At 40.3% G+C, this 477,791-nt stretch overlaps 3 protein-coding genes and 8 long non-coding RNA genes across 31 annotated transcripts; 5 read left to right on the top strand and 6 right to left on the bottom strand.

Moving 5' to 3' along the window:
* Positions 1–31,126: 31,126 nt before the first annotated feature.
* Positions 31,127–47,662, bottom strand: LOC136345998 (uncharacterized). The gene is made up of 3 exons (XR_010733241.1): positions 47,501–47,662; positions 47,342–47,452; positions 31,127–31,214 (listed from the first exon to the last, which is right to left on the bottom strand). It is a non-coding gene; the product is annotated as an uncharacterized lncRNA (long non-coding RNA).
* Positions 47,663–66,008: 18,346 nt separating this feature from the next.
* On the bottom strand, positions 66,009–74,629 carry LOC136345994 (uncharacterized). The gene is made up of 3 exons (XR_010733238.1): positions 74,513–74,629; positions 69,093–69,262; positions 66,009–67,283 (listed from the first exon to the last, which is right to left on the bottom strand). It is a non-coding gene; the product is annotated as an uncharacterized lncRNA (long non-coding RNA).
* A 3,169-nt stretch (positions 74,630–77,798) lies between these two features.
* On the bottom strand, positions 77,799–78,852 carry LOC136345734 (uncharacterized). Its single transcript, XR_010733201.1, has 2 exons — positions 78,543–78,852; positions 77,799–78,299 (listed from the first exon to the last, which is right to left on the bottom strand). It is a non-coding gene; the product is annotated as an uncharacterized lncRNA (long non-coding RNA).
* Positions 78,853–104,393: 25,541 nt separating this feature from the next.
* On the top strand, positions 104,394–131,478 carry LOC136345988 (homeobox protein abdominal-A homolog). Of its 2 annotated transcripts, none has more exons than XM_066294785.1 (3): positions 104,394–105,255; positions 110,059–110,091; positions 128,856–131,478. In XM_066294785.1, exons 1-3 carry the CDS (start codon positions 104,607–104,609, stop codon positions 129,260–129,262), a joined length of 1,089 nt encoding a protein of 362 aa, XP_066150882.1. In that variant the 5' UTR covers positions 104,394–104,606; the 3' UTR covers positions 129,263–131,478. The 2 variants fall into 2 exon arrangements, with proteins under 2 accessions (XP_066150882.1, XP_066150881.1); XM_066294784.1 differs by having other exon boundaries at positions 104,415–105,255; positions 110,059–110,103.
* Positions 111,407–112,515, top strand: LOC136345997 (uncharacterized). Its single transcript, XR_010733240.1, has 3 exons — positions 111,407–111,484; positions 111,568–112,181; positions 112,243–112,515. It is a non-coding gene; the product is annotated as an uncharacterized lncRNA (long non-coding RNA).
* Positions 117,766–143,349, bottom strand: LOC136345996 (uncharacterized). Its single transcript, XR_010733239.1, has 4 exons — positions 143,268–143,349; positions 120,540–120,977; positions 120,372–120,469; positions 117,766–120,115 (listed from the first exon to the last, which is right to left on the bottom strand). It is a non-coding gene; the product is annotated as an uncharacterized lncRNA (long non-coding RNA).
* Positions 143,350–145,252: 1,903 nt separating this feature from the next.
* On the bottom strand, positions 145,253–154,575 carry LOC136345993 (uncharacterized). Of its 2 annotated transcripts, XR_010733237.1 has the most exons (5): positions 154,437–154,575; positions 154,160–154,320; positions 149,693–149,805; positions 149,567–149,640; positions 145,253–146,502 (listed from the first exon to the last, which is right to left on the bottom strand). It is a non-coding gene; the product is annotated as an uncharacterized lncRNA (long non-coding RNA). The 2 variants fall into 2 exon arrangements; XR_010733236.1 differs by lacking the exon at positions 154,437–154,575 and having other exon boundaries at positions 154,160–154,371.
* Positions 154,576–209,214: 54,639 nt separating this feature from the next.
* LOC136345992 (uncharacterized) lies at positions 209,215–360,678 on the bottom strand. Of its 4 annotated transcripts, XR_010733232.1 has the most exons (5): positions 360,369–360,678; positions 333,435–333,603; positions 311,887–311,961; positions 218,325–218,578; positions 209,215–212,008 (listed from the first exon to the last, which is right to left on the bottom strand). It is a non-coding gene; the product is annotated as an uncharacterized lncRNA (long non-coding RNA). The 4 variants fall into 4 exon arrangements; XR_010733233.1 differs by lacking the exon at positions 333,435–333,603; XR_010733234.1 differs by lacking the exons at positions 311,887–311,961; positions 333,435–333,603.
* LOC136345991 (homeotic protein ultrabithorax-like) lies at positions 216,418–332,880 on the top strand. Of its 3 annotated transcripts, XM_066294803.1 has the most exons (5): positions 216,420–217,395; positions 258,636–258,647; positions 300,691–300,887; positions 300,951–301,112; positions 330,872–332,880. In XM_066294803.1, exons 1-4 carry the CDS (start codon positions 216,738–216,740, stop codon positions 301,044–301,046), a joined length of 963 nt encoding a protein of 320 aa, XP_066150900.1. In that variant the 5' UTR covers positions 216,420–216,737; the 3' UTR covers positions 301,047–301,112; positions 330,872–332,880. The 3 variants fall into 3 exon arrangements, with proteins under 3 accessions (XP_066150903.1, XP_066150900.1, XP_066150902.1); XM_066294806.1 differs by lacking the exon at positions 330,872–332,880 and having other exon boundaries at positions 216,418–217,395; positions 300,937–301,056; XM_066294805.1 differs by lacking the exon at positions 258,636–258,647 and having other exon boundaries at positions 216,421–217,395.
* Antp (Antennapedia) lies at positions 349,493–472,989 on the top strand. Of its 14 annotated transcripts, XM_066294788.1 has the most exons (8): positions 377,191–377,455; positions 397,088–397,128; positions 405,673–405,733; positions 436,235–436,285; positions 452,928–452,969; positions 458,314–458,794; positions 459,364–459,765; positions 470,272–472,989. In XM_066294788.1, exons 6-8 carry the CDS (start codon positions 458,485–458,487, stop codon positions 470,520–470,522), a joined length of 963 nt encoding a protein of 320 aa, XP_066150885.1. In that variant the 5' UTR covers positions 377,191–377,455; positions 397,088–397,128; positions 405,673–405,733; positions 436,235–436,285; positions 452,928–452,969; positions 458,314–458,484; the 3' UTR covers positions 470,523–472,989. The 14 variants fall into 14 exon arrangements, with proteins under 14 accessions (XP_066150887.1, XP_066150888.1, XP_066150894.1 ...); XM_066294790.1 differs by lacking the exons at positions 377,191–377,455; positions 436,235–436,285 and adding an exon at positions 349,493–349,778; XM_066294802.1 differs by lacking the exon at positions 436,235–436,285 and having other exon boundaries at positions 459,376–459,765.
* Positions 472,990–474,925: 1,936 nt separating this feature from the next.
* LOC136345715 (uncharacterized) lies at positions 474,926–476,035 on the top strand. The gene is made up of 5 exons (XR_010733199.1): positions 474,926–475,045; positions 475,184–475,391; positions 475,471–475,514; positions 475,572–475,769; positions 475,891–476,035. It is a non-coding gene; the product is annotated as an uncharacterized lncRNA (long non-coding RNA).
* The last annotated feature ends 1,756 nt before the right edge of the window (positions 476,036–477,791 follow it).

Below are 477,791 nucleotides of genomic sequence, written 5' to 3'. Positions count from 1 at the left end.
CAGGGTTTCGCAAAGTGTGTCCTAAAACTTTTACAATCGCCGACTGTGCGGCGTTGTGCCGTTGCTTGATGGCCTATCTTCCAATGTGGATGGCGGCCATAACGCCAAGATGTATACGGCTGCGCTGGGCCCCTCCTATATATGCTATATGCAATCCGCATGCCACATACCTAAAGGTACGAAAAGAGTGCAGGATGATGTTGTGTGTGTGACAGTCATTAGTCGTGTTCGACACCCGCAATGGGCAATCATCATCATCAACCCGAAAGGTAGGCAACCTAACTTTCACCTAATCTAGTGTTTAGGCTGTTGCTGTGCCGGCCGGCACCACACTGACCATGTGTTGTTTTGCATGTGCGTTCTCATTGTTGCGACGACCTCGACTATCATTGGTTGGCCATCATCAAGATAATTTTCTGCTCGGAGCAGTACATCATGTCCTCTTGACAGCTTATAGTCCCCTCGACGTTAATTATAATTAGCATTAGTATGCCGTCCTGGTTGAGCAGATATGAGAGTCCGTCTCCGTATTGGGTTGTCCATGGCGAAAGAGCGAACTAATGCGAAAAAGTTTTATGATGGTTTATTAATGTCTTCTTAATTAGATCTAATGCACATGCGCTGTGGTCCGAATTCAATCACTTTGAACAGCGATTAAGAGGTTCAAAACTGCCGAGACTGTGAGAATGTGTTAAATGTGGCATGTCTGCTATCACCATAGTTTATCTATTTTGATTTATTCGCTTTAATTTATTTTTCTTTAAAATAATACATGCATCTATACAGTCAGTTGTAATAATTAAGACCGGGACATTACCCTGTTCTGTTATTCGCATAGTTAATCGAAAATTTATTAAAATACTCCTAATATTTTCATATATAAATCATTCATAATCATTTGATATTGTTCAATTCGAATATTAAAAGTACGTGTCTGAATATTTACAAATAATTTGAATAATCGTGATTAATTTTTTCAAATAAATACTATTGGATTATGCCAATATCTGAATAATTGTGCATTTAATAAATATTTTAATAGATTTTTTCTATTATTAGCTTTAAAAAGTATCATTATGAACCGTCTTTAATGACTGGAAAATATGCGTTCTTGTTATTTGTTTAAGAACAATCGACTGACAGGTGAATAATGACACGAATATTAGAGAATCATTATTTATGGAGCAAGCTAATGGAGAAATCTGCCATTTTGCCGTGAACACTCCATGGCTATTTTTTGTATATGGGTGTCTTGAAAATTACTAGCAAATCAAATGTAATGATTCAAGATGCATTGTCTCTTTCTGATTTTTTCTTTTTGGTTTGGATTATAATAATTTTCTTCATAACTATTATGTATAACATATTTAAGGCAAGAAATCAAATTTTCAGGACCCACTGCGCAACTAATTCTTACTTGTATAGATTTTTGTATGTGCATAAAAGATACAGGTAAGGACCAGCTATGAACTAGGTGCATAACAAATGCCACTTCATTATTGTTATTTTTTCGTCCCTAAAAGATGACACTGTGAAATTTGAAGTCCGATGTTTCATCTTTCAGCCACCATCATCAATTTAATTTTTTTAAATACAGACCTGGATTTTTTATCTTACATTTTATTATCTTTTGCCCTTTGAAGAACAATGACGTATAACAACCATCAGGAAAAAATGGAGAGTGCATATCTCCACCACTTTCCCACGCACGGTGTTTAGCATAGGTTTATCGTTCTGTCAGATCTATTCAGTAAATAATAAAGTGGATATTAATTATTACTACAATAAAATAAAACGTTTTCGTTACTTGAAAAGTGTGATATGATAAAAATCTATTACACTTGTAATAGAAATGCTCAATTATATTCAGAGCGCTATTTGCAAGAATAAAAAATTTTAAAAGTGTATGAAAGATGATTTAAATTACGAATCTAATTAAATTATTTGAAATGGAATAACAATAATTCAAGTTTCCATTTTTGGTAAATAAACGCAAATTAATATGCTATGGGGTCCCCAAAAAAGATGGTAATAATGAAGTGATTGTTGTTTTGAAATATCAATTTAAATAAAGTCATAAGAAAATAAATATGATATAACAAAATTTACAGTTTTTCGGAGTTATCTCCGAAAGTATTTGAAATTTTTGTGGAGTCGAAGTGACATTTTCTTGGTCACTAAATTGTAAAATTCCAGCCTTATCGTTAGACACAATATCTTTCTCTGTTTCACTTTCCAAGATGAAAAAAGATGCAGAATAAACTTCAGACAGTCGTTTTTTTTTAACTTTGAAAAATGTTATCTTTATCTTCGTTTCATTCAATTTTTTCGTGCAACTTTCTTCATTCAACTCAAATCTCGCTGGTGATTAAAGCAGGGCGAGGAAAACTCCTACCCACCATCATTGATATAGGGCGTTCCTAAATGTCAATCGTATGCCTTTAAACTTAAATCATCTACAGGGTTTTTTGCTTTTTTCGAAAATTCTTAAACAAGTGCAGTTCCAATTTCTATAAATATTTTCAACATGTAAATTATTTGGAAGCGTCCTTAGATATTTTGGGTTTCAAGCTGTGTATCCATAGAGCACTTTTTCCTAGTTTTATAATATATTTACCGTTGTAGTTAATATTTGATGAAAAATTTTCACAAATATTTCCTCTGCTGTCACAACTTTCTGTTTTTCATCTCTAAAGTCCACATTTTTCACTTGCAGTCAACTTTGAAGATGAGTTTTGTCCATTGTAACCATCCCTAGTATCGACACGTTTCAGTGTTGTCATTCCTGAAAGCGGCATTCTTCACTTAGAGCCATTTTTGGAGCAAACATTATTCTCGTTTGTGTTATCCCTGAAACGCAGGCTTCCCCACCCTCGTGTAGTTATCCCTGTGAAGTCTACATTTCGGCACATATTCAGTAGTTTAACTTGACCTGCTTGAAAGATTTTGTTTTGTTTTGTACTACATTTTGCTTAAGATTTTTACTATTATTTCTTTATGTATATTTTTCGTTAACTTTTTTCAATATCAAACCATACCGCTTGTCTGCTGTTAAGTAGGGATTTGTTTACCAAAGATTTCAAAAAACCAGAAAAAAACTTGACGGGTTTAACATGGAATTTCATGGTGTCCACAATTGTTCGTCCCAACCAATTTATTGACATGAAAAGTTTATGTCCGAGAGTTTCCTTATATACATTGTATATAAGGAAATGAGTAGGAGCGTCGCCGTACATAAACCAAAAACATTATCTTAAAGCACCATACATTAATTGAAAATTCATGTTGAAAGTGACATTTGTGGGTTGAAAGGATGGCCGTTTCTCCGATTAAATTACCTCTCCATATAAATGTTTGCTCGTCGGTGGGCAATATTTTATTGAAGAACAAAGGTCATGGTTTTGATTTTGGAGTAACAAATTGCAGAAGTCAAATCCGGGTTGGAAATCCATTGGCAACGAATTTTAAATAGGTGCAATATGTTATGAAAGCAGTTCTTTGGCCTTCCATTATCCGATTTCGAATTAAACGAACCAATCTCACTGAGCTTGTCGTAAAGCTTTCTTGTTCCTCAGTATAGTTACGACCGATTGCCGATATTACAAATGTCATTAAAAATGTAAAAAAACGGCACTCCTGTGAGGTCTTATTGTTTTAAAAACCTACTTGTTAATGCAAACAGTTCATTGAAAATATCTCGAGAGTGGTTAAAGATACGGTTTTTTTGCAAAACACCTTGCTAATAATACGCAGGTGGCAGCAACAAACAGCATGAAATAAAAATTTTATATAAATGTTTCGTACGCAAAAAATCCTAAAAGCAACTGTCAACCAGTGAGACAAAAACTGTGAGATTTTCTCCTAAAAAATACTTTAATTTCTTTTGGAAAACATATGTGACTGAATCGCTCTATTTTTTAGTCGTTACCATCACACATACCACTTTTTGAGACGTCCCGTAGAGCTTCGCTGTTTCTTGAAGGCGTCAATTGGTATCGTTTCGTTTCAACGCTGCCAAAATGTGCGAATGCCATTCGGAAGTATCTAAACTTCCAGTATCCAGGATTAATTTTGGTTTAGTTGAGTATCAAAATCCAAACCCTCAGTAAACAAACCAAAGCAGCTGCATTTCTTTCCTTAACCGCGTTATATAACTTTCTGGAAGAAAGAGCTTTCCCATGTTTATCCACCCCAACAATTCAATTACCGACCCCAAAAACAACATTATTAAGCCACATGTTGCTTTGCACTCCTCGGAACCTGCCTAATTGAATGCGCCATATAGATGAAAACGTGCCGATAGACCCGGCCCAGACGTCTGTTTGCCGGGGGTGGAAAGAAAACAGATCGATGCCAATTCCACCCCCGCGCCTCCCCCCCCCCCCACCAGCCCTTCGACACCCGGAAACGAACCGAAAGCCACCCCCTCCGGTTTTGTTGCATTTTATGCACTTGCCCTTCGTTCGATGGCAGCCATCTTTGTGTCCCGTTGTGCTATACAACTTCTAAATATATTACAGTTCTTGCTTTCATGGCTTTATACTTGACAATCTTTGGTAATTTGAATTAATGGTATGCTATAAATTGCAACCTTGTTATCACGAGTTTGAAATTTGCCCTGGTAATAACCAACAATGTTGAGCTTAACTATTTGCTGATGATACGACGCTAATAGCACATGCAGAAACGGGCAAAAATTCTTCTTATTTTATTTGAAAGCGGTGAAAAAACGTTTTGCGTTTTGTATTTTTGTTTAATGTGTTGTTGGAGTCTCTAGAACAGTCAAGTGACACTCACGGTTTATTGGTGATTAATTGATTCAATTGGTTGGCATCATGTTCAATTAATTTACCACAATTCTGTAGTGGCGAAGTTAATAAAACATAAGTATAAAGTGTATTGCGGCCCAAAAACGTGTTTTCGAGCTGTAACGAGAAGATCTTAGTGCCTGTTCTTAGTTGCCTGAAATAGCCAAACTAGTGTATTACGTTAGAGCTCACGTTTGAATGCAAAAAAAATTTAAACAATTTATTTTATTACTTTTTCGGAATGTCTACACTTGAGTTGCGAAAGCGCAATGTTAAATCGCAACGATATACTGGGTGTCCCACAATTATTTATACTATTTGTCAAATTTCTCAAATGTAAACGTCATATGTCAAATTATAAAATTGTTTTTCGACTCTTTTAGAAATAAAATAGGGTGTAATCTTCTCTAGCCTGAACTAACCTATTAGACTTATTATTATTATCATTATTTGGTCCAAAACATTGATAAATCATGACATTTGCAAAGCTTAAAATAATAGGGTTGATATCATATGCCGTTTTATTTGAGGCACATGTTAGAAATACGAAACGAAAAGTAAGTAAACTTGTTAAAAACTGGTAATCGGAGCGACAGCGACAGGGTGTCTGTGAATACCCCAGCCAAGCTTATACATATCAAATACTACTAAAAATGTAAGATAGAAAATTCCGAAAAACTTAATGCACGCTGAGGATTGTGAGGAAATTTTATTTTTTAATTTTTGAGGACTTGTGTTTTGCAATCTAAAAGTCCTCGTATCTTCTTTTGCATTGCTTGTAAAAAAATTCCAATAGTACCGTTGGGGAGCCACTTGCACTTCCTATTTTAATCAAAAAGCACTAAATTAAAAAAATTTCAACATATGATTTTCATTTTATTATTTTGAAAAGCTGTTTTCCTTTAAAGTACTGTCATCATCTCTAATTAGCATAACACATTTTGTACTATTTACATCGCAAACAAACACACATATTTATCAGTGTTTTCACTCGATTAAATATTCGAAATTTTCACTACTCGAATGCACGCATGCTCTACTTCGGGGAATCTTTGTTAAACTCCCTCCAACAAGGTATAAAAGTTATTCTTCGGCTTCAGGACCGATTTTTCGCCATCGACCTCGTCTTTGACGTGTAGGCATCACGCTACCTGTATCCAGAAGTTTTTGGGAAATTTGCACAAATGGTTGTCGAGCTGGAAGTTTTTGTTTTTGGATTACGATTAGCAAAAATGAGCATAGCACCGTCGGAATTTACAGAATAATAGATTTTTACGTCGGAATAACTTAATCTACTAGAATACGTCATGTTTTATAGGGTATCGGCTATTAACGAATTGCAAAAAATAATCATAACGAAAATAAATTAGTTTTTTACGGTCACATTCAGTGTGGCGCTGCCGCTTAAGTTTACATAATATCATAGCTTTTCGGTTACCACCTTTGATATTTGCTTTAGAAAAAGCTGTTACGTCTTCAACCCCCGCTGTAGGGAACTTTCCTGTTCCAAATGACGTTCTCAATCATTGGTTAAATTGCGAAAGTCATTTCACTATCGCCCTATATATGAGATACACATCTCTTCATCCATGTACCACCACAAGAGGAGTATGTTCTCGTAGAACTGGTAATAGCGCCGCTCATTGTTTGAGTGAATCTCAAATTCGATTAAACTTTCAACAAAAATTTTCGAAATTTTGACACTCCCCTTCCGAAGGACCGCTCAGAGACCAAATTCTTTGCAAAGGTCTGTGTATTTTTCTGAGATAGTTGACCTGAAATCTGCTTGGACTCAGATGCGCTTGATTTACTGAGCAAGATTCCTATCAATTCAAAAGCGTGCAGCCCCTCGCATTGCCAACACTGGCACGCTTATAAAAATTAATCTGATATCATAATTACCTAATTAACTTAGCAATACATATACGTAAATAGCACACCTACCATATCGCAATTTAAAAACATGATGCATGTGCGTGCAACGACCGACATCATACTTTTTCTACATGTTGTAAATCATCCAGCGCCCACACTCTCACTCATTATTAGATATTAATCACTGGCACTGTATAAACACAAACACGAAAAGTTATGCAAGAAAAGGGAAACTTTGAGGGAAATTAGCTCGAGTCAATCGAAACGTTTGAACGAACAGCTGCAGGTATAAAACCGCACTAAACGTTTTGGCTAGAAAGGACTGAGGATGTTTTCGAAATGTGGGTCATTTTTTGCATATATTTAGAAAGTTGGGGTCGGAGACGTGAAGGTTTCGGGTTGAGTTTATGGTAGGGTTCGAAGGATTCTTCAAAAAGAAGCGCCAAGGTACTTTCAGAAGAAAGTAGGTACCACTTGCAACTTTTACTGTAAATGTTTCTCATTTAGTCTTCAGGCGTTATTAAATGGCCGAACCGAAAAAAAACACTTTTACATCAATTAAACCGTAAGCGTGTAATACGCTGATTTCCGTAGCCCAGAAGTCCCAACCCTGTCCATATCAGTGGCAGAGGGCTATTTCAGTAGTGGTGGAGGCACAATTAAAAATTTATGAATATAGACCCACTGCTTGGGAGGGACCCGGATTTTTATAGTTTCGGTCGCATTATATGTTCACAAATCAGTTTGTGACGAATGTCGCTTACGGCACAACTGTTCTTGACGAAGGCCATTTTGTGGTCGAATCCGGGTTTGTGGTTCTTACGTGTAGCGCATTTCATTGAGGTGAGGGTAAGTTTGCAAATTCCCTCCGCTATTTATAGGATTAGCGCTTTTTGGCCCGAATCGATTGATTGATATCAATTAAAATCGATATTACAAATCAAAATTCAAATCAGTATTAGAGTGACCTCACATCTCGGAAAGGAAGAAATTTACAATCCGCCTGGTGCAGGCTCATAGAGCTGATGGAGACGATGGAGCTTTGAATTTCGACAATTGATTTTTTTTAATGCAATTCCTCTATATTTCAGATATTCAGTATCGAAATATAAAAAAAATACTTAACACGTCCTCGTGCAAAAAAATCGATGTTTTTGCAGCGTTTTTTTTTTAATCGGTTTGGTCCTATGTAAATGATCCGTCGACAGCGCTATACAGAGTGTCCCGAAAATGCATATCAAAAATGCTATCGTGAGGTTACTTGGGTTAGTTCATTAAGATTTTATTCAAAAATTATTTGAATAAAATGTCTCGTTTATACGCTATCGATCGTCAAAGTTCTTTAAAAAACATGGTTTTTGCTATACCTGGAGAATGCTTCTATGGAGTTCAATAAAAGACATTGCACTTGCGCGGAGCTTCTTGTCATGTAACATTCATGTTTATTCGCACCGTGCTAGTGGCAAGTCCTCGACCATTTTCGTACAAAAAAGATCAGAACTTTTCACTGGGCAACTTCACCGTATCGATTTATTTTTCTGAAAATACATTAGCCCTTCTCCTAGCTTTTCAATAATTTGGAAATTTCTCGTAAGATTAACATTTCACACCGGAAAAAAATTCTTTTCTTTTCTCATATAGAACACAAATTTGCCATCACTTCGATAATTATCGATACTTGTCGATGTGAACGCTGATTTCACTTACGGAAAATGTTATAAAAATTTATAAAAATTTAATGAAGTTCTTTAGAGATCAATAATGGCATTATTTAATGAAAAAGCAACAGACATGGTTTTTCAGTGTGAAATGTTAATCACGCGAAAAGTTTTCAAGAGATACAAATGTTGCAAAAAGTGCTAATGTATCATCAGAAAAAAAGGCAATACGATGCAGCTATCCAGTGAAAAGTTCTCGCCATTTTTGTTCCAAGATGGCTAAGACCATACCATTTGCAAATTGCGAATAGACATGAATGGTGCATGAAAATAATCCCTGTGCTAATGAGTAAATGCACAATGGGCTTTATTGAAATCTATTTAAGTACTTTCCAGATATAGCAAAAAAGTGATTTTTTCGAAAAAAATTTACCGTCAATGACGTTTAAACAAGACACATGTTTCAAATAATTTTTGAACCACATCTTAATATGTCGACCGAAATAATCTCATAATACTATTTTTAAAATACCTTTTCGGGACACCCTGTATACATCGACGTCTTGAAGCATCCAAATGTTTTAGGGAATTTACCTGATGCAAATTCAAAACGGCAACAAAAAACCGAGAGCGAGGTGTCCACGTGTCTTGAATACTACGAGAGACATTCAACAGCCCTCCCTGCGTAAGCCGATAGAGCTCATGAGGCTCATATCGCAGTTTTTGCTCCAATCGGCACAAAAATTTACTAATATATTAGAAAGTTAGGTACAGTTGTTGGTGTCTGATATGATAGATAGTGAAGCAATAATATTATCGAACACACGCAGCTGATAATAATAGAACAGTAATTGATGGCTGAGGCTGCCGAAACATGAATTAATTCAATTACTATTCATTGCATAACATTCGTGCCTTCATACACGAAATCTAAGTATATATTTCGGCGTATTATCTGCAGGACTCATCAAATCGTTTTACTTAATTTACTGGTCACTATTGTTGTCCACTTTGACGGTAATGCGGTTCAAAGTCAATTTATGTTGTTCATTTAGGATTATTTCTTTGTAGTGTAGCTAAAAGAGTGAATTCGCCTTTGGCGTTGTTGATGGATTTTAATTTAAAATTTTGTTTTGCACCCTGGGGTGTTTACCACATTAAAACTCGTGGGATTGAATTTCAGGGATCCCTTGTCACACTTCGTATACACGCACTAAGCCATTTGTACAATACAAAAATTTTAGGTCCAACAATTTTTTGGAATTATTTTATTAAGTTTTGCTAATTATTAGTAATTATTTATATGTATATAATTACTCTTGCTGAAGATGAGTTAAGGAGGAACATATTTTATAGTTGAGGAGAACTTATTCTCCTCTTTAAATAGTAATTTTTAACCTTCATTCATAAAGCGAAATAGAAGCCTTTAGCACTGGTATATCATATCTACCTATTTTTTTTTTAATTTTGCAACTCTTCAAAAGGACTCAACTCTTCAGTCAACCTCCGATTTTTGTATGATTTTTTAACTAAATGTTTTCGATATTTTAGGAATGGTGAAATTTTATTAAGGAAAAATCAAAACAATCACATTCATCCACAAAATTTGTTAACAACTTGATTGCCTATTTTTAATTTTTATTTTTTGTTCTTGGTTTCGTTCGATTTTTTTTTCCTTACGGTAGATGCTTTTCTATGTTTTTCATGCATTGTTGTCAATATCATTTCATATATCAAAATTGCCTGCAAAAGTCAATTATTTTGTCATTAATGGAGTGTACTGGATCATTGAACAATTTCTGAACAAATATAATTCATCATTATTAGAAATCCTAGTGGTACTTCACCGAATGAATTGTCTTCCTCCAACCCTAAAAAAAAATTAAAACAGAAATTAGCATTTTCATCAACGTGGCGCCATCTAAGCGATACCTTGGACACTAGAGTGTTAATACCTCTTTTGCCTCTGGAAGTGGTGGCAATTGAATGTCTATCTGTATTATTCTTCTGTGAGTTATATGGGCAGGTCAGGGCAGTACCATTTTTAATAATGGGTAGAAAATGAGAAAAAGTGACATTTTTTGAAAAAACATACCACAAAATGTTTCATCAATACATTTGAATTACAAAAAAAATCCTGTACGTGCTATCTAATAATTACTGTCTAAAATTGGACTATCAGGCCGGACCTAAAAATCCCGAAATTGAGACATTAACTACATCTATCTGCAGAACTGAAAACCAGGATTTGAAAGAAAAATCGTAAAATTTTTATTATTTCTCATCCAATGAGCTCCTTTACGACCAGGCCGCGTCTCTCTCTCTCTCGCTCCCTTACAACCACTCTCGATCCTCGTCTCGGAGGAGGAGTCTCGTGGGTTGCCATGACTGTATCGATTTGCCCATTCTTTCTTATTGGTAGTTTAGTTGTAAATTCGTCCACGTGGTGGCTCGTTTGCCATCATGGCCTCTCTTCAATCCTATTTGGGATGCAATCCACGACATTCGCGAGTCGTTCCGTCTCGCTTGATGGCACTAAGAGCTTTTCTCGGGCATGTCGTTGATCGGCGCGTTGAATCGTAAAGTAGTTTTTCAGATATTTTCATGCAAATACAGCAGTTTCTATGCTGAAATGCATAGAAAGCATCTCATCTATTTTCGCCTCGATTCTCTATGGTGAGATTGAGATTACCTTTCATCATTTCACGAGACAATTTCTCCCTTGTTCATTTATATTTATATTTCTTAATAAAACTAAGCGAAAAAAATTTGAGCTTGGAAGAGTTACTAAGTCGTCACTACTGATTTTTAAATGGCGAGGCAGAGATAAGGAGAGACATCAGACAGTTCGAACGATTAATCGACGGTTGGGGGTATCGCCATCCTTGTCGGCCATAAAAGAGATTGGTTTAGTTCGAGGGTTTGCTGCCAGATCGTTTGAGGGCAGCACCAGTCTCTAATTGTCAAATTCTGTTATTTCCGTTTCTCCGTGATGACGACAAGGTAACAGCTTTAAATTATGCATTTCTGAAGTTTGTTAAGTAGTTGTTGATTTTTTATATGGTTATTGTTTTCTTAAATTATCTAATTCAATATGGACACTTCGATTTGAGGTATTTTTTAAGACAGCTGTTATACGGACCCTCGAGATATCTGTGCTTATAGTTTGAAAAGTGGTAAAAATAAGTATCTCCTCCTCCATTGCAAATTTCTTTGTGGTCTGTGTTTTGGTCAAGCCGACTCATATATCGATCGTATATTGAACATCTTAATTGAGGCTTTTTTAGGACTACGGCAAAGTAGGTTAAATGCCTACTATGGTGCAAATCACATAACTTTTTATGTAGGTCACAGGTTTCATATCAGCAGTGATGCCATGTCTTTTCAAAATTAATGTGTAGTAAAGATGCCATAAGTTCGTTACACCGACTGTTTAAGAACTTGAGAATTATATCAACAATAATGATAACGCCGATATTAAACAACCAGGAACCCTACTTTAGTTCTAAAAAGAACAAATTTTTATCGCTAAAATTGATTAATAAAGAACACAACAGTTTAAAACACCAAATTAAATAAAAGTGGCAATCGTGCAAAAAAAAATAGGTTTATGTTGAGACATTCACATATAATTTTATACTTTTTTATCATATTAAATTTATATGATTTGTCATTTTAAGTAAGGCGACTCTCAATCGTCATATTTTGTGACGTGAATAAAAAGTTACGTGATTTGAACCATATATAAGTAACGCGCAAGCTATGCTCATATTAAGTTTTAACTCACTTGAGTTCCCCCATAATAACAACGTCGCTTGCAAAGTGAACTTTATTCGACAGCAATAGATTCCTCATGGGAGGACCCAAGTGATCAAAAACTTAAGTTGATGGTAATTAAAACTTATCTGTGTAAGATCGGTATCGGGGTTCGAGTATCGGTACCTTTATTTTACACATATTTTAAAATTTATATATACACGAGTAAGTGGATAGTTTAATCTGGTTAAAAAGGGATTTTTGTTTTTTTTAAGAAAATTGGTCAGTGAATTTTTGAGATATCAGTGCTGGAAATTCAAAAGAAGCTAATGTTTTTCGCTGAGATCGACTGGTTGAATATCTGAGTTGAGGTACTGGATCCATGAGAATACAGATCGAGGCACTTTTATTTTTGGAGATATTTTCGAAATGGTGGAACCAGGTGTCCAAGCGGGTAGTTTTACATATCTTAGGAATTAAAAGAGATATTTCAACCTAATTTGTGCAGGGTTATTATACATATAGAGTTTCATTTTAGTTGTTCTTAAGACCACCAACAAGCTTAGATCCACAAATTCCCAAGGTATCGACGGTAAAGTTTGAGTTTTTGGTAGCTGAATAGTTTTTTTTTGGAGGATCGCAACTTGACTGGAAATAAAACACCATCAAATAATATTATATATTATTGACAAAATTACAGAACTTAAAGATTTTGCAGGAATCTTTAATCCAGCGAAGGGCGCTTTGCTTCTGGACCATCTGTAACTAAAAAAATTACTAACGTCATTTATAACCACATAGTATGAACAATAAATACATAACAATAACATTATTTACATTATTAATGCGGTAATGTACTGATTCCATCGCCCAAATAATCCAAAATTCCTTTCATGTGAGCTATGCTTTATTTATCTCGCTAGTGCATCATCTCCCCCTTCCCTGATCGTTCAGGAATAAAAAATGTTGATCGGTTATGTCACAGTCTATTTTGTGAGAACAGCAAAAATTGCTGAATTGAACAAAGCCACAAACGACGGATGTCATTTTCTGGAGGATTTTTAATCTCCCACAAAGTGAGAATTTTCTGAAGGTGTAGGTAATCTATCATATGTAATTGAAGTTGTTAAGTATGTTGGACATTGGTTTATGATGCACAGTTGTCCTATTGGGACCGAACTCTACGCCCTCTTAGTTATCCAATCCTCGTATCTAAAAATTATTTTGTGACTTAAGCAGGTTACATTCATCTTTCATTTATCTCTAGAGATTTTAAATGCAGAGGAGTATCACGTATGTGTAAGATTATGAATGTATCTCACGAAAAGGGGATGGGTCACACGTTGAGGTTTGACTTAGTGATTAAGCGACGAAAAGATTATCTGAAATCTAATGCAGAGCACTGCAGTTTTAGTACTGAGGAGCGGGTTTGCCATGAATTTTGCAGAGTTCAAAAAAGGTATCACTTCATCTTTGATTTAAGTGAAGTATGAATTTATATCTCTAAGTTCAGGAGAAATTCGCTCATAACGTTCAATCTGTGTTATAAAACAACATGAAGCGTATTTAATATTTACCCTGTGGAATTCTCACATTCAATTAACCCAAGTCGGAGAATGGAATGCGCTGTAAACATCCTACGTGTATACGGTATGTATCGTAGGTGAACGGTACCCTATACAATAATATTGTTATAAAATATAATATTTATTTACTATTATTTTTTAATTATTTTGCGTCCCAATTGGCCCTGAAAGGCAAACAATTTCGTTTTTTCACGGCCTTAAAAAGAAAGATTAACCTGGTTTAACCTGAAGTATTTCTTTTACCTTTTATGAATGAAGCCCATAGATGCCACTCTCACATTCGCTCAGTCCTCATGTTTTCGTCAGCCCTCGGAACCAAGAAAGAGATACGGTTTCTTAGCCTGCAAGTCCCGGCACCGATCAATAAAACCTTCCTGTAATTTCAGAGCCGAGTGGCCTCACTCACCCCGCGTAAGCATCTTTCAGGGCTTGAAGACTGCAGCCGCCTTTACCTAATGATGCGCCCTTGGCCATTCGAAGCCTCGGCTGTCGAATGGGAGAGACACGTCGAGGCCCTAAAAACCTTTATTCGAGCGGCCATACACTAAACTGATGTAAAATGAACATATAAAACATGCTGTCAAGGCGGCCTTTATAGGGATAGACAGTTTTACAGATGCACTGTTCCGCGAATGTCAACATCCGCGGGTAGTATGCACACGAGTGTTTCAGAGGGTGCTGAAGGGGATGTTTTTCAAAATTGTGAAGTATCGAGTTCTCTTTCAGAGGTTTGTAGTGAGTAGTCGGGTTTAATCGATGGTTTAGTAGGTGATTGTGATATTCAAAAACGTATAGAAGTGGTTTGTTTCTCCTGAAAGTAGCCTCCTTATACGGGGCCGCGCCCCAAAAGGAATCTTCTGCTGCAGCGCGATCGTGATGGTGTTTTAACCTGGGTAATTGCGAGTTAGAAATCCCGAGAGTTCTAGCTCAATTGGAGTTTGAGTTTGTTCAAGTACGAAACCTGTCACTCAGGAACTGAGTCATCGAACTTTATATGATTGTCTTGGAGGTGGAGTAATCAACTGTCAATACTTCATGTTCAACTGAAGATATGTTTCCGCTCTAAACTTTCCAATAGATCAGTTGTTTGGCCCTCAGAACCATTTCAAAAAAGTAATTTTTTACTTCTAGAAAAGTTTCCGTATCAATTGCAAAAAATAGGATAAACAGAACAATTTAGAAAGCCGGCAACAAGGGCACATTGCATAACCTTTGCAAGTTTCGCAACCAGTAAAACACTTTCGTAAAATTTTCCTTAGCAACGTTGCCGGTGTTTTATTCTCTGGGCCCTCTGCCTTTTAAAACTCGAACCTCCTTTAAATTCCCACCTCACATTAAAACCAAATTTCCACATGCAACATATTTTTAGCCTTTTAGTAACATCACAGTTAATACCGGATGGAATTCTGAAATAAATTTGTTTTTGTTTTGTCTTCTCTCCTCGTCAAAATACACCACTGTTTATCAATTTTCCTTTAAAATGTAAAACTCGGCTTATAAATAATTTTCACTACAACGCGATGACTAAAATACAACTTTCACAAATGAAAGAGTTATATTTTGTTAATATTAATAAATGCGTTTGATAACATATGTTCCCCGAGATTTAAGGCCATGTAAGCTTAATTTATTTGTATTCGCTCATGTTCTGCTCCCACATTTTCCTTATATTACATGCAACTAATAGCTAAAGCTTAATTACCAGCCATGTTTAATTTTTCTTTCTAAACTATTGATCACTTAATGCGAAACGTCACGGAATAAACTCGACTATTTACGAGCACGACAAGCGGACTAATCCGGATATAAGTCCAAGGATTTACATGTGGAGAACGCTTTGACTGATCGAATTAGAATACGAATGGCCGCATAAAAATTAATTAGTAATGTATTTTTTTAGTCACTTTTACTTTAAAAGAGCCGCCACTCACACGGTCCCCAAACACATGTGGCATAGTCACGATTGGGCATGGGTTACTGCGACATCTGATATTTTAATTTCTCTCCGGTTTGAACCCGAAATGTTTAAGGATTTTGGTGGTTCGGCGAGAAAAAAAAACAATTGCACATTTAAGAAAAAAATGGTGATTGCAAAATTTAATTTTTTAGGTTTGCTGGTCTCACCGCTCTCTAATTCGTTGGTATCTAAGAGCCTTCAACAGGCGAGTAGTAGAGAAACCTAAAACTGTTTTTAAATCGATTTCGATCAAAATATTTTAATGAAAATAAAGCAATTTCTCTGTCTCTTCATCCTCTCGGTACTACATTTAGACATTCAAATCAGCAGCGCATAAATTCTAAATTACATTTGAAATGAAAACATCAACTACAAAATCACCAAATCTTTCGCTTCCAACCAATAAAACCTGAAACTTATCTGCATTTGGTGACGGCCATCGTGCAGATTCAGGGGTCTCCCAACGTATCTAAATGCAAAGTTATGCAGGATTCCTCAAATTGCAAAAACTTAATTATCTCCGACAATTTACCCGCGGATATATATATGTATATATACGCACTTATATATATGTATACATATGTATATATATATGCGTATATATATATATATATATATATGTGTATATATATATGTATATGTTATTTAATTAACAATAAAGTACGGCTTTTTATTGGCCAACCTCGTACCAGTACCAATATCGCGGCTTAAGATTGGTGCCAGACCATTACTATGCTAATACTCTCGAATAGATCTGGAAGCGGAATAAAATGCTTTTCGGATTTTAAGGTAAATGCCTGAGTTTGTTATCGTGGAAGGTAGAGTTTGTTATGTATGTGGGAAATTTGTCGTAAAACTTAACAACACAGCCCCTCCTTGTTCTTGATCTTTCAACGCTGTCAAGTTAACCAAGTTTAAAAGTTTTATTATTTCCATTAAAAGCTGTAAAGCAAAAAAGGCAAATTTATATGCTGGGGATAACAGGCAATTGTGTTTTTGCATTTTTAAGTTTTTGCAAGGATTTATTGGTGTGTTTTCGTCGGAGGAGTCGTTTAAAACGGAAAAAAAGCTTTATTGCGCTTGGTTGCAGGGGAACGGTCAAAGAATTTCAAGTAAGCTTTCAAGGGCAATCAAACCTTAAAAAATGAAAATTTTCCTGCTCATTAAATTTTAGTGATAAGTATTTTTCGCGCTGGGAAATGTCTTTTTTAAGCCGTTCTGGTTATCCCCAAAGATTCCATATTGATGGAATTATGACATTCATTTTCGGAGGAGTGTGCTATAGATTATGAGTAATGCGCGCTAAAAGGGGGAGAGAGAAAAAGAGAGAGAAAATCCAAAGACAAATTGTAGTTGAAGAACATTTCAAAAATTACAACTTGCAAACTGAAGGAAGGACACTGCTCGGCTGGGTTAAAATACGAATAATAAGTAATGGAAAATTTGATTTTAATGATTAAGCAAAACATCCAATTTTAGGGCTTTTATAGTAAAACAAAATTACTATTTCAGGAAGCAAAATATCAGAAATGTTGACACATTTGATTTCCCAAAATTATTAGTTTTTAAGATTTTACGCGACAAAATATGTTATGAAGGTCTCAAAATGCCAGACCATGAAACTTTGGAGGTTTTTTAGATTCATAAATTAAAAGTTGCTATATTAATATATTTTTTTAAATTCAAAAAGGCAAAATGCATCAAATTTGAAGGCCTTTAACGGTCAAAAATCATACATTTTCAAAGTTTTAAAACGCATATTTTAACTGTCTAAAATAATTGAGTTGCAGCGCCCATTTTAGACCAAGTTCAGTTTCAAACTATGAGCATTTAGCAGTAGAAATTTAAAGTTGATTAGTAAAGAAGTAGGGGAGCCCTGGAGCAAGGTTCGGGGCCCCTGCGTTGATGATAAATTGTAGAAAAAAGTTAGTAATATTCGAAAAATCGGAACCTTCAAACTAAAGGTGTTTCAGTGCTCTCATCCTCGGATGAAACTAATCGCAAATTTTGATGAACCAGCAGTTGAAATTTGAATTTTGCCAATGAAGCAGAGAAAAATTTGAAATGTCGAGAAGTGAGTTGAAATTTCCTATACTCATCCTTTCCGGAACTTACCAGGGTATCGATACTTTCTAACTCTTTCAAATTTTTTCTCGCAAATTCTAAAATATGCTTTCTGCCTCGATTTGTTTTATATCCAATTCCGAGACGTACATACGTGTGAACATGCCATTCATAAATCGGCCTTAATGGCTTCGCGTGCGTAATTTGCATACACAGATCTAATAAACTAACATCAAAAGAAACTGACATAAAGAAGCTATTTGCCTGGGCGAGCTATAAAATTGTATCTTTTCAGGTGGCGAGCGAGTGGTGTTGGAGTGGCGCGTCGCGTAGTGCACCGCGACGCCTCGGCGGACGGAGGGCGTCGCTGGTCGATCGGGCGTCTTCGACCGACGTCGATGGAGCCTCCACGAAGGATTCTCCGCCTCGACTCTATGGGGATTAATGGGTGAGTGATTTTGAGTAATTAACTGTGTAGAAGCGTATGCAGATATGTACGGAAAACTCGTCAAATGTGCTAGAATACATCTGCACTCTGCGATGAATGTCTTATGTAAGTTGCTACGAACGAGGACGCGAATTTTTGTCAAAAGAGCGTTTTTCGGTTAAAATTTGAGCCCCTCCGGTGTAATTCCCAAGGAATCTCCCCTCGCCAGACATTTTCATTAAATCCCAAGCCTTAGGTGAATAAAATACGAGAAACTATATAACGCAGATAAAACTGCGACAACTTTTTCCAACTTGCGCTTAAACTAAACGACTGAAGATAAAACAAAAAGCTCCGGCCATCGCAGACTTGCATGGTCGCTTGTTCGCTTAAACACCCGGCTTTTAGACGAAAATTATTAAAGCAACTTTAACTTTATATCTGTATTAATTTCAGACCGAGTTAGAGTTTTGATGAGATCAGAGGAAAACAGGATTTAATTTACAGTGGCGGAGGGGCTCTCCCTGTTCCAACTGGTTATTAATGATGTTCGTCCCTAATAAACCTCAAATTATATAGCAATTTCCAAATAACAAGGTTTTATAATGTGCTAAACTGGCTTTAATTAAAGAGTCATGGGCGTCCGTTGTCGGCTGTTTTACCTTTGATGGGCCTCGCCTCTTTGCCCTTGATTTGAAGGAAAAAGTTCCTGTTGTCAGACATCGAATGTGTCTACTTCCTATCCTGTGAGGCGCATGTTATGTATATTAATTAATCGATGTGCAAGAAAAATATGACAACCGACACCAAGTCCACGTTGGCATTTTGAATTTATGTATATGACGAAGATATGCAAATGCTCCGGTCCTCCTGAAGATGCCATTAAAAGGCTATGTGCGTCCCAAAATGGACGTTATAAAGTTGTTAACTAATTATCTACATTTTTTGATGAAATGGGACGAACAACATCCAAAATAAAAACCAGGAAAATAGCAAGCCATAAAACCGGGATGCAAGTGGTTCCTGTCTGAGGCAAAATGAGACATTTCCAAGCATATCCCATTTTTATCCTACATAAAATCTCAACAGAGGTTGTTCTTCAAGAGACGAGAATTTAAAAGGTTCATCGACTTGAAAAACATGCAAACGGTATAAAGAACTTAAAAAGCGAATTAAGGAAACTTAAAACCGTCTGCAATGGCGGCTACAAGTGTTCCTAGGAAAATTTATATTGTATTCTATATGCAAATACGTTTGATAATTTCTTCAAAGCGATATGGCATCCATTCGGAAATAGTGTTGCGACATAAATTGTACGTTTGCATCTCATTAACTGCTTTTATACGAAGGGAAGAGTGGTCATAATCTGGTAGGGTCGTCTTGTTTACCAAGTGACATGAGATTTTCTGCAGGAAATCGTTGAGTATCAAATGGGAGTGCAGTTAGGAATAGTGATTATGTTTGAAAGAATGTGTGTGTCAGGGGGGGAGGGGTGCGATAAAATCACGAAACTACGAATAGAAAACGTGTTTTTGATTATCATGTAATAAAATTTTAGAGACCACAGAAATAAGGCCTCCAAGCGGGTAAGCATCAGTTAATTAACAAAAAGTCATATATTTTTTAAACAGCAATTGACAAAACTCAATTAGTTTGCAGTTTGGGGTTCGTTTTTCCACAAATACAGCTGAAAGCCCAAATTCACCCCCGATTTCAAAATTCTCGCCCTTCCTCTTGAATTTCGAAAAATTTGATAACTCGAGAGGAAAAGGGTAGTTTAAGAATTTCAGTCATCAAACGCTTCTGACCGAATCCAAAACATGGTGAAACTGAGGAAACAGTGGAAGAATGTTTCAAGCAATTTAAGATGAGGAGAGGGATGTTAAGGACGAGTTTAACCAATGTTGAACATAGAAAACATATTAAAAGATAAGAAAAATATTGGAGGACATGTGAGGAGTACCATCAGAACTGTCTTCTATAGTACGTAGTGTATCGATCGTTTGTCAGAAGCCGTGAGTCCAACTCTCAAATGGAAAATTTCCTAGTAGAGCTTTGCAATGGAAACATTATAGTGGGAATTCATGTGAACCTGTACCTGTGAATTTGGGCGAATATTTTCAAGAGTGAGTAGATTGGAGGAAACTTAGAATGCTTCTAGATTTTACAAGAGAGTTTGAGCTGATTGATAGGAGGACTTGGTTAGAACAAACCACAATTTGGAGGCGGATGGAATCATATTTCTCCAAGGGTTATCAGGAGATTAACCTTAAAAATGGTATATTTGATTTCCTGTATAATCAGCATTGCACGCTGAAGGGGCTCGTCTTACATTCGCTGCTGTTTCTGCCTTTTTGGAATGATATTGTTAGAGTTGTAAGTGAATATAATAAATTCTGGAGTAATCTCCCAAAATACCTCGAAAATCAAAAAGAATCTGTCAAAAACAATCTCAATATCCATTAAAATTGCTGAAAATTCTTTAAAATATCTTGTAAAGCAATTCACAAGGAATATGAAAAGGTTTTTTGGATTTTTTTTGGAAGAAGTTTCCTAATACATCATGTTAAAGTTGGACAGTTTCCAGGAATCCCAAATATTTGGATTGGGACTCTTTGGCAATTTCTACGATGATGGCCAAATGTGTCGTCTTTAATACGGGTTACAAATGATCTGAACCAATATCTATTGACAAACTACAGCAGAAAAGTGAATCTGTATTATAGGAAGGAGTTTTGACATAATTACGGAGTTTTGATAGAGTATTAAATTTGCATTGAGCTCACTTTCGTGTTGAATATACCAGTTGATCGAAAAAGAGAATCTAATTCAAGTCGCCTCTTCTTGGATCACATTACAATCAAACCACCCATATATCTAAAACTATAGATTTAACAACATTGTCCGTGGACAAGACGATCTTTCCATCATCTTAATTTCCAATCCTCTATACCACAAAACCAGTTCCATTTGACGACATTTTAATTTTCAATTCGACTTGGGTGGCTGCAATCCTCGCTGATTTAACTGCTAACCCAACCTCCGTTAACAAATTAATCGAAATTGGTCTCAAGAAGAAGCAGAAGAAGAAAGTTGAATGCTCTAGATATTCGGAATGCATTTGGGAATATTGAAAATATGCTAATTCCTTCGAGCAGTGCTAGAACCGTAAATTAATTAGCGAATGACAGGCATGTTGGCATGACGACCAATGGTTATTTCCATTTGGGTGGTCCCATTGCAAGAATATGGTTGAAGATGTCGCAGGGTTGCCAATCTCAGCAAAAGTATTTTCACAAGGTTAAGTAAAACAGCTTGAGTCACATCAGCATAAATTACCAAGATTCATATCAGAGATGGTCGCTTTATGTACAGTTCTCTTAATTAGCCAGAGCTGTGGTAAGTTGGTTTAAACAGACACCACTTCCAAGTATATACCTTCGCAAATTAAACCCATAAAGAATGGTCTTAAAACACAACCCTCCCTTTAAATTATTCGCCCATAAAACCCCCTATTCACACACGTATTGCTTGTTTCACCTATCGACGATAATCATAACCGTTTGTTTAACCATCCTGTTTGAACAGTTGATTGTCGTCCCTTGCTGGACGGTCGAAAGAAGGCCCTATTTCTAATTATATTGTTTCCCAAAGTCCCTCTAATTTGAGTTTGAATGGCGGCCCTTGGAGAGGAGCAGTTTGTTAGTTTAGGCACGCCTTTAGCTCCCCCTTTGTATACTCGTTAACTGGGCAAATATTGAAATCGAAAAGTTTTCCCATTCCAAGAATTTTTCCAGCCGTTGGGACCTTGTGGGCCGAAGACACTCGATTAGTTTTTGGAACGAATTTTCCTTCCTTATCGAGGATTTGCTTTTGTCGTCCTCCTTAATCGACTTCCATCTCGTTGCTGAAATAAGCTCGGAGACATCGATAAGGGCAAATGAGATTCATAAAATGTTGAACTTTAGTTCACAAGATGGATGATGGCATTAACTTAACAACGTATGCACGTATAGTTTCGTTTTGTCTCAGTGAGACTTAATTAAGCTTTAGGCACTGAATAGGGGGATCGACATTAAAATAATCACTGGCATTTATACGAATGATGTAAAACGACTGAATTGCGAAACCCAGTATTAAAGCTGCTCAATATCTCAGGAACTAAAAGAAACAGAACCATTCTATCAGCGCAGGTTCGTGCGGATCTCGTTCGCAAATATTTTTTTAAATGTGATTCATCTTAGGGTTCCCGAGATATCGGCGTTTGAATTTTTGGAAGCGGCAAAAATCGGATACCAATCTCTTTGGAAGTTTTATGAATATTTTCGCATAGGAACCAAAACAAACTTTTGGCGATATTTGCAAATGCAAATTTCCCCCACTTCGAAGAAATTGTATATGAAATAAAAAATGACTGCAGGTGATGCATTCATATTTGGCAATTGAGCCAAATGTCTCGGCAAATTTAAAAGCAATTTAACACGTGTAATGCATTAAAGTTTGTTAAATTTATTTGTTTATGTTGGCTATGGAGTGTTAATTAGTTTCATCTTGTATTTATGGGATAATAATTGGATGAGTTGTAGAAACAAGTGGTAAATTTATTGGCGGTCATTAATTATACTTTTTAAGTAATTTTTTTAAGAAAGAACATCGTTTCCTAAATCATGAAATAGATGATAACACAGTGTTGAATGTTCCTGCACATCAAACCGAACACTCAGCACTTTCAGAAACAAAGCAAGTCATTGGGTTTTATTGAATTTTTTGACCTAGGGGGATGCTAAACAGAACTTCAATCTTTATAATTCGAAAATTTTTGACAGGTCTGAAGAAATTTAAAAAAACCTAGATTTCAAAAACTCGAGCAATTCTAAGCGATATTTAAAAGTTTAATATGGATTCGGAAGATTTGGAGAACTTTATTGATATATTTTGAGAAGCGCTAGCGCCTTTGAGAAATAGAAGAAATCAGAAGGTTTTATTTTGAACCAGAAAGCCCCAGAAATCTTCTGCAAAATTCAGAACTTGAAAGCAGATTTTGTGAAAATAGGTATCTAAAAACTAAAACCAACAATCATTGTTTCTAATACATTTTTTCAAAACTCCTGGTACTCATGAGAAATGGAAAAAATCTAAATTCATAAATAGATTGAAAATTTTAAATTGATTTAGGAAATTGCGGATTCCTTTGTATTTTATGTACGTAAAACTGACCCATTTCCGTCCTGATCAAGGGAAGTGATAGATGTCTTATTTCATCTTTCATCAATTTCACGTTTTAGCAATTTCTCCAGTGAAGTCAATACACTTTTTTTTACTTTTCGGCGTGGCCCTTCAAGGCAAAGAGTTCGCTTTTGGTGGAACATCTAGATCCTCTTTATGGCATTTCTTTAAGCCAACTTATCTATTAAAAGTTCGTCGTTCTAGTGTATTTACAACTATTTTCCTTGTATTTTCATTTTTTTTTCGAAGGTTAAATGGCCATCTCAAAGTCAAATTGCAGATAGGAATGGACAATTTCCTGACATGGGTCACGGGTTTTCATATCGATTCGATTAGGAGAATGATTGCCTTACCGCGCGCTCTGAATCGGAATGGTTCAATTTTCTGGAAAAAGAAAAGAACTAAGGAATACGAATTTTTGTTTAGCTCTAAAATTCGATCGTTCTGTTGTCTCGTCTTTTATTCGGAGACTTGATACATAAACTGGTCGGTACAATGTAACTACTGATGGTAAATAAGTATCCAAGAGTATGTAAATTTTATGTGTTTCAAAACGTCTAAAAGCCCGTGTCCCTTTACTTTGTCTCAACACGGCATTTTAGCTAAATTAAGATATAATCTTGTGTGATAGTTACACGAAGCCCTTTGTTGACGAGCGATGGCCGATAGAGGCTTCGGCGTTTACGCTTAATGGAAAATGCCATGTATTTATATGTTTAAAGAGCAGCTAAATGCGCGTTGGCAGGTTCTAATTTAAAATATTTATGTTACATTCAAAAAATTTGCCATTTTGGCCTGGCCATCGTTTCTGCTGGCAATGTAACTGATAGCTGTGGTTAAACGAACCTGCACTGAATTTATTGCCAAAGCCCGAAAGCGTTAACCCTGCCAACAATTTACAAGAGATTTATTAATATGGCAGCCATGCTGATGTTACACACGTGGTGTAGTTTCCCAAAGCTTTGACTGTTCCGACAAAGTCCTGGAAAAATGGATTTGTATCCAAAACGTCTCCCTTTTAGCATTCCTATTGCTTGCAAACTATAGTTTTGCTTTAAAAACTTTATCGACGAGCATATAAACTTGATTACACAAACAAGGTTATGGCGCAGTGTTAAAAGTTCTCTCAAGAAAATACAATTTTATTTTCCAGATAAAGAAACAGGATTGCAACTATAAAACTAGTACGCATTGAACCAATGCAAAGGAGACAGAGTGGCTCCATTAAACGTTTTTCTTACTGAGTCAGTTTTTTGATTGCAAAGTTAAATTGAAACGTTGCAATCCCCCCGGGGGGTAAATAAACGAATTGTAAGCAAAACTATAAAACTTCTCTCTCCTTTTCTCTCCAGCTTTAAAGTTTTAAGACCGACCCTCCGGAGCAAACAATTTTAAAAAATTGTGATATAAAATGCATGACCACGGAACATTGCAGACCGAATGCATCACGAAATGGAGGAATTCCAGATTGGATTAATCCAATTTGGCGGAAGGTTTATTGATAAAACTACTCAGAGTTGGATGAGTTTCTCAGATTACACACAACATGCTTCCGGGAATTGCAGACGAATTTAAATTGGATTGATTGTGTGGAGGAGGGGGATTAATTTTTGAGTAAGTAAAGTAATAATAATTTGAGTAAGTTTATCGATTGGAGGTTTGATTGAGATTGGGCGGCCGTGTTAGCCCTGTCCAGCAAACGAGTGTTTCCCACGGTGATCGACATGATTTGAAATCGCACCTTCTATATTCTATTAAACGCAATTATTTCGAGGAATTTCACCATAAAAAAGCGGCTTAAAAATAAACCATAAGAAGTCGGTTTAGTCTGTATATTAGCTAAATGCACGCATACACCTTTTAGCCTTTCACCACCCTGCACATTAAAAAGGCGCGGCCGACATCAAAATGCTGCAGCGAACACGAACACATGGCGACGTCGCACACTGAGAAACGTCTTTGTACACTTTACATAAAAAAGGTAAATAAACTAATACACCACAAAAAGCTCCGGGCTTTTTCCCCTAAAAGAAGAATTTTTGGTCCTAAGAGCTTTGCTGAAAGGTTTATGTTTTTGGCTTTTATATAGAAAATTCCCGCACCATTCAGGCCGTAAGCACACACATTCATAGAGCACGTTAACGAAACTAAATTAACCAAATCTGGATTTGTGTAGCTGTGACTAGATAACGGGATCCTCTTTACATGTTTTATTACTCTTGTTTGCGTCATAAAACATGCCTTTAACGGGACCTTCGGTCATAAAATTGCACCGAAGAAAGGGCGAATGATGACCTTCCACAATACTGTCCATTGTCCCATTCGTTTTCTGATTTTTTGCTCCTAATTTCTTTGGAAAATATCGCCTCACCCTTTCACAGGCCGCTTCTTGAACCCCCCTGAAGGTTTAATATCTACATGAAATTGGAATTTTAATGTTTTTCGAAATTTAAATTACATGTATAAACCTAATTCGGCATATCTTACGAGCGTAATTGAAAATTTTATACTTTCAACGTTTTCAGGTCGAACAGGTAATAATAAAATTTCGGCTCTGTCTTCGTCTCCACAGTTTCTGTGTGTTAGATCAGCTAAAGCTCTGACTGCCAGCTTCCGGTTAAGCTAATTAAAACTGGTTCAAGGGTTTAAAAATTTATCGGAAAACCGATTTTTTGCTCTTAATTTCTGTCATGAAACATCGTAAAATGCTCAAGCTTATTTATTGGGCAATTTATTTTGATTGCCCGGCCTAAAAGTGAGAATTTACTACCGTTTAAAAGTTTCAGTGAAGTTTTCAGGTGGAAATTTATCCAGTTTTTGCTAACTTTGAACGTCCCATAATCCTGGAGATAATTCTTAGAGAAAACCGAGGAAAATTAGCCAACAACTAGTTCCTCCTCCTTGAAAATTTTTGTAAGAATTTTTAAGTTTGTTTAACTACTGAGGTCCTGGATTCATAAGGAGCCAGTTTGGTAAATTTTCATTTTAAAGCATCTTTAAAATTTCGAAGAGAAAAAATGTAGTTGCAACGCAGTTTCAGCAGACTTATGAAGAAAATCGGGATAAGTAATAAAAAAATATTTAATGCGGGCCCTGGTTTGTTGAAAACCTAATTAGAGAACTCAGCATGTGGGTAAGGCAACTGCGTACCCTCCAATATAACTCTAAATTTGAATTTCGTTTAGGTAAGGTTTAAGTAAAGATTTGAGTGCAGCGCATTTGAGACATTTGAAGGAGTAGATGTTGTGAATTCAAAGACATCAAAGCGAAATGTGACGAATTCGCAAATATAGATGGTCCGGAATATCCATTTAAAAGTTTCTATAACCTCTCATCTTCACAAGAAGCATTTTCTCATTTCAATTAATTTAATATCTAGTTTAGCACGGCCCTGAATTTATTCAGCTTTAATGGTTAAAGTTCAGCGTGTCCTTTTAAGAATTTTTTGATGCGTTGTTTTTCGTTTTCAACTGATAAATATCCTATATTAAACCCAGATATTTCCCATACTAATGTGAACTCTTGATTCAACCTCTCCTTCTCTTTTTTTTTAACCATTTTAGAAAATTTCTTGAGACTCTTTCGCTTACAAATATTATAGACGGGCTAAAACACACACTCACCTCTATAAGCCACAACTCCTCTCTTAGCCCCCGTATGTAAACGCCGCGAAACCGCTCAACTTGGGTATTGTTAATGCCGCCCCTCGTACGTGCAACGTCCATCGCAACTTGACTCATGTCTCATGATTCTGACGAAATTGCGAAGACCTCTGTAAGCCTGCTATTGATTTTAGAGCGCAGTTCGGTAGTACCTCGAGAGAGGGCTCTCCCGGCTGATGACGTAATACCCTACTCTAATCTTCAACGTAAGTAATCTCCCAGTATATAGTTTACAATTTTGATTATGATTACTATTTTGTAGCCGTTAATGTTAATAGGCTAATATTGGTTGATAAATCCCCCAAAAAGCGACTGATTAGGAACTTTAATGGTCTTGGATAAAGTTATAGTTAAATGCTTAATGATCATTGGATTCGCACCAGGCAGTCTTAGAATTGATAATTAATATGCTCGCAGGGAATATATGTTAATTTGCATTAATTTATTCTGTATTTACTTTTAAATGTTGATGTCTGTATTAACTATTGCCATGACGATGACCCCTAAGATGATGCATCAGCAGCGTAGATAAGACTTACTTATGTATATAGATATTTTTTTCTATTTTCTGTACGAGGGTGTGTTAGAGCCAATTCGCCGTATAATATATAATAGCAGCAATAAAAAATAATTTAATTCTTCTGTAGTTTGTCACCGAAATTAACCTTCTGAAGACTATACAAAAACACCGTCCTTATAAGGCAATTTTAATTTTAGTTAAGTGGTACCTTAATGCTACGTCACTGATAACCAATAGAGGTTTTACCTGCCTTGGTAATCCCGATTGGTTGAACGCTTTGGGTGCCATTACCGCACCTTGTCACCTGAAGACTATTTATGTCTTCTTTCGTCCCCATCTCTTTTCTTCGCTCATTCAAACGCAGAGAAATTTATAGATTTTTGGAAGCCATAGTCCGATAGGTGTGTCCTAATTTGATAACTGTTTTTTTTTTTCGTAAATATGACATTTTATTAGGTGTTTTGGGTTTTAATGGAATTAAAAAATTGAAGATGGAGTTGTTGAAATGAAGAGCTTTCTAGTACTCATGCCCAGATCGGTGAGCTTAAGTGCAAGTGATTATCTCATTACCATCAGCATATATGGAATTCAATTAACGTAACGATAGATAAAATTCCGTGGAATATTCGTCGCTAATCTACAGCTTTTCTTTGATACTTCAAAGTAAAGTTATGAGACAGGCAAGCACCTTCTGTGCGGGAAGCCTTTTAGCGAAACTTTCAGCCATTTCCATAAAAAATACAACGTATGTAACCACATCTTTGGGTACATGTGTGTATGACGTTTACCTTTATGTGTGTGTTTTGCAATATAAAATGGAAGTTTTTGAAGTGGTGAGGGGGTGTGGCGGGAGAACGCGGGTTGATAAGACAAAAAAATAATTGTCAAATTTTTGAACGTGTTAAAATAAAACCCCACACGTCACATATTATTTTATTCTACAAAACTTGCATTTTTCCAAGCAGATGAAGGTGATCTGCGATAAATTTTATTGAAATAATACTCTTCATAAACTTAAAAAAAAAAATCTTCTTTTATGTCTTATTTTATATTCCTTTTCTTTGTCTGCCTCATTCTTATATCGATTATTCCTGTCGTTAGATGGGTCTCTTCTTCTTTTGCACACAGTGAACCTGTAATTGAACTAAGTACTACGATAATGTCTCAATTTCGCCCCAGGTGTGTCTGAAAAAGAAACTATTGGAATAAGCCCTAAGAAAAATTCCAGTTTCTGAAACTCATTTGAATGCAGTTGAAATCATTGAAATATACCTAAAAGTCCCTTTAATTTGCGGAACAACTTCCTTGATCAGATTCTTTGGTTTTGAAACATATTTTCGTAATATTCCGTAAACAGCAAGCAAAACTGGCAGTTTCAGAAATAGAAGATATGAAAAATTACTGGGTCTTGAAAGGCTGAGACACGCCAATAATTTCGGAATGCTGTAAAAATGATTCATAATTTAACAAATATTTAATTTCAGTTCAGTAAAAGTAATGACGAATTGAATTTTAACAATAGGACCAAGACGCATAAACAAGAGTGAAAAACGATTTATTTAACTGTATAAAAAACATTTTGTCCCTGTGTCTACTAGTTAAATTTTTTATGAACATTGGGAACTATTAATTCTGAAGAATGACAACTGTCCGATTCCGAAAACGGACAAAATATATTGAATTGGACCGTCAAACTTAATAATGACAAAATGAGTGACAAATGACAATTACAGTTGACACTTCTCGTGTATACGGTTGGCCTATAATGTATAGTATTTAAATGCGGTTTAAATTTAACTAAAATTTATCGCTGAAATATTCGAGTAAGTAAAATATAATTACGTGACCGGACATTTGACAACGCCTCATTGAAGGTAAAATTACTGTGTTCGAATTCCCTTCACGGACAGACCCCCAACGCTTTAAGAAAAGTACCACAATGTCATAATATTCCCATTTAACTAACTTGTGTGGATGCGGTAAAAACGGTGACGTAGTAATTTTTTGAAAGTTTTAGTTAACTTTTAAAGCTTCTTAAAGTCTCGTTTTATGCATAATGCACAGTTGATGTACCACTTTTTTAAGTCTTTACGCTGGCATCTAAAAATTTATTAAATTAATTTTTCTTCTCTACCAGTAAATTGTTGTGTTCGACCAGGAAGCTGAAAAATTAGCATGTAACCCTGACGATCGCGCTCCGAACATTGAATGTTACATGTCATTACTACAGGTGCATCTTGTATGTTTAAATAAAACTATTCTGTAATATCGAAAACCTATTTCAAGTAGGTTGTAAATTTGAACAGACACCTCATCGTTAAAAATATCAAAGATCATTAAGTTACTAATTTCATTGATTTAGGAATTACCCCCGAGCGATGTTTGGCTGAGAGTCTGGAACTGAAAATTTCCGTAACTGATCTCATCATTCCGACTATTGCTAAGTCAAGCCCCTCAGTTTAATCGAATTAAGACCGATTCAACTTTTTACCCCCCCCCCCCCCCCCCCCAAACTCATTCCCAACCTCTAAAACTTTCTCGATCAACTCCCTCAAAACGTTTCCTTTACTTTTACCACCACAGGCCCTCAAATATAAGAAAGTTTCATTTTACAAATTCGTATATCCATGTTTAGTCTGATGTCGTTTCAGCAAGTCGGTTTACTTTAGAAAATTGAATTTCTGGGTATATGAAGTCGACTTTGCTGGCGAGCACGAAATTGGCTTGAAACTTTTAGCCGACAGTTTGTCTCTATTTGTTTTTCCCGTGGAAAGTTGGCAAATTGCACTTTGGCCCCCCTGGAAACGGAGGAGTTTCCGCTTGACGGAGGCGTGGAGATAAGAAGGAAAATTGTGCCCTCATTTCTGGAAGGTTTCAGCTGCATTCTGGGCTATTCTACTATGCGACGGTTATAAAACTGAATGGTGTTGACTTGTTTACTGTTTCAGGTTTAATTGACCGGAATGTTCGGTGGAGTTCCTTATTAGAATCATATTACATCTCGTTACAAGAGAATTCGTTGGAAAGCGTAAATGCCTAGGTGCACGGTGTGAGGAAAAGAAGACTAATTTTTATTTATATCGTTAATTATGGAATAGAATGGCACTATCAGTGTTAGCTGACGGTTTAACGGCCACTCTGCTGGTGGTCCACTTAAAACAACGCACTCGCCATTCATTCCATTTGAAATTTGCAATGGTAATGTTTATTATTAACAGCTGCAACTGGTCGTTAATTAAGTTATATAACTCTAATGAATTCTCGCATGTGGTCTAAGGTTTTATTGGCTCCTCTCATCAATTCTTGGCAACCGCATATTTTAGTTCGTTATCGGAAGAGAATGCTCTCTCTGTTTCTTTGTAAATCGACCTTCCTATCAGTCCCGTTAAGCATCACACACAGCCAAATACACAAAAAGAGAAAGTCTGGCCCCCCCGAGTAATCTTCCGAAAGCACCAAAACGGTAAATTCTTTTATTTCGAAAGACGAGATGTCCCTCTAGGCCCATGTGTGTGACTTACTGGTCTCCGGAGCCGGTCTAAAGGTGCAAATATTACTTTCCGTCTTTCCTCTCATTCGTTATTTACCTTTCCTTATTTATTTCTGAAGGCATTGGGATCTTTCTTTTATGTAGTTTTGGTATAAGTCCGTCGATGGAGACGAAGCCGGAGATATCTGAAAAATAAAATGACTATGAAACGTGGATGGAATTTTTCACCAGAGAACAAAGCTGGATTAACTGGAGCTTGGAAACGTGCCTAAAGGCTCAATATTGGATATCCACATTTTGTAAACAACGGGACGGGGGCACTAATAGTGGTGGCCATCCGGTCCCGGATGATTAAAAATTCTATCATGGACACGCTGTAGTATGAATGAATATGAAAAGACTGAATGGCTGTCAACGGTTTTTTTTGTTGTCTATGCTAAATATTGCCTAAGCTGAGCTAGCCACATCTATTGACCATTCGTGCGTAGGTGCTTTTTGTGATTGGAGCTTTCAGTTTGTTGGTAAGTGGCGTTTGATTAAACAAATTGCACGTGGGAGAATATGACCAACATGGCGAATGTAGAGTGTTTCAGTTTAACCCGCATGACTTTGATAGTGTACTGAGCAGCCAAAAATAATATCAGTTTGCTCTATGAATTAACGGTCAATAAGGCTTCCCTTAGCTGACATAGACAGTTGAAATTTAATTTAAAAAATGCAAAATATAATTTTTTTCCAAAAATTGATTATATATCGTATATTATTATTGAGATTATTTAGCGAAATTGTGGAGGGGGTTGCCGACCCGAAACGACGCATAGGATTTACTAAAAAAAATATGTTTTTAGCTTTGTAATTGGCGTGCTTGCCTCTATGCTAGAGGATATTTTTCCAGAAAAGAGCTATTCTACTGACTTTTCTGAAAATAAGTATTATCTTTGAATTACTCGTTTAATTCTGGAGAAAAAGTTTCTCTTGATACTTTTTCCTCCGACCCACCTTTTCCCAGTAAAACAATTAAACTAATTTTAATGCATGTCCTAAATTAACAATTAGAACGTTATGATACCAACATTTTACTGAAAATAAAAAAAAAAAAGGAAAACGATCCACCCTTTTTTTAAAAGAACAATGATAAATCTTGAATAGTTTTATGTCAAAAGTTATTATTATGTATGTATTAGTTTAGGCAAATCTTAATCTAACAATAATATGTACGCAGAGTAAACGTGCATAAAAATTATTAAATTTTTTTTATTTGGAAACGGTAGGCCGAACGAAAATATCTCAAGAGAAACTATTTCTCCACGATTAAAAGAGAAATTCAAGAATGAATTTTCTTTTCAGAAAAGTCAGTAGAGTCCCATTTTTCCTTACAAAATATCTGCTAACATGGAGGTAGGCACGCCATTGTATCTGCCAAAGGGACATTTATTGGACGTTATATAGCAAACTGCCATTATTTTTAGACGTTCAATTTGTTGTTAAAGTTACGCGGATTAAAACTAGAACACCCTGTATTCAAGCAGGATTTCTGATGCATTTATTTGTTTCCGATTTTGCGTTTTTATGTCGTAACCAAATTAGATAAACTAAAGCTTTGATTGAACAAAGATAGTTAAACGATGTTGATTGGAAAATTCGTCAATTTGCCAAATATAATTACAACATCTAGAGCCTTAGGGCGTATGCTAAATTGTATGGAAGACACACATTAGATGACTAAATGCACTTCTTAAGAGAATATTATGTGAATTTCCCTTTGATTTTCGTGAAGACAGCAAAGTTCAACAAACAATCTCACTTTTTGAAAATAAATAGTTAGTAGCGCACTGCCAAAACTAGTGATAGGTGATAAAAGGAGTCCGTTTCTGGGAAAATATCTTGCTGGCCAGTCTCACAAATTAATTGTCGTAAAAATGGCAGGAAGTTTCATTAGTCAAAAATATACGGAAACTATATAGAAAATTAGCAGCTTTGTTTATATGAGCAGCTCGAGGCGATTAATTTGAGCTGAATTTTAAGACAATTGCTCCCCCGGTTCTTCAGATATCGGACGCCGAAATTTGAAAATTGGCAAAAAGTAGGTACCTCTTCTAATTGGGAATGTCCTTAACGACACTTCATTTCCTAACAAACGTTTCAACAAAAATATTAAAGCAACAAAACGTATCTGTCTCTTGCATTTTTGTGGTATTTCCCATGGTCTCGCGGCTGCCTGGACATAACAATACATGTGTGCGATCATTTCGAAACTCAAAAAAAGCTTGGTTAAGCATATCTCACCACACCCCCCTAAACCAATAAACCTATAGTAAGGGCCGGCATCACTGAATAGGGATCAACATAGAGAACGTTTCTTCTATCAGTTTAGAGCCCCTCTGGCCGAGCCTGAGCAAGTGAGTGTCTTTATTTATGTTTTGTGCTCGGGCCTTGCTTCTAAAGATGATGTGTAAGTACTTTTTCTGCATGTAATTACCATAAAATTTGGAGTGTACGAGGAGAAATCACGTCCTCGTTTTCAATAATATACTTGGAGTTGCACGTGACTTGCATTCCCTGATGAAATTTGAATGCAAATGCTGCAGCCATCCTAAAACATTATTCGCCGTGTTGCACCTGCATAGAAATTCGGAAATTTCTCGCTCTTTCGACGAGAACTTCCCGTCTTCGTGAAATTCTTCAGCGGCGTCCAAAACCACCCTTTGAGCCCAGTTTAAAAATACCTCTACAGATTATCTCGAGCCCTAATGTTTCTCCTCTCTCTCTTTGTGCGTCTTTCCCCTTCATAGGACGCTCTCTCTCAAGCCCTATCTGATTCACCTAAACGGGCAAGATGGCCGCCCGAGCACTTTGCCCGTATGGATCGCCCTGAAAGGGTCTGCGCACGCCCTTTGCGCAGACACTTGACCTAGATGGCAGAATTTGCGTTGCATATTGCAGCCGCAGTCGGACGGAAACGACTTTCGAAATTCTCTTTGCCGCCTGGCCCGAATGGCATTCCGGGGATTTGTTGAAGACGTAGTTTCAGTTCCTGCAAAAGTAATCAGTTTTTAGGGCCGCAGTTTTTCGAAAGGGGTTTTATGCAGTTTCGGCGGGGATGGGGGATGATTCTGGCGCTAATATTGTAGCGTGGTGCATGGAGGAATCTGTTTTTCGCGGTGGGTTTCATCCTCACTTTGGTCAGTTCGAAAATGTTTAGGTTGTTTCAATTGAGTTAATTGTCGTCAGTTCGTCACTTTGTTCTCTATGCTGATGTTGCCCTGTCTATTTTTATAGCAATAACTGTCTCTTACCTTATATGTATAATATATGTATATAAATATCGTAGCTCGGGCAACACAGGGCGTCTTAAGGAGAATGGGGCACAGACTAATAGCCTATTCCTCACTTAAAAGCGATGCCACGCATATACAAAGTAATTGGTTATTGTTGGGAACTTCTTTCTACCAACAAGTAAAAAAAAAAAATACGTGAAAATAAGACAAACATCAATATTAACGGAAATACAGTGATCAAGATTTCGTAGATGCTGGTAACCATATAGAACTGGTAGTTTTCAGAACAAAACATTTTTAGTAAAGCCAGTCATTGAATATTCTCGGAAAAAATATAGCATTCGGCTGCTGCAACAAGAAAGGTTTTTTTTTTTTTCAAGATACACCGTCTTCACGTATAAAAATAAAAACCTTTCTAATGCACGCCGCGAACTTACCCTGACTGAATTGTCGATTTTACTGAAGAATCGCAGTCAAATTGACCTGAAAATATCGTTAAGGATTTTTTCGTCATTTCGATAAAAAAACAAAATTTTTTTGAGTAATCTAAGTATGACCATTCTTATTTAGGTTAGGTCAGCGGCGTGCACTAATAAAGTATTTATTTTTTTACTCTAAAATACTCCGTTGATAATGAAATTACAAACGCTACAACAAACAAACTTTTTTCTTCAGCACGGATCAGTGTGTCTAAAAATTATTCTGATTTTTCGAAGAAGCTGCGCGCCCCAAATGGATTTTCCATGTATTGGGATCTCGGAAACTGTAGAAGCTATGAACCCGATTAAATGAGGAAACTAATATGTTAAGTTTTTTGAAGTTTCTTTCCAGTTATCAAACCATATGAAGAATAATCCAGGGCTAATTTGGCTTGAAACAGCCTACGAAGAGCTTGAAAATATCTTGCGAACTTTACATTTTAAAGAACTATCGGAGTGTCGAGAGGTCTAATATAAATTTATGCAGCTACAAGGGCAAAATTTCGATACTAAAATTCCCATACATCAGCTTGAAACTACAACCTTGTTGTTATTGCTTTTAATATGTTCGACTAGAGCCACTAACCCCAGCAGACACACACGTCTTCTTTGAATCCATTCTCTGCAGGAACACCGTCTCTTCCAGGAAATTAAATTCGATTAAGTTGAAACTAATTACAGCACCTGCGAGGCCATTTTGCGAAATTGCGAAGCCACGGGACCGTTTTAAATTAGCTCCAATGGTGCCCTCTCACATCACCATTATTGAGTCACCAGGTACATAATTACGCGCAATTATTTCGGCCTCAATTTGAATGGATGGGGGGTGTTCGATCTAAATATAGGCGTTGCTAGCGATTCCAGAGGAAATTGTTTTATTTATTAATTCGTAAATCTCAATCAAGGACGACGTTTTGTGATTGCAAACCAGATGGGAATTGTCTGGAAGTCGTTAATAACCAGAGTCGCCAATTTAAAACCTTAACACAAGTCATATTTAACCAACGTCTTCGCCCCATATATCCTCGAAACAATAAAAGGGACTCTATTTTCACTGAGGCGGAAATTAAACCCGTTTTGCAGGACAAGGGCGAGATTGAGCAAATGTGAAATTACAAACAAAAATCTGAAATTACCCTTTTACGCCTAGAAGATAAATGAGGACCCTGAGACAAAGCCCTTTTAAATGGGAGATGTCGTAAGGGCAGAGGGTATTGGAACGTAAATTACTTGAGATTAGGAGACGTATTGCACCAGAGGCACAGCCGAAGAGCTTTGCTTTATTGACAGAGATAAGACCTTATTAGGTTCGAAAAGGAATTTTTATGGAGAGAAGACTTGATTATTTTTTCAATTAAGGTAACGTCCACAAATATGGAAAATTACCAGTATAGACATGAAAGTTTTCCTTAAAATATTTTATAATTAAGAGTTGATGCTCTATCCTGCCACAACGTTATTGGGAGATTGAAGTTTTCAGCGTTTACGCAGAAGTTTGGTTTGCCTCCTTTGGAAATTTCCTTTTGTCTTATCTTTCTGTCCAATCAATGGAATAGTCGTGCAGTAAATTTGCTCGCAAACTTCCATTTTATAATTTTGCCTTCCTTCATATTCCGTTCTACGTTATCTTTTCTGACGTTTCTCGTTGATAACTATCATAGCTTTAAATGGTGATCCAAAGTCAAATATAACTGAAAATTTTATTATTCAAACTTAATTACAGAAAAGGCACTAATGAACCAGGTGCAATTTCGCATCAGCAAAAAGTGATTTTATAGTCATTCAGTCCAAAAATTAGTAAGTTTTTCATCCATTCACCTGACACGTTGACTTTGACACACATTGGAAAGCGAAGTCTGGTTCAAATTATCCAATTATTTGCCTTATTTTATGGCTACTTATGCGTAATTTTATGTGGTATCTATCTGTAATAATGTCATACTTAAGACCGTTTTCCGAGTTCCTGAGATATTGGCATTTAAATTTTAATAACCGAAAAAAAATAGCCATTTCCCGTACTTTGAAAATTTGCAGCAAAAATTCGACATTTTCTAGGAATCGCTGATACGTTAACCGAGATCTTGGAGCAAAGCATTTGCGTGAACCTTCATTTTAGAGCTCTTTCAGAATTGCAAAAAACAGGCACTAACTTGCCACATATCTCGAAAATCAACAGATGTGTTACAATCTAATTTGTGTATGCTTCTATAACGCATCAAAGTGATTAGTCTGGTTTTTTGAGGCAACTGCTCAACTGGTTCCCGAGATGTTGCAGTGTGAAAACTGGCTAAAAGTAAGTATTTAATAATATTTTCAACCAATAGAATGATCGCAAAGCACTTTTTTTGCAAAGCTTTCGCAGACGCTAAACTTTTCCTCACGAAAAACGAATATTCTATTCAATTGATTGTTATCGAGTTCAACATAATACTCTGAGTATCAAGGCAGATAATGCCTTCTGCCTGGAGGATTAAAATATTTTTTATAGACATATAGGATCGTAACTGTTTTTACAGGTATATTGCCCATATTATTGAGCTATTTTGGGTTTCATCACCTCTGAAATGGGGTTCCATCACGATTTAAAATTTTTATTATCTCAACTTGCGGAGCGATGAATGCAAATAGAGCTATATTTCAAAGCTTATTCTTTAGTATTTTAACCCATTCAGTCGGGATTTTCTTTCTTCCTTCTCTCGACTCAGGTTGAGTCAAGTTCACATTTATTTTCATATCTTTATCTTTGGAAAAGTTGTGTAATAGACGTTTGACCAGAATAGTCGAAAGGAGACCGGTTTTACGTATACATTTTGTGCAACGAAATGAGACTCAATATATTTATGAGACCCTAGAAAAACACCACCGTATAAACTTTTACTCCTTACACCACCATGAGGTCACGTTCCGGAATCATTTCACGGAAAAATTGTCTCAAATACCCTTCTAAAACGGTCTCAGACTTAAGTCCTTTTTCTTAGAGATTAATTAAGTTCTTAAAGAGCTAAAAAAGTTAAATGATTTTTGCTTGCGAATGGCCTTCTTATTCAAATCAACCTCTTCGAATCTGCCTTCAATTGCAGATTTTCTCACTACCTTTCGTCTGTTGAAATATTCATGGATTTTTCTCATGACATACTTCTACCAGAAAAGGTATTTTAATTCCGAGTAAATCGTCATCGGTGCCAACTAAAATCGTTTTCAATTTCGCTTATGTTCATGCGAGTGACTTGTAAATGACGTCGTTTTGGCCTTGCAACTGCAAGTTTTGCCATGAGTTATATTCGCTTTTTTATAGTTGAGCAAAATGCATAAAACCTCTGATCTTTTGCCAAAATTTCAAGTAAAAAACGCGTATCTAAAATCACATCAAGATTTATGCGTGAAATGTGTCGGTCGCAGGGAATTTTGGCAGGACACTTGGAGATGCTCGTAAAATTAACTCTGATGGATAACAATGCCGGGCAGTTGCAGTTTTTTTACGACGCCTGCATGAAGTTTCTTTGCAATGTATAATGTTCAGCGAATAAGGTTTTATGGGGCTGTTACTTACGTGACGAGAAAATTAAAAAAATCCTGTTTTAGTGTCAAAGAATTCCGCAAAGTTGTGTTTTGCTGTACCGAACTGTCGAATATTTATTGGAGTCTAGTTTCTACCCTTTGATCTTTACGTGAAAACTTTCGTAAGCGCACAATTCGCCCGGTAGAGTTTCCTTTAAAGTCCGACTACGTCCTGAAGTCCAGTCTACATCTACAAATTACCGCTTCTCCATACTAAGAAAAACTTACATGGAAGTAAGGAAGACAGGCGCAGAAGCAAGAAAGGAACAAAATTAACATCGCTTTTTTGAGCATATATCTTGCCATTGCCTGATTTTTATAATAATTTTATTTTTCTATGACTTACAAACTTTAAACCATATTTTTATGATGTGTTAAATTTTTCTTTCTTTTATTAGTATATCTATTTTAAAGCATTAATTTATTTTGGAAGTTTAATATTTGCGTCCTTATAATATTTTCGTTCAATGCAAACGTCTCTTTCCTAGACGCCATTAATTATTTGCTTGCTTACTTTGCGTTCTTTTTAATTTTATTTCTTTACTTAAGCCTCAAACTTATTTATCATCTATGCACGTTGCAGTTCATTTATCCTCATTATCCTCCACTTGATTGTCGCTTTGCCGGCCAATTAATAGTTACGCTTTAATTCTTTTCAATTTATTTTTAAATTGTCTTTCTTTTAATTTCATTTCTCTGTATTTTCGATGTTTTGTTACCTTCTTGCGTTTTTTTTTTTTAACTGAATCGGATAACTTTAGTGTTACGGTTCTAAGTTTGCGGTTAAAGTCACTTGCTCATAAACTTAGTTTGAGTTTTTAAATACACTGTTTCTTTTCATTTAATTTTCAAGAGTTTCGTGTAGTTCTCTTTCTCTCTGCACTCTCAACAATTTCGCTCGTTCCCGAAAGCACACAAAGCCAGTTTTCGTAAGAAATTTCATATCTAAATTTGGCACCAACTCTTTTCCTGCACAAACTATCAATTTTCACCGGGCCATCAGGCAATTCTGTCCAACTTTCTAAATTGTATTCATTCAACCCTTTTTACACCTTCAAATTCCTTAACGACTCTGCCATAAAGGAGGCGTCAACAAAAAACGCATTACAGCCAAAAAAATGGCAGGTACATAGAAAAGACTTTATTGTGTTTAAGGTGAAAGTATATGGAGGCTAAAAGGGACTTTTAAGGTTTCCTTCCTGACATACACCAATGGGCTCAATTGGGCTAAGCCTTCATCATGAAGATCTTTAAAATTCTGCATTTTTAATAAAAGTTTGCGTGTACAGACTACATCGACCGTGTATACACAATTCATTTGGAAAATATTTATGAATGTTGTTGGAGATATATTATGTAAAACCAAGGAATTTTCTTCAACCATATACACGATAGTCTCGGGAATGATTAGATAAAAATATGCCGCCCAAAGGGAAATTGTGGCCTTGCATGCAACACGTGAGTTTCCCTTATCTTTCTTATGGAGGCCAATTTCACTGTTTGCGGTAGGTTAATTCTTACCCTATACATACATTCATTATATTGCTAATTAGTCATCCGACTACCTACTAGAACGTGAAGACAAGCTTTTAAAACTAGTTAATATGTCTTGCAACAGCGCGATAAATTTAAGTAGTATACGAGTGTATATTGATTTTCTTATCTGAGATTAAGTAATAATAATATAAATTTTAATGCCTTCTGGAAACGTTTTATATGGGTTCCAATACAACGATTTGAAAAGGAAATAAATATTGAAAATAATTGATTTTCCACGCTTTTGAAAATTTAATTTAGTTTTTAATGCTGCGGAAAAAATCGAATTACTTTAAGTTGGGTTGCCAAAAGAGGTGCGTTAAATCATTTTATTTATTCGAATCGTGTAAGTTTGTTTAATTTCGACGTGCAAGAAAAGCATATGCGCATGGGGGAAGCCGTGGAAAGGCCGAATTACGGGTATTTTTCCAGGAAAGAGAGAAATAGAATCTCAACTTTTTCAACCTTTCATAATAAATTCTGTTATACTGAATAAACAAAACCCTTACAGAAAATATATGTAATTGAAATAAACAAGAAAAATAAAGAAAATATGTAGAAAATTATATGTAAATAAATTTCAATAACTTTCAAAATTCTTGAAATATGCATATATATTTTTGTTTTGAATATAGTATCCATTTGTGCTGTATGGTTTTCCCGTTTTTACTCATTTTACATATTTCTTCATCATTTCATTTGGAAATTTATGTCTATAATTTAATACTAATTTTCATAGTTTAGTTTATGATGGCCGAGACGCACAAGGAAGAAAGTTACGGATCCATCCAAATTTAAACGGGCATAAACTTTGGCGAAGTGTCACATACTTCGAAAGGTCATCTTATGGTCTTCGACGAGTAGCCATAAAACGTTAATTAAGGTCGGTACACGATTCGATAATTTATCTCGATAACCCTGAAAATGCTGCTTTTTATAAAATGCAACTTACATCGCTGGAATTTATATAAAAAGGTGCTATGAAGATATGTTGATAAAAAATTTAAAAACAAATAGGAAAAGAAATGTACAGATACTTTTACACCCACGAAATCGCTTTTTTTTTTAAAACACACTGTAGCTCTGAGAGGTCCAAGTCCAGTACGTTTAATTAAATCGCTTAATAAATGTCGGAAGCTTCCAAAAACTTGATGGCCATTTTTAAAGTATCAGCGATATTGAGATGCACTCATTCACTTGTATTGTGAGACAAATTCACTTTGAGGAATAATTATGATGGTGTCTACTTAGAGGATAATCCGATAGGACTTTGGAAGCTAACCTGAAAAATTAGGTTCCATTCGTTGCAGTTTAACCAACTGATCGAGCAAAGTCAGGATGGTATATCATCAAAAGTGAACCTTCCTGCTGAAAGTTCTGGAATAGAGACTGGATGAAATTAGATCTTGTTTCGGTCATCAATATAGAGCTTGGATAAAGACGTTTCTCTTATCACAACCATCGTGATTAAACTTCTTGCCGGCGCTCTCATGCGCTCAATGTTCAATCCCGCGGACCCGACAAACCCCCCTGTGAGTGTTTACGTCAAACCCGAATCTAAAGCAGACAACTTCGCCTTCATCCGGCGCCTCCACCAAACGACAGACCCCAAGAGTATCACGATCGATCCGGCGAGAAATCGCACGATTCGTAAACTTCGTCGGTTTCCTGCACGAACTTCAAACGGTGCGTTACCAAATTACCATTCCAGTTTCTATTTTTAGTCCTAAAAGCATTCTTTCTCGGCTTATTTTTGAGTCTCGATTAAAGCAGCTAATGTAAATATACTGCGCGTGCATAAGTCATTTGAAACATTCCGACGTAAATCAAAGTCTAGTGGGTTTTGGAGATAGGGTTTGGTGGTTTTGAGTTTCCGCCACGAAGGCATATTTTGAATATTAGTAACCATGACAAACTGCCGTGAGTTCGAGCTTAGCTAAATTTGTTTATCCAGGGTTTTCGAGGCAATTCTACTCAGAACTAAAAGCAGTTAATCACATTAATTATCTGAGTGATTGGTTATTTTTAATTAATGGTGACAATTATTATTGTTGTATGATAGGAACCGTGTTTGAGTACTTATTAGTAAAAACCACAACACGTCGACTGCAGTCTTTGACCACTATGCAGAATCGCCTAAACGCCTTGTTGCCAAAGCCCATGGTACCTTTTATGGGTTCTACGGGGTATGTTCCAAGATGCCTACTTGCCGTGGGCACTTGTATTTTGCCCACGATTGAGAGATTTTCCCTGGAATTGAATGAAAGGGAAAATGCTTGAAATTGGTATTGCGAACTCGCATACAACGACGAAATGCTTCGAATTACCTAATGGTAACATATCTATTGCAAATATCGGACACAAAACATAAAGCGAATTATTAACTTCGATTAGAACTAATCCGTAACTCCTGCATCGAAACGTAGAATTTTGAATTTGAAGGGCTGTGAGTCTGGACGATTTGAAACTTTCTAAATGCCTTCATTTGTCATAATGCGAGACTGTTCGAGATCTTAAAAGTCCGGGATTTGGGAACGCACTCAGTAACCACATGGAACGGCCCAGTCGATCCGGCAACAGGTAGTCGATTAACGGGACACTAAACCAGTTCCATTCCTACCTCGCAGATGGCGTGACGAGTCGATTTTGTCCTTTCCATGCAGGCACGTACATTACTTCGGAATAAAAACGAATTTTTTTAGCTTTGATTGCCTTACAAGAAGCGAATCTGTGCTGAAACGACAAATTTTCCGGTTTACGTCCCATTTAACGCCGAAGAATTTCCAACTTATGCTCGGCTATTCATTATAAAATCCCGCAGGGACATTCCGGGAATGCCAGCCGCTTTGGCGTCGTTCGCCCTCAGCTCTGGAATGGCTCATATTCCAAGAAAACCAGCCAAAACTCGGCTCTCTCCAAGGCGTATTGCATATTTCAAGGCGTAAAGCACAAATTGGCACCGATTTCGCCCCGGCATATCATATTAAAGATCTGTCTCTTATTTTTGTTCCACCTGTTCTAGGGTCTTATCCAGCCTTAAAGGGATCTTTGAGCTCCTCTCATTTGTGTCTCTCCCCGAAAGAAAAAAACGCCACTCTTATACATATAGGGGAGGATATGGCATGTGTAACCAACTTTATTATAGACATTCACGTAGAAGGAAATTGGTTGTTCTTCCTTTATATGGTCTAATCTTGCATTTGCATTAAACTAAAGCCGCTATAGGCCGGCTCGAAACGGACTAATTGAAGTAGCATTCAAAACGCACATCAGGAGGTATCGGGCATTGCAACGTATCGCTTTTTAATAAGGCGTATTATACATATTTTATAGCTATGCAAAGACTTTTTAATAAGTTCAACTCTCACGAATTTTACGCCTCTGGAAAAATGGACCTTGACAAGACAGTTTTCTTCCTGCACACTTCATTCCGGTCCATTTCACGTAGCGGTCCCTTTGTCTCCTGAGACGGTTTGTAAATGATTGACGTCGCTGTTGAGGTTAACGGGACCGTTTAAAATGCCTCCGCAAAGAAAATATTTTCAATTCAACTGAACTGGAAAGGCGTCCCACTCCACCTGCAAAGAATCATTTATATGCCACACCTATCCAAACAAGAGGAAAAAACCAGTCGAAAATGTGGGCGCCATGTGCAGGGGCCGTTCGGTTGAGTGCATCCAGAGAGTAAACAAGTCTTGCATCTGGCTGAGGTTCTCGGATATTGCCAAAATAAAAAGGCGATAAGAGTCTGGATAATGCAGTCATGGTTGACTTTCGATTGCAATTTTGCCTTGGAGACAGCAAAACTGAAGGAGACGTAGGTCGCTGGCGAGAGTTAATTATAGGGCAGAAAGAGTGCGACATAGAGAAAGCGATAGAGCAAAAGGGAGTTATTGTGCGGCAGCGAATAAGTAAAGTGAGACAGCGCGCTCGGTTAAAGGAGGAGAAGAAGAAAGAATGATAAAAACGAAAAATAGTGAAATGCAGGGAACTAACTACTTTAGATGTAAAGGGAACACTCAAATAAGTAAGAACACGTTTTGATTGAGCAATAAACAACGAGGGACCTTCTTAGTAGAAGAGTGGAAAGAAAAACACTACTTAACATGAGAAAATGCGTTTGTAAGTTTCTTTACAGGGACCGTCAAAATCGATATAATTTAGGAACTAAACTGACCTCATATATCACAAATTAAAAGAAATATTTCATGCAACGGTGTGTAGATTTATAGAGTGTAGCAAAATGAATAATTGGAGGTAACGTTCGAGGGACTTTCTTTACGGGTTTCCGCGATATCTGTCCTCTAAAATTTGAAACGTAAGAAGAACTAGATATCTCGATGACAGAAAAAAACGTTACAACGACTAAAATTGCAACGGAAATGATCCATAAAATGGAGCACAGCTCTATTATCCAATTCTCCCAACTCACTTTATTTAGCTGTAGTAACAGAAAAAATTAGTTAATGATGCAATCTGCTCGTATGAGATTATCTCAGCAGCATATTTTTAGTCCCCGTAATCAATGAATTCTGATGAGGCAACTCGAGCGTTAAGTAATGAAAATTTTTGCCTAATATAATGGCAATCTAAAGATTATTACTTATAATTGAATTAGAGCATTATCAAAACGGATTTGCTTGGTTTTCACGTATCCATATAAAGCAGCAGTAACATTATCTTACAGTATATGGTCTATAGTCCAAAGCCTGCATGTACGTCTGATTTACCTAATCGTTAGAGTAATTTGGAAATACACATAAGATTTTTTTCTTTTAAGTATTTAGTTCGAAGAGCCGATGAAACCTCTTTTTGCTTCTCTGTGAGCAATTTTTGACAAATAATATGACGTCAGTGCTGCCATTTCAGCAGAACAAAATATTCCTTCTACTTTTAAGAATATTTTAACATGCTGGAGTGACTATAAAACGCGTTTTCTGTAATTAAATTCTTAATCCAACTAACTCAAGTTGCTTAAATAATGAAATAAGTTGAAGGGATATTCTCAGGATTATTTCCATTAATTTTCGAGGAGCGATTTTCTGGTCGGTATGAGCTGATATGGATCCGATAACGAACCTGTATAGCTCAATTATCACAGTTCTAGCCTTGAAAGTTTAATGTGAGGAGCTTAAATTTTTCGACCAGTTTTAAATTCACGATCATCAACGTGATCCCATAGGTAGCTCAGAAAATGAAGAAGACATTATAACTCGGTTTATGTCGGATTATAAAGCTCATCCAGACGATTAAATCGCGCTATCTTTTGAGGCTATTCTTCTCCCAAGATATATATAACCTCCCCTCCCTCCTGAAAAATATCGATCTCTGTGACTGACTGGTTTTCCGTTAAGTTAGCAAATTTTATTCATAATTTGACATTGAGTGGTTTAAGTCTATAGTAACTCTTTGTTTCTGCTATCTGTATTAGGTATGTTCGACATTTGTCCGCAAAAGCGTCGTTTTCCAAACACAGGGTGTTAGAATATACAAAAAAACGTTTTTCCTTAAAAATTTCCAATGTGGCTTAAATGAATGGTTTATTGATATAAAAAATAATATAAATATAGTTTTTAATGTCATATAAAATGGCAGCTAGGTAATAATCAGTGCAAGGTTGACTTAAGACAGGAGAACGCCTTGTTGCCATAGGAAAGAATAATAAAGTAGTGCAAATAGAATAGTGAACATGTCCCAAGCGTACGCTACTGTCGCACGGGAAAAGGCTGTACATATGTATGTAAACATGGGGCTTTCTACTACACATTCGCATGTTAAAATTAAAAAATGTAATTTGCGCCATATTGGAAATATTCAAGGAACGCGTTTTTTTTAGTGTATTTTAAATGCGGTATTTTGAAAACGAGACATTTACGAACACTCCTTTACTAGACATTTTCCACTTGAAATGCATCCAGGATTAAGCCCTTAAATCTTCTACGCGAAGACAGGAAACACCCTATATAGGTATGTGTAAAACGCTTCTTTAATAAATCGTTCATTATTTAAATCACGTCGGCCGATGTAACCAACTCGATAATGTGAACGACAATTTGGTTGAATTAGTTTACGTTATCGAGCGTCGGCTGTAATGCAGTCGGTTGCCGCACAATGAGGCATTGAGCTTATAAGCCTCGGAACACATACAGATGAACGTTCTCAGACTCGGGCAAGTTGGCAAATATTGTTTGGTCTTTACTATGTAAACTGCAACTAAATTAGGCAAGTTACGATCAAGATTAAGGCGTATGAGGATTATACATGTGGCAGAATATAGTCGGGTAACAGCTTTAGCAAAGTTGCCCAGTTTGCAGTCTGCAGACGAACGATCCAACGACGGCGGCCTCATCGCATACGAATCACTCTGATGAGGCCAATGCAGAAGCGGTTTGTATGAAAATGCCACATTACAGATCCGTATTTAGCTTGTCTTGTTTGGCCATATTTTTGTCTGCGAGCAAGAGCTATTGACATGTGAAATTTGCCGAGTTCAAGTCCCGAAATTAATTAAACCAACAAAAGTAACAATATAAACACGTATCTTGTCTAAATTAAATTCTCTCGCCAGTGGAATGGCTCCATTTCACGTTTTGCATGCAAATTCCTTCTGCAGCTCCAAACTATTGCTATATACCTTTTTTGTGTTTGTGGCACGTTGCTGGCTAATTGTTTAATTTGCCTTGCAACCAGAGATAAGCCTGGAAAAATCCTCCTGCTGAGTACTGGCTGAAGCCAAATGAAATGTTGACAGACTCTTATTATCACCAACGATGAACGAGATGCAATTAACCACAAACACGAAACCAAAATGGCTGTGGATACACGTATACCCACGTGCAACAAATTGCGTTTCGTCACGTTATCGTCTTTATTTATGGAATGCTCCACGTTTCCAGATGAGACTGTACGTGACCAGTCGAAATTATTCTCGTAGTTTGGCAAATGGATATTACAGTTATAACATACATAAAAGCGAATTTTCTAGTGAAATGGGTCAAGTCCTTTAACATCCCATAAAACTGTCAATTTAGTCAATTATGAAAATTAGCTGTGCGAGGTTGTAAATTAATCCAAACTCTTGCCACGGACTTCGAGATTTCAATTGGCTCAATTCGGTTTGCAGACTGACCAAAAAGAGGTTACGCTATAAGTGAAATCGGTGATTCACTCAGAACAACAATCATCATAAAAATTCCTTTCTTAGAACCTCTTGTTTGTATATTGATTGATCGCATCTGATCGGAGTTTACAATATAACGAATGCAGACCGTGTCTTCCATCTTGGAGATACGTAGAAAATTTAATCAGTAATGGCTTTTAACGGGAAATGCTTGTTTGCCTTGTCGATTTTTTTCAAACGGATACTAAGGACCTCATTAGCATTACAATAATATATTATCGCCTTCTGTTCTTTGTTTAGTAAGTAGCCTACATGGACAGCTTGAAGAAAAATCTACTTACTCTGTGTCCATCATCTCAGCACTAAACATCACAGTTTTTGACTCACTTAACCTTGCCCTTCGATCGTCGAAGAAGTTCTGACCCTGGTGTGTGGTTTTCCGGCAGATTTTTCTGTAAAAAAGCCCATCTTTTAACCCTTTTTTAAATGCCCTTTGTTACCTGTAGTTGGACGATTATTTTATTGCACCTAGCATGGTTCTTCACTATTGTTGCGCAAGGTTATATCCTTGGAAGAAGTCGATTGTTTGAAGAATTTGATTTAGATACACTGCTGCACCGGAATGAACGTAAAAATTCTGGTAATTTTCCGAGTTTTTCCCATTTTTCCGCGAATCTCCGGTGACCTACCTACTTTCAATTTGAGTCGACCAACAATTCATTCAATCTGTCACTTTCGCCCAAGATCAATCAAAATTGAAAATGTCGATTAGGTGCCTCTTAGGGCCAATCTGGGTTCGTATATATTATTTTGAGAATTTTTCCTCATTTGTTTCAAATCTCGCTGACCTGCCTGCCCTCAAGTTGAGTCGAGCAGAATTTGATAAAACTTTTCGTCAAAGATCGATCGTAGTTAAAAAAACTCCACACACAACTCTGAACTATTTGTTCAAGACCCGAATCAACCTCAAATCAAACGGTCTCAGCGGTGAGAATGTTAAGTTGCACCTGATCGAAGGAAAATTCGGAAACGATGGAAAACTTCAACGCTGAAAAGTTCAAGCATACCGGATCAACTATGGTTCAAATGACGTACCTTTTTATTTACGTCACAAAACGTCATATAAATTTAATATCTTAAGAAAGAGTAAAAATGTATTTGAATGTCTAAAAATAATTATTTTTATACACTGTTGCCGCTCAATTCGTTGAGGTTTTGGTTTAATTTGGTGTTTTAAACCGTCGAGTTCTTTGTTTATCAACGTTGATAGTAAAAATGTCTTTTTTTGAGAACTAAAGTAGGGTTCCTGGTTATTTATAGTCGGTGTTATTATTGTTGTTGTATGTATAATGTCCACGTTCTTAAACAGTCGGTGCAAGGAACTTATAACATCCCTGATACATATTAATTTTAAAAAGATGTGGCGTCACCGTTGATATGGAGACGGTGACGGGCATAAAATTTGACATGATTGGGACGATAAGTAGAAATTTTCCGTGATTTTGAGATGACCCCAAATAAACCGGGTATTGGGTATTTGTGCGAAACTTGAAGTAGCTGATCCCAACTAGAAATTTTCGGGAACTTTGAAGAAACCAGAGTAACCCGAACTGACACGAATGCCTTATTAGATGTTGCTTCTTGCTATGACTACTAAAGCATGAACACTGCAGCTATAAATTTTTATAATTTTGCCGGGCAGTATACACCCTCATAGAGCCAAAAACTGACCAAATAGTCATAGCAATTCTTTTTTATACGCTGTTACGGCCACGTCGAGTTGTTACGCAACAATAAGAGACCTTTTTTTACGATTTGCCGACCACAAGGTTATTAACGAATATGCCCATAAAAAAGCCCATCAGAGGTTCTTGCCCAAAGTTTTATGGACTTCAGTCGTTTTCTGCCGTTTGCAATAGATTGATTATAGTGAAACCCGTTTTTTTAGTGTAATATACAGTGTCTATAAGATCGAGATGTCCGACGTGGGAATCTCATAAACAGTAATAGATAAAGATTCGGTTAAATAGGAGGAAAGTTGTCCAATCTGGGGAGCAGTTTATGTTCGCAGGTCTGTTTGCATCGTGAAACTACTGCCTAGAATGAGAAACTCTTTTTCCATTTAACCGAATCCGCATGTGTTAGCTCTGACGAGATGTTCATGCTGGACCGGATCCTTATCTGGCAAACGCTACATAGTGAATCAAAAAACAGTGGTAAGTTTTCCATTTTTCCTTTATATTCCAAATGGAAAGCCCTTATCAGTATTTACCTCCGTGAAACCACCTCAGACAAACGTTCGGGAACACAAGAGAAAACCGTCGTCGCTTTTCAATAAGAAAATGCGTTACGCCCCGTTTCGTTGTTCCCGACTTTAAAGGGGCCCTGAGGGAAATGCATTGCAAAGTAAACCCGCCACTCTGGATGATTCTGTCGCTAAAAAATGTCGCACTCTGATCGTATGTCTTACTCCTTATTTGCCACTCGTGTGTAGAAGAAGCAGTCATTTGGGAGATGAAAGAAGGACTCAAACTAGACTGACTTATTTATAATCCTCCTAAAGAGTTTTCGCCAGTTTCATTTTGTGCAAACCCACTTGTAATCAGAGAAAAGTCATAGGAGAGCGGAGAAATACACTTTGAATTGGATTGACTAGGAGAACTAGAGGAAAGTAGTTTGCATCCTCTGCTTTATTTTCTCTGCATAAAAACGAATTCCTTTTCTCCAAAACTGGCATTCATTTCCGAAAAGGTGTATGGAAAAATTCGAGGCACGTCTGGAAATCCAATGAAGGAATCTGCATTCTTCTGCGCTGATGCACTAAAATCCATCCCGAGTTGAGGGCATCAAGTTTTCGACAAACTTGCCCGCCCTATCAAAACTTATCCAATCTGGGATAATATCTTCTGTGCTCCAATTTCTTTTAACGATCCTTCGAAGTTCGTGGTTCGGAGATTCAATTTTGCGACGAAGGCTCCAGGTGAAAAGGAGACGATTCAGTGTAGAACGAGAACGGTTTTTTGGGTGCATCATAATTTGGTAGTCGCAACGCACACACACAGTAGATCAATTTGAAAACGAACCACATTTCGGTGATTACGGAAAATATTTAAATATGCAAAAACACGTCGATTTTATTTTCAAGCGGAATATTCTTTACGTCCGTTTTCTATTGAACTGCATGCACCCTCTAGCGAGGGTGGAAACCACCACTAAAGTCTTGAATGGGAAAGGGGGTTGAGTTATACCTCATTTGAAAGGTCTTTCAGTTGCCTCTCCAAATGTCCCTATTTTTTTCACTGATAATTTTTCGAAAAATCATATCCACCATTTTTGGTATCAATCATAGTATAATTGTTCATTAATGTTTTAAGCGTTGAAAATGCTATCGATTGATTTTCTGTTTCTTTTATCTATTTTCAAACTCCATTCTCGGATTCACGAAAATTTTTACTTGAATTTCCCTACACACGGTTGCAAGTCTCCTCTTCAATTCTTTCAAACCCTGGGGCTGGGTTTTATAAACAATAGATTTAAGATTCCCCCCGGAAAAAAACAATCGAAGAGTGTTAAATCGGGCGATCGCGGTGGCCACTCAATTGGTGCTCTTTGACCACTCAATTCGACAGGATACCTTTGGTGTAAATACTGCCTAACAGGAAGAAAATAGTGCGGAGTTCCATCTTGTTGAAAATGAAGCTGATCTCGTTGTAAAACGCTATCACCCTCCCCGTCACCGTGATTTTCTAAATTCATTGTTATTAATTAATTTACTATTTCTTCTAGCAGATTTAAGTGGATTTCTCCAGCTAGGTTTTCCTCCATCAATAAAGGACCAATAATGGCATTTCCAAGAATACCAACCCAAACGTCTACTTTTTGTAAATGTTCTGTAATACGTTCTTTAAATTTTCGGTAATTTTCATCGCGCCAATCTCGCCCATTCTGCTTGTTAACATGTCCACTACGGAAAAGCGTACGCTCACCATCAAAGCAAATGTGGTGTAAAATATTTCGGTTGTCATTTATGAAATTTGTCATTGTTCTACATAATTGAATTCTGCCAACACCGTCGTCAAAAAGTGGTGGAAGGATTTGCATTTTATACAGGTGCAGTTTATTTAACTTTAGCGCTTTTCTTACTGTTTTGTGAGACATTTCTACTTCATGGCCACAGTATGAATCAAGCTGACAGGTTCGGCAACGAAACAGCCCAAAACTTCTATTTGAACTGCTTCGTTCAAAACACGCATATGATTATTATTTTTGTTGACAACGGAACCAGTTTTAGTAAACTTAACAACTAATTCGAACCCGTATTTTTGTTTAAATTTAATATTAAGATTCGTCTCATTAAAATTCTTGCTCTTTTTGCGCATCTTCCACATTCTTCATAGACGAAAATAATTCGATTCTTTGTTGTGGCGTATATGCCATTTTTGTAAATAACCTTATTAACACACTATAAATTGCGAAACAAAATTTACAATAACGAATATCTGGTAATTTAACAAAAAGAATGAAAATTCCATCGTCCTCTCTAATCGAACAGCCTTATTCTTGCTGTTTTTTCAACAAATAGAATATTTGAATAAATGCATATTTAAATACAAATAAATAAATATCAAAATGGTCATCGGTTGTTTATAAAACCCAACCTCAAAATTTGCTAAAATTGAATAAAGGAATTCCAAGGGGGAGGAGGATTGTAGGGAAATTCAAGAAGTTCTTGTAAATGTTAGAGTGGAGTTTGAAAGCGGACTTTAGTACTGTTTTGAAAATAATGGACGGCACTTTGAACACCCAACATTAATACACAATTCTTCTGCAATACAACTGACTCCGAAGCTTGTTTACGGTTTGGACAAGATTTTTCGAAAACCTCTTAATGAAAACAAGAAAGGTATATTTGAAAAGGTAATTGAAAGACCTTTCAAATGACATATAACTCAACCTCTCTTCCCATTTAATGTTTCAGTGGTTGTTTCCACCCTCGCTAGAGGGTGCAGGAAATTAACAGGCGCAGTTGAAAAGAACGTCTCCCTTAAAAAAACATTTACATGTTTTTGTATATATTACATATTTTGCGTAATCATCAAAATATCGAGGGTGGTCGTTTTCATACAGACACACTGTATGCTCTCAGAGATGCTTCATCACTCAACATTTAATATCAGAGCGATTATTTTCAAATGGTCCACTATGGGCCAATAAAAGCACGCATCTATGTCAGTACTGACATGACTTAAGGGGCCCATAAACATGATTTTACGGCAGTGACACGCAACATGGCTGTTAACGTCCATTTCGTGGAGAAGCCGAATGACGTCCGCAAGGACGTTCCTTGACACTGAAAATGCTTAATGTGCAATAAAATAAAGCGTTAGCAGTTTATTTGTTTATAGGTTAGCAGGTTGGCTTTATATCTGTGCGCCGCCCATAAAAGTCCGTGACGTATTCTTGCACTACATTTTTATGGGGTCGTTGTCTCTTGGCAGTAAAATGCCACTTCCAGACCATCAACAAACTGTAAAATCATTACGAATTTGTTGTTGTACGATTACTCCGTTCGAAATAATGTTTTGAAGTATCGTGGAACTACGAAAACGCTCAACTTCAAATCGTGATTTGAGAACATTACCACTCTGTGGCCCTCATTATTATGCATAAGATCGAAATTCATGCAAATGGCCGGCAATATCAGTGTAAGCAATTATGATTTTCTTGTTAAAATAAAAATATTCCCCGCATCATCGTTACTTCATGAAATATACTGCCAATTATCCGGACGGCAGACAGGTCGCGGTCCATGTTTTCCATATTAACGGCCCAATTGGTCGGATCTGGCTTGCAGGAATTACATCACAAATTACGTAGAAAGCTCTAGCGAGAGAGACGGAGTCGCAGGATTAAAGCAGGAGTCCCGTTAATAAGGTCTGTGTTTCCATCGAAAAGCAACGCGCCAGAAAAATGTTGCTCGTTTCTATGCTAATTTCTTCAGTTCAGTCTGACAGACTGGAGAAATGTTAATATTTGGGTGAGTGGTCTCAGGAGCAGAGACGGGGAAGGTTATTTTCTTTCAGAGCTGAAGTTATTTTAAGCAAAAAAGGCACATGAACTGTTTATCTTTTTGTACTACTGAGATCTAATCAATTTTCATTTCACTGAAAAGACATTTCCCCCGTAAGTGCACGAGAAAACGCTGTAAGTGCACGGGAAAGCGTTTGTTTTTCGTGTTGCTACGTGCTTGGGCAAGGACAGCACAGCGACAAGATTGTATTTCGAACCAGTGTCATATACGATTATTGTATAGTTGATCCCGAAAGTTAAGACCGAGTGAATATAGTTTAAACTTATTTTTTATAAAGATTTTTCTGAAATCACGATCACACGAATTGCCAGAAATAATGTTCAATTTGAGGAATGCCAAGAGTAGCAAGACCAAGACTCTTCATGCAAGAACAAGACCAAAACCAGTCTAATCTTGTTTTGACTCGATCATCACTACTCCACTTCAAATCCAACCAATTTCAGTGACATCTTAAGATGCAATCATTGCTGTGTTTGGACAGAGAATTAAGCCGATTTGGGAAAGTCAGAATCGGTTAGAAAGATGCGTTGCGTCTCTGTTAGAGCTTTTTGTACATATGTTTGAGTATTTCGGACTATCGAAAATTGATTTCATGTACTTCATGAACAGAACTTAATTCCATCCTTTTTTGTCGACAGTGAAAGATGAGTCTGTAATACCTTACTTGAATCGGTTGTTCATTCTCCATTAAAGAGCATTCCATTTACGGCAAACATTAACAGGATTTTTTTTTTGGGGATTTACAGAATGGTTAACAACAAAACTTCGCAACAGGAAAGACCCTTTTAGTGAAATTTTCTAAAATTTTGGCGTTACCCTAAAGGCCTAGAATGACTTGAGCAGATCAGAGCTCTGTAACGTAATGCTGAAAGGCGAACGTCAGACATAATGCTCGTAATTTGTGCAACGAGTGTTCATTTTCAATATTCGGTTCGGCAGCTTTTCGATTTTAATTATGACTCTTAGTGAGTTCTAAAATTGCAATTTTAACATGGCGTTTTTTCGTATGTGAATTTACATCCTAAAGAAAAAAAACAGTAGTGCCCAAGCAAATTTATTTAAACAAAGAAACATTAATGGTGACCCAACATTACTGAGGTCGTTAGGAAAAAGAGCAAAAAACTAAATTCTGTCTTGAGACCGCTCAATTATTTTGCGTAAATATTGCGCAGTTCACAAAATATGACTCTGTGATCTGTAATGTAACAATATCAAAAGGAATCGTTCGAAAAATTTATCGTTAAAGGTAGCACGGATGCTCCCTTGCCGGTCACCGTTCGCGTTCGCGTTCGCGTCGTACTCCCTTTTTGATGCTATTTAGCGAACGCTCGTGTTACCTTACCACATTCGGTTTCCAGTTACTACGTGCTTAAATGTATAAGATATCGATAGTTTACAATTTTTTTAGGTCTATAGACGCAACTCCTGCATTGTTCTATTTCAAGCCGCGTTTTCCTGGAGACAAAGTCCAATTTCCCTATAATTAGTGATGCACTTATAATTAAACCTGCACCTCCCTTATCTTCAGCTAAATCGACAATTAACCCTCGTCACTTAGGTAACAAGATCAAAATGCCGCCAGACTTGGAAAAGGTGACAAACCCTTAAAATTGGGGTTGGAGATGGAGCCATTTGCGCAGGAAATTTGATTTCTTTCATATTTTAATACTTTCTTAATGAGGTTATTTCTAAGAAGGCATTAAGGACACGTAGCTGCTTTTGTCCAGAAAAAATTGTGGTAAATTCTCTTAAAAACCTACTTACCGAGAGACATTTTTCAACACGCTCTTAGTTCACTCAATTATAAATAATACTTCAAAAAACTTAGTTAACAAGGAGAACTACTGTTTGCTTATTTAAGCAATAAATAATCCATAGCCCAAATGTACTTCAAGTGCTTCGCATTCTTAAGTGTTAAATTATTTATAATATTGGATACAAACAATTAGTGAAGTTGTTAGAGTGATGTTCGCCGAACAGAAATATTGCCGAACACATGAGGCTGAAGGCTGAATTGTATATTTATTTTTAAAACAAACGTGGTTTATTGAATTGAATAAACAATCTTTGATATTTAGGAAAGGTTGGCTTAATCATGTTTTTGGACTCTAAATAATAAGTTATTTACATTTCAAGATTCTCTGCTGTGAAGGAACGCATCCCTCGTCTCATCGACCCTCAAATATGCAGAAATAAATCATTAATTAAGCGTTAAGAAGGGCGCGATTTCTAGGGGTTGAAACCCACCCTTATGCACCACATAAATTCCAATACCGAGGAGAAAGGAGACATCCATTGCACTCTGTTTTTGCATGTCGCTGAAAGCTTGCACGAAGTGGCTTTAAGTCCCCGAAAAAAAAAAGGAAAAAAGAGTTGATATAACGTGCAGGAGCGTAGATCCTAATCTATAATCGAAAGTTCTAAAACTTGAGGCGCAGCTGCTATTCCTTCTATAAAAGGTTTTTAGCTTTTATAGATGCGAAAAACAACCGACTTAATGCAAGTACCTTTTTTCGTCGTTCATTTTAAAAACCTTTCTCAAAAGTCCATTTCTTTTATCGCGGAACCATAGAGTGGAGAAACGGGCAGGCGTGTGTGCGCCATTTCCCTAACCCGGAAAATGCATGTTTGGAGTCTATTTTTATAAGCGACATTGCCAGATCTATGTCTTCACTTTCATTACCATCCTCATTCCATAGAACATTGACCTAATCAACATCAGATCGTTATAACAACACTGCGTCACCAGGCGTTATTTTCATACGAATTCCCTTTGGAGGCTCACGGGTAGGTTTTAGTATTTTCCGGCCGATGCGGCAACGGTGGAAAACCGATGCAATTCCAGTGTCATTGCCGATGAAATGTTGCCGAATCGGCGTATGCGTGCGCAGCATGTCGATAGTGCATTCCATATTCCATATGCATCAGTTTTGGGACGCGCTGGGACGTCCTGATAATATGCTGATGACCGAAATGCTCTGTTGAAGTGTGGGAATAGGCAGCCATCGATTCAGACGAAATAATACGTTAAATGGAGAATTGAATTTCAGCCAAGACATCCCGCAATCGAGTTTCCATCTAACTTCTCTGCACGCTCGTTTAGTAAACAATAATTAATTAAAATCCCCATTAAAATAACTTAGCGCAAATGTAAATTGGACCATTTCCCGCCATTTAATGGAAATAAAAATATTATCTAATTATTCCTTCACGGGAATAAATCGTTGTGAAGCATTAACGTGAACCATTAAACTTCGAAATGGACTCGCTTCCTTAAACAATCCATTTATATCAATTCTACAGAACATGTTTGCATAATTTTATTAACTTATCAAGCTTTTATGCCTCTGTTATAACTCTATTACTGTTTTATTGTTGGCAGCTTTACGAGCAAATACACAAGAATGTGTAATATCTGCAATAAAGCACGAGAATTGTATAGATGTCTCCGCAACAAGCTACAATTGGTACACTGTGTATATAACCGTACTCACCTGTCTCTGGAAATTATCTTCATCAGGCTTGTGTGGCCAGATTGGGTTATCACTGCTTCTTAGAAGCTTTTATTTTCAAAATATGCGGGTATCTATGAGGCCCGTAACTACTTATCGTTACTTATCTTTAACTAGTTAATATTCTAATTTATACCATATGGTGTTCCTGAGAGACGCGTCATGGCCGGTCATGTTTATTGACAAAGGAAGATGGTACTTGCATTCCAAATGAAACCTATTACAAATTTCAGTATCAAGAACAATAAAGAGTGTACAGGGAGTCTTAAATTCAATTCTCAAGGAGAGGAAACCGTTAGAGATACGGAGACGGTTAAATGGACAGAAGTTATTATGAGAGCAATTTTAAATGTTGTTAATTGGCTCCATACAATTTCGTAGGCGGGAGAATTCTGAGGAAAGTGTCGGGAACGTAAAAATAACAGTGAGGAAGAGAGCAGCTAAAAAAAATAATAATGAATCGTGGAAATGGCTGTCTCTAAAAACTATCGTGCAAGTTTTCTTATTGGGCCACCCCGTACATATCTCTATTTACTTATATCTCACCATTTTAGTTCTCGAGAATTCGGTTTTATTGTTTCAATAGCAATTTTCCATTTTTCTCCATTCATATTACTCCCATTCGTTCCACTAGCTCTCCTTCCTACCTAACTACTTCTCTTCCAATTTCCGGAAAGTCATAGTTTTTCAATTGAACACCTCCAGTATTGTTTGACTTTTTGATACTGTAAGATCCAGGGAATTTTTGTAGCATGCATGCCGTTACGCCTATCTCTGACCGTTATAGAAACTTGCTGCCATGAATTTCATTTAGCTCAGGTTAGCCAGAATGGTCAAATTTTTAAAACTGGACAATCTTTATTCAATTTGGAATTTGAACACTGAGACGTGCGGGGAACATTTGTAGTGCACATGTCGTTGCACTTACCTCTCACCGTTTTAGGGATCCGAAGCGCTGAATTTCAGTGTTTCAGCAAGGTAATTTTAATTTTTATTTACTTTTCCGTTTAAGTCCTGAAAATTGAGTTTTTTAAACTGAGCCTTCCTTATTATTTTTTTATGTTTTGAGGCCGCAAATCACGAAATGTTTTTCCGTACTTATATGAAACAGTTATATATGTATACACGTATATGCTCCTGGCACTCGTATAGTCATATACCTACCCCAATATTTTTCTTTATGCTATAGGCTTTTCTCGAGCACCCTAATGGAAATTGCCAAATTATTTTTTCGACTCAATGAAAATCTAAATTCCAAATTTTTCCGAAACTTAGCCAGTTGCCGAATTGCCTTCTCGTTCTTCTGCAATTCAAAAACCGCACCTAAAATTAAGATTTTGCTAGTCGCAGTACAAAATCGATATACCATGCCACAAAACAACACAAACCAATTGACCCAATAATCCAAGGACCGAAAATAGCCTGGACAGGTTTCAAAGACTTACGCAAGACCCTGAAAATAAAACGAACCAATAAATCGAAGGCCTCAAAAAGATGGAAGTTGAAAAAAACAAAAAAAAGGTTGCGCAATATAAAAGAGTTACTTTGGGGGTCATAAATAGCTCACTTTTGTAATGTAGTCAAGCATTTGTGTCTAAAAGGGTTTCTGGGACCGTTATGTGTCTTTACGGTTTTGTGGTTGGCACTGGGTATGATTTATGGTTGGATTTCTAAGGAGAGTGTTGGTATTGCTGAAGCTAAGCATGTAAATATTAATTTCCATTATTGTTCCTTGCAGATTTAACACACCGCAATGGCAAACTCCGGTAGTGAGCGCTAAAGACGGTAAGTGTTAACTTTCGAAATAATTATTATGGGGCCGTAAACCGGGTTTTATGGCTTTGGCACTAAAAGCGGAGGAGTACAAGCCTATGCAGTATTTTAACATGCCGAATCTTCTTGTTTTTGTTCAGCACCGTCGGTTTTTGCCGCCAATTAAAATCACCTTAATATAATTTACTAAAGTTTCCATAACTCTCCATTAAACCTAATAGACGTGCAGTCAGTGAAGTTAATCATACAGGGCCATTTTGCTTTCCTCCCAGTCCGCTGCAAAAGCCACTCTAAATGCAAAACCAGCGGGTAAACGTCAGAATTGAAGATAATTTGCAGAAATTACGGGGACAATTAAGTGCAGAGGTTTACAATGACGTCCCCTTAATATTTTGCTGAATTTATGACGTCACGTCACTTCGATATTGACACTTTCGAGCCATTTGCATGGCAAATGGTCATGCATAAACTCAATTTGTATTAATTTTATTCCCGTGGAATTTGGTATGATTGAAACATCAGCGATCAGAAACGTCTCTCCTGATAGTTGCTCGTTAAATTTAATGCGAAAAGTAGGTTTTTGCCCCACAAACTATTTTAAGTTCATTGTTGGATTTGACAGAAAATAAGAATTCTGACCAAGTGCCTCCCACATGATCTTGATACATCGCCATAAAGACATGTTTGCGGCGCCCGTGCAAGGAAACTTGTTTGGAATCACCTATTTTCAAATATACAGACGTCTTTAGGGTCCGTGAATGGAGGAAAAATAACAATAAATGTTAATCCAAAAGCGCAATTTGATTACAGAAGCTTGTTGTGTTCCATGGAGGTGCACCAACATCGTTGTAACCAAAGCAGTTTTCAATGCTGTCATAGAGAGTATAAATAGAGAGATAGAGAGAGGGAGATAAAGCTAAAGCTGATAAGCAAAAATGTGTGATTGTTTACTTATGAAGAGATTTATGTTAAATACAAATAGAGCAATTATTATTGTGTAGTTTATCATATGATTATGAGGTCAGTGAAAGGTCTCAATGTTATCTCTGTAGCCTTTGCGGGAATACTAAATGTTGGGTGTTATAGAAAAGTGGTCAATATACCCTCTGTTTGACTCTTATCGAACTGTAAGCGTCCAAAAAACTGCAAAAATTTAATTAAATTTCGAGCTGTTTCTCTTGACCTGAGGTCAAGTCGAACTCAACTTTATAGCTCGAAACATGTTCCCAAATTCGTTTTAACATTTTCAATTTGGTTTTAAATCCTTCATATTTTAAGGATTATTAGCTCGTCTTTTACACCTGTCCGAAACATTCAAAATATTCAGCGAAATGTTTTCCGAATTTTTATATTTATTTTGACCCTTATTAGAACGATCTCGACTTATTCGCCCATTTTTCAATTATATTGAGAATGATCGTTTTCACATTCGAACTCAAAGACGTTTTTTTGAAAAATTACAGAACGTTTCAAAAATGCGTTTTTAATTTTAAGATAAGAAACAGAGAAACATCGGACAGAGATTTTCTCATTCTTTCTTTCCTGGAAACACCTGGAAACGGTTGCTCAAATCTGGTTTTAAATCTTCAATTTTCTTTCGGAAATCGTTATTGGCGCTTTCAGATTTATTATCTCGGTTCTTGAATTTTCTGGCTTTTTTCCTCCCCTTACAGAGTGAGTTTGAATTCCCAAAATTCGCTTTTTTTTAGAAAAATGTATAAGAATATTTCTGTATGTGCCAAATCCAGATTACTTTTTGCAATCATTTTTGGAAAATGTTGCTTAAAATTTTTGAGTTTCTGTGGCCGGAGGGGAGATGGGACAATATCCAGCAAACGTGTAACTAAATATATCCATTCGGTTTTTCCTCGCCGTTATAAAAAGCCAGAATCTCCTGGAAACACCTGTAACCGTATATCGTAAGTAGTAGCGCAAATATTTCATTCAAACCTCCAAAGATTGATTGCTGACTCGCTCTCGTAAAGAGCTCATAAAAGGTAGCTTTTATACCCCATAAAAGTTAAGAGTCAATGGAAGGCAACCACAGACGACTTGGGTTAGGTTAAAATTTTATCTCTCAACATCGTGTTGATCTGCACATTAAAATTTTTATAAATCACCTCGCTTTATGAGCTCCGTAAAATCGTAAAACACCCTGAGAAGTAATGTCTTTATTATTGTTACTCACTTCTTACTAAACTAAGTCGTGTTTAAGGTTAATATATACATAATAAGATAATTGAAATTATTCACTAATCTTCATGGCACAAAATCAAACCAAACTAACTCTAGTGACAAACTGACACCAGCCATCTTCTCCCCACAAAGCGCGGCGGTCATCTAATCCCCACCCTTTTCGGTTTCCAGGGGTGTAATTTGCCGGCCCCAAAACCCTCCCCAATCGCAATGGCCCCGATTTAAGGGGGCCCTCTCCAACCCCCATTGGCCAGAGTTGTTAAATAGGGGCCGTGCTTTCTCCCCATAAATTGGCTTCAACTGTCAAACCCGTATCATGGCCGACGCCGCTAAACCAATGGCGGCGAGGTCCCTGGGCAGCACTGTCGACTGAACTAATAAGTTTCAACTGTTCCAGGTAGATGGCGCCAGCGAGGCCGAGCTTTGATAAAAGCTCTCTGTTATTGTGAAGTTCTGGTATTACATGATAGCTTAAATGTTTTTCTTCAAGGATTTTGCCAATTTTGCGTAAAAATCGTTTTACTTAGTTTTTAGCAGAAAAAGTTTTTGACATAAACAGACCTTATTGGGTTGCATTTATCGATATTGATTGGTCGTTCCGCAGAAGACGTATTTATGGGAAGAACTTTATGTTCGAGCGTGCGAAAAGTTAAAGGTATGAAGTCCCATCACGCAACTGCCGCAAATTTATAGCCTCCATTGGTTTACTTGCCAATCGAGTTAGGTGGATATAAATAATGACACGTATCTGTGCTAGTTTGAAAATTGAGCGTGTATTGTGGGTTGCCTGCCGATAGCCTTGGTTGTTCTAAGAAATGTAATTATTCCTGTCTCTTTCTAGACCAATTTCAAATAAACTCTCGGGTTTTTCCAGGAGTTCCCTTCCCGTGGGAAATAAGAACTGCTGTCTTAAGTCCTCAGGGACGTTTTGTTGGCATTGGGGTTACGGGGATCTGGCTCTGGGTTCGTGTATTTTTTCCTTGGAAGATGTTTTTGGGAACGAGGATAGAAATGTTGTTTTATTGCGCATTACAAGAGGTAAGACTCGTTTTAATTGAGTCCAGCTGCGTTTCAAGAGATATGGAGGCATCTGCGCAGTTTCTGGACAAAATGGTGTAATCTCCTTAAATGATATATTTCAGTACTTTTCAGGTGGAATGCTGAATAGAGATGTCAGTGGACTGTAGAGTACTGCAGAGAATGTGTCTTGAGAGAATGAAAACTATGCAGGCTTTAAAAGTTCCTTGAGGCGATTAAATTAGCCTTCTTCTACAGCAATCTTTAGGAGCAACTGCTCTACGAGTTCTCGACATATCTGCGCCCCAACCGTGAAAAGTGCAAAAAGCAAACATAAACACATTACCGATTTCATTTTGTTTGAAGGAAAACTATCGATAATTTTTGGAGAGTTCGCACGAATACAATTTAAGTTGGAGAGGGCAGGAGTACATGCAGTGGAGAAACCCTTTTCCAGTTTGAGTTAACTTATAGATTAATTTTCGTTGCACGAATCGTACTTAAGGAGACAATATCATGAACGACATCACGTGAGTATTCCTGTTTGTTACAGCTCCGCTTCGGCAACCAGGACAATTACCGCAAAAATTGTACTAGCACAAATTACCGCGACAATTGCACCAGAGCAAATTACCGCGATAATTGCACTAGTGCAAATAATCGCTGTAATTTGTCATTGATTGGCCCAGTAAAGGAATGAGATGCCAATATTACATTTGTTATTGAAATACCTCCTAAATCATCAGCGGCATGCAAACTGCAATACTTATCATTCCCTGCTTATTTGCTTTCGGCGCATTTGTTGAACATTTTTTTAAGTACCTACAAGTGCTTATAATCGAAAAACATTCCAATTAACATGCCAATTATGTCGTCAACATTTCCATTAAAGCACTGAAACCAATTATTTCCACTGATTCTCAAGAAAATGGGAACAATTAAGAAACTTTCCTTATGTCAAGAACAAGCTTTCGGTTTAAATTAGTACCTGAAATGGGCCAGTATCAGTCCCCCTCGTTAATCCTTATTTTCTGTTTACTGCCATGACGTCTCCCATTAAGACAATTCTTAGGTTTATCATTTATGGTACTGGGATTAAGTGTTATCGAACCACTTGGCTTTAGGAAAACCATTAGACACAAATAGGTTTGAATCTGTTATGGCATGTGTGGCTAGCTCATCATCAGTCATCTTATCAAGAAATAGGGCCATAAACAGTATTCTTAATAATCGCATTCCGTTTCACCAATTAACAGCTTTATGCTGTTTTATAGGGCAAGTATTTTGAGGCTTATCTCGCAGAAAAATGCGCGAGAACGAGTTTTCCATTTTATATGAGCAACCGGGTCCTGTCATATGGACATGGAAACTGTCTCCAATAGTACCGATTTTATGCCATCTCATTACCATTTTCTGCAATCAGCGCCAATAAAATGGTAATTTTATTCGACTTAAGTCGAGGCGGCAACGATGCGAAATTGCAAGAATCCAAAGAAAGAAATCGATTTGCAATGCAATTCCATACCTGAAATATCTTCGAAACGAGCTGAAGAGGATAATATTGCATATTGATGGGGAACAGCTTCGCGGTTATTGCAATAATTCCAAAAGGTAGCCATTTTTTTTGCGATTGCTTGTTGTAGGAACCTCTAATTACCTCTAGTAGCGTATCAATTAATGGCTTTAATCAGGAGGACTCGGCGCAGAAGGGCTTTTCATTTACCATCTACCCTACCTGATTTTACACTTAATTAAAGGTACGTAAGCTCTAGCTGGAAATTGCTGCCAGAGTTTAGTCGTTAAACTCATAGAACGTAGAAAATTAACCACAGATTGTCGGACAAACTCCATCTGTATGGGTGGGCTTCCTAGGTACTCAATTGCGTATAATAGCCCTAGTTAGATCAAAACCAAATATCTCATAACCAAATCGATTCCGTGAATGGAAATATCAAATTTCGCCGGTCTTAATTAAACTCGGTGCAAAAAAAAACGGCAATTAAACCCAACGTTCCGATGTGGCTTTATGCCACAATTTATGGAAAATGGTGTAAATAAACCCTTGCTCAACGTCATTCCAGCCGGCAATAATGTCGGCAATTTATTGCATTTTAGTTGCACATAAAGGGGGCTTTTGCAGTTCGAAACGCGCTCAACTGCATATCGACGTTTTCGATCGGTATCGAGTAATTTTTATTCCGGTTTTATCGATACTTTCGGATATTAAATATGGAATATACTATATTACGTTACAGGGGCGCGCGAGTTGGGAAGTGAACGAGGCGCATTCAGTATACGGCCCAGTGGTGCACTGGGTATCCTAATGAATTCAATCAAATATAATAAAAATAAGTAAAGAATAAATGCCGAAGAAGGGTGTGTAAATTTTTAAATATTTTCCCAAGAATTTCGCCACTTTTAATGCATAGAACATTGAGTGCTTTTAAAAATCTCTGAAATTAATCGTTTCGTTCTTTAAGCCTGAACAATCTTGGATCTATAACTGTAAGTTGTCATGACATGTGGTAAATTGCACATATATTTTCGTCATTTTGCACATGTGTTTGTAATATATTTCCAAGTTGCCAGAATCCGAACCAGGTTTACTGTGGAATTCTTCTGAACTAACCCGAATCAACCTGTACAAAATTGTTCTTTGAACTTTAAATACTTCAACTGGAACATGTATTTGAAATTATTTGGGTTAAAAAAAAAGGTCAAATCTAAAGATTTTGCAATGCAGCTGGCAACATTGCCCACTTAAATGTGAACACATGCGACGTTATTAAAACATTTTGAAATAAAATAAAATCCTTATTGTCCGGTTTTCTTGTTTCGAAAGTTGTCCTTTTAGTAAACTCGGGTGTAACAATTGATTAAGTGATCGATTAACTAAATATGATTTTTGTCTTTCGTGCTTCAATCTGGTCAGCGTCCATCTTCGAAACTATAAAGATAACTCCGACATGTCCTTTTTGAATCGAAACACCACTTTTGTATGTTTCAAAAATTATTTCCTAAACGCAGCACTCTTCAAATGAAATTTTTAAGAAAATTTGATGAACTCTCATACGTTTCGATGGTACCTGCCACTCTCAGGAATGTGTGAAATTTTATGTGAACTTTTAAAATTTTTATTGATAACTCATATACGTACATGCCATGAATATACAGGGTGTCCTCGAATTACGTGGCCAAAATAATACCGCAGATTGTTTGAGTGAAAATAAGTCGATTTAACTAAACTTCCCTCAGTCCAAAAGTTGATAATTATGGAGCTACAGGGTGTTAAAGTTGAAAAAAAAATCACATTTTCTTTAATATCTTTCGATTTCTTTGAGTTAATTTCACGAAATTTCATATTTGAGGGTGTTTTAGGATACGAAATTCAAATTTATTAACGATTTAGTTGTTTCTTCTAGGAGGCGCCACAAGCGACCATTAGGACACATTTAAATCTCTGTAACTTTTTCGTGCCACGGTGTATATTATTTTGGTATTTAAAAACCTTTTTGCCTACCTTTTATACTTAGAAAAGGTATACTTTATTGACGTCGCTAGAAGCAACGGTTTTAGAGAAAAACGCATAATTCTAATGCGCTGCATATTTGCGTTAGCGCTTTTAAGTAAATAACTCAGTTGGCTATGTTTTTAATTGACATTTTAACACTTGAAGTTGTTTCTCAAATGTCAGTTTTTTTATTTAGCCCTCAGTTTTTCTTGTCAGTTTCGCTTCTTGTTCCTGTAATTTACATAAGTTAATTTAATTAATTAGTAAGTGTTATTCTCGCTTGTTGTTGTTTCTTTGTTAATTATTATTTTTGTTTTCTATTTAATAATATCTGATTTTGAAAACTTATTGTTATACCTTTACTAATAATTATTTTTGAAAAACTTAATTTTTTTTAACGGAAAATAATTTTAAGGTAATTTGCATGCATCATCAGGCTTAGATGCGTTTTTCTCCAAAACCGTTGCTTCTAGCGACGTCAATAAAGTATACCTTTTCTAAGTATAAAAGGTAGGGAAAAAGGTTTTTAAATACCAAAATAATATACACCGTGGCACGAAAAAGTTACAGAGATTTAAATGTGTCCTAATGGTCGCTTGTGGCGCCCCCTAGAAGAAACAACTAAATCGTTAATAAATTTGAATTTCGTATCCTAAAACACCCTCAAATATGAAATATCGTGAAATTAACTCAAAGAAATCGAAAGATATTAAAGAAAATGTGATTTTTTTTTCAACTTTAACACCCTGTAGCTCCATAATTATCAACTTTTGGACTGAGGGAAGTTTAGTTAAATCGACTTATTTTCACTCAAACAATCTGCGGTATTATTTTGGCCACGTAATTCGAGGACACCCTGTATATGTATGCTAAAAATTGTTATAAAATAAATAAAATTTGCCCTTTTTTAGTTCAAAGTAACGCAGAATTTTCCATGGGAAGTTTGTCGCTTGTGTGCTCAACACCTAATAAGATCTCTTTGCATAAATCCAAAACCTAATTTCAGTTCCTATTGAAATTTATTTGGACGCCATGTACAACCTCCCAACATACACAACAATCTGCTCGACACGAAAAATCCTCTCCCGTGCACATGGCGCATCTATAACATAAATTCTTAGATATATTCCAGTTATTCAGACTTAATGCCTTAAACGCAAGCGACTCCGCCTTGAAACCAGATTTCGAACCTGTTCCGATGGCATATGTATAATATGGTGGTACCCATCGATGATGACTCGGGGTTCGCGTCCTCTTCCTGCACACTTTCCTACGCGTAATGCAATTAGCAAATGGAAATTTACCTTAATAATGTATAATTACTGACAGTCATGTTGGCTTAGTTTTTTCTTGTTAAATTTGCACGTTAATGTTTATAGATAATGTGCTCAAATCGCGGTGTGTATAATTTCATACTTTAGTACTCTTTTTTTACTTGCTACATCGATAATTCCTTATCGCCTTAAAATGCATTATTTATAGAGGCAAGCTTCAGAGCGGAGTGTAATTTATGCTTATTGATCTCGTTTTGAATGTTCGGTTTTAATGAGAATTGGGCAACTAAAAAGGAAATTTAAACTTTAATATTTTATTTACCAGAAGCTGAGAATACAAAATATTGCTGTTGCTCCTCAAGGCAATATCATCCTGCACTAGACCTCACACTACTCTACCATAAACTAGGGCATTTTATTTCGCTAAACTGTCATAAAATAACATTCAATGTCTGTGTCGGGGCTTCCGTCGCAACTTAAATTGCCCCATATACAACCTGCAGGATCTCTCTCCCCTATACCCATCACGCCTCTTCGGGGCTCCTCTCTTAGGCCATTTTTCGAATTTATCTGCCGGCCACTTCGCTGTTTTTTTTTTTTAACTTATTTTTCAATCAGAAGACAGGAATTGTCGACGCGTGTCTCCTAGGTCTTAAGTCTCCATAAATAAGATCCTAAGTAATTTATTGACGGGCAATAAAAATGAATTTTACGATCACGTTAAGTGCGCCTTAGAATTTATAGAGCTTTGATTCTACTTGCTACTCGATTACGCATTTTACAACTTGAAGCATTTTTTGCAACATCTTCAGGAAAGTTGCTCTTCAAAATGGACGCGGACCTTGAACCGCTGCAGGCAATGGGCCGTCTGACTGCCTAAAATCGAGGACGCTCCTTGAATTTTAATCCCTGAAACAAAAAGACTCATTTACACAACGAATAGCTGAATTAAAACTCTCCATTGTTCGGAGTAATTAAAAAAATCGCAGTCGGAAATTTAATTCCATTAAATGCTGCTGTTTTATTAAAATTCTCTTTCCCCTGTATGCTTCGATTCTCCTCCACAGAGCGAAATTGTTTTAAAAATATTTCCACCTGTGCTCGCGCCCATAAGGGAAAGTCGACTTTACGATCTTAACCCTTTTTTGAAGGTATTTATAGCCAGGCCCATAAAAGGATGTGACACAATAGAATTCTGCAACTAAGAGTAACATTAAAAAAGAGTGTATTAAAGCGTGGAAGTTGTGCAATGTAATGCAAGCTCGTAAAATTTGGAAAGTTTCCTAGAACTTGAAGTCGTTAGAAAGTTCGGCGTTATTTACAACCCTTTTTGTGCTTATCGGTTTATTTCAGGGGATGGAAAAGTTGTGCAAAGCTGAAGTGCATTCTGTAGGGTTAGAGGATTTGATATTGGAAAGGTTGGTTAGGGACGACTTTTCCATTATTCTTACCTGTTCAGTTATCTCCCGCGTTAATAAAGGAACGTCGAGCAAAATCGTGAATCGCCCTCTTGTTCCATTAAGGAGTGAAATGTTTTAACGTTGCACCCGTTAAATAATATATCACAATGTCATCAACCCAATCACCATTAGCCTTCTGCTGGTAAAAAGTGCATAACGGGATATGAATAGACAATGACAAAGTCTATTATAAACTTTAAAAGAGTGACGACACACCTTGTTCTCTTTGATATCTGCAGGCCAGGACACTGATTTTTATATAGGAAATCCTGTATATTTTAGAGTTTGTTACTATCTAATCGCAAAGGGAATTTCTTTATTTTATTTATTATTACAGAGGTTGCAATAAGGTGATTGCGCAGAAGACAAGTACCAAAAATTTCGAGTTTCTCTCCATCCCTTTCTACCATGCACAAAACTTTTTTTTTTTAATATTAAACCTACAGATATATTTTAAGGTCAATTAACATTGCTCGATATGATGGTTGTGAAATGCCTCATTTAAAGTGAATTATTTTATACCTATCTCCAACTGTTTAGGAGATAAGCACTCCGACGAGAATTATAAAAGAAAATTAGCTATTAATTAGTTCCACATTCTGTTATGTAAGAGAATAATTTTTTCAACTGAGTTATTGATCATACACTTGTTCCTACACATATCTTCAAACGTTTTAAGTACACTTTATCTCAACGAGAATTGTACTAATATGCACCTTATTATGGAAATTTTATACGAGATAATTTGATCAATTCCGAGTTAGGCTTACATAGCGGTAGAAGATTAACCTTAGGATTTTACAAACCTTCAAAATTCCTATTACCTTGCCCAAAATATACGATGAATCTGATAATTGCTATAAGCAAGAGAATTTGCTTCAAATACCCCAGAAGTCCACTCAGCACAAGTTTATACGAACTCTAGAATGAATAGTTATTAAATAAGAGGATCTAGAAGATTCATCTTAAGATGTTTCAAGCTTTCACGAAGGTTCTTTGCGCGTAGAAAATATGAGGTTAATTCCTGAGTAAACGTCTAACAACCCACTTGATGCCCTAAGAAAATTGAAATATTTATAAGATTCATATAAATGAGTCTGCAAGGGGCATCTTAGGGCAGCCCGGTCTTCATTATTTGTTCCTTTCGTATATCTAACATTAACGGTCATTATTTCACTCAAAATCCTTATATTTATATTAAATTATACGCCCGAAAACATGGAAAAGTTATGTTTTTCCATCCTCGAGCAATACTCACCTCAAAGCAATTGAATGGCTAATATATTTCCAGACCCATTCAAAACACCTGCCTTTCTTCCCGTGCTCCATCTGGGGAATTCTCCATTTATAAGCCCGTGTTTTCCTCATTGTTTTCCGTTTCCTCTACGGCAATTCCAGGATGGCCCTTTTTGAGTGGAGGGGATCGTCCTGAGGGACCAAATAAGACAATAAATAAAGGAAAGGACGCAATAGGCCGCAAGGAGCGATTCTGAATGCCTTTTGGACAGGTAAGACACGGTTGTATTGCCCCAGTGGCGTTCATTTTTTATTTGTTTCACGGTGTTTCGCCGGTTTTATCAATTTTCTATTGCTGGGGTGTTTTTGCATTTTTTAAGGGTGGCTTTTGCAGGTTTGTAGAGCACACGTCAACTCTCAAGCAAAGCTCAAAAACGAATAACCCTAAATACGCCCCTGGCGGCTTAATGAAATTAAAGGTGACCTTTACGATTTCTTCTAGTCTAATAAATAATTTAACAATTTGCACGAGTGGGATTAAATTAGGTTAGACTAGGGGCCGCTCTCCGTTTTATTAGTGCCCGAAATTGAGCTTTGCTGGTGTTAAAACTTTTCTAATTTGCTCAAGATTAACTTATACCTCGAAGTTTTTTGAAGGGCCTCAATTTAAGTTTCCAGCCGATATCTACGGCTATGGGAGAAGAAGATTCATCTGTTGTTGCTTGTCATATAGTTTGTAATATATCTTTGGGAAGACGCAAGATTATGGTAATCTAGGGACTCAATATGGTGCTCGTTATGTTGGTAGTGTAAGGGGGGAATTTCAAGCAATGTGAACCTGTTGGGGGAAATAGCCTAAATCGTCTGCGACTAAATCGCCAACAAAACCTTCAGACTTTAAACTGCTTGCTCTAGAAATCATCTTGTAAGCGTCCCTCCCTTATTCCCTAATTCCCAAGCAAAATGTCTGCGTATTTTCAAAACCACCATTCGCCAAGAAGCTTGTTTAAATATTTATATTGTAAACATATCCGACGCCGAATTTTTGTTTCATCCTATTATAAATCCTTCATGCAGTTATTGATTTATTTACGTGTAGTCGAGAGGTACGACGATTATCTCTAGGGTAAACTGTGAATAAACCTTCATCGTGCTTTTTAATTGTCGACCCAGACATCCATGTGATCTAAATTCGAGTACAGATCCGCTTCAAATAACTGTGGTAGGCAAAATTTATTGAATCTCTGCTGCCAAGTTTGTTTAAGTTACTAAAAAAATTCCGAGTCGAAAGAAGAAGCTCCATAAATAGAAGTGGAGGATAAATATTTTCGCCACGTATTTTCGTTTAAGGACAGGCCATTCTTCCAAATTATCCTCCAAAGAAATCGATTTTGAGCACACCAAACGAATACCAAAGCCCAAAAATAATAATCAAAAATTACAACTGCACCCAGAGAACGGTTGAACCTTCATCATTCCCGAAATCTAATCTTCTCTCTCTTTGTCAGCGAAAAGCAAACAAAGATGCAAACCGCAGACCCGTAAATTCCCCATTTTAAGGCCCCACTGGCATTTCAACAATCTCGGTGTCTGGGGTATTTTCTATCCTTGTCTGGTGATGTGATTTTCGTCAAGTCTGCTCTTAGGACGGATAATATGAGTAATGGGTGTTGGGATGCTACGGGTGTTGAGATAGGTTGCGGTTATGATGGACTGTGGTTACATGAGGGGATGCTCAAGGGGATACGTTCAGGGCAAGGAAGATGTTTCTCGGAGTAATTTAGGTATTAGTCGACCTGAACTAACCTTTACCAATGCGTGTGTGGGAGTTTTAGGGGAAACTAAATTTTTAGAAATTGTAACGTCAGGAACATATTGTCACATGGACTTTTCAGATGTCTCAGAGGGTTCAGCGTAATGTGAAATGTGTATTTTGACCGGTCATAAGTCGATGGCGTAAAAGGGTCTCATATGCTCACAATACTGTTTGAGCTGCAAAATTTGAATACATACTAATCGTGAAAGATTATAGCTTGAGAATGGAGTATATTTTCAAGCGTACTTTTCCCTAAAGAACCCTCTAAAAATGTGGAATAACGAGCAAAACATCGCTTCTTGATCGGTCGTTATACATCGGTGGTGTAAAAGGGTCTGGCATGTGCGCGACACAATTCGAACTACAAAATATGAATATATAGCAATTGTGGAAAATTTGAACTTCAGAATGACGTAATTTTCAATAGTGTTTTTCTCTAAAGATCTCTTTGAAAATGTAGAAGAATGAGCGAAATTCGTATCTTGATCGGCTGTAAATCGGTGGCGCAGAAACGGCTCATTTGCTAATAATGCAAATCGAACTAACAATAACGTTGAAAGTTATGATAATTCTGAAAAGTTTGAACTTTAAAATTAAAAAATAATATATAGTTATTCCTTTCAAGCATAATACCCGTTCAAGGGTGCAATCAGTATAAATAGCAGTTTGTATCTTGATTAGATATAAATCGCCCGTGTAGGAGAATTTGCCGGCAATAGCAATCGAGCTCGGCATAACATTTGTAGATATGATATGAGAACTTCATAACTACGTAATTCCCAACTGATGTTTCTGAGACGTAACGTCCATTTAAGAATGCAGTATAAACCGCAAAATTTGTGTCTTGATTAGTTAATTAATCTGCGCTAAAAAAGAATATGATTTGCTCATGAGACGAATTGAACTCTGAAATTTGAGGATATGCGCATTCTGAGAAAATATATATTGATAATTACTTATGAAAGTTGCAGTAACTTTCTTACTCATGAATAAAAATTTCAATAATACGAATGAAATTTCCAATTTAAAATAGGGTCAGAAAATTTTTAAAAGTGTATTTCCATGTAAACGCCCAATTTTTAGTCATTTTCTTCGTGACAAGAACCTTTTTAAACTGCAGAACTAACAGTAAAATTGATTTCTTAATTGGTTACTGCAGAGAAGAACTTTTTCGCTGACAATACCAACCAGATTACATAGTTTTCAAGAATGAAATTTTTACATAAACACGAAAATTTCAGTAATATTTTTCATTAGAGTTGAGTATATAGAATATTTATATATTACTCTCCATTAATAACAACCACGAATTAGAATACTCTATTTTATACGTGCCAAGACACTGCATCAATTACGGTAACACTGCATTCCTATTCAAATTTTACGTGACTTTCTCCTTCAGCATGGCAAAACCCAAGATTTGTTCTAAAAAATAGAAAAAAGCGCCATCGATACACAAAATATTCAAAGGTTTTTTTCCGAGATTTAGGGCGATAGCAGGGAATTTAAGGCCCTTTAAAGCAGACGTCGACTTTCAGTCGACATGGAGTCTGAGTCTACAGACTGATGAAATATTGGCTTTTTGGCCCAGACATTGTATAGGATTTTCGACATGCTTTAGAACACATTAGCAGGAGGATTAACCTCTGGATTATTTAACCGACAAGAGTGGCATAAGGCCGGAGTTTGTGTAGCCTCCAATCATCTTGTGTACATTCATCCATTCACATTTAGATCCATTGTATGGTAATCAGACGGTAGTTCAGTTTCCTTATGCTATATAGACAATTTATTTTGGTCGGTAATGATCAACCATATCCATTCAGCAGTTGAAGTGAATTATTGAACGTCTCCTGCAGTGCATACTAACCATGGGTGCAAGCTATGTTTATTAACACATCTTTACATTCATTGACGGTTCAAGGGATGGGAAAATTTTGTGAAAATCGACGAAATTTCCTGTTTGTTACACTCATTATTTGCCATTTGGAAAATTGCATTGTGCAAGTGATACGTTCACATTTCAGATTGCAAGGAAATTAACTGCAACTTGACAATAAACTTAACCACAAGTCATGCATATTCTGGCCTTAAAACACTGTATTGGGTCCACTTGTCTCGAAACCACCAAATTGACCTCAGGCGAAACAAGCGGCAGCAGACAAGCGAGATTGTGCTCCCCTCCGTCCTCCTCCCCCCGCCGATAACAACCCCTTGCCGGTCGCCATGGTAACGGGACAGGGTGGGGTTCGGCCATCTTGGATCTGCGGCTGCTGGGTGCACTCCAGCTGATTTAGTGGGGTTGCCCCGTTAAATTTCCTTTTGCTTACACTGCAAGGATGCAATTTGAGTCTTGTCGGTCGTTTCTGAGAGAGGTAAGGGGGGAAACATGAGATTGTTAGTTGGGGAATTAAAATATGGGTTAAATCGTCAAGGGTTGGTATTGTTTGTGCTGGAAAGATGCAATCTCCCACGTATGAATTGTTGTGCACATAGTTTCGTCTTGAGGCACATATGAGTACTGGGCAACTAAGATGATTTTCGAAAAGTCGTCGATAGTTAACAATCTATAGGGACCAGACATAAATAAGGGCGGGGGGTAAATATTTGCGGGACAAGTAAGACCATAACCAGTTAATTCTTTAGTACTTCAGAGCTACATATTTGTTTAGTTCATACGGCACCGCCAAATACCACGAACATACGTGTGGCTTTTCCCAATTCGTTCAATGCCTTTGTGTGGTTTAATAATTATCGGAACTCTAACTCAATAGAGTACGTTGAGTGGAAATTTACCCTCCACAATTTACAGGGCTTCCCATGAACATCCAAACGAAATAAAATTAATAGTGTGCCCTAAGAAAAATTTGCCTATTTTCATTAAACTTACTTGTTTAAAATAATTTGAGTTTTTAATTTTTTTATTCAATTAAACAAAATTTAATTGTTTTAACAGGTACTTGCAAGTGGGTAGCAGCACGGCAGCAATGTTAACGAAAGATTGAAAGTGAGGGAACCAATGGAAAAGATTTTGAAAATCGTTAAGAGGCGCGAATAAATTTTTCCATAGAAAATAATTCACGATATTAGGATTCGCAAAAAAAATCAACCCATCAACAGTGGTGAATAAATCAGGGCGATTTTTGAATATTGGTGAAGCGGGACTCGCGTGACGCATCAGCTGACGTGAAAAAAATATTTTAACTGAATTTATCAAACCCAAAAACCTCCTTAAGTGTAATTTCAGGTCAGTGTCGAAAACTGTGAGATTTTTAACCGATATGCAGAAATATGTTTTCGACACCTGGAACATGAAAACGAACTAATTTTGTTGTATAATGCAGATTTAGTTGAATCGCTCTAATTTCGTACCTTCTTGCATTCAATATTCCTTAATACTAACTACCATTATTTCTGAAACATCCTGTAAAGATCTTAGATGCTTATACGAAGTGTTGGTTAATATTCAATTTCATTAATCCGTTCTCTTGAACACGGTCATCCACCCTTCATTAGCAGTTTACCATAAAATTAGAAACTGCAATCATTATATTGTAATTATGCTATCTTAATCTATTCATATATTTCCATTTAGTCAAGTGGGTATCTCTACTCATGGGACTTACCAATAAGTACTGTAGTACACACACCCACTGAAACCGGCAGGTTTTTAATGGTAAAAGTTAAAACTAAAACTGCGCAAAACTAAGTCCTAAGTGCACACCTCCTCTTGTATAAAATGACTGAATGTCCATGGACTGGCGTAATTTAAAACTTTCTCTTGCGTTTTGTTACGGATTATTGAACACTTTTTAGGGGATGAGTTACGCAACTTTCTCTTTTTTTGTGAATAGCAAAGCCTCTTATGGGACACTTACCCCCTTGGGATTTTAACAGTAAAGTTCCAGTTAAAATGAGATGACTGATTGTAGCCTGATTAAAATGTTTTAAATCACTCAGAGACTTCTACATTTTGTTAAATATTAACATAAATCTATAAAAAAAATCAAATCATGTCTTCCTGGCGCGCTCTTCTTCTACAGAATCCCCCCAAAATGGAACTTCCCTTCTAAATGAAAGCTTCCTCAGGACTGCAAAAAAAACAGGATTTGAGTTTACAATATGTCGACAGATTAAAAAACAGTTACAGAGATTTGAAAATTACACTTCATCTGTGAATTTCACAAATACTTATTATCACAATCCACGTTTAAATACAGAGCAGGCAAAAAGTAATTAAATGCGATTTAATTAATTAATCTATTGAATTTTCGATTTAAATCAAATGGATTTTTTAAATCATGAAGTAAATGATTTAAGTAACCGATTACATGATTGACATACAAGTTCTTAAAAAACACAAATGAATTAGTCTTAAGTGATGCAATTAAGAGAATCGTGACGTATCAAATTATAACACATCACTCAATAAGTCTCCAATCTGACATATGTATGACAATACTGTTAACCGATCCATATAAATCCTTTAGTTAGTTTTTCTTAGTCACCCCGAAGACTAACCGGGTGTTGTGTTACATCAATATTTTCTTATTTCTGAGACGCATTTGTTTTTGAAAACTAAATTTTTTTCTTGTTAATTTTTCTTTCTTATTTAAGATGTTTGCCTTCGTTTAAAGCCTCGAAGTGAAACCTTCAAATAGCGACCTCTTGAAATATCTACATGGAACTTTTAAAATTTTATGGAAACGAGTTAATTTTTCTTGTTTGTTAAATGCTGTTCCCTGATTTACCTCATCCTCGTTCCTAGATTTGTGAACGGTAAATTAAACTGATAAGATTGTGAATCATTTGGCAAATTTGTTACTTCAAGATGAAGGCCTCAATGCACAGCGCCTTAAGCGACAGAATGTTTCAAAATACCTCAAAACGAGCTGATATTTTCCTGATTTTTTGAAATGCGGTTCCTGCTTTCGGATCCCGAATTTATGTGCATATTAGAACGATTTAAAAAATATTCTTTTCACATTTCTTCACGGTTGTTCTCACATTTCAATTTCAGGTACCCAGAATTTATTCATTTGATGCCTACATTTTATCGTTTAAATTTAAGCATTCATTGACGTCTCCTGAGACTCGACATCATTTATAAGTTTGTGTTAATATTTTCTTGCCACTTTTTATTGTTCCCTGTACCCGGATGTGTACCGAAAGTTAAAATGACATTTCTTTTTATCTAAAAATGCTTAAAATGCGTAAATTTATTCCAATTTTCTTGTATGCAACAAACTGTTTAAATAATTTTTATAATTATTTTTCGTTTAATGATGACTGCAGGCGTAGTGCCACCGAGTGCTAAAAAATCTCAGAGTAATAAAAAAAAATTAACACCATAATTTACAATTTAAAAAAAATGTTTGTAAAATCTGCACGAACAAATAGCAATTTTTCAGTCTTCTAAACTTCCCCCAAAAGCGGTCTACATACATTAAGAGTAAATTCCTTTAACGGTACTTCATCAGCACTGATATTCGCAGCGTTTTATCACAAGCCTCATACCTCAATAACTACTTTATTTTTAGTACTACACTATTCTTAGTACCATTTTCTTTGAATTCAAACTCGAGTAGGTGGCAAGCTCAACGTATAACAAGGGATAAAAGAACTCGATCAATGGCGTCCGAATGCTTTCGGTTATACCTGCTTACAGTGGAGAGGTCAAGAGCCTTTTAGGCTTCATAATCTTCGAGCTTTAGCTATAGGCAACCCAACTAACATTCTTCCACATTTGTTTGCATCCACCATATTATACACAAAGTAGGAGAAATCATGTTCTTAAATGGTTTTGATATTATTGTGTTTGATGACATCATCGCTGATTATTCCAAAGGTCAAGGAAACAAGATTTTGTGTGATTTGTAATAGGCCCTTTCTACTATAGGTGTATGTATGATCGGTTTACATGACACAATGCATGCCAAAAGGGAAGAGGTTTAGAATGTAGTATGTAGTTAGTCGATTGTATGATATGTTTAATTTCTAGATTGTAAATTACATATGACTTAGAGACCATATTGTTTTGTGGTGGCAGGCATCAATGTGCGCTAGGATTGTAAAATTATCTATTAATCGGAGAATAAAAATGCTGATCTGGGAACCTTCATGCAATTTCCTGTATTTTTAAAAACTCAAGGGCCATAAAATCTAACAAATATTTTGATAACTAATTGCAATTTTGAACTGCATCGTACTGAAAGAAAATCCAGCTCTGAACATGCTGATGACATAATATTCTTTATTGCATTTTAGGAAAAATTAAAATTACAAGTTCTTGTAATAAATTCAATTCAGATATAATAGTTAAGACTACCTGTAATTCCTAACAGTGCCATAAAATGTTTTTTCTACATTTATGTTTCTTGTAATAGCTTCAACCTATTAAATAATACAGTAACTCCAGGTGTAAAAATATATATTAATAAATTTCCTATCCAATGAACACAACTTTTAAGTACATGATCTACTCTTCCATTACAACTACGTTCATGTAGTCACGAAAACGTGCGTGCAAAATCCCAGTTCAGTATGTATCAATTTAAATACATTAATTAACAACTTCGCAACTTCTTGTTTATGAATTTATTCTAATTCAGAATGTTCCTAACTCTAAACATCCATATCTAGGCAACTGTAGCATATCAAGCAATATTGCGGCAACACTGTCTTCTAGCGCTTTCACCAGTCTTTGGCAAGGTCCAATAAAATTCCTCCTATCTGGAAAGAAATACAACCGCTTAAATGTGAGATCGTAAAACCAGAGAATGTATATCGATCCGAGCCCACAGTTTTTGAACATAAGCCTATAAACTTTGACCTAATATAATACGATTTTTAGAAAGGGAGAAGGGAACTTTATTGGAAGGAAAATCGTCAAAGTTTAAAGAGATTTCGAAAGAAACTTTAGAAAAAAGTTGTATTTCAAGACATTTTTTAGTAAAGCCATACAATAATACAAAAATGTTTGTGCAGATCTATAAACATGTAGCTTCCTAGCCGTATAGACCGTTGATTGAAATTTAGGTACACAGAACAATGAACTATTTTTAAATTATATAATTTTTGGAACATCTCATCTCTAACATATTTACATATTCGTGTACATCTCATAGTTATAATAACAAACATATATACAATAATTATCTTTCCAACTCTAAAGCAACACTTGCTAATAGCCATAGATTTAACAGGCAAATGGACTAATGCTACTACTGTCAAAACATTTCTTTTCAGTTCTAACGCAAATCCCAGGATGGAATCCCACGTAGAAATGTGGCCTCCTGTTACGTATACTGAAGGTATACCGGACAGAAAACACTCAGGATACATTCAGTATACGTACAGGGGGTTGCATTCGATCTTCTAGAGGGCGAAGTTCCAGCGCTGACTCACCCAGGACTAGAAACAAAAGAAAAGAAAAATTATAGCAAAGGTCTAAATAAAAAACAGTTCTTTAGGGACCGGCCCCATCAACAAGGTGGTCGGAGTGGGTCCCACGGGTGCCACATTTAACTCCACGTTGTTCGAGGGTAACTAAAATATATCGGCCCTTCGATTTTCTCCCTTATAATGTGACCTCTATCAACGTTGTATTTTTTGGGTGCAAAAGCAAAAAAAATATTGGAGGTTTTGTTTACTTACCGGTTCTTAACATTGAACTTGAACACTGAGGAGCAGTAGCTATCTAGTCGAGGTCTGGAAATGCAATGGACTAGCTGGCGTCGCGACGTATCTATCCAGCCGGTCGACGCCGACGCAATGCGTCTTCCCCCGCGCCGTGGGCTGGATCCCACTTCCATCTGGCAGACCGTGAAGTTTGGGGTGTGGTCCCTATACTGGATGATCTTTATTTACACGACGTGATTACTCTGCATGGCAAATACATAAATTCGCCGCTGTTATGGCCCGCGGACTTTAGACTGTGAATCGGGCATGTCTGGGGACCCATGAATGTTACTGGCGCATCCGACTGACGCGCACGTTCTGACCTCCATGAATGGTGTACAGATTAAACGTCATGGCATGCATAAGAGGAGGGCTGCATTTAGACGATCGGTTATAAAAAGGCGGAGTTAGCTCGGAGGCCCTCTCGGCGTGGGAAAGACGAGGACGACTCTCACCATGGACAGAGAGGACCGACTCGTCGATACCATTACCTATAAAAAAGAGTAAAATTTATTAAACCATTTCCCCAAGGGTAGATTGGAAAACTAATACCATTAAGATAGACTACTGTTTTGCAATTTCTGGCTAAGCTGGCTGGTTCAAGTACCTTTATGGTCGCCTGTTCAAACTATCTCCTCTAACTTTATGGAGTTTCAGATAAAGTGGGTGATGCATACGTAACGTCAGGTGGATGCTTTTATTGTATATATATATAAGGTGAATTTGAGTGATGAGGTCTTGGTGTGTGATTGGGGAACCTTCGCACAGATGGCGCCTCAGCCTTTGGCACGCGAACTGAACTGCAACCTAAAAATTGAGAAAAAATAGTCAATTTGAAAAATCGTACCAATGAAAGCATTAAAACTATTTATAATTTTTTTATAATACATTTAGATTAATATATATAGTTAACTAATCAAAATCTTAATATATGTATTAATGAAGGCGTTTAACAGTCTAGACGGTTTAATGCGTGAGCGGAGCAAATTTACGAGTTACGAGAATGATTCACATTCGAATTTGAGTAACTAAATGTTTCATTCATTCATGGGAATATTGCTACTCAGTTCCGAAATTCAATTCCTATGACAATGACAAAATCATAACATGAAGCGAAATGACAGATGAAAGACGACTTGTCATGTCAACAGGAAACGTAGTGCCCTAAGCTGAATGTTTAAGAACTTATGAATTGTGTGTTTAGTAGGAGCCAAGTAAAACGATAATTTAGCGAAAGGCAGTTATGCTGCAATCAACGTGTTTACCAATGAAATTGAATGTTACTGTGGTTTTTTGGTTTTCTATACGTTTCACTGCCTCTAATAAAACCGTCCATTAATGGAAATCATTAATGAACGATTTTATGTACGTTAAGTTAAGATAGAACCTAAGTCCAGTAAAAATGAGTATTCTATTAGGAAAATTAACATCAATACGTTTAAGCCATGGATTCTCTATAAAACTTTATAGTATATTCGCTACGCTGAATACCTGAATACTGCAAAATATTTTAGAATCCCTGACCCTTATCCGTCGGCAGGACTCTTTTCAATTCATTTTTTTAGTAGATTTATCTGCGCTATCTGTTTTAATACATATATTTGATCTGTTTCCTTTTTCGATTAAGCAGGAGAAATAGCAAAAACAACACCAGCATCATTCATCTTGACGCTGTTGCTGTTACTGTAGCAATAACTGGCGTTATTCATCTGTCAGATCCCAAAAAGATTTTCAAAATGAGCATCTCAGAAAACTAAAGAGATAAAACCAATTGAACTAAGGTAAAGTATTAACATTTAAAATATCACGGTTTCCAATTTGATAAAAAAGTTCCTAGAAAAAAGCTCATATTGACATTAACTTCGAAGATGCAGCAAAAGCAGTACAATGTGCAAAATTCGCTCTTTTTCTTATAAATCGGAAAAGTTCTTTAAATAATATGAGGAAGGAATATAAATAGAACAGAACTCTGGGTAAGTGAAATTTATACAAAATAACCGTTCACGGAAGTGTGCAAATCACCAACAATTCAGTGGTTGCGTAGGTCAATTTATACATATTATGAGCGTCAGCACGCTCAGGCCAGACCAGCGGAAACCTGTCAAAGCTATAATAACGTCACGTTATGGAACTCTTATGAATATAATGAATGAACTTGGCGAGAAACGAAAATAGCGAAACGAGATATGAACAATCTAATTATTTATTTTTTAAATGGATATAATAACCATAAGCAAAAAAAAATCAACATCGCGGATAAGGCCAATCAAGTATAAAGTGCACTTTAAGTGCGAATTAACATAGATTTGTAATCTGTTCATTTGAACGATTTGGATTTACTTTATGGTATCAGATATAAACGAACGCAAATGGACAAACCGTAAAATTAACAAACGTTACTACTTTAAAGCACACAACGCAAATATAAATTCTAATTATGAATATATTAATTCGATGAATTTGAATAATGTTGAATCTGAAACTAAAATATTTCCTATAGTGTCCATGACTATTATCCGTCGGCAGGGTTCTGTCTAATTTCTTTAGATTTAACTCCATAAATAAACATTAAAGATTATTTTAATATGTACATTAATTTTGTCTCTTTATTCGCTCTCTTGCGACTAATTCATCTTGATGCTGCCGTTGAATAGGCAAAAATTCTAGTTCTAAATAAATTATCTGACTCGCATTAATCCCGAAACTACCAGGCACGTGTCACGCATGTGTCATGTGGCAGTGTCAAAAAATGTCAAGACGTGGCCTCTGATCTGTGTGCGGTAGAAGCTTTTTGTTCACACGCAGTGTAGTGATTTTACCGCCCGCTAATGTTTCATTCAATTTATCGAAGTCGACATTGTTAACCACACATGTGCTCGTAAAAAAATATCGTACCTAACGCGTGCGAAAGCCTCTTGACCGCACCGGATGATGCTGACCGAGCTCTGCTTCGCATCATTCGGTCAGCCACTTTTAGCACTTATTATCAAACGATCAAAAGTGTCTGGTTATAAGGGAGTGTTATATCGATTATTTGATTCAAAGAGGAGGAAGAAATTGGACAGATTTTCACTGACTGAACTGATATAATTTCCCCTCTCACTAAGCTATGAAATGACGCGGAGCCCCATGAAAGAAAAATGAACATTTTCCGGTGTGTGAAGCTGATTAGTTGTGGGGTGAGGGAGGGGAGGTGGTTTGAGCAGTGGTGTCGCGATTCTGAACATGTAATTTGGTTTGGTTGGTCTACCATACAGGTTGCAAATATCCATTAATGGCGGGGAAGCTCGGTTGATCGAGAAACCTCATGAGCGTAGAAATTGATGAGACAGAAAGAACCTATAAATTTTACAAAGAAGTTTACAGAAGTATTTCAGTTTTTGTCCCTTGGGAATCAACCACTTTATGGTGATGGTGGAGATGTCAGAAAATCTAACCGTATGACGAAAATTTGGAATGTGAGAGATTCGTAGAATTTCAAGTCTCAGGAGTTGTCTCCTGCAAATGCGGGTGTGTTGGTGAGAAACTGAGAATGAGTGAAGGTAAAAGACATTTCCATTTAGTTTCTTGGGCAGAAACAGAAAATTACTTGGACGAACCCAAATACAGAAAACCGATGGTGTTATCTGTTGAACTCTGGTACGTTTAATCCGGATGTCTAGACTGAATCGTGTATAGTTACAACTTGGAGTATGTCGTGTTCCCTTTGTAATTTCTTAATGATATATATTCAGATATAGAATTATTAGCTGTCCCCCCATGGCATACTCTAGTATTTTTCCTTAAGCTGTGTAGCTCTGCACGTTTTTATGCCCAGTACCTTTATCCTTTCAATAATGCCTTAAGGCCAATTCGGCATTATAATGATAAGACAAAATTAAAAAATATCCAGACTTATAAATTTGATCAATTTTCATTTTTTTGCATCAAAAGCACCACTAGTGACATTGCTGCTGCTGCCCTACTTCCTCCACTAAAAATACGAAATATTAAAACTATAATGTTACAATATAAAATTTACACAATTTCTTCAATTCGAGAAAGATTTATTGCTTGGAATATCATTAACTTCAATTTATCAGCGTTTTAAATGAAAAAAAAAACAGTCACGTTTCCAGTTCAATGATCTCTTATTGATACTGGTTTTCATTTACGTTCTCGTCTGGCCAGGCTTAATCGTAGATTCATTTATTGCTACCCGAATAAGGACAAAAGTACTGATGTTTTTTTCCTTAAAAAATGCACTTTATTTTTTTCTTAAATAATAATTTAGATATACTATTGAATTAACGATTCTAATCCTAACTGTTAGAGAAATATTATGTTTATCTTAAGGTTAGGTGTTTAAGTTCATGGATTTTAAACAACAACCAGGCGCAGGAATTTATTATCGAAATGATTATGTTAAGCGCGTCTTATTTTCACACCTAACTGTGGGTAAATACGTTGATTTTATGGAAATGTATCTGGGGTTATAGTAGTGAGATGACCTTAGAAGGAAAATACGCAGGTTAAAGGTAGGAATTATTCAGGTAATACTCATTCAGATACTCCATTGAAAATCTGTATAAACTTCTATCCGCTAGGTTTATCTGAGATGCATACAGCCGTATCTCTCTGCGTTTCCCACGCTAAAGCCGTTAAGACAGTCCATGCGACACTATCAAAAGCCTGTTCAAAATCCAACTTTTATACTCACTTGCAATGCCGCAGGAACACCCTCCATCACTCCTCTGCATGATGTTGGCACAAAATAAACAACTTTTCTTGGGTTCACTGGGTAAATGGAGCAAGATCAGCTGTCAACACAAATTGTTCGGTCCTTGTCACGTACATCAGCCTTAATCCTGCAAGGGAGATGGAGAGAAGACGGTTAAAATTCGCTGTGACGTATGCGTAATATATAGACAGTTTGTGGGAAAGGTCCTGCAGTCATGTGGGGAGGTTTAGCAGAGGCGGAACATTAGGATTTTTGGAAAAATAAAAGATGAAAATATCAAAATGACATCGTATATTGTTTTCGGCCCGATCGTCAGTGATGCTGACACTTGCTCGCACAAACACGGTTATCGGACCGCGCGCCGCTGGTCCAAAAACCGAGCAAAATCAGTGACTTATGGCACTTTATGGTAGCGCTGCCCATTCGTAACGTTTTCGAATAATGGGACTGTCGTCCGTTAAAGGTGGGTGCCTTTTTACCGTTCCTAAATGCGGAGTAAAGTGCAGAATTTATAGTCAGTGCCATCTTGCACCGCACAATACTCCCGCTGACTCTGGTTTCGGGCCTGTTATGCAAATTGCCCCACCTTTTTCTTGCCTTATTGCCAATGGCGTAGGAATGTTTTGGATTTCTTCATCATCTTGCATAATTAGCGAGAGTGCGAATATAAGTTTTAACAGTCCTTAAAAGTCGTTTTCCCGAAACGAAACGTGATAAATTTGTAATGCACAGCATCATAAATGGAAAACGTAGATATTGACATATCTTGTTCGAGAAAGCAAAACACAGCAGATATGCAACTGCATAATTTATAGTTCATTTTCCCTCTTTCCCGGGCGTTTTCCGACCCGGCTGGAATAAGCTACTGAACCGTTTTACATATTTTTACCATTTTTAATATGGACTTGCATAATTCTGTTTGCGAACACCATTAGACTGCGCTATTTCGGTGTGCATACTCTGTAGGGCGTGTCTATTTTTATCGTCGCTGGCTGGGCGATAAAGGGCGCTGAGGACCAACAACATTTTATTAAATTTGCTTTTATGAGAGAAACGATTTAAGTGGTTTCAAACTAGCATAGCGCTTCCGCATGGGATATTTGGAACCATTAAACCTCTTCAAATGCCAATAAAACAAACACTAAAGCCGGCGATAAATATCCAGATCCCATTGAAGTAGGTTGCACGCCAACCAACGAAAGGTCTGATCAGCGATCGTTACAACATCAATAAACGCCAAATGATGGCTGTAAAAATTCATCGACGATTTACATTTTCCCTTTTCTTCGATTTTAAACTTTGTTAAAAATTAAACAGGACGCCGCGTTATATTAAATAAACTCAAGTTAAATTATAGTTATTAAAAGGACGACGTTAATCAGGCCGTAAATCACTTGTAACATATTTATAACGGCCATATGTTTAAGGTAGAATAACGTCGGCCGATGTTTTTAGAGGAACGCGCAAATAAACACGACTTGTATATGCTGATAATGTCTCGACTTATGGGTTATATAAATTTACACCCATGAATTTTAATAAAAAAAAAAAAAAGATTCCTTATTTCCCCCACTAATGGAACCAGTACCCATTAAGGAAAGTGTTACCGATAAGATTCTTCTGCTTCGTGCACTTTAGCATTTCAAAGCATCTGAGTTGAGCCTTATGGAGCAAAATCGTCAAATCGCAGAGAAATCAGCAGCCTTAAGCAGCAGAAAAGTGTTCTCTCGTTCTAGACTATACAGGATGTCACCAGCTCGGGCGCGGGTCGGGGCAAAGCTGCGCAATTTGGAGTTGGGGGGAACCTGCCGAAATTTGAAAAATCCCTACGGCGTTGGGAGATATTCGGAAAAATGCTTTTATTTTTTTTATCAACCTTTTTGGGGAGAAAATTCGAAATGACGTTCCACCTTCTCCTCGTCTCCAACACGGTGATGTCACATTTGAAATCCAACGTTTCGATTTTCGTCAACCACCATCAACTTCCTGTTTTCGTTTCTATGGCCGTCTTCGAGGTCCCCACGGACGAACGGCGCCCGATATCGAGCCTGGACAACTCGATTCAATCATCACCTAGTTAAACCAAACTGAGATTGGACAACGATCATTCCGAGGCTCCGCAGTTTGATATGTCCCCCCGAAACAAATGACGATTTAAAAGTCTCGCGACTAATTCGAATTGGGTTCTCGAACCATAAATAAACATGCTCCTGTAGTGCAGGCACCCACTTTGACTGCATTTCATTTATTTATGAGGTTCATGACTCAATATCCCATGAAGACCAATGATTGTGATAAATAAACCATATCCAAGTTTCAAGGGTTTCAAGAACTGGAGATCGTTAAGTTTGAAACAAAAAAATGTTGCGTTTACAAAAAGTAGGCAGAAGAAGTGACCTTGTTGCCAAAATCGAGACTTAAGCCGGTCTACCTGCTCCAGACCCCCATCATCCGAAGCTTCATATTATCCATTAATTTGTGGCCATATCGGACTTGCATCTTCGGAATATATTTCGACGTACATAAAAGCATTCGAATAATTTGAGCCTAAATTATGCGATTGCGATAGAGCGTTTGTCGGCGCACTAAATTAAAAAATTAATGGCTCTATTAAACTGCCTTTGAATGGCGACGCTTTCCTTAGAGACTGCTCTTACTTTGAGTCTTTTATTTTCTCGACGAATGCAAATCGCTGCTTACGAGCCTATTTATATCGAACAAAGTGGTTGTTTATTTCGAGAAACGATTAATAAATATTAATTCCGAGCAATAATAATGAGAATGCAAGAGTAAATATAACGTTCATGTGCAGTTAATTGAATATGTCAACATGGGCTTTTTAAACGGCTAAAGTGCTTGATGTTGATTGTTCAAATTGCAGTGAAACCATCACATATTTCGAAAACGAGTTTTCTTTTTTCGAGCACGACATAAACTAGCCAAAACGAATTAAGGACCACTTCTATGAACGCCCATTAAATTAATTCTAAACTTTTTTTATATAGCAAATGTTGGGCTACTCAGGGAATCGTCAGAAACGCGAAGAGACGATAATGATATTAAAAAATTCATATGCAATAAACGAAGAAGATTAATAATGGATGTGTCTGTCTCGAGCTAATCGGACCTCATGACACAGTCCTGGTACAGAGTTGACTGGCTTTTCAGTCATTTCCCTTGATGTGTTATTCGATTCTTCGCGGAGCTTTTCTGCCAGGCCAGCTAAATTTTCGGCAGTTTAACGATCTCTCAACGTTCTCTAAAGAACACCCCAGAAATATTTTATGGGGTTCAGGTCTGGGGAATTGGCTGGCCATCGCGAAACTTCGATGATCTGCTTCTGAACGTGTTGCGTTACTAATCGGACGGTGTGGGCTCTCGCATTATCTTGTCGAAGAACAAAGCTTCTGCTGCCAATGGGATGACGTAAGGTTCTACAATGTGCTCCAAGTACCGACGACCGTTCGCAGAATTTAAAAATGTCTTCATTGCACTTCTCGATTTTTATTAAGTTTCGTCCCCTAATGATTTCCTGTCGCTTCGCGCTTAAAGGTTTTTGTTTTTTGTGTATATTCCGGATTTCTCGATTAACGTCCTGAAGGGCGCGAAGGGCAGTTTCGTATAGTTCAGAAACGTTTCCGAATTTGCGAAATCAGACATTGGTTCCGCATCTCAGGAACTAATCGAATTATTGTCGAGACCGCTTGAAGGGCTCAACGGACGATTACCTGAAATAGTTTTTTCGTCATAAACAAATATTGTGACTCTTAGGCCAGTTTTTCTCTTAGTTCCGGGTCACCCTAAACCGTGCGTTAAATCCCCACATTGACCTTTGAGAGTATGGGAGGCTGCATCAGCGAAAGTTCTTATAGACATGCGAGGTAAGAAGTGATAATAAACTCGCAATATTATATCCCAGCAGACCTTTAACCGACACCCCATATCGAATACTTTTCCCGTCCTTTATCCCGGCAGAGGAAAAGTTTCGAGAACCTTCCAGAAAACATAAATTCAGGTTTATTCCCAACTTCCTCACGATAACCTGGGCATTACCGAGTGCAGCGCTAAGAAATTCTAAATTGTAATACCGGGAACCTAAGTAATCTTAGCTCCATTCGTGCTTTTCGCTTTATCTGCGAGGAAAATATAATTCCGAGGAAAATTTCTGTTCCAGAATAGAACTGGACTATGGGGAAATAAGCTGCCGTATCTCGCATGCGGAATGCTTTAAAAGATGCAAAAGAACGAATGGGAAATCTGCATGAGTCGGGTTGCATGAATTTATGCCGGGATAATCCGATCTCTTTTGAATTTTGCAACGAAAGTGGGACGGTTCTAATTTGCCTCGAAGTTGACGGGAATTTTAATTCGGGACGTGCCTCAACAACGGGGCCCTCTATATTCCACAACACGGATTAGTTAGAGCTGGTTTGAGGAAGTCAGCGATTAAACTTTGCCTCGAATTTATTTGGAAAGTCAGAAAATTGAATGGAAAACTCCTTGAAATAGAATATTTGAAAATTTTAGCGCACAGCTCCCCCTATAAAAGTTTCCATTAGGGGATGGACGGTTCGTATTGTGTGGTTGCGCCATATCTCCCTCTGTATTCAATTTTTGCCATTTTTAGCAGCCGGTGTTTAGTTTGCATATCGGATGAGAATTCGGAGCGCAGCCATTTTATTACGGACTCGGATGACTCCTTATCTTCGGGAAATTCGCGAAGTTTCCTCGTTTCTCTCCATTCCCATCTCGATATTAAAATCTTAATTGAAGCGACTTAGTTTCGAATCGTCCTCCCCACGTTGATTAAATTCGAAAACTATGCAGTATGGTAGATTTTTAATTAGTTTTTATAGCTACGATGCACGGCAATTCGCAATGTTATGCAGATGGTATCGAAAACAAGACCAATTTTCTCGAATAGCTTTGCAGCTTCCAAACCTGCTCCTGCATCAGAATATGCTATTTTAGAAACGTTATCGTATATAGCCTGTCATGGAACTGCGTTGCACAACTTGTTTTGTTTGCAGGAAATTTAGTATCGAGGACTCGATATTATTTATTTAATTAGGGTGATTTTCTGAAATAAGGTTCGCCAGCTAAACCGTCACTTCCAAGCGAACAAAGTTACCCGAAAAACGAAGGTGTAAGGAGATTTAACACACCCTTGCAATAATACGTTCCTTCGGCTTTCCATTTCGTTCCATTCATTTGCATAAGCCTTCATTACGTTTCGCCGGTGGGAGAGGTAACATTCTCCAGGGTGGGATTCGAAGATTTTAAGGCCACAAGGAAATGGCGAAGCACAGCGGGAAAATTATCGCGACTACTTTCTAATAGGTAAATTTAGAGCTTCTGAAACTTTAGAGATGTCGCAGGAGGAGAAGTCTCAAACTAAAACTGTCTCAATTGACTAACGCTCACACGTGTAGTTTCAAGTCTGCAGAATGAGTCCCGCAGTAATCCGATTTCGGAAATGTCGTAGCTCGGTAAGAATTTGCTCAATAAATGTTTTCTAACATACTGTCCAGGGCCGTACTGACCCGACTTTATTGTTGCCCAGCGGGAATTTGCAGGATCTCAATCTAAAATTAGACTGCTACCGGTAAACTGTCTGGAGCTGATCAATTGGCAGTCGTTTCATCTCTCAATGCTTCTGATGAGCTGCGACGGTCCCGATTGGGTTCTCTCCCGCATGATCTAAAGAAACTCGCACCACCAACGACACTTGACAGCTTCGATGTGCAGCCCTCCAAAAATTAAAACTGACTAAATTTTACTGAAGAAGCACTCTTTGCGTCACTGAAAGATGCAAATTTAATACTTCTCGACTGGATTATTTCCATAATCTGAATTTCTCGGTGGCAAAGACCCATTTACATTGAAGTTACCCAAGAAAAAACGAGCTAAAGACCTGATTAATCCGGCTCTGATCGTACGTCTGACTGCTCTCAGGAAAAATAGCAAAATTTCCAGGCATCTCGCGGTGGCCATTCCCCGTTATCATGGCAATTTCCAGGGGGATACAGCTCCATAGTTGTTGGAGAAATTGTTCCGGCAACAAGGCAGAGGCACATTAAAAAAGCACGCCCCGCTCCCGATGAATTTTTCCAAAAGGGTGCTCTCGTTTAGCATATTAACTAACCTCCCGTTCTCCCCATAGAAACTTTTGGATTCTGGATTAAAAGTTGAAGCTTCTAGAAATTGCATAAGGTTTTACGAGCACCAGTCCGCTTCAAATACCGATTCGAGACACGATCCACAGTAAATTATTAGATTTTAGATCGTTTAATAACGTCTCGAAATTCCTGTCTTCGGCTTCCCATCACGTACTCCATTTCACAGCATCGGAATTCTCAAACAGACATTCGGGAAAATTGCGATCCGTTTGACTTTTCTTCGCTTTTATGTGAAAATGGCTTCTCTCTGCTTGGAATCCATATTGTTATGGATCGACTTCGGGACAACTTAAACTTGCATTAACGCAATCTGCTATAAAACATCGAGATAGAAGCGATATTAAATATAAGAAAGGGCACCTTGGGTGCATCGATGAAGCAATTTTCCCAGAACAAAAGAGCCCTTTAGGACCGTGGCCCTGCAGCCACCTCCTTTAATCCCAAACCAATCTCTTATCTCGCACACGCTTTCACACTTAAGACGGGATAAGAAAATATTTTCTTCTCTTTTTGCAGAAATTTATTTTTCTTTCGAATTAGGAGAGAGGGTGCAGGAAAGACGGCGGGCGGTTATTAGAGCCCCATGGGAAACGAAATGGAAAAGGGCAGGAGTGAACCATTTCAATTTCACGAAACTCGCAATTTACAGGTGAGGATTTAAGCTCCGCAAAATCATTCAAAAGAGTTTACAATAGTGACCCTTCCACTGCAACCACCAGACAATCGCACATAATCCCCCATGTGAAATGATCTTCGCACAATGAGCGCCTCAATGGATCGTGAATCATAATCCCGTATGTAGTATAGAGGCAAAAGGGATTTCCATTTATTGTAATGGCGGTGTACGGTCGAAGATATGCGAAATGAGAAATTATGGGTCCGAATGATGGGAAAAGGGGGCTGGAACCGAGACTCCGATGGAGGTATTTGGATCAATGGCCCTTTAACCGGATTATGTGAAGGTTTACATCCCTGCGAATTCGTTTTGTTCGGAAGGGGACGCGAATGCGATTGTGTCGTGTATATGATTCATAATTCTCCTGTGTATTCATCATCAAAATATGGTCATGATCGTTTATTTTTTCGTTTGTACGTTCTTCGTCATGATCAAAGTGTTGGTTACTGACGACAAATATTCCCGATTTGTTTGAATTTGTTCAAGCTTGTGATCCCGGACATTAAACTGTGAATAAACAATTCTCAAACTGTGGGACGCGCTCCGCCACAGTTTGAGAACCGCTGGCGTGAACCTTCGTGAATTTGAAACTTTCGGAATGTTCTTATCCTCGTTAACCCCTGATTGGCTTATTATATGCATATCCTGACCCCAATTTAATTATTACTAAACACAAAATTCTTCTATGAAAACACGCTTTTTAGGGCAGTAATCGGGCCGCCCACGTTGATGGGTCGTTAATCAAAATCCGAGACATGTACAACGAAAAGAACGTCGATAACGTCCCTGGAAGTATTTGTTGCATGGAACAATAAACAACAATCATTTAGTATTCATAATTTATATTGTTATATCATGTAATTGCAATGAATGTCAATGTTCATTCAGAGAATATCTCGACATTGGAGGAAGCCAGCGATTCGAAATTTATAAGTAAACACTGTAATGGAAGTTCTTGCCTTTAAGCTCGAACCAAGTGCGGCACATGTTCAAAATGGCAGCCGTGACAGGAACATGGTCTGCAACAGTTCTGGGAAAATGCAGAGGCCATTCCGTCGTCGAAATTGCTTAATACATTCATGTCATATTTCTTATTCGTCAAGGGCAGCTGTTGTTCTCCTTTTGTAACTACAAAGTTGCCGACAAGGAGAGAGATTATTTATTAGTTTAATATTATTTGACTGAAAAGTGACCCCAGACGTTCGTGAGAATAAAGATATTCCGGAGCCCTTGACGCGCATTATAAACAATAAGAAAAGCAGAGCATTTAACACTTTATAAATATATATACTAGAGTGAAAAATAGCTACAACAGATCATAAATGCGGTAATCTTTATGGGGGCCGTAAAACGCTTTATGGACTCTAAATGGATTCAACCGCACGAACTTTATCAAGGAATTTTTAATTAGTAGAGCATATCTGGAACAGTGTATACCGAGCCTAAGCACCGTATAGGGTGACTGTAACAAAAACTTATCTACATAGACAAAATTCCCCGTGATGGGACAATTTTCCGGCTTAATTGGTTTAAAAGTCCAGGCATCTCGGCTATTTTGGGCCGTAAAATCGGGAATGCGAGCTTTCTTTTATGCTTTTATAAGAAACTCCTTTTGTAGCCCAATTTATCAAGCTTGATTCGATTTCATTGATCTATTTCCTTCCGAAGAATTGCCGATGTTTTGGCAAGGTTAATCGTCCGCTATTGTGCCGATTTCAATGGCAAAACTTTAACCCTTGCCAGCTAAAAAAAGAACTCTTGCAAGCACCAAAGGTGCGATCAGGGGCCGTAAAGCGATAAAAACTGGGTAATTTACCGTCCTAAAAGCACCTGAAGGTGCGAGTGATTCTCCATAGTCACTATTTTTTCCGAACGAATTTACTTCTTCATTGTGCCTTTCCAAATCTCTAGACTATTTCGTGCCGACATGCCCTCATAAAAATGCTAAAAACAATTTATTTCGCCTCTCACAAAAAGCAAATATTATGTTAATTATCTCTAAAGTCATAACAAACGATAAAGCGCATAATAAATAGCGCAATTGCATTGCAAATAACGGGCATGTATCACGCACCTAAAGTAGTGTTTTACGTTTTAAATTGCAAATTTGAGAATTAACATAAAATTTTTCAATTAAGTCTCAAAAAAGCGTAATTATACAGCAAAAAGTAAATTCAAATCAAGATGGAGGAAGTAAATTTATGAGTCATACTCGATAGCCATTGAGCGGCATATAAATTAAATAAAAACATAGAAATTACATTATACGGCTTAGGATGCGTTGACAAGTCTTATGAATATTTATCACACGACTCTGGCTCTTAAGTGTTTATAAATCGACCTGCCATATTGTTTTCTTTACACACGCGAGATTTAAACGTCTGGCTGGCCCATTGACAAGCTCAACAACTTTTAAATTTTAATCAAGGCCTCAATGGAGATACCGATCGTCGATGTTTCTATCAAGCCACTGCACGGTAACCGGATAAAAAACCCCGACAAAGTTTTAAGTTGGAAATAATTTTTTCTGAGTCGAGTGGTTCTGAGTCTTCCCAAAGCAGAATGTGTCCGATCTATGCGACGGATCTGCGCGGAGGGTCCCGAACAATTCAAAACTGAGTTTGGCAACCTCCCGGTCTTACTTAAACTAAGAAATTTTTCTGACCTCGTCAGATCACTCAGAACCGACCTCAAAAATTGCAGTAAAAATTTTATTTGAGGACGAATAGTTCGTGTCGAAACGTCGTCGTCGGGGTTTAAAAACGCGTTGCACCTGACGTGTTTTAAGGCTTCAAGTTCACACAGTGTGGGTGTGCGTGAAGTGAGGACCTTGGCGAAACGCTATACCGTGTGGAACACCTAAACGGACTCAGGTCAATTTATGCATATTTGGGCATGTGTGCGAAAATACTTGAACGTCAATTTTATACTCTGAAATTACGCCCCGCAACATGAAAACTTTATCCCTACGTTCGACCCCCTCTGAGTGACAGTTGCATCCCCCAAAATTCCAAATTGGAGGTATGGGGTTGTGATACCTCAATTGAAAGACACGCATTTTCATTCTCTGCCCTAAATTGTTATGATTTTAAACTTTATTGCGAATGATAATAGAAAAACATCAATGGAATTGACGAAATTCTCAACAAAAAACGAAAAACTTAATTACCAATACCATTTGGTTGTGGTCAATATAATAAAATAATATGACAAAACGGTCTCGGTGTGTACTATAAGATGATCAAAATGCATGGATCCAACTTCTTGGTAGTATTCTAATCGTTAATAAAAATGTCTTCTAACGTTAACCAACATTTGGGGCATACCCGATCTAATCCCTATAAGAAAAAGTCTAATGGGCTAAGGCCAAGTGATCGTGCCGGCCATTTTCGTGATCCTCGCCTCTCTATCGACCTATTTGGAAAAGTCTAGGTGCATTGAGATTAATTTGTTTTACTATTTTATTAAATTTTTAAATAATGAAATGGTGCTAGTTATTAAGTTTTTAGTTTGTTCTAGGGAATATTGTCAAATATTTGTGTTTGTTGATTAATCTTTGCGATAAAATTTAAATGAGAATAAAAATACCTCTCGAATAAGATATTACAAACCAAATCAAAAACTTGGGGGTCGCAACTACCACTCGAAGAGGGTCGAATTTATGGATTACATTATTGGGTTGCAGGATGTAACTTCAAAATCTAACATGAAGGTGTTTCAGTATTTTTTCACATATGTCGAAATACGCAGATACTGAATTCCACCTTGTAGAGTGTTGGCCAGGCTGAGCCATAAGAGCCCTCAAAAAGAGGGGGATGTTGGGATCTTGGCCACTGTATGAGATAGCAAGATGGTTAAATACCGATCGTCGACGTTTCTATCACGCAACTCGACGATAACCGGGGAAAAAAACCGTGACAAAGCTTTAAGGTCAAAACAATTTTTTCCAAAGAAAAGGGTTCGGCACAAAAGGGTTGACATTTTTTTACAAGGTTGGATCATAAACCCGCAAGGTCGCATTTTTCGGAATTCCTTTTGAAGGGTCGGCTGTTGTTCACATTGCGTTACAATGGTTAAAAATGTGTTTAACAGAAACCACTTTACGGAAAAAACTAAAAAATCTGTGGTTTCCTTTGTGGTGGGTGCGGTGATTTACACTCTCCAGTGAAAGAAATCAACCTCGAATCCAAACGATTCTTAATCATACCCAACGTTCGAAATTAATTATAACGTAATGGTTCTGTTGAAAATTTAATAGAAAATAATGTCACCAACAGGCATTACTCTTGTCACAACAATGACATTATAACTTATGAATTGTATACTTTTAGTTATAGTTACACATTTTTTCCCTTATGGAACCTGCACCAACCTAGTATATGTCTGGTAGCAATAATGTTTGATACTTTATGACGCAACGTGATTGCGGTACGATGAAAATCGTGTAAAGTGTTTCTATGTAAATTCGAAGTTAGCAATAAGGCAAAGCTCTAATGGAAAGGGTAGGGCAACAGCCACATAATTAAAAAAAAAAGGCTTTAGTTTGAACTGCTGAAATGTTCATGAGGTTTTGAATACAAAGGCCTCAAAAATCTAACGCATGCAGTTTCTGAGATATCGATTTTTTTTTTATAAATCAAAAAACTTCACTTTCACTAACAAAAATCACGTTCTCAACTGAACGGAGAGTTAAGATTTCTGGCCAAATTGAAAATGAAACACTGCACATTTTTACTTCAGATTAGTGTGGAGATGCCATTAACTGGGTTCAGATCGGGATTGTCTACGTCCCTCTGAATATATCCAGTTTGGTTTTTTTCCCATCCCCCGATATGGTTCAGCTTCGTTGCGTCATTGGCATTCCTCCTGGCCAAATCGTCAGGCCACGATTTTCTTTATGCCTTTCGGTTCCTGAAAAGTCACTCTGCATTCTTAGATGAGCCTCATTTTTCTTCTGCGGACTGTTCGCAAAGTTTCATCATTGCCCGAAGGCATGAAATTTCCCTCTTCGCTCTATACATTACGGGAATTTTCACAATCTTATTTTTATTGTACGTAGCTATTTATTATGCGAACCAACCGAAAATTTCACGCAATAGTTGAGACACATCCTCCAATATTATTGCCAAATTTCATGGAAATATATCTCCTACTTCGGGGGGAGAAAATTTTTCAAAATCGCGGTTCTAGAGCCGATCAAGGAGTGGCGAAGTGTGCGGAAAAGCACAAGGCGAAGACACTCACAAGAGAATACTTTCTATTTTTAGACATAGTTCAGTTCAAATATGTCTAAAAATTGTAGAAACTGCAATAAAGAAAATATAAAAATAATTTTAATTTAAACGCCCTGTATATAAGGTGTTTTTTAAGTACCTGGCCAAACTTCGAGAGGTAATTCTTTGAGCGATTCTAACACAAAAAGTTTATATAAACCAAAGACCGGTAACGCTACATCGTCAAGATATAGGGTGTGAAAATTTTTTTAAATTGTTTTTTCGCAAAAATCTTTAGTAGATTTTGTTGAAATGTGTTGTTATTTATGGTTGTTTCTGTTATTTATGCTATTATACCATTCATTTATTTAAGTGTAGTTTTAATAAAGCGTTATTCTTATTTGATTTTTCTTAAATTTCTAGCGTCGCCCCTGTGCACGTCGCTCATAAAAAGAGACAAATAATTTTTAGCTTAAAATATTTCTTTCTACTACATTAAAAAGCTTTAACGACATATTAGTTTTTGCGTCTTCTTGTAATTTAGAATTTTTTTTTAATACGTAACGATAAAAAAAAGTTTGACCCTTTGTATCTTGAAAGTGAACTATTTCCGGACCCATGTTTATATAAACTAGTCTTAGAATCAGTCAAAGAATCACCCCTTGAAGATTGGCTACATACTTGAATAACACCCTGTGTATTATCAGACTAAATACTTGCAGGCTATTTTGGAATCGCGCAACCTATTAAAAAATGGATATTTGTACGTAAATTGCACCGGTTTTTAGGGGAGATTTTGGTCTGAAAGACTGTTTCAAATTCATTTGGCGCCTTAAAGAAAAAAACGCTTTCGATACATAATCGTTCAATCTAGAAATCTCTATTTTACGCCTCTTCAAAATTTGTTGTCAAAGGAATTGCTGCCCAGAATTAATTTCTGCAATTTTGTACCCCAAAGGCAATTTCATGTCCATTTGTTCTTTAACCAAATATTGCTCACCGACGGGGAACATTTTTAGAGAGAGGTGTATTTAATTGGATAAACGGCCATATTTAGATCACAAAAAAATTCATTAATCAAGAGAACTTGCAGAAAACAAGCAACTTTTGTTAAACATAAGTTTAGCTCAATCGCACTATTTCTTTACATTCTAGCGCTGCACTGTTATTATTGCCTCTGGTACAACCCATAAAAGTAGTTAAATGGACATTCCAGAATTTCTAGAGAATCAAAATCTTCTCTTAGCAACAAATTATGCTTCAGTACTTATTTTTGATGGTTTGTCCTCAACCAATCGATCAGGAGATAGACGCGGTCTTACATGCGAACGTGAACAATTCCATAGACTAATCTAGTCACAAACAGACGCATTTTGGTGCTTATGATGGTAAGAATATATAAAAGTCATTTAAAAAAAAACTAAAAATGGCGACAATCATTAAAAATATATATAATATGCGCAATTACATTACTGATGTAATCATGCTTTATTGAAACTAAAACTTTGAGATTGCGATTTAAGAATTTAAGCCAGTTTAAACAGGACTTTTAGTAATTTTTAATAATAAGCGTTTTTTAGGGCTATTTGGACAGAAATTCGCAACGGTCACAGCCTTTTTTTCTGGAAATTAAGATTTCTTCTATATATAGAAATATACCGGGTTCCCGATATGCACTTTAAAAGTCAAAATGAAACTTTATAATCTAAGTAAAAAATCTTTTATTGGACAAATATCTAGTTAATCCTATGGAATTTATTATTCATTTAGATAATTGTTTAATTTTTAAAAATCACGTCTTTTAAATCGCTTTCATCAACTTCAATGCAATTTTGAAATTTTCAAATTTTGCATCATCTGAGAACACCAAACATCGACTTTTGGACTGCGGAGTGTTTTGATAAACAGTTCGCTAGAATTTTCGGGCCAATAACGAACAAAGCGGGATAAAAATTAAAAATGTAATTGCTAGAGAATTACTCGTTTTGATAAATAACTTAAATCTTAAGGAAATTGATGAAATTTTCTTTCGTAGATCAAGATCAAGATGGAGACTGGTTTCGCCGGGCGATGCGAAATTTTTAAGTTAGAACTCGATATTGCGTTGAAGTTCATGGAGGAACTAGTTCTCTAAATGAATGAGAAATTCCGTAGAATCCGCTATATATTAGTCCAACCTAAGATGTTCTTTCTACGATTTTAAAGTTTTTGTTGGCCTCTAAAAGCGCATAGTTTAATATGAAGAACCCTGTATATATTTCTGTCCCCTAATACCAGACAAACGAGCGCTTCTCCTCTCGATATTGCAATTGTGTAGCCTTAAATATGAATAAATTAAAATATAACTGATAATAAATTAAATTTGAATATGAAAACGACTTCAAAAAACAACCTTGAACCACTAGGCCTATCCGACCTACCTTAACCCATCAATGAGTCGGTTCAACAATCTCTCCTCCACACGCCTACGTCATCGCGCACGTGACAGGTCAAGTTGTCCAGCCTGTGAACTGCACTCAAACCAAAAAAAAAAACCAGCAAAATCACATAGAAGAAGCTTTGTTAAAGAGAGGCCGGTGTGATGGCAAATTTCGGACTGCTCGTCGACGATTTTTTTTTGTGTGGATGTTATCCGACCATGTTAAACGTACGAGCGGCCATATTGCCATATCGACCAACTGGCGGCGTGGCAACGCCCTTGATCTTTTGTCCGACGTTTGGCCATTGTCGAAATTCGGGGTCCCCTCTGATAAATGGCCTTTAGATTAAATCTTTTTAAGCTGCGATGGGATATGGTCTAAATGGAGATTTAGCAGCTGCTGTCTGGAGCTCGGGATCCGTACGGGAGCGGGGGAAAACGAGAGTTAGACTAGTTCGAGGCGCTACTACAGGGTGCACAACCACTGTAACGTATGTCTTTCATTTCATCGCCTCAAATCCGAAAGTGCTCTTTTAATGTGATACCAAATCCTTAATTTCGCGTAAAATAATACGCAGATTTTGAATTTTATGCTTGGTACATGACCTCCGCCAAAACTAATTTTTATCGTGTTCACCCTGTATAAAACATATCCACGTTATGCGTCTTTTTATCGAGTATCAGACTTGTTGGGAAGTGCGGTCAAGGTTAAGTTTGCTCAGGTTTGACTTTGTTGCTGTTCGGTATTCTCGTCTTCGGCTACATAGTCTGCTTTTAAGTTATATAACGAATGTGCTGAACGTGATGTTAGCGACAACTTTTGCCGACTGTATTTGTTTCATAACAAAACGTTAAGAGTACATTCGTCTCTTGTCTGCTGCATTATTCGAACGATTTTAGTGTGCCGCATGTAAAGAGAGAGGAATTTCTCATTTTCTTGGGAAAATTGTTAGAGATATCCGATGAAAAATTTTGCGAGTTTAGCGAAAACTGAATTAAACGTAAAAGTTTAGCAAAAAGGCCATGACATTTTTCCATTTTGTTACAGTTATCTCCAAATGTTCTGAAATCAGAATCTGTTCAATGTCTATATCTCCAACTGTAGCTTCTCAAACGCGTAAGAAGTGGAACTTGGTGCCCTCTGAACCTTGTTTAACCGGACGGGCTCGTCTGCTCTTCAACGCGAAGGTACCAAAGAAAATACACCGCCCTGGAGGCTTAAAACACGAATAATTAAAAATTAAAATGTTGAAGAAACAAATAGACGAAACGGCAAAAAGGAAGTACAAGAGATGGAAGTTGAATTTGCAAGAAACATCAAATTTATAATTTTCGATTTAATAATTTCTTCGACCCAACTGAGCCAACCTTCCAAACACATATCTCCTTAAATGGATTTTAGCCCAAGGTATTCAAGTTGTAGCCAAGTTCCTAAATTACTTCACCTTCAACTACAATTTACTGCAAGATTGCGGATTCCTTGCGGTGATAACAAAACATGGAAAATACGGGAAGATAACAATAAAAACTATAAAATGAAAATCAAAAACACTAAATTGTGCTTGTTTTCTTGGCTTTATCTTTGAGGACGGAGGAAATCCTATATTGCGTTTTAGGGCAACGTTGAGAAGATCTTCAAGCATGTCGATACTATTTTTCAAATCGGACTTCTCATTTCTCCATCAATTTATTTTCTCTAACACAAACCGATTTTTTTTTAAACGCCACGATAAAATGTGTAGCAGTACTAAAAAAAATAATAATAATTTTAAGTGAAGATGAATATTTTGAATCGAAACGTCGTCTCCCTCTGTTAAAAACGCATTGCATATGATATATTTAAAAATGATAAAATCACATAATGTGGGTATGTGTGAAGTGAGGGCTATGGAGATGCCATGTATGATTTAACCAGGCCGGTTCAAATCGGAATTATGAGCCTCAAATTAGCGATCGAAGTATTGGGACCTTAGACACTGTTTGAGATAAAAGGATGGTTAAATAATGAAAGTTTCGGATAGCTTCCTAATTAGTAAAATGTGTGGAAAATTGTTTCTATAATTATTCCTCTAGTGATCACCATAATATATCAGTAAAAATTTAAACTTTGGCAAACAATCTCATTTCATATTCTTCAAAGACCCGAAAATGCAAAGCTCTAAAAAGCTCCCACTACACTCTCTCTCTCTCTCTCTCTCTCTCTTTTATCGAAAAACGAATATCCATCGAAATTGAGCCAAAAGCGTCGAGCTTTCAGTTCAAGCTTAAAATGTCCATACTTGAAAACTTCTAAGAGACTATTGCAATCTACTTGCATGACTACGTGAGAAAATTGAAAAACTTACCCCCTCGTCAAGTTTATGCGATATTTTTTCTATATTTTATCCTCAGACGCCACCTGCTAAACTAAGTGTTGTTAATAAAATTTTTAACAAAACCAAAACACGCAACTTATCCATGCCACCTTCGAATCTCAACTAAACTCTTTTGGTTTTTCACCGGCGGTAATAAAATCCCAATGCCAAGGGTAGATTTAATGCCACCTTCAACCCTTTTTTTATGTCGCCAAACCATATTCCTCTACAAGCAAAAATAATAAAACTTTGAAAAGAACCTCGACCTTGCTTTTTCTCGCCAGATTTTTCTCCGAATTTTCATGGCCCAATGCGGTTTGTATTATTTAACTGCTAACCCTTTTCTTAACAGTTTTATTGCCCTAAACTGACGTAAGAACAGCGGGGAAGCTTTCAGCTTAAATGGCGTAAAGCACGCTCAGCAATAAAAACGGGAAGTGGTGCATGTGCCTCTATGGGAAGTCGGAACCGAAGTCTTGGAGGGGGCTTTTTGAGGTGGTTTATTGTTTTAATACGGATGAAGGAAATGAGTGCGAGCATGTTGAGATACTCAAGGGAAAACTTGAGAATTGGTTAGATAAATGCTAGAAATGAGAAATGAAGGTGGTTTCCATTCTATTACATTTATCACACAGTATTCCAGAAGTAGAGTTCTCTGTAAACCAAAAATCAGTGACGCTCATTTCCGGATGGGTCCTCTAATTCAAAAAAATTGCTTCGCGAAATTCAAAAATATGGCTAGGAAATTCATAATTTTCTACTTCGGCGCAGTACCACCCTGATATTTTTATTGCGAAGAAGATTTTCGCGCTACTTAGAGATGTTAACTCATGAGCCAATGAGGCAACAGCTCGTCGGCCAATACCAACAGGCATTCTGCAAAGGAAAGCGAATTGTAACGGCTCTTTGTCCATTGGGTAGCACACAAAATAAAGAAGGCTTCTTCAGAGACAGCTTTCAAATACACATATAGTTAACGACAGTGATACATGAAACTTATTTGAGCGTCAGAATTCTTGTGCACCATAAAAGAACCCTCCCTAAACCGTATCTTCACCATTTGCGGAAATCGATACGCGACTACCCCCTAAGAAATCAATGACGGACAATCAGAGATTCCTAGCCAAGATCGCTGTAACAGATGGCGCTTTCAAGAGGATTTCATCCCTTGTAACGTTCATCCAGCTGCCGCTAGATGGCTTGGTGGTTTCAGGGGTTGTTATTGATCCAGCCAGGAAGCGTGAAAGCTTCAACACACTGAGATTTTTTCCGATTTTTTTTCAAATACAAATTCACAGCGAATTTGTTTGTTTATCTACAACTCATACACAAAAGGGAGGAGTAATAAAGTTTTATGATTAACAATGTTAACTTATTTTCATTTGTGCATAGATCTAATTAACTCACTCCTATTAACACAAACCCGGAGCTTAAACCACCCCTTTAAGAATAATTTGGAAGTCGAGACGCAAAGCTCGTGAAGGTTTGTGACCCCCGGCGCATTTCGCTAATGGCGACGTTTCGAGGTTTGTTTATGGGTGCGTTAATGTCGAGATATTCAAGAGGATTGTCTAAGACTTGGTCTAATGGGTTGTTTGTCTTTGGAAACTCAGATAACGGCCGAAAACGGAAAATCTCTTGCAGGGATCGTCATTGAAAGTTTCGGTAGATGAACTAAGATTGGCTCGGTGCATTTTAAACAAAGTTTACGTGCATACGTTAGAGAGAGGGAGAAAAAGAGATAAAGACGGAGAGAACAAAAAAAAAATCTTCTTAAATTGGATGAAAGACGGGATAATAAAAGAGGCTAAATAAAATAGCGTGAAAGTTGACAGCTCTCAAGCTAACTAAACCGACAAACAGATTATTACTATTGGCTAACATAAAGCTTTATTGGCCATTAGAAGTGTCGTATAAAATATATTGCTTGCCACTCTTTCAGCAATAAATTTGAGCCCTTTATAGCTTCTCTTTTGCATTCATTTAGATTATTTTGTTAATTTTTGGCTGTAGAAGTTTGGCCCTTTTGTTTAAAGACTGAGGGAGTTTTGCAATTTATCTCATTAGCATAGGAAAAACCTTCCACAGCGTCTTATCTTTGAATGCGTTTCTACAATCTTTCTTTTACCTTTTGATCTAATTGTTTGTCAACTCATTTTCAGCCTCATCGCTTGTCTTTCGTTTATTCTGTTTTTATTTTCTCGTTCATTCTTCTCTTCAGGTCTTCCTTCAAAATTCTTGAATGTCACTTACGTGACAAAAATGTCTTTTCCCTTCTGGCCTCCTTATGTTGTATCCTACTTGTATTATTTATCTTAGTCAACCGATTAAGCTTTTTTAAGGTAAAAAGTGCTATTTTTTAAATTTTAGGTTAAATCCATGAAAGACTAAAACGCAGTTTACGATTGAGGCTCTTCATGAATTCAACTTCAACCTGCCAACATTTAGCACGTTTCCTGACCTCATCATAAACCCATAATCCTAAATTCAAAACCTTTTTTCTCGCATTAATATGTGTCTTTTCTATTCTAGGTAAGCTTTCGGCATACCTTCAAAGGTAAGTCCCTAAGCCCATAGTGATGATTATCGAAGCCGCAAAACCACGGGACGTCCATAAAACTTATGGACGATGCGTAATTTAAAACAAGAGCGAAGGGCCCATTTTTCCCTCACAATGGCGTAGGCGGACGGGCCAAGGGGTATATTTTATTAGGGGCATATTTCGGACCAGTAAAACATGGATTAAAGTGACAATCGCCCAGGGTGGTATTGAGATAAAACTATGCCTAGTTTGTCTGCTCGTGCAGAGTGAGTCGAAATTATAATATGAAGTCGAGAAATCTTCTGTGGTTATTGTGCAGGGAGGATACAGGGACGTAATAGCACCTTTTGTGCTGTACTTCTCTGGTTAATTTTAGGATACTTTTGGGCAAATTCGATTAATGTTAAAAACTGTGAATGCCATTCGCAATTGTTACTCAGTCAAATTTGTAGCCCTTAATGATGCCAACACCATGGGTCTCCATGGTGTGTGAGTAGTCTTAAATCCGAAATATTCCTTTTTTATTGAGTTAATATTAGTTTTTTCCCTCTAAAATGTTAATCTTCTTTTATCCGATACGTAGACAATTCCTCAGTTATTTTGTCTCGGTGTCAGATGTTGCAAATTGCCCTACAAGCTTTACTTAGGGATTACTTCAAGATAATTATCATGTCTGTTTATGTGATACCTTCTGAATCATTCCCTGCATTTCAAACATAGATCCTAATTATGAATTTGACTGTCTGTATTGCCGAGTATGCATTATTTTGGTTTTTACTGTTAGTGTGACTCTGAAATGAAATCTCGGAAACTAAAAGACATTCGACGGCAAGTCCACAAAAATGGCAGCTTTTTTCCCATTTAACCGATTATGTAGCTCTCATCGTGTCGAAAATACCAATTGCGGGTGTATATTTAAATAAGACACCAAGTATATACCGTCCCTACATGCGCATAACTGATATTTTGTACAGTAAATTACTCATCAATTTCGGTAAATTGCAAATACCAAATATTAAAAATTCTTGTTTGACAATGATTGTCCTATGTCCCGATTTAACCTAATCTTCTCTTACATTTCTGAGGCCGTTAGAAGAGTTGGAAAATATGTTTATGAACAACTTTTATAATAAATTAATCATGATAATCAAAGTACGTCCCTGTCATTTGCTGGCTCGCCTCTGGCCTTTTCACTCTTTTTACTATCTTTTTTCCCATTCGACAATATTGTCATCTCTCTCATCTCATCGGGCCTTAGATTGCTTCTCTTGCACAGAGATGGCGCCACAGAGGAATATCTCTATATGTGGAGTATTGATCATAATGCTACTGGTGATGCACTTAAAAAATTGCATATGTCAAAAATAGATGGGAAATTCGCGAAATGAATATTATAAAAATTCGTTTGCGTCCGAAATTTTTCGATTCCAATTTCGTGAAATTTTAATATTATTTTCGATATTAAATATTTTTTGCGAATAAATGTTTGAAAGTGTTTTGCAAAAAAATTCCAATAATTATCGCGGCATTAATTGAAGAAGTTCGACGGAAAAATCTGGTGGAAATCGGCGTCGGCAGCATCACAGATCATCTGCGAACCGAAAGTTGGAGTGCGGCGTGGCCGGACGCAGGGCAGGCACCGCACATTCTGCGCAGTGTTGCCATTGGCGCGGGCCGCACCTGCTCCGATTGGCGTCGGATGGAGGGGTGCGCCATTACGATCTCTAGTACCGCGGATAAGGCATAGAGGGCTATAGACTGCACATACATGGGTCATAAAGGATTCGAAGAAGTAGAGGAGAAGGACGCGTAAGAAAACACTCTGGGTTAAACGAGTGCCGGCGGTCGTAAAATAGCGCGGCGCGAAATTGCTTCACGTTCCGACGGACTATGGTAATCAGTGCGCGAATCGGGTGCAGTGGTCAGGCCCCAAAGCGATGAGTTCCAAATTCATCATTGATAGCATGCTCCCGAAGTACCATCAGCAATTCCAGCATCAGCACTTGTTCCAGACGTCCCCGGTCAGTACTGCCTCAATCGAAGCGAGCCTAGCTTCAGTCGTCAACTACAGCTCGTCCGCCGGTTCTCCAAGCGGTTCTTCCCCTCAGCACTCGAACAGCAGCGCCTCCTCCACATCTCCGGCTTCCAGAATGTATCCCTACGTGTCGGCAGCGACCGCGGCAGCTCACCACCACCACCAACAACAAGCGGTAGCTGCCTTCAATGCTGCAGCTACGGGGTCAATGGTGCCTGGAGGGTTCCCTACCAGCGCCAGCACCGCCGCCCTCGCAGCCGCTGCAGCTGTCGATGCAGCCACAGATAAGTCTTGTAGATATACAGCTGGGTTGACTGGCAACGTGGCCCCTACAGATTCAATGGTGAATTACACCTTGGGGCACCATCACCAGAATGGTGCGGCGGTGTCGGCAGCTAGCTCAGTCAGTGCAGCTTCAGCTTCGATCGCTCAGTTCTATCATCAGGCAGCTAGCGCTGTTGTCGATCCTTTGAATTCTTGCTCGCAACCGACGGCAGCCGGCGGACAGCCCATTCCCGATATACCTAGATATCCTTGGATGACAATCACAGGTAAAGTCAGCAGTTCTTTTCCAGGGATTCGTGTCTAAATTCCAATTTGAACTTCATATCTCTGAACCCGAATAGAAGATATGCAGCCGGTACACTGCAAGCGGAAAGAAGTATTGTTGTTGTTTAGTTGTTATAAAATCAACAATGTTGCCAATTTCTCGTTGAGCTGGGCATGCGTCACTTTCTAGGGACATTGTCCGAGTTGGGATACTATCTAAAGTTGCTTTTCAGGAGCCTTAATTTTGAAAGTCGGCGGATTGAGATTTTCTGGGACGTTAAACGGCAAAAATTTGCTTTAAAAAATTATAAAGAGTGCGGCTACAATCTTCAAACTAAAGCTTGCTGAAAGTACATGATCCATTGCGCAAGATTATATATCGATTAGATTGCATACGTCACGCATGCGCATTAATCCGACCTGAGAATTTTCGCGCATTGTGTGAACGCCATTTTGGCAATCATGTATGCTTCATAATAAAAATGATGTTAAACCTCTTTAATTGAAATCGCGTAATTATTTTTTAAATATAATTTCAAGACTGATCAAAATTATAATTATTACAATAAATTACATTGATGTTGCCGACAGAGAAGTATATCAAAATATAGCGAAATGCTTTACAAGTTGGGGAAATGGTATCTCTGGAGTATCAAAAAAAAACTCACATATTTTATTGCTGCTTATCCCTGTGGAATTCTCTCGCAATAACCGAGAGAATTTTGCTATTTTTTCTGAGCAGGTATATTCACTAAAATTTAAATTAAACGAAAGGGCAAAAGCAATTAAAGCACCTCGAGTACCATTTCCGCCCCTACGTCCCTAATGTCAGCTTCGTGAATGTACAAGTAAACCTAGCCGTATGTGAAATCATGGGAAATTAATTTCTTATAATCTTGATGTGGCATTTCATACAGTATCATTAGAGGTTCTTCTGATGGAAATCATGAAATTGTTCAAGCGTTCTCTGTAAAATTAGAGAAATATGCTTTATGCAAATTTCAAAACTAACCCATCGCTGTCTACCCCAGTGGAAAGAATTGCGTCGGAATGGAAGAGAAAGTTTTTGTGTTCTAACCGCTACGTTCAGCAACATTTGGAACATCATTAGTGTATCCTTTAATTGCACAAAACTTCACATCTTCCAATCTAATTTTTCGCCATTAGAAATTTCTGCTATTTCTCAGCTCTGATTTTTCGTTTTAGGACAAAAAAATTCAGACTCTCTGAAATTTACTAAATTTTGCAGAACGTATAATGTGCCTCCTTCGAGAATATGGCACTAAGCCCTCGCCCCTAAGGTCACCGAAAGCATATAATTTATTCACTCCTTCGTTGAGGTCTACATAATGATGAATTCATTTCAGCTTTTGCGTATTTTTCTATAAAAAGTCATATAGAAAACTTCCATACAATTTATATATTAATTTTTGAATGGCGTTTGATGACACTCACATGAAAAACCTAAAAAAATCGAGGCATGTTGGAGGATAGAGGTGAAAACGCGTTTACTACATCAATGATTCATGCCGTGTCAGCTGGCATTGCTCACCAAATACTGAATTATTATATTTTCGACTATTTCCCTTTAATACAGAAAGCACTGTTATTATTAAACAAAAAACAATTTTGGGGTCTCATTGTGTCCAATTAAAACTGTTAGTTATCAATCGGCAGCTGGTCAACGAAATGGAAACCATTACGAGGTTAAAAGGATTAATGGTACTAATCCTCGCCGGACTTCACTTTTTCCTCAGTTATTTTTAGTTGATTATGTAAAACAAGCAATTAGAGCACAATAAAAATTAGGATTTTATTACTCTCAACTGATTAAAATTAAGTATTTTAATGAAGAATCTGTCTGCCTGGTTAACTATGATGATTTAGTGTTTATATAGGTTTTAATTGGGATATTAACTCTCTTTTACCATAAAGGGTTAAATTAGGGCTTTTCCTCTCCTGTGAAACAACCCCATAGGGAGCATATTCAAATGCGCTTAGTGGGGCATAAAAACTTCTACGATTTTACCATAAACAAACAATTTTTATCGAGGTAACACTTTATGGGTGCTTAAAGGATGTTTTACAATCTTTTTATTGGCCAATATTTACACACTAACTTCTGTGGCAGCCTTTTATCACCATTTTTCCTAACAGTAACCATTTCGACAATTAATCGTTTTTAAACGGTAATAAACATTTTACGAGTACAGACCGGGGAAGATGCTTCCTTGTTGTGAATGGCCAGCTCCTGGTTTTACTACTGAGATTTAGTAACATTTTGTTTCAATTGGCAAACTCACCAGTTAAATAACGATAATTTTATAGGTCTATTAATACATATTTTAGTAATAAAACGGCCTTGATTTAGCAACAAGGATATCTCATGTGAAGTAAGTGGAGTAATGGTTTTAATAGGTTTTATTTGCGGTCAGAGAACGGATTTTAGTTTCTTCCTTTGCAGTTTTTTTTTCAAAATCGTCCAAGTTTATCAGTTCAATTGCCAGATCAAATTGCGATCGAAAAATGTGTGAATGAGCCCTTCGAGTCAGACCCTTAACTTAGCGTGCTATTTGTGACAGCGCTTTCGTTGGCATCTCTGAGCCTAAGCCTTTGTCATAGACGTCGAACGTTCAAAAGATCGTAAATATACCAGTTCTCTTCGTAAACGATCTTCTTGATCTTGACAGAAAAGGGTCCTGTGATCTATCGAATGCTCCATAGAGCATCGTGATCTTCGGATGTAAATATCTTTGATTTTAAAAAATGAAGCACGGTGCTGATCACTCCATTTGCACGCCCACAAAATTGTCCTTCAATATAGATACGTTCAAGCAGGGCAGGGAGGTATTAAGCGGCTGTAAAACTCCTGTAAACACCCAGAAAGTCGAAAGTTTGCCCCTTTGTCTCATGAACTTCTCTCCACTAGGGTATGCTGCGGGCTCGTTTTAGGGTGTTGCTCAGAGCACCATCTTTCTCTTTGCACTACTCATCTTAGGCATCAACTGCCTGTTAGTCAACCTTTTGAAACCTGAGTCACAAAGCCATACTAAACTGCAGATAATTATGTATTCAGACAATAGCACTATAACGATATCAGCGAACAATATTAATGAGCTGATTGATCGGGCCACTACGATCAATCTACAGCTTGCTCAATGAAGAAATGTCCCTTTTTTGTTAATAAATCTAAGATGAACTATATGATCTTTACTAACCGTATATTCTAGCAGTGAGAGAATAATGTTTTTTCACCCCATATGGAGTACCCCAATATTTTTTAAGGTGAACTAAATATTAAACTAGTAAAAACTTACTCTTGGTCGATGACCACTCAATGCTCTCTTATTAAAAGCAAGATAGCTATTGTTAAGGTTCTTCACGATGTTCAAAATACCTGTCTGCTACAGTTATATGTAGTGTAATAATAACATGTACCTTTCCAATCAAGTTATTTTTCTGGTATTATCATCGTATTAATGTTGTCATTCAACTTGATAGAACTGAGATATTTCTAGAAAAAATGTTTTTGCTGTGAGAGGCACTAATGGCAGATATTTTAAATTGTATTCCATAAAGTCATAATAAAAAAATGCTTTCATCGAAAACTGTATCGTCATCGGGCAAGAGTACCCTTTTTAGTGTAAGGTTTCAGTCTATCAAATGAAAGGGGGTGGGATCCTCATCTTAAAGGGTAAAAAACAAGGCATTATTTTATCAAAACTAGTTCATCCTTGGTAAACTGAAGGAAGCGCTTTTTTAGAGTCCAAATTAAGATTATCTGCTAAATTAATCCGGGAGATTACTCACAGATTTTGGGACATTCTGTATATTGATTCACAGTGTTGCACTGATGGCTCTCACAGGTATATTGTACGTTTACATATAATCACTCAAGCTGTGGGATGTTTTGCGGGCCCAATTTGCAGATCGCGGCAGAATTTTTATTTTTTTAAAGAACAAACATTCCCATTTTCTTTGAAACGGACATTTTGTCCCTTTTGGAATTTTTGAGCGACATCGAGGAACCTCAAAGTCGACTTTTTCCTTTGGAACTTTTTGCCCCAAACCCAAAAGCAAGCTATAGACGAATACCTAAATTTTGAGATGTCCGAAAAATGTGCATTTCAACGGAATGTGGGCTATTTTGCAGTCTAAAGAGGTAAAGACTGGCCCCAAAATACCGGTAAATAAATAGAACCCCCAGAAAGAGGTGTCGAACGCTCCCTCCAGTGTAATGAAATGCGCCCCACTGGAAGGGGATGATTCTGAAAAAATAACGTTTAAAAAACGATTTTTCAACAATTTCCATGATTTTTAAAGCAACGGCGATCCCTTACTGAATGGTGTCTCTTACACTCACAGAATCGACGTACTTGAACCGAATTTTGATTCTCAAACGTTTCTCTTCAATTTGATTTCGGGCACTATTTCGAAGGATTCGATTTACTTAAGTATTAATCAGAATCCGACATCATCCATCCTCTTTTACCCTGTTTCGAAAATGTGATATACTCTATCAAATAACGATGTCAACAAAATAACAATAATTGTTGTTTAAATTAGATAAACGTATGTTGTGGCCGCTTAAATCACAATTTGTGATTAAATAATTGCTAAAATAGACGATTTAAATAAATTAAAGATCATCGAAGCCCCGGAGCATATATAAAACTTTTAGATAAATTCAAACGGTATCCCAATTCAACACATCACAAGTTTGCTTTCAGATCTTGTCAAACCAACGAGAAATTGACACCTACAGATTTGATCCATATTTATTCTCTATTTGTTTTCTTTTTTAGACTGGATGAGTCCCTTTGACCGGGTCGTCTGTGGTGAGTACAATGGTACATATTTTTTGATTTTCTTATTTTAGTTTTAGTTTATTTTTAAATATCTCACAGTTGTTGTCGTCACGAAAAAACTGCATTGGTGTGGCAGAAACTTGCACCCCGTTCCAAACCAACCCTTCGTCTACCTAGAACTCAAGAGAAAAAAGAGAAATCTTTTTGCACGGTATATTTATTAGTGAAAGTTGGCTTTTAAAGGGTTGGAGCGCGTATCTACAATACGGTTAACTAGCAGATGCTTATTCAAAGATTCACTCGCATTGTGTGGTCACTACTCGCCAGAGCTATTCCATTCTGCATAAGTACCTAACATGGTTTAATAATACGGGTAATAAATGCCTTCAATTTACATGGACCTTGACTGTAGTTAATAGAAAAGGCGATCGTAGGATGCCGTTTATTTAGGCATTATGTGAACGATGATTATTTAATTGCAGTAAAACATTCCTGCTCGGTGCATAAGAGCGCCAAGGAGAAAAATACCCTTTTTCCGACCGCAGAAACACGTACATAAACTGTAACTTGAATACCAAACTGAACTGGCCGTGAACTTGTATTCGGACAGCGTACATTTTTATAATATAAATAAAGTTTGTCAACAGGCCGTAATGTGTCACTTTGTATTAGCACGAGGCACCATCTTGGATTACCCGATTATGGCGAATAAAGCATTTGAACTGCCATTTTTATCGCCATAACTGCCGGTTTGTGGTCGGTTTATTTTTGAACTTTATTGTTTCATTATACATTTTGACGGGCTCGCTATTTTTATAAAGATTTGTATATATTTGATTACGTTCGGGACGAGTCGCCATCGTCGTTTTTGGATTAATTTTAATCATTGGCGGGGTTCCAAGGACTTTCAACTCCGAGACGATTTATTAAAGAGGGACGCTTTTAAGTCGAGAGAAGCGTTAAGTGTTTTACAAAAAGTACCTCTTCGTTAAACTGCGGAAGACAATGAGTTAAGTCACCCTTAAAAACGCGTATCCCCACCGTCATCCCTGCGAAGCAGCCCTTAAAACTTTTATGAGACCCTTTCGCGTCCCACAACGTCAATATATTAGGCCCGTTTGCCTGTCACTAATTTCATGGAGATGCGCTCGTACGTACTTACCACAACTGTCAAAATGGCCCGACGTTTAAACCACGCACCCTTTTTGGCAATTTCGAGTACGATTCCCCCTCGACCAATATCCCTACAACTGATGTCCGCAGGTCCACTTCAAGGGCCTTTTATGGAGGGTCAATAAATTTTAACTAAAAAAAGTGTTAAATTGCCGCAGAGGAAGTTTTTTTGGTGATCTCATTGGAGGCTGAACGTCTCGAGGCTCGCATCGGAAACATGCATAACAGCACTCCAGTAAAGCCGGGCAAGGTAATTAATTAAGCCTAAACTAGATGGTAAAAAATCTCTTGAAAGTGATATAAACCATGCGGAATAACTTTGTGCATGTGTAGGCGCCTTGCAGTCGAAAACAACATAGAGATACTTCATAAGCCAGCTTCACTTTGCTGCTTATCGAGCAGTACCAGGGGATATTTATAAGTACTCTGAGTGTTTGAACTTTTGATTGTTGGAGATAGTCTAATTAAGGCACAGTTTTCAGAGTAGTGAACCCATAACTTAGGGCCGGTGCCAATTAAAGGAAAGCTCCCTTCTTCCAAATGGAATACCGTCAAGTGTATTACCATAGAATGTCGGTTTTAGTGCAGTTGCCAAGTAGCACTTGAATCGACTTCGGTTATTTTTCTGTAAACTGCTTTTAGCATCCATCAAAAAAAAAAAAAAAAAAAAAAAAAGATTTATTTTTCATTTCTGAAGGCACGAAGCTGATCACACTGGGGACCGATTTGAGGTTGGTACTCCCCGAGGGTCTGAAGTGGCCCCGCTTCTGATGCGCATACTTCAAACAATCCAATAAATAAAAGAAAAAATGGCGCTTTCAGCAGAAAAAGTAACTGAGATGCTGAAAAAAGTCCTGATCTTTATGCGTTGTGCACGAAAGGCCGGCTGTTTAGTGCGAAATGGCAGAGGAGGCTTCGAAGCGATTTGTGAACACCTAAGTGGAAAGGTGCTACGCAATTGACTTATTGTTCTAGTACTACCAGTTAAATACTAATTTATCATTGCAGCAGAAGTTTTGTCACGCACCCATCGAGAACACAAATGTTTGGTGGGTGATTTGCACAGCCAACATTTTTAAGTTCATTGACCACCACTGTCCCTAAGAAAATCGCCTCAAGAACATGCAGGCAGACCGTGTGTGACTGCCAAGAAATCCAAGACAAAAATGAAAAGAAAAAAACACGGAATAACAAACAAACGCGTGGGTTATTAGCAGTACAAGCACGTTTAAATGGTGATTTATGGTTTTTCCTTCTTTGGGTGGATGGTTTCTGGTTTGTTTGGGCTTCTGCGGATATTTTGTAAAATTATTGAAAACTGATATTTCACTCCGTGTGGATAGTGTGTGAGTCAGGGTTAGTCACAACAAGGCAATTTTTGACTACCTACAAATTTTAAGGTCTTTTTAAACAAGTACAAATTAGTGGTGGGTGGTAGAGGGAAAAAAATAGAGCGATTCGGTTGAAGTTGAGTTATACAAGATTGCATGTTTTCTCTAAAATTGTGCCTAAGGAAGTTTTGGGTATGACAAATTCACAGGTGCCACCAGCCCCACTAGTCGGTGTGAAATAGCATAGAAACAATTTCTTCTTCCGGAGCGGTCCAGAAATTGATGATTTGCTGCCCCCCTCTTCAGAGATACGTTTGGTCCTAGTCTTCAGATCATCCAGTCTTCTGCTGGACGGACTGTATCTTAAATTTTAAACGAATTCCGAAATTCGAAGAGAATATTTCTTTTAAACCTCCATACGTCCATTTTCTTTGCCTTAACTTATCATTTTGTAGCGCTGCGTGTTGCCTCACAAAGTGGACACGCATCATGGAATGCGAAATTAGCTCAATAAATCGTCTTTTTGGTCGCTACCTTCATAATGACCGAGTGACGAGCTTCAAGTTCAACGGTTTTCGCAGATCAACAAGAAAGACACAGACCTGGAAGGGTTGTTTTGGGCGTAAGAAAACCAGTTTCTACTACTTTGATCCTCTAGCGCCTCGTGTTCGTTCGCATCAGTGTGTCTGGGACACCCCCGTATGTTTGCACCAATTTTTGGGGTTACAAGTGCTGTTCTTGGGTGAATTCCAAATTTGTAATTCACGAGTCAAATCACATATATCATACCGAGGTGCCGTAAATAGATCCGGAGGCAGGCCCCCCGCTTTACGACGTGCTGTACGTCTGCGGCATGCACAACTTCCACTTTCCCCGTACATGAAGCCTTATCTTGGGACGTCTCTAGAGCCCTCTTCAACCTATTTTATGGCCGACAGCCCGCACCCACCCTCGCACACCCCTTGGTGTTATTTGGGTGCAGGCAATGTTGCCGAACATAGGCAATTTGCCTGCTTTGCGAATTCACATTTTTTATGGAGAGGGCACTTTGTAACGTTTATTTTTAAGACGGTTCTAAAAACCCTTTTCCAAATCAATAAATCATCCTTTACGAGCTTTTATTTTTATTTGACTAGCCGTAAATCTCTTTTCCTAGTTACTACACACTTCCAAAATTTTTATTACCGTTTTATGGTCGCGTGGGCCTAAGCCTCCAACAGTTAAAAATAAGAAATTTCAAGAATAATTTTTTTTGTTTTGAAAAGCAATGTTCGGATGGCAATTCATTCACTGCAAATCACCGACATTTTTAAATGCTCATTCAACAAGCATATCTAAAGGTCAAGCACAATTAGTGTTAATTTCAACATATTAAAGGTTAAGTTTAATTTATACACTTCTTTGATGATACGCGCATAAAATCGGTTTTGTCCCATTTTATCTTTGTCGAAGTGTTCGGATTGTGCAATTTTTAAGACTCAAACGAATACCGAGCATTTCAGAAAACGCCACGAATCGATGAGACTAGAAAAATGGAAAGAAAACATTGATAATGACATACTCATGGTCATTATCAATCATCGCACGCAGTGATAAGCTCATTTCAGAAAATGTATCATTCTTTGAAACGATAAATAGGGAAACGTGGAATTCCCAGTATCCATCGTTGGAGGACATTCCCACAACAAACGGTATCATCAAGACCCTTTGTACTTGTAGATCAAAGCTAAGTGCCGATATAAGCAATTTACCCCCCTTATACGAGGAGATTATCAAAACATAATAAAACAATTAACAGCCAATTAGAATTAGTCAAACAAAGGGAGTAATTTAGTGTTATCGGCGGCGATGACATGTAACATGCTATTACAGCACTCGTTGCATTCTGTTAGTAAACAGATCGTGTTTACACGAGATGCCCTTTGAGCTATGTTTAGGTCTGGTTGCAATATTTTAAGGTTTTGGTTTGTTGTTGCATGAGGAATATTCAAGAAGAAGAAGGAAATGGGAGTGAATTTAATTAACCGTCACATTGAGGGACAGTGGTTTGTATTGCTGAATTTGCCTTTCTTCGCCCATCGACTGTACCAGTTTGCGCAGAACGTCCCCCTTCTCTCTTTTCATCCCCCTCTGAACTTATTCATCAATTTCTCATGAAATTCCGAATCTAGGCGCTGGTAAAGTTTAATGGAGCTTCCGTTGGCATGTGGGTGCTGGAAATGGGTGGCAACACCCAATTTTGACGTAAAAAAAGACTAGATAAACTTAATCAGGTTGATTCGCTCTGCGAGCGCAGCCAAATGGAGTTGCCAATATCTCGGGAACTCGCGGAGAAATTTTCTGTGGGTCAAAGGCACATAAATATTATATAAATTTTCTGTCAGTGAGTTTTTTCGCAAGTAAACTTTTGCCAGTAAAACGTAACGTTCGGAATAACGATTTTAACTTTAATCAAATTTGCGAATGTTTCGTTTGATGTTTAAACAACTTTTTAGCGCAGGATCTTCGTTTTCTACGGAAGGTGTTTCTCCAGTCAAACTTTTGCGGTTCTCCTCATGTAAAGCCTTCCCACCCATTGAAATTAAATATTAAAAAAACTCATTTCTCCTCCCTTCTAGCACAACTCAATATCTAATCCGCCTCTGAAAATTACACAACTGGGAGCACCCCATATTTAAAAAAAAAAAAAACCGAGAAGGCAATTTCAAATTTAAAGCCGGGCTTGCACAAGCCTTATTGGAGGCGTAAATTTCAATTAAGCTTCTAGAAGCAACTAAGACGCTTGCTGGTTCGAAGCACAAACAACAATTTCCTAATCGATTTTATTAGGGAGAGCCCCATTATTTCTACTTCTAACTTCGTTTAGCGTCAGTTGAGACAAGCAATTCGTTTTCGAGTTGGAGCAAATTAAATTTATTGTTCTGTTTTCCTCTCCCGGGGAAAGGGGGAGGGTTGTTAGAAGTAGAAATGGCCGATAAAACTTTGGGTTTAATAAATTACAAAATGTCGTTTCTTCTTCTTAACCAGGTGGTCATATGCAGTAGAGCTCCATTTAATTTGGCACCCGGTCCATGATTGACCAGAGGGGTCCGACAGCATCCTTTTCCCTGGGGATGCAGCCCTCGGAAGGGTGTTATCTCGTTGGGCAGCAAGGATGATACGTGATTATCATACAAGCAGGTTTTTCGGGCTTAGAGGCATTTCCATGGCCAATATTTATGGTTTTTGCTTTCGAAGGGAATTGGAATATTCGAAGGGGCTGGAATAAAATTGTAAAGGATTAATTCTGATGGTCCGAAGGGGAAGCTAAACATACAAATTCCCAGAGATTTACAAGATATTATACCATGCGAAAAGCTCCGGCATCTGAATTTACAGCTTGAACTGGTCCTTTCATTCCCGAGATTAAAACTCATATTTTATATTTTCCTCCTCCAGGACCGGCATCTCTGTCTGGCTCGCTCCGTTGCCCTCGCCCCCATTTCCTCGCAACTTTTCCCGATCCATTGCCTTTTCTTTCAGAGTTAATGAGTTCAGAAGTTTTCAAGACTCGTTCCGTTTCACACTTTGCTTCATAAATTAGCCCCGGGCCATTACCGGGATTGAATTTTTCGGCAGTTTAGTGACCCCCCACGCCATTCCACCACGAAACTTTCCTTTGCGGTTAATATTCCGGGTTTCGGGATCCAGCCCCAATGCGAAAATGTGCTGTTCTAATGCTAATTTTTAGCTCGGGCGAATCGCCGCAAATGAATTGGCCTGTAATTTGTTGAATTTTGAGGCGATATTTAGGATCCAATGGCGTGGGATCGGGGAAATCTCCTATGAACTCCGTTATACAAGGTCGTCGAAAACCGTAAGATCTGCGAAGCCGCCCGAGCTGAGGCAAATTTATGCCGATGACACATGCGTTCCGTGGGAAGAGCATGAGCACAGTTTCAAGAATTCCTGAATGAGAAAAAAAAATGAAATTTTTAGATCAAGGGTGAGATATCTCAAAGAGCAGGCACATACACACCTCTCTTTCCCCTCACAATTTAGGATTTCCGTAGGTAGGAGGAAGATGCGAGACGTTTTTCAAAAGCACGTTCCCTTCTCTTTTCCTCTTTTACCAAGTTCTGTTCGCACATCTTTGATTAAAGGGTTTGCCCTTCGTCGCTGGATCTCTCGATCCTCCTCCTCGTCACGCAGGGCATTACAAGCCGATTCGCAAGTAACAAATGCCAAAACCATCAGTCTCCTTAATTAGTTTATTAGTTTACAGAGCCGTATTCCAATTAAACTTGAGAGTAATTGCGGTCGTAACAATAAATGTCTCCATTATGGCGAACACAATCGTTCAATAAGCGATTAAAATAAAGTCGTACGCGATTTTTCGAAACGATTCTCGTTGACTTAACGATGTTTATGATTCAATGTTTTATTGTTTGTTGTGTGTGAATAAATGAACGCGGAGTGATTTTGTTTTTTAACACGTTCGGCTCGTTTTCTTCTGATTATGCCGGCTTTATCGCTGATCGTAAAATGGTTAGCACCGTATTAGTACGGCCTTTGGTTCATGCCGTCGACGTCCAACAACGGCGCCTTACTTGGGTGCCCAAAAACAACCAATCGAGAATGCCTAAATTTAACTTTTTCCATAACATCCCTTAAGTTCCCAATTGAAAAACGACATCGGAACAACCGCGCATCTCTCAAAATGGAGAGTCCACTTAAATTGACCTTAATCGAGGGCCTTTGCTCTCTTAACGAACACCAGAAGAAACCCAATCGTAGTCATCCTCATCTTCATCGTCACCTTTGTCATTGTCATCATCACGCCGAACTTCCGCAGCATTTTGACGAGCACAATTCCGTTTTCCAACAAATTCTCGCATCTCCCTCATACATTGTGCCCCCGATTCATTCACATGCCATAAACTTAACGCCTCTCTACGTGCACTCCCAGCTAATCACCCTTATCTGAGAGTTAACGATATTGGTTTAGGCAAATGAGAGCAATATCATACCTCGCCTGCACAGTTAGTTATGCAGAACAAACTGGCGGTTTGCATAAATACGTTGGATGCAATGTTTGGTTTAATCAGCTAATAACTGTTCATGACCTGCACTGAATGGGCATCTAATTTCGGATACTCTGTGTCTGAAGGTATTTGAGGAGGAATGTAATAAAACTAAAATTACTAAAAATAAACAGGCCATTTTAATATCTTATCAAGGGTAATTTCATCCATAAATCCAGAGTTTACGTCTTACGCGCACGCGAGGACCTGCGGAGAGGAAGAAGTTCGCAGCCATATTTCACATATCACAATCGGTAGTTTACGGTCCAGTGAAAAGGAAAGTTAGTATAAATTTGCCTAAATTAATCTAAACATAATTAAAGCTCGAGGCCTTCAATAAATTATTTTACCTATTTTCGATGCTGCTTTCATCTGTTGAAGTTTGCCTATATGGAATGACTCATATATGGATGTTTTCGTATGCGGCTGGATATCGTCGATTAAATTATTATCTTTTTTTTCTCAAAAACCACAGTTCCAAAGGGACTTTTTGCACCATCGAGCGTTGCCCTTTTCTCAATCTCCCTTCGAAACCTTTCGACATCTTCCTTTTTTGTTCTGAATAAACTGGGAATCGGAATATAGATATTAGTCTGCAGTTGGGACAGCTCAATAACCCATAAACCTCCATCTAGGTGTTCCCTCTATACCATACACACCGTAGGATAAGATGCAGCCCCTGTTTACAGGATTTACAAGTGTCGTAATGATATCTTTACGAGGCCGTTAAAACTGAAGGTGTTTAGTATGTTTTACGCACCCAAATTACGGGCCTCTAAAGGGTTTTATGGTACTTCGGAGTAATGTTCGTCGCTTTTTTAGGTAGTTTGTGCCGGTTTTACTACTGTTTGTTTTCCCTTTGATTTAGTGTGGGAATTTCGCGATCAACAATGTTTCTGAGCACCGTTTCAAATAACAAAACTGATCTTTTTCGGGCATGAGCCATGGGAAAAGCGTGACCACATTGTTGCCGAGCGATTTTAGCAACGATCTTCAAGAACCCCAATCCCATAATGGATTCCATCCTCAAGTAAATTTATTACCCGAAACTTGTTTTATCCGAAGCCGGCCATAACAAGCCACTATCAGGTTATTTATCTAATTTGAATATCTTCGGCCAGACGGGAATGTTATTCAAATGTGACTTGGACAAGGACGATAAATTACGGGGGGACATTTCTTTACTGTGGACGCCATTGAAGCATTATTCGGAATAATTTTCCATTGTGCGGTGATCCACGCACTTTGCATATCTCCCCGAGGGTTCCGATCGGCATTCGTTGACCCTCAATGACGAGCACCCTTTATTGGTAGATTTTCTTGATCGCTATCACTGCAAATTCCATTCCTTCGTTTAGGCACGCCTCCTTAACACGTATTTCCATTATTCTACATACAAACCTGACCATTTACGTCGAAATGCATACGGCACCACATAAATCTTTCCGCCCATAAATGCAACTAATTTAGCGCAATTAGTTTTCAAAAACTCTAGAGGCAATAAACATCGTCTGCATAATGAGCCAGAGGCACCATCGAAATCGACAAAAGATCGTTATTTACTCGCAACGACAGCTAATTATGGTTACACATCCTTGTAATTTTCGAAATTGCGGTACCAGGTACTTATTATGAAGGATCATATTTAATGGCACCTTTCATTAGGTGTTCTTGGACCATGAGAATGGGCGGCTTGGTATACGATGGTGATGGTTCATAGAAAATTGTGTGCGGCTGTGCCGTGAGGAAGGTTATTATGCTATCTCTTTTCCTTCAGCTCTGTGCTGAGGTCATGGAAGAAGTTCTCGCAGCCAACGAGCGTTCTTTTCGATAATAAAATATTACGTATCCTCGGGAGAGTTTTCCACGAAACGACAGTGTGCTAGGGAAAATCAGTTGGTGGAGAACTGAGGGTGGAAAAGTCCACTGGATTCGTTGCAGACGTTTTTTAATTCAAAATTCGTGAAGTAGCTGCTCAGCGAGTGGCGCCGATCAAACTCGTAGGAAAAGCGTGGAAAACGGCGCTCTTTCGGACAAAAAATACTTGTTACGTCCAACATCAAAAGTTGTGAATCCCCCAACGAACCTCCTTTCAGAGATCGAATCATTTCGGAGGTTTTTCAATTCAAAATTCGTCAATTAGAAACTCGTAAAACCGCATTCTCAAATCTTGAAGAAAGCGGAGAGAACGAACGAGAGTATTTTTACGATTATTTATTTAAGGAGACACCGGATGATGTGTACCCCATTTTACTCAAAACTAGCTGCCCATTTGCACCTCCTGTCCGGGAAAAAATTTCTGTTACGAGAAGTAAACGCGCGTTCGTCCCATTGTCATATGAATCAAACTTTCTATTGGTCAACGCAGAATTTCATGGGTATTTTATGTCGGCAAAATTGCCACAAGCAGTTAACGACAATTGGCCATCTGCACAGAGGTATCCGGTTATAGGTTTACTTTGGCAGGCGATGCTGATGCAGAATCATCTGAAAAGATGACAACGATGTGTAGTAACGTATCGAAAACGTGCTAATATCAGAGTGAGATTTAAGATTTTGATCTTGGGAAATGTTCCAAAAGAGACCATCCACCATGGTGGGAACACGTTAACAAAGTTAACTGAACGGGAACAAACTAAGCCTAAAACAATTTTCTTGTGGGACGGCCACAAAAGTTTAACGAAAACCGCGAAATGAGAATCCCCGCTCATAAATCATTTTAATGGTGATGGGAAAATTTTACCAGGATAATTGAAGATGCAGAAACAAATGTGTCTTCTTCCTCCTAATGTCTTTTAGTGGTGCGTCGAACCAGTTCGAGTAAAGCCGAGGAAGGCTGTCCTGAAAGAGAAGAACGAAATATATAAAATTGCTCCTCAAATCCAAATCTCAATCAGATTCGTGAATTTACCAAATAGTTTCTTTTTAGAAGTTCTCTCCAATTCCAGGCTCCTTATTATAACTCTTCCTGATTTCCTGGATCTGTCACATTCGACTCCCCAATAAAGCAACTCAATAATCAAAGATAGCCGCATCAGGCCCGTTTCGGATTCAGGTCTTAAACGCCAATCATAACCAATATAGCACATGAGCACAAATTGCAAAGGTGGGGTCGGCCCTGGTTATCTGGAGGGGGGACAAAAAGCGAATTCGTTTGTTTCGAGCCAACGTTTACGAGCCCCCCGATGGTCGTTTTATCTGGAACACATTTCAACCCATCTCCATCAATCGATTCCGGGGAAGACTCCGAGAATGACGATTTAGTGTTAGTGCCAGTCTCAAATGGTCGTAATGTTTGATTTCGCTATAGCACATAAGTGACAGCTCACGCTTAGGTTGTATGGCGAACCTGGAAGAATAATAAAATCTAAATGCAATTCAAATTCCAAACAAAAATTAGATTCCAATGGTAAAAAGCAATTTATAAGCAAAATGGGGTAGTTTAATTTTAAACGGGACCCGGAAATTTTAGCAATGCAGATCAGCTTCCATGCTGTGCCATAGATAAATTACGGTTTATAGGAAGCAGGGAAGGCCATAACGGCAGAGGGAGGAGTAATTAATGGTTTAATTGCAGCTGGGGTTGAATTCGTAATTGCAATTAGGCGATGCCACAAAATTTAATCGGGTTGCGTATGTACAGGCAATTTCCATCTATCGGATTGTAATGGTATTTTAATTATTATTAATGGCATTCGGTGTTGTGGCATCGCAAGTGAAGCAGTTAAAAAGAGAATTTTGCGAAGCAATGAAGCTTAGTTCCGAGCCAAAATAGCTTTCTGCTTTTGCCCACGTTTTCTGCATGCGATGATGGGGAAAAACTTAGTAGTACATTCAGCTAACTTCGGATGACGCACCAGAGATATTTATGGGGAAGGTCGGGTTCGCCCAACGAGTAGCAAAAAAGTCGCTAAAAATGGTGAAATAAAAAAATAAGAAAAAATTAAATATCGCCTAAGATCAGTGCTGGAATCGGAAGCCCCCGCCTGACGTTGGCCGCACCTATGCGCGAAGAACTGATCTTTGAGGACAGGCAACAGTTAATAGGCAAAATTACTGGAAGGTTGAAGATACCGTAACTCAGAATGCAGGACATTTTCGTTCCATAGGTAAATCGAGCAAGAGGAAAATTTTCAAAACCGCAGAAAAATCACCTTACAGAAAACTGCCCAAATCACTCAAATTATAACCTGAAGCAAATCATGCTGTTAACCTAAGAAATAAGAGAAAAAAACTGCGGAAAAGGAACTTAGAGGTGGCATCACGTGTGGAGCTTCTTTGGACGTCTATGAAGCAACAAATTATTTTTGAAAAAGGTCAACAAAATCCTGCCTTGAAGGTAAGGAAGGGAGACATAATATGCAGTAAACAGTAATAAGAATAGATGAGGATGCGTAATGTTGTTTGATCAAAAAATCCCGTACCTTATGAATTAAAATTCAGCTATTTTTAGCAAATTATGCAGAGGATTAGTATGCTTTAGAATGTTTAAGTACTGCCAATGAAGAACTGCTATGCAAGATGTTTGGCTCAACCATGCACATCTGAAAGAGCGCGGTAGATAAGATGATTTTGAACCTATTCGACCATATATGTACGTTACTACATACAGTGTCACGCATTTCGAGATATCGTAAGTTTTCAAAATTTCACCGAATTCCCTGTTTACTTTCACATGCGTTACAACAAAAACTTAGTCGAACAATTTTTCCTTTTCCAATCAAATATTTTATGCACCATGAAGTCTGCTTCCTTCAGTACATCGTTCGAATGACCAGTGGTCAGCGAAGTTTTTAAAAATGTTAGATCGACCCTACCATTTGCATTTTGGTTTTTATTCGCTTTCAAAGTTGACGTTTCATATTCAAGAGATTCATTTTTGGAATTTTAAAACGCCACAAGTTTTTCCCCATATGTAAATCCTATCACATCTTCCATATCGATAAAATACATATTCAAGTTTGTACGAAAAAGAATGGAGATCAAATGTTCGACTAAATTTTTATTGTAGCTTATACGGAAGTAAACAGCGAATTTGGTAAAATTCAGAAAAATTACGATATCTCGAAATGTATAACACATTGTATAGTAATATATGTATACGGTCAAATGCGTTCGAAACCACCTTATCTACCACCGTCTTTCGATGATCTAAACACCTTGTAAAGACAGGAAAACAACTCTTTCGACCTGCTTCGAACACATCTAAACGCAACATTGTTTTCATTAACTTACACGCATTACTATACATGAGAAAACCATGTTAAAACTCCATTATGCTATAAGTTAATTTTACTGCATATTAACTTTAATTATTATTGTAAGTTTACGGCTAATAACTCATTCCGAAGCATAATTTTAATAACATTTCCACATGCCACGCCATTCAAATATGTGCAGTCGTGATTCATTGGATTCAATATATTTCAACAAAAGAGCACGGATCTATACACATAGAGAGAAAAATATATTTGAATTTGGGGCGCATCCTCAACGGCGCAACGTCATCGTCTCCAACAGGATAGAGCCTCGTTTATGCTGCACTCTATATGCAAGCGGCCATTGAAGCCATCGAAACCGGGCATAGAGAGCGGTTGTAATTGCAATGAGACTCTGGATGAAGCTCTGGAATGGCTGGAATAGAGCGTCGCACTTTTTGTGCCTGTCTCCCGTTTTATTCCGTGCAATCAGCAGTTTTGTTTATCGTTGTTTACGGCCAAAGGGCAGTTTGAGCACTGCTGCGGAAAATGTTATTTCGCACTCGTGTCGTAGTGCCGGCAGAAGGCTCCGATAAAACCATAATTAATAAGCTTTGATTCAATCCATAAAATTGAGGTTAGGAATGGTGAGTGGAGCAGTGTGTAAGCGTGTCGATTAAGCTCTGACCAGCGGCCGTAAAGGTTTTATGGGTAGTAAACCATAAACCATCACATTACATCGATTTCGGGACTGATTTGCATTGTAATATTAAATATCGGCTAATTTTATGAGTTTATTTGCGGCTAACGTGACCAAATGTGCGAAATAGGTTGTTTAGAAGCTGTTACTTTTTATAGTTGCAGACGGTGGTAAAAGAGTGTCTTAATTGAACCCGTTAGTTAAGCGACCGAAACATGTTAAAACAGTCATAAAATCAAATTCCTATTCAGTTAGGCCATTATAATTGGTAATTAACGGCTTAGTGCAGCCTCAGGATAATTCATTAGAATTTATTAAACTTCCTAATTTGTTATCCTAAGTTGTGGTCATAAATTGCCAGCAAAACACCTTCCCGACAAGCGCCGCTAATCCAGGGAAGCGAAAAGTAATAACTTCACTGTTTCCTTAATTTAAATTTTCACCTCAATTCGAGCTCTAAAAGATTTGTCAGGTGCCATCATTAAGTGCCCAATTTATTTCAATATTGCGTACCATAAAGTCAAACGAAATCCGAAATTATTATTTTGGAGTGCGTTCGAGGGCACTCACTTTCTCCTTTTAATCTTTGTCTTTTAAGCAAACGCACCCTTTCTCAATGCCCCAATTCCGAAGAACCCTTCCTTTTTTTCGTGCATTTGCATCATAATCGACCCCTCGTTGCAACTTTCTAGTTTTACTACTTGCCCTCGCAGGGGGCCATAAACCCTTTTTTTACTAAGGTAGTGAGAAATGAAAGTTTCTTTTCATCCGCCAATTCTTTGCCAAATTTACAGCTTCAGGTACGAGAAAGAAAAACGCCGCAAACGCACGATTTTTTAGAGAAGGAATGGAATTATGCCTGTAAACATTCACTTTACATAACGAGATGTTAACCTCCAGTGCCCTTACGCACTCCCCAGCCAACAAATCTAATTTTACTGGGCAGTTTTCCAACTTTATTCCATCTCTGGATACTCCAGGAAACGTACTTTTGAAGATAGAACGGATATTGGAAAACCCGGTCTGGAGTTAAATGGGGTAGAAAAATGATGGTAACATCTGTTAGATCTCAACCCCATTCGAGGTACGAACTGAGGTCATGCTTTCGGAGGTAAAATCGAAGTACCACCCGACAAATTTTTAATTAATCCGAATGCATTCGTAATATATTGGACTACACGGCCTGGGTCATTAATTGCACCCCGTGCCCTCCCCCGGTGATTTAGCCCGGCATTCCGGACGTCGTCGGCTGCATTGCATAAGGGGTGGTCGGTTGCCATGGCAGCAAGGGTAGAGGGGTTTTACGCCATATTGCGCCCAGCATCGCTTCGTATTGTATTCACTACATCAGAGATGGGCTCTTCGAAAATGGAATATGATGTATATGGAGATCATGACGGAACGAGGGCCGGCCTGAAATGGGCATTTGCAGCGGTTAGTTATGGGCTGTTTTTTTTCTGGTCAATAGTGGATTTGCAAATATTGTTCGCAGATTTTGGGGGCTGTCCGGTTCAGTTCGTTAAACAGTCGGATTGTCGGTGGAACTGGACTCGATACCCTTGACCAAATATCCTTCGATCTGATATATTGTTCGACATTGTTATAAATCTAAAACGGGACGGTTCTCAACGCAATATTTACACAAACGTCGGCATTTTTAAAGCCGTAAAATGATATTCAAAATTAAAATTTTTATTGCTTTTCCCCGAACCCACGGAATTGTGCCAAGCAATAAAACTATTTTTTTTAATAATTAGTTCTAGACGTTGTATTGTGAGCTATGGAATTCGATTTCAGTCTTCGACTTATCCTTTTCAATTCCCACACTAATTTATGACCTTTTTCTCGCTTTTCCTGCTAACAAGTAGAATCCTACATGCATCATTATTCTAGGCATTGCAGGGAGTGTATTCCTGGTGACTATTAATCGTGTCAGTACTAATAAGGCATGTTAAAACACCAAGAGAAGTTTGCTTCCTTCCAACTCGCATATAGGTAAAACTTGCACGCAGGACATTAGTATAATAGACCCAGTCAATTACTGTCTGTAACCAAGGACATGTTTATAATTTATCTATGACTCACCCTCCGTTGAAGCCTGAAAAAAGGCTTAGAAGTAATAGTTTTTCTTGCACTCTTCTCCATGATAAAGCCGACCATTCCGGTGATTGTTTACGACATTGTTCCTCAGACGATTTCGAACAGATTAATGGCGGGAGATAGGACCCTGTTGGGTTATTAATGGCCGCAGTTACTGTTGTATACCTTCCCCATAAGATAAAGATAAAACCCAAAGATAAAGGGGTAAAATACGCGACCGTGCCGTTTAGCCATTCGCAAAGAACTCGAATTGAATGCAGGAGGGAATTGGGGCGATTTGAGTCCTGGAAAAAAAGCGAGGTTCTTATTAGAAATTTTAAGGGAAAAAAGTAGGGCCAAAATCGCGATCGAAAGGGCTTAGTTTGTAAAGGGCGTATGAAGAATTTGCGTTTCGCAACACTGCGACCCGTCAAAAGCTCTATTTTCGTGGTTTATCGTATATGTTACGTATTTACATTAGAAGCAAGTATTTTCCATGAAAAATCTGCAACACGTAAAATATTGTTTTCAATTGTGCCTTTTTTGAACTAACAGACGGGGTGCCCACGCAGTAGATAAACGAACTCGGTCATGGATATGTTACATGAAATACCTTCACAATTTCTCAAAGAACACAAATCCGTCACAATAGTATGCACGGGGTTCCATAGAGACAAGATGAGAAAGCCCGTGTAAATCTTTTAAATTAAAAAAATGCCCGACTGAAAACAAAATTCGACGTGATCCAGCATTTCCACGAAAAATATTTCCACCAGTTTTTAACGAATTCTTGAAGAACCTTTGGTGCTCCACTAGGTGTGTACCTGAACTGCGGGCGATTGATGGGCTAAGTGATTCGTTAAGATTTCGCTAACTACATGGGACAGGTCCCATCCAAGCGACCAGAATTAGGCATGATAAGAAAGCCCGTCTAAGCAAAAGAGGGCGAGATTCGCAGCCTTCACAAGGAAGCCATAACTATAAAAGTAACTGGCGAGGGAAATGAAAAGTGCGAAGAAAGGTAAAAGGGGGTCGACAACGTCATCTAGACGGGACATTGACACATTTTACGAGCCCCTAGATGGGGGGAGGCGACGAGACTGTTGCGTGCCATTTTTTGTCGAAAATTTGCTCAATCGGATGAAGCGGGATTACGGAAATGGGTCTGAGGCTTGTTCTCCTTGCGGTTGAGGTCTTACAAGCAGATGAATCGGTTTTATTTGTAATTTAACGATGCTTATCCGTGGCCAGTAGTCAAATAATTTGTGGGGAAAAAGAAAACAAATAATTGGCTATATAGTTCGTTTGAAGTGGAGTGAAATGGCCCCAAAACGGCGGCATCTAACAATATCATGCGTGATAATAACCAAAAATATTTACGTTGATCCGCATCGCACAAAGAAACTGGCACATCGTAAATGTCAGGAAAAACTGCTAGAACCGTTCAAACAAATAGTAACCTTGTTTGTTGAATATTTATATCTGAAGACTCTCGTTTTATTGGTTATTATAAATAATCTCTGGTTATTTGAATAACTGCTGGTTTGAAATTTTTTTTAACGCGATTCTCGAATGGTCGTCAATTTCGGTTTAATTGCCAAAACCGAACCTCCAAAGGCCCAAAATTGAAACAGTTTTTGCAACAATATTTGCCATTCTTTGAACTCGAAATCCAGCCATGACTACAAGAAAACCGTGTTCGTAATATGGGAGCAAAGTCACGATTTGGGCACCGGGTGCAGCGGAACGAAAGAGCTTAAAGCCCAGAGAGGCGGATGCCAAAAGGGGATGCCCTTTCTACGTGCATTGAATATCATATTTCACTTAAAGTACCCAAGTTTTTTTCGAGAAAAAATCCCTTGAAAGAGAGCTATTGGTCCTTAAAAACCATCGGAAAGCTGGAAAGTGAATCGCAATATCTTGCGACACATGTAATGTCGGCAGTAAATTAGGGTATATGTACGTACGTAGCTATACATGAACATAAATAATTTCCCACTACAGTTTTAGCGGCATATCAGTGTCAGCACCATATTTAGTCTACAGACATAAAAAATATCTCTTTCTAGAGGCTTGTCAGAGCTTATAGTTGGATTTTTTTGCAAAATTACCCCCGACGCCTTCCCAGTAGCGGGAATTTGTTCATTCGTGGGAGAAAGCTCCATACACTTCCTACACATTTACGCACTTGAAGCCCCTAGACAGCTCCCCTGAACCGATGTAACCGGGCGATCCATCCTAACGAATTTGGTTTCCCACCCATCGCAAGATTTAGGAATATTTACTTCAGAAAAACAAATTTAACTCCACGAACTCTCCACATTTCCAGCTCGTGGATAGTTGTGATGCCGACGAAACAAGGCCCTTTTGGCAACGTCGAAATTCCCTCCTCAACGAAAACTGGAATTAACCTTGACCTCGAAGATCGATTTCAATTCGTTCTAAATGTGAACTTTCGAAAAAATTACCGTGTTTTTCCGCTACAAATATGCATCACGATATGAAAACTTTATGTCAAAAGAGCAGAAATCACCAGTGTCAAAAGACCTCTTTGCCTTTCGAAAACGATACGTTGCGGCGCCATACGAGAAGTCCTTCCATGTCCCTTAGGGGCGCAAATGAAGATAACGTCTCGCTTAGCTGCCTGGAAATGGCAGCATGTGCAGTTTCCAGGCTGAAATGTACGAAAGCGAGGGAATGTGAGAGATCGTGTAGATAGGGCTTTAAGCCGGGCAACTACCAAGAGACATTTTTGCCACATATACTCCCTTTATGTGATTTCGATGAAGCCCCTAAAGAATAATCAATTTTTTAGTCAATCACACTAATGCAATTCCGGTAGAACAATTTGATGCGATGCAACCTCGTTCCAGAGCATTTCGAACGAGGTCCGGAACTCGAACGCGAGCGCATTTGCCAGGACTCTAAAGCAGCAATATGCATTCAAATATTTAATTAGGCACAGGATTTTGTCCGTTTTCAGACTCAGATGAAAATGGTTATGAGGAAATACGGTACGAGGTCGTTGGGGAATATGAGGCGATTTCCCCGACTTTATGAAAACTGTTTGTGCAGCATCTCTACGAAAAGTTATCGAGCTTTTGCGGTTTAAGTTCAGGCTCTGGTTTTCTCGTTAAACGTTCCTGCAGGAATTAATTCATGTTTGCAGTTTCTGCCTACCAAGACTTTTATTAATAATTATGCCTTTTCATTGCGAAACACCCTAATGCAACTGCGTTCCCTCTTTCAGGTCCGAACGGATGTCCAAGGAGACGAGGTCGTCAGACTTACACCCGTTTCCAGACCCTGGAACTTGAGAAAGAGTTCCACTTCAACCACTACCTGACGCGCAGGCGACGAATAGAGATCGCGCATGCCCTCTGCCTCACCGAACGTCAAATTAAAATCTGGTTCCAGAATCGGAGGATGAAGCTCAAAAAAGAACTGCGCGCAGTAAAGGAGATTAACGAACAAGCCAGACGAGAGAGAGAGGAGCAGGAGAGGCATAAACAACAGCAGCAAGAGAAACAGAAACAGAGCATGGGTGGTGGGGGTGACAGTCTGCACCAGCACCACCACGATGCTCTGAAGATGAACATGACGAAAGCTGAAAGTCCGTCGGATCTTCTGAAAACTGTGACGAAAGTCCCCACTTAAAGAAGATTAATGTGCCATGTTTGTTTTTGTGTGCGAGACTGTTCGTTTTTCATTTTTTCTGTTGTGTTTGTTGCTGGCTCTGTCTTCGAGGACGATTGTATATATAGTTTGTCTTTGAGGTCATTTCGCGATTATTTATGTTTTTCTTCATTGAGACTGTGTAGTGCTTGAAGATTTGAAAATACTTTGCGTTTTGCTAGTGGACTTCTCGGTAGGGAAGCGATCGTCCGGGGGTGCGAAACCGCATTCATTATCGTGCTTTATTATTGTTTTCTGTGTTAAATTTCGTTGTAAATAATTATTAGCCTTATTGCATAAGTTTTCCGTTATGATTTTTATACTTAAAGTATCTTAAGTTATTTTATATTATATTGTTGATCAGACAGAGAAAACTGATCCAAAACTCATTTTTATTAATTGTTGTGATTATTTTCTTGTTGGAGCGTTATTTTTTGGTTCGAAGCTTTATTTAATGCAAACCGAGTTTTATTTTTCTTGTGGTAAGTGTTTCTTTTTGTTTAATGTTGAGGGTAACCTAGCAATAAATCGACTAATTGCATCTTTTGTTAATCGTTGCCTCTATGTGTTGCAAAAGTGTTCACATTTTTATTACGGAGATTTTTGGTGACTTTTCAAAATTGTGCCAAGCTTCGCAATTTTAATAATGGTAGATATTATTAAAACAAATAACTTATCCGCCGCAGTATCCATAACTACCTAACCATCACAAGATATATGTTACATGGTGGGTTGTCCCACTTTCTGGAAATATTCTAGTAAACTCTATACGTAATTTGGTGTCAGGGTAGAACAAACTTATATTACAATAAAGGTTTAGAAGTTTAACGCAAATGTGTATTTTCAGCAACCAAATATTTACAAGATATACATAACATTAGTAAGTATTCCCATTCATTCCTATTCCTGTAACGGCAACGCCGTGATATTGTTTTCTTTGAGGGTGGCTCGGGAGGACGGAATTGAATTTGATGTTCGCTAAAACCCCTTACCCTTCAAACCTCCTCTTTATCCAAGTCACCAACTCTCTCAGCGACCCTCCCTTCTGTATGCTTGTACAAGTTTATTTGAAATCCTATAACACGATATACCAAAAAAGCACACATTTCTTGCAATGCAGATACGTAAAAGTGTACAATATTTTCAATAAAAGAAAGTTGTAACTGTGTAAAGTGTTCACGTGGAATAATTTTCTATTTGTTCATACTCAGTGTTTGTAAAAATATACAAGTATACGCTATTAAGTTTTGTTAATGTTTCCCCTGATTTCGTTAAAATTTTCGTTCGAAAAAAGGCATACAACTGTTAAGCAAACATTACTCAGTGTCGTACCTAACGTATTTCCAGCCTAAAATAATTGTATTTAGACGAGTCGCCATAAGTGTTATAGGTGTACAGTTCAACTAACCTGATGTAAATATTGTAGGCTTAACACTTCAGCTTTCAAGTTCTTGGCTATGTAACCTAATACTGGGTGAACAACCATTTTCCCATTTCAAAGAAAGAAAATTCTGATGTTTTGCCTAACTGCGTATTTATTTTGCATTACTATCGTAAAGTGATATTAAGTGCATACCATTTGATATTAAGTGCATATTTGTGCAAACTTAAAAACATAACAATTTTTAAAATGGGTCAGGTTCAAATTTATGATCGCCATTACTTTTAAAGTGTAGAAAGTGATCGTGTAGTGATGCTTTAATTCCCCTCGATTTTGTTGCAAAAGTCGACTTTCTGATGTTATTGTTCTCTCGCAACTATAAAAAAAAAAAAGTGCAATATTTTATTTATTTCGATTTCTTTTTCATTCTTGTTCACTCTTAACGCGCAGACACCTGTGCAATAATTGATCGATATTTATTGAATTGTTTATAGTAATCGATAAGTCTCGTAGGAGTTAAGTTTAAATTAATATGATGTTTCGTATCGTACGATGTAATATACGTTTTAAAAATGTCAGCAAGAGCTTTTGGCGGTTTTTGGCTCTATTTTTTGTTGGAAAATGAGGCTCAAAAATGTGCTTCGGGCTCTGCGACGTCATACCCTCAAACCGAATTAAAATTGAATGTACTATAGCTAGTTGTACTGTTAGTGGGCTACGATTAAGCTTTGATGCCATGTTTCTTATATTTACCTGTAAAACCTTAATATAATGTAAGTGTACAGATTGTCTGAACTGATTAAATATTTCTTTGGAAGATCAGAATTTTAATTTCTGTAGCCCGAATTAGACCTAAACGTGCGGCATCTTCCAACCCATAAGAGCTAGAAAACTGGTTAATCGGGAAAAGCTAATGCCGTTTCGATGACGTTTTTAGTCCCCTTCGTTTTCGATTGATTTCCTCAATACCCCAAACTTTTGCCGAACAACTGCTGTAGAATATTACAGGTCCGACCTCGCCATTTGGCCCCGCTCTTACGTAAAAAACTAACCTGCCTTGTGCACACAAGCTGCCTGTAACGAGTGCCATAATTTGTCTGCAGTTGAGTCACTCCAAGTATAGTCTCCATGCTGGCGGAGCTTTATAATGAGCCTCCCACACTTACATGTAGATATAGCTCTGTACGTTTACACTAGAAAACCGTTTCGTTGGCTTGAAATAAGGTTGCCCTTTGAGCTAACGTTATGTCACCAAATTTTGAAAAATCAAAGCAAAGACCATTTTTGGTTTGAAAAATGGACCGCCCTTCGTGTCAGGTATTCGAGTGGAACATTAAGCGCAAGGAAAAAAAGAAAAGTACTAATACAAGATGGCCTAATTTGATCAAAATAATGGTGGATAAATAGAAGTGCAATAAAACTGAACGAAACTGGAAAAATTCCTGACTAAACAGGGTAGAGAGAAAAAACAGCGTTAGCTAATGTTTCTCTCTTTCTTGTGTCACTCTACGAGAATGTTCAGCTTAACCTAATCTGGCAGAAGAACATTTTCCAATTATTTTAACATAAATATGTTTTTCTATTTCTCCTTCGTCTTGACGATATAATTAAATGCTGAACTCCCTGATGCATTGAGCTTCGCGCCTCAGCTTTTAAATAGAGCTATAATGAAAGACAGGGAGAAAAATGCGAAGATTTCAGTGCTGAAGCATGAAATTGGAAGTTCTCTTTAGGGCCCGATAAAAAGTGTCTTATTTATTGTTATCGTTTTCGTTAAGTCGGATTAAAATCTTATTTAGCACAATGTCCTTTTTCGGCCTTTTTTTAAAAACTATTTTCGAATGTCATTTCCGTTACGTTTTACATCCCAACAAGACAAGCGAGCCGCTGCTTTAACCTTTAAGTGAGGAAAAAAAATCAAAATCGTAACTCTTAACATCTCGCCATCACAGAAACATTGTCTCAAATAATAGACTTTCCCTCATGAGTGACTTATAAACAAATGAATTATTGCCTCGTAAATATACGAGTGACTTGTTTATTAACTTGGCTTTTCTATGTTTTATGTCTGTAGCAACTTCTTCCTGGAAACCCCTATTAACACAACCGGATATCGTTCGCAGCTTTGATGTCACTTAACAACAATTGTTATTTGTTTTATGCGGAACTGGAACGGCGGAGGGAAGCGACACCGAAGCAGTAATAGAGACCTCAAAATTGAGGCTCGAAATCGAGTTGCGAAATGTGAATGCATAATGAAAAAGTGCGCATAACAATATGTTCCAGGCACATAACACACAATTTTCTGGGGTTTCCTTCGCCTTTACTATGTAATAAGGCCCTTTACGGAGCCTGGATAGATCGGTGGAGCGAGGCTGATGTGGGCAAATCGGCCATGCTGCGCCTAAATTGATCCATTCAATAACCGCAATGTGTGCTGCCGCTCTTTCCTGCTTCTCTTATATTTATAAAGGAACATTCACAGGGTTAAGGAAATTGCCTCGGCTTTAGGTTCGTTCGAAGGTGAGAAAAGTGGAAACCGTACCTGAGAAATAACATTTTTTTCCCGCGCCATATGCTCGGTACCCGACCGATCGTGGTTCCGTATTGGCTCCATCGCCAGTGCTCTCGGGGCATAAAATTATTTTTAACATCTGGTCAGGCAGGCGGTATGCGGGATTTTTCTTTATTTTTTTTTTCTTTAACATTCGGACGATTGTAATCTAATCCGTTCGAGATGGCATGCATGGAAGACCTATCGGAGCAGGAAAATAAATTTTTCAGGTGCCATTATTTTGTTATCGCGGAGCGACCAAGAGGAAAGATTAAAAGTTCCCTTCAGAACGATTCTTCTCCTTTGTTTTAGATCAGATACAAACTAATCTAATTCCACATAATAACCCATAGATCGCCATAAAACAAACATACTTTAAACTAGGAAAAGAAATGAATGAACCACTTCAACGGCAGTTGATACGGACTTCGTGTCTTTTATTATTTTTTGATGGGCCCGGTTTTACGGCTTTTCTTCTATCCGGCCAGAAATTATACGGTCTCCTTTTACGACCGTTCCACTTTTCGGCGTAGTTGTCAGTTTCAAATCGATTTAATAAGTCTCGAAGACCAATTCGAGAATTCAGCTCTATCCTGGTCTCCTCCGGGAATATTGGCTCGAGGAACATTATTACCCGAAAAAAAGTAAATTGTACCTGAATGGTCCTCAGTCAGGTACCGCTCTCGAGGATGGACCAAACGAAGAGAAAAAGAAATAAGAAGGGCGATGAGACATAATTCTTCTTGTAGGAGATGGGTGGCAGTTTAAACGGAATGGCGTATCGTGTTTCTTTTTGCCGGAATGCAAAGAACCCGATAGCTTATCCCGTGCTCTTGACGGGGCCGTTATTAATGGAGATTTTTATTTCCTTTTGGGACTTGATGCGTTTTATTTGCTGCTGGAGAATGTAAAATACTCGATGCAACTACCACAGAGATAAGTTTTAATTTAGTTCGGGCACTCAGAAAAGTATATTTTCTGAGACGAAGAATTCAATGCCCGCAGCAGCTTCAGTGCAACGTAGTCGCCTCTACTGCAAAAAAATCAGGGCCGCGAACTGTCTGGTAATTCGAAAACTAGATACAGTTTGTATTGTTGAGATGTTTGCGCGTGCGCCGCACATATGTATGAATCAATTCGAGATCATCATAAAACATGACCAGTGGCGTCTTAAAAACTTTATGTTTTTGGGATTGAAATGAAAAAGAAACTGGTCCTGTAACAAAGGCAGCTAAGTAACGAGGAGATGAAGAACTATTCGTCTGTGAACTACACACCTGAAGAAATAAAATCAAAAACACCAAAACCGTTTATAGCTATACGGAACACGGTGAAATCATTAAGATATGCGGGGGGTCCCACGAATACGGGCCTCTATCCGTAGCTTAGGAACTATTACTGGGAAAAAGTTGAAGTTTGGGCATGATAGTGAAGTGGGGATGATCCATCGATTTAAAATGTTTTCATGGAAACACCACTCCCTGTTATATCGAAAATGAATGTCAAATCGTTTATTTCAAACGGAACACCCTGTGTATTGTACCAAAATTCTGTTCTGCGGCACGTTATGAAGATTTTCCACGTATAACGTTGTATATCTGAATTTTACAGTTTTCGAAGTATGTAAAATTTCACAAAAAAAAACAGTTACAGCCATTAATGCATTATCTAATAATTCGCAAATGGCTAGGTTTTTTGCAATGAAATTTTGCGATATTGCACAAAATGCCTCACTTCCCTTGGATCAGGGGGTTAAACCGTATTTGTTATACAGGGTGTTCAAAAAGATAGCCCCAAATTGTCTTTCAAAAATTATAAGGAACTTATTAAATTGCAACCCCCCATTTTTCCCACTAATTCATGTCCAACACCAAAAATAAGTACTATTCTCAGTTCAACTGTCTATACTTAATCGTTTTCATTTTAACTCACAAAAATACTTTTCAATGTTTAGTATTCTACTTTAAATATGGTGGCGCCCGTAAATTACACAAACGCAGATTATCACAATATGTTTGTTATTTATGATGGCTGCAACAAAGTACTAACCAGAACATTTCTATACGTCATCACGAAAATTCCTCAAACACCTAATAGATCATTTTAAAATCGGCAGACCTTCGCAAACACCTTGTAGAAGAAATAATTATTGGTGACGAAATAAGAGTTTAAAGCGCTTAACGTTGGATAATTTTAAGTAATAATACTGATAAGTCTATATATCATCAATATCAGATAAGAATCCCTTCGATGAACGTAAAATTTAGATACAGAACATTGTATGTATGTGAAAAATGTAGATAATGTTCCTGAGAATCGAAATTTGATACAATGTAATATAGTGATTTTTCCATTTCAAATAAGCGAGTTGACATTCATTTCCATTATAACCGGAAGTGACATTTTCATGAAGGTATTTTTAATCAGTAGAACACCTCCGCTTTAATATGATATTCAAATCTGCACTTTTCCTAGGCATAGTTTTCAAGATATGGATAGAAGTCCGTATTTGTAGGACACCCTGCATCGGCACGCCTTTGATCGTGCTAGAATTATAACAAATGACCAACTCAAAGACCTACCACCATTTTTATTCAACCTGTATACACTTCCATAATTAATTAACCCGTTAGGTTAGTCTGTAGAAGACATGCATATTATACCTCTGTCTTTGTTATTTGAATATTGCGCTCCCCCCCACTCCTTAGAAACGTACGTGCTACCTAATTCGATTCAGACGCAAAGACACAAACTACAAACTATATATATGTTGCGGGGAAATCCGGTTTTTCTGCAGTGAGAGGAGATGGCAAAAGGTCCCAATGGGTGAAAATGCAGAAAAGAACGTTGAAAGTTTCCTCTTCAATGCGCCGCAATTTTTTCCGCTGTGGTGGGCTGCAAGGGGGTGATTTGAAAATTACGCTTTTCAAGCGATTTTCCAGGCATCGTTTCAGTTAACTTTGCTAACCCAGCGGGAGCTCGGCAAAATCTTGAGAATTTTCGTATGCGATTCGTGAAGGTTCTGATCGATCACCAAGCTACGGCGCAACATTCATCTACTGAATTTGGTTTCTCCCCGCTAACACGGTTCAAAACTAGTTGTTTTGTCGGATTTTGAGGAATTCCACGGCCAAAACTGAGCCTGAAGGAAGTTGCATGTTCAAAAATACACCTTTTTCTGTAAGACTGATAATTTTTGCAATTTAAGGACATAACAGAAAGGACTGGGAGAATTCCTAAAAGAATACCAGCTGCAAAATAAAAGGGTAAGGGTCCTCAATGTGGTTGTCAATATGCAGAACAAGATGGCGAAGGTTTTCCCTTTTGCGTCCGATTGAGTTCCCTGCATTGGAGTGGCCTGCCATGGGGGGTGATTTTGCACCGTTTTAAGGGTGATTTTCTAGATTTTTCATTAAAGCGCAAATAAATTTCCGTTAACTTCCTAGATAGGAATTTTCTAGAGGTGTCCTGTCGCACGCCATTTGCGCCTGTGCCGTCATCAAGATTTCCAAAATCGTAATCGGAAAAACGGGTATTTCACGTGTTTGCGGCCTTTTCGGTTCAACATTTATTCAATTCGCTCCCACGTTAAATGTCCTAAATTACGCGACAAACGCACCTACAAATCTCATCGGTCGACACTAAACCATGTCGGCATTAACCATTTTTCAACCGAATCTCTTCGTTAGCATTGATCCTACACATTTGCAGAATATCTCCCTGATCTAAATCCCCTGTAATTTAGCACCTCCTGTAAGAATCGACTCCAGTCCGTGCTGTATCGCACCCGGAGCTCTGCAATAAATTGAACGCGGCCATTCTCGTAAAATAGCCCGCCAACTATACCCGGGTGGGTGTAACAAACTTTCGCGATAACGTTACCCAAGATTTGTAACCCATCGCTAATTAAGGAGAGAACAATCCGAAAGGGAGAAAAAGGAATCTCCAGTCTCAGGTGAATAAGGGAGGAAAATCGTGAGGATTTTTCAGGAGCTTTTTTTACCTGGCAGCATCAAACCAGTTTTGCGAGATATCCGTCTCAGGTTCACAAGAGAAAAATGTCAGATGTTAAAATTTATTAAGGTCGTTCCGCCGTATACAACCATTTCAGGTAAATTAAACTTAGTTTTCCAATGGTTTGTTTGACAAATAAAGGAGGAGCAATGTGATTTATGCGTTCCAAAAGGGCCGTGCTCTACATGTTTCTTTGCAACAATCGCCAAGGATAAAGCTGCAACAATTTTACGAGAGTTTTATCGATACCTTTGGAACATATTCCATATAAGTGAGATTTTAATACAAAAGACGTTCCCCCTGATCTCATAGTCTACACGTCATCGCCAGAGGAGGCATCCCCATTGTGAGACGTCCTTATATATCACATTTTTATTAAAGTCGATAAATCGTAATTTTCATATTCCCAATTCGCGCAGCTCTCGAGATTGGCCCTGCCATTAGGGAGTCACAAATTACACTCCTGCTGTCAGACGCAGGTTGCCTCAACTTGCAGGAGAATGTTTTATAACTCTGTCACGCGGTCTTTCGTTTTATGACCGTTTTGCCGGGCCTATGCAGGAATTGTTTTATTATGGCTGCCAGGCTGGAATTAATATTTGAAACTGTGATACCAGTTTTAACGGTCGGTTTTGGTACATTCAAATGATGACGGACTGGAGCACTGAGAAGCCGAAGCGGTTAAACTCGCGTTCGCGAATTTTTTCCTTTGGTAGAACCCCATCTCGCCAAATCCAAAATCCGGGATCGGTAGAGTCTCTAAACGTGCCACGAGCCATCTCGGCGGAGATCAGCCAGCTCCGCTCCGCTTGAGCTGAGCGGGTTCTGTCGGTTCCCGAGACATGGACCATGCGCGTGCAGGATATGAGGACGGAAACGTGGTGATGCATCGTCTGAAGTGAAGTTGCTCGCTGAGCGTCGCACCTCGTCCCTCTCATCGCCGTAAAATGAGGACGAGAATATTTTGTTTTCCAGCAGCGAGGTGTCGGAAACTTGCTCTGCGACAGGTTCGCTCAACCGACCACTACCTCCCTGCGGCGGCGGTGCACATTGCGTTCGACCAGCAGTACCCCATGTGTTCGGCTCGATGGGAAGACCTGGTGTACGTTGAAGGTAGAGGAACGGAATATGCCAAAACAGCCAGAACATGCCAAAAGATTGCTTAATGAAATTCCGCCTCCCTATGGCTTTGTAACAGCCTCTACAAGCAAACATTAATGCTGATTTTTCGATTTTGAAAGTCCCAAATGCAGGGTCTAAAATATGTTTTTTGTTTGGTTCCAAACCTCACTGGAGACATCCACGATCAATAGATAGGACGTCTCAGTAACGGTTACAAGGCGATATCTCCGTTACAGTTAGAAATACTCGAACATGTTTCAGGGAAAAAATCTTTGGCTTGATCAAACCCATTATTTGATGGAACTTCACAGTTTTTACTACTTCCGGTCATACCGCAAGTCAATGTCAATTTCCTTATTTTAAATGAAACACCCAGTATAAATTTGCATATTAAGATTCCACACATTAAAGCAATTAAATAATTATCAGCACTCTATTCTTGGATCTTACGTTTAAATGCCATATGTGATTTTTAGATGCGTAGAGCTCAGAAGCACGTCTGTAATTTCGCTTACACTCTCCAAATACTTGTAACGTGTCTACAGAGTGATTAAGAATTCTTAATAAGATTTGCAACTCTGAATATTGAGCAGTAGTGATTCGGAACATCTCTGTGAGCTTTGCAGGTAGTATGGCTGGTGTTTGGCAAAATAGCGCAGCCACTACTGGTAGTCTCTCGTTTAGTCGTTACCATGGAAACCGATTTTGGTTTATAATGATAAATAAGTCGAAAATTAGGCTTGTTGCGGAAAAAATGTTTTAACAAAATGCACAAAAAAGAGTGTAAACAAAATTACATGCGTGCTTCTTAGCTATACGCAGCCCAAAAACGCATATGGCATTTAAACCCAAATTCCATGAATAGAGGATCTAATAATTATTTAATTACTTCAATGTGTGGAATCTAAAAGTGCCAAATGTACAGGATGTTCCATTTGAAATAAGGAAGTTCACATTGAGTTCATGTACAACCGGGATTAGTGAATAGTCCCAACGCGTAATGCATTTACTCAAACCGCACAATTTATCTCCAAAACGTTTTCGAGTATCTCTAAGCACAACGGAGATATCGCGCTGTGACAGAGTTACTGAGATAAAGCTTCCATATCTGCGGATGAGAGCAACGGATATCACCTCAACCGATTGGAAATTTTTCTAAAAATTTTTAATCGTTCCAAGTCTGCGATAACGTTTCAATTTCAATTAGTTTTTCGCCGATCTTTCGGAAAACCGAAGAGCAAATTAAGCATTAAGAGAAAAAAAGAGAGGAGGATGCTACAAATTATTGGCCAGTAAGAGATGAAACAACTTTCCTTGCGGCAGTAAAAATTGGTACAAAATTTCCATAAAATATTTGATGGAATATCTTGGGAATCATTCTGATATCGGTTATGAGATCGAAAAATTATGGTGGCAGCACAATTATAGTCACGTATCCATCGGATTTAAAAGGGGCTGAGAAGTGGTGAAAATGCATTTTTATCTCAAACGTTCCATTTCCTAAACTTTCTGGTAGCCGATGAGAAACTACAGGTGCATCACAGTGGAATTGTGCTGTGAGGAGATACAACAAAAAGTTTGAAAATATATGTGATTATGTTTGAAAAGGTCGATGAAACCTTCTTCGTCAGTCTGAAGACTTTTTTTCATTAAGTGGGCAAAGGGCAATATTGAAATTTACTTATATAAAGTGATTTTGCCGATTCTTCAGGATCGCCTGAATCAATTTTCCCCACATTCGCAGAAAATACTTTGTGGATATACTCTATCGAGTGCCCTGTACAATCATCCAATCCTTGAACATTAATTTCTTTGACTTCTTGCCTAGTGCCCATCTACAAAGGTGCCTAAATATATATAAATTTTCAATTCTTAGAGGTTTTCACTCCGTGCACCTAATAACAATCGGTCGTTCCGCAGGGTAAGCGCTAAACTCATGCTGGGTGGCTGGTGTGAGAATAAAATTTGGAACACCCCAGAGAGGATGCAAACTACCCTTGAAGGAGCATCAATTTCGCAAATTCAAATATTTTATGGAAATGATGCATAAGAGGATGAAGTTGGTTATAATGCAGGATTTATAGTAATGCAGGAATAGATTATACATTTATCGAGATCCAATGGAGAGAGGTGAAAAGCCTTAATGGGAAAAAGTGTTATTTTCAAGTGGAAACAACTCTATCAGTTATTAGTCATGCGCGTTCCATTCTAGCTGAAGACAAACCTGACTGATAAACCAAACTAACTCATACCTGGTCTCGGATTAATTACGATTAATTAACTAAAGACAAGTATGCACGCTTTAAGTTGATTCTATATAGGGGAAATCGGTTCCTTCCGATTAATTATGGGTGGGGGAGGGGAAAGACGAGATCAACATGGTTTACACGCTGCTTTTGTATTAAGTAGATCACTCACATGCGTCTAAACCGTAAATGATAAATTAAACAAATTACATAGCCGCGACAGCCATGTCGGCGACATTAACTGCTTTAAATTCCACGAAAGTATCCGCCAGCACTGACCTAACTTAAACCTTTTTGTTTGGAGTCTCTAACTCTAAATAACAGCTAGCTTCCATCAAGGTGAATTAGGTTATTTGACTTTATCACTTGTTTTTACTTTGTGAAGGTACTTGGGCGAGGAATTCAATAATTCTAATATGCAGGTACGGAGACGAAGATGGTATTGTTGTTCGCCCCCTGAATGCCGCAAAACGTGCAAGCTCCCCTTTGTCTGAAGACGTCATAACTACCCCTTTGGAAATTAAATTGCCCCAGTGTCCCCATCACATAAAATAACCGTAATATTTTTATTGCATGTTCGCACATCGGAAACCCAATATTATCACACTATTTCAAATTTCAAATATTACCAAAACAAGCAATATACCCCAGTCCAATTCCTACAACAAAACATCAGCTGCAGAGACATATCTGCCATCCGACAGAGAACCATCCCCTCTCTCTTTCTCCCGCTCTGTTTCGAGTTTAGGTGGGGCGAGTGACGTCACCCGTTCAGTTCCCGCCTTTGGCCGGCTTATGGGCGGGAAATAAACGAAATTTACGAGGTGATATAACTGCTATCTGCCGGCCGTCAAACGAACCATGCGGAGGCCATTACCAGTCCGCTATTGGTTAAACCGTTTAAGCGACATGCTGTCAGGCATCGGGAGTGAAAGGAACCAAGCGAGCGACAGAGAACGCCATTACGCGGTGCGTCCGTGATTGCGAGAGAAATCGATTGAGATTCACTTATGTGCCAAGGGTTACGACACACGTTTGAGGTAGAAATCCGACAAATTGCGAGTGAGAGAGCATGATGGAGCTATAAAGCGGTCGTGAACGAGCATTGCGAAGAGTTTCGCGGCATATTTAAGATATTATAAGGGCTCAGGTTAAACGGAGAATTTGCTTGGAAAAAATATGTTATGAGCCGTAAAGGGCTTATCTTTTTATTATTTTATTTCTGGAAAGTGAGATGAGGTTGTTCGGAATGGGTTCGAGGGTGAGGATGGCTTCGTGAAACTGCGATGGCTATAGAATTACTTTGACGAGGAACGCAAAAAACTTGAAAATATTTAATAAGAGTTTCTGCTGGCTAGCAAATACAAGGCTCGCAATCCGTCCAGAGATGTTCGGCGGTCGTCCTGAAATGCAACCTTATCTACTGCCATCGTCAGCCATCTCCCCGTTCCTAATCGGTCTTTCCAACATCATAATTAGTGTGCAATCTCTCTTATTAACCCCCAAAACTATGGGTGCAAACCATTTTCCACAACTGCGGTCATAAATTCGAACTAATGGACATAAAATGTCCTCCGGCCATTAAAACCCATGTCCCACTCCTTGTAAAATCAGGTAAACCACAAAGTAGAGCGTTAAAACACCACCGAAGATCATAAAATTGGCATTTACGATACTGCGCCTTTTTACTTTAACGATCTTAGATGATGTTTATTATTATCCAGGTCGTCGTAAAGTCGAACTTTGACGATTTCGGCGCGTGCCTAGGCCACACCGTATATTTTCGTCAAACGCACTTTTACAGTTTTAACTGCAGTAAAAGTCGCCTTAACGGTCATTTTATTGCTGCCACGTTGCCGTGTTACGGTAGTTCTTCTCATGCTTTACAACCACAAAGAACTGTCACATAAAAATCGCTTCTCACCGGTTTGTCACACCTTTATGTCTCTATAATGGGACAGAGGATTATAAAGGACATCATATGCACAGCTGGTAGTCCCCTTTAAAATTCTTTTGCTGTATAAATTATGTCATGTATAAACAACCCCCTTTCATTGTTATCAATTTCGAAAAAAATTCGTTTACATCACTCAAATTTATGTTTTTATTTTTGGTTCACCCTATACTATTAACTCGGTTTCCGTTTGTTGTAGGATTAAAGAAGAAATCTGTAATAGAATAAGCGTGGCGCCATCTAGACAACACAGCGCAAAGTGCGAGGACCACAGGGATTTACAGCTGAGACTCCTTAACGAGGTGAGTTTATTTTGAAGTTACGACCACCACTAAAAGATGTCGTTACATGTTTTAGCTGCCCGTAAAGTTTTTTTAAGGCATTTTTATAGGTCGCTTTTAGTTCCTTTCATAATAAGAGTTCACGGTTTCTCGTTTTTTCGATTGTTTATTCAATTTAACTGTTTTCAATTTTAATTACTCTGAGAAGTGATCAGATCGGAAAGAATTTTGTTTTTGCTTTTGTCTAGTCAGAAGCAAAACAGCCAAAACCAAGAGTAGTATCTACTATATAGGTTTTAGTTCCACATTCATGGATTTTTAAATATATAAGAAAACGTTAAGAGAACTCCATTACCTTGACTAAATCTCTTTTTCTTGCTTATTCACTGAAGAATAAGTTTTATTAATTTTAACTTAGAGCTAAATAATTTTTACCTCTGTTTTCCACGTAAAGAACTTCAGTCACAATAATGTTTCACTCAAAATTTATAAACCCCATTTTCACTATCACTTTTGGAACCTCACTCATTCAAACATCTTCCCTTCAAAGCCCATCTGTTACTAAACCTTGTACCTGCACTATCAACCATACAACTTTCTAAACTTTCACGCATTTTTTAAAGAAAGAGTTATTTTCGTCAAAGGATTGTAAAAAATTGGAACTTTCTATTTTTATTACCTTCTTTAGAGGACCGCTTGCAGAAGACCTTTTTGATGAAAATTGTATACCCTAAAAAACAATTTCTATTGCCATTTCAATGACTTTGAGAAATCTAAGGTAGGTCTATCAACAAACATCATCCCTCTTTATTGGGGTTGGCATACTATAGCTCACGGTCGTGGTTTATTGATTGACACGTTTCAAAGGCCTCTTTTGGGTTGAGATTAATTTGAGGAAAATGCTCAAAGTTTAGGCCTATAATCTTTCAGGCCTATAGGAAGGATGTTCCTACTAAAAAATAGAGGGCTCTAGCTGTATTTTAGAGCCCAAAATCCCACCTAAGTATCTTATATTCATGACTTGATCCTTCTTCTGAGAAACTCGATCCGAAACCAATATTTACAACCAGGATACAACTTTAAATTCGTCTTGAAAGCAAAAATTAATGAGTATAATTTTTCGTCTTTTGAGTTCGAAAAATATGTAGAAAGCGGTGGTTTAGGTGACAGTTATGGCCGACAGGTAAACATGTTTTTGGGGTGTGCCCCTTGTGCTTTCTCGCCGCCATAAAGCTTTCAGAGGCTTCGGGTTTCTCAACCCATTTCGGAGATCCTATCTGCCGTATTGGGCTCTCTTGTGAAGGTTTAATTTAGTCGGCAGTGATTTAGATGATTTGTGGCAGATTCTTGTTTCGGTTTTGTAACACAAAGGGACCGATAGGATGTTTTCGTGAAAAGAAACAGGTTGAGGTATCAGATGGCAAATGAACAGAAAACTATATGTACGATTGGGATTAAATTTTATTTGTTTAGTTGTTGTTGCGAAAAGTCAATTAAGCACAGACATTCGCTACTCAAGGAGATTAATAATAAGATTCTTAAACAAATTGCTCTGGGAGGGATTTGAAAGACCTTTATCTAGATGCTCTTCCAAAGTCGCTGAAGTAAAAATTGTTCTCAATCTTTTCTCTGCAGCTCGTACTGTTTATCTGATATTTGCGTCAAATATGCTGTGAGCTGGTTCACTATTTGACGGTGAAAATCTACAGTGATTAAATTGCAAAAAATAATTATAAGATCCACTATAAAGACTCGTAAAAAAAGTATCTTTAGTACAAGATTTATCGAAACGTGAGCAAAAAACTGAGAAGAGTTGTTGTCAAAAATAGTAAATTATTAATCGACCATTCGAGTAAATTCTTCGAAATTTGCAAATTTTGAAATGGGATTTCAGAATTTTTTAGGTCTTCTCGATTTCGAGCAACTATTCCCATTTCACCTTAGTTGGTGCGCCCTGAAGAGCTCATCGAGACCATGAGTATTAGGCATTTTTCATAGCCGCGATATCTTCTGCTGAGGTTTGTTCTGAAGAACCTGCAAGGGAGCATTTCACATTTTAACAAAAATTCAGAAGCTGAGTACGGAAACAACACAAAAAGCAAAAGTGCTTAATAATTATTTTTATTGTAAGTTTTTAATTCGTTAATTACATTTTGAATTTATCATCAGGTACCATGGGGTAGCAGCTGCTGTGTTGTAAAATTACAATGTTTAGTAATACATCGAAGTTACATGCCATATGATAAGTACTTACTATATATTTACGAATAATAAAAAAGATGTGAAGCAGTAGGACTCAAACGGGTAGCTGACATTGGAATATGAACGTCACGATCTTAAGTATTTTTAACAATGTCATTAATGAGTAATATTGACGTCACCAATTCTACTGGGCAAATTCGCAACTAGTCAAAGTTAGATTTGAATTTTAGTAAGAAAACTACAATTATTTATTGCACCTAAAATGCTAGTAAATATTTACAAAAAATACCTTAAAATACTAATGATACTAATATACATATGTGTACATATCCAGGTTAGTTTATGGTGTGGGAGCGTCGAAAAAATTACTAAAAAGTAAAAATATAAATTTGTAACTGTAGTTATCGTAGCATATCTGGTACCAAAATAGAATAAAGCAATAGTTACAGCAGTGGTAGCTCCAAGGTTGCAACCCTTGAAGCAAATTACTTAAAATTAAAAAAGAACTACTACCATAGATTGGTATATAATTTTGAATGGCTCCAATAAGGGCAAATAATTGTTGTATTCGGGCTTAAGTAAATTAATTAACTTAAATACTATAGTTCTCAATAGATTTTGCCGGTTTGTATCTTTTTGATGTAGTATTAGCTAATGGTGATGCGATTCCTTTTGATTAAAACATACAAAGAAAATTCCACTCCTCACTAGTAAGTGCTCCATCTCTTTATTGCAAAGCACTCTGTCCAAAAAGCTACAGCTCTACTTGACTGTTGGTGTCTCCAAAACGGGACTTCAATAACCGCACAGCCCTCACACTTTTAGGAAGAGGCGATTTTTTTAGTAGTTGCTTGCTACTATATTGCGGGGCCATACTATGTTTTTCTGTATTATTAGAGAACAAACCATAGAAATACAATCCCTGATTGCTCATTAGGAGGCGAATTGGGGCCCATTTCGGGACCACACACCACAAACAAATGGAAAAAAAGGCGGAAACCCATTCCTTTAAAATAACAGCCAGTCTCCCTCGTATAGTTTCAGCAAACACGCAGGCAATTCCAATTTAAAGAAAGATACGAGGCACAGTTTAATCTTATAAAATATTCGCGCCCATTAATTTGAATAAAGGCAACATTAAAACTTCTCAAGGTGGCAATGAATCTCTCGTGGTGCAGCTTCGCGGGCGGCGTTCTCTCCGGTTTCCATGGAGACCCGCCTTTCTCCGCCAATGGCGGCACTCCGGGAGGTGGCTCCGGATGCTTTAGGGGACGGGATGGAGATAGTTCTCTTGCTGGGTCTGATAGGGGAGAGATGGACCTGAAACCCTGCTTGTAGTTGAAAAGAAAAAAACAAACATTGTGAAGAATTTTTAAAATGGTTTTGGGGCATCGTTTCTCTCGGTGATTAAGATTCCAAAAACTTGGTGTGGTTTACTGGCTGCTCTGTGCAGGTGGCGACATGACCACTGGAAAGATAAATGAAAAAAAAATTTTAATTCTACTGGGAAATTTTAACTTTTTTTTTTTTTTTAATGAAACTTCGCAGTATTTTTGAGGTTCAATACTTCCGAAATAATATTAGGTAATGGTAAAGGCACTAACAGAATCCGTGTTTTTCAATTTCAATTTTCAAATGTCCAAAATGCACTGGGCTCGCTTTTTGCAAAGGCCGCTATTTAGCGCCAGAAACACGAGAGGAGTTAAATTAATTTCCCTTCAAATTTCTCAGTGCAAAGCACTTTTTGAGGCTGAATATCTCCGAAATGTGTGTGTAACAAAAATTGTCATTTTTAATTGAAGCCTCTAAATATCCAAAAATATACGAAATTAATTGGCATTCAGGGTGGGAAAATAGAGGAAATTTCACCCACAAGATGTAAAATAAACGGTTAAAATAAAAAATATATTGAAAGATACCTACGAACAGGCCAATTCATAATCGTTTCTGCTCTGGAGATAATTTAACTACAAGGCCCTTCATGAGGTCCTGAGGGGTGAAACTTACAAAACGCAATAGAACAAGTTTGAGACTGAATATTGTTCGTACATACATACATATATTTATATTTGTAAAGGGTGATGCAGAACTATGGCATCAAACTTCAATTCAACAGTAAAAGACACGTGAGTATAAGAACCCACACCCGAAATGTCTCATTAAGGCGGTACGGCCTCATGATGCTTTAAGAGAGTTATGTGTAAAAATGTGTTTTATCGCCTTTAGCACGTTTAATTTTACTTTGTTTGTACAAGTTATTGCTTAAAATATCGTCCTTGAACTTGAATGTACTGTTTAAATGACGTATACATGCTTTCTGCGAGCTTGGCTAAAAATTTAATAATAATTTTTTGAAGAACTTCAAATGCCACATTGAAGTAATTCGTGTAATCAAATCTTGCTCAATTTCCACTGGTGTTTCACAAACCAGACCATGTCCCCACAGAAATTTTTTTTTAAGTGTTAGATCGGCTGAACTAGGGGGCCACGGAACTGGACGACCTCTACCGATCCAATATTGCGCGAACTGACCATTAAGAATTTCTATTACCAGTTTTGACCCAGATAAATATTTAGCAAAACCTAATTGACGCATGCATTCAAAGTCATTTCAAGTCAAATTAAAGTTTACGGAGCACGCTACTCTTATTTTGTACAAACAAATTAAAATGAAACTTACTAAAACTTGATACAACACATTTTTGCACATACATAACTGCCTTGAGGCATCATAGGGCCGTAGCGCTTTAGGCAGACGCTTGCGGACACGGGTTCTCATACTGAAATGTCAACTATTGTTGCACTGAATAAGCCATAGAAGTTTAATCCCATAGTTCTGAATCACATTGTATATGTACATGTATTTTTATGTACAGTGTGTTGGGACTACTGGAATAACGGGTTTGTGGGATTTTGACGTCCTGAGTCTATTAGACTTCATATGTTTTCCTGTTTTAGTTGGAGAAAATCTTCTACAAGCCCTTTAGAGGCACTGCATCCTCTCCGAGAAATAAACTTGCCTCATTAAGGTTCGATTTTTTTTTGTTCATCCCGCCTATTGACATATTGAACAAATGTTTTAATTATCATACAACTTTTTAGAAGTTTACAGGGTGTTTCGTAAATATACAACCCAGAATTAAGGGGACTTTTCTCAAGTCAAAATGAAGGTCCCTAGAAACGTGCCTGGAATCGCTTGATTTTCAATATACCGGGCGTTGAAATCTTAAAAAAAGATTGTTTTTTTTAATATTGTCTAAAAATGCCCTTATCGATTGCGTTAGAACGTTCCCTTTTGCTAATATGTCGCAAAAGCTATCCTGTACAAATAGAGTAGACAGGAAATTGGCACCATTCACCTCCTCCTCATCTCTTTGTGGGTTCGTTACGAAATGCCGTATTGTCATATTTGAAGTTGTAAGTGCCAGAATTTAATTGAATCTCGGCCTTATTAAAGGACAGATATTAAGACTTGTGTCTTCTAAACCCAAAGCAACGTGTCAACCGCGAATTCCGAGGAAAACATCTCTTCATTCCATATATTTGTCCAGGTACAAGTTTAAATAAACAAACCGAACCCTTTTTTGCAGCCTTAATTGGTACCACTTGCGTCACGTGCTCTCTCATCGCCTGCATTCCTTACATTTTTACTCGCGTTCATCGATATTGTCTAACACGTAAATCATCGGTTTGTACCAATTAAGCTTAGCTATAGTTACGGAAGTTGGTGGTTGTTTGTGAGTGAAACGGTGTAGCTGAGACTGTGAATTACGTGTGATCTGAACGTGATTATCCAGCTCATAAGTACACATGCCGAATCCCCTGACTTTGGCCCTAGGAAAGGGATTATGCCTAAATATACGTTTGTAAGTACAAACCTTTTAATCCGAGCCGACCATCGCATCGGCCAATGTGATTATCTACTATTATATCATAGTTTTGAGCTGTTTTTCGCTTATGTGCCTCTGCCCTGAATTGCTCAATTGGGGCCTGGGAAATGCAAATTTCGCCCCTTTATGCTAGACCTTTTCCAAACTCGTGAAAATTGGCATGAAAGTTACTTTATCTTCGAAACTTACAGAGATATTGCAGCCTTATGTATGCAGATTTATAGAAACCGTCTTTAATAAGTTTCTTTAAGTTTTTTTGTCCCTAATTCTCTGAGATATTAGCGGTCATTATATAAAATATTGGGAGAACTAGGTGGATATCGTTTATCATAAGATATCGGAATCGTTGTCTTGTTCTCTCTGTGAATTTGCTCTTTGCCTCCTCAACAACCAATAAGATTATGTTCCGTTTTATTGGTTGATAAATCGATTTATCGCTTCGTGCCATGGGAGTCACAGTTTCTGGTGTATTGGTGCTCAAACTCAATAAAATCCTTAAATGTAGTTACCGCCACGTTGTGGAAAATCGCGATAATTCAAAAGCCAATTTATTTTAGGCCCATTTTGAGCCAGATCGAGCCCCAAATTTCCGAGATACGAGTGGTCCAAATTTCAAAACTGGCAAAAAGCGATAGAACCTACATCTGCGCATTCCGGTCTCGAAACTTTCCGGAGCGCCTGGAAGGGAAGTGCCTTGAAATATCAGCTTGAAGGACCTGAAATAGCAACATAAAAATCATTCTGTCATTAACGAATTTCAATGCTTACGTATGCAAATGATCCTAATTGTTGCCGGTATTTGTCCTTAAGCATTCTCGACAAATTTCCTGTTTCCTAGGCCGGGAAGCGTTCTCTTGGCTGCTCGTTCGTGTGCTTCAACCCTAAAATACGTCATATATTACCACGCTATACATTCCGTCCAAGTCGAAACTACAATGAAGACATTAATTATTAGTCCCGCGTTAAAATCTGAATAATAAGTCCCATCAAAGCCCACAGCGTACATTTAAATTTATTTGCCCTTTGATTCATGGTCTTCCAGACAAACATTTTAAATCTCAAAACCAGTTAGCGACAGACACATTTGTCTTTTCTGTGCGTTGTGTCCTTTATGGTGCAGGAGGAAGGGGTATGATTTCACATGAATAAAACTTGGCCGGCAGACGGGCCATTCCCTACATAAGACGAAACTGTTGAATAAATTTACTTAAGTTATCGCATTTTGATGCAAACGACTTTATTATAACGCCATTGAATATAAAATAGAAAAGGGTGACACGAGGGACTAAATTTGTAAAGTTTAAGTGTACCGAGTCAAGAGGAATATTTAAAAGAAAGATGGAGATTGTATTCAGGCACTTAAAAATCGTGTCATGGGATCGACATAAACCTTCATAAAAATTTAAAGGGAGGATTCGTGGAATATTGGGATTTGCACCCTGAATATAGGGATCGCTCGCGGCAGCTCGTTCGGAGATAAAACAGGAGCGACAAAGAACAAATATTGTGAGTCGCATGAGTTGAGTTCCTTACGTGCCAGGAATGGGCGGGATGGGCAAGATGAAAAGCGCCATTGCGACGCCCATTAGCCCAACTTTGGCCCGCGAGCTGCTGCAGGGAATCGTAGACCCGGTTTTCTTTTCTTTTTTTCTCTCGGCCTGCCAGGAAGGGACTGAGGCACGTCCCCGTTCCCAACCCTTCCATGTAGTTTTGCGAGAAAATACCAAGTCTCTCCCTGGATTTCCAGATATCCCTCAGGCGACATAGGCAATATCTCTTATCGGATCGCGTTCCGCTTCACTTCCCGATCCGCTTCCACCTTATCCAGGGCCCTGGAATTGCATTCGGGATGGAAAGGGCTTATTCCAGAGCGCTCGTTCCTTTCACCTTTGGTCCGCACACTTCATTTAACGCGGATAATGGCCGAGTCTGCGTCCGTTAAGTCACGCTCTCCTGACTTCCGATTTCATGGACGAATTAAAAGTGGTTCTGGATATAATAGTAATAATTCCAACTTAGGTTGGGTTGGTAATGGTGGTCGTTGTTGCAATGCGGTTTGTGAGATATAAACTGCTGGAGAAAAGTTCATTGGAAGGCGCGAAGCAGTTGAGTTCAGAGCAGAGTCGTACTGACCAGGGCGTCATTTTCCCCAAATTGAACAAAAAATTTGCAGTGTCTTTAAAGAGACGACGTCATTGAGTATAAGGCAGTCCCTGACTTATTGGAACTTTCTTCGAAATTCGAAATTTTTAGGAAACCATGGTCATAACAGGGACACTTGGAAAAGCGCCTTACGACTTGTACTCCAGAAAATTACCCAATAAAATTTCTATTTTAAAAACAAATTTGATGCAATTCGTTAGAGGCGCTGCGCTACTGACTGGCGAATTTGAAGCTCTGAATATTGTTCAAATTCTGGAAACTACAAACCAGTTTTCAGACGCCAGGGCCGCACTTAGCATGAATTAAGAGAAGTTAAAAACTAGAGAAGTTCCCCCAAATTGTAAAAATTTCTTTGTAGAAGTACGGCCACTGGCGTTGAGGCAGTGCCTGAATTTTTGAAACTTTAAAAGAATCCCAGGCATACTGGAAAAGGAACTTCAAAGTTCCTAGAAAATTGCTTAAACAAATTTGGTGCGATTTTTCAGTAGACGATACTCTACTTACTTTAGATCTTCTAAAGTTGTGAAAGTTTTTCTTTCATTAAGTTGCTGTTATTCGTTTAGCCTAATTGGGTCAGCACATAGTTTCAGATCTTTTTTACCGAATTTCTCTTGGAGCTTTTGGGGTAACTTTTTAGGTACCCAAAAAAGCTACCCTTGACTGCCAAATAATATTTTCTAATGACAAAGATAAAAACTTCCAGACGCCGTTTCCAAGCGGGAGAAATAAACAAAACATTAGGAAACATTCCGTAGCCGCTCAACTCGTCCCCAAATAGCAATAACCTTAAATCAGGGCTCTATGCCATTAAAATAAGAGCAAAACTCCCCCTCAGCGACATTAATCAGCTTCTGTTTGTAAAGCTGGGGAAAAGCCAGACACTTTATTGGGCAAAATCTCAAATAAACCCGTAGAAAATGAACTGAAAACTGTGGTGCCCTTGCTATAGGGAATTTATAGTTTTGTTTTGCGTTTTCGGGGGCTATAGTATCTGAATAGCCCGAGTTTGTATTGATTCTAAAGCAAATTTTGAAAGAGAGAGTTTTAATGACTCGGCATTATGAGTACTCCAAAAGTCGCACAAAACATTTTCCAAGGGCTTAATCCAATCAAAAATAGCGTTGAAAAACGGGAGCATGTAAAACAACGAGATTGGAACGTACCCTCGGGGTGAAAATTGCTCCAATAAATTTAAACACTTTACTCAGCCAGTAAATTAAAATTCAAATTGGGGCGAGCGGGGCGCACGACCCTCGGGCCGGTCCAATCTTGGACGATGTACGGTTATGGACAACTCTGGGAGTTCCGGTCGATCTGCTCCCCGGAATATGCCCTGGATATATGTGGTTATGTGCGGACATATCCGTCCATCAGCTTTTATCGCCCCGAACAAATACAAGCGGGACGTCTGCTGGGGGCGGGGGAGCAGCCCCCACAGGGCTGATGGACGCTGATTGCGAGACTGAAACAAAGAGAAGGGTTTTTGGGGAGCTTTAATTGGGATGCACGGGAGTTATAGCGACAAGCTTTTTATCTCTGATGGGGGACATTATAGTTTCCGAAATTCTCGAAGCCCTCTGGTGGTCGAACGAGGTGTTAATCCGCTTTAAGTCAGAATTGCAAGGGATTTTCGAGCTTATAAATTCAGGGCTTTATTTAAGCTTTCACAACGTAAGACGGGACAGCAGCAACGCTCTAAAATCGGGACCCTCTCAGCCCAGATTTGCATATTTGAATATCAATTTTATCACTTAGCCACCTCGGGTGATATAGTCATAAGTTGGGATTTTGGACGGCTCGATTGAGTAAGAATGGAGAGAGGACTTAAGGAAAGTTGGAGTGTCTTTTTGTTCAACTTTGTGGCTAAATATTGGATTTTTGCGGATATCATATCAGTAGAAAACGATATTTTTAAGTTTTAGACGAGTGAGTACCTTGAGAGCCCAAGGAACAATCTATGCTAGTTCAACCCACCTTTAGATACTTATTCTCTAGACAATGATTGTTCCATAGTAAATCCAAACAACGAAGAAATTAGTCATCGCGATTGCCCACACCTAACATTATTTGTATGTAAACACATCTTCTCATTACAGTGGGCCAAAGCTGTTGTTGAATGGCAAAAAGTCATATAAGTAAATAAGAAATCATAGCAACTACCTTACTCGTACGTACTACTTACATAACATTATGTATTCTAACAGAAAACGTATTTATTAAGGTATCTAACAAAAAACCATATAAGAAAGGCAGTGAATTTTAGATCAATATGAGGGATTTAAAAATTTATCTTATTTCGAACCACTGCACACTTTGTCGACGTTCATCTGCATGCTTTATCATGTACATGCTTATCGTGGTGATTGATTTCTTCATTATTCGGATATAGTATAGATGACTTGGGTTAACAATTAATAGTGAATGCATCTAAAATTTTATTTTTCACCAGATAAACACTACATTTAATTACATTTTTTACTGGAAAAAATACTTCGAAATGATTCACTTTTACTAGTTAAAAATTTCCACGTTTTGGTGACATCACATGGTGCTCCATGGTCCGTGCCGGTATAAGCTATCCTCTTTTGTCCAGTACTCGCGAAACAATTAGGAAATAAACTAGCAATAAGCGAAGCCAAATGGGCATCGACGTATTTGTAGATTACTCAAGTCTTAACTTCCAATAGTAATAAAATGCAGCTAATGCAATCTAAAATTGTCGTGGGATTCCCCGGTGTCGAGATCATCATGACAAAAAGCCACCCTAAAAATAGCTTAACAAATACTTCAGCATGGATCAGACCTGCAAATTCTCCCTCGAAAAAGGTCGCTAAAACCGCTGGTTCGTTATAAATGTGTTCGTCAGATCTCAACAAGAATAACACAATTAAATGGACACTTTGTACATTCTTGACATTTAGTTCCTTAAAGGCGCTAATTCGTTATAACCTAAATTCGCTATATGAATATGTACGGTACAGAACCTTCTTGCATAAACTGAAAGCATTGTCGCAAGGCGAGAGGACGGCCTTTCAAAACTGGAGGTGCCTCATTTTGCAAAAAGCTTCTTACCTGTTTTTATACGGTTCCCCAGTTACTTTTGCCGAATCTTCGACTTGTACAAGACATTTAATTCAAGATTCATGCTCAAGGTAATTTTCTCTCATTAAATAAGGCTTTTCAGTGCTTTAAGACTACCATTTTCCACATGTCTCTCGCAACAGTAATCGAAACTGAAACAAAAGGCTCAGTTACCACTATTTCTTGGGGTTTGTAACCTCTTCCACGGCATGCAACGAGGAAATTATCCACTCCCTTTAAGTAATTTAGTTTGTTTCTTGAGGTTCACCTGCATTGTTTATAATGGCATTAAGGAATGTTGATTCCAACATAGTACATAGTAAAAGGTAAATGCCTGAGTTAGGCCTCATAGATTTAAATTGAAAATAATGTAATGTTAACGATTTTCTGATTAAATTAAAATAAACACAAATATTTTGAGGTTATGGCGGGACGAACGAAGGTGACATTTGGGAGAAAGACCGCATTATTAGCATGCCGTCTCTCTCTGTGTCTTCCACATATTCCATCCTTATCTGGCATTCGTCTGGACGATTTGGAAACTCTGTCTTACTTATGGCGAAACACGGGCCATTTCCTTCAGAGCTATCTCTCCGTTAAACAGACCATCCCCTTTAATAAGCGCTTAACACTTCGTTGTGGAATGTCTGGAATGTTGACGTAACATATCGGGAGGCGCCATGCGTGTTTTCCCTTTAACTCTATTCACCTTCAATTGACCTTCACGGGAGATTGTGCAAGAAACACGGGTATTTCAATATTCAGACACTTTTTTTAGCCTAATTTTGCTTTTAGCTTAATTTTGTTTAAATGTTTAACCTAAAATTAAAGCGAATCTATATATATAAATTTATATATAAAAAATTTATAAAAACTGTTGAAAATTTCCTCCTACCAGGATGTATGACTCTAGTCTTTGCCCCATAGACCAACAAACTCGGCTATTCTGGGTGCATCGCGAATGATGATTTTTAGAAATTTGGTTGAATGTTGCAAATTGTTTCAGATAGTTAATAACTGAGTTGGTTGGGTACGTTTCCCTTACTTCCTTTGCATTCTTAATTTGCATCGCCAGACATTTTTGAAAATTCTAGAAAAAGAGGGAGAGATACGAATATACCCGGAAAATACTCGATTATAAAGAACAGGAGGGAAACAGAGATTTTGCTAGCTATAGCCGGGCGTTCGTTATATCTGATTCTAGTTAATATGTACGTACGTGTACATACTATTATCTTTGCCTTAAAAATTCTTACGTGTTGAAATTGTCCTTTTTGAAATTGATACGTGCACAATTAAGATTTATACACCATTTAAATGGAAAAAAGGCACAAAGAACCCTTCTGTGTTGTTGGTACCCATGTAATACCGATGCAGTAGATCACATTACTACCACATGCAAACATACTATTTACTTTATGCTATAAAGCAGTCAGTCATTTCATTTTGCATTTGGTTGTTAATAAGAGAATGTTTTTCATCGTAGCTGTATAATTTGTTGAAAATGTCGTAAATGACGTTCGTTTTTTTCGAACAAAAAGAACAAGTCATTAAATAGACACTTTGCACATTTCTGGCATTCAGTTCATGAAAAGCGACCGTTAGTTATAACCCAGATCTACCACAACGGAGTTCGAGTATATTTACATAGAGTACTTATCATAAAGATTGCAGCACCTACAAACTTTGTAGTAAACGCTGTACCAAAGAAATGATGTGCCTTGTTAGTGAACCGAAGTCCAAGAAACCTTTAAAATTCGTATAACGTGTATAGCCACATTGTGAGTTGACACCCTCAGAAACTCATTTGGAAACGCCTTTAGGCACCAAAATAACGTCTATGTCATTTCCCAATTCTGCCAAAGTACGTTACGGATTCTCCAGCATAGCAATTCTTCTTCTTATCATGTCCCATGGGTGTTCTGTCGGGAACAGAGCAGGAGAGCGTGAAGGCCAAGGAAGCACATCAACATTGCAACATTATAGATGAGTCATAGTTGTACGAGCAATGTGCGGCCGTGCATTGTCTTGCCGGACAAGCACGTTTGAATGTATGGCATAAGCTGTTGGTTCTAACACTTCCTGTATGTAACGCAGGGCGTTACATGTAAAGCCTGATCAATTGTATTACTATCGCTACAACTATATACACGCATACCAATTTCAGTTGAATTTGATGCATTCATTCTAGACGTTGCAATTTTCATGATAACCAATGTCGCACATCAAGACCGCACTGGGGCACCTTGGAGCCGGGAAGGATGTTCTCCAAATCCGATGCTCCGAGTCTGGTTTTTCAAGCCGAGACCTATCCTCATGCGTCATTTCTCGTTTTTGCTGTACCTGCTTCCATTCAAGTTGTATTGTAGAGAATTTCGCCGTATTGATTTGTACGTTAACAACAACTTATCCTTCGAGTAACTTCCGTAGGCATCCAATCTGAACTTCCAATCGAAAACCGCTCGAGCCGTTTACAGCAATTTAATAAAGTGGAATAAACTTTAAGTGGAAGATTTGGAATAGCGTTTAAGGTTATTTGCAATAAAGTTAAGTAAAGCGAACTGCTGGTAATATTTGCTCGCCGGGCAACTCTCGCGCTTAAACAATGGGTGTAAAGTTTTCTTAGTGGCTCCATAACCGTAAATTCGGAAACTTTTTAAAACATAAAACCCAAAATTTACTGGGAGTTTTTTGGGTGGAGTGTAATATCTAAATTTAACTTCGACCCTCATATAACCCTTCCTTAGCTTCCCTTTTCGATACATCCGGATTTATTGGAATCGTGTTTGTTGGAAGTGGATGTTATATTTAAAAAAAAATCATTTTTTATTGACGATAAATTCCCACTCTTCATTAGCATAATATTGTGATTTGATCCCCGCTAGTATAGTGGCAGTTCCCCCTGAATAACTGCCTCATTAACAAGGCATTCAAAATGAAGAAATGACCGCTCGGGCCCATTGGATCTCCGATTATCGTGACCATATCAGTAATTTAAATTGAGCCTTCAAGCTTTTATACCAGCATGTGGCGGGTGCATGAGGGACCATTCACTCGTTTTTTTCTGGTTCCAAATGTCTCTCTTATATTAAATGTAATGGCTGGCACTGCAGGTAGACTTTCGGGTGGGTTTTCGGTCTATGTCGTTTCTTTTTCTCTTATTTCCGCGGAGAGCGAGGAATCCAATTCGAAATTTCTCATTTTAACTTTTAAAACTTCCATTCTGCTGATTCAAAAGCGGAAAGTAAAATGTGGAGCAATTCGCACGTAGTTTTATTAGAGAAGCAGATGAAACGTATTGCTCGGGATTCTAACTTATTGAATCTCATTTCCGGGGATCCGTACGGAGCCATTTCCACGTCCTTACGACTGGTCCGTGACTAGATCGGGCTGCTGTTTTAATAAAAAGAAGCGCTCCGATAACTCACGTTTAGTTGCTGAGAAAAGAAATTAGAATTTAGAAAAATGGGCGATTGCCGATTTCTAGGGGAAACTCTGGAAATGCACGAATATCGCCCGATGTGGACCGGAGAGTGGTTCCCTCAGATCAGTGCTAAAAACTGGCAAAGTAAAGGTCGTTGCAATAAGAACGCAAGATTTGAAGTGCGTGCCATTTTGACTTTAACCTTTGGATAAGTGAATACGCGTGCCGGGTCGAAAGAAGACAGATGTAGTTAGTACCGCAGAGTTGGTAAACATGGAGCGATATACGGTGCAGCGACACGTCCTCATGGTTAAGTCTTACTACCAGAGTGGTGAAACTTGAGTGCTACAATTCGTGAAGCCTAATTTTCGGAAGAGACACGGTCCTTATTTCATCAACTTTCAAATCATCGATCAATTTGAAACTACTGTCTCAGTTATCGATGTGAGAGATGCATGATCGACCTGACAGCTGTGGTCCAGAAGAAAACATCGCGGCACTTCGCCAGAGTGTGGGCGAGAATCCAGAGACTTCTATCCGGCGACGTACAGAAAAATCGAACATTTCAACAGCCGCTCTTTGTCGCATTCTCGCGAAGGACTTGGATCGTCATCTGTAGAAAATCCAACTGGCTCAAGAACTTTTGCCTACAGACCGTGCACAGCGGAGAGACTTCCCCTGTTGGACCGTGGAGCAGCATTAGTCGAGCCACGGTGACAAACATTGGCCTCCAAGATCACGTGACCTAACATCTCTTGATTTTTTTCTTTGGTTTTTTTTTATCTCGTGTGTACGCCAACAGGCCTGAGACCACCCAAGCATTGAAGACCGAAATCGAACGTTGAGTCAAACAGATACCGCCGCATTTATGCAAATCAGTTGTTCGGAGTTCCGTCAAAAAAGTGAATTTGCGCCACCAATGCAGTGGCGGCCACTTGTCGGATGTGCTGTTTCATACTTTATTCCCAAACGTTTCTATTCTAAATCAACAAATATTTCAGTATTTTCCTGCAGAAAACGGCGTTTTGTTTAAAATTGAAATCTTGAGTTCCTATCGTAACACCCTTTACCGAAGAATTATCAGCCAACCTGCGCTTGTGCCACAGATCGGCCAAATGACCACTCGATGACCACTTTGCGCACCATCGCCTTTCGGGAGGAAACCGGAGAGAACGGCGAGAGGAAATATAATTGCTTTCTCGGGAGATAAATTTGAAACGTCCCGTAATATCTCCAAAACGAGCTTTCATGAGCAACTTATTGAAAATCTCCAGCACAGTTCGCGCCCCTCTCCCGTGTATCGTAACAAGTGGTGTCTTAACAAAGACTATTTACGGGGATTTGCACTTTACCATCATCGTTATGTTAATTAACATTTTTTTTAATTCCTATCTGGCGACATACCGTTATCCGAAAATCTCCGCAAATTTACGAACACGAGCTGGAAAAGCGGCTATATGGGGCCTCATTAAAACTAACAGGCACTGCTGATCAATCGAATCGATAGAGCAGGCATCAAAGTATTCAAAACGTGTTTTATACGCAGTTGCGGGTAGGCCCTCTATGGAAAATGGCGCTTAATATGCTTTGATACCCCATAAAAGCTCGCTAAATCGATATTTATGGAATATTTTCCAGGATAAATGGGAAAATTATCTGGTCCAACTGATGGGATTGGAATACGTGTTAAATTAAAAGTTTCATCAGTTTAAGTAAAGTTTATTTGGATTTCCATCCCAAAAAGTTCTGTGCTGAAAACTTTAACGAAAATAATCACTTGGTGCTCCATCTTGGATATTTCAACTGAAACGGCCAGTGAGCTCATTTGGCTCGACGTTTATACGTGTGAGTTAGAGCGTTTCTTTCGTTTTACTTTGCCGCTTATCTCGGAAATAAATTCCCGATTTTAATGGAAACAGAAACCATTCCGGTGAGATACCGATGCTACTTTCTGGCATTTTTATAATTGGATCTGCGACTGCCTTAAAAGTCGCTTAAAGCCGGGAGAAGAATTGTTTGTAGCTGCTTTCTTCTTAATTGCAAGTAGTTCTGTAAGCCCGAATTTCAGCTTGCTTCCACACACAGCCATAACAGTAAATAGCGGCAGTTTACCATCCCGCATATCGGCTTACGAAAGATAACAGAATCCAATAATCCAAAGTTAATATTTAGTAAATAAACAGCGAGACCGAAACCCGAAACGGCAGATAATCCTCTTAATGTCCTTAAAGTGTCATTAAAAGCGAAATTTCAGAGGAAAAACGGTTCGGCAGACGTTCCCGTGCGTTGTTTGGCCTGCTCATTATCACCGGTTTAATTGGCACGCACCCCAGATCCCATTTGACACTGTTCCAGAAGCTGGAAATGAGCTTTTTGAAGCTTGATGGTTATTTAACCGATATCCAAAAAACGTTGTTGCATAGATGGGGAAAAACCATTAAGGAAACTTTTTCCGAATCTAATTTTAAAGAGCCATTCCCTCCAAGCACAAGGATGCGTGTAATGGGCCCGGGTGCTTTCTTAAGACGGACCCCAACACGTGTTACACCGAGCTTCCATCAAGACGATATTAGAGTCGGCTTCGGAATTGAAATAACTTTTAGAAAGCGCTTTGCGCCCCCTTAAATCAGGGCTCCGCTGAAACTGAATTAGTTTTCCGGGGGGATGTAAATCGCAGATGCGCCTTCTGCGGCCGGAATTTCACTTAGGGAAATTTGCCAAGCGTTCGGAGTTTGCGAAATTCCAAATGGTCTAAATTAAATTTTGTTCTGCGGGGAGGAGTTAAGAACTATTATGTTAACGAGCCGGAGAGTTGGTTTTCCTATAATTGAATTCGGGGGTTGAAGAAACTTCGCACATCAGTTTCGCCCAGAGTGCGGGAAAATGATGAGGAACCCTGAGCTGAAAAACTCGGCTAAGTTTCGTGAAAAGGTCGGTGGAAATTTATGGCAAAAACTACGAACCCTCGGCCTATACAGGGTTTCCCGTGAGTCGACGATATCCCTTGAAGGGTGGATGGGCCAACGCAGAATAGGTCGATTTAACTAAACTTGCCTTAGTCCAAAACTTGACAATAGCCGGGATACCGGGTCTTCTGCAGTGAATTTGCAGTAGATTTACTAAAAAATAAAACAGTAATAATTCGTTTAAAACTAATAGACAATAAATGTTCATGGATCATCAGATTTAGATAGTTTTTCCTCAGCAACCGTTTCTTCCAGCCACTTAAACAGGGCATCCCTCTTTCGAAGCAGGAAAGGTGAGAAAAAAAATTCTCTAGTCCAAAGCGACATACACCGTGGCATGAAAAAGTCTTGGCAGTTGGAACGAGTCCTAAAGGTCGCCTGTGGCGCTCTCTGGAAGATGCACCGAAATCGTCGATAACTATGAATTTATCATCGCAAAAAATTCCCGAATGCAAAATTTCGTGAAATTGCCTCGAAGCAATGGAGACGCATTAAAGAAGCGATTTATTTTTTCACCTTTGACACCCTGTATCTCGTTTTTCAACTTCTGCACTGAGGCAAGTTTAATTAAATCAGCTTATATTGAGTTGGCCTATCCACCCTTCAAGGGACATCGTTGACTTACGGGACATCCTGCGTACACAATATGGAGCCTGTCGAAACGATTAATTTGGCTCCCCTTAGGGTGCATTGTTTCGACTGCTCTGTTGTCTCAGGGGTGAAAGGATGGAACCACGTTTCATCCATGGTAACGAGTCAACGCAAAAACTCGGCTCCGTTGCTGCGAAACTTTGCCAAACGCCCTCTTGGAACATCCTCACGGCACCGTTTTTGTTCAATAGTGAGTAATTGCCGCACGCATCTTGCGCACAGCTTTCTCATATCTAATTGTTCGGGCAAAATTGCAGCAATCTTTGAAATCGTCCAGTACAGTTCAGTGAATTGTCACCACAATGTCTGTTGTGGTCAGATCTGGATTGTCGTTGGGTCGACCACTGAGGAGTTCGCCTTGGCAGCTCGTAAAACCGCGTTTAAGCTCTGCCGCCTAAAGTTTGGAGTTGTTAAGGAAGCACCAGATTTCCCCCAGGGTATAAATCTAATTCCGCTTTAATGTTAGAGGGACCAACACGGTTCAAATAAAATCATCGAATCACGCATCTATGACCGATTTTTTCCACGTTCACAAAGTCTCTAAGAGCGTTCGCTCAAAACGGTTCCAAAACGAACCCAAATCAACGTAGCACCCTCAAACATCAGGCATAAGCTTTTCAGTCCGTAAAATGATACATTTCGTAACTGCTTTCATGATCTAATTTTGAGGAATAAAATGACACTTCGTAATCTAAACCGATGGCTGCAGGGATTTCGCTTCGCAACTAGTTGTATAATGGCGGCAGGTGCCTTCATTTCGCAACTCAGCAGGAGGTTGCACGTCTCACGTTGAAGCGTTCGCTGACTCATGCTCAAAGAACTGTCACATGGGCACGGAACATTGCGCGATTTCCAGAAAACGGAGAGGCGTCAGGCGGAAAAGCAAGAGAAACAATTTTATCTAAATTAAACAATGAGCTCCTGCCCACCTAAATGCCACCTAAACAACCCATAAAAGCGACATTTATCGTCGTACTAGAAGGCGCTCGCCTCGTAAAACACACCATAACTTTGACATTTCAATGACGACCGCCCTTTTGGATCGTTAGTTTTATTGCCACTAAATCACCATTGAAGAGATAAAAATTCTGTAACTAAGTCGGTATTTGCAGCGATAACCCAAAACGGCCGCTTAATTCGAACACCCCGGTGGATGAAAGATGAGAATGTTGCGGCTGCTGCAAACTGATACCCACTGCTTAAATGAACTTGCCGAAAGTTCCAGCTTTAAGCACGATCCTGGATTAATTTCCAGAAAACTCGTTGATGGGGGCGGCGGCTAAACATCCCGCCGGGACCTTATGCAAAATTTTGACCCTTCGAGTGTATAAACTTCGACAATGGCTCGGTCTCCGGTAACTCAGCCCGAACAATAACTGTATTTGTTAGTTTTAAAGTTTATTCCGGAGAAGTTTTGCCGGCACTCTAAATGTAAATTCGGTATTTTACAAGCAAACAAACCGCCCTCAGGACGGCTATCCGTAGACCCAGATACACGGAAAGGGATAGGCGAAAAGCAATTTTGAAATAATCAAATGAACCTTAAATATTCATGAAGGATAAAGTTAATTCTCAGGGAACATCTTATGAATACCTTTGCGTTTTTGAAGGGGAATTTTCGAAAATTTCTCAGTCTCCCATGCGGGGACAAAACAAACGCAATTACTGCCCAATTAAGAAACGTTTGTGAAGCACGTGATTCAGTTGCTAAACACCCAAAAATACATTTCCCATGGTTCAAGGCTTCGATCATAATTGAGTTAGTCGCAGGGTCTCATACAATGCCACATCCTCGACAACAATGGTTTAAGGGCACCCGGCGAGGAGCTTGCCCGATCCTCAAAGATTCGCTGATTGAATCCAGTATGCCTCTGATTTCCAATCAAACAAAGTGAAACTTTCCCGAACGCCATGAGAAAACGAAAGCAAAATGGACAACAAGCTCTTTTGAAAGGACGTCAATGTTGTCTCCAAAAAACCGCTCAGATTTAGCTTAATTAATCTGTGATAATTTATTAATTATCTTCTGGCTTCTGGGAAATCAATTTGACAATTTTCCTGAATGTAACAGAAACCCAGTTTTGTGACGTCACGTGGTAATCGGTGTCCGAATAGGTTCCGTCTTAAACGTAATAATTTTTCAAAAGTGTGGGAACTTGGGCACCGAGCTCGGGAACCCGTGGAGGAATTGCATGAAAAATATTCCAGAACTTCTTACTGCAAACAGGGTACGGAGGATCGCTGGGAAAGCTGTGTCAGTCTCAAAGGAAGCTCTGTTAAGAAATAGTGTCCTACCTCCGTTCCAAAAAAGCGTCCGATTCATAGATTTTATTTGTTTCAAAATAAGTGTCCAGTTTCGTAAAAAAAAATAATAGGCAAAGGGATGTACAGGGCGTTTCTTAACGATGTGCGCATATTTTAAGGTGGGATTCTACGTGAAAAAATAATGACATATAAACTATGTTCCAAAATTCTCTGTTGCGAAAATACAGGGCCGCGAATTTTTATTAAAAAAAAATGAAACTTAACGAATATTTCCGAAACGGCTTGAGATGTTTCTATGAAATTTGTTATGTAAAGACAGTTTATACATAAAGGGGCATTAATTGCAATAAAAATTGTGTTTCAACGCAAACTTATTCAAAACTATTTTAATATGGCAAATAGAACAATGGAAAGTTCAACACGTTATTGGTTTACATTGTAACGAAATGGGAGTTACAACTAACAAGAAACAAAAAAAAAAACGATTTTGACAAGAAATTTCGAAAATGACCCCCTTCGTTCGATATGCATGCTTCGGCCCTTCTTCTCATCGAATTGTGCACTCTTCCCAATATTCCCGAGGCATTTCGTATTCTGTCGCATGCTGCAACTATGCCCTTTTAATTCTTCTACAGTGTCAACGGGCATGTCGTAAACTGGGGTTTTAAGATGACCCCACGGAAAGAAGCCCACGTCGGCCCATGACGTATCACATTTTCGACTGTTTTATTTGTCGCATTAAAGTGGTTTTGAGTAAGTTTGCATTGAACCGCATATTTTTATTGCCTTTATCAACTGTCTTTACATGCCAAGCTTCATTGGAATATCTCAAGCGGTTTCGAAAGTATTCGTGAATTTTCATTTTTTTTTTCCTAAATTTTTGGATCCCCGCATTTTCGTGACGCAGCATTTTGGAACATAGTTTATGTGTCATTATTTTTTCACCTTAAAATGTGCGCGCATCGTTAAGGAACACCCTGTCTGACGTGTATTTTCACAACGAAAACGTAACGTGATTTAGAAATCTTCTTATAATTAACTCTTATTTTCGGTTTCAATCACTTTTTCAATGTAACGAAAACATCATCTAGTTTTACCGCGGTCATTTCGGCCCATGCTTTATACACGGCCGCAATGAGTTCATCAATACTAGATGGGGACTCGTCGTGTTGCGACGATCGAATGGCGTCGAAAAAAACCCAAATCGAGAACATTAAAATCGGAGTTGTTTGGAGGCTGACGAACCATTCTTGTGTTCCACCTATTTTCAGTATCCACGCGAACAACTTCCTCATCATCGACTTTGCAGTGTGGTCTGGAATCATCTTTCCTGATTCGTGCTTAAATTAACTAAATAACTACTGGCATGTGCGATTTCATTATTATCGTAATCCATTAGAAAAGCTGGAATCGGCCAGTCTGGAACGAAGGTAGTAATAATTTACTTCAAGTGTCGGGTCGGGTACTTCTGGGGCTGTCCTCCTACCCGTGGTTATATTTCTAATTTCGCTCTATGACAGGGGAAATGAAAAGAGGTCAAGAAAACATCATACATTCGGAGACGTTCAGGCTGCGCCCTGTAGAACTGCAGCATCAGCTGTGGGTGCTAGTGGCCGACGTGCTTTTAAATAGCAAATGCTGCGCCCACATATTTTCGACTTGGACAAAGCTCCTGCAAGGTTTCAACGGCCTTTTAAAGGCATTTGGAACCCTGAAAAATGCCATCTTTAATTGACGAACGGCCAATTAAAAGTAAACCACCAAAACACCTCTTTTCGGAACCCATTTTCATTCAAATGAGCCTTAACGATCGTCTCCCAACCCAATTTGAACGTTTGATCTCAATCACATGGTAAAAAGTGTCTCTTCGGGCCGCGGTCGAAGATTATTTAAATTCCACGTTATTTAGCTTAAACTTATTCATGGAACCCAGTTTTAAAGCCAGTTTTAAATAGCAATTATGCCAGCAACTTTTAATCTACATAACTCTACGAAACAGCCCATAAAAGTCGACGAGGAAACTCAGAAGCTCTCTATTCAAAAGCGAAAAAACTCCAAATGCGACTTCTACATTTGAATACGAGCTACGGACTATATTACCATCGTATTTCACGGTTAGTGCTTGTTTTGTACAAACTCGACGCTCTCTCTATCGCAGTTTGTTTGCATTACTGCCATCGATTCGCCGTTATTGTAAATTTTTGTGGGCAACTGGTAATGAATGGAATATTCCTCGATTGAGTTTTGCAATTTTAAACATCCACAAGTCACACAACTGTGACCCAGTTACTTCCGAATTTACTGGCCGATAAAGCTGTCGAAGCAAAAAAACAAGCAATTTCCCCCCAATACGGCATATCTGAGCGGAAAGGGCAAAGTGTTCCGTTGAAACATTAAAAGGGCACCCCCGGAAAAGTTATCCGCAATTTAGGGATAATTTACAAGCAGCCAAGAGGCCATATCTGTCGACCGTCCTGCTATCCTGCTTGAAATATGATCAGCCATTGCCAGTATCCATCAGGACTATCACGTACCTCATTAAGAGTTCCGCAGACCGTTTACGGATTTGTGTACAATAACGTAGAGGAAAAAGTTTTTTTTTTTTTTTTTGTCATGGAACAACCATCGATCGCACCGAAATCACTTGATGGCCAATTAAGAATCATCAGAGGTCGGTATTTCCAATGAAAACCTTTCCATGACGAGACCACGCCCAGTGAGAGAAATTTATATGGGCCGCAGATAAGATCTCGAGAAAGTTGTTTAGGTATTGGAAGCCATGTTGTCTGTTTAATTTCAGGTAGTCAGTTTGGAGGAATTTCTGTTAGCGTAATGACGCCTGAATTACAGGGAGGCCCCTCTTTTTCCCTAAACCAATAAGTCCTCACCATAAAAAAAGTCATTTCCTAACGATTTCGAAGCATTCTTCCTCGTTTAATAAAACTGCGGCGTACCAGAATCGCCTTAACCCCTCTGTTTATTCCTCAATTCTAATCAATTTTAACACACTTTGCTTGATATGTCCCCTTTCCTTTATCTTTATTTTGATTTTTACCGCCGGATTTCGAGATAGGAGGGTGAAGATTGCGGGGAAGCCCAAAAACTTCCTCTTATTAAGTGGTGGTTTTTCCCGTAAATCGACCCATTCGGATGCTATTATCATTGATAAAATTTGATGCACTCCTTGTGGCAAGTCCGGACAATATAAAACTGGTAAAAAGAAGTTCGAAAAGGGCAAGATGCGGGAAGGGTGACGAATTTTTATTTGAGCCTCTTCCGAAACTGTAAAATAGACATCAAAAAATGATTCCGTAACGTGGATATCTCAGAAAGTCCTAAAAGCCACCGACTTGAGCTATATTTTTTAAGCGACATATCGGCGTTTGGGGTTTCTCCATTGAATCTGGATATCTCGAATACGCCCCTGGAGCATCGAGAATGAAATTTGAGCGACTTTCGTTGTATTCTCCTGAAGGAATTAAGTTCCTAAAAATTTAAATATTCCTCGAATTTTCTTGAAAGATCCCCATAAAATTTAGTCAACCAGAATGGGCCACGAATGCAATGGAAGGTTGCGCAGCGCGGTACACGGCATTACGCTCCAAGTCTGGATTATGCGAATTCTTATAAAATGGCCTAACACATATACTGGGGTTTCGACCAAGGATAGTCGTAACGCTGAATTCACTACGGGGTGCTATTTCAGTACGTAACTTCCAGTGGTGATTCTTTGATTGATTTTAAGACAAAAAGTTCATACGCACATAGGTCCGGTCATCCTCCGTTTTCGAGATAAATGAGACGCAAACCAACATGCCGTTGGGGACCGCCGACTTCAATGCATGCACCAGCATCATCTTTACGTCGATTGTCGAAATATTCCCCGCTCATGTCTTGTCTCATTACGTGAATCGCCCTTATCCCTTGGATCAATTCTTCTTCAGTGTTGACCGGAATTTTACAAACGAAGCACTTTTCAACGGAAGAAATCTATCGGACTTAAATCCGGTGGTCTGGGTGGCCATGTTTGTACCCAATGCAAAAAGGAAGTTTTTGAAAAGTCAGTGGCGCGTAAGTAGCAATAATAATCATAAATAACACCGCCAGATTTCAACAACATTTGCTAAAGGATTATTAAGATTAAAAAAAAAAAAAATGAAAAAAATCAGACACCCTGTATTTTGAAAACGAAGCCCGAAACATCGCCCGATAATATAAACTTTTCGTCTTAGAACCACTCGAGGGACCACCCCGTGAAGTTTGGCCACGTACTTAAACGACACCCTCCGTGTCCTGATCTTCGCCAGCAGGCCGTGGTACCGAAGTTTCTGGGACATCCCACATAAAGTTTTTAAAACCCCAAAGATTTGATGCCCTCCTTGTCCAAAACTAGTTGAAAATTCAATGCATGTAAAACAGAGATGGAATGTAGGGAAAGGGGGGAGTTGTAGGTGGAGAAGAACGGTCCCGAACAAAGAAAATGTATTCATGAACTCACACAGACGGAAAGCCGTTTTCCAAGACGCATTGTCATTCCCTTGGAAACGACCCTCTGGGGGTGCGTTGAGACATTTTCATTTTAGTTTCCTCGCTATACGGAAGTTGCCGGCCCGCTGGGTAAACGGGAAACTTTGAAACATGTCGGTGATTATAAAAACGGGCCTGAATTATGTAGTTTTCTAACTTTTGGCTGCCTAAATTAGCCATTAACGAGACACCACTCCAACAGTGCTTATCGCGTCTGTCTTTCCTCCACTTATCTGATGAACACTAGAGAAACCTGTCAAGATGCTTGTAATCTGGTTCGAGCTTAAAAACAGGAATTCTTATCACAGTGGGAAGCTTTAGAAAGCATCCCTTACTAATATGGACAACTAAATTCCCAAAACATTATTCATCCCTGACGTCCGTTAAAATTTAGGGCCTCAAATGAATAAAACCTCTCGAAATTAAGCCATTTTAGATATTATAATTCGGCCAGTAGACCATGAATTATACTTTCATATAGCTCACCTTTCTCCCTGATGGTTATATACCTACCCAGGTAAGAGCACCCTTTGTGAAAAGGCAAAAAAGAAATAGTTTCCTTTCTTCTAATCTTGGAGAAAAAGAGAGAGAGAGAGAGAGATAGAGAGTACCTCATGTGAATGTAACATCACATCCATCAAGTCCGGACCCTCCCTTAACAACTCAATGTTCTTTCTGATGGCGATATACCGCAGCCATTAAGCATTAATCTTGCGGAAGCCTTTGTTCCGAGGGTTATTTTAAACCTCACGTGAACTGGAACGTTATACTTGGGTGAGGTAATTGGTTTTTAAAATAATCTTTAGCAAATTTTATTTAGGAGTGCTTGAGATGACAGCTGGAATTGCTCATGTTTTGCAAATAAATCGTCTTGACGTACCGTCGGGGTTTTGCAGTGCCTGAAAATGGTCTGGAGCTAGCGGAACAATCCCATTTTCGACTTATGTTAGAACGACAATCTCAGGTTTTTTAAGGAATAATTTGTCGGTGCGACTGACTTGGAGCGAATGGAGGATACCACGAACATCCCTACTGATTACCATGAATTTTTCAAAACACTAAAATGCAACCGCAACTTAAGACAAACGAAGTCGGAGATAACTTTGCTTTGGAGAGTGATTCACACTCAAACCACGTACGTCCCTGATTTGAATGGAATGACAGTGGCAGCGCAGGTCACTCGGGGCAGCCGCGTAGAATATAAGATCGATGAATGCTCAACTTTTACGTCAAAAACATGCCAAAAAGCCACATTTTCAAAGGTCACGAGGTACATTAATATGCGTACGACAAATACTTTAAACTGCGCTAAGGAAAAACCTTCGATCCGAGGTTCTTTCAAGATCGCCAGAGTCAGTATTAAAGTTACCCCATAGGCTGGAAATGAAAGGGAATACGTCAATCCGCCCTGTGCAGGCTCGTGGAGTTCGTTAATACGGTAAATTTATTTTTTGATTCAATTGCTCCTCTAGTTTCCAAGATGTTGGCTTTAACGTCTGAATAGTGGAAACCTCCCTTTTTTTGATCATATTCAGGAAAATTTAGACATTTTTAGGCGATTACCGCTGTAATCTACATCGATCCTCTCTGGATACCCACAGTCCCACTCGGAATCTGAGTTGAAGAGCCCTCATACCTTAGGAACTACAAGACAGAGCTACTCGCTTAGCGCATAGGTATAGGGTGTCCCATATTCGTCTGTCAACATGAGGATGTCGGACACCGTAGGAGATACAGAGTCGGTTAAATGGAGGCAAAGTTGTGCCTTTACGGGAGAAGTACTGTGCATTTATAATTAAAAAAAAAATGCGATTACTTCCGGAGATATCCGAAAAAAAAACGATAATTTTCCTTTTATTTTTATTTTTTTTCTATACGATAACAAAATATGTAGTATTTCGCGCTCCTGTTACAAAACCTCTCAACACCATGTATTTAATTTTCAACAGCTTTGCGTTTGTTTGAGGTTAATAACAATCTCCGATTAAAAAAAAAAAATGATGATGGTATTGAAAAACCGAAACGTTGCACCTCCAACAAACTATTTTCAAGTTGTAGCGCGGGAAAAGTGCCTCAACAAAGCGTTCTCCATATTCGCGTTTCTACGTGATTTGTGGCCAAGACGAAAATGGCAAGTGTCGTTTTTTCCCGGATATCTCCGGAAGTAATCGGATTTTTTTTAATTAAAAAGAAAAAATACTCCTCTCATGAAGACACGACCTTCCACCCATTTCACCGACTGTCTATCCCCTACGGATTCCCAGATGCCCATGTTGAGAGTCCAACATGGAACACCCCCGTGCTTGGAGAGCTCGTCGAGGCGAAGAGCTCGATTTATTTACTTGTTGAATACCATTGCTCCTCGGGGCCCCAACATATCGGCGTTTACGTTCCTGAAAGCGGTACCCCCCTTTGAAAATTTTGAAATTAATTTCATCACGATATGGATTTCAAATGGACCCCTCATATACCCCCGTTAGGGCTCTGGGGTCGTAAAAATGCTCTTAAGCTAACGAGCGGCTGCCGCAAGTAAAAAACAGGCAGAAAAAGGGTTTATCCTCACGCGGTGATTTGTTGGCTCTCTATGTACATATGTGAGTAAGCCGAGAATTAGTAAGGCTGCGTCTAAGAAGGAAACGACTGTAATAAGCTGCATTAAAATGTTTAGTAGGAGTAAAGTAAAGATTTACATATCAGTGAATTATTAATGACCAAAACCTGGTTGTGGTTATCTATCGAGGTAACGATTGGAGTTTACGTTGAAAGCGAGTTTACCGGAATCGTTCAAACCAGGAAATCACAACGACAAAAATAAATAGGACGATAACAATACACGATGTTTTCACCTGTCGTATCTGTTGTTGAAGGGGTCGAGGTGCAAAACTTCGACTTCATAACCCATAAAACGAAAGCTTGGAAAGGAAAACACAACAATGGAAATGCCGGTCGCTCTGAAAACTCTCGCGGAAATGCGGGGAGAAACTATAATCAAAGGGTTTCTTGAATAAAAAGGGGCCCCTCAAAGAAATTGGAACGAATCAGGAGTGTGGGGATCTTGAAGGCGAGTAGTTTAATAACAGGGAGAAAATATGGATATTTTTAGATAAGCCAAAGTTGTTACCTCAGACGAACCACTTTTTGCGATTTGCATGTAAATTTGGCTTATCACGCTCTGTGACAGGGACGCTCTTATTACAGGGCCTTGAATGTAACCTGGAATGATTTTGATCGCGTAACGTCGCAGGACTGATCGGGGCCAGTCCAGACTGCCGAACCGAGATAGAGATTTTTTTCAAGACGGAACCTCACCAGGAATTTTCATGCGCTCGTTCAAAACCGCGAATTCTTTTCGATCCAGCTGTCGATCAATTATAGGAGAATATTCCTACGAGACTGTCCCTTCTGGCCATCTGGATAAAGTCTCTATTACTTGGCAGGTTATGCGATATGTCGAAAGATTCGTCTTCCCCAATAGGCTCTTGAAAATCTTCACACCTCGATAACCAAGCGGAGCATCTAAAACTGTCATCTCTTCAGAGAGTTTGCTTTCTTTCACGGAGTTCTTTCAAGAATTATCAATCAATTCTCTGAAATGTCCTTCGTACGAATCCGGCCCGATAATCGAAGGTGGTGGCTAAACATTTTACTGACATCGCCGGCTAAAAATTTCCCCCAAATTTCCACAACCAGGAGTTTTCCTATTATATATATATAATAATATTTAGCGCGTGTTTCACCTTGAACATCAAACCGAAGGAGCCGCGAAACCAAATCTTGCACAACTTGACACTTGAACCCTCCGCATACATAGAAAAGGGCACATTCGTGAAAATGAGCGCTCTAATTCGTTCGTTAAAGAGGGTCAGAAACTGCCCGGTTTCCCCGTAGGTATGTGCAATAAATAATGTTGCTCTATTTCCGACGAGAACTGAGACACGTCTCTTAATAGAGCCCTCATAACAGAATGTTCGCAGATATAATATGCATGTGCCATTTCTCTCGAACTCCCCAAACTGCAAACACACACAACATCCCATTAACGATCCCGGCAGGGTGTATATACCAAACAAAACGACCCATAAACTTAAATCAGTGACAGCCTCCGCTGTGAAACGAGTCTTGTATTTCCTGATAATGGTCTTTCGATTTCGCTAAGTAAGTTATAGATCTCGAGGCACCTTCTCACACCTGAGCCCCAATCAATTCCAATCTGACTCGCCCCCATTTGGCCCCGCTCTTCTTCTTCTTCGGCGTAATTTGGTTAATGGCCTCCCGCGGCGCTCACCGGCCATAACTCGCCTCTTACAAGAAATAATGGCCGCCTGTCACGCTTTCAACCTCCTCCCCCCTTCAAAAAACTCCCCTTCTTGGGGCTTAACCCAGCTACAGGGCCGGTCTGACCGTCGCCTACGGCGTTTCTGCGACCCTCGAAGGACCTTCTTTAGGGTCCTTCAGGCCGTTGTGCCCGCGTCTTTGTCCATTATTAGCCATTGTCCTTAGCTTGAATGGTTTCGGATTCTCCCGTTTTCAATGCTGTGTCATTCCGTTCGATGGTTTATCGTTGATATCGGCACAGTTTCTTTCGACTGGAGTCAGCTCCTTGGGAAGCAAAGTAGGCCCAACTTTACCCCTTCTAAATTCCGGCCCTTTCTTTAGAACTAGCGGGGATCCAAAGAAACCATCAGATCTTTGTTGTTTTTTTTTTTTTAGTCGACAATAAAGACATTTCAGGAGTATTATGTCGCATGGTTGTAATTGCTCAGACGCAAGACCTTTTAGATGCGAAGGGCTATAGATTCGAAAACGTCTCCGAGCGGCCCTAAAGCGTTATTCTAAAATCCTCATCATGATTATTCTCCGTAGTACCAGGGCTTGAATAGAGATGATGCGTCGATAGAAGGAGAATTTTAATTAAAATCCTTGAGCCTGATTTATGTCACGTTTATTCTCAGTAGGATTTTTAATTGGATTTGTTTGTTTTATTCATGTCTAGGGGTTTCCTTCGGGGCGATGAAAGGGACCGCCATTTTGGGGATTTGTCGTCCCTTAATGAACGCTGTAATTATTTTTGGTTTTAAATTCCGACAGTTCCATTTAAAGAAAACGGCTTTATTAGTTTCTCGCTTGATTCATGCACAGTTTCCGAACGGAAGGAAACCAATACCAATAATTCGAATTAAGTTTTGCAGTTGTTTGCGTGAAGATAAAGCCCGACAAACACCAGCGACAGTGGCATCGTGTTTTCAATAAGGAGACTAAATATTCAATGGGCAATGTTCTTCGAAATTGCCCATCTTCTCTTGGAGTGGCCCATTCCGGTGCTCGCAAGAGCCCATTCGGGCGCTCGTTCCCTCCGACGCTACGACTCCGCCATGAGCGTCGCTAAAGGGGGTTTGGTAAATCAACCCTCGGCTCACCTGAAAACCTGGAAAAATTGCAGTTGCTTGGAGCATTTCCTCTGCATGTGCCACGTTGATCCTTTCGCTCCATTATCCCGTCTCTACATCACTCGCTTAGCACACGAAAGACTCCACGATTTACGTTGTGGCCGTTCTTCCCGCGGGCGAGCCGCTGGTTACGGCATGATTATGTTATGAGTTGATCATAAAATCTTGACGATTATTTGATGATATTTCAGGTAATTAGGTGAGATTTTTATTTCTACCTGTTGCATTGGGCAAGTTTGGATCAAAATACAAGAGTCAGCTGCAGGTTCCGCTTGAACGCTGCAGCACTAATGGGAATTGGTCATTTCGCAGAGAGGTTCAAGAGATTAGGTAATCGCAATAAGCCTAAGCCATTTTGGCCATTTCGCTGACCATTAACACCTGAGTTATAGTGTGGTGGAAACAGGGGCTTAACTCTAATCTGGGCCGATTTATGGGGGTGGACAAAATGAGTGAATTTACCCAATAATTATCGCCAATCCTGATGCTCTTTTCTGCGCCATTTTGAACTGTGTATTTCGCGTAATGCGATTACTCTGTAGAACAAAAATCTCCATCGTTGAACGCTAGATGCTTTCGGTGATATTTTTAACGCATAATCCGTCATTTTAACAGGAGATACAGTGGGGGCCAAAATTGTAGCAACTTTTAAAATTTTCGAAAATACTTTTTCAAAGTTAATAATTTATCTTAAATTTTGCTGGTAAAGTGTTCTCAGGGTGGCACTTATTTAATAATATTTTTTTTATATTTAATAATAAAAATACAACTCCAGTTAGGCTGTACAAAAAAAAGCAAAAAATTAAAATCTTTTTTTCTCTGGACAAAAATGTAGCAACTCTACAAATCAAATTAAAAAAAATCCTTTTTAAACAAAATTCTTATATAATAAAAATATATAAATTAAACAAATTATATGGCAATGTTAATATCCAGTGTAATGTCCCTTTTCCCTGTTAATTTCGCCACATGTTTGTGGCATCGAAAGTAACAAATTGGCAATATATTGCCCATCGACCGAGTTCCAAGCTTCTCGAAGGGCATTAAAAAGCTGATGCAAATTCGAGTAACTTTTAGAACAGATTTTATAATCTACACAATTCCACATGTTTTCTGTGGGGTTCAAGTCGGGTAATTGCAAAGGCCAAAGTAACAAATGAACTTTTTCCTCTTCTACAAAGTTTTTTATAAGTTTACGTGTGTTTTGGGTCGTTATCCTGTTGGAAAATAGAGGGCGAAGGCATGTGTTCATCCACGTAAGAAATCAATTGAGTTTGCAAAATTTCCTTATATACAAATCGGTCCGTAATCCCATTAATTCCGTAAAGTGGCCCCATGCCGTGACGGGAAAAACTGCCCCGAACTTGTACGGAACCACCACCATGTTTCGCAGTAAGCAAAATGCATTTTTTATTCAATCTTTTACCCACAGGGTGTCTCATATAGGCAATGCCATCACTTGCAAACAAATTAAATTTCCTTTAATCACCCAATTTTTCCATTGCTCAAATTTCCGGTCACGATGCTGCTCAGCAAACTCCAATCGGGGCTCGATATTTTTCATTGAAAGCAGTGGCTTTTTTGCTGGTCAGCATTCAAATAGTCCGTCATCCAAGAGCATCCTCCTTACTGTTCCTGAATTCAAATTTAGTTGGCCAGAGCTGGATGTTTTGTTCGGAATTTGCGTCGAAAATGAATTTATTTTATTCAATTTCACGATGATCGCCTCGTCCCTTTTTGTTGTTTTTTTCGCTCTCCCAGTATTTTTCTCGGGTTTTAATGATTCCGTTTCTCCAAATCTTTTAATTCATCGCGATTCAATCAATTTATTTAATAACGAACTTCGAGCTATTTCGCTCTGTTTCTCTCCATTTTGATGACGTCCGGGCATAATATTTCTGATTTCTAAAGAAACTGTTTTAATGTGAGCGTCCACTGAGTGTAACTCAATTTTAAGCAAAATGACTATTGGAGATGTCTCTGCCCCAGTAGTTTTGCCTTCAGACACCAAAAGTTGCTAGAATTTCGTCCGCTACCGTACGTCTACCCCAATGGCTTCAGCTTAATTTTAGTCGAACTTTAAATCAATTTTTCCTCGTAGAATTTCATTAAACCGTCGGGTCCGGAATTGAGTAATTTAAGAGGGGATTGTAGTGACGTCCGCGAAATTTAAACTCACCGCGTTCTTGCAGAATTTTAATGAAATTTGCGCAAGGAATCGCACGCGGGAGCGTGCTCCTGAAATTTCGGGAAATTTAACAATTCGAAATATCTCGAAAGCGGTGAAAGACGCCACCGACCGAAAAGCGTTACGGCGGCGCCGTTCGTCTGCGCTCACGGGCAGAGCTTCAAACGTCCAATAATTCACAACGTTTGCGATATGTAAAGAAACATTTTAGTAATTTTTTCCTTGATCGAGCTCTTGCCCCCCACCCCCCCCCCCCCAACCCCCACGGGTTTCTCTTAAAACATGGCTTCCAGGTTCTTTGTACACATTCGCATGCTGGGCTAAATCCCTCAACAACGAAGTAAACCATAATCCGGCCTATAACTTTTCCGCTTTCCTTTATATAAATCCGTCTTTCTGGGGAATTTATTTTCGATAAAAGTTTGGCAAAGGCCCCGTTTGAATAGGCCAACAAACAAAACCTCTATCGATCTCCTCGCAGTTTAGAATCTGGTTTACATTGATTATTTTACGCGCGTCAGAGATTTATTTCTTTTGCAATCAATTTTCTGTTTCATTTAAATATTTATTCGGCTTTTTATTTTACGTAACGGAGGATGTTTACACCGCATCTTTGTTGCGAGAGTACGGCGGTCGTTACGGAGTTCGCTCACGTCCAAGATTGGGCAGACCTGGAAAGCTTTAACCGGGCTTATAGTCCAGTTAATTAAAAAAGGTCCCTATTTATTGAGTTTTCGGTATAATAAAGCAGGACATTCCTCAATTAGATAAGGGTTAGATGAGGAAATATCCTCACGGGGGGTAAAACGCTATATGCGGAGCAGGGCTTAACCACGCATTCCTCCACGAATTATTATACGTAATAATCGGCCTCTCTCTTTGTTGGAGATAAATTTCCACCAGAATACTATGAGGAAATTCAAACTGATTTATTGAACAATATCTTTCACTCACCGGATCGTTGGGGAATCATCACCACAAGCACTCGCATAAAGATCGCCACAAAATACAGATGTATTTCAACATTATGCCCATATCTGGGTATTTCCACTTAATCACTCCGTGTAAGGGCACTTGAGGATACCCTCGTTGATGGACCAAACTGCACTAAAACCCGTAAGAGCCCTATATTCTTGCTTATCCTTGGCTAAATGACGAGAACTCTTAAAAAACGACTTAAGGTCGAATCTTACAAGGGTTTACTAAGATCTACCTTTGCTGGTCCTACACCTTTAGAGTAATTGGGAAACATGCTGGGTAAAAAAAGGTTTGAAGGTCCTTTTCGACCTCAGGGTTGTAAAACTAGTTATTCGCCCTTTTTGCAGTTTTATTGCGTTTCACGACAGTTCGGTTTAAAAAATATTCTTGTTTCCCTATTTGGTGTTATGAACAACCCTTACAAATCCGTTAGTAAACGAAAATAAACAGATCAAGTTTTCGCACCATTTCGCCAAACAGAATTCAGTTTACGACCCTTCTGAGCATCATAGATGCCTCCCTTTAGGGACTCGACCGAATTGGGGACCCGAAACTTGCAACTTATCTTTCCGTCCTTTTCAAACTGGGGGACTAAACTAAATGGTTATATGATACTTGTGGTATGTTCAACATGTGATTATTTTTTTAGGCGTTATTTTAAATTTGCAATTCCGCTCAAAATAAATTTCGGGCTTGTAATAGAGCCTGCGGGATGGAAATAGAGCGTTTTAATACGCTCTGGGCAGCATATTTCCTGCTAAATTCCCAAACCACGTATCAATTATGAGGTCGTTAGGTGCGCCCTGCACGGGACATCATAAGCGCATTTACGTGTTGCGACTAATGAGACTAACGAGAATTCATAGTTAACTCGTTGACACTCCCTTTATGTCTCTACTTAGCGGAACGCTTGATTTAGGGGGTTCTGTTATGATTTGTTAAAAAAAAAAAAAAAAAACATTAAAATTGCTTCTCGCAGAGAGGTGCAATTTCCTCGAAAATCCACTAAAAAGCTAATGGAAGAGGGCCATTATCGACGATTTTATGGCCCTCGTGTTCGTTTTTTTTTTAACCTAAAACCCTCTTAAATTAAACCGTAAAAAAGAAGTCTTAAGTGCCCCCCTTGCTCAGCTTTAAAAATACAATCTTCCCCATTTTCCGCCCAAGACAACAACCGCACTAGGTAAGCGCCGCGTTTTATTTGGCTCACCACATACATTCGAAACGTGGGCGATCGTCGGTTGTTTAAAATAAAAACAAAACATCTGACGAGTTCCCGCAGAGCGGCACAGATGGCTGCACTTGCCTGATTAAAAAACAAAAGCACAGCGGAGGCACCTGCACCAATGGAAGTGCACGAAATGGGAATTGGTTTTGGGAGCCGTTAATAGAGTGAGCGGGTGTAGCGGTTTTCAATTTTTATTCTTTATGCCGTTTGGGAAGAATTAACTTAGAAGTAATCACCTCCTCACTGCAACGAAACATTCAGGGGTGATGTGGATTTTTTTTAAATCAAAGCAGGAGTAAAAATTACGGTTAGCTCCATTTAGTACTGTACTACACCCAGGGTCCAAAATTAAAGTCACATTTGGACGTTATTTCCTAAGCACCTCGTATGTTTCATTGGTCCAAAATTCAGTAATAAGCTCATAAAGAGTGTTTATTCTATCCACGTGCCTAGAGCTGACGCAAATAGTTCTCTCAGTTTTAACATCTGTAAATTCAAGGCGCCCGAAATCGTTTGTGCCTGACCATTTCGGACAAGTAAGCAGCCACCAGTGAGTCACCAGAACCAACTCGCATTTCACTATTTTTTCCAGAATCTTCTGGTGGAATGAAGGGAGCGATATAACAAAATTTATAATCGACTCCGATCTTTGCCCCCCCCCTCTCTCTCTCTCTCTCTCTCTCTTGATAAATCTTGACTTGACCGAGAGTATGTAATCACTGAGCATCGATTTATTTATTTGACGAAGAGGACGAAAATTTATCCAGTAGATCGCCAATGCTTCGTTGTGGATGACCGAAGTAGCCCCTTCACCCTCATTTTTAAAGCCAAACCATTTCGCATGGACTCTCAGTGCCATCCGATAACTCCACCCTTGAGGCATTCCTGCTTCATCGCAGGGATGCTTCATAACGTCGTCACGACGCCTCAAAAAGTACGAATCTCTAAGTTCATGGTCCATTTTTACGTCATGTGGAATTAACTTCAGTTTTCCGTCAGGCATCTCAAGCAGCAAGTGAAAAACTTATTCCTTCTCTTACTCTCTTCTTACTTCTTACTCTCCGTTCTTACTTCTAACCCTCTCTCTTCTTACTTCTCACTCTCTCTCTTCTTACTTCTCAATCTCTCTCTTCTTACTTCTCAATCTCTCTCTTCTTACTTCTCATTTTCTCTCTTCTTACTTCTCACTCTCTCTTTTCTTACTTCTCTCTCTCTCTCTCTCTCTCTCTCTCTCTCTCTCTCTCTCTCTCTCTCTCTCTCTCTCTCTCTCTCTCTCTCTCTCTCTCTCTCTCTCTCTCTCTCTCTCAGAATGTACTGCTCTCATAAGGATATTTTAAACCAAGCACGTGGAAAGTACATTCGTAGTGCACAAAGGAAACATGACTTAGTTCTAAAAAAAGCAAGTCTTTGACTCCAAATCGAGCCCCACAATGAGACTGATATAAACTTATCAGCACTTCGTTTATCACTTCACCTTCGACATGTTTATTATCTCGCATTCCAGCCAACCGGGATGAATCTGCTATCCAGAAATACTTTATGGACTGTGGAAATATTTTATCGCCAAAGGTTGGAAGTATTCTTCTGAAATCGTGAGCGAAGCACCTTCGTGGGAATCTTTCCACGTCCATTAAGATCGAATTCCTTACACGTCCTTTCGGGCTCCCGTGTGTTTAAAATAATTATAGTGATCATGATCTACTGTTTAACATCACTGTAATTTTCGATTTCCAGTGGTTGTTCGGTCGTGCCTCGAAAGTAATCGAAGGCGACCGGATATCAGTGCTGGGAATCAGCTTTTTCGGTATCGAATAGCTAGACAACCCATCCCGGCCCATCGTCTTCGTTAAATAAAACATAAAGAAATATTTATTCAGAATGTTTTCCGTTGTTTACGAGCGGAGCCCGAAACGGGTTTTAAGGGGAAAAAGTTGCCATCGCATTCTGACTGAAGCTGAAATGGCCCGAAGATAAAAATGTTTTATTTATTAGTTTCCTCCGGCTGTGGTAGAGGGTTTTTTGTGCTTTACGCATCGTCTATTGATTGAATACCAATGAGCTTAGGCCAAGGCCAAAACCGGAATTGGTAACACTGGGGTATGGGCCTACGATTTTGCGATGCTAACGAGGTGAATTCTCCTTCCAAATTGGTCTTCTGGTGCATCTTGTCGCATTCGCCAAATTTGGTTGCAAAATCTCTGGATGTCGTCACTGCTTATGGGCTGCGGCCGAGCCCTTATGCGACGCGACCGGCTTTGGAAGCCGGAACTGGGTACAGGGCGTTCCGAATACATTAACGTGCGGTTGGAAAATTACTTGAAAAAAGTGCCTGACGTGCAAATTTATTTAAAAAAAAAAAAAAACATGCTTTTTCGCTCTGCCTGGAAATTGTTTCGATGGATTTCAATTAAACTCATTCACTGGTGCAGGGATTATTTTCATGTAACGTTCTCCCACAAAGTTCTTAGCCATCTCCGTGCAGAAATGACCAGAGCTTCTCACTGGACAGCTGCATACTATTGATTGGCTTTTCATGTGACTCATTAGTCCTTAATCAAACTTTACCATCTCGTTGTAATTTCCCGCACGGTCGATACTTCACGCCCGGAAAAATTATTTTCTTTCCTCGTACGCGACACCAATTTGCCATCGCTCCGATAATTATCGATACTCGACGACGTGAACCTTGACGTCACTTTCGAAAAATGTGATAAAAATTTATAAAATAAAAAAAAAAGTTTTTCTGAGATCAATAATAGCGTTTTCTAATGGAGAATTAATCGATATGGTTAAAATTAGCGGTTTTCATGAAGATAATCTGACATGCTGTGTAGCGGTTCATTCGGCGCGCTATCCGAACAGTCGGAAACCCGATCGCCGAACATTTGCGCGAGCAGTTAAGTCCTTGCGGGAAACCCACACATCCATACGATAAAACCCATAATTTTAACCATATCCGTCATTTTTTTATTTATCTCAAAACTAACTTAAATAAATTTTGATAAAATTTTATGACTTTTTCCATGAGTGACGTCAGCGTTCACATCGACAGATGTCGATAGTTGTCGAAGTGATGGCAAATTGGTGTTTTGTGTGAGAAGAGAATATCATTTTTTCAGCGTTTCAGAGATTCACAAATGTTAACCGCACGAGAAGTTTCCAAGAGATAAAAAAGTTGGAGAAAGGGGTAATGTATTGTCGGAAAAGAAAATTAAAGTGATGCAAGTGCTCAATGAAAATTCTGGTAATTTTCAAATATAGTTAAGAACTTACCACATGCACATTACAAATCGACATGAATGCTACATGAAACAAATCTTTGACTAATGAATAAATGCACAATGGGTGTCATTGAAATCCACTGAGGCACTCTCCAGGTAAAGCAAAAAATATGTTTTTTTTTCCAAGAACTTTGACCGTCAACACCATCTAAACGAGACAATTTTTTCAAATGATTTTTGAACAAAATCCTAATTTATCGCAAACAATCTCATGATATCACCTTTGGACGTGCATTTTCGGGACACCCTGTATGTTAACTTTCTTGCTTATTGAGAGTGTCCCAGAAATATGGGTGTAACGTGTTAGCGGAGGAAGAACAAAGCTGGTGAACTAAATATCCATTATAAAAAATTTGCTTTTTTCATTCTACAGATCGTTTAAGTATTTGTTTATTTCTCTTAATGGGGAATAAGTCTCATAGTCGCCAACGACCGGTTTGAAGTTGCTGCTAGGGGGAGGAGGGGGCACGATATAAATTCATCGAAAATCTCTATGTCAAGCTAGTTCACCCCGCAATACCCTGACAATTTGACGTCACGACTGGTTCAGCGAATGAATTCGTATCGAATAGTTTTTGAGATATTTTCGATTAAGCCATTCTGTGCATTTTCAATGTATTAATTACTATTACTTTTTTGATTGCCCCCCTCCCCTAACCGCTAGGGCGCCGTACTCATTTGCAGAAATGTTCCCTAGACACCTTGTATACTGTGTTTCCTCATCTCTTCACCGTTGTAATATTACACACTGCCTAGTCCAGTAAGTAATATTTAAGTATATTTTACATGGCTTCGTGCCAGGTCCAAATTCTGCTTTTTCCTCACGCTTCAACGAGAGCTTCTCTACTACTTCATATTTCGTCATCAAAATGACCGGCAATTACGTCCGCCCAACAGTAATTAAATTTAGCATATTCAATTTTCCTAATTGGCCCCAAATCTACAATGCGGGTTATCCAGAAGGATCCTCCGGATTTTCACGGATGGTTCTCGGGCAGGTTGCAACGAACGCACCGTTGTGGTCCCGGCTCTAAGCCTCCTCGCACGTAGGAAATTGTCCCAACGGAATCGGTTCCCATATCTACTGAGGACAAACTTTTTATTCTACGATTTAATGGTAATTTTATTAAGAGGGCCATTCGGCTTCACAAATCGACTTCACGAGTGATTGTGCTCTGAGCCTCGTCTGCCGATTCGTATTCAAATCCAGAATTGGTCAGCATAACTCCACCATTTGTTATGCCACGGTGGGGGGCATAAATGCACGTCGCAGTTAATTATATATAATGCTCTTCAGTGATTTTCCCTGTATCAGCCTTCCATCAAGGTAGATTGCTTCAAAAATTGCCCGAATTAATCAACCTTCATAAACGGATGGCGCAAATTGCTCTGATCAAAATCCCAGTATAAATTGCCCCCGTTTATAAACAACCTCAGTATATTGTTAATATTGAAGCTTAAATAACCCGGTTTATACTCCACTATACAATTGAAAACTGTTTATAAACTTGACAGCGCTGTTTTATCGGGCTCGTAAATCCAAACAGGGGCTAGATCTGGTTTGTGTTGCGTCAAGTTCGAATTAATACCGGCGTTGAGAGATGCCTGGAAATTCAACATGTAAATGGCCTTCTTTAAAGCGTTCTTATTATGGTTAATACGAGCATAAAAGCGTGAGTAATATGATTATTATTTTATCTCAGGCCACATTGTCGTCGCCCTTGATGGGCCATAATTTAGACAATGGCGCGACTAATCCCCGTGTGTCCTATCTTCTAATTACGCTGATGGCCACTGGCCAGAGTTGAGTCTGCCCGTCCAGGCTTAATCCAGATTAATGGATCGGGGGTCTTTGTCGCCGTTATTATTTGGGATTGTTTAGTCTCATGCCAGGACTAGGGGGGGGGGGGATCGTTGAGGTTTCCATCAGCGAAGTTGGAAATCCAGGTCATCAATCCCACACGATAATTTGCCCCTTTCAGATCGAATAAATTAGTTCATTTCGGGCAATTTAGCGCCAATCAACTGGCGCACGATAAAAATGTCTGATCCACTTGCCGCAGCCACTCGAAAAAACTAATTGAGTGTTGGCTTGTTTAAGGGGTCATTGCCAAGAATATATTTGTTTATTTATGTTGATCTCATTGTTTTGACGCTAAGGTTTATCGTTTTTTCGTCCCGGCGTCGGAGAGAACGTTCTGGGGGACGCTCCAGGCTCTCTCTGTCAGTAAATCCCAGAGCACTTCCTATATGTTCTGGAACCGGAAGTTCCATTTCCCGGCAGTCGCCATAGTCGTAGCGTCACGCTACGTTGAAATCGGTGCCAAAGTGGCTTTTTGGCGTCGCAACGCCCGGCTTTGTTAAAAATACACGCGGCCATTGCAGGGACGTAATGGCGCGGAAAGCGCATCGACGCCAGCGACGCCCCGTCTCATAATTCATGGGGAAAACAAACGCCGCGATGATTCCGGCTTAGCGGGGCGAAAAACTAACATGTCGGGTTTGTTGACAAAATCGCGACCGGGATTTTTTTTTTTTTTATCCCGAGCAGGGAAACTGTAATGGAGAAATCGCATTTTCGTGTGTAGGGGGGCACCAGCCGGTGTCGCCCTCGTGTTTTTGTAATCCGCAGAGCGTCTCGAACGAAGACGCGCAAAAAACGTCGAATCAAGGTAGAAAACGGAGCAGTTTGAGAGGTCGCAAGCGGGAGGTTCCGCCGCCACCGTGGAAAACTCGAACGGATCGTGGCGGGGGTGGTGAGGATCTCAGCTGAGGTGAGAGCTAGGTACACGGACAACGCGTGCGCGTACATGCGGGGTCCTCAGACTGTCTGAACCCGCGAACATTGACGAATAATATAAATTGATAATCCCAAAAGCTGTTAGAACCATATGACGATTCGGCGACAGTTCGACGACTACGAATTCAATCGTGGTTGACCCTTTCCGACACCCTCATCGGGCACGAACGGTTGCGAGACGCTCGAAGAGCTATTCGCGTCGCATAATCGCCAAAAAGACACAATTATTCGAGAGCTTCACAAACGTCTCGTAGCTCGAATCAATTCCGAAACCTCCCGGTTCACGTGATGAACGTTGAGTCCGACGACCGCCATCACGAGGGCTCGTTCGGCAAAAATTTTGCTCGGATAAAAAATATTGAAAATTCCAGACCGTCACTGGGCCCCACCAGAGGGCGCTGCACTCGGCTGTGCCTCATGTAAAGGAGGCTCGTAAATAGCGGTCAGTTTAAATCATGCGAGCGGTGCCTCGAGCCGCATTTCTTGGCCGAGCGGCACCTCTCAGGTGGTCGCAGGAGGTTGGGCCATCGCCAGTACCGTTTACAGCGTTGCCACCTCGACGCATGCCACCATCACATTCAAATCGTCCGAAAAGAACCATTTCGGATTAGTCGCCCTTGCTCAAACCAAATTCGCAGATATGGGTGCATGTGGCGATTACGTCGACGCGGGAATGTTGCGACCCTGACGTTTAGTCCATTTTTTACATTGGCAACCATGCGATAAAAACCATTACCATTCTTTACCCAGCGCGCCTTTACAATGCGCTTATGCGCCATCAACCATCGAGGCCTTTGTCTTAATGTCTTTATTTTCAATTTTTATTTATTAGACACATTTTACGCATCATTTGTGTCTAAAGGCCATCGCTGCTATCATGAATTTTCCCCGTGGTAGCTACAGTGCTGCGGGAGATGTACCCTTTGTAAGATATTAGCTAGGCAGGTTAATAATGTTACTTTCCTCCTCATATACACTGTCGCTCGTAAGTAAAACAATTAATTAAACATTTAAAATGAGGGCGCTACCAAAAAAGACTTTTTTTGCGTCAATGAAATGTGTTTCTTGTCTGTCCAAGTACTGTAAAGGCGTATTTTCCATACATTTTGTTTATGCCCCTTCTTTAGACTATTTTGTTGTTCGCAGGCCTGACATGCAGAGCAAACAATTTGTTTATTCATATTATTGTGTGACCTTGCTACCTGCAATATTAACTGAAAATATTTCAAGATGGCCCCAGGTGTCCGTTTATCGCATCAGTTAAAAGAAAAAATTTAGGAAAATTCCAAAAGTGGTGGAAAGCGGTGTAAAATTTCAAAAGATTTAAATTTAAATGGATCAATAACATCAAGGGTGAAACCTGGACGAATTTACGTAAGTGTGGGCGAAAATGAAAAACTGATAGAGAGCGCCATAAAGCGAAGACCAAAAAGCGTTGGTTGACGCGGGAGAAAATTGGTAGAGAAGCCTCTTTCATCTCCAAGAACATTAGAGAGGCCGGATTGCGGTTCGCGAGAGAACATGCGAGCTGGTCGCATGAAAAATGAAAAACCGTAATTTTCTCAGACGAAAATCGATTTAACCTGTTCAAATCCGGCGGAATTGCTTGGGTCAGAAGACCAATTGATGAACTGTTTAATCCGAAATATAGTAAATGGACGGTTAAACAGGGAGGTGGCGGTATTATAGTTTGGGAGCGTTTCGTGGGGATTTGACATGGGACCATTAGTGAAAATCCAAAGTATTATCGATCGATACGTTAATCACGATGTTCTGGAAAATCGCATGCCGCCCTGGGCAAATGAAAATATGAGCTCTCGCTGGAAAAACGACAACGAACCGGAGCATGCTTTGAAATTAATCGAACAGTGGTTAAACCCACGTAACTTTGATGTGATGATCTGGCCGGCCGAAACTCCCGATCCGAGCCCCATTGAGAATTTTTAGGATGCGAATTTACAAAAGAATTGACAATAAAAACAAATATAGCGGGTTTATTTAAAGAATTTCCAAATATTTTGAATCCAATATCTGCAGATTATATTGAAGAATCGTTAAAGTCTGTCAATAACGGATGTTGCGACGCAGTCAAAAATGAGGGATAAGCTCCGGGGCAGTAAGTAAAAGATTTAATTGTAAGGGAAACGTAAGGAACATTTTAGTTGCTCTAATTTCGACTCAAATGTTTTGGAAGTTCCCATTCCATCTGCAATTTAAAAAGAGTTAACAAATTGATTTTTAGTTCGTGTTGTTACAGGAAAAACGGAACTTAAAAAGTTGCTCCACACATAAGCGATATGGTACATATAGTTTGTGATTGGTATAAGTGAGCACTAATAAACGCAGTCATCCATCGAAATTTCCTCCCTATTTAACTCGAACACACGTGGAAAACCGGAGATAACCACCACGATAAATTTCCATTTGGAGTTGATCCCGTGGATCGCGCGTCGCTTTGTGGAAACGCCCTCATATTTTCCTTGTGTATTATCTTCCGGGCCGTTTACACCTACAATGATAGCGTTATGGACATTTCCAGACATTTTATCGCCCCCATTCCAGGCATATCGTCCGTGCATAGATAGCTGAACACGCTCTCTTCCCCATTTGTATTTTTCTATTTTTATTCCGTTTGTTTGCCATTTTTTTCTGTATACAAACACCACGCATAAACCCACCCGGAACTTGGAGAATCCGTGATGTATGTGAATGCTCCTTTGTGCGACACGTAAAGTTACGACAATTACCGTGGCAGGAATTTTAGAAATTTCCAGAGAAATGTTGCCGCTCTCGGGGGCTATTTAGGGGAGCCGCTGCAGCACTTTTGAGATACCTAACGGTACATAAGAAAGTCCTGGTTTGATTTGTATTGTTTTCAGTTTCATTTACATATTCCGTGGCCACCATATCGGTATCGCACAATAGTTACAGAAGACACGATTGTCGCGCTCCACAATGGTAGTACCTACATAGTACCTACTTATGCAACATCTTTCAGCGTTTTCAGCCATGGACATGAAAGGTCACGGCACACCACAAAATGCTTAAATCATGTGCGCATATTTTATGCACACCGACGAGCGATGGCGCTGCACTTAATCACGTAGGGAACTAGGGACCGTGGCTGCTCACAACTCGCCTTCTATAGCGAATAAATATCCATTATAACGTAATAAATAATGGGTTTATGACACGTACAAGAAACGCGATTCCAATTTACCACACAAACCGTCTTGGCAATTAATATGTCTGACTTACGAGACGCGTCTTGGTGTGCAATGTTGCCCGCTAGTTATCGTAACTTTGTTGCTTGCTCAAAGGAGAGGAAAGATATATTCAAACCAATTTTTAAGAGTTCGTCTCAAACGCAAACTCTTTGTCTCCCCCTTCCTCTTATCGGCGAATCCAAACAAGGATTAAATGCCTCGTTATTGCTCCGAAGTTTAATAGAGATAAAAGCAATACGGGATACTCCCCTAACAAAAATTTCGCCCCGGGCCTCCCGAGGGATGCTCCATAGCTGCGGAATTATGTATGGCCGCCGGCAGGAGTGGAAACGGGTGCCATGGAATGCACCATTGGAAAAGGCGTCCTGCGACCATTCGCAATCCTTATCCAACACGTAAAGTGCATTATCGATCGATATAATAACGTAATTAAAAATACCCCAAAACCATCGTTAAAATGCCTCCAGAGATACTTTATTACTTGTTTATTTGCTCTTAGTGCATTTGCTACAATGTTTCATGCCGCCGTACTTGGTGTGATGGTCCGCAGTACTTTTAATGCCGGTACTTATCGACTGGATGTGTCATCGAAATCATTTCGATTCGAGACGAGTATCTGGTACGCCCCCATGTAGCGCAACCATTGAAAGGGTGTTATTTTCCCACAGCGGCATCTCAAAACGTAAATAAATCATAGGAAGAGGGATCAAAGCTATTATTATTCATCTGCCTTATTACATCGTCCCAGGGCGATTCGCCGGGTGAATGGAGTGGAAAATTTTGATGATGGAAAGCGAATTTTTCTAGTTGCAACATGTCGCTCCGATGGGCTCGAACTGGCAGCGGTGCGGAGAGGCAAGAGGACGGAAAGCTGGTCACGTCTCAGAAACCCCACCATCTGGGATACCATGGTTGACCACGTTGTTCTCGGTTTCGGGAGCCGATGCGGTTTTTAGAGCTCCCTGGAAATTTCTCCTCTTACTCTCGGTTGGTTCCCCGCGAAGCGTCGCGAACAACGGGCGGACAAAGAGGAACTTTCCTCTTGTCGAATTGATTTCAGACCCGGTTTGATGAGGAGGCGCGTGCCAGTCAACCTCGTATCGTGGAGCCGAAGTGGCGGGTTTCGCATTGAACTTCGGGCACGAGAAAACTCTTTTGAACAACCCACACAATTAGGGCTCGCAAAACCATGTTAGAACTCAAAATCTACAGTCTGACCATGTAATAAATAATTTTTTTATGAAAGGTCCAACATGTCATCGTGGGTGTGTTGTTGGGGGCGATAGTCCTCTGCAAAACAATAAAAAAACGCTAATAGATCCATGGTCGGGAACGCACCATTTCCGACGTGCGGGCTGATTCATTGAGAAGGGGCAAAACCCGAGATGGGAAACGTCAAAATGTGACGATTGGGCCCAAACACATCTTACGTGAGTGTGGCGTGTTGAAGGATTACAGGGTGTTAAAGGTTTATTTTATTTTGAAATTCCTTAGTAAGTTTTTGTGTTTTCTTGGCGCCGCCACCAAAATCGATGTAGTCAGGTTTTGTAAGACGCCAAGTAAGAATTTTAATGGACATTTTACGTAGCTCCCAGAGGGCGCTAGTTCCAACCCACCCCTTGAACCTGCTAGATCACATTTTTTTAATGTTATCGAGGTTTGTTCAGCATAATGAAAAAATGTCTATTTTTACGCAAAAAATTCAATTCAATCCCAATATCTAGCTTCGTTCACGAGATTTTTATCCATAGGCTCATTCGGGTTGGACCATTTCAAATCCTTAATTAATCAATCAATTAAAAGAGTTGATTTTTCAATGATTGAAAAAAAGCATTAACAAGTGAAAAATATGTGTTATTATAAAATTTATTTGAGCAAAAATACAAATCGTGTCATGCATCTCAGCAAAGGAAAAGCCATTGTGCATTGGCATTTTAACTTTTAAATTACAATTTTTTTTTCTTAAAACGATCATCATGACAAGAAAATAGTTTAACTACTTTAACGAGCTAAAGTAACTATAGTCAATGACCCACAGCCACCACCGTTTTTGACCATTTAAAAGGGTACGACACGATTGGTTTATGGGTGAAAATCTCGTAAACAAAGGGAGATACAGAAAATAAAGGAAAATACCTTTTTTTTAACAAAAATAAACGCTCTTTCGTTATATTGAATATAATTCTACGTTAGTTGCCCTCATACAAAACGTGCCCAAATGCACCAAAGCGGAGGACTTAAGCACAAGAAGATATTAGGGAATTTTAAAACAAAATTTCAACCTTTAACACCCTTTAATTTTGAAATACGCAACATTGATATACGGTAAATTGGGCCCAGTTGTCGTATTCCGGGGTTCCCTATCTCGAATCCTGCCATGTCCCATTCCAAAGGAATCGCCCTGTCTAGGGTGGCGAAGTTTCTCGTATTTTACGTTTTTCTCAGGTGTGCCTTGAGTTAATATTTTTAAATCGCGCACCCCTATTTTCTTTAAACCCCTCTTCGATAAAGTGTCAAAATCGTCGGTAACCACATGTACAGGGTGTTATGTCCTTTCAATCATTTGTCACTTTACGCTTTGTATCTTTTTTTTTTTTTAAACACCCGTACGAGTTCTGATTTCAAACTTGAACTTTTCCTTCGGTTCTTTAGCTTTTTGCGGTATTTTCGTGTCTTTCGCCGTTTTCGCAGAGTTTGCCATTGTGTCTCTCCACGCAAATTACGAACGAGAGAAAAGTGAGGAAAAAACTATCATCCGGCGCAGTTGTCCACGATCTGAAGCAATTCGTGACGTTTAGTCAAATTTCTTTGGATGAAGATAAATCTGAAGGAGAACGAAACGATAATAAGGTGCTGAGAGCGTCCTTTAAAAAATGCGATAATGTGCCACTTTGCAGTTAGACGGAAATCGGTGCGGTTTCCACCATGGGCCTATTAGAATTTTTTGTTATTTCCCAGAGTACCGGCGCTCCCTGAAACATCTCCGTGGTGATATGTTCCGCTCTGTATACCAAATTTGTCCCTTGCGGCAGCGTCCAGGAACGGCAAGTTGCTGACATGATTTCGTGTAAAAAATTTCATGTAAGGACAGGTACCGGTTGGACGTGTTCCTGTACTGTCCGCCTTCGCGGAGAAATTCGCAATTGACTTCGGTTTGACGCGGCCCTTTACTTAATTCCCGTATTACAAGCAAACAATCATCATTAACATTCCTTCATGGCTGGATTCACTACCCTTCTACCCATAACTCTTCCGAAACCAGCCTTATTTATTTTCATGTTTTTTTGTAGTAGATAAGACCAGGTATGTTCTTATCTCTGCACGCCATGGCTTGATATACGAACTGAAAAGCGCTGTTTGTTTTCTGTGCCTGTTTAGCCTCTTATCCATTGTGTGCATCGCGGGTATACTTTTACCTAAGAAACCGAGTCAAAGGTCAAAGAACATCCAAGGACAGTCGTAGAAAAGGCACAAGCAGTTGCTCAATATTTGTATCAGGTGCTTGTCCAAAGCGACGGAATTCCTATCTCATTTTTTCTCTTCAAATAATGAATGGCAATCTGAATATAGACACGACATCAGAGACGTGTAGTTGTAGTTTGTACAACTCAACAGGCAACTAAATATGCATAACGACCCGTGTTACCGTCCATTTTATCAAATAGCAACACTGCAGATGGGTGGATGCGTGAATCACGAAAGTAGGTGTTCGAAACTGGTTACAGGATTACGTTCCAATATACGCAACACGAAGAGCTTTCTATAATGCGCATATGTTTCACTTGCAGTGGTGTAAACACACCATTACCGTGTGATATATTTGATTATATTATTTAGAGGTGCGAAAAATAATTTTCTGCAACGTCAGACGCTTGCGTCTTGTACGGGGTGTTCTGAGGGAAACGACTCGAACGAGCAGCGGGCGTTAGAGGCCAAAAACTTGGAGCGAACGTTTTTAGAGGGCTCGAAAGTAATTTTTCCACTCCGGAGTTTTGGAGGAAGCTCACAATTTTTGATTTACGACTTTGCCAATTGCCGTTAGAGGGGGGTTTTCGTCTGCGATAAATATCCTCTCGGTGCCTCTAAAACTGTTCTACATCAAGACTAATCCTGCGAATGAACTCTATCTCTAACGGTTTTTCGGGAGAACGCGCTGCGGGGGGTAAGTGCGGGCCGGCGTGTTTGTTAAGTTCCGATTTCCGCTGCTTTATACATTTCATTATTCACGTGTAAGTGTCTGTTTTTCCACATCGATCGCGTTCTGGATTGTTGCTATTCAATTAAAATAAGCGCAAACGTCAGACGTTCGTCACGAAATTCATTATTACGGCACTCTTGCCCCGGGAATGGGGCAAGTGGGTACACGGACGTTTACAATGCCTCGACGCCGCACATCACAGGTCTAGGGGCAAGAGCAGAGCTGGTGACAATTCGGCTGCAAATTGCTTTTTATCGCATCGAAAAATCTCGTTTGGCTCGCAAGTTTAAGGGAAAACAAGAACTTTTCTTTACTAAAAGGCGAAAAGTTTGAAATTAAGAGAGACAAGTTTAAAAATTTGCAATATTTAATAGCTTTATTGCGTCAAAAGCATAAAGTAGAAATTAAGTTGCTAACTTCAGTTTCCCTCGTTGACAAGCATCGTGAACCTCTGGTTTCATCGTCGGAAAGAACAGTACTCTCCACTCTGAAGGTGACCAAGGCAAATGTTCCCGAGCAAATTCGGTTCTGGCCCTTCCGTCCTTCTCAGAAATTAAGGGCTTCTTCGCTACAATTCTTCCCACTGATCCCGTTTCGCACAATCAACGACGTACGGCGCGATCGCTTATGTCGGTGTCACTATTGTTATTGACTGCTGGCCGGATAATCCCGGAGGGCTTGCCGGGATCGGCAGATGATCGTTTTTTAATCCGTCGATCGGCAGTGGCATTCGTTTTTCTTGCACGCCAAGGTTTTGGACCGTCTTTTACATCCCCATAAGTGCCAAATTTTCTTCAAGTTTTAGAGACTGATCTTCAACGCCTATGAAATGTCTCTTTGGTTGCAGCCACCACGTGACACCTGGACTATTGAATTTCGAAAATCTTCCGAAAAACACTTTTTCTTCGGCATTTTTCGTGTGAGATGCGCCGCACGATCGGCCTGGATAACTGATATTGCCCCCGTAAACGACGACGCTGCGTGGTATTCCATACTTGTGTCCGAAGAAAGCATCGTTTTTCGCAGAAACTTTCTTGAAAACAACGTTCCTCGGCCAAGTGTTGTACGGCAAGCACACGATCACCTTACCAACAAGCTTCGAAGGCGGAAACAAAAAGGATCACCAAGAAAATGCTGTTAAAAAAAATCTCTCATACTTTTGTCCATAACCGCGCGTCGTTGGATTGAAATCGCCATTGGGAAGATCTCCAATAGTGAACCGATGCATTTTCACTTTCGTTACCACAGGTTACCGTTCACGCACTCGCCCCCTTGCACCCGGTTTTCCATTAAGTGATCCCGTGCATTTTCCGCCTTTCATCGGTGCTCATTGCGGGTCGGAAACCGCAGAGAGCGGCGACGGTCGAAGCTTCGTATCTCGCTGGGACAGTCTTGGGGCGAAGATTTTAAACGAACGGTTAATTAATGAGAATTTAATTTAAGGAAATTAATTTAAATGGAAAACACCCCAGAAGCAATTTCAGACGCGTAAATCAAAAAGTGTGAGATTTATTCGCAACTCGCTGAAAGGAGTAGTTGAACATAATCGCTCTATTCTTTTTTCCGCTAGCACGTTATGCTCATTTGCGCCGACGATTCTGGGATGCCCTGTAGAGGAGCTTCTGCGGGAATAATAATTAATTAACCGCCCGTTCGATGATCGAGGAGATAATGAGAAACATGTAATTTTTACCGATTTTATCTCTCAAATTGCTGCTTGATACCGGAGCTTACAACGCGTATGTAAATCACTCCTGTGCCGTTAATTGCGATCGGCTCATTTGCAACCTACTTTGCACACGGGCTTGAAACGAACTCTTCGCTCATAAGTTTCCATTTCAGGGCTCGGGCTTGAAAGGAACGTAGATTAAAACATTCCGACAGTCTGAGCATGTGAACAGATAAGTGCGCATTTGTGTAAAATATCCGCCAACACATCGACTTGCCTCACATCCGTTTATCTCCCCGTTGCACGACACGAAACCAAATCTTTTCTTGGAGACCTCTCGACTTATTGGTTACACGACTCCATATTTAAGGCAATTTTTTACATCGCGACAGGTTACATGTAACACGGAAACAAGATTTAATCGGGGCTTTTCTATAGAAATCTTTCATGCGCCATCGCGGCGGTCGCAACTAATGGAAACCCGGCTCTGTAGTCATTGTCACAATTTGTTCATATTCAGGGCTCTGGATAACGCCGCTCTTATTTATCGACGCAAATTGTTTATTGGGTAAGTTTATCTATCTATTGGCGGAAAACGCTGCTCTGATTTCGCATGCGACAACCCCCTGATATAGGGGCCCCATTGCAGCACTGGAATAAACAATTTCCAGCCATTTATAGCAAATTAACATCGAATTAGAATTAAAGTTCGATATACAACATAAACAGGGCGTGATTTTCCTCGCTGGGGCTTATTAAACGGTGGCACCAACGTGGGGCAGATTTGCGCCTCTGATATACCGACCAATAAAAGTTAACGGCAAATGAACGGAGCATATTTGGTTGCCGTTATTTGCTTCGTATTTAACCATAAATGATGCCAATACCGACGAGATAAAAATCACTTTTTGGCACATATAAAATCCTACCTGTTTCGGTCTGAATCTACCGTTTTTTGGTCCGAGGCAAATTGAAAAGGTACCGACCAGAGCGGTACCGGTGAGAAAATTACCCTTTCGGCCTTCGGTCTCGATGCCTTCCAAAGTGCGAAGTGAAGGTTTATTGCACTTTTTTTTTTCACTTTTAATAGGCGCTTGTTGCAAAGGTTCAGCCTTGTCCCTAAAGGGTTTGCCAATTTCCTGGGCAGATAGAGGCACCGTTAGGTGGACCTTGGCGCGGGGGACTAGGGCGAGAGGGTTTTTTAAGGTGTTTCACACAAAGAACTAAACGCCGATTCTCAAAAGGGCCCATGTGTCCATCTAGGGCAACCGATTAAACATTCGAAACGAGCATGTTGCACGCCGGACGGTATTTTTCAGAATTAACAGAACATATTTCTCGTTTGTCCACATGTTGTAAACGTCCATTTTCAACACGTTTCGCCCATGTCACTTTCTTCGGTCCATTCCGCTTTTCGCGGGGTTCACACGTCCGCAGAGCAACAAATTTGTTCATTTATGCGCGACTCTGCCGCTCACAGAAGCGACTGAAGACCTTTCAAGATGCTCAGAGGCGTTCATTCACCACATCAGTCAAAAGACGGACATTCTAGAAGAATTCGAAAGCAGCGAAGAACGCGGCGAAATTGCAGAAGATTTAAATTTGAATGGATCAATGACACCGCGGGCGATTTCTAACTTTAAAAATAGAGGAACCTTAGGTGAACCTCCGAGGAGGCGTGGCCGAAAACGGAGAGCCGTTAAAGTGGTGGACAAGAGAATTAAAATGTTATCCATCCAGGAACCGGTCAAGAGCGTGCAAGTCGCATACGACAAGAGCTGTGGGTTCCAGTATCTGCCAGTGCCATTAAGTGAAGGTTAAGAAGCGCCGGTCTAAATGGGAGAAAATCGGCCGAAAGGCCTTTCGGCTCGAAGAAAAATAGAAAGGCCGGATTGTGGTTTGTCAAAAGAAACATGTGAACTGGCCACGTGAAAAATGAAAAACTCCTTTTTTCGGATGGAAGTCGCTTTAACCCGAAATGCTCATAAAAGTATTCTGGAAAATCTCACGCTGCCGTCGACAGAAGGAAATATGAGCCCTCGATGGACGTTTGAGAACGACAGCGACCCGAATCGTACCTCCAAACTAATAAAAGCATGGTTAACCGTACGTAACTGTGATGTGACGACGATCCGGCCGGCCGAAAGTCCTGATCTGAACCCCCTAGAGAACCTTCGGGATGAAATTGAGAGAGGAATTCGCGGCGAAAGAATAATAAATACGGCGAATTTGTTCAGAGAAGTTGAAAATACTTCGAACTCAATATCTGACGATCACATCGAAAACTTATTAATGTCCATGAACAACAGATGTTGGAAAGTAATTGAAAGTAAGCGATATGCTGCTAGATGCTCAATAAACGATTTTATTAAAAGGGAAAATATAAGAAATACTTTAGTTGCTCTAATTTTACCATTTTTTTTCTTTTACAGTCGAAAAAAATTGACAAATCGAGCTTAACATTAACGCATTTAATTTTAATTAATAAACAATGTGGTGGATTACGTCGAATTCATGTTTTGTTGTAGGAAAGAAATAGAAATTTAAAAAGTTGCTCTACCTATGGGCGATAATGTATTTCTTAAAATTCACTTTATTCTCAGTGCTGAGTGTGATTCCCTGACACATCGCTTTCCTAGCTGACGGGCTACATTAACCGAAACCATTTCGAACTAGCCAGAACTGACAAACCCGAAATTGGGGCTGAAAATTCTCTACCCTTATTTAGAGCACCTTATTCAGAGCACCAAGAGGTGTTTACAAAGCATTACAAAGCTCATGAAATGGCGCTCTTATTAACATTCATGAAGTGTTTGTGAAACATTTAACAGTTCCACGAGTTCGTTTTTACGTCCTGCCGGCGAACGTGACAAAACGGCTCGAGCTTACAGCACTAGTGCAAAAAGAGAAGACCGAAGTTTGCTCAAATAAAACCCCCGATAATATGCTAATTCCCATGTTTGGATCGTTCCAGCTAAATCGGCCCTTTGCCTGAGATGTTATAGGAGCAGATTTCCTCCGAAGTTGCATGTCTTGGAGGCGAAGAATTAAAATTATTATAAACATTTGTGGGGGGGAAAGATGGAAAGAAGAGGCCCAAAAGAGAGAGGCCAAAAATTAAGCCTATACAGTCGTTATATCGCATACACTAGTTGCAATGCCGGTTCGCTGTAGGGCATTAACATGAATTTATGATATGAGATCCGGGTGCCGGTGCTTTTTGGCTTTGGCTAAATGAAAAACCAAAATATTAACCGCCTGGGCCCTGAATCCCGAAATTTGATACGGCCATATTAGCTTACTTTTTTCAATTTATTGCTATAGGGGAAAAATTCTATTCCTAAACTTTGGGTCAACTCGTGACCTAATGGAGCTAACTTGGGATGGCTCAAGAGCTGACCAATACGCCAAACGTCACGGGAACGACCTGACACGTGGTGCAACATTATAAACAGGCCTAAAAGGCTTCAATGTGGCAAAATAAGTCGGGAGCTCATAAAAACCCGTAATTACGCACAATAATAATTGAAAAAATGGTTATACAGCAAGATAATTGGGCTCTTTTACGGTTGAATCTGGTTGGGCATGGACCTCTTCATTGTGGCTTAGTGTGCAATTATAAGCAATTTATATGCATGACGTTCATTGAAATTGAGGTGTTTACGGGTCCAAAATTAAACAAGGTCTGCGTCTTTCGATTATTATAAAGATGAAGTGTTCCTCTGTGACTCGAAAAGATGAGATCAGTGGTTTAGAGCGCTGCCGCAAGTGGTGAGGTGCTGCCTCACTGCCCCACATCTGGTAGGTCCAAGGGGGGCTCGTAGCACTGCGAGCCGTTCGTGATTGTTGTCGTTTTTTTATTGACTTTTTCAACTCATCTCAGAACTATTAGAAGGTCCGCTCAAGTCCACGTGGAGGCGCAGCCGTTCGGCTTAATCGGTTTTTTCAGAGAAGCGAAACATGTGCTTGACACTGGCGTGGTCCAAATCGAGGGATGATCGTTGGCATCCCGTGTGCCGTTTTGATTTTCGATTAAGCTCGTTACACCGGACGAATTTTCCGCGGCGCAATAGACTCCGGATAGTGAGTTTTCGCCCGGGCGAAACTTCAAAATTCGTTTTTCCAAGAAAAACCGCAACAGATGGTGGAAGATTGCACCGGCTCCGACTTCTTTCGCGACAGCCCCGATGCTCGTAAATACGGAACTTTTATAAGAAACGGTCGCAAGCTGCACTTAAATCATGAGAGATAAGAGCACGTAATGAGAAATCCTTGCGTGGTTTTTTTCATTGAAAGAGTGGACGAGCTGAAATATTTACTGGGGCCGACGAACTTGTAGCCACGACTAACCAACCCGGCCACCCAAACCTGTATTTCTGGCTTTGGACACCGGGTAAAAAAATTAGCCTCCACTTGATAAATTGGCCTTAAACATCTCCCCCGTTGGACCTTCCACTTGCGTCCCGTCACATTCGAAATGTGAACGTTTCGTCATCGAGCCCCATTTGCAACTAATTTAGCATCAGGATGTGCGTAAAAATTAACGATTATCGTAAATCAGTTTTTCCTAAGCCGAAATTTATAGGCGTGCACGCAATCGCCATTAGCCGAGCGTTAAGCTTAAATTATATAGAATGTCACACAGCGAGAACGCCTTAAACCTGGCTCATAAACAATATAAACGCATTCGAAACTCGTATAGCCGGCTACCAGGTAAATGTACGTTAGCCAGGCATGTGAATTATTAACGTAAATATATTAAAGATTCTTGGTTGTAAGTTTTGAGGTTTGCACGCAATCCCCGGAGTGATTAAAGGGCCCCGATGCAGCTAAAACATCGGGGCATGCCGCGGCAAAACAGCTGAAGCAAAAAAAAAAAAAAAAAACGTTTAACAGTTTACGAGATATTTGAGGTACTCCCGTGACGTCTATTGTGCGCCGTCCAATTTAGGAGTTGGTGAACCAGTCGCGGGCGAGGGGGACTCGCGGCCGTTTACAAGATGCTCGGGGTACTCCCGTGTATGTTCATAGTATGGCGGCCAATTTAGATTTCAAGTCGAGCGAACTGACTTACGAGCGGCCCTCATTGAACAGTGGGCGAGAAAATAATAACAGAAATTTACGATCTGGCCGCGTGTGTCGTCTGAAAAGATTTTTGTAAAATATGAATCTCGCACTGCGGGCCATGCACGCTTGAATTATGAATAATGGAACAGTTCATTTTCATTTTTCATTCGTGCCGCGGCCGCACTAATGCAATCAACAGCCCCAACGCGCAACGACGCTTCGGAAACGCACCGAAATAGAACAGTTTTTTGTTTTTTTTTGTTTTTTTGTTTTTTCGTTTTTTTTTGTTTTTTTTTTTGTTTTTTTTTTCGTTTTTTTCCGGGTTCCGCCCGAAAACGAAAATTTGCACATAAATTCGAAAACCAATTTCAAGTGCATTCACAGTTTTAATTGCATTTATTTATGCACAAAGAGTGGAGTGGGTTGTTTTACATTCTGGCATATTAAAACATGCAACACATGGCCGTAAATTTGAGCGCGGTAATTTGGTTGTGGTTTTCTCATTTTGAAATTTACGATTTTGTATGCGCAAAACCGAAACTCTTTCGCCAAATTGCACCCCGAAGGATAGTTAATTTCGTTTACTGTTACGTGTAACAAAGGTGTCTCCCTAAATTGGCTGGAGCTTTTTGCCGGTTCTAATTCGGATAAAATTCGATTTAAAATCGACGCCATTTTATGTACCGGGGCCCCGGCCATTATTCAAATTGCGATAATGAACCGTCCAAATTTGATAACGCCTCGGAGATATCATATTCGGGGATTAAACAAAGTATTAGTGTCTAAGTTCACCCTTGTTGCACAGGGGCCCCGGGGCTTAACTTAATTGGAAGCTGAATTTATTCGGCCTCAAGGCTGTTCGTCGCAAAATCCTTTCTGAATGTGCATTTATAATTGGACATAAACCAAGTGAGATTACCTTGGTCGGGTATTAAGAGCTGCGATCCCGATTTCGGGCCACTTCGGCCCTCTCCCGCTGGACGGAAAATTGCAACAATTCGAACCTTCAAAACGGCTTCGTTTTCGCGTTAGAGTACCTCGAGCGAACGCAGTTGATTTTTCATTTTCCGTGCCCCCAACGAAGGTCCCCCGTTTCGAGCGAGGTTCCGAGTCACTTTGGAACACAGCAGATTTCCCAGAGACAAAACAAAGTTAAACTTCACAGTGTTTAGAGATCACCTACGATACCATGGATTAAGCGTATGTAGGGAGGAATTAAGACATTCGCGATGCTGAAGATTAACCTTATGTATAGTTATTACACATTCACGAGTGTTCAGATTACCCCATGCTTTTTCCACAAATCTTTTCGATGTTTCATACACAATATTATGGCTTTTACAAGAACTTATACGACACTTACTCGAGCGATAAATCTCGACCACTTAAGAGTTGTTCACTTGGCTGGAAATCTATTTATGTCCCAGAGTGCAGGATAACACGATGATATATCAAAAGTCTACGGGGCCTTTTAAAGTGCAGTGCCACGGTGGTTACCGAACAATGATATGTGGGAGAAATATCGATGATTCAGAGAAATCCGGGCTCCGCAAGTTTACACGCGCCCTCAGGAAAAAGATTCCGTTGGTTCGACGCCGGGGCACACGAAGTGCCCGTTCCCGTGGCCCAACCATGGGAATCTCGAAAACCGTAAGAGGGACGAGGCGGATTGGACCGGGGCAAAATTGGGCGATTTCGAGTTCGGGAATGAACCGTTTCGCACCGTCCGGGCCAAGCGTGAAGCTTTCTTCGACGTGCTAAGATTCAAATTCTGTCCTGAAAAGAAGTAGCTACCACACAGGGTGTTCCTGAGCTGTCGGACCGAACTTCAGGAAGTGATTCCGCACATCAAATGCCATCACAAACGTAACGTAGAGAATTCCCCTCTAAAATGAAAAAGGACTTGCCGTTTTTTGTAATCTCAATGTCCCCGTGTCTTCCTCTGCGTTGCCGCTACAAAAATTCCAATGGTACCGTTCCACTTGAATTTCCTATTTTAAACAGCCATTGCGGGTTCGCGTTATTTGCACTTCGTTGACTTTTCGAAGGCTTGCACGTAACACTTTTTAATTTTTTTCTTTTCGTTAAACTTTCAACTGTCCATTGCCCCAAAAAATTCCCCATCCTGTACCATTTCGCACTTCGCGAACAATATCTACAACCGAGTACCTTTATACGATGGTTTCTTTGGGTTACCTTACTTTTGAAACAGCGAGGGAGGTGTCGATTATTGAAAATCGCTTGCGCGGAGAAAAATATATGTATTTACGGAAAACATGAAAAAACGCCAAAAAAAATTTTTTTTTTAAATGTCATATTTTTTAGACTAGAAATTACTCGTAGATTCCAAAAAAGTAAAAATTTATAGGGCATTACATTTGAACATCGAACGTTGAGGTCATTTCCGGTCAAACCGGAAGTGCTAGATAAACGCCATTAATGTCAATCGATCGGCTCTATTCTTATGTAGCTCCTCTTCAAATTTCAACTTTCTAAGTTTAAAAACAAAAAGGTCGCAAAGACGAGCCATCTTCTTGAGTCACTCGGTATATATGTATATTTGGCGAGCGTTAAAACGCTCGTGTACAAAAATAATGTGAATACAGTTGAAAAACTTGAACAAAGAATACGTGCAAGTTGTATCCAAACAGGTAAGGGGCGAGGGGAGATCGGTCGCGCCATCCCGGACAATTCGGCGGAGGTGTGGGTTGTGTTTGTGCCAACAAGGAGGAGTCTTTGAACAAAATTTGAAACAGAATTTTGTTTAAAATGTTTTGCAATTGTTGCAAATACGGTTTTTTCTTCACGCAAGTAGTTCTCGATATCCGACAACCCCGCACTTTTTTAAGAGTAAGGTAAACTCATGAAACGGTGTACCACGGCAGAAGGACGCTCGATGGTAGATTTTCTTCACCAAGTGCGAAACGGTACGAGATGGGGAGTCTCTGGGAGCAATGTACAGTTGAAAATTCAACAAAAAAAAAAATAAAACGAAAAAGTTGCGTTCAAGCCTTCGTAGACTCAGCAAAGTACAAACGGCATGAGCTCACAACGGTTGTTTGAAATGGGAAATTTAAGTAGCTTTCCAACGGTATTATTGTTTGAGCTTTCGTACCGGCAATGCAAAAAAGATACAGGGGCATTTGAATTACAAAACTTGACAAGTCCTCAAAGGTCAAAAAGACAAATTGCCTCAAAGTAGAGTTTTTCGAAAGTTTCCAACTCGTATTTTTGGTGGTATTTGTTGCGTGCAGCCACCTCCTGAAGTTTGGCTAGGTAGTTCAGGAACGACCTGTATAACCATCTATTACCGCATATCTTTGTAGAACGAGTGGGATCGTGCAAGCCGAGCGAATCGGAATTTCGCAACATGGCAAAAGTTTTACAAAATAACGTTTTTTCACGAATTTCATACATGATTTTCCTCCAATCTTGTTATGTGACGAAGAAGTGGAAAATGAAAATTTAACGTATTCTAGCTTCGCTCTGTAGAGTATTGTCCTTGTTCTCATATATTAATTGAAACATGAAATGCAGAAAAGTTTTCTTTCATTATGTAACTAATTACGAAATGAAACTCTTCTAATTGCCAGTTTCTATTGAGAAACGCGTCACTCACCTCGCGGAAGTTAAGTCGGGTGAATTTTTGAAAGCTGAACACCCTGTACTTAAAGCTTTAGATCGTAGCTGTAAATCGTACCAAAAAATAAAAACAAAAGTTAATTTTCGGGAATTTTCTCGCTTTTCGAGCACGAATCACCCGGTAGAAGCAAAATTAAAATTTTTAAATGAACTAACTGGATCTGTTAGTCTTATCCGCACAGTCTCTATTAGGAAGAAGTACCCGATAGTACTGATGCGAAAGAATAAAACCAGCTCAAAGTGGTAAATCGGCTCACGATGGTCGCGTATCTAAATTAGGTAGGAATGGGTATCGAAAATGAAGCCATTTTGAATGTTGGTTTATGGAGTGGCCGAATTTGGTGTCGTTGTTTGTAAAGTGGCCGTGGGTCGTTGCAACGGACAATGGCTCGTATTTCAGGAAAATGGCGGAGATAAATCTCGTCCCTGGCCGTTTGACCGCTCTTGCACCGCCGACGATTCGAGGAACCCATGTGCGTACCCCACACGGTTTTCCAAAGTCGCAGCAAAATTGAATTTTTATTCAAAAATATTAACCTTAAAAATTGGCATTAAAAACTCCCATTAACGCACGCTTTCTGGTCCAAATACGCGACCCATTTGTTTATTAATTTCAACCCATTAAACTTGCTTAAATAAGAATTAATAGTACCTACTCGTAATGCCGGCCATTTGCATTTAACCAATTAGGCACATTGATGGGTTTTATTGGATGATATATCGGTCTCATCGTGATGGGTCATTAACTGCTCAATATAGTCGATTTTCAGGTAGTGCTTGTTGATTGCACATTCTGAGAAAAGGCATTAAAATTGAACCACACATGCTGACCCATTTCCTGAAGAACCCTTTGCCCTAATTACGAAGGAGAACCTTCTGGGGTGTTGGGGCCGTTTTATAACCCTTAAAATACAGTTTCCCATATGTCGAAACACATAAAACTATGGTTCAAAAACCCATAATATCACAATCGAAACGTCCAATATATTGTTCCCGCATAGTCCACGTTTGTGACAGGCGAAGAAGAATTTTTGGGAACCTCTCCTTTGTGTGGCACTAATAAAACCACACCGGCCGAAAAAACTCTTTGACTTCCTTGAAATTGTACCGTTTAACCCATCCAATTGTTCCGGATGGTTTACGACATGGTTTGTGGGTCGCTTAATACCAAAAAAAGAGCTGACCTTGCGTGGTTGGAGGTTCGGACGAAGAAGCCGGTCTCAAAAATGCTTTTGCTATTGTACAACTCAGGGCCACTTGTCCCCATTCCCTTCAGTCTCTCGAGGGCTGATAGTTTTGACGTAAAGGGCGGGGTGTTTTTCACGGTCATCCAGGGCACATTCTCGGGCAGGTTTCCATCAGTAGATTCGGCGACTGAAGAACCGCGTTATCCGGCCTTAAAAGCAAAACCTTGTACGTGTGGTGTGTGATAAAGTGTCGGATTGGTGGGCAGTTGGACCTAAAAAAGGTTAGTTTTCCAAATATGCTAAACTAAAAGGAGTTAATCCCGAAAAGTATCGCAGCATAAATTGGCTCGGATCCCGCCCACAGATTAACCCGAATGGCAAAAGGAACCGTTAAGATCACTTATTCCAATTGATTTTACGATAATGCCCTCCATAAAAATCAGAGTTACGACTTGTTTATATTTTAATTCCGTTTAGTGGCCATAACTGTTGGGTTTTGTTACACTGAACCACGGTCTAATGAGATGAAGTCGGCGAGAATATTATGCCCCATCACTGTCATTTTTATTGACACTCACGATTATTCTCCAGCAATTTCGGCACTATTATGTAAACGCGAGTACCGGTTTGTTAATTCCTTATGGGCAGACGTGTGTCCACAGTTTTGGAAGGCCGAACAGGTACTAGGTCCGAGCTAGCTGCTGTCCAATGTCATGGGTTGGTGGGTATGAAGGAGATAACTCCGACATCCATTCGAACGCTTCTACACAGGCGAAGGTGCACTATCACTCAATCAGAAAGTGAACACGGGAATGAGGAAACGGAATTAGATCAAGGAGAAAAATTCGGCACAGCAAGAAACTGATACGAATGAACCGCTGATTTGAGGTAATTACTCCGCCGATTCCCGAGATATCGACGCTCGTCCTCCCTCCCTTTCGAAATTATGATCCGGAAATTTTTGGGGATGCCGTTTCCCGTCCGTATCTACCGATTTGAAACCTACGAGTATTGATCTCGTGCCGAAGTCATGGAGCGTCACATATACAAGGTGATTCGTTAACGTTGGGACGACGAAAAGTTTGAGATGTCACACGTCGGATGGTGACAATTGGAGAAAACATTCCTCATCCGAAAGTTGATGGTTTCGGCTAAGCAGGGTGGCGAAGGATAAATTTTTAGTTCGCCCCTTGGCGCTATTCCGAAAATATCTTGGTTAGACACTTGAAAATTTGTAAAGCTGCGTTTGGGAAGAATAAGATACCTTTTGCAATTTCTGCGCGGCCGATAGAGGGCGCGACTTGCGCTCAATTTTACGAAATTTGCGGTTAATAACTTTTCACCCTGTATGCCTCGTGCGAAGCTTGATTCAGAACCTGAAAGAGCGATCATTTTTCCAGTGATTGTGTATTTTTATTTTACTTCGACGTCTCCATCAATTTCCGAGGGAAATCTATTTAATAGACACTATGTTTAATTGGACACCGCGAAGAATTAAAAGCGAAGAAAAGTGTATTTTAATTTTCCAGAGGACGTTAAAAAAATGGGTTGAGAAATGTTCAGGTGTTCGTCCAAGATATTTTCAGAAAAATGGCAAAAAAATTGATTAAAATTTCAACTTTATAAACACTCTGTATACGTACATCCGAAACTACCAACTTTCATATAACACATTTTCTCCAATCGTCATCGTTCGACGTGTAGTGTTTCCACGTTTCGGTTGTTCCATTGTGCAAAAAAAACGGTCCCAATCGCGTATCTTACGCATAAATCCAAAAGAAAAATGTTCACTCATAATGATAACTTTATTGAATTGTGTATTGTTCATTTCACTCAATAACATTCCGCCATCTTTGGAGCAATCTCATGATGCCGCGCTCATACAACCGAGAGTTTTCATCAGTCGAGTCAGGTTTTTCCATTCAGGGCATTTTACAGCGATCGAAACAGATGATAATCCGATCGTGTTAGGTCTGGGGAGTAGGATGGATGTGGCAAAAAAAATACATCGAAATGTAGCGATTTTTGGCGGGTGGCCCCACTAGTGCGTAGTTTAGCGTTGTCTTGATAAAACACAACCCCTTTACGTCATACCGGTCCAGGGCGTTTTTTTCCTGGACCAGTTGGTTGCTTCCTTGGAAGAAGTTTAAAGTACATCACCCTCTTCCAACCCCATCAGACGAACAATGCAGCTTTTCTCTGGTGAATATCCGTTTTCGGAGCGGTTTGGGCTGGCTCACTGCTCTCGGTCCAAGATCTTCTACGTGCGACATTGTTGTAGATTTTTCCCGTAATTTCTCATCACGTCACGTTTCAAAATCGGATTATTAACTTTTTTCTTCCTCAAAAAAATGACGGTTTCACGTGGAGCATGATTACCTGTTATCAGCATTGCTCTTGGACACCTCATTTTCTCTACTCATCCCCTCTTCGTGTTAGGTCAACACCTTAGTCGATCCCATGTCCGTTGGTCTCTGAATGACTCCGAATCGAATTTTCATCGGGAGATCCGGTGTGATCTTCGAAATTTGGCAACGCGGCCCCATGTAAAGGAGCAGGGGATTCGTATGGCATCCGCATGCCGTTGGGAGCGTGCTCGGAGGCCACGACAGAAAAGAATCTTGGTCGACGCCATTTCGCTTTCCCGGTCACGGATCCATATTATGTCCCCGTTTGTAAACCCGACGGAACGTTTATGAACTCTCAAAGGATGTTGTTTTCGTTCTCTTTGCTTGGTGGTTGAAATTTTAATGGAAGCTTCCTCCAGGATTTAATAACACTCGATTTCTCGAAGTGCTAATGATTGAGCTTTGGAACAATGTTGTGAAACCTCGATAAAATAATCAAAAGCTCCCCATAAAACCCTCAAGACTGACGATGGAAGTTTACAACCAAATCTATCCAATAAGATTAACACCGTCGCACATAAAATTCACACTTGAGCCAGCGCAATAAAAGCAACAACCAACTCGTTAAGCGCCCATTTATTCCCATTGATTTTACGAGGATTTTACTGGCAATAAAAATAAAAGTTATGGCTAGTTTATGTTTACTCCTGTTTAGTAGCAATAAACGTAGGATTTTGTTACACTCAACCATCAAGTTCCCGACCAACCTCAACCCATCCGGAGTTGGCTCGCGCCACCTTCAGTGTCACTTTAATGACAGTTTTTAGAGGCTCTTTATGTGTCCGCTTCTTCATTTCATTTTTACGATTTTTTTATTGCTACTTTGGCGTGTTAATCACATCGTTACGGCCGCCACAATGATGAGTGTAACACCTGGCGTTATAGTGAAGATCCAAAGATAAGGTGAGGATTGTAGGAGCAGCGAACCCGGGCTATTGATTAATTATGAAGCAAATTAAATGTCACCTCATAAAAGCTCTCATCGGAAGTTAATAATGCGGTTGATAACGAGGGGGGGGGGGGGGCAATGAATATTTCTGGAGAGCTTCGGAATCGAATGTCATGTCCCTTAGAAATCATCGACCCATTCCTGGCACGGTGAAAAAGAAGCAGTTGCGAAGGAGCAAAGCGACGTTGTCGAATATCGTTTCACGAGGCTGTTTTGTTGTCGATGAGGAGGAACAGGACTTGAAAACATGATAAGACTGAGAATGGACCAACCCACAGAAAAACACTACGACTTTGCCTAAATAAGGCAAATAAAGTATTTGCGAGGCATCTCATGTTTGCATCGGCTGGTTCCTCATTAATCACCCCCCCGCACAGCACATCGCCCACCAATGCAATCTTGGTTTTTTCGGTAATTTTAGGGACTTCCACAGTTCATAATCGTTTCTTTGCCAACATAATTCGCTTGCAAATCTCTTTACGCAAAGGGGAAAATATCGATGCGAGCCTGAGTCTCGGGACCGAAACTCACTAAAATTCCTAATTACGTACCACAGATATCGGAATAGGAATGGAACGATGGGCCAACGATCCCAGACCACCTTTTTCATTATCGACATGTACCGTAATATTATGTATTTCACACACACACAAACATTTAATTTTATCTGATTGTACCACACTGCAAAACCATCAACCAAAATCAAAAACACCTCAATTTATCTCATTATATATAACGGCAAACATAATTAATACCCGTAATTAACCCATTGGGCAACCGACGCGCTCTTAACTTGCGGTTTGTTAGCTTTGGATTGTCATCAAAATATGCAAATGAAAGATAATTTTAAAACCATTTTAAGTGAGGATGTTTATTCAAATCCCCCTTTTTCCGTCGCAAATCAGTCGGAAAGTGTCACATGTGCAATAAAAATCGATTATTAATTAACTGTGAAGTTTTTTATTGTAATTTAAGCTCGCTATTGTGACATTCCTGCGAACCAAGCAGACAATTTCGAGTCGTGTGTAATGACGATTTGTAAGCAAATTGCCTTTTTCCACGCCTTTTTATTAATTAATCGAAAGATCTCGGGTCTAAGGTTTATTGCTTGGGAACTTTGAGTGATAAGTGCTTTACACTGTTTTGCTTGAGAAATAATTTTTTTCAAAGTATCTGTAACTGGTTGTTTACGAAATCAGTGTTAAAAAGTGTATTACTGTTGTTTGTCCTCGTTTACACATTCTTATATTCATGTTGCATTCGTCTCTGGTTTACGCATCACAGCAAAATAGCTTTGTCTATTATCGTTCTCACTTAATTGATCTCATGGTTTTTTTTTGCATTTTTCTTCGCCATTCCCAATTCAGCTTCCATCTCTGTATTTGTAACTTCTTCTTTCGCTCATCCTTTTGTCTGAATCTAAAATCTCGTTCATCTTATCATATCCTTCACATTCTGCGATTTTCCCGTTACGCGTCTGCATTATTTCCCTGTTCATATTTCCACGTCTCGTTTGTATTTTATTCGATTGCAGTTACTTTTTGTCATTCGATCAAATTCAAATTCCGTCTCCCTCTTTCCCTCAGATAAGCCTGTTAGTCATGTTTCGATACTTTATCGCTTTTTTTTTAACGTTTATTGCTTCCCTGGAACTACTTCCTCAATTTTGTATTTCCATTTTGAAGGCGGGAAGTAAAAGAAACGCGTTAAATTAAAATAAATTCGTCACATCACCGATATGTTACAAACTGAAGTGGTGGACATTTTGTGATTGGCTGTCTTTGGTTTCAAGCTTATTTTCTAAAACAATTATTTTTGTGGTGGAAATTGCAACATTTCTTCTAAATTTAGCAGCAGTTGTGAACACCCTGATTTGAGCAGTGAAACGTTCATGCAGAATCTCCTTTTTTTAGAGGTTTTATCAGGACGTACAGGCCGTCCCGAATTTGCCAAAAACACACGCTACTTTGCCATTAATTAAGAGACGTTGGTATTTCTAATGATCTTCGACATTACAGGATTTGTTTTTATCGTTTGTTTTTCTTTTATTTTAAGGCTGCTTTATCCGTGTAAAGCTTACTCCACCAAGAGTACAACTTCAACTGACATTTCGCCCTCTTGCCCAACGAAAAACAACTTTAATAAAAAAATTACTAAACCGTTTACAAATCTCCTCATACAGAAATCAATAAACGAGTGCCTCCATCCCAAAACGACGCGTTTGCGTTGGAGAAAGCCCTCAACTTTACAACCGACAAACTACTTCATTCCTCTCTATTAGAGCTTTTCTACCAAACCAAATTGCACTTACCATCGCAATAAAAAACTCAAACTCAATTTAACAAAGTAGAAAACGGCAACCGCAGCAGAAATAGATCCACGAAATCTAAAAATAATTCTCTACAAATAGCTTTTGACCCAAACTGATTCAAGCTCCAAAAGCTCTAGAGAGAGATGGGACGCTAACGACCAAGATGGCCGCCGAAGCTTGACACTGGCCGCATGCCGGCTCGATTTCAGAGCTTTCTATGGCCGTCTTTGGATTAAAGTTGATGCCGTTTTAATACACGGCTTGTCTAACCCAAAAGTGAGTTTTCTTGGTTCGAGTGAGTGCCTGAGTTGAGTGTGAACGCGTCTGATGAGTTTTTGAGGCTGAGAGTGAGTTTATTGTATTGCCACGCCCACTTTGCATGTTTTCCGGCTGCCAAAAGAGGATCGCAGCGGCCATTAAACTCACTTCAATGCATTGTGGGATTTAGGATGATGATGGGAATTGAAAAGATTTAGGTATTGAAGTTGGTGATGGAGACAGTTTGAAACAGGGTGGTGGGTTTATTACTAATTGGCACTTAAGTACGACACTTTATTAACAACGTGATTAGGGACAGGCGACAAAGTTCATTGCATGTAGTTTTAATTGCTTATTTTTTATGGCAGATACAATTTTAATCAACAGTTGAAGATAAACACACATTAATGTCGGGTTATCGTTTTATGCTCTGTTTTTATTTGAAAAGCTTTCCTAAAAAATACATATACACGTAGTAAATACATGCGCAGAAACAGCAACGCGTAGTACACGCTATATAGAAGCACACATAGATGGTTGTTAGGCCTATTATTAGCACCTGTAAGACATCCACATATCACGTGACAGCACATCGTCTGGTAGTTTTGAGAGGGCGAAAAGTCAGGTTGGCAACGCTGGGGCAGAATTGTTGACGTTTCTGGACGCCATTAAAAAAAAAATTAATGCACCTGCGGCACGTAAAATGGTTCGGACGGTTCACGTGGAAGCAGAGTCAGAACACGAATTATCATCGTGTAATAGATATTTTGAAGAGCAGGAAAGCCTCGAGTGTGCCGTTGTTGATTTTACGATCTGGAAAAATAGTAATAATTGAACATTACTGACGCAAATCAGCGAATTTCATTAAAAAGCTGACTGTTGGCCGGCGTGTTGTTCCTAATTCTATATGCAAAAACGGCCACTGAAATATGTTGTTTTCAGCCAAACAGATCGTAACGCCAAATCCTCAAAATACGCGAAATCCGCATGTTCAAATGAGGCATTAAATTGTGGCCGTTCGAGCATAGCCAACACAACAGTGAAAAAATAACCGTTGACCAGTAGTAAATCCCCATTGCATGGGGACCGTCGAAACCATAAGACATGTGGAGTCAAGAAGCCATACACACGTGGGGTTTACACAAGTGGATGGAGCACCTCCACTCGTTTTTTAGTTATTTTCAAAAAAAGTTACGTTTTTGAAATTTACTCTCCAGTGATTTTCGACTTCGGAAAGGATCGAAGCAAGAAAAATAGGCTATTTGATAGCACCCCATTTTGACCAATTCGATGATCGATCTACAGCACGATGCGATTTGTGGCTGCATTTCTAAAAAAAAAAAAAAAACATTTATCCATAGATACTTCAACAATCCTGTGGTCACCTAAATCCCCAGGTTTCCCTTGGTGCTTCGATAAGTGCTTCGAAAGAAGGGTCGCCATATTTTAGTAGAGCTGCGTGAAAACGAGATCATGGGGTGTGTCGTGAATTCTTGCATCATTTTTCATTTCAGAATAAAGACAAAAATGCTCGTAAATGCTAATAATTTTTACCATGCTGACAGACTATATTCTATCCTAGATTTGAAAATTCACTCTCCCAGAGAACGCTTAAAAGACCGGCAAATTCCCAAATCGCGCTAGATGTCCCATGTTGGTGGTCAATATTTTGATTTCAATTACATTTCTAATTTCTTTGAACTTCACGTAATGGATTAACGGCAATAAGTTCAGGTTAGTTCGTGCTCGAAACAGACGTTATCGTTCGTATGAATCGTGTTTCACTGAATTTTTGAAAAGAACGCTTCAATTTCCAAGTGACTTGCAGCGGCGCAATCACGAAAGTTTGCGGCTTTTCCATTAAACAATTTGCGTCAGTTGGACTAAAATTTTTTTAAAATTAAAACGGGAAGAATACCACACAGAACCAAGGTCCCAATTCCCGATCTTTCCGCCGTATAAAACTTCTCCATAGCAACTAAATATTTCGAAAAATTGTGCACAATGGCCACAAGGACGGTGGCAATATTTTCAATTTCGCTTCATCGCAATCGTTTCAAAGGAATTCTACACGGCGAAGAGCTCCGTCGAGGTCATGTAAAGGCAAGTTCTTCCATGCCTTACGTGCTTGGTATTAGAGCTCTTCTAATCTCTCGAGAGGTTCTCGAGCCCCAAGTTCTCCGCGGAAGATCTCGTTTTGCATATGTGGGAAGACGAGTGGTTTGTTTAAAAACGATTTAGCCCTTAGACACAATAACAATTTTCCATCATGCCACGGTTACAACTTTCAACTACTGGTATTTGCATAAACACAACCTTCACGGCATAACTGATGGCATTCAGTCTATGCTTGTATTATGTGCGTATCAATTTCTCGGAACATTTATCATTATTATTATAATGTGCTCGTAAATATGGCAAATCGTTCAATTACCCGATTAAACAGATAAATAATGAGGTTTCGTTTTCATTTGCCTCTAGAGGTTGCTGTATAATAAAACATTTGCGGATAATTACGGGCTTTATCAATTTTATTGGGCCCCACTAGCTGCTCGGGTTTAGTAAGAAATGATTTATCTGCAGTTCGATAAAAACTACTAATTGTTGTTTGTTTATGAAATTACTGTAGATTAGATATATCAATAAACAATCACCTACGATTCGCTACAACTCTTAAACAAGCATACCTAATGCTGCCTCGTAACGAACTGAGTTTCCCCAGAGGTAACACGAAAGCAAAGGTAAAAGAAACGTCTGCCTTATGGCATATAAACAACATAACCGAAAGTTATTCGGTAACCTTATCGTAAGTAGAAACGTTTGTGCCTCATTCTACAAGCCATTTTCGTTCTGCAACGGTTGCTTATTGCTCGTAAAACTCCCATCGTATTGATTGTTAATGGACCCTTATAAAACCTGGAATCTTCTTTGTAAGAACACCTATCCGTCCCTTTCTTTTCTCGTTCGCCCGAGAGAGAGGAACGTGATCAGATCGAAGAGGCACGGACGAAACAAGCAGGCCTCGAGCCGGTATTTCGGTAGCGGTTGCTGCGGTCACAACGGCGCTACGTAGTTGGACCGGCGGCTACGAGATGGCGACACGTAGCTTCCAAGCGATATTCCATCGATTTGATGCTGTGACTCGGACGGCTTGCATGGACGACTGGGCCTGTAAAAGACTAGGTTTAGTTCACGAGTTCAAATTTCAATCGTTTATTGGTAAAAATCGAGTTCGACGTAAAAATTAAAGGAAGTAACGTGGACAAATGGATTGTTAGTGACCAGGCAAAGAAAGATATTAAATTTGATTGAAAGGTTAAAACTCCACTTTTGAATAGGACGCCCTGGATATTACGCGATTTCGGAAATGATTGAGATTGATTTGCCTGTGGAAAGCTTCACGTCCGTACGTATGATCTATTTTTCAGTAAGTGGACAATTTGAGCGTCCACGGGGCCACGATTGGCGGAACAATTTTCGCCCTATTTGGGACGCGGAAACTCCAGTTTTTTTTTTATAGGGGTCACCTTTCACATTAGGCGAAATTTCGTTTTTGTCACGCTTTAAAAAGTGATTTAACAAACACTCTCGAAACTATTTTACACATTTTTTGGGAAGTTTTCAATACGACTCTCTTTCACTGGCACGCAGCCTGTACATAATTGAAAATAACGAATTACACGGAGCACCACTTCAACGCACCTCATCTTCGCTGTGCTCACTTCTTTGGTCTTGCCCTTCGAAATTCTCTCCTTAAAATAATCACCCTGTTAATGTGCCGCCCTGCATTTAACAGCTGCAAATCCCCTGAAGAACACAATAAGCTGCCCCGGTAGCAATGTTTCTCATTCGCACAAAAGAACCATTTTTATTGGAAACCATTCAAAATAGTCGTAAATTTTTTCTGCTGTGACACCATCCTTATTATGCTTATTTACTCAACCAGCTAAGTGTTTTTTTAAAACAGGCGTTAGATAAGGCAAAGCATGAGATACACTGAGAACGTCTGGGGAATTCGATAAGGCCATCTGTTATCTGCTGATTGCCGGCATTCTCTAGATAAGAACTGTAATGTGATCCTTCGTAATTGGTAAGCACAAAAAAAAGCAAATTTGAAAGAATAACGGTTTTTGTGAATAAATTTCTTGAGTCCAATTTGTTCCATTATGTTTCAGTTAATTAATTTTAATTTTAAACTCCCGAAGTCGGCCCCGCACCTCGCATAGTGATAAATTAATCACCGTGCCACTGTAAAATCAGCATAAAGCCGACAAATTATTTGCCTATTATAAAACCATAAATAAAGTCACGACTTCCACTAGCTTTTTACGTGTTTAATTATGATCGTAAAAGTGCATGAAATTCGGGCAGGCGAAAGTCGCCTTTACGACACGGTGCGGTAAAGCTCTTATCCGGGTTTTTGTATGCATTGCAAGAAGGTGAAGAGATACAGTTGTAAAAGGAACGTTTTATTAGTATTTGAGTGATCGTAAATGTCGGCAATGAGTTATGGGTTTCGCAGACCGTAAATTTATCAAATGAGACTGGCGCGTGCCAAATGTCGTAAAAATTTTATGGACGAATTACATAAACCACAATGATTTGTTTATGTTATAAAAGATGATATTAAAAATTTTACGAGTCTTTTACTGTCTAATGTTTACAAAACGAGATGCCGATTGCGATAATATTTATTCAACTATTAATAAACAATTTGTTTGTGACTTGGGGAGTTCCACCTTAAACGTTACGTCTTTGAGCGTCTCATCAATTTCAGCCATGGATATTCTCACACGACGCAACCAATTACAGGTTAGCGGAAACCACCGGGAACACCCATTTCCTTGAAGGAGGTAGTTAATTTGCCCATTATAGATAACGAGGGACCCTTAATTTTATCATTTTATTGCAATGAGATCAGCATTTAATCTTTGCGGTACGATCAAACGCCTTCGGGAAATCAAAGAATACGCGGTTTTCGATTATTGATAATGATTCCCTATCTGATTGGAGGTCGATTTATGGTGGCGAATTTGTAAGTCCACATCTAGTCGTGGCAGGACGACCCATTATGTACATTGAATAAGATTCTTTCTCGAGCTTTAAAAGGACGACGTTCCCGCTTCAGGAGCCTACATAGTTGAGCAGATTCGGTGTGGAGGAAAGTTCCAAAAATCGGACGGGATTTTATTGAATTTTGGGAGCCATTTAGTTGATTAGTAAACGAAAGTTTCATTTACGGGGCTCTAATAATAGGAAGCTCTTAGACCTTCAGATCATAGATAATAAACTGGTAGGGGAAACGATGAAGAACAGGAATGTGGATGAAACTTGGATTCGTCTCACGATCCTTACGAGATTAAGGACAATGGAAACCCTATAAATTATCGAGATAATTAAGTTTTGCAGCTTGAGCTCCAGAAGAACCGTTTTGAGGTCTTTAAGGAAAAAGGGTATACATTCTTATTTCTCCCCGTTCAGGGGAGTTTTCTAATACTCAAAAACACCTAAAGTGGTGATGAATTCTTGAGCTATTCAAGAATATTTGTGTTTTTTTACACAATTCGTGAGACTAAATGGCGACATTACAAGACGCTAAAGCTCGGCCTTTCAGACACAATTTAGATAGCCCAAAAATCTGAATGAAGTTGCACGATGCAACGAGCTTCAGGCACCTGCCACGATGGTTCCTTGAAAAGATACCCATCCGGGCAGCGATTCTGCAAATTTACAGCTGCAAATTTTAGAACTCTCCATCCTCTTTATGGTGCCATCGGCTTTTTCTGGGACTTCCAGGATTATCAAATTACCAAAATTTCATGTCAGTATTTTTTTTATAACAGTTTCAAATTTGCGAAGCCAAGCTTCAAGATGATTGAACACTGAAACAAGGCTAAATGGAAAATATCTCGCGGGTCTCGAAAATCTCCTTGAGATTTGCACTTCCATGAAAATAGCCATGCGGAAGTCTTTATTCAAACGTTTACAAAACTCTGTAAAAATTCCTTTGAAAATCCATTTGGAACTGCTAAAAATTTTTGGAAAATTCAGAAAAAATTGTTTAATTACCAGCGATTTATTAAAGTTTAGTCGCACTCCTCATCAAGATATTCTTGTAGTTTTTGAAAATGATTTTACTATAAAATCTAAAAAATTCTCAATGAGCTATCAGAGGCTCATCTTTCTCTACGTCTCTTTATTATTTTGATCTGGAGATTGAACGATTCGGAGGTCACTAGGCCTAGAATTTTGGGGATGATTCCTCGGGGGTTTGGGAGTTCATTCTTTGAAGTGTTTGAGTGAATTCCGAAGGTATGCCACAAGCATTCAAATGTAAAGAGTGGAAGAAAAACATATTGATGTTTTCATTATAGTTATTTCCTGTAAGTTTGCGGTAATTGTGGCTCTATAAATGAACGATTTCTGTTACGCTTCTGCTGGTCTCCTCGCGCTCTCAGTTATTCGCCTGGTACTGCTGCAATAGGCAGTGCAAATGATCGGAAATGGTGCTTGTTTTTATGATCGTTTATTGCCTGTTGGCATTTACTACACTGCCCACTGTCCAATTTGCGACTCTGGGTATTAGCATCTCCTCAATTTTTTCAACCGAAAGGTGCACAAGCTCTCAGAGTGCGCTCGCAGGTCTCAGCGCTGGAACCACCGGAAGTGAAACTGACTTCGGCTTCGAAATAATCAAAAATTATTGTGCGTCATCAAGACCGGATGAGCAAACCCAAACAAACCCGACCTCGCACCGTTTAAAACACTTAAATCCTAAACGAAAATAAACAATTTCCCACGGAAGGTGTCGCCCCATAAAACCAACTTGAAGAAAAACTCGAAAACGAGCTGAAGTTCATTCGAAACGGCCTCAAGTATTAATTCTGAAACGAATTTCATCCTTTACGAGCGGGCAATATTCCTTGATGTGGCCCATTCGAGCGCTGAAAATAGTCTGCTTTAGTTGATTCGAAAGCTCGGCGAGAGAGGCCGCCACACGCCACACGCTACCGACTCCATAGGGTAGAGAGAGAGCGCTGCTTTAAGTGGGGCTGATATGGACGATGCTATCCTTGCGCAACGTTCAATGTGGGCGCCGACATCGTGACGAATGTGGACGCCATTGGTCCTTTTATGATCCCCTACCATTGTATTGTGTCTATTTGCGTCTTTATTATTGCGATTTGCTTTGACTGCTTGCAACCCTCTCTCTCGCGCGCGCTATCTTCCTAATCACAAATTTCTTCAAATGCAATTTTGAGGAGTTAGATTTTTTTTTCTTCGCTGAAGATGGAGTCGAAATGGCAGAAGATGGCGGTGACCGGAGAGGTGATTTCAAGTGACAGTTGGACCTAACAAAAGAACCGATGATCAGGCATGAAGATTTTGAAAATTGTTTCGAAGAAAAAAGAGTGAGAAGAAAAAACAGGTAGCGTTTTAGCGGCAGGTAATAATAATAGGCTATTAAAGCGGCCGCGTGCTGCCGCTTCGGTGGTGGGGAGAGGGGAGAGTGAGAAAGCGCGATGGAAAGCGTAAGCGCGAATGGGCCGGGAATGTGTGGGACGGAGTCTGCTCGGGTTGCTCCAGTGCACAGTGGGTCTTGATCCATCCGCGATCCAACGTCAGCATTGCCGATCTAACAATCGTGCGGAGTACTCGTGCTCGGGCCATTAATATAATTACGTCGTAATCATAACAATCACCATCACCGAACACATCATTCGTCCGGACTGTCGATCGACTCACGATGTCATCTGCGTCACCATTCGCTTGGTGATCCGTGACCCAGTGCCATTATAGTTCGAAAAAAAAAGTGACAAAGTTTTTTCTGTTTGTGTTGGGACGTATCCCTCTTCCAGGGGGATCAAGAATAATTGGTCAAAATTAACGCGGCAATTATGAACTCTTATTTCGAGCAGAGTGGCTTCTACGGAGGCCACCACCATCAGGGCACCGGGTCGGTCACAGGAGCGCACCATCATGATCCGGCAGCGGCCGCTGCCGCCTACAGATCGTTCCCTCTGAGTCTGGGTATGTCCCCGTATGCCTCCAGCCAGCACCACCATACCGCACATTCCTTGCACCAAGCCAGACCCCCTCAAGATTCACCCTATGACGCTTCTGTGGCCGCCACATGCAAACTCTACTCCTCAGATGGACAGCAGAATAGCTATAGCAATTCCGTGGCGAAATCGGACTGTTCCAAGGGTAACGCGGACCAGAACGGGTATGCTGCAGTGGTGGCTGCTTCAGAAGCAGTGAAGAATGCATGGCAAAACGCCACTTCGGCTGGGGGGGCTAATTTGGCTAACAGCCTCACTGGACCCGTCCGTCCTTCGGCTTGTACTCCCGATTCCAGAGTAGGCTACGGAAGTTCTGGCCTGATCGGGGGGGACCCCTCCACGAGCCCTGGCTCCGCTTCCGGCACTAGAACATCGAATTCCTTATCATCGTGGAATAACCCCTGCTCCTTGAACACGTCTTCGTCCCAACCTGTAGGAACGCAAATTCATCAGCAGAGCAACCACACGTTCTACCCCTGGATGGCTATAGCAGGTCAGTCATAACATAATCAAAAACGTACCCCTTTTTAACCCTGTGCCCGGAAGTCAAGTGCACTGAATAATCACACAGGGTTGAACGAACCAAAGAGCGCTTTCTCTCTCAGTGGCATTTCACGGACGATTAGTCCATCTCTCTCTGGACCGTTGCTATTCAGGCCCCTTCGGTCCTTTAGCGTCGATCAGCTGTTCGCGGATTGCCTATTTCGTGTTTCTATAGAGTCGGGCCATCTCCGAATTGTGAGCGATTATATGGGCCAGATGGAGGTTAATTGATTGCGGGTCAAAGGCCGCTCAATGTCGATTTTAAGAGTTTGTTGAATGGTGAGATAATGGCCGTATCGCGTAAGTCTTTAATTATTGAACAAATTAACTTTAGGCTTTGGAGGAATGTACAAAAAATCATTATTAATATGCAGATTTTTTAAAATGTGTCCATTTTCTTGTGTCTCGGGCCCCCCTTCGCAGAAAAAAGTCACCATTTCTTTCATCGTCATTGAAATGTAGGAATTCATTTCTAACAGCTTTTGCGCTTAAAGGGCATTTTAGCATGATTTTTTCAGTGCGACCGATATCCCCCCCGGATTCTCACAACTAATATTTCAATGTTAATGGGACTTGCCGAAGTCGAATTTTAGAAAAATTCAGTGGCGTATCTCGTGGACCGATCCTGGGAGTTCTCCGTGTACAGATTTGAGCGCGAAATAATATTTAATTTAACTTGCAGAGAATCAGAAAATTTGCAAACATGCGCTCGTCGGAGAAATATTCTGCCTAAAACGTGCGAAAGTGTCATTTTACCGCACTCGATTGCTGACAATCAACAATTGCCTACGGCAAAGTATCCCTTCTGTACTAGTTAGATTAATGACTTGCACTGATTAAGAGTAAACCAAAGGTGTCTATCCCGATTAGTCTTCTTACCTGAAGCGGGTGTCCCAATCTTCGAACTTGCTCCGAGACCATAAATTTGCGGCGTGTCATTCGGTCCACGCCTAGCGTCATCTCTGGGAGGGTTGGTGAGCGTTTGGGTAATCGTGTAGTTCTGCGATTTTCGTGCAGAGGTCGCTGATATTCGAAAGGTGGAAACTTTCAAGTACCTGCCCAGGGGTGCATTAATTGATGTGCCTGATGATGGCTCTATCGTTCGGCATGGAGGTTTTTGACCCTCGGCTGTTCTGAAGTGAAGAGAATACCTGTTATTTTTTGACGAAGAATTTTAATTGATAATGTATTCAAATTAATCGATTTAGTAAAAGAAAATTTTAGATGTGCCATTATTCACTTGATTGAATATTTATTTATGTCCGCCATAAAACTCCTTAAAATTACAGTTTATTATGCAAATACGAAACCTGCAATCTGCTCGAGGGGCCAAAGTGATTTGCGGTGACAGTAATAGATGTGAGACCCACAAAGTATTATTGGTATTACCATTATAAACTAATAACTATCTGCTAGAAGTGTACTAAACTCGAAAACATGATTTAAGAATGTTTAAACAGACCCTCGTTTTAGGAGTGACCGAAAATAATCTGTTGTTTTCAAACACTTAAAATTGTATTTCGTTTAGGCTCCAGAAAGCGATCATATTTCCCGAAGGAACGCTCGTAAACCAACTAGTTTATTAAGAGACTCATTTGGCATGGTCGGCCCATTTACACTTGTTTTTTTCCCCATCGAACCTCGTTACTTTCGGCTGTTTTGAATAACCAGCACATTGTTGCAATTAGTTTTTCCTTGGCCTCCACATTTAGCGATTGTTTTGTCTGGCCCATATTCCAGTATTTCCTCTAATTAGCACAAATACGAAAATAACAAACACTCAATAGCGCCGCCCAAAACCTAAAAACTAAAAAGTACAAGAAATATGTCTCCGGGTAAGGGGTCATCATTTATCGCGGATACCTGTCATCTCTTTGCTGACTCCGGATGGGGAAAGATAAATGTTTCCGGAATAATACCACACCCCTTTCAGCCTTAAGGGCAGTTTGTAGGGAAAAGGGATCCAGAACCGGGGCACCGGGAAGCCAAGGGCATACTCCATGAGAGAATTTGAATGGACTTGATGTAGGTCAGGATTTAGCGTGCGTTTTAAGGAAAGGTTGAGAGGGCCACACGTAAGAATTGTGAAAAATCAGTTTTCGGATTAACGATCTTTTCTTCTCCTGTATGGCCGATTAGTGCCACCAACAAGAATGCTCGCAAACAAGGAAAAAATTTGACAGAGTCGCGCACGAGTTTAAACTTCGAGCCTGAATCTCCTTTCAGACAAGTTGTAGCCTGAGGCGTCATCTATACGCACACAGCATATGCTGATGATATAGTTCATAGATGGCGCCAGCTCTTGAACGCCGCTAACAGGATTATTGCTATTAGCGAATGTGCAGTAACAATAAATAAATTTTGACACTAACGCTGGTAATTAATGGGCAAGCCGTGATATTGCCATCAAAATCATAACGGGCGATTTATTTTGATTGAAATAACGATTTAGTAAAGACCGGTGGCCCGACAACACTCAATAAAATTAGCGATTGATGCAGTTGTAAAAGCTCGGAATAATAAAGCGAATGGAAGTAATGGAGCAGGTATAACAAAGCCATTACCCCGCCTTTATGGCATAATGGTGAGGAGTTGCATAAGATTGTGTACGATTTAGATGATTCCGCAGTCACGCTGCCGTTTGCTTTGTAATTATCATGGGATTCCTTCGATTTGCATATAGACGCGGTTCTTTTGCTTAATCTTCGCCTTCGTCATGATTTATAACGCAAATAATGAAATGGAACGCTGGTTGAGACAAGGCAATTTGATGGGTTTTCCATACTAAATCTAATGCCGCTTCGTTGAAGCCACTGGACATCGGACGTGCGAGGAAAAGGAACTGACTGTTCTTCCTCGTTCTGCTGCATCAGTTCTCAAGTCAGGTACCATTTTGAGCATCATTCCCGGAATTCAGATGGATTTCTCGATCATCTGCCTCGCCACCTGTTGAAATAAAATAATGCATTTTTCCTTTTTTCTCCTCGATTTTAGATTCTCCGATGTAACCGCAGCTCGAAAGGGCGCAGCGACCCATACCCCGAATCACCCATACTCGAAAAAATCCTTGTAGTCCGAAATCAAGTTATTATTTCTTTATAGACCCCATAAATTAAACGTTTTCCTGGCCAGGTATATTAAAGGTATCTGTGAACGAACTTTTTTAAATTTACGACACTTGTAATAGCCTGGTTTTCCGTTAGATAGATTTTTGGTCAATAAACCGTTTAGAAGTTAACGTCTTTATTAGATTTGGATTGGAGCAATAATCTCTATCATTTCTGTTTCAGGTAAGATGCATACAAAATTGAGGCCTTGAGGATAGTTGTTATCGTCGTATACGGCTCGATGTTCGTAAGTACGTCCAAGTATTTCCTTTATCGTCTGTCCTGTCTTGAGCGATCAAAAGATTTTTGGAATACTGGTTTACATTCTCTACATGCGTGCTCTACTGTTAATTAGAAATTAAGCCCGAACGATTGACATTCTTTAATTAACTAAATTAAGCGTAATACCCTGGAATGCTCCCGTTTCCCATAAGTTCTGAAAAAAGGTCATGTGCAGCATACTCTAAATGGCGACGTGACTTCTTCTTGCTCTTCAATTTTAATAAAAATGCGCTTCTCGCGAAATCAAAGTCGAGATATCTCGTGAACGGGATAACTGGTATGGAAATGATGAAAAAATGGCGGAAAAAGAAGAAACAGAGTCGGACAGGCGATGTATGCCCGTTTACATGTCATGCGTATAATGGACTGGTTTATTGGTGGACAAAAAATCGGACGAATGCTCGGTTTGTTCAGTTTTCCGTTACTGGAATGTCAATTACGGAATTTTATTGTTTGTTTTGCTGATCGGTCTCAAAGTGAAGAAAAAGTGCCTGTGAGTGCTCACATTTCGAAAAAATTGCTCAAAAATCCACGTAAGTCACGCGGGATCCGATCGTTTATAGGGCCTGCGCGAACTCGCTCGGAACTCACTCGCCAGGGTCAATTCGGAAAGGTCAACAGAAACGTTCCGCAACTCTCGCACATTAATTACAACTCCACGCAGATTGACACGAGCCATTTTCTCGGACAACTGCTCCACTGGTTCCCGAGATATCGGCGCCGAAAATGAAAAAAACATCTATCGATCTAATCGATAGTTGCTGCGGATCGTGTATTGCATCCGCTGATATTCAAATTGAGATCCTGAATGGTTTGTAACAATATGCACATATCGGAATGTATGGAATGAAACCACGATTGAATAAAATGAAAAGGTTAAAACAAAGAACCTCATGTCCAATAGCGTTAAGGAAATCTGATAAGCCTCCAATAAAACCGCAGCTTGTCTCAGCAACAAATGGTCCTTTCATTCATATCGACTCCAGACTAAACATAACCAGAAGTGAATAAATAACGTTTTGGTGACATGCGTTCTAAAAAAACAACAAATGGGGAATTTTCAAACGAGGTTTAACAATTATGGGCCCTGGGCCGTTGAGGAGAAAGGGGGAAAACGCGGAACGAAAACCATCGGCAAATTAGAGCGAGGGAAAAAATTAAGTAAGAAAACACGCGGACAAAACAAAAACTTGGAAACTACTAAATTTCTTATTCCCGCCCTGTAGAACCTCAGTAGGTCCATCTAACTCCGAAAAGCATACCTTTCAAAACCGATTATTTCGGACGACCTTTTTGCGTAATAATGGGTCTATCCATCGGTAGACCCTGGTATTACAAAAGCCAGTTTTTAAATGCGGCCCTGAATGCAATAAAGCCCAGCATTGTACAGGGGGATCCAGGGAACTGTGGCCATTACACCACCCTTGCGCAACCGTTAGTTTTCTGCGGCCTCTCAAATTGCCAACACGAATTCTGTCTGTCGGCCTGATGGGTTTTAGTTAGTTTATGGAGTACCGAAAGTGGTACCGGTGTTGATGTGTTTAGTGCGGTTTAGTGAGGGTTAATTGAGCTGTTTTTGGTGCCCCGCGGGTGGTGGAGATGTTATCTGCAGCCCTAGGAAGAAAAAAGAAGAGTGTTTTGTAGTCTTAATATTTATTAAGAGTCGGGATAATTTTAGGTGTTTAAATAGCACGGTGTGGCAAATTGACGTTCATGAGCTTTCAAGATGCGAGGCCTAAAAAAAGTCGGGGTAATCAATGGCCATTATGGTCATTACGTGCAATAATAAATGTTTAGGCGAGGAAGACATGTCGGAGACCCTTAAAAGCATCTCGGCTTTTTTCAGTTTTATTTTACGTCGTCAGGATGGGAACTTACACAGACTGCCGAAAGGAAAGTCCGCATGGAAACTTAACTGGAAAATTGCGTATTTGTCCCATATGATAACTATGATGGGACGGCCACGCAGCGCACGTACGCGAAATTGCAAATATGGCTACCAAGAGACGCCATCCGAATAAATGTTAACACTACTCTAGGCCCATTAACATGCATTGTGTGCTAATACCATGTTTGGTTTAATTGTGCCTAAATTAACGCAGATATGTCAGTTATTATAAAGTTATTCAGAGATTTGTTTATGGTGTGCTAATTATGTTGCCATTTCGCATGACCAAATACAATCGGGAAACATAAGCAAAGAAAAAACAAAACCACCATAAATTCTGGAAGTGTTTATGTAAAAGTCTGGCTCTCCCGTTAATATTATAGAGTGCTATAAACTGTTTATGTTCTGACTATGTTCTCCCGGGTACGTAAAATCCGGAAAACCGATAAATTACTTGCACATCTTAAAATAGGTACACAAGCAACACCTCTTCAATTTGATGCCTCCATTTGCATTGCTACACTTCCAATTTATGCCCTCCATGGATGAAGATATTTACAATGTCGCTTAGGAAAAAATTCTAAAATTAACCGCGGATTAGAGTGTGCCGAAAGCATAAATTCCGCATCTATTAATAAAATTCTTGAGATAGTTTGGGTTGACACATTGTTAACGGCCATGGGCGGTAAAAAGGCCGAGATGACCGATTATCATTCGCGTGTGAAATTTTCCGATTGGCTTTGTGGACTTCTTGAAAACCCACTTATCCGAAAATTTGCGGCAGATCCGTCCACATGATTCCGGACAGTTGGTTCTGGTTCATTTTTTAGTTCGCGCATGCGAAATCGATATTTGTTTATGTATGTTTCTGGACCGGAGTGGGTTCGGGGCCCTGGGAGCACCTCAAAGGCGCGTCGACGATTCCCTCACCTCGATAGTTCGCGACTCTCCCCTCTTTCGGCGGCGTCGTGGTCACTTCTTCGCCCTTAACACGCATGTCCGGCTCGGCGGGTAGCAGCGCCGTTATCTTCCAGAAATCTCGATTCCGTCGCGGTCAAAGGAATTCTCGCCTCGCCGGCCCCTCTCAGGGGTGGCAACCAAACGTGGTAGAGTCTCGGACGTTGCGCCCCTCATTCCCAGAAATAATGCGAGTTTCTGGTTTCGGCACCTGCAGCTGCATCCACTCGCATAGCTTTCGCCTGGTAACCGCGTACACCCTCCCGAATGTGAGCGCTTGCAGATCATTCGAAACCGATAAACCGAAGAAGTAATGCATTTTTAATAAGGCCCATTCACAAACGTGTTGTTATTAATAATAGGCGTTTATATATGGCCGACCACCAACGACGTTCCTGCGATCCAAGATCGATCTGCCGCGATTATACGTCGATAAGCACGACCTTTGAAAACGGTGAAACAGTTTACGCTTGTAAAACGTTGCCCCAAAGTATTTTTTACGCGAATTAAATTGTTTTCAGATCCAGGAGGACGATTAAAACTGAGGTTCAAGCCATCAATTTAATTTATGTGCTGTGCAAAGCTCACCTTCCTTTTTTCTCGCGTCGGCTATCTTCGCCATACTCCTCACCCCTGTAGCACAAGCTGATTAATCTACATCTAGGCGTACTTCGCCGTAACGTTCATTGTAGCAAGCAGAAATGTAAGATTACGTTAATTAGGCGAAATCATGCAAACGATTATTATTATTTTTTTTATAATAATGATAAACTAATTTTAACACCTTAAACCGATATCTGCTATCTGTGTAATTAAATCCTAGGGAGCTATAATTTTAATGGCTTCTAACCTGGATATTGTGGATAGCATAAATCATTATTCTTGCCTAATTACAGGGCCCTTAGCCATTGCAAATCGCCTATGAATATGAGAGGTAATATGTAGCCAATTTTCTTTTCGCATTCACGACATTAACATTTCGTTACCGTTGTGACGGCGGAGATTTTTTCCATTGATAATCGAACGAAGAATGCGTGAGTTTTCTAATTAATCAACTTTCTCAAGTCAAAACTCAAAGTGTTGCGTGGTATCTGCCCCTTCAGGCAAAGCGAAATGATCTACGTCGTATCGGCCTTAACTATTCCTCCCCAAGTCTGCATTCGTTATAACGTGCAAAGTGATTCTCGCTCATTAAATCATATTTATGTGCATAAAAAGTGAGTTTACGTGGTCTTTGATTAGATTTCGAGCCAGATATGCATGCTGGGGGTCTTTTGTTTTTCAATTTGGCCTCGGTCATGTATCGTTAACTATCAATTATGACTTGTTTTCGTAATAATAACGCAAGTAAGGAAATTGATTTTTTTTTGTTTTATGTGGGAAACGCGAAGTTTCGACCCTCAAGACGGAGTCGCGAAAGAGTCTTCAATGCTGCGATCGTTTTCGTCGTCATTCGGCGTCTACTGGGTGCTCCGTGGGGCCACTTGAAAAACGCGATTCTGAAGCCGGTGCAAGCGGGGGGAACGGCGACGACAGTTTTCTCGGAGGAATTTCAGGACGTCCGGGAACCCACCTGCGCCACTGGCCTGCGGGGACACCGGAAATGTCGATTCCAATAGCAAATCGCCACACAAGTCGGGTAAATTCGTACGGAAAAATCGGGGGCGTCGCATTCGAAATCGTCAAAAGGTCGAATCAGTTGCTTGCGTAAAAATCGGGCGAAACTAAGTGCGCCGCTGGTCTCCACGGCATGTTGCGCAATGTTAAGCATCGTAAATGGTTTCAGGAATTTTTTGAAACGCGTTCACTGGAAGCGAGCAAAAACTAACGACCTGGACGAAACGTCGGAAGAAACAGATCTGGAGAGCGCTAGCACGCGGTGGTACGCCAATGGCGTGCTGGATGTCAAGCTTTTTTTTCTTTTTTTTTCTTTTTTTTTCTTTTTTTTTCTTTTTTTTTTAATTGGGCGGGGCCCGATGGTACGGCAAACTGGAAAAAATCTAAATAACGGACAGGCAACTGGGAAAGGGGCGTCTCAAGCCTAGTTCCAATCAACAATAATTTCCACAGAAGTATCGGACGTTCGTAATTACATTTGTCCGTCAACAATTTCGCTCTAATAGAAAATTAGTGGCATTGCACCAGCCTTGGCGGGCACTAATTTATGCTTATTACAATGAAAGTGATCAGCAAAGTAAACACCGTCCATAGTTCATGCCTGAAAGGCTTTTTTCCCATGACTGCAGGCCATTAAGTCCTTCGGCAAAAATCCGCCAGAACTTTTTTCATGCGAAGACGAAGGGTTAGCGGAATGTAACAAACGACCCCTTGAATAGTGCAGAATGAAAAACCACCCATTCCGTAAACAAATATGACGGAAAGAATTCAGTTGCATGCTGGAAGCCCATAATAATTCTTAGACATATATAAACATAAAAATGTGGTTTAAATTTTTTCGCAACGAGAAATAAAAATATCCTTTGCTCTCATTAAGGCTTATTACGTTGAGATCGTTTCCAAGAAAATTTTAATCACCTGCATTGTGCAGGTAAAAGAAAAAGAATATGTGGCGGCAATTTCTCGTTTTTTTTCTTTTCCCTCTCTAATTCTTATTTTATTCTCCGTTGCCGCGGCCATTTTGCGTCGATCTCCAGGAAAACGTGTCGATTAATCACCCCCGAAAGGCAGGTGACAAAATCGGAGTTTCACACGCGCACTCGAAACCCTTTAATAATATTAACTGTGCCCTATGCACCCATCAGACAGACATCCTCTGGCTGGTTTTGATGGGCTATAAATCGGGCCGTTGCCGCCGCTCCTGCCCTTGCGGCCGCAAAATCAGCGCTTCAAGGGCCGATGATCATATTTATCCATAAACAAAAGGTTCCGAGTTGTTTTGGGCCACCTCGGACTTCGCCGAACCTCTGTCGGCGGGTGCGATTTTTTCGTTTGTTTTATTATTATTATTATTATTATCATTTATTTATTTACTTTTTTGCCGAATACGACTGTTAAATCTCCTGAACGCAATTTAATCGCGCTGGCAAATAATTTCATGTAATTTCGCCACGCAGTTATGATGAGTTATAATGCAACATGATTATTGTGTTTTAACGCACTGGTCGCAATACGATTAAAGTTAGTTTAGCACCGGCCGAATTGCATTTGTTCGCCCGCGTCCTCGCACTGGGACAATTAAGTAAAAGGAATCAAATTAGCGGACACATGGCGGAGGGAAGACAAGAAATAAAATGAGCCTTAAAATACTGCCGTGGAAAACAATCGTTCGGGTGTTTTATAGCTCATTCGATCGGCACTTTCTTAAGGTTTTCTCACCAGTGAATGGTTGTAAGACAATAAAAGCTGATGCATCGTCATTGTATACGACAGCAAGAATCTGCGTTGATAAACCGCCAGGCCAAATTGAGACGCATTGCCGAATGCAAATTTAATTGCCCTCGAGGAATCGGGTTGTACGATTCTTAAATTTAATTGTTTAATTTCTTTCGACTGATTTAGGGCTCATTAAAGGGCCTCTAGGAGTCGATTGAAACGCAATTTAACCAGGGGGGGGGGGGGAGGACCAGGATTCGACCCGAAGAATGCTGCTGCCTTTGGCCTAGACACGCGGTGCAGAGCGGTCTCGCTGTAGAGCCGAGATTATTCTCTAGCGCGCCAATGCCCATTCGACGAGCGAAAAATTCGTCTCCAGGGGAACCGAGCCGCCGATGACTTATCCATTTAAATCAGTCGATTTAGCGGGCGGAAAACGACCGCCGACGCGGGGGGACGTCCCCGATTTTCGCCCTTCAGGCGGTCCGGCGCGTTCGACCGCCGATTTCGACTTTTAAGTCGGCCCCCTGAACAGGGGGTGTCCCGGGCTCCGGCTCCCGGCACCGAATCTCCTTTCCGGCCGTCTTACGGGCACGCGGCACCGCCGTCGAAAAACGTTTCGGCCGATCCGAACCAAATGCAACTTTCTGGCCAATTTCTCGCATTTCACTTAAACTTCCCCATTCCTCGGTAAACTCTAAACGTTAGAACCTCAGAAGTGGGATCAATAAGGCATAAATTCCGCCATAATTAATACCACGCTTGTCGGTTTGTGTGCGAATGCATGTTATAATGGCGCTTACGAAAACGGCATCGTAAATGAAAATTATTCGCCCGATGATAATGTTACCCGGAACATGTTCCCTCTGTATCTTTTTTCTGGGGGGTTTATTGTCAAAGGAGGCATTTTCTCCGTGGCTAAAAAGCGAACATTGTTTTCGGCGGATTTGGGATGACCGTTACCTGAAAAAAATAATAAAAAAAACTCATTGTCGGGGAGAATGCGACCTTGTCTTTTTACAGCTCCCATGGTTCTCTCTTTACAGTGTTTGACAATACGATTAAGACCCAGTCGTAAAGTCAAGCACCGTTAGGTCGGAAATTTAGGATGTCCATTCTCCGACTTGACCTAGAGCAACTGGTACGTGAACGGATTTTTTCTTTAGACCAATCTCTTCAAATCTTCGATCGTATTCCAGTCATATGGGATCGTCTGATATGCCCCCCCCCCCGCACGACACGCTTACGCAAAAGGCCGTTTGACTCCTAGCAGCGTGCAGCTGTCTCTCTTCCATTCGGTGGCGATAGAACGGATCAGAGTTAAATTTTTGCAAATGTCGATGGAACTCGCGATAACCCAAATGCTGAATGAGAGCTGCGCCGTTTGAGCAACTTCAATGAGCCTTCCGACAGCTAAGGCCGCGGAGGCAAACATCTAAAGTGCTCCGCGCCCTCAAACACCATTAGCCGATGAAATAAGGGCCTAATTAAAAATACATCATTTCCAGATCAGATAGGACGTTTTACCTTCTTCGAGGGCAGCCATAAAGCTGGGCTGTGTATTTTTCTGCAAGAATCAACAAGAACAGAGATAGCAGGCCATATCTAACCGGGTGCACGGTGTTTATATAAATGAAATGGCGCCATGCCTCAACTCTAACGGTTATTAACACGGCCCGAATTCTCGTTAGGGCACGTTCACTTGTTAAATTTTCGTTGATACATACCGTCGGCACAGCCGTTTTTTGACTTATAGAGCAGCAGTTTTCATTTTGGGTCGGATTTAACGTAGCCACCTGATATCTTGACTCGTTCTGAGAGACTAGATGATTAAATATTAAACAACGAAATCTCGGATTAAACCGGGGAACGGTTCCCTATCCGGAGAACTCTTTCCCGAGTTACGCAAAGTGACGGTCTTTGTTCAAAAAAAAAAAAAATACGTAATTGTTGGCCCCAACGGGAACCGCACACATCCGCAGGAGTTGTGCAGGATTATCCATCACTTGGATTTCCTGGAAGATAGTTAGACGCGCACCCGGCACATGCTCGGCCGGCCCGCTCTCCAGACACGATCCCGTTAGATTTTTCTCCGGGGCTACGTCAAAAATAACGTTTGTCGACACAACGCGTACAGTCGCGAGATTAATTACTCGTCCGCCAGAGTCGTTCTCTGAAGATCGCTTATAGCACACAATGAATGTTGCGGTTGATTGAAAATGAGCCTATATGCAATTAAACTGTTCGGTTTTTAGTGAATTGGCAGTGAAATTGTTACTGATGTTTATGAAAATTGCGCGGAAATAATAATAATTGTTTCAAAATCTGAGCCGAACAAAATTATTCGGCCACTTTGCATCCACTCGCACTTTGATGAAAAATTTTGTAGGGTATCCTCGCCTAGATTGTTATAATTCCCCCCAGCCTTTTGAGGCCTTGATTCAACGAGTTTTTTTTTTAAATAAAATTAATGCCTATTTTGGCCTGTTCCCATCGACGCCCGGTTTTTAATCGTTTCTTACCGGATATTTGACGTTTTCGTAACCATTCTTTCAATTCTGACCGTGAACGTTCAATAGGGTTTACGTCTGGTGACCGAGGCGACGGTTCCGATACTTTTGGTGTATCACGTGATAATCATTTCCTAATAACACGAGCTCTAAGCCTGGGGTCATTGTCTTGTTGGTAAACATATTTGTCCAAAATTCCCATATTATTTGTGAACTATCTCGTAAATTGTTGTTAAGATTGTGCAAATAGACGGAACAGTCTACGATTCTGTAAGCGAAATTAAGCCGACCCGCATCGCATCAAGACCTCCAAGTGAGAACTGAATCGCCCCCATGTTCGACCGTTGGACTTAAATGTTTTGGTTTTAACGCTTCTCCTTGTTTTCTGCACACTAAAGCTTTTTTCGATTTTTCGAATAATTCAATTTTATTTTCATCGGTGAACGTAACGTTTTTCCAGAATTCAGTGTCCTTATTAATGCACCGTTGAGCAAAGTCCCGACGCTCCCTGCTGGTTCACACTACTCACAAACGGTTCCTTGCTGGACCTGCTCGCGCCCTCAAACCGTTCTTGTTCAACGATTTTCTCATTGTAGCAACACGTACGATTTTTCCTTACTCGTCTGCAACACTTTTTGCTAAATCTATTCCACTAATATTCGGATCGATGTTCACTTTCCTCATGATTTCCTGTTTCGTGCGTTCGTTAAAGACAGATCGTCTTCCTCTTCCTGGCGATGTTTGGATTGTTCTTGTTATTTTGCATTTTTTTATTGTGATAGATCGGGCCGTCGATCTGCCCCTTCCAAGAACTTCGGGTATCGCCCGTCGGGATTTTCCTTCTGCATTTGATTTTCTGATCAGCTCTCTTGCGTGAGAGGAAACTTCGGAAGATTCACGACCCGTTTTCGTAAGCAACTCGCACTGACCTGCGCTTTTATGCAAGGGGCAAGCTAATGCTCCGATATTCCAAATAGCACTTTTAAATGATCTTGAAGGATTTAATAGTGACAATAACAATAATAGTGATAAACAATAAATATTTTGTTGCTTCTGCAAAGCGGGCGGGTAATTTTGCTCGGGCAACGTTTTGGAACCGTCATAATTTTCAAGCAATTTTTATAATCACTGAGAACAATTTTGCTGCTAATTCAACAAAAACTGAATAGTTTAATTGCAAACAGGCTCGTTTCCGATCGGGTCCAGCATTTAGTGTGCGTTAAAATCGATTTTAAAAAAATCACTTTGGCGGACGATTAGCTACCCTCGCGGCCGTACCTTTTAGGCGGAAGAGCCACCGAGTGGACTCGGGTGGGGCAAATCTCAGGGTGTTACGTTTACGTTTATTAAAAAGCACGGCAATGGAAGAGCGGTTTTAGTTTTCGTCCGTAAACAAAGCGTTAGTTCGTTCGGGATATTTGTAAAAAAGGGCAAAATTCAGCACAGGGAAATTTTATACACAATCGTAAAGCGTGTCGCTGGGCCAGGATGAACCAAAAAGAGTAATAATTTCGTTCCTCGTGACAACTGGTAGATTCTAAATCATTCTAGACTTAGAACGAACGTCCTCCCAGCAAGATGAATTACGCCCTAATCTACGCGATGCGTTCAACGGTTTACTTCCGAGCCCCGTGAAAAGATTTACTACTTTCTGGGTGAAAAGGACTAGTTTTATCACTTACGAGGTGAAAAATTGAAAGTGCTTCTAATCACCGAACTGTTGCAAGCGCGTCTCGTTTAATTTTATTGGTCCCTTAACCGTTAATTAAGCTCGAATCGGACAAATGCCGAGAGCCGTTGAGAAATTGATTCCTTTGCATTTGTGCACTCGCAGTAACCTGAACTAATTGGCAACAGAAATATGCGATAATTCCAACGAAATAGTTAACTGAAAAATTCCGTGCCGATAACGAGGTTCCATTGAGCAGTATCGCAAACACACATGTTTCGTATACGCACGAAAACAAACTGCGAATGGTATTGTTTACTGCCCAGTTCTGGAACCAAAGGCACGTTCTCGTGTTCGATTATTATTATTTTTTTTCACGAAAAAACTGATTCTCAATTTCCGCACGCCAATTAAGTCTATTATTAATCGACACTCATACCACACCATGTATAAGTGCTAATTGATATTCAAGCAGTTTGCATATGACAGACGCCACCGTGTCCGCCCTCCTCTGTGACTGCAGATGCGACGCAATTAATTAACTTAGTCGCTAGTGACAAAAATCTGACATCAAACGATATAGATAAACATCCCCTGGAACTTGTTTGAACTAGAGCAGAACAATTCCTGACCCACATACCGAGTGAAAACAAAAAATCCATATCGCCCTACGTTAAAAGTGCCCGAAAACTTATTTGGGTGTCGCTGTTTGAATTCGTGTTGTAGCTGAGTGTAGCTCTGACCGAAAGGGGGAGGGTTGGAGGGGGGGAGGGGGCGAGAGGGGGGCAGCTCCATTACACCCTGGGCCAAATGCGACGACAGGCCGTTATTCATTCGGCCGGTCCTGTTTTAGGACGCATCATTCGGAATAACTAGCGGTTTGGGGTAGATTGCTCGTACGGGATTGTTTCGGGTTTAAGTCGGTCGAAACCAATTATTCGGATTTTAGAGGTGCGAAAGGAGTTGAGGGATGAGTATACACGGATGCACCGCGAACACCGGCGGTGATCGTGGTCGCGTGGCGGACGCGAGTGGTTGAGGATCCTCCTGGCGGCGGACGAAAGGGGAAGAAGCGCGGCGTCTTGGGCTGGAATGGAAGCCGGCGGATCTCCTTCGGCCCCAGAGCTATTTTTGGGGGGGCAAAATGGCTGTTCGCAAGTAAACGCCGTGCGTCCAATGGTACAAATAAATTTCCGTTGAAAAGTTAGCAGGCATCGAACACGCTTTTCTCGCGGCAAATGTTCCAATTTCAAATTGGAATTGCTGCCGTTTCGGTACGGTCCTGATCGTTTATTGCAGTGGAACGGAAAATGTTTACACTCGTTTGAAATGACCGTTTCAAGCCGCGAAACACCAAAACTTTCTAGATTCACATAAATTTTTGTCCGTACACCCGGCAGAAGTGTGTATGATAATTTCAGTTAAACTTGCCCTTGTTTCGGCCGCGTTTGGTCCGGCCCCGATTAATAATTTATCAATCCGACTAAAGGTTATTTATTTAAAACGGGACACTCAAGGAGTGAGCCATAAACAATTCGTTTGCGTGGCTAGTTTCTGGGCGCATGAACGGTTTTTTATTTTTTATTTTTTTTTTCTTTCTCAGCGGAAATACGAAATCTACTTAGCTGCATTTGCGACCGTCTCGCTCCTTTTGATATGCGGCTCCGACAATTCACGAGCCAACTCGCCGAATATTGATAATGCGATGTTACCTAATGTCCCCCCCGTTGGTTGGTTGCCAATGCCGAATGTTGCTTCACTTGGCGACAATTTAAAAAAAAAAACCAGCCCCAATTAAGCAGAATTATCCTTCGCAGATGCACGCCACTGACCCGAACCAAGAGCCACCTGAAAAATGAAATACTGCAGATATGAATTATGGTCCCGTAAATTCGGGCCATATATTTAAAACAGTACAAACAGGAAATATTAAAACGAATGCTTTTTTAGTTAATATACCCCAAATGTTACATTTGCTCGTTTCAAAGAAATCCATTACTCTGCAGCTATCAGTATTCCTGCTCCATGGCAGCCATCAAATTGATGCCCAATTATGCCAGAGACGATTAAAGGTAACTGCTTATTATGGCTTGCTCAAACCTTGTATGAAAATCAATTTGCTGGACAAGTTGTTGTTGGTTTTTTTCACAAGGGTGAGCAGTTAATGGACTTTTTTCCACTTTCCTTATTACCTCTGAAAACTATGATTTTTTAACGCTTTGAGAGCAGATTCAAATGGCCTTCGTCGCGGCCAATAAAGCACCATGACCATAAATTACCCATAGTGCGTGTAGACTGGTCGGACATCTAAATTTTTGAGATAGTTTCTTTTAATGAGCCCCAATAAAGAATAGTTACACTAATTTAGGCATCAAGCCCATAAGGTTTATGGCCGCGCGAGGGGGCCACCACGTAAGCGTTCCTCCATGTCGAGTTTTTTTGAAGCTTTTGAAGGGTCCTAAACCTGACTGGGAGCAATCTATCAGGTCTAATTTCGCATGACGTGTGGCAATTTCAGGGAAATTACGAGGATCCTCCAGGAGTTTATGAGCAGAAAACATCATTAAATTGTGGCAGACTTCCACTTAACTGCTCGTAAAACTATTACAAATGTTCGTAAAATGGTTGGGGATTGAGGCTCGTTCCCCAAGGTTTTTGAATCAAACATCAAGCGATGGAATTTATACGATGCCCATTGCATTGGGCTTGCATTGGGTATGGGTGGAAACAATAATTAATTAATCTTAAGTAACACTGGGGGTCCGTTATGGGTTAAATACGGAGACCACCCACTTTTAATCGGCTAATTTTTTTCCTTTCAGCATTCGCAGTATTGACTTTTTTGATTTTGATCGATTGCCAAATAATTGATTTATCTTAGCTCGAATTTGAAATTTTTCATTTAATTAAATCCCGTTAATAAAAACCAGTGAGTTGTTGAATTATTGCCTTAAATGATTTATTATTCTAACACTCTGAATGTAGAGGATAGGGGCTCTATAAATAACGATATACGCCATTATATTCTGGTAGTTACGATTGGGTTTTTGTACACTTGGCAGTGTTAGCGAATCGTTTATGAAACGGGAAGTGACATTAGGGATATAATCAGCGACGGTGTGACAACACCTGAAATTCGCTAATTTATCCGTGGGGATTTGAACCAGCCGAATGCTTCAATCAATTGGATTTGGCCATTAATTCGAAGCTTGGGCGGTACAAGATCAAAACTTTCGTCCCGCACCTGTACGTGCACAATTTAAAATTAAAGAATATTTTCAATCGCAACAGATCCCTAACAAATACGCAATAACATTTAAAACATTTTGTAAGCGCAAATATTCATATTTAATATGAACACATGATATGCGTATTTAATAGTTATTTACGCGTAGAGAGCCGCCCGACGTAGTTCAAGCGCGTGGCCGACGTTTGCGGCGTACAGTCAAGGGCGTAACCACGTTCCTTTGGCCCGGGTAAACGTAAGAGGTTTCACGCGTTGTTTCGAGTTTCTAGATGGACGTGGAGCTAACGCATATAGTTAGTAGATAGTTACTTGATCGGAAACGGTAAAAAAACACGTCACGCGGTATTTTCGTTATTACCCGAAGCGCCGGCCGTTAGGTGCCTCACGGCCCGTTATTGTCAACGACGAGCCATAAACGGAACGATCGTAGACGGAGGCAAAAACTATAACAATGCCCGCAGTTCGTACGCTCATTGTTTCGGCCATGAGCGCTAAGACGTAATAAACCGGTTTTGACCAATTTGTGCGTAAAATTTAACTACATCAAATTAGGCACTGTAGTTTTTAACTTCCCCAACGCGCGTTCATCAATTTTATCAATTATTTTACATTTTAATTAAATAACAATTATTTTTTATGTTACAAATTTAATTAAATAATTTAATAATTTCGGACTTTTAACAGTTGCGCACACTATTTCAATTCGAAATGGTGGACGTAAAGGCCCTTTGTCCGGGTCAATTTATCGTGGATAAATGGGAAAAGGTGATCGGAGCCTGCAGATTTAAACCCTAAAAAACGGATCATTTCGCGCGACGAGGGGACACGGGCCATGTCACAGTGCGTGCATCGGGCCCGATGGTAAATTAGCGAAAACGTAAAATGTTTAATTTTATGCGGCGAAATGTTGCTTGACCAAACGATAATTTGTTTCAGAATGTCGGACCTGAGGTCGGCCAATGGCGGTCCGATCCCGAGCGTACGTTGTTAGAAATTTTGAAGGCGATACTCTTGGGAAATCGGATTCCACACAGTTAAATCTTTAAATAACTTATCTGATACTTCAGTGTATCAAACAGAAGTAAATTCGGAAAACTCGATACTCTTGAGAGATTAAAACCTACGGGTTGACCTTTAAAAACACACAATATTTTGATTTAAAATGCGGGATTTGAGGTCAAATTAAAGCGATTTAAAAGCTGAAGGTCAGTGGCATCAAATTTTAATTAAACTGTAAACAGGGAAAACTCAATATTCTTCGAAGATTAAAACGTACAGATCGACCTCGCTTGGCTTCTCGTTTCGCAAACTGGGACTAATGCAACAATGAGCTGCATTAACGAACTCGCGTACCATTAGCGTGGCGCAGGAGAGGAGGCTCCCTTTGCGTCCAGCATTTTTTTTTTCGGGATAATTGGTTGAGCAATTTCCGGAAAATAAGCCTCCTACCCACCACTGATCCCTCTTGAATTTTTACAGAGCACAATACTGTGGAAATGGCATGCCAGATGGCAATTTCCAACGAGGCCGTAGCACTTTGGGCCTGGGAAAAGCGCGTGTTGAGTGTGTCTTTCCCATCGATTTTCTGTCGTTTCTAATTATAAGTACGCACTGATTTTAATTTACTGATATGTTTTTGCGACACGGAAGTGTCGCATATTTCACCTGTTTTTTTAGTTCTGAATTAAGTTTATTTCAGTTTTGCCGAGTCCCCGAAGTTTCGGCATAAATCTTGCGTTTCATGGAGGCAAATGGCTTCATCCACAAATAAATCACATTTTTGACTATTTTAACCATGACTAAGTAATTTAAACGCCGCTGATATTAGCATAAGGAATTTTGTCTCGAGGCGAAAAAAGTGCATGAACAAGTATTGCCGAAAATTTTTGGCAGGGAAATGGGCCATTTAATACCTCCTCAGCAACTGAATAAAGTGTTTTTACGTGACAGTTTATGATAAAATTTGTTTTTCCCCCTTGCGTTCGAATAACATTGCAACGGTTCAGTTGGCCGACGTAGAAATATGTAGCGCATCTTGAGAGCTCTATAATGGTCCGTATTTAGTCTCGGAACTGTGTATTGAATTCTGCAATAAAAGTTATTTCACCTGATGCAATTTCATTGTCTTCCTCGCAGGAAATCATCAAGTTTTTATAGGTCTGGCCGAAAGGTCACTCCTAGATCAATGTTGTAAACCTGTACAGAACCAATTTATCAGCGTTACACCGAGTTAAACCCAACCATTTTGTAGTCATGATTCGTTGAAGGGAACGTAGGTATAACAAAATAGCCTGTTATCAACCACACGCCATATTACTCCACACACCATTTCATACACTTGACGTGCACTATAAGGGGGAAACCTTCCCGTCAGCGATTATGATTATGTATAATTTTAACAATTTAAAATTCAGGAAAATTGAATTTTAAGCATGCAATATATGATTAACATAATTGTTATTAAATTGATGCACTTTCTTATTTTTATTGGGAACGGTCGGCAACTAATAATCAGATGCAGAGACCACCTTCGGATTAATTGGTTGTGAGGATTACTACACTCAAAGACTTATCACTCTCGGAGTCTGTCCCCCTTAATACATCGTCAGACTTTAAACGATGTTCCAAAACTATCTCTAATTTGATCCGAGCGCCACCTCCGAACGCTTTTTCGAAGCACCAAAGCTCGATTCTCGACCGCCGTGCCATCTGTAGCAAAGCTCCCTAAGCCACAGGCCCCGAAAGCACATGCAAGAAGCATGGCTCGCTGAAAGGAGGAGTCAAAGGAGAGTTGTTTGGTTTGAAGGGGGGAGATTGTAGGGGAAATGCAGGAGAGAGATGAATGTAGTTTGAACACAGCTGTTTGGGGCATTGATGGTGCAGAGATTTGCACCAATCAAGCTTCGCTTGTGTGATTCAGGAGCATGAGAGTTGATGAGTTGATTGATGAAGCCTGTTGAATTTAGAATGCTTGGTTTGGTGCAATATATTTGAGAGAGAGAGAGAGAGAGAGGATAAATTTAGATCGGCTTGGGTGATGAACTGTTGGGGGCAGGATGATGGGCTCGATTCACCTCACGTATTTGTTTCAAAATTTTTTCGTAATTTCAAGGAAGTCGCCTCACTTGGAACATCGCTTTGCACTAAACAATTTGGTCCACGGAGCGTCGGACGGTTCCCTTCAAAGTTTTAAAAATACCCAAAAGCATTTGCATACATAGTAAGGTACCGCACATGAGATATTCTGAACAAGTTATAAACATTCGTTGTAACTCTCGATCCGACTGATATTATGGACGTCAATCGACTGGGAAATTTCCAGTAAATCTGCGGCTGGCTGTTTTTGAAAACCGAGAGGTCGAAAATTGATGATATACGACCTTGGGAGTCCGTCCCGATTAGCCTTCGGATTCTCCTAATGCCCGCACTAAAATTTTGAAATTTTCACTCACATATCCCGCCTAAAATTGGTCAAATTTGACCTGGACACCTTTTCGATTTTCCACTTCCGGCGCTAGGAAATCCCAGGAGACAGAATGGGAAAGAGCGTTCGATAGATCTGGTGGCTAGGCAGGATCGTTTTCCGTCTGCTCGATCTTGAAACGGCGCCGTGCCGCCACTGTTTCGAGACGAGAGTCACGTGAGGATAGTCGAGACGAGTATGACGGTGACAGTTACTGAGCCCTCGCAAACCACCAAAGCCCCCATTCAAATTCCTTATCAAAATTGATGTCCCCGAGTTTTCTTGGTGGGCATAAATCGTGTATGCTGAATGAATGTGGTCAAATTAAGTCGCGAGTGAATCTTAAATTGCACCAATAAACAAATCGGTCCATATATTTTTCCCATCCCGGCCATGTATAATATATTCCAAAGAAAGACTTAATACGTTGATAGGCTATGCAAATGCAATTTTAAAGTCATCATTTAAGGCCGCCAGAGGGCAGTGCCGTTTCAGCAACGCAACCAAAGTTGCATTAATGAACTTCTCCAGAGCCGGACAGACATGTTTATGCCCACGCGGACTTGCACGCGCTCCGGACCATATCGCTTATTTATTGGTACCACTGGCCGTACCGAACGTGACCTAGACTATGGAAGAAATCGTCTGAATTATTGCCCTCCATCCTTTTTCTCGGTTTCGCCAATTTACGACACGTCAACTCGATGGGGATCCAGGTGATGTTCATTTGGAGCATGAGAAGTCGCTTTAATTGCAACTCCCCCAGCCAGCATCAATGCTTCGACACACCGTAAAACCGCATCGCTCCCATAATGCTTTTTTCACCGGAAGATTTCCATCTTGGGCCATAAATCATCCCAGGTAGGTCGACTCTCGCCGATTTTCGCCCTTATTTAAGGCTGCGTTGGGTGCTATGGTCGTCTGACTTGCTGTTAAGTTATGGAGGCACGTTGCACCCTCTTTACAGGTGTGATAAATCAAGAGGACAACCCCCGGTCGGGGCAATATGTCCCACCCGGGGTGAAAGATGGTGGGTGGCTGATAATATGCCCCGCTGGAGGTTTTCGTTTTATTAACTTTAATTTGGAGGTTTAGCATTGTAAACGCACCTTCACCGGTCGGTTGCAGAGGATTTACGCGACGATCCCATCATCCGTCTTTCTCGATCAATTTCGTCGAAAAACTGGTTTGCCCTTGTTTTCCATATTTCTTATTAAACCGCCCATCCCGTTTTGTCCGTCCATCATGATCCCCGAAATCCGGCATTATTTAAATCGTCGAGGGTCAACGGCTTTGATGGCCGTTTAAAAGATTTTTTAGAGCGACGTCTTGTTGCCGGCATGGCAGTTTTTAATAAGGTGCAGATTTGTGTACTTCCCAGTTTGCATCTGCTCCCTTTTCGGCATGATTTATCTTCTAACAGCGTCTTTTTGGTTTCAGGTTCAGGTGAGATGAAACTTAAAATAGTGAGCTTGAAGCAACCGTACTATGTAAGTGACTGTGCCTTGAAATCAATTCCGAAAGGTGTCAATTTGACGGGCTTGAAAGGGGTCCGGCGAGGATTCTCGTGGCGGTCTCGTTTGGGATAAATCTTTTCCCCCTCGCTCTTGTTGGTGCACAGGTGTCGCGGTGCTTAAGAGTCAAACTGGAAAACTTACGCTGTAGCCGGAAAATCGTCCCAGAATTTCGTGGGTTTTACCCACGCGGCTCGAGAAGTCTTCGATTGGCTTTTTTTGAAGCTCGGGTCTGCAAAATTGCCTTCTGTGGAGTTGCTTCAATTTTTGAGGCGAATGGAGAAGTTCGGCTGTTTCGCACTCGTCGGTCGTCACGGTCCTTCTCGAAGGACTCTTTCTTAGGGGCGTCTTGCTGCCCTTCTCCCAGAGAACTAAGTGAATTTTCGGAACAATTTTATTTTAAACTATACGTGTTATTTCGTCCAACAAGGCGTTTTGCGCCTTGAACATTTCCCCCTCCCCCCTTTCCGACGTTGCTTGACCTCCCGCGCAGTGAACCATTTCCCGGCACAAAGAGCTTTCTTTTGCATGCAAAGGCAAGAAGTTTTTTTCCGAAGCAAAACCATCCTCATAGGAAATAACTCAGCATCATAAAGCGATTTAATAGCAGGAGCATCCGACATCATGTCACGAAGATAAACGCGCGGCATGTAGCCTTAACCGTGCAAAACGTAATTTATAGGAAAAATGTCTTTTGGCGAAGAGGTAATTAGGAGCAAATCTTTATCTTTGCAGAAATCAGAAAATTGCGCACTCGGAGCAGCAACGGTGGGCAAAAAAGCCGGTAATGTATTGATAAATGCGGTAACGATGTGCTCGATAATTGAAAATGCCCCTTAATTAACCGGGATTCCTCCGCTACCGAAGAGTTATTCCCACGTCCGCCTTGCACAAAGACAGCAACAACCATACCGAAGATAATACGAAGAAGAATGAGCTTAAAATAAATCTCCTAGGGGTGGAACGTATGGAGTTCTAATTGCCGGGGTTGACCCTCCCCAAAGAGCGCAACTTGGCATATCTCTTCCTACCCGCAAGTGTTAAAGTAAGAAAACTTGAAATGCAAAATTAGAAGTTAGTGGCACTTTAGGGTCTCCTTGACGCTAATTTGAAATTTAAACCCGCACTAAATTAGCTTATATGAATTTTAGTGAGCTTACCAGAATTTACTGCCACTTTTGAAACTTCCAAACTCGGAGTTATTGTACGCGCCGGATATTTATCGATTCAACTTTTTCGTTTCTTCGCTCCCAAGTTTTTGGACCTACATGGACTGAGGGAGGGAGAACCGAGGAGTTACTTTGTGTAAGTTATAACTTCATATTTCATTAGCTACAGGGCTAAGTTATTGTTGTTCTTGGCGCGCGTATAAAAGACCAGGGAATTTTCTCGTATTTCTCCCAATGGAGGAACGAGTCTTTCTTGGAGTGCGCACAATAGGCCATGATCTACGACAGTTGTTGAATATGGAACACTGTAGCTTTATGGCCATTATCAGCGCTCGTATTTCAAATGCTGAATTGCAGGACTACTTCGATTCCAACAAGGAGAAACTTTTGTGGAAATTTCGCAGGGACAGGGACAGGGACGAAATATTGCGGTATTGGACGAGATTTTTACGAGGCCGAAGAGGGCCCGCTTTCAATAACAGCAGTTTGCGGGTCAAAAATGCGAAATCGTCTGTCGGAGCGACTGACCATTTCTTCGTTTGCAAATTCAGCGAAAATCACTTCGGATGCCCCGCGAAAATTTCGGAAGAACGTTACTGCCATTCCGCAGCAATCCGCCAGGGCAAATATATGTAATACTACACTTCTTTCTTTAATTAATTGGTATTTATTTCATGCGTTTTGCACGTAAATCAGATAAATATGCGCTGTTAATTAATTATGCAAATTACCCTTAACCTGTTATCGCCACGCGTTATTTAATCTTTAATTTATTTCGCTTTATTTTATACCCTTGCAACGTCTCCTGTATACAAATTCGGCAGAAGTTCATCAGAAACCCCATGGCCGCGAATTTTTGAGGGTCTTCCACGTACCACGCAAGACCGTAAGAGAGAAACGAACGCTCTAAATTAGAGCTGACAAAGAGAGAAATAAATTCACGAAGCAGCGAAGCTATGACGTCCCATATAAATTCTTTTGAGCTTAAAAAAGCTGACTTATCAGAAGGTCATATACCAGCATAAATAACTCTCAGAAATGTATATATAATGAGACCAATTAAAACTGTCTTCGGAGACAGGGCAAAAAGAGGAGCGCTCGTGTGACGACCCCAAATGAAGTCCGCATCATGAAATACAGGTTCGGCAGGTATAACGCCATCATTCATCTCTTTTATTTTGATTTTTCGATCGAGAAATCCTTCTTCTGCTGCGCTGGTTTTTGTTACCCTCGCATGCGACGAGAATACCATTCTGCGTCGAGTTTCTTGTAATTTTTACCAATCAGACCGATGCCTTATCTTTCATTGTCCAGGTTTTTGTCCGGCCAACCACTCGGTTTCGGTTCGCCCTTTTTTTGGAATCCCCCCCCCCTCCCAGTTTCTCAAAATCGCCGATTTTTCCAGCCGCAAGAAAAATACTTTCGCAGGGACGATTTCGCGACGTGCAAAACGGCCGGGAATCTCACGTTTAATGTGCCAAGAAAGAAACCCGAGCCATTATTCTCACTGTAATAATTCCATTTTTTTCCAGAAAAGGAGACGCCCAAATAGAGAAACTAACTTCACGGCAAAATAAAGTTCTTATGAGTTAAAAGCCGCATACCCCGCGTTAATTGCCATTGGTGCAGAGAAGCAGAGCTCGACAAAAAGCGCTAATTAGCCAGTTGAAAAGATCCCGGCCATATATAGATAGCAAAAATCCGGACCTGGAATGTAGTCCATTAATATGAACAATTAAAACACATATAGATTCAAAGATGGACGCGACCCCACAGGACGAACATATCTCAAATGGTTCAGATTTCAGCTGAAGGAGCATTGCTCATAATAATGACGGACAAATGGCGGCCGTGTTGCCTTTTTCGTATTTCTAGGTACAGATAGTTGTTTGTGGTACTGGTCAGGGTACAACCCGCGTGCCTTACCGTTAAGCGCTAGTACTATTGTAATCAGACTGAATCTTAATTAGTTGGCCACCCGTGAGAATGGGTTTATCCGAGACGCAAGGAGAAATCAGTCCCGATGCAACACCTCGGCCATTAGCACGAGCTAATGGTACTGCCTATTTTTAGGCTTGATGCAAAAAAAAAACCAATTGTACCATGTCATACCTACATGAGAAAGGTACTTGCAGACAAGAAACCTGCCTTGTTTTTGTTGCTAATTCTGTTCTAGTTTCGTTTGATTTCACAACGGTGCTGAGACACCTCTGGTGTCTGTAGGACGGTAAAATTTCGCATCAATTGAGTCACGTGGCCTCAAAGAAGGGCATTTTAGCGCAATGCGAAAAAATCAGTTGGGCCTCTTCGCTTTTCCCGACGAATATTTGGGCGTGTTAAATGGGACCTCCTCTGTATGTTTGCACGTTTGAATACGGTGGAAATCATCGAGATCATTTTCGCACGCCTCTTTTACTCACATGGCGAACTTTGCTCGTTTTTTTTAGGTTGCCATGGAGATCGATCAAAGATCCACCTTTTCGAGTCGACCATTTTCATCTAGATTTTCCGTGCTTTTTCCAATAGTTTCCGATAAGATTCCTGTCGCAATCGGCCTAGAAGCGCGTTGGAACGATTCCACGCCGAACGTGGAGATTTTTAGGGACGAACCGGACGAACGCGCGGGTCTTCGCAGCAACTCGGTTTTTCAAATGCGTTTTCCCGGAATCGTTCAATTTCGTCCAATTTCGTCTGTCTCTGTGACTCGAGTTTCAAAAACAAAAATAAATTCAAAATTCCTCTCTAATTTGCTCGCCTGAGCCAAAGCGAATATCTTCCTCCAACATGGGACTTTTCAGCTAGTTACATCGGAATAACTGGCCACAATTATTCAGCATCGAATGCCGGCATGAAAATCGCTTCAAAAAGGACAAAAATAAGCAAATTTATGTTGGCGACTGGCAGCAAATTCAATGTTAACAAACGGCTTTATTAATGCGGATTTATGACCGGCTGTCATTTGCTTAATCAAATAGAAAGAAAAGCTGCAGCGTCACACCAAGAACGTTCATACTTTAGCGGCCAAATGGAATTCTTGCGGAGGACAGATTTTCCGGTTTTTGGCGTTCCCAAAAACTGAAACCAAAACCCAATTAACGAGTTAAAAATGCAAACACTGCGTTGTCAGAGTGGCGACCCATGGCGATATTTAGCACGGCTTAGTTGGCCAATTTAAATCCCCAAAAGGCCCTAGATCTGGCTGGTTCGGTTTGTGCCCAGGGCCCCTAAATTGCCCTTGCACGTTTGATATTTCAAATCCTGCGTTAATAGGACGATTTTTCAAACTGCGCCCGGTGTATAAAATAAATTATACAAATTAGCTCCTCTCATGTTCCAGTTAACTTTAACGGAAAGCAGTAATTTCGCCTCGGATTAATCCCATCGATCTTGGGGCGATAAACAAGCAGCGTCTGGTAGTATTTTACTCAATCGATTATAATTCATTTTCCGCTCGTCTAATTGAATTTATCCAGTGTTGACCCCGCCCATACGGTCGGCTTTATACCAACCGTGGTATTAAATGGTGTGCGGATACCCGAAGCATAAAAGAACAATTGCAATGAGAGCAAAAAGGAGTCGCTCCGGTATAAAAGCGGTGAATCTATAGAAGCACAGCGCACCTAAATGAGGAATATTTAATAAACCAATGCGAAGCATTTGGAGAATGTATTGTATTCATGAGTACCAACAGGATGGGAACGGCAATTGTGTTCGGATATCTCTTACTGTTGTTATTGTCTTTCATGGTTGGTTTGGTGTCCCTCCAAGCGAGTCAATTAGTTTAACACGAAAGTTCTTAATACGGGGAAGCATCCCCGCGCCCGCAAGATAAATAAAAACCTCACAAATCCCCAACCAAACAAAAACATATTTCCGCAAACTCAGCTCTCATTTATCTTAAGAAAAAAAAAACAAAAAGAAGTCGCCCGGCGATTGCGAACGATGTTTATCTCATCATATCAAGGAGGAAATTCAACATCCACTAAGGCAGGAAATTTATTGGTCCAATACAGTCTAAACAAAGTTGCCACGAAGGCTAAAGGAGAAAAAAGGTTAATTCAAGGTGGCATTCAACTAAGCCTTCGAAGAACCCTGGAAGTGTATCTATTTAACTTATATGCGATTGTTCATTGGTTGACATAGAATAGGAGGGTCTCCTGGAAATTTGGGAACGAGATAAGAGGCCAAGAAAATTGGATGGATTGAATTCAATGAGTTTATTTAATCAGGGCAATTGTGGCAACAGCGGAGAAGGGCTTTGTTCCGAGATTTCGGATAAGGGGTGAATCTCTCTGATGGAAGCTTAATAAATTTTCATATTTTTTTCCGAAGGGCTTTACGGAAATTGGTTTTGGGGGCGATCGTCAGTGGAGTAACAAGATACACGTCAGCATCGGGTCGCACAGGGTGCGACGCGTCATCGGGGGGCGATGGTAGCCCGCGAAGCAATGGAAAAACGCCAATAGGGCCATGGTCAAAAACGCGCAGATTTCGATTGCAGGGAGGAAAAGTTTCGCGTTTTTGCTTTTTTCCACGTATGATTTAAATTTCTGACCCATCGTGCAACTAATTTCTTCCGTACTCTCCACAAAAAAATGTAAAAATCGCCGGTAGGCGTATGCGCATGGCTTTATACGAGGTGTGTCCCGATTACCTGTAGAAAAGTTAAGGGCGTAATCCTGGACGCCCTTCCAGTGGAAGGTGTCTAATGAACAATGTCCTCAAATGCTTCATTTTCCAAATATGGGGAGCTAATGCATACCGTAAAAAAAAAGAACATTTTCCTCGACTATTTCCAAAGTGGCTCAAATTAGATTTTCGAATTTTGGGATGCGAACGCGTAGTAAAAGCTCCATATTTACATTTGCCCAGATTTTTTCCATGCGACACTGGCGTACGTTTGGAATATGTTTATTATTCTATTTACACGTGAAATGTACGACGTTGTGTTTGCCGTCAATTAAGACCGATTTTTATGTTCTCCATTCCAAACAGAACCGAAAAAAATTGCAGGAGCGCTTTATTAATAATTGATCAGTGCGAGGTTTATTTATTTCAAAATCGAGAAAAAAATAACTTAATTGTGAGCTATGAGAACTGTTGAAAATGAACTTGAATTGGAAAAAAAAAATAACTTGCACTTATCATGAACCGACTGCCCCTTTAAACGCCAGTAAAAAATAACATTTTTATTATTTTTAAATATCAACTAAAAATGCAGTTTGACCCCCATTGGAAATGTTCACAGAAATAATTTTTTTTTGTATAATCTTAACACGCTGTGTTTTGAAAACGAAGCATTCGCGGACATCGCTTTAGTAGACGTTTTCCACATGAAATGCGTCCAGAATTGCGTCCTCGAATTTTCTACACGCAGTCGGGAAGTCCAGTACATTTCGTGGGTCATGCGCTATTTCACGTTTTGTATCTCTTTTTGGGACACCGGGTATGGGTTTTGATACCGAATGTAAATTCCTTATTCGGTCCTTTATCGTTTTGGTCTCTTGCGGCATTTTCGCATCTTTCACCGTTTTCGTAGAATTCGCGAAAATATCTATCGATGCGAACCGAGAAAGCCCAGTCGACATATTCCGGTCTGCGACTAAAATGCCATAGCTGAGTTTCAGAGATTTCAACTTAATAAAGAAATAATATATAAAATAAAATTTAAAAAATGTGTTATTTTTTTAGCGTTTTGCACGATTGGAAATTTACCTCAAGGCATGCGTAACGAAAACGCGAAATGTGACAACAAAACGTGAAACTTTGTCCCTTTCTATGTCCAAAATGGCGCGTTTTTGACTACGGGCCCATTAGCGTTTTTTAAAAATATTTTGCCGAGCACCATCGCTTCCCGAAATGTTGCCACGGTTATGCGCTGCACACTGTATACGTGCCTAGTTAATCCTTCTGATTGACTGAAAACAAACGCGATTTTAGGAATCCTTTTAGAAGAATTAAACGAGGGGCCGAAGGAAGTAGTGGATGTTAGTTTTAAGTATCTCACTGGCAGTAAACGGTTGAAGGTATCGAAAAATTGAAATTTTCCAGGCAAAACAAATTCTTCCCGCTCCTTCACCGCGTTGTTCTTCTGGACCAATGGCGATGCGTTTCTCGAAACCACACCGTATATTTCACAAGATTAAATAAACAGAACGTTCATTACGGGCATAATTTAGACAGGGTGGTGGTGATATAGTTGCAGCCAGTCCGGAGTTATGTCTGCGGCCGTGTGTGTTTCTCATTTCGCAGCTACAACTGCGCTTATTACGCCTGGAGTAACGTGATTATGAATATGGGAACAACGATGTAGTAGTGGATGCTGCTGTTTCCAGAATTTACACCCCAACTGCCTGCTGGAACAGCTGAAATATTGGATTTGCCACAACTTGTCTTCCTTTATTATACTTACGTTCCCGTGAAAGCGTCTCGCTAACATATGTGTTCTTTTTCAGGTATGTGTTCCACTAAGTACTACTTGATAGTCCCGGAGGTAAGTCTGTACGAGTAAGGTCTACTGGAAGTTTGGAATTCCTTCATTAACTTACCCCAATAAAATCGCTTCCTTATCCATATCAAATCAATCGCAAGACCCGATTTCTGGGAAGGAATTAATACTCGAAGATGCTGAGCCATTCCTCCTGCTTAACATGGCCGAAGTTATAAGCCATTAGTCGCACCAAAGTATTTGGTTGTGGTACATGTTTTTACGTGAAACGGTGATCGTCTCATTTTATGATTGCATTGAGCTTGAGCAATGTCAAAGATTGTGGGAGTGTATCGACCGTGCAAAAGTGTTAGAAACGAAGCACTGGCACCGGCAAAATGGCCGCTGGCCTTGTAATTATTTTCTTTGCTGCAAGTGATTAACTCGTTAGTTGATTTATGTGTATGGCAGCGTTATTTACGAGCGAACCGATCTGACATGTTGCATGCATGTAGGCAGAAAGCACGGTCTCAACGTTGCATGTTAATCGCGAATAGAGTCGGGCTGTTTAAAAAAGCTCACGTTTATAAGTATTCCCTTCCTTTCTGTCAATTCCGCGATTTATCGGCCCTTCGGATTCGAGGAATATAGAACAGAATGACCCCGGAATTTTCTTAAATTTTGCGTAAGCAACCGAAAATAACTGGAAAATAAACCTAAATATTCGAAGACAAAGAAACTTCGAGAGACAATATTTCGTTTGCGCTCGCGTCGTCTGTCCTCATTCGTCTTCGGTTATCTGCGACCTCGGGGGCGCAAAAAGTGCCGTTTCTAGAAAAGACAAAGGATGTGACACTCCAATTTCCATTTTAGATCGGAATTCTTCACCCCTTCGCTGGTTTATCGTTCCCTCCCAGTCGAAATCATAAATTCGACCGGAAACTTAATTGCCTTGATAAAGTTGCGCCAGCGTTTGACAAAAACCCTTATTTGTGTTGTTCGGATGCGGCTAAGGGGGCCAAAGTCGGTTTGCAGTTTCTTTCAATCGATCGGAATTAATTTGTTCCTTTCGGGCCAGTTCCGTAAGATGCGAAGTGAACTTCGGGCTAAACCCGTTAACCTAACCTAACCTCAGAGGCTTACGTCACCGTTTGAGCTTTCAGAGGAGCTTTTATTGAAAGGGCGGTGACGTCACTAAGGCCGGAATTTGTCGGCGAACCTCCGACAAGTGGCCAGTGATGACGTTTCGTCACTCTAAAATGTGGAAGAGTGAGTTCTGTCAAAAATGAAGTTTTCGTTGGCCAGGGGGACATACCACGAACTGTGGTGCCGACAGCCCGGCACAAGCCAATTTTGCGGGCGAGTCATTGGGCGAGCGTTCATTCGACGAGAACGAGATGGTACTTAAATATTAAAGGATGGCGCGACACACATTCCACAATAAAAATAAAAAGTAGGGGCGGTTTTATCTTGTCCCGTGTCGCTGGGGCCTAATGGGCAATATTTCCTTTTTTTTTCGGAGTGTACCGCACCCTTCGAACCGCCTACCTGTTTACTGCGCATCCAATAATTTATAGCTTCGCCGGCAAAGCTAACTCGGCCGTACAAACAGGAGTTTTTTCTCCATTACCGTCGTCGCAAAAAAAGTGATTTAAAAAAATCACCTAAAAAAATTGAGGTGGATGTTTCTTAGGGGTAAGTGTCCTTTCGACCCCCTAAACCTTTTTACGGGGCTGTTTTTCCACTGCCTGATTTTTAACAGCGAATTGAATTTCCGAAAGTAATTATTTTTCAGTAAACGATAGCAGCAGTCACCAGTTATTTAATGAACGAATCTATTAAAGACTCAGGCTTAGCGCGCACTTGCGATGTTCGGTCGGGCGACTAAAAAGTCACAATCGTAGGTGCGCGTGTAGAAGCAAAAACCTGTACGCGCACTTGCGATTTTTTTTCGCACCACAACAGCAAAATGGAATACGAAGAGATGGGTGCTGTAATCGCTCTTGTTCTTCACTACAGGAAAAAAACGCCGTTAGAGTGTGTAGGACGTTACTGAACTATGTCGCCGAACTTCGAGAGGTGATTCTTTAAGCGATTCTATGACGAAAAGTTCATAAAAACATCGGCCCGATAATGCTTCGTTTTCAAGATGCAGGTTGTCGAATAAAAGAAAATCGATACGTATTTCCTAAAAACTCGTAAATAATCAGAAACTCACAGAACTAAGCTAGAAATAATTTGTCCCCTTTTGCTAGCGACATTTCCAGGGGTACTGCTGAAAATTTAAGAAAAATCAAACAAGAACCGCGCTTTATTAAAACCACACTTCGACAATAGTAAAAAATGGTGTGCATTTTTTTTGGCAAAAAATATTTAACAAAAACTAAATACCGAATTTCAACAAAATCGACTAAACGATTAGTAAGTTAAAAAAAAAAGTTCGAGAATGTGTATCTGAAAGTGAAGCATTACCGGACGTGTATTTAAACAAATTTTTCGTCTTAGAGACAAACAAAGGATTACTCCGTGTAATTTTGCCACGTACCTAAATCATACTCTGTATATTCTTATCTTCTCTAGTAGACGATATTATCAAAGTTATAATGTTCACAAAACCCCTTTTTTTTCTGGAAAACGATCTATGCCAACGAGATGAAATAAGAATTCCGTTTTCACATAAAAATATGTGAATTCCATAACTCGACTTCAAAGATTAAGAAATTTCACAATTAAAAAAGTGAGAGCAATTGACTTGAACCGACCCTGACTAAAATCTGCAATTATTAACACACAAAAAAAATTTGCTAATTTCAATGTATTAAAAATGTGCCGAATTCGATAATTTTAGGGCAAACCGAATCGAAAATATTGCGAAAAAATTGTCTTCAGAGTTTCCCATTTAAGGGGTCCTCGTTCTTTTAAGAAGCACTTTTTGGAACATATTTATGAGGTTTTTTGAAAGTTGCTAAAATCTCTGCAATTATCTTCGAAAATATTTCCACGTTACTTCCCACCTTCATTAATTAGTTCATGAATGACGTCCGAACTTAGAGAATATTCTTTGGGTTTATTTTCAAATATTTTACAGGTTTTTGCCAGTGAGACGTATCATCAACTAATTCATTACTTAATATGCGTATTTTCGTTACTCACCCTCTTTTTATTGTGTTTGCAAATAAAATGAAAAAAAATTAAGAATGTAAAAGAAGTAAGAAAAAGTAGTCCTCCGGCTCAGTTATCAACTATTTGAAGTGACTCGTAACATTATATTAAATTTCTTAAAATCATTATTCGCAATACTCTTAGAATAATCGAGAGTTTGTTGGTCGATGAGACAAAACTGGAGTCATACATCTTGGTAGGAGGACATTCCAATAGTTTTTATAATTTTTTTATATTATACGGATTTATTTTAATTTTAAGTTAAACAGTTCAACAAAATTAGACCAAAATCCAAATTAGGCTAAAAAAGTTCCTGAATGTTGAAAAACCCGTGTTTCTTTCACAATCTATCGTGAAGGTCAGTTGAAGGTGAATAGAGTTAAAGGGAAAACACGCATGGCGCCTCCCGATATGTTACGTCAACATTCCAGACATTCCACAACGAAGTGTTAAGCGCTTATTAAAGGGGATGGTCTGTTTAACGGAGAGATAGCTCTGAAGGAAATGGCCCGTGTTTCGCCATAAGTAAGACAGAGTTTCCAAATCGTCCAGACGAATGCCAGATAAGGATGGAATACGTGGAAGACACAGAGAGAGACGAGATGCTAATATTGCGGTCCTTCTCCCAAATGTCACTTTCGGTTGTCCCGCCATAACCTCAAAATATTTATGTTAATTTGAATTTAGTAGAAAGATCATTAATATTACGTTATTTACAACTTAAATGTATCAAGCCTAACTCAGGTATTTGCTTCTTACTGTGTACTATGTGGCAATCAATATTCTTTAATACCAAATAAACAATGCAGCCGAATCTTAAGAAACAAACTAAACTACTTTAAGGGCGCGAAAGATTGCTCCATTGTATACCGTGGACGAGGTTACAAAACCCAAGAGATAGTGGTAACTGAGCCTGTTGTTGCAGTTTCGATTAGTGTTGTGAAAGAGGTGTGAAAAGTGCTATCGTTGAAGCAGTGAAAAGCTTTATTGAATGAGAGAACATTACCTTGAACATGAATCGCCAGTTAAATCTCTGGTACAAGTTAAACGTCCGGCAAAACTGATTGGGGAACCGTATAAAAACAGGTAAGAAGGCTTTTGCAAAATTAGATGTCTCCAGTTTTTGGAGGACCGGCCTCTCACCTTAAGACAAAAGCTTTTGGCTTATATAATAAGGTTATGGTGAGTGCTACATACACTCAAACTCAGGTATAGGGAGCCCAGGTTATGACGAATTGTCGTTATTAACGAACTAAATGTCAAGAATGTACAAATTGTCTATTTAATTACGTGTAACCCTTGTTCAAATATAACGAACCATGTCTATTAAACGGACCACGCTGAAGTATTTATTAGGCTATTTTTAGGGTGCCTTTTTGTCGGGGTGATCTCGACACCGGGGGATCCCCACGTATTTATTTTGCACGATTTTGGCCTGCATTAGCTGCATTTTACCAGTATTGGATGTTGAAACTTGAGTATTCTAAATATTCGTGGATGCCCATGTGGCATTGTACAAAATTAATTTGCATATGTCTAGGTTTAGTTCGCACTTCTAATCAACCACCTTTTAAGTGGATGCAGTTAGCGTCAGCCAAGGCGAACACAGTATGTGTATGGTCATATTAAGTAAAATATGATATAACGAAAGCCCGGATATAGCGAACAGAATCTCTGGTTTCCTTGTGCTCTTTATAACCCGGTTGGACTATATACATACATACACCGGATGATCCCTCAATGGTGACGGTAATGAAACCGATGGGGCTGTATAATGAATACGATTCATGGTACTGGCCGAGTGCGATCCGGTATGAAGAAGATATTCTGGAATTCAGAAATCTGGCGGTGCCCAATGCATTACCAAAAAATGGCGATTCAAATGGCCGCATGAAGGGTACGTTATTACAGTTGAAATTCAAAACTAAACTCACTTTGGTTGCCAAAGCGCCAAAAAATATTAAAGCTGCTATTAAAAAAAAAACCGCGAATGCGTGCAGATTTATGGTAATATGAATGTTCCATTTTAACCTGCGACGATCGAGCCGCAACAAAAATGGAGCGAGTTGCAACACTTAACAGCTTGTATTTTTTTAATCGCAAGTGCGCGCTACGCCTTAATTTCATTAACGCATTTATTACGCTCACGCGTTAAAAAAAAATTACTAATCGTTCAATAACGTGCGTGTTATTCGCAAAAATTTTCGGTCCACTGCGTCGTGAAAATGCCGAAAAGCAATAGAGTTGTAAACGCTTCAACGTTCGGAATTAAATTGTCAACCTACTTGTTCTGCGTCTGGTGTTCCATTCGAAATTGAAAACGCCTAAAGTCAAAATGTTAAACCTTCATAAAGAGAAGTGGTTCAAAAAAACATGTTTGGTGCATTCAGATGTGGGTTTTTGCACCAGTGGCCGCTTACGGTTCTTAAAGTGTGTTGACTGTCGCACTTCTGCAGCCCAAAACTTAAAAATAAGACTTCAACCCGTTGTTTTGTCTACCTATATCCGGCGGATGTGCTCTTTCTCTCCACAGTTTCTCAGATAAATCAAGCCGGTGTTTCGCGTGCGTGCTCCTAAATAACGTATCATATCTCACATACATTCGGGTATATATGCAACGTGCTTTTCCTCCGCCGACTAAATTATATTTATTTTCTACAAATATCTGTTCCGCCATTAAATTACCGTCGTAAATCAAGCGGATTTAGCCCGTCAAATAACCCTAAATCATCCTGTACGTACGTTCCCTTTTTCCTGCGTTCTTTTCCATAACAAAAACGGCCATTTTCTTTTGATTCAAGACCTTTTTAAATCATCCTCAAAACTGCAAATGCTAAGAGCAATCGGTTCAGTGGGAGTGTTTACCCCGAAGCCAACTAATGAACTTTCTTCGTTCAGATAACAATTTAAGACGTAGTGTCTCATTGTCTCATTCCAATAGACGATCGCCTGGGGAATTCCCGATCTCCCGCTCAAGTTCCTTCGTATATAATACCGGGACTGCTCTGTCTGGCACGTCCCATTCCAGGACTTATTGCTCCCAGAGCCTCGTACATAATTTCTGCAAAGCTGCGGGGCTCAGCCGCCCCCCAGTCCACCCCTGCGAGTCGCCTCCCTTAAGAAAACTGAAAATGTGTACGTATTCGAAAACGAAAGGACAATAACAATTATTGGTATTCTCTTACACTAATAGTGGACGTATGTTTTAATAAAATTCGCACGTAGTCCCCGCAACGGATATAACCTACAAGAATGCCTACTACAAAACATACAAATGAATAATTTATGAAAATGCAACCAAAAGGCCACATTTTATCCGGCGTGTCACAGATAAGGCTTTTCATTTTGCTGCAAAGCCAGGGGACAAGTGACAAGGGACTTGCTAAAAGGAGTTAGAGTAAGCCATAAGTCTTGCAGCTGCCATTCTGGAATTAACAACGAACTTAAAATACCAAAAGTCTCCGCAAAAGACGAAATAATGCATATTCAGGCCGGCGAAGAAACGAACCGGTCACGCAACGATAAATCTGCTAATATTGGAACAGTTTTTGAATTTATATCGCTGGATGGGAGCTTGATTGAATTATAGGGGGAATGGCACCGATTCAAGGGTCTTTTTACTTTAAAAAACGGTAACCGCAACAATCATCGAACATTCGAGAAATGAAACAATTCCCATCCTTCATCATCGAGATTAATTGATTTGAAGTAACGGAACCCGCTTAAAGGTTGTTTAACTTGAGAAAAGAATAACCGCAGTAATTATCGAACATTCAAAAAATGAAATCATCCCCATTCGTCCATCAGCGGAGTTTTACCTCGAGATGAATTGATGTAAAATTGGTTTATAATTACGGACTGCTCTGCTCAAAAACTGGTTTTGTGGTAAAAATATTAAAAGCAAGGAAGCAACTGTTCGGGATGAAGCGGACCAAATTGAAATTTTAGTTCATCATGTGTGGAATTCTTAACGAATCAGTACCAGCTAAAGCTGCGGAAGCGCCGAAGTTCGCCGTAATGGGGACGAATCAATTTTCTGAAATGGTGACAGACAGTATATCAACCGAACTCTCGTTAAGAGTGAAGGACGTGGAAGACGCACCTAAAATCTACAAAGAAGCAAACGTTTTAGGTATGAGCTTTATGCTACAGAGCCCGTCGAAGATATGATTGATGCTACCGAGCGTGACGGAAGGTGTTCTCTGCGTCCCGTTTCGCCCCTTTGTCTTACACCCTCCTCTCATTTACATTCGGACCCTTTTGCGGCCGCGCCTCTAAGTTTTTTCACGTAAAGCAGGAAATGAGACCAAGAAAAGCTGATTTACTTGTGGCCGTCTTACGCACGGGATTTAAGGTTAAAGACACACAAGAATGGCTTCTGCTGGTATTTAAATGAGAGTTCGATCTAATTGCCCGCGAATACGGATGTTTATCCGCGGACAACATATAGTATTGTACCCGGATATAATGAGCATCATCCCTTCAGGGGAATCGCGCCTCCCTCCGCTCGTGACGTAAACTTTTCCATCAAAGATGATGGGCTCTATTGCACGTAGATTCGTCCAATAATGCATTATCGAAAATATGGTTTTGGAGCTTGGACGTGTATTTCCGGAAGGATTTGTGCCGTTGCTCTCCCATGAAAGCATTGTGGGAGCACTTAAGGATTTTTCTGGGTAAAGGGGGGTGCAAATGAGCCCCAGGACATACTCTAATTAACCGTTATAGCAAAAAAGCGCACACGCGCTCTGCAAGTAGCTATAGTCGATGGCTATCAGGTTGAGAATTATTTCTTGATTTCGTTCGCTTTATATATGTTCCTCGTGTAATTGGATCCGGTAATCCGATGCTGGTGCCGATAAGTAAGTACGATCTTCTGTGGGAAATTGGCTCGGCTACGTAAATATACTATACGGTACTCGGGTAGTAGTGAAGCAAAGCGAAAAAAAATCTCAACTGGGTACACGCAGTTTTTAATCACACTTCCGTGAGTTATGGCCCCATAAACCAATCACCATTAACCTAGAGCGATATTTCACAAATTTCATCATGATGTTCGTCGGCCACATACATGAAGCGCATTATAAAAGAACCAACAAGAACAAATTAACTCTAAATTAGCTCTTGTATGGGCCGAGTCCCTCGTTTAATAAAATGACGAAAAGGGCGCTTAGGCCGGTCCCACACATAATAATAACGAGCTATATTAAACTGGATTTTGCGGGCCAAATTTCATAAGCGGCAGGATTATCTGGAGGTACGAAAAACCGCGCCTTAAACGCCAACAACCGAGGGCGGTTAAAAAAGACATCTTCTTCTGCACAGCATAACTTAGCAATGCATGAAAAGAAGACGATTTTTTGCCTCGACCAGATTTTAGCAACATTTTTGGCCGGCATTGTTGGGCACGCCGTTGTATACGAAATAAATCACCCTGTGTAAATTATTCAGCGAGTCTGTCTGGGTTTTACTCTGAGAAAGGAGAAGGATTTAAAACCAGAATTATTTACTTCTCGATCAGGCCACGTTGCCGCTAGTTTCCTCAGATTCCGGTGGTCAGCTACGGCTATAAATCCGCGGGAAAATCCGCCCTAAAACCGTAGGCAACGAAAAGCTCATAAAAGAGCTAAAGCAGTTAAAGGGGCCCCTCGCGGCGTAGATTAGCAGTTAGCCGCGTTTCAACGTGATGAAACCACTTTTGTAATTTGTAAGGGCGCATAAAATTCCAAAATGGAGGTCTAAATAACGCGAAACTGCGATTTAAGAAGAAGCTTTGCCTAGATTTTCTCCACTTCTCTATGCAGTCGGAGCTTTTGGCATTGAGCCTCTCCGTATGCAATTGGGGGAATGCAAATGCGTTGTTATGGCTACGTAATGCATGCTGCACCAATTTGAGTATAGGTACGAGTAGTGTGTGTGTTTCCATTGGGAAAAAAAAACAAGAATGGAGTGAGACCACACGGGGAGGTATCCGAGAAGCACCGAGATGGTGAGGTAAAGACGATTGGAAGGAGATTGCGTAAAAACTTTTTGGGATTTTTTTCCCATTAAACTGACCGTGCAGATTTCGCGGAAGTTCCTGAGATATACGTTTATCACCAGTCCAACGAGCGTTAATTTTTCAATTTGTTCGGTTTTCAAAGCTTCAAAATGGGACATGGTGTATTTTGTCGTTTCAAAATTTCTTTTCCTTGCACCTTCACTTCCCGACGTCACCTCCATGAGATCGGTGACATGAATGCACCAAGTTCAGTGTGTGTGTGTGCAGCATCTCGCAAGCAAATGGCATTCTTTAATGCTCATTTCCGCTCTCAACTCAAAAACGTACTATTTCTTCCTAGTGTGTCCCCCATTGGCGACACCATTATTTACTAACCCCATGGAATAGTCAAGATTTTATGCCCCGGGGTATAGTGCAAATATTTTTAATTGTCGCCCCTATCTCTCCATCGACATCACGTTTCCCCTCGTCATTTTCCGTCCAGTTGAATCGGAACACCCGGAATCTGGTCTAGCATAGACAGGGTGAGTTTTTTTAAAAAGTATCAGTCTGCAAAATTGTGCTGGCAGTGGAAAAATCCAAAAACACGTGTACCATGATGTGATGGGGGACGTCCATTGAGGGTGCGATGAAGGCACTGCCCTCAGCCAGATGCTAGATGCCCAAGTTATTTTTTTTTAATAGCAAGAGCACGGTCGTACGTACCAACGGAACGCATTTTCAAAGAGCTTTTCAATGGTACCAAAGTTTCTGGAATTCCGCCCTCAAGCAGTGAGTTCATCATACCCTCGTTCGTCATCCCCCATCGTAATGGTATTTCCGGATTTTTCCATTTCAGTCATAATTTTCAAGATTTTCACTTTTAAAAAAGACTCTCTGTAGTTTGTATCTGTGACGTTTTATAGTTTATTTCGCTCCCTTCTGAGGATAGTTTTCCGAGCTTGCGTCTCCGGAAATTCAGATTCGAAATTGTTTATTGCTCCTAGAAGATATTTCCAGAAACCAGAAGGAATTTCTGGATGTGCTTCTCGTTTGTTGCACTGCAGTATTTCATAGCTGTCGCTCTGCATGCTGTATTCTAGCAGTTCGGCGATTAAAGCGGACGTTCGAGAGGATTCTGGTCCCGATTCGGCAACGAAACAATAGCGACAACAACGACACTGGTCATGCCCTTTCTTCTTCGCTATCAACTGTGGCGAATTCGCAGTTGATTTCTTCTCCCATCCGACTCACTTCTATCATTTATTTACTGCTTCCCTTCTATATAGAATTCCAGAAATTGACTGCCTCCTCTTTGGACGTTTCCGTTGTTAAACGATTGTTTGCCTGCAAATTTATCTCTTCGCAGGGGTGCATAGGTTAATGTAACTAAGAAATTTCGCGAAAAGAGCAAGTAGACAACTTTACGACTAGTCTCTCCCTCTAGATCAAGATTAAACCAGCTACCGATTCCGCATTTGCATAGCTTTAGAACCAGCTGAAGCCACGCGTTATATCTACCCGATTTTCAATTTACACAGCGCCGTACCGCGAAATTCGCCTCGCGAAATGGACAAACTCGCGGTGACCCAGTCCGGCCCTGTGGGGATCAGAACGTATTCGAGACGCATGCATTCGGCGCACTCTAAATTTCCGTCCACCTCAACGGACTAAAAGGAGGATATCGAATGCAAATTAATTGAAATTGTCTTTAACAACCGTCCGAGAAATGCACGTTTGATTCAGTAATTAAAGCCTGTCAGCCTTGGGTTGTTTATCGGGCTTTAACCAGACTCTTCTTTGCACTCCTGCTATGTTAATCTTTTTTATCCCGAACATGCATCACGGCTCTGTTGCGCTTAGAGGCTCATTTAATTTGGTCTGGAGACTTCCTTAAAAACTCTTCCACACACGAACAGCAAATTCCCAGACAATATTGAATTTCATCGGCAGCAAACTTGCCAGCAGAGGAGACAAGCAATAACATAAACAATGTTCGATACTGGTCGCAGTCAGCAGACTTGGAATTGATAAAGAGGTTTTTTTTGTTAAATAAAATGGCCGATTAGAGGGCAGATAAAAAATATTAAAGTTGCATAATAAAACGTTGAGGATCACAGTTGGCGACATGTCCCATAAATATTGTGCGGATTGCAGTTTTATTTACCGTATCATGTGCAGGTTGCAAAAAAACCTGTTGACTGGTATTGATGTAAGAGAAGTCATTAATCACGGCCTTTTTTAATAGTATCACATAAGTGGATGCATACTAATAAAGTCAGTTCCTTTGTATGCTTCTACCATTCACAGTACACCAATCAATAAGCGGTCAATTATTAGGCAACATCAGTATAAGGAATTGAGCCCTTGTTGGTTATCTGTTCTATATCTTCTCTTTTGCTTTGTGCTTATTGGCATGCTTTTAATGTTAAGTTTGCTTTGCTTTCAATGTTTCTAACTTTTGCTTTTCTTTTGATTTCAGGCTATTATAAAGGTAAGTCCCTACATTACCGTTATTTGTTTTTGCATGTCTCTGTCGAAGTCCATCTAAAAAGACTTAGGGGTTATTGGGTCACTTGTTTAGAGCTAGTGAGTTTCGTTAGAGGATAGAAGGAAAACGTACCAGTTGTGGACCGAGCAGGATTCACCGGACGAGCGTGAGTCCCAACGTACAGCGCGGGCCCTAGCCATTGCGCCTTTTAAAGTTGACTCGCCCTTTCGCTTGAATCGAAGGGACGAGTGCGCCACCCTGTAGTCGCGTCCTTCTTTGAACCACCTCGGAGAGAAGGAACGTATCAACTTTTATTATATTCACTGGCGTAAACGAACTGTGTTTCTGCGCCGGTCGAAATTATCGCAACTATTCACTTTTTCGTGTATTTTCGAGAAATTTCGGCTTCTCAGTTGTCGCACTCGTTTCGGCTGTTATTCAGTGAATTTCCCGCCACGGCTCGAAATAAAAGAAAAGGGACGAAATTAGCGCCGGAGCGATAAATTTTCATAAGAACTGTCTGAGGCAGGTGGAAATAGCCAGCAATCGACAACTTCATAAGTCGACAGTGCCGAGAACCATCAAACAATTCGTTCCCCGGTAGTACTACAGACCGTCAAAAAACGCTGGTAGACCACGGAATTGACCCGAAATATTTCAAATATTGCGAAAATAAGTCGTGTTTCCTATTTTCAACGAAAACCTCGGGTGAAATCGACCTAGCGGGACCATCTTTCCTTTCAAGTCGAACGATAAGACGAAGACTTTGTGAAAATGGCTTAAATAGTCATACACCTGCCAAAAAGTCTCTGCTCGAGCCGCATTCGCTGGACACCAAATGATTGGAAAAGGGCGTGCCTGGTGACGAGTCCTTGGTTTAATTCATTTAGGCGCGATGGTGTGGTTCACGTAAGGCGACCTAAAGGTCTAAAACACCCCTGTCCCACTGTGAAACATGGCGGAAGATATGTAATGGTGTGGGGGCGCTTTCCGTCATATGGTGTGGGTCCTCGACGTAATATTGTGGAAAAAATGGACAAGATATATGCAGACACATTTCGAGGATCGTTTTGAAACCCCTTAAACGTTCACCTCTCAACACGATAACTATCCAAAATATCCTTCCAAATTGGTTTAAAGAGAAGTTAGAAAAGCAAAAAATGCCTGTTACGGAGTGGCCGTCCCAAAGTCCTGATCTCAATCAAATTGAAAACTTATTGGAAATCTTGGACCAGAAAATTCCGGATCGAAATGTAAAAAATGCCACGGACCCATTCGAATTACTATCAAAAACTTGACCAGGAACGGATCCAGCTATAATTGAGAGATTAATTAATTCTATGCCAAATAGAACGGCGGGTGTCGTGAAGTCCAAAGGATGTTGCGCCTAATATTGAAAATTTGTTTTATTTTTCTTTGTTGTAGTTAATTATTTAACCAAAACAACTTAGTCGCAATTGTTATGGCCACCATAGAGACACAATTTGTTTACACTAGCGAATATAAGAAGCGATAGTGCATTCCTTTTCTCTGATAAGTAAAGGTAGTTCAGTAAAGGATGTATGTACAAGATGGCGCACTCATCCCTTCGACTTAAACAAAAATATAGCTCAATTTTAGAAGTCGCAATAATTATGGCCAGTACTGTATATTAGGCAGAGATAAGTGGAAGTTTTTTTTTTTTTTAATTTCAAGGTCCACAAACCTTCCGTTTTCCCCTAGGGCGCCCTTCTGTACTTACCCTAAATAGGCCCACATTAGAGTTGATAGTGCCCCTGCTCGCAAACCTTTAAGAGCCAATTACGTCAATGATTGTTACATATTTCAAGAGCTACGCGACATTTTAAAATGGGCAGAAACTTAATTGTAGCAGGTGCAGATTGCTGAGGGTCAAATCGATAAGAAAAAAAAAAACCTCTCCAAGGTCGAGTTACGCCACTGACCATCACACATTTCGAAAGCTTAAGCTGCAATTTTAATACGCTGAAATTTAATTTACTGTGATAAGTAAATTAACCAGATGGATGCTAGAGGAAGGTTGCAGAGCGTTAAATCGTTTTAATAAATATATGATTAAAAAATTATAAAACCGTCTTTATGGGCATGTTAAAATATCGATTATAGTATTTTTCGAGAGTTTTTTTAATATGATGAGATACTTACAATTTCTGCGTGAACTAGCCAGGGGCGTAGCACACCGCTGAAGCTTAAGGTATCCCAAATCCATTTTCTGCCAGGTGAAAATAAAAAATGTCTTTAGGAGCAAAACGCGCTACCATTTATACATATTTTGAAAGCATAAACTGTAATTTAATACATGGAAATGTAATTAATGGTACGTAAAATACTAGAGGGAGAGAGAAATTACTGCACATTTTCAGTTCAAAATTGCATTTAAAATCGCTAAGATTTGAGTTTAGCAGAACAACCAGAGGTGTACCAGGCTCGGGTTCCTGCTGTGAAAACCATCAAAAATCTATTACCGGGGTAGATGGGTTTCAGTATATTAAAACTGTGTTTCCGGGCACGCCTCGCCACTCATGAACGTTCATTTCGAGAGGAGACACAGCGTCTTCGGTGCGATAATTCGATTCGTCCGTCAGGGGCGCACGTCAAAATCTATTTATTCGCGCGGGTGCGAGCTGTACCGAAGGTGCCCAAACGTTCAATCTCTACGAGAAACGCCTGGCATGCGTCCACGAGTGTGATCACAGTCGTCAACTCTCACCAAAGAACTTTAGCCTCCAAGCCTGGAAATCCATATATTTTATTGCAGACACTGCCGAATCTCCCCGTTGCAGCTCCCAACCGGTCCCCCAAGACTTAAACGAGCGCTCATTTTGGGTCGTTTCACCTTTCCTGAAGACATTCGCACTTTGCTCAGGACAATTTTTATGTGCCACTCAACCATTTGAATATGCAATCTTGTAATGAAACGGACCATTCCCCGGGAGAATAAAACTCAGTCTTAATGTGCATACTCGCACACACACACGTGAATAATTACCCAGTCTTCCACGCACAATCTACGAGGAGATCTAAACTTGATCCTCTGTTTAAATACCGATTCTAATAACTTATATATTCTCGATCTTCATGATAGTACCAGAGCCGTAAATATGACGCGAACCGGGAGTACTGGCTCACATTTATATGAATTTTAATGAAATAATGTTATTAAAGCTGATTATATAATGCGATGCGCGACGCCTCTTATGGCGCTTTAATTATATGGTGGATTGGCTGTTTATTCCTAATATGAGTGCTTAAATTGAATTAAACGTTGCTAGATAACATCCAGACAGTGCTAACGAGGTTGCGTCACGCAAAAAGTATACAGCATAGTGCCAAGACTTTCATTCAGTGTTAATTTTCAGTGTTGAATTCAATGCGAATTCATTTGCAAGTGTTCCTACCTTATGTTGGGCTTTCGGACACAAAACTATCACTCATCACACCCACAGACGCATCAACACACTACTAACCTTTTAGGCCCGACGGTTCCTATAAGGCTCTTTTATTACGTGGGGTTCTTTTTGGCCTGTCTCGAACTTTCTCTTCCCCATAAAAAAAAGCTTTCACCTGTTGGTCTAATTACTATTGCTTTGCAGCCCCTTTTGTCCCCCAGAAACGGTACGAGAACCCCCGAGGACGTCGGCGACACCCGTTAGTCCGAAAATAACCACTTAAAGGATGATGTAGATTTTTCTGTGTTGCATGCGATTGTGATGTGTGATTGTTTTTTTCTTTCGTTTTTGCTAATAAATATGACAGAGCGGTGCTAAATGCGTCGTCGAGTGGCTTTTTGGGATCTTTTGAGGATATAAGTCTCGAGGTGCTAAGTTTATGGTGGGTGCATCGGATTTGGGCTGCCAAGAGTGTTTTTCGAGAGGTATGTGCTAATTACTTGTGAAATATGCATACTGGTGAAGGATGATAATTGTTTTAGTGCCAAGATTTGAAAGAATTAATTGTGGTAGCGAGAGTAAGAGGTTTTCGGTTATTATAAACATTTTATTTCGAAGGGCGCTGGTAACCTGTCGGCTCACCGGTCAAATTGCCGCGAAGTGTGCCGTAAAACGTTTTACCATAGTATACAGGGTGCATTAAACATACCCCTTTGCAGCCGGCATCGCCTACGTTTCGCCGAGGCGTAAAAAATCGATATTTTTCAAATTCGATTCTTTCGCGAATTCCGAACTCGTCCCTCTAACGGTTTTCGAGATACTTTCCCGTGCATTTCTAGCGATCACGACCGCGCTTGACGCTGCATATCGTTTTATGGAGGCCCAGTGGTATAACTAAAGTGTTTTGAAGGTTTTGAAATCGTTTTTACTGCGGTGGCCCAGTGGTCCCCCTTTTAATGAACCTTGAACTGGAACTGCGGTCTCGAAATGGTCTCCAGTTTTAATATGAAATGTCTGACGATAAGTGCTTAATTGATGTCACATGGAGAGGTGGACGCCAAGATTGAAGACAATGTAGTAGGAAAGTAATGAGAAAATTGAATTTCACGGCCTGCAAGGGGAAAATCAATTGAATGGGCAAACAACGGAAAATGCCCTTTTGATGGCCATGGTTAATGCGTAAGAGCGTTTTTTGGGACAAAAATCGTAATTTTTCCGTACACTTTTTAAGGCCCTTTCAAATACAGCAGTGGCTCTAAATATCAAAACTATAAATATCGCTTTTTTTGTTAACCAACAGGCACAATTTGAAACATAAAATAAATTCGACTTTTAATACCCCTCCGCCTTCCTTGGTTATTGATATTTATTGGAATTTGATGTAGAATAGACGTATGAACAAAAATAGACTGCGGACAAAAATTTGGGAACTTTTTGGAATTTTTGGTAAAGAAAAAAATAGTTCTGTGTAAAAATTTGTGCATAGTACGCAATAGAGCTCAATAACGACAATTCTAGAGCGTTATTTATCTCGAAAACTAAAACACGTTTTTTAATTTATTTAGCAATGAACAGCAGTACAGCGATATTTCTAAGGCTTTAAATGTCCCCAAAGGCACTATACCGCAAATATTAAAGCATTTTCGTGAACGTGGTGCGGTAAATAATTTTCCAATGCCAGGCAGGCCTGAAGACTATCCACGAAATACAGAAAAATTAATAAACAAGATGTCGGAAAAAGTCCGCTACTAACTTGGATGGACATTTAAATATGTCTTGCTGAAGAGCACTTCAATGCGGTGTCGAATCGAACGTTGCGGAGAAACTTGGTAGTTGGAGGTTTCCTAGGGGGAGTATTGCTGTTAAGAAAACTGTCATTTCCAAAAAGTAATCGGAAAGTTCCACTTGCATTGGCCTAGAACCACCTCAGCTGTTTGCAAGAAAAGTGGAATATTGCCTTGTGCCGCGACGAAAGGTAGATTTCAGTTATTTGGTAGTTATGGTATTTGATAGGTAAAGCGTCGCAAGAACGCGGAACTCAACCTCAAGTACCAGCTGCCCACTATAAAACATGGCGGTGAATGTGTCACGGTTCGGGGGTGTGTTTTTGCGTCTGGGGTTGGGCCGTTAATTAAAATAGAAGGGACTATGGGCCAGTTCATGTACAAGGACATCTTACAAAACCATTTTGGTTTGCCGAGTGGGAAATGCCTCCGTCTTCGCAGTTTTCAACAAGACAATGGTTCATAACGTACAAAAAGGCTGGTTAAACATAGGTTTGAAGAAAATCGTATCCCTAAAATGGACTGGCCGTCACGCAGTCCTGATCTTAACCCGATCGAACGTCTCTGGAAACTCCTCGAAAGATAAATATCGCATAGGAAAAAACACGTAATCTCAGACATTTATTTGAAGCTTTGGAAGAAGAATGGAAATTAATGTCTGCGGAAGTTTGCAGAAAACTTGTTTATTGCATGAACGACAGGTGTCGTTTAATTATTGAGAGAGGACGATACACCACCAAATATCAAATAAAACTCGGAATAAATGTTATGTTTCACTGGTTATATAAACAGGTCTCCGTATTTTAGGTAGCATTGATGTTTTATTTTTATTATTGATGTTACACACGAATTACTGAGATCAAACTTTAATGTATATTTTAAAAGCACAGACCCCTTAGTAACAGCAGTGCACAAATAACTTTGAAAGCGCAACGCGCAAGGAAGAGTCACCGCAATATTAAGAGTTTCTATCCTTATGGCCACTTTCGTGGTACCAAATTTCCAGTTTCCTAAAAACCAAAAAAAAAAATGATAAAAAAATTATTTGCCCCGTGGATCTACTGAAATTCCTTATATTGAGATCATTTAATTCGTTCTCGAAATTCCGACAATTGGAAACCCGCTCGGCTGAGATTTCGGAGGATCTAATTGTTCAAACGAACCATATGGTACCACTCAGCATTCCTCACTCTCTCATAAATATTTACCACATAAAACACTCGTTTCGACAAGAGAATAAAAATTTGCATCGCAATATCCACCCGGAGTAAAATAGAGTTGTCATTTTGAATTATGCGACTACGTACACGCAGGCAAATACATTACTTATCCTGCCAGCCAACTTACACACTGAAATAAATACATAAATAAATAAATATTTGCATGCACACGTATAAAGTTCATGGGTTAGATTCTAATCTTCCTATTGCGGTTTCTTTGGCTTCTCCCTTTTGTTTGTGCCACTGCTTGGTGAACCTTGGGACTGTTTATTATTGCTTCATCATTTACGCGAATGGTAAATTGTCTCTAAATTCAAAATCAACTAATTACTGCCCATTCACACCCACAAAACTCCCAACTATCATTCAATCTGTCCATTTTCGTCTGCACATGCTACCTGGGGCCATGTTGCACGCCGGCTTCAAACACACCGCGGCCATTACGCAATCGACTCGCGTCTCCCATTTCCCCGGTTTTCGGCCATTTTTAACTCTTCCAAACCCATTTCACCCAGGAAACCTGGTGGAATACCTTCGCGAACACCCACAGAAGACGTCGTTAGTGGAAAATCGGGGGTGCTTAGTGGAAAAACGCGAAATTTGCGGTTAAAATCGCCGCAAAGGGAGCAGCACTGTCGGAGATTCAATATGGCCGGGATGATGCGCAAGATCGTTAATTCGGATCGGACCGAGAGTTGAGTGTGTGGGGTGGGAGCGGAGTGAGGAGGTGAGGAGTCTGCGCTTTAGAGCCGGAGGCCTGTGGCATAGAGCGAAATTTGAATCCGATTTTCAACTTGCTGTTTAAGTTCAAAGGTCTTTACATGTAAAATACTTTCAAAAAATGTTAACGCGTTAATATCGTTACGGGATTTCCTGCTAAATGCGCAAATGACAAATTTCATTACGATAATACCCCATTTTATTACACACCATCGTAATAAGGAAAACGACTTATAGCTCCTGAATGCGCCAATTAATTAGCAAAAGCAATTTAACAATACTTAGCAATTAGACATATAATATTTCTTATATGGAGAAGTTACGATTTGTTTTATAATAATAAACGTAGCATGATGGATTACCATGGGAAAAAGTTGTAATATGGGCTTTGCAACTGAAAACCTTGTAAGGCAATCTTGCAACATAGTAGGTAGTAATTTTTATATGTAAATCGAAGAAACATAAAGTAGCAATGCGGAATGTGTTGAAAGCCATTAGACGTGCAATAATTTATTACCGCGTTTAATGCGATATTTTCATTGGTTGTTAGTGTGGTTGTATTTTTTGGGGTCACATTGGAAGGTGATGGTTCATGGAAAAGTCGCGATTAGACATGAGGCACATTTTCAATGTGGATGAGCGGCCATGGTCTTCAGACCGTTCGGAACTGTGGGAGCTAAGTTTGGACAATGTCGACTAGCCTACTCCATCGGGGGGATCGCGTGTGATGGGTTCAAGTTCAGTGAGAGCTTAAGCCCTCTTACGAGCTCTCCAGTTTTTTCGTTTTTAGGTAAAAATGAAAGAGAAGCCTGCTCTGTCAGATCCCTGCAATGGAATTGTAGGTTTTTTTCTAATAACAGGCAGAAAATTTTGAAATTTTTTAAATCAAAAATCAAAAAGCAATTTTTAAGTAAAGCAGATCCAAGTCTCATCAGTCAGCCGACAAACCACGCATCTTTCTCTCTCATCATCTTTGTCCTGGAATTTGTAGTTTTTTTGTTTTGTTCTTTTTTTTTATCATTAGAAGAGTTCGTTGAATCACACTGCTTCTTGGCATCAATTAATACGGAAATTCTGTGAAAGAAAAAAAGCGCATTGTGTAAGTCAACTATTTGTTTTATTTGAAATTGACTTCTAAGTGATGTCGCACACTCATAACTCAACGAGTGCCTTTTCTCGAATTTCGAACCTCGCTTAACAAAACCGGTTAATAGCCGAACCCGCGCAGCAGAAACTCTATGAAAACAGTGTTGAATGTGGTGTTAAATTTCCCAACAGTTCTCTCTTGTATTTATATTTCATTATTGTAGCACGTTCTCGGTTCTCTGGCCAGCAAAATCGTATCGATTGCGTTTAGAAAAAATAAGTCCATGCGCGCCATAAACCTTCCACCGGGTGTGCGGACCAAACTTGCATAAAACAACGCTTTTCCTGTACGTTACGTGGCACTTCATAACTCTATAACTCCGCGTGAGCCCGTGTGTTTTATATCTCCATGATGATTTTTTCTCGCCCAAGTGCCATTTGTTACACTTCCTTTTTCAGGCCGTCGACAGCCTAAGCCTGATTGGTGGAATGGACGTGTTTCGGGTGGAAGAGCGGCAAAAAGCGAGGATAAATTAATTAACTAATTAAAAAGGCATTGAAGAAGCCTGTACCGTTAGGGAGTTCGTCGAAACGCAGGGAGCAACTAAAGAACTAAAATTCCTTCTTCGGCCTTTGGCTGTTTATACGGAAATCTTGCGGAGTGCCGTTGACTTAACCTAGTCTAGCGATTTATGGCATTTTGCCTATCGCAACAACACCTCGTTATCCTCAGTGAGACTTTTTCATAGTTTCCATGATGGCAGCTTTTTTGAGGTAAAAAGCGGCGTGCTTCATGTGGGTCTTCTAATGGCGATTAAACCCGTTTCGAGAAGTATAAAGAGCTCGAATGCCGGCAGAATCTTGACAAGGTCCGATATGAAAAATGTATCACCGGCCTGAACTGATTGGCTTGCAAACCGAGCTTTTTGCACCGTCGCCGTCTGTGTCGGTCTACTTTCATTATCCAACACAAAAGGAACTTCTTTTTGTCTCAAATCGTTCGGCAAATCCCGACAAGTCCTCACGGAAACTAATTAAAATTTTCTGATGGTTGGGCAGGACCGTTTTTCTTCCCCGCCATCGGCATTAAGAAATATCGAAGAATATGCTTTCATGGCCGCCACTCAATGGGCCATATTTCGCACCGACAATCGATTTCGGTAGCCATCGACGACAACTCTTCTTAGCGACTTTTTAAGTAGGTGATTTTGCTAATTGTTGCATTATATTACTCAATAACGGTTGTTCCCAGCACCTTAACAGTCCCGGATAACCTTATCGAATACCCGTGAAGTATAGCATCTCGAGACTGGTTAATGTAATAAGCACAGGGGCGTGCTCGTGCGGAACCACTTTCAGCCGCAGACCGTTCGTTTTTCGATTTTCTGGAATCACTTCAAAATTCTCGAACAGGGACATTCGCTCAGTTTTTGGGATGCCACGGGTGAGATTTTTTAATCCGACTGGTTCGAGAGGAGGTGTAAAACTAAAGGCGCGACACTGGTCTCTGTGACCAGACCCTGCAACCAAGTCAACCAGTTCTATATACGGTCCCTACACGACAGGTCTCCGGGCTGCTGTCAGAGCCATTTCCTTCGCTAATGAGATAGAATTGGAAGGACAAGCCGGAGCTGTTCGCCTGCCCTGGTCGCCACTTTCCAAAGGCACATCGTTAAAAAACTGCATAACATACATACGAATTCTTGATAAAATTCTGGCTAAAAGTAGTTATAGTTTCGACCATTGCAGCCCGAACGCTGTCTACGAAAAGTCCGGCAACGCTGCATTAACTTGGAAAAATATGCAATTTATTAAAAAATGCTTTGTGTGAAAATTGAAGTCCTGCTGTATTCGGAAATGTACAGGGTGTCCATGCGAAAAGTCCCACCGCCCCTCTAATTTTTTATTATATGTATATTGAAATAAGGAAAAAAGTCTTTTGAAAAAGTTCATGTAGTTTTTCAAGATAATCAGCAGTTTTATACAGGATGTTTAATAAACGTGTGTCAACCGAACATTGAATTTTTTGAGCAATTAAATTCTGCGTTTTGTTACGAATTCAACGATACATATATATGTCATACCTCAGATCTTATAATTTTTGAAGTATTCGCAAAAAATTTACTCCCGTGCGACATAGTTCATGACGATGTTCTACAAATGCATCTTATTCAGCTTTGAAGGCAGTGTCCGTTATGACCAGTAGGTGTCATTTCTTTTGTCATTATTATGGATTGTCTTAAAACTAAATTTATTGCTTTTATAACCACTATTTTCAATGAAAAATTGTATATTCTGAAGAAGAAAGACGCTAAATTTTGTCAATTTACTTAAAATATGTGAAAAATGCTTCAAAAGGTATTTTTCATTTTTCTTATTTTAGGAACCCAATATTTACTTTTCAGAGCAACAGGAGCATAATTAATGCTGATAATTAAAATTAAAATTAAATTAAATTTCATACACTGACAATAAGGCAAAATAAACATATTCCGTTGTTTTTGTTATTTTGTTACAGTTATTGTTCAAAGTTTCTTCCACCATGTTTAACGCATAATCGATATTTTTTCCAAATTTTGTAGGCATTTGGTTATCATATCACTTCGATTCCTGCCATTTATGATATTTGATGCTCCTTTTTTCATTGTAATTATAAAAATAATAATAATATTTGAGGTATGACCTATATATGCATATTGTTGAATTTGGAATAAAACGCGAAATTTAAATATGTAAAAGAATAATGGTTAATTGTTCAAGAAATTAAATATTGGGTTGGCACGCGTTTAGCAAACACTTTGTGCAAAACTGTTGACAACCTTGGAAAATTACACGAACTTTCAAGCATTTTTTTTTTTTTTTTATATCAATATATTAAGAAGCTAGAAAGAGGGTGGGATTTTTTGCTTGGACACCCTATACAAGTTACGTTATTTCTTATGAAATGGCAAACTTTTTATGACATTATCACATTGATTCTCACATTCTGAACATACTTCATGCGGCATGTACTATGGCGAACTCTAGCAGTTCAGCAGCTACTGTAGCATTAAAGAAAAAAAGGAAATCGTTCTCATGTAAATTAACTCACTTTTATTGGAGCACGCGCTCAAAATATGCTCCCTGAACTGCTTGACAGTGACCGGAATTGTAATAGAATTTTTCAATGACATCTAGCATTTCAGCAGTGATGGGACGACATTCGTCAGTAATTCTTCTCCTTAGCTCATTTAAATCTGCCAGTTTCGTGGCATACACCTTATTTTTTAAGTGGCTCCATGGGAAACAGCCAAGGGGGGTCAAGTCCGGTGATCTCGGGGGCCATTTTATTTCACCTCCGTGCCCCATTCACCGTTTAGGAAATACGTTATCTAAGTAGGCTCGCGCCTGTGGCCCAAAATGGAAAACAAACTTATTTTTATTTCATTTAATGCTCAAAGTGGGCATGTACTTCAAGACTACTCTAGTTCTGTACTTTAGCCAGAGTTGGCAATAGGACATGTAAAATGAAATGTGTTCAGAACGCGAGGGTGAATCTGAAAATGTCATAAAAAGTTTGCTATTTCATGAGAAAAAAAAACGTATGTTCAATTCACTAGTACTTTGTGAGGCGCTTTGCGCATTTCTAAATACCGCAAAATGATAGAATTTATGAACTTCATCAATTTTTACGTAAGGAATTTTTTAGTGAATTGTATATTTTTCGAGATTTTACTCGCCGGACTCTTCACACACAGTGTATATACCGGCTTCATGGGACAATATGGGTAAAAATTCGCAGGGCAGTCGGACCGAGAAGGGCTAATTTTAGGTTCTCTCAGATAGCCGACGCCATCACGGACCCGCAAATTATACGTTGGAATTTAGTGAAAGTTTCTATTCTGAGTTTTGATAATAATAAAATTTTGAGAGATTTAAAAGTCGACAAACGAAAGACAATTCAACATGTCTGATCTGTGAGATGCGGCGGACCATTCGCGTCTATGCATCCTCGTTCTGGAGTTGTAGATATATATTTTTTTTATAACATTTTTGAAACAATTCAAAATTCCGTAAGAACGTTAAAAAATCTCTGAACCGAAAACGGGGGAACGGAAAAAAATGATAAAATTAGAATTGTTCAGGGAAAGTAGCCTTAAGTCTGATCTCCGAAAGCGCGTACGTCCCTCCTCTTCGTTGTCTTCGCCTGCGATTATGAGGAACTGAAACGTTTCTGCCGGAGGTATCGTCTGTTTCAAACACTAGTTTTCAGCCCTGAACGAAGAATGATATTCGAATTTCAGATCATTACTGAAGTTTCTGTATTATCGCGAAACCGACCTCCCAATTCCCATTATTTGTCAGATGGTTCTTTTATTGGTTAAAGCGAAGCCATCTCCAAAATATATCCCAGCTTAACATAGTCGAGCCATTGGGGAGTTAATTACTGTAAATTCTAGCGCCGAACTCTATGCACAGCTCATAGATTTGGAATGTATTGTTCTTTGACCTCGAGGATCAAGCGCAATTCCGATCGTATTTCATCCGGTCAGGGAATAGTGGCTCTGGATTAAGTGCCAGTTGTTAATGGGGAGAGATTATTGCCACCATCCTCGTTTTATCCATTGTTTCACGCTATAGACAAATTTAAAAAGGAGTCTAAGACCACGAGGGACATTAATCAGGGCTTCGCAGTGGTTCAGCAAATCTCGAAATGACGGTTTACGGTTCCGATATTAAAAGTTACTGAAGGCAGTTTGTCAGCATTTGGGACTCTAATATCGGACGACAGGCAATATAGCTTTGTCTATCGGGGTAGTATTTCCAAAAATCCCATACTTTAGAAAGTCATAAAGAAGACTAAAGGGCTTTGGGATATATTGGCTTCGAAATGGGGAGAAATCGTTTAAAATTCATGTCGTATTTAATATCTGAACTCGGAAGTTTGAGGGGAGTTCTATTGGAATTATTATTGGCGGGGTGCATTTATAGGTGAGCTTATTGAGGAGTTTGAGTTACTTGCGGAAAACATCGCGGGGATACAAGACGCTCTCCCAACTATGCCGTTGTCTGATCTGCGCTAATCTCTCTTTTTTATTTTTTTTTTAATTTGAAGATAACGCCAACGAGGGCGGAACTGCTCTTTAATAAAACAGAATTTCCGTAAATTATACACACTATGTTCTCATGTAACACTTGCTTTATTAGAGAGAAACATCGCAGTAAATTAGCAGGCGAGCCCTTGTATTTAATAGCGCTGGAGTTGTCGACCGCTGTTGCTAGAAACTGTGCAACTCATGCCTCGAAACCGCAGCTTGAGTTACTAGCTAGCTTAATATGGTCTAGAAGTCTAGAGTATCGCTTCGGCTACCCTCAGTTTTAATTTACGGTCCCTCTAAATTAAGCCCAAGAATGCCTCAATGAAACGAACTCCTGTAGAAATTCCTACCACCCAGGAAATCTTTCCCATACGCTTCCAAATAAAGCGCTTGTCATATGCGATATCGATTTATAGATCGAAACAGACCACGCCTTATATGAAAAACTTATTCCTAACTGCTTCAATCGGGAAAACGACAACTCCGCAGAGAAATGGTTTTTATTTGAGCAGCATCGCCCATAAATCGACTTTGTCGCATTAGTAAATCAAAGTAATAGAATGCCTACATTATAGAACCCTCTTATTGGAAAGTTGCTTACCCTTTTTATCGATGGAGATTGCTCGCGGGTATGATTTATGTTCCCTTTTATAAAAATGAAGTTCGTCGTTGAAGCTGAAGATCTTCGACTAACCCCCGAATCTATCGGGGGTCGAAATTAGCAGGTTTACAAGCTGATCACGGTAATGATATTAATAGACCGGGCTCTGGTGGCAAAATGTGCAACTGCATAAATTTACATTATGTTTATGCGGGAACCAAACGCAATATGTCAATATTTAATTGATGTACTGGTCGCGGTTAAATATGGCTGCTGATAAATTACAGGTAAAACCGATATAATGGCCAGGCTTTGATTTTATTGCCCCGGGAGATCGGGAATTTTAAATTGCTGAAATTTTGTTTAGGGGCGTTCTTTGGGGGCTGCGTTGCCAGCTTTTTCCGTCTCTTTGTGCAAATCGATCCGGAGGAAATGCCGAAAATATTGCTCTTATTAACACCGAAATCCCGACGAGGAAAAGCTTGTTCCCCCCGCGTGCAGCCAAGAAAGAGAAACCGGCAAGGGGCTCGAATTATTATTTCCGTTAATTAATTCCATTACCTATGGCCGAAAGAGCGTGCGGAGGAAGTTCCCGGTTAAGTATGGAACTTGTCGCAGCTCCCATTATCCAAAGATAGATCCCAAAATTCTGAAAGTCGAGATTTTTGGCCGCTTCGGCCGTGAACGTGAACCCTCGCGGCTAAGTCGTTTTCCTTTGGACACTTTGTATCAAACTGACGAAAGTGCGTGATCCGACATGTGGTTCAAATGACGTTACTTTCAATGCACGTCACAGGCTTCATGTCGGCAGCGATGCCGCACCTTCTCAGAATTAGTGTGTGGCGGGGACGCCACGAGCTCCTTACGCCGACCGCTTAAGAAGTTGGGCAGTGTACCAACTGCGGCAACAACAACGCCGATAGTAAATAACCAGGGGCACTGTGTTAGTTCTCAAATGGACGAATTTTCACTGTTCATGTTGATGAACGAAGAACACCAAATTAAATCAAAACATTAACATATTAGGCGGCAACCGTGCAAAAGATGAGTTTGACGTTTCGACATTTTAAATGTAGCTTTGTTCTTTTTTAGCACATTAAATTTGCATGACTCGCCGTTTTACGTAAGGCGACCCTTAATCGTTACAATTTGTGACGTGAATGAAAAGTGATGTGACCAGAACCATGTAGGAGTATGTAAAGAAATATTGCTCATCCGTACGATGTGAAGGAAAAAATCGTATCCGCTATCTTATACGCGACTTTTTAACCGATTGAACGAAGGAAAATGTGATGTGAATGTGAGCTATTTTTGCTAAATTTATTGAACAGTTATGCAGGTGTGAAATGTCGTTCAGGGAGCGATAATACTCTGCAAAATAATTTAAAAATTCCAACAGACCCATGGTCAAACAGGTAACATTTGCGATATAGAGGTTGGCAAAGTTTCCCATGATTTCTCACATTTTGTAATTTCGGTCTTGTTTATTTTTATTTGAAGAAATCGACTAAATGTCGCGATGGTCTCAGATAGTTGATAACTGAGTCGGATCACTCCTTACTTCTTTTACGTTATTCACTTGCAATGACAGATATTTTTGCAAATTCAACACGAAAAGGCGAAGGAATTTCAATTTGAAATTCTGAAGTCGTCCAATCCGCCTCAAAAGTGATAAAATGCATAAAACGGTGCATGACCCAAAATACCGTAACACCCTGCGTATGGCTGCGGACGGTCATGACGTTTTGCTGTGGAAGATGTGCGTGCGAAATTTCGAAAATTCAACCGAGGGCACAGGCGAGAGAATAGCAAAATAGAAGAAAAAATGTTAAATATATCGAAAATGGTACGTTTTTGATCACGGGTTAGTTGTTTGGGGGGCGTTGACGAAACTCCACCAAAAATTAATTGCATTTTCTGCCCCTCTGTCCCTCCTCTTCGCAAGTGTTGCAGTGATCCATCAGACTTCCCTGGCCATTTCCGAAAGGAATTTGTGTATCAGAGTTGAAAATATTTAAATTTGTATCTCTAAAAAGATTCCCTTGGCAGGTTCAGCGGTTAACGATGCGAAAATTGGACCATTTCCACACAGAAAACCGAATTTTCCGTGTCTATCAGCGTGCGTGAATTTAGTAGCGTTTTTACGTCATAGTTCTCTTAATGTACTTTAGAAATTTCGTGACAATTGATTCCCAGGCCGTTTTCACTTAAGCCGTTTGACGTGAAATCTTCGAGACGTCCGAACCACTCTCGGAACAAAATTAACCCATTCCATTCCATCGTTGACGAAACCATGCGGGAACAGTAGAGACGTCTCCTCAGCCAGGAACTCTTCACTCGAAGTGACAATTGACAGCGGGCATTTCCTTTGTTCCTTCAGCCCATGACACATTTGATTTAGAACCCATAAGCAGTTGTCATTCCATGTCCACCGGGTATGATATCTCCATAGGCATCTGGCGGTTGTAGCATGAAGAAGACGTCGGCCTCGTGCATTCCTCTAACATGTGTGCGAGCCGATGCTGAAAGCTGTTCCGTTCTTCTTTTAGCTCTGCCTCAGTGGCGTGGTTTTACCTGGAATGGGACATTAAAAAAGGGACAAAACGGGGAGGAAAAAGTGACCCTTTTCAATCGTCGCTTTCGCATGCCTAAACCGACGGAGGGTACTCTTTTTAGGATTTAGAAAGTTGCAGTTTCGCACCTATTTCAAAGGGATTTTTTTTTTTAAGTGTGCGTTTCGAGTGAAGAGAGATTTCTTTAACGGTACTTTATGAAGAGTGAATTATTGCCGTTAAGTTTAGAGAAAGCTGGCTTCCTTGTATTCTTTTGTCCACGGGACGGGTCGAGACTTGGTGCAACTATTTATAACAAAATAACCGAAAATTATCCGCATCATCCTTATCTCATCGTTCGAAATTAATCGGCAAAAAATTAAATTGAGCTCCCGTATACCCATTTATCAGGAGCAGTAATTATAGTGCGAATGCGAAATCTGACAGGACACTAATGCATTTCATTTGTTTTCAGGTGAGCAACCTATGGAAGTTTATCTTCTGGGCACTCGGTTTCTGGCTAATTAACCCAAACAAAATGACGACGTGAGTATAGATAAATATCTTCCCCTTGCCAGGCAGCCATAACCTCGCAAGATCTCTTGTGAGCTCACTCTTGTGCGGTTGCCGAGATTCCGATCGAAATTTGCAATTTAAAATTCATCGAAAATTAGCTGCACAGCCTCTATGAATACGGCCTCGTTATGACATTACCATAATAAAACTAGGAATTATGAATTCAGAGCAGGAACGTTCTAACTGGCAAAAACTGTTGTTTAATTACAAGATGAAAGAAAACAAGTGTTGGCAAAAACGGCGATGAGAATGGACGGAATTTAATTATTTTAAGAGCCACTTGCGAAAATATGCCATTTGCGGCTAATGGGTTTTTTAGGGAGATTTTATAAGCATAAGTAGCTTTAAACAGACGCTGCGCTGCTAGAAAAACATGGGAGAAGACCGTGCGGCCTGAAAACCTTCCTCGAGTTCTGGACAAAAACCGGGCCCGAACCGCTCTTGATCGCGTCTGCAGACGCGTGAAGAGTGAGAAACGTTGCTCACGGTTCGGGCCGAATGATCTTCAAATGGTTTCGCAGTTCACGCGATCCCCGTTAAATCCGGAAAACGGGAATATGTCGGGCCATCACAAACTTCCCCCCGGGGGTTTTCATCATTCTGCAGAGGCAAAAACAACGCGGCGTCGAATTCCGAAAAACTTACGACGTTTCTCTCGTTAATTAACTCCTAAATGAAAAAAAGTTCAAGTCGATCGAATTACTTTTAGCTTTTGCGCGAGCTTGAGGTACGAGGTCCGTTTTCGAATTTATCAAATCTTCTCCCCACTTGACCGGCGATAAATCGGCCATCTGCTTCTAACCAACAAAGATTCGAACTTTGAAAGCAATCAGGATCCACTTAACTTTAACAAAGCCGCCGGACACTTTCGAAACGTCGAAAATGATTTAAGGGCACCGATATACATGCCCCCGAAACCGTATCACCTTTGCCTAACCCTCGGCGACCCTTTTGAATTTATATTGTTTCCGACGGGTCAAAATGGCTCTTCTGACTGCTACATGCCAATAATGGCGCGAAACATCACTCATTTATTGATCAGAGTTGTTGGGATGGAAATATTTGTCCATTGTTAAGGTGCCAAAATAGGGGCGTGAACGAATAATTTCGTCTTGCATCTGTCGAGATTATTTGCATTTAAAGAGATGTTATTTTGGCCTGAAATGGGTCATAATTTAGCTGCACAGAACGATCTTATCGAAATGTATGCAACTCCGAGATCCTAGATCCGGACGTTATCTTTCTTGGAACGTGGGGATTCTGAATTTCCAGACTTTGCCCATTTCCCTTAAGACGAGCCAGAGCTGGAGCTTAAAACTTTCGTATTGTTTTACAAAACCGGGTTGGAAAACGGATGATTTCGTCTGGATTCGATCTAATCTCCATCTGGTCTGAAAGCAATTATTCCCTCCCTCGTGTGTCGCCTCCATATTACTCCATCATTCCGCCATTCCAGGCTTTAAATGAATATTAGATTTTTCTTCCCTATACGACATCTATAAAGCTTCTTTATGCCCTAAACGTCGTCGGATGGGCTTCTGAATGGACCATTAGTAATCGTTTAGAGCACATCAAGGGGTGCATTTTTATATTTAAGCATAATTCCACTGAAAGTGAAGCTCTATGGAAGTTTATGCTCTCTCTATATCTCAGAAACTTAGCATTTGCGATTTTCTGCGTCGTATGTCTTGAATCGATCTAAAAGGCATCTTGCTGTGGTGTTTTTTGGGCATAATTAAGAACAATATCGAGGACAAACAACGGTCTATAATTCACTTCGTCGCAGCGGCGTGTAAACGCAGCTTTGCGAGAAAGAGAAGCATGAAAAGCGGTGAGCAATAAATCTGTTGGGCGCTGTGCAAAACGGAAGATATCTCTTCGTCGAATCGGATTATATTAATGATACTACAGCGGGGGTTTAATTCAATTAATTAAAACATGAAACTTCTTCTCTGAGCCAACGCTCAAACCCGGCTCAAAGCTCGAGGTCTATTTCTGCGATTCTCGTCGAACTTCCGAAGCGCCCCTGAGACGTTGAGGGCGCCCTCCAAATCATCACAAAGGGCATCGAAAGCTTGGGAAATTCCGATTATTTCTTAAAATCTCCTCCAGGACCGATTCTTCGGTGTTCGGTGCCCGCTTAATTGGAATTTACTGTTGAAGATGGGGGGAGAGCTGCGGCAGAGGAGAAGGCGAGACACCTCAAACCACAATTGCTGTAGACGAAATTAGATACCATTCGCCTTAGAAGAATGATTGCCAGCGGGCATCGAAGAAACCCCGCAGCGCCGAGCGGCGGCGTGGGGGGGGGCTGTGAGGGGGTAAATGGTGGAAAAACGCGTCATCAAAATGGAAAAGTCACGTGTTGGATGTAGCATTTTTTTTTCCTGCGAGCGCGCGTCTTCTGCCAGCAAAACTAACCGTTAGAGTGCGGCAAAACACGCGCTTTGCGTGCGGTAATTCCTTTCCGCATACATGCAGCCTCGCCTTCGACTAAACGCCGCGGCTGCAAAAGTGCCAATTTTTCGTCTTGTTAAACAAATAACTATGCATTATCCGGTTCAATGGGTGCATAATAAGCAGCTTTACTGTAGGTCGACAACGCTTCATTTCAGCATCATTGTGAGTTGACAGGCGGCGGGGCTCCGCCCCCGGTCATGCTTAATTACAGGTTGGTGGAAGCCAGCGCACCAACTAATAGCGCGCAATTACTTCGCTACCGTTAATTATAACTAATTAATCGGTGTGATTTTCCTTGGAATCGCTTATCTGCATTCCGTGAAAGCGAAACAAACCGCAACTATATGCATTGGGGGATTGTTTGCACGTCGATTTTAAGCCGGTTTGCCGATGTGGGACGTGGCGGGCGAACCATGGATTCGGAAGAAATTATTTCGGCCCAATATCGCAACGTCGAAAATCGGCCCTGCGACGCCCCTGTCTCGACTTCGGACCTCTCCCAATTCAAACCAAGACAATTTACGAACGAAAGGAGAAGCCGACGACTCGTCGTCCCTCCTGCCTGTCAGAATTATTTAATATTATTAAAATATTTGCCCGGGTAAAAAAACTGCACATTCACGGTCCGACGTTCATTTAGGGCAGGTGCAACTCCTTCGGTTGGTGCCAACAATATTCAGTCTTTGGCCAGGCTCGAAGCCGATCCAAGCCATCCGTCCACCATTAATCTATCCCAAGTAACATGCAAGAGTTTTTTTACGTTCAACTAGGCGGAATAAACATCTATTAGTAACGCTCGAGAGGGCATCCTCATGAGAACTCAACGAGTCGAAATGTGCTTGTTTATGGCATTGTTAATTTGCAAAAACACACATAACGAAGCCTGAAAGTTTAATCTTGCACTCGAGCCACGTCCAATTTAATTTTTTCAAATTTCCTTGCGTTAAACAATTGATTTAGTGCGGCCAACACGAAGATTCCTCGTAAATCTGTTGCACATAAACTAGACGCGACAGCTCCTAATTAAGAGTTATTGAGCAAATGTGTGGTGTATAGAGGAGTAGGAAAGCTCATAGAGCCAGACTGGCGGTACGTCATCATAATCCCCAAGTCTCAACGGCGAATTGGTCCAATCTTACGAATTTCTGGTCTCGGGGGTGCAATAACCCTCCTTCCACCCCTTAAAACTAAACCGATATATCTCTGACGCCCTAAGGTTATGTTTTTTACATGTTTGTGCGAGATAGAGAAAAGGAATAAATCAATAGAGGAGGCGTTCATGGGAATCAGATGTGCGGAGATAAATCTCTCAAGGAAACGCCGACGTTTCGTGAGCTCGCGGGGCGGGAGGGGGAGCGCTCATAGTTTGACATTCCCCTGGTCTAAAGCGACTTTAATTAGCAACTATCTAGCTTGATGGCCTGTAATGAGCGTTTCGACAAGTTTTTGCATGAGACAGCCGCCCTTTACTGCCAGGAACGTTAATTCGGTTTCTGAAGAAGGAATTTCTTGAGGCACCTCTGCAAATGCGCTGCGGCATGTTGCGTCTTCTGGCAATTAACCGTCGGTTTTTCTGGTAGAACTGCTGTGTAAATCACCTGAATAGTAAAAGCCTTCGATTCATCAGATATAAAAGAAAGTCTCTTCAACTATAAACTACCGAATGGCGATGGCACTAAAATCTGAGAATATTAAGGAATCCCTGGTGGCTTATCAAATATCGTAATTTATTCCTCTACGGCTTAAGCAGTAGGGATAAGTCATGGTTCTTTTTAGAAAGGTGCTACATGACGAGATTTATCGGGCTCTGTGTATAGAACATAAAACACCGAATGAAAAGGTCGAGGCAAATTGAATAAAATGTTTTGACCGTGCCTGTTTTAGGAGAGATTTACATGGGACAAGAAGACTGTATGATATGGGTACACCACATGCAGCTTTGGGACACATTTTTGTGGGAAAAAACCCGTGTGGAACCAGCGAAATTTCTCCCAAGCTGAAAATCCATTCGGAGGTTCGGTTAAATGGACATTGCTGTCCAGCGGGTGCCCCCACTTCTCGCAGCGGCGCGTCAGTTTGACGTCGGCCGGTGATCTCCACGAAAAGAAGTCGTTTCCGGATGTTAGCCCCGAAACCGGTGCTCATTAGCGTCGACACTGGACAGCACACGATTTGTCCAAGATTCTGTGCTAGCAACGACCGAGACGAACCCGACGAATTCGCCTAGGTCAGCGCCAAAGGGATTGTCGGCGAAATCTTCGCGGTACACCGCCACCGTGGTGCTCTCCTTGCGTCCGAGCCCCTTTCGACGTTGTCCTTTAAAGGTTCTTGATGCTTTTCGCATTCCTGCGAGTCCCTTTTTGCGGCGTGAAACGAAACCCGAGCGGGGCGCTAATGATTGTCACCATACCATACCAAAAGCCAAAGCGACCAAGACAGGCGACCACGACGGCGGCATCTGGAGAAAAGGGACGGACATACGTGGCCAATTAAAATTTTCTAAGTGCGGTTCTCGATATATAAAGAATAAAGAAGGCCGTTATCGCCATTCTGAATGCGTCGGAAATGGGAGGCCAATTACAAGCTGAGTCGGGCAAGCGTCAAGCCATGTCCACACTGGGTGCCGCTGCCGCGAAAAATACAATTGACAGATGAGGGATTTTTGCCGTAAATAACCGGAATTAACATTCTTGGCAGTTGTAGCCACGCAATTTTTACTAATTGTTAATTGCCGGCTGGTTGCAGCCTTCTTTGTTGCTTCTTGAAACCAACCTCAACAATCGCCTTTATCGACCGAATCGGCATGCAAATTCGGCCCGGGACGTAAAGGCGACTTATCGCCTATGATAAATCAGTATATAAAATAAAATACTACGTCCAAGTGGTCCGGCCTCGTTAACGTTTTGAAGTAGTGACCGGAACACTTAGGCAAAATAAAGGTGCAGGACGGCGGTATTTTGCTGGAAATCTGGAATCGTAATTTTATTAATGAAGTGCAAATGTGCACACTATGCACGCGTGTGTATGGTTTACATGAGTGACGCCGATCGCATGATACCATAAACCCAAATAAACCACCGGTCTTTGCCCATTATATGCTTTATTCAATCATTGAATGCCATCTGCGCCTGATATAATTTATTCCGAGGAAAGAGTCAGCCATGGGAGGTAAATTACTTTAATTTAAAAATTAATTAAAACTCCCCGGAAATTCTGTTAGAGAAAGTCCTCTTCCAGTCGCTACCACGGGCCGGGGTGTGTAATTTTTTTGTGATACCAGAAAGGTAATTTCGAACGCAGCCGCTTCAAAAATTGACAGCGGTCTTACATCCCGTACGTAATTTTATCCTCAACAACGTTCGGCATGCCGCGCTGGTAAAAAGTAACGTGACTCGTCCATAAGTTTCATAAATTCACTATATTTTATAAATGCTTAAACACGTGTAATTTTATTAAAAAAAAGGGCGTTTAATGCTTTATTTTAGACATTCGAAGTTTCGCACCGAACCAGCTGGCCCTGCAAACCTTTTATTTTCGAACGGAAAGGTCCCCATTGTAGTATGTCAAGTAAAAGTGATTCAGTAAGGGATATAACGGTATACTCAGAACTGAAATTGGATCTACTGGCTTCCTTGCGAAAAAAAAATGATCAGATAGAAAGGAGGAGGAAGATCGAACGCGAACAATCTCCGAATGCGAACAAGAAATTTTTCCTCAAAGGAAAAAAAACGAATCGTCAGAATGTCACGTGAAAACACGCGGCGGTTGTAAAAAGTATGGCAACACTTTACACACAGTTTTTTTTACAAAATAAAATTATTAAATACAAAATAAAGTAACTCACTGTTACATCAAACAAAATTGAAATTCGCACAGTAAATACTCAAATTAGGCTCCAGTAACAATTTGGCAATGGCTCGGCCGTTCCTCGAACTCTTCCATGCCATTATCCAGTGCTGCTTTTGTTATTCATTCTAATTCTGTCTGAACTCTAAGACGTAAATCATCAGAATTTTGTGGTCAATTTTGTGAGCTGAAACATGACCCCGCAAAAAAAATCGAAGGGCGTAAGATCGGGAGATCCCGGCGGCCGTTCAATTGTCCTTCGTCCACCGATCCGTGTCGTAGGGAAAATCTCATCAAAATACTCTCTCACGGCCATAGCAAAATGTGGTGGTGTACCATTTTCTCCGGACCAAATATTATTGGCTACTTGTTCCCCATTTCCTTCAGGACAAATTGCGGCCATTGATGGAACTATCTCGTTTTGCAATAAGTGCAAATATGAAGTTCCCCTCTATGAAAAATGGACCGATGAACTGATGGCGGCGGATTACGTCCATCCTTACATTGATTTTTTGCGGATGTTGTATATGCGGAGTCTGCATCCAATGAGGATTATCTGTGGACCAGTGGCGATGATCATGTCGATCAATAGATCCAAATTTTAGGAAAAAAGCTATTATCCTGAATGTCGTTTTAACACAACAAGTAATTCACGAAGCTCCGTCCCGCGATCAAAATCTTCAGGCGTCATCTCTTCGGTAAGGGAAATTTTGCATGGATGAAATTTTTCTCACATTAAATGCCCTTTTCATAATAAGATTGCATGTGTTGAAGCATTGTTTTTTTTGAGTATCGGGTTTGTGAAACTTGTAAATGTGCTGCAATACTTTTACGAGCGGTCTATGTTATTTCTAGTTCTTTCTAGTTCCATGTACAGTCAGTACCAAAAATATTGGAACGGAGAACAAACCTTTATAAAATCAGATTTACTCCGTTAAAAAGTGATAAATAAACAGGGATTTTTTTATAATGTCATATTAAATCATCAACGATAAAGAGTTACAGTGGAAACTTGGAAATATTTAACGACAAAAATATGCAATGAATAATTATTCAAAATCGGAACATTTCAATGATCCAAAAATATTGAGACTAATCAGTTCTCATGCTTCTAGAGGAAACACAGATTTTTTTTTGTATTTAGTATGGGCAATTTTTTGCTCAATAACACTTTAACCGTTTTCGTATTGAAAAAATAATTTTTTGTATAAAATCTCTGTTCCATTTTTTTGCAGTTCTCGTCTCAAAGCGTCCTTATTAGTAATTTGATGATTTCTTATTTGCGTTTCAAGAAAACGCCATACATTCTCAATGGGGTTAAGGTCTGGGGTCTTGGGACAATTAGAAAGTAGCCGTTCTTGTACTAGTCGAGCGCTATGTTTGGGGTCGTTGTCTTGATAGAATCTGAACGTGTTTAAAATGTTCGTATCTTCAGCGCTTGATCTAAGATTTTCGTTTAAAAGATTGAGATAGTACATTTTATCCATTGCACCTTTCATGAATGCAAATTTTCCAACTGCCACCCTTGATATGCATCCCCAAATCATAACAGCCCCTCCGCCATGCTTGAGAGTTGCACGTACTAGATTCTCCGTTTTCAACGTTTCATCTGCCCTTTTCCGCCCTCTAGGAGGCCCTTCATGGCCGAAGGTGTTGGATTTTGACTCATCACAGAAAATTGCACATGACCAGTAGTAGTTTTCGTTTAAGACCTAGCGGGACGCAAATTCTAGCTGTATTCTCTTATTGTATGCATTCAGCCATGGGTTTTTTCACGCTATTCAACCATGATAACCATGAAACCGGACGCATCGGCGTATTGCTGAAAGAGATGCCGTTTTCTATGTGCGTTGGTCTAATAAAGTTTGGAGTTTTGGAGCACTCATTTTTCAATCTTCTCGAATTTTCCGCATAATAAGACGGTGGTCCCTTTGATCAAAAAGTTTTAGACGGCCAATTTGTGGGATAAAGTCCAGCCTGTCTTCATTATTATATCGTGAAATAATACTTCCCACTGCACTTTTACAAAGTTTTAATATGGAAGTAATTTTACCATAGGAACAGCCTCTTTCCCAATGATACACCACTAATTGTCTTAAGCCGAAACTTGTGCTTTTACTGCGGCCCATATGGTAGTTAATCCGAAAACTAAATAGCATTACTTAGCGTGACACGAACAGGATGAAACAAGTTTTCATTTATTGAAATCAGATCGTTGATATCAAGAGCATTATGGGTCGTTCTAAGGGTATGCAACGGAAACGTCCCAATATTTATGAGCCATTGAAAGATTACCATTTTGATTACTTGTTGATCGTAAATAATCGTTGTTGTTAAATATTTGAAAACTTCAACTATAAATCTTTATTGTTGGTGATTCGAGGCATTATTATGAAAAACAAATCTGTGTTTTTCTAACAAGCCTTAATCGAGAAATACCTTATTTTGTGGGTGCTCAGCTCCCGTCCCAGTATTTTGGGCACCGGCTGTATTTACGAGCTTCAATTAAACGTGTAACATATCCTCCTGGAGGTGCGTCTTCGGCCGGTCTTGTCCCTAAGCATGAATTGACCTCTAGACTCGGACAACAAAAGCAGAGTGTACTTTGTAAGGCCAAAAGAGGTTCTTCTGCTTATTCTTCGTAGTATTAGTTGACGCCCAGTAATGTTTATTTGACGTCAAATCCTTCTTCCAAGCGACCAAGCTCGGGAAGGTTCCGAGATGTGCCCCAATGCCGTTTGTGCATTAACAATACCGAAAAATAGTAAATAATTCTTTTTCCCTAACGCTCCTACACATTTCATGGAAATTTATCGTGGTGGAATGTTTGCATGTTCTTGTTTGGCCGCAAGAAGGCGCCTTCAGGATGTTCGGACTAAGTCGCGATCTGGGCCCGCTCTGTCTCGGCCTGTTGTATTATTTATAACAATAATTAACCGAACAGGACCATCGACTTAAATTCACGCTAAATTTTATTCAAGTCCATCTTGGGTGGTCCGGCATACATTTCTCTTGGCGGGATTTATTTGCCCGCTTTCAGGACGAAGGCATCATACTCTCAAGAGCGGATATTTCTTCTTTCAAGAACACCGTTGCCCTATTCATGAATGGTAAATGTGTATGCGTCTAATTTAGAAAAAAAATGAATATGCAAGTTTAACAGTATTTATGTGGGATCCCGTCAGCGAACGCTCGACTAAATGCACTTGCTTGGATGCAGTTTTGAATTGGTTAACGATAATTCTTTGAAACAATAATAGTGCCGATAATAATCAACCTTTCACCGCAATTAGTCTATCGCCACGTCACAAATTGCCTTCAAATTTATTGCTCCTGCACAAATAAAATTTTCATTGAAACCCCATAAAATCCCAACTCGACAGAAAAAATCCGGTTTTTCATATGGCAAACATTTGCTGACCGCAAATGACACATTAGATCCTCTGCGAGTTACGGCCAATACAAAATCACCGTTCGCCACAGGAGTAGGAAGGTTTTACAACCATTTATCATCTTCGTTAGTCACATGGAATGAGATAGATATTACCAGAAACTATTGGCAGGAAGTAAAATCCATCGGTGCATATATAGGGCCGGAGGTTGAAGATGATTAATGACACCACTGTAGAAACGTTTTAGTCATTTCAGTTCTTTTTACACTGTGCCGAAAATAATGGTCACAAGTCAGACAACAAAGGAAACGAGAGGAGGTTATCTCAGTTTGAAGTATCATAATAAATTTGCAGTATTCCGTGACTTATTGGCCATAGCCTAAGGACGTGTTGTCTAAGCAATTTTACGTAAAAAATGACTAGCGAACATCCGCCCCGAAGCTCAGTCATAACAGAGCTACAAGGAATTTCGTTTTTTTTTTTTTTTAATTTTTTTATAATTTCATGAGGCATAACCAGAACTGATAATGCGGCTTGGCCAGCTCGGTCACCAGACTTACATCCTCTAGATTATTTATTTCACTTAAAAGATCTGGGTTTTGTGGAAAATCCTGACGGCAGAGGACGTCGCGTTGCTTACATTACGAATGAAACTTCTATCTTGAGGCGAGTTCGAACTTCCATCCAAAGTTGGTGGGACGTTTTCAACAATTTACGCAACATAATGCCCTTGGCTTGTCAGCAGTTTTTAGTTTATCGTTAATTTTATGATAATTGCAATCGTTGAAATTTTCAGTTGCTTTTTTTGCTTGGGCTAGCCAAAACCAACCTAAGAATTACTGAAATGCGCAGTTGAAAAAGAAAAAAAATTTTCAGCTCCGCCGTGATTCGAGTTTGGCGCATGTGCGCGCAAGACGTTTTTGAATAAAATTTGCCTCAACTGCACACTTTTAACCCATGGCAGATAAATCACGGGATTTTTTCACTACTAACTTTCACCAGATGCTTCAAAATTACGCTGAACTTACCTGAGTTAAGTATGAATTAAATGGAAAACGCAAAAAGACGACGCGTCTTGAATCGCAATACGAATGGCAAAGTTTCATTTGACATTTATTTCCATGGTAGTCGTAAACATAACAACAATGGACTTGATGGCGGCATTGTGGCCGATTAGCTCGCTAGGTAAATAATGAGCCATATACGTGTCATTATTAACCTGATATTCGAGCGTTTTAGAAAAAAAGGGTGGGACTTTGCAACCATTCATTCTTGCTTCTTAGCGCTTAAGTCGACTTTATATTTAGCCATGATGCATTCGTCAAGACCTACTTCCGTGTTGTCGCGTCCAAACTCAAAGGGTTTTTGAATAACAACTCGCTAATATTTTTCTCATGCTCAGCTACTATTGGCAGGAAGTAGAAGGCACTGGGCGATCCACCAGGGCGGAGGTTGGGCGTGATTAATCGCCCTTAGAGAATATCGAAGGCCCTATTATGGCTGCCCAGATCCCCGAGGATTCTTCTCAGTGACTTTTACCTAAACTTATGCCTGATAAATCTTTCGAAGCTCGATCTAATGAAATGTGACAAGCACCTAACGCGGCCCTTGTGTTCACTCCCACACTACCATCGAGTAATCTCCCTTTATACACGGTTTTTATATCTAAGTGATTAGGGCTGGCGACATGTTGTGTATCCCTGAACATCTTGAGGAGACCCATAGATCAGTGTTATACGTGGCTGCCATAGGCGGAGCACCGTATGGGAGCCATCTTGGCAGTGAAATTCTTACAAACAAATAATATAATGAACTTTCTACCCTTTGCAGGCTGACTGGAGATTTAAGGGTTGTTTGTGTCAGCAAAAACAATGGGGCACGATATTGGCTTGGGGCTCACTTTGCTAAATTAGTTTACAGCCCCACTGCCGACTGCTGACAAATGGCGGAATTGGTCTTCGGTGAAATGTGGCGAAAGAGAATTATGGTCGGTTTTATTTAAGGAAAATAACGCTGGAAGATTCCACGAATAAAGATAAATTCAACGAGAGCAATTAATAATAGCAATTAACGCAAAGATTTAATATCGGAGGGGGCAGAGAGGAGAGAGACCCCTAACGAAAGCTGTAGTGTTGTATGGGAAGCGACGCCGGTATTTACGTGTTGAGCATAACTTCACAACTTTGCCTAATTCCTTGGGCCCTAAATATGTCTGGAACTTAAGCCGTCCGACATCTTTAGGAAAATTAGTTGGGTATCATGGAGGCGCATTTTTCTCCACCAAGAGATAGGAACTTTTACACCACAAGCCTATTAAAAGTTGAGAAATTGCTTCGGACGCCAACAGGAACTTTCCCCATTTTAGGGGCAATCGTGAGGAAAATGCCTTACGAGAACATTATTAGTTTATGTTGGGGAGGATCCGTGGCAGTTATCTTTAGAAGGGAGGCCCCATCAGCGCATTCTTTACTTTCTTCGCTACAACGATCATAATCGCACAAAAAATTCGGGCTCTTCGTGGAATGGCCACCATGTACGGTGTCAGCCTAAATCGAAGAATTTCACGTTATAACGTTATTTTTTCGGTGATATTGAAAAGTTAACAAAATTCTTGGAGGTGAGACTCGACTAAGGGATAAATATTTCTTCATTTCTCTTGAAGTGCTCTTCTCAACTAATTTTCATTCGAAATCGTTCGAGTTTCAAATTTTTTTCTAAAATGTCCCTCAAACGCTCGATTACGGTTAAATCGGGCGATTGTGGGGGTATTTGCAATACTTCGGGGGCGATTGTGCAACAGCCAGTGCTTCGCTCTTCCCGAAGTGTGCCTGTCAGCATAAAACTTCAGGTGTTCCAAAATCACCAATGTTTCCGCATTACTTCTCACGTGTCGTTTTAAAATATCTACGTGAACGAATTTGTCCGTTACGCCGTGAATAAAACGTAATGCTCTCACCCCACTTGCTGCCATACCCCCATCCCCGAGTGAGCACCGTCCCTCCACCACGTTTTACAGCGAATCTTAAATTTTCTGGATCTAGTTCGGTTTTGTCACACTGTTTGTTTTCCATCATTTCCAAGGATGTTGCAGTTACTCTCGTCACTACAAAGAACTGTCCTGCAAAAGGTAAAGTCCTTGTCCTTATAACGTCCTGCAAAGTCCATTCTTCCTTTAAATCAATGGCATTGATGTAGGGCCTCTTCCAGGCTACTGGTCCGTGAAAATTATGTTTATGTAACATCTGCCGATGGTCTGAGAACTAACATCAATGTCCAGTTGTTGCCGCACATCACCAGCTGTTTGGACAGGACTTCTAGGTTTTCGGTGGTGCGTCTAATAATCCATCTTTCCTCATAATTCGATCATTTTTTGTTTTGAGCTGTTCTCCATTTTTGCGCCATTTCCTTCTTTTGGTTATAAATTTTAGCAACCGCTCAAATAGGAGAATGCTGTCTTTCGGCCATCTTTGCTATTTTACTCGAACCCTTTACCTCTTGGAAGCGTCGAATTATCGGTTTGTTCTCTTTGATGATCAACTGCCTCAATTTTTCAAACGACCCTTCACAAGTCGCTTAAAATTGCTGAGGGTCTCGAACGAATTAGCCGATGGCGGGCAGATCTACGCATGTAGAGCTGAAACAGGGACTTCCCCCGACGAAACGACTAGTCCAAGTTAGGCGACCTTTGGCTGTTGCCGAAATTTTGAGCGTCTTCCGTTCAATCAGGAGCCGTTTTCAACTGATTAGATACAAAATCGTTCCGAATTTCGTGATGACAGCAAACGTCGATTCTCGCCTCCAAAGGTTTTTCCGTGAACTTCACAAATTTACCGAAAAAGCAACGTTGCAACACGAAATCCTAGAGTGTACGGTTTCGGCTGTAACCCCCCGTATATATTCTTGTCAAAACTCTCAAAGTTATGGGACGTTTAGCGAAACAATTACGAGCAGTAGTATAATGAATACCTAATGAAAACGTTGCCGTTCAAATTACAGCAATGAAGTAGCTGTAATTATAGGTGTAATGGCGGCTCTCTGATGTAATTGGTGAGCTAGCATTTTACCCGGTTACACGGTGATTCTTTGGAAATTATGCTTTATGGTCAGCGAACGCAATTGAGTGAGGGTTTGTAGTATTACGTATATTAAATGAGGCCATTATGCCTTGTTCTATGTGATTGTACAAGTCGAGAATTCTGCCCGGTGAAACTGCACCTTGAAATGTGGGAGTGTTGTTAACAGGTTCTTAGGAAGACTGGCGAGATTTAGGAACGTGGTGTCGGCGAAAAGAAGCAGTATGCAAAACTATGGGATAAAGACATAACTGAAATACATAATGCATGATTGCGCCAATAAATTATCGAGGAAAAGGCCGGACGAAAAATTAAGACTTGCAATGGCATCGAGGAAAGAAGAAACGCGGCACGAAGAACCTTTGTTCTCGGCTGCACACAATGGAATGTAAAACAAGCCAGGACCAGGTTTACATGTAATTTTAATCAAACGCCGAGCTGCAGTAGCCCTAGCCGATATTATAATTGGCCATTCTTAGAGGTGCGATTTTGCACACAATTTGCAAGACAACGAGAGGGGCGAGATCTATATGGATTGTTCATAAAGATCGGGAGAGAAAAGGCAGTTTCGTATACCCACGCTTTACACGGAAGGGGAATTTTTTCACCTCTACGCTTAAAGGAGCAGGCGTTTTCACCCGATGTCCTAAAACGGTTGTCGTGGCCTTAAATTTCGTGCTTGAAGGCATGCCGAAATGCAAGAAACTCGGAACTTCTGCTAGCGGCGATTTGATCGCGGAGTTGCCGAACTTTTGGGAAATCAACTTGTCGGTTGACAAAACCGTCAGGAATATCGAAAAGTAACAAATTCGCCGCCGTAAGTGTCCACCGGTCTGGGCAATTGATGTCCTGGCGCAATGCCGAAAATTTGTCCTGAAAATTTAATTTTTCCAAAGCCTTTTCCTATCCACCTTCGATAACGTAAACGCGCGATTATGAAAACGTCGCAATAACGCAGACAATGACTACGCTCGATGACGCAATCAAAGAGTACGCTCGATGACGTGAACAGTTCTCGGCGGCGGTTAATTCCCGCGATTTATGCAGGGAATTCACATCCGCGATAAAGTGCGACACACTGGGTCGGTAGTGTGAGGGTTTAGGGTACGTTTACATTTCGTTTGTGAACTTCGGCGAGTACATTGCACGGATTTGTGCCTTTTTACGACTGTGCCAGCCACATCCTACAAAAGAAGGCGTCTCAAATTGGGTAACGAGGTGAAAATCGTAGATGAAGTTGCACAAGGTGTGTCGAAGGCAGCAGTCCTCAAAATTGACCGTTTAAAAACGCGATTTTTTTTTTAAAGAACGCGCACCACGCGAAATTTGGATGTCTGGGAAATAGAAAAACTTGGAAAAATGCGAACGCGCCTAAAACGGAAAGTTCCCCGTGTAACTAGTTGTTAAAACAACGGGGAAATTTCAATCAAATAGAGGGCTGAACTGTTCGATCAAAAGTTTCCAGAGGCTGGAAATTTGGTAGCGAGTGGTGGTTGGCTGCAGTGATTCAATGCAAGATATGGAATTGAACTGTTGTCCATATATGGTGAGCGCAACCAGAATTGATGCGATCGTTCAAAGAAACATTGACGAACGAAGATGAGCGGATGAATGCTAGTGAGGAGGAAGGTATGGACAGTGAGGACGACGAGGGCGTTCCCATTGAAGTGAGAAGTGTAGCGACAAATTATTATATAAGTTTTTACTTAAGCTTGAGATTGGGCTGAAAGGAAAGAAGCATCGTAAACGGGCATCGCAGTTCTTCGCATGCTACGGGCGCAAGCATTGGAATTCAATGCTAAGCGCTAGTTTACCCAAACTAAAATCGCAGATTATTCTTCTTCTAATTATTATCACTATTAGAATATTTTTTAATTTTTGTTGCATACTTTGTGTGTACGTAAACTAAGAAATAAATTTGGTTTTCTCGGTTTGGTCTTAAAAAAAATAAAAAATGCTTGGACACGCCGACTTTAAAGTTCCACACATTTTTCTTGGATAATGTCAACTGTGGCGTCATTACTACTCCAGATATGACGTCAGTGTAATTTTTTCGTATGGTAACCCCCGTCTGACAATTTTATAAGAAGGGGGCGCACTCTGCACGTACAGAACATAAACTTTTACTATGTTACGTAACAAATTTCCTGATCAAAGCTCAAAAATATATTTCTTTACGGTACCCAACGATGAAAGATAGACATCCACTAAACACATCGGGGGTAGTTTTTTGTCAAGTTATAGGTTTTCATTTTTTTCTTTAATTGATATTTTCACGATGATTGGCTGTGGTGATGGGGTGTGGACACGGCGGACGGGGTGCGTTTAACTTAACAACAAATACCCGAAGAGAAAATGTACTTTTTTGAAATGTATTAATAAATTTGTTATGTCACGTAACGAAATGTCCTGTACGAAAGTGCGCGCTTTCAGACAAAATGATCAAAAACAAGAATTCCATTAAAAAAATTTAACACCGACGTCATATCTCTAACGACGATGACGTCGCGCAGTTGATACGATCCAACCGAAACATATGGAATTTTAAACCAAACTCCAAGTATTTTCTGTTAACTCAATTCGATGCTGAGATTATTCCACACTTCACGTACACACTGTATACACGTATTAGACGTGTCTTAAAAAAATCGTTTGTTATTTAAATCGCGTTCGCTAACGTAAACGTTCCGATAATGTGACCTACACTTGGTTCGAGTTAGTTAACATTGTCGAGCTTCTGCCGTATCCTCAGGGTGGAGCAAAAATCGAAACCGAAGCATAATACTACTTGAACACCGACAAATCAAACCGAAATTAACTATTTGCCCAAACCGAACCTAATAATCGTAACTCAGACCATGCACCCTCTAACTCGATTCGGTCCCGTTTGACATATCTCTATGTGCACAGCCCTATATTGACTTTGCCTAAAGCCAATACAAAGCTCAATATATAGTAAGTTACTCCCTTGGAGACCGCACCGATTCCCTAATTGTGTTTACATCACGCCACGACCCACCAAGTGACGTGTCGTCCGCAAACTTTACAACCCCGTTGCTGAGTTACGAGCCCCCGAAACTTAGTTCCGGGCCTGGATGCTCCGCACTAAACAAAATTATTCCGCAATTACCGTTCCGAATGCCCCGTTTTCTATTAGCCGTTTGGTTTTTCCTCTCATTTCAGTGATATTTCCATTTGCGAGTGCCTTTAAGGCCCATGAAACCAGACCCAATAAATAAAGTGCGCTGTTGCCAATAAGGTAGCTGCTCCACCGTCTAGGCGGAATATCTCAATCAGGCAGTGCACGCAATTACCCGTGGACTCATAAAGATGGCGGATTCTATGCATGTCGAAGGAGAGACAGAAACGAAATTAACGGGGTCTAAGTTATTAAAATACGAGGGTGAGGCGGCATTACAGAACCAGCTTTTCTAGAAGTACGATTTGCCGCACAGCTGGGTACTTTCGCTCGCCGATCGCTGGTACGCCACATGCATCATTCCCCTGATGTTTGGGATATGATGATGACTTTTCGGCCTTCTTCTGCCGATCTCGGGGGGTGAACGCGTGTCGTCGTCGTCGTCCCCGACCCCGAAGACGTGTCCCCGACGTGAAGGAATATTTTCTTAGAGATTAATTAAGATTATTATTTCAAACTGCACCCAGTTCTAATTTGTTTTTTGTGTTCCGTCTTCCGGAAAGGGTCCCTCCCGAGCCATATCCAGATTAAGAACTTTTTTTATTTTTATCTCACCATCGAGGGCCTTCTCCCAATTAAAAACGCCTCTCCCTCGGTCTCCAGAGAAATAAAACTGACTGTATAAATGCATTATGGTTTGCCTAAAATAAAAAGCACGAGTGACATAAGGCGGTTTGGGCCTCGTTGCCCACGGCGACCACCCTAAGTTATCATATAAGAGAGAAAATGGAAGAAATTGGATATAGACGCGGTTAGATATATTGGTTTATTGGTTGTTTTTGGCTCTGGGGACACATATGTTTCCTCCATGATTATCTGAGCGCAGTTTTTAGGTGATTTCTCCTGATTTATTAGGTTTCTTCCATCGGTTATTGGTTTTGTTTCGGAGGGCGAGGAAGTTCGGCCGAATTGGATTCTTATTTTTTCTGGCTTGAAGGCAACGAATACGTAATCGAAAACACACCCGGCCAAGTTGAGAAACGTTCCAGCGCGTCATTTTTGTGCAACACCACCTTCGCTTCCACGTTTTTCCAGCGGCCCACTCTCCTTCTCCAGCTTCGAGCAGGTATTCTATCAGGCCCTTTCCAGCTTCACCTACAAGTTTTAATCGGAATTTTATTCGCTGCTCGACAACGTACCTCAGCTCTCTTAAAGTTTTGTCGAGAGATAAATGCAAATTGCGGCTGTTGATGAATCGGGCATTGGGAAAAAGCGGCTGAAGAGACAACGTGAAATTAGCAACTTAGTTGCGAAAATTTCGCCGGAAAAATTGCCTGCAACCAACCGCTGGAGGTGCCCGTTGTAGCGAAAGAAGCCTTGAGTGCAGGACCGGTCTTAAGAAGCCTGGCTGAAATTTTTAACCGCCGCCTCTCTCCTCCAGGAAAAACTGTCGACTACGAGAGTTCGTCGTTCTTCCCGGTCTGTCGCCTTTAGTCTGGGCCCAACCTCGCCCTTAAGGCCGGTACTGCTTGGACGTAAAAAATCATAAAATGTTGAAGGGAACATTCTTTGATATGATGGTTCTTTTATGTTTCCCGTCCTTAATGGTGCCGCTTGTTAAGGAAAGCGAGTCCAAACTTTTCTGAACGTCCAACTTCTCGACAGTTCCGGCCTCAGGACTTCTTCTCCGGCAAGGTCAGTTCGTCCCAGACACTTTCAATAATCCACTTCATTGTAAACAGTCCAACGTATCTTTTCCCAAAAGTACTAAATAAATTTATCTCCGTTTTATCTGTGTTTCCATACTTAATTAGTATTCAAGCTACCACCTGAAATAACCGGAAGATTTACTCCTTCGGAATAACTTTTATACGGACAAATTGGCTGAACAAAGCAATGGGATTTAAATGTAGATATATCTTCAACCCTCCTTTTCGATCCTCGGGATGATTAATGTCCAACCCTTTTTAGGTTCTACAGCAACTTTTATACACATTTAAAATTCATCATTTTACTGCTTGGAAACCTAAGGCCCTGGCAAGGCTGCTTCCAAAAATATAACTACGAAAGATGGCTGCAGCCTGGAACGAATCGTGCGTTTTCCGATGGGGAAAAAGTGTGGGCAAGCGCGCTTCCAGAGGGGGAGGGGGAGGGAAATTCCAATTAAACTCGAGCAATAAATCCTGGAACATTCCGCCACCGGAAGATGAATGGCTGGATGAAGTTGGTTGAAAAATTGCCCGCTTAAGGAAACGCGAAGCGGAATTTAAATCATACCACCTGAAGCGACGTGGAGGGGGTGCCTTTTTTCATTGTGATAACTAACCCCCGTTTACTCAATAATCCACCAATTCTATTAAAATAATAGCGGTTCTATTTGCTTTTAAAGCATATTTCCTTCCTCTACTCGAAACACACGGAACGGGGAGTGTCCTAAGTGATTTAATTTGACTGTTTCGGAAGATTAGTGGTTTTCCCTCACGTTAGCCCTATTGGGATACCACCTACACTTTACGTACGTATACGTAAAATTACTCGTAATCAATTTAGAGCGCTCTCAAGATTTATGAGGGTTGTATTCGGGGCGACCTTTCTTTTTCCCTTTCGGTCTGCGAACTGGACATAGCTCAAAAAAAGGACGACTCTCTAATTCTCTTCTATAGGAGCAGGTACGGGTTTTTTCGAAGTTGATCCAAGTCTGTGTTTTTCTGGAGAAAGTGGGCCGCAAACGGAGTGGGAAACTTCGGGGTGGCCGATTTTTCCACAAGTTGTAGGTAGCATTTATTGCAGCATAGAGAGCGCAAGCAACAAATAAATGACTATTCCCTGAAGGCGATAAATTAGCGGATAAATTAAACTTTTAGGCGTCGGAGACCATTTTGGGCCGTATATCTTTGGGCTAAACACAGCATTCCAGATTTATTTTTATAAATTACAGTTTTTCTGACCTGCCATGTTGGACTGCCGGTTCATTCGTTTATCTAGACAACTCCGACCGGGCCAGTAAATAACCCGTGGCAGCCAAAAAACCGGACTTGTTAATCACGTAGTGTACAGGGTGAATCATGGGACAAGCGCATTCCTAGTTTATCAGATACAGCAGACTCGTGAAAGCCCATCGAAACGATTGATTTGATCTAATTTGGTACATTCGGAACTTTTCGAGGACCACGAACCGCGCCCGGACGCCTCCTCAATTCGGGTCCTGCAGCAGCCCTCGACGTGTCTTTGTATTCATCTCGATTTTAGAGGTGCTTTCAAACTCGCGAAAATGACATCAAAAACCGACATGAGGTCCCCCTTCGCAGCTTCACTAGAGGAAAACGAATTTTAAACTTCCTTAATCGACGTTCTAATAACTTTGTAAACCAACTTTCGGATGACTTGTTGTGAGGGAAGTTCGGAGTTTCGGGGAAAGACGGTCAGGTGGCGCAACGTGCGACCGCCATTAAAAACACATTAAGTATTTATTTTCAGTTCAGATAACGGATCGTTCTAATCGCCCTTTATAAGAGGCAATTCCTGACACCCTCATCTAACGGCAGTTTAAAAATACTAAAAAAAGTAGTTGGTTGATTGTTCTACGAGTTTCCCAGTTATCGTCAACGTTTGAAAAGCCGCTGGTAGTCGTCATAGCTTTGACGTTGACAGTACCCTCCTCAAGGGAGGTGGGCGCCTCGGCGGCTTTCCCTGGGAGAGGGGGGCGGCGAGTCGAAATTTCGCCCAGGGCGCCAGACTGGCTAAGGCCGACCCTGGTCGTATCCACGTTAAAATTGTGTATAACTAACCCGAGCTAACCATTTTCTTAACGGGATTAGAGAATCTGACGGTGGGGGCTTGGCTCAAAGGCGACCTCGGTTGTCCACCTAGCGTTGATTGGCCTGGACTCTAGTTCGATCATGAATTCCGATTTCTCTCGGTTTTTGCCTTGAGGATTCCTTTGGCCGTTCTTGAGATAACTTCCTAGTTTTCCTCGGTGCTCGTTAGCAAAATTCTGATATTTCCGTTCCCGGCGTTTTGTCCGCGTTCGGACGGGATCAATTAGATATCTGCACAAGCACGAGTTGGCGACCGGAAAAATCACTTTCCGCATCAAAGGAAACGTCCCGAGTGTCTGACGATGGCGACGGTCCACCGAACGAAACGGGCAGATTGCGAGGGCTTTTTCCCAATGCTAAATGCCATTTAGTCGAACTTCTCCTTAGCACAAATTCTTTGCATCTAACGACATCATTTTCCTCGACATCCAATATTTCTCCCCGAGATAGTACGGATCGTATTGATGAGAGCACATTAAAGATATGGTCTTCATTACTGTAGCAAGGCTTCGGCATGTTCTCTTTTACATATCTAGATGCACGATAATACTCGTGCTGATCTGTAGCATGGCCTCAACTCATGTCGATTCGGAAATATGCATGGGCTTTATGGGGTAATAAAGTAGACTTGATGATGTTATTAGGAGCTGGTGAATTTACCAGCAGCACCATTCTTTGGGCCATTATTCTGACCTTTGTCTGTGCAGATTTTTCCGTTCAAACGCAAGTAGCCGTAACTAGAAGCATCTGCCCGATGGCGGGCAATAATGGGACACCGGTGACGGACGGCCATCTCTAGAGGGTTGTAGCTTAAATTTGCCGTTATTGACGTGTCGGGCAAGTGGTCAAAAGTCGTAATTCGCCCCAGAGGGAGTCAGTCGTAGATTCGAATGCTAAAGCTGTCGGTGCTCAATCTTTGCCAGGCAGGCAGCCCAAACCTATTTGTTTATAGAGCAATTTAGTTAGGTAGCCGGAGTTCAATTTATTTGCAAATTTCCTACATAAATTCGAGGGATCACTTGTACCTCGTTAACTAGGCGCGAGACCGTGGCTATTTCACACCGTTAATTTATGGTGTAATGCACACTAACACCCCAATTATATATCTACGTGTAGGGGGTGTCTTCCGTGATTCCGCTCAGAATGCTCTATTTTTAGCGTCGGCATTGTTTAAACTTCCCGAATATTTTTATGATCTCGAAGGGACAGTCGACTAAAGTTTGGGGTGGAATAAAAAGGGTCTGTTATCCAATTTAGCGGGGCGTGTGCCCTTAAATTTACCGTCATCTAAATAACTTAGGAATGTCGTGGAAGCAATATTACTTCCATACTTACTGTTGCACGGCGCGGAATATAAGGAAGGGTGGAAGATGCCTGCCGGGGTCCGAGCAATTTGTCACCCCATCTTTGCCAGTTCTACGAGCTCTGAAGGCAGCGGCGTAGGACGGCAGAAGAGTTTCGTCGCATCCGAATTGTCGCTTTGAAAGTGCTTAACAACAAAAATTACCTTTCAAAGACCATTAATGTCCCTAAGGCTAAAGCTGCCCGGTAATTACTTCGATCCGGTATCGGTTCCGGGCAATTTCGGGACTTTATCGGCGTCCCGGGCGTGACCGGACGGAAGTTATAAGTAGATAGTCAATATTTCAAGCGGACAGCGCGTGCGAAGCGGCAAACAGGGCCAAGTTGCCGCAAAATGCGTGCAGATGGTCCTCCTCGCCCGCCTCTCCTGGCCCTCTCTGATTTATACATCCAGCCTGGTTTACAAGCTGCGAAATTTGAGGGGAGATTATAATTAACTGAGGTAATATTAGGTCCGCGACAATAAATATTAATTCGAAAAGTTCATTAACTGCCTCAGTTTTAGGTCCCCGGCTTGGGGCCCAGGCGCGAGGCACGCACCTGGAAACTTTGTTGTCAAGAAAACACATGAAGTTTAATTTCATGTGTGCGGTTGTGATAACCTCAAGAAACTTCTGCGGGTAACGTGTGTTCTCCTCAGACCTACGTCACAGCGAGACTTCCTTACGTCCGGCCGCTACGGACGAGCGTCACTTTTCGTCGGAATCGGTCCTGAAGACTGTAAAGAACAACGTCACGTCCAGTTCTTCTAGATCGTCAGTTTCGGTTCTATGATCGAAGTCAGGCCCAGTGGAATCCGTGAAAGCCCATTAACGATAGAGTTACCAAATTACCCCCCCCTCCCCCTCTTTTTCTTCTGCGTCGTATATATGTGATGCACCGCAAATTTCTCCTTCTCCCCCGCATCTTCTACCCGAAACCGAATGCACCCAGGAAGATGAAATTTCATTTTTAAGCCCAAGACACACATGGGTTTTCCTACCTGACCGGCTCGGCTAGATATAAAGACCTTTATCTCTGTCAAGTCGGTTCGGAATTCCACAGCGGGAAGTCAAAACCGAACACCAATCATGTTGCTTCCTTCAGCTTTGAAGGAATCCTGTTCAACGGCCATTTCATACATATCTTCAGTCGGTTTTCGGTTGGTTGTGCTCCCTTTGTGACTGTGTCTTCATGTAGTTTTCTATCGCAGGTAAGACGATTTTTCCATATGTTTCTTGCCTTTCAATCCCGGCAATTTCCCACTTAAGCTGCTTGAAAAGACGTGGAAAAAAGGAAAAAGACATAATTCGGGTACATCTTCAACGCGGGGAATAATAACACGTTTCTGTCTCCTTTTTTATTATCTGGGCAACGTTCGCTTTGTACTTGAAGTTTTAAATTATACCTCTATAACTATAGCCGTGTCAAAGATTAAGTGGGTGTTTCGTAACACGTATGAAAATAATAATTAGGAAGATTAAATCGCTTTTAAATAGTTTCAGCTTGAGCGTCACTACGTTCCAGAATGCTCTGTCGGACTGTCGCTGCCAGACGTTTATTGACTTTGTTTTGCGCATTTTGTATCTTTCGCGCGACTTTGTCGAGTAAATGCTGTGCTCTTTCGTCTTCTGGGCATTTTTTTGAACAGTCGAGCACTGTTCTGAGCTGAAAAGGGCCCTTAAAATGGGTCTTCCTGCGTGCGATAAACGCAGTATCAGATAAACTGTCTCGAAGCGAAAAAATCAGCGGAGCAGAGGCTCCATAAACCATCTTTTGTTTCGCTTCTTCTTTGTTTTTTATCCCTTCTTCTTCTTTTATTAACTGGCCGCAGCGTAAGTTCAATCGCGCTAAGCGAGAGACCACACATTGCGATAACAATTAACAGGAATTCCATATCGATTTGTTCCCGAACTGAAGCCTTCAGACTGCGTTCCTTGATTACGGATTTCGACCAACGAAGTTCGTCTCCCCTTCGTGGCTAAGATGGTCGCAATCGGTCACACAACGTAGGACAACCTTAAGATTTCCCTCGGGTTCGAAAAAGTCGAAAATTGCTCATATTGCGCTAACGAGAGCTGGCAAAAGCGGGAATATTCAGGTAACTTGCGTCCTCAACGGACCTCGGTGGACTCGTTCGAGGGTGTTCTAGGGCGAACCAGAAAATTTCCAAATTATGTTCAATTTTTTGTTTCTACCCCTTGCGAAGGGGCCAAAAATGGCTCCATCGTTTGGATCAAGAATACTTCAGACAGTCGCCAGGGATAGGAATTCGCTCGAAGTGACGAAAATTTCGGATCACTGTGTAGTAATTCTCAGTGAATTTTGTAGGTCAAAGATTTTCAAAAAAATCATCAATTTTGGTTTCGAAATTCATGAGTTTAAGTGCGTTTCAACCGGCGTAAATCTAATGAAAGCGACGTCACCAAACGCGCATCAAAAATGAAGATAAATTGGTGCAAATGTCAGAACCCAACTGCCGCTTGAAGGAACCCCAACCGATATGGAAAGATGAGGCTGAATGATCCGACGTGAGTCCTTTTGCATTCCCCCGTAAGTTCTTCCGGTATGGGTTTTCGGGACATTTAAGGGGCAGTCTCTTAGGGATTCTTTTCTAGTTTCTCGGCCCACCCAAAAACCCCCAAGTTAAATTATTTTTTCAAAGGATCTAAGTGACTTAATGAACAAATTAACATTAATCACATTATATCATTAGAATCCAATTGAACAAAGCGTAAAACAGATTTTATCGCCCGTACCCTCCATAAATCCAGCGTAATATTAAATTATTACTTTATTATTGTAAAAACAAAACAAATATTTAGTGAGCAGCAATAATTGCCGACAATATCGATAGAGTAATGATGAAATATGTTAAAATGTAGCCAAAACCTGAATTTTAATAAATAATCCGGACCACGTAGATTCCTAAAAAGAAAATTTTTGGTTCCAGGTGCAAATGGCCTCAGAAGGCGTGGCCGGCAAACGTACACCCGGTACCAGACGCTGGAACTCGAAAAGGAATTTCACACGAACCATTACCTGACAAGGCGGAGGCGAATAGAGATGGCGCATGCCCTCTGTCTCACCGAACGACAGATCAAAATCTGGTTCCAGAACCGGCGGATGAAGCTCAAAAAAGAGATACAGGTAGGCCCTTTTCGGTTGGGACACTCGCAGCTCTTGTAACCTAATGCAGCCCTTTACTTAAAGGCCATCAAAGAACTAAACGAACAAGAGAAACAGGCGCAGGCGCAGAAGGCGGCGGCGGCGGCGGCAGTGGCGGCGCAGCAAGTGGATCAAAATTAGTTAATTCCCCCACGTCCCACCACTGGTGATATTGATGGGACATGGCTGAGTTCATTTACTTAGAAGGTAAGTGATCTCTGGCCTATGTGTTAGTTGCAATAACCAATTTGGCGACCTTTGGAATCAAGTTTCAGTTGCCAAACGCGTCCTTAATATGTAATTTCTTTGAGGAGAAGCGCTGCATCGTAGATAACGACCTCTCTCTTATCCTTGTATACGTAACTTATTCAAATTTGTTTTATTAATAGCATTATCCCTGAATCGACCACGCATACAGAGGCCATTTTATATGCACATTATTAATAGTATTTTAATAACATTTTTTTTTTATTACTTCGCTAAATAGGTTAATAAATTTCATTTCGGTGATTTCAATGTTTCATTTCTTCAAATCGGGGCCTCAAACTTGTCAAGTTCAAATAACAAAAATCGTTTTCGATTCGACGTTGTTTGTTTTTTCTTTGTTCGGTGAAGTACCGCAAAATGGTGATTTTTGCATGGGAAATTTTTTGCGTTACTCTCGAAGGAGGCGTTTTGACTCAGTTCGTTTTGGTTACATATTCAGTAATTCTCACAATTGAATCGCCCTGGAACGCGATACTAACTTAAAAGATCTCCATTGCAAATGCACTCCAAATCTTTCTCAGTGTATTTCTCTCTCAAATTTCAATGGATCCGTGTTGTGTTCCCTTCTTATCTCTATCTCATAAATCAAAGCAAACTAGCGTGGCTGAATCTACTTAGGCGAGGCCAAACTATTTCCCGCCTTTTTCCGTCTCTCCTCGATGGGATTTCATTGTCGTTCTAATGTTGATGTATTGGACAATAATGTTCACAGTAATTCAAATTAGTGATGCATACAATCCTGAATCATGAGTAAGCGCGGCCGACCATTTTGTCTGTCCGAATATCTCTACCTCCAATTCTTCAATCTCCAACGTCATTTGGAGTAAATCCGCTGATGATTCAATCAATTAACCATTCCCATTGTCTCAACTATCTGTTATTTAAATAAATAAGCATTGCAACTTACTTGTGGCATGCCCATTACTATGCATATTATTGTACAATTATCACATTAGACCTATTAAATAAATTAAATGGATAAGGATGAGATTATGAGCGTTGGCTAGGCCGGCCCGTTAGCTGGTCATTAGCAGTGGATAAAGGAAAAATTCGTGACAGTAAATAAGTGATAATATTGGTAACTAATGGGTCGTTACGTAAGGTCCTTAATTAGATTTCAATTTAATTGTGAGGGAGGCTGTATACTCTGTCAGTCACCCATGTCCGCTATTTGTGACTCCAACTGAATGGTGGCATGCATCACTTTAGGATGGCACCAACATAACTTTAACTTTAACTAAGACTTTAAAGTCTTTGTAGCAAGGTGCGACACCTATAAAAATGTTTTACGAAGGCTTCGTTAGTGCGGATCTTATTTCGTCTAAAGAGTCCAGTACCTAAAATCTAGCAAGACTCAACCATCATCACCCCCAAAGACCCGAAAACGTCACGCCTCTTCTTACCGCCAAAAACCACTAAACCATTAACTGTCCAATAAAGTACTCTTTCAACTTTACGACAACCACTCATCATCGGGCATTCAAAGCGACAAATTTGCATGGCCATAAGCGACCATTAAAGGATAATGACAGAATCCGGACAACACCCCTAAACGCCATTAAAATCCCTGTAAACAAGTCGATGAGTAAAATGATCGGTGGTCGTAAAAGTAACACCCTCTTGCGCGGCTCGAATGGGGATAATCATAACGATGTTTACGACCGTAAAGTCGCTCGTAAAATGGCGCAGGTTTACCATCTTCCAGCTTTTATCGCTCTATTTTCTCAATTTTCTGGTCGGATTGTTTAAGTAAACTGCGAAAACAATTATTCAACCCTTTTCTTGGAATTTCCGATAAAAAGGGGCGAAATCCTGGTAATTTTCGGAAATCTGGCAACGGCGTTGCGAAGTAGTAATAAACCAACAGGACTCGTAACTCACTCTGTAGGCGAAGAAGCAGACGAGGCGCGCTGCGGCGGCTGTAAACCGAACTATAAAGTACGCGTGAATGCCTGTAATGTTTATGGGGTCATAGTTGGGCAACTAACTGCTAGATGGCCGTCGCCGCGGAGTAATGGCCCAATTCTGCCTGCGTGTGTAAGTCGTGTTTTATTGGGTAGATGGCGCTGGCGATTCGTTGGATTTAATACATGGAGTATATTTTAGTCCGGTGACTTTGGAGAAATTTTTATTTATTTCTTTGATTTTACACGATTTTCGCAGTTGGTTGTGCGGACATTTGATTGCTACAGGGCGTTCTACGAAAAAAACCGAAATACCAATGACAAAAATAGTTGATTAATATGCGGGAAAAATAATTAAGCGATTTAAATTCAGGGTCACAAGTAGACAAACTGAAATTTCACACCTTGAGATAACGAACTAATTAAACAATGTGTATTTTGGCCCCGGCTCAACATTACTGTTAGTTTTCGGGTCTTTGATAAGGCACGAATCTCGTTTTTGATTTATGCGTAGCGCGAGAATTTGTTATCGGGGAAATAAAAAAATTTCAGAGAAACTTCTTTTCAACAACAATAAAACTTATATTCGGGGAAGGAGGCCATTTATAACATTCTTCTCGGTAACGATTTTCTTTCTCTTGATGGGGTGGGTGCTCCCCGCATAAGGGGAAATGTTTTATTGATCAGCCCCTTTTTCTCTCTCCCACCCTACTCACCCTATCTCCCTCTTTCTCTCGAGTCACGTGTTCCGCCACGGCCATAATTCACCCTGGACAGCCATATTTTTTCCTTCTGAACGCTGTTTTTGTGTTTTTAATTAATAACAAGAAAAATCGCCATCCTCGGTTATTTATTGGCGGGACTCCTTTGATGTATATCTTAAGATGGGTGGTTTTGTTATGACCAGTTTTGCAGGTAGGTGAGAGGCAGTGTGAAGAGAACTATTGTTTGAATATAGTCAAAACCGGATACGTTGTAAATCACCGGCATGTACATCTAGATTTTTTTGTTTAGTTCTCAAGATAACTTTTTCGGCTGTAGGTCCAAAGTGTCAGCGTGGAATCGAATTATTATTATTTCGCAACGGGAGACCAAAAATCTGCCGTAGCATAGAAACTTCTCGCAGCACGAAGATACGCCACTGATGTTTTAACCACTTTGTCCGCGTTTCTCTAAATGAGGCATATCCCTTAAGTGTCTCAACCATTTAAAACGCAGCAGGCATTAGTTTCGAAAAGGATTATCCACAGTATTGACCAACAACCGACCATCTGCCCAAGGGCTATTTAAATACCACTCAAGGCCCACCCTTCCCGGAGAGCCCTTCGCCCATGCAAAATGGCCTTCTTAGCCCTTTGCTAAAGTTGTTTTCCCTGCATTTGTAAAAGTTTTATCCCTTGAAACGCACGACTCTGCCATGCCCGAAACGTTTTTATCGCCCAACTTTGTCCTTTCTTTCGGTCCTCTCATTTCTCGGTTGGTTGGGCGCAATTGAGTACCTTTTTAAGTTTCAGGAACTATAGTGTCAGTTTTATCTGATAGCCACCACGAAAATTTATCGTTCTTTCTTCTTCAAGGATGGAACACTACACAAACAGTTTTTCAAACCTCGAATTCGGCATTTGAATATGTCTCGAAGCAGGGTAGGACTTAGTTCTTGCTCTCTGGGGAAACGCTCGGAAACAGCTTGAGCTGCCCCTTCTCGAGTGTTCATATATCGGAATAAGGGGCTGAGTTGAAGAAAGCGGCCGAACAATTAACAAAGATTGCTCGACCGATCAGAAAGACCATTTCCGATACATTCGCGGGTGCCAGTGCGGCCCTGGTAAATTAAGCACAAGATTTGAAACAAAAGCCGCCATCTTTTTTAATTTTCACGTTACGTATCAGGTCTTTATTTTTCAGAAGGAACACCGAGAAGGAGAGGTGACAATGACAAGTTCCCAGTAAATACTTATTTATGGGTTCTTATAAAATAGCGGGGAGTTTCTCCTTGGCAGCCCACAGTCCGGCAGAGGCCTTTTTTTAAGTAGGATTTATGGGCTCAAGGATTTTTCTTTTGGAGGATGATGCGTGTAAAAAATATAGCCCCGTTTTTACGATCTCCGGGGTTCCGTATTGTGTTAAGAACGGAGATAATTTACAGGGTTTCCAACCAAAATAATGCTGCTGCGTCCGTGCGAGCCCCCCTCAAAATCGTCATGAGGGGCAAATTAAATTATCGGCTGAGTAATAAATAATTATTTAACCCCGTTTTAAATTGACAAATCCCGATATTTACGAGGCGGCGGTAATCATGGTTCTTGTAATCCATAGGATTTGGGCTATAAGTCATTATTAAATTATACTTATCGTCTTTTCTTTCCGCACTTTCCCGATAATATCGGGGCACGGGGGCAGGGCGGAGAGGGGAGCCCGCTTAAAATTTTCATTTAATAAAAGTACACGCAAACCTCAAATGTAGAGGTTTCCTTTAATGGAATTCCATCAGTTGATAAGACCGCCGAAACGGACGCGTGCCAACCACTTTAAAAGCCATAAAATCGTGACGAGCGATCCATAAAACCGAATACGAAAATGAATGAAGAAGTAACGTGTAATAAAGGCCTAACACACTTCTGGGTAGTTAAAGTGATTTTTACGATCTGTAAACTCGGTCGTAAATGTCTCGTAATGTTCCGGCGTTACAGTCGTATGTTAACAGCGTTAACAACACCATCAGTCCGCCCGCTCGATCAACAAATCATTATTCATATTCCGTTCAGTTTCATCGGCTTTTTATGTAGCATGTAGGCGCACCTCAAATTACGAACAACCCCTTGTAATTACTAATTGAACCATTGTGCCGATTCGTCCCCGCCATTGTCTAGGGCTAACTAACCAACCCCGGGGATAAAAACGGGGGTTGCAGACTTTAAAACTGCCCTCATAAATCGCCAACTACGGATGGGATTGCTGTCGCAAAGAGGCAAGCGGCATCTGTAGATAAAGTTGTTTTAGCTGCAATACGACATTTTAATTCTGACATTTGTTTACCCGAGAAAAAGACGCATGTCCTAGATTGCAACGGATAAAGTCTCGAGCTCGCGCTTTTCGACGAATTCCACGTTCTTTGGCCTTATATGAAAGTGTGCCTTGTTAATTTAAAATGCCTCTGCCATTCTTCGTAATGGTCGCTGCGAGGTTTTTCTCTTCGGATTTGATATGGGCAAATTATCGTCAACCTTAGAAGATGATCTTATGTGCATCTTACCCAAATCGCCTCATTAGGACATGGTGAATAATCATCGCACACGCACACTACTTAAATGTCTCGCGAACTGCGAACCAACATACGGGGACAGTCCCAGAGGTGTCCGACTTAAGATTGAAAGAAAAAAAAAATCGAGAAATATCACCTTATTTCTCAACGTAGTCTCTTTCGAGACTAGCACACTTTTCCCGGTGGTATTCTATACCCTGTTTTTAGTAAGAAGTTTCGGATGCTTGAAAACATGCATCAACCTCGGACTCCGCCTCTTCACTTTTGGCAAATCTCTTTTTAAGCTTGGAAATAGAAAATAGTCCGAGAGGGCTAAGTCTGGAGGAAACGGTGGCTGAGAGAGAAAAAATTCGAAACCGAGTTGATCGATTTTGGCCACCGGCATCACGGAAGTGCGGCCTGGTGCGTTACCTTGACAAAACAGTACTTCCTTCTTTGCCAAATGCGGTCGATTGTTCCTAATTTTTTCACTCAAAAGCTGCAATAAATCTGCATAATATATCTGTTGTTTTCTCTTCAAGGAGGCAGTCGATAAAAATTAATCCAAAAACTCGCGCCATCACCTTTTCCGCTGATGGAGCGGCCGTTGCTGCGAAACACTCCCTTGAAACGTCCTTACGGGGCCGTTTTGTTCCATTGTGAGTAATTACGGCACTCATCTTGCGCGTGGCTTTCCCATGTCCAATTGGTCGGTCAAAATTGCGACGTACAGTAGTTTTTGCAATCTTCCAGTACAATTTTGCGGGTTGTCACCACAACGTCTGCAGTGGCCAGATCTGGAGTGTCGTCGGACCGACCACTGTGTGGAGTTCGCCTTGACGGCCGCACTTAAGCCTCGCCACCCAAAATTTTACGCTCATTTCGGCTTCGCTTTGATATGTGCATGGACTAGGTCTCTGTCAAGTGAAAATATTGAATCACGTATCGATGGCCAATTTTTCCCATGTTCACAAAAAAACAACTCCGAAAAGAAACGCAGATTCACGTAGCACCCTTGAATTATTCACTAAATATTGTTTTCATGTCTTAAGACAACGAAGCGTTCGCCGATCTATGTTTACGTGGGACGTTTGCGTGCGTTTCACAAGTGCCATCGGGCGTTACAATCCAGCGATCAAAACCTGGAAATGAAGGAAAGCCATCACCCCGTATGTGATCTTTAAAAAATATCGAAAACTGGGGCAGCTCATGAAGCTCTTTCTGAATTCGCTGCTCTCGAAACTCGTTTTGTGATGACCTGGCCACTACATCATTCCGACTATTGGTGCCCGTGACTTATTTTCCGTACACTGGTGATTTATAATGCGTTCAATTTTGGCTACTTAATAACGACCATCTTTTAATAGATATTAAAGGTTGCGGAACGTACAGGTCGTCCGAGACAGTGGCGGGCAGTTTGGTACGGGACGCGCCTCGCCCCAGATCCGCCGCTGAGCTGGGGTTTTTTCAGTAGTTCGTAAAACGTGCGCGCACGGAATCGTTCAACAATGATCCCCATTAATTGATGATTTGTCATTAATGGATGAGTTTGGCCGCGTCGCGATTGGTTTGATGCGGCCGATTGTGGCCATGACTTCTCGCATTCGACCAATCGCAGCACCTGCGCCTGCCACGTGATTTTCTTATTTAGACGAGCGCTCCCCAGGTGTTTTTGGTCTGAATTAGTTTTGCTTTTTCCAAGTTCAGAATTGCGGTTTAAACAAAAGTCTAATTTTAACCGTATCGGAAATAATAATAATAATAATATTAATAATAATAATAATAATAAATATTGTCAGGAGACTTTCTGATGAAGACGAACCTGATGTTCGCAAGGGACGATTTCGTTTCGTTTTCACGTGCAGTTAAACTTTAAATTATTTTCACGTTTATTTGTCGAACTTTCCCCTCTCGGTACGGCTCAGGTATTTTCCCGTGCACTGGGAAAACCCCACGTCGCGAGACTCTCGGAGTGGTTTTTCCGTTGTTTAGGTCCCAGTTCATTGCATTTTCCAAGGCGTATTTTTCCGCTTTTCATGGCGTTTGTCGGCAATAAATCCGGCTGAGTTTTCGCTACATATTTGTCTGTGGCAAAATGCAGACGCATCCCAAATTTCCTGTTGCATTATCAGTCGCACAATTTACCAAAATTATAAAGTCGAGCGGAGGCGTAACAAATTTCCCGCCCGCAACAAATTTTCACCACAGCAGAGCAGCGCTGGAAAATGCGAGAAATTTTCCCACGTCACCATATTTCAACGTGTCCGAGCGAAATGCATAAATTCGTTCACATTTATTATTGCGCAGCGGAAATGTTGATGGAACACACTACCCGAGTATTTGTCATTTAATGAAAATAAGCGGAGTTTTAACGGAGATTTATTCAGTGCCAGTCTGAGTGAAAAATGCATGTGTAAAATGCATATGGAAGTCCCGGATGACGGACAGCCCGGCGGAGAGGCGACGGCCCCATTCTCGCCTCAGTTAAGACAATAAACCGGGCCTAATTAGGAAACTATTTGAAAGCTTACAAACTGCAAACTAATCGGCAAAAGAGCCACATAATGCCGCTTCGCTCCCCCTTTGAAATTACCTGAGAACGTTATTTTAAATTCAGGCATCTGTCTTCCTTACTTGGGGCGTCCCCACGCCCCGCGCCGCTCTCACCCCCTCTCGAGCATCCCTCGAAGGCCCATGTGACCGGCAATTCTTCACCCGGAGACAGCCACCCCATTGCCACGGCGATAAATCCTGTTCTTGCCACTTCTAATTGGCTTTCTTTAAAGTGTAGTTTAATTTCATGTTAACTCGGTATGTCTCTCCGGAAATTTACGAAGGCAGTGCCTCACGTCTTACAAATGATGCAATGTCTACATGTCCGCGGCGGACGTGAAATATGGCGGCGTGCGAAAATTTCGCGCATTTTCCGGCGTGAATTGTGTGCCGAGAATGTGAACCAAATTTCGTGGACGGCCACTATACGAAACATTCTTGCGGCGGGGTGTATTTTCGAAGATGGCGTGCAGACCCTTCATACCTCGAGATTGATTAGGCCCGTTTCTCAAAATGAAAACCCGTACTGGCCCAGGTATATATATCGGGGCGGGTAATTGAATTTCTCCCCCGGAGATGCTTCTTAGATCATATTTTTCGGGGGAAACACGTACATCTTCGACGTGACTTATAGTACCATTATGGCCGGAAGTGTTATTCTGGAAACTGATGGGCTCCCGTTCGTTTCCACTAGGATAGCTGTTTCAAAGTTCTCGTCAATCCACCGAAAACCAAATTTATCCATTAAAGATGCCTCATCGAGAGGGTGCTCCAGCAGGAAGTGGGGAAAAATAGCTACTTATTAAATTTGCATTTGGTGGAATTTGTGTACGAAATGAAGTCAGTTAATCATGGAGCGAGCTGCTGGTTCAGTTTTCTGCGTTCGCCACTCCAGAGCGCTCTGGAGCGCCGCCAGTAAATTATGGCATATTAATCTCTTCGCTGCAGTATTAGTTACGTTAATTATGCCCCGCCATATTGAGGATGATGGACAGTGCCGGATTCAGCAGCCAGCTTCGCACCCCCGAAGTGTTTGGCCCACGCCGGAAGCGTGCTGGGAGCGATTTCCCGGCCAACAATTGGGAAAGTTTTAGTGAGTTTTTAGCCGTCAAACTCGGAAAACTCGTTTATGTTTCGTTAACAATTATTGAAGTCCCGGCTTGACACAGCCAGGGGCGTGCGGGCACTAACCGAGACTCCAGCTTGCGGGCGAGATAAATTTTTTCGTCTCACTCTTGAAGAATTTGATCGAGATACGTCGCTGGAACTTTGCAAAACGTCTTTCCCCAACATTCCCCCCGCGAACGTCTCGCATTTCTCAAAGGCCGAAGGCGCGCTGGGAGCAATTTCCAAGTCGTCAATTAGAAAAGTTTTCCCTTGAAAAACCCCGGAACTGACCGGTGTAGCGGAAAATAGCCTGACTAAATAAACTAAAGTGAAACTGTTCAGCCTCCACCAACAGACCTGCCGGATCGTCTGTGCCGGCGCGGATATTATTTCGACGGATCTGGGAAAAAGGTGCAAAAAAATCGAGCGAATAAATTTAAAATTATGAGCTGCAGGAAAATTAATGTCTGCAGCTGTTTGTAGATAGCTGACCAGACCTCAGTAATTTAGAATCAGAAGTTAATTGAAACCGCTTGCAGCACCTCCTCACAGATTGCACGTTTGATCTCGTGGGCAAGGTGGTTATGTGTAAACAATAAAAAGCCAAAAAAGAAAAAAAAAAAAGAAGAAATGATCGCATTGAAGTCTGACGTTGATGCGGCGACGGGCTTTCGAGGTAGCCGCGCGGGAAGTCCGTCCCTGTGCCGAAATGAAGACGCAAACCAAGACCATCGTAAAAGAAGTTTCAAACACGAAACTGGGTACATAAAAAGGCGTCCGCTGAGCTGATTTTAATTAATACACATATATCGAGAGAAGTCGAAACTATCCAGAGTCTGATTTATGGAAATCCCACGGGACGATAAAATACCGTGTCCGCATACTGCAAATTAATTTAAACAACAAATTATAATCTGGCCCGATAACGTATGGTTTATTAAAAGCGCAATAACATGTGTTTTAATGCGAATTGTAATTTTAATAATTGAGAATTATTAAGAGCCTCTGTTGTAAATTCATTTCGCCACCGTGCGATACTTTAGTCCGGCAAACGTATTTTCACCGGCATTATGCCATAAATAAGATAATTTTATAATTCAATGTGAGGTCGCCAGTGCTAATGGAAACTCTGCCCGACCCGGACATAAATTAGACGTTTATTGACCGCTGTTACGATGATTTCTATTTATTCTCTCGCGAACCGTATATGCAGAACAGTTTTTCCATTAATTCGCCATTACTCCACCGACGGCGGCGGAAAATTGAGCCACTCCAAGTATAATTCCCTTCAGGCCATAAATTCGGGAGTTCGGCAGTGTAGCCCTGCGATAAGAAAGGACTGATCGCCCTGCCGCCAGCAAAGATCACAAAACAAATAGATCAAGATTGGAATCCACCCAGTTGCGGAGGCCTGAGGCTCTTTTGCTTGCCTCTGCATACTGTTTGTCTTCGGGAGATTGCCTCCGAATGGGGGAAAGGGTTGTTTGGCCACTCGACGCGTGATTTTTTTTCCCCCCCGGACGTGAGGGAACCATCGCAGTTTCGAAACCGCAATTTTCGCAAGTCGAGTTTACTCGCGGCCCCGCGCAAAAACGCGGACACCTGCAAATTTGCACTAAAACACGTCGTTGCGAACTTGGTCGCACCGAAGAGGAGCTTTCCTGAGAACCACCCCCGCAATGCCCCCATAAACAAAATACGCTTCTTCCTTTAATCGGAGACACGGAAACCGGATGTTGATTGCGACAATAGGGCTGAATAACCAGAAATAATATCCTCCATTTGGAAATGGATTACCCTGGCAAGAGAATCGATCTCCGGTGAAATAAGGGAAGTAATACATTTGAGCGGAAAAGGCGAACTTTTAAATTTATACTTTTAATCAGAAGAATCGGTCGAGAATTATTACCTGAATCCTACAGGGGCGGGTTTATGCTGATCGATCCGGCCCCAATTCTAGTCCCCCCTCCACGCGATAATAGCCCTAAAAACAAAAACAAAAGTTTGTTTACTGGCTGCGCAAAGCTGCGGTATGAAATATTGCGATATTGTTTCCTCCGCTGTCCTTAAAAAAATTAATATATTATATTCAGGCATTCAAACAAGGGCATTGCCCAGATTTAGGGCGCGAGGCGCTAAGGATATATCATCTAATATGTCTTCCGGTTGGCATCGGAATATTCACATTCCAGAACTTTTTTGTTTATGAGCTTTTCATGCTAATCGCGCCCCATCTGATTTACGAATTTGTCGGTATATGGTTTCAACAATGACAAATAAATTGTCTTTCGCAGAAACCGACAATAATAACATGAGGCTGCGGTCCAGCCAGCGGGACACGATCATTTTCTAGATTGTGCGTCCGGCCGTGAGAGTTAGAAATGTCGATGGACAAAGAATGGTTCGAGGCGCGGCAACGTTGTTTTAATAACTGCCAGCGTCTCGCGCCAATGAGCTTCTCCCCGACGTGGCAAAAGAGGATCGCGGCGTTGCCGCCCATCAGAAATGATCCTGGTGAATATTGCTGTTACTGTTACTTGGCCGCATCCAAACCACTTCGATAAACCATTAATAATCCACGGGCGATCCATATTTCTCGGGGGATTGCATGGCGGTATAATAATGCATCAAATCCGCGGACGCAATCCAGAATTAAATATAGGATGGAAGCTTCCTGGCAGATATATCGGGCGGGAAAAGCGGCTCGACGCAGCATTACTCAACCTAAGCCCGTCCAATCCCCCAATTTATCCTGGAGCTGCCGCCTGGAACCGCTGGAAAGTAGAGGATCTCATTGGGATTTGATGAAATTCGCTCGCCTGCTGCTAATCTGCCGGTTAACAAGCTTTGCAAAATAGATGCCAAGCGCAAAAAGTTTCCGCAAAGCTCACGGTCCCGTGGACCCTCGTTATTTATGGTCCAAATTTGCTAATCAGTCATGTTTTTGTCTCGGGATTTTCAAGCCGGAGAGACTCCGTGTAACGTGGAAACCTGCTTGCGGGAAAATTGCAAGAAACAGGAGAAATTTCGTGTAAAAACTATGCGAATTAAAGAGCGAACAATCTGGCGACCTCCTCCCTGCCCAACGCTGAACCCTCTCGATTGTGGAATAACACTGAATGTGGTAATAATATTTTTCGATGCATAACTTTGAGATATGGCCATGGAGATGCTGGTGTTTTCCATTTAAAATTTCTTCTGCAAAATCCATTCCACCCTCGCCTAAGGCTCCTTTGCCACTGTGCATGAATCCTTTTGTTTCTTTTATTCCCTTCCATACGAACGGTTCCGTGACGCGACTAGGAAGCAGGACGAAATCGCTGACTTACAACCGAGTGGTGCCACTCGGTGGCGCGTCGATGTGGCCCATCTTTTGTAGCCTGATAGAAAGTCAATATTCGTTGCCGAGAAATTAAATTTTAAATTCTTTCGCACTTGTTAGATTATCGAATTCTTTGAATTCGGTTCCTTGAAGCTCTATTTCCTCCCTACAACGCAGATATATGTAATCCATGTGTAGTGATTTATTGCTTTTGAAAAGATTAGCAAAATCGATAACACTGTGGAATAACGTGAAATAACTAGTTTTAACTACGTTTGGGAATTGAGTCCTGCTTGTTGTAAAACTATAGTATGCAAAAAAATATTCTGTGCTATACAGGGTGTTTTGGAAAGAAGTTCGTAAAAATCATGATCAATAAAGTGTCTTTATTTTTTTTATTCGAGATGCGGAAAAATTCGACTAAAAAAGATTGTTGAGAATGCAATCTTACATCTGCATACCAAATCTCAAGTATATGAAAGTATTTTTCGCAAACAAATATTTTATTTTGAGTCATACAACAAACATCACGTAAACATTAATAAAAAAATAAATAGTAAATTTAACACATCAAAGTGATAAACAAACTAATTAGCAATAGGTTAACCATTTTGCAATGATAATTTATTCGATGTAATCACTACCCATATCCGCATACCTTTCGATCCTTCGCCTGGATTCTTTAAAACAGTTATGAATATCTTCCAACATTAGAGAGTTCACATCATATTCAATTCTTCGCTGAAATATTGCTGCATCACTAGGAAGTGGTTCGGCCTAAACTAATTATTTGAGTCGACCCCGTAAAAAAAATCGAACGGTGAAAGGTCTGGAGATCACGGCGGCCATTCGATTAGTCCATCTCGAGCAATTCAATTTACTTCAATGCAAATTTTTTTTAAGATACTTTTATATTCCTGAAGTTTGTTGCGGAGGTGTAAAATCGCATTGTAAATCACTTTTTTTTTTATCGAATTTCTTCGTCTCTTAATAAATAGAGTTTATTGGTGATGATTTTTACAAAAGTGTTTGTAAAACACTCTATATAACATGAAATCAAGTCATTTTTTTATACGACAGTTTTGGAGCAAACAAGACTCAAATCCCAAACGTGATTAAAAAGTTCAAATTTTTTTTCCTCTCGTCGCACCTATCCTGGGGCACACTGCATCTACATGCAATCAGTCAAAGTGAAACTCATACACCTTTATACTTTTATCTGTTTTTCCATTTTTTCAATGAAATAAGGCGTTTTTCGGGACAACAGCAACTACAGAAACTTCACATCATTTCAAAATGAACACTTTTTTGCAGCTAAAATTCGACGATAAACGGATTTTTTGTCAAAATCGAGGTCAAAATGAACGTAAATTAGTGATCCACCATTTCCAAAAAGGAAAATCTTATAGACTCGATTGTCAATGGAAGTTTTGCTACAGTTCAAAGCATCATTAATCAGTAAAAAAAAAACAGGGTATTAAACAAAGTAAGGGAAAGCCCGAGAGAAAAAGTTTACTTACGATGAACGGTTTCTAATTTTACGAAAAGTTGAAGAAGACCCGAAAATTTCAGCCCCTTAACTTACTGATCAAGTTGAAACCTTTATAAAAAAGAAAGTAAATCCTCAAAGAGTTCGAAATTTATTAAAAAAACATTATTTTCACAGAGGAGTAGCTCGTAGAAAACCATGGATTAGCAAAGCGAATAAAACCAAACGTGTCGCTTAGCGGAAAATTATGGCGGAACGGATTTTAATTATTGGAAAAACGTTATTTTCACAGACGAGTTCAAGTTTAATATATTTTGGTTCGAATTGGCAACACCGAGTACGGCGAAAATCTAACGAATTACTTGAAGAAAAAAAATTACGCGCCACTGTTAAACACAGTGGTGGTTCTGTGCATGTCTGGGGCTGTGTATCTGCAGCGGGACCCGGAAAACTGCACTTCATCGAGGGAATTATGAATCAAGACATGTATCGGAACATTTTAAAATAAAATTTGAAACAAAGGGCCATTTGGAAAGCAGATTTATATTTTGTCAAGATAGTGACTCGAAGCATGAAGCCCGCGAAGTTCGAACATGGTCACTCTGGAACTGCCCAAAAGTGATAGATACTGTTCCACAAAGTCCGGACTTGAATGCGATTGAAAATTTATGGGCTCATTTAACGAGGACAATCAGGAAACATATTATTTCTACCAAAGAACAGCTGAAACAAGTAGTTCAGACAGAATGGAGCAATATTGAACCGAATTTTGCCGAAAAATTGGTTTGCTCGGTGTCTAACAGGCTAAAAAACGCGTTAATAAAGGTTTGGCTACTGCCTGTTAAGTTTATTTTCACATTTGTTATCTATATTTTTTTATAATTTACAGCAGTGGCCGAAGGTAGATAAATAAACAGAATTTTTTAATTAAATCACGCGTGCGTTAATTGTCCCAAAACGTATTATAATAAATAATAAAGAAACGTTGAAAAAGTTACTTTATTGTCAATAATAGAATAAATCTTTGGGATTCACATGGTCAAAAGTAGGTGAACGTGGTAAAAACAGTTGAATTTACTTTTAATTCTTAAGATTTCAGAAAAACATTAGTGCAATTTGCATTTGGTTTATAGTCTACAACATGCCTCGTAGGGTAAAAATGTTAAAAAGGTCGAATTGTTGAAGCTTTTAATGAGGGTGAATGGAGAGCGTAAAATGTCCGCAGGTTCGATTTTAAAAAAGGTACTATTTGGGCTGTAATAACAAGATGTCGAGGAACTGGACCAACTAGCCCGAAACTTAAGGCTGAAACATCAAAGAAGCCAAACAAAGAAGATTGTTCATTCGAAAAATTCATTCGTGTGTTCTGAGAAAATTCGATCTGGGCTGGAAGTTTTGGGAGTTTCTGTGTCTTCAAGGACTGTCAGACGAAGATAAGTTGAAGAGAAATTGTTTGCACGTAGGCCAGCAAAAGCAAAACACACTTTTCAGTAAGAAAAACATACTCATTGGCTCAAACAGGATTGGGAGCGAGTTTGCTGGAGCGATGAATCCAAGTTCAACTTGTTCCATTCGTATGGTACTCAATACCTTCCACTCGTCGGCGATCAAACCCTAAATGTACCAGATCCACGGATAAGCATGGAGAAAGATCGGCATTGATGTGGGGATGTTTCAGCGGTTATGGTATTGGCACACCACTACATGGAATCATGAACAGAGTCGCGTACAGAGATATTCTTCAAGAATTTACCTTAAGACAATTTATCCTTAAGATTCCTTTTTCGACCGCGAGCATTCCTAAAAGATAGTTAAACGATTTCTTAAAGAATTTTGTAAAAAAGGTAAAGTGTCGATTTTGCAGTGGCCTCCCCAGGCTCCCGATCTGAATCCCATGGAAAACCTGTGGCAAATTGTCGGCCAGTGATTGAGAGATGAAAATTCTTCAAATTACGATGAACTGTTCACCGAAATACGAGAAAAGGGGCAAAACATTGATGCAGCAATATTAAACAAATTGATTTGAATGAATGCCTCGTCGACGTCATTGGCGATAATAGGTATTTAGTAAGTATTAGCGCCGTGGCAAAGGTCCCAATTGATTTTTGGCATAATTTGAAGGAAATTGTTCCGTTTTTTTTTCAGTTTTAAATCGTCTTTTCTTTTTTTAAATCTACTTTTGACCGGGCGAATCCCAAAGATTTATTTTTCTATTGACGTCAAAGCAACTTTATCACCATTTGTTTATTATTTCTTATAACGTGTTTTCCGACAATTAACGTACGTTCATAGGAAACAGAACAATTAACACACGCACGATTTAATTGAAACATTCTGTTCGTCCATCTACTTTTGGCCACCACCGTGTACATGAGCTTCGCTTCGATTATGCGAGTGATTTAATTTAAGTCGCCGATTCGTCAATTAATAATTAACAAAATATATTTGTCGAATTTGAGATCGTTCCTAATTTAGATTATCCAATCAGTTTTCAGTGGTTACCAGTAAGGTTTAAGTGAGGATTTTCAAATGGTTCCCATTAAACGGCGAACATTAAGGTGTACGCGTTTCGCCTTGACTGACTGCCCGTTCGTTAAGCGCTTCCTCGACGAATCGTTTATTATTCAAATCACTGTTGTGAACATTTCGACGATGTGAACAACGCTCGGAGCCGAATCAGTTCACATCGTCGGGCGTCCACCGTGCGCCCGCCCGTTGGGCGTTCGCGGACCCTCCGTGTGTACCGTCCGCCCGATTACGGATGGACCTAATTAAGAAGTGCGGTGTCCATTAGGGCAAAACACCAAAAAAGGTAACGCATCTGTTACCGAGTCGCATTGCCGGACCTAATAAGAATATCAAAATCCGAAGAAAATATGGAACTAATTGTGTAAAAGCCCCATAAATAATCTGCGAGAAGTGCATTACAATAAAATGATTAATAGCCCTGGAAGGCAAAAGGAATATTTATTTAATATTATAATTTATTCAGAAAAAGTCTGGTGGTAAATCTAAGTCTGCTTTTGACGTGGAACACTGCGCGTATATTTTAAATCTTGATTTATGGCCGCTACGTCTTGAGGAGCCAACCCAAAAAGATTAAGACAAATACCCACAAGTTTTAAGTTTCCTCTCCTCTCTCTCTCTCTTTCTCTCTCTCTCTCTTTCTCTCACTCTCTCTCTCTTTCTCTCTCTCTTTCTCTCACTCTCTTTCTCTCACTCTCTCTCTCTCTCTTTCTCTCTTTTTTTGTTAATTTAACTGAGAATTTCTTGTTCCTACATAGTGTTTGATTTACAACACTTTCAGTAGGCAACAAATTTGAATTCCTGAGCTTACGTAACAATTTTGACAAACCCATTCCGGCCCCAGGCCAATTACACGAAAAGTATTTTATATCATATAACGTGTTTCGGACTAATATATCACCAGAAAAAGCTGCTATCGTTTTTTACAAGCGGCCATAGTTTGAGGGTGCGTGGCCAGGTAGATAAGGCCGTAAATCAAAAATTATTTGTGAGGGCCAGATGTGCTGGATAGATAGTGTGTATCCAGAATCTAGCTGACGGATGGGGTATGGGGTACTTGCACGCAGTTTCCCGTTCGGGCGTATGCCGTAAGGTATCGCTGCGGACTCCGCAAACATGCCAAACTGGAGGATAATAAACGTAACTCAACAAATTATAAAAACCAATTTGTCCTGGCTGCAAAAGGAGTCCGCAAACTTTGCACATAATTTTTACAGAGCGATATCCTGACCGCTGATTTATACTTACTATCAATTTCAACTGGGTAAGTACTCAGCAAATTTTGGCCCATATAAATTTTGCAGACGAATCTAGAAATGTCCGGGTTATGGATCGCCGGGAATTGCCAAGATGACTGTTTAAATTGCAACCGAATTACAGAGGAAACAGGGTGTCCCAGAAACAATGCAACAAATGCGTGTGACACACGAAAATTGCCCGTTTCCAATCTCCGGAGCATTAAAATATTATCGTTTTTTCTGCAAACTGGGAACGGGCCCTGCACACAACTCTCTTCACGGGCTCGAAGCTTTGTGGCCCTAACCACGAGTCTCTTTCAGCCACTTCACGAGTCTCCCGGGGGGTGTTCACAGTGAAGGACACCGTCCGATGGACCGGCGAAGCGACCTGCTTCGGTCTATTTGAAAGCGTCACTCTCGAATGTAAGGAATTCCACGTGATAATGCCACAATTAATTACCTATATACAGCAAAAGGGGCCGCGCCCAGTAATGTGCCAACGCCCTGTGTGCTATTACGCTGATCCCGGCGGCGAAAAAGGGCTAATAGTGGGAATCCTGACTTTTCGTATGTCGGTAAGGCACAGGTGGTGCCACCTACCAAGTGGATTGGAATGGCGACTGTAAAGGAATATACAGGATGTACGTGTGGAATAAATTCATTTTCTCGCTCGGAAATGAACGTAATAAAAAATGCTTAGACACGTCGGCTTCAGTTTTCGATTCCACATGTTTTGGTTGGATAATATTAGCCGTGACGTCATCACCGTTGTGGATATGACGTCAGTGTTGATTTTCTTCAACGATAACCCCGTTTTTGATGATTTTACGCGAAGTCGCACGCTTTTCGCGTACTTTTTTTCTATGTCGCATAACAGATTTTCTGATTAATTTTCAAAAACGCATTTACCGTTAATTAAAAGTAACACTGCCGCCACAGCTGAAACAGTCGTGACGTCAAGGCCAACATCATCCAATCGCAGCACGTGGAATTGTCATCTAAAGCCAACGTGTCCGGGCACTTTTTGTCATTCTAATTCCGAACCGACAAAAAGCGAATTTATTCCGTATTTTGTGCACACGCTGTATGTGGCGTACCCAGGAACACTCGCAGGGGCGGTTTCAGTCCGATAGGGCAAAAATTGGGCCATTCATCGTCAATTTACGCAATAGAAACACATGTCAACGTCCCGTAGAATGGACAAGAGGAACTTTTTTTGTGAGGCACATTTAGCTGGACCCCTCTGTTTTCTCATCGGCCAGCGCGCTGCGTGCCAAGGTTTCTGGGACACCCTGTAGAAGACAAAAATACCTTCTGACAATTATTTTTGGAGCTGAAATAATGACTCGTTGTCTCTGCATTTCATTCTGTACAACAGTTCCATTCATCGGGTAGATTTCCATGGTTGAGGGATTAGCGTTTCTTCCCCTAAATAAGGGTACTATATTTATACAGACCTTCATCGGGAGTTAAATCAGTATGTTTTCTGTTTTGAATAGCTCGAGGACCAGATCCCTAAGAATAGGCCGTAACGAGAGATAGTAGGGATCAATTTACTTCAACAAAATGGCTGCAGTATGTTTTCGTTGCTCGCCGTTAATGGTTATGAAACCGAACATTTGGGTCGCAGTTGGGCCCGAATTCCCGAATGTGCTCGTTGCCATAACCGGCGCCTTAAGCCGTGTCAAGCAACCACATGAAGAAGTGTCAATGGCACCAACTGAAAAAATCTGCTCCGCTGATGCGTACGTACCACCGCAATTAGCCAGTTCTTTGCCTGTTATAAATCATTGTCAGTACGTACATAAGAGGTCTCCAGCAGAAAAAGAGGGAGCATAGAATTAGAAAAACTTTAACAAGTTGGTGCAATAAAGAAATAAATATCGTCAATTAAAGTAGCGAGTCTATCGGGAGCCCGGGAAGAAGAACGGTCGGTCCCCAATTCCCTTCTCAATCAGTTGTGGCATTCCGACCATAGGAAACAAAGAAATTGTCTCACTTTGAAAAAGTAGAGCGATGGCCGTCATATTGAGCGCGAGAGATGACAGTGGTGGAGACGTGTCGGCTCAAATCTCCCTCGGTCAATTAAGTAACCGAGAAATCTTCATCCCCCTCCCCGACCCCCCAGCCGCCCGCTGGAGAATCGACGAACAATCAGCTCCAATTTTTTTTGTTTTTTTTTTTGGTCGCGACTGCGAGCCCGGCTAGGATACGCCCCTGTCAACAAATAACTTACACCAGTCACAATCTAAACTAGTATAAAAGTTCGGTCATGGCAAATGCCTTTACGACTATCAGGGGTAATATAAAGAAAATGAAAAACACTACATGGTGTATTGTCTTAGGAAGGTGATCCTGACAATCGGAGTGTCGCGTCAAGCGGATAGGTTATCCCGCGTTGGTTCCGGCTTAGGTCACTCGCTTTCCGCCTTAACAAGGGCCGAACCCGTGAAAATCCGGCCCCCGATTCGGGTGTCGCGAGGGAAAACTCCAGGCCGCGACAAAAGGAAATTCTGATCGAGGGGCCGGAACGATGCGGGTTGATGAGTGCGGCCCTGCCTTTGATGTGGCCTCGTTCCCCAAAACGCATATAGCTCCTTAAAGCCCAAGGTGTCTGGTTTTAAAATGCTAATCCTCGCAAATGGGGTGCGCGTTATTTTGAAATATGGTTTTGTTTTACATTTTTATTGCGGTGGCATTTATAATAACGTTTTTCAATTTGTTCCGTGCTGGCTTCCATCTTTCCCTGAAAAATATATTCCCTGGGCCGTAAGGTACGGCCGAGGGAGCCTTTGCCGAGGGGGGGCGTTTAATAAGACCGCAGCTGGTTAATTTCCGTCCATGTACGCTGTCGCCTCGTCTGTAGAGCAACTTTTCAAATTCGACTTTCTTCTACAACATGAATTTGACGCGATCCGTCACATCGATTATTAATTGAGATTAAAAATATGTAAATGCACGTGGGGGTTTATTTGTGAAATGTCTTCGAACTGTAAATTAAAAAAAAAACTAAAACATATGCACAAAGCAACGAAAAGTTGTTGCACATTTCCTCCAACAATGAAATCTTTTATTTGGTATTTAGTATTAATTACTCCCCAACATCTGTTTTTCATAACCTTCAACAATTTTTTACACACATGCTTTGAACGAATCCGCCATCTTTGCTATTCTTTTCCCACGAATTTTTCTGCCAATTTCATCCCAAAGGGTCTCTATGGGGTTCAGATCGGGGCTTTGAGCCGGCCAGGCCATCACATCAACGTTACGTGCGGTTAACCGCTCTCGAATTCGTTTGGAGGTGTGCTTCGGGTCGCTGTCGCCTTGGAACGACCACCGACGGCTCATATTACCTTCTGCCCGGCACAGCACGTGATTTTCCAGGATATTTTCCCAGATCCAGAGTACCGTCGATTTTTGCTTATGGATCCCCGTCAAACCCTGCGAAGCAGCCCCAACTCCCCCAATACCACCACCTCCACGTTTACCCATCAATTTTATATATTTCGACCAGGAAATCGATCCGACCGTAAGGAAGTCTCAGCCAGTGCTACTAGAAATTTTTTACGGAACGAGGGGTACCGCGGCAAAGCGTCCAGAGTTCGCTACAACCCCCAAAACGTATCGGCACAGGGTGGTTTTCACAAATGAGAGGAAACTTTTGATGATAAAAGTAATTCTAAAGTATGGAGGAAGAAGTGCATGGAATTTAATAAGGAAATTTCGCGATCAAGCGTAAAGCACGGGGGAGGTCTGGTGAAGGTATGGGGCCGTGCGAGCGCTTCAGGAGAAGGATCGCTTGATTTTATAGGTGGATCAGTGGGCCAAACAGTGTATATAAATACTTCAAAAGCCCATCTCCGCGGTGCTGCACCTCAAAATGGGGACCGGGGACGACTTTACGTTTAGCCAAGATATCGATCTCGAACACGCAGCCCTTCAACCCCACACTTTGGATCTCGTAGAATACCGCAAAATAATTAACAACACCTCCACAGTCACCGGGCTGCACTCGTCTACGTCTAATGGAACATTATTGGGACCATCTCGAAAATAAATTAGGGATCGCGTTGTTTCGTCGAGAAAAGGGCTAAAGGTGGCCCTTAATGAGGGGCGGGAGGGGAGGGGGACAAGTCGACGTTGATATAAAATTTGGCGAGTTCCACGCCCACGGGACTAGAAGCAATCCAATGTTTTTCTTAATCGTAACTTATTTGATCACTTTACTGATTTTGTTATTGTCTCAATTTGGTCTGTTCTGGAGCTTTTCGCGTTCTTCAATTCTAGTTCACTCAGTTGTCTGTGTTAATTATTTAGTAATCAAAATTATTAATTTGTCACTTGTCACATGCGAAACATACAAAAGAGCAGTTGCGATTTTTTTTTTTTTTTTTTTTTTGTAAAAATCGCCCAACAACGTCAAAATACTCTCCGCTCCGCCCGTGACTGTCGTGCCATTCGAATGGGGATTTCTGAGTCGCAATGGCATTCTCCGAATTACATAGGAAAATGCTGTAGGGGGACCTCCCGAAAATCCTCTTCGTGGCAATTGGAGACGAGGCCGTGGGAAATGGAGAACAACGCTTGTGGTGACGGTGGGAGGCGACACAGTCGAAATGCACAGAAAGCGGAGAAAACGCCGTTTTTGTCGAGGTTTTGGAGTGTGTCATCCGGTGTAAATCTTAAACTTTCAAAGGCAACTAATGACAAACTCAAAGAAAAACTTAAGGGTGCGCAAACAATTTCCCAACTGACAAAGCTCTATGCGCATTTTATCGTCGGCGGACATTTTTATGGCGACCGCCTCGAGTCTCTAATACCTTTTTAAGCTCCTCATGGAAAATGCAGCTGGAAAAGACGAAAAAGAGTTACAACCCCCCGCAGACACAAACTCCGTGGTCTTTGTTTGTGTTGTTCATAAAAATGCGCGATGTATGAACGCACATATCTTATTGTAATTTTATCGGGGGATGATACATTTTAAAATGTGCTGAAAGAGCGCAAAGAATGAAGTATGTGACGGCGGCCGCCATGCTGTCGCACCCCTCCTCCCCCCCCTCAGCTCGCAGCTTGTGTACGCGACCCGCATATACACATCGTTTCGTTCTCTTCTTATCTCTGTCTGGGGCTCTATAAAAATTTATACAGTTAGCTCACATGACTACAAGGGATAATTTTTCCAGAAGAGCCAATTCAATCAAATATTTCTTGTACGCCCATGGCGGAGCCGTAAACCGGCCACGGCCATACAAATGCTCAATTAGCTCTGACCGGTGGGCATTTTTTTCGATTTTGACATATTTTCTCCAAATGGGGATCTTGTCGGCGAGTGACCACTCAAACACCAACTCGGTAAAAAGTAATTAACATTTACCACTACGATTATGGTCGAAAACGCGCGTCGTTGCCACTTTTTGCCGATATATGGCAGTAGTGAACACGTGCGTTGGTTTTTTATTGGTGTAATTACTCGTTCTAGGGTACACGGAGGATTGAAATGTGACGGGCAGCTGCCTTCGGGGCTCGCGGGGGCTCAGGCGACGGCCGAAAGTAAAGCGCCGTCCGGGTTGCGGGGGCGACAACCGGGGGGGCATAAAACCGTCAGAAAAAGATGCATATCAGGAAATAAAGCATTTTTAATTTCAAATAACAAGTGTAAACGACACGACGGTAATTACGCTTTATCTTCGTGCACGCTCCCGGGCCGTTAATTTTCATATACACTCGGCAAGTCCGTTAAACATTGAAAAGCTTTTACAGAAGTTTATTCCGGGGGCCACAGCCTCACTTATTATTTTTTATTCAGGAGGCAAATCGAGGTTAAGATTATTAGGAATACGGCTAATCTCGAACGATCTCTGACACAAAAAGAATTCGCTCCTACACGGGGTCTAACATATCATCGTGGACGTGTTATTGGGGGCGAAGGCGTCGAGCAAAGAAATTGAAAAAATGTTTATAGATGCTTGATCAAAAACGCACCATCGTCGATGTACAGTGCTTTTTTTTGTGTGTGGGGGGGGGAGCTTATAATTTGCTATCTCCGAAACGGTGAGAGTTGCAGCTTCCGTTAAATTAGACAAAAGTCGGATAGTTCGTTAAGCGCATCGCTACAAGGTTGCCACATTCTCAATGGATCCCTAGGTGTTTGGGAAAATATGAAAATTGCTCAGATCTCCCTGGTGGTTCGTAAACTGTTTGTGGCAGAAAAGAAGTTTGGATCGCAAAGTTTCACAGTTTTTGCTCTCCACGAAACGACACATCGACCGTCGCCGTGCGGCTTTTAATAACTAAATAATCGTCATCGACTTCATTGTTTTTAACACGGCTCAGAGATTTTTATTTAATATTTCGATAGCGCTTTTTATCGCTGATAAACTCATATATAATTTGTTTACTTCAATTAACGTTTCAACCTGAATAATTCATCGCGAGTCTATTTTTCCTTCGCCTTCTTAGAGCCACACTACGTATTAGGACACACTAAAAAACGATTTTCAAACAAGTTCGGCAGGTATTCGTTGATTTGTTAAATGAAGTTGTTTTGGGACTCATAATTTATTTTCGAGCTGAGCCCATAAAACAGTTTCGGTAATGCCAGAAATGCTTCGGGGCAACGTCAGAACTTGTACCCAGAGAGATCTCCCACAATAAAATTCTTAAGGAAAAAGAATTACACTCACGTAAGTTCCCTTCCGACTTGACGAAGATTTTTGACGAAGGAGGTCTGGTCACTCGGTGCAATGCTGATACTTCCAAAGCGTTTGTAGCATTGCGAAACATCGCAGGCCCGCAACCATCACGTCCAATGTTATTGAATTGCACTGCTGAAGCTTAGTTGTTGAGAGGGGTGCAGCTCGAGCACAAACGATAAAAGACGAAAATAAGTTATTTGACAAATTGGCAAAATGTCAAACTCGTTGGAAAATCGGCTCCAGGGCGACCTAGTAGATTAAAAAAGCAAATAAAAAATAGTCCGGATTGTTCGGGTTGAAACGTTAATAAATGAAAAATAAATTATACATGGGCCTGTCAGGAATAAAAAGCGCTTTCGAAATATTAAATAAAAGTTTCAAGCCCACATTTAAAATAACAATGTTGATCTTAGTTATTAAAAGCTCTGCGACAACATTTGTCATTTGGCGAAGAGTAACAGTTGTGGAACTTTGTAATTTGAGCCTCGGAAATGCTTAGCGAAACACGCGGAAGTGGCCACTTTCATATTTTGCCAGGTACCTAGGAAACCGCCGAAAATGTGGCAACCTTGCGGCGGTTTCCTTAAGGAGCTCTACAAGGGGCAGCTCTTGCGTAATTTAACCGAACTCGTACCTCCCATCGTTTCGGAGATGTCAATGGCGGACACATGCAAAAAAACACCTAATACAGGGTGGGAGATTTTCGCTTTTTTCCTTATGCTTCGCAGGGTTTTCACGTGTGCGTTTTTTTGCCAGATTTGAATGCCTTGTCCCACTTCTGGGTCTCGTGCAGTGTTTTCGTATCTCTCACCGTTCGTGGCAGAATTTGCAAAAATATCTATCGATGCAAATTGAGAATGTGAGTAAGGAAAAATTAATCGTCCGGCTCGGTTGCTCGCTCCTCTGAGGCGATGCGTCGCAGTTAATCAATTTTTCTCAAATAAAACTAAGTGGGGAGTAAAATGATAAAATGTCGGAAAAAAATGAACTTTCGGCCCCCTGCACGTCGGCGGTGGTGCGTTTTTGACCATGGGCCTATTTGCATTTATTTATTATTCCGCAGATTACCATCCCGCCCTGAAACATCTCCACGGTGGTACGTACGTTGCACCCTGTTTATTACCCCTTTAGTGAGGGTTCATTTCTCAGTCTGGTGCACACAATCAGTGCATACCCCACCGTAAATCACCCCTTTCACGACTGACAGCCATATTTTTATAAATAAAACTTTGCTAACTGAAATGGGCGCGACCCATAACTAAAATCGCGAACTACTCATCTGAAAAACACGAAGTTGTTCTTTTGACTCTCGTTTTCGGTGATTTATACGCAGATTTATAGGCGAAGTTCGATATTTTTAGAGCTAAACTTTCTTATTCAAATTATTTACTTCCTTTCCGAAACCAGTCTTGTGTAACCCCTTATCTGCGACCAGCGACAGCACCATTCTTCTGCGTCACCGTTCAGATAAGGAATATTAGATTACAGAAAAATCGTTACTTAACATCTAACAGGGCCATCTTGTGTTTGAGTAACGCCTACCAATTTTTCTCTGACAAAATATCTTTTTGGGTTACACCCACGTTTCAGACATGTTGGCTCTCCGTTGTGTAGATAAGCCGCTCTCACAACCTTTTCGTCTAAACAACCTGACGTTTGACTTATTATTTACCAGGTAGAGGTGACCCATAACGTTTGATTTCTTTGCGTTTGGATGTAGATTTTGAAAGTACGATTCAGTGCCCCGTTGAAACGAATCTTCAGCGTAAAAACAGACAAATGCCCGGCTTCAAAGGGAAATAAATTTTATTTGCTGTGTACAAGGCAAACTATACAAGTCACAGTAAATCAGGATTTTAAAATTTATCTAAGTTCCATTCTTCCCGAGCCGCTTCACTTGCCTTCTTATATCTCAGAAACGATATTTATTCGGACGTTTAATACGCTGCTGTATGAAATTTGTCGCCCCATTAAGCACTCGTGTATATGTTGCTTTGCATTGAACTTGATTTGCCATTTGTGATGTATCCGAAGAGAGAGAGAATGCTCTGGGAATTTCATTTGTGAAGGAACTGTCGTCAAGGCGATTTGGTGGCAGAGACGAGGCTGCACCTGCTCTATGCTCAAATTCTACGTCATACCCGGATTGCGTGTGAAAACCTGCCGATTTTTGCAAAAAAAAAAAAAAAATTCGGAAATTCTTCTCGTTCCGATGTAAAATCCTCCAAATCTCTCGCCGAGTCCTCGATCTACTTCGGCTTGCCCGAAGATGGTTTCACCCCAAGTAAAATCTTGCCGATTTCTATGGGAGGTTATCAGAAAATCTCCGCTTGCCTTATTATAAGTACAATTTTCCATCCTCAAGATAACATCAACGGACTGACCTCTGCACGGTCTCGTTTTGGGTCAAAACGGTCTTATCTTCATGTTAACTAACCTCAAACTAGTCTTATCTCGAGGAGAAGCAGCGGGAAACGATCGCTGCCGATTTCACGTATGAAATTCCCCCGATTTGCCGCCACGAAAAATTTGATTTGAACGTCAACGAGGTTCCATCTCTCAATTGAAAAGTGTGCAAAATTGTCAGATAATGCTCGCTGGTTGTACCAGTTTCCACTGGGACAAGGTTGTGGTCGATCCGAGAACGTACAGCCTCAGACGCGGCACAGTCTCAAGCAGCAACTGACCAATTTCTGTGCGAAATTGCACCCGATAATTAGTCAATTTTTCTGAATTCGTTGAATTAATGCGCAAATCTGAAGGTTTCAGAGTAGAAGCAATTAAGAGTGCTTTAACGTCGTCAAGTGCAGCCGGAGTCGATGAGGTTCAAGTCAGAACCTCTCACCACCACACTGCACTCTCCCTTCTGAGTTCGAACTTGGTGAGGCGTTTCTTACTGTCAGCGCCTCTCTCTTGTTTTTCTTTTTTGCTCCCACGGAACGGGCTTAAATCCTCCGAATAAGGACTGGGATTGTTGTGTACAGTTCTTAAGTGATCCTAATTTTTTTTTTTTTTTATGAAATCCAACAGGACATCTGGACTGCCAGAAGGTCCCATAATGCCGGATCTGGAACGGGAATTATGTCCTAATTTTCTGTTGCGTCTTGCGTCCCCTCACGAAGCAATTCCGAGTGATCCAAAACGAGTCCCGAGCGTCACGGGGAGCTCTGCGAGCTTTCCAGGCACGGCCGACCGCGTTTCTTGGAAGCTGTCAGAAATTTCCAAAATTTGGGACCAGGAACGGGGGTTTGCGCTCCGATTTTCAGTTGCGCTCCGATTTTCAGTTGCGCTCCGCGTCCCCTCGGAAAAAACTATCACGAACGCTCTAAATCCAGTTTCTGGCGGTGAGTGTTGCTGAGAGCTCTCCGGGCTCGGGGCGAAACTGCGATTCGTGCAGCTGCCAGCAATTTCCAAAATTACGCAGAGTTCGAAGGAAGAACTTCGGCCTTATGTTTCTCGGCGTTTTTCGTCCCCTTCGCGGGCCCCTCGTATCCGATGAAATCCAGTCGTTTCTGTCGTTTCCCGAAGCTGCCAGGATTTTCCAGCGCCCGTTGTATAATAACATTCACTTCTGTGAATCAAATCGAACGTTTTTTTTTTCCTCCATCTCTTAAGTCAATATTTCACGTGCCGCCTCCGAAATATCTTTTATCCCAGAGTTGTTAGCGTAATATTGACGTAAAACATTGGAACTACGAAATACACTTATCTGGCAAGTTATATTCCTCCCACGAAGTACGTTCTGGAAAACACAAAATCCCCGCCATAAACCCCCATTTATAAATCCTTTTAAATTTATTTGAAAAACGTATTTTATGTACTTACTCCCGTGCGTATAAAGAATCAAATGCGACAGTGCCTGAAAGCAGGGCTTTCTCCTGCAAGATCTCCATCATCAATTTTATAAACAACGTGATTAATGGGGGCTCCGAAGCTAAACAAATAACTCTTTAAAAACTGAACTTGTTTGAATTATTTCTTGTTGTGCCACCGATTGATATTTCGCAGTGGTTTTAATTGCCAAACAAACGTGATAAAGCCCCCATAAATTGCCGCATCGACAGCAATAAATATTCTATGACAACCCCTTCATGCTGCAGAGCCGTATTTTTCCTACCTGATTTCTGCCCCCTGAAGCTCCGATCTCAGTTAAAAACCTTCAGCTAAAAAAGAGGGACTGGACAATGGCGAATACGCCGTAAGCCTAACGGTAAACTGGAACGGTCCTTCGTTTTTGATTCTCGCAAGGGCACGGTACCTGTTGTGTAATGGACTGCGAAGGTCGGGGATTCAAATCAACTGTCGGGCCCCAATGTTCCACGGGCCGTGTGGTAAAAACGTGATTTCCTCACGTCATCTAAATGTTCCCGTCTTCCATACGAGTCGAAATGAGATTTTACAATTTGGATCGCATCCAAACAAATTACTCATCCCTGCATCCTCTCTGACCACAGTTCATAACTCATCGAAGGTACAATAAATTGCGGCTTTGACAAGCACCTTAATGTATCAAATCCTGGGATAATTGATGAATGTGCATTAGGTAGTAGTACCTACGTATGTTCATTTGCATTTACAACGTGTCCGTTGCTACTTCCCTTCAATCAGGTGCTTTGGGAAAAATCCGGGGTAATTAATACGGGGCAAAAAATGCGATGTGAGGCAAAAAGGCCTGTGGCATCAGTGTCTCTTGACGTGCCCACCTTCCTCGATTCCCAGCTTGATGGAAAGAAATAAATTGATCGGTATCATGCTAATGCGAGCTTGTATCCTCATTAAAGATGTATTTAAATAACATATTATGCAGTCAACTGAGCTTTTATCTATAAAAGCTCTATAAAAGGTTGCGAATGTCATAAGATAACGATGCCCTTTTCTGCAGCGCAATTTATAATAAGGATTTCAGTTCTTCCTGATGGAATGTAAACCTCTTTCCTGCTGGATTTATCCCGCCGGATGACGTCAGCCCATAGGGAATTAATTTAAATCCTCCTGATTTACTGCAGGAAGCTGCGCTAAAGCAAATAGACGACGAGCAGATGAAATATTTAGGCGACTCCTGCATAGTAATAAGTCAATACTCTCCAACATAAATAAATTCAGGTCTTCTCAATCTGTAAAGTTTCCTATTTAGAAACTTCGATTAGAGACTCCGAGAACTGGAAAGGAGGATTCAATCGCGTCTGGCATTCCGAAACTTTCCTGGCAACTCGGATAACTATATTTATTTCCGGAAGTTTCGATTGAGCTCCATTTCTTTCCCGAAGCCGTTTAATTTAAATTCGAGTTGGTTAGAGAATATCACTGAATCTAAATGCACTGGCAGCAGTACCACTGTTGTAGATAACTTCATAAAACGTGTTGGACAGCTCTCGTATTTCTTGTATCAGTACTAAGAAACACCCTGCTGCTTGCCTGCCGAGTTATATATTGCCCAGTACTCTCTTGTAGTACCGAGTACTACTCGGTGCTAGAGTCCTATCTTTTGCCATCTAGGGAGATATGCGAAGATATGGTGTTTTGTCGGCATTTCCTGTTTTCCGTGCGTGAGAATGAGTTATGTGAAAATGTAGAATATGAGAAAATTTTATCTGCAGTTGTTATATGCGTTTCTCATTTTTCAGAATTAATCAGTTTTGGACGGTCCAAAAAATCGGATGTCTCCACTTCGGATATACAGCGACGCCGCTTCCACAAAGAAACACCGACAAACTGCCCTTGCCTCATCATAGATTGACGAAACTGCGAAAATGCCTAAAAGTTGGGACAAAGAATAACTGGGAAAACTGTGAAAATGTGTATACTACTTAGGGGTTAAGGTTAATCTAATTTTCGTGATTAATGTATTTGAATGCATACTGTATAAATAACTATTTGTAAAAGATTTTAGGGAGTAACTTGTATAGGGCGTGTTTAGAGGAAGGGCATTGGTCGATAAGGGACAGCGGCTTACGTGGATTTAGGATCGAGGCGACGCGTGCAGAAAGGAAAACACCTATGGGGTCTGAAAATTTGAAAAACTGACTCCTCTGTTTTGTTTTTTCAGCAAAATTCCGTATCACAACTGCGCGTCTGTTTCGAAAGTTTTTTTCCTTCTAAACTGTCGAAGGTCGGATTTTTCTCTTGGAAAATATGTATAAAAAGTTTTTAAAATTTTCTTCATAAATTTATCGAATTTAAAATCACAAAGTCTTTCAGCTGTGCTAAAATTCTATAGATTTTCCCGGGCGACGAGGGGGTTTCGACGTTATTGAAGCTTCGGTTAAAATTGCTGAAAAATCCAAAAAATTCTTCAACCTTATAATTTTTTTTGTTAGTATGAGTTTGCTGAAAGTCACGAAACATGTTTTCTATTTTCCAGCCCCCGCGAAAAGTAATAGATTTTTCTTGATTTTTTTTTTCGAAAGTTTGCTGGGATTTGCGAGAAGTTTTCGGTCTCCCGGATCCTAGAGGTTTTCTACGGTATCAGGAGATGTTGGAAGTGCCAACTCTTTCAGAATCTGTGTAGGATTATCAAGGCTTTTTACATTTTTGTTCGAGAATCTCGTCTTGTAAATAAGCGCCAACGAACATGCTAAATCCACAGTGGCCTTCCTTAGACTTGCATCTTTCCAAATCCCTCAACGATATACGTAAAAAAAACCCAAAATAAACAATGAGACCGTTCCTCCATTTTATATTTAGGATACGTAATACTTTTGTACATATTTATCGATAAGCTATAAAATCAATTAGAAGTAGGGGTTTCTACGTGACAAAATGGCGACTGTTTAATGAAACACCCACTTCTGGTTCTTTAAGAAACAAAAGCACTAATTTCGTGCAATATTTATTTACGTACTAGTAGACTTTTAAATTAAGATCCTACCATTTAGATCAATTTCAACAATAGAGGTCCTACCTACTACCAAACCACCTGTAAATACCAATTAAAATTCTTGCCAATGTTTTGTTACTTAAATTAATAAATAAACAAAATTGTAAATTGCGAAACTGTACATAAGAATAAACCTTTTTAAGGGAAACCTCTTGGTATGAATTTAAAAGGGCGTAAAATGTGGTACTTCGGAGTACCTAACCTACGTTAATATTCTTCTTATTAAAGGTGTATGTAGAAGGGTTTTGCAATGGTCCCATAGGGGGACCCATCCAAAAAACTGTAGTATTATTTCTTATAGTTTTTAATTTTTTTATTTGCTAATGATCGTTGCAAACGAAAGTACAACAGTTGTATACGTTGAGATTTACTATAACTAAGGTGTATTACTATTAAGGAGACATATGATTGATTGAGGATATTACCTATAATCAGCTTTCAAAATTTCTATTATTTCTTTTTAATTATTAAAATTGATAGTTAAGGCGGGAAGTCACAGCTATAGTCTAACTACGTAAGAAGGAAAGTTGTAAATAGACTGTAAAGTTATAATACTAGACTAAGGATAAAATGTATACTGTTTATCTATAGATATTATATTATTATTGTTTTTGGTTTTATGTTATTACGAGAGTTTTGTTGCTTATTTGTTGCTCAATTTCCTTACGTTCTATTTTCCATGTAATATACGCTCTCTATCCCTATCTGTCGTATGTGTGTGACTGTAATTTATTTTAATAAAAGTCATGTTCTAAACGGCCAGTTTTATTCCTCTAGATTTTTGGTCTTGTGCTAGAATTGATAAGCCCCAATAATGCCATTTTGGGCGCGTTCAGGCAATTCGCGGCGCTCGAGCGACTTTAAGCGCATATTCGCCAACACTTTACTGATCTGATCTTGCGAAAATTGAAGATTGAAACTTCCAACTCGTCATCGCATCCGACATCGAATGTAACAAAGTCAGCGCTCCAGCGAAATGCAACAGCTGTAATAAAGCGCTGCGGTAGTATTATTTCTTGAATACGCTAATTTCAGATCTCAGGAACAGTCATTGGGCGCATTCACGAAACAACAATGATTTATCGCGGCGGTTGAATTTTGCTCGAGCGCCGGCTGAAAGCGGTCACATGTTCATATGCTGGGCGTGTTCATCATTTTGTCAAGAACACACAATAACAAGCATTAGGATTACTTGCACAGTCAGCTCTCACTAAATTGAAGTTTATGCCTGTCGTAAAAAATTCGGTTCTTGCCTAAGAATCAGTTGACAGATTGTCGTTTTAGACTGGCAATTTTAAGATCGATTTTACCTTAAATTTGCGGAGCAGTGCGGATAATGCTTGATTGAGGATGAGCAACCGGGGTCTTTCACCTCCCTCCAGTTCTAGCTCAAACAATACGTTGAGCGGATTTTTATGCCTCTTCGCTGGCCAAATTCTCCTTGTGCTTCTCCGATAAAGCAGCCTCAAAAACCACGATCTGTAAAAACGATAGTGATCTTTTTGATATAACGGGAGGCGTGCTTGATAAAGTAAGACTTATATCAGCAGGAAAATTTCGCAGGCGGAAAACTTCAGCGAGGAAATGATGGCGAGCCAAATCGTTGCCAGAATATTAACTAAGCTGGGCTAGGACAGCATCTTATGGGTAGCTATCAGTGGCGCAGCTACAAACACGCAGTATTCAATAGCTTATGTGTCCGTCAAGCAAAATCAGCCATTCATTGCAGCTTTGAATCAAAAACCAACTTTTACTTGAAAGGAATAATGATTCGACATACATTTAACCTTTTCCGGGGGGTCGGAGTACGGTGGTGCCTCCGGCACTGGCATAAAAGAGAAGCTAGCGACGCGGCTTCTGAAGAATTTATCGAACCAGGTTGGGAAATTACGTTTCCACTATGTTGCCATTAATTTATATGGGTCTTGTAAAAAGCATATTAAAAATAAGATATATTTAGGAGGCGGCAAATTTCCCCAAGGGCGAATAATTCTTTCGGTTGCAACAAACAGAGCCTAACAAAACTGGATGAGGAACAATACATTTCGAGCGAGGCTCCACTTTCGGAATTTTATATCATTCAGAAAGAAAAGTGGGCTTCTTTCCACCATGAGTCTACTAAATCTAAAATTTATAGACCGAAAAGTTTTTTTTAGATATCCCATAATGCCAAAGCCAAAATTAATTCCGGCTGGGGAAAATATGGCCTCTTATTGGGCAAATCTTGGGCTAAATTGTATAATAGATTAGGGCCATGTATCAGGGCCCTATTCAATTCCACTGTCCGTTGAAAAGAGAAATGCGCACCTTAATTCTGCTTTGGACAAAACCGAACGGTTTCCACAGTAGCAAAGGTCAACTGGCACTAGTCCTACTGGTCAGACACTCCGACTTGGGCAGGAATTGGAATTATTAGGTTAAATTACGTAGGGATGAAGGGTCGAAATTTATCATTTATATGCATTAGCCGGTAGTTTTTGCCAGTCTGTATCTCACAAATTATTGGTAATAGGGCCTGGGTTTTCTGGAGAGGAAACCTCTCCTGTATAAGAACAAAACTGCTTTGCCCACTCTCAGAGGACATGACTCTCCAGTAGATGCAGAGCTTCAGTCGTCTACGCTTCCCCTTATATTTTCTTCGTTCATAAAATCCAAAAAAATTGATTTGGAAAATTTCCAGTCGAATGGGAGAAGGGAAACGACATTGTCTTATGGGGGTCCAAAGAGTTCCAGTTATGACTATCGTCTGTCCATAATATCTGAAGTTCTAACCTTTGCATCCGTGAATCGAATTTGTTCGTATAGAAATTGTTTGGAAAAATTCATAAATCTGCTCTAAAAAATTCAGAAATTAATTATGACTCATCCTGTATACACATGTTCGTTTTCCATGGGAATCAACCGAACTGAGTTCTTGACTGGGAGGACGTTCCCGATACAAGAGACAACATGAAAACTGTCGTAAGGGGTGGTAGGAACCCAATAAAAATAGAAATTAAGGAGGAAACTTTCCAAATAGTTCGAAGATATTAAAGAATGTTTTCCGTTGGCTTAATGATCATCAGCCTAAAACTCTTCTTAATTCAAGAGAGAACATTGCCATTCATTATAGTTCTCGACAGCTGAGAATCACTAGAAGTTCAGTGGTGGAATTTTCGAGAATAATGACATTTTTGTAAATATTTCCCAATTCCTAGGTCGCTGAGGACGCCGAAAAAATGAATGTTAGCTAACAAAGAGGAAATTTCGCAAAAAAAACTTTTTTAACTTAAATATGGAGTACTCCCTGTTGCTTATCAGGGACTAACAGATCGCGAAAAATTGAGCTTTGAAAAACGCTCTCAGCAAAAATAATTTCAACAAATTTGTTTTCTAGCAGTCTTCAGTTGTCACACGCGAAATTGGAAAAGAGAGAAGAAACTTTTGATCATATTCTGAATGTACACCATTGCTCATATACATCGATGTGATGATCTGGCCGGCTCGAAGCCCCGATCTGAACCCCATAGAAACCCTCTGGGATGAAACCGACAGAGAAATTCGCAAGAAAAGGATAAGTGATGTAGTAGATTTGTTCAAAAAAAGTTTAAAATATTTGGAACGCAATATTCGATGATTGTATTGAAAAATGATTAAAGTCTGCGAACAACAGATTTTGGAAACAACTAAAAGTGAGGGATATGCTAGCAGATACTAAAAAAAAAAACTGATTGTAAGAGAAAATACGGAAAATGTTTCAGTTGCTCTACTTTCGAGTTTTGTTCCAGACTACTTTTTTAATTTACGTTCGATAAACGTTTAACAAACAAATATTAATGTATTTATTTTTAGTTTTAATCAACGACCAGTGCAGTGGATTACCTAAAGTTCATCCCGTTACAGGGGAAAAATCTAATTCAAGAAGTCACTCCACTACATACGAGCGACGGCGTGAGCAGCAGGCTCGACGACGGCCACAAACGGGGCGCGCCTCTCCTTGCCGTCACTTTTGACGTGACCTCGAAGTCGAACTTCAAGGTCGCAACGGCCTCAACAATACGCTAATTCCGGCGTCCCCACAGCGCACTCAAACGTTGTTAGCGGAAAGGTGCTTGCGGTGTTCTTTCGGCTTCTTCTGCCGAAAGCAGTTTTTAAAATTCAGCAGGAAAGCTACAAATAAGCGGAAAAGAACTGCTCACTTTGCAAATCGACGAGGACTTAAACATCTCCCAATAAAAACCTAATTTAAAATGCGTCGTAGTCCTGCGGAGCAGCCTATTTTCCTGCATCAGGCCGGTCCAATTCTGCTCGGGCGAGATATTGCACCGAGGAACGGGCATAAATTCCCGGCTAGACTTCATTTCGAGCTGGAACGGGCCCGTTTATCTTATACACAATAACTCACTTGCTGCTGCCGTCTTTTCTTTTTGTTTTTTCTTATTGTCTTCCAGAAGTTCTGCTGGTCCTGCCTTGCTTCTCCAAGAAACACTGGAATTGTAATCTGGGGCCTCGGGATGAATTATTGCCCTGACCCGGATGAAGATGTATACTATGTAATGAACCGACTAAACTTGCTTATCTTCCAGGGCTTGCATGCGGCGGATTAGTCTCATTGTACAATAGAATAATAATAAAAAGTGCCGCGATAAATCCCAGTTTTCTTAGCGGAAATCCAACTTGCACAAACTTGAGCTAAGTCCCTCCATAGCTCACATTGAATCATGGCGGACTCGACGTGGATCCGCATTAATTCTGGGTACTAAATCGAAAAGGACTGGCTAAACTGGGAGACATATGCGGGTTCACTTGATGTCTTCGATAAATCTCCCTTTCTTTCGTATAGTTTGGACAACACTTGCATTAATGCCTTTGAACTGTATTTGAATGCAGATCGCCCTAAGACGCAATATTTGTGTTACGCAGTTCCAATAAAATGCAACTTTCCCTGCATCCAACACGCAATAAACCTTGTTTCTATATTCCTTGATCGTTTTCGCAATAAAATCCAACGTGTCGGTCACCTAAATCGTTTATTTATACGTTACTCACTTCCTATGGGCTATTTCTAGGTTTATGTTGTTCGGGGCGGCACCGCGTAAGCACTTCCACTATATAAGAATTTGCTTGGCGATCCGACTTCGGCGGAAGACGCTCCGTCTTCCCCAATTAAAAACAGCTAAATTAATCCTTAAGCCTCGTCGACAAACAAGCTGATAACCGAACATCCATAAATGTTTCGTTCCTTTTGATAACGATTGCATTATCCCCTAATCCATTCGATCTATATTGCTTCATAAATCCTCGCCTCAATCCAGATAAACAACAAAGATCCAGAGTGATTTAGGAGCGAAATTGCTGGGAGGTTAAAGACGGAGTGTCTTCCTGCAAGAAAAACTTTTGTCTTAATGCTCCTTTGAGCATCGACCTAGAAGGGGCAACACCACGTAACTGTTCCTACCTGTTTGCGAGGTTACAACCGTTTAACGACGTAAATTAGCCGTTCGGAAGCGTGGGGTGTAGCCCGGCCATTCAAAGGCGTTTAGATCGGTTCACGAATGGGAAATTAAGACGTAAATTAGCAGGAGTTCCCACGCATATAAATGAACAAATCACTAATGAATTTGAAACTGGAAAAAAACAAACAAATGGTGTGACAAGTTCAAGGGTGACCCCGTCGTAAATCTGGAGGGTTCAGGCCCGGACGTGAACGAGTGCCGCCCAGATAACCCCTTGACCCCAAGCCGCTCGTTTAAGCAGACACAGAAAGATCTTGTCACTTTGGCCCGGAATGTTTCTACGTAAATCAAATCTGGTTTCTTGATGGTATCTGGGAATTCTTTGGACGGAAATAAGTGGACGGTTGAGAATTTTGGGCAGTTTTGATCAAATTTCTTTTTTCAAAGAATTTCTGTTTTGGGTGCAGCTTAATTGGCATGTTGTGTCAGACGTTAACGATCAACTCTAAAGCTGCGACAAGGACTCGCAAAAAAAAAAAATCGAAGGGTTTTATGAAGATGCGGGTGGAACCTACCCGGTACGTCAAACTTATCAACCTGTACACACTGAAAATGGTACGTTAAAGAAGAAATCACCGAGGAAAAATTCCTTCGTATCGCTTGGAGACCGTAAGCTCGAGTTTTCCTAAACCTTAGTTTTTCAGGTTAGATCGAGTATACCCACGTGATCAACAGGCGGGATCGTGACTACGTCGCCCTGAACACAGATTAGAAAGGGCCTTTATCTGCTTGGAGTGCTTTCTAATGAATCTCGATTTAGACCCGTGCCTGGGAGGTTACCGACAAGATGTGGGGTAGAGATCTGAAGAGATTGCATCGAGGCCCAGGGGCTGACTTTTTTTTAACGACCCCCCTTCCTCTATTTGCTCATCCAGACAAAGCCGTCTGAGGAGTGCCACCTGGCAAGAAACCGACAACGTCCCAGCTCCGTGGCACTAATGGATCAGAGGAACGCTCTTCAGCACGGGAGTGTAGAAATTATAAACGATTTTCTACAATCTGATTTCTTCTCGGCTCTATCCATACTTCCACAGTCCAAATTAAATTCGAATTGGAAACATGGAATAGTGGAAGGAAACAAACTGTGATCCCGTCAGAGCGCGTCGGTTCGGAACTTGGAGCTCGCGCTAGCTCGCGGCTGGTCCTCCGCCATTCGGCGGTCATAAATCATGGGTTACCACATTGTAGCCCCCTAAATCATGTGGGACGGGGGTTGGGGGTGCAGAGGGCCTCGCCATGAAATGAAACCCATTCGTCTTTGTCACAAGTGCGCGCTCTCTCTTTCGACCCCTCGATTTGGGCAATTTTGGCACACGTATAGTAGCTCGCGTGGAAAAACGGACATAATGGAAAATCGATCCGAACTAAAGGCATTTGTCGACTAATTAATTAATTAATTAATACAGCGACCTACTTGAAAATTTAATAGCTTGCCAACTTCCCGCATATTTTCCCGGTTTCTCCACCCCCGTTTCCGTATCCAGCACGGCGTGACTTCGCATACGCAACAAGCACGCACCCCGAAAAATGTCAATTTGTTCTTCATTAATGTGGGATATTAATTTTCCAGTAGAACCATAAATTCACCTTCTGAGCAATAGCATACATCAATATACAGGGTCTTGCAATAGTGCGTCAGAATTCCTTAGCTTCTGTGCTGATAAAGATGACAATTTTTTTCTTCTGAAGAAATACATGACACTTCAAAACGTACTTCCAGAAATCATTTTCTAGTGTACAGGATGACTTCGAAAAATGTGACCATATACAGGTTCGTTGGGTTCGACGGAACTCACCAATTTTTTATTATATTCGGATTTTTCGTTAAATTTTAACGCGTCAAAAATTTACCGTTTCCGGTTTATTCGGAAAATTTTGAAAAATTTGACAGCTGCGTGGTGTCAGTATAATCGGTATTGTGCGCAAATCGTCGTGAAGTTCTGGGCTCAACTAGAACCTAATATCCCTAAACCCAGCAATTTCTAAATTCGCGAAAATTGTCCCTTTTTCACTTCTAAATGGTTTGACAGTCATATCGCCGCATTTCTGACACTTTTAGTTCCTTCCTGTTTTTCATAATTGACACTGCCAATTGACAGAAATCGCCCAAGTAAACTGCCAAAGCTGATGGATTCTGGATGGCGCCTCTCAGAAAAGCGAACAGCACAAGTTCTACTGACCAGAAAACAGCTTCTCTCACTTTCTCTCTAAACAAAAATCATATCAATCGAATCCTCTAATGAAAAATTCATTATTTTGAATCCGAACATCTGCACTTTTCGAAAGCAAATATAAATATATTGTTGAAAAATGCGATTAATGTACTAATAATGACATTTAGAAGCCAAAAAAAGGCAATTTTGGGAAACTCAGAAATGGCTGGGTCTGGGCACAGGGTAATGCTGACAAAAGTTGTACATTTTTGAATTCTGAACTCGATGCCGCCGAGAAAATTAGGGCATTCGAAATAAGCAAGTCGTTGAGGTTTGACGTCACGCAAATTCGGAGGCCCATTTCAGGGATTGTAAAGGACATTTTTTTAACACGTCAAAACATGGCGTATTAAGTCCGCTTTGAGCCTCTGAAGACTAATTCCGAAATTGGGAGCGGCTACCGCACAATACCGATTTCCGCGTAACCATGCAGCCGTCAAATTTTTCTCAATTTTCCAATAACTCGGAAACGGTAAGTTTTAGAGATAGAGCGCTTTGCATAAACCGACCTAAAAATCTAACGTGAAATCCTAAAATAGCGCCAAACTGGGTGGTTCCGTTTAAAGTAACGAACTCGTGTGTCGGCACACTTTTTGGGGTCGCCCGGTATATTGGAAAATAATTTCCGGAAATACGTCTCCGTGTGCTGCATAATCCTGCAGAAGGAACAAATCGTTATCTTTGTCGGTATAGGAGCTGCGGAAATCTGACGCACTAACGCGAGCGTCAGTATCTCGAAAACTGAGGATGAAATTCTTTTTTCCGTTTCTTTCTACAAAGCTAAATCAAATTGAGGTCTCGGTTTTGTCATTGAAATTATTGAGCTAATAAAAGCCTATCACATTAAACTATTTCACTTCGAAAGGGTAATGACACTGGAGCTACGCAATATTTATAACCAAGAAGCCAATTCGCATTCTGCAATGCATGGCGACGCACAATAGCATGGTTTTCACGTCTTCGACTGCTTTTTGTTGTTTTCTTTCTTCAATCTAGCACCGTTATTGCATTTTTTCTTCGTTCTAGCACTCGGGTTTGGAAATTCCACCCGTGGCATACGTTGGATGCATCAATCTGCTTTGATTAATCACTCTGACCTATTTTTAGTTGCAACTATGTGCGTGGAATATGTTTCGTGGTTATTTAGTTTGCTAATCCGACTTTGCGTCATGGAAAATGCAATTTAATGGTGGGAATTACGATGTTAAAAATTTGTAGTTTGCTTGTGTCCGCCGTAATGAGAATTGAGAATCAGCGGGGTGACGTCGGATCTTTAATTAAGACCACGTCCCCTGTGTCCTTAACGCTAGATGTGAAAAAATAAGAAAATGCACTCAACCCCCTTTGCCCAACGAGATAAAGATCCCGCTTCCTCTTCCTTCCCGCTACGCCGTTGGAATATTTCCAAGAATTGTGATTTTTTTTTTCTCGCTTTTGTGTATATTTGACTGGATTGTAAAGAAAAATGGTAAAACATTGTGTCACTGGCAGAAAGGCCGATGAGGCCGATGGCTCTTCCTTAAGTGAATAAACATTTTTCGCTGCTACTAAGAAAGTGTGCAGCTAATCAAAACTTCGCATATAAAGTTAGTCGGTGAGATGGCAATCAAGTGATTAACAATGGAAATTTCCACGGAAGAAGTCGCGTCACAGAGGTTGCTTTGGGGTACCATATGGGCTGGAGTGTTTGGCACTGGAACTTCGAAGAAGCGGGAGATAGTCTCCGGTTGTCTTCAGTACACACCCTTTGCTTCTGAGGAGAAGCAGCGTCCGCGAATAATCCGAAAGTCGCGCACCAGCACACCCACTCGAAACGTGCTTGGCCACCCTGTACACCAGAGAATTTCCCATAACAATTTGTCTTGAAATCTCTCTTGCCGAAGCTCGGGAAAAAATAAATTCTGATGGCTTAAAACTCCTTGAATGTGAGACATTTTCTCCATTATCTACTGGCGTTTACGTCACCCCCGTGCTGCTCTTCGTGGACGTACTGCATGTTACACGGGATGTTATTTAAGCACGTGGCCAATTCTCGAGAGGCGATTCTTTGGACGATTTAAGTCCAAAAACTTCACATTAACGTAGGCCTGGCAATGCTTGGTTTTCAAGGTACAGGGTGTCAATTTTTTTTCGATCGTTAAACCTTTAAAAAAAACTTCGTAAACGGCGAGAGGGCACAAACTCGCATGAGCTGAAGCTTGGTGATAGTTTTTAGTGTAGTGTAAAGAAATCTTTTAAGCTAGAAATTGTTTGTCCCCTTTTGCCAGTGGCGCGCACAGTGCTAACGCTGGAAATCTAATAAATATCAAACGAAAAAAACGCTTTATGAAAACTACACTTAAACAAATTATACGCGTTTTTTTAGTGAAAAAACATTTAACTATAAGCAACGCGAAACTTACGATAATTGCGGAAAATGTCCCCTTGAAGTTCAATGCAAGCAGTATCTCCTCTTAACATCGATTGCCGAATTCGATGGAACACAAATCATATCAGGTTGCATGAGACCCGTAAACGTTGAACTGATTCTTCTTCAGTGCTGACCGGAGTTCTACACGTGAAGGACTTTACACGCTCCCAAAGGAATTAATCTAACGGATTTAAATCCGGTGATCTGGGCGGCCATGCCTGTGCTTAATGCGAAAAAAATGTAAAAGTTAAAAAAAGCAGTGGCGCATGAATGACGATAATAATCATAAATGAAACTGCCGAATTTCAACGGAATCGGCTAAAGGATTGAGATTTTCACAAAAACAAAACTTCGACAGCCTGCATCTTGAAAACGAAGCACTACCGGGCCCGTGTTTATATAAACTTTTCGCCTCGCAATCGCCCAAAAAATCTCCCCTCGAAGTCTGGCGACGAACTTGAACGACACCCTGTGTGAGACGCTCCTTGAACACTTTCCGAAGCTGCCCAAAATATGCATAATCCCTTTCAACCCCTCCGTGGAGTGGACCCATGCACTCCGTGGCATGACTTATAGCCTTAATATCGCCTTGATAGAGGCCTCTACCATAAATCCATATCGCGAATGTGTCAATAGCAATGGGGTCCATAAATTCCTTAGGAAAAAGCGTCTCATGGGAGGGCCACTCGAGCCCTTTCGAAGGAAAAAAGTGCGTGCGTTTGATGGGGGTCGCACTAAGCACCATGCGAAAAGGGTTTTGAGGGCTCGCCGCAATACCGACAGTTTATCTCATCAATATTTATTTAAGGGGGCTCAATCGACAGACGGGGATTAATGAAGCAAAGTACGCTTTTGTCACCCAGCAAAACATAGACAAGCTTAATAGTATGGGTTCTGAGAATATTTAAAACATGGACGAGTGGTTGCGTAAGTTCTCAGAAGCAATTCTCCCATTTAATGTCTTTATTTCTTCAACAGTGCATGTTCTCGTTTCGCGTTTGTTCAGTTGGAAGTTAAAAAGTTGTCAACGCAGGATTTTTATGGGAACGCATTTACCGTCTACGGTAGCAGACTGTGTGCAGGAATTTCTGTAAAATTCTTCAGTTTCTGTGTCTTCTAATTGGGTCTTTGGTGATAATGCGCTATGCATAATTAATAGACCTTAATGAGCGCGAAAAGGAAAAAATTGGAGAGAAGCCTCGGCCAATAAGGAAAAGCTGTTAAGCCTAGCTTAATTGGTGCTTCACTCGAACCCGTGTTGCATTGACTATATACGTATTGGCTACGAAATCGATCTGAGGCAATCATCAAGATTACGTTTAGAAGAATAATATTTTCAAACCCTTGAAGCCGGAGGCGACCGTATATTACAGTGGCAATGAATCAGAGTTTCAGCTAAATCCACCTTGATGAATGCTTTTGGCTTCACGCCTGTATAAATCCTCAATGCATACCAATGAAGTAAACTCTGTCCCGCTTTAAGTGGCCCTCTATTTCGGCTGCGGTTTTCTGTGAACAAGTAAAGGACCAAATTTTTTTTTTTTTTATTACCAAACTAACGGGACAAATGGCAGCACACTCGCCTCGGGTGTTGCTCTACTCAAATACAAATTATGACCGTTTTAAAATACGTAAAACGAACCGGAGAAATAAAACGAAAAAGCAAAAGTAACCCTGATGAAGAAAAACGGCACAGTTTGCGAAGAAGAGATGAGCGTGCCGAGGCCCAGGGCTGATGGATGGACCCCGAGCTCGGCCGGAATACTTAATGTTTGATTGCGACACGACACACCATAGACAATTCCCTCGCTAATGTAGACGTATAGCTGCATTTCTGCCTTCTAAATAAATATAAATCGCCCTAGTTTTCAGGTTTTACATTTTCAGCGAATTTGTTTGCTTGATAAATGGGGGGAGACGTTCTGGATAAAACATACAGGAGTAACCGGGCGAGCTGCCCAAAACCGCGTTCGGGGGTCGTGTCTAGGCACATAAGCAGACACCATGATGTGGGTGCTGGGACCACACGCGACTCACATTTCTGGCATTAAATGGACGACTCGCGAGGGAGCTAATCGGGACAGCTCGGACACTTCAGACCTCCAAACCCAACAAAATTTATCAACAGCCAGAGAGGGGGTGCCGCCTGAAGAGAATCCCCGAATCGTGAAAATCAGCTGATAATGAATGACCATCTTTCCCTCCCAAATCTCTGTAACTGGGACTTGATTAGGCTTGAATATTCATGGCGTGGCGGGAAATAGGAAACGCGTTGATCGGGTCTTAAGGTCTGAACACCCTTGAGGAGCCAATTCGGCGTTGGTAGTTGGGGAGGAGGGTCCGCGCTGGGGGCTGGAGCGGAAATTCGCCGCTACCAGTTGGAGAGGTAATTGTGCGCCAGCAGTTGGGGGGCGAGAGGAGACCGGCAGTGATATAGATCTGGGTGTCCGGGACCAGCAAATTGGGTCCTTGAACGTTGGCAGAATTGAAGAACGAAATAAGCGTCTTAAGAGATTCCATGGACACGTAACTGTCAAAGAGGCTTTGGGGTGGAACTAATAACAAAAGGGGTAGGGGAAATTCTCATTTTTTTCTCTCTAAAAAGCATCTTGTCAGGAGGAAAGCACGGATAACGCTCGATTTGACCTTGACACTGCTTTTGCTGAGGGCAATAGGGGCGCAGGGCTATCAAGTAGACCGAAATTTTTCGGAGGATATGATCCTGCACTATATAGGGTGTAACATAACGTTATGGATATATTTCAGGGGGCGATAACCCTTTGTAAAATAATAAAAAAATTCTAACAGATTCATAGGCAAAAACGCATCATTTTGGTTATACTGGGGGGCAAAAGTTCACATTTTTTGTAGCTTATCCCTGTATAGTAGCCCATTTTCAACAGTTTTCATAATTTTGTTTTTGTTTAGAATTATTTTAATTTTAAGAAGTTTGGTTAAATGTTAAAAAATTCTTCTGATAATTGATAATTGAGAGGGATGATTACTTTTTCCTTGAGTTTTTTTAGTGTTAATTTGCATCGATACATGTTTTTGCAAATTTTACGAAAACAACGAACGATACACAAATACTGCAAGAGACACAAAAAGCTAAAGTATGGAAGAAGGAACTTAAATTTAAGCTCAAAATTCACGCAGGGTGTTAAACAAAAGACATGAAAGTAGTGCTTGACCCCACAAAACATAACACCCTGTGTACGGCTATCGAAAAATTTGACATTTTTTGCATAGGATTAAAAAAAAACTAAAACCGATATTTCAAAATTTCATCTCAAGAGTTATGTAAAAAAACACAGTAATTATGAAAAAAAGTGAAGCTGCCACCCTGTACATCAACAGTGATTCGTTTTCAATTATCGGTCTATTAACATTTTAAAATTTTTTTTGCTAGTCACTATTGCTCTCTGAAACATTTCCATGATTATACGCTACACTCTGTATAAATATGCAAAAAGGCCATTTGAAGGGCATTCTCATTACCCTCAGGAAAATTCCATCTTACTCGAGTTTTCTTCAGCGATTTGTAGTCATAGCACAGTTCTCACCCGATCATGATGGAAAATTTCAAGGTGTCTGATCTTGCTACTCATTTCCGAGTTATCTTTGAAAACCGATGCAGACCGATGAAATTTTTGTTAATTTAATGTCGTCGTGTAATTGATGATATCTCGTGATTTAGTTAATAAAATGTCTTCTGTTGATGTGCTTTGTTTCACTTCACCCGGCTAATTAATTATCAAATCTCCCGAAACCGTTACTACCACGAACCTCACCTAAACATCTCTATTAGAGCTAAAATATGGCGGTTGCAAACTACTTATCATTTTTTAATCCACTTTAACTCGAGTTAATAAAGAAAAGAAATCCTCACACATAAAAAATGATTTAAGGGGGGTCCACTTTAGTCATAACAAGAACGCTCTTTCCTTATCAACGTTGTCATCTTGGATCCGTATGACACATGGGCTAATAAAATCCTTCTTTACGGTTTGTTTCCCCCCTTTTTTAGACTTGTATTTTTGTTCTTTTAAGCGAAATTTGCCTGATGATGTAATTCTCTATTAATGAAGCATTTTTCATAGCGCTGTGGCACTCCCAAGGGACTCACACCGGTACCACCAACAAACAAATTAACAAATCAATACATTAATTAATATTTTAGGAGCGCACCAATGTACAAGTGGCCAAACAACACGGTTTAGGACAGCGACCATTTCCCACCCATTGGAGCTCTGGGAACGCGGCCTTGAACTCAACAATATGGTATTAATGGGCAATTATCTTCTTCGAAATGTTTGTCCAGCGTTTTAGGCGTTAATTGGAGCTTTGAATGTAATCCGTGGCGTGTGCTTTTCAGGTATCCTGCATGTGTTTGATTGGCGACATGCAGACGCACTGAATGTTGATTAAGCACAACAACTGGGCCACCATGAAGACGACTATATGAAGAGCACAAATTGATGGAAGTATGAGGAAGCATGAAGCATGGAGATATGTGATGTAGTTCTCATCACGCATCGGCGACAAAAGTCCTGCACGAAGCATTTCTTTTCGTTATAAATCACGTGAAGGGATATCAAAGAGAGCCGCAACAAACAACATTAAAAACCTGGATTTATTCTTCACTGAACCATGCAGTGGCGCACTTGACCATATCGGATATAAAAGTGCATGAATAAAGTATATAAAGTGCGTTGGTTTAAATTACCGCATTTCCAATTAAAACCCGAAATGGACCATCGCTGCAATAATCAGATCTGTTGATGTTCGGACAGAGCAATAAATCAAAATCCCATTTCGTTCTTGAAAACATGTGCAAATTGCATAAATCCGTAGGTCTTCAGGTGGTTCTAAAGCTCAGAACTAAGGCTCGATAATAATAAACTTTAGGGGTTAACTGGGATTTCTGAGAACATCCCTAAACAGATACAAAAACATAGAAAGTCAATTTCCGGCCTATATTCAGGCTCCCTTAAACCGAAAAGGGAATTGTTACTCAGTGAAATTATGTTTATAGTAATAGTTATGTTTAGAGCCCACTTGTTGCGTTCACTTGCAGGCATGATTGCCCTTCTTTCCCTTGTTTTCCCTTTAGAGAGTATAGGTAAGCACGAGTCTTCAGCCCTTTTGTTAAGATCGAAACGAACTTGAGGAGGCAGAGACTAAGATTGGAGTTTTTCGTGTTATTATATAAGTACGAACATTTTTGTCTCTATAGATGTCATTGCTGGTCTTTTTCGTGCTTAAAGAGCAGTTTTCTAAGCGTGCAGATCGGGGCAAAAATGGATTTTCTACGTTAAAATCAAGCTTTCCCAACTTCCATCCGAACATGAACTGTCCCTCCAAATTTTAGATAAGTTTCGATATTATTTACAAAAAAAGTGGCACGTTACAGACATTTTTTCGCGGGAATATTTTCCCTTATTAGGCTAAGGAATTTCACCCGAAGAAAAGTCTCTTGTGATAAACTATAAAATACACAATATGTAATGTTAAATAATATTAATGTTAAACTATTAAAATAAATACATAAGTAATTCGATTTTTAATGTTTTAACCAATGACTCGTCTAACGAGAACAGCATAAAAGACCTTTTTCAAGTAGAATTGACCAGCCAGATCATAAAAAATAGTTCCGTGAAAAAATGCCGGTGGGGTACCACTTTTTTTGTAAGTAATATGGGAAGACATGTATGCAAGGACGCTACTGGTTGAGCAATAGACTTACTTTTCTTATTAATATTCGAGGTTTTGTGTCCTATTAACGCACACCAAAATTGAAAGTAAAGGCCGAAGTATTTTTTGAGAAACTAAAAAATAACCATTTGACAAGAAAAATTTCAACACCCTGTAGTAAGAAATTTTTCCATTGCAGTCTTGTGTTTTTCTCAACTCTCCTTCATAAAACGATCTGAGGAACCACACGCACAAATATTAGCACGACATTAAGGATCACCCTATGTAACGAGTGGTGCAAAGATTTTCTAAAATTGTCAAAGCACTAAGTCAAATTGTGAAGCAAAGACGGACTTGCTGGATTTTAAATTGAGGAACCAAGCGAAGAAAGTATTGAACTAGAAGAGATTATTTCTATAACACAAATACCTGAGTCTAAAAACACTATGGTATTAAAAACTGTACTGGTTCAGTATATCTTCAAAAACCAGCAGTTTAATCCTGTAAATACAGGACTCTATTTTCCAACAATAACCAGGAATAACTAAAGTAGAACAATTACCAAATCTGATAACGTGATGATATGAAAATGCTTGTACATTCGTGTCTAGATATTAATTAATGGAAAAATATTGAATAGTAAAAAATTGTGATGCGCCAATGATTTGGTGTACGCGGAGTACTTGAAACATTCCCTATAATTTGATAAACTTATATTTAATTAGAACAAAAGCAGTGGCGCCGCTGTCAAGAAAGGCTCGTCACATTCCCGCATTAACGAATCTATAAATACCAAAATTACCTGATGTGAAAAGTGTCAAAAATTTTTATATGCGTTAAGCTAATACCATCAACATGGAAATATGATGGGAATGCGGAATTCCATTTGCTCTAATTTAAACCGTATGGCCGTGGAAATTGCAAAAAGTTTCGAGTTACAAATGTTATTATTTAGAAAAACAGTTGATAATTCCATTTGGAGAAAATTCAAAGAATTCCAAAGCGGTCCACTGCCTAATGTGAGCTTTTTCTAATTACTTATAGTGGACGATAAAAAGTTTTGAGCATTTATACAAGACCCAGTTACTATTAAAGTACAGAGTCCGAGGACGTAAGCATTAAGTGGATGGCCCTGTGTTATACACAAACATATAATGCCTAATAAAGAGAATGCAGATAAGTTAATACATAAGTCCATCCAATTTCATCAAAGGCCTCATCCCCGAAAAAATCCACTTCCAAAATCCGTCCTCATGTCCACGTGATTTTGACTTAGCGCCGAAACACTGGATTGGCGGGAACGTCCTCGTCACATGGCCGCGTTACGTCATCGACGCGTGTCCGAGCGAGAAAGTAACCTCATAAATCGGGTGCGAACGAGAGAGAAGCGCATAAAGCATGGTTAGCGGGGAACGTCAACCATTATCTTGCATCCCTCCTTGTTCCCCCAAAGGGGAGCCGCACGGCGGCGAGCGAGACGCCGCATGGAACAGGTCCGCCCATAAAGTGTGTCCCTCTGGCGGCAAGGGGGAAGGCGGACGGACGAAAGCTCGTAAAGCATTTCCAACACTTAACTCACGTATATTGCATGGGACAAGTGTTGTGTTGCGGTATCCTCGCGACGGAAGAATCTCTTCTATGAGCACAACACTTTTTGTCGGCTAACACTACCGCTCTAACTTCTTCTGAGATAAATATTGGAAAAGCGCACTACACTCCGATAAAGCGTCATACATAACTGTGTACTTCCGGTTTGACGAGTTCAACCCTCTCTGGAAGTGACCGATGGGCATAGATTTCCGCACTGGTTCCGGTTTTGGGACGCATCTGCGGATCTAAAAGGTCAGTGTCGCTTTATCACTTCCCTAGTTTCGTTATGCTTCATGGTTTATGAGTCGCTTTAGAACTGCTTTTTTCACCCTTTTATTTGCCCTCTTGATTTATTTTCCTCAGGAATGAAATCGCCACAAACGCGAAAGTATTTTAGACTTTACAAATTAGAAGGCTTCGTGACATATGCTTGTGTTTTGCCATTATTGCTCATGGAAACGGCGAAGGCTTTCGATGGGCTCACGCCTAAATGTAAATGGAAAAACGAATAAAACTTTTGAAAGTATCTTAATTACCCTAAAACAGCCCCAGCTGGAAACATAACCTCAAATTCCGTATGCCGAACGTCCTCCGTCGGACGGCGGACGTTGCATGAGCAGCGGCCATTTATTATACAAGTTTTAACGTTTGGCAATGATTTATTAAAAGTTTGTTTAATAAAACAATAACATGCGAAAGTGCGTAATCATACTATTATCACGGGCACCAGTAATTATCGGTTAGAGGGGAAAAAATTCAATTTCATTAGGAATCCAAGTTTCCGACACAGGAAAATACACAGAGGGTCAAATTTGTATTGTTCCAACATTTTTTTGAAATTTCACAAATTCCTCCACTTAATGGCAACATTATTATTGCTATTTTGCAATTTTTCACTTCCGTGTGTTCAACACTGGTGCAGGCAAATGTGCCAATTCTTTGTTAAATAGAAAAATGACGCACTGCCAAATAACGAATGTTACTAATAATGTTTACTCATTAAATATCATTAATAACGTTAGTTTGTACATTTTCAAAGGAATATCATGCATGAAATTTAAGCCGGAAACTAGGCAGAAATAGAAGGGTCTAGATATAGATGTAGGACACGTTCAACTTATAGTGTTATTATATAGTAACTTAAGTACGAAAATCGTCATGAATCATCCAATCTGGAAAACGACAATTGTGGCTCAAGTTGAGAGGAGGTATGTTCAAAATTGTTGAAGTTGTATCGGGTGGTTTTTCAACGCTTTTACCTCGCTTTACTTAAGGCGCTCTACGTGCACAGAGCTGCTACTCTACGGGCATAAAACAGATTCTTCTATCGTTCACATGTACTCCTAAAAAACCTATATTAAACCCTGAAAGTCAACCAGCATACTGACGTCTTCAATTAGCAAATAATAGAAGTTCCGGCCTCGGAACAGTGCTTACCAAGTTATACCCACTTGCGACGGGAACTCTTGTGCAAGGTTTTTATCACCGCATCACCACTACTAAAACGATTTTTTTTGGAATTGTTCCAATTACGTTCCAGTTACGATTAGGCATGTCAACGAGTTATAATGTGCAATTTAAACACCTTCAGCAACTGTTACTATCTGGAACTACTAAATGCCACTACAAAGTTCCACTTCGCGTAAATGATTTTCTGTTGTTTTAAAATTACTATCATACAGCGAGTTCAGGAAATTTTTCAGCCGTTGTGTGTGAAATGATTTAATCATGAAGTGATCATCGATAGCAGTTAATACAATACTGAATTTTCCAATCGGCAATGATGTCTATATTATGAGAACAGCTCTGACGTTTTTATTACTTTTGAAGGAATTTAACAAGCCGCTTTCTTAGTAAGCGCACCGGAGGATCAGAAAAGGCCAAAATGTGATTTGGAGACAATCGACGTTTCATTACTTATTATCGCATCATCAGGACGATGTGTTTTTGTTGTCATTTTTTTTAACGTAATGTTAGCTGAATTTACCTCACGACGCAAAAAGAAGTTGCGAAATGTCGACGAAACTTCGGCTTTTCTCAATCCCTCAAACCGTTCAACTTTCGATCATTATGCTTCTTAATGGCTGTAAAAATCTGTTAAATTTGGGAAAGTCCATTGTGTAGTTTACTAAAAAACAAATTTTAATTTTTTAAACACGGAGATTTCCAAAGTTAATTGCAGTTGAGTTTACCGTGCTCCACCTCTAGTCACTCTGCTGCATAACAGCTCTTAGGATCTGTAGTATGTTAAATTTAGGAAAATTGGCAATTTAGCTTCTCAGTAAAAATCAGAGGTGTAGTTGAATGAATTTTTGAAATTGTTTTACGGTCGAAATTTTTATTTTTTAACTGGAAATTAGCTGCATAAAGAACAAATCAGTGGCGAAGTGTGCGAAATTCCTCGAACGGCCTCATATTCAGAGACAGAGAACAATCGCTATTTTTACGTTTATCACCGCATCAGGGATTAGAAACGTAGACCCAATTAATCGAGCCTAACGCCGGGATCCCACGGTGCGTCGCTTACGGAGACGGACGTTTGCAGCACCTGCTCCGAGGCTCTGACGCGAACTGGAACGTGTTATCTATCGCCAATCGGTGCAAATGTCTTAGTCGCCTTCTCTATTTGGTTACAGTCTCATTTCCCCAAATTCTCTCCCTAAAACTGGCACCTAACAAAGCAAAAATCCTGAAAATACTAGAAGTCTAAAATCCCATCTGCGGTTAAAAAAAAATCGAAATTCCCACAGCTAACGACGTGCCGCCGTCTTCCAGCATTTTGGTTTCATCTTTATGACACCGCTCTTTTGACGCTTATGACTGTTGCCATCTTTGTCTCTCTCGCAGCTTCCCCTATCCCGCTGCAAGTTTATGTGACGTCTGGTGTATTACACACTTCTGGGAGACTTTACGAAGGGTAAACGGTCTATTATTTCAACGCCGAAGTAGTTTACGAGATCCGGATGGTGCACTGATTTCTTGATGGCTTTCCACCTGTTTCGTGACGTAATAATCCAGTCGTATGCCCCTGAAGGCCGTTTTATCGATAACCCGAACGAATTGTATATTTAAACCTTTCATATATTCAACAACTATAAATAACGTTATTTGTCGGTTAATGTAACATTTCGGAATTTATATGTAGATACAGTTGTTGTTCTCGGTCCTTGTGATTGAATTATTTCTATTAATTATTTGTTTATTTCCCTCGAGGCTAACCGAGTTGAAACTTGACATTGTCGTGCCATATCTGCTGAGGTTGGGCCTGTGCGGACGGCATAAATGTCTGCTGGAAAGCTGCCCGCGATGGTCAAATTCGTCCTCTTTTCTGTCCTCTCGGCACTCGTATGTTGCGCCGTTCTTCCTTATAGTAATTATTGTTTTCTCACATGGAAATTATAAGGTACGGAAGCTCCGAAGTAGATCAAGCGAAGGAGCAATTAAAAGGCGACATCACGAAACGACGATGAAGCCATAATTTTTTCCACGGTACACGGCAATTTTATATGCAGTTTAATTCACTTTAAACGGTTTACATTGATCGTTACCCCATAATTACAATATTGGTCATAAATTAGACGCTCGACTGTATCCTGCAGAAGTGCATGTGCTGCCAGTATTACGAATTGATCTTGAATGGCTTCATTTTACCTCTCAAATTTATGGAATTATGCTAACACGAATTTTCTGGTGGTAGATGTCGATAAGAGGAAAATTAGATGGTATCGATTTTAACCACCACTTACTCACTGTTACTGGAAGTGCGTCATAAAACCGCCCCCAATTGATCCACTGCGGAGGGACCATATGGCGCTCGTCGTGGACGGACCTTTCTTCGGCCTTGCTAAAAAAATTGTACTTTACCTGCCATTGTCCGTCTTTTCGCCTTTTTAAAAAACAACTTTTGGCGATTTGTTCCGGTGTGTTTTTTCAATTCAAAGTCGTCCGCGGGGGTTCTTCCCTTTTTTTGGGGCTGCTGTTTTGTGTCGCAGCACAGTTGGCTTTCGACCCAGTAAATAGAACGCGAAAGAAACATTTTTGAGCTGCACCAAAGTACCGTGCGTTTAAAGAAATTCGGCTCAAGTACGCTTTGGACTTATTCGACGCCGGACACGTATGTCGTCTGATGTGGTCTTCTACGTAATCTCTAACGTAAACAAATAAACCTAACCTCACTTAAATAGGACACCGTTCATCGCCGTTATTAGTTCGATTTTACTGAAAATGGTCTTTTTCGAGGCTTCATAGATTCGTAAAAAATGTCTGAGCGTTAAAAATGGCGTTTACATTCGCGCACGAGGTCTGTATTGTTGCATCTTGTTTTCGTAACTTTGATATTCAACTTTGTCTGCAAGAGTTTCGTGAAAAATCTCCTCGAATTGCTGGAATCGCAAATACACATGTTGGGAAATTGTTTTGCAAAACTGGCAGTGTTCAAAGGAAAGTCGGGTAGATCAGCTATAAATTAAGCTAGAAATGTGAGGCCAGTGTTGAATGACAATCCCGGCACATCTTTAGAACACTTCCTCCACAAGTGGATGCATCGCAAAACACTTGTCGTTTAATTTAAAAAAAGGCCTTATATCCACACAAGGTGCAAGTGCTTCGGGAACTGCAGCTTTCGGATTATGAAAAAAAAACTGAGATACTGCAATTGGTTTAGAGCTTAAGTCTTGAAAAGGACTACTTCCAATAAAATCCGACTAATAATAAGCGTAAACAGGGCCGTATTGAAGCGAGTTTAGGTCTACTTGTTTGTGCAGAAGAACATATCGAAGACATACGAGCTCGACGTCGAATTCCCAAGCCTACTTGATCGAAAATTTTGTAAAACGTACGTCGCGAGTTGAACGCTGAAGAATGGGCCTCTGAACGGTCAAGATCACAAGTTCAAGTTAGGTCATGATCACAAGTTCAGAGGACTTGATATCAACCTTAATTGGGACTCGTTTTGAGGAGACGAGCATTACAGCCTTCATTAGGGGACCATTTCAGTTTCAATATCAAGGTCCAACCAGAAGATAAAAAAAGCTTAAGCAGCAAATTTGGAATGTGTGCGAGCGATGAGGTAGATGGTATTTCAAGGACAGCTGTATATTTCAAAGGCAGCCCAAGATGGTTTTTTTCCTAATTTTAGGGGTTACTTCTGAAGGAGTCGTTCCTATTAAATTTGATGTCGGTAAACTGGGGATGGATCGCCGAGAATACTGAACTGAGGACAGTCCCGTTTTGATTTGTAGACCGGAACTTTGGCCAAGTAACCTAAAAAGGCGCTCGCTTGATTGTGCCGTCGATCAAGAGCGAAAGGGAATTCCCTTTGAACAGGTGGCCAATAACCATAACCGTTATTATTACACGGCCATTTCTGCACAAATGAGTCGAAATTACGAGCACTGAGCGCTGGTAAACACTCCATTACGACCGGCCGAATTCCCGGGGACAATTGCCGCGCCACGTCGAGCACTCGAGTTCGAGCACTTTTTACTGTTCTTTTCACTTTCGGAGTCGGTAATTACTCCCGTTCGGTTCCTGGTTTTACGATCCAGTTTGTTTCTATCAAAAACGGGCCCTTTTTGAATTCGACCACTTGAATTGCGTCCCGTAGGCCGTAAATTTGTCGGCACAGCCCTCGAGTTGTCAACGTACTGTCATTTTCATCGGCGGTTGTTGTAACCACGGAAAGACCATCCATCCCGATTTTCCGGAGGGTGCACAACGTGCGACTCGGGCCCCGGCCCGATGGCCCAAAAAACAAACGTTAAAATCGAAGCAATATTCGTGCAAAGCTTCGGGATGTAAATAAAGATTTAGCCTCGCTACCTCTTAAAAATCCGGAGCGGTAAATAATAAAAAGAGATAAATTCCAGGGGCAAATCCCTGGTAATAAATACTGCAGACGGTTAGTAAAATCCTCGGCTGCCTTTGTAAATGAATGCAGAGCAAATAGTCTAATTGAGAGTCCCCCGGTTGTCCACGTGACTCTCCGGGACCCATGTGTGAGTGCGGACTCTAGTAAATTACCAACTCTCCAATACCTTTAGCTATATTGAGAGAATTTATTGGGAGGCTTTTTCCTGCAAGAGCCGAAATCCGGCCCTGGTCTTGCTTAATTTTACTCGCGCTGGTCATTTTTTCGTCGCTGGGGTCCGAAGCTGAAACCAAAAACAAAAACCTCACTGACATCGGTACTGTCAAGTGAACCCACGTTATGTATCCTACCCAAAAGCCTGCCTGGTTTTTGTTGTTCCATCTTCTGCGAAACACCATGGGTTTGGCGCTTGACCATATTTCTTATGGCTGACTCAAATCTTTGAACTACGGGACTTGAGTTAAGTGCACGTGCTTTCCCTCCTATTTAGGTTGGAATACCGGCAATTATTAACTTGTCATAAAGCCGCGATTCCGCACCTTAAATCGATTTCTTGTAGCCGTCCCATACATGCATTTATTCAAATTAAAAATGTCGGTTTACCAGCTACCTGTCTCGATATAAATTGCCTCTTTAAATCAAACGGTCATATCTTCTTGTCAATTTATAGGGTTTGTTTTAATTAACTTTTCACTTCATGATTATTTATTGGGGGTGTTCTGAAGATGCTGGGCACGTCAGTGGGGCACTCAGCATCCAGCTACTTACACTATAATCCCTTTTATAATGAGTTTCAACTTTAAGATGTATAAGAAAAGTTTGCAAGAAAACTTCTTGAGGTTGTTACTCATTCTAGCACAGAACTGTTTCCTACCACTGAACCCCATCAGCTTCCGATTTCGCTCCGCAAGGCAGCCCCCATTACTCACACCTCTGACACGACTCTACTCATAATTTTCGGCGAATACACGGGAGGATGCTCGGCTCAGTACATTCACCAGCTCCACTATGTTTCCAGTTACTAATTGCTCATATCTGATACGTATTTATAGCTCGCAATTATGGCAGAGCTTCAAGTTGCCGTAGCTGAACTTCCTCGCCGTAAACGAACATATTCAGCAACTTTCTTGCGTCTCAGTGTCATGTAGGTATTTCATTACCGGCCTAATTTACTGCCTTCTATTATTTAGTGGAAACTTGGAGATATTGCTTTCCACGTTTAAATTAAGTTGGAGGAGAGCTGATTTACGGCTCGAGCTGAGAGCTACGTCTTAAGTTGAGAGGATACAAAACTTGATATAAAACCATTCATAAATTAGCAAAAAAGCTTGCAGGAATGCAAAAATAGCAAATATGCGGATCCCGGTTATAAATCTGAAATGATGAAATATGAAGATTTGTATATTTGCTATGGCTGACACTTTGGTAAAATATGCCTGAAACTCTTTCAGGGAAGCTGAAATATTCAAAGGGGGGTTTCGGAGTTTATGCATGTAGGTGTTAGATTTATGGACATTGTTGTGCATTTTCATACAAGTGCCAACAGCTTATGTGAAATATTACGTATGTGCGACGTAGCCTTAGCGGCAATGGCTAGTTTTCCAGCTATTGGGCCCTGAAATAAGCCTAAAAATAGGTTAAAATTATTCAGACATGTTAATCAAGAGTTGACACAAAGAAACCTCATTCATATTCAAGGAATTTCGCGTGCTTTTACCACTCCGATTTACGTGACGACTCGAAAAAAATATACGCAACATTGGGCCAACACGATACGATTTTCATGAAAAAGCCACCGTTGTTATCTAAGTTAGAATAATAATATAATAATAACGGTGTTGACGTATTTTTGTTGTTGTGGTTGGTTTTAACGGTGCTCGTTTGTTACAGGTAAGAAGCTTATCAGTATGCGGAGCTTTGACTTGGTCGAGGCACATGCGACTGAAAGAAATTGAAAGCACCACTTAGAGGTAAGGAAAGTTTGAGAGAGAGTTTCCCATGTTAAGGCACGTTTTCGGAATTTCTGTTGAGTTAATATTGTTTCGAGTCCAAGTGGTCACGGCGCGACCAGTTTGAGTGTGCTTTGACGCTGGACATCTATGAGTGAAACGCACTGCAAGAAATCCTTGCGAAATCATTCATTTTGGATCGATCCCGATTGCTCCCCGATCCCTGAAATATCTATGGATAAAACCGTCCAAAATATGCCATGATTAAAACTTCGACATTTGCTCTGAGCAGTTTCTCGTTATTTGAGGTCCTAAGGCCTTGGAAATGCAGTTCGATGCACCATTACTTTAGAGGTATGTACTTTGAGAACCGCGAAAATAGGTATGAAAGAGACCCCGCTTCTTAGAATCCCTTAACTGGGTTTGTGTCGGCCTTTAGAGCGGATTCTTTTGATGGTGCATACATATATATATATATAATTTTTTCACGGAAATTCACAAATTCCCCGAGATATCGAGGCTTCAAATTAAAGGCGAACGGAAAGCTGGCACCTTTCCCCTTTCTCCTCTTTTGAAACTTCCAGAGAAACTGCGAAGCGCTTCGCTCCAATCGACTAAACACCCCAGCTGCCCCAATGGGTGATTCCACACCGTTCGAAAATCAAATTTTCACTTTTCTTTTGTGACGTCAAAGGGACGTATATTCGTTCTCTTTCCGCGTGAGCGCGCATCGGTCGAACCATTCTGACGTCACCATCAGGAACCCACTCTCCAAGTCTGGCCCCTGGCGGTACGAAAATCGGCACGCAATAAAATAAATTTCGCTAATAAATAATGTAGAATTATTTGTTTATGGATAGCACTTGGACTGGTTGGTTTACAAATTTGACGTCTCGATTCAGCCTGGTAAACCCAACAGAATGAAAGACCCGGCCTGCACCGTTACTCGGGAATATTGAAATCCGAAACCAAATCGATGTTTTGAATTGGCGGCCTTTAGAACCTGAACCGGAACCCAACCGAATTATATAAAGCTTTAAAATGGCTTTTTACAGTTATACCTTCACCTTGTGAATAAACAGATGATCGAAATTGTCCACCTTCGACAGTTTACGTTGGGATGGCGTCGAGACTATCAAAATATAGAGGGACTCTATGACATCAGAACGCGAATATACATCAATTTGCAGTTACAGATGGACAATGGCTCTCAAAAATATTCGAACAGCAAGCCTAGTTAATTAGATTTACCATTTAAAGTGGATATTTCAGAGAATCAATCAAAAAATATTCAATAACAATTTATTAGGTATTTTTTTCTATTGTAAAATGTTATTAATTTTCAAATGAAACCATCGAAATCTAAAGAAAATTATAGAATTGGAAAATTTTAGCATATTTTTATTCTCACAAAAATATTCGGACGCTGTTTGCCTGCCTGCAAAAGACCATTTTGTTTTCTATTCTCCATGATATATTCCATTTCCATTCATTTTTGTGTCATGAATCACTTTCATGCACGTCCACATAGTACATTATCAAATTGCAATTTATTATCACGTGCAAAAAGGGTCGTATCGCAAATAAGGAACACATTATTTTCGAAATTAGACAGTTAGTGATTTTCAGTTATGAAAAAGATCATTTATTCCGGAAAATAGGTGCTACGGCAAATCTAAATAAAAGCTCGGTAGGAGACGTAATGTCGAAGTATAAAAATGAAGATAGAATTATGCCATTGAAGCAATCAGGCCCTTCACGGATTCTCAACGAACAAGATTACCGACTTATGATGTGATAAGTGTGAGAAAACCCTAAAATAAGTGTCCCCAAGTTGCAAATGGAAATGGAGAAATTTCATGGAAAGAAAGTGTCAACGGGGACCATTCGAATTTGTAGTCGTGATCGCTGTTTCCACGTTCGTGTAGCCAGGAAAAAGCTCTGGTTAAGTAACAAAAATCAAAAGTTCTATTTGAATTTGCCGCTGAGCACAATTCTATGGATGACGACTTATGGAATGACGTAATATTTTGTGCCGAATCTAAATTTAACATTTGCTGGGTCCGATGGTAGGCAAATGGTCTGGAGAAAAGCAAATGAGCAAAAGCAAAAAAACTGAGCTAAATAACAACAATTTATGTCTCACTATTAAACACGGAGGAGATGCACTAATGGTTTGAGGGTACATATCCTCGCACGACGTGGGTGAATTGGGTTTTTATTGAGGGAATAATGGTTAAGATATATTCTTGTCAACGTGTTAAAGCAAAATCTTGAAACCAGGGTTGAGAAAACGGGATTACTGGATCGATTTAAATTTTACCATTACAATGATCCTAAGCAAGGTGCTGGAACGGTGAAAGAATGGTTGTTTTATAATTGAGTAAATGTGAAAAAAACACCACCGCAACCCCCGAATATCAACCCTATTGAGAACGCGTGGCACCAATTGACGTTCAAATTCCAGAAAATCAGTTTATAAACAAACATTCGAAAGAGTATTATTAACTGAAGAATGGCTTGAATTTTATGCACGAGTGGTAAAAAAATTCATTTCTTCCATGCCAAGCCGATTGCAAAGGGTTCGGAACCAAAATGGAGGTCATACGAAATATCAATTTTTAGTAGGATCGCAACTATTACCGGTTTTCGTTATGTTCAAGTGGGAATCCGAATATTTTTCGTGATCCACCCTATGTGCATCGGGAGTTTGAGTACCAGTAAGGAAGCTGCTCGATGCACCTTAGAGTACCTTCGCTTGGTGACTGGTGTTGACGGCTATACGGGGTGTTAGGAAAATAACTTTCGTAAATTTAACCAACCACTGAGAACATCATTTTGAACAAAAATGTCTCTTACAACAATTGGCAACGTCGCGTCGTGTTTGTTTCATTTCGATATCTTCCCAAAGAGCCGCACCAACCAGGTATGAATTTATACGCGGTTTTTCAAGCCCGATGTGTTTAACAGTTAAAATTTAAACATTACGTGATTCCTCGTTTATTATTTTAAAAAGCCACTTACCCTTAAATGATTGTCGTCCCCTCTAATTAGCACAAAACGTTGCGTTACACAGTTTACACCACCCACATCACAATCAAAAACATTCGAAATGTCCACCATTTGAGTCCGTGCACGCACCACAGCGTTTTAACCAATTTTCCCGGACGCGATGGAAAATTTCGTTTTTCAAGTTTGAAGTTTCCTTTCTTGATAACGAGTAGTGTAAAAGCGCCCGGTTTCTTCGGAATTTTGTAGCTCCGTACCGCAACATCGAAGGAATCTCATGATATTCGCGTGAAGAATACATTTTCACGTAGATACTGCTGATAAGTCGGAATAAATTCTCGTACTAATTAAAAGGTCAGACCTTATCAGCTATCGGGCATTAAGGAATTGCAAAAAATAATCATAACAAAAATGAACGCCGTTTTCCCGGTCCCGTTCAGTGCGGCGTTGCCGCTTCGGTTTACATTTACCGCTCGAGTTGCATTATCAGTTATTAATTAAGTTTTAAATTGCTTTCAGCAATGTTATTACTGAATAATTCCTACTTCCTTTGTTGCACGTCAAACAATCAACATCTGCCAAACACATTTTTCATCGTTTTATTAAAATTTCAAGCTCACCAAAGCTTTTCGATTATCAAATAAAAAAATTTTTTTTTGGAAAAAACCGTTGGATTGCCGACCCCTGTTGTAAGGAAATTTTTTGTTCAGAAAGTTGTTCTTAATCGTTGATTAAATTTACGGAAGTTTTTTCCCCAACACCCCATGTTATGACAATAGGGGCCCTAATAAACCAAAAATATGGGGATATGCCACTATGCCTATCCGCGTTCTCAGCTGTCGCGCCAATGAATATGTGTCATTTTGACGTCACACCAACGTTGGACTGGAAAGTGCATTTAAATTATTTTGATTATGACTGACCGCCTCGTTGGCCGGTATCACACCGGACGCAAGAAAAATGAGTCGTAAGGGGCAGTGCAAAATTCAATTGCAGGGACAAAATAGCCATATTTGACCAACACTTCCAGTACACATTCTTATGCCCGTCCGTAACAGGTTTTATTCTATTTTTATTGCAAACCTGCTTTACCATCCCCCATTCAGCGGGTCAGAAAAGCGATAGTTGCATTGTGAGTAGTCGATATTTTACGTAGTAACGCTCAAAAGTTTCCATTTTGACACATTTTCGGTTTTTCTAGAAGATAATTGATGAGATTGTTTACATGTACACTTTAATCCTTTATCTACCTGAGGGGTAAAAACGAGCTAAATAAAGGAAGTCCTTGTTTAGTTAAAAGTTTTCGAAGTCCAAGTGCTAATTAAATTGTGCAAATGTTGAAAATTGAGTATCGTAGAGTGATAAATTAATTAGTCCTAGAAGGAGAATCGCCAAAAGAAGTAAAAGAAAAGATGGAAGTTATGTACGGTAATTGCTTCCCGCCCCACCTCACCGTGAAAAACTTTGGCAATGTCGTATGGAGATGATGCACGTCCAGGACGTCCTGTAGAAGTGTTGACTCCGGAAACTGTAACAACTGTAGAAGGAGAACTTGTTTCAGACACACGTTTGAAAGCGAAATAAATTGCAGTAAGATTAGAGCTTCCTAAAATCATAGTTTTGAGAGTTCTACATGAAGATCTTCATATGCATAAAGTTAGTGCCAGAGGAGCATCCAAACATTTTTCGACGAATCAAATGCAGCTGCGGACAATTTTTAGAACTTTGTAAAGAAAATCTAGACGAGTTTTTAAAGGCAATTGCGGCATGGGATGAAACCATGATCCTTCATTATGGCCCTCTGTCCAAAGGGGAACCAACGAAATGGCGGCGTCCCGGTGATACGCAGCCTACAAAAACAAAAGTCTCGCAGTCGACTAAAAAGGTCAGGGCTACGGTTTTTTGGCCCAGTGAGGAAACTCTTTTGATTGACTTCAAAGCGAGAAATGCCACAGTAAACAGGATTTATTATGTTCTCCATTTTACCCAAATTACGAGATCCAATCGAAGAAAAGCGAGACGGAAAGCTTCGTAAAGGGGCGCGAGTTTCCCGTGAAAACATTTCAGTTAACATGTCTGCGGCCGAGAAAGCTGTAATGCTCGGAAAACTGGACCGCTCATCCTATGGCCCCCATTGATTATTTTCTTTTCTCACAATTTAACGCTGACCTGCGCGGCAGGAAATTTTCCAGTAATGAGAAAGTCAACTCCGTAGTTTTGGAACGTTTTAACGATAAAACTTCAGATGATTTTTTAAAGGGCTGGAAGTGTTGGTTGATCGTCCTGGAAAGGCCATTGAGATATCAGGAGATAATATTGAAAACAAACAAAGTTTTATTCTGTCACCTTTAAAGATGTGTTGAGATGGACACTTTCGGGTCTCACTACGTGTATTGAGAGCCGGAAACAGAGAGCGCGGAGATCGTTTCGTGAAGGATGATCAATAGCGATCAACCCACCATTAAATTTCTACGAAGATTGAAACACTGATTTTTGACGGGAAAATGGTAAATTACGCACGAATCCTGATGGAAAACAACTCGACGTATCAAAACGCTCGGTCGAATTCGTACGGAAATATCGCAAGCAATATAACCATACAATATGCAGAGTCATATAAAGGTTGATTGATTTTAACTATGCGTCCCGTTTCCATCCCATATCCGTTCCGTACACATTACATTCAAATTTGATACTACACAATTGATAGGACTCGCATGCTGTAAGTCCGGAACGGAGAATTGTACACACACTCGAAACTGGATGCTGTATGCAGAGGTACATATGGATCAATTTGTTGATGCAATAATTTATGGATCCCTTGCGGAACAGATAAGGAATGGAAACGGAACACGTATGGTGAATATGAGCTTTTATTTGGAGATAAAGAGTTCTTGCAATTTCGTGTGAATTCTTATCCAATGCGATCGCCGTCTTTGGACTAATCTGACGAGAGACCCACAAAGCGCATTTGTCAGGAGAATCGTAGAAGAATCGGTCCCGCAACGAGACGTAATCAACCACCGCAGCTGGAAAATGCTCTATTTTTTCCTACAAAATGTGCTTGCGGCCCAGGCAGTAACGTAGAGAATTCGTTAAATCGTATTAAAAAAAAAATGCCATTTACATCCTTTTATTTTGTGGAAATAATTGAGAGTGTCGGTCCAAACTTGCCGAAATTCGCCTCTGAGCTTTCGCAAAAACTCCGGCACTTACCGATTCTGGAACAGAGTATTCCGTAAATCACGAATAAAGTTGATGAAACCACCGCGTTTCACGGCAATACACTCCGAGTTTCAATTACCTGCGCCATTCTTAACAAGTACGACACGAAACGTACCCGAATTCCTGCAGGGAACGCTCGTGTTTTCCAAAGGAAGATATCGATAACTAAATTGGCGCTTTTTTCCTCTTTTTTTTTTTTAAATTCGTTTTCGTTCGTCACGGATATCCGATGCGGCATTGAATACGTCGAACCGGAGGTGCGTACGATGATGGAAGAAACCCCATTACAACTTGGATGTTTTTGTCGGACGACTCAAGACTCACCTCGAATCTGCAGACAAAATCTGCCCTCAGGAGTTTGAGTCGTCCCCTTCTTTCACGTTATTTCGAGCCTCAACAGCGTTCCAAAATAATTCACACCTAAAGCGCTTCGCAATCGTGCCCTATAAGTCATTGAGGTAGTGCAGCCTCTTTTCGTTCGGGAACTCTTCAGATCACTCCTTTTTTCCCCCCACAGTTTGATTTGTCGATCTTAAATCGCCCCCTATTCCGAAACCGAGGTTAAAACACCCTCATTGAACATAACTTTCATTAGCTCAAATGAAGCACGCAAGAAGCATCACGAAGCTTGCGCTTACGGTTTACACTTCGCCTAAGAGAACCAGAAGTGCAACCGATCAATTCTAAATATCTTCAATGTTAGAAGTATTATCGCTGTTAACTTCAGCGATATCAAATTGCATTATTACTGGATGTGCTAGTGACTAATCTACCCACATGATGATGGGAAAGATACGCAGAGGAATTATTTGCAATGTAACACCCATACGGTAATAGATATGAATGGTTGCTGGATGATATACAGGTTAGTTCATATCTAATTAAATGTTGAGAAGCACCTTCTTGCGGCTCTATATAACGTGAAAAAATTCAAAAATCGGGGCTTCTGCAAATTTATTTCGCATTATCTGTTTTTTCTCGCCCTCCGTCTTCGAAGTTGCGGGGCTTTTTCAGGGGACATAATTCAAAGACCGGGTGCATATCCAACTTTAGATTGTATAAAGTATAATGTACAAAGAAACCTTAATGTAAAATCGATGGAACACCATTACGGCCGCCGGCTCCACTTCTTAGGGCGCTAAATCATTCAGACAGACCGAGTTTCCCTTCTAACTTATTTAGGAAACTTCTTTGGGTGTTTAGCGCTCAAGAAATTAGATTTGTGTTGGGAGATTTTGACTGAAGCCCTCTCTGTCGGGTCTCATCTTGCAATGCGGAAAAACGTTTCTTATATACAAGCTGACGATATTAAATTTTCCGACCTTCTGCTTACGTGATCTATTGGTTTAAGAAGTGTGGTTTTTGCCCCCATAACGCTGCTGTGTCATCTTGGCGATATGTCTCTTTGTTGAGGTCGTCTGGAGATCTGCAATATTGGCGCGAACACGCCTTAAACCCATAATAAATTATTATTCTTTGGGCAAACAGTGCAAATCGTCTTTAATTGAAGAATTTTACAAATAATACCGTAAATTTAGCAAAAGTAGCAGCTTAGCGTAATTTATAATATGTACTCGGGGCTTAACAAGAACGCGAAATTTATTATTCTGTTTATTTTAATAATTAATTGCGATCGGTGTAACGGCGCAAGAAAATAATTAAATCAAGAGTTTAATTAGGGATGGTCTAACGCTAAATCTAAACATATCATCTCTCTGCATTATTGTTTCCGTATATTCGCAATACGCATTTGCATGCATATTTAATCCGTTTTTGATTCCAGTCTGACAATTTAATTTCATGTTAACTCCAATTTTAATTTAGTGACTCTCTATTTCATTCCAATTATAGGTCGGGTTTAATAAATTGGAAAATTTGAATATCTCAAAAACCGCGCGAGATTCATAGGGGAGAGCTGGTGGTTTCGGAATGTTCTTCAATTACAGTCTAGATCACAACTCATGGCATACGTAGAGGGCTTAGTAAAACTCCGGCACTCAAATTTTAATTTGAATGAGCCGGCTCGTAAATCGTGCCTGAAGAATATAATGGCCGCTCGGAGCGTTGCTCCATTTCAGTGGCCGAATTTGCATAGTTTATTGCTGGTTATTGCTCGCGGTATTTACTGCATTCGTATATTGGGGAAGGAATTAGTGTTCAACTTAAAATCCGATGAGCTCACTTAGATGGGCGATATCCAGCCTGGCTCAATGCAGTACTGACTACAGTGCCTCGGGGCGAGACCCGAGCAGTTGCCCGTACAAGGGTCTCGGGAACGGCGAGAGGCCCGAATTCGGGCCCAGCCGCAGTTTTTCCACGACACTCAATTTTCGTCCCGCCTCTTCGGTCCGAGTCCGAGCTGCAGTCCACCCCTGTCCAGTTTTCATCAAATGCGGCATTTTGTCGGCACTTACTACGGAACGCGTGTCTTCCGTCCAGCAGCCCTGGCCAAGTGGCTCCATAAATCCAGAGGCTTCCGAAAAGAAGTCTTGCTCCCTTGTAATTAGATATAAGGGTTTGCCAGTAAACTAATTTTCTTTTGTGGGAAATTTATACGGACTCGTGCAGTAAGACAAATGGGTTAATATCCAAAAAGGAAGTCGAATACAATGCCTGTAGATGCCGGGGATCACGGCGGATGGAATTTTTCATAAAAGTCCTTTAATGAATTGGAATTCTTCTCCAATGCACATCTGTGCGAAAAATACGCCTGGAAACCTTGACATTGCCCAGTAACACAGATATATGGGCATGCATGGGTCGAGAATTGATTTTCATGAGGCATGTCGCTTATTGTTGCTGTGTCTTAGCCGATGAAGAGCACGTCTCCCTTGAGTTTGGAGTACTCGCAGCGAAAGTGCCATGAAAAATGCATGAAATGAATATAAATTTTGTCTGGTATTGCTGCACAATCCGATACGAGGTATCTAAAACGGAAATCTGAGCTAAATTAAGCGCATTGAATAAAATATTTCACGTCCAAGCTCTCTTCAATTCCAGAGAGATTAAGTTGCTAAATCTATATGATTATGAAGAAATACAACTGGTTCGTGTTTGTGTGCCGCCATATGTTATTCAAAATTCGCTAAAAATAAGGGAAAACAATTTCCTCCCGGCGGCAGACAACTGATCGATCATCAGCAGTGGTGCCTTCAATGGCCAATTACCTCTTCTAATTAAAACATTTGCCGGTTTTTTGCTAATGCCCTTATTAGATCTTACGTACAAATGGGAGCAGTTATGCGGTTGCATTTTTATCCTGCACTCAACAAGCCTTGTCGATTAATTAATAACTTAATAAGACATCTCATCGCAACCGATTCGGTCTACTACACCTCTGGTTTTTAAACACACTTTGTGATTAAATACATGTTAAGGGCATAAATTAGTGAACTGCAGGGAAAGGAAATACAAAAATAAATCTCCGCCGATTCGGGGGATTTCCTGATAAAGGATTTCGTGAGGAAAAAATGGCGACAGCTTGAGGGTCCCCCGCTCCAAACTTTGTGGCGCCCCAGATAAGAGGGTTTCGTGGAGATAAACAAATGAAGAATAGAAGCTCTAATGTGATTTAATGAAGAAAGAAAAAGAGGTGATTCTGGGGAATCTACAATGTGCCCTGACCTCACTTACTCATATAATTTAAATGATGAATGGCCATTATATTAACCCGATACAATCGCAATTGATTTACGAGGCTTAACAATACGTGTCTTGTCCGCATTGCTTGGTAAATATTTAAATAAATAGAGGTCTTCACACTCTGTTGCTAAACAATAAGAGATAAATAGATGGCTGTTTACGCTAATCTGTAACTGCGTTTAATTAATTTAGTAGATAATCACGGTAATGGAGAACGTTTATTAAACTCACCTTCGGCCTGGTTCACCTTGAGATTTTTCTTCTTTGGAGGGTATCCGCTTTCCTCCTGCAGGATTGTCGATAAGCGTTCTCTAAACGTCCAATAACACACTTTGGCATTCCCCGACACGCTATTTGTGTAACTTCTAAAATAGCGTGATCGATGATCGTCAAAAGATTGATCGTCTCTCCATTCCGAGTGCAACTCGCATACGTGTTTGTCGTTATTTATTGTCCGAAATGGCTAAAATATGGCGCCAGTAATTTTATAAACCGTCAGGGCGCATTATTCTGCACGAGCCATTTGTTTTTGTAAGTTCAAAAATAAATTTCCAAACCGACATGGAAATAGTGGAAAGTTTTTTCCGGATGTCAAAAGCGATTTGTTTCGGGGATGAATTTTTCTATGTGAATAAAATTACTCTTTATTGGATTTTTATGGAAATTGTCTCTTCTAGCAGCTTCGAAACAGTCCAGATAAACACTCGTATACGTCTGCACATCGCAATTTATTAAAACCTTTTTGCATGTACAAAGCAAATAAATAATTAAAACATACACAATTGTAACATATTTGTTAATCCCATCCGGTGACCGTATTTCATATTAAAAATATAACGTTTTAAATATTATTTATGGCCCAGTCACGTAGGTTTGTTATACGAATTTTCTATAATTAAACAATTGGTCATTGTTTTAAGCCGCTAATTTATATTTAGCATTACATACCGTAATTTTGTTTGTTGTTATTTTTGAAAACCATGCACATTTCGGCCACAAATCAGTGCGGCGTTACCGGTCCTGACCTGCGTCGCTCCTAGAGAAATGCCGCCTTAAGGACGAGCTCGTCAGATAATATACCAGGCGTTTTAACAGAAAGGTCCTAACAACCTCGTTTCTGGTTTGTTAAACTAACCTCTCGAGATAAACAACAAAATGTGCCATTAGTTTACGAATAGAAAGTTTGATTTCTGTAGTTAAGTTCGTTTTATATGATGATTTATGATTACCCCACTTACATATGTCATGAGCTTCAGATCAAAAAACTAACGAAGTTGCGATGCAGGCGCTACAGGGTGATTCACGACGCAACGGACGCAGACCAGGTGCGTGCAGGGGACCTGAAAGTATGTCGATTTTTCACATGAAGTTTTTTCTGACACCCGCAGTTGCTGCAATGTCGGCTTCAGAAGACGAATAACATTTTTTTTTAATCTCCTATTTCCGGAAAACCTTAACCTAGAACAACCAAATTTGCGAAATGTTCTTGTTCCGTTGACGTCTTCATTTGCTGAAAATCTGAAGTGGCCGAAAGCTCAACAAGGGGTGGTTAAGGGGTGGGTAACGCGTTAAATTGTACGAGTTTTTTTTATCCCTAACCGAATTAGCAACTGAGGCTTGACAGTGTGATAGTAAATTTAATTTTATATCTTTTCGTCCTCTCGCGCACTCTTCGAGAAATCGTTCGCCATCGAGGAAAAATGTTTTTCGATTTGGTATCGAGACCAACCAATTTGGGCAAAGGGAAATTGTGGGCTTCAGAGACCGGGAGCACTGCTAAACTGTTCTGTCGCGATGGTATGACTGTTGTCAGATCTGACGTCATTCAGATTTGTGCGGTTCACAAGCTTGAAGATTTCCGCTCGGGAGTGGAAAAATTCACGCACCTTCTGTTTGGTTGTTGTCAGAGGTTGTCTCCTTTGTCACGGCATTATTTAATGGTTCATTTCAAACAGTTCTCCAGAAGCCCTGTGTCGGCAGCAGCAATCTTCGTCGTTTTGCAGCTTTGACGTCTCCTTTATTGGAAAATCAGTAAGCATGTTTCTCCAATAACGATAACAATTAAGATCATAAGAGCCATTATCATTTGTCCGAAGCGTCAAATAAAGCCACCACTTAAGAATATAACTAAATGTATTGGCAATTTATTAACCTAAAGCAATAAAAACGACGTTAAAACAATTTATGTTGCTGGCAATCTGATCGTGGCTGCCATTTGTGCATCGCTAAGTTTGATTAATGGCGATAACCCCATTTGACACAGCTTGAGGTGCGTTTCTTCGTAATTTAAGCAATAACTATATCTTACCTTCCGAGCATTAGCGGCCATTTGCTGTTCTTGAAACATAAAAAAACCAAATCATTATGGATGTTTTTCGACACTCCATAAATTACAGTAGCAAACAGACATAAGCGTTTTGGCTTTCCCATGTTATTTATCACAGATTTTTCGAGTGTCGCCCGTTTTGGGATGGTGCCAGGTTCCATGTTCCAGTTGTCACCAAGGAACCGCCTCGAGATTTATTTGATGGCTCCAGCGTCCAAAGCTTAAAATGAAAACATCAAACTGCGATTGTACGACTTAACGAGTAATTCTTTGAAGATACGTCGAACGAAAGAAGAAAGAAGAAGGTTATCTCAATCGCCCAGAGCAAATTGCGTCGAGAAAGCTCGCATTGTAGACGATGCATGTAATCAATGTAAAGGCGTATGGTCAGCATGCGGTTTAAATTTATAGACTGGACACTGGGTCCGATTGAACAGACCGCTATAATACGGTGTTTCTTTGATACCACAAGTGTGGTTTGTCTTGAAACAATGCGATTAAGCTATTGCGCAACTTTCCCTCTACGTCGAGGAATTTTCTTCAGCCTTTTTGGCATCAACTCGTAACCTAAAAATAGAGCCTCTCGTTTGCGACGGGTAGTTTTTACCTTGCGTTTTCACTGTGGAACAAGGCCAAGTATTTATTTTGAAGAAAAGCCGCCATCATCAACAAGGAAAGGTGTTTCAGACGCATGGCGGTGCTAAGAATACGCCGCCTGGCCATTTCACCTGCCATTTCAAAGGCGCCGCGTTTCGTGTCATATGCCTGACGGTGCCAAGAACGGTTCGGTTTGAGTTCGAATACTGCCAAGAGGTTTGTTTTAATTGGGTTCCCTACCAGGACCGTTTTACGAATTAGGTTGAAAATGATGCCCCTAGCAAACGGATCCCATCGTCTACCCCCCGTGGGGGTGAATGGGTGGAATGTCGCTGCGCGTGCGCAAACGATGGACAGACACGTTATTGGTCTGTGTGTGCGACTCTGTATTATCTTCGATTCGGCTACTGATCCTGTACAAAGAGATATCTAGTGGCTGTAGAGGTAAATTTGCCAAATCATTGTCGCCCTGAGCAACGTCTGAGTTCTCACAGCTTCTTTGCTACGCAAATTTTCTCTCGATATGAGGGACCACATTGATTTCTCCAGCATCACCGCATTAATTGCAAAAAAGATCTCGACCTCGACTCGTCAAGAACGCCTCAAAGTCTTTATCGAGGATTCCACTACCGACATGCAATAAACAGACACATACTTTTGCATAATAATTTGTTCATATAGATTGACCTTCAGAGTCATCGTTGGAATATCTTCCAGACTCACGGCCGCAGCGTTTACCCATTATTTAATGCTTAGTTCCCTGGATAAAAGTGCATCCATGTCATGTAGCCGGACCTCGTTTCGTTTGTACGATAGAACCCAACTTGTTACACAAAACATCAAATTTCCCGTGGGGCACATAAATAGCTATTTTCTATGTTATAGTCTGTTGGCCACGTGTTTAATTACTGATGTAAATATCCTCCAGGTACACCTCTGATTTGTCAGCCGTATGCGCAATTTTGGAATGCTACAAAGAAAAGTTGAAGCCATGGAACGCATTGGCGTCCAAGTGAGTTTATGAAGTTCCGTAGGCTGCTTACTAGCGCCGTTGCGTCACTGATATAAGTACCTCACTGCGACGCCTCTGATTTTCGGTACTTCAGCGATTTCTTGGAAAAGGGCGCGTGTACCGCGGAATCGTGCCGGTCGAACACTGAAGGAAAGTGCTTCTTTCAGGTCTAATAAATTTATCGAATTCACAGGTTTCCCCGTAAAACGGCGTCACTAGAAGCTTTAACCGCCTTTTCCCTCACCTCTCTGGCATACATACAACAGTATCCCCTGTAAGACTCAGGGTTGTTTTGTAGCATAACCTACACGGCCGCAAACTATTCAAACTAAGAACAACTTTTGACGGGCAAATTCCCCGAAAACGGAGCTTTCCGCGGGAAAACAATCCCTTGAGTTTTCCCGGCTCTAGAAACACGTTTCCCTTATTTAGGAAGCCCAAATTTTAGGCCCAGAGCTAACGCCAAAGTGGTTTGGGAGATTACGTTTGTTAAATATAATGCCCCGGCCTCGGTAATCCAATTAAATTTATGCGCTGAGCTAGGATTGAGTCAGTCAGAGCGAGAACAGGATTTATATTTAAAAAAAATAAATTAAAAAAAAAAATCCCGAAAGCGATTGTGAATTGAGAACGTGTATATCACCTTTATCCCTGTCCCGATATAAAAACTAATTTTAAATGCTATCATCCAAATTGCCTGGATATCATCATATTTCTTTATTCGAAGTATCTTCGCCCCGGTTCGTGTACACTCACCCCCCGAGTCTCCAAAACTGGCGATACATCACTGGAAATTTATGGACGTAGATACGACAGGAAAATTGCAAGAATGGCGGGGTGATCTATCTTTGTTGGGAAAGACGAGGGTAGAAAAATAAGATAAAAACCCTTAGAATTTGTGTCTCGAGTGAGCGGAATCGCCCACTGTTCACTTTCAGATATACATTTTATACATATAGAGAGGATTTATTAAAGGGAGGAAATCTGATGGAGAAACAATGCACTTCAGCCAGGACAAACTGCCCTGCTTCCTCCATATACCATATAAAATATATTATAATGCATTTCATCACGAAGCGAAAATAGATAAAAACGTTTCCTTCCCCTTCCCCCTGCCGCTTTCTTGCCCTCAAACTTTTATAAGGACGTTAATTTCACTAGAAAGATAATGTAAAAATGTCGTCACTTCATAAAACATTTCTGCAGCAGTGTATTAAAAATGGAGGAGCATTAATCGGCTGGCAGTTTCTAAATGAAAGGATGTCGAGGGGTGTCGGTGCAAGAATAAGCCACTCTGGGGTGCTTTAAATTTATAGGGGTTATTATGGTGTCAGCCTGCCTCATATGGGTGAGGATGTTCGAGCTAATTAGTAATAGTGGTTGAGGAATTACTACTGCGATCTTTTCTACCCTTTTCTGCAAGGTTCAAGGGCAGTGGAAATCCCTACGAAACGCGGGGTCGTGGCAAACCTCAGGTTGGCCGAAGGACCTTGACCAGGGAGAGTTCACGTTAAAAGTTCCGTTCGTTCAAGCGTAAATTTTCACATATTCGCCCTGTGGAATTTGTCTGCCATAGTCGTTCAGTTTTTCTGCACAAATTAGCCATTAATTCCTAAAAAGTACCTGACCCCGACTCGTAAGAACACCTTACTTTTTCTAAGAATCAACTATCAACCTTTAGCTATTCAGGTACCTTATTGATACACCCAAAAAATACCCATGGTTCACCTTGAAAATTACCGTCATAATGTTGTCCGTACTTATTGCCGCAGCGTTACGCAATATTCAAGGATTTCTTAATAGAATTCGATAATTTATTACTTTAGTTACGTATCTCCAGCTTTGTTTATGAGAGAGTACTAAAAGGAAATATTATAACGTTTTCGAAATTAAGACAATAGAATTCTTATCGACCAAATGAAGCGACCGGGCTGGCCAAATTTTAAAGATTCCCAAAACTGGATTCCATAGGTTGGCAACCTTGAATATCGACCGGCGCAACCAGCTGGTTGTCCTCTTGTAAAAGATGGGACGCGGATATGAAAATATACGAGTCAAGGACTACCAGATTACGGCACAACCACGGGCAGACATATTCGCTCTGCCATGGGTCCTAATTCGTGCTTTATTCTCCTCCATTGCATTGATCAACGATCATAAATTCGGGCTGGGAAAAACAGGGTGACATTTCGATTAGCAACAGTGGTAACCGTACCTGAGCACTATAAAATTCAATTAATTTCGTATCAAAATATCAATGGCTGCTCCCATCCCAGTGTACGTGCTATGCATAATGTGTAAGCAATCACAGTTGGGGGATGGAAGGGAAAACCTGCCCCATCTGAACGGGAACAGCTGGGCTCAAAGGGGAAACGCAATTTGTCATTGTTTCATTTCGGAAGTTATATTAACTGAGACACATTTCGCTCTGCCCTTTTTTCAATTATTGGTTGCTCTTCTTCTTAGTCTACACATGCCACCACAAAATGAAACAGCCCTAGAGCTCGCTTTTCATTCTTAGTTTCTCGGCAAGTTGGAAGTTGCTAAGAATAAGCTGCAATTGGGCAATTACTCTTCTAAATGCCAACCAGCACTACTCGTAAATTATAAACTTCTCGGGTCCATTTTAAAATTAAAACGAGCACGACTCGTACAGAAGTTGCTCAAAGTTAAAATACATCAAAATCTTCCTTAATTATGTTCTTGCAGAACTTTGTTGTATATACGGCCACAAAACGAGGGCGGGTCGTCAAAGTTTACCAGTTTATAGGCGTATATACAATAAGGATACAGGGAATACACAGTAACGATACAGGGAGTACACGCTAAGGATTATGTTAAGAGTTCCCCTATTGAGGTTTGATATTATTAAAAGTTTCCTATCGCGAAGCCATTTTGAGCTTTGGCGCCGCCAGGTTCAACAACGAAATTCTCACGTTTGGGCACTCAACAGGAAATGCAGATCTTGAGTTTGTTGGAAAATTGCGACTGTACCGTGGTTTTGAGGATCTATAGGTTTACGCGAGATGCTTTATGACGAAATGGAGAATTTTGGAAGATGTTCATAGACCTTATTTCCAGCAAAAAAATCATAAATGAAGATGAATTTTCAGCGGTTCGGGCCCGACATTTCAAAATTCACAATCGAACGCAAAAGCTGTTCGTGGGGGACACGCAGGTCTATTTGCCCCTTGTGGGAACAACTAAGTATCGTTTGTGATCAATGGCGAGGGGATCGGAGCCCTGCAACACTTCCCCCTTCTCACTGCGCCTACGGAAGACAACCCATGAAAGCAAAAAAGCAACAGTTATCTCACAGCCATGTCTTATTCTTCTGCATCATTTTGAATGGTAATATCATTGGAAGCATTCACGTGAAAGTGTAAAATTTTACATATTAAACTTGAGAATAAATTTTAGTGTTAGCAATTTTCATAATTAATTTCGATATTGGTAAGCACATACATCACAAATTATGGCACTAGCAGCAGATATATGTATTACTTTAGCTCTAATACTTCATGTTCGATAATTTATGTTATGTATAAATTATACCTTGACGTGTTATTTTGTGATTAAAAAGATGAGGCTTGGCCATGGAGGCTAAAGATTTTTGCCCTGAAGTTATAGCATGAAGCGTGGAACATAAGTCTGGAATTTCTTTGATATTTGAAAAAATGTTCGGCGCATAATTTAATGAAATTTTTCGAATTGTCATAAGTAAATATGCGGAACCCGATGATAAAAAGCCTTTGGAATTTTTGTACGAAAAGAGCATCACCGGGGTTGAGTTTTTTTCCATAATGGAACACCCTATTTACACTTATGGATATGAGTATTACTCATTAAAGTCGTGCCAGTATTCTAGCTGTTCTTGTAAAGCTCACTGACACCAAGCAGTTAACAAGACGTTACCGAAACGTCAACAAGGGCGTTTAACCGACCCTTCGGTAAAGGGTAAATGTGATTCTCAGTTAGTTTTAACTCAAATTAGTGCGCCGTTCCACCGCTCCAACAACCCTTCCTGGCGTGTGAGGCGCTATTTTCCCTGAAAAAAACAGAAAAAAAGTGTGAATAATCCGCCTGAAGCAAATAGAACACACGTACTTATTTACATTAATTATTTTAGTACTAATTTAAACCTGTATATGTGTTAAAAATAATACTTTATTTTCATTAGAACGTTATTCATTCCGAGAGCACAGAGGCAGGGACTATTCGTTCTGAGGTAGGGTAAAGAAGGTCGGTAAATTACCGTAGAAATATATTCGATGGAGACGGAGAAGCCATCTTGAATTTAACCGTCCGCTTCAATGATGATCGAATGAGCGATTTGAATAAAAGTGACAGTTGGCATTTTTGACAGATAAAATTTTATTCACCGGTAGTTTACTGGTCAAACATTCGGACAAATAAAATATATTTTCTTGAGAGGTCTGCTCACAAGGGAGAATTACAGAGGTCCTTTATTATGTTATGTCGTGAGTGGATCCCCTCCAGGGGCAGAGTCCCGAATACTAAAAAAAAAACACCGGAATGCCTACTAATTGGTGTGGGTGCGAGGAAAAGTAGTGTTCTTTTTAGTGCTTTTCCATTCGATGTGACGCAACCCGAGTTCGGGGGATACCCGGCTCGTTCACCCACAATAAACGCGGTTTACCGCCTCTCGTTAATTACCAGCAATATTACCGTTCGCTGATTATTGTATGTGGTTCTGTTCTCTGTTGTACGATTGATGTAAATAATTTAAATAGCTAAAAAATGGTCTTCAAGTACGTCAACTATTTTCTCGCTTCGCCGATCTTCATGTAGTCTCGAGATTACTCGGTGTTTTAAAAAATGTATATACGACGCGCGTTTCATGGGGCCATTAGAACGCTCGTCCATTTCCTCGTAAACACGGTTTCGTACGTCAATGTGCTGTTAAGCTAACATTAAATACTAAAATTGCTATCATTCCGGTTGTACGCTGAGTAACGCTTCCCATATAATAACTAGGTGAGAAAATCGTCTTCGTTTCCGAATCGCCGACCTGAAACAATGACTGTCAGCAATCGACCGGCCATCGAGACACGACCAACAGCCCCGAAAACCAGAAAGGCAAGTCGTGTGAACGCAGCCATTCTTAATTGGCGCCTATTTAGCGGCCTCTCGCTTAATTAACATTACCGAAACTTTTTGAAATCTTTCCCGAAAGTAATTTAGTGATTTACAACCAACCATCATTTACATATTAGAGATCGTTGACTTTTTTTAATAAACGTATTTCCTATTTAATTACCATACGATATTCAAATTCAGAGCTCGTTATTTTACCTATTTATCTAGTTTACATGTTGGGCCCCTTTCTGTAAATCATCTTATCTACGTAGGTTTTTTCACGGGAACGAAAAATGTCCCTCGATTTATGTATTTAAATGAGGTGGGACCGTTGAGTGGATTCCGATTCGATTAATCTTAATGATGACGGTTCTGTTCTGTGCCATAATAACTAACGTAAATGTTGGGAAATAAATTTCTTCGTAATATATTATTATCTGAACTGCAACGCGAAGGAAGACAATATTACTGTAAAAATCCCAAAAGAGATTTCAGCCACTTAAGCGCCCCAAATACCTAATTGCATCCCAAACCCACTTCCTCTTCCATCGTCGGTAACACACCGCCCATAATCACCGTCCAAACAACTGCAACAATAAGGATAATTTACCTAATTCTGTCCCATTATCAGGTACCATCGGGCACGCCGACGGCACCAACGCAGGTAAAAGAACCTCGAAATTAAACCGTAACACCCCCGGTAGGTATCTCCGAAATACGATGAGTTACGAGCTCAAAACCGTTCATTGGCCCCCCACCCCTTCCATGCGTACGTCCTTTGCCCCCCTCCACCCCTCGGAGCTTTTGTGTCCTGCAACCATGCGGCGTGCTTAACATGCTTATCCCTAATGCCAAAGCCCCTGAGCTTATGCAATCCCCACTACTTTTCGTATATAGTGTCTATCGTGGCGCGCGGTAAAATCTCAAACGATTTAAATTAGTGGATGCTTGATTCACAAACAATAAACACGCTATTTATTGCTTTATTGCTGATTGCCTATCCGGGAGCTTTTGTCCATTTTTTTACTACAAGTTTATTGAATTTTACGGTGGTTCTGTTGCGGTACTACAAGTCGACTACCTATTTTTTCGATAGTTAAAAAAAAATAATTTTTTTAGTGTTTTTTTAGTGCTTCATTTAGTGTTTACAGTTCTAATTGATGTTTATTCGTGGTGCTAGCAGAGAAGGATAGTAGACATGTAAGTGGGCATTATTTTTTACGGCACGCTCTCAAGCAATTGAGGAGAAACTCGAAAGAAACCGTGATATACGCACGGACTAGAGTGACTTAAGTGATTTAATTAAGCTACGTCGATGCAGAAGGGCTTTAATGTTAATTTATTGAACTAATTAAACCATCTTTGTTCAACAATATGTTGGACTACGCTTGACTGGCCAACATTCAAAGCACTTATTGAACAGACGATTTATTTTCTGCGAGAAAACGTATGGAATTTTCGGTATTTGTGGGGAAGTCGAATTCCTAAAATTTAATTCAATTTTTACCTCATAGGCGTAAGGTAATTTTGAGAAGAGCAATGATTTTTCTTCGGCTTGAAGTTATTTGTTTTTTACTTTTATTAAACGATCTGTACGGTGCTGGTCATCAACGATCGCGTTCAAAAATTACATTTTTGAACAGTTAAAAGTTAAAAGTTAAAACAATTAAATTAACTCACTCTCTAGTTCGTGGCTCGATTCTGAGACAAAACGCCTTTCATTCCATTCACAGTACAGTTGATCAAGGTTCGGATTTTTAGTTTTTACTCAGAAGTGGGGACGATAAATCTGAAGAAAGTAATGAACTTACAAAATGGAAATTCATAAACAAACCTGCTCTGCGGCCATTCAATTGGTTGCAATTCATTACTACAGATATATAATTAAATTGGGCATAGTCACCCGATATTGCGTTTAATCGAGGAAATTAAGCGAAAAATTGGATTTGTTATCTACTAGTAGTGTTATTTATCTATTTATTTATTGCTCACTTCATATTCGTTGTACCTATGGGGCGAACGATATTATTGCCTTTTAGAGCAAATAATTGAACCGCGAGGGGAAAAAGACTAAGGAGAGGTGATATTGATATGTATCAATTAACCATCATGGGCGTAACTGAATTATATTTGAAGAGCTAATATGCCGTAACGTGTTGTTAATAACCAGTGGCGTACTGATTTTGTATTAAGAGTGGCAGAAATAGAGCGAAATGCAGAAATCCGTCATGATTAAAAAAAGCTCTCGGATCAGGCCCTCGGTTGAACGTTGGAGAAGAATTCGCCTGTAAGAGCTATTATTTTCGAAACCGATCCTGAGAAAACTGGACATAAAGCAGAAAAAAAACGACTGCCCTCGGAGCGGAGCTACGCCAATGAACTAAAAATTGAATTAAATGTGTAAATGCTCCTTTAAATTTGAATTTTTAGCGTTTACGCAGAAGAAGGTACAATGAATATGAAGTAAGTAATAACATTATGAAATGGAAATTTGCGAGTGATTTTTTTTCATTTTGTAATTTAATTGCTTACTGCATATTCATCATACCTACTTGTGCGTAAACGATAAAAATTCCAAGCTTAAATTTAATATATTGTTGGAATAAAATTATAAAGTTATCGCCGATTAAATTATTTTAAATCTTCGAAGTGTTTACTTAGACTTAGAATATATAACAATATATAGTAGTGTGTGCTTATTTAAGTCAACTGTGAGTAAGCCCAGTTTAACTTTACTAGCTATAAGCGATTTAAATTCTGTCACATTAATAAGCGTGAAAGTAAGATTCCTTGTTAAATCGCCAATAAATACCGAGGATTAATTGTTTATGCGAGGGTTACGTTAAATATTATTTTGGTCCCGTTTCCGTAACGAGGGTTACGTTCCTCCTCAAGAAAAACGTTGATTCGCACTTAAAAATAAATCTGATTTACTTTGAGTTTAACTCACCTGAGAAGGAAACTTTTCGAGTAGACGAGACTCGAAACCAGCAATTTCTTTAACGCGTATTGTGCAGTACGAACTCGCAAAAGTTCATCTTAAACCGACAAATTTTTTCCGCACGAGTAATTTGAGATATCAATTGCCCAGCAAATGAAATTCATCCAATCCGGCGAAACAGGTTATACCATCAGCCGAACAACAACTCTTCCATATTCATATTATACTGAGGGCATGTTTTTCTTTTATTTTCCGACAACAGCCACGAATGAGTTATTACGGTGTCAGCAGAAGTTAAATGAGCACAAAAATACCGCCACATGCAAAATATTTCTTCGCTCGGAGAAGATCCCGATTAAATTGAAAATTAGTCTAAGACAAACGTAACACAAGCAAGTTGGCATTTTTCTTCTGTTATTATAGCCCCCACTGTACTGTATAGCAAACTTGTAGATGGTTATCATTGAAATGTCCCATATTACGTATGATAAATACCCACCTGCTTGAAAACTGGGCAACACCGGGTTGCACGTGCATAGAAAATGTAAAAGTATTCATTGTATTTTATGCCTCCTGCATACTTTTCTTGTCCTTCCTGTGCGCTGCGAGGAATGCGTTGTAGAACGGTTTTAGAAGAAGGCAAAAGTGGAATGCCCTTCCCACCAAAGTGTCCCAAAAAAGAAGAAACGGCGGATCGTCCTTCCGAAAATAACTGTATCTGGCCTATTTGGTTAATAGGTGACAATTTATAGCCCAACAAAAGCGATCCTGCTTTATGGCCTCGTAAATTTACAAAAGCCTAAATCCCTCTAAAAGATAGGCTTTTTTACTGAAAAACCTCAAAGCGAATTGCTTTATGGTTTTATTAGGTCGATTCGTTTTTTGTCCGAGAGGGAAAGATTCCGTTATGTTTTTCGAAATTAGACCGCATAAATCTCCCCTAAAATTAGTCATGGCGAAGTATTTTGACCTTTAGAGCAGTTTAATACTTTGCATCGCAGAAAGAACGCCGCAATTAGCAACAATCTAACTCCACATGCGAGCCATAAATCTCGAGTGCGTCATCCGCACTGGGTACCTTCACTAAATCGCAAAACACCCTTGGAGCAACAAATCCTTCGGCCCTCTATTTTCCGAATGACCATCCATTATTCAGCAATTAAACCAAGGGACAAACTGGCCACGGTATCGGCGGATTTCATAATATGGGCTTATAGAGCTCTTCCCTGCAATGTGCCTTTAGCCGGGTCTTTTCGAACAAGATGGGGTTGCCATGTTGCCAAGTGAGCATCCACGAACGGGGCCTTTCACTTTCAGGCCCTGCACCCCTAAGAAATTCCCTTGAAGGAAGCGATAGACAGGTGAGCACTTTAAATCTTCAGGAATCAGGCATTTTTCCCAGTATTGCAGTGTATATTCCCTCCAAACCGAAGTTGAAGTTTCCTTTAACAGAAAACGCTGCTTTTCCGGAAAAGTTAGGATTGAAGTTGCTGAAGCCTCTGGATAAGTTTTCCCCGGTTATCGTGAGTCGAGCTGTTGGCCTTCGCACGTTGATTAGTCACTTTGGTGTTTGTTGTTGAATCGCGAGACCCAGTTGAGTTTAACCGACGAGTTAACTTCGATCAGTTTCCAAAGAAACGCAAAAATTAAATTAAACCACGAGGGGAAGCGATTTTGATACGTATCAGTCAGGGACTTAATCAGTTTGAGGAGAAAATTCAATTATTCTGGACACCCAGTGGCGCACCGACCGCACATGAAAAGCGGCAAAAATGAGGTGAAAATCAGAAATCGCTGCAGACTTGTTAAAAGGTCATTCTGGCTGTGCTTTGGAGTTAAACGTTGAATGAAAAGTTTTAAAATTTACTCGAAAATCGGCGACTTTCTAATGTGATTTTCGATAAGCGGCGGCGTACAGATCGTACGCTGAAGGTGGTGAAACTGGTTAAAAACCGAACGGTTCGGACTTGAAAAGATCGTTACTGTGTTCAGAGCTGAGTCACGCCACTGAGCTAAATGTTGAATTAAATGTAAGCAATTAGCCATTAAGTTTAAATTAACAGAAGCAGATACGATGAATATGAAGTAAGTAACAAAATTGCAAAACGGAAATTTGCAATCGATTTTTTTTTTTTGCACTTTGTAATTTAATTACCTACATCCTGTTGACTGTTCTCGATTCTGCGTAAATGCTAAAAATTCAAAACTTAACAAAAAACCCCTTTTTCGCAAAAAACAAATCGCCTGTTCAATTCAATGCTGTTGTAGTTCATAATTTGCCGATGAAAAGAACATGGTCGGACAATAACGTAAGCTGGCATGCGGCGAAGGCGTTTAGCATGCACATAAAAGCCATCACAGCGATTTCTGCAGTTCTCCTTAATTTGTTCAATAGTTTTTGATAAAATTCCGCAAGACCAAGTTGGCAACCCCGCACCGATCCATAAATTTAAGCCCTTTAATTAACGGTATCTGGGGGTAACAATTTTTATTGGAGTTTTATCAGCGAGATCCGGCCAAATGCCATTATTTATGGCCCAAAACTAATGAAGAGAAAATGGGCCCGCCCTAGTTTCTAAATTTTTGTATATTTTTCCTTGTTCGTAAGTCAAAATACTCAACAATTTTTGAGATGGACTCGAACAAGAACGCACTTATTGCCGGTAATTGGAAGAACTAATTGCCTCAATTTTCGTAAAAAAATTACCGTGTAGTTTTAGAGTAATTAACTTAATGCCACCGAGATATTTTACGAGCATTAGCATAATATATTTATTATGTAAAATGGAGCTACTATAGCTTCTAAATGATACAAAAATATTGAAACAACGTGTAGTTGACTATTATTTCCTGCTCGCGTCGGAGATGTCCCAGTTCAGTAAGTACTGTCAATGATACCATTAATTAGCCCATAAATAAAACCAATTACTAAGTCAGCACATTGGCAATTTCGTTTAACTGAGTACGGAATCCATTAACGGTCTCTATTAGCATTGATAATTTATTGTAAAATACCAGCACTTTTACCGACGATTGAAAGAAATAAACTTCCTATCGCAAAAACGAGTCTCAAAAATCCCCGAGATCAGCTTTTAAAGTCTCAAAGCTCTTAACAAAAGCAGAAGCGGCCATCGGAGTCCCCGAGGGATAAAGATCCGCCAGTGGCGGGAATAACTAAAGTTTAGATAAAGGAAGATAAACAGATTACGATGATTTAGCTACTCTCAAATATGTGACCGACTATATTAAGCAGAAAGTTTGCTAACGAAATTTAAAACTTCTCAAAGTTGGCTAAGTTGCCGAGATCCTTTTTAAAAAGGCGAAGTTATGAGGCGTGAATTACGGGATGCGAACTAGTAACAGCCTCATGATGGCGAGATAACAGGGACATTTCTTATTTTTAAAGAGGTAGTAAATATGCATGTGTATAGAAGCAGATGTTACACTTTAAAGTAATTTGTTGAGCTATTATCCGAATCTACGTTAAACCGTCCTGCGCAGAAACGTCTCATTAACTCGACGATTTTTGAGGCCCTAATCAGGATTGTCACGGGGCCAAACGACTTATTCGCATATACATACGTTTGTTTCAAAACAATTACACACAACTTCGTCCACAAACATAAAGCTTACCAACGATACTTTAATTTGGGTAAACGTTTATCCCAAACATAAAGTAGATGATTATCTGGCATAATGTAGAACCCATATATTTTGCTCACGCCCTCTCTTCACGCAAAAGAGCCCGGCCATTCATTTACGTTAGCATGTGTTAATTTCGCTACCGGAAAATGAAAGGGGAATGAAAGTACATACTTTTTTTTTTCCGTACAAACCTGAAGCCTCATGGGCGTATGAAATGAGTTTCAGCTCGGTGAATAAACGTGAATTTCCATTTCCATTTCTTCGAAAACTTTGAACCTTCGGACATTAACGAAACTCCCAGTGCTTCGACATCGACTGCACCTAATTTTAATTGAATAGGAATTTTTCCGACTGCTTAAAAAAAAAAAAAAAAAAACTCCGACTTTGCCTTATCGCTAATGCTGGTTTTTCTGCTACACGTAACATAACTTGCTGCGCATTAATTTCAAACAAATTAGCCTCAATCGCATACAAATTGCGATGAAAATATGAGGTGTGATGGAAACGAATCATTAACAGAAGTTGGCAACGTGGTCTTCTGGTTAAAGTGCATATATCCACTTAGACGAGCAGGCGGTTTAATGGTGACATAAATGACACTATCAAATTTAATGGCATTAATAAATTGCTGCTGGATTAAACAAACCATAACCACGTCGAAGGCGCTTTTAGTTGAGATATTATTCACTTTAAGCCTTCTCCTTAGACTCGATATTTCTAGGTTTTTTTTATCGAAAAAGCCGTCGAAACCACAAAATTCCGTCATAGAAACCATAAGAGCAAAGTTTAAATATGTACATATACAGGTTTTGCGCTTGATGACACTTAGATACCACGAACGTGTGTGATATATTATGGTGGCGACAAGATAACCCCGAAGAGTGACTGTGATATATCTATTTTTTCAAGTTTATTTTTAGAAAGTCGTAAACAACATTATTTGGATATACAGTTCGAATAGTCGGAATTTCTTTCGGCCCCCCAAGTGTACAGGGTGTTATTGAGCAACCGCCCGACATTGCACGCGCTAGTATTTCAAGTAACTTTAACAAGGGGAGTCCCCACAAACCCGTGTCGCAGCTCGTTCGCTTTTCGAGATGCGATGTGTCGAAGGTAAGAAAATGAACCGAATATTCTTTATTTCGATCTCCTCCGGCCAGTTTTACGAAATTTTTTGAATCCGGGGTTTTCGCGGGATGAGAAATTCAAATTTACCAACGACTCTGTCTTCTAAACAGCGCCAAAAGTGACCATCGAGACACTATTAAACAGCTGCTGTATCTAGCTGAACAGTAAACGTACATTATCAGCTCTGGATGCGTTTTTCTCGGAAATCGTTGCTTCCGCCGACGGTAACCGGGTACGCTTTTTTCAAACAGGAAAGGTGGACAAGAAGATTTTTCTACTCGAAAGTGACGCACTTACGGCACAAAACGGTTGCGACTGACAAAAGTGTCCCAAGGGTCCCCTGCGGCGTCTCCTGGAAAATACAATTAAATCGTTGGTAAATTTGAATTTCTCGTCCCAAAAAACCGCCGGACACGAAATATCGTAAACCTCGCTGGAAGAGATCGAAAGCCATCAAAGAATATGTGATTTATTTTTCAATTTTGATGCCCCGTACATTGAAAACTAAACGAGTTAGGACACATGTTTATCGGCACTTTCCATCTTAAACCTACTTGAAAAATCACGCTGTGAAATGTCGGACACTTATTCAATAACACAATGCAGATTGAACGCGCGAAGGTACGATAATGAAGACTTAAAATTCGTTAGATGCCTCGGAATGGTATAAACAAGGAGAACATTTACATACGAAATGTTTTTTTAATAATGGAAATAAATTAGATTCGAAACTCGGCTTCAGGCTGAGCTATGAAATCTTGGAATTATATGATACATCCTGAAGAACTCGTCATTGCGACATGAATTCTCGTTAATCGAAAAATTACGATTCCAAGATATTTTGATGAATGTTTCTACCAGTTAATTCAATTTTTCTGATCTATCGTCTGAACCTTTATACAGGGTGTTTCTAAAAAAATCGTGGACACACAGAAGGGGGCAATTCTTTAGCTTATTTCATGACTAAAAATTCGCATGAGCATTGGTCGGCAGACGCCTCGTAACCTATCTACAGGGTGTTCAAATTAAGAAAATTCAAATTGAATACCGTTGATAATTTACGAAATCGAACATTAGATGCATTTGACGCCGCAATAAATACTCCGGGGGTATTTGAGGGAGTACGGGCAGCAATGGGAAGGGCGGATGCGTGTGCAAGGGTGGGAGGAAATCACTTTGGACAGTTGCTGCAGCTCCTTCGTTACGATTGTTAATGTTATTGTTTATGATCGTTCCGGTGTTAATTTTTGACGGATAGTTCCAAATAAACTCTCAAACTTCGTAAAAACGGAGGGCTCCCTATAACAAATAGTTGCTAACCCATAATGAATTTTAAATTCTTCTGGGGAAATGCAGAAATTAAAAGAAAAAAAATTGTTTATACCCGACACAAATACAAACAGAACTGCAAGAGACCAGAACGTTTTTACCCAAAATAAAAAAAATTGTGTGTTTCAGAACATACCAGGTGCGCACCACGAAAAAGTTCAGGGACGGAAAAATGGGTATAATCCCTGACAAAATATCACCTTGTAGATTATCAAAACCATTTGACGTGCCCTGTTACGTAAGTCCTCCAGTGTGAACTATATTCCAGATTTGAGGTAAATATCTCAAACTGCAAGAGTTATCCAGAAAATAATGAACAATTTCTGAAATTTCGACACCCTATAGATGAGTAAAAAGGCGTTTGCGGACCTATGTTTATATAAACTTTTAGTCATTAACATAAGCTCGAGAATCACCCCTTTCCGTATACACGTGAGATTTAAGGACACCCTGTGGATGCAAATTATTTGCTCAAAATGGAAATGCAGGTTGATTGATCAAACCTCCACACATGACCAGGAAATTTACGGGTAAATTCAGGAAACTTCAGGTCCCAAGCAGATCTCTGGAGTGTGTGACAATAATTTAGGAAACTTTTGAAAAATTCGTTAACGCTTTTGGAATCGCACGACGCTAATAACTTTTCTCTGGTTTTATGGGGTAAAATTGTCCGTATGCCTAAAAATATTTTGAAAATCTTTAGAATAAGCCAAAATGTAACGGACAGAAGCGAGAAAATTGGAGTCAATAGGAAAGAAAATTGGGCAAGTTCTGAAAAAATCGCCATCCCCATCGGAACTACACTGCGCCGATGACTTCAACGTAGATCATTGGCGGAAAATGGTTTATCCTGATATTTTCAAACTCATTCGGAAATAAATAGAGGTGTGGCAGGGAAGTATCTAGCGATGTGAAAATTTATGTCATGGAACCTAGGGAAGAAACAGCGGCGTGCTAGAGAAATACATAGAGATATAACATTTACGGGACAAACTAGGCAATTTTTAGGACAATCGTTTAACTGCTGTGCGAAAGGGAAAACTGGAAATGTTCTGGAACCATCAAAATTCCCTTTGGAACTACACCAATGACTTTCACGTAGAGCGGGTGTCGCCGAATGTACTTTTCAAATCCCGAAATTGTCCAACTGATGCACGAAGCAGCCGAGGTGTGCCAAATTAGAATTCTGGGCCCTCTTGAAATGTCTGGATCTTTACGTTAGTAGAAGTCAGACATGGCTGGACACTCAACGTCCTTGTTGACGATCTTGAGATGCTTTTGGAAAAAAAAAACAAACAAAAACATGGACGCGCGTGAACGTTTGTGCGTACTGCACGGCGGCAACGATGATGAAGTTGACTTCACGTTAGCTCCTCTCCCTACTTTTCGAACTATTTATGGGTTGAGTTATCTAAAAATGCACAAACCCAGGCATAAACTCCCTAATTAATGCATTTCTGACACTGAAACAAATGGGAAATTTTGTAACGGTATAGACAGACCATAAATAATCCCGCTGCACTCCATCGGATAAACTGTTGGAGATTTTTTGGCGATTAACAAATTGATTGTTTGACCTTCTGCCACGCGATAATTAATTACAAGTAATAATTGAGATCCATTAGTTCGGGCTTGGACACACTCTAAACATTTCGTTCAGGCTGATATTTTGTTTATTTGAAAGTTCATTGCAACTCTCAGAATTAATTGGCCCGGAACTAATGCAGTAATGGCGAACATAGCGATATTAGTGTGTGCGGCGAATTACAATGATTGAGGAAAATCTGTTCATTTGAATACTGTATTAGCAATTCTCAACTTGTGGCACTTATCATGGTGAATTGAAAATAATCGTTTTAGATTCTGGTGCCGATATTGGCACTCATGTTGCATAAGACGCTCTATCATGATGTCATGAATTGCCTCGGCGCCAAGTCTTGTTAGCATGTGGTCGGCAAATCGGTTCAATGGCTGATGGATTCCTGTGGTTCAATAAAGAAAGGAATTATGAATTCTTCTGAGGAGGAAGTGCAGCTATTCGCAGATTCGTATTCCGGTCGCCTTTCCGACGCGTTTTCCTTTTGAGAAATAGCAAAAAATAGACCTTGCTTAGTAACCGGGAAAGGTAGGCAGCCACATTGGTGGCAAAAACATCGTGAACGCATACTATATTTACGACTCCCAAGTTGTGTGTCCGGCATAAAAATTGCAATGATTAGATTGTCATAAAACAGCGTTGATGAAACTGCGATAATTATTCCGATGGAGTACCAACGAGGTGGGTGGCAATGTTACGTGAAGTATTTTACAAAGTTTTGAACACAATTTAGGTGGTCACCGAGTTGTGCTTCGGCTCATCCTCAGGATTTCCAGCTCTCGATCCTCTTTTTCTTTCGAACGTATCCCTGAATTTTGGCCCCCCTTTTTATCCAACGACTACGTTCGGAGTAGATTGAACTCCACAGATTTTACGTGGAAATCCACGTTGTTTCCAGAACCGTATGTTCCATTGATTTTCGTAATGGAGGAAATGATGGCGAAAGCAATCTAACATAAACCACAATCTGTTCATTGCATTACCAGACATGTCTAGACATAAACTCAATATAGCTATGCTGAAACATGCATGTAATATAACAGATGGCCTGAAGGTATACTTGTGCCAGAAAGCGGTGTCGAAACACGGGTTATTTGAAGAGAATGATTTTCAAAGATAATATGGGCCGAATTCCTCCATATCGTCAAGTTCTGACAATTCGATGTGCGCTATTGGTCATAAGGAAGACGGAAATGCCGCTGCGAAGGTGCGGATTATCTTCTACCTCTGATCGATTTTGATAACAAGTGTTTGTTTCAGTTTGTTGGAAAAGGAAAGTTTCAGGCCTTGGAAATCCTTGAATGTAAGTGTTACCTATTACAACCTTGAGTATTGTACTTAATTATTTAGACTAACGGTCAGGTACATTGTAACTCTCGATACACAACAGATAGCTGAATTTGGCATCTGAATATTGCAAAATTCTTCACGTACTTGTTATTACTTACCTCCTACAGAATATTGAATGTTCATCGTGGATTCGCAAATTTATAGTCTCCACAGATTTGACAACGCCGAACTTAGTCAAACGCCTTTGGCAGATCACAAAAGTTCCTCTTTTTTTATCCAAATTGGGCCGTCTCTCTCTGATTCGAATTCCGAGGTATAGAGAGGCCGCTGCCCTTTTCGACCTGGCCTCCTCCCATATATCATGGCGTCCCTAGATTTATGAATTTCATAGGAACGGGAGAGGAAACGGGTTTGAGTTACGAGCTCGCGGGCTTTATTTCATTCCTCGACGGAGGTGTTGTTGATTCTGCTTCTTTTAATTTGATTTATGCCTCCTCGCCTGCGCTCTCTGTATCTAAATTTGGAACCCCAGTATTATTGGAACTTTTGAGTTGTGTAAGTTTGCCCTGAAATAAGTCGGCCAAGAAATATGGCCGCGGGCTGCACACTAGTCCACCTGAGATAATAATAGGGAGAATTTGCATTTTCTGAAATTCGCGGCAGTTGTGGAATAACATTTTGGTTCCTATATTTTGAGCTACAGTCCAGATGTGTTGGGCTGCGATATTGGCAGCTCCAGCTCGATCAAATTTCCCCTTTCCTCCGATGCAGGCATCTACAGCACACCAAGTTTCCGAAGTAGAGTGTATGGTTAATTCTTCATGGGGCTCTCGCCCAATTAGATCGACCCATTGTTCAAGTTTGCCCGAGTGTTCGTTTTTCTCAAATTTTCTGCGAGTTGCAAAAATTCCCATTAAGGAGCGTTAAATGGCATTTGGGCATCCCACCACGCAATTTCTCTTATTAGTATTTCCGAGAAGGGCGGGTTCTTCCTAGAGTTTATCATCACGTAGGAAATTGAATGCGATAAATTACAATTAAATATTGCAGGGAGTTACTGAAGATTTAAGTCTCTTCAATATTGAGCTGAGAATTTTGAGCTCTGTTTCCTTACAACAAAGGAGTCGAGTTTCCATGGATTCCTCGGCAGTTGCACTCAATTCCTCAAAATCTTTCTTGCCCGGATCAATAATATTTCCCACTATCGAATACCGATGGGGTCGTGTTCCCACTGCTCGGCAACCGGTTCAGTCTGACGTTAGGTACCTACTTGGGATTTTTTTAATTTTTATTATTTTTAGTTAGCTGCGATGTGCCTGCAGGGTGTGTTTGTAGTAAAGATTCTCTCCCCAACGTATGCATATGAATAAATATTGAGGGTCTGTTATGAAGAAACAGATATTTTCGCACCTTTCCTTCTTTTTGTACAAAAATGTCTATAGATACAAATGAAGAATGTAAAAGAAGTGAGAGAAAAGTAATCATCCGGCTGAGTTATCAACTATCGGAAGCAATTCGTAATATTTAATTCAATTTCTTAAAATCATTATTCCCAATTCCCGTAGAAGAGTCGAGTTTGTTGTCTACGAGGCAAAGCCTAGAATCCTGCATGTTAATAGAAGGACATTTTCAACAGTTTTTTATAATTTTTTTTTATATATACAGATTTATTTTTATGTTAAGTTAAACAGTTAAACAAAATTAGGCTAAAAGCCAAATTAGCCTAAAGAGGTTCCTTCGCATTGAAATATCCGCGTTCCTTCCACAATCTACCGCGAAGGTCAGTTCAAGGTGAATACAGTTAAAGGGAAAATACGTATGGCGCCTCCTGATATGTTACGTCAACATTCCAGACATTCCACAGCGAAATGTTAAGCGTCCGCTAAAGGGGATAGTCTATTTAATAAAGAGATATCTCTGAAGAAAGAAGGTCAGTGTGTCACCGTAAGTAAGACAGAGTGCCCAAATCGTCCAGACGAACGCCAGATAAGGATGGAATAGGTGGCTGACACAGAGAGAGAGAGAGACGGGATGCTAATATTGCGGTCCTTCTCCCAGATGTCACTTTCGTTCTTCCCGCCATAACCTCAAAATATTTGTGTCAGTTTGAAATTAGAAGGTTATTAATATTAAGTTTTTTACAACTTAAATGTATGAAGTCTAACTCAGGTATTTACTTTTCACTATGTACTATGTCGGAATCAATATTCCTTATCGTTATTATAAACACAACAGATGAACGTTACGAGACAAACCAAATTACTTTAAGGGAATGGAAGTTCGCCCCATTGTGTGCTGTGGAAGAGATTATAAAACCCAAGAAATAGTGGTAGCTGAGCCTGTTGTTGCAGTTTCGATTAGTGTTGCGAGAGAGATGAAAAATGCCATTCTTGGAGCACAGGAAAGCCTTATTTAATGAGAGAACATTACGTTCAATACCAATCTTCAGTTAACTGTTTAGTACACGTTACACTGCCGGCAAAACTGATCGGGGAACCGTAAACAAACAGGTAAAAAGCTTTTTGCAAAATGAGGTACCTCCAGTTTTGGAGGACTGCCCTCTCGCCTTAAGACAATGCTTTTAGTTTATGCAAGAAGTTTCTGCACGGTACATATAAGTACATATAGTGAACCTAAGTTATAACGAACGGTCGCCTTTAATGAACTAAATGTCAAGAATGCACAAAGTGTCTATTTAATTACGTGTTATTCTTGTTCAGATATAACGAACTCATTTATAACGAACCCTTGGTTTAAGCGAACGGTTTTCCAAGTAGAATTTACAGGCCCAATCGCTTACAACGAACTAATATCTATTAAAAAGACCGCTCCGAAAAATTCATTGGGCTAGATTTAGGGAATTTTTTTGTCGGAATGATCTCGACGACGGGGATTCCACATGTATTGATTGCACTTCATATATGATTTTGCACGATTTTGGGCTGTTTAACTGCATTTTATTAGTATAGATGTTAAGACTTGAGTAATCTACAAATCCATCGATGCTAATTTGAACTTTTATAAAAATAATGTGCATACGTCTTGGTTTAGTTCATACCCTTAATCAAGCACCCTTCAAGTAGCTTCAGCCAAGGCGAACATGGTGTATATGTGGCCATAGTAACTAAAAACGGACGTAATCAACGTCCATTTATAACAAACAAAATCTCCGATCTCCTCGTGTTTGTTATAACCGGGTACGGCTGTTGCAAGGAACTTTTGGTTCAAAATGATGTCCTTAATCGCTGATTAAATTTATGAAAGTTATTTCCCTAACTCCTTGTCTATAGAAAATTTATCAATAGACTCAGACAAAGGCAGATTTCATAATGTTCTTGTGCATATGGTGAAGTGATTTTATTAACTGGAAAACGGTCTTGTCCGACCACTTTCAAGAATCTCCTGTGCCAATCTCCATTTTTATTCTTTAAGAAAAAAAAAGGAAAGGGGCAGATTCTCACTTCCTGTGCGATCTTAGTTTGATCTCCTCATTTATCATCACTTACATGTAATTCGTCAGACACACAGTATCGAGTCCCACTGCCTGACTAACAATGTCTTGCAGTATTGCCGTCTCGAACCAAAAGTGCTCACGATCCAAAACCATTAAAGCAATTATAGACCTGATTCGAGAACGCAGCTTAAACACAAACAATCTAGGACATAATGGAATTTATAGCCTGAACAGTTATAGGTATGAGCTTAGAGTCTTTAGCACCTACTTATGATTGCGCAAGCGAATGTGCACTCGCGCTAAAGCTTCTGGATTTAATGCAGTCGAATCTAATTTAATACTAAAGGTGTTAAGAACATCCTTGGAATTATTTATGAGGCTTTTAAGAGAATTTGCATTTAGGTGTTTGTTGTGTCGTCTATGGACTTCTTTAGTTAAATAATTAGTCCGATTGTTTTTTTTTTCAACTATTTGCGTTGTTGAAGAGTGAAGGAAAAATTATTTGTGGGCCGTGTATGGGTTGCTTTAAGAGACATACCAGCTGGCGACCTGTCAGGCCGTTAGATTAGGGTCAAAGCGAGCTGTGGAAGGGGACCGGAGGGGCAAAAAGCGGCCCATATGCTGTCACTGGCAGACATGGAATTTAGGCATGGATCACATTCGGCTCGGCCTTATTCATTATGGCTGCTCACGAGGAGGGTCGCCGCTTACCATCTTCCATTTTTTCCTTTTCGTTTCTATTGCGCTAATGACACAATTTGAATGCTTCGGATCATAGAAAATAATCCTTTTCGAATTCCTCGTCGCCCGCTATAAAAACAATAACAAATCTGCGACACCTGATTAAAATATTTGTTGATGCAGGCCCGCCAATGCCGTAACTTAGATGCTTATCAGGCGTTAAATAGTCGAAGTTTCGGCAGGTAATTGGCCGCTGCATATTTATGGGCTCATTACAGCGGTGACGGTTTTTGAATTACAAGTTTTCATAATTAGAGACGTAATTTTTGAAATTTCCCTCTGGCGGCCAAGCGTCGAACTTTCAGTTGGAAATAGGAGATCGATGTTCGTAGTTCTGCCTGCAAGCGCCAGGGGTGTGCACAGATGGCAGAGTTCTCTGTGTAGAGCCCTTCGCATTCGTCCCCCTTTCAATAAGGGTATGGATTTTGCGCAATAGCCACCAATCAATACTTGTATCACATTGATTTTACTGCAGGTTCTAGGTTTTGCTCCCTAGGTGTCGCCTCTAGTAAGGTGAATTCAAAAAATTCCTCTCGGATGCATCATTATATAATGACTCAATGGAGCGGTACAGCAGATCCGTTATACTATCAAGGCTAGAATATATGGCAACTACCTCGAATATTGTCGTTTTCTTATTAAGTTGTTAAACCAGGTGCGTTTAACAATTTGCCACTATCGAATTTATTGTTCTTTGGTTTGAATAAGATTTAGGGGCATGCACACATGTATCATAGAACAACAATTACATAATGTAATAAGTGAAATGCATCAATTTACATTCAAAACACTGAAGTCACAGTGCTAGGATGCAATAAGGGAAATGCCTTTTATGTTTTATATCTATTAGCAGTTTACATACGAAGCAAGTGCAGTATTATAATAACTTCTAGCTTGTTAAGGCTTGATGTTTGAAAGGAGAGCATACACACGGACATGTTTTCAAGGAAATTCCCTGCTTTTGCCACGTTTTATTTGAATAAAAAGCGTGGGATTATTAGTTGGAATGTTTACTTGTCTTTGACACGTTTTGGGGTTTTAGATGTTTGTGGAAAAAAACAGGAAAATGTTTTAAACAAACCTGAAACGCTTGAGGAATAGTTCGTTATTTTTTAGACTTTTTTTCGGTCTCATAGTTTCTCGTGTGGACTTTTTTTCATTCATATTCGGCGAGGAATCTATGGTACAGGGCATAACGTGACTTCATGGAGGTATTTCAGGGGCGTTTGTACTCTGCAAACTGATTTTAAAAAATGCTAATAGAGCTATAGTCAAAAACGCACCATTTTGTATATGCAAGTTGGCACAATTTCACTTTTTTTCATAGTTTCAATATTATTTTTAAATCATTTTGTAGGGTACTAACGCTCTCTGGAATATTCCCATGGTAATATGTTATACCTTGTATACATGAATATAGGGTCTGGCGATGTGCTCCAAAGTAATGAAATTAAACACGATTTAATGAATCCTGTAGCTTTTTATTATTTTTTATTCATGTTAATGATATCTTACATCCTTTTATCTTTCATCTTACATACCTTAATACGTACGTCCTCGATATTTGCCCACATCACAGATCATACCTACTAATTTTCTAGAAACCTGATTTTGAAGTAACCTTTATTTTTAAACCATTTTTAAAATCGCAAAAATTCGTATTAAAGTCACTTTGTCATCTCAGAAACTCGAAGATATAGTCTAGTTTTTGTAAATGGATGAAGCTCACATAGGATTAATTGGAGGCAACTTTTATTGCTCAATGAATTCTCAAGATATCAGCTGCTTATGCAGATGGCAAAAACTGGTTAAACTATCCTCCAGCAAAGTATTGATGATAATTGGTCAAGTTTGAGACTAAGTTTGGTTTCTACTCGCTTTAAGTACGAGAGTGTGCTTATATAGGGTATTGGAAATTAGCAGACAAATCTATTAACCAAGATTCCTTGCGCGAAAATAGGCTATGCTTATGCGATTTTGTTCTTTGTCCCTTTATGCTCACTGAATAGATGGTTGGGTTTGCTTAAAAATATAAATTTTGTTAAGAACTTGGGTGTTTTTTGACATGTTTTAATGAAGCGATGCACAGTCCAAAAATGCGCACTTTTCCTATAATTTGGGTATAAAAATTGGGGACCATAATTATTTTTGTACAGAAATAAATGATAAATACGTTTCCGATATAGACGAAAATTTAAATTTGGAAAGGATGAAAAAATTAAGCTAAAGGAGCATTAGTTCTGAAAATTGAACCTGTTCGCCATTTGTATAAACAAAAAAGTTGAAGGGGGGGAGGAGTGGCACGTGTCTACGACTTTCATTTTCTGCACTCTAGTTTCAAATTTTTTACCCAGTTATAGGAAAAAAGCGCCGCATTGAACTGTGCACTTCTGAAAAATTTAGTTAAAATATGTGAAAAAACACTGAAGTTATTAATATTTTTTTAACAACTTCCACACTCTGCTTAGTGAGTATAAATTGCCAAAGAACATTAAATTATTTTGCACTCAAGAAATCTGTGGTTAGCGGATTGGCCTGCTAATTTGCAAAACTCTGTATACTTAAAGCTCTCGCACATCTTATCTCTTGCGTCAAATGAGAAGTGTTGTTATTTTTATGTTGGAAAAAAGGTCCCTAATTTGAAAATTGCAAGTCAAATCGAGTTCGTGGAGGAACGAGAAATTTCTTCAACATCACCTACTTTTTCTTTTGATGTTTACAAACTATAAAAATTTAGAGATCGGTGGCACTGGCAGTAAATAAATTATATACCTAATTAATGGAAAATTTTATTTAACCTCTGTTTTGGGTCTTTAAAATTATGCTATGTGAAATTCAAAATTGACTTCTATTCACGAAATACATATAAAAGAGAGAGTTTCTTGTCCCGATGGCGGAGGAATTCTGTGCCATATCGTACGTTCATGGGTGATTTTGACTACACGATCAGGCACCTTCTGACTGTTTACAAACACCTTTTTACGTTATGTAAATATGTAAGTAATCGGAAGTAAATAAGCAAATATATTTGTCGTCGCACTATTTAGAAAATGTTATCTATTATGGGCATCATCAATATGTAAGAATGCTTGTCCTATATGAGGAAAAAGTATTGTTCTCGTCCAAAACTCTCACTTCACGACCTGCTTTTGGCCTTACATAAGCTTAACGTAGAAATTCACATATAATAACAACGTCGCCATGGAGATATTTGATGGGGCGATAGTATTCTGCAAAACAATGCAAAATTGCTAATGGACTCGTGGTCAAAAAGGCATCATGTTCGATATATAGGGTTGCAGAGTTTCACGTTTTTTTTTTTACCCATTTAGAGTTTTTCTCACGTCCTGAGTTGAATTTTTGAAATTTTATAAACATTTTTTCGAACCAAAAAGCGAAATTTCCAGTCTTGTTGGAAAAGCTACCAATTCTTTGCAGAACTCAAGTGCGGTTCAGTATGTGGGTCGGGGAATTCAGCAATCAACGTGCAAACGCAACCATTGAGTAGGTCCAGAGAAATCTTAGTCACGACCCCTTGCATCCCCCGACCTGAATAATCTGGACTTTTTCCAATGGCAAGAGAAGGGTAATTGCCAAGTGGCATTTTCAACAGTATTTATTCGTATAAGAAATGTCTCCACGATGATGCGTTACACCCTGTATGCATTAAAAATAGGAAAGGAATGTACGTGGCAGTAACATGGGCAGATTTACGTAGTATCGAGCAGTAGCATTACACGCCCAAAAAACCTGTTACGCTGACATTTTTGTGCTGCTATAGTGTGAATAAAGAATTTGTTGTTTAATTGCCCAGAACAACTCTCGCAATAACTCATTCATAAAAAAATCCACCCATCCATAGCTTTTTAATTTTCTTAAACTTTGATTTTGAGGCAGCTTAGTTTCGCTACCAGTTGAACCCGTTCAAATCCTCGACTTCCCCAACATGCCAAAGGTTACGGAAGGCAAACAGATGGTTTTCACACTAAAACAAATAAGTTATCAAATCGGGGTATACATAAATTGCTTGCACACATCAACATAAGCCAAATAATAAAACCTCAGATGACTTTTACGGCTTTTTAATGATCATAAACAGCCACTCAGTCGGATTTACGATAGCGATTACCACACTTGTTGCAGTTCATAATATTGTTTTACGCGTGTGCCAAAAAGCAGGTACGAGTAGATATTCGATTTTTTTTTTTATTATAGAAGTTTAAACTTCACGAGCGATTAGCTTTTCAAGATTTATAGTGATTTATTGCATATACAGTTAACCAAATTCCCCATTTTGTGTGTATCTACAGCTGGCAACAGCTGACGCCTGAAAACCAATCACATTTGCTCTTAAATACGTTCAGTAATGGGCAATTTGTTATGCGAAAGCGTTTATGGCGATTTAATTGGTCTTGCGGTTTACTTCACGCCCAATAAGAAAGGGGCACACTTCGTAACTATAGTAATTCGACCTCAATTGTAATTCGCTCATTACGTATTCTATGGCAACGGGTTGTATCAATTTGTGCGATTACTATGTAGTTTATGGCCTCCCATAGAATTCTCCAATTTAAGTGCACCGGCATGTGGGCTGTTGCAAGGGCTCACTTCAGAGTTTACCTAATCGCCATAAAATGATCGCCATGAGTATTATTTGAATCCGCTATTCCCCCTTGCATTAGACTAATTAGTGATTTTTTCTTCCAGGTAACAAACCGCAATGCCAAAGCCTAATCTAGTCAATTCCCGTAAGTATATCCACGCAATTTCAAATTACCAAATTCACAGTTAAATTGTCTACGAATTCGTATCAATATCTAATAAAAAGCCGTTATGTGGACGTTGCCATCTCACTGGCCTTAGGTCAGAACAAGCGGGACCGAAGAAATGTGATGAAGATAAAGTGTTATTCGAAGTTTGTCTGAATAAACTGGTGGAAGGGATTATTCAGCAATGGACAGTGCAGTGCTCCTTTCATTAATTCGCCTTCGCTCAGCGAAATTTCGGGCTAATTCGTCTTAATGGTCATGACTCACACGAAACTACGTGATCAACAGACAGTACTTCTCCACGGTTGGCCCACAACCTCCAATGTAAAATAACCTAGAAGTAACAATTTAATATATTAATAACAAATAAGATTTCACTTTTACCAAATCCAGAAATACCAAAACACTCATGTTTATCTACGAAATATGCTGCTTGTTATGAAAATTGCAGAACCTAGAATTAACGCATAACTGGTATGCGTATTTATGAATTCTAGTTGTAGGAGTACAATTGATCAGATATAACGCCACGCTCATATAACTATGGTTCAACTATAACGTCGGAACGTTAATGTGCTTCCTTGGCCTCCGTGCTCTCCCGATCTTACCCCTATAGAACACGTATGGGGTATAAGAGGAAGAAGAGTGACTATACTGACGAACTCACGACGTGCTTTAGAAGAGTTACGAAACGCAATTCGAGTTACCTAGGATACCCTACGTTAAGGGCAAAGTAGTCTAGGGCTTGAGTAGTCCAAATGTACCTGAAACGTGTTATTTCGTGTTGGTATAACGCTCAAGTCAAAGAGGATAAGAATTTCTAACAGTTAAAACTTAATATGCGTGTTTAGTACGAATTTTTCGTCGGTGTCCGAGGGAACTGACCAGACCTGATTTCGCCCATTCAAGTTCGAAATTCTTAGTGTCTATACAAAAGGAGTTACAATGAATATGAAGTGAGAAATAAATAACCGAACGGCAATTTGTAAGCAAATTTGCTTGTCGGCACGGTTGCAATTGATTACCATGGATCGACAGAGAATGGAAAACCAATTAAGCGAAGAAGTTGTGCAATTTTTTTATGTAAGTTCACATTAACGCATGGAACGAATAGAAAAATAAGCGTTCTTAATCTCCATCCACGTTGATCTTCACCTCGATTGGGGTCGTCCTACTTTCCACATCCTTCCAACTTTTCTTTTACCGTTACAACCTGAAAAGATTTGATAACGGAAAAGGAATAGAAACATTCAGTATATTAAGTTCTCAATGACCTTTTATCCATTTTTAAGTTCGTTCAGGTGATCAACGTTGACTTGGTTTAAAAGCAGTTATGCCCGATCGTCATTGGTCTTTTCTCCTCACTTAGGAAGACTTTTTACAAGATGAGAACCAAACCGAACTGAGGCACTGCATGTTCTGAATTGATGTGGGCCTTTGAGCTCAATTTCAAGGAATGCTTCAACTGTAATCAATAGATGAGAAATGATAAGAGGATGCCAAAAATGACCCCTGACTTACCTTTAGATTTCCTATACCGATTCCAGGAATTGTTGACTGTTTTCCAAGGTGCGAACTATCGTGAAAAATCGCGGTTCCTCCATAATTGCTGCATATCCAAAGATCCAAATTTGCCACCGTCTAGAAGTCCTGGAATTGTTAAAATCAGGAAGGTCGCGACAGTCTTAGGAACTACATACAGTGGGAACTAAAAGTTCCTGTTAAAGTTACCAAAAGCCTGATATTTTGATCTTTTGCGCCGGTTCTTCAATGTCTTGCTAAACTGTCTATGAAGTACGTTATAGCCAAGGCTAATCTGCAGTCAAAGTGTCTGTATTAATTGCGGAGGGGTCATATAGCTGTCCTTACAGCTGTCCTTCGATTACAACCGGTTTTGCAATGCCAAGTTAGGGAGCGACCGCTGTCACTTAATAACTAACTGGCAAACCAAGTGTGTTTCAAACTAAAGTTAGAGTTAATCAACACTTGAAACAAGGACAGCTATGCGAAACACTTACGCAACTAAGGGACAGTTTTTCAATGTCCAGTTGAGAAGTGAAAGGTGTCAATTAAGAACTAACTGGCAAATGAAGTGTTTTTCAAGCTAAAGTTAAAGCTCAACTGCCAGTTGAAATGAGGATAACTATATGAAACATTTCCGCATTAAGAACTGATGTTTATCTTTGGCTGTAGACTGCTTCACATGCAGTTTTAGCAGGACAGTGAAGAGCAATTCCGAATACCGTGAATTGGTTGTGCTTGACAAACAGAAAAATTTTTAATTTGGAAATTTTCCCTGGATCGTGGAACCCTTAAGGGCCATAGGTTGGAAAAGAAATAGACCTAAAGGAGGCAGCGTAAAGATTGAGCTCTTCATTACTCATGCAGCCATTCGTGGTTGCTAGAAAGGGGTGGGTTGGTGAAAATAGAGGTATGGACAATGGATTGAAGTGGGGTGCATGGTTCGAACCTCAGCCACTATTCGACCATTGTTGGTGGAGAGGGGGTTAGGAAAATTGATTGAAATGGGGTGTAAGTTTTGAGCCTCCGCCACTGGCCTCACGGGGCTTCGTCTCGGGGCTAAGGTATCAAAAGGCGCTGTTATTATTATAATAATCACATGCGCGAGTGGCGGCCTGGCCGTAAATCATGGCCGCGGTCCGCCCGGTCACTCTCTGACTGATTTATCGATCTGAGTGCCGGCCGGACAGCCGCGGCCTTTTTGCTGTTTTTGCCCTTTGCCCATCGCCTCGTCCTTCGCCTTTCACATCCGCTTTAGGTTTGTCCTGATTTGTACCAAAAATGTTAACCAGAGATCCCGACTCGCAAAAAAGCGCCGACCTTAAGATAACCAGTTTTCCATCATCGACCATTCACATTCTCTTCATGAGGCTCTAATGGGAGTACTGTAAGACGAGACCTAAAGACCAAAAGGACAGTCGTCCCAGCTGTCTTTCTATTATAACGACACATCCCATAGTGGTACCGACCGATCTGGATATGAACGATCAGATATGGCGCATTCAAGGTGTTGTTAGAACACCGCAGAGTCCATTGTCCTGTCCGCCATATCGTGAATTTGTAGATGATATGGCACAGCATGAAAGAATGGCGAGAACAAGTCTGAATCGAAAGCGCTCGCAGGCGCAAATAAAAGATTGAAATCTCATTGCTTATTTTGAATAGAGCCTTCTTGTCTTTGCCTCTCTTCCCTCTGGGTGCTAGTTTAAATGCTAATTCTTCGAGAAGCAGTGAAGAGCCGCCAGGCATCGGAATTGAACTTGGAATGGAAAGGGATCGCTGGACAGTGTTAGCTGACCAAAAGCAAATATGAAACAAGCGTAATGTTCGCCGGATTTCAGCACTGCAAACAAGCGCTTTTAATTAATCGCGCCGACTAATTTGCGAGCGCAACATTCCCGTTAGGTCATAAATAAACCCCTCAGCAAAAAACGTGTAAAATATATAAAGCATTAAAACAAAAAGTAAACAGTCATAAATTCGTAGGGCAAATTACACTTCTACGTTTGCACATTTTAAAATTCTATTTCGCACACATATACACACACGAGGGTTTTGTTTGCCCTACATGCAATTTCCTCCTGCGCCGACACTGATGTGTATTAAAAAGGCATCGAAATAAGATCTTGCCCATGGTTGCATTGAATAGTGGTTCACATTAGCGTTCGCACAACTGTCAGGAAAAGTGTCGGGAGATACGGGCCGTGACAGCCTTTTTGCCTTTCTAGGAGATATTGTGGTGTAAAAGTTAAGTGGCGATCATGCAGCTGCTCCGCGATCGGCTTTAGTTGTTATTGAAGATAATGGTTCCGGACTTTTTTGCTCATCTAAATTATTGTGTATTCTAACTGTGAAATCGAATTTGAACCAGAGAAAAAGAGATCGCCGACGGCACTACGCGTCTTCAGGGATCTCGGAATTCTGCGCTTCTCCCTACTTGAGAGAATAGCCTCAAACCGTTGAGCTTCCTCGGAGCCCTCCTCCGATCATTCAGCGCAATCAACTGCATTCGTGAGATTGTTGCAAATAAGGTCTAGGGGGACACGAGCCAGTGCGTAAATGTACGCATTACGAAGTGCGCGTTTGTACTGTTTTCAAGCCGTATAAACTCGCACACGAATATTAACAATACCGCTACGTGTTTGTTAAACACTTGCATAATTTTAAACAATCATGGCGTTCCAGAACTGTCGTCGACAAATATGCCGCAATAATCCAATGTTTACAGACAATACACAAAACAGCTTTTATTTGTGGAACATGGCGGCAGTACCGCCCGTATGGGGGGGGGGGGGGGGGCGAGGTTGTTAATTATAATAAAATATTGGAATAAAAAATTTCGTCCAGGGCGGCAGACCTGCTAAGGCCGGCCCTGTGTTGAGGCTTACTTTCAAGAACGTGCTATGTTATTTTAAAGGAAATTTAATTGTCGCTCAACATATGTGCTAATATACAGAGCGTGCTATTGTCACAAAACGCACTTTAAGCGGGTTTAATATCCGACTGTAAGAGCATGAGTTTTGCACCACTTCGTACAAGAGAACCCATTTCTTCTTAATGGGACAAAAACGTGCAAACAGCAATGTTTATCTATTTTCTTGCGATTCACACGGTAAATTTCATTGAATTCGATGCGTTGTTACCTCCGGGCGAATGATTAATCGAGCAGACTTCTCTTTCTTTAAATTTCTCTAATTAAAGATCCACCAACAGAACTACTCAGTTTCACGTAAAATGCACCACCCAATAATAATAGTAGTTAAGTCTTGTAATTTTGACAAAATAATGCTTCATAATCATATCAAATCATATCAAATGATCACAGTTTCAGTGTTTTTTTTATCAACTCTCTAGATTTTTTTATTCAACTATTAATAAATAAAATAACATGTATATGGGAATATCAGCTTATTTTGTTGTTGAACTGTTAACAAGGCATCTTGGGATGCCCCCAAGGAGTTAGCGGCAAAATTTCTCCCACGTCGCGGGTTTTCATTGAGGGCGAATTATGATGTGGGTATGTATGGGTATGAAGTATATATGGGTATGAAAGAGGGCGGACTTTCTCTTCGTCGAATTTCCCGAAGAATTAATCGGTACCACACCACTATTACGAGAATACGGCCTTCGCGGTCTAAAGAAGGGATTCAGCGACATCCACCTGGATGTCCGACAGACCGCAACGAACGCTAAGGTAATGTAAGGACGCACACTGTGAACATTACTCGAAGGTACCTGGAACAAGCATAATTGGAAATGCTGCCTTGACCTGCACGGCCGCCAGACCTATGACCTATCGAACGTCTTCGGCCTATGATGAGTAGCCGTCTTCAGAATTTACTGAGGCCTCCAAACAATTTGGATGACCTGCAATGCCACCTTGAAGTACCATGGAATGTTAGTTTAAAATTGATTATTTGTTGCAAAGCATTCCACGAAGAGTACATGCGTGTTTGCTGTACGAGGCGAGGTCACTCATTATTTACTTTTTAATTAGTAAATATTGATGTTTTTTTGCTGGAACTCTGATTATTTGATACTCTGTTATGAAGCGTTATTTTGCAAAATTTACTAGACTTCGTTATTATCACTGGGTGACGCATTTCATATGAAAGCGAGTGCGTATATGGAAATCCGGACAACTTAAGTTCCAATGAAAATCCGTTTCCTGCTCAACTCTCTTTCCTTTCCTCTGGATGAGAGCGGTTCATCAAACGTGGTTGTTCTTAATATGCTCGTCGTCTTGTCACTGAGGAATACATTAAGTATGGAAATTCTAGATGTTTCTCGCCGTAATGCATAAGAACAGTCCACTCTACCTCTGCTGAACCCTTCGGCGGGATCTGAGGTTTCCGCATTTCAAGTATCTTAGAGCCGGAGTGCTTAGGGACGACCACACTAGGGCCTAATTGCGTGCGAGAAGCTTTATTAAAATTTCCAGCATTTGACACAATCGACTGCAGGCCACATAAGTTTCCATTCGCTGGATCCAATCAAACAACAAACCCGATTAATCTAACAAACTCTCCCCCTGTTCCTCCAGACACTCCATCTCCAACTTGGCTGGCAAAACAAGACCGAAAGTCGTTTTAGGCCTGAGTAATTTTCCTCCAAGATTAGTGTCCAGGTTTTCCAGAAATCCTACAGCAAGAAATTAAGTTGCCCCCATACATCACGTTTGTTTTTTCGGCATCCGATGGGCCAAGAGAGCACCAAGAGAGAAAGCGTCTAGATGTGGATAATTGACTGAGTTGTTTATGTGTAATCTATATTTGAGTAATTAGGCAAGCTCTCATTCAATCATCTGAATGCCTAATTGCCCGTTTATGATGTATCACAGACGTTAATTGTGGAACGTCATTAAGGCAATATTTATGTATATAACTGTATAATTATTAATATTGATGGCGTGACGAAAATATTCGACAATTTTAGCATCGTTGTGACTTCTTCGAAGTCTCCCCTATGAATTATTTCTAGGCTCAGAACCAGTCATTACTTACCATCCATCTGCCCCTGTTATTATTAGAGTCGACATCTAAATTCCTGAGGCCAATTGAAAATTGTCTAATTTCTAATGAAACATTATTATTTGGGGCCCCAGCCATTTTGGGAACCCAGTACAACCTACATTTTGAACAACTTAATAACACGGTGGCAGCTGATTTATGGGCCCGTTTATTTAGAAAACGACCTTTTGTGTTTGAGCCGGCGGAAGCTTAGATCGAATTTAAGGATTATTACGTATTCGGTTAATTTAGGCTGATTTCGGTCCGTTGGAAGCAAGTACCGCTAGGTTTGGGGTTCATGAGAAGCCTTTAATATATTCAAGCTATATTATTCAAATGTAGTTTCTCATCGACAGATCGTCCAAATGAGGCTGGTTATATGATAATTATTCACGTTCAAAGTTTTGACCCACATCAATGATGGTGAAACATCATTTATCACTGAAGCGCTGATGGGATAAAGAAGTGGAAGATGGTAGGACCGCCAGTCAGATGGCACTACGGACGGTACAGCGGTGGATTTGCCCCGGAGGAGGATCGATTTTCAATGATCCCATCGTTCATCAAACCAAATAGAACCAAGTTAATCAGCTACAAAGGGAAGACGCAGTGAAACGTGCAGTTAGAGCGCTCCCCCGCATGATGGAGCATCGAGTGAGGAGATCGTCGTAGAGCTGCGTTCCGACTGAACAACCCTAAATTCCGAAAGTCCTGAGAAATCTTCGTCAAAGCTCCGAGGTTGGAAGTATGGATGGTCAATGTTGCACCCCAAAAATTGGGATATAGCTTTGATAAGAGAGTGAAGAGTGGGGACGTAGATGGTTCAGCGATACTTCTACTTTCAAGGCTTTTTATGAAGGGCCATTCTGCCAACTCATAATTTTCTGCGACGATATGAGGAGCAGGAATTATCAGATTTTCAAATTGTCGCAGAGGCATGCCTGCGGCCTACGTAACCCTCCTGCTAGGGCTCTTAATATAACAATTTTACTTAGACCAGCTCGGTCTTCTTCCTGCTGAACATACCCACTACAGTGACAAGTACTGTCGAGGAAACTTTAGACAATGGACATAGGGTATTGGGAACGAGAATGTGTTGTGTGATAAGAATTTCGTTAAAAAAGCAACTCTGTTGGATGTTTCTCAGCGCAAATCGTCGTGGCACTGTGAAAACAAACCCGTAGAATGGGGCCAATAGAAATTTCCATTAGCACAGAATTCCTACCTCAACATTAGGCAAAAGTAGTAACAAGCGCCTTGACTTATAATTCATCGGTCTTACAGGCCTAACGAGCGACAACGTTTTCACAATGCGTGAATTCCGCAATATTACCATCCAATCACGCAATAAGAATTTCTAATACGTTGATCATCTTCAACATATTTTGCAGTAAAAATGAATTTTTTTTAACTCAAATTTGAATAGAGCAACTTGGGCGTAATCGATTCGGTAGTGGCGCGGCCCTTGTGGCAGGGCCCCGAACTGGCCCGCTCCGAACTGAGGAATCTCACCCACAGATGGCAGCAGTGGCTATATTTGAATTCGCGCACTTCCCTGCCCTGTTGTCAAAGTGCCGTATTTTTCTGTTCCCCGCGCCCGCGTCTGGATAATCTCAGCTCTCCAGGTCATACATCCATGATACCTGGTTGTTCCCGACAACGTTCCAGTAAAATTTATTCCCAAGTTCACGCTTTTTTTTGTTTTTTTTATTTGGAATTTTCTGTTTTCCTGGACAGTTTGGAAAGAGCCTCTATTTTGGCACCGCGGAGCTTTCCCATCTTCACGTCGTAAAACGTAATTTATATACTTGAGGGTTTTGCTTACATAGTCGTAAAAGTTTATTTTATGGCAGTTTAAACGGTTGTTAACGGGAGGCGCTTACTTTGCTATCATTTTCCTTATTGTTTTGGCCTGTTTACACCTCAATGTTGTTAATTTTACAGTCTCGAATTAAAAGCGATCATGTCCATTAATTTGTCCGTTTTCTTCCAGGTACACCAAGGATTTTCTCCGGATCTTAATGCGTTAAAAATCAGTTTTATTACACTAAATGGTAAGTACTACGGGAATTTCCACATCTTTTATTTTCGTCACATAAAAAAATTTTAGACAACAAAACAAAACTGCGACAATGCCGGTATGAAATATATTCAAACTCGCATTTCATTTCAGCAGGATGCGAAAAAACGCAAAAATGAATACAGAATCAGTGAGCCGGGCAAATATAACGGGCAGGGTTATAAATCAAAAAAATATGAGCTATGGAAAAACTTTGTGGAAAGTTTATATTTCTGTTTCGTTTGGTTCGTTTTTTCAATCGGCACGACCAGGCATTTAGATTGGCCTTTGAATGAGCTTGCTACTACCATCACCTTCTCTCTCGCCCATTCACCTAGAAGAAGAGGGAAACAGTGCCCTGAGAGAATGTGACTGTACTAATTAATGGCTCAATCAATGTACTGACGACATCATTATTTACCCTCTAAAGATGATTATTATTATTAATTAAATATCAACAGCAATAAAATGCAGTCCGCCTATAAATGGAGCTGATTCCTAGGCTTTAATTACCTATAAGTAAAAAGCCATCGCATTGGGGCACAAAAATGCATCACCTGAATAATCGAATATTATAATGAATTCTTTCGCATTGATATTTCAATGGGAGGCTTAATTTATCGGGGTTTATTTGTATGATTGTTAGAGTGGAGCCCATCAATAACCCATTGACAATAACCGTCATGCACAGCGCTAAAACAAATTACTATTAATGTCTGTCAATGATAAATGGCGTTTAATGAAATTTTTCTAAATCGACGTTCTCTCTATAAATTATAAACAGCCATGGGTTTTTTAGAAGTTAGACATTTTAATTTATTATCTGTCCTCAACGGGATTATGTGACTGCAATGTTTAATTTTTGGCGCTAATGGTAATGACTTATTGCATGGGAAGTTGGCCATATTTTGCCTCATAATCGCCCATAATCTAGACCGAAATTCAGATGGATCGTCAGCAGCGTTTCAGACATCGTATCTTTACTGAAATATGTGCCCGTATACAGTCAGTCACAATGAAACCGGCATTATTCGTATTAATTTTCCTTCACGCCCCGAAGTTAGACCGAAGTGTTTATTTAATCATGGAATGGATCTGATAAAACTACCATGATCAAAAAATATAGCGAACATTTCATTTGAACCTCGCGGGTCCTATAAAATCATGATTTTTTTCGTCTGTAGGCCGGTAGCACTCTCAGCGACATCTATGAAAAGTTTCACGTAAACATATTTAATTGCTGCAGGGCTACACGCGTTTTTTGTAAGCGTGCAAAAGTGAGTTTTTCGATTTTTACTAAACTTGATTTTTTTGAGCAAACAATTTGCACTAAAGTCTGTTTGCGTAACGAACATTCTGCCGCGAAAACGTTGAGGAGGTTACAGACGGCCTTTGGTGATACGGCTATGTCGCTATTGCTATGTTTACAAATGCTACAGAGACCTTAAAGAAGGCCGATGAGGAATTCGAGACGCACCGTCTACATCTATTGATGAAACCTGCGTCGAGGAAATCAAAGATTTGGTACTCCAAAATCGTCAATTGACAGTTAGAGACCTTGCTGGTGGTACGCGCATTTCATTGAGGTCAATCCTAACCGTTTTAAAAGAAGTTTTGGGCCTCAAATCTCGACTGATTCCAAAGACACTAAGTTTTTTGGACAAAAAAAAGTCGCGTTGAAATCTGTGAAAAAATTATTTCTGACTATCGCGACTTCATCAAACGCATTATTACGGTAGATGAGATTCAGATTTGTGCATACGACCCTGAAAGAACAGACCAATCGAGCGAATATCGTGGAAAAAGTTCGAAGAAGACCAAAAAACCGCGCCAAAATCGCTCGAAAATCGAGGTCATGTTGACAGTTTTCTTCGATTGTCGCAGCGTTGTGCGTTAAGAATTTCTTCCGCCAGGCGCAAATGTTAATGAGGAATATACGATTGGAGCGTTATGAATTGTTTACGTGAAGGTATTCGCTTCAAAAGGCCATAATTACGGGTTGAAAATTTTTGGTTTTTACCCAACGATAATGCACAGTGTCACACTGCGCAGAGCGTTTTGCCAAAAACTTGACCCACATCCCGCCACAACAACCGTCGCATTCGCCTGATTTAGCACCGTTGGACTTCTGGCTATTCAGCAAGTTCAAAAGACCACTCTGGGGACACCGTTTCGACTCGATTGAGGAGATAAAAGCCGAATCGAAAAAAGTATTAAAGGCCATCCCGGAAAAGAGTCCTCCGACTGTTTCGGGGATTGAAAGAAACGATGGTATAAGTGCATTGGGCCGGACGAGAGGTAGTTTGAAGGCGATGAAATTTATTTAAAAAAATAAATAAAGATTTTTTGTTTTCTAAATAAATTCACTTTATTTTTTTATCAGAGCAGTATAGATGATTTTCAAAAGTGTTATATGTTTTGTTAATTAAATTGCTTCGCAAAGTTTAAGGAAGTTCACGAATTCCGAGATTATTGTAAAAGTTGCCGATTACTGTTTACCAAATTTTCACATATAGGGGCTTAGATGTTTATTGTCCTTTAAGATCGTTCAGGTACATATGATCAAGGTAACGACGCAAAGCTGCAAAAACTAAACATTGATTAAGGACGAATTGTCCCAAAGTTATCGAAACACCCGTTCAAAGTCCAGATCTCCGTGTGCTTGAAACCTGTGGAGTCAGATAAAAGTAACAGTGAGAAAGTATCAAATTTCTAATGGAGAACAATTGGAAACTATTAAAGGAAGAATGGTTACGAGTATCATCGAAATATTGTGAGAAATTGGTAGAAGCCAGACCCAACAGCTTGAACGATGTTATCAAATATAGAGGACTTTCAACTAAAGATTGATCTAAAATTAAATGAGTTTTTTGTTTAGAGCGAAAATTTGGGGGGAGGGGGGCCATTTTGGCTGACTGCAGCTTCATAAAAAGGTAGCCTCTTGCATTAATGAAAACCGAAAAGTTTTTCTCGTGAGAAGACAAAATAGAAAGGAAAATGACAAAGAGTTGAGGGAAACGAACAGAAAAGAAACTTCCCGTCAAATGGGGATAGATCAGCAAAACTTCAGCGCTATGTGAAGGACATTGAACCTAAACGAAGCCCTTCAGCGGGGTTTTCACGGAAGAAATATACACTGAGAAAGAATCTAGCTTTCGAGTACGGCCCCAGAAGACGAAGCGAAACAGAGTCGGTCAATGTTGAAAAGTTGCGCCCCCTTCCAAATCCGAAGAAGTCCGGAGCAATATTCCGTGCAATGCTCTCCACCATATTGAGATCATGACACGTAACTAAGTGTTTTAATGGAGCCTCTAACTAAAACTAAACCGAATCTAAATTAACTGGAAGAATATAAAGGCCGCCCGAACATAAATTCCTGAAAATCAATTAGAAGTACGGGGGGATCGCGAGTTTGCCATATCGGATTGTAATCGGGCCGGGTAACGAAGATAAACCCAGAAAATCGGAAGGTATAAGTTTAATCGTAAATCAACCATCTCATCTTTGGGATGGAACAACAAGAAAATAGTTGGAGAGACCCGATTAAGCAGGGGTGGTGGCTGACCGACAGACCGACAACGGTAGCTGCAGAAAAGGCAGCGGCGTAGATGCAGACATTGTTCAAATGAAAAACTAGAAATAAAATCTGAAAGCAGGCAATAGTAACGGGAAGAGGAAGAAGTAGTGCCGTTTGTTTTGTTGATTAGACGAAAGCTTTCCGCACAGTTGAGAAGGAAGAACCCGCATCGGCCAAATAATTGATTATTTAATTTTTAAGGTGTTAAAGGAAGGGCTTCGCGATACATAGAGGTACATGCATACATCAATTAGCGTTATGTTATTTCCGGCCTCCGGAAAAGGTGTCCGAATAAACCTTCTGCTTGCCAAACTGGCCGTGCGCCACTGAGAATTTGCTTTAGTTGGCCCCAAATCCGGCTAGGGCACACACAGCCGACTGATTACGCACAAAGGGAGGAAATTCATCAGCCAAGGGCCGTTCGGTCGCCTCCCTTCCAACGTCTTACCACCCTAAGGGCTTCCATGTTGCAATCCAATCTATATTGATGACGTATATATACAGACAGCCGATCCCTTTTAAGTTTTTTGCGCTCTCTGTGGGAGTTCCGGGATTTTCATGGTGATCACTTTGAAAAATTGCATCCTTAGATTAATCGGCCTCATTTTCCCTCCCCCGGATAGAGCCGGGGGATTTTCCACTGCGATTTTTTCGCTTCTTGTTTTCACAATCGCCATTTCGTAATGTCACAACATTTGATTGTTGCAATTGCCCAGCGTGCGCTCCGGTTTCTTTAAACGGCGTTTGACCAATTTTGTTGAAGTGTCGAGGATTAAACATGCCGCACGGTTGTTCTCGGTTTTGTACCGCATCCAAGTTAAGTGCAAATCAAAGTGCCATTTTCCCCGGAAAAAACCCTTAGCAGTAAATTAATGCTGTTCCCATGTTATTGTCGGGAAACACAGGGAAAGTCCTCGCAATTTATGGCCGTTTTCTTTCGCCACTTTTCAGACAATCATAGTTTTCTTTCCCGGCTTAATCATTAGACCGCCCCCGGGGAAGTTTGTCTTGCCGCCTTCGACTTTCCCCGAAATGGAGCACTTATTTTTCTTATCCGCGTGTTTGGGGGAGAAAAACAACTGGAATCCAATAACTTCGCAATTTACTTTGAACGGTGTGGTTGATATATTTTGTTTACCTCTTGAGAAAAAAAACACCATCCCCAATTTAACCGTTCTGGTCAAATTCCATTCCCGTTAGGTTGGGCAACCTTTACGGCCTCATAAAGTTTTTAACAAGGGATCGTGAGCAGTCGCTTTCTTTGCCTGTTTTATATGTTTTAACTTTCACTTCTTTTCAGCTTTGAAAATCACTGTCAAGGCTTTGTGCTGAAACTTTCGACCACCGCTGAACCTGGGAGAATTAACGCTCCAATCTTTGAGATCTCTGTAACAACATGAACAAGGGATAAGATCTTGTTTGAATGCAATATTCAATTAAGCTGTCCGTATAAGAAGTTTATTATTAAAGTAGGAACGCCTATTGCTTGTAAAGGGGGATAGCTGCGAGATTTATGGAGGTAGATTCAATAATTCGGTATAGAATTTTGTAGAGTATGAACTAAGACGGTGTAGTGAGTTTTCTCCTGTTTTGGCGGTTCTCGACGATTGGAAATCGCGTACAAAGACGGAATTACTGGCGGTTCCAGCGTGTAACGTTCCCTCCTACAAGAAAAACAACAACTGTGAAAGGAAACAGACTGATGAGAAGGAGACAGCTGGGCCGACCGAAAATAATTACAGGATGGGGCGCTTTTTGAACCCACCTAAAACATGCATCGTGTGAACTCGAGGCTCGTCTTTCGCTATGTCTGTTTAGTGTACACGCCGTGGACGGCTTACAGATGTGTAAAAGGATTGTTCAATTTTTTTTTTTTTTATTGAAACAAGAACTAGGAAAGCAACTTCCATGAAAATCGCCACCCCGCCGCTTTCGTCGAGAGCTTCAAAGCTCGAAGATCGCCCTACGGAAGCCGGAGAATCTGACTAAAGTCGACAACGTTCCTGGAAAACTTTCGAAGGTGACACAAGTTCAAGACTTAATTTTTTTGCAAGTTTTTGAAAATGTCAAAAGCCAGGGCACGCCACTGGCCTTCGTACGAGTTTGACGCTGCGAACGTCTTCGTATAAAACCCGCTATTTACAAATTAATTTTCCTAAAATCAGCAGCGTTCCTGTACACCGATCTCATCTGCGATGATTGGACCAGGGGCACCCTGCTGCGGGGGCCCGAGGCGCCATACTTCCCCGAATATTTTCACTTACATTACTAACCACAATAATTATAAAAGTATAATTTATACGGAAAAAAAGATAAATTTGCACGAGACAGGAAGGCAACGAATGTGCAAAATACACCGAAAACCGTATTAGCTTTTAGTAGCAAGGGGAAGTATAAACACAAAAGTTTGCCTTGCAGCCATTACTCATATCCTCGACGCGGAGGGTGACATTTGGGGGTCTTTTCGTATATGCACACGGTGGCCTAATATGGGAAAATGGTGCCGGAGTGATGATGGATTAACAGTCCCGTAAAAGAAATATCTCAATTGGATCTTATAACAGTGGATGTGATAGAAATAACGAGGTCTCATTGCTTTAAATTGGTTAGGACAAGGTTTACGTCAGCTACTACACACAAGTACCGAACAGCGTTGGAAAAAAGTATGGAATTTTTTATCTGTTATAAATACTTAAGGTAACTTAAATGGGTGCTTAATTTAAACAAAATATGATATTTATTTTGTTATTAGGTAATCAATTGGCAAACAAATACTTTTCTAAATGGAAAACAGTTGTACATTTTTTAATGGCAAAAAACAAATTTCCGTGGAAAAAAGAATGGAATATTATTTGATATTCACAAAGAAATATTAAATACTTGCGGCAATTCAATATTTTGTGGCAAAGCCTTTGGCCTCTATAACGGCTCGACAGGCATGGAATCGACAAGCGTTTGTAAAGTATCCACGGGAATTTTCTTCCACTCTTCCTGGACAGTTTGAAGACGTTCTTTTTTGTTTTTTTATTGTTTTTAATCTAATTTGTCGACCCGGTATTTCCCATCAATGCTCAATAGGATTCAGATCGGGAGACTGGGAGGGCCGCTTAAGTACATTGTCACATTTTTCATCAAAAACCAGTCCTTTACAATTTTTGACGTGTGATTCCGATCGTTCTCCTGTTGAAAGATGCAACGAAGCGGCATTTCTTCTTCAGCAAATGGCAACATATTATTCTCTGAGACTTGCCGATATTGAGAACGATCAATTTTTCCTTCTGCCAGAACCAACAGTCCAGTCTCGCATCGAGAAAAACACCCTCAGACCATAATTGTATGCCATTACACTTAAATTATAGCAGCCTGTTGGGACCTGGATCGAATTGAAGGCACATAAATCGAAAAACAACAAAATTTTCCATACTTTTTTCCAAGCAGAAAAATACAATAAATCATGAAAATTAAACATTGATAGCAGCTGTATCAGGAATAGAATATATTTGACCCATATAAGCTAAGAAGTATTTTCAGCCGAGACTTAGAAATTGTAACGATTTCTAAAAAGAGTGAATAAGAATTTGAAAAATATTTCGAAATTTTTGCCATCACTGTAATTGTGATTTTTTTGGTAAAATTTTGCTTATGTCTTAAGTCAGCTTAAGTTTGCGGATGCTAAGTTGATTTGTGTTTGTTTTTCGAACCGTTCTTAGCGAACGCTTTTGCAGATTTTGTGAAAATGGAAAAAATTGGTCATCGATACACGATTTCATACTTTCATTTGGAAGGTCTTTGTCCCTCTAGCATTGAAGCGGAGTTGGATTTTACCCTGGGGAAATCTAGTCCTTCGTTAAAAAGTATAAAATTTTGGGTGGCAGGCGCGGTCATACCAGCTGCCAAGATGAACTTCGCAGTGATTGACCCAACGACACTCCAGATTTGACCACTTTGGATTTTTTAGTGGAAATCAACAAAACTATACTGGAAAATGGGGGCATTTCAAAAAGTACTGAACATCACACTTTGACCGAAATATTAGATATGAGAGAGCTGTGCGCAAGATGGGCGCCGCGATTACTCGCAATTGAGCGAAAATAGCGCCATGAGGATGTTCGAAGAGGGAGGTTGTCAAAGTTTCGCAGCAATGAAGCCGAGTTTTGCGTCGATTCATGACCATGGACGAAACGTGGGTCCATCATTTCGCTCCTGGGACCAAAGAGGAGTGGAAACAACGGACTCAAAGGGGAGAATCGGCTCCAAAAGTGGTAGGAAAAGCGATCGCATGTATCAAAAAGAAAGTTTTTTGTCAAGACAACGCCCCACTCCAACTTTCAGCCTCAAAAAAAAAAAATGAATCGACTTGATTTCGAACTTTTTCCTCGCCCTCCCTATTCGCCAGATTTAGCCCCTGGCGATTAGTTTCTATTTCCAAATTTGAAAAAATGGTTTGGTGACAAGAGATTCGCCAATAATGAAGACGTGGAGTACGAGGTTGATGCCTATTACGAAACATTCGAAACTTATTACTATAAACAAGATACGGAACATCACTGGGGAAAGCGCGTTAATCTCAAAGGAGACTGTGTTGAGAAACAATGTAATATTTTCAATTTTTTTTTCTTCGATAAGTGCCAAATTCGTTGATATTGAGGGTTTTCGGGCATGTCCCTCTCAACGCTGTGATTCTGTAGGCAAACAGATGCAGGACTAATTTTTTCCATTCAAATTCCATTTAACAAAAGATGAATTAATTGGAAAGTGGCGTGTCAAGCGAAACTCGCATTTAATTTACGGTATTAGGAAACGAAATTTTGGCATGGTTTTATCTAAATTTAAAATCTCCGTTTGCCGGCAGAAACCGTACCGTATAATTAGTTCTTGGTTGTAATTAAAAAGTTTGTTTCGAGGGTAGGTGTAGTCGAATGTGTTCTTGGTTGTTTTTGCAGAAGTTTGTTTAAGGCATTTAGAGTTTCACGCAGACTTCACAAATCCTCTAATACTATATGTATGTATACAGGGTTGATCAAAGGAGCCGCAAAGCTGGCAACGTGGCCAATTCGATTTTTCAGTGGGTCATGCCAGGGAACCCCCATGTAACCCCTACAGACCGATATTTGACCGTTCGTGTGCTTTTAATAAACGCTATGCATAATACAGTAGCGTACGTAATTCTTCCTAGGGATATTACAAATTGTTTATGAGTAATTAATTGCTGCCCCAATTCTAGTTCTCGTTTCAATCCCTCTCAGGTATGAGAATAGAATAATCCCCATCAACTTTGAATTTCAGATATTCTCAACGTTACCAATGGCTTTAACTAAGTTGCGTGAGGTTTTTTCGTCGTTTTTTTTAAACTAACTAATTTTCTGAGAGGAACACGACGACAACATCCTTCAATTTCTGCCTTTTCCGAGTTATTCGGATTTTGCTCAAAAGTCCTCAGGTTCTGTGGACGTTGCTCTGACGCCAGGGCAAGAAAAGTTCAGATTTTACATTATGTATGTACCATAGAAGCCAATTAAAAAGGGACTTGCGGAAAATTGTGAAAATCAACGGGATTTCAGTGTCCAAATTATGCCACCTCGAGCTTTCTGTGATTGCCGCTTTCAAGGCGCTCGAAATTCGAGGTTTCAGCAGTAGCTCCTTCAGATCTTATTTGGGTCGTCTTGATGCACTGGGCGACCACTTACCTGCAAAATTATCCTTATTACGTTTTACAAGTCCCCTAATTTTGGTAACGACCAAACTGACATATATTAATTGGCAGAATCCACACCGATATAAATAATTTAGAGGTTCAAAAGAGCGGCTGGTTAACACACTAATTTGAACACCTCCATCAACCGAGTTGGAATGGCCAAAAGCTCTCGTGTAGTCCGGCGACGCAGCCCCTCGCTAGGGCTTCTTAATCACCCCCGGGCAGCAAAGGGTCGTAATTTGGATCCCCAAGGGCCAAGCCCCACATACATGTGCTATTAACGTGTTAAAACTTGTTTCTTCTAAAGCGCAGCATTTGTCGACTTCCCACTTCAGTTGTCACGCCATATTGCCATGTTTAATTACTTTTGCTAAAGAGTGTGAGGTTTTGCAATAAATCAGCCAAGTCACATGTTATCGGAACGAATATAAATTATTGGGAAATAGCAAAACAATGGTGGAAAAGTTGGGCGCAAATGGAATTTCGCTGATCGGCGATTAGAGCGGGCATGAAATCAAGGCGGAAGTCCCGCGGGACGCATTTCAGCAAAGCGCGATATTCACTGGACAACATTGTTGCCATATTGCGAGGGTTTTAGCTGCGCTTTGCTCGATAATAAAAAAAGCTTTTCTTATATCACAAATAAGTTTTATTCCACCAGCTTCGAAAAGTTTTTCATCAAACTTATTTCATTTCGAGGGCACAACAGAAAACCCAGCTGTCTCTTTCTCATCAGTCGGATCCCTCCGGGACATCCACCGTTTGTCCCGTCTTTTCTCTCTCTCTCTCTCTCTCTTCCACCCCTCCTTGTTTGCCATAGAATTTCGTCTCCAGCGCCATATATAATACGTCATGCTTGGCCTGTCTATCCGTTTCCTTCGCCAACCAGCTACTAAATCAATACCGGGACGGAGAGCCCGAGTTTCTCATCCCCTTTCACCCCCGCAACATCCCCGTGATGCCATTATTGGCCTACAATCATAATACCATCTTCACTTCGCGATATTGAAAATTTCCACTTTTTTCCTTTCCTGACTAATTAAACGAAATTAACTGAGGCTAGTGAGCAAAAGTCGTTAAACTGGCTCGTCCCAGTGGTGACAGATACAGTGATGTATGCGAGGAGCATTACCAAATTCAGTTAATTCGAACCGAGTTAATTAAAGTTATATGATAATGAAATCATTAACGTAGAGCAAGTTCAGTGGCGTGATTTATTGCTACAATTAAATATTTTAATGTAATTCTAGAAAACAATGTTACTCGTAGCCCCTAGGGAAAAAATCTTCTTATCGGCTCTCGTTTAGAACTTCACACATTTCAATTAGTTGGCAATAAGTTTCGACGTATTTCTGAGATTAGATAAAAATAGCCTGAAATTAGGTCTCTATACTAACTATGTACATAAATTTGCACACGTGGCCGTGCTAAATGACCTGATGTATCCAAGCAAATCATCCATCCGATAAATCAATTGGGAAAGTGGACAATTACGTGAGCGTAAGTGAACACAAGTGAACTGTTGATTTTGGATTAACATGGTGATGACTTTGTTAAGTTAGGGATGATGTGCAAGGTCTAATGGCCTTTTGGGGCCAACAGTTAATGCTTAATTTTGCCGCAGGATAAAAGGCAGATTTATGGTGTTTTTAGAGTAATGCGAAAGCGTTGTAGTAAAAAGGTCTTTAGGCAACAGAGTCAACAACATTTTTGGTGAATCATCAATCTGCCACGCAATTTGAGCTTTTGAAATCCCGAAAAGCTTTACCCAAAAAAAATAGTATTTCCCAAAGATGCACTTTCCAGCCCCAAAAGTTAATTTACAACATCTTGTGCTTTGAGTTATACGAGATTTTCAACATTCAAGTTTCGGCTGTTTTGGATATTCAAAAGTGGCTCCAAAAAATGCCCCTTTAAATCATTTTAAACGTTCAGCAACTTCGCGGGCACTTCGGCTAACTTGGGGCTATAAAAAATTTCAATAATTCACTGAAGGGTGGGGGGGCATTGTTGAGGTTTCATACAAGAGGGGGCATCTAGGAACTTATTATTCACAGAGCTTAAAAAGATACAATAAATGTATTAAATTAAAGTGTGCGCCAGCGGAAGCTTCCGAGCTTTAGTTCATTAATTTACTTATTTTACTTTTTGTTCGCTTTTGCGGCTCTCTTGATGAAATAATATTGTCTGCAACTCTAAAATAAACTTTTCTCAAATGTTTAATGATTGTTATGTTTTGATGAAATGTGGTACGTGCCCGTTTCGAAAAATGCCGAATTCAGTGGCGCGCTTGTTTCATCAAAAAAAAAAAAATAAATCTAATCCTTTTCCGATTTTTGACATAGGGAACCGGTTGTAGTGGGCCTCGGTCGGGCGAGCCGGAAAGCAGTCTTCACGGCGTAAACGGAGCTTTTTGTTCTCTATCTTTTGCGCCCCGGTTCCTCCAGATGGAGCTGCAGATGCGAAAGTTACAGGGGGGTTTCCACCTCAAATGGGTCACTCTATATATACGCCATCACCAGTTGAGCTTTTTCTGTTTTTTCTTTATTGTTCCTCCAATTTGCCCTCAAAAACCATACAAAAAGGGAATCAACAGGAAGCTCGAAACTCATAAATTTCCTCCTCCAGGAAACTAAAAAAAATCACGCAGAAACTGCTTATAAGGATCGTAAATCATACAGATTGGCAGGCCTGATAATAAATATTTTTTTAAATAATAGATGATGTTTCAGAATTGGGAAAGTTAAAACGAAACCCGGGCTGAAAGGTTTACGATCGACGCTGACAGTTTTAGAATCTGCCGGTCTCGTTTGAGCGCCGTTTTATTTCACATTTACCGGAAAGTTGCTGTCGAAATGACATACGACCATCAAAGTTATAATATGGGTCTTCTACTAAAATATTTGCGTTTTTATTTTAGGTGAAATCCTATATAGTGTGTGCCCACTATTTTTAGTTCTCGTTAACGCACCTGCCGACCGTTAGATCCGACGCTTTGTTGTTAAACATAAATGTCAACCATATTTTTTAATTCTCCATAGGTGGAACTAACTAGAAGAACGGTAGAACATGACACAGAACCATCTTTACGACTTCCTATATAACCTAGTCGAATAATTTTAATTACCACTCGACTTTCTCGTTCTTTTAGGCTTCAGCAGACAATTATCACCTGCAGAATCTGCTTGTTTTCGTCTTTAATTAACAAGTCTTATTTACATCTGACACCATACAAATAAACTTTCATGGGAATAGCGCTATCCGTCAGATTTGGAGTGGTAAAAGCAGGCTTTACACCGGGTATTTCCTCTAACGGTCCGGGCAGGTCCGTTAACGTCAAAGCTATCAATAAAGGAAGTCTATCCGGATTTTTAAAAATAATATTAAAGGCGGGCAAACGTTTTCATGGTCTGGTAATTACCCAGGAAATTAGAAGGTAAACTACGGATACGACGTAATGAGTTGTGCACGCACTAGTAAGGTTTATAGGCCATAATATGTGATTGTTATTGTTAATTGGAAAATAAGCAGCTAAATGAGAGACACGAACGTGGAAGTGATGTGGATCCTGCATCGGACCTGAATACTCAGTTTAGCGCCTGAAAACTCGCGAAATCCAGGTTGGTGGATGCAGGGATGCTCATAGGTGGTTTACGTAGTTTTTGGCGATTTAGAGCGGTCACAGCCGGGGAGCGACTCGGATTTAGGCCCATCTGCGCCACTGCCGGCCATTTCAGTTTCTGGCGAAATCAAGGCGGAATCCCTCTTAAGTGTCCGGTGTCGAGTTCGCATCATAAAAAAAAAACTGAAACGCGGGGAGGAAACCTCCTCGGACAAACAGGCCCGTGTTCGCCGCTGTGGGTCACTTCGGTCGTTGGCGACCCAAAGTGACCATGATTGCCTCGAAACGTCTCTCAACTGCCTTGTGCCGATTTCCTTTTACAAAAAAAAAAAAAAAAAAGAAATGTGGGGAGTAAACCTCCCTCGAGAAAACGCGGGCTCAGCATTTCAAAATCCCAATCCGAGCGTCGACGACGAAAAACTCCCTTGAAATATTTCATCTCAAAACTAGTACGTGTTCCAGTTTAAAATTTCACATTTTAACTCGGTGGAAAATTAAATTTATTGCTCTTCCTCGAGATAACTGTAGAAAATAGAGCCGCAAAAAAAGGACAACCAAAACACGAGACAGGCTCGTCGTCAGTTCCACACCGACAGGTCGCTAGATTCGTTCAGGGAATAAACACAAACTCAAAAGCGTTTCTAATCCTCTTTGTTGAGAAAGGGGGCGTCGCGAGGGGGGACGCATGAGCAGGAGGGGCGTCGCGACGCTTAACACAAGTGCGGGCTTAAGCAGGAACGACGGCGGTCCATGCAGCATCCTGCCATCGAAGCGGTTCAGTAGCGGAACGCGACGCGAACGATCCGGGATGAAAGTTCTACTTCCGGTCTTCGTGTGACCATGATCAACAACGGCGCGAATCGGTAGTGATTTAATGAGAATTATCTGTTTGATTTTGTAATTTGTGCCGAGGTAATTGGAACGGTGGTTTGGGGCCGTAGGGGAAGCTGAAAGTGGCTTGAAGTTGGATTTCTGAGTGAGAGATCAAGGTCGGGCTGGTTTTTTTAATCAAAAAAATTTGCCCGTTAGGACGCTGATGGGACCCGCAAAATCGCAATAAATCTTACGTCAATTTTTCCCTCAACCAGACAACGTTGTGCTCGGCTGGACTGAGCTTGGATGGTCGTGTCATTGGCGAAATCAACCCTCAAAAAATGTTTTGGTTCGTTCGTTGATGTTGCAGAATTATTTATCAACATCGGAAACTAAGATAGATCGCGTGTTTGGCGGACTCCGAGGGCCACAAATGGTCCCCACACAGCGTACGCATTGTCATAATCTGAAAACTTGAAGGCGATGTTTCGCGGCTGTTAAAACGCGAAAAATCCATTTTTTCAGACCCCACATAATAAGTGAAAATTTCAAATTTCCTCGTTTCCACAAATTCCAAATCGAAGTAGGCGCATTTCCCATAATCGTGATTTATGATTTATGCCATTTCTCCTCTTATCAGGCAAAACTACGCTCCCTAACCAATTAAATGCAATATGCTCTTAATGTAGTGGTAATTAGTACTTATACCACTCGTTAGGTAGGTACGTGAGATCAGTATGATAGCCATGAACGATCGTTAAAGCTCTCTTTGAAATTCAGATTTATCGCAATTAAATTGAAAAGGGATGATTATCATTAAGCCACTATCAGCAAGTATATACTAATTTTTCCTTTTCAATTATCCCATGTTAACGCATCGACAGCCATCTCAAAACTGACCTACTTGAGGCCCCTTCAGTTGCTCCTATTAGGGGACAAGAGGCCGCCACCACTTGCTCTTAAACCTCTTGCTAACCGCATCTTTTTGCATGTAGTCTTCCTCGTCCGACTTATAAATCAACACGAGACATACGACAAAAATCAAATTTGTCATTCACATCACCGTCCGAGATACGATCAATGGGAGACGTATAAAAACTGGTCCAAGCTGAATCGATATAAAGATGTCAATTTCGATATTCAGTCGGTAGAACGTGATAAGAAAAGAAATTCATCGAATACGATTACCGTTAATTGTTTTACATGGCCCGCCTCTAACTTTTTCTGGGATATTTTCCCCGATGAGTGCCCGACGTTTCGAAAACACGCCACGGTGATATAAGCGGATTATGTAAAAGTTCGATGTGCCGCAGGCCTCCAACTATGGAAATGTGACGGTTTCTGAATGTTGGCGCGATTGTTCAAAGACTGTGGACATTTTTGCTTCGTTTTTTTGAAGATGCGACGCAGGAAACACCATTTGGTTTGAAGAGAGGTATTCTTGCAGGTATGTAACCGTAATTAGGCGTTCGCGGAGGATTTAATTAGCGCAATGCTATTTAATATGGCTATCGAAAAGAAATCTGAGCGAAATTTATGGGCGCGAGCGCGAAATTTTAATTAAATCAATTTTCATAGTCGTCGCCTCTGAAATGCATAAATCTTTATGAATCCGTTGTCCGCATGTTTTAATTAAACATTCTGGATTGATAAACGACCCCCATTGTCTGACGAAATGTTGGGAACATGAAATTACATTGCACAAAACTTACCGAAAACGCACAATACACACACAGAGAGAACAAAACTGAAACTAAAATACATCTTAACATTCAAATTGCGGGTTTATCTCTGCCCCTTCAAGTCGTAAAGTGAAAGTTTCGAAAAAGCCGCTCTCTACGCAAAATTTGATTTATCGCACAACTTCGGGAGTTTTAGAAAGTCGCATCACTCGGTTCAATATTCTTTCTATTTTAAGGTCTTACTGTTCAAGCTTTAGACAAGGACAGGTAAAATTTTAGATGCCCACACGACCCGGGGATTAGCGTTGATTGTTGCATGGTGGAAAAATTTATGACTTCCGGGTGTGTGCAAGAAGTTTTTGGAAGCGAGATATGTATATCCCGACCCAGTTAACCCGCAAATGCGACTTGGAAAAAAGTCCCCAAACGGAAGTCCGGATCGAATAAAAGAACAAGAATGATGAAAAGTAGGGACACAAATCATGCGACGGCGATATACGACTGCTAAACCGATATATGTACTGAAACCATTTTGTGTGTTTACGAATACTGTATTCTCAGCGATATTTCAATGTGACACTTACTTCCATTATTGTTTTAACCTTTTGGCAAAGGAAGAGAGATCAGGCCCTCTGCATCGATTTATGAGAGTTTTTTTCTTTTACGGGGGGCCGATGAGTGGGGACCTACGATAAGTTTTTGTCGGACGCGAGAGATCTGCAGGACATTAGAGAGGCGAACTAAAGCATGCTCTTTTTCAAAAAAAAAAAAAAAAAATCCTGCGAAACTGCTGGAACTAAATCTAAAGTCTATCCCTTTCGTCAATATAAACGTTCACTTGGACGGATAGCTTTAATTCGTAAATGTGCAGAATGAAATGGAGAAATACAGCAGTAAAGAAATTTACGGCAGAAACGGAAAAAAAGTGCCCCTCCTGACGGAAAATTCTGCAATCGATTGAAGAAAAACTCAGGAGAGGAGGCAGTGAAGTGCAAAAGACGGAGAGTCCCACTGGCAGCGGTCCCAAAGAGGAGGAAAGAGGCTTCTGTACCAGCCTAGTGGATCACAAAAAGTGGGAGAAGAACAAACTGCCAAGAGGCAGATTGTCCCAGACGTTCCCTCCCCAACTACTGGAGACGCGAGAAAAAAGGACCTGCGCCTTAATGCTCCTGAGGCGCATCATCATAGGGCTAAAACGAGACGCCGAAGTCGATCTGGTCAAAATGGCGAAGTTGCGCGAAAGGTATTCCATAATCCAACCAAACCTCGACGAGATCTGACAAAATCTGTCCTCGAAGCGCAGGTTTCGGCGTGAAATCCCTTGAGCATGGGACCGAACTTCGCTACATCATGAAGGTGCTCAACGCACATCGTCGAATGGTCGAGACCAAGCTGAGGTAAAGGACGCGTTGGCAAAGTCACCTGAAGAATACGGAATGGGTCTTAGAGAGGCGATGGGAAGGATCTCGTGAGAAGTGTTGTGACGAAACAACCACCAAGGCAATACAAAAGAGATTTCTAGAGACCCAAAGAGGTCTCTCGAGGAGGAGATATTTGAAGGTATATCTGGGAGAGGATAAATCAGATCTACGTCAACGAAATGACGGAATGACCGTCCCTACGGAGTAGTGGATGGAAGTGAACTAGATGATGCTGTTAAAATATTCCTATAGGCTCATAGAACCGTATTCTCCCTCTCCCTCTCTCTTTTTCTCCAAGTGAGAGCTCCTCTTCTTGTCTCAGTCCCATTTAACTAGGTCTGGGTCACTTAACGTTTACGAAATCCCCATGCTGAACATCCTTATTTTGGACACATTGTAAGTCACAACTGAAATTTATAGTGGAGTAGTTTTGAGAGAGGTTATGTTCCCTCTGGAGCAACGGTAACGGGTTCCCATAGTCGCTAGATCGTAATGCTACGAGAATGACTAAAATATTCCTAAGGTTTGACCGATCCATTCTCTCTCCCACTTCCCCCTTTATTGTTTTCTCTAAAGGCCATTTCTTCCCGACATTTACATGTTTTTGGGTGTAGGATCGAAGCTTCTTTGTTTTTGGGTGTAGAATCGATGTTTCTTTGTTTTTGGTTGTAGCATCTATGTTTCTTTGTTTTTAAATGTAGGATCGTTGTTCCTTTGTTTTTGGATGTAAAATCGATGTGTCTTTGTTTTTGAGTCGTAAAATCGATGTGTTTTTGTTTTGAGTCGTAAAATCGATGTTTCTTTGTTTTTGAGTGTAGAATCGATGCTTCTTTGTTTTTGAGTGTAGGATCGATGTTTCTTTGTTTTTGGGTGTAGAATCGATGTGGCTTTGTTGTTTTTTTTTTATGTTCGGGGTGGGGGCAGGGAGAGGGGGGGGGGGGGGATCTGAATAGATGTTTCTTCGTTTTCGAGATCGCGATGAGAATTCCAGACAAAAATTTCCGCCGATCCCGGGTGATTTTCGCCTGGGCCCGGTATCGTTGCCTTCGTTGTCTGGCTGCCGCTCTTCATTTCTCGCATTTTCCATCGCCATAAATCAAGAGACAGGAGACAGGCCAACGGAGTGCTCTCTTCTCTCGCCGGTGCCGTTGCTATGGTTGCGTGGCATCCCGACAGTTTTGCGGATCGGCGGGCGGGCGGGGCGGCGGGGGCGGCAGATCACAACCGGAGATTTAATCCTGTCCCGTCTCCCTCCGCCACGGGAAAGTTAATAAGAGTTTCGGGGGATTAAAAATAATCCCACTGTTTTGCAATAATGCTACGCAAACGGTTCCCGGCTTGATTTATTGCTCGGCTGAGATGCAGAACGCTATCCCAACGTTTCCGGTATAGGATCTTATTATTTCTTTCCGCCTTTTTTTACCAACAAAACTAACAGTCCCAATAAGCGGTAAATTGACAATCGCAGCGCAATATGTTCCAGTGTTAACAACTGCATTATGGTTGAATGGAATATGACACATTCGTGCACTTTATTATCTTGTCTTCGGCTCTTACGCCACATGTGTAGCTGCACACGAAACCGACGTTCTGACGGCCTCCGCACGATTCGATTTGGATTTTATCTTTTATAATTGCCATTGTAACCCTGCAGCACGATTTTTTACCAGTAATTACTTTCTAATCACACACCACGTAATTTTTCTAATAATGTCAGCTGCAAGCTCAAAAATACCTCTAAAAATGCGACCATCCACGGGTTAGAAAACGTCTAAGAAAAAGATAGGAGGAACGTTTTTTACGACCCACCTCGGGATTCTTGACTCTGCTTTTGTGCAAACGTTCTCTATGAATGGGCTAAATAGGGCTTTAGTGAAAGTTTTATGGGTCTTTTTGTTTGTGCTGGGCTTTGCTTTCGTTTTGAAATTTATTTTGTGGGGCAAAGGTTGCTAAATATGTTCGTAGTTCGCCCTAAAAAGTCTTCGAAATGACACCGTCGCTCATGCGTCGAGCGAGGAATTCAACAGCTAAAATAAGCGTGTTTCCAAAAAATAATTTTTTCACGTTTAAAAGATATTTGGAATTTTTTCGAAATTCGCACCAATCGTAAATTTGACGAATATCACCAAGTTTTTTTTTTTAAATTATAGTTTTGCTCTTAATAAAAATGCACTTTAACCGCAATAAAATCAAAAAGGCTTCTTACAGAAATTAACGTTTATGGCAAAAAATCAACAATAACTGGACAAAATTTCGCCGGACGTCTCATTGTTAAAAACGGGAATTAGCAGAGCTTAAGCACTTTGTGTGATATCCCTTCGCCTTAATCGCTTCTGCCATCTTCCTACGCATTGATTCCATTAATTCTTCAATTAGCCGCCGATCAACTTGATGCCAGGCCTGTGTGAACCGTTCAAACAGTTCATTTCCATTTCTAATGCGATTCCCTGTTCGGATCATACGAGCTACAAGGCCCCATAAATTCTCGATCGGATTTAAATCCGTACTTTGGACAGGCCACTTCATGGTACACTTTGGTTCTTGTTCCAACCACTCTTTCACTAGTTTTACAGAATGCTTGGGGCCATTATCGTGTTGGAAAATAAAGTTGGCTGACAATTATTCAAATAAATAGGGTTTTCTATTTCTGACTACATCCCGATACATGAATCTCTCCCTTTTTCCAACGGTACCCTGCGTGGGGCCCATAATGCACCAAGACAAGTGTCCCCACGTGGCTCCGCCACACTTTAGGGGGATTGAGTTCGGAGCGGTATCGATTTTTTTCGAACGTGCCGAGCGATTGATATCGATTACAATTCCGGTTCTCGTGGCGTCTAATTAGAATCGATTTCGACAAGCAAGGAAGACTGTTTATCTCAACCTCGTTTCACTCACTTTTGTTAAGTCCCGCAGCCCCGAAGGTGTTCGATACCTCCTCCTTATGTTTCTGTATGGATTAAGCATGCTCCCATAAATCAAACCATTAGCGTCACCGATTTTGGTTATCGCCAACCCAAATGCAAAATAGCAAATGACTGAACATGTCCGTTAACACCAACCATAAATCTCGATTCTTTTGAATAACTTTTCATCCTATTTCCAGCATTCATAGTGAGTTCATCATTTACTAATGTGGGGCATAAAACATGCATGTGATGGAGGTTATGGGAAGTATCTGATGAATCATCAGCATTTAGGGCTGTTTGATCGATACCAACCCCCGCCCTAATAAATATGGCGCATTATTTTTAAAATCAATTTGCAGCGATCCAAAAGGAAATAGAATTGGAGCGTCGGAAGGGAAGTTTGCAAACATACGAACCGATTGTCGCGCATCTCCCATAAATTACTTCCGCATTGGCGAGGGACGGGCATTGTTTAATAAAATAATCGCTTTATAAAATTATCGAAATGCCGTAAATCATCAGTTATTTTGCCGGAAAGAGCAGATGCGTTCATATCGCACGTGTGATTGGTCCCAGTCCCGACAGCTATCGCGAATTGAGGCGACCGTAAAAATATCGAAATATCAGTAACGGGTATTGCAAATGAATCGATTTTGATTTATGGCGACACTGCAATGACAACTTTTGTTGCGATATCTCCCCCAGAGATAATTTTAATGAAATTACGTTTCATTTTGTACTAATCCAGCGGGCGCTCTATGCCCTTTTCTAGAGCGCGATTGAAGCAAAATCAATCCGGTAGGGAGGACTGAGCTATCGAGCTCAGACGCAAATTGCGTTTTCAGTCGTCTCTTTTTTTCCCAAAACCGTCGATTCCCGCTCCGAGAATTTTTTCGTTCCGATCGATATCTGCGGGTCCATATTCATGCCAAGCGAAGAAATTTGTGAATGTTTTAGCAGGCACAGAACTTAATTCCACGCGGACCGGTGTTGGTGGATTAGAGAAGGACGAGCTTTTCCCATGGGTTTCGTTACCGCGAGGTCATGTGATAGTGATACCTTCGACGTGCCTTAGCCGAAACAAACGTCGTCCCGACGCATTATCGGCCCCATTCAGCAGAGCCAGCGGTCGAGATCTCTGCTCGACGACGCGCTACCTCTCAAAGGCTCTTACGCGGCAACTGAGGTGCCCATCAAAATTCAATCTCCTGGCGCGTCCTGGAAACGAAAGGAACACTCGATTATTTCCAGGCTTTTTCTCGACACTGGAAATATTTTCGTGGCATTCGTAACACCCTGGATAGACCTCGTGCTTCTGAGACCATTCCATTTTTAGCCTCGGGCTCGGCATCCTAGTCATCTTAGTGCCGGCTTAAATCAGTCAAATCCCGTAATAATTCCAGGAAAACGCAGGAATATGCAGGAATTTTCGGGACTCACACATCATCACGACGATTCTTTATTTCCCACCCCTCCTGCATGATTGCACGTTTCTGGGTCAGTGTACCAAGTTTAATTCGCCGATATTTCACCGAGAAGTCGTGTAAAGTGAACTCTCTCGTTGCTGCAGCAGGATTCCGACGAGATAAAATGGACTGAGATGTTGGGTTTTAATGCCGTGTGTGTTTATTTTTAGAATCTTTGAAGTTGAATAGGAAGTTTTGAGTGTTGATTTTACTCACTAAATTTTTAGGTTTGAGCGAGCTTTCGGAGCGTTTTAATCTCTGGCTTAAAAGGGGGTGTCGTGTTTGCTTCAGCGAAATTTCCGTTTCCAGAAGACTGAGCAATTTTTGCGGCAACGAAGGCGCGGGGGTTGATAAATGGCCCCTGCCGATGACACCTATGAAATACGTCAGCGGCGCCGAGCAGGGCTGACGACGACTTTTCAATTAAAAACCATGTACGCGGAATAATGGGATTTGCCATGTTACCCCCGAACCCCAAGATGGCTATCCGGAGAGTCTGCTCCGTCTTCCAATTTTTTCCCTCCGCGAAATTCCTGCGATTCATCCATGGCAGGGCCAAATGCAGCCCAGGAGCTATACGTGCAGGGAGCCGCAGGAACTATGGAGCGTCGGGCACTAGAAGATGGAAAAACTAAGCTGAAAATCGCATCAAACGAAAGCTCCTTGTATCCGTTCTCCAGGGTTCCAAAATAACTTTTTTAATTGGGAGCTCCTGCGGAGGTTTGAGTTCGATAAATTCATTTAAATTAAATCGCCATCACGCATCACTTTTCGAGCTGAATCATTTCATCCGCTAGCACGCCACGCTCATTTGCACCAGTGTTTCTGGGACACGCTGTATATCGCCGTCTATTTATGCACAAGGTGAATTTTATAGCTTGTTAACAGGCATGTAAGGCCACGGTGTTCGTCGTTGGCTTATTAAATTGTTGCAATAAATTTGTAAGCGTGTTGCAGGGGAATTGACTTCCATTGAACCGTGATCGGCACAATGCAACTGGAGGCAGACGACTTCAGGCGCTTTTCTATGATATCACTTCTCCTCGCGTTTAATTAAAATTTCAGTGGACCATTCCGAAGCCATGGTCAGATATTTGGGTTGGCACTATGTATAGGTATAATGTTATGTACTGGTTGGCATGTTCGCAACGTTGCGGCCACGCGTTAGTCGAATAGCTCGGGGTGGTAAAATTTGCCACTGACAAACTGTTCTGAACAAAAATTTAAATTGCGTTTTGTGAAAGCTGAAAAATTAGAATGGCTTTGGGTAGTTGGTGTAGCTGAGCTAATATCGTAACAAATTTTAAAGCTGCATACACCGCACGATCAGGAATCCCGAGCGCAATGGAGGAACGTTGCAGGCAGCTTAGTTCTCGCCACAAGGAGGCGAGTTGCGAGGATGGTCCCCGAATTTCCCGACCGAACACTTAAAAAAAAAAATATTTGGAAAATGTTACGTCATCGGTCAACATAGTTTCCTTTGGGACCGACGCACTATTCCCGGCGATGTTCTATACCCTGTTTATAAAAAAAGCTGCGTATGTTTGAAAATAGGCATCAACTTCGGACTTCACCTCGTCAGTATTGGCGAATTTCTTTCCGTCGAGCCATTTTTTCAAATATAAAAACGGGAAATAATCCGGGGGGGCTAAATCTGGCGAATAGGGGGGACGAGGAACAAGTTCCAAACCAAGTCGGTTGATTTCGACCATCGCGATCACGGAACTGCGCACTCCCCTCATGAAACAAAATTTCGCCAAATGCGGTCGCCATTTCCTACCTCCTTCGCTCAAACGCTGCAATAAATTTGTAAAATATTTTTTGGAGTCGATTCTCCCCTTTGAGTTCATTGTTTTGATCGGTCTTTGGTCTCAGGTATCGAATGATGAACCCAAGTTTCATCCACGGTTGTGAACCGGCGCAAAAACTCGATTTTACTGCAGCGAAACTTTCCCAAACTCTCCTCAGAACAGCCTCACTAGTGTGTAATTGTGGTACCCGTCATGCGTGCAGCTTTCTTATAGCAAATGAGACGTACAGTACTTTTTGAAATCCTCCAGCACAATTTCTGGAGTGGTCAGATCTGGAGTGTCGTTGGGTCCACCACTGCGAAGTCCGTCTTGGCAGCTCGTACGATCGCGTTTAACTCGATATTTTAGACTCTTTAACGAGGGACCAGATTCTCCCGGAGTAAAATCCAACTCCGCCTTGATGTTAAAGGGATCAAGACCTTCCGAATGAAAGTATTGAATCACGGAAAGATGTCCAAAACAATTTTGCATGTTTTCCTTTAAAAAATTGAAAATACAAGAGGATAGTCGTTTCAATTGCACAAATTCATGGAAACTCCATTCCGGGAGCTAACGTGACATTTATTACATTACATTTATTACATCCGCCATGAGACATACTCGAATGCTTCTCACTCTCAGGCGTCTACCTAATCTAAGCAGTTACATCTGGACTACCTGGAGCCTGAAGAAGTCATTTACGCTGACAAATAACTTCATTACAGCACCTCCAAACCTATCCGTTCTATCGTATTATTTTCTGAAAAGTGATTAATACTCCTTATAATTTTTGAAAATTAAACTGTTACGGGTGGTTCGTTTCACATACGACGTTGTCACATAATCCGTCCAACTAAGCAACTTCCCACGGGCTCCGCTGACGGACCACGGTAGAAAGGCAACGCTGGCCAGTGATTAAAACCTCTTTAAATCCGCATTGGATCTTTTGACGTTTGACAAATGGTGTTTTTTAGCCTTGCCATCGTCCGACCTAATAGAAAGAAAGGGGCAGGCTCCCAGTTGGGCCCGATGCGGGGCTTGATTGGTGTCAGCCGATGGCCATCATCAGTCAGTGTCTGGGTCTCCAACTTTGAAAAATTCGAAGTCATTTTGACCGCCTTGTTGAAAATTGGCTATCGATTTTGCCTGATGAGTTGGTGGTTCTTTGTCGGGAGAGACTATTTTAAGGCAGACCCGAAGAGCCATGCATTCCTGAGGCATCGGCTTTAATTTGTCTAAGCACAAGAAAGGCTAAACAAGACTAATGATGCCATATTAAAAACACCTGCTCATTTTCCTGCAAACACAGGCCTTAACTGAGATTACACGCGTGTCTAACTGCTGCAGGATTGGTCCAGGCATCTATATTGACACGCAACCGCAGTGAAAAACGGCCGAAGATGTCCTCAACCCGCAGTCCCCCATGTTATTTATCTGCTTTTCATCTCTTTTGATCTTTTTTTAAACAGTTATTTTGTCTACTTTTAAGTGCGATAGGAATTGGACCACGCCCTTGGTACAGTTGTGTATTATTTTTTTTTTTTGGTCCGCTTGGCCGGACAAGTGGCCCAAGTTCCCGGCCTGCATATGTTTTATGTCATCAGATGCAATGGCCGACCCTCCTCTACAATTACAAGGCGCGACCGAGCGTTGCACCAGAAATTAACTTTCAATTAAAAACGACGTGAATAAAATACATGTACCCGGAGCCTGTGCCAATTGTGTACCGGCTCAAATAGTAATTTCCTGCCTCTAATCTATTGGGCACGGCTGACAACCATAGGGGCTAAGAATAGTCGTAGCAATACTCTTCCCGACGCAACAATAAGTATCTTAATAGATTTCATTATTGGAGCCTCAAAATTTCAATTCTTAGCGCGAACCCCCTTCTGGCAACAAGCAGGAGCCGCGTTTTCCATCAGCTTTGTTCGTTGTTTGCCTTTATTGTTCGTTCCGCAGCTCTTTTTGTATGCTGATCGCGATGCCGTAAAGCATAAATGCCAAATCCAAAGAGCGGGACAGAAACGTGGGGGGGTTGAAGGGGGCGCAAAGGGGGAGTTTCGTCCCCCGTTCGGCTGTTCAGCCGAGCGAAAGGACTATTGTTGCGAAACCTTGCCGCTTTGATAGTTGATACAATGACCGGAGTGATTAATGGGCTAATCCCCGCGCGAAGCATACACAATGCGCTAAGATCGCGAGCATTCCGGATATTAGGAATCCGGACCTACGCCCTCGGGTACAGCCCCTCTGACGACCCTTGGCTTGATGATGGAAGCGAGGACATAAAATAAACTACACTGTTTCGGTATCATGCGCTTGAACTAACCTGCACCAACGGCATTAAGAACAGTACATACAGGGTGTCCCCGGGAAAAGTCTCCACCCCCGCGTATCTTTGCTGCTACGAGGGTGACGTCATTTCGGGAAAATGTTATTTTCGAAATAATGCCACCCCCTACCCCTGGAAACACCCCTTTGAAATTTTCAATAGAGAGAGGGGTTGGGTTTTGCCTCGGTTGAAAGGTAATTTTATTCTCTGCATGGTCAAGCTTTTTTATTTTTGTGCGTCGGTCTTGCAGAAATGAAACGAAAACCAAATAACCTGATGTCAACCATTTTTACTCACGTTTTGTTTATTTCGCCACAAGAAACATCGAAAGGGACCTCCATCGACTTCCATGCTCATGTACGGGTGATCATCAAAACGTCATCGCACATTGTCTAGCATTTCTGGTGTTGTTGACGCTACGTACTCTTCAACGATTCGGGCATGTGTGTCCTCCAAGGAATCAAACTGTGTCTTCAAATGTCCCCATAAGAAAAATCCAGGGGACTAGGGTCAGGGGATTTCACGGGCCACCACGCTGGACGTCTTCTGCCAGTCCATGTTCCCGGGAATTCTTCATCTACAAATTGTCGGCAGCAGCAACGTAGTGCGGAGGCGCTCCCTCACGTTGAACAACTAATCCTTGTTCTAAGAGACGGGGATCTTGTTCAAGCATTTCAGGTATCCCGGCATACATGGCGTCTTGTAGAAGTTGCAGATGGTTTTCTCCGTGTAAGTTTCTAAGAAGTAGAAAGGGTCCAACAAAGCGATCATCTAAAATCCCTGTTGAAACGCTCAATTTTTGAGGTTGTTGAGTGTGGGTCTCTCGGAACGCAAGAGCATTGACGTCACTCCACTAACGACAGTTATGTCTGTTAACGTCACCATTTAAAGAGAACGAACGTTCATCAGAAAATGTTGTATTATGCATCAAATGTCTGTTTAAATGTCACGTGGTACTCAAGGATTCGCAGAATTTACATCCTCGTTTAATTCAATAACATTTCCCAATATTTTTTGCTATAAGTGTTAGGTCGGGCACTTCGGGGACTATCCTCGTACATGTCTAGTCGTTTCCATATTCAATTTGGTTCAAATAAATAAATTTAAAATGAATAAAGTTCCTCCTCTTTTGTCCAATAGTTCATGTCGAAAAATTAGCCATTCCGCACCGAATGCATAATCAATATATGAATTTACGGACGTCCCTAGTATCTTTCCCTCATCTTTGAAGGGATTTTACGATAATGCAATTTGCTGAATCCGTTGGCTGAAAGAGACGTGTGCCATTCGGTGCTAGAGACGTGATAGAGATTTTTCTAGTGGCCACTAGCTAATTACGCCAGGACTTTTATCCACAATAGAAACTGCTTTTCGGGGCAAATTTATACCTCCATCTTCCGTAGTACAGCAGGACGTGCATAGAACCATTCAGGAAATGAAGGTTTCCCCCATCGGCCACGCCCTCTTTTGCCCTTTGCGGATTACGGGAACGTTTCTGTTTCCAAATGAGCGCGTCTGTTTGGTATGTTTCCAGAGCAAACAATTTTAATTTGTGAGCGCCTGTAGAACTACGACCGGGCATCCGCATGATTCGTTCGTTATTTTGTTTTCGTCTCGGCTGCTGAATTTTCATTCGCATGAGCCAAAGTTCTCTGTGGCAACAATCTTCGCTCATCACCGTCCCCGTCTCACTCTTCAGCTCATTCAAATTAGCCCGAAACCTGGTGAGTGCTGTTAGTCGCTCGCTCAACATATCATCAGTTTCCTGCTTTGAGGAGTCCGCTCGCAGCGTCGACCTCTAACGCGAGAGCCTGCTCTGGGGTCTCCGCTCCACTGCCTTCCCATTGAGCGAATGTCGCAAAATCACAGATAACGGCGGATTCTAGGGGAAGTACCCGATCCCTCTTCGCCACTCGCACGCCGCCGGTTCTCCTCGGGCCCCACCCTGGGGAACCAGCGAACTGGGAACCCTCCGTGTTGTTCGACGAGGGATGGAAACCTGCCTTCGGCCCATCTCCCTCCTATTGCAATAGCTGATCATCATCAATAATAATTTGCATAACCCCTTACTCGCATCCCTATAAACAAACACGAGCGTGGCATGTCGGATTTGGGACTTGGACCCGCCTATCCCACTTTAATTTGCATAATTAATTAACCAAATTCGGAGATGAGTTTCATGTTAAATAAAAATGATTTATGAGATGTCATGATAATGTAACGTTTATGTCGCGGCCATGTAGAGAGATATCTTATCTCATACGAATTAAAAGGTTAATTAGGTTTTTTTGTTTGCAGGAAAATGGGTAGCAACGCTGAGCTTATGTTCGGACTATTCTTCGCAACTGAATAATTTATACCTCAAATATTTAAGATTACCTCCCGGTTATTGTGACACAGTGGTTCATTACAAGCAAAAAGGAGGGCATCATAATTCTTTTAAGGCTTGGTCCGAATCCTATGCTAATCAACCTGCCTGGGCCACCTGTATAACAAATTGCGTAAATTAATATACTTGTCAATGCGTTCAAAAGAGCGGTGTGGCCCAAAGCTTAACATATTATTAGTGTTTTAAACTAATGATCGCAAGAGCCCGAATCAGATTCGTATCTCTGCAATTATGGAAGACTGATTTAATGGGGAAGGAATTCAATTATTTCCAGCCGCAAAAATTCGCGATTTTACCGTACGTTGTGTTTGTTCCACTAGTGCGGAATAAAAATAATCAGTGTTATGTAGCCTCATAGTCATAGTAATATATCACCCTGCTCTTATTTGCTGGAGAACAGGAACTTAAGCTGACTGTTTCCCTTTCTCTCTAATTGTTATTTTCTTTCGTTTTCCGTGTTTTTGTTCATCCGGCTCGTAAATTAAAACTGATTTATGACCGCAGCCGAAATGCTGCTAGTTAATCTACTTATTATTGGTTGCGATCGCGCAACAAAACACTCTCGTTTCGGATTTAAAAATTAACTAAAGCCTCCGCGCTCAGATGAGAGCAAAATCCTCGACTCTGCCATCTGGTCCGAACCGAAGAGCGGTCATCACTTCCCAAAACAACAGATGGTTCCCCTTAGAAACGACGAAATTTTAACAGCCCCATTACTACGAATTGTGCAATACTGTCCAAACAAACAAAAAAAAAAAAAAAAGGACATTTGCATTTGCGAGATTTATTGGGTCTCTCGCTCAAAGTTGCCATTGTCACAATACACTTAACTGTACTACCATCGGGGCCGTCATCTTCGGCGCTGCTATTTGGAGGCAACACTAATGGTCATTTCGGTCGTGCATGTTAGTGGACAATTTAGTGTTCACTCGCACAACACTAAAGGCGATTTTTTGATACATAATTTCACCACAATACAACTAGAATTCAGGTTTTATCCTTGTCCATCTTGGTGCGTGGTCTTTTTGGCCTCAATAATTGGTTAATGTGGGAGTGGACATTAATCTAACGGGCTTATCTATAGTATGCATCTCATGTGTAACAGACTAGTTTGAAAATGAGGTTTTTGCATATTATAAGGACGATGATAGTGCTGTAAAGCTGTCACGGGTATTAATAAAAATCGGAAAATTTCCGAGCTTCAAGGAACGTTTCGGTTCATTGTTCAGTAGGCGTTGCCATATTTTATGTTAAATAATATACAAATTACGTCGTAAATTACGTTGTTTTCAAAATATGTTTGTTTTAAGCTACGCCGATAACTTACGTTATACAGGGTGTCCGTTTTTGGAGCGCAACCAAAATTTGAAGAAACGGTTTTCTCCTCTGCTTATTTGGCCAGGTAACTCAGTGATTCACTCTTCATCGCTGCAACTTTTCCGCTACTGCGACGACGTTTCGATTTTCGACGACCACCGTCAACTTTCTTGGATGCGCCATTTTGGGTTTTCACGTTTTCGAATGCAGCTCATTTCCCGATTGCGACGATTCACTACGTCTGAAGGTTCGGTCTCGCAGTTTGCGGAAAATACCAAATATCCCTTGTCAGCGTCCCAACTTAACCGACCTCGCATCTTTCACGGTTACCGAGATCCCCACAGCTGAAGGAATTTTTCCTTTTTTGTGAAACGCCTCACAACTCGATTCTGCCTATCCGTATACCTGAGCGGCAATCCCCTTCAAAAAACGGTACCTTAACGCGACCCCTGTCATTTATTCCATAAAATACACTGAGCAAAAGGAAACTGACGCCCTTTGAGCTGAATAGAAACAAATTTCTCTGTGTTCTTACCTATAGAACAGCCTAATCAGACAAAGTTAGCAATATGATTTACAGCCTTCAAACTTGCCTAAATAACTCCTTATTATATCCTTCAGCCATGGAACTAAAGCTATTTGGGGTTAGTTTTATAATAGGGCTAAGGGTAAGACTTGTTAGCAACGATAGTCATTGATGATTTGTGTGTTGCACAAAAATACCAGGATCAACTCCATAATATCTGACAGATGAGATGAATGGGGGCCTCCCCGGCTCGAATGTCCCTCATAATTTTGCTGTCCTCATTTTTAAAGCTCGAGTGATATTATGGCGAAAAGAGGCCTCGCAGGCATAAATTAGGCCTTATGAAAGTTGCGTTTCAGAGGCAATTACTCGGATCGTGGGATTGTAAATACTGAGGCCATAATCGCGAGTTAGACACGAGAGATCGCTTATTTGGGCCTGTGTGGTCCGACAGCTCGATTTTTCATTCTTTTAAACCATTTTAGTATGAACATTTTAATTAAGACGCCGAAAAAAAATAATCCGAATAAAATTATAGGAAGTGTATGGCAACCAAGACGCGATAAATCATGCGTCCATGACGCAGCCTTTTGGTCCCCGGGCCCAGAAGACTCAATTAATATACGAAAAGGGCTTTCGCATGGCCGCTCTAAGGGCGGACCGGACATTAGCGAGGCGAGGGACCCTTTAAAGGGCCGACCGGGGGCCGCCATTATCGTTCTGTGCGAATCGGACCAAAAAACTAACGGGGATGACTAATACTTAGTGTCAGCTTTGTTACGGGGTGCCATTCAGAAACGTAATGAATCTATTATCTTGGCGGATGAGATGTGTGATGAAGGATTCGGCCTATGGGAGTGGCCGTGTCGAATGATCATTTTATGGAAAGGGGTCACCCTTTTTGTGTAGAGATTTCAATTACATATTCATCAAAGCTACAGTATTTTTTTCTTGTTTCAGGTAAGGGAGAGTCAATCATCAGATTTCTGAACAGAGAGCAACAGAAAGAAGGTTTGTAAAACGGGTTTATAGTTCAAAAGCTGCCCGTCCTGGCAGTGGCGTGGCTAGAATAGGAGTATGGGGGGTCTGACATGGCAAAAACAAAAAATATATATTCGCACACTAACATCACCAACTGCTTCTGAGGGGAAGGTTGATATCCCTTTGTCCCCTTCCCCTCCTGACAGGGCTCCCCTTCGTGGATCCCTGGGAAAGGGTTTTCATGTTTCTACATAATGTTCAACTTAATTCCTGGTTAAATGTTGGATACCCAAGAATATTGAAATTTGCACCACTCAGATGATAAATTATTTTGACAAGGTAGCGAGGATGTTTGAAAGGTTAGGCTAGAACGGAAGTTAGTTCGAACAAATATTATATAACATTCTCTGAATTCTTGTAATTTTTTATAAATGAAGGTAGATCAGAAACTTTCAGAAAGGTCAGTGAGAGCACAGGCGAAAGTATGCTGAAACAGTCGTTAAGAAATTGAGATTTCCACAGTTTAAAAAGTTGTCGTCGAAGGCGGATGGTTTTTTGAAACAAAATTATCTTAAAATCATCAAAATTGATTAGATTTAAAGAAGTTTTCTCTTAATTCCAAGTGTCTGTGGGGTCTACCATTTGTCCAGAAAAAAGTTTTAATGCGACGCTTCCAGGTTTGAGGATTAAATGGAAGTGAAAGCAGCGTTCTGCTAAAAGCATTCTCAGGGCCGCAACCAAGATTGGAACAAGGGACGAAGTAAATGTGCATGAACGTTTTTACTTCGAATTATGCTTAGATTCGCCCTCTGGAAAGTGACATATTGTTGCTATAAGCTTCACGTAATAAATGTTGAAAGCTCCGGTAATTGACCGAAATGCTCTAATCAGCAGCACAACCGAGAACGACGCAGTTTTGCCCGTAGCCACGTGGAAGTGTTTGAAATATAAAATTAAACTAATCCAAGAGCCTTCAGAGAGAGAAAGAGAGAGATAGGGAAGAAATTCTCTTCATTCCCTTGACATTATCTTTCCTTAATTAAATTAAGACGTTCCTGGGTACTCATTATTGAGCATGTTAGCCTTAATACCCTCACAAAAACTGTACCTAGAAAATTCCTAGGCCTTGTTAGTACGATCAGTTCTATTCCAATTATATTGATTTGTGAAGCCTGCATGACACGTTATATCTATGTCCGTTTTAATGACAAAAACTCAACTCGGTTAGTAGTCCATAAGGTGCCTCTGTGGTTTGGTCATGTCATGCGGGTTTGCTCAGACTAACGTTTTATTGAATTTTCACATGTTCCCGTCACCTCAAACCTCTAAAATAAATAATCGCTCACCCAATAAAAACTTCACAAAGCTGGTTCAGTCATTCATTGGCACATAATGATAATACGGATCGCGGCAACATATAAAAATCATCCGTATCGGCCAAAGTGTTGTAGGAATTACTGAAAATAACCAGGGAGGTAGGAGACGGTTTTCATCTGGTAGAAAGAGAGAGAGCTAATGGGCGCGCAACAAGTGGGAGCGAGCGAGGGAGAGAGACGGGCGTGCGTGCGCCCAGTTCTCGTGATATCTGAATATATGCTGACAGGCTCCCAGTGCTATTACGAGCATTCGACCAATGAGCTGTTAGTGCAAACTGTACAGAGTGACGAACCACTCTCGCATTAGTTTCGCTCCTCTTTGATTTTTTGACAGTTTACCTCCATCGTCAGTTTCGAAGTCGCGTCGGGTTTTCCGCGCTCCGCTTCGCAAAGAAGAGACACAACAAGAACGGAATTAAGTGCGACAAAGAGGGTGATTAGAGTGACCAATTAAGTGGGTGAAACTTCAAAAATGCCGCGCTTCAAGACTTGTGTGGTCCGCCATCCGAAGAATTCGGATCGCTTCAATTGACATGTCGGCAATGCCAACAGGTAATTTTCGCCTGTTTCAAGAGCAAAGGAGGAACCTGTTTGGTTCACTGTAGTTCAATGTAGTGCTCAAAATTATCCATGAAATATATGCGCACTCCAATAATAGGCCAGATGTGCAGAGTTAATGTGTCAATTAAAGGCCCTTAGGGTTGCGTTGAAGTATTTGAAAATTTTAAATAAATATGTATAAGTATTAAAGTAGAACATTGCCCGCATTATTTTGAGGCCGTTTACACGTGCCTCGTGAACGAAAAAAATCCAAAGGAAATCTACATCGAAGCAGGAAATCGTGCGCAATATCCTTTATTATTATAAGTTAAGGCGATTTTAATCGAGATTAACTAGTGTGGTGGTGAGAGAAAAAAAATGAGCCTCAGTTATATTGACTGCAGGGGGAAATGGACCTTAATGCGCCAGCGGTTGAAAGTCTGCGAATTTCTTTTTCCGACCTGCACCCTCAAAATCAAATAAAGATAACATGACGGAACGGCGGCTGATGAGAGGGATAAATAACGATGAAAGTGCAAGAGGAGCTCTTAATTGCTCATTTTTTCCCCATTCAGTAATATATCAAAGATAAAGAGGTCTGGCATGAGCAGTTTTACATAGAAAAAAAGGAGGCCATAGAATAAATTTGACCCGGTCATATAGCCTGATAAAAAATGTCAGTAAGCTGATAAAAAATGCTTTCAAGAGGGCGGTTGTCGATACTTTTTAATTCCTATCTGCACACGTGGAAATGAAATCGAAATATTTCAATTCTTTCACAAGTTAATGGTCTGAAATAAATTCTAGTTTTCACCATTTCCTTATCCTCTATCTCTTTCATTACTGTGTGCAACCCCATTTTCTGCGGCTCAAGACATCACTGTCCGCAATTTCTCTTCTTTGGCTTACACATAGACGCTTTTGAGGGTTCCTGTTGCTACCACTTTTTACACACTTAGTCCGTTTACCGCTCTTTTTATAATTCATGTTGAATCTGTTATTGCTGTTATTTACCAGATTTCCAACAAGTTCTCGTATGTTTTCTTGGTTCTTCATTAACCCTCTCCACTGGCTCTTCTAACATAACTTTATTAAAATCATCTCCTTCCTTTTTCAGCGCTCCCCCTTTCCCTTGGCCTTCTTGCGGAGTAGTTATCACGCTTGACTCTCTAACCTTCTAAACTCTAATGGTTTTGCCTTCTTGCCTGTTCACGACTTAACAGCTATTCTCACAAGCTCTTGAAGTCCCCAAAGTGTCCACCGTGTAAACGCACCCTGCGTAAATCATCAGTAATAAACATATTGCCCTTTATCTCTTGAGATTGATTACATAAAAATCTGTTTCATGGTTGAACATTCCTCACTCTGTGAAAGGCAAAGTACTGCTCGAGGAAAAATGCCATAATAACAAACATGATCATTTATATCAGATCAGCAAGACTGAAAATTCCGTAGTGAACAGGTAAGAGCCATACGGTGTGATCGGGAAAACCTCAATAAGAAATGTTACCTTCTGAATTCCTACAAGCCGAGGGAGCTTCTAAGTGGTCAAATAATTGAGATTCTGTGATTTTCTAATATCTCTGGTTTTTGGCACGTAAAAACCGCAAAAATAAAGTACTATCTGGGGCTTGTTGTAATGAGTCAGCGAGGGCTTTTAAACCTAATTTATTTGAGACAGTTATTATCACCCAAAATCGGAAAAAAATCTCTCTGCATTATCGCTTCTAAGCTTTTATACATTTCCCAGGGCCTCTTCAGCAATTTTTAGCGCCACAACACCGATACCCTCAACAGTCCATTATAAAATAAACCTTAATCTAAAGCAGCAAACACTTTCTGCATTTTCCAGCACGTTGAAAGCCTTTTGGACATAATTCCAACATTGAAATTTGTGTGCGGGATTCCATGCTGATTTTTAATTCATTTTCAAGTCTGTTTTGAAGGAAGATTCGAATCGACCTTCCAGGAGAGGAAACGCGATTGAAATCGGATTGAAAACGGGTTTACACGGCAGAATTCAAGACGTTTCCAAAACGTCTTGTGAGAACTGGACTCTGGACTCGGTTTCAAGACACATGTAGTTGTCGCTCATGAAAGGATTATTATCACCTTTTGGACGCTTCCGTATTTTTAAACGACCGTAATGCCGCATTAATATCCGCATATTATTTAACTGATAATAAAACTAAATAACGTTAGTCTTCGTTACAAATCTTTCCTAGGAAGAAAGTTTGATTTCCAAACCGCTGATGATGAAAACAATACCAGAGTATGTGCTTTAGTCTTGATGATATCTTCATAGACTCGGTCTTGCAAAATTAAGCGTTATCTTCGTTTTGGACTCGCTATGAAAGTCTCTTGCAGATTCTGCGATTGTGCACTTACTTAATAAATGATGCCGAAATTGTTCTACCTGAAGAAATATCGCTGGTGGAAACCACAGACGCCAGGGAGAGTCACGTAAATTTTTGACTTTGGTTTCAAGCACTTTGTGATATCAGAGAAATGGCTTCTTCAAAAAAGGAGGAAAGTAATCGATAAGCTTAAGCAGCTGTAAGAATGTCTAGTCCACGAATCAGATGTAGAGAGAGAGAGAGAGATAGAAAGGAAGAAAGAGAAGCCACAGTACCGATAGGTGTCTCAATAGAGTAACAAAATTTAGTTCAGGGGGGCAGGAGGGGGCTGAATTTGAATTTTGAAAAAACTGAAAAATAAATTAAAAACAACATTTTTTGATTGAAAAATTGAGAGTTTCACCTTTCGCCGTTATTTTATACAAAGTGTTCGTGTAAAAAAAATTCAAAACGTTCGCATTGACCCACCACAACACATTTTTCTTATCGATTGCACAACAAACTTCCCTCACTTACAGTTGATAAACATTCAAATAAGTGAATGTACGAGACACTTTTTATTCATTACAAGCGTCTAGTTAACAATTCCGTCACAAATGGTACCGGTCGATTTACATGACGATAACACCAATTGATAAGAGTCGGTAATTGCAACTAATTAATTTCTTTTAGCCCGGCCGATCCAATGCGAAGTTAGTAATGGCCATGGTGTTAATAACAGTGTCTGCAATGGCTGGAACTTGTTCTTACTTAAGATAGTCGAAGCAGATTGTTGCAGCCTGAGATAGTTAGTTGCCTGTATTGAGATCGGTATTTAGGATAAGTCGTATTCTATTTTAAAATTGCGTATCCCGTTGGCGGTAATGGTTAGAACGAAAAGAGAGCAGATATTAATTTGGTCGGAAAAGGGCTCGATTTCAGGTAGGTGGTTAGCGAGGAACAAATTGGGACAAAAAGAGATATCTGAGAGCAAAGCGCCCAAGCCGAAGGTAATCGAGATGTTTTTTTAGTTGGCCACTGTTTGAAGTAATTTATGGAGCTTCGGCTCGAAATTACTGTAATTTTCAAAAGGTTTACTTGCACACTGTGCTTTGGCCCAAGGAAGGTGATGAGAGCAATTGCTGCATTTTTTAAAATAAATTTTGTACGCGTAGACTCCTGAAAACGTACGGGGTGACTGCTGGTATGCGCGAGCACTCCTCCCCGCACCCCTAGAGCGACCTAGAAGAAGTAGATTTAGCATCGTTTTTGCCCCCTAATAGCCCCTTCTTTGCGAAAGCTAGATGCGCAAGCGCCAGCAGCATGAGAGTAATGTCAAATTGGCGGCCGTTCTCCCGGAAATTATGGTAAAATATTTCGGGCATGTACATAGACCATCCGAATGTGCCCGTTGAGAAAAATGGTATTTTTCTAATCATCTCGCCCTGCCGATAACGCAAAGTGGAGCGTCGAAATGCACCACCTCATATCAGGACATACGTCATCAGAACAATTTCTAACACACACGTTTCTATTTCCATCTCTATCCATTTCGGCGATATAGAGCTTCGCAAGATGTCTATTTAAAACGTTTAATTTTACTTAATTAGTTTCACTTTTCTCTAGCCAAAAGCAACTTCTGTTGAAAAGCGAACGTCACGAGGATCATTTCTAGTTAAATATCTCTATATTTAACTGCTTTGAAGATGACGTATCTAGGAGAGAAGTGAAAGAAGTGGCTGAGATACACTTGAATAAAAACGCATATGAATTGCTGCAAGTCCCATTGAGGTTATTGTGCAAGTTGCGCAATTGAGGGAAGAAGATAAATAGGACGAAGACGATGCTCGGGATGAAGGATCTTCGGGGGGGCACTCGTTGGAACAAGCATGGCACCTCAACGAGAGGCTGGAAGAAAAGTGCCTCGTTTCCATTTGGGACTACGAGGATAGCCCTAGAAGTGCCCGACCTGACATATAGACGGTGATTTTTTCGTCAAATATCACAAAGACCTAACCTTAAAAAGCTTATGTTCGAGGGTGCCACGTTGATTTGTGGATCTTTTGAAGCCGGTTTGAGTGAACATTCCTAGGGATTAGTGAACGCGGAGACAATTGGTCATCGATACGTGAGTCAATAGTTTCATTTGAAAAGTCTTCGTCCCTTTAACATTAAACTGGAGTCAGATTTTACTGCGAGGGAATCTGATCCTTCGTTAGCAAGTGTCATATTTAGGTGGCAGACTTTAAACGCGTTCGGACGAACTGCAGCGGTTGACCCAACGAAACTGCAGATTTGACCACTCCAGAAATTGTGGTGAAAATCCACAAAACTGCTTTGGAATTGGGCATTCAGGAAGTACCGTACATCGCATTTTCATCGAAAAAATAGATATGAGAAAACTGCGAGCAAGATGGGTGCTGCGATTACTCACAATTGAACAACAACAGCGCCGTGAGGGTGTTTCAAGGGAGCGTTACGTGAGAGTATAATAAAGCCGGGTTTTTGCGTCGATTCATAACCATGGATGAAACGTGGGTCTATCAGTTCACATCTGAGACGAAGGTGCTTTTAAAACAATGGACTCAAGGGGGAGAATCGGGTCCAAAGAAGGCGAAAACCGTTCCATCTGCAGGAACGATGATGGCGTCGGTTTTTGGAATAATTCTCACTGATTATCCCCTAAAGGAAAAACAATAATTGGAGAATATTACACTACTTAATTTATTGCAGCGTTTGGGCGAAGAAATTACCGAAAAGCGACCGCACTTGGCGAAAAAGAAACTTTCGTTTCATCGGGACAACGCACCAGCCCCCCACTTCCGTCGTCGCAATGGCCAAAATCAATCAACTTAATTTCGAACCTTCGCCTCGTCCGTCCTATTGGCCAGATTTGGCCCCTTCGGATTATTTTCTATTTCCAAACTTCAAAAAGACGACTCGGTAGAAAGAAATTTGCCGACAACTAAGAGATGGAGTCCGAGATGGATGTTCATTTTGAACCATTCGAAGCTTCTCACCATAGAAACGGTATAGAACATCGATGGGAAAAGTGCGTCGATCTCAAAAAGGACGATGTGAAGATGATGTAATGATGAGATGACATATTTTCGATTTTTTTCTTTAGACGTTAGCTGGGGTCGTCTGAGACTGTCCTTGTAAACTTACCTGCGTCTTTCCATGATTATCTCCGCGGTGGCGACGAATACGCAGTTTGCAGCGTGTTCGGGCCGTTCGAGCCCTGCCAAGTTGCTTTCAAAGGGCCAAGGAAAAACGAACTGGAAAAAAGTTAAGAATAATTACTTTTTTAGGCCCATTTCGTGGCATTATTTAGTAAGAGCCACCTGCGGAGCAATAAAGAGACAGTAAACAGCGTAATTGAAAGATCGTGAGTTTAACGGAGGGAAAATGAATGTTCTCGGGTTTATTATAAAAGTTAAAATTATTGTCGGGGACGTTGTAATTTGGTGGCTTGCGGCGTTCCGCCGATTTTCATCGCATTCTGCCGTAACCGCCGAGCCGCCCAACCCGCAGCGACTAATTTATCAATTTTAGCTCCAACTTCGCCGAGATCCTTTTACAGATGGACTTAATCCCATTGGGAAGAATTACTCATGGAGATCGATAAAAAAAAAAATCAAAGTCAACCTCTACATCGGCCTGAAAAAAAAAATCGTAGAGAGAAACAATCTATTTGGATAAACACGCACTCACCCTCAAAAACACTCGATGATTTATGGACCCTCCCGATCGCATTCTACATATACAAAGTTTGGCATAATGAGACATGCATATGCATGGCCCAATCCCCATTGAGAGTGCTCTACAAAGAAGAACCCGAACTGTCAGATCTCTAATTACAACGAAATTTATTGCCAACCCGGCAAAATGTTGCATATTTAAATTAAAAACAATTATTATTCAAATTGATTCCTTATTGGAGAAGCTTCCTACATGCTTATTTATGAAACTTCCAATCAGGATCGGCCTAGCGCAGTTCTTCGGGGAAAGGAACGCGACGGGAGGCTGCTGCAATGGAGACGTTCACCCGAAACCATTTTTTTGAAGAGTCCGAAGACGGCCCCGGGGCCGGCAACTGGAGTGCGTCCAGATCTCTGGCAAGTGCCGGCCACCAGATTCCGTCAGGTTGTCGTAATGGTCGACGCTGTTTCCCTCCCAGTCCGTTCCTGCAATGAAAAAGTACTCGTAAGGTAATCAGTCCAGAAGCGGCTGTTTCGGATTCCAATTAGGAAGGAGCTTTGTGTTTGTCTTAAGCACAATTATGCTGATTGGAAAATAGCCAGCCAGATTAGTTAAACGATCCTCGGTGGGCAGCAGTTAGTACTCATACCTTTATTCCAGTTCTGCCGACTAATTTTACCGATGTTCCGGCAATTAATCACAATTTGAAAATTTGGAAACCCACCAAAACCTAAAGTAAAGCAATTATTTATATCCAGACAGAGTGCTCAGCACGCAAAGAGACACAACCGTGACAAGTGTATTATACGGAGTCTGTTGACAAGATAATGCATCTGCAGTTCTCTGGCGTAATGCATCAAAAAGTAACGGCCGTGATACGAAAACCGGACATTCATCATCTCTTTAATGTGGTCCGTATACGTAACACGAAATAAAAGAGCAAACAATGGGGTGCCCTTCATATATTACGGTTTCTGCTAATGCTGCTGCTGCTGCTGCTGCTGCTGCTGCTGCTGCTGGATATGCTCACATACACCACATAAAAGGGTGGAGTGTAACACAAAAATGTCGTTTCTGCGAAAGCTGAAATTGATAAATTGGACCGTCCACTTCGGGAATTCCTGCTGCTTTTAATAACCACACAAAAATGGTGTTTGTTGCGTAACTTCAAGGCTGCAACATTTTCGTTATTATGTCATCGGGCCTGCAATCGACAATAGCAGATTGTATTATCATAATTTTGCATAAAATATTTCCATCTTGTATGCACAAGGTCTAATGCTAGTTGTGTGAGGCTAGATCGCTTGGAGTTCGGAATTGCCTTTGAGGGATTTTCGTTCGTGTCAGACCTGGCAGGACTATCGATCAAACGTAGACAGCAAATTTCAAGTCAGGCAATGGGAAACCAACCAAACCTAATTTCAAATAATAATTTTACAAAGGTGGAATTAAGATAATGAGATTATGGTTATGGTTGGGGCGGGGGAACGTGCGGAGAGGTCTTAGCAGTGGCGCGCGTACGAAAATTATGAGCGAAGATTTTTGGGTGTTTAGTCCCTTGCACAATCGGAACTTCGACGATTACTCAAGTTAGCCGTCCGTTTATTTTGTCCATTTACCAATATACAAGGCGTTCTATTTAAAAAAAAAAAAAAAAAACACTTAGGCCCGGTTTTATGTTTAACGGTGACAGCGTCGGTTTTGAGTCGCCTTGTACGAGGCAGAACTCCAAGAAAACAGACACATGCTTTATTTTATTTATAGAGGCCGAAATCCTCGATATAGCAGACAATATTGTTAAATTGTAAATCACAAAATTCACTGGATAACACGTTCATTTTTGCGAAAAGTAAAAAGGGAATGGAGCTCGAAAAAAAAAATGTCAACTTTCCAAATCACCCTGTGAAATAAAAATCGATCAATTTAGCCCTGAAGCGATGAAATGATAATATGTATTTTGTTGCACAAAAATGCGGAATCGGATTTATTATCATTTTGCCAGAGCTAATAGAAATCCACCGAGACCCCCCCTACGGAATTCGAAATGATAACGCAATGAACGATCAGTATCCTTCATATTCCTTGTGTCTTCCCGTCATAATTGCCTTAAGCGTACTTTTCCAATTTCGTCCCTTTCCCCGTTTGATAGCGATAGTGATCTTTGTGATTCACAACGCGTAAAAGTTGTATCCTTTGCTGCAGTGCCTAGAAGGATTCCTCGTTCGAGGTTTTTAGCGCCCGCTCTAACTCTATTCGGTTAGAGGCAGTTTAATGATACGTCACAGTAAGAAGCTGCGATCTCTTACGAAAACCTCATACCGGTTTCGCCTGCTTTGAAAGATCAAAAGGATGTATTATTCATGGGAAATAAATGTACGGGGCGTCCAAGATTCAACATTACAGTCATACCCCTGTAAATAGAGACACGAAAAATCATACGGAAGGTGTAGGGTGCGTTTAGAGCTACGTGAAGCATAATTATTTTTTTTATACGGTGTGTGCGGAAAATAAGTAAACATTTGTTTTTTCAAATGGAACCCCCTAAATATTCGTCAATTTGCCGACTTCTGCTTGAATTAAAGGCACTTTTCATCTAAAGGACGTGTGGTTTACAATCAACGATTGACCAATTATGACAATCCTTCAACAAATTTCTGAATTTATTTAGAACTTACAAAAAACATTGAACAAAATCAAGTATGTGTCCATTTGTACATACAGGTGGTGCACAGATGAGAGTGCACGGGAATCTCGTAAACCATAAGAGATAGGAGAGTGGTTAAATTCAAGAAAAGTTGCGTCTTTCCGTGTTCTGTAAAATCGTATTTCTGAATTTAATAAAATCCGAATGTATCCGAAGTTATTTGAGAAATTTTCGCGATTGCTTTTTTACTGTTTTTTTTTAATTTTATTTCAAAAAGTATGTTGAAATAAATTTGACGTTCTCGTTGCCACTTTCTTTCCTCTGCAAAATGGTGCTTTGAGACTCCATCCGGCGTTTCGTCTCTTCGAAACCGTCGTCAACTTTGTTTTTTTAAATAGTCAACAAATTTCGTTTCGCGCTCAGTAAATTCTGCTTTTTTTTCTAAATCCAGCGATACGTCACCCTTAGACGAGGAAATAAATACAAAAAAAAATCGTTTGATATTATTTTTTATGTCTCAAATTCTCTCAACATAAATAAAATTAGTTAATTTCGTCCATGACATTATTTGAAATTTCTGACGTTATTTTTCTAATTGTAAGTCGAACTGCAATCATCAACTCACCGTTTCGTAGTCTTACGGTTAATTTCATTTTTAGGGAATCCCCAAAAGAAAACGTCAATTGGTGTAATATCGGGAGATTACGGTGGCCAATTTATGGGACCGTTAGTAAAAATTAAACTACCTTAAAAACAGCCTATTAAATATTCAGTAGTATATTCAGGGTCAGTTATGAGGAGCCCCATCTTGTTTTCGAACATTAACGGTCACTGCTCAAGGAGGGTCGTCCGGAATATTTTCACTTTGTTTTTTTTTTTAAATGGTCCATTTCTTCCAGAATTTAGAGCTTCCTCATAAATTATGGGTGCAACGAATCGTGTTCCCAAAATACCACACCACACATTAAATCCAAAGCGCTGTTGATATCTGGATGTTTGAGTGCGAGTTTCGTTTTTCGTTGTCCAATAATGATGATTTTTTCAACTAAAGTCGCCGTTGTTTGAACAAAAATGCCCACGGCTATACACAAAATCTGATAAGAAAAATGATAATCTTCACGGCGTTGTCTGTAGTAAAGCATTCGCCCAAAATTCTTCTACGCTCGAAGTCTGCAAGAAGCAAACCTTGAGAGATGTGATAATCGTAAGGGTGGTAGGTATCTTTGCTCATGAGGACCGGCACGGTCATTTTTAATACTTCGAAGACTTATGGTATTACTTTCTTCAATCGCCAGAAAAACAGCAATTTCCTGGTCAACTCAAGTTCTTTTTGGCGATGCAAATTGGCTTGTTGTGAACGAGTCATGTTCTTTCAAATTCGTAACCGAAAATCGACCGGTCCGGTCGACGTCGTCCGGGATATTTTTGAAAATATCGCTTCTCGATTTGGTGCAGTTTTTACGATTTTCCATATAAGAGCAAAGCGCATGAAATTTCTGTTCATTGTAATAATTTTCCATTGGCTTCGAATCCACTGCACGAAATTACCACACAAATCAACGACTGTTAAATAACGATACCGAACTATGATTGACAAGTATTGACCGTAACTAGGTGACAGATGTACACAAATTATTTCAATTTTTTCGGACCGAGCCGTTCAATAAATCCTGGCTGTGATGTTGTACCGTTGAATTCAGGAAAACGTCGAATTTACTGAGCGCGAAATAAAATTTGCTGACTATATAAAAAAAAAAAAAACAAAGTTGATGGTGGCTTTCGAAGAGGCGAAACGTCGCGTCGACCAGAGAGGCGCGACTTCTTTCGAATTTAACCGCCTCCCCGTCTCTTGTGGTTCACGAGATTCCCGTAGAGTGCATTCGCATCCGGGACAGCCTGTACGTTATAAAATAGCTTCCCGTATAATAGTTAAGCGTACGTCACTAAGCGCAGCTGCCCAGCAGCTAAATACGTAACTGCATTATGTGGGTGGTAATTAGCCGTACTTCCGCTCGTCAGGAAGTCTTCGCTATGCCATGCCAAGTTGGCACTTACGACTCAATGTAAATAATTAAAAAACTAATTAATTCCAACCCACCCCGAAAATTATAATTTGCGCTTTCAGAGCCACGGTCGGAAATATTGTTCTGCGGTTTGGTAACGTTCGACCGATCCGAACAATTAATTCATTGGTAAATGGATATCGGCCATGAATGATTTACGGCCGCATTTGCGACTATTATGTTTGAATTATAATTTAAATACCCATGGTGTTAGCGGCTTTAGCATTCAATTCTCTATGATTTTAGAAATTACTACTATCTCTTGACGAAAAAACCCGTCCTCCATGTCACTTTTCTGTTACAATAATTACAATAAACAATCGCTTAGGTCAATGCCGCACGTAATTAGCGAGGAAAATGCGACAACATGAAAAATATGTTGTTTACACCAGATAGGTGTGAAAGTCGACACACTCGATAGTCTATTGTAGGCTTGGAGTCCGTACTATTTTGCGGAGTGGAAAGCGGTTCGACGAAGCCCAATTAACCACATAAACCAGAAATAACAAATTGCCACAATTAAGGAACGATACGTATACATTAGGCCGAAAACCATGCGTGATTTCCTTACGAGGTTTGGAGTTTTGCTTGTTTTAACCCCACCTCTACCCTTTGTACCGTGCAAGCCCTAACTCGAACCCACCTGCTGGCTGAGACTGCCCTTTGACACGCAAGGCTCAGGAGCGTATCAAAATTCGAGTTGTTTCTCGAGCCGGCTTAAAAATCAAAGCCGATTTACCCCGCGGAACCGGGCAGAGCGCTGTGTCCCCGGATGTCGTTTTAACATTTCGGTGTTGTTAAATAGTTCGAAAGTTGGCTCATCTAAGGTGGGGTTCCCACGGTGCGGTACCGGACCAGGTCGCGCTGTTCCGGCGTCGCGGGTGCGTAGCGTCCGACCGAAATGCGTTCGTGCCGATTATCTGCGATTTTCAATCGTAGTTCGTCGGGCCAAAGATTGATGGCGGCTTCGAGTTTGTCAGATCTTGGATTTGTCAACCGTTTCCCGGGTTTGCTCCCCGTGCGCAGGAGCCTCCAGGCTATCACCCCGTTCCCCTTCCTCGTTCCTCTTGACTGAGACTATAATAAGAACAACTTGTCTATGCATGAGAACGGTCCTATAAGCACATTAGCATGTGGTTGCTGTACATAATAGAACCGTTCAAGCTAATCTGTATACTATTACAACATAATTTTAATTTCACTGAGGCAAAGAAGTAAATGTTGGCGTGCTCGCGAGAAATTTACTGAGAGAAAATTACACGTTAATAATTACACCTTAGAAAGCCGAGGTACACAATAATTATGAAATTTAATTACTTCCGAAAGCCAATTTCACTGTTTAGGCCTGAGAACAAGTGGGACAAATATAGATAAGGCAACATTGCGCCCTCACACAATCATTGAGGTCTAGGACGACGGTTAAAGCGGGGACGATTTATGGCCTTCGAGGTACTATAAAAGACACCTTTCCAAACAAAACCATTATCTGGTCTGACCCAATTTCCTTCGGAAATTGAAGAATAAAAGTTACCGAAGATTATGCAAAACACAAAAGGTCAAACAACTTAAACATCTATGCGGGGAGCGCTTTATGAGAATTAGAAAGTTCCCCTGGTTTCGGAAGTTTTACCTGAGTTGCACAAGAAGTGTTAAGTGCCCAAGTTTACTTTTAACGTGGCCGTCCGAATGACGCATATATGAGCCGTCACTGATTAATGACGGTTCTTAAATCTGGCCTATCAGGAGGAGCTAACAGAGCAGCCATCGAGGTTCGGAGGATTGAGTTACCCGACTGGTGTTATTTTAAACACCGGGAGTTGATGGTCTTTTAATGTCTTTATCTAGGTTTGTTGTCTTGAAAAATTACTTTCGGGCGTGATATTTGGCTGGTTAGTTTTTGGGACTGAGAGGTAAAGGGAATCAAGTGTCATCCATCAGGAAGAATTATGACGACGTTTTATCGGAGAATGGGTTTTGGGCAAATCGCCATCCGCTGCCGAATCAGCAGCCCTCAACTCATGTGGACTGGACCGATAATTACACCCTGTCTGCCGCAAGGGCCTATCCAGAACTATTTTTTTATTTAGATAATTTATCGCTCTTTCAAGAAGGCGCTTCCACTCTGAATAAATTCGTCCCACTTGCCCATGAGAGCCAATAAATCGAATTAAAAGCAGAATTCCCACTGGTGCAGTATAAATATTAGTGACACTATTTACACATCATAATATCAAAACCATATTGCTAATAATTCCATTCAACATTTCGACACATGATTATTTAAACACGCTCGAGGCTTCCCAAAATAGTGTGCAGATAGACAGATGAAATGTTTATTTATTCGCTGTTTAATAAGAAACAAATATATACAGTATATTGACTTATGGACGCCTTGCTTGGGTTCACCCGTACCTACGCTCCTGCTTTGGCAGAATATATTTTTTTTAATTTAATGACAAAGCACCGGAAAGTTCTTGATTAAGCGGGTTGGGGTCAGTGCGGGCGACTTCGCGACCGCAATTCCGGAAATTCTTCATTGAAAATTCTTGGGAGGAATGTGTTATAGTAAACGCTAAGCAATTTTCAGCGATAAATCCTCCTTAACAAAATTTATTAAATTATTTTCGGATTGCTGTTAACTGTCTGCTTGAAAATCGGAGTCGCGCGATTTAAGGCTGGTATCATCAGTCACATCTTAATGAGGCATCCTAAAAATGCCTGTGATCTTTCGAGTGTTGTGTTTCAACTCTGGGTTCGCCATATTTTTAGATTTTTATGACATAAGAAAAAATAACTAAGGTCTGGTGAATTGAGCAACTGTTTTTTGGTGCAAGCAAGGAGGGGGAGGTCTGTTGGTTATTTTCAATTTTTGTTGGCAAACTGAGGGGAAACGTTCTCCAGCCGCACGCGGATTGGTTTCGAAAAGAACTGGTTAACATGGGATTAAAATCCAAAAAGAAATCCTTCGAAAAATCGACAATTCAGTTAGGTTCCAATAAAGGATTCCAGTCCAAAGGCCCCTTATCCTTGCCGTTTTGCATAATCAAAATTCCGGCAGAGCGAAGTGGGGGAATCGGTAAATTCTCTCTTTAAATTCACCTTTCATGAATTGGGAATTTTTAGGGAAATTATCCGCATTCTGTTTTTTTTTGCGATTGTCCTCAAACCTCGCGATTCTCCCTGAAAGTCGGCTGGAAAAAATCAAAACTGCAGCTTATGCGAGTTCAAGCGAGAGGGCACAAAACCGCATGGGCTTCAGTCATCACCGCTTCCTTTCCTCTTATCAAAATTTCCTCTCACAAAAAAATTGCGCAAACCAGAAACATCCATTGTGTAAACCTCCAATATATAATTGAAAGTTTGACCCAACCATATCTCCTAGAATTCAATCCGATCAAATTTATGGCGAGCTGAAGCCATCGCCCGTTAGACAGGAGCCATGATGATGGATGGCAGCCATGATTGTTTTGAATTTTTCCCTTTGCCCGAATAGGGCAAACCCCACCCTTCTCTCCACCCTTCAGTCAATCATTCCTACTTTCAGCCTGCCCTTAGCCCCCCACTGTTCCTTTCGAATCTCGCAGTTTTCGCATGGCTCGGACTATAACTACAACGTCACTGAACTAGCCTCTCAATTGATAATCGTTTGTGTTTTTTGGCGAGCTTTGACTGGATGAACGGCTTTGCCGAATGTTAAAAAACGAAGTGGATAATGTGAGCGTGAGTGGGAAGAGCGACTGATGCTAAAACTCCTCTTGGCAAATGGATTTAAAGTGCCTATTCTGCCATCTCGGGGTGATGAACGGCAGTTTTGACCTCGAAAAGAATTTACGTTGCTTGCACGTGGTTTGAAGCAGCCACGTGGATTTGTTTAATAGTTTATGGCCCGTTTGATAGATGGTGGTGATGTCGCGCGGGAAGGTTTGAACCGTTTTATGAACTCTCTGTGCTCAATATTTGCTCTATGCCTATTTGCAATTGTTCTTAACAGTAAATGTTTTTTCTTTTCAGGTGAGAAGCTTTAATCTCTGGGCGAAGTAAGAAATGATGAAAGTAAGTTGAATGACGAATTATAATATACCTAATATACCCACGCTTAATAAATATTAATATTTCAAGAATTATTAGTCAGCTCATAAAGCAGCCAAAGAATTCATTTATAAACAAAAATGTGCTGCTGTCTAGAATTTCAATAGAATATTCTTTGAAGGCATCCTTTGGACCCAGACAACCTGTCGGCGTATGATTGCGAGGGGCACGTTGGGTGAATATTTATGTATTATATGTCCAGGTCGATACAGAATGGAATAATTGCATTAAACAACTGCTTACTTACTTGGAAGCTTTGTGAAAATTTTGAGAATAAAGACTCGGTCACATCTCATAACGATAAAACCGTTGCTAATGTTAAGCTGGATATAATTCCACCACAATCTTTTGAATATCAAAAGTGTCTCGATTAATTTCATTAACGATGCTGAGAGTTTCGCGGCCTCCGCGCCTGTTGATGTCTCTGAGACTCCAATGATCGAAAAGGCGATGGGAACAGCAACCCCAGTTATGATTCCTTCACTGATAAGCACATAATCCAAAATCCACAGTTCTGACGGCCAAAATGACCTTTATGGACTAAATGGTGGATGCAAGCTTTATAGTGCCTTTCGATATGACCAAATCGATGACCTCTAATGGTTTTATTAATTCCTCGACTACTCAACTTTAATATTCTCGTTATCAGAGTAAACGTCGCTAACGAAATGCGGAGGGCATCAAAGGTCAGCCCATAAATCAGTTACCCCACACGTTAAAAAATAACAAATTCTAGTGATAGCCGCGCTTATTAGGAGATAGTGGTGATCCTCGAACGTATGCAAAGCTTGGTGCCTACGTGTAGAATTGCATGGGGAAGACTTGAATTTTTTGGTGATAAGAGCTTAAGTAAAAATTCGTCGCAACTAATTTGACACGAAACAGACGCAAACGTGCATTGTATTCATTGAACCAGCCGATAGTGGCCACCGCTGCTGTGATTTACTGCTTTGCATATCGGACGACCATTGAAATGCAATTGAAATCGATCGCTTTAATCTCCCATGATGAAAGCATTTATCATTCCCCTTCGCTTCAATCTGGGCAGAATTTGCACCCGAAATTGTAGGTACTTATATTACGAAAAAGCTGTAAATTAAGCTCTATTTACTAATCGACCTGAGAGATCTAAATTAGATTCTCAGCCAGCATACAGCGATAGCATCTAGAAGCAGGAATTTCGTATATAACTTCATAGAATCCGAGAGGTCTTTGTTTTTAGGCCCACTTCCAAGAACACTTCAATAACCGTCCATAGAAAGCTCATACATACATCATGGAACTGGTCTGACATTAATGCTCATGTCAAGCATTTTTCTTGACCTTTCGCCTCGATTCGTAATCTTGGGAATGTTTTTATGGACTCAGTCGTGTTAGATGCTAAAGATAAGGCTTGTATGTACAATTTTGAGAAACTTGCCCGGTTGCTCAAGAGACATTGCTTTTTATGTGCTGTTACAACATCCAAGAATTATTAATAAGACTTGGAAGTTCAACCCGAAAGTTCGCATTTCAATAAGAGCGGGTCTGTGGGCAATAAATTTATCGGCTGCCGGCACTTTTGTGTAGTTGTGTTAAATCTGAATTGTAATCGGGAGAGCGGAAGTACCGGGAAAGTGCAGAGAAACGCCCGGATTTATCTCGCTTCCGGTACCGGACCCGGGCACAGATTGTTTTCTGATTTAGGTCCATTTAAATTCCGGGCTAATCGCCCTATCAGTTGACCTTTGTTCTTTGGAATTTCTGCCCCATTTTCGTTTGCAGCGCAGAAGCGGTCTGCAGTCACCGTCAACTTCCTTATAAGACTTGGCTATGCCGTTCGCTCAATTGGTCATATAAAATCCTGTCACTCGTAACGGTGAAAAGGAATCTGCAGTCGAATTTGGACCATGGACATCTTTTTTAACGGCCTTTAAAGATAGCTGTATTACCGACATTTTGCCTGATGGGTCTGTAAAAAGTTGGACTATTACCCGTTAGGGGCGTACAAATCGACTTGATGGTATCGACACGGAAGGCCTTTCAGCCCAAACCGGTCTCCGGTCGGTTTTCGAGATATCTCAGCGTTACAATGTAACATATATAGGAAGAGGATTATCGCGCATAAATCTGACAGGATGTTTAAATTAAGACGATACAATCGTTATCTCTTATGCTGAAGAAACTTACTCAATGCGTCATCAATTCATTTAATAACTCGGAGAGTGATTAAAATAATGTTTAATTCATTAGTTTTAATTACGCTTTGCATGTTGTTAGTCGCCATGTTAATGCTGCAGATGATGGTGGTAGCGGTTTAACTGGAGAAATTTATTTTTATACCCATGACTATCTGTAACAGGGTTCTCCCATGAAGTGCGGCGAAAATCACTAATATTAATATTCCCCCTAAATTTGAGGTTCAACGAATGTGATTTATAAGCCCTCCGACTCCATGAATACCTAATAAAGACCGGGAGCTATGTGATTTTCGTCATTTCCCATTCCGTTTCTGAGATATTGATTGTTTACTGCTATGGAGCTTCGCACCATTCCAAAGGTACACACACATGAAAGCATGGGCGGAGGAAATTTCTCTCTCATTCCTAGAAACTAAATTAAGACTTTCAGATGAATATCCCGGAAGCTTTCTAATCTCCCAGGGACTCCCTATTGAAGAGAATGTTTACTTAGGCGTAAGGGAAAGTGATTGCATCGGTTCGCTTTTTGTTCCGTCCTGGATGTGGGGCTATTTGTCAAGCTAAAAGGTTCCGCACTCGCACACACATGTAATTCGTTAGGGGCAGCCATTGTGACGCCAATGGCATGACTGGGCTTTTTTTGTCGGAATCGTTTTTTTTTTCTCTTGGGATGTCATAGGCGTACGTTTGCTCTTAGCTCAACAAGCGCCGAACTGCCCCATTCGAGGTTCCTTCGTCGATTGGAGGCATTCGAGGGGACGCGAAAGCATCTCAGAAACTACAGGAAAAACTACAACCCGGTTTGTACAGGCCCATGGAGCGCGACAATTTGAACTTCCATCCGGTTACGCCTCAGGGATTCAATCAGTGAGAATGTCAATAACAAAGCATAAAACCTGAACTGCGTTTACAAGAGACAAATCATAATGAGCTTGTAACCCAAAAACAGCCGTTTAAGAAATGAAACAATTAAAATGCCAAATTTGCTGGCATTTACTGTTTTTTTCCCTCGTTAATTGCTGTTCTTGATGAGGTGCTCTTATCACCTCGTCTCCTCTGTCCTCAACCACGGATAATCATCGGGTTGGAGTCGCAAGTCCTCAGACGTTAATTTGTTCTTAAGGAATTTGACTGCCGTAAAATCACGTCAATCAATAAGTTTTAGGTCAGTTCGTGGCGCAAATAGGTCTAATTAAAGTGGGAATTTTATTATAATTGTGGTCTTTCAGTTCGTCAAACTTGTGTGAAATATTCTTTCATAATAGCAGATACCGGTACCTCCTCCTTTGTATATTTCCGTTTTCTTTGCAGTAGTTTCCGCTTAATAATACTCAAGGTGCTTCACCGAACATGTGTTTTCAAAAGGCCACTGCCCATCTCTCTTAGTATCACATTCACGTGTTCTTTTTTCCTCAGTTCTATTGTTTATGATCGCAGCATAAATTAAACCATCCCATTGTCTCCTGCGGCCAATAAATCAAAATTCAGTAGATTCGACGCCAATGACGTTTTTACTCTCCCATCTACCATCAGCAGTAGCAGACATGTTTTGATGTACCCTGTGTGTGCTCTTCTCTCCCGCTTTTTGTTTTCACTTCCTGGCCTGGATTTATGGGCGACGGGAGAGTTGAACACTGACGGCGTCCCGGATTTGATATATTTCATCCCTAAAAGTGAAAACTTTCAAAACCTGAGGGTTAGCTTAATTGATACGCCGATCATCCCAACCCCTTATGCATAATTAGGAAAAGTCTGATGTGTATTCCAGTCCGACCGGTTTCCATTCAAGCCTGCATTAATTGGGTGAAGCTTGAAATGAGATTTGCATGTAAATAGTGAGGGAACCCCGCGGGGAGGCAACTTTTAATTTAATCAAAGAACTTGGCACTCCGGGGTGTGTTTTGAACGGAAAGCAAGGGTGAGGTGTAAATGGCGTCGGTTTCAGCGGTGCGACGGCCGTCGGAGCTGGGGAACAATTAATATTCGTACGACCGGTAAAACAATGCGGGAATTGTCCTCGACAATGGCGCCAGAAATATATTTGCCTATGATACATACAGCTATTTCATTAAAATTCAATTTTGCAGAGACGAATTGAATCTGCGGGTACACAGAAATTGGACATTAGAGTGATCTTGAACTTTTGAAACTGTAAGAGTCTGTGGAACCTCCATTTGAAAAACACCTCCGATCGCGAAAACAAGTGCCAATATAGTTCGGTATCTCAGAAACTTGTAGAGATACTAAACTGGATGTAAACTGGACGAATTTCACCATATTTTCACAAATCGATCGTGGTTAGTTTCGCGTACGGCGCCTTCGCCATTGTGGACAGATCTGCGTTTAAACAAGTTAATGATCTTTGGAACCACCTTCCTAGTTCAAATAGTTATTTTGCGGTTCATCCCGATCTCAGGCATTCTGCATTCGGCCAGGAACCTGCCTGGATGAAACCTTCGATTTTTCGACCTCCCATCGATTGGTATGGACCCTCTCCATTAATCCCCTTCACTGGAATTTCCATCTAATTTTGTTTAAAGCTTGTGATAAATAGAACAAAACAGTTTCAACTCTCCCAAACACGATTAAACTGAACCCGTCGCGAAGTTATTCCCGAGCCGATTAGTCAGATGCCAGTGCGGCATCCGAGCCCTCTCATAGTTGGCAAAAGAATTTCAATAGATCGTGAAAATGCCAATTAATCTCGATCAGGGACTGACAAAAATTCATTGGTTTCGGAAACAACAACCATGGCTAACTAAAAGCAAGTGTTCCAATCCCGGACACATCTGGATATTGAGCGTGAAACCTAATTATGAAGTTCCATTTTACATCATGTGTCATTCATTTTGTCAGACAGAGTTTTCTGATTTTTAAACACAGTTGACTCTCGGTGATCGCAATGTAAACATGGTCAGGTGAACTTGCGTCACCATTTGGTGATAAAGTGCACAGTGTTGCAGCTCTGTACCAGCGTGCAACAATTGCCTTAAATTAGACTAATCACGCTAGGCGTCTCGTTGCAAAATATTTGACGCCTCATAAACATTACTTCGTCCATAATTCTCTCAATTAATACCATGCAGGAAAACCCGAAAGACACTAACGCATCGTTTTCCTTGTTTCAGGGCTTTATGACAGTAGTTTTTTGTGTTGCTGGCTAAGGAAGATTCGCGCACGTGGTGGTACCCTTCAAAATTAGTGCTCGTCTAGTGCGTTCAAAGTGCCGTCTGATGTGATACCAGTGCACACCCGAAAGTTCGTTAAAAATTCTGTGATCCAAACTCGAAATTAGTAGCATGAGTTCGTATTTCGCCAACTACATGCCGGACATGCGAAATGGAGGTGTCGTCTCAGCGGAACACCAGCAACATCACTATGGACAGGTACCTCAAGGTGGTGGAGCCGTGCAGACCGATGCCTCGGCGTGTGCGGGGGATCCTTCGGTGGTGGGGCTCCGACAGGGAATACCACCTCATCACTATGGGGGGCCGCCGGCTGCGGGGCAGCCACCCCAGGGGATGCCCTATCCACGGTTTCCACCCTACGACCGAATGGATATTAGGAATGCTGGATATTACAATGCGCAGCAAATGGACGGAAGTCAAGGTAACTTTCACTATTTTTTTAACCCTACGAAACCTCTATAATTGGGGGACAGTTATCAGGTTAGTTTGAGTTAGAGACGTGAAATTAAGCTCTTGATTATCACTTCCGTGGACACGTTCAATCGCTCAGTTTGTTGCAAAATTAACGTTACGATGGTCTGATTATTCGACCAAATCATGGTGATCCCAGAACGAACTGCCTAGAGCCGCACTGAAGAAATGATTAAATTCCTGGCCGACTGTTACGTAACAAGCGAATTTTAGTCCATTAGATTACTTTAAGTGGGACGATTGCAGATAGGCCCCTTAACTTATAGGGACAAAGTTCGGTGATTTTCCATCGATCTTATCGAATTTGAAACGTCACTGATTTATATGAAAAAAAAGTTTGAACGAAAGGGAGGCTGCGTCAGGGCACCTGGATCGGGAAAATCTCCGGAACTTCGACAATCTCTGTAAGTTACAGATTGTAAGCTGGAGCCACCCGTTCTGACCAATATTCGAGGCAATTCTGAAAATTCCAGAAACCCCCTTTTACTGCAACTGAATCCAACTTTTCTCTAACACTAGATTGTGTACCAGGTTACCGGCCGGACAGTCCGACTAATATGGGCCACATGGGCACCACAGCGGCGCCCAACGGCCACCAAACCCCCGTCGTCTACGCCAGTTGTAAGCTCCAAGCGGCTGCGGTGACGCAAAATGGGGTCCTGGGCCCCACCGGAAGCCCCCCTTTGGATACCTCCCAAAACCTGCACATGGGCCACCATATGCAGGAGCAGCACCCCCAGCACCATCAGCAGCACCATCCGCAGCAGCATATGATGTATGGGGCACAGCAGAACCCCAATATGCATCAACAATCCCATCAGCAGCCCCCGATGCAGGGTCAGCAGCAAGGGCAGCAACCCCCGAATAACACTTCGTCTTCGTTGCCTAGTCCGTTGTATCCTTGGATGAGAAGTCAGTTCGGTAAGTGAAAAAGCCCTTATTGCGTAATTCTTGGGAGTCAGGTGAAATCATGACAGCCCCTCAATGGACAAATTTATGGGGTTCTATTGATGCACTTTTGCATAAGACGGATGTCTCAATTTCGGTACCTGGTAGGGTTTCGATAAAGGTACAATCCCGCAGAGAAAAGGATTTATTGGTGCTTTTAAGGTTCGAGAATTAATACATCCTTCATCTGTCTGTAATCCTCGTTAATTCAAGTTTCCTTCCTTATGATCTGGACTAATTTATCTCCGAATTGAAAAATGCTACGGCTATCAGAAAGATGCGTGTTGTATCATCATGTGAGAAGAAGATCGTGAGGCAGAAAGGCAGTAAATCAAAAGATTAAACTATGCGGGCGAAATGTCTGTGAAACCGACAGTGAAGGGTGTCCAGCTGTTAGACCACTGTATTGGGATTTTGATGTATTGGGGCTATTTAGGTTTATTGCACCGCACTGTTCATGCCCTATTTGCGAAATTGCCCAAAAGTCTGTTTAGTTATGGTCGGGAGTCGCGAAGAGTGGTACCAGAGAGGACCCGGGTAGTGTTGTGCAAGTTCGTGGGATGTTCTCCAGTTGAAAGGTGTAAGAGGCCGCGATTAGCTCTGCATCTCTAAATAATTGATAATTCTCGAAACGGTATTAGATTATAACGCAATAGCACTCACTTGAGATGATTTATGGCCTCAAATTAACTGTCCATTTACTGCTGAATTGAATATGCACGCGTTTATTGAGATGTGCTGGTCCGTTGTCGACGTGATGATGCTCAAAGTTTTGATCAATACTCTTTAGGACAATAAAGTGCCGGTAATATATCTCTCTGGCAAGGCCGTAAAGTCGTTAAATTCGGTATTACAACTTAATAATTACCCCTTGAAAAGAGTTAAATAATTTACAGCACTATCAAATCTCAACGCGTCGCCATTTATCACCCGGAATGCTTATTTAATGGCGTCGGGAGTGCTCGGATTTGCACGAAGTAGGGTTTTTAACCGCCTTGTTGCCAAGTTGCCAAAACAGGCCCTTAGGCATGGAGCTATGGACCTTCAGGGGCGGAAAAATGCCGACGTAGAGTTTCGGTTCACTGTCGCGGGCTCTATTTACGTAGAGCGAAGTTCCTTTAGTTTGTGTCTACTTTTGTGCGTTAAGGGTCATTTCACCCCCACCTGGACTAATTTAATTGGTAGTCGATTTAAAAATATCTACTAAACGTTCGCTTCCTGAGGGCCGACAGGGCAAAGCGGTGGCAGTTTTATCCGGAGGATAATTCGCGTGAAAATCAACCAGGGGCTAACCAATTTTATGCATTACGGAAAGTGCCTTTTTGAGGGTAAAATTACGTGAACGGTTTGAAGTTTTTGGCCCGATAGGATCACGTTAATGTGCCTATGTGCCCTGAGACAAAATCAATATCTGATACGCGGTGGCTCAAAAAGTGTTTCCCCGATAAGTAGAGCGTTCCAGGTAGTTCGGTTTGGGAATTGTAGGGTCAGGATTGACACAGGGTGGCTCTAATCCCGCGGTTAGCGGGGAATAACATGGACGAAATAGGAAGTCTTAGGGCAGCCAAGGTATTCAATATTTTTTGAGAAGATTTTCCAACATCGTTATCTCACTTTGGTCATTCTTTGAGCTTCGAATGCTGCAGCCCTCGCCCCGCTCAACCGAATTTTTTGCCATCAATTCCCATTTGCACGCATGCAGAATCTCGTGGCAAATTTAGGATTTTTGGCGAGTGAATCGCGACAACACCGCGCCCCTCCGTTCTCGGTTCATAAATTCAAACTCAACAAGTAGTCCATACACCGTGGCGGTTATATTGTTATTACGGTGCTTATGGTTGCCAACAGATGTAAATTCAGGCTCTATTAGTTTAATCGTTACTTTATAGCAGCTCTAAACGTAATTTTACGGCTTCTGGATAGCCTTTTATCATTTGGCAATGTGGGAGGTTGCTTAACTGGTTCTTTTCTCGCAAGGGAGGTGGACACGGAGCTCGAAGTTTGCGGCCGCAAAAAAGGGCTTTGGTCGAGTTTCAGCTCTTCAAGTTCGGCACCTCCAAAAGAAGCACGAAGGTTAGGAACGAGGGAAATTTGGCAATGAACGACTGCGATTCGGGTCGGAGGCCAAATAACATGAACAAGCGAACTCAGTTGTTTTAATAAACTGTGCCTTGACGGAATTCCCAAGAAAATTGCTGAAGAACATGTCTTCAATTGCCTCAATTGTTATTTCAAGTTAATAAGGCTCATGTGACTGGCACTTCAAGAAATAATGTTTCTGGGGCATTAAAAACGCGTGCAATTCTACATATGTGCATCTGCATACAGTGTTTGTAAAAAGTATTGCAGCACGCTTGTAAGTTTCATAAACTCGATATTTTAGAAAAATGCATAAACACGTACAATTTTATTAAAAAAAAAACATTTAATGCATTATTTTCGATGTTTAAATTTTTCACCCCTATCCAGCTACCCTTGCTAGCTCTTCATTTTCATCGAAGGTACCCATTGTAGTATGTCAAATGAAAGGTAATTCAATAAGGGACACAACGGTATAACCAAAACTAAAATTGGACCTACGGTTCCCTTAAAAAACAATGAGCAAGGCCCATATGGTAAAAACATTAAAAGTTTTAATCTTTGCGTCCTAGACACCCAATCTGTTCTTAGTTCACGTTGGAAGACAGTGAAAAAACGACGATAAGACGTAGAAATTCCCAATCGTCTTCAATGTAAATAATTTTTTAGATAAAAAATATTTTGGTTTTCATAGAACTCATCAGTAGTTGAATTCAGTTTAGGTGTCTACCACAATTAGAAGAAAAATTGATCGTTTATCTGAGAAGCGCAGAATCAAAAATTTATTCTTTTTGAGGGTATAAAGATGAACAGTGTCGTTTGTGGGATTAATAAAAAACTTCAGTAAACTCGAAGCGTGAAAGCTGCGCCAAAATGTGGAAGACCTCGATCAGGTACTGATGGCGATAAAGCACCAGACATTGTTTCATCTATTGATGAAAATTCAATAGTCTGTTACCAAACTTGCCGATGAATTGGACGTATCTGTAAAATCCGTAAGCAATCTTTTCAAAGGAGAAAAATCTCAACCATACAAAACTTCCATTACTCTAGAGTTGACTCTCGAAAATTTCGATTAAAGTATGGAATTTTGTGAATTGACGCAAGAAAAAGACATTCACGATAATGGGTTCTTTTCCAGAATCTTGTTTTGGAGTGAAACAACGTTTTGCTTAAACTTAAAATTCATCGATATATAATTACCGTTACCGGTCTGCAGAGAATCCTCATCGGGTGCAGACTAGGCATAGACAACATCCGCGAAAGCTCAAGGTATGGACGGGTGTAACGGGCCACCAATTCCAAACGAAACAGTTCCGTCAGTCGCCGCAATTTTCCTTAGAGAAAATGGGGAAAAGTAGCCGATAATCCCAACAAGATCGTGCATCACCAACGATCACATTATAATATGGGTGTGAGAGAGTACCTTGATGAGATTTTCCCTAGGAGATGGATCGGTAGACGAGGCGCAATGGAATGGCCGCCATGCTCTCCAGATCTTACATCGATCGATTTTTTTTTAGGGTTGCTTAACCAACAGACCACAAAGCTTAGACGATTTACGTCTTCGAATTCACATATAATATCACATAAGCAACAAAGAACAACTGCATGAAAGAGTTTGAGGAACGAGTGAGTCATTGCCAAACGGTCACTGGAGCCGAATTTGAGCGTTTTATTGTAAGAATTTCGATATCGATGGTCGTAATAGTGAGTTGCTTCATTTCGCATCTAATAATTTTATCTCGTAACAAAACTGTAAAGTGTTGCAATACTTTTTACAACCACCGCGTGTTTTCGTGTGACGTTCTGACTATTCGTTTTTTTTTTCTTTGAGGAAAAATTTCGTGTTTGCATTCGGGGATTGTTCGCGTTCGATCTTCCTCCGCCATGAGTGGCACTGCCTTAAGTGTCCCCGTCGGTCTCGAACCAAATTCAAAATTCCTCCATAATCCAGCTAATGACTTCGATTATTCAAAGTCTGTAATAGCACCACAAAAACGCCATATCTAACATTTCATTACACTAAAAAATGAGTAACGACCGTCGAGCGAACGTTTCATTTCCATCAAATCCTAACAGAGATATCAGTGGCGGCTCTCCCACAATAGCGTGGACGACAATGAAAAATCGCCATGTATTGTGCGTCGACACACAATTGTATAATCTACGAAATAATAGGGTCTTTCTTCCATTTTACATTTTCGGGATATTCATTCGTTTATTCAGCTGTTGGAGGTTCGAGTATAAAGGACGGTCAGACTGTGACCGATTTAATTAAATTTCCATGTCGTTGAGTCACCTGCTGCAGCTGATTTTTTTACATGGGTTTGATGTGGGTCGACATCCCTCTGCACAGTCCGCCATAATGGAAATTAGGCTTTTTTCTCTCCGTGGTGGTATTTGTAGCAAATGCGAGTGACCTGCTTGTGCAACAGCTTTTTGAACAGTTGCCCCTCGAATTAATCTAAACCCGTGTCTTCAGAGCGATTTGCCTAATGGTCTATTTACTCTCCGTGAGAAATGTTATTAACTGGGGCTTGGCGTTTTTTCCAAGACTTCCAACATGACAAATACGTAACGCCCTGACGTTATTAATATTTCTTGATATAACATTAATAATACACGAATGTTTGGAGAAACCGTTTCGGTGGCTCTCATTTACCAGAGCCCAGAATTAGAACACATTTGTAACATGGGCGACAAGAAAGGAACATGGATGTCATTTACAAATGGCTTATTATCGAGTAGGAAGCACCGGTACTGCCTCGTCATTTTATATGAGTATATCCAGCACAATTTTCAGGTTCAAACGTGTTCCCCCTACACGTGTGTCAAAATTAGGTTCGCCTTTTTTTCACTTAACTATCGGTTTCCCTTGCCCCCGATTTAATCCTCCGATTGAGTCGTGGATTAGTCGCATTCATAGGATTCTATGTTCCAATAGCGTTTTTATTGCTTTATTGTGTTTGCCCACGAGGAACTTCCATTGCTTTCCAGTGGTTTGTTTCTATAGTGTGTCAAGCCTTAAAATTGTCATTTTCGGGGACGGATGGAAGACGGGGAGTGCCCGATGGTCGATTCGGAGGTACTGGTTTGCTGGAGGTGGCAGATCTTCCAAAACGAAAATCTTCTTAATGCAGTGTCGCACCCCATTTGACGGGTTTTAGTCCTCAGGTCCTTCGTTAATCGAAATCTTCGCCACTATTAGCTTTCCACATCTCGATATCCAGCGATGAAATCTACACGCTGATGCTTAAGGAAACGTTCCCTCTGGCGCAGCTACGTGGGGTGGTATCTTCGATTTTTCCCCCCTTCGCAGGAGTATTTTCCGATATCTCGTTTCGGTGATCCCTTGTCAGTTCAACCACTGCATTTGTCTCCGGAGGAGAGTCCCACTGAAGAGCGGATTTTCTAAAATCTTTGGGCAGAAATGGTGTCGTCGTACAGGTGGAAAATTCGCAAAAACTGATATTTCGGTTTCGGAAGTTCCCACCAACTCCATTTAGAGGGCGTCTCCTCCTCCCTAAATCTCTTGGCCTTGTTATCCGCTCTTAGGGCGTGTACGATGGGTCCACGTAGTTTATCCGGCCTTGTGGATTTCTTCAGTTCCTGAATAATGCATCCGCTGCTATATTGTTTAATACCGATGCGCGCGTTATTCGAAAATTCTGTAAATTTCTTTGGCGGTTTGTAGCTCCAGGTAGACTTTCGAATTCTGGGATTAACCTCAGTGGCTGTACGACTCGCAGATGTTCCGCGAGCTCCTACTTAACTCCAGTTAAAAGGGGATTTTCACGAGTTAAGGGAAAAAAATTATTAACTCCCCACTCGTGACGTTGGGCCGACGTCGACCCGGGCGGTTTCCCCGATGGAACTTATTTCTCAGCGTTCATTTCGCGTTTATTATTTTCTACTTATTCTTTATTTATTGCCATAAACACCCACTGCAAAGTTCCTTTGCGAGCAATCTCAGCAGCGCAGAAACTTCCTCTTTTTCCCATGCTCCAAAGACTAACGAACTTGGACCAATCGCATTTACTGACTCGTTCGAAGTCGAACAAATTACTCAACCATTCAAAAACCAACCTTAACTGAATTTTTTCGACCAAACATGCCGGTAGTAATTTCTTAAAACGTGAAGGTTAATTCGCCGAGAGATTAACAGCGATCAATCACAATCAGCTCGACCGCTAAGAATCTTCGACAGTTTTCTTATTAAACCTGAACTAATTGTAATTATTACGTGGCGGTTGTTTCGAAATTCGCTCTAAAAGAGAATAACATAGAATGATTTATGCCACATTTATAAGCTCATTATCTCGGATGCAAGCTCTGTGACCGCCTAGAGCCCCGTGTGAGGGACGTTCGGTCATTATTTCCTTTTTCCCTGGAGAAGGCAGGTATTTTTTCGAATACGTATTGGTTGGATCTAACATACCTGTCATAATTAATAACCTGAACACTGTTATAACAGTAAAAATTACATATTCCTCGCAGGAGAAAAAAAACGCGTTCAACTTCCAAAGACATAAATTTGCCCAGCTTATCCAGTCAACTCTGCGGGACGTACAGACTGAACAGTTAGTAATAAATCTCGGTATGATACGTATTAATTTATTATCTTCTTTTCTTCATAAATTAAAAACTGAAAACGGTTAATAATTTATTTATTACCTCAGCGCTGAAATATAAAAAGTAAACATATTTAGCGATGCAAATTTATTCACTTTCGTGACTAGATATTGAGATTTGTTGGCATTTTCCAACTTTTTAACATTTAGCACTCGCTTAAAACCACATTAGTGTTATCTACAGCGCGACCTATGTCTTGTATATACTCCAACCCAATTAAACACCGAAACGGAAAAAATTCAATTTGGTGTACCTGTTTCTTGTTAGACAGCGACCTCCCAACAACCCATAGCTCATTATAGGTGCCGCAATATGGTAGATTCGGTTCCTAAAACCATCATCAATCTTCTTGCATGACAGCGTTTCTAATTAGTAACAAAAATGCCTTTCGTATCCAACATGGCCGGCCCCTTCCTTATTTTAATAGGCTTCGAAGAATATGCGGGGATTCTCCGTACGAAGGCGTATCGATGGAAAAATTATCTGTAACTTCCAAATGGAAACATCTAGAAGGTTTGGTGATAATCTCCGTCCATGTGCGTACGGGGCGTTTCATAAGCATGTGGATGAGCTTTCGCGGGACGTGGAGCTCATAGAAATAAACGTTTGGACGCAGCGAAGTTAGCTAAACGGTTCGGGATGAGGACGTGAAATTAGGGACACGCCATGGCGGGATAAGTGCGTATGTTCTCGAGTAGGTGGAACATTTCCACCTACACCAGGGGCGACCGTGCGACCGCTCAACGGCACGTTCTCAACGGGAAAAACGGCATGCCACTGACCTTTTTTTTTTTTAATACGAATACGTTTTTTCCATATTCCGTCAGGTCTCGATAAGAAGGGCTTCTTATTGCGTTGCTGCTCAAGTGGCCGTTTTCCAGATAAAAAATAATTGCTCATTCCTGAGCCCACCAAAAAACCGCTATGGGCCCCTAGGTGCGATTTTTTTAAATTACTCAGGAGAAGTCAATTTAATTTTCTCTTAGTAAAGACGAAGGACACGAAGACAAACATTTTTTCCCTGCTAAAATATCTCCGCGATTAGCGATTTTGGCCAGAAAAAATTGAAGAGTCGTACGACATTGACAATGCACCATAATCTAGAGTTTTATGTAGATGCAGAAAAATTAATATAAAATACGTGGAAAGCAAACGATGAGTGGTTTGCGAGAAATTTTCAAAATTCCGGCCATTCTCTCGATGCAAACCAACTCGCTTTTGAAATATTTAAAAAAGAATCTAAACACTCTGTACGTTGGAAACTACGCGTCTTCGGACCTTACTTGATTCGATCTAAATATTTGTTCCTGTGAGCTGTGCGTACAACATACAACAACCCACGTCGAAACCATGGCAACGCACGCCATAGGCATGAATCCCGAAATAATTAATCGTTCCATTAACGCTTAAGATAAATGATTTTGTTTTATACCAAGATGGAAAAAAACTGAATTTTTCATCGTCCCGCGTCGTAAAAACACACATCCATTTGGAAAAATCGAGACAATCGAAGTCGAGAAGGTGGAAATTAAAGTTGTTATTGCGAACGCCCTGTATGTCTTTTGGGACGAATGAGCGTTTGCGCCTTCTGCGGGGATCTCGCATGAGATCTTAGAAGTGTCAAAATTCGACACAAACTGGAGGGGATATAGTTTTTTTTACGGGGGCGCTGCAAATATCTAAAAAATTTCTCCTCGAGGCGCCGTAGCTTCGGGCAACTGCACCCCGGGGAAAAAAACAACTGGTAACCAACACAGGATAAAGAGCGGATTCTGTCGTGTGAAAAAAATGCAGATGGTCCCATTGGAAAAGGTGACGCTTCGTGACGCGACGCTTTTTTCTTACACCCTGTACATGTGACGAAAAGTCCTTCAGTACTACGAGTCCCTTCGAGCCTGGCTCATTTTCCGAAATTCCTGTAACCGTGGCGTCTTCATTTCAATGAATATAAATAAGCTGGTGGAATCGAGTTAATTTTTTTCGCCTCCTCTCTCTTTTGAAGTCTGGGACGAGAGCAACACATTAATATCGCCAGCAGAGAATTCTTTTTAAAATTCAGCCGATTCCCCAAAGGTTTTTCGTTTATCTAATTAACGATATTAGATTCGGATGGTGCTCGCCGTGATGAACGCGGCCAAGCCTCGAACAAGACGTGTAATTATTTTCGAACGGCCCGTTTTGAATTTGATTTATCTTTACACAGACATGAAGCCTGATTAGGTCCATGCCATGATCTTCTTTTATCTTTAATTAACTCTCACGGCTTGGGAAAATGCCATAATTGCGCTTATTTCACTGTCACTGCCGCTACTGTTGCTGCGGCATCATCTGCAGGATAAAAAAATCACCTTAAATTCCCTTAAACTCCGATCATCTCCAGGTAAACAAAAAAACTGCTTCCGCCATTAATTAGTTGGTATTCAGCATCCGAATCGTGATGGCGTCTTCAATTATTTTTCACCCCGAGCTTTTCGCCCCCCGAGCTCGCTCGCTCGCTCGCTCGGGGGGTGAACCAACACGAAAACGGAGTTAGGGGGATTGACGTAGACGAATGGCCGTTTCCGTCTCTTCTCCAAAGGAAAGTGACACCATGACATGTGTGCAGAAAACGGGTGTTTAAAATACGCCGAAATTGAAAAAGCTGAAAGCTTTATTTGATCCTGTTTTGTCTGACTCCGAGGGTGGTCATGTGAGCTCTTGAAAGGTGTTAAATCCGCAGAGATGTCTTTCAACTTCGGTGGAAAACAATTTGCTTGTGAGCGGAGTTATCGCCGGATTGATGCAGAAACCCCGAGAAGTGTAAACCTAGAAATTATTTATAGTTAAAGTTCTTCACGTTTTCATGTCGAAATAGTCGCATTTGAACGTTTTCTAAATTCTGGAAGTTCTTGAGCGCGATGTTGAAGCGCCGGAATATTTAAAGAGAGGTACGGATTACGTCTTCATCCATACACCAGGATTAATCGTTATGACAGAATCCATATCCACAGTCATGTAACATACAGAGTGCTTCGGGCCTCGTGGTGGCACCGCTGACCATATTCTATGCCGATGGGGCAACACACCCACCCATGCAGGGTGTTTCCTAACGTAAATTCAGGACACAACTTCGTAGGGCATTTAAGGAGAGAAAGTTCCTGCAAACGTGCGGCCGAAAGCGCTAAGATTCCGAGATACAGGGTGCCGGATTTTTAAACATTTCATCAATTTCGCGATGGTCAGCAATTGTTTTTTTACTTTTTTTTTAATTCACAGCGCACCCCGTGAATATTTGCATATACGCAGAAAGATCATGCGTCCCTTTTCTCGTAACCACTTTACCTACGGTGAACCCCCCTGTATACGAAGAGAGATTCCAAGGAGGTTACGTATGAATAATCGCCATGGGCCGGGAAAAACTCCAGAATACGGTCATTAACAAACGTTTCTGCAAAATGCCTGTGCCCCGATCCGAGCTTTAGATTACCAGCTTCGTATGACATTTATAAATAAGCCCAGCCTGCCTACTCACCTGACCCGAACCTTACTCCTTATTTCAATCTACATGCCCAAATTTGTGATGTGAAATAGTTTATGTTGTAGTTTGCCCATCAAGGGGCCGCATCTGGGTCAAATGTTTCTGGGTGTGAGAAACGCTTAGAAGTTAATTGGCCGGCCACAATTATAAGTTAACGAACCAATTTTTTTTTGGCCATTCACCGTTTTTGATTGCGTCACTTCATCAATTTCGAATTCTCACGTTCCTTTTTCTTTTTTTCATTTCAGAGCGAAAACGAGGACGACAGACCTACACGAGGTACCAAACGTTAGAGTTAGAGAAAGAGTTTCACTTCAACAGGTACCTCACGAGGCGGAGAAGGATAGAGATAGCGCACGCCCTGTGTCTGACGGAAAGGCAGATAAAAATCTGGTTCCAGAACAGGCGGATGAAGTGGAAAAAGGAGAACAAAACCAAAGGGGAAGGCGGCTCGGAGGGGGGAGGCGACGACATTAGTCCTCAAGGTTCTCCTCAGTAGGAGTGATCTCCCAGCAGTGAACAGAGTACCTAATGAACCCATTGTAGTCATTGCATTTTGTTTTTCTGGAGGATACGCCTCTGGAAAGGATAATGTTATAATGTTCGAACAGGTCCTGGCTCCTTGGGGCCCGGGCTGCAATTTGGGGCGTGACACTCATCGCTTGCAGTCCTGGTTCCGTCCAAATTAACTTTACAACCGTAATGACCTCCTTTTCTGTGTATACTTAGTTCCAAGTTAAAAAGAAGAAGCGTTTTACATAGTTTTATTTATTATTTATATTATTATTGTAGATAAACATAGATCTTTTTATTCGAGTAGGTTCTAATGTGTGCCCCGTACAACTTTTATATTATTATTTTAGTCCCTAGTTTTGCGTGCTGGTGAAATAGCTCCGCGATGTGTGATATGCCCGAAATTGCCTCAGAAAGTTGCTCGACCTCGTGGAATTCCTGAGCTATTTTACCAGCAATTGTTGTTACTTTAAAACTTTTGAAAAATGCGTGGACTCTAAAAGAAAATTAACAATTAAGAGGCCAGTGAAATGTGCAATTTAGTAAAAAAATGGCGCAGCAAAGACAAGAAGAAGAAGAAATAAGATGCAAATTGTTTTAAACAAAATGGTACAATAATTAGTATTTTGTTGGTTAGTGATTTGTGATCACTATATACACTCTGTCCCATATAACTAACCCACGAACCGTTGTGCGGACCTTGGGAATCGTCGAAGGTAAGGTCGACGTTGATCGAATTCGGAAAAAGTCTTCTCTTGCATCCCGAATAATACTAGCCTGGATTAAACTTAATTTCCATTCGGTTCGATGGGCACAGGGTGCAGGAAAATGATCAGTTGCGAAAACCTGGATGCAAAGTTTACTGTGTGGGTTTATGGACCACATGATCACCGCGTCTGTGCTGCTTTTCAAGATTCTCAGAAACGACCATTCTGAGATTCATCTTGCACGTGCCTACACAACTTTTTCCCAATTTAACCGACATCGAATAGATCCCCAAGACTAACCTTGTTAAATGGGACACCCTGTATACAATGTTGATTTTTTTTTTCATTTATCAGACTTTCGGGACGAATTCCAAATTTACTGGTTGCGACCAACAGTCAAACGCTTCCTGATTGTCTGAACGGAAACAAGGTCCAATTTCGTTTGACCCAATGTACTAAAACCTAAGTAGAAATCTATTACCTAAAAGCTGTAGATATTCTTCAATTAATATATTATATGTATATTTGGTTGAAATGGAATTCTTTAAAAAACTTGTAAATAGTGTCAGGACGGAAAGGATATGAAATATACGATGTTTAAACTACGCACTCTCATGCCAAAGTTAGTGTAATGGATAAGTGTTCTGGGGGTTTTGTGGGTTGGTTTTTGAGCGATGAGTAGGTAAAAGATATATATTTGATGCTAGAAAGTCTCCTGAATACGGAGTGAACGATCGAAGAGTGACGCAAATCTGCCGTCTACAGTACTTCAGTTTGTTGAACGCCCATAGGTCCATAGTTACGACTATGCCAATTCTCACCAGCGGATCGCTCGTTTTTGACAGTTTCCATACCCCCCTTTGACATAACGTTTTAAACGGTAAAATGCTTAGCTTCCTCGTTCACGGAACCAAACTCGAAATCCCCTAAAACCCCCTGTATAAAAAATAATAATTAATAGCATATTGTTGATACAAAGAAATACTCGAAATACGTAAGTTTTCCTGTGACTTTTTTACAGATCTAACTTGATAAGTTCAATTATTGATATTGCATTTTGCATACGTACTTATTTCAAAATTCCCTTAGAATATACAAGAGAAGATATTTTTTAAACGTTGAAAATTATTTAATTAGGCCAAGTCGTTAATTAAGCGAAACCCAAAATACGTAAAATTACGTCACTAAATCCAAGTATACGTACTATGCCCTTAGAGGTTTTATTTGAGTATACAAAAGTTGATGTACAAAATTCAATAATTATTAGCGATTCATAGAAACAGTTTTTATTGGGTTGAAAGTCGCAAGAATTGAAGAACTGTGCATTTTTTTGTTGTTTTTACTTGTCGATACATGCTGTATATTTGTACCTATTTGAGTAAAACATTGTCGATTTCCTATGCTTTAGTGGAAGTGTGGTTTTAAGACTTATATTAAAGACATTTCCACAAACGTATGGTAAATTTTCTATTAGATTACTATAATAGTTATTCGTGCTGTGGTGTAATAATTCTAGTATAAGTAGTTATACGTTTTACATACTACTACGTCACTCTAATTCTTTTTGCGAATAAAATTTGTTTTATTTTTAATTTTGTAAATGACGACACGTTATTGTAATATAAATTTATACATATAATTTTAACCTCATATAAATTATATTTTGAGTCTAAATACTTTTAATATTTGGATTTTTGTCTTGTGGATTTCATCTTATATACATAATTAATATATGTATAAAATAAACGATATTGCAAATTTTTTTCTTTTCGTTCTGCCGCTCGGAGCTCCGTTCCCGAGGAGTTCACCGAATTCGGTTTTTTTACTGGAGTTCTGGACCAAGGCAAACTTTCAGAAACTCGCATTTTTTGCACTACGTCCGTAAACTCTCTCGCCGACATTGGCAGTCCTGAGGGCTCCTTAAAAAATCGACCATGATTACGCTGCAAGACCGGAAAGTAGCGCTTTGCAGAGCGCGCCACCGGGAAGCTTGAACGGCCCTAGTAAACACATTTCCGGTCGCATACCATAGTTTTTAGGACTAATTTTAGTCGACGTTTCAGATATTTTTCGTAATTTTCATTTGATTTGGCAAAACAGTAACATAAACGAGTGTCCGACTATGAATCCCAGTGCGATTTCACAGCGAAAGGGATCGCAAAGTAGGAAGGACGGGGGTGGGAAAGTGACTTTACCGAAGCTTTCCGGACCGTCTTAAAAAAGTTCATTCGGAAAATCGGTGACTTGTCAAATTTCAAGTTAATGTCAGCTCAGTGGATTAACCAACTGCAGTTTTGTGGTGTGTTGCCTGCGTGTGCTTAAACCAACTGAAATAGTACTGACCAACGAATACTGAGTTCACCCGTTGACTGCGAGCGGTCATTTGACCCCATGGAATCCCTGCTTGAGCCTCCAGAGGCTATAGATCTAGGAGCAAATGTGTGCGATAAGAGGAGAGGATCGCACAGAAATTTCAGAGTTTTCTAAAACCAACTGAAGTGAGGAAGAAACGGTAAAACAAACAGCCGGCTGTGTTGTTCAACCTCGTAGGAAGCGAACGATTAAGACTGATTACGTAATTGTGCAGAAGGAAAATAACAGTTGTGTGCAGCAGCAATTTGTGGGTTATTGAGTGATATGTCAGAAGAAAATTGGCTCTAGAAGAGAGTGAAGAGTCTCCTAAGAGTGATGCGTTTTACGAGTAAACTTAAAACAGTTTTGACTCGTGATCATTAAGAAGTGTGAACCGGCAAGTTGAATGAATCTTGCACCTAAAAAGTGATTATCAAAGGTAAGTGACTTTTAAATTGCCCAATTGTACATTTTTTTAACCAACCAACAGCAATACGGGTCTGCGTCCAATTATAAGGAAAATTAGAGTTCAACTGAGGAATCCTGAAGTAGGTTAAACTCATGTGCCCAAGGCTTCAATTTGAGACGCCCTTTGTCCATTCTCCACGGACTTATTGCAAGTTTTAAAAGCACACTGGACAGTTACTTCATATGCGAATGGCTCCTGTTTCGTGAAGTAGAATGGGGCACACTGTCCCAGATCACTCTCGAAAAGAAATGCTGAGTCGTGGAATTGACCGTGGTCGCTAAAGATTAAAATTGAACATGCGAGTACATGTGAGAGGATGAATTACCATGGGGGAATCACAGAGATTTTAGCCGCAATCCACAGCGAGTTTTCTTGGAAAGGACGACGGGATTCCGAACCCTCGGTTCCTTACTACCCAGCGTAGAACCTGGGAGATTTTCATTCATGAGAAAATTGCTATTGTATCCTTTCATTTTAAGGACGAAGTAGACAGTTACATAGACATTTTTCAGGTATCATTCGGCACAAGGAAATCTTACTTTTAGTAAAGCAATAGACCAATAGGGGTTATTGGCTTTGAGTTTGCCTTCCACTTCGGGCCTTTGTGGCTCCCCTTTCAGGGATTCGGGTCAGCGCAGGACCCTTGGGGGGCGGTACTATTGCTACCGGTATCGAACCTTTCATTTTCAGTAAGCCATCCATGCAGACCCCAGAACCGAGAAGATAGGAGGAGTTAACTTTTTCTTCAAATGGATCCGCCTAATGATCTCAGCCATTTCCTGGGGCCAAATAAAGACCTATATGGGAAAGGTTTATTAATGATCCGGTAGGATTACGAAACGAAAAAGCTCTTTCTTCTCCTTTACAAGACAGGAAACTAACTTGGAGTTTGCTTAATTGGAGATTTTTTTTCCCTTTTTTACCAAGGGTAAAGGCTGACCTCGGGACACTCTAGGGGCTCGTCGATACTCCATGCAAAAGGTAAAATCCTTTTCAGTCGGACCAGCAGATACTCAGATCAGCGATGAGTAAAAATCGCGGCTAGATCGAGACGTTATTCTCAAAGAGAATACAGAAGGAATTTTCCGACTGTTACTAATTATTAATATTGTTTTTTAGGCACGTCTGTCTGCCGCGCCACCGTCCTAACTCCAAATCAAAATAAAGGTGAAACCGTTCCTAATGTTCCCCATGGGATTCCCCCATTCTTCCCGTCTCCAGGGATTTTCCGGCACTCCATGCAAACGCAAAAAGTCTTTCCGGTGTATCCAGCAGATACTTAGATCAGAGATGAGTGAAATATCACGTTCTCGCGACTCCTCGCACGGTTAGGCCAATCCGTTATTCTCAAAGAGAATAAAAGGGAAATTTTCCGGCTGTTGCTAATTATTGATATTGTTTTTTAGGCGCTCCTGCCGCTCCTCCGTCGTAACTCCAGGCCGAAACAAAGGTAAAGCTGTCTCTAATGTCTTCCATTTAAATAGGCGAAAAATCTGAAAAATTGCAGGGAGCTATAGGAGCAACTGGCAGTCTTTAATCTCCCCGAACAGGAAACAACTGTTCAAACACTCGTTCGCAGCGACTTCAACTCTTCACCTATTGCTTTTATTTCACATATCGCAGGGAAAAGCCCAAATAAGAAAAATAAAGGAAAAAGCATGCAGACGACACCTTATTTCCGGCCACGACACACCAAAACAGCTTGGTGAGTTAAATTGCGAACTAAGGCAAGATTCTCGTGTCAGACTTGAATAATGCCAAGTCTATTATCTAAATTAGTTGAAATATGTAAACTTGGGTATTGCATGTAAAAGAAACTTTTTCAGACATTCAAATTGCTGATATCCTTTCCGTGATTGGTGCCCATGAGTGCCGGTGCATGCAGATTGCGGTGTGTAGCATGTAAAATATGGAGTAGTAATTTGTTTATTGCTCGGACGTGTATTATTATTAATAATAATTAATATAACTTGTGAGTGCCTGAGTTTTTTTCAGTCTCTTCCAACCGCTTCGGGAACGTGGAAATTGGTAAACCATCGGCCAAGGAAATGCCAAGATGGCCCCAGTCATGGGTTTATTATTGGTTAGTGCGTCGGAGAGCGCTCCGCCTTGACGCAGGCATGACATAATGATGGATGGTGGCAAAGCGCCTGTACATCATTAGATCTCCATGTATTTCTCGTAAAACATTTTTTTAGGGCAAGTTTGATCGATACGTTCAAGGCTCAACTCCAAAACTTTGGCGTTGATTCAAACACAATTGATTCGTCCTCATCATCATTATCAGCGGCAAAGCTCCCCGTCATCGAAACCATTAACAAAACACGAAAACACCTTGTAAACACTCCATTAAATGGCGAAAAATACAATATCTTAAATCATCATCTGCGGATTTATGAATGCGGGCCCGGTCGTCTCTATGCTCTTTGTATGCCCCGGTGTTGCATCTCTGTCGGTGGCGTTGGGCAGTGCGGGCGATGAGCGAAAGGGAAGATGTCTAGCTTGTGCCCTGAGTGATTTACGACCAGATTACGTTAAGAGGCCACTTGTTATTGCCCATAACTTTTGATTCAAGTGGTTTTGAGATGTGTGTAGTTGTTCCAGGACTGCTAAGCTGGTTAGAAAAGAATTTGCTTTGTTTTCCAGTGCAGGGGATTATCGTCATACAAAGGATATATACATGGAGGTGGAAAAGAGAAGCGCCCTGGAAAAGTACGGCGGCTTTTATTGCCGGGATCAATTCTTTTCCGGCATTAAAATTTTTTTCTTATCGCGTCTTTATCGTTTCCATAATTCATCCTCTCAGCGCTGTCGCGTTCGAAAAGAGACTCAATAAACCCACAATGAAAACTTGATACTCAGCTGTTCATACTAAACACTTATTCGGCCATATATTTCAAAGATCCCAGTCAGGCCCGCAAACAGCTTTATGGAAAATGCCGGGGTGGCGCACATAAATCAATAAAGTTGCCTTTCTGTCTTCTTCTTGCACACAACACCTCATCCCGTCGTCTCTCTTTGATAAAGCACGTTACCCGATTTAGCTTACGATATTATTTTCATTAGAGTGTGCTTGTCCGTTTATCTTTCCCTTGTCATCGATTTAGGCATACACAGTGTGTTTAAGAACGGCTAATTCCAATAAAAGCCCATGAATTGCTTGAATAGTCCCCCACGTCGCCGATTCGACTCTATGCGGGGTGTTCGATTCAAAACGGTCAACTCCACCAAATTGTCGTGTCAAGCGCTTTTTTCTTTTTTAACAAACGAGGAATCATTATTTTAAATCTCATCCATGTTGGGCGAAGCGCTCTTTTATCGCCTGATGAGAGGACACAAATGACCGTAATCATGCAATATGTTTAAATAATCAAGCTACCGAGCTCCCCCGCAAAAGACTGGTTCACCTATGGAGAATCCAAGTACCGAGTTTCTATCATCACCGTTCGCGTCAAGAAGAGGGCTGATTAAGAACCATCAGATACCGTCCGGTTTCGCGAAGGCGCAATTACCAACAGGTTCCTCAGGTACCTCGAGGCTTTTAAAAGGAGAAAATTAGCGAGCTTTCTACATAAGGGCCGGCCCATCGATACCATCAGGAGCAGCAATACCAAAGTGGTTGGCGGTGGGTTGGCTGCGAAGCTTCTTAAGTACCCACCACTTTCAGATTGGTTATGCTTGGTTTGACACCGGGCTCGCAATAAAGTTTTATGAGGGTGTCGTTTTG

This window comes from Euwallacea fornicatus, chromosome 21 (assembly GCF_040115645.1).
Source record: "Euwallacea fornicatus isolate EFF26 chromosome 21, ASM4011564v1, whole genome shotgun sequence".
Classification (NCBI taxonomy): Eukaryota; Metazoa; Arthropoda; class Insecta; order Coleoptera; family Curculionidae; genus Euwallacea; species Euwallacea fornicatus.
The sequence above is the reverse complement of the archived record's forward strand: the minus strand, read 5'-3'. Positions and strand labels throughout refer to the sequence as shown.

What these genes read in the sequence shown, in the direction of transcription:
- LOC136345988 (XM_066294784.1), top strand. Translation starts at nt 104,607, where the DNA reads ATGAGTTCCAAATTCATCATTGATAGCATGCTCCCGAAGTACCATCAG. An exon ending in TCCTTGGATGACAATCACAG is followed by an intron (nt 105,256 to 110,058) that starts GTAAAGTCAGCA and finishes TTTCTTTTTTAG; the next exon opens with ACTGGATGAGTCCCTTTGAC. An exon ending in CGTCTGTGGTGAGTACAATG is followed by an intron (nt 110,104 to 128,855) that starts GTACATATTTTT and finishes TCCCTCTTTCAG; the next exon opens with GTCCGAACGGATGTCCAAGG.
- LOC136345991 (XM_066294803.1), top strand. Translation starts at nt 216,738, where the DNA reads ATGAACTCTTATTTCGAGCAGAGTGGCTTCTACGGAGGCCACCACCAT. An exon ending in AGCTCAAAAAAGAGATACAG is followed by an intron (nt 300,888 to 300,950) that starts GTAGGCCCTTTT and finishes CTTTACTTAAAG; the next exon opens with GCCATCAAAGAACTAAACGA.
- Antp (XM_066294800.1), top strand. Translation starts at nt 458,485, where the DNA reads ATGAGTTCGTATTTCGCCAACTACATGCCGGACATGCGAAATGGAGGT. An exon ending in GCAAATGGACGGAAGTCAAG is followed by an intron (nt 458,795 to 459,363) that starts GTAACTTTCACT and finishes CTCTAACACTAG; the next exon opens with ATTGTGTACCAGGTTACCGG. An exon ending in TTGGATGAGAAGTCAGTTCG is followed by an intron (nt 459,766 to 470,271) that starts GTAAGTGAAAAA and finishes TTTTCATTTCAG; the next exon opens with AGCGAAAACGAGGACGACAG.